Raw genomic sequence first — 429897 nt, forward strand, 5'->3', positions numbered from 1 at the left:
TTCAGCCATATTTGACACTGTTGGCATTCCCTCATTTTTGAAACACTCCTTGATTTCTATGGGTCACTTCCTTGTTGCTGTGACACTATACCTTTCTGGTTTTCTTCCTCTCTTTCTGGTTACCACTCTTCTTTGTTCCCTCCCTCCCTCCCTCCCTCCCTCCCTCCCTCCCTCCCTCCCTCCCTCCCTCCCTCCCTCCCTTCCTTCCTTCCTTCCTTCCTTCCTTCCTTCCTTCCTTCCTTCCTTCCTTCCTTCCTTCCTTCCTTCCTTCCCCTTCTCTCTCTCCCTCTCTCTCTCTTTTGTTTTGCCAGCTTTTGTTTCTCTACCTGATATTTAAATATTGGGGTTTCTCAAGACTCTTTACTGGGCTGCTGCATCAGTGGTCTATTGTGGCATCTCAAAACTTAGTGGCTTAAAGAATAACAAATATTTAATTTGTTCATGACTTTGTGGGTCAGCAAGTTGGATTTGGCTTGGCTGAGAGGTTCTGCTGCTCTTGCCTATGGTCACTCATGCAGCTACAGTTATCTGACAAACTGAGGCCTGGATGATCTAAAATGACCTTACCCATAAGTGTGGTGGCTGGTGATGGCTGTTCCTCTCATTGTTACTTACCTCAAGCTTCTTAACATGGCAGTCTCAAGAGCAAGAGCAGAAGCTGCAAAGCCTCTTGATATCTAGGCTCAGATGCCTACAATGTTACTTTTACCGTATTTTATTGGTCAAAGCAAATCACAAGGCTGCTCCAGACTTAAGAGGTAGGAGAAGGAAATTCCTCTAAGTGAGAGACAAAATCACATTGTGAAGAGTCATGCAAACCAGGTGAGAGTAATATGTGGCCATTTTTATAATATGCTACTACCTCTTTGCTGCTTACTCTGTATTCATGTCTTAACAGATTTCATCCATTCATTTGGTTCAATGTCCATCAATATACCATCAATGACTCCTTAATGTATGTCTCCTTTTCAGACCTCACCTCTAAACTCATATAGTATGTGCCCCCTTGACCTCTTACTTGGATATGTCAATGATACTTCAAGCTCAGTAGCTCTAAAACTACATTAATGATCTTCCACCAGAATTGTTGTCCTGTTTCAGTGTTTCCTATCTTAATGAACATAACATTAACAAGAAGACTGAACAAATATCTCTTTTTGATTCCCTATTTCCATTCCATAACCCAATCATGTCAATTGTAAGTCTGAATAACTCTCCATACCATGTGCTTTTCTCCATTTCTACTTCTACCACTTTAGACCAAGCTGCCCACCCCCTTTCCTTGGATTATTGCAACTGTCTCCTAATGTCGCTACATCGCCTCATCTCCTCACCAAATCCATTCTCCAAGAGCCAGTGTGATCTTTTAAACTGCAGTTTGGGAACTTTTTGCTCAAGATGACAAATTAGGCACATATGTTTATCAAATCTTCCTCTCAATACATTTATTAAGATAATAAAAGAATGACAAAGGTCTAAATACACAACAAAGAGAATGAGGGTGGAGTGGTGACCATCAGGCTACTCTTACTGAGAGAGTGTGATGAGTCCGGAGCTAAAATCTATGTAAAAATGTATTACTGTAGAATCTAGTAGTGCCCTGTGATTAAGTTTCCTTTCTTTCTCATCTTTAAATTCTCAAAACTACTCACTTGGTTAAATTCACAACCCTGGTTAAATCTAGTTCTCTACCTTCTCCATGACTGTATCAGCCCAGCAGACTGTGACTAATGGAAAACATATGACTAGTTTCATTTTAAATTCATTATGGTTAATCTCAAGGGGGTCATCAGTGCTGCCCTATTGCTGTACCACATGTCCTCAGTCCATCTGCTCTCCTTCTCTCCTACACCAGTGGTCTACAAATGGTGGTTGCATTAAAAAAATAGTTTAAGGGAATCAGCTACTGGATCTTCAACATCTGTATGGACTCTTTCCTAAAATTTTCCTGTTTCTCCTCTCACTTACAAGAGAAAAGCACACCTCTCACCCATCTCAAATCTCAGAGATGACCCCCGTCATGTAAGTGCCTCGTGGGCCAAGCCAAAGGGCAGTTCCTTTTTGTGTTGGATCAAGACATACAGATTTTGGAATTCTTGTCTTTTTCTGCTCTAAGCATGTTTCAGTTAAAGTAAAACCAGTACTAGAAATAGGGTGTTTTGACTCACATTGAAATGTTTTCAGCTGCTATATATTGTAGAGTGGGGTGGTGAAAGTAATGACAGTTTTTGTTGAAAGACCTAGTCTCCTCTATCTCAGACTGTTGTCAAGAACATGGAGCATTCTTGGGGAGAATCCAGGAGAACAAAGAGGATTGGTGAAAAAATATTGAATGCTAAAAATGGCTTTCTAAATGCATTTGAACATGAGCAAATATTACTGTGAGTTATTTTCTGTATTACGGAGTTATTTTCAGTATTCATCCCTATAATCATATTGTTAACTGGAAAGAAAGAAATTTGAATAGCAAATCCGTGTAAGTTAATAACACTGATTCTTTTCAGTGTAACTGGAATGATTTCTGATACTAATTTTTAAAAGATACATCAGATAAAACTTACAGATAACACTTTTATGTGATTTCTTTCAGATTGGGTGTACATTATTAAATAATATAGTTAGTCCCTATTTTATTAGATCATATCATAAAATATTTATTTCAATTACAGTTAATCCTCAACTTATAAAATATTAAATATTGTCTATCTCCTAGTAAAAAAAAGGTTGCTAGCTTCAAATAAGATTGTGTGTGTTTTCAGCTGACTATCCACTTCAATTTCATCAAATAAATAGAAAAATGTAATTATATGTTGTCTAATAAAATTAACAAAGTTATGTCTAATTTTTATTTCAAATCTGTATTATTTTTCAAAAGCAGAATGCCAGAGATCAATATATGCACTAAACATAATGCTATTATTTAAATAAACAATAACAGGACTAGTTAACAATGGCAATTAGAAGTCATCAATAGTAGGGCAAGCTGAGAGACTGGGAGCAAGGAGAGTCTGAGGAAACCTCAGCAAGCACATAAGTGTCCAGTACAATGTCCAAACCTGACAAATCAAGAAATGGTGATTTAAGCTTTTTTTTTTTTTTTTTTTTTAAATAAGGAAACTATCAGAAGAACAAAAACAGAAAAGTGTTAACGTGGTTGCCTCTGTGGATGGGAAAGAGGTTGGTGAGCAGCATTTTCTCATTATTACTATTAGTTCTACACAATTTTTTAGTGCATGAATTACATTAATAAAAATAATTTTTAGAAACCTCACAAACTAGGTTTTATCATTCCCCTTCCCCAAATTCTTTAATGATGTCCCATTGCTTTTAGGGTAATTCAAACATGCTGAACAACACTATCTCCAATGGGAATACTAGCTCTCGGACACTGCAAGGTAATGCCGCTGCTATCTATGTAGTCTAAATTTGTTCTGTTACAAATATACTGTTCAAATACCAGTGATTTTTGGACTAACCTGCCACAGGTATAGTATTTAAGGGAAAAAAGTGCAGTTGTCCATTTCGGGTTTTGGAGGTTTCAGTTCTGAACTAAGGTCCCTGAATATCAAGGTCCTGCTGCCTTTCCTGGCTCATTGCAACCATCTTCCTCTCGCTTTCTGCTCAAGCCATATTGGCCACCTTTCTGTTTTTTAGACCCCTCCTCTTCCACTTAGAGCTTTTGCATCATGATGTTTCCTTTATTCCTATGACTCCCCTCCCTCCCGTCATCCCACAACACACCAAGTCCAGTATTTCCTAAGTTTCAGGTATCCACAGATCACCTACCCAGTGTCTGCCCTTTTTTGTGTAATGCCTACCCTGTTGTTTTACTCACCATCTTCTTTTTTTTTAAGTTGACAGCTTTGCAGGCTTCCTGGGCTGGTTACTGTAGATAATGGGTTGGTTTCCTAGGCTGGTTGTGGCTCACAGTTCCATTTTTATATATTGTCTATCCATTATCTTTGTATCTGTAGTCGCTCAAGATCAAATGGCCTTGAAACATTAGTGAAACCTGTAAGGACCTTGAGAAGACTGTCAGTGAAGGCTAGGACAAGGAGCACTGTTATTCTGGAGGATGGAAATAGGGGAACTTGCTAAGTTGTAGCAAAGTGTTTAGCAACACTGTCACCTGCAGTAATAAGAAAAATAGAAAATATACTAAATGAACTAGTGGATTTGGCTAAGGAGAAAGTGCCAACTGGTTTCTTTTAATTACTCATGATAAATTAATGGCTAGAGAAAGAGGGACTGTTCAATTTTCCAGCAAAATTTAGAGGAACTACAAAGGGCTCAAGTCAGTCTTTCTAGTCAGCAAAGTATTCTCAAAGTAAGAAACATCCTTGGTGCAAAAGTAAGATCTAGGGTGCAATCAGGAAGACAGTCCCAGAATAAAGATAAAGCCAATGATGTGACTGAAACCTCAGAAAGATTTCAGATTGTTCCTCATGAACCCTTTCAGACAGATAATAGACACTTTAAGACACTAAAGACACCACTTGCCCCTTTAGTACACAGGTCTTTAGATTGCAAGGAACTGTACTAAAGGGGACATACCTGAGAAAGGCACTTGAGAAACCTTGTCAGCACCAGAACCTGATTAGATAGTAAGATCTTGGATTCTGAATTGATGCAAACTTTAAATATCTTGAGGGTGAGGCTTTGGGGATCTTGAGGGAGAGGTGAGGTGTTTTTGCATGTGGGAAAGATGCGAACTGGTGTTGCCAGAGTATGGACTGTGACAGACTGTACTTTTCCAACAATGGCAGCAGAGATGGCTTTTTTGCAGTGTGAACTTGCTAAACTCCCAACAATGAATTTGTCTTTCTACTTTTCTTTCCCTTGAACCTCAGTGATTTGCTTGTAACTAATAAAAATAGGATTGTTACCAAGTAATTCCTAAGGTTAGGTCTGAAAAGGCCACGTAGCTTCTGCCTGTTTTGAAATGCTCCCTATTGGGATGGAAGGTCAATCCTTTTTCTTCTTCTTCTTAGCATTTGAGTTTTATTTATTTTTATTTTGTATTTTTGTTGGAAGGTCAATCTTAAGATATTACCACTGGGAACCCAGTTGCCATGTTTTGTGAAGCCCAAGTCACACGAAGAGGTCAGGTGGTCTGGTTGAGACTCAGCTCAGACTTCAAGTCTTCTAGCTCAGGCACCAGGCATGTCAGTGAGGCAGTCTCCAGAGGTATCTGAGTCACCCCCAACTGAGTCATTCCCAACAGAGATTCAAGACTGTGTGACACCAGCCATCCCCATTGTGTCCTGTGTGAATTTCTATCCCACAGAATATGGGAGCATAATACAACAACTGTTATTTTATGGCATTGTGTTGGGATGTTTCTACTTCGTAACAGATAAATCAGAACACTTGGCTATATATACAAGTGTTCCTAAGAATTATGCCATTTTCAAGCAGGAAAGTACCTCCAGAGGTCATCCAGTCCTACTCCCTCATTTTCTAGATAAAGAAACTGATCCTGATAGAGTTAAATGACTTGCCTAAAGTCATGCCATTAGTTCAGATCAAGAGTCTGAATTTCTCCTCCATAAGGATAGATGTGTCAACCATGCAGCACAGTCTCCTATGAACTGGAACAGCATCAGGTCTGCCAGGAACAGAATCTTCACTAAAGTTCCAGCTCTCTTTGACTTTGGGTAAGCCTTTAAGCTGAAATCTCCCCATGAGGCCTGCCTGAAGAGTAAGCTCTCTACATGGATCACATTACTAGGTGGGCCAACTTGTTTCTTTCTTTCCCAATCTTCCCTGGTGTCTCTCTCTCCTCCCTGTGGCTTCTCCCACTCTACTGTTTTCTTCCATTTTCCACTTTCAACACTGTGTATTAAAACGTTGTGTATCAACCACCAGCCTTGAGAGGCAATGGATTATGCTTGTAATTCACCAGGTACAGACTCATAACAAACGGAAGGGATCATCCAGTTGGTTGGTGGTCATCAGAGAAGCTCAGGATATGAAGCAGAAGAAACAAGGAAACTCTGAAGGCATCTCATCAGTCACCAGGGGCTCTAAGGAATTACATTTGGAAACCTCTTAATCTCCCTCCCATTTATACATAGGGAAATTGATCTCAGAGAAGTGAAGTGATTTGTCTATGATCATCCAGGCCTTTGTGCTTCTGTGTGTATCACAGAACTGAAACCCCCCAAATCAAAATGGGTAGTTGAATTTTCCCCCCTTAGAGATCTTATCTGTGGCAGTTTAATATAAAACTCACTGGTATTCAAAAAGGACATTTTTTAAAATCACAAATTTAGACTATCTCAATAGCAACATTAAATTATAGGGTTGAGCACACACAGGGTACTCTACAAGTGTTGAATGGCGCATATGCATCTTTTCAAGAATGGTGCTTTAGAATGTATATAGAGGGAGGAAAGTCTAAATAAGGGCACACTCTATAAAGAACAAGAAACAGGCCCTATAAAGAGTGTACAGAAACCCAGATTTCTAAAGCTTGAGCTAGGAAGGCATTTGGGGTAGTTTAACAAAACTCAAGTGTAGAGGCTGGCAGTCCTGCTCTTCCTAGGAGCTAGAAGTAAAACATTTAAAACCCAGTAAACACTACATTTAAACCCAGTAAAACTGTTGGTTTTGTTTCTATGCTTGTTTCTCTCTGTGTTTTCTAAAAAGGTTCCACATTTCTAGGAAAGAGAGGAATGATTTAACTAAATACGCAGACAGACAGACTGGAGCACAAAAAGGTGAAATTATATGATCAAGGTCAAGGATTCATCCATTTAAATCACAGTTCTGCTTTTTGATTATGAATCCTTTCAGAAAATAACTGAATTTTGGATCCACTCTCCAGGAAAATGAGTACAGTAATAAATTTGCATTTATATACCCCATGTCCATCAATATCTTGGCCAAATATATTAGGGTAAATACCATAAAGCAGTGAAAATGATGAACTTCATCTTCTATGTTTTAAAGTGGAAAAATAAACCTTACTGAAAGGGTTCAAGAAGTAAACGAGAGAATAGATGCATATAAGTACTGTAGTGTAATACTATTTATATAAAAGCAAATATTTGCCTGGCCGGGCGTGGCTCAGTGGTTGAGCATCGACCTAGGATCCAGATGATCGGGGTTTGATTCCCGGTCAGGGCACATGCCCGGGTTGTGGGCTGCAGCTCATCAATGACTCTCTCATCATTGATGTTTCTAGCTCTCTCTCTCCCTCTCCTTTCCTCTCTCTGAAATCAATAAAGATATATTTTTTTAAAAAAAGCAAATATTTGTATTATGCATATAGTGATAGATTTTTGTGTGTGCTTGTTCTAAGTCATTTAATGTATATTACCTAATTAATTGCTACAACAGTCCTATAAATTAGGTACTATTATTATACCCATTTTGCAAATCAGGGACCTGAGTCTTTGGGAGTTTCCTTTGCCTGAAACCACATAGCTATGTGTGGTGGATGCAGTTTACAAACCCAGGAGGAGACACACACAAACTGGAAGCTACATGAAGTTAGGAACTATACCCAGCACATTTGGCATTTAGGACAGGGCTGGGCTCACTGCAGGAGATCAATAAAGATGTGTTGTTTGAATGAATGAACCACAATGTTAACAGTAGTCCTTCTATTTTCTACTTTATGTTTTATATTTAAATTTGTATAATTAGTATGTTGGCAGAACACTTTTAGTGTTCAACAAATATCCATGTGCTTCTATTTCCCATTCCCCATGCATTTAGCTATGTTCATGGGACTAATTCTCACCAAAGGAATGGGGGAGGGGGGGATAATGTGTCTCCTTCAGTCTGAGGCAGTTATGAGACCAGGATTATTTCAGGGGTCATCTTTGAGGCTGGTTACAATGGGAGAGCATGAGATATCCAGCATTGTGGCTGAGACTTAGTTTGCCTGTGTGACTTTACAGAGCAAATGAAGATGAATTTCAGGCTGTTTTATTTTATAATTTCCTGAAATGATCTTATTTGGCTATTTTGTATCTTTACTGCCCTACTAGAATGTCATCCTACTGAGAACACAAAGCTTATCTGTTCTGTTCATTGCTGTATCCTTGGTGCTTAAAACATAACTGCCACATGAGAAGAGGCCCATAAATAGTGAAATAAATGAGTAACTGAATGCATGAAGCCTCCTGGGTACCTGAGCATGGGCAAAGCTGGAAAACAGAGATGCACCCTAAAAGGATACCCTAGCAGCATCCTAAGAAGGTCCCCTTCCAGGAGTGAGGCCTCATGTTGAGGACTCCAGCAGACACAGCCTAGGAGGAGGTGGAAAGATGACCCACGTAATACATTTTAAAGGGATGTAATTCATAGCTGCCACAGGAAGACTCAGCAGGAGTACTACTAATAACTGCCTCTAGAGGCATTGTGTGATTTATTAGTTAAGATATTGGTTAAGTTACTGTAACAGATGCCAAATAACAATGGCTCAAACTAAGTGGCTTATTTCTCTCTTATATAGAAGACCAGCTGGTAGGCAGTCCAGGAAAGTTGGTTTAGGAATGTATTCCAGGAGTATGCATTTAAATAAGCATCCCAGGTAATTTTCATGCACATAAAAAGCTGAGAGCCAGTTCTTTGGCAGTTTGGGGCCAAAGTTTCTCTTGATGGGACTCTCTTAGCCTTCTCCCACTCTTCTGATTCTCCACCATTTCTCCTTCACCAGGCTGCTGAGTTTCCACTGCGTGTGCTTACTCTTCAATGCATCATGGATAACAACTGCTTCATAGATCAAACATGTCCTCAGTTTTCTCTTCTGTTAAATGAGAGGGCCAGACTGAACAGTTTTTAAGGTCTCCTCCAACTCCAAAGTGCTAGATTCTATTTCTAAAAATTCTGGTCACAGAGAGCTCCCTTCATCTTTCAGGGTTCTGGGGAAATCTGAAAATATGCCATAGCCAGCATCAACCTAGCTTCATATTGTCATTCACTAAGTGTCCTCCTAAAGTACCCCAAATAAATTATTGATTAGACCTGGAGGCAGAAGGGCCCATACACTGGAAAAAATTATGGAGCTATTCTGATTTAGGTAACAAGCTTCCCCGGTACCGGTAATTTCCAGCAGCCTTCTATAATTTCAATGGTCAGAAATAAACTGTTTTTCAAAGAAATTTTACAAAATTATGTTCTAGTTTGAGAAACAGATCTGAGAAACACCTTGAGCAAGAAAGATTTGGTGGAGAAGACGGTAGGCTGATGAGGACTATGGTGAAACCAGAGGAAGTGAAGGTCGTCCTCTATGGAGAAGCCCTAGGACTCTCACTAGTTTTAAAAGGCTCTCTTAGCAAACCAGAGGCCTGATGCAATGTGCTTGTGTTTTGGACGTGTCATCGTTACATTTCTGCAGTATGGAGTGTACATGTATTTTTCATTCTTGGTGGTGGAGTTTGTACGTGCCCTAAGATAGTTATTAATCATCCAATGACACTAAAATATCAAGCTGCTCAGTTAGCTGAGCATTCTTTTTAAGAAAACAGATGTTGTTAAAGTCAGTGTTCCACTTTATGGGGAAAATTCCACTAACATACAAAATATGATTTATGATTCAAAAATGTTTATCTTCTATGTGCATTAAATACTAATCGAAACAATTATCTATTTAATTGTATAACATGCACACAAAAAAGTCACTAATTAATACTATTGCTGTCTTCTCATCGGGACTTAGATGTTCAATTGAGTTTCTCAGTTGGCTGAGGGATTTCAGCCAAGTGGCCTATCCATTCTCCATTTCCCCAGAGTGCCTTGTGAGAACTGTTTTAGGCTAGAATTTGCTTCTTCCCCATAGGTTAAACTTACACATTATTAAATACACAATTTCCTAAACCAGTGGTTCTCAAACTACATTGTGCACCAGAATCACTTATTAAAACACAGGTTGCTGAGCCCCATTTCCAGGGTTTAGTAACTTGGAGTTGGACCCAAGAATTTGTATTTCCATAAAATTCACAAGTGATGCTAATGCTGCTGGTCTTCAGACCATACTGTCTTGAACACTTAGCTCCAGGTAAAGTGGATTCTGAATGCTGCAGGTGCAGTTTTTGGTTGTTGGTTTTGGAAGCAGAAGACCCATTTATGGTATAAAACAGTTTATCATAGTTTTACCTGAAGTATTTTCCCTTTCCTTGTGCTTTGATAGGAATTTCGTTCATTGCTTTTAGGTTAGGCCTTGTATTACATTAATTTGTATGTCTTATCTCCTTTACCGAGGCCAGCTCTTTGAAGAACTGTGTTCACTTTTGAATCCTCACTGTATTTTGTATCTTGTAGATATCAAATATTGTTTGGTCAATTAAATTTAGTTATGTGCATTTGTTTTGTACCTAGTTTTCTACATTTAATAATTATAACTAGCAAGTACTAAATTAAGTCTGCAGTTCACATATTTTTAATTGTGCATATCAACTTGACTGACTTTAAGAGTAGGGAGAAAGAATAGTTTCCTTAAACTAAACTAGGCCAAAGTTTTAAAATCTAAACAGATCTCCTTAATTATTACTAAGTTATCTATACCTTTCGATCCTGTCATTTTATTGTGAAATTTCCATACTTAGAAACAGGTTGTGAAGATATGCATAATTGTACAGCACTTATAAAGGCTGACATACCCAGAAGTGTTATCTTCAAAAACCAGTATTAAGATCAGGTGACTAAATTTTGATAGTGCTTGCAGAGAGGTTGACTGATTTATCCCAAATAACGTTTGCTCCTCTTTAATACTTTTAACTATTTCTGAACAAACTATATTTGCAAAAACTGGATTTCTAAAATCAGATGCCAGATTGCAAGGAATATTCATACTACTGTTGCATTTTTAGTAGCCATAATAAAATGTATTTGAATTTTTTGATTTTCAGATTTTAGATTTGATGCATTTCAGCTTTGGAAGAGACCATAAAGATCATCCAAGTCCAAATGTCCTCAGTCAAGGCCCACATCTCCCCTACACTCATACTCACTTCCAATTTAAAAAAAAACAAACCAAGCTGGGGTGAGGGGGGCACTTTCCTCTCCAGGGGTCCAACTTCCAAAAGTGCTCAAACCTTTCCCTTCAACTTCTACCCAATGGCTCTATTTCAACTCCGTTAAGAATAGCCTGTCTAAACAGGACACTCCAAGGGTCTGTTATTGCTCAGGGTCATGTTATTCCCCCATGATCTGCTTCCCTTTTCACTACTTCTAGATCTCTCTGTTACAGAAGCAAAGGGGCAGCTGCAGCCCCCAGTTTCCAGCTACTAGCTGCTCAGGACACACAGGCTTGCTGTTGACAAGCCTGAATCATGATTGACGGAGGGAGTGCTTTCTCCTTAGAAAACTTAGCAACTTTCTACTCCAAACCCAGGCTCAGTACAAAATTTGCTACCACACTGACTTCCTGGTAGTTGACTGCAGTACTATGGAGAGATGACATGCGCTTTAACCAGGATCAAACAGGAGAAGAAAAACTTTCAGAGAAGAAGTCACCATCAAATATAATGGCCGTAATAAGGAACACAAATAGCTAAATGCTTACAAGTCATAGTTCACATCCCCTTTAGCTCAATTAAGAGCTATGTTTATAGATTTAGGTAACATTTTTTTTTTTTTGGTATGCTTTTTATTAATTAAATCTATCCAATTTGGGATTATGTCAAACCATAATCCTCTATCATATTTCAAAATTTTACTTTTAATTATGATGGAAACATTTTTCTCACTGATGTTTACAAATCCACAGTAAACATCAGCCATGTACATACTACATGTACATACTGTAAATAAAACATGACTTGAATCTACAAATAGAACTATAAATTTAATTAACTCACATGTAAAATTTAGAGCAAGGAAATATGACAGATTTTAAATAACTAGAGTTTAGAATCCTGTCAAACTCTGCATAATAGGAGCAAAATCAAATAATGGACATAAATACATCAAGAAAGGAAGCAAGACAGACACATTTCCACGGTACAGATGAACATGGATACACAGAAGACATGACATCCACAAGTAAAGAGACATATAGAGTGGAAAAAGAAAACAGCACATAAAATATAAGAACAAAACTCCCGAAGACAGAAATAAGCTTTTGTGGTACCTTATGTGGAGTTTTTGGAAATTGCTACCAAATACTTTTCAAATTAGGACACATTTTCCCAAATATAAGCACAAATGAGGATTTAGCTATGATATTTGCCTGTGAATTGGATGAAACTAAGCTGAGGACCAGATGTTTTCCATCCGTGTTTTAGATTAGGCTAAACACAAAATCATTAGAAAGCACCCGTATGACTGAACAATTTATATTTAAAAATCAGGTGACATTAAGATACTGCCTTAGACTTTAGAAAATTTTAGTATGTTTTTGATGTCAGAAGTTTGATAGGTGATGAAAAAATTAACTTTGTTGTAAAACAAACTTTCATTTTATAATAGGCAGATTGAATCTCCATAATGATAAAACAACTTTTTGAAAACTGAACGCTGCACATTTTCCATATATCAAATTAGAGACTGGATTGTTTCCCCTGAATTGAATTTTGATATTGGGTGAACAACCAAAATATAGCTTATTAGGTATTGTGTAGAAACTACTGCAGTTCACATGTAGGGACTGAATTATGGATTAAGTGTCAAATACCCCATTGGGGATTATACTTCAGCATAATCACTAAAGACATGGAAGGAACAGTATATGAAGACTAGAGACATCAAAATGCCAGCATGAAAATGTATAGTATATCAATCATGATGTGCAAATATTCAACTGGTAGTAAGTTGTAATAGTAAAAAAAAACACCTGTGAAACTATCGAAAGAAGTTTTGGTGGTCCATAGATGTTTGATTACATCTTTGTTGAACTCTATCACTTATTTGCTATAGTAAGGAATGTTAGGTAAATTATATCTGAATGTCCATAAATTAATTAAAAAAATTGCAGATTCTTTAAAAACAACCAAGGGAGGAATAATTGACACAAAGATAGATCTTTATGCAAAGAATTTGTTGAGTCTGAACACACCAGAGGAAAATGTAGTTTACATACAGGGTGGGGCAAAAGTGGGTTTACAGTTGTTCATATGGAAAATAGTAATTAATAATACGAGAATAAACTGTGTGCTTCACGTACTCACAGCTGTGAACCTACATTTGCCTCAACCTGTATACTGAATGCCACATTAACCAGGTTACCATTACAGTGGCCCAATAATGAAACATGCCCTTTGCTGTATTAATCTAAATACATATCTCCTTACTAACATACATCTTTCTATCTAGATTTTTCCCCCTAGTTTGTCAAACTGTTGACACATATACTGCATTTGGTGTCCTAAACTTTTAGTTTCCCCTCCATCATGCAAGCCAGAGGAAGGTAATGATACGGAATAGAACATTAATGAACATTCATATGATGTTTTGAGAGCCCCTCAGTTTGGAATGTTAGGAAACCTTAATTACATTTACTATAAAACAAAGCTTGAGGGCCGAGTCTGACTGCACAGCAACCGTTCCCAGTGAGATGTTGTGCGCTTCCCTCGGCGTGTCAATATTTAATGCGATGCGCAGACGGGAGGGAAGCGGTCTGCAACTTTAGAGCTCTAGCCAACTCACTAGGTGTTTACACACATTTGAAGTCATAGCTACGGCCCTGGCAACATTCTGAGACTCTCACAGCAAAACCAAAGTAATGGGAAACATGGAAGATGCTGCTTTGCACTGATTACTTAGAAACCCACAGTATTAGAACAGAAACATGCCGAAAACTAGGGTGAAAAGCTGCCTTTTCTGTAAATATTGTTTCAAATACGTTTCTGCAATAAGCATGCTCGTCAAGATGATTTTTTTTAAACTGATAAGTCTTGTTTGACTGACTTATGTCAAAAAAATGTATAACATGCATAATTTGGTTATAAGATTTAAACTCTAATCAAAACTAGAAAAGGCTAACATAATAGTGAATAATAACAGTGGTATTTTCTTTAACACAATTTGCTTTCATTCATTACCAGAACTATTACAAATTAGCAGTCAGCCAAAGAAAGGTAAATTTGTGCAATTTTCCCTTGAGAAAAGCAGAAAACTATGGAGTGTTAACAAGTTCAGAAACACAGAATTCCAAATTACCTAAATTACTTGATTACTCAATTTCTCCATGTTTCTAAGTTCTTGGTTTTAAAAAATGGTTCATTTATCAACTGAGTGTTAAATTTAAAATATCACACTAATTTTAGAATTTTCTAGAATATGACACTTTGTACTATATTTGCATACTATTAAAACAGTTGTTTAAAAAATGTAAAGTGTCTATTGACATTTGAGGCCATTGTTAACATATTTTCTTCAACTAGTTTTAAAAACTTAATTAAATTGAGTGCTGGGGGACTTTAAGTAAAGCCTTGAAAAGTTGATAGATTAAACTGTCTTTTTTGATGTCGGCAAAACTCCAAATATAAAATAAATTTTAGTTTATATTTAATAGTAATTTGCCTTTGATCTTCTTTTAATTTGAATTTCATAAATTTTTCTGCTAAATGTGCTTAAATCCATCATTTATGCATATTATTTCTTACATACTAACTTAATTAAAAATAATTTTAAAGTCCTAGATAATACTCTAGTTGCAGTAACAGCAGTTTAAATTTTAACATCTTATATAATCTAATACATTTCTGCATAAGCAAACTTGTATTTCTGAGCATTTACTGGTTTATTTTTCAGTATAAACATGACGTACTTTCCTACACTTGTACAAAAATATGATTATTGTGGCTTTCTGGCTTCCACTTGGATAATGGCATAAACTTTTTTTTCTAAAGTAACTGGAACAGATTTTGTGGTTGTACAATAAGGAACAGTTTTCCAGCTATGCAAAGTTAATCTAGAGATTGTACTTTTGCCATACTTTTTAAAATTTGCAGGTTCAATGATGTGAAAACATAAAGTTATGTCATCAAATGACTTTTTTCTGCTTTTAAAAATTATATATATTGTATTTTTAGATAAATTTCATATATTTTACCTAGTTTCTCTTAACAATAACAAAGTTATAGTTATAAAAAACTATCTTCAATACCTCACCTATTTGGATACTATGTTTTATACATTTTATGTATTTTTTTCTCTTAATAACCGCAAAGTTAAATTTATAAGAAAACTATACTCAACACTTCATCTGTTTGGATACTAAATGTTCATAGCTGTCAATAATAGCTAGTAGACTCATTTCAAAATTGCCATTTTTCTTTCTCTACCAAGGGCATTATCTTTCTTATGAAAGGATCGCTTCAACTTTTTTGAGTCAAAAGCCCTTGGTCTTTTCACTAACAAGGAATCCTCTTTCCCTATCTGCCAAAAAACCTCTTCTGGCTCTGAAGTTGATCCCAGGGCATGGCTCAGATCAGAGAGTTTCTGTAACTCTTCATAGAGATGATTCCCAAGAATCTCAATTTAGATTAAGATTACACATTTAGATGTATATTAATGTTACTCTGTAGCATTTCTTATTCCTATTGCTTGAAAAACTGCCACATCCTTGAAAATTTGCTAACCCAAACTGCCTTTCCCTGGTAAAGAACCCTGAAGACTCAGTCTAATTTGTCATTAAGTAGTTTAGAAATCTCTAATGAGAGTAACTGGTTCTAAGGCATATTTCCACAATGATTCTAATATTTATTTACTACCTTGTCCCAAGTTAATAGAGTAAAAATGCTATTTCCTAGGAGTATAACTATAATTTTTATCTCAATTATGTTGACATGTGTTTTACTTAATACAGTAAGTATCAAATATAACCCTCACAGATTTTAAGAACTAACCCTTCACTTTGACTTCAAACAAAAGGCAAGGTGACAGCAGTCTGTAAACTCTGAAATCCTGTCAACTTACATACACTTTTACCACCACGAAAAGATTATTTGGTTCCACTGAAATTTGGCATTAACGATGCTAGCTTAACATATTAACAAAATTTAGAATGGTTCTGTTCTTTGCTAATGCTAAATTAGAAGATTAAGGTTTCCACTGCAGGTTTAAAAACTCAAATATTAGAAAACATCAAGGAGCCAGTTGAGACTTGAATAAACATTTGTAAACTTTAAACTTCAAATTTTGGAGTCTGGAAAGATAGATATGAATATTCCCATTCCTGGCCCCTCCCTGAGGAAATCGTAGTCTACCTCAGTGATTTAAAAAAAAGAAAAAAATCCCAAGACACAAAATGGAACTAAACTTCCAGGCCTAGTCAGAAACAAGGCTACAGTGAAACAAGACCTAAGATTTGCTCAGCAAAATGATTACAACAAGCAAGACAACGTTGTACACCACGACGGGGCTGAAATGCAGGGCTGATGTCTCGTTCCTGGGCAGAGACCAACCTGAACTAGGGCCCCAGCTTCTCTCTAACTCTCCAAAATCTCATCTGTGAACCGATCCGTGAGTCGCTAGGACCTCTCCAGACACCAGCAAGCCGGCAGCCAAGAGCACGCAAAGCTCGAGTGACTCCTGTTTCTGGAGAACCAACAAATGGAAAGCCACAGGGAATTCGCCAGATAAAAAGAACATGTGTCGTAAATGCGGCATCTATCAGACTTTTAAGAGAAGCCCAGCAGCCTCCCGCCAAGTCCTAAGGCCGCGTAAGAAACTCAGGGTGTGGTTGGAAAATCTTGCCCCATCTTCTTTATCACAAAACTGACCCTGCCCTACTTCCTCCATCCATGCGCCCAACACACTTGCCCCAGAACCTTCCAAACCAAAGAGGCCTCCTGCACCAGCAGCCTCCAGGAACCTCCAAATTCCCGGTGAAACCTGACCTCCTAGTAAAGCCTCCCGCAAGGAAAGATCAAATGAGACCGGCTCAGCGGGGTCTTCCCGAGGGGACCGGGAGTTAACGTATTTATTTTCACGCTGCAACTGCTGATTGCTTTACATAGACATTTCATGCTGTAGCTCTGCATGGAGCTGACAAAAGTAACATTTTTATTAATATTGTAATTATTATAATTATTCTTTAACAAAGCTATTAAATAACCTGTACAAAGCCCGGCCCTGTCCTAACAAAAAACCCAGCACTACTTCAACTCTCCCAAGGTTCTTCCGCTCTAATTCAGCAGCGTTTCCTATATACAAGGCCAGCCCAAGGCAGTCCCCCAAAACTGCAGGTCTCCAGGACGGTGGGAATGGTCCAGAGCTTGAAACCACCCTTTCGTGACGCAGAGCTCCCAACCCTACCTCCCCTGCTGCTCCTGGGCACAGGGTCCCTGTCCACGGGCTGGGCCAGGGAGGCTAGGAGTTGGACAGGAAGGACGCGTGTCTCTGTCGGGTCTCCCCTCAGCCAGCTGCCCACAGGCCCCCGGAGGAGGTGCTGGGAGCATGAGGCGGGGAAGGCCTGGGTCGCCCCCCGGGTGGGCTCACAGGTCCCGCGGGTCCTCCCGTTTGACGCCGGCTTCGGCGCCTTTGAGCTTCTTGTTCTGGTGCGTCTTGACGTGCTTGGCGAGGTGGTCGCTGCGCATGAAGCGCTTGCCGCACTCGGGGCAGGCGAAGCGCTTCTCGCCCGTGTGAGTCCGCAGGTGCCGCTGCAGCTCGTCCGAGCGCGTGAAGCTCTTGCCGCAGAAGAGCCAGTTGCACACGAAGGGCCGCTCGCCCGTGTGCCAGCGCAGGTGCGCCTTCAGGTGCGACGTCTTGCCGTACACCTTGCCGCAGCCCGGCACGTGGCACACGTGCTGCTTCTTCTTGCCGGGCTCTGCCTCGGGGGTGCCGCCCGCCGCCTGGCAGTTGGGGCAGCGGCAGCGACGGCACCTCCTGGCCGTGGCCGCCAGGGGGGCCTTGGTCTGCAGCAGCGCGGCTATCTGGCTCTGGTACTGCGCAAAGTCCGACGGACCCAACACCAGGCCCCGCTGCAGGGCGGCGGCGGCTGCGGCGGCGGCGGCCGCCGCTGAGGCGGGGAAGCGGGGTGCGTGGGGCCCGCCGGCACAGGCGCCCGGCAGGCTGCCCCCCGGAACCCCGGAGGTCCCCGGACCGGTGCCCGCCTGCGGGATACTCCACCATGGGAGGTCGTCGGGGGCCGGGTTGGGGGACAGCTGGCGGCACGTGGGCGGCGGCGGCGGCGGCGGCGGCGGGGGCAGCAAGTTGGAGTAGCCGGGCGGCAGCGCGGCCTGGGCCGCGTAGGGCACGTAGGCAGGCGCGCAGCTGGCGGGCAGCGCAGCCATGCTGGAGGGCAGCATCTTGACCGGCGAGAACTCGTAGGGATACGAGGGGTCGGCAGGGGGGGTGAGCGGCAGCTCGTGCGCCGCCCCGAAGGACGGCTGGAGGTGCGTTTTCTGCGGCGTTAGCCCCAGGCTGGGGTGTGGGGGCGGCAGCGCGCCCGGAGAGTGCGCCGGCATGTCAGCGGTCCACGGGTGAAAAAGCCTGGAGGGCGAGCCCAGCGCCGGGTCGTAGGGCACCTGCAGGAAGTCCGGGGGCGCCGCAGCGCCCGGCTGGCCTATACGGCTACAGGTGGCGGCCAGCAGCGCCAGGGGTGAGTGCTTGCCCAGGTCCGGGGAGGCGCTGGGGGTGCGGTCCTGCATGGGCGGCGGAGGGGGGGCGGAGAAGACACAAAAGGTTAGCGCTCCAAGCGCGGTCTCCGGGCCAGCCCGCTACCCCCACGCCAGCTATTATACCGCCGCCCCTCCCCCGTCCCGCCGCCCCTCCCCTGCCACCGCACCCCACGCGCGCACCCACCACCAGTCCCGGGAAACTTTTGGTGCCTGCGCTACCTGCACGCGGAGCGCACGAGGGCTTCCTGTTAAACTACCGCACTCGGCTCAAAGAGACGCCACCCAGTCTTAGAGGAACCAGGCACAAGGTGGGAGGGGAGAGGGATCCGACCTGCGACTCCCGCAGCGCAGTCCGAAAGGGCCTGGAAACACCCACAGCCGGAATGCCCACACGCCCTCCTTCTAGCTTTTAAGCTGTTTCCACGCTACACTCGGGCTCCTCCCCCGTCCAACCCCGGCTGAAACCAGCAGGAGGGCCCAGCGGGGTGAGCTCGGGCCTCGTTCTCAGCCAGATGCGCCCCGGCACCACCTCCGGATCCGCGCGTCCCTACCCCAAAGGCCTCACTCTTGACATCAAGGTTAGGTGCGAAGTTGGCTTGGGCACCCCCAAGTCTGACTCCTGCGGCATCCACCGAGCAGGGCTCCCTTTGAGATTCAGGGCGCACAGAGTACCAGGACGATCGAGTCACGACCCTTCCCACCTTTCCCTCGCCGCCTCCGAGCCCAGCCCTGACCTGGAGGAAGGCCTGCAGCGAGTCGTTCCGGAGGACGGCAACCGCAGCCATGGCTACAGTTTGCGGGCGGTTGGCTGCCGAGCAGGGCGCAGCCGAGGCATGGAGACCCGAAGGCGAGGACTAGCGGCCGCCCAGAGTCCCCCGCCAGTGCCCGCCCCGCGCGCCGGGTCCCACCCCGCCCGCGCCCCTCGCCGCACCCTGCTCGCTCGCTCCGCGCGAGGTCTGAGCGCTTCAGGATCACCTCCAAGAATTTGATAAGGACTTTGCTGGGCCGCCAGCCAGTCAGAGGGAAGATTTATGGCTTTGAAGTTTGCCGCTACCCAATCATCAAAGAATAGCGGCTCTTTCAGAAGCGAAAGCAAATCCTTTGAATCCACAAAGCTCCTATGGTGTGTTTGTTGGTCTGGATAAAAGAACTGATTATTAGGGGGGATGGGAAGGGAGGAGATAAAGGCGGGACAATTAATGAAGTAATCACTATGTGGGAAATGTATATACACAAATAATTGGATTTTCCTGATCAAAGGGGGCCTTGCCGCCTGGAGACCCGCACTTGGTTGCTTGAGACAATCTATCCCCTTCCCCCAACTCCCTTGCAATTAAAGATTTGCACCGAGGCAGCTCCCAAAGTGACAAAGTGCCTTTGTTATCTCCAGAGAAATCTGCCCTCGCCTTCCAAGCTCGGACTTTGAGACGGAGATGAGGGTAATTCTCTCCTCCGGCACTTACACAACTCACGCCGGAACAGGGCGCGCACCGCGCGCACCGCGGCCCCGAGGGGATTCCCGGGGCGGGGCGTGGGCCGCCCTCCGCCCCGCCCGCCGCGTGCGCCCTCGCCGGTCCCGACCGAGCCTCGCGCTAGGCTGCGACCCGGGGCGGGGCCGGGCGGCCCTCCCGGGCGGCTGTGGGTGGCGCGCACGCTTCAGGGCCGCCCGCCTGGCGAGCGACTGGGGCTCTCTCGTGAGGCTCCTACTGGTGGCCTGGAAGTTTTCTCCCGCCGCAACTTTTGCAAATAGCCTGGGAAAAACACCGGTGCCCTGTTCACCCCCAGAGGCGAGCTTGGCAGGACATCCAGAGCAGCCCTGCACTTAGAGTCGAGAGAAGAAAGGCTGTTGTCTAGCTCTTTGCTGTCGGGGCCTGCAGCCCTGGACCCCGAGGAAGGAGGCTGGTGCCGTTAGGGCCCCCCGGAAACCCCAGCAGCGCCGGCAGTTTCAACCCTGAGGCCCGCAGGCGAGCGCGCGCTCCTGCAAGTCGCACAGACGGAACAGGGAGACACTCGAAAAAAAGTAACGCGAGGCCGAGGAAGCCTTTTGTTGTTGAACTACAATAGTACGTATCAGGACCAATAGTCCTCTAATCGGAAAGAAAAGTCAATTAAAACGGTGGTTCTCATCATCTGTGGAAAGGAAAGGAAGTTCTTCTGGAGCGGGGCGTGCTTCGCTTGGGTCAGGGAAATGCTCACCAGGGTGTGTGTCCGTCCCGCCCCCTCTCCGCCCGCAAACCGTCGCTGGCCCCCGACGTGTGGCCGAAGAGGAACAGTGGGCCACCTGCCTCCCTCTGGCCAAGAGTGCAAAGCAGGGCCTGCGGGGCTGTTCCGACACCCGGACCTCCTCTCCGAGCCGGGGCGGGGCGGGGGGTGGGGAGAGGCGGGCCCCGCGGGGATGGGGAGCCGGGATACCAGCGCACGTGGGCCTCCGGTGCTGGCGGACCCCGCAGCACTCAGGCCTTCCCGCAGACAGGATGCCCTCTCTCCCAGGCCGAGGGCGGTACAGGGATCTTCGGAGCCATCTGGTGCGAGGCCTTCCTGCCCCCCCCCCCCCCCCCCCCCGGGACCGCACTGGGGCGGGACTGACGTGAGAGGGTGGCCAGGGCGACCTAACTCCCTACGGGCTTCTATTGGTGCCCTCTGCATTTACCAAGGGGTCGGGACACTATGCAGTCAGGCCCACGTCTCCCCACGCCCAGGGCCCGTGTGCGAAATAGAAACATCTGGTCTGATCTGAGACGACTGGGCTGCAAGTGGCCCAAATACTACGAGTACTTTGCACACCCCGTCGCACACATCCCTTCTCTCCAACAAGCTGTCACCCCGGAGAACTTTGAGAAGTGACCACACAGTTCGGTGTTTCGGTCTGGGTGCTGATGATGGGGTCCCGGTGCTCCGGGAGCCGAGAAGGGGAGGGGACTTAATGTTTTGATGCGAGGCCCGGCAGACCTACCCCTTTCCATGCCGGGCCCAGGGTGTCGAGATCCCGAGAAGCCTGGGACCAGAAGGAGCCCTTTCCCGGATGCAAGTCAGAGGCCAGGGAGTCCTGTGGGGCACTGCGGAGCCCGCACCTGGTCCCCGAGTGTGTTTCCTTTCGCAGCCCTTTCAGCTCTTCCACACCCGCTGTCCCCAGGAGGCTGGGCCAAGCAGGCTGCAAGGCTTTCTCTCTTGCAGAACCTGTTCGCTTCTTTAACAAAAAGGCAAGAAAGGCCGGTCCACATCTCCTTGGTTGTTACAGGAGAGAACTTTTTCTCTGAGATGCCCCCGCTTAGCCAATTAAACCAGCACCAGTGAGCAGCAGGAGAGACAGTGGTGGCTTAGTGGTTAAGAGCTCGGATTCTGAAAATCTGAACCCAGATTTCCACTTTGTAGTTGGTAACTTTGACAAGCAAGCGAGTCAGTCTCTTTGTGCCTCAGTTTCCCAATGTGTAAAATGGGGGTTATAGTACTGCTCACCTGTAGAGTGCTTGCAGGCTCAAAAGACGACGTGATATATGCAAAGTCTTTAGGTCAGTGCCGGGACAACGCACGTTAGGCTCTCTCTTGAGTGCTGGAAATCCTCGCTCTTGGCCACGTTGTCTGCGTTTGTGAAAACCCGCCAGGATTCCAGCGCGAGCTGAAGTTTGGAGACACTAACTGCTGTTTAGCTTCCCTCCCTTTGCATTCGGTGCTCCTGAAAAACTTATTCTTAATGAAGTAATGTTCGCAGCGACCATTAAAAATGCAATGCCGGGAGATCAAAGTACAATATTTATTTTAGAAATTTGTTGTAATCACCAAGAGATACAGGTATCAAGGCCAAATGTCATTTGCGTTACACAAATCCCGGCGCCTGGGAAGAGCTCGTGGCTGCTCTGCCTTCGCGTAAAAAGACATCAAAGACCAAGCGCGCTGCAAAAGTGCTCAGCGGGGAGGGAGGGAGCCCGGGAGGGCCCCGCGCGCTCCGACTGCGCCGGGGGCTGCGAGGGCGGGGGTCAGTTCAAAGAGAGATCCGTTGGGGCGCGAGTTCGCGGGAGGGAAGATTTAACGGGCTTTCTTTTGTCGGTGGGTGTGTCCGCGCACCGGAGGACCCGGGAACTCCTCCGTGGCCCTGCAGCCCCGGAGCGGAGGTTCGAGTGGGATAGTGGGCGAGGGGATCAGCGAACGCGGAGCAGACGTTAACCGCGGCCCTGCGGGGAGGCTGAGCACCAGCTTCCCCGCGGCCGCTGCGCTGCAGAGCTGCACCCCAAGCCTCCCCCCAGCAGCAGGGGTCTGGGTGGGGAGTCTGCCTTTTCCTCGCGCGCGGGCGGCGGGGGCCGACTGGATGCCCCTGCAAGAAGGCGCGGGTAGATGACCCCGGAGAGGCACTCGCGCGGTGGGTGGACCTGCTCTGCGCGCGCAGGCATCCACTCCAGAAAGAAAGGAAAAAAAACCATCCAAACTGGGGGGGGGGGGGGATGTTTGCTGAGAACTCTGGGGTTGCTACTTCCCGACAGAGCCTGGTACCTTGCCTCAGGCATTTTCTTGCAGCAACCAGGGAATTTTTGCCTCTGGAATCAATCCGGTAAACGATCTCCATTTGGTTTTGTTTCAGTCTTCACGTTATTTAGGTCATTTCAACTTATTCTTAGTTCACTGGATCTTTACATCAGGGTGATGCTTACGTGCCCAGATCTCGATCTCACCCCCTCTCTGACAAACCTCAGCCTTCCTTGTTAAGTAGGCAGATGCCTACGAGTCGTTGCTTTATTAAGGTGCTGGTAGGAGAGGGGGCAGGATTTTCCTCGTGATAACGGGGCACTGGGTCGCAGGAGGATGCCTGCTCCCAGTATTCTGAGAGCAGTCACTGGGCAGCCCTTTGAAGTCTTACTAGAGCAGAAAGCTCCTATTGTCTTCAGCTCTCAACATGGAAGGGATCAAACTTTGCCTCTTCAATGCGAAAGATTTTTTTTTTAATGGTGGGGGTGGGGGGAGGGGTTGCAGTCTCATACTCTCTAAGTTAACTTTGAGATTTGGAGCTCTCTTGCAGCTTAAGCTGCAGACCCAATGGCAGATGTCCTAAACAGGGGCTCAATCGTTAATAGGCCCAGTGTGTTCAGTGGCAAAAAAATGACAATACTGGGATCTTTGTAAAACACTGGCTTAGTTTTGGAACGTTTCCTCCACTGGAAAACTGGAGTTAATTTTAAGCTTAAACCTCAAAAATCGAATAAATATAGAATGGATGTAGGAGTGGAATTCTAGATCTAGGAGGATCTTTTATCTCATCCCAATTGGATTCCCCCATTTGATGGCAGGAGGAAACAGCATTTGCATGAAATGTGTCATGCTTGCACAGTGCTGTGAACTTCAGTAGCTGTTCAATAACTGCTCATCGTTGCTGGGTGGTTGGGTGGAATTCTGTGTACCACTGTCATTTGCACCATGATTGTTTGGTGCAACAGAGCACACAAATGCAGCAGGGACTCAGGAGCATATTGGTGAGAGCTGGAGGAGTTAAGGGAGCTTTTCAAGGGGCTGGGGCTTGGAGGAGCCTTTAAGGACCCACGTGAATTGTAATGGAGTCCATAGAAAGGAAGATGATGGAGGAGGGAAAGGTCAGCAAGGAAAGGGAACTCCTCTTTCAGTGAGGAGCTGTATAAACATGGAAAATAAAGTTTTACATCTTTAATTTGCTAGTGTAGGCAGGGCGGGGGCCACATTACAGAAGTCAGGGAGAGGAGGTTGGCCCTGATGCTTTAGGTAGTAAGAATTTATTGTAGGCTCCAGAGCAGGTGAATTACAGGAATTCAATTCCATTTCTTGATTTTTTTTTTTTTTTTTTTCTCTTGAGAGCTTGGAAGGATAGACGCAGATGCAGTCATCTAGGTGTGAGATGGCGAAGGCTTAGGTTGGGAACTGGCCTGGTAATGAAAGTGTGACAGATGTTTTAAAGGGAAAAGAGCAAAACTTGATGACAAGCTGGAATGAGAGATAAAGCAAAAGGAAAAATAAAAAATCTCTCTTTTGACAAATGGTGGTGGGACTATAGGATATCCACATGTAAAAGAATGATGTTGGACATCTTCCTTACACTATACATAAAAATTAACTCTGAGTGGATCATAGAGTTAAATTCTAAAACTCATACAAGAAAACATAGGAATAAATTTTCATGACCTTGGGTTAGGCAAAGCCTTCTTAAATACACCAAGAGCACAAGTGACAAAAGAAAAAAAAAAGAGAACTTAATAAAAATTTAAAACATTGTGCTTTAAAGGATAATATCAAGAAAGTGAAAAGACAACCCACAGAATGGGTGAAAATATTTGCAAATTATGTATCTAATTAGAGACATGTCCATAATATATAAAGAACACAACAATAAAAAGACAACTAACCCAATTAAAAATAGGCAAAGGATTTGACTATACATTTCTCTAAAGAAGATATACAAAAGGCAAATAAACACATGAAAAGGTCCTCAACATCATTAGCCATCATTGAAATACAAATCAAAATTGCAATGAGATACTAATTCACACCTTCCAGGATGGCTATGATGAAAAAGATAATAACAAGTATTGGCAAAGATGTAGTGAAATTGAAACTCTTATGTAATGCTGGTAAGAATGTGAATAGTGCAGCCACTTTGAAAAATAATTTGGTAGTTCTCAAAATGTCAAACATTGAGTTATAATTCTAGTTCTATGTATATATTAAAGATAATTGAAAACATATGTCCACACAAAAACTTGTACATAAATGTTCATAGTAGCATTATTCATAAATGCCAGAAGGTAGAAACAACCCAAAGTCCATCAACTGATAAATGGATAAACAAAATGTGTTACATATTACATTTATACAATGGAATATTATTCAGCTGTAAAAAGAAATAAAATACTGTAAAATAACTGTTACAACATGGATAAATTTTGAAAACATAATACTACCTGTGATCTTTTGTGACATGGTTTCTAAGTAAAAGAAACCATGTCACAAAAGATCACAGGTAGTATGTTTCTATTAATATAAAATGTCAAATGACAAATCCAGAGACAGAAAGTAGATTAGTGGTTGCCAGGGGATGTGGAGAGGGTAGAGTAGGGAATGGCTGCTAATGAGTACAGGTTTGTTTGTTTGTTTGTTTGTTTATTTATGAGTGGGGATGAAATATTCTAAAACTGATTTGATGATGGTTGCACAGCTTTGTGGCTACACCAAAAACCACATTAAATGGATTAATTGCATGATACATGATTATATCTCAATAGAGCTCTTAAAAAAAGATCTAAAGGACTCTGAGGTTTTAGCCTGTGAGGCAGCAAGAATGGTTCAGTTGATGACAAAAGTGGGAGAAGAAGGAAAGGAGACAATTTGGAGTTAAGCAGAAGTCCTGAATTCAGTTTGGGGCTGTTGAGTCTAAGATGTGGGCTGGAAATGCTTGCAGAAAGCTGGCAGTGTGAGCGGTGGGCAGTGCAAGTGAGCAACAGGGCTAAAAATGAGGACTTATGAACCTTTGGTAAGTAGTGATATCTGAATAAGTGAGCTCATGGGTGTGAGTGGAAATCAAGCAGTTAGAAAGAAGCTACAACAGAACTGGGGTTGGGGGAACCACAATTAGAAGATGGACAGAGGGCGAAGAGCCATCAAAGCAGCCAAAGGAAAAGAGTTGGAGAGGTCAGAAGGAACAAAAAAGTGGAGGTGAGAGAGTGGTCAAGACCACTGATGGGCATGTCCAAGCCGGGGGGGGGGGGATAGGAAACAGGAAGTCCATTTACTTCAGGAGAAGCTTTGAGGGCCCAGCTTCAGAACTGAGGTGGGGCCAGGAAGCAGGCCATGAGTTTAGAAGCAGCTAGAACAGATAGCAGGGACAGGGCAAAAGTGTTTTGTGGTTTTAGGATGTGGCAAAAAGGAAGTGTTAGGAAAGGGGGTGGTTGGTAGAAACGGGGGCTTTGCTTCAGTGGTGGGAAGGCTTCCTCTAGTGAGGAGAGGAATTTCTTCTTTCCTGGCAGAGAGAAACAAGCAGGTATAACTGCAGGAGAGAACTTCTGACAAGGGTGATCCCAAACGAAGCTCAAGGGGGAAACTTCTTTTTTATTTATGTATTTGAAAGTACAGGATGAAGTCATTGCTGAGAGTGAGAGCTCCCCCCCCCCCCCCCAAAAGTGCAGTCGGGAACTGTTTGCAGATCAGGATGCTTGTATCTGCTTGTGCCAGGCTTGTCCTACGTGTTTTACTTGATCACTTTCGAGCCTCACACACTTCAGTCCTGCCTTCTGTCCACTCCGCAGGCATTTGGACTTCCTCAGACAAGAATGTGGCCCCTTTCCTTACCTTCTTTGTCTTGTAAGAAGAGGACAGCCCTCATGTCCTGCTGTGCAGCTGTCAAGTGGGGCAGAAGGAGGAATCTTGAAGTGCCTCCATGGGAGGGAGGTCCTCAAATAAATATGCTCGTGGGGTCATATGAAATTTCTTTCAACAGCACTGCCATGGATATGAGTAATCTTTAAGCACAGGCAAAGCCCCCTTACAAAAGGTATATCTTAGGAGAAGGTAGTGCCAACCTTCCTTTATTCAGCATATCTTTTCCTATTTAGTTTATCCATTAATATTCATGTTCAAAATGACCCTGTGTTTTGGTTTGTGACAAGAACCACTTGATGTCAGAAGAAATAAAGGCAGAGAGGAGTCCAAGGACTGAAGGTCATGTCAGGGGCCTGAAGGGCTCAAGGTACCATTTTGTGGTTTCATCTTTCATCTTTCTTCCTAGGCACAAGGAACCAAATCTTTACTGAGTGCAGAGACATCTGCCCAGGTGAGCACAGGTCCCTGAGATAAAGAAGGTATCCCCTTGTCCTTGGAGATTTTGGATTCCAGTGCTGAGGAAGAGAGAGAGAGAGATCATAGGGGAGCCAGGGTTGGGTCACAGAATCATGGCGGGGGGGACATTGAGGGGTGATGAAGGAAGTGAGGTAGCTTCCTGAGATCACACAATATGATGAAAGGACGGAGTCTTGCACACATTATTTCTATAGTACTGTAGGGAACATGAGTATTGAAAGGAAAGATTCTCCATGTCCTGTTACCTATTTGTGGTGGCATCCCTTAAAAGAGATGAAACTGATAAATCTTTCTTTTAAGCTAAACAATAATCTTACATGTATAGATTTCTGGAAATTTGATTTGGATATAGCAATAAAATTAAAATGTGCATTAATATATAGGAAAATTACTTTGAATGCAAGCCTAATAAAGATCCTGTGTGTATATCAAGAAGGGGAAATAAACTCTGGACCCTCAGTTCCCAACTCTCCAAGTTCAGTACCCTTGGATGGAGGGGGGTGGAGTTGGCTAATTTAGGCTGGAGAAGGGAGTGCTGGGGAGGTCAGTTTTGCATCACGGGCTGCTCTGGTTTGCTTGTAGTAGCCTGTTGGGCGGCCATAGCTTTTGCCCTGTCTGTTCACACACAGGTCTTACATTCAGCCATATGACTGTGGCTGGAGGACCATGATGTTGCTGCCAATCACAACACTATGGGATCTCACCAAGTCTCCCACTAACCTTATTTTATAGATGGGGAAAATGTAGCACAGAGAGTTTAAGTAATTTGCCCAAGATCTTGCCTCTTGTTATTGGAATTGAATCCAGGTAATGTTACTCCAGGAAACCTTTTAACCATCACAGCGGATTCCCTGAGTGGAAGCAAATCTTTTTCTATTACTGAAAAAACAATTAAATGTGTATGTGGGTATGCAGTGATGTTAAATAAGAAGTCTGGAATAATTTATTGGCCACATTACAGGTTGTATTTATCTTGTGGTAAAAAATGCCAGTCCCATGTGAGGGGTTTGCTATCTGTTTTACCCAAGGAGAAAGGGGGGCTCTTGCCGTAAGGATTATAGTCCTGATCCAAGACTTTTTCTTTCACTCCTGTAGTACTTTTCTCCCCCCTTACCCTTACCCCAAGCCACCAGTACACAAAATCAGCTAGTTACCTTGGAGGTTTTAAGGCTCCAATTTTAAGGAAATAGGTAAATATTAGCCCAGTATCTTTAAGGATCCAGTTGAGGACAGACTAACACAAATGTCATATCTCTGCATGTCCCCAGTTTCATCTAAAATGTCACCTTTACTTCTCTAGTATTGGCAAGAGTCTCACCCATGGGTCTTTTTGTCTTGAGAAACGCTGCTCTTGGGGGGGGGGGGGCGGTTCTAGGATCATGGTTTACTTTCCAGTTGGAACTGTTTTTTTATACTGTGTCTTCTTCTGCGGAATCACTCAGACTCAAATGCTCCCTTTCAGGGGACCAGCAGTGATCTTCCTCTCCATTTGCTCTATTTTCCCTCTCTAACCTATTATGGCTGCTCCCTGAAATCCTTCTCATTAGTTATTTTTCTAAGGTTCTCTGAGGTGGCTGCTGCCAGGGGTTCCAAGACCTATACCAGGGCCTCTTGCCTACTGTGTCGGTCAGGATTCAGTAACAGTGAGCAGAAGCAGAAAGGGATTTGTCACAAGACATTCAATGTCTTACAGATCTCTAGAGTGGGAGAAGCAAAGTCTCAGCTGAGCTTTTAGGAATGACTCCCAAAGCCACACTACAAGAGAACCACTGTACCCCCTGAGATCAGGAGGCTGTGGAATCAGAAAGCTGCTTGCCTACTGGGAAGCCACCATGGCATCTGCCCAGCTTCAGAATCATGCCACTTCCACCGTGTTCCCTGCCTCTTGGTAACTGTGTATATAGTAGTCCCCCCTTATCTGTAGGGGAAATGTTTCAAGACCCCCAGTGGATACCTGAAACCACAGGTAGTACCAAACCCAATAAATACTACGTATAAATACTATACATACATACCTATAATAAAATTACATTTATAAATTAGGCACAGTAAGACATTAACAACAATAACCAGCAATAAAATAATTATAACAATATACTGTAATAAAAGTTATGTGGATGTGATTTCTCTCAAAATATTTACTGTACTGTACTCACCTTTTTACTTAAAGAAGCACTTTACTGCTTTTCTTTGCTTTATCTGAATTGCCAGCTATGACTACTCTTGAGCTTTGGGGCCATTATTAAGTAAAATAAGGGTAACCTAAATACAATTACTGTGGTACAACAGTCAATCTGATAACTGAGACGGCTGCTAAATTACTAACATGTGGGGAGCGTATACAGTGTGGATACACAGGACAAAAGGATGATTCACGTCTGCTTGGGACAGAGTGAGACAGCATAAGACTTTATCATGCTATTCAGAATGGCTCAAAAATTAAAATTTATGAATTGTTTATTTCTGGAATTTTCCATTTAATATTTAGGACCATAGTTAACCACAGGTAACTAAAACTGGGAAAAGCAAAACCATGGAAATGGGGCTACGACATTAGGACCTCCGTTGCAGCCATCATAAAAAAAACAAATGTACCATAATTGTGCTTATTAGTAGGGACAGCAGAAGCACAGTTCCTGCCTCACAGTTGTTTACTTCTGCCTTTCAAATTTGGTATGCTGCATCTGATTGGCACAATCTGAATCATATATTTGGAATCCTAGCTGCAAGAGAGTCTGAAAAATATAGCTTTCAGTTCTCTAGCCTAGAAAGACATTTGAGTAGCTACTGAATGAGCCAATCCAAACAGTGCTACACTTGCTGATTATGAAATTGGTTCACTTGAATTCCTGATTCCCATTCCTAGACCCCCATTTCTTATCTATAGAATTCCCCAAAGACTGATATGCCTTTTTTTTTCCTCATTAAAGACACTAATTTTGGTGCCAGCTACAGTGGGTTATGTCAATCAATATTTATTGAATTCCTACCACATGCAATCTCTTGATTATCTCCGTCACCCCTGACTCCCAAATCTGTCTCCAGCTTTAACTTTGACCTATCTTTAGAGCTCCAGCCCTGAATTACTAACTGCCTCCTTGATATCTCCTCAAGAATGTCCCACCAGATCTCCAAAATAAATATATCCCCAGGAGACAGCCCCCTTTCCCTCTTTCCAAACCAACTCATCTTTCCTAGATTTCTGATTGGCAATTTTTAAATTGGTTCAGGTTGACACTCATCTGGGTTTCCTCCTTTATTTCCCCTTCCATCATTGCTAGTTCTAATTCCGCGCTGTCAACCAATTCTTACTTTTCCTTTCTTTTCCCACCTCCATTTTCCTGGTTGAAGCCTTCATTATCTCTCAACTCCCATATTATGGCCTTTGCAGCAGACTGTATTTTCCAGAGATTGATCCTAACAATATCTCTCATGCCACAATCTGGCTGGCCTAGTGACTCACTTATAATCAATAGAATGCAGCAGAAGTGACTTCTGAGGCTAGGTCAGTAAAGGCCAAATAGCTTCCACCTGGTTCCCTTGGAATGCTCACTCTCCAGATGCTTCCCAGTCACACCCCCTCTTGAAAACCATCTGCGAGAAGCCCAAGCCACATAAGAGGCTAACTATAGATGCTCTGGTCAACAGTTCCAGCTGCAGCCAGCGTTTGAGTCATCCCAGCCCAGGAGCCAACATGTGGGTAAAGAAGCCCCAGGGTGATTCCAACCCCAGCTGTTTGAGTCACCCTAGCTGAGGTGCCAGACATCATGGAGCAGACATAATCCACCCTCTCTGCTCTGTCCAAATTCTTGACCCAGAAAACCCATGAGCACAATGAAATGACTGCTGTTTAATTCCACTATGTGTAGGGTGGTTCGTTATACAACAACAGGTAATCAAAACAGCCATCACATCCATACTGCACATTATCTCATGATTACCTTTCTAAAACACCGAGCAGCTTATATTTTTATCATGCTTGAATCCTTAAGGGTCTCCCCACTGAATATGGAATTAATAAGTGTATATTCTCCAGACTTGCATTCAAGATACCACATAGTTTTGAATTTTCCCACCTTACCTTCCACTTTAACCCGCTACCCACTTTTAATACCAATCTCACCAGATAGCAGATCTTCACTTAGCCATGCCTGAAGCTTTCCCACCTCCATGAACTTACACAAGCACTGGCTTTTGCTTGGAATTTTAATTTTCAATTTCTATCAAACTCCTACCTATCCTTCCTTAAAGCCCATCTCAAATCTCACATCCTCTAAGACTGTGCTGTCCAATATGATAGCAAAAGCCACCTGTGGCTATTTACATTTAAACTAATTAAACTGAAAATTCAATTCCTCAGTCTCACTAGCCACATTTCAGTGTTCAGTAGCCACATCCTACTGGAGAGTGCTACTCTAAGAAGCTCTCTTAGCTTTCCTGTTTCCAATTAATCTCCTTTCCCACAGAATCTTAAACTGCAATTTTGATGTGAATGGTAATTTGAAGGTCATGTAATCTAATGCCATAAAATTACAGATACATATATATATATTTTATTATTCTAGTGTATTGCTCTGTAAAAGGTAGGTGGACTCAAAAATTTACTATGTTGCAAGGAAGCATGCACACTAAGGGGTTTGGGTTAAATGACTTAGGAACTTTTCTAGTAAAATATTCAACAAACGACATGAATCATATGTCTTTATCAATATATAATCTCCTGGGAGAGCTATTTCTCAAATCACAAATTATTTGAGAGGAGGGTCTTTTGAGAGGGGCATCTCAGTGTAGTCCTTCTCTATCTCTCCAGCAGCTAACTATTCTAGGGATTTAATTATTTTGAAGTGGTGTGTGTGTGTGTGTGTGTGTGTGTGTGTGTGTGTGTGTGTGTATTTGGTCACAAAGTATGCCAGTTTTTACCCAGCCCTCTAGACCTCTTAATCTATTTACATGCCAGGTCCACATACCATCCAGCCAAAGATAAATTTCCTTCTCATTGTCTCTTCTCTGACCAAGAAGGACAGGGGAATAGCCAGCTCCCAGATTGATACAATTCCATTCAGTTTAAGGAAAGGTTATTACCAGTCCCCCAAATTATTAAGTTCATACAAACAAAATACATAAAACTAAACCCTAAAATCGTATCCTGTGCAATAAGACTACATGATGTGTATGCATTAGAGAGAGAGAGAGATTTTAAAGTCAACCACCTAAGTTTTCTCTTGTACAATAAAGTGCAGTTATTAAGCATGTGGTAGATTCACTGTGTTCATGAACATAGCCATCTACAAGCCCCATTAAAGGGAGAAGCTTTGATGATATTTATATATGACAGGTTAACAGTGTTTATTGTTATCATTTCCCTTCACTCATAACCATACAGTAAAACTCCTATTAAACCTAGGAAATTTTTGAGGTTAATATTTACTTAATATAAACATTCTGTTTTAAATATAAAACCTGGACTCTGTACCAGCAGCACTTTTTTAGTTACTCAATAACTTTACTTTTATCTGGCAGTAATAAGTGGGAATTTATTTACCTGCTGCTGGAATAGATGCTTAAAACTAGGGCATTGCTGCCTGGTTTTGGATTCAATGACTTTTGAATACCTATGGGCTACTTTAACTTAGCTGTCCCTTTAGAATAATTAGTTTACCCATAAAAGCAATATTTTATGCTTATTTAGTTAGGATAGGTTTTTAAGACGCAGAAAGCATTAATTTTTCTTGTTACTTAGAAAGGTGCACCCTGGCTGGGCAGCTCAGTTGGTTAGAGCGTCATCCCAATAAGTCAAGGTTGAGGGTTTGATCCCCTGTCCGGGCACATACAAGAAGCAACCAGTGAATGAGTAAATAAGTGGAACAACAAACCAATGGTTCTCTCTAAAATCAATCAATATAAATAAATTTTAAAAAAGAAAAGTGCCCTCAGTTGTCAGTATTATTTGAAGCACTTTAGATAAATGCCTTTGGGGTAGCGGCAAAGCAAAACCCCAGCCTGAGGCATCTCAGTGAGGCCCTAGGCAGGTAGGTCACCCTCCCCCACTCCAATTCCCTGACTCTGGTGTGCCCACAGAAGGAAGGGGCTTTGTCTTTCTTTATCAGGGAGCATCTGCTAAGTGGGTGGGGTCCAGGACTCTCATCCTAGCACCAGGAGAGGGTTTTAATAACTTCTACGCCATTTGCCATAATGATGGTGTTACTCTTCAGACCTCAATAACTTAAGAATATGATGGTTTAAATTTAAATCTAAAAGGAAAGGCTATATAAAATACCTGTGCGTTTTGTTCTTCTCTAACCTAATTAATAATTGACAAAAAATATACATTGGTCTGCTCTGTTGGCATAATATGAAGAATTAACACCATTTTCTTACAAAAGCAGTACAGAGAAACATGGAGCTCTTTAACTTTTCTATTTTGATTACAAAACAACAGGAAGTCCAGCTCCTGTGTATGCACACAGGCATAGCTGTGTGACCCTGGGCAAAGCTTTTGACTTCTCTGGGCCTCATTTTCTTCATTTTGCTTCTGCTCATAGGATCATAAAATTTTAGGATAGAGACTGGCCTTGAAATCCAATCTATTATTTTATAAATGTGGAAGCAGAGGCTAGAGAAGTTAAATGACTCATGCAAGGTCACCCAGCAGGTTAACGTTGGAGTCTGGAACAGAACTCAGGCTTTCGGGACTCTCAGCACAGGAGATGGGGATGTCATTTCCTGACATTCTAAAAGAAGGGATACAAGGTTTAAATTGCATTAGGTAGGCGGGAAGGTAGCATCGGTTGTGTTGGAAAACAAAGTGTGCACCTGGGAATGTGGAAGGAGGAGCAGGGCAGTGAAATGGGAGAAAGGGAGGAGTGAGGGGAGAGAGAAAAGAGGGAGAGGGGAGGGAAAGAGAGGAGCCAGATGGGAACTCCATGATGGTGAAAGAGCCAGGCTTTAAAGAGGCTAGGGAATAATAACTGCCAATGCCTCTGCCCTAGAGCAGCTAAATCAGGTTGCCTTCAGGCCCACCTTCTCCAGTCACTGAGTTTAATGAAAAGTCAGGGAGTCCTCTATCGTCCCCACCTGTCTACTGATGCTTGAAATGCTTGAGAACAGGCTGGAATTCTTAAACTGCAAATATATAGTTACCGTAACACGTTGACTGACACTCTGCCTATTAAAGTATAATCAACCAACCCTTCAACAAGTGATTTCATCAGAAACTTCCTTGTTGGGGGGGAGCAAACAGAGCAGATGTTTTGCTGGGATTGCTAAAAAGGGGAGAATTAATGCAGGAGAGGAGAAAGGGGAAGCCCGGAGCGGGAACACCTGTGCTCTCTGCCTGGCTGCGGCCCCACTTGCCTGCAGTTGCTGTGGGCCTGGATATCTGGAGGCAGAACTGCCTTGACCAGAACAACATGACTGTGGACCCAGAGGTTCACATGATTTATGAAGATTTTACTTTTTCAACCCAGTTAATTCCTTTCACAAGGAAGCTTTATCACGGACAATTCATAAACAGCAGTATTAGGCAACATGTGCTACAGAGTATGTGTTTTACAGACACCCAGAATGGATTCGTGAACACCCCTGAGGAATTCTAATTTGATGTATCTTTATCTTGAGTCTTTGTTTCTCACTAATTCTTCAAAGACTTGCAGAGGAGGGCAGAAGCCACCTTTATGGTGGACACAATTTTCTCTCTCTCCTGTGTTCCTGGCTGACTCTAAAGCTATCAGGCTCATTTCCATATCAAACAAAGAGAAGGCAGGAAAAACTCCCCTGATCGGCATAAAAAGATACATTACTGGAGATTGTCTAAGAATTTGTTTTTATGGCCAAAATTAGCAAATTATTCACAGTAATAGGTGAGTTGGATGACAATAATATTTAAGAGAACAAAGCAGCTCATCAGGACTCCAACCCCAAATCCGCCCCAAGGCGGGTCCCCAGCTGCCGGAACATCTCTGCACACAGACAGCCAGGAGGCTATGAAAGAGAAGAGGGGGCAGCCAGGAAGTCTGCCACTTACCCAGATGCAGCTACCAGAAAATGCATTCCAGGACTCTCCACTCTTGCAGCTGCCCAGGAGGCTCTGTGGGTGGCCCCTGTGTTAATGTGGGGGCACACGTGGCTCCCATCTCGCTAGTGGTCCCAGGGAAACTGGGGAGCTTCAGACCCTCAATATCTATTTCCTTTTTTGACTTGAAACTCTTTTGGAGGTTTTGGAGTCTTTCAGCAGAAACCTGAGCTGCCAGCTGCCAAGCATAAGCGCTTGATTTCTTGACCTGCACTTAATCAATACCAATTTAATAACCTCTTTGAAAATGTTAACGTACACAGGGCTGCAAGGTGGTGAAAACATGCTTGGCACCTTTCTGTATTAGATCTGTCCCAGAGACAGTTTATCACATGGTAAATCAGTGTTGGCCATCTGGGACTCAGCGACCCTTCCTATGAGACCATGGTAATGATTAAATAGACAAGGTCTTGAAACTGGACCTGGTAACTGGGGCCTCTAGTAGGGGAAGGAAGTCTTAATGTAGGACCTGGGATCCATCTGTGGGCATCTGGGCTCAGACTGCAGAGGTAACATCAGCAAGGAGCCCGGCCAAATAAGCAAATTGGGAACTTAATGCTGCTGCTTGCTGGTTACTCCCTCTGCTTCAGGACATCCTTCCCTCTCCTCATAAATAGTGAGCATTTGTCTGGTGTTGTGGGCTCTCAGGGACATGTTCTCTGCCAGGTGACAGCTAGAGAATCTCATAAACTTCTTCTTACATTCTTTTTGGGACCCTTGAAGACAATAGCTCAACTCAAAAGAGTGCCTCCGAGGGTAGGATTCCAGGTACAGGCTCAGAGGCACTCAGCTCTGGCAGCTTTTCAAATATACTAATACACTAATTAAATCAGAATCTGTGAGGCCCAGGAATCAGCATTTAAAAAACTTTCAATTTTGAAATACAGATTCATAAAAAGTTGTAAAAACGAGTACAGAGATGCCCCGTGGACCCTTTATCCAGTTTCCCCAATGCTTACATAACGATAGTCCATAAGACCAGGAAACTGACATTGGTACAATGTGTGTGTATAGATCTACGTCATTTTATCACGTGTAGATTTGTGTGACCACAACAATCACGATACAGAACTATTTCATCATCAAAAGGCTCCTTTCTGGTACCTGTTATAGTCCCACCCAGCCCTCACACCTAACCATCCCTAAGCCCCCACAACCACTAATCTGTTCTTCACCTAATTCTGTTATTTTACATAACATTTTGAAAATGTTATAGAAAAGGAATTGTACAGTATGTGACTTCCTGAGATTGACATTTTTCACTCAGCATATGCCCTTGAAGGCTGTTCAAGTTGTTTGTGCATCAGGAGTCTGTTCCTGCCCTGGCCGGTTTGGCTCAGTGGTTAGAGTGTCAGCCGGAGGACTGAAGGGTCCAGGGTTCAATTCTGGTCAAGGGCAGGTACCTTGTTTGCAGGCTCGATTCCTGCCCCGGTTGGGGGGCATGCGTGAGGCAACCAATCAATGTGCCTCTCTAACACTGATGTTTCTCTCTCTCTCTGTCTCTCCCCCTTCCTTCCACTCTCTCTAAAAACAAACAAACAATGGAAAGTAAGTATACCCTCAGGTGAGGATTAACAAAACCAGAACCAAAAAGAGTCCTTTCCTTCTTATTGCAGGGTAGTATTCCATGGTATGAATATACCCATTTATCTACTCAATTCTTGAATGACGTATTGATTGTGTCCAGTATTTGGTTATTACAAATAAGGCTGCTGTAAACGTTCGTGTTCAGGTTTTTATGAGCACATGCATTTTTATTTCTCTGGGATAAATTTTCTATAAAGCGTCTCAGGTCAGTCCAAAGGGAGCAGGGCTAAGAAACCTTGGACCAAGGAAAGTGAAAACGTGGCTACCAAATATCTCAGATGTTTATTAAATACTGTGTGCGACACTGTGCTAAGTGGTAATGGGTGGAGAGGACTAAACAAGAGCTGGAGTAAGACTGCCTGGGCTCAGATCCTGGCTTTACCACTTCATGGCTTGACTTCTCTGTGCCTCCCTAGTTCATCTATAAAACTGGACAGTAACACCAACCTCGTAGCGCTATTGTGAGCATGCCATGATTATTGCTGTGCACGGAACGTGCACCCCAAAATCCCTACGCTGAAGTCCTAATCCATGATGTGATGGTATCTGGAGGTGGGGCCTTTGGGAGGTAATTAGGTTTAGGTGAGGTTGTGAATGCGGAGCCCCGATGGTGGGGTTAGTAGATAAGGACAGACCTGAGAGCTTGCTGTCCCTTCTCTCTCTCTGCCATGTGAGAACACAGCAAGATGGCAAACCCCTGCAAACCGGGAAGACAGCTCTCACCAGGCTCAGAACTTGCCAGCATCTTGATCTTGGACTTCTGAGGCTCTAGAACAGTGAGAAATAAATTTCTGTTGTTTTAGTCACTCAGTCTTTGGTATTCAGACAAATATAACATGTAGAGGCTTAGAACATATTTATAGCTCAGTAAATGTTAGTGCTTATTAACTGTGCTGGGAACTGAACTTAGGTCACATGAGCTCCTGGCTTAAACTCCTGAGTGGCTATTACAACGCTGCCCCTCAGGTCCTGCACATAAGCCTTAATGAACTTGCGCAGCAGCATCGTGCGGTGGGCCCTTTGCACGCGCTGAGTGCCGAGTGCTCAGGTGAGAGTGGCACTCCTCCCGGGAGCCTCCCACTGGTTCCTGCCCCGGGGGCTGCGCTCCACAGTTCTCTAGCTTACCTGTCCCTCTGTGACACTTTGTGCTGGATATTGGAATTGCCTCTTCGGATGTACACAGGGGGCTCCTTGGCGGCAGGGACCATGTCTTGCTCACTGTTGCATCTCCAGTGCCTAACATGGTGGTCCTTGTCAGCAGGCCCTCATTAAATATATGTTGAACGAAAGCACAAATGAATGAACTAAGAGTCCTGTTAGTGTGTGTGGGCAGGAAAGGACTTAGCCCCCAGTTAGTTCCTGACAAGGTCCAGCTCTCCTGTTGCAGAGCGGTGGAGGCCAGGGAAGCCTGGGCAGTGGGCAGGGCCTTGAGCTGGTGGCTGATTCGCCCTGCTGGGAGTTTCAGAGCTACCTGGGTCACACAAAGAACCCTCAGAGTAAACATAGCAGGTTGGGAGAAGCAGATCAGGGCACCAGCACAAGCATAATGAAGCTGTTGGAGCAGAAAAAGCCAGGACTTCAAGTTAGAAGAGGCATGTTCAGGATGTGTGACTTGGAAAATCAAGCAAGCTCTCAGAGCTTGGATTCATTTATCTACAAAATGAGATAATTAATTGGTATTATACCTGAGGCACAGATTCTGGAGCCGGAGTGCCTGGGTGCAAATCCGAACTCTGCTACTTATTACTTTGTGGCCTTGGACACTTTACTTAACCTCTCTGTACCTCGTTTTCTCATCTGTGGGGTTATGATGATTAAAACAATTCATAAGTGCAAAGGGCTTAGAACAACACATAAAATTAATGTTAATTAAATTTTTAAAAATACATAAATACAATGAGAATCAAGGATTGTTGTGAAAATCAAATGAAATGAAACCAAAGCCATGTTACCTATCATTCTGGCAAGGTTTCCTGAAGATTTTGTTTGCTATTTTAGTCTACATTTAAATTCCACACTCTGATATATACCCCGAAAATAGGGACGCTGTCGCAGGGGGCCGTTGGACACCATGTACCTGATCTGCTCAGGAGGGACCAGAAGTTGCTACCATCTGATGTCTGTCTTGTGGCCGCATGGAAGGGGCTGGGGGTATAAGTCCAGTTCCTAGTGGACAGGTGTTTGAAACCCAGAGCAGTCCTTACAATTGGCACCTTGGTGAGGTCTCCGCAGACAGGAGGGGATTAAGTCAAGGGGAGACCAAATTGCTCTTCCACCTGGGGCGGTGGCCCCAGCAGGCAGGGCTGAGGCTCAGTGACAGAGGCTGTGCAACTAGAGTTAAAACCTTCACTGTTACTAACTACACTGTTTCCCAGAGAAATCTCAAGTTCTGGTCCCCAGAGCAGTCAATCCAACAACTTTCATAGATACTGGCATATTCACATTATACTTCCATCTGGCCACAACTGTTTCAAAGAATTAGATGCATCCCTTTTATTATCAAAAGAATAATATAATTAATGCAAAATTTTGGGCTCTGAATTCTGCTGTCAGAAGTGACATAAAGAAAGCAGTGCCCTCGACATTACCTTTCCTTTAGAAGTTTTTATTTCAAAGAAAAGAGAATGCCAGGAGAGAGGAGTTTTGAAGTATCTTGTTCTTGTTTTCAATTTTAGAGTATTGATTTTTATTAATATATAGAGATTTTCAGAACCCAAATAGAGTGTATAGTCAAAATTAGCAACATAAGAAAATACCTGCCTCTGAAATTGAAATAAGTATGTATGACATTACCCACTGCATCTTTGGAAATCTTTCAAAATACCAAGAAATTATTTGCCAATGAGACTGATGTTTCTCTCAGGTCTCATCTGAATGTGTAACATAGGATGACCAGTATTCTAATAATTGGTGTTTTGTCTGTTTTAAGACAATGTTATAAGGTCAGAGGATCATGGAGATGGAGGTGGAATATTGGAAACAGTCTTGAAAAATGAAGTATTTGTCAGTCATGAGAAGATAGTGTCAGTAGTCCAGGAAAACAAATCCCTGGGCAGGGAGCAGTTGAAGGAGCTGGCACACCAGACCATCATAACTTCACACCCTTTCCCTTGAGACACCCCCCGCCCCCACTTGGAGAGAGGCCTCAGCAGACTCCGGGCCCCGCCCTCGGAGACTCTGATCCCTGAGTTTGGAATCGAGCTTGGCGCTCTGCCAGCACATGCTTGGCCTGCGTGTCTGTAATGCAGGTGGCTCTCAGTCAGTCAGCGCTTTGAGAAATGTGCTCACCGCTCCTCTGACTCATTGACTTCAACCTCTCCAGTCATCTTAGGTGGATCTTAGAATTTTCTTAGTAGGCTTGCCTACTGACAATGAATTGCAATCCTATTTTGTAAATGAGTCTTCTGCAAGATTAGGTAGACAGAGCTTTCAACTTGCCTAATGCTTAGGAGTACAGCAGAGGTGCCTTGGGGAGCCAGGAGAAGAGGAGCTTGGGTCCTCTGGGCTCCTTGGCTTCACTGTAACAGCTCAACTTTGTGTTCTGTAACCTCACAAGAAGGAAAGGATCTTGGCTTAAAACATTCGAAAAACTACTGGGTTATATTTATCAGTCCTCCAGAGCCAGGCCATCCCTTGATAGACTGATTAAACTGAACTGAACTTACAAAGCTGAGACTGTAGCCCTTGATAAGTGGTGACCTCACAAAGGTGCAGGCCCCAGTGAGGCTTGGTCTAGACTAGGGATTTTTAACCTTTTTCATCTCATGGCACACATAAATTAATTACTAAAATTCTGCGGGACACCAAAAAATGTATTTTTTGCCCATCTGACAAAACGATATACATAATTTTGATTCATTCATACCCGGCAGCTATTGCTGGGTTGGCTGTTGTCATTTTTTTACTTGATGATCTAAGGGAAAAGAGGTCAGTGCCCCTGACTAAATAGTCAGGTATTGTATGTTTTAAAAGTTCTTGCAGCACATCAATTGAAAATCATTGTTCTAAATCATGTAACTTTTCTCTCACAATATTAATCTGTTTCCTTGACTCACTCAGCCCCTCTTTTTCATATTTGTTGAAAATTTAAATAAAAACAGAAATAAACTTTAACCTGATCAGCCATTATCTCACCCTCCTAGCACATCTCTAATCATCTATTACCTTCCATGTTCCCATCTATAGTATTATGTAGTTGAAACTATAATGTACATCATACGTATTTATCCTGTCAATTTTACTTTCTATTTTATCATAAATGTTTTCCCATGTTCCTTAATAATCAATATAATTTAAATTTCTAATGGTTGCATAAGTGCCCATTATCATGATGTGCCATAATTTTTAATTGTCTTAATAAAGAGGTTTATAAGGCCTCTCCTCTGGAGGACTGTTGGAGAGTCCATCCTAGAAACCTTTTAACAGGAAACAGAATGATCTAAAACAGGAGTGGACAATGTTAAAAGGACTACACAGAAAAGCATTTTGCATTAAAGAATGAATTCAATTATAATTAGGTTTCTTCAAATATAAATAAGACAATTTCTAGTGAAATGAAAAGAGCAAGTTACTGTCTTCCCTTCAACATTAACTGTTTAATAGCAACTATTAAGTGTTCAATGCATAAAGACAACATTGCCAACCTCCTAGTATATGTCTTTCTAATATTTTTCATGTCTGTATAGACCTATTTTAAAATTGAAAATAGTGTAATTTTGTACTACTTTTTTAATAACTAAGCTTCTTTTTCCATCTTTTTTAGCCATTTTAAAGACTGTATTATATTATTCCATTGTATAGCTATACCATTATACCTAATTAATGCCCTACTATTGAATATTTAAACCATTTCCAGTTTTTCTGGTGTTGTGTTATTATACATGATGCTGCCATGAACAACATTTTGCACATATCTCAGACCATTTTCTCAGGACATATTCCTGTAAGGGGAATAGCCGGGTGAAGGGTAGGCATTTTTTTCAAAGTTTTCGATGTATATATTCAGGTTGTAGGCCAGGGAGTTCATGCTAATTTATAATCCTACTAGCGGAATTTGATAGTACACACTTTCCAGTAACTAACTAATGCTGAGCACTTAAAAAATTTGCCATTCTGAAAGTAAAGATGGTATTTTGTTTGTAATTTCTATTTTATTACTAGCAAAGTTGACCGCTTTTTCATAGGTATCAATTCTTCTTTTGTGAATTAACCTATCCATGCCTCTTTTCTTCATTTCTTTTTTGGGATGTTTTTCTTTTTCATAGTTGTTTGTGAAGCTCATTATGGTTTTTGAAGGCAAGACTGCAATGCCTTGGTTTTCATTGTATTCTTAGTGCTTAAGAGCTGTTAATACATATTTGTCGAGTGAAAGAAGAGTAAGGATGTTAGCCTTTATCACATATGCAATATATGTTATTTCTAGCTTATATTTACAATTTAACATTTAAAAATATTTTTCTCAAATCATGCACAACATAAAATTTTCCACTTTCGACCATTTTTAAGTGCATATAGTTCAGTGGCATTAAGTGCATATACACTGTTGTGCAACCATCACCACCATCCGTCTCCAGAGCTTTTGCATCTTCCCAAACTGAAACTCCCTACCCCTAAACAGTGACTCGACATTCTCCCAGCGCAACTGAATTTATTTTATAGTGTCTTTGAAATAGTCTTTCAATTTTTATGTACTAGTCAAATTCATTATTCTTTTTCTTTTAAGTTGCCTCTGACCTTATGTTTAGAAATGTTTCCCTACCTGAAAAGTAAGGAAGCATTTATATGTATTTTCTGCTAGTTTTTTTTTTTTTTCTTTTTCACATTTTTGTACCTTCTATCTATAATTCTTTTAAAATAAAGCACTAGTTAGTGACGGCTGGAAGGCAGCTCTCCATATGTTTCTTGTGTTGCTGCACATCTTGTGAGCAGAGGCGCCGGCTGCCTTTGTTCTGAACTATCTTTTCAAAAACGTTTGCCTAGTGAACAGCCTTGGCGAACAGGGGTGGCGTCCCCTTAGGAGCAGAGGGCAGGTTGGTAGGTTGTCCAAGAGAATAGATATAAAGCCTCAGTCCAGGGCAGAGGACAGCTAAGCCTACTGCTCATTACAAAAGAGTTGAGTTCCTTAAGTGTGGGGTTCCCCTCCATGAATCACTGCGCTGGGCCTGCAAGCATGCTCCGGCCCTCTGCATCGCCCTGTCGGGACTGGGACTCAGGGAACTGATGCGAATGCCGATCCTCTGGCTATTACTGCTGCTGTTTTGTCTCTGACTCCGGAATCTTGTGTTCTGCCAACATCCATAAAACTATGGCAGGCTAACTTGTTAGTTTGCAAGTGAGTAAAAGTCTCAGACCCGCGCAGTTCTTGACAAAGACTGACCTTTCTTTTTTCCAAAAATTTAATCAATTTTCCCAGCATAATTAACTGAATCATTTCTCCACTGACTTGAAATTTCAGCTCTATCCTAAAATATTTAGATATTCTAGCTTTGTTGTCTGTTCCATTTCCTTATTTGTCTATTCTGGTGCCAGTAAAATTCTGTTTATTTATTTTTTGGTAATTTTATAGCCTATTCTAATAGCTAGCAGTAAATACCCTCTTTTCTTCTTTATTTTTCCTCTTTCTTGTTTCCTTCTCCCCCTCCCCACTTGTCATCCTTGGTATTTTTTGGATCTTTGTACCAGATGAATGGTATCTGCTGTTCATCGTTCTATCTACAGTACAGTGTCTGGTACACAGCAAGTATTTAGTAAATATCTTTTGAATGCGATCAAAACTGAGATCTATTTGTCAAGTATTCCATCCCTTTTGAATGTTTGTGGTTATATTAATTATAGCAATTAAACTGGAAATCATTTAATTTTGCACATACTTCTAATTTGTTAACTACTTTGTTAAACTAGTCCTGTAAATGTTAAGAATTTAACTGTTACTAATTATACAACTTAAGAAAAACAATTTGTCATATTAGAAAATGCCTAATTATAAACACAAAGGGTTCTTGTAGCACTATGTTTTTTTTTAAAAAGCAGAGTTTCTTGGATATTTGGAGAATTTTAAAATTATTGACATTTCCTGGCAATCCTAAGGAAACTTCTAAGGCAATATTTATTTATCTATCACCTTTTAATGGGCTTCATTATTTCAGCACTCCCAGCTTTTCATTAGAATAAAATTCTGCTTTTGTCTTTGCTAGGAATGTTACAGTTCACTCTCAGGAGAAACGGTTTAGTAAAAAAACAAAACTGATGTCAAATATAGCATTTATTTATGAGAGTGCAGTAAGGAAGCAGCATCAGTCTGCGGACTTAGTCTATTACCAGAACTGCTGCTTGGATGTCACTGCGGTTATTCCTGGAGTTGCTGTTCTTGGTGCCCCCTGTTCCATGGCCTACTCTGCCGGTTACTGCTTGGGACATGCCGTTGCTGGTGACCTGCCCGGCAGCGGCGAAGGCGAGGTGGCCAGCCACACCACGGCCAAGGCAGCAACCGGATGCTTGCCTCGTTGACAGACAGGGATCCCAACTTTATTAACCCCAAGACATTGAAAAATCACAAATAGTCCCAAATTCCATGTTGTTCACAAATCCCAAATCACCTGTTAATTTAATGCTATTAAAAGAAAAATAAAAGTATAATATTCTATAGTGAAACAGCTGAATTTTCAAGCACAGGTTTAGTTGGATTTTATATCAATTTCCTCGGTAAACCACACTCCTACATTCTAGAAAATCTGATGGAATTGGTGTCAGTATTTAAATTGACTTTGGACCTGTAAGAGGCTCATCAGACAGATACAAAGGTATTGAAATTTTGGAGGTAAGGACTGGAATTAGTTGACAAGATCTGCCTTCCAGCCATAAGATCAACCTAGTTTCCAGGTACAGTGTTAATGCTTCTATTTCTATAAAGTAAAGCTTCATTTCTTCGCTCCACCTGCCCCTGCCCCCCACTATTTGAAACTGTTTAATCCCAATAATTTAGAAAAGCACACTATAATGTATAAGGATAATACATATAATTTCTAGATGATCATCATACTTTAGTAAGGGGCTGTCTGAAACCAGTAACTGGAAAACAAAAATGATACAATGAAAAGCCAGAGGCTTTGTTTAGGGCTGCTTCTTTTTGTAATGCTGTGGATAGTTGCCTTAAATGCTTATTTTGTCAATGAGCATTAAACGTAATAACCAAGTTCTTTGTTAAGAACTTGCAATTCCTACCTCTCTTCCTTAATGGTTTTCCACTGAAAGTGGAAGACAAGCCCCTCTTCCTCTACATTAAATTGTCAAACTCACTGGCAACATTCAATATTTTTGTAGTTGGATAGACAGAGCCTAAACATTATAGCATTTCTGTCATTCTAATACAGTAAAGAAGTTATGAGGTTATATAAGCACCAAGAGAAGAGCAGTCTTCTACCTTGTTTACCTTGGTATCTCTAGCTTCTGGCACAGTGCTTGGTACATAGTAGGTGCTCATTAAAAATGAGTTGAATGGCCCTAGGGTGTGGCTCAGTTGGTTGGAGTGTCACTGGTACACTGAAAGTTTGTGGGTTCTATTTCTGATTGAGGCACATATCTAGGTTTCTGGTTCTGTCCTGGTTGGGGAACATGCGGGAGGTAACCGATAGATGCCCCCCCCTCCCCATCTCTCTAAAATCAATAAGCATATTCTCTGGTGAGGATTTAAAAAAAGGAGTTGAATGAATGATGGTTTGGTGTTACAGACTGAAGAAATTACCCCCCAAAGAACTATAAATTAGCTGCGACATTTCACAAATCATGGTGATTGGGGAATTGGAAATGGCATTCTGTTATTTTGGTGAATAGCTAGATAACTGAACTAACTTATATTGGATAAGTGAGCTAACTTATATCAGGTAGAATTGTTTATTATTTCTTTCTTTATCACCTACTCCTTGCTAGCTGTTTAGAAGTCAAGCATCACTAGCAGTTTTAAAAGGGGGCATCTAAAAAAGTGTGTCTAATTTCTCCTAATTTATTTGAAACAAACACTCTAGGCTCTATAACTGTTTGTGGACAAAATAAAGCTCTGTCAATGGAAGTGGCTGTTGCTTAGCCAGGAATCATGAAAATTTGCAAAGAGCTGCATTTATGGCCAATCAGGGGAGAAGCTTTGTAAATAAACCCTCTCTCCCATAATTGAGAGTTGGGTTTAACTGGGCGGTGTGTGTGTCAATCTTACAAAATATTTTAGGCAAAAAGCAAAATCTCTTAGATCTTGTCCTGCAAATAACTTTACATGAGCATTTCCCCCATTCCCTGAGGTCTGGAGCTGGGCTTTGTAATTTACATGACATGATTAAGAGGATTCTATGCCATTTTAGACTAATTATGTAATTTGGAGGGAATACACCCCTTCACTCATTGTGAGAAAGTATTTGCCATCTATGAGTACTAACTTCTAATAAATATTTAGTTTGCTTCTTTTTGTAATGCTGTGGATAGCTGCCTTAAATGATATTAATTTGTCAATGAGCATTAAATGTGATAACCAAGCATCTTTTAATTGAAACCGAAAATTAAAATTAAAACTCAAGGCAAGGATGCAATCCGGGATAAAGAAATGATACAAAATACATTTTGCCAGTAGTCAGTCAGCTAATTTGGCAGAGGGAAATTTGTTTTTGTTGCTGCTCCCTTAAAAATACAATGACAATAATATAATTGATTCTCTTTTTCCCCTTTAACTTTTCATAATGTTTCCAGGCTTCACAACTTGGCAAAGACAATTTGGGACAGATTTCTTTATTTTCTCCTCTGGCCTAAAACGAAAAACCCCCACTTTCCAAACTGTTACCACCGAAGAGTTTATTAAATGGCTGAAAAAGACAGCTGGTCCCACCATCTGTTAAAATTTTTCAGGGGCCAAATAAAACAGGTTACACCTTCAGCCATGCCAAGTCTTGCAATACCCCCTTCCTCTCGCAGCCCGGGGAGGGCTAATCTGAATTTCACGCTCTGATTTTGCTGTTGCTAATGCCTGAGCTGCTTGTGTGCGCTTCTCCATGTTGCTTATATTACCTCTCTCTTTTTAGTTACAAAGCTATTCTCACATTTCAACCAAGCTTATTTGCAATCCATTACCTTACACCTCTATGGTCTCTAACGTTACAACCGGTAACCAGAAGGAAATCCACAGATACCTAATTAATTTCTGACTTTTCAAGCAAAAGGGGAGAGCCAAAAGTATATTTCTGTTGTTTTGCAACCATTTTTCTATAAATGCTAATGGAGGTAATTTGGATTTTGCAACAAAGGATTAGCTCACCACACATTGCAGGTGTGAAAGGGTTGAAACAAAAGATGCTAACCCTAATGGTATTTCTTGTCATTAACAATTCTTTGATGTTCACGCTGGAGCCTCCCTTTCATCTTTCAGTTTTTCAGCCATCTTTGCGAACACGCAGCTCAATTGAATCCACCCCCCCCCCTTAAAAACATCTGAAAAATGTTTATGCTAAGTTAGTTTCCACTGCATCTTTCAGTACCAAGGCAAAGTAAAATGAGATAAAGCTTGTGAGGTTATTATTAAAACATCAGTAAGTTTCTATCATTAAGTTGAAGGGGAAGATCAATAAAAAAGGAGCACTTAATGTTACTTTAATAAGGATGAGTTTCCTGTAACGGGACCTGGGATTAACTTTAGCATCACTGAAGTTGGCTTCACAATAAGTACACTGCTGTAATGAGAAGAGTTTGACTTGCCTTTACCCAATTAAACACTTTGCAAATACTTTGAATGTATTTGATCTACTGTTTCCTGTTTTAGCGAAAGCTTTCATGATGGAGCATATTTTAAGAATATTTTACTATAGCTTTTTCTTTGTAGATCAGTCTCTGGCACGCTGCCAAAGGCTTTCTAAGGCAGGTTTGCCTCTGTCTGTCCTTCTGTCCATTTAGGATTGGGGAAGGAGGTGGTAAGTGACAGGGAGTAGAACTGCAGCTTCAAGAAAAGTTTAACTTGCTTTGATGACAGTAAAATGTAGGGAACAGTCAACACTACATAATATACCGTCCTAAGCTATTCAGCAGCAGGATCTGCAAGTAGACAGGGGGTGCAAAGTAGAATCATATGTTTCACACCAAAATCGTTCGGCTGATTTTACTATTTATTCATTAGTATATTTTGCATTGTTTTGAATAAAGCAGAAATGCTTATTGTTTCTGAATTAATACATCTTTCCTTCCAACTGTTGGAAGGGGCTAATTATTTGTTTAACTAGTTAACTATTTAACCAGTTTAAGTGGGGAATCCTTCTGGACAGCTAATTTGTTTCCACTTAAGGACTCGTTTTTTGGCAGTATTACTTTGGAGTGAGTTTAATATTAGTTCACAACTGTAATAAATGTGGCAATTCCCTCAGCTTTTATATATAGCTCAGCCCCAAATGTCAAATACTAGGGAGCAGATAATAAGAAAAGATAAAATACAAATTAATGTTAACAATGTATCTATATTATGATTTTCCTCTCATATTATTTAATAATTCTTAGCATTTATATGATGCTTTTCATCTTCAAAGCACTTTACAAATGATAGCTAATTAACCATGAGGTAATGAGGCCTGGGTAATAATGCTGCGGTAAATTTTCTCTAGCTCAGATCATAAAGTAAAAATGGAGATGTATGTATTCATACATTTAAAAAAAATAGCATTTGGTGGTCTTAGAAATTTTGTGAGTCCAAGACTCAGGCAATTTATCTTCTACGTATAATTTATGTCTCTCTGTAAAAAAATCTTAGGCAATTGAGATGCTCATGAACTGTACGGATTTTCTCCATCTGGCAGGTGGTTGGCAAACTTTCTTTCATCTTAGCCTGTCTGTTTTCATTCCTTATTATTTTCACCTTGATCTCTCTTCTCTTGTACAACAACAGAGAAAGGCCCAAAGAAGAAGACATTCATTATTAGAAACTAGGGTCGGACACCCATTTTGTTTTCCTCCCAATTTTCCCATTTGTTTTTTCCCTCCAAAATTTCCCATGTAGTTTTAGTTTGTGAACTACATGCTAAAACACTTGTGCTGTTTTACATTGCTTTGTATAATGGTGCTGGTGCAAGTAAATGTCATTAGTTTAGAATGTGTGTGTGCGTACTGTGGTCTGACTTTGTGCAAGGCCTAAATAATACAATTTTCAAAAGAAAACCACACTTTATTCAATATAAAATATTATCATCTAATAGAAAATATTGTCATCTACTATCAAATGGACTCTGGTAAGAAAAATTAAATCACTAATAAAAGCATTGTAGTTCATAGCAGACTTACATTACAAACTAATAAACATGCTACTTTATCACAGTGAACTGCTGCACTCAGGCTCTGAGGGCAGGCCTCACTTTCCCGGACCCTTAATTTGGAAAAGCTACTAAAGTTAATCAAACTCTTCTTATTCATGAATAAGATCCTGGCAATTCAGAGGGAATTTTATTCAAACCACTGAAACTCCTCCATACTCTAAGTTAGGGAAATTTATTGTGACAAGGATTTACTCTATTTGTTAAAGGTGTTTACCTCTTCTTTCTATGAGTTATAGTATTGGGCTTTGTCTACATATTCCAAACACAAGATGACAAGTGGGTGTTTAAGTCAATGTGCTCTGTCCTTCTGAGGCTTGGGGAACATGCTGATGCTATTTGGAAGAAGGCAGATGATGACTGGTGTACAAGAGACTACAACGTCCAGATGATGGATTAAATTTTTTCACTTTCAAAGTCCGGTATTTTTGAAGTCCTGTACATCCAGTACCAGCTTGTATATCTTCATGATAACAATAAATCACCAAGAGAATAATTAATTACTAAGATGTACTAAATCTGGTTCTATAAATCTGGTTCTCTATGGCCTCTTTAGCAAACCAGTGCCTGCTGACAGATTGTACATAAAATATACCATTATTATATGACTAGTTTCTGCCAAAGAAATGAATTATACATTTAACTTGCCATGACATAACTTGATCAACTGGAGCTTACAGTACACTGGTGAGGGAGAAGTGTTTCTATTATAAATCATGACACCCTAGCCAGTTTTGCTCAGTGGTTAGAACAATGGCCCTTGGTTGCTGTTGGCGTCACTAGGAGGAATTGACCCCCAGGCCAATCGGCTGCGAGGACCAGCTGCAACTACAGCCAGAGAGCTGCTGTGCTGGAGACACCCCTATGGATCGGGATTTACTTCAGTGGGGCTTTGGTGTTCACCAGGTACACCCCTTGAGTGTGTCACTCATGGATGTGGTAGGGTTGTAATCCAGCATGGTTGAGTCTGACCACCAGGTGAGCTGTCTCTGGGGCCTCCTGGGAGGTGCAAAGTCAGCCTGTGCCAGTGCCTTGCCCAGGGCCACCCAGCATGAGCTACACAGCAAACCGTAGTTGGCTGCTACTTGTGCTGGGCTTGGAATCTTAAAAGCAGCAAGAGAAAAGCAGTTAGTTACCTACAAGAGAGCACCCATATGACTGTCAGCTGATTTCTCAACAGAAACCTTGCAGGCCAGAAGGGAGTGGCAAGAAATATTCAAAGTGATGAAAAACATGGAACTACAACCAAGATTGCTCTACCCAGCAAAGCTATCATTTAGAATTGAAGGTCAAATAAAGAGCTTCTCAGACAAGGAAAAGCTAAAGGAGTTCATCACCACCAGACCAGCACTACAGGAAAAGTTGAAGGATCTTCTTTAAGAAGCAGCTAATGAACAAAAGAATCTGACGAACTGAACAGATCCAGAAACATTGACGCATGCAATAGACGATCATATTTCAGGCGGAAGAGGGAAGGGGGGTGGAGCGTGGGAAGAGATTAACCAAAGAAGTTATATGCATATATGCATAACCCATGGACACAGTCAATAAAGGGGTGAAGGCCTGGGGAGGGGATGGGTGCGAAGTGGAGGGGTTCAATTGGGGGGAAAAATGGGACACCTGTAATACTCTCAACAATAAAGATAAATAAATAAAAAAAGAACATGTCTAAATCTGGGAGTGAATGCGGGACGCTGGATTTTAGGACATACAGTCTTGGGATTTCTTGAGTGGTTCAGAAAAAGCCAAGAAAGTTAATAACTGAAGGTCCCTGAAGCCCAGGCATAGGCCCCATGGGAAGCTCAATGCCCTCACTTGACAGATGGGAAAACTATGATTTTGAAGGCTCTTTTCCTCTCCAGCCCCTTCAATCATGCTTTCTCCCCTCTTTTTTGAAAGGTGTTTGGTGAGCTGTTAAGCATTCCAGAGTTATTGATCAACACATGGTTCATTAGATAGGATTACTTCACTGTCTCATATTCCATAGTCCCATTTATATATTATAGTATCAATCATGCAACTTAAAAGGCAACAGAACCATATTACTAGACTTCCTGTCTAGAAATTCACACGGCCAAACCTATCTGGTCCCCCCCACCCCCCACCCCAAATGTTTGGAAAAGTGGTTAGAAAAACTTTTCCTTCCATTTCTTTGAATAGCAGTCTAGAGTAGAGGTTGGCAAACTTTTTCTGTAAATGGATAGATACTAAATATTTTAGACTTTGTGGGCCATAAGGTTTTTGTCATAACACCCAAACACAGCTGTTGTGTGAAAGCAGCCATGGGCAACATATAAATAAGTGGGTGTGGCTGTATGTCAATAAAACTTTATCTATAAAAACAGTCTGTGGGCCAGTTGTGGCCCACAGGCTGCAGTTTGTCTGGGAGTTTTTTTCAGAGTTTTCCCCTGCTCCCTTTTATCCTTTCAGCTTTCCTTTTCCTGTAGCACTCTTTGTATTTTGTGCCCATAGCTGCCTGACAAAACATGCCACAGACTTTTTCTTGTCCATCAGTCTTCAATAAACTTGTTTTTCCTTGCTCATTGTTTTAGGACCAGTGCTTAGAAGTTAACTAATTTGAGAAACTAATCACAACAGAAGTGTAGATCATGACAATAACTTTATGTATTATTCTCTGGGATAAAAGATGGCTAGTTTGGTCTCCAAACAAAGCTCACCACCATTTTCCCCATTGCTTTGTTAATTTTCACCAAGAAAGCTGGAATTTATCTGCAAATCCCTGTGAAGGCTATTCCACACTGCCTCAATACCCCTCTAATAATTTTATATTTCATAAATCAGTAATTGTCTTTCAAGCTTTAAGTTTCTTCCCAACTCTGCCTCCATTGAGCCTTTGGTAATCTGGACACCACCAGGCCCTCTCAGCAGGCCTCTTATTGAGGTTGCAGCTGTTACACGGTGGTGTAGTGTAGCGATTAAAGAGCCCTCCGGAGCCAAACCATCCAAGCTCACATCTCTGCTCAACCAAATTGCTGGGTCTTGGGCATGTCACTTAACATTTACACACCTCAGTTTTCTTAAAAATGCTACTAATGATGATAACATTGTTCTAATCGGTTACTGTGAAGATTAGGAGCATTGGGGTAAAGCACAGGACTGGTTACATAATAAGTACTCAAGAGACGTTAGTCACCTTATTCTCAGATAATAATTATAGAAAAGCATCAGGGTATTTTATATTAAACTATATTTTGATTCCCCTAGCCCCAGGCAATTTGTCATTAACTATCAGTGTTCCTTAAAGGACAGTGAAATGCAGCCTGCTTGACGCCTGGAAAGAGCAGGAGTTAGGACTCTGATTGCTTGAGTCCTATTGCTCTTTCCTACTAGCTCTTTAACCCTGGTCAGGTCACATAACCTTTATGAGCTTCCAATTTATGGTTTTTACCTATTTAACTTAGCTGGTGTGAAGATAATATGGGGGAATGCCAGTGAAACTGCATTAAATAAATCCATTAAATATTGTACCTTTAAATGTCTGTAGAGTTCTTGCAAGGCACTAGGTCTGGTGTCAACATCTTACATATTGGGAGAATTATTTAGAGAAATAGTTTTGGAAAGAAGAACAACTTTCTGGGTAAGTTATCTGTTCTGTGTACAAAGGAGGCTGGTCTTAGGCAGTATGATATCACTGGAAGGCCTGACAGTTTGGTACAGACAGAGAGCCCAGAATGTAGACTAAACGGACCTAGATTCCTGACTTTACTCTGTTACTGACTCACTGTGTGACCCCTGGGCAAGTCACTGGACCTCTGCTCTGTCTTCTGTAAAAAGAGTAGATGGGCCGGAGTATTTTCTAAGTCTTCTTACTGTTTCAAAATAGAACCTTTATGTGTATAGGACAGTCATAGGTCATTTTTATTCCTTAAGACTAGGCAATGATATCCCACCGTCCAATGTTGCCAAGTGAATGCTAATTGGTAAATGCTAGAAATATTTTCTCTGCTTTTAACATTGAAGGGTGAATGGCAGTAAGACTTCTGTTGTTTTGAACAATGCATAGCCCAGTAAAACCACAAGAGTGTGTAAATGAAAAAAAAACTCTGTCACTCAAAAGACTAGCATTCTTTGCTGTCATTGATCAAGGGGCTGGTTCAGAGAACAGTAAATACTAGAGGTTTACATAAGTGGGAAGCATTATCCAACCCAACTAAAAGATAGGCATAGGCTCTCCCCAACCCCTCACTTTATTCACAGGCTGTCATTGGTTCATGTATATTATGTGTAAGTGCACAAAATTCTCCTCTATCTTTAACATAAATTGAATTTACTAAAAACTTGATTTGGCTGGGCACTTCAGTAAACACAGCCACACTGCTGTTTACACAGAAAACAGTCTGAACTGATGAGCAGGTCAGTCATTCATCCAATTAACTGATCAATAACCAGTCTGTGACTTTATTGAGAGGCCCTCAATGGATCTAATGACTCAAACCGCTGGGTGTGATTAGATATGGTATTGTGAGCGAGTCATGGATACAAATAGGAATATATTTAAGAGGAAATAAACATCTTAACATCCCTTTAAAATTACTACTTCACACAGATTTGACTAAGGATGAAGACTAATATAACTCAATAATTGCTACACAGAAAAGAGGTACCATATGTAATGTAAAAAAAGCAACCCTTAAACATTTATTTTAGGAATAGTCTCTGAACAGTGAAGTACATATAAAATGGTGTATATGGCATAACAGTCTCTTTCTCTTGAAGGTTAACTGTCACCAGGGAACTGGCAACAAATACCTTATGAAATCTCACAAATCAACATTAGCAGTGTGAAAAAATCACAATCACAGCCCTGACCAAACCACCTTTCAGTGGCTGCTAACCCAGTTAATACATTACAGATAAGTTCCAGATTTGAACCCATTTCTATACACTGGGCCCTTCCCCTCCCCTTCCTTCTCCACCCCCTGCTCTCCCACATGTAAGTGAACTTTTTGCACGATGTGTGGATTTTACACCCCTTTCTGTTCTCCTTCCATTACTCTAGCCTAGGTCTTCATACCTTTTGCTGAACTGCCACATAAGTCCTCTAACGTATCTCCTTGCCTCTCACTTCTCCTCACGCTGCTGCCAACAAGCCCTTTCCAAATCCCAGCTCTGTTCATGGCATCCCTTTGAAAAAATTCCCAGTGGTTTCTTGTTGCCCCGTAGAGAACAAACTCCCAGCATAGCATTCAAAGTCCTCCACAATCGACTTCTCCAGTTTTACCATTTACTTATGTTCTATGGTCCAGTCAAACCAATACAGGACCTGAACTTTTCTGCTGCTTCAGTCTGATCGGACTCTTCTAGGACACTTTTGGTTGTTCCGGTTGCACAAGGGTGCTTGGAATTGGGGAGGGCATTTTTTTCTAATTCACACCAAAGGCTAGCAGCAGCCCCTGTGTCTCACTTTATGGGATGCCAGTTTGTCCTACTGCTCCACCAGAATTCAAGATTAGGTTAAATACTGAATTCTTCATGAAACATTCCTTTATGCTCCCTCTCCTGATCTTACCTACTCTGCCATTTTTAAGAAAAGATCTCTGCTTGTATCATGTCTCCTTTTCTATACTGTAAGCTCCTAGATCAACTCAACAATAGTGACTTAAAACAGTAATATCTGGAAATTAGGCATGAGGTATGGAGCAAATAACCTATTCTTAGTAACAGTTCAAATATATGTAAATATACTTTAAAGGGGTGAACTATATGGTATGTGAATTATATCTCAGTAAAGCTGTTATAAATTTATAGCTCAAATATTAGTATTTTTAAATGATTTATTTTAAAATAATTTTAAGCAGGACAGGTTACAACATGACAGGCAACATGCACACATTTGTATCTCCTTTAAATGAGACCTCATGTAAGTGGCAGTAAAGAAGAAACTCAAAACTACGATGAGAATGGAAGAAGGAAGCATCCAGGGAAGATTACAACATATTTCTGGAAGAAGAAAAATGGATAGAAGATAATAAAGGACTATGTAATCTAAACTGCCTTTCCGTGAGGTCAAATAGTAAATTAAGATGAAATTTAATTTAAAATATACTTAGTTGAAGACATTGGAAAGCTCGCAAGAGAGCGAAGAAATACTGAGCCAAGGTCTAGGAGAGGACAGAAATTCTGAGTGGATAACTTAGCATTTAGGGCAACTTTTCTTCCAGAGGAGGTAATTAAGAAGCTAAGAAGCTAAGAGGAACACACAACTAAAAAGCCGCTGAGCAGTGTGGAGACAAGGGGACAAAAGTTGGAGTGTTAAACACCTAACCTCTCAACACACACACACACACACACACACACACACACACACACACACACACTGATTTGGGATTGTAAAGAGCTCCACTCTAGGAGATAGTGAACTGGATGTACTGTTCTCACGGGGACTGCAGGTCAGCTGCAAACCATCCCAGGCTCTAAAGTTAGATTAAAGTGGTCCTAATTTATTCATGCCCCCAGCAAATATTACTGTTTTATGGAGGAAGGGAATATTATCCTGGGCCTCAAATGATCTTTACAAACAATTCTGCAAATATAATTTCCAACATGCAATAAATAATAATCAAGAGAGTAAGAAAACATGAATGAGAACCACATCATAGCAAAACTGCTAGAAACCAAAGAAAGAGTAAACATTAAAAGCAGCCAGGAAAAAAAAGACAGATTACCTTCAAAGGCACCATAATTTGGCTTACAGCTCACCTTTTAATAGATGCAATGAGAACCAGAAGATAATAAAGTGCTATCTTTAAAGTTCTAAGAGAAAATAACTGCCAATATAGAATTCCACACTCATCAAAAATATCCTTCAAGAATTAATGTCAAATAAAGATATTTTCAGTTAAACAAAAACTTATAGCAGAAAACTCACACTAAAGGAAACACTAAAGAATGCTCTTTAGGCAAAAGAAAACAGTTCCCAGAATAGAAGGTCAGAAGATGGGGGAAAAAATAAAGAGCAATAAAAACAATAATAAATGTCTTGTGGGATATAAAATATCTACAAAATTAAAATATACCACAATTGTGACAATATAATTGAGAAGGAATATATAAGATAGATAGAGAGATAGACAGATATAGTTTTAAGGTTCCTGAATTCTTGCATTTCCTGAGAAGAGGGTATCAGTACCAAGTAATATTAGATTTTGCTAAGTAAAGGGTGCATATTATAATTTCTTGGATAAGAGAATAATAAAAGTGTATATTCACCTAATAATATAGTCTTAAGATATATAAAGAAAAAACTGACAAAACTAAAGGGAGAAATAGGAAAATTCATAATGATAGTGAGAGATATTTTAACATACTTCTTTTAACAACTGATAAAAAAAAAAGCATTGAAAAGATCGGTAAGTATGGGGATGATGACAATTACCAAACTTGACCTACTGTGCATATGTAGAAGACTGCAGAATACACCCATTTTTAAGTGTATATAGAATATTTATAAAAGTTTTATTTAAAAAATCATATGCTGGGCCATAAAGTCTCAATAAATAGCCAAGTCCTGAAACTGTACTGAGTTTGTTTTCTGGCCATACAAAATTAAGCTAGAACTCAACAACAGAAAGATAAAATAAAATCCCTGTATATTTAGAAATTAATAAATAAACTTCTGAAAAAGTCATGGGTCAAAAAAGGAATCATAATGGATATTTGAAAACATTTTAAACTGAATGATACTAAAAATACTGTATGTTGCTGCTAATTCCATACTTCAAGGGAAAATTATAGCTTAAATGAATATATTAGAAAGGAGGGATTAAAATCCCAAGAACTTAGGAAAAATCTCCAGCAAATTATACCAAATAAAGAACACTAGAGCAAAAGTTAGTGAATTTGGAAACAAACAGGTGATGAAAAGGATGAACAAAATCAAAAGTTGTTTCCCTTAAAAGACTAATAAAGTTGACCTGGCAAAACTAGTCAAGGTAAAAGACAGAAAACACAAATTATTACCATCACAAATGAAAAAGGGGGCCTCATTATAGATTCTACAATATTAAAACTATCTTAAGGAGAATCCAGAAATGGGCCCAAGCCATTACACTCAATTAATATTTGACAAAGCAGGCAATAATATACAATGGAGTAAAGACAGTCTCTTCAATAAATGGTGTTGAGAAAATTGGACAAGTACATGCAAAAAAATGAAACTAGACCACCAACTAATGCCATACACACAAAAAAAACCCCTCAAAATGGATAAAAGACTTAAATGTAAGACATAAAATCATAAAAGTCCTAGAAGAAAATGTAGGCGGCAAAATCTCAGACATCTCTCGTAGCAATATGTTTGCTATACATCTCCTAGGGCAAGAGAAACAAAGGAGAAAATAAACAAATGGGAACTATATCAAAATAAAAAGCTTCTGCACAGCAAAAGAAACCATCAACAAAATGTAAAGGGATCCCCCTGAATGGGAGAACATATTTGCCAATGACACATCTGATAAAGGGTTAATATCCAAAATATATAAGAAACTCATACAACTTAACAAAAGGAAGACAAAAAATCCAATTAAAAAATGGGCAAAGGACCTAAATAGACAATTCTCCAAAGAGGACATACAGATGGCTAAGAGACACATGAAAAAATGCCCAACGTCACTAATCATCACAGAGATGCAAATTAAAACCACAATGAGGTATCACTTCACACCTGTCAGAATGGCTGCCATTAACAAACCAACAAACAACATGTGCTAGTGAGGATCTGGAGAAAAGGGAACCCTAGTACAGTGCTGGTGGAAATTATGTTTTCCACCACTATGGAAAACAGTATGGAGTTTCCTCAAGAAATTAAAAGTTGAACTGCCATTTGACCCAGTGATCCCACTTCTAGGAATATATCCTAAGAAACCCAAAACACCAATCAGGAAGAACTTATGCACCCCTATGTTCATAGCAGTCCAATTTACAATAGCTAGGATTTGTAAACAGCTCAAGTGCCCATCAGTAGATGAGTGGATAAAAAAGCTGTGGTACACTTATACCATGGAATAATATGCAGCTGTAAAAAAGAAGGATCTCTTACCCTTTGGGACAGCATGGATGGAACTGGAGAGTATTATGTTAAGCAAAATAAGCCAGTCAGAGAAAGACAAGTACCACATGATCTCACTCATATGTGGAATATAATAAACAAAATAAACTGATGAACAAAATAGACCCAGAAACACAGAAGCATGGAACAGACTGAGGGAATCTCAGTGGGAAAGTGGGAGTGGGGGGAGTAGGTGGGGAGGGATTAATCAAAGAACTTATATGCTTATATGCATTACCTATGGACACAGACATTTGTATGGGGAAAGCCTGGGTGTGGTGTGGATGCACAGTGGAGGGGATCAGTGGGAGAAAAAAGGGGACATCTTTAATGCTTTGAACAATAAAGATACAAAAAAAAAAAAAAAAATCTTAAGATAAATTTTGAACAACTCTAACCAAATTTGAAAATGTAGAAGAAATGTATAAACTTCTAGAACAATGAAACATACCAAAACTGACACAGGAAGAAATAGATAATATAAATAACCATAAGTTATTAAAGAAATTTAATCCATAATTAAAAGTTTCCCTCATAAAAAACTCTAGGCACAAATAGCTTCCCAAATGAATTTTAAAAATTTTAAGAAAGAATTAATGCCATTCTTACATAAATTCTTCCAGAGAAAAACAAATTGGACAATATGAGAATTAAAAACTTACATATTTACATAATTTTTATTTCTCATAATTTCATCATACACACAGATATATTTTTAAAAAATTAACAAATAAAATGCAGCAATATGAAAAAGGATAAGACAACATAATAGTTGCATGTATTGCAAGAATGCAAGGTTGGTTTCACATTAGAAAACCAGTGTAACTCATTACATTAACAAAATAAAGGAAAAAATTATAGGTTATTTAAATATATAAAAACTAAGTATTTGATAAAATCAAGCATCCACTTACAAGGGAATAAAACCTTCCTAGGAATATAAAGGAAACAGCAATAACATAATGAATAGTAAAATACTAAAAGTTTTCCTTCAGAGATTGGGAAAAAAGGCATGAGTCCCACTATTAGTCCTCCTAATCAACCTTGTACTGGAAATCTTAGCCAGGTCAGTGTAGCAGATTGGTCACAGAAATGATTCCAATTCTCTATCTCCCCCTGTATCCATTCCCTTTTCAATGTAATTGACCTTGTAGCATCTCCTATCAAGAGATAGATACTATTTACCTATCTCTTGAATCTGGGTTGGCCTTATATTTTGCTTTGGTTAAAAAAAATGTGGTAGAATTGACAATATGACAGTGCTGAACCTCAACCGGCACCCCCCTTTGGGAAACTGTCACTCTAATTTGTGGATAATAGAAAATTGGAGCATAAGACCATGTCAAAAAGAACTAAGTTAGCCCAGCTGTCCCTGCTGTGGCCCTAGATATGTGAGGAACCTAGCTAACATCAGCAAAGCTACTTAGCTGAGCTGCAGCCAATTGCAGATGCACAAGTAAGCCTCGGCAAAACTAGCTTAAATCAGCAGAAATACTTAGCTGATCCATAGACTTGTGAGAAATATGTGGTTGATTTGGTGTGCAATAACTAATTTATACAAGCACTATATCAAGAAAAAGCAAAGTAGAAATGTTAAAAAGGAAGAAAAAGTCTGTAGTTATTTGCAGAGGTTATAATCGTAGAAAATCCAAAAATATCTACAGATATGTTATTGGAATTAACATTTCATGGAGTAAATTTAGCACAGTTGATGAATCTCAAATGCAAAACATCAATTGCATTTCCATGTGACAACAATGTCTTAGTCTGTTCAGGCCACTATATTGGAAGACCATAGCCTGGGTGATTTAAGCAACAGAAGTTAAAGAATAAGGTGCCAGCAGACTCCATGTCTGGTGAGAGCCTGCTTCTCAGTTCATAGACAGCCACCTTTTTACTGTGTCCTCATATGGTGGAAGAAGCAAGTAAGCTCTTTAGGTTCTCTTTTATAAGGGCACTAATCCTCTTCACGAGGGCTCCACCCTCATGGCCTAATTACCTCCTAAAAGCATATACAGGAGGCAACAAATAGAAAGCAGATTTTTTAATTCTTTAAGTGACATAAAATTATATGTGGTTCATAGGAAAAATACATAAAATTATAAATCAAATCATTCTTGAAAGAGAAGGAATAACTAAATAAAGAGAAGGATATACCATGTTCATGGACTGAAAACTTCAATATTGTAAACATGATAATTCCTTCCAAATTGACTTCTAGATTCAAGATAATTCAAAAGAAACCCTAACAGGGTTTTTTTTCAAAAGTTGACTGTTTGCTTCTGTAATATGTAAAATGTCCAGACTAATCAAGGTCTCTTGGAGAAGAAAAACAGTATTGCAAGACTTGCTCTGCCATATACCAAGGCCTATCATAAACGTGCTGTACTTAAGACAAGGATAACAAATACATCAATGGAACAGAATAGAGAATCTGGAAACAGACTCATGAACACTTGACTTATGTAAATGGTAGTATTTTAGAGCAATAAGAAAAGGATGGTCTTTTCATTAAATTGGGCTCAGACAGTTGAATATCCACTAGAGAAAACAAGAAAATTAACCCTTATTGCACACTATTTGTAAAATCAATTCTGGGTGGTTTAAAGATCTAAATGTGAAATGCAAAACAATAATGTTTCCAGAAGATACTAAAGACAAACATCTTTATGACCTTGCAGTCCAAGACTTCTTAACAGGCCATAAAAAAATTGCTGGTAAAAAGGAAAAGATTGGTAAGTTGTACTATTTTAAAATTATAAACTTATTTTCATCAAAAGAGAATGAAAGGACAAGCTACCTAGTGGAGAAAATGTTTCCACACATACAACTAGCATTTAAAGAAATTAATTAAAAATGGGAATGTAACAAAAATATCTAAAATGCCCACTAAACACATAAAAATGTGCTGAATATCATTATTAATTGGTGATATGTGAGCTAAATCACAGTGAGATTCCTCTGTTTAACTATCGGATTCCCCAAATGAAGAAGACTGATAATAGCAAGAGTTGGTGAGGATGCAGACCAATGAGAGCTTTCTTATACCTCTGGCATGATTATAAAATGGTACAATCACTCAGGAAAAGTTTGGCATTACTTACTAAAGTGAAGGTATGTGTACCTTAGGACCCTGCAATTCTAATCCTAGGTAGATAGCCAACAGAAATGCATGTAAATATATACGAAGAGACATATCCAACAATGATGGTAGTAGCAACTTCCAAAATAGCCCTGAATTGCAAACAATTCATACTTATATATCAAAAGTAGAGTGGGTAAATCAATTATGGCATATTCATATACTTAAGTCATGAAAATGAATAAACTACATTTACATTCCACAAATTAGATGAAACTGACAAATACAATATTGAATAAAAAACAAACAACAAGATCCAAAAATTACATACTACATGATTCCATTTATATAAAGTTCCCAAAGCCTACCTATAATAAGAAAATCTAACTATAGTGTTTAGAGATGCATGTAAGTGGTAAAACTACAAAGAAAATCACGAAAGTGTTTACCAGGAAAGTCATGAGAGTGATTTTCTCTGGGGGTGGACAGGGATAGTAGTGACTGGGAAGGGACATGAGGGAGGCTTCTAAGGTGCTGACAATGTTCTACTTACTATATGTTTTCTATATATATATTATATTTTAAAATAAAGAAAGTTAAGAAAGATGGATGGAGGCATATGTGCAGATGAACTAAAATGGAAGAAGAAACAGCAGCTCAGAGCACAAACACCAAGGGTTTGCAGTAAAGTTTTAAAAAACTGTTCTATCCTCAGGATTATCTCTGTTTTATCCAGGATCCATTACTCTATTTGTCTTGACATTATCTTTCAGCGTATTAGTTGTTCCATGTGAGGCAAAAGCATAGAGATACTATCTAAAGTCAGTGATACAAAAATAGGCATTTAATTATATAATTTAAAGTTTAAAAAGTAATCAACAAAAATATAAAAATAAACTTGTAAGCACTGGAAGAAGTTAAGAGAGAGGAGGGAGGAATTAAGATATAATGCACATCTTTCATAGAAAGAGAGAGTAGATATTGTCTAAAATAATAAATCAAGAACAGAGAAGCAAATTATTCAGAGACACGATGGAAGTCATTAAAAGAATTAGAATTAGAAGTAATTTTTTTTTAAAAGTTGCTTCTGGGGGTAGGGACTAAAATTGCTTTCTACTATAAACTCTCTGTACTGTTTGATTTTGGTTTCTTTTTGCCATGTGCATATTATTTTGATAAGTCTAATAAGACATTTATGAGATTCCAGGTTGCATCATTCTCATCAACTTGTTTTAAGAATTGCTTTTTGAGTTTATGGCACTATAACTAGCTCAAGAATAATATCTATAGTCTGTCTTGCCTTATCTATGTTGTAACTAATAGTGAACACCATTTCTAAAGTACTGTTAGGAGTTATTGCTGTGGCAATGAGTAATTATTACAGAACTTCTGAATTATGATTTTTATAATTACTTCTATTTCCTTTTAAACTTTATTTATAGATATATTTTAATTAGAAATAAGGCAGGTATACAACTACGTTGTACAGGGACTAGTGGGAAGTTATGAACATTTCTATTCAATGGATTGAAAAACAGCTAATATTACCAAATCAAAAGTAGACAAATCAATGATAAAAGTGAAATTTCCAAAACTACTTATATTACTAATAATGTTAAAAATCTATATATTCTACATATTATTTTTAAACAATAAAATGAAGTTCATTTGTGTTTCTTCTGCTCTACTTACATACCTTAAAAGCATAACCTTCACCTTGGGGTGAAGATCTGGAAAAAAATTGAGACTCATTTTTTAAAAAGTAAAGTTTGACTATTGAATAATTGACTCTTTGTTTTTCTTGTTAAATTATAATTTCTAAGATATTTAGATGCCTTAATTCATTATTTATGTTCGTAAAATGCTTATTAGAACTCTTCCCCTTAAAATTCTGAAAACAATTTTTTTCTATTTCCTCAAGTTTATTTTTCTCAAAATCTGAGTACTCCCATGTGTACTATCTGCCAAGTATTTTATTTTATTTTATAATTTTATATCTTTATTGATTTCAGAGAGAGGAAAGGAGAGGGAGAGAGAGAGAGAGAGAAACATCAATGATGAGAGAGTCATTGATCGGCTGCCTCCCACATGTCCCCGACTGGGGCTCTAGCCCGCAACCCGGTCATGTGCCCTGACCAGGAATTGAACCCCGATGGCCTGGATCCTAGGTGGATGCTCAACCGCTGAGCCACCCCTGGCAGGGCTCTGCCAAGTATTTTAAGGTAAAAAAAAAATGTTGAGAACATCTGTTCTAGGGAAAGGGTCTTGTAGGTTTTTTACATTACACAGAAATCTCACATATTGTTTTCCATGTATTGAATCATAATGAGTATTATAATATATAGTATAACATCATTAAAATAAGACTAGCCCAGCCTTGAATGAAAAATCGGAACTTATGGTGTAATAAAAGTGATTAATCATGAATAACATAATTGAACATAACTTTCCTATTAGATATATTGTATAACTAAGTCTCTCTACTCATTCAAAGGTGGGCATTTACTGGATGTCCACTCTGTGCCAGGCACTGTGCTAGGCTCTGTGTACACAGAGATGGCTGACACAAGATGCTTTCCTGCAGCCACTCACAACCTATGGAGACAGCCCACCTGAGAATGGAAAGTTACAAAGCCACATGACATAGACTCTGACAGGTCCAAATTTTCTTTCCAATTCACTCCTTTCTTTTATTGTTAAGATGATGGGGGTATCTTGACAAGGTGGAGTAAAGAGTCAAAGGCTTTATCGGCATAATAATTAGCAAGAGAGGAGTTCATTTGCCTTATAGAAAGAATATGAAAAATTTAGGCCTCTCCCTATAAACACACAAAAAATTATCCTGGCCTAGGAGACTTTGAGTGAACTCTTCCAGTATGGAGACACTCAGCGAGGGAGCCCGGCCCCTGGGGAGAGGCGGGCAGGGTGGGAAGACAGCAAATGGGGAGGGGATGCTGTGGAGAGGCGAGGAGGAAAGGAACTCCTGGATTTTCACAGGGGCAGATTCTGCACGGATGGACGTGCGGGGAAAATGAAGAAATATGATTAGTGTTCACAACTGGCTGATGGTGAGATTGCTACCCTCTTAGATGGGGGCATGAATGATGGTTACTACTGTAGTGGAGGTGCACTCAGTGTCCCCAAGAGACTCATGGTTTGAGAAAAGAAAGAATTACTCAGTTCAAGCTGCAGAGCAGATGTGGGGAAGGTGATGGAGATAGAAGAAAAAGGTTAAGAATCTGAAAATTGTTTAGGGAGGCTCTGGCGTGTGTCCAAAGATACTGACCATATTGCAGTGCTTTCTTATTAAATGACAACCAGTCGATTACCGTGATTGTTCTTACCCTCAACAGACCTGAGGGTCAGGAAGGACAGCTCAGTGCCGAGCAGAGGATGCTCCTTCTGAGGATGAGGGAAAAAAGAAAGGGGGGGCGGGGTTGTCTTCCTCTGGGATCGAGTCCACAGGTGACAGAGATTTGTAGTATTCATCTTCACCATCAAGCACTTTGACTTGGCTACAACAAAGAAAAGGGTTTCAACAGAAAAAGAAAACAAATGCCACAGTCATCTCTGGGGCAGCTAACGTTGTTTGAGTGCTAGGGACAGGGTTGGGTCGCAAACCTGGGGGGAAAGGATAGCTTAGGGTAGCCGGGGGTCCTCCCACACAGAGGAACTGGGGTCTGATCCACAAAGCCGTTCACCTCTGAGCCACACACGGATAATGGCCCAATTTAGCGGCGTCTGGAAATTGTGATCATATTGCAGCTTGTTTTACGTGAATTACCTTGTCTGTCTCCATCTGCTTCCCTCTAGATAAGGAAGTTCCCCTCCTGACCTCCTCCAGTTCTTAAACTAGTACCAATTACCTATCTCATTCCTATTCTCAATTGAGATGCTAACAATTAAGTGAGCTCAGACTCCTCAGAATCCTCCAACCACTGGAGGAAATTGTCCTGTGCCTCTAAGGCCCAGGGGTAGCGTAATATGGGGGAAGCCACCTATTTGCACTGTGTGGAGTGATCTTGTTTGTCGGAGGGTTTTATACAACCCGTTATGTATCTACTTACGAGGGAAGTATACTTCCCTGAGAAAATGATGAGAAATAAAAATTTGCCTTTAGATTGCAATTCCAGCCTTTCCAAACTGAATAGATTCAAGTTTTGTATACTTGCTACTGTGAAAAGTAGTTTCCAATGTCAATAATAGTGGGGCTATCCCCAGTGCATATTTTTAGAAGCCTCTCAGGAAAGTTTTGCATTTTCTGTAATATCACAAAGGACCCCTTCTGTTTACAGTTGCTTAGAACTAAGAAGACAGATATTTACCCAAGTTTTCTTGGCTTCCTCTTGCTCCCTTGATATTCTAGAGTTCCCTGTGGAGAGGGCCAAGAACACACAGTCAAAGCAAAGCAGCAAGTCGTTAATTTTTAATTCAAAGTGATTTTGTGTTGAATGCAAGCAGATGCTGATAATATCAGAAGTCACAGCATAATTTTTTTGATCAAAGGGCTCAAGTGAGCCTGATGAAGCATGCATCTTGCTCGTCTTTGATAAACCACATCAATTATTCACCGTGAAGGCAGACATCCTGACATGAAAGCAACAGATAAAGAGCCTAAGCACATGTTCAAGACGAGAGCATAAGAGGGTGGGGGTGGGGCTGGAGGGGCTGGAACAGGTATTAATAACAGAATTATTAACTGGAAACAAAGCCAGTGAAACAGCTTTATGGCCACTTTGAACTCACATTTAACTGGTTATAGTACATGGTGTCCTCGGGGCTACTCAACATTTTGGGCTGCTGACATCTTCGGCGAGGTGTTCGCTGCTTCTGTGCAAGACCATTTTCTGAACCTGCAACAAGACAGCAAAACTTTCCTCTAAACCATCTGAGGAGCGTGGAAAATTAAGTGAAAAACTGCTCTTCACATAAATGCACTTAGTAGAAACTGTGTCCCATTTTACTGGGCACGTTAGAGCTTTGCTATTCTTAAGAGAAATACCATCCAAAAAAACAACACACAGGGATAGCTGAGTGTAAACAAGAGCCACTGTCTGTAACTTCGCCTTCATCTTTCTGATCTGAATCAGCAGTCAAGAGTGACAGAAAGAAGGTGGTTTGTCCACGCTGGTGAAGGAGAGGTTGGTGGTGAGCCTTTGTAGAGTGGAAAGTGCTCTCTTAGTGAGATAACTCAGTTAGGACAACGAAGGCAATCTGGATGGCTTGCACCGCATCCGACAGTGAGAGTTCAAAGACATCTGGAGCACACACACTCGTGGGCAGATGAGAAGCAAACCTTTTGGTGGGATACATTTTGGAGGAAAAATGGCCTGAGCTAGTATTTTCTGAAATGCTTTGAACAATGCCATTGATCCATGCAGTCTCTGGAGGTAGTGCAGAGAAGGGGAAAGGATGATTGCCTGATTTCACGGAGCCGCCTCTTGTGTTAGTCCTGATTTCAGAATCCTGGACCGAGAGTGCACTAGAGGTTAATGAAGTCATGATTTATTTCCCTTCCAAGCAGATGATTTTTGTGGAATCAACTGTCTTTTTGGCAACTGAGCTGAATTAGGGTTCAGCAATTCTAACTTCTTGTTAACACACACACACACACACACACACACACAGCTGGCATAGAATATTGTTCATGAATGTCATAATCTAGAGAAGAGGTATCACTTTTCTGGACCAAGTGCATACCATAAACTAATTATTCATAAAAAAGAGTTGGAGATTTGTAGTCACAGTTTGACTTCACTAGAGATTTCTACTATTTAAGGAAATTCCGGGGGAATTTCTAAATGTAAAATGACTCAGCAAGGACCATTCTGAATGGTGAATCATCAGTTTCCAAAGTATGAAGGAAACTGCATTTTTTGTATTTTTCTTTTCCTTGCATTGGAACATATTAAATTTGAACAAGACTGTTAGAATGATACAGGATTTCAGGAACTGTCCATTCTACTTTTTTCTTTCAGAAAAAATGTTGAATGACTCATCTTAGATCAACTGGCAGAGTAGGAACCCAACCCTAGATCTTTTACCTTCTGTCTAGCAGTAAAGAGAAAACACAAAACAAAACTACAGTATTATTATCTTTCTTAACAAGAGACATTCTTTTTAAAAGTCAAAGGTCTAAGTAAAAGTAAGCTCCACGAAAAAATATTGATTAGCACAGCAAAATGATGTTGCTTTAGAGGGCTCTAGTAGCCTTAACAGACATCCCTGTCCAAATCTTCAGGACTCTGTGCAGATGACAGGACTCCAGCCTATTAGCGGGTATCATCTTCAGAATACAAGAAATCCAGAATTGAAATGATTTTATTTTTTGATAGTTCCAACATACCTATCTCCTTCTTGCTTTGCAAAATCCATATTCATTACTATAGTAGAACATGAGGTTGTAAGGCCCTTTTGTGTTACCTCCTCTGATTTATAGATTAATAAACAGAAGTATCTAGAGTTAAGGTTGCTGGTGTGAACATGCACTGGAGATCTGACATCTATCTCCTTTAGACTTTCTAATGTCACAGGAATTTCAACCTTGGCAACTCAAAAGACTAACCTTAAATAGTTTTGGGGTTCAGCTACAGTTCAGCCTTGTTTAGCTGGACTTTATATTTATATAGCGTTTACATTTGATCAGAGGCTTTTATTCATATTCTTAACTGGGAATGCTTAACATAAGTTGTGGTTTTCAACTTTTGCTCTTGAACGACTTGCTGTTCATGGCTGGGTGTTCTTTACCTGGTTCTTTGAAGGAATTAAATTATTGGATAGAATTTTCTCAATTTAAAAATTTCTCTCAAAAGTTAAAAAACACACAGTTGGTAGCTGATCATATGGTGTCTATACTCTACTAAAACCTAGTGTAAGCTGGTGTCTGATTTAGCATCAAATTTTCATTCTCATTATTTTAACTTTAATATCTCCATATTTCATGATGTTTCACAAAGAGTGCTGCAACTTCCAGGTGCTTTGACATTGGAACAAATCTGAGTGTCACTGATGCATGACTAGTCCTAAGCAACCAAATAAATAATTGGGAAATGAATCATGATTCAATGAGTGCTGTTGGAATAATTTGATAGAAATATGCAAAACATACAACTTAAATACAGAATTTATAACATTTATCCTAAGTGTAAGGTACTTTGCTGGATATTATGGAAAAGATAAAGAGAAATAAGACTTTGCTGGATATTATGGAAAAGATAAAGAGAAATAAGACAAAGTCCCTGTCTTCAGTCTAGTAAGGACACTGAGTTTGAAGATGTTAAGTGACTTGCTTAAGTCCATAAGCTAGTGCTACTGGACACAAATTAATTTTTAAAAAAATTTCTATATCTTTCACTTTTCTCAATACACCTCTTGATTCTCATAGACCACAATAAATTCCAGATAAGTTATATAGTTGAACATTTTAAACATTCCCATAAAAATCTTAGAAGGAAATAAAATAGGCTATTTTTTTTTTAACTGTGGAAGAAGCCCTGGCCAGTTTGCTCCGTGGTTGGAGCATGGGCCTGTGGACTAAAGCATCTCAGGTTAGATTCCGGCAAAGGGCACGTACCTTGTCTGCAGGCTCGGTCTCTGGCACATGTGGGAGGCAACCACTTGAAGTGTCTCTCTCACGTCAATGTTTCTCTCTCCCTCTCTCTCTCTTTCTCGCTCTCTCCTTTCCACTCTCTCCGAAAGCAATGGAAAAAATATCCTCAGATGAGGAATAAAAAAAAATTTAAACTGTGGAAGAAGACATTCGTGACAAGAATGGGTTCAATTATATTAAATTATTCTGTGTGATGGACAGTAACCAAACTAAGATGAGAGGAAGTGCAACAGAAAGATAAAAACAAATGAAAAAATATATACACACAAAAGTTTACTATCCATAATGTGGAAAGCCTGAATCAAGAGAAAGACAGACAACTATTCATATATATTGAAATACAGTTATGAAACAAGCAAAGAGCTTTAATTAAAAAATTGCTACTGCCTTTCTATTAATTGGGATAAATCAAAAGGTCAAAAGACGGTGTGGGAGAGGCCCCAGGGACACCGGTGAGTCCATAGGCTCTACCTCCCCTGAAGTGTGACTTTATGATACCTAACAAAAGCTGAACATGTCCCAACAACAAGTAAAACCAAAAGAAAGAAAAAGATGATCTGCATGAAAATGGATATGATAACACTTTTTGTAATAGAAAAAAGCTAGAAACATAAGTATTTAATAATTGGGGAGAAGTTAACTTTGAGATATAAATATGATATCGCACCATGGAGGCATCAATAAGGATAAATATGGGTATGGTGTTGATAGATGAAATTTCAAAATCCAGAAAAAGCAGCAGAACACAAATAGCATATAGTACATTGATTAAGTCCAAACATGTATGTACATTGAGAAGTTCATCATGATTTTTCTGATAAAAGTTAAAAAAAAAAATCAATGAGGCATGTAGGACCAAAATTATTCTTTCTTTCAAAAAATGTAGAAACTATAACTAAGAAAGGCTAATCTTTGAGTGTCAGAATGGAAGCCCAAAGCCCTGTCTGTTGACTTTTGAGCCAGTTTGCTGATGAGTTAACAAAACAGTATGGTTATCTGGAAATTACTTAGTTTGCTTAGGGGCTAGTTTTTGTAGATAAACTGGGCATTCCAAGTTTGAAGATACACATTAGAATATGAGTTATTTACTCTGAAAACAATGAAGTTCATATTCTGAAATGACCAATCTCAACCTCACATAAATGTTTGTAAGCCAAGCCGAACTCCAGTTTGTAATCCATGGGGATACCTCCGTATAGTGCTTCTTGAAAGTATATTTGTCATGAATCCCAGTTTACATTTAACATAGGTCTCTTTCTTTTACAAGAATCCCTGTACCTTTTCCCCCCCTGCACCTTTTGATTTCATATTTGAGACCTTGAACACCTTTATTTTCTTAGTTGTCACAGAACCTTATAGTAAACTCGAGATAAATATCTGAAAATGAGAGAAATCTGGATGGAGTTTCAGAAGCTTGGGGAAATGCGTACTCCTTTCTCTCTAATCCCACATCATCACGCTTTGTGGCTACACAATTGGCCAAGCCCTTGGTGAGAGACAAATAGCTGAATTCAATTGATGTCTTCATTACATAACTTCAAACAACTTGTTTGGAAACTTAATATTTCAGTATTCTTTATTGAACATGCAGGTACATTCAAGCTAGAATTGCCAGATCAAATATAGGGCACCCAGTTAAATTTGAATTTCAGATAACCAATACTTTTTTAGTGTTAAGTACATCCTGTGTAATATTAGGGACATACTTATATTAAAAAGTGATTGGGCCCGGCCGGCATGGCTCAGAGGTTGAGCACCAACCTATGATCCAGGAGATCACGGTTTGATTCCTGGTCAGGACACATGCCTGGGTTGGGGGCTCGATCCCCAGTCGGGGGCGTTCAGGAGGCAGCCGATCAATGACTCTCTCATCATTGATGTTTCTATCTCTCTCTCTCCCTTCCTCTCTCTGAAATAAATAATAAATAAATAAATAAATAAATAAATAAATAAATAAATAAATAAATAAATAAATAAATAAAAATAAAATTTAAAAGGTGATTGGTTGTTTATCTGAAGTTCAAATCTAGCTGGGTGTCTTTTCCCCTCCCTTAATCTAGCAACCCCGAGTCAAGCACAATTTAAGTTACAGCTGAGGCATTCTGTTCTCTCCTACGGTCTAAGAGATGAAGAAGGAAACTTCTTCTACTTTATTGGACCTGTTGAGTTATGGCTATTTTGGCTACAAATGCTCTTCCCAACACTGTCCCCTGACACTTAGTGTTTCACTTATCATCACCCATTACAGATGTGCCAGTCCTGGTAAATCTCCTAGCAGGATTTCGGTGAGGGAGGAGCAGCCACAGGGAGGGCAGGATGGGACATACAGTCCAATTACCCTGCCTGGTGGAGCAGTGTGAATTGTAGCCCCTGAGGAATGGACAGGCAGTGAGCAGGGTTCCTGGGAGAGGGCGCACTGAGAGCCATAATCCTTTGCACCTTCCCTGGAGGCCTCGGCAGACATGGATACTTTCTGAGCAGTCTGACTACAATCTGGTTGCCATTTGTGGATGAGGCATTCTCAGAGTCACTTGCCAAGTAAAACATCCCCTTGAAGCAAACAGAGTGTTCTGTGTTCTAGATTTACAGATGGCAAATCCCAAATGGAGTTATGAGATATGCTCCTTGAGGGGGTGCATTTAAAATAGATTTAGAATTATGCAATTAATTTACAGAGCTCTGTCACCTCTGTACATAAGGGGAGGTGTAGCATTTCTCTGACCAAAGTTCTCAGGGCATTTGGAGGTGACAGTGGCCCAGCTGTCACTGAATGATCTTTCTCGTCCGTGATAGCTGACCATGCTACATGGTACTCCAGTAGACACACAAAATAGCTCCCAATGAGATGACCTGTCTTTTCCTGCTCTGTGTTTCTTCCAATCAACACTTCATTTTTAAGTAGCAAATCTTGTTTTGCAAAGTATCTTTTTCTTTACTTCATTTCATTTTGGGAAGAACAAATAACCCCAAAGAGATAACAGAGGCATAGAAAGATTAATAGATCACACAGCAAAGTTAGAGGCAAAGTCCAACTGAGAATTCTGGTTTCTCAGTGTCCTAGTGACAAAAGGCCCCTTGCTCTTTCATATGAGGGGTCTGAGGCCTAGGGAGCTTGAAGCCCTCTGCCAGTCTCCCTTCAGAGCCGGCTAGAACTCAGGCCTTTTGATTCTAAATCCCAAGGTCTACGCCATCCATTATGAGGCTTGTTCTTTTACTGAAATGTTCTTATAAGTTTTTACCTTACCATGTCTAACTTCAGGAGGGACTAAGGAATTCAGTGGGTTTTTGTAAAACATACAAACACAACCAGAAAGAGAGATTTTTCTCTTGGGGTGCATGTAATTCAGATCTTCCTTTCTAAGATGAAAGGAAAGCTACAAATTTTCCCAGTTGCTATGTTATGTCGTGAACAATCTTCTTCAAAACTGCAAAACTGCTACAAAGAAAACATCCCTGAGTGAAATTAGTGCCTGTGGAAGATGGTGGAGTTATAAATTGTCTATGTGGAATTTTCTTTTTATTAGTTAGGGAAGTGGTAATAATTTCCCCTGAAACTATTTTACAGTTCAGGGTTTGGCACACACTCAACAAGTAATGAATGAATGAATGGTAACCATCCACCATTCTTGTTAAGATCTGTTCTATCTATACAGCCTACTCTTTGCTTCTGTAAGTTGGGATATTATTGCCAAGGCTTCCAAGAGGAAGAGGGCCTTTTCTATCCTGGGACACCTCTGGAGAACCCGTAGTTTAAACAGGAGGGAGATAAAGTCAGCCTCTTAAAAACAAAGTTCATTAGTACTTTTTTCTTAATATCCTTTCAATATTTTTCTGGGACCATGCATTCACTTCTTTTAACTCCCCTCCCCAAAATATCAGTATTCATCTACAGTCATTTGTTACTGCTTTCCCCCCACTTAACAATAAAGTAAAAAATATTTTTCCATGATATTAACCTACTTTAAAAAAAGTATCTTTCATTTAGAGTTACATTTTTAAATGTTTTTATTTTATAATTTTTTTAAATTAAAGTATAGTTGGCATTTTTAAAAGCAATAAATGAGCATGGTGTACATATAAGTTAAGCAGTGAAAAGCTATCTTTTTTCCTAGCCCCTTGTCCCATCCTCACACTGCAAATGCTGGAACAAGTTTCTTATCTGTATTCCAGATTAGTTTAAATGGCATCATTTCTAATTGTATGGTATTTCATTTAATAGACCATTCACGATTAATTTATATAATTTCCTATTTGGGGCAAGGTTTTTCTATAATAAGCAATACTTTGAGGAACATACGCATAGTCTGATCTTTGATAATCCACATTATTTTCTCAGGACAAATTCCTACAAGTGGAGTTATTACCCAAAGAGTATATATATTTTTAAAAGTTATAATTTGTATTTCCAATTGCCATCCAGAAAGTGTGTAGCAAAATATACTTCTACCACCTGTACCTGAGATTACCTGTTTCTTAAAGATGGGACAGCATCTATAAGAAAATTCTGACAGTTCAATAGGCACATCATTTATGTTTTGATTTGCATTTCATTGATTACTTGAGAGAGTGAATGTACACCCTTTCCTACTCTGCATATTTAATAGCCCTTTCGTTTCAGGATTCCACTTTTGCTGGAAGCAGCCTCGAAGTTCATAGGTCCTGGCTCGACCTAAAATGGATGGAACAAGTTTTTGCCTATCTGGTGTGATAGGTGTGGACATGCCTATTTTTAAAATTAGCATGTTGTAGGGAAGTTTTTCTCAAACTCCTGTCATTCATCTACCAATTAAACATGTTTTGCTATATTCAAGACTTTTTTTTTTTTACTTAAATATATTTCTTTAAAGATGAAACTTTATTTACTACTGTAAATGGAAAAGCAAGGGCAACATTTGCCATAAATAGATATAAACCATAAAGTAAATACAATAAAAACAAAACAGTATTATCACACTGAGCTAGATCCTGTTTCCCACGGAATGTTCTGGGCTTTTAAAAAGATTTGTTAAAAAGACAAGTGAGTAAATGTGAGAAGTCTTGGAGACATACTAACACCACCATGACTTTCACCTTAATCTGAAGAATTTAAACTGAGAATTGAAAAAGGAGGAATTTTCTTTTACATGATTCAGTCATTTAATGTCACATCCACACACCATTTAAAATCAACTTGTAAACCACCAATGGCCCATGTTCCACACTTTGAGAAATATGAAAAAAAAAGGCAGCAGAGTCAGAAAAACATGAGTATGAATCCCCTGCAAGCACTTACTAGAGGTCTGAACTTGGTGATGATGATCACTCAAGTAGGGCCCTAGTGAGGACGACAGACAATGAACGAAAAGAGAGAGCATGTTGCCTAAGGCAGAGCAGGTGCTCCTAAGGGTTGCTGTAATTCTGGTTTTATGCGAGTAGTTCTCCACCCCGCTTGCAGATTAGAATCACCTGAAGGGCTTTTTAAACATAAGGAAGCCTTGGCCCCACAGTTGGAGATCCTAATTCAATTGGTCATGGGTATGGCCCTGGCATTGTTATTGTTGAAAAAGAGCCTCTTCTTCCCTCTTTCAGATGATTTTAATCTATAGCCAGGGTTGGGAAAACCAGAGATTTAACCCTTTCCTAAGAATTTGGGTCAATTTTGCAAATTATATAGCTGCCATCTTGAAAAGTTGGCATAGGATCAGAGATGTTTTGATTGGGCAGAAGGAATTTTGGGAAGGGCAAGCATCCCTCGTTGGGCTGGTATTGTCAGATATTTGCTTTGTTCTGGAAGCTGTATCAGATGGCTTGAACCCAAAGCAGACACTGATTTCCCTGGACACTGGAAAAATTTATCTTATTCCAAGAGAACAATTTTGCTGACCATGGAAACATTATCTCTGGTTTCCAGAGGTATGATACTGCTCAGGGCTGTTCTGGAGGTTTTGCTGTATAAATGAAAGTCAAAGCTGAAAAGCAATTCTGACCAAGTGGGACTCTTTAAAGCAAAACACAAATGTAGGGCAAAAACTCTGGGATCTCAGGAGGGTTGGAACAAGTTGAAAATGTTCAAAAGGCACAAGGTTAGAATTAGTTATACAGAATCAGCAATAGGTCACCATGGATTTTCTTTCTTTTGGCTTTAACACCTCGCCGGCTATTTCAAGCCAGAACTCACTCGTGTGTCTGGCTATTTTGGTCAGAAAGGTGTTTAAAATTACTTAAATTAATGTAAGTGCAGACACGAGTTATCTCTTGACCGGTCAGCAACATTTGGACATGGAAACATGTGCATACTCATGACCAGTCAGCTAGGTATGCATAGCACTCAGTAGATTTGCATTATGTTCCCTTTTCCTGCTTCTAGTTTTTTAATTTAATTTTTCAATTACAGTTTATATTCAATATTATTTTGCATTAGTTTCAACTGTATAGCATAGTGGATAGGCAATCATATACTTTACAAGGTGTTTCCCCTGGTATTTCTAGAACCTACTTGGCATCATGCCAATATTATTGAATATATTCCCTATGCTGTACATTACATCCCTGTGAATAATTTGTAACCACCATTTTGTACTTCTCAATCTCTTTACCTTTTTCTCCCAGTACCCTCAACACCCTTCCCTCTGGCAATCATCAGTCTGTTCTCTAAATCTATGAATCTGTTTCTATTTTGTTCTTTGGATTCCACATATAAGTGAAATCATATAGTATTGGTCTTTCTCTGATTGGATTATTTCCCTTAGCATAATACCCTCTACGCCTATCCATGTTCTCACAAGTGACAAAGTTTTTCTTTTTTATGGCTGAGTAATATTCCATTTTGTATATTTACCACAACTTTTTAATCCACTTGTCTATTGATGGGCTCTTGCATTGCTCCCATATCTTGGCTATCCTAAATAGTGCTGCAATAAACAAAGGGGTGCACATATTCTTTTGAATTAGTGTTTTGGGTTTCTTCAGATATATATCCAGAAGTGGAATCACTGAGTCATAAGGCAGTTCCATTTTTTATTTTTTTTAGGGACCTTCATACTGTTTCCATAGTGGCTGCTCCAATCTGCATTCCTACCAACAATGCATGAGGGTTCCCTTTTCTCCACATCCTCACCAACACTTGTTGTTTGATGATTTGATGATAGCCATTCAGACAGGTGTGAGGTGATATCTCATTGTGGTTTTTTGCATTTCTCTGATGATTAGTGATGTGGAGCATCTTTTCATATGTCTTGTGGCCATCTGTATGTCCTCTTTGAAGAAATGTCTATTCAGGCCCTCAGACCATTTTTATATTGGATTGTTTGTTTTTTTGGTGTTGAGTTGTATGAGTTCTTTATCACTTTTGGACATTAACCTCTTACCAGATGTATCATTGGTGAATATCTTCTCCCATTCAGTAGGTTGTCATTTTGTTTTGTTGATGGTTCCCTTTGGTATTCAAAAACTTTGTAGTTTGATGTAGTACCATTTGTTTATTTTTTCTTTTGTTTCCCTTGCCTGAGGAGATATATCAGAAAAAATATTGCTAAGAGAAATGCCTGAGATTTTACAGCCTATGTTTTTTTCTAAGAGTTTTATGGTTTTGAGTCTTACAATTAAATCTTTAATCCATTTGGAGCTTATTCTTGTGTATGATTTAAGAAGGTGGTCTAGTTTCATTTTTTTTTGCATGTATCCGTCTAATTTTCCCAGCACTATATATTGAATAGATTGTCTTTATCCCATTGTGTGTTCTTGCCTCCTCTTTCATATGTTAATTGATCATATAGGTGTGGGTTTATTTCTGGGCTCTCTATTCTGTTTCACTGATCTATGTGTCTGTTTTTATGCTAGTACCATTCTGATTACTATAGTATTACAGTATAGTTTAATATCAGGTAGTTCTATACCTCCAACTTTATTCTTTCTTAATATTGCTGTGGCTATTCGGGGTCTTTCTTAATATTGCTGTGGCTATTCGGGTTCCATATAAAATGGAACAAATAATTGGATTATTTGTTCTAGTTCTGTGAAATATGCCATTGGTATTTTGTTAGAAATTGCATTAAATCTATAGATTGCTTTGGATAAGTATAGATATTTTAATTCTTTTTATCCATGAGTATGGTATATATTTCCATTTATTTGCATCTTCTTCAATTTCTTTCTTCAGTGTCTTATAATTTTCCAAGTACAGGTCTTTTACATCCTGGGTTAAATTTATTCCTAGGTATTTTATTTTTATTTGATGTAATTGTAAATAGTTTTCATTTCTGATAGCTCATTATTGGTGTATAAAAATGAAACCAATTTCTGAATATTTGTTTTACAACCTGCTACTTTAGTGAATTCAATTATCAGTTGTAGTAGTTTTTTGGGACAATCTTTAGGGTTCTCTATATACAGCATTATGTCATCTGCAAATAATGACAGTTTTACTTCTTCCTTTTCAATTTGGATGCCTTTTATTTCTTCTTCTTGTCTGATTGCTGTGGCTAGGACTTCCAGTACTATGATGAATAAGAGTGGTGAAAGCAGGCATCTCTGTCTTGCTCCTGATCTTTAGTTTTTGCCCACTGAGTATGAAGTTAGCCATAAACTTGTCATATATGGCCTTTATTAAGTTGAGGTATGTTCCCTCTATTCTCATTTTGCTGAGAGTTTTTGTCATAAATGGGTGTTGAATTTTGTCAAATACTTTTTCTGCATTTATTGATGTGAAAATATGATTTTTATCCTGCATTTTGTTTATGTGGTGTACATGTTAATTTACTTGTGAATATTGTACCAACCTTGCATCCCTGGAATAAATCCCAGTTGATCATGGTGTATGATCTTTATAATGTATTGCTAAATTTGGTTTGCTAATATTTTGTTGAGGATTTTTGCATCTATGTTCACCAGGGATATTGGCCTATAATTTTCTTTCTTTGTAGTGTCTTTATCTGGTTTTGGAATTAAGATAATGCTGGCCTTTATCCTAATGAGCTTGGGAGTCTTCCCTCTCTTGAATTGTTCAGAATAGTTTGAGGATAGATGTTATTTCTTCTTTGAATGTTTGGTAAAATTCACCTGTGAAGCCATCTGGTCCAGGACTTTGGTTTATTGGGAGTTTTTTATTACTACTTTGATTTTGTTGGTTATAATTGGTGTGTTCAGATTTTTTGTTTCTTTTTGATTCAGTCTTGGAAGAGTCTCTGTTTCTAGGAATTTATTAATTTCTTCCAAATTGTCTAATTTGATGGCATACAGTTTTTTATAATATTTTCTTATAATCTTTTGTATTTCTCTGGTGTCAGTTGTCAGTTCCCTTTCATTTCTCATGTTATTCATTTGGGATATATATATATATATATTTTTTTTTTGCTCCACTTATTTACTCATTCATTGATTGATTCTTGTATGTGCCTTGACCCAGGATTGAACCCACAACCTTGCCATATCTAGACAATGCTCTAAACAACTGAGCAACTCAGTCAGGGCTTTCTCTTTTTTTCTTGATGAGTCTGGTTAAAGGTTTATCAATCTTGTTTATCTTTTCAAAGGACCCTAGGAGTTTTTAAGCTGCTTATTCTGAAGTCTCACAATATTGCCTTTCATCCAGGTGTCTTCACATGATGACTGACTTCATCTGTACCCTCCCCAACAATGGTTGTTCTCTTACTTCAGCCCGGGTGTGTGTGTGTGTGTGTGTGTGTGTGTGTGTGTGTGTGTGTGTGTGTGTGTGTAAGAATTAAAGCCAAAATGGCCACCCAAACTGCACCCAGTGGGAAAACATCATTAATTCAGCTTTTTCAAAAATGTCCACATGAAAAATCTAAGACCCAGGTCTGATGCTGAGCAGACCCGATAAACCAGGCAGCAGGCTGAGAGATGTCATTTTTGGAGCTCCTAATGAGATGCAAATCACCTAGTGAACTACTTGGGAGCTGGGAAACAATGTCCTGGGTAAAAGCAGATAAAAATGGAATGAAAGAATATCTTTGAAGGTTGAAACGACTTTTTAAATGCTTGAGGATATGGGACACTAGATAGTGCTGGTTTTACTAAAGTAATTGTGACAGGGTCTTTGATTCCTTGTGACAGGGGATCCTAGAGCACTCATATCCCCAGCTCTGCTTTGCTCTCTAAGTTGGGGGCCTTGATCCAGTTCCTGCTGTTAGTGTGCAAATGGCTGGAAGTTGTAGTGAAATGAGCACTGTTCTTGGGGTCAGAAAGCCTTGGTGTATTTCTGGAACTCATTGGTGTGACCTTGGGGGAGTTGCTTATCCCTCTGGGCTGCCATGTTTTATCTGTAAAACAAGGGAGTTGGACTAATACAGTGGTTTTTCAACAGAGGGTGGTGGTGTGGTACATTACATATGTTCTTACCTGGAGACTCTGAACTGTTCTCTTGGGAGTGATGCTCCTTTCCAATGTGTGAGTGTCTGGGTGCAGTGAGAGATGTGCCTGATGGAAGTTTGTGCATGAAACCAGTGTGAAAGCAGGAAAATGGGCTCTTTAAGGTCCCTTCCAACTTTACGATGTAATGACTACAGAGTTCCAGATCTCTTAGTGCCCCATCTGTGAAATGGACATAAATGCCCTTGACTCCACAGGCTTGTTGGAATTTAAAGAAGACCAATCAAAATGCATTCAGGATTCAGGGGGACAAGTTCTCCACAACTACACCAGAAACCTGTTCTAACAGGATTTATCAAAGATCAATACTGCTCAAGGGAGGCTAATCTGAATCCCTTTCTGGGTCATTAGGTTACTAACAGTCTAAAAGATAGCATTTTAAATTTAATCTACTCAGCCTTCTCCTACCTGTGAGCAAAACCTGCAATGTACAGGTTAGTACCTTACAGCTGTACAAACACCTACTCAGGGTCATAAATTCTAAAGTATTTTTACAGGTAGAGAGAGCAGTCATTAGTATGGATGACTTGATTTGGAGGAGATTATACACACAAAAGAATGGCAGATGTGTGCCTGTTTATATGGAAGAAGCAGTAAAGAATGTGTATAGTAGACCAAAATGAAATTACAGGTATGATTTTGCTTGCATTAAACTAATGAGATGCAAAAGTGAAATCAATGGTTCTTTCAGTTTTAATCTCTAAAAAGTCAATAAAATAGGAAGGATTTGGGGGGAAACAAAGTTAAATAGAAAACAATTACTTTTGGGTTGTTTTTCCTACAATGTGTTTCATTTTGGAAAAAAATCTTAGTACACTACAAACTTAAATATGCCAACTATTCAGGAAACATTAAAAGATTTATAAAAATAGTGAGCTCTCAGGTCTCTGCTCAGATCAAGAGTTTAGACTTCCGTTCTTCAGGGTCATACAAAACTACTACATTTCTTTGCCTTGTTTTCTTACAATCTGATATGAGGCTGATGAAAAACCATTATGGAAACAATAAACAGAAATGACAACCTCTCCTGCCCTCCCCTTCCCTTTATTCTAATAGAGTTATTTGTCATGAGGAGGGCATAAGAGACCTGAATCTCTCCACTGGACTCAAGATCTTTCAACAAATAAATGCCATCAACTTTTTTTTTAACCTTTTAAATCCCCCTTCTTTGGTCACCTGACCAGTGTAGCTATAAGCACAATACAGCATGTCACAAAAACCAAACCAAGTTAACCAAATTAAATACAGCTATTCCCAGCATATCTGAAAATGTGTATCTCCTGTGTTATATAGTGACTTAGGCCTTAACAAGGATATTAATTATTGCTTTCAGTCATGCTTCTTTGCAGTGACTTTGTATACTGACACATATGAGCTGCTCTGACCACTAAGTTTGACCAGACTAAAAGATAGCGCAATTTAGTTTTAAGTTTTCAAACTAGCATTTTTCAGGGGATTCGTATCAGCAGTCCTCAATCCTTGGGCCCTAACGGAAACACTCTTTCAGGGGCTCTCTTATCTTGGCTTAGTTGAATAAAATATTAACAATCAGAAACCTGGTAGCATTTATCTGACAACATAGAGAAAAATCATATTAACAGGAGCTTTCCGCTGGAGCGATCTTGGACATCCGTGATGGCACCGGGAAACGTGCCACTAGCTCTGACAGAGCGGGAGGTCCTGGCTGACTTGGCACCTTCCCACTTCCAGCTCTCACTGCCTCTCACCCTGTGTGAGATGAGGACCCAGCAGAGAGGGGTTAAATGGGTTGGGGAGCCAGTCCAGCTGGGGGTCATTAGCAATCAAGGAGCAGCATTAAAAGGCAGCAGGAGACTAAGGGTCTCTGACAGGCTTGGCTCCATGCACCATCTGGAAGGAAAGAGGCTGTCGAAGCTGGATTTTTCTAAAAAGACTTCATGGAGACCCTTTTTTGGAGATACAAACATGAACAGTGATATTATATTCAAAGTGGTCCTTCCTTTTTTAGAGTAGGGCCAGGTAGCCACATTTCCAGGTCAATCCCTAGCCATAATGGACTATGCATTGGCTCCAGGGTTGGGAGCAGCCCAGGACACTGTCTAATGGTTCGACAGTGGCTAGGGAGCAGAACATCCATGCTGGATATAAGGTAACAAGCATGTATGAGGCCTGAAGTATGGGGCAGGGTTCGTGCCAAATAACTCCTGTAACTGTTCTACACACTACAATACAATCTGTGACCAAAAAAAGAAAACCACGCAGCTTTACTTAGGCTGTGCCCAAGTTGATCACTTTAAGTTGTAATTTTTGACATAATGGAGATTTAATAACAAGCCAGGGCTCACTTTCCAAGGTTATTCTAAGGCAATTTGTACAAAGAGGTGGCAGTTATAGATGTCATAAATTGCACAAACCTGGTCACTAACTTAGTTTACATTATGCATTAAGGTACTTCTCTCTCTCTTCTTCCTTTTAGACTTTTTGTTTCCCCTCCCATTCCACCTTATCTATAAATATGTAAGAAAGAAAAAAATGTTTAAAATACAGAATTTTATTTCTTTGATCACAGATTATTAGACTTACAGAATAAAAAGGTCTTACTATGTGATCTTTAAGATATATTACAATACTAATTTAGAATGAACTGCTAATCTCATTGTAAGAATCATTTAATCATTTAATATTAGCACTGAATTTATAAGAGGAATTTGCATTTCAGCTCATTATTATGTGGTTCTTACATTAGTCTTTGGTGTATCTTTAGTTCTGATATCAAAACAGCCAGGGCAAGGAAAAGAACTCAGGGTTGTACTTGTTTTAAATGGTGAATGTACTGCTCTGATATTGTTAAGAATGTATAGTAGAAAATTATCCTCAAAAAGCTTCTGGCAAGTTTCTAGATGCCTGGGGTGGAAAAAAGTAACAGGGAAGATCTAGGACACTGTAGTCCCTCATACTCAGGGTCAGCAGAGTTGGGGAGGAGCTGGGTGACATTGGCTGCTGATCCAAGTACCAGACATCGTTTGGAGAAGTAATCAAAGTGTCTGGCAGGCCAGCAGAAACGCAAGATTCTGAGAGTTGAATCTGGATAATTTTAAATCATCCTATCCTAAACTTTGAACAAATTTATACCCATTATTGGTCATCCTGTCAGAGATAGCGTTCACATTTAAGATCTAGTTACACAGAATAAATCCTGTTTCAAAAGAGGCATGCACATCCCCAGAGACACATCACTGTGGACATAAGGCATGGGTGAACATTGTCCTTAAACTTCTGTAGTTGGGCTCCTGCTGATTTTGACAGTTCTGATGGAAAATTTTAATTTTCTTAGGTATGTAAGTATGACTATGTGAACATGACTTTTAAATAATGGAAACCCAGCACTGATTAGAGTTATGGGTTCCAGGGCATACATGAGAGGTTTCTTTTAAATAAATTGTTTGGTAAAAAATAAACGTGATGCCTACTGTCCAATCTCACACTAAAAGTTCATAAAAGATCTGTCTGCTGATTCAGTATGGAAGATTGTTGATACTAACTTAGGTTTACTCAACTAAGCAGAGAGTAGTACCCAGGATTAATTTGGCACCAAAACCCAGGCCCCTTTCATTATGCCCCACTGCTTCCCTGCACTACACTGGTGGGAGAGGCGGAAGAGTGAGGGAACTGAAGGGAGCAGAGAAAGCTTGACATAGATGCCAAAGGGAATGGGCGTGGGTCCTGGTCCAGGGCTAGTATTGGGGGAAGAATTATAGGCCCAGCTGACTGGAGATGGTTATATTGTGAGTGGCATCAAACTGCATAAGGATGCTTTTCAGCAGTAACTCTTAGGGCCTTGGGTGCAGTGGCAGAGGAGGAAAGATTAACCTGGAGCTCGGGTGTTCTGGGTAGTGGGTGGAAGGCTGAGTGCTTGTCAGAGTAACTGAACTCTAGTGTAGGCTGAAGGCAGGTGGAAGAGAAGCCATCAGAGCTTGGAAGACAGTGGACTAACAGCTCTAATCGGGGTGAGAGAGCTGGAAGGAGAGAAGACTATGGTTCGACGGGGAGCAGCTCTTGATGGTCAAGTATAGCCATGAAAGTAGATGCGTGGGTGGAAAAGAGATAAAGGTCCTTGACATGAAAAGGTAGGGAGCCATAAAGTTTAGGAATTAAGTAGACTGATGGCTGTGAAATACTACTCTAGTTGGTGGTGAGATTTGGGAATGAAGAAGACGATAAATTAAATACCTATTCACTGAATGTGAAGTGACCAACATTAGGTCAGCAGATGATAGGAACAGAGGGTGGTCAAGGGAAGCATAGATAGCAATGGCAAGTTAGCAGGATGTAGATGCCACCTCTACTCCCCACCCCATCCCCAGGTTCTGCGGGTTGGGGCTCCACTCAAGAAGACTTCAAGGGAAATGGTGGCCAGTAGAAGGGGTGGGTCAGAGAGGAAACCCAGAAAATAGTGGGATAATCAATGAGAGCATGAGGGTGACTAGAGTGACCTGAGCTTGGGGCAGTGGCCAGTGATGACCAGCATGCAAAGCAGGCTAGAGAAAGTCAGCTTAAGATATCAAATGGAACAACCACTGTTGTGAAGTCCTATTAGTGCCAGTGTGAACTCAGGTCCCCAACAGGAATGGAAGTTAAGTGCCAGCAGGCTGGATGGTTCAGCTCCCCAAACCAAAAGTGGGTGAGGTTGTTTTCATGCTTCTGAAAGGTAATTACTAAGTATGGGAGCGAAATTAACAGAGATTAATCTAGTGTTGGTACATAGACTAGTCAGTGAGAGTTTGAAAAAACTGTGGGTGAGAGCAGGTGGGAGGCTACTGAAGAAGCCCAGGTGGATGGAGAGAGAGGCTGGCCTACGGCCCTTTCTTCCCCATTACCAGACTCTGCCCTGGCTGCCCTGAGTTGTCTTGGTCCCAATTGCTCTCTGTGGGCCTCTGCCCTTACCAAGGATAGAAGCCTTCTCATGCACTCAGCCTGTGGGAGCTTTCAGTCCTTACAAGACAGTGATCGAGTGTTTTGTAAAGTGAGAAGGAAGATATCAGGTGCTTGTGTCATGATCTGCTAAGAAAGGGTTGTAGGTGTTCTGGAGTATCTAACAAGATCTCTCACTCATTTCACAAACATGGTATGTTCCTCCTCAACTGGGCCCACCACCAGGACTAGCAGAGGCCAGTTTGGCAACATTGAAAATGACAGCCCCAAATAGCTAAGCAGCACTGAGAAATGAGGAGAGAAAGAGAGAGAGGGAGAGAGACGGACAGACAGACCTAACCAATGACATTGTTCAAACACCAATAAATTGCATTTTGGTCTGAGCTAGTTTGAGCTGGGTTTCTGGTTCTTGACTCTAAATGAGTCCTACATAGTCCTTACAAACAAGTGACTTACATGTTACTGCTCTTCCCGCTGGTCGTCAGCACTGACACTCCACACCTGCACCCGGTGAGGAGCACCGCGGGCACCTTTGTCAGCAAAGCCTAAGCCTCTGGCACTGGTCTAGTCTGTCACAGATTGGGTCGTTAGGTCCTTTTGAGCCACTAAGAGTCAATCCTCGGAGGTTCCTGAAGGAATGCCTGCTTGACGGTGCCTGTATGTGCAGCATTTCGCTACTTTACCCCTAGCTAGAGGTGAAGCAGCTAAGCGCCGGGATAACCGGGATAGCCCGTGAGACACCCACTTCCCATTAAGGAGGTAAACAGAGGCAGCCGCGAGGAAGCAGGGCCAGGAGCTCAGCAGGCACGTGGGCAGTTTCCCACCGACATCAGGCAGAACATGAAAGAGCAGCCCTTAATTACAACCAAATATTAGCTCTGGCTCCTGGGAACTCATCATCCCATCTCAAGGTCTGTATTTATGAAAATTTAAGCAATGTCTTAAAACATGTTAATTTGTTCTTTGTTTGTTTCTTTCCCTGACAGATTAATTTATTCCAAGGGACTTTGGTTCTCAAGCGCTAATATATCGATTGGGCCCGTGTACGACATAAGCTAACAGCCTGGGGAGGAGATTTCGGTGGAAAACAAAAGTCTTTCTTGTAGTTTTCCTTAGGTAATTAACTTTTTACTTGTGAGCCTTGGAATGCTTCCAGTATTCTCTGGATTTGCATCTCTCACTTTCAGATCAATGGTTAATTTCATGAAAGGCTGGGAGCACCGGAAAACAAAACAAAACCCACTTTAGGCTTGAATGAGCCAGTCGGAGCACACTGAGGCCATAAGAAAAGTTATGTGTTTTATCTTTTTCTACTGGGTGATGTCTTTCCAGGAACTTCTATGTAAAGGACAATTCAGACAGTAATAAGAATATGAAGTGGCTCTGGAGAAGGAACAGTGAGGGTGTGAGAAATGCTGTTTATCATTTATGGAAACTTCTCAATGAATTTTGGATCCTTCAGTCTTATATAACCCCATTGGGAACTCAAAGCAATGTTTACAAAGTGCCATCCTTGTAATATCTATTTATTGTCAGTTCTTTTATAGTCCATGAACTGAACTGAAAGGTTTGGAACTTATCAATTCTAAATATTTGTATCTTTTAGAAAGAGAAAATACATAAAAGTAATGAAATTAGCCCAGGACCCATGTGATCCCACACCAACCTAATGCCTGTAACTATATCATTAGGCTAACAGTACAATAGAAAGCCTTCAGAAATGCACCTGTCCCTAAATTTCAGACACCTTCTTAAATGTACTCAAATTTTGTCTATAGGTAATTTTAAAGATGTACAAGCTTAAAACAGTACATCAAAAGTCAATGACCCCTAATGATATTATTTCCTCTTCACAAAAACAAATCTTCCACATCAACAAGCAAAGTAGAGACATTCTGTCACTCTTCATATTCTTGATTTCTGTAAGCATTGTGCCTTCCCCTAGAGCTTCTATTAAATACAACAAACCTACATTGTTATTAAATGCTACATACAAGTGAGAATACTAATATAGATATTTTTACTATGTAATATTGCTTTTACAAATAGGTCAAGTGGTGTAAACCTAGTCCTATTTACTGCTAGGACATATACCTGAAATTTAGGTACCTACTATCAGGTGAAAGCATTAGCTGCCCAGGATTCCTATAGTTATATTCCTATAGGTTGTATTACTTTTATACTAAATATTTCTGTTGTTACCACTAAAGTGCCAATCCCAGAAGATTCACATTCCCCACCCTGCTGAACACAGGAGTGGTCATACGATTTCCTTTGGCCAGTGAAATGTACGTATCTCAAAAGAATGTGTGTAGTTCTAGGTAGAAACTAGAATTGGTTTGCCAAGTCTCTGCCACAACCACCAGCAATGATCTAGATGGAAACTGCTACTATATCAGGCTGGGTCCTGGAGAGAATATGACATAGATCAGCTCCACAGACAACTCGCGGTGGTGAGGCATGAATGAGAAACAAGCCTTTGTGGATGTAAGTCACTAAGGGGGGAGGGTTGGTTATCTCTGCAGCATAATTTAATCTATCCTGACACAACAGCTTAAACTAAATATGTACACTTTATTGAACTGTTTATTATTTTGTACCTTATGAAATTGCCCTTTGGTAGTAAAGAATGATCTAATAGCGGCCATCTCACACGATTCATCTTGTTAGAACTGAGAATAGAAATATAAATCTCTACTCATGAGTGCTTTTCCTTCCAAACTATAACTGCTTATTAGGAGAATAGCATATTTATTACTTTTATTTTCTTTTTATAAGGAACATCATAGTGGAGTTACAAAAATGGCTGCCAAATGTTGCACATTCCTAAATCCATAGCGATATCAATAATCAATTGAGCATCTTCCATGGGCCAGTTCCTAGTGATGCATTGGTGAGCAAGACAGACACAATCCCTGCCTTAATGGAAATTTCACTCAATTCTAAACAGATAAGTTATTACAAATTAGGATTAAGTATATACAAAAAATCAAATAGGTCATTTTAAGTCAGAATTACGTTGGAAAGGGAACTGAAAGATATGATGGTGGAAGATCTTCTCTGAAGAGGTAAGAGTTCTTTTGAGGCCTAAAGAATGACAAGAGTCCTGTGAAAACTGGTAAAGTGAGGGTAGGGGAGCTTTCCAGGCTGAGGGCACAGCACATGCAAGTACCATATTCATGCCTTCCAGACAGGTCAGATCTAACCTGTGTGGCTGGGCTATAGTGAGAAAAGGGATCATAATATGAGATAAAGTTGTAGAAATAGGCTATGGACAGGTCATACAGGGCTTTGATGGCCATGGAGGGAATTTGAATTTTATTTTAAATCAATGGGAAGCTACTGAAGGAGAATGGGAAGAAACAAGACATGAGACAGTTTATTTCTTTAATAAAGATCATTATCTCTGGTGAGTCCCATACACGTGGAAGCACAAGAATGGAAGCAAGAAGAGCAGTGAGGAGGCCACCATAGGTCAGAGGCAATGGTTGTTGGGACCAGGGTGTGGTGGTGAAGAAAAACAGAGATGAACAAAATCAAGATCTGTGTAGAAGTCAAAACAGAACCTGCTGGTGGATTGGATGTGAAAGGTGAGAGAAAGGGAACCATCAAGAATGACTTCCAGACTTCTGGCTTGGGTCTTGGGTGGATGGTGGGCCATTTAGTGAAAACAGGGAACACCGAGAAGATTCAGGCTTCTGAGGCCGGGAGGAAACCAAGTTCAGGTCTGGACATGGTAAGCATGGGACGCCTGTGAAACACCTGAGTGGCGATGTCACGTGGGAAGCATGTCAGGAATCCAGAGAAAAAATCTGGGCTGGACATATTAACTGGAGAATCATCCACATTTCAATGAAATTTCAGGTTTGGGGAACATATGTAGGGGGAGAAGAAAAAAGGTTTTCAAATGTCCGAGGAACTCTAGCATTTAGAGGTTTTAGTAGGAGACAAGAGCAGCTGTGAGGCTGTGGGGGAGCCAGGAGGGTGAGTCTACATAGGCACTGAGAAAAGGGAGAGATTTACCGAGGCCACGAGAGGCAGAACAAGAAACAGAACAGAGAAGTTCTCTGCATCTGGCAACCTGGAGGTGTTCAGCGACCCTGACGAGCATGTTTCAGTAGAGTGATGAGCCCAAGGAGTTCTGTGGGGGAGAAAATACAGGCCATAGGTACAGTAGAAATGTTTTTAAACTTGGCTAAGGCCCTGGCCAGGTGGCTCGGTTGGTTGGAGCGTTGTCCTATACACCAAAAGCCTGCAGGTTTGATTTCTGGCTGGGGTGCATACAGGAGGCAACTGACCGATGTTTCTCTCTCTCTCACTTCCTCTCTCTCTAAAATCAATAAAAACATCCTTGGGTGAGTGTTAAAGTTTTTTTTGGCTAAGAAGGGAAAAAGAGAAGAAGGGTGAGGGAGGAGAGCTGGAATTAACAGTTTTTATTAAAGAGAGACTGTGAAAAATCCTGGAAGTGATTGAGTTTACCTGGCACCTATCAGATTGTTTTCTACCATCAGCAAAAATGTGGGCTTGAGAGCTAGCAAACCAGTTCTAATCTTGCCCACTGGCATCATGCGGTCTCTTTCTGGAATACCATGTTTCTCAAGTGTTAGCTTCTCTTCCACTTTCTTTTCCTATATTTCTGGAAGGAGACTATTTGGGTTAATTTAATATAGCTTTTCTTTCTTTTTTTTTTTTTTAATCCTCACCTAAGGGCATGTTTTTATTGATTTTAGAGAGAGAGGAAGGGAGGAGAGAGAGAGAAACACCGATGTGAGAGAGAAGCATCAATTGGTTGCCTCCCGGATGCGCTGCAACTGGGGATTGACCCCATAACCTGGGTATGTGCCCTCACCAGGAATTGAATTCATGATCCTTCTGTGCCTGGGATGGTGCTCCAACCACCTAAGGCACATGGGCCAGGGCAATGCAGGTTTTCTATCCTTGCTTTATCTTATTTTGTCTCTAAAGTTCTGAAAAATATAGAGTAATTGAAGAATGTTCTTCTGTTTAAGAGGGTTTTATTTTTTTCCTCTAACTCCAAAAATACTGACCCAGTGGGTTTCTGTTTTATCTCTTGGTACAGTTCACTTCCCTCTTAGCTTAGGGTTATTAAATGAGAGTAATATTTCATTATAATTTTTAGTCAAAACAATGTTTAATTAATATTTTAATTGAAAAAAATTCACACACTTTAGGTATAGGAAAAAAGAAAAGTAGCATGAGTGAATAATAAGTTCTCCCCAGACTCCGAGTCCTGGCTCCAGAGGAAACTATTGGCACTGCTGTATTGTGTGAAATGGCCCATGTAGATACAATTCTAAGGCTATAGCTCCTGTTCTTTAAGCAGAACCAAATCCCCCAATCACTCAAATGTAAGCATATTTCTACACTCTGTGCCTTGCTTTTTTCACATTTCAATATAACATGGAGGCTGTTCCATAGAAATACATAGGGATGTAACTTTCTCCTGGCTTCATAGTATTACATTTTTATGGCTGTGCCATCATTTAACAAATTTTCTATTGATAAACATGTAGGTTTTTCTTAGTATTTTGAAAACATTAAAAGAAAAGTTCTTAAGTGATTACACAAAAACTGCCCAAGAATAGGTGAAAGCTTTACCTAATATTAATGAAACCATTGTTATCCCCAATTTCAAAGAAAGATACATTGGGAATAACCACTATTTTCATCTTTCATGATAAGAAAGATGGCTAGTGTTTTTGTGACTCATCTATGACATCTGCAGATATCAGCAACCCTAATCTTTAGGAATAGTAAGGAGAGAACAAATATGAAAGTTTTAAGACACTTAGAAAAATAGTCCTTTAGAATAAAGAAATATGACATAGGCTCTCACACAGCTCATATAGCAAGTACATAGTGTTTTGTTTTCTCACGGACAATATGCTAGTAGATTTTTTCAAAATGGCCAAGTTTTCTAATGATGCTTTCTTTTACACCTTATGTTATATGAACAATTAGTATTTCAAGTTTAAACAAGAATACTATTTTTCTTTGGGGAAGATTTTTTGTGGACCTCATTAATGCATTAGGGAGGCAAAGTGCTCAGAGGCCTCCCCTAGGATCATCATTAATTAGGAAGGTGGGTTTCAGGGGCAGGGTGGTAGACTTTGTTTGGAAACACATAAAATAAAGCTTACTTGTGAAAGTTTGGATGTCAGTCTTTAAGATTTTGCCTGTTATGTGTGGTCCCTGGAGAGACATTGAAACTTCTGGTCAGAAGAATCACATAAAATAAATAGCAGTGGCATGTAGAATGAATTTGAGGAGGGACAAAAGGGACACTGAGGTGATGAAAACATTGGAGTGAGAACAGCAGAAACAAAAAGTGAAAAGGACCTAAGAGTGAATATTTTTTCACTGTCCCGGCACCCTGGAGAAGACAAATGCCATTAATTAAGAGAGATTCACTCTGCTTTCAAAAATTTATTGCAAATGCAGCAGAAAGCCCAATTAAGAGGCTAAACCATAAAAATGTGTCACAACAAATCATTAAACTCTGTATAAACAAGGGAGTGATTGTCTTCAGAGTTTCCTTTTGCTTACACCCCGTGGGCTGCTCTTGCCTTCTTTGGTGCCTTCCATGAGGCATCACTGTCATAAGGTAGCAAGGCAAGCCCTCCAAGAAGGGAAAAGATTAACAATTCATGAAGTTTCATATATATAAAACATTTTTACATTAATGTTATGTATACACACTTACATTCACGTATATAAAAATGGTAAAAGATATGGGTGAAAACATAATTAGGGGGAGGGAAATATCTCTCTGGGCATGAGACCAAAGGAAATACTCTAAAAAAAAATTAAAAATACTTAGTTGACTACATTAAAATGAAAAAACAAAACAAAACACGTTTTTTTGCAGTAAAAAAAAAGCTGATAAAGCCAATAAAAACCAAAAACCAAAACCAAACGAATAAAATTAAAAGACAAACGATAAAGTGGGAAAATATTTGTAACAACTATATTTAACAGACCACTATGCCTAATGTATAAAGAGCTATTACAAATGTTTGAGAGGAAGAGATTTGCTGCCAGACATCCCTTCAGAGAATAAAGCGGACTGGACACACCTTCTGAAGAGCCTTGCCTTTGATGTAAGGGCGGCTATAACCCCCTGGAGTGTGGCCAGATGGGTGCTCCTGGCACTAACAGAGCCACGTGCTTCAGCTTGACACAGTCCTTTCTGCTGCACAGTAAGGAGAAAGAGGGTGACTAAGGGCATGACGTGGAGGTGGGGGGGGGGCAGTCTTATAGAGCGAAATAAAGACAGGATGGGTGGAAACAGAAAAAAACAGAGAAATACCAAATCTATTTTTTAAGCACTATAACCCACTGCGAAGAATGTAAAAGCATCTAAAACACAGGACCCAGCCTGCAGTGGGCACTTTATTAAATATGTATTGAATTTAAGCAAAGACATAACATGATTAGAGGCAAAGAGACAGAGATGATAGGTCCTGCCTTTAATAATAATAATAAAAATAGTACCTAATTATATTATTATGGCTACCAGGTACTAGATTCTTAGCTTATAGCTCTGGCATGGGTGATTTTATTTAATTCTCATAACAACCCTGTAAGATTGGTCTTGTTACCCCCATTTTACAGATTTGAAAACTGCAACTCAGGAAACCGAAACACTTTGCTCAAGTCCATGGTACTAAAAAATGGCCAGGTGATTCCAATTTGACTCCAGAGCCCAGGTTCTTGCTGCTACGTTCCGCTTCCCCACTGGCCACCCCTCATCAGCAGTAGATCACATGTGGTCTCAGTGGACCCAGGCTGCCGCCACAAACATGGCTCCTGGATGAAGGGCTGCGGTTCTGAATTTCTAACAGGATGGCTGGATTCCGCAAGTGCCGTGAAACATCAGGCTAGGCTAAGAGGCTGGTAAACTAAAAACAGAAGAGTTGCCACAAAATAAATGGAATTTCTGGGCCTCTACCTTCCAATGACCTAACTGCTCTCTGTTTACTCGGATGGAGGCGGGCCCTGGTGCCAAGCACCGTAGGTTGCAGGGGAATTCGTTGTGAGGCCCTTTGATGTCACATGCATCCCAGGAACACCCAGCTAAAACAGGGAGAGCTGCTTCGTGTTTATGCCTCTAAACAGAACCATTTGAGTACACAGACTAAAAGACCAGGTCCGGGAACACTGCGTTTTCTCCAATAGAGTGATTCATGACTAATGTCTTCATTTTGGACACTGCAGTTCAATGTGAAGCCATATGCTTTAAATTAAAAGCACACTAAGCAAATCACAAGTTTCTCAAGCTGGTGCTTAAAGTCTGTTTTGGCATCTGTTGGTTGCCAAAGACCCATATGATTCTGTAATTAAACAACAAATATTTTCTGCAAAATCAATCATTTTAGCTGTCCCCAAATGCTATGATTATGATGTTTAGATTCTATGTTGAGAAATAAGTTGCACAACTAGACCTTTTTAGAATTGTTTGTTCCCTATTCCAATAACGTCCTGATCTTTCTCTAGCCATCTTATTCCAATTCATTATATTAGAACACTCAGCTTTTTAGTTACATGAGCAATAAACAGCAGAACCACAGAGCCAGAAATGTTGGCAGCAGAATCACCGCTAATAGATACTATAATACCTACTTGTTCAGAAGATTCATTCACCATGAGGTTGGTACCAGAATCAGCCGGGGGTCTTGGCTGCAGTCATCAGAAACCAACTGACATCATCTGAAGTAATAAGGAAATTCACTGGAAGGAATTCAGGGGCTCACAGAATTGATGGGTAGAGAACCCAGCCTGGACAATAGGCAGGATCCAGGGGCATACTGGAGGACCAGGCCTGGCCACTGCTGTGCTGATGACTCCACCTCCCTATGTCCTTGCCTGGTTGGCTCAAGAATCTGGGAAGGACCCTTTTAAGGGCTGCTCTATGGCCACTGTGTAATGGAAGAAATCTCCTCCTAGATGGTGAGGAGATTCCCCATTCTCACAAAGATGGGGGATCTTAGAGCAAGACAAGGTCAACAGTAGAGAGCCCAAAATTCTGGTACCACACTCCTAAAATGGAGACCATTTTCCATTTTCCAGCCATGTTTTCCTATCTGAGCAAAAACTGTGTGGGCAGAAAACCAACTCTGGTAAGGGTTAAAGAAGAGGCAAAGATAGGACAAAGCACCTAATGAGCAGGGGCTGGCAAAGGAAAGAGATGCCTTTCTGAAGGAATCTAAGCTTCTTTTGCAGGCCTGTGGCTGGTTAATGGCTTCTTAGGCCTACGTCAGCTTGTAGGTTGCTATCTACAAAATGCATCATTTCTTATCCCCTTAAAGGACTTCTCCACCCTGGAGGGCAGTGAGGTGGGTGGGGTAGTGGTGATTGTGAGGCAGGGGAAGGAAGAAAATAAAACAGAGGGAGAGATGCTTATTTAAAATGAGTCATTCTTCCCCCTATGAATCTTATGGGTGGGAGAAAACATATAGTCAGAATTAAGGAATTTCATGGCCAAATCAAGTTCAATTAGGAACGGGTGGTAATGCTTAGGTATGTGGAACAGCTAGAAACTGTTCTGCACGATTTACGTCGTTGTACTCTGAGGCCCAGCTGAACTTAGATAAAAGCAAGCTTGGATGCGGAGAAGGCAGAGGGAGCCCCAGGGGCTGGTAATAGTCAACACAGGGACCACCTAGGAGGTGAGATATGAGGGACTCAAGGGCCAGCCCTCTCCTGGGCTTGGTACCAGAAATTACAGCTTTTTTGGGGAGGGGGGTAGTGAAGTAGGAATGCCCCTCAGAATGGTTGTGATGGGGCTTCTTGTATTATTTTTAGTATTCTAACAAAATGCAGCCGGAATAATAAACAGGCTAGTTAGAACTCCAAATTTCTTTCCTTTACCTGAAATGAACTCACCGAATGTAGTGCTGTTGACTGTATCATGTGGGTGAAGCTCTAAAGGTAACCATTCATAATTAATAAAGTGGAAAAGTTAATTTTGTTAAATAAATTATATCTTTGGGGAAAAACACAAATTTCAAAATGTATTATCCACAAGAGAGAATAACAGAAGGTGTTATAAGTGGCAAAAATGTTGGGAACACCTGGATGCAGGCATTTTGACTGCAAGAGTTCCTCAATAAGATGCAACTGTATTTGAAAAGAGTGGATTCCTTAGCAATAGAGACAGAAGCCTCATTCATTCATTAGACCAACTGAAGAAGGGGCAACGGTTGGTGGGGGTACGAGAAGGGAGGCCTGTGAAGGACCAGATGTCATGTTCTTTGTACCTGGGAGACCCCAGAATACCCTTAAAGCACAGAGTGGCAGTAAACAAGGAGAAGGGGGGAATGTTAAGGGGTAGAAGGGACATACAGTTAAAATGACTTCTGCCTCCCAAGTTAGTCTCGCCTGCCTGAAGCTGCAGTAGACCACGCATCTCCCTAGTAGTTACGCGGTCCCCAGCAATCATCTGGCCATCGTCATCGAAGGCAGTAGTGCCGGAACTACGACAATTTTTTGAACACCTCCTACATACCAGGGGCTGGACTAGCCTCACTTGTATATATTACCATTTCTCCTCTCCACAACTCTGCAAAAATGGTTATTGTTCCTATTTTACAGATGAAACCTAGGTCCTGGGAGTGAGTGCCTTGCTGAGTGTGGAAGCCACCTGTGAGCTTGGGCTCCAGAGCCCGTGTCACTCTCTCGCACAGGTTCTCTGGAGCCTGGGGAAAGACACTGTCCTCAGGCCCTCGCCACATCATCCTCTCAGCTGAGTCAAATGTGGCCAATGAGGGTTTAATAAGCACCTTCTGTGCCCTGTACTGGGCTGCCTCCAATAAAATAGACAGAAAAGTGAAAGATGAAGGCGAGCAAATCCAGCTCAATGCGTGCGTGGGGAGTATGCACTATACGCACAGAGCGGCCGCCAGCAGGAGAGAAAAGCAAGTAGGAAAGGCTGCAAGGAGGGGGCAGGGACTGAACACACTGCCACCGGGTGGAATATCATGGGGCTGCTGGGGACCTGCCACCCTCAGGGCAACGATCTCGGTTAGTCCCCAACACCTGTGGTCAAATTCCCATTCGCTTTTAGATAATGTGTTAGATGTCTGTTAGTTCAAGTGACAGAAACCGTTTCAAAGTTGTTTACTTAAAACAGGAAACACTGGTTTATTTGACGGAATAGTCTAGAAAGAAGAGCTGGCTTCAGGTTTTCCAGGGGCTTAGGTCATGTAACCTTGAACCATGTAATCTACTGCCTCTTGTATACCGACAGTCCCTCCTTCCCTCCGTCTCTGAGCTCTGTTCTTTCTATGCACTGACCATGCTCTCTTTACTTTGAACAGCCTTCCTCTATTTGGCAGTGTGCTGGTGCTGAGAGTGGGAGGGTGGCAGGATCAAATTTGGAGGCTGGAAGGTAGCCATGTATAAAATCTCACATAGTCCTCCCTGGAGGCGTTTGTCCTACTCTGGACCAATCGTAGTGGCCAGGGGGGATAAGTGATTCTAATAAACTAGACTTGCTTGGGTCACTTAAAGTTATGACCAGGAGTTAGCATAACTTGCCAGAGTGCCACATCAAAACCACAATGAAGTGTGTGCGTTGGGGGACAATTTCCCAAAGGAAGGAAGGTGACATGAGCAGAAGAAGTAGAGGAGAAAAAAATGCTGAGCTGACAAGACTAAGTTATTGGTTACAGTGTCATTATGAATATCATGATGTACAAAAGCAATGAGCCCCATGAAAATCTCTATGAAAAATGGCCAGACATCTCACGACACAGGAAAATCTTACAGATGCTCCTGACTAATGACTACCAGGGTGCACATCAGAGAGAGCTGGAAACAAAACAGTGGAAAGCCAAGGCCACATCATGTTCAAGTGTATGGAGCTCATTTATTTTAAGATGTGCAGTTCTCTTTTAATTATTTATGATACCTCACAGCATACTGTAAGTGGATCCCAGTATGTTTTGTGAGAATAATGACGTTGTAGGACTAACAGACCTCACTCCAGCCTCTGTTCTCCAGATCTTGCTAAGAGCTGGGAGAGAAGCAGTGCAAGTTGATATTCAGGTCTATGTATCTGCTCGGGGATAAGCCTTTTCTATGCTGATGTGTGCAAGGGTCTGTTGACTCTGGAAAAACTCTGTGAACCTGGGTACAAGCTACATTGGGTCACTGAACCTCAGTATTCTTATTTGTAAAATGGAGATAAGGCTCTCCTTAAAGTTGGTAAAGGATTCATTATTGTATTCAAACTAAGTTATGTTTATTAAGCAGTTACCATGGCTGTGTGATGGGTACCACGGGTACATCACTAAACAACATGGAAAGGATCCCTGTCCTCAGTGAGGGAGACAGATGAAAGGAAATGATATTCAAAAGACACTAAGCACAGAGCCTGATACACAGTCAATGCTCAAAAACTGTGAACTGCCTTCCCTTGACCTTCCCTGCCAATCCACTCACTCATTTTGTCTTAATCTAAAAATGGTGGCAAGTCTCTTAATTTCTTTGAGTCTGTTTTCTCACAGGTTTATGGAGGGTTTTGGAGAGACTTTTTGATGTTTCTCCTGGCTCTTAAATGCTGAAAATCTTTGGCTCTCTTTCCTTTTCACCCAGGGCACAGAGAATGGGCTTATTGAAGGGAATCTCACTGGGGACTATCACTTGAATCCTGCCTTTGAAGGGCAGCTTCATTATAGTTGTCAAGCTGGCCCTACACCATCAACCTGACCCCAATATAAAGCTTGTTAGAGATATATTTCTACCCCATCCCACCTAAAACATCCTCGTAAAGCACCTCTATCAACAGAAGGGCACATATAAGTGACTGTACAATAAACATAAGAGGCAGTGCAGCCACGAAGGGCCTTCATTCAGATAGATTTGGCTGGAATCTCAGTACTAGCTATGGGATTTTGGACAAATGACTTAACCTCTTCATGCCTCATTTTCCACATGTGTAAATGGAAATAAAAATTTTTTATTTTAGCAGAGATATTGAGGACTGAATAATGTACGCATGGGTGCCTGGTGTGGAGCAGGTATTTAGCAAGTGGAATACAGGCATATCTTGAAGATACTGGGGGCTTGGTTCCAGACCACTTCTATAAAGCAAATATCGCAATAAAGCAAGTCGTTCATCTTTTTTGCTGGTAGAGGGTCTTGCCTTCAATTAGTAAAAACTGCAATGTCTCTGAAGCACAATAAAGCAAAGCGCAACACGAGGCCTGCCTGTGCGCCCCTTGAGCTGAGCAGAGGCTGCGTGTGAATGCAGAATGGTAGATGTAGGGAAGCTCTGCTGGAAAGGTAAGCACCTGCAGCTGGTCCAGGATTTGAACTCGCAAGCTTAATGCGTTTGAAATGAGCTCACTGCATAATATTTGTGCATTCTGTATACACATTATTCTTTTAGCAGAAGGCTGGGGGAGGAGACATTAAAAAGTTAACCAGGACTTGTGGTGCTCCCCTGGGAAACAAGAGGGTTCGACTTGGTGACCTCTAAGGTCCTTTTTAATTCTAAAGTTCTATGATTCCAGGCTTTGCTGAAAATCTGTGGAGGAATTTGTCAAAAAAGAAAAGGAAATGACTTTTGTCCTGTTCTGCTTCACTCTCTGTTTCCACACCGGACCTGCCAACTGAAGACTGTTAGTCATCCTGTTATCACTGACCTCTGTGGTCATTAACCTCATGTTTCCCCAGGAAATCTCTTTTGTCCACAGAAATGTGAAAAGGTGTGGCTTACAAACCCAGCACCTCTTCAGTTTTTAATTTTTGATCTCAGAGAAAGTGGTTTGAACTCACTTAGCATGATCATGAGAAATAATAGGGGCCCCGTGTACCTTTAACACAGAGACCCAAGAGTTTTAGGCCTCCTGAGCACGAGATCAGGAGGACGCTTGTGAAGGTCTAAAATTGCAGGCACATATTGACACTGTACAAGCTCTTAAATCCACAGGAATCCGCCGGTGCTCAAAGGAGAGCAATCAAAAACCTAAATTAATAATTATGTCAATAGATTTTGCTAAGGAAAGAAAAAATTATGCCTGAGGCTATTGGAAAAAAAGAGTTCCTAGTAGGGAGGGAGAAGTAATAAACTATTCAAAGGCCCAGTTTGATGATGTTCACTTTTAAATGTTGAGAGTAAATGTGGTACTATGACCTTTTTCTTCTATCAGCTCATCGTGGCAGCAATGTGGTCTCTGAATATTGGGACATTCTCTCAAGTTAATTGACTCAAAGATCCCACTACAAAGTCAAAAGCCTGAGGAACTGTGAGTGTGAAGAGAGCTGCTCAGCCAGTGTTTTCCATGCAGTGCCCTGGAGGTCCTGATGGAGAGACCCATTTCTAATGGCTTCCATATTTTGGTTTTACATCTAATAAAATTTCTCATTAAGGCCTCACCCCCACATTAACATATTTTACTTTTAATACACCTGTAATGAAGGAACCAGGCACAAAGCAGACCAAGAATTAACCAAATGCTATCCACCTCACACCAGCTAAGGCTATTTTCTTCAAACTTTTTTCCATTGCTTTTCAGAGAGAGTGGAAGGGAGAGAAAGAGAGAGAAACATCGATGTGAGACAGACACATCGATTGGCTGCCTCCCTCATAGGCCCCAACCGGGGCTGGGGATCGAGCCTGCAACAGAGGTACGTGTCCTTGGCCGGAATCGAACCTGGGACCCTTCAGTCCGCAGGCTGACACTCTAACCACTGAGCCAAACCAGCTAGGGCCAAACTTTTTTTAAAAACATTTCCCTTTCTGTTACCAGAAATAGTGTACAATATTTGTTTCTAAACGTCTTAGGGTGAATCTTTGGCCTTTTATTCATAGGAAACATTCACTCTTAAGCCTTTTGGTTGTTTTCTGAGAAAGTAACTCTACCAAGACTTTTGTCCTAGAAAGTAACTTCCAATTTCCTTTTTATATATGAAGAAGTACATATATTTGTATCTATAAAGACTATATATAATATATACATATGAGTATGTGCATGTATATATATTATATATATTATACATATATCACTTTTGCCTCTTGGTTCACCATAATTTGGACAATGGCCTATGATAAAAACTATTAACTATAGGCAGCGACAAGTTTGAAGCATATTTTAACCAAGCTAATACAGATCTAAATCCTCTATGGTTTCGTGTTTAGGAGTTAGTTGTTTCCTTTCCTTTACCCGTGTTAGTGTAAATTCAACAAAAACAATTAAAAAACCCATATATGCACCATTGCAAAGGCAGGTGTGAAAAGCTAAGTCCCTTCTGTTACAGAGGGTCAACATTTCTTTTCTACATCACAAAGTGCCCCTTCAGCAAACATGCTAAAATTCTCACTTTGTGGACACTAGGCAGACTTGGCAAGACAGAAAACAAAAACATCCATTCACTAAAAAAAATTTAAAAAATAAATAAATAAATAAAATGATAAGATAAAATAAAATAAAATAATAAAATAAATTCCAAATTGAGTTCTATAGCTTTTACTTAAGTGTTATTTACACAAAATGTTAAATATTTGGACAATCAACTGTCAAAGTAGAGTAGCAGTTCCTGGAAGAAATACTTTCCATAAAACTGCAAAGTATCTGATTCTGACATCAAAATTAATTTCACAAAAATTTAGATTTAGTTTAAATCAAATTTAGATTTGAATCAGAGCCATCAATAATTAAATTTTATGGGCACACTAGCAGAATGTCTGGTGCCTGGCAAAGTCTTCGGGACCCTGAAACTCAAACTTCCACCACGTGTCCTTTCTTCAGGGGCAGCTCTGCTTTTTAAATGAAGAACTTTTCATCTCACAGAAAATGAAAAATAATGAGCAATTTCTTCGGGTCACGTATCTCTGTTGCCAGAAAAATAAAAGACATTGAATTTTTCAGTAACATACATAACAGGCACCATTTTTGCTTTTATGTAAAGTATCAATTCCACATGTAATTGCTGAATATTTTCTAAATTAAGAGCCCATGTGGTGAGCGGGTGCGCACAAAAAGATAATCAGAAAAATCTCGGCATTAAAATATAGTCTCCAAGTAAAAACACATAAATCATTTTGGTAAGGCCCAGCCTGCCTTGAAAATTACTGCTCTCAGCTTCGTATTTCTGGTGAGTCTAGTGCAGAGGAGCTAAGAGTCGACTGAGCCTGTGACTAGGTCACAAGGAAAGGCAATCGAAACAAGTGGCTACACAAAGTCACAGAGCAAACAGAAAGTAACTAGAGATCTACTATTGGGTTATAATAAAGTATGTACCAGAAGATTTTCATTCTAGTTTCTACTTTTCACAGTATCTGATTCTGGCATCATTTTTGGTAAGGCCCAGCCTGCTGTGAAAATTAAGTGAGGATCATCAAAGCTTCTCTCCTTGAACACAGTGTGATTTCTTGAAGCGATTTCCCATTCTCAGAGCTGCACTCTACTTATCTCCCTACTCAGCTGCTTATTTAGAGCCTGTTGCTAATGAGACGATAATTACAGGCTTTCTGATCACCTGGGTCTGTTCCATTCCCCACAAATGGTAGCCTTACCGCTGGCTGGTCATCTCACAAATGTCACAAGGGGGCAAGCCTGAGAGCATGCCTGTGCCCAGTGTGATCCTGAGTCCACTCCTGTAAAACCACAAAAGGTGTGCAAAAGGGAGGTTGGCTCTGCAAGAGTTCAAGGCTCTAAAATGCAGGCAGGTGGCAAAGGTGAGCAGACTGTTGGACCACACTGCTTCTTTCTGTCCTGAGCTTTCAGATGTGAGTAGGTATAAGGACAGGTACTTTTTTGGTCCTCTATAAAAGAAAGACATGCTCAAGTGACTCCTGAAACTCTTCTTGGCTCAGGACACAATGAATCACTGGGAGTGAGACATTCACCTGGGATGTATTACTCAGACTAGTAGAAACATTTGCAACCCGAGGACATGCTGGAATTTATGTGTAAGACTTATTTATCAGCTTTCCTCTCTGTGCATGTCCCTAGAGCTGTAGTCTTCAACCTCAGCTGCACATTAGAGTCATCTGGGGAACTTTAAAATAATCTTGATAGCCAGGCCACACTCCCGAACAATTACATTAGAATCTCTGGAGGTAGGACCCAGCACGTAGCTATCTTTTAAAGCTCCCCTGGTGAGTCCAATGTGCAGCCAAGGTTGAGAAGTGCTGCACTAGAGGAATAAGTCAGTAGCATGGACCTGGGACTCCAAAGCCGAAAAGGGTGGAGATGTTCTCAGATATGCTGACTTGTTGAAAGAGTCCCAGATTTCTACGTAACTACCTAGTGTCTACTGGCTTATTTCAGTTTTCCTTTAAGGGCCAGAATAAAAGGCAGACAGCCTAAAATCACTCATCAGCAGCTCATTTGGCTGATGACAATGTTGGAAATCCTAAATTGTCTTTTAATTTAAACTTATTGCCTTCTCCCTTGGAAATACTTTAAGTATTAAGAATCAACTTACAGATCATAAAAGGTCTTGTTAATCATGTTAACAAGTGTGATAGGTCCAAACTAACACCCAAGCCCTAGGATTAGGTTACTTATATAATAAACCTTTACTGAAAATTCAAGAAACACTTAAAGGAAGAAAAGTGGAAAAGGCAGTTGAAAACTATATTTCCTTCAAGAAATGACAAGTGATGCACTTTCCACATTAATTTATATCTACCCTCCATCTTCATAGGCTCAATTAATAAAAATTATGCATAAATCATAAGAAATCATTAAATGAACCACTTCACAGTGCTGACTAATTGGTAAATAAATATAGCGCTTCATGAAAATGGTAATGGGTGTATGGATTCTGTTTTCTTTTAAAAAGAGAAAAAACCAACAAGAGCTTTATCTATAGCTTTGTAGAAATATCCAGACCTCATTCACTTCAATTTTATAATGTTTTCCAAGTTTGTTGAAGGGAGATAGACCAGAAAATAGAGCCCCACTGAGAGACCATAATCCTGGATGAAAAGTTAAAAAAAAATCAGATTTGTTTAATTAGCCAGATACTGATAGCCTATATATAAGACATCCTAAATCTGAGTGTTACTACATTTTTATTTTGGTGCAGTTGTTTGCCACTGTGTGAAAATAACTACTGTAGACAGAGGAAAAGAAAGCAAGGCAGGAAGAGGCAGGATAGAAACAGCTCTTTGGCAGGGTACATTCAGAACAAAACAAAAGGTGTTTCATAAATTAGCTCGCTTTCGGAGGTTTAATTTTTTTGTTTGTAAAAGGTTTTGCTGTGTATGAAAAATAACACCTTTAGATAGAAACGTTTTTTCTCACCATGAGACCTGAATTTAAAGCTGGGCTGTACTGCTTGCCAATTGTGTGACCTTGGGCAAGATGCTAAACTTCTTTCTTCATACTGGAAGAATAAAGGGACCTTCTTATACAGATGTTGTCTTATTTAAGATACTGTGTGAAAATATTTGTTTATTTACTATGAATTGACAATCCCAGTACCTGTCTTGATTTTTCTACAGAGAAATGCAATTCTTATAGAAGCGGATCCCTCAGAGCAAAGGCCTGGGTAAAGATGTGATAGAGACCAGTGTCCTTGAGTAAAATGAAAATTCACAAAAGTGATGCCTCCAGCCTTGACCTGTCATTCCCTTTTCTCACGGAGAGCCTGAATGTGGCCAAATGGTACAGTATGGCCAACTTAGAAGTGATGAAGTGCTACTGAGGACCTGTGAGACAGGCTCAGCAAGAAAGGACCCAGCTGCTAATAGAGAGCAGTCCCCTCATGACCACAGGTGAGGCTGAGCTCTCTCCTCCAAGCCCCTTCTCTCTGGCCAGGACTCAGTGGGGACCAGAGGTGGAATGAGACTTGGTCACCACTCAAGAATCTATCAGTCTGGTAGGGGAGACCAGTGTTAGTTACACACACACAAATATGCTCAAACACTAAAATTAGAATCCACTGAGTTCTGTTAGGCCATGGGGTATAGGTTCTGTAGTGTGGCCATCGGGGGGGGGGGGGGTGTGGTAAGGGGATAGGTGGGCATGGCCAGAGGGCACCCAGGCAAGGCTGGGCTCCCAGTTCTCAGGCCAGGGCTAGTTTCCCTGCTGTGAAGAGGGTTTATGTCTCCTAGCCAAGCTTAGACTTTTGTACCCTTTGAAGTGAGCTGTTGCTAAAAAGGGTCTGTAGACCTCCAGAGAGTCAGCTCAGGAGGGCATTCTGTGGGAGAGCAAAAGAGAAAGTCCCATTGTTCCTCTCCCCTGGGCCCCAAGAGAGAAAAGCCAGAGGCCAATTGTTTTTCTTAACAAAAGGTTTAACTATTGAATGTGGCTGAGAACTTATTTCATTCATCTGGGGGACCTGGAAGTCACAAGTACTGCTGGGATTTTAATTTTTTAGAGAAAAAGCTGAGAGAAGAAGAAACAGAGGAAGGAAAGGGCAGTACAACTGGGGAAGGGGGATTACGAGGAAAGACAAGAGACTGAGGGAAAGCGGAGTCCTCACTGGGCGCCTGTGACTCAGGGCTGTCCTGTCCGACAGCCGGCTCTCAGCAGCTTGGAGCAGGCCTGGCCAGGGACGTGCGGTTAAATGCAGCCACTCCAGCAACAAGCTTAGAATTGGAGAGAAGGGCGGAGAGGTCATCTTCCCTCAAAACAGTGCTCTTCCCTTCATTCTAGGCTCCATCCCACACACATTTGCCCCAAAGGCTATATTGTTCTGTTTTCTTTTAGGAATCTAAGAAAGGAAGCAGCATTTGTACCCTAAACTTCTTATCTCCACGTGGCCTCAACCCTTCCCAAACTGCTTCTCTCAGTGACATCAAACCCCAGAAGCTCCTTTCCCTTCACTTTCCGAGAATTCTCCAGTCCTACTGGTAGTGAGGCTCCAGCCACTACAAACTTGACATGATTACAATCATGAAAGAGCCTTTGCCTCTGCAAAGAGTCTTTTTTTTTCCCCCTTCTGAAAAGTGGATAGAATGTAATTTATGAATCAACAGGCTGCCTTACAATTGTTGGCCTATCTAACCTTGGGATATATATATTACATTAGATTAAGATGATCTTTGGCTCTCTCTGGGGTGTTTTTACTTGTTAATGATACACATATGTTGACTCCTTTCCACTGTATATTTTGTTAACTTGTTAAAAATTGCCACACAAGATTCCTGTCTGAAAAGATAGCTCATTAACATATACTATCACCATCAAAAGCATCATGCGATAATTGTACATAAAGTAAACACCTTTTATAACATATTAAATAGAGGTTAAGTTGCTTAACTAAAATTGTAAGGGTTGAGCATAACCCAGATTTGCACAGGATGCTGGAAGAAACACAGGGTCAAATGGTAGTTTGGCACGGCTTTCGGGTGCCTCCCCATAATCTGCACCAGCAGTCCTCCCACAGCCCCACCAATAAACACAATCTAGTAGGAGCAGAGGGCCTACAGTGTAAACCCAGCCTCCAAGCTAGTCTCCCAACAGCTCCCCAATCAGATTGCAGTCCCTAGTATCTGCCTATGTGGGGATTCTGGAGCCAGCACTGGCGACAGCGATTTGAGAAGCAGTGTTTAGAGTTTTCCATTTACTGAGGAGATGCATGGAGAGAAGGAAATCCAACTGACTTTTTATGAAATCATTGAACAAACATGAATTAATATCTGCTGGTGAACAAGAAGCCTATTGAGGTGTTGTAGAAAATACCCATAATATAAGATTCCAATTCCTTAGCCTGTTTATAAGACCTGTCTCTCCAAGCTTCTGTACACTATGCACCAGGGGGACCAGACCTCTCCCAGTCCTCCCAGTTCCTTGAATGCTCCCTTTCTTTTTCCTCCCAGCTTTTCCATCATTCCCTCTGCAAAGAACACACCTACCGCTATATGTTAACACGGCTCATTTTTACTCATCCATTAAGTCTAAGCTTAGTTATCACTTTCCTAGTCTTCTGTAACCCCTTGGACTAGGCTATGTTCCTTTGCTTATGCTCCCATAGCCTCCTGAACTTCCCTCTTTCAAATAATCCCTTTCATGTTTATAATTTTTAAATGTTTGCTCTTCTGTAAATTTCAGAGGGCAGGGACACTGTCTTGTTTACAGCTATGTCTCAATAGCCTAATACTTCATGGCTAGTACATAATAGTTGTTTCCTGTTTATTGAATAATTTAACTGAATAGATGATCTGCGAGGGCTTCCATAATAGGAGAGTGGGAAAATTAGATAAGTGCCAGTGTGCATATTTAAGTATCCAAAATTAAAACCTAAAAACTAAAAAAAAATTCTATACCAACACTTGCCAGTTTCTGGTTCTCCTACTATTCAGTAACATCACATGGGTTTAAATCCCTACCTATAGTCATTGCCGTTGTTGCAGATGTTTAGCTACTGTTCATGAAAGTGAGTAAGAATAACTCAGCCTCTGGGTACCAGATTTTGCTGTACTGTACAGAACAAGCTTATATATATGTATTTGCTCAGGGATGTAGCAGTTCAGGTGTAACTTAGTTTTTCCCGCATAGGCAAGCTGTCTGGAGTATTATACCAGAGGGGCGATGGCGCAGGGGCTCTGGAAGACCAAAAGCAAGCACCGCAGCGAGAGAGCACCTACGAGCCAGCAGGGGCAGGCAGGCAGAGGCAGATCTCAGGGCGCCTTGGGATTTTGCTGACCTGCCTCCAGGCCAGGTGCTTGTAAAAGCTGGCTGTGGTGCGCAGTGTGGCCCTTCCAGTGCCCGTCCGGGCCTAGCAGAGGCAGCCACAAACTGTGTATCACTCTGTAGCTCCAAACAGGTTGCCCAGGGCCAGTTACAGGCAGTGTTTGACACTGGCCTGCACCAGGGTCCCTCCCAAGAGACCCCAGAACAAACACATCCTGTGGTCAGCTTCAGACAACATCAGAGCAGGATCTAATAAGCGTCACAAGTGGAATATCCAAAGGGAGATTTCGGCAGACACCAGACCCTGCTCGGGCGAATTCTGCTTCGTTTGGTCAGCACCTGCACAGCAGCTCATGCACGCTGGTTGGGGTTGATCCTCACAGTCAGCCAGCCTGAGCGTCGATCCCACGCACAAACAGGCCAATAGCAATCAGGACTCAATTACAACAGGAAGGTCCACATAACCCACACAAGGGACATTCCTGGAGCACCCAGCTCAGGTGATCAAGGAGACTGCACCACTTGGTCCCAGAGGACAACTACTATATAAGCCCACCTCACTATGACTGGAAGTCATAGCAGATCTACCTAATACATAGAAACAAACAAAAAGAGTCAGTCAAAGGAAGAAAAAGAAAGAAAGAAAGAAAGAAAGAAAGAAAGAAAGAAAGAAAGAAAGAAAGAAAGAAAGAAAGAAAGAAAGAAAGAAAGAAAGAAAGAAAGAAAGAAAGAAAGAAAGAAGAAAGAAAGAAAGAAAGAAAGAAAGAAAGAAAGAAAGAAAGAAAGAAAGAAAGAAAGAAAGAAAGGAAGGATTAAAAGATAATAAATTTGTGCTGTTTTAAGCTACTAAATTAGTGGCAATTTGTTACAGAAGCAATAGGAAATGAATAGAATCTGTTACAAATCAGTAGAAAGAATATATAAGTCAACAAATGGAGCGGGACCAATCAGTTATCCATATAGGAAAAAAAAAAAAGAAAATCAGATTCCTCTCCTATGTCATATACAAAAATAAATTTGAGGTGGAATGAGTCCCTACATGTGAAAAACAAAATATTAAGACTTTAAAAAGATATAAAGTTCAATATCCTTATGAGCTTGGAGAGGGAAGATTTTTTAAACAAGGCACAAAAAGTACAAGCCATAGAGATAAAAAAAACGTTGATAACTGTTCAATAAAAGATACAAGTTTCACAAGTGAACAACGTGAATATTCTAGCAGTTAGTTCAGAGAAATAAGTGAAAATTGTGGCTAATGCAGTGAATATATTAACAGGCTGGATATTTAATACATTTCAAACAAAGTAAAAATTACGTAAAATGCCAATTCTAGCAGTAATTAAGAGTGTTCACTGTATTTACCTTTAGATGTTTCTGAAATCCTTCAACAGAAAATGTTCACCAAGTTTCTAATACCCTCTCAACAGGGAACTACTTTTGATATTATTTATTTAAAACAGAGTACTTCATAGCAGCTCAGGAGAGGGTGAAACTTCAAATACAGAACAGCTGTTCTGTTTTTAAAGTCCAGGCTATCCCTTAAAATAGTGCTTTAGTAAAATAGATCTAATTAAAGTTAGTCTGCTTGGCCACCCTTCTGGTCACTCTTGTTTCCTTTCCCCAAACAACCCATTTCAGGTCCCCAGACATTACAGCCCTAAGTGGGCACAGTGACTGCGTGCATCAGAGCCCACATTCTCGCAGGCTGGCAGCTTGGCTGTGTTTTGAGGAGGGAACAGATCCCTTCTATTTCTTCCTAACGAACCCTTGAGAATACCCCAAATAGGTATTGTTTATACAATCTTGTTTAGAGAGGGTATGAGCATAATATTAAATCTGCCTTCAGAAGTATTAAACAGGAAATACACACACACTCACACACACACACACACACATTCTCATATACCCTGCAGTTGTAGAACACTTCGCAGTTAGAGCAAAATCTTTCCTCTTCACATTTAATACATGGAAATGCTTGGGGTTTGAGGAAAACGTTTTCACTAAGCGTTTGATGTTGTGAAGGAGCTCCAGGCAGTGGAAGACTGCTTCGGCTCCCATTTCAGAAACTGCTCAGGGTCTAGGAAGAGGAGCTAATGCAATGTTTCCCTGTTTAAAGTCACTTAGAGGGAAATGAATCTTCTAAAATTTAAGATGGCTCATTTTAAAGTGCACAGTAATATTAAACTCTACCCAAACACCATGACACTCTGTAGGGGAGTAAGGACCCACTGTCTCCTTAGAGGAGCTCACATATCAGTAATCTTCAAACAAATACTGAGAGATGGGGTTGCTGAGTCACAGGTTACTAGAATTTATTCATAAGTCCAGAAATTGAAGAAACCTAGATTTTATTTGCGAGCTAGCAATATTAAAATGAAAATGAAAAAAGTTTCAGTCTTCTAATACTAACCAGTTATCCCATATCTATTATTGGCTGCCTATCAGGTTACAGATGCTATCAAAGGCCCCACTGGGCATACAAACACAAACCAGTTATAGACTTTGCCCCCCAGGAGCCTAAAGTCTAAGGTAAACAAATGTTTTTAGGGGAGTAATAAATCAGAGAGAATGGATCCATTCTGGATTTTTAAAATTACTTCCTAAATAACTAAAATACTTCCATATAGACTTTGTGCTTCTTGTCCCCTCAACTTTGAGTTCTCCTGGTTTGAAGGTCTTGCCACCAAGAAAGGAGTGTTTCCATGAGGGGACGCAACAGTGGTTCGCCAGAATTGCAAACTGAGACTGCCACTTGGCATTTTGGGCTTCTTCTGCCATTGAACGAATAGGAAAGGGACACTCTTGAACAGATTGATGCTGATTATCAGGGCGCTGGGCTACATAACGGAGGAAAAGAGGACTCTCTGGAACCCAGCACACTCTGCGTACCTCTCAGGTCTCCCACATCCCACAGTCAAGGTTACCGAGAAGCACGGTAAACAGAAACATGCAGAGCTAGCCACGGTTTGGACACCTTGGGACTGAGGTTTTGGTGACCTGCCTGGTAAAGATTCTCATGAGCTGAGGTCCTGGCTGGAATACCACAGACAGGAAGAAGTAGATTATAAGCACCAGCTGTGGCTTTATGACCATTTCATTTACAGTAACAAGGACTGTAGCCGCTGTATGTATTTTCTTCTGACCCTTTTTATGCACCGGTACGAATATACAAGCACACTGACTTAATCTCTTTCCTTCTCGCCCTCGTCCTATTGTTATTATTCTCAGCTCCACGCTCTTTGTGATGGTCAGATAAGACCTTACAAATCCCATTTGTCCTTTGGCATTTGACTCCCCATGAGGTCCTGCCAACAGCGGATGCTGGATGGGGACTGTGGGGCTGCACGGGAAGGCGGGACTTACTCCTCCAAGCTGTTAGCTTCTTGTTTGTCAGCATCAGCGCAGTCACAGATGTTCACCCTGGCAGCGAGAGTCGACTCCAGCAGTCACAGTTGGTTCCAGTTTGCAGTGTCCCCACGCCACCAGAGCCAGCCTCACGGCATCCCCTCAGATTCCAGCCCCAGCTGGACAGTGACTGCGCAGAGGTCTGGGATTCAGTTCTGAGAGGCCCCTCTTCCAAGCCCGAGTCTTAACAATCGCATCTTCTCTTTGTTCCTCGAAGAGGAGCACCTCTAGGCGTGGTAGCTGCTTCCCGAAGTTGCCTTCTCCAGGATACTGCAGGTTCCCTTTCACTTTTTCGGTTAATATTGGTCAACAAATAAAGAGTTGTCAAATTCTCTCTGCTAAGGGAATGGCGTGGTTTCTGTCTCCTGACTGACCCTGACTGATAAAGGGAATCTGTTGCCTTCCCAATAGCCGTTCTTCCCCCTCCACCATGCATAGCGGGCGTGTATTTGGGGCGGACTGACTCTATCCTGATCCAGGGATGGGCCCTAATGGGTCTAAGTCAAGGTGACCCCACCTCCTTCCTTACAGTCATTGGCGCCTACAACCCAAGCACAGCCAACGGGCCAATAACTTTCCCCTGGCCACAGGGATTGGTTAGGGTTATTCCAACTAAATTCTGGGACAAGAAAGCTCCATCTCCATGGGAACAGGGTTTTATTTTGATGTAAAGTCTACAACTGCTGCAGCCATTTGCCATCTTAACAGAAACCAAACAGGGTGGAGCAACCGTGCGGGGTGGCTGAGGCAGGCCATTGCAAAGAACAGCCTGAAGTCCCGAGGAAGCCATGCCTCATGTCCTCAGGACATTCAATTAAGTGAGCCAATGAACCCTCTTTATTGTTCAGCTAGTTTGAGTTAGGTGTGCAGTTACTCGCCAGGGAAAGCCTGACAATGAAGTCATCTTGTAATTAAACGTGTGACTATGAAGGACCACGCAGGCCTATTTCTATCTACATGTATTAAGCACTCACAGGTATGCGACCCATATGAGGTGGATATGGTAGATATTGAAGAATGAGTAAGTCCTTCACCTTTGTTTGGGTCCTTAAACTAAAATTATCCTTTAAAACCTGTTCCCCTCTGTACTTTCAAAATACCAAAACCTTTATTTATTGAATAGGAAAAGTTTTTCTGAATTTATTCTTTGTGATTATAAGGACATAGGAAAGTGCTAATTTCTTATTTTTATTTCTGGTTGGTATTTCTAATATCCTTGGGATGTGAATTCAGAGTCATGACAGCACCTGCAAGTTCAAATTAATCACAATCTGGAAACTAAGTAACTTCCATCGGCTTTGTTCTGCACCTTATGCTGATGTTGATAGGCCAATCCCGAGGATAGGACCTGTGGATCTTACTTCTAGAAATCTGAGATCTTAAAAACTCTCTCAGGGCCTCTCTCTTCCCTCCTTCTCTGGTTAAATACTGTGAAAGTTTGGCCTCTTGCCTTTGACTCTTTAGTGAGTAGCAGAGACACCAAAAATAAAAATCACTTCTCACAGTGGAATAATGCTCATGTTTTCAAAATATTCTACATAGATAACTTAATTTGGATACCCAACTCCTCAGGAAGTGGACAGGGGACTTATGTTATTGACACTGAGGGCCAGGACTATGATTGACTTATCTTTCTGTCCCCAGGCTAGCCTCACAAAGTGACCTTGACATAATTACAGGTGATCAGGAAACACTGGCTAATGAATGAAATGAAAGACAAGAGAGCTTTGGCGGAGAAACTCTTTAAAACAGGCTCAGGACTGTAGAGCTGAGGGGCAGGACGCCGACGAAGGGCAGAACCTAGGATTTCTGGCTCTAGCTCTTTGCCTTTCCCTAGATAAGGTGTGGCCAACTGTGAGGGGAGGCTCCAGAGACCTGGAAGGTACCTGGGGGAGCAGAGAAGCTCCCCTGGAGTGGGGCTGGTCAGGGACACGTTGTCACAAAGAAGGGCTGCCAGTTAACCACCTGACTGAACCTTCTGAATGGACTCTTGCTGACAAAGGCGACTACAGACGTTTCTTCTCCCAGCTACTAGCTCCACAAGTGGGGCTCTCCCATGTAGAATTTTTAGGCCTCTGGTGTTTTCACATATTAACCTAAAGAGTTGGCTGTGGGTATTTTAAAAAATGGAACCAGAAAGGGAAGAGAACATACAAAATAAAAGTGATTTGGAGATTCAAAAAGGAAAAAAAAGGTGGCTGCCACTCATCCTGCCTACGTCTAATGGTGCCTAGGGAGGAAGTAGAAAGAGCACCGCACAGGGAGTCCAGGGGCCCAGGGCCAGCTGGGACTTGGCCACTGATTGCCACATATCTTGAGCAAGCTGGCGAGTTTTTGGAGTCTTCATTTTCTTTTGTAAAATAAAGGGTTGGACTGTTCACAGATCTCTAGAGACCCTGCTATGAGATTCTAGGAGGCAACAGGCATGGTACAAAGAGGTTTTCTGTTCAAAACTTGCCCCTGCCACTTACCCTTTATTAAATTTAGGACAAATCCTTCAAAACTAATTATCTTCCTATTATTAAAGTATAATGTACATATTACAGAAAATGTAGGACATATAGGTAAGAACCTTAAGGTAGAAAATAAGGACCTCTCATCATTCTATTATCCAGAGGTAACTGACTATGTGAGGGTATTTCTTTCCATAATGTAAATTAGGGGTTGGCAAACTACAACCCTTTGGCCAGGTGTGGCCCACTGCCGTTTTCCTATGACCCATGAGCTAAGAATGGTTTTCATACTTTAAATGGTTGAAAAAAATCACAAGAGTAATAATATTTTGTGGCACATGAAAATTAAATGAAATTCAAATTTTGGTGTCCATAAGTAAACTTTTATTGGAGCATGGCTATGAGTATTTGTTTACACTCTGTCTATGATGTTTTCACCCTACAACAACAGAGCTAAGCAAGAGACCTGAGGGCCTGCAAAGCCTAAAAAATTTACTATCTGGTTCTTTACAGACATTATTTGCTGACCCTTGATACAGATAAAATATATATAGATATGTGGTATATATAAATATATATGAAAAATTACATTATATATATTATACTTTTTCTCTTAACACTTAAATACAAATACTTGTTGGTAACTTTAAACATTTTTTTGTAGCATGATTTTAAGAGCTTCCTAATATTACATTATTTGAGATGTACTATAATTTAAATACTCTTTTGTTGGACATTTGAGTTATTAAAATTTTTCACTTATAATTGCCCCAAACATCCTTAGGCATAAATATCTGACCATATCTCAGATTGTTTCCTAAAATTAGAAACCGAGATGTGAGATGGCTAGTGTAAAGAGTATAAACAGTTATACTCTAAAAATGTACCAAGCCACACACCCATTAGTCTCAGTGAACGAGATTGCTTTTCTCCGTGTACCCTTCTGAGTCATCCTCATTAAAGGAAAAAGCAGAGGGAGAGGAAGGGAAAGGAAGGTGGGGCTGAGAGAGGGGGCAGAAAGGGAGGTTAAGGCTAAGATTGAGGCTGATATGAGCTTCAGGTTCATTTGCCTTGATGAGCATATTTTCTCTTTAATGAAATGAGGGTAAGAGTTCAAGGAATTAAACACTTTGCTTTGGGGATTAAAAAAGATGAAATCACTTTGTAAACTGTTAAATCACAATCATTGTCTCACAATTCTTATGATTCTGTGAAAGCTAAATATGTATTAACCAGCTAGCAGTTCATCTCGAGGGGGGAAAAACAACTCACCATAACTATCCTGTTTACGAGAAAATCAGGTCTTAACTTTACAAAGAGCATTTCATCCCTATGTTACATTCCTAAAATTAGATCCATGTGTTTCTTTTAATTAGTATTTGATATAGTATTAATATTCCTATTTATCTTCTGCATGCCACATGGATTAAATTCTCATTACCCTTGATCTTAATACTTTTAAAATATGTAAATTAGTAGATACCCTCTTTAAAGCAGTGTTTGCATTCCTGTCTATTATTGCCTTGGGCAAAAGAAAAATATCTGCATTGCAAAAATTCCCAAATTGTGTTGAAACCCTGAAAACCGTATACACTGGTCAATCTCAATAAATTAAATAACGGCGAAGTGAAAATGAAGGCGATTAGAATTGAGCACTGCTTAAACCTGACGAAGGTTAATGAGAGCCCACCATGTGTGCGTATCACCCAGTTGTCCACACTGCAGGGCAAGCCTTGTTAAGGCTTCGTGCTTTACTTAATTTCAGTAAACAGAACGCAATAAAGCTTTTCTGATTAACAGGTGCTATAGCGAGGGCCATGTTAAGTGCCTCGGTGTTCTGCAGCAGCGGCAGTGTGAAAGTCTTTGTTTGCCTGTCCTGAGCTGTAGCAACTCATATCACTTCCGTGCTCCCTAGTCTCACCATTAAGTGGGGTGATTAGGCTGTTGAATTCGAAGGCAAATTCCAGCTCTAAGCACGAAATAGAAACAATAACAGCTATTGACCACATTTTAAAGAAACTTTAACTGGGACTATAGCTACTATTAACTCAAGAAGGATTGGAGAATGAAAAAGGCAACGATGGTTGATTCATGGAAATTATTTTAAATAGAATGATTTATATATCCTATTTATGACCACACAGTCTTTTAGAAGGTATTTTTCATTTTCTTAAAAAAGACTTATTGTGAAACACACATTGGTATTATCTTTTTACCTCCTGACTTGCAACGGTCTTCCAGCGTGTGCTGGGACCGTCATTCCCTCCCTTCGAGCCATTCAATTAATGGTACACAATGTTTTTAGGAGAATTTTGTGTCAATCAAAGGTCTGCAACCTGCATGCCATGAAATGCCACAAAATCTTCCTGCTTATTTGTGAGGCTAATTGCCTTTTGTCAGCTTTTCATTTTACTTTGGAAAATAAACAGTTTCCCATACTTATAATGGAGTTGAAAGCCCTCTTTGGACTGCGTAGGAGGACTTACGTTCTTAAGTCCAGATGTGGTTTTTTCTGGAGGAATGCAGTCATCTGTTGTTTTGAATTAATTGCCTAGATAGCCACTCTAGTTTCTTGTATTTGGGTTGACATGCATCCTACATCCTATTAGTTATTAGATAATGCAGTTCGGTGTTCAATTCAGTCACGCTTTGCTAGCACAACATCGTCTACATATATATAGTACATTCTAGAAGCAGTCTAAACTCCAGAATAACAGATATCTTCTATACAGAGTAATTCTGCTTTAGAGAGTTTAAAATCTAGCTTTTTAAAAAAATTATAGCCTGGCCGGTACAGCTCAGCGGTTGAGCATCGACCTAGGATCCAGGAGATCTTGGTTGGATTCCTGGTCAGGGCACATGCCTGGGTTGTGGACTTGATCCCCAGTCAGGGGCATGCAGGAGGCAGCCGATCAACGACTCTCATTACTGATGTTTCTATCTCTCTCTCTCCCTCTCCCTTCCTCTCTCTGAAATCAATAAAGATATATTTTTTAAAATTATATATCTTGAGCCCCATCCCTGAGTAGTAAAACACATAGAGGCCAAGTATAAGGCACAGCTGTGATATTAATATGGAAAATGGGAGTTTATATGACAAATTACTGAAGGAATAGAGGTTCAGGAATATCTAGAGGAAAACCAGTCATGAAATAAATTATTTCTCATAATAGATTGTCTTGGAAAAATGAGAACCAGGCATAGAGTTATAACATATTATATTGTGTACTTATTTCCCCAATTAAGCCAAATATGTGTATAGATATTCATGTTTGTTGAAATTATTTCAAGAAGTGTATAGCCCAGTGGAACATCTGCCATGATGCACCAGGGGTGCATCACATGAGTGGGTGCCAACCTTGCCCCGAGGGCCGGGCTGTACTCTTGGTGGGTGGAGGAAATGCCAACCTTTGACAGCCTCTTCCACCTCTCTACCACCTGACCACCAGTGTTTCAATTGCGTATTGAAAGACTGACCCTTGTTTTCATCCGTATTTCATTAGCATTTCATCATAATCTTAGCAGCTGCTATTTGGACTCATTGCCTTAAAAAGTTGTTGGAAAGGCATCACTTTTTGACGATGTGCTCAGGAAGAGCACAGGCCAGAAGCAAAGGCGTCTCATTCCAGATTCCTCCCGCAGCTACTCCCCATGTATCAATCACCAGGTCCTGTGCCCTCCACTTTTACCCTCCCCGCAGGAATCATTCCATCGATCTCACTGATTTAATTCAGGCCCTCACCAACTCACGCCTGAACACAGCGACTGCCTCTCTGCTAATCTCATCTCTAGTTTTGCCCCATCCTATCTATTCTCCTCGTGGTAGCATGAAATAATTTTCAAAGTGAGCATGTCACCCCTTTGCTCAGCATCTTCAGTGGTTCTCCATAACTATCAAAACAAAGATGCGACTTGTCAGCAAAGCACACAAGGCCCTTCCTGACCTGACACCTCCTACCTCTCCAACTCATCTCCTACTGATCCTCAGAGCTCAGCCTGTGTTCCAAAGCAACAAACGCCATCTGCTAGCCCTATAAGAACCATCTCAAGCTCATCTTCTGGAACTTTCCCTAACTTTCAAGTTCAAGTTAAACACACTAATGCTGGGCTCCCATTTCATCCTGTATATGACAACATAATAACAATGATCCCACTTACGAGCAAGTACAGAATCCTGTTCGTCTTTCTGTTTATATAACCTGAATCACAGCAAATGACAAATGAATGTATGTATACTCAAGGGACAACCGAATCTCTTAGTTTCTTGTGCTTAAAAATACCTACCAACATCTCTAATTCCTTTAGAAATTACTCATTGCTGGGTGAAAGCCAGCTAGTCTAATGAAATCTATCTAAGAGTTACCTATCTTGAGAAACAAAAGGGTATGTTAAAAGCAGACTTTTAGGAGGTAACCCTAAATCAGCAAGGGAGATGTTATTGGTGAGCCTTTCAGAATCATGGGATAGACTGGTGTATGTCGTAAAGATTGAATCCCAATTACATTCCTAGCACCACATTAGGGAACAATGATAGGGAGAGGCGTAAGGATAAGGCTGTGGAAACCAAATTCCTGCCTATCATTGACAGGTGGGTTGCCGGGGTGCTGCTGATTTGTGGGAAAATGTTTACACTGATATCTGTGCAACAACTGAGAGCTGTCTGGAGATCTGCAAAATCACAAAGGCAAATTGCAAATAAAGAATCCAAAGTGTAGGCTAGAGTTAAACAAAATGGTTGTTTCTTCAAGGACAAATAACCAGAATGGTCACTTGCTAAGTAAAATCAGTCCTGCCAGCCATACAATGATTATGTCCACTATAGGCTGTAAGTTCGTGTTCCTCCAAAATTCACATGTTGAAATCCCAATCCCCCATGTGATATTATTGGGGGCAGTGGCTTTGGAAGGTGATTAAGAGCCCTCATGAATGGGATTAGTTTCCTTATTGAAGAGACCCAGGAGATCTCCCTCACCAATTCTACCACGTGAGGACCCCGTCTCCAAGCCAGGAAGTGGGCCCTCATCAGACACTAAGATCTGTTGGCATGTTGGCTATGGGCTTAGCCTCCAGAACTGTGAGAAATAAATGTTTGTTGTATAAGCCACCCAGCCTACGGCACTTTTGTTACAGCAGCTGAGTGTACTAAGACAGTGTCTTACAACACTGAGTAGGTAAGCTCTGCTTGCCATGGAAGATGACAGCATGGTGATCCTGAGCCCAGACCCTGCAGTGAGAAAAGGCTGCGTGCAGCCTTGGCTCTGACACTTGTGTCCGTGTGCAAGGGACAGGGCACCTCACCTTTAGGGGCAGCAGTTTGCTCGTATGTGAAATGGGACGATTCTGCTATTTTGTTCACAAAGATCCAATATGAAAAAGCTTCATTTTATCTCTAGTAACAGAAGGCTGTCTAGCACAGGGAAGAAGCTAAATGAAGAGGAAAATAAGCCACACCAAACCCAGTCCTTCAACCCAGTGCAGCATGTAGGTCGTCTTTTCCTTAAACGCCGTTTCCGTGCTCCTGTTAAAGCAGCTGGGAGAATTTGGTTTTCTCTCCAAACTAGAAAACTCTTTTTCTTCAGCCAAGAACTCGCAAACAAAATCTAAACCTGATTTCACAACATTTGAAACAATAATTTTGGCAGCTCAGTACATTAATCTTGGATCTTCCCCCAGAACCAAACCAGTGTCTGAGTGGCTCTATTCCTCTTCCAAACTAGTTAAATTAGGTGTAGGTGGAAGCGTTTACCAGATAATCTCATGTTCAAATAATCCACATCACTTTACAATGCAGACATTGTTAAAGGAGCCAAATCCTACAGAGGGAAAATAACCCTGGCAAAATAGCCTGAATTCTAGGATTTAGGGAATAACACAGTAAGGCATTTTCATGACTCAGTTTTCCATGGATCACAATTCAAAATGTAAAGCATGAGAAAATAACCCAGGATGGTTTTACAGAGTCAGTCGGTTTCTTTTTCTTTTTCTTCTTTTTTTATGTTCTATTGATTTCAAAGAGAGAGGAAGAAGAAGGGAGAGGGAGAGAGAGAGAAACATCAATAATGAGAGTCATTGACCAGCTGCCTCCAGCAGGGCCCCTAGTGGGAACTGAGCCCGCAACCTGGGCATGTGCCCTGATCCCAAATCAATCCTCAGTCTCCTGGTTCATGGGTCGACGCTCAACCGCTGAGCCACACTGCCGGGCCTCAAGTCAGTCTGCTTCTGTCTGCCTGTCTCTCGTTTACAAGGTCCCAGGAAGGAAATGGCTTATGGGTTGACACATAATTCAAGTGTAGCTTCCTGCATTCCAGTGAGGACATCCTTCAGAGGCTGCTGGTGATTAAGTGGGTGCCCTAGTATACAACTCTTTTTTTTTTTTTTAACCCTAAGATACCACATTAGTGTGAAGAAAAGAACATATTACTTAAATATTGCTGAAGCTGCTTTTTGTTTCCTGGGGAAAAGCAAAAGTGAAACACTGACTTTAGCTAACTTTTGGAAGGATAGATGAAGTGTCCACCTAATGAAAAGCTAAACACAGGCAAAAGGAACAAAGCTGGCACTCCAGTGTTCCCTGGAATAATATTTAGGCCCCAGGTAACGGGGAAGTGTAGGCATAATGATTAAGAAACAAAAAAGTGACATTCACAGTTTTACAAATTTTTAGTATTTTAAGGTTTTGTCTCTGTTCCTTTTTTCTTCTCCTGTCCATCTGCACCATCAAGGTTGGAAGGGAAAATGGCAGACTGGATGCCTAAAAATATCTTTGGATATTAAATGTCAGCTTATCTAATCGGACACACATGTCACTGACTTCACTTTTTTGTAGACCTTGTCCCTGGACATCCAACCTTTCAAAGAAATAGTTGGCTCCATCAGCTCTAGATTCGTGGCCAGATTCCTGCTACAGTAACTGCCTTCTGGGATCTAAATATCTAAATACTTAAATCTACGGCCCATGGAATTTTCACAGCCTCCTTGTATGCCTTAACCCAGCTGAAACCACTGTTGAAAGTTACTATAATCTTGCTCACAAGCAAAGGTTTTTGGGGGACAAAAGCCTGCACCTTTCTCTGCAACTATGGCGAGACACACTACAGAAAGCAAACCTGGTAGATGGATGTTTGAAAGAGCTATGTTCTCATCTCTTTCTTGAGCAAAAGAAGATCCAAACAAAGTCACATAACAGAAACCAATGCCATCTGTGTGGAAACCATATTTTAAACACAAACAAAATCAAACGCTCCATATGCCCTCACTCTCGAATGTTTGCGAGAACATTTCTGAGGATTTATTGTTAAAGTCAGGGTGGTCAAGCGAAGGAAGCAGAAAAGCCCAGCATGAGGTCCTTGGCTTCCTCCACTGGCCTGTTTCCCCGTTATCACCACATACATCGTGCATGCTATTTGGGAACCTGCACTATAATCTTTCTGTCTCTGTTTATTTACTCTTAAAATAATTTTATGTGCCTTTTCCTTTGGAATTCAGAGATTTTGCAAACTTGTCTGGAAAGCAGGTTTTTCGGCCTCTGCCATGTCATTACAAGCATAGAAATGATACTATTTGTATGGCACAACCAGGCAAACAGAGGCGCTCCTGTTGCCCAGTTCTGCCCCATTACTTCAATATCTTGGCACAAATGTAACCCGTCCATGACGTGCTAGAGCACCGCGGCACATCACTTGAAGATCTATTGTACAATGTATTTGTTTCTAGGTGATGTTAATACTATTACTTTTTTTTAAGTTGCTAGTTGGAATATGACATTTTTATTTGACAGCACATAAAAATATGCAAGACACTATCATCCCATTCCTAAACCTTATCCAGCTTTACATAATTTGGGTGGGTCTGTGTTAAGACTACTTAAGACCCTACTTTCCAAACACTTGTAGTTATTTCTGTTCCCTGTAATAAGCACTAAAAGGTGTGGCTTTCCTCGAAGTGACATTCCACATGAAGTGGTGTTATTTTTTTCCAATGGACTTTCTGCCTGGAGCCTCTCAGCATTATGAGAGGAGCCATTCAGCAGATGATTGCCTTCCAACCTCAGCCAAAGGCCTCAAACAAAACATGCTGATCAGAAGCAAAGCTCAGTGATTTGGTATTTGCAGCTTGTTAGAGCTGTACCCTGTTAACTTTCTTAAACATTTTGTTACGTGACTTTTTTTTAGCTTATCTTTATTGTTGAAAGTATTACAGATATTCCCCTTTTTTCCCCCCATTGATCCTCTCCATCCCGCCCCCCCCATCTTCACTACACTATTGTCTGTGTCCATATATGCATACAAGTTCTTTGATTAATCTCTCCCCACCCACTCCCACACCACCACCTTCCCTCTGAGATTCATCAGTCTGTTCCATGCTTCTGTGTCTCTGGATCTATTTTGTTCCTCAGTCTATTTTGTTTATTAGGTTCCACATGTGACTGAGATCATGTAAAACTGAATGAGGTAGAATCAGAAAACCTGAATAGGCCAATAACAACTGATGGAATTGAAGCAGCAATAAAAAAACTCCCAGCAAACAAAAGCCCCAGTCCGGGCAGCTTCACAGGGGAGCTTTCTAATTCTTTAAGTTGTAGGGTTAAACAGTTTGCTAAAATTTTTTCTTGCTTTTTGAGGTAGGCCTGTAGTGCTATGAACTTCCCTCTTAGGACTGCTTTCTCTGTGTCCCATAGATTTTGGGTTGTGTGATCATTTTCATTTGTTTCCAGGAAGTTTTTGATTTCTTTCTTGATCTTATTGGTAACCCATTCATTGTTTAGTAACATGTTATTTAGCCTCCATGTGTTTGAATGTTTTTGAGTGTTTTTACTGTAGTTGATTTCTAATTTCATGCCATTGTGATATGAGATGCTTGATATAATTTTAATCTTCTTGAACTTGTAGAGACTGGTTTTGTGTCCTAACCTGTGGTCTATCATTGAGAATGACCCATGTGCACTTGAGAGGAATGCATATTCTGCAGCTTTGGGGTGGAATGTTCTGTAAGCATCAATTAAATCCATCTGATCTAGTGACTCTGATTTAGAGTCACTGTTTCTGTGTTGACTCTGCGTCTGGAAGATCTATCCAGTGAAGTCAGTGGGGTGTTAAAGTCCATGACTATGACTGTATTGCTGTTGATCTCTCCCTTAAAGTTCTTAAGGTTATTATTGATAGGTCCTTCTATATTGCCATTTTAATTCTTTATGCCTACGTTTCTCTCTCTATTTCTTCTTATTATTACAGCACTTGAGGATATGTTTTTATTGAATTTAGAGAGAGAGGGAGGGGGAGAGAGAGAGGGAGGGAAAGAAAGAGAAACATCGATGTGAGAGAGAAACATTGATCGGTTGCCTCCCTTATGTGCCCCAATGGGGCACTGAACCAGAAACCTAGGTATGTGCCCTGACCAGGAATTGAACCCACCACCTTTTTGGTGTCTGGGACAACACTCCAACCACCTGAGCCACCTGGCCAGGGCTATTTGCAACTTTTTATATGAGTAAAGGAATATTATATTTTCAGGTCCAAAGAGAGCTTCAAACATTTCTTTAAGTCTTTATCTTAGAATCTCCCACAACCTTCACCAGCATCACCTAAAATCTATAGGTGGGGAGCAAATGTACATTTTCAGTTGAGAAACTTAAAAAAATCCATAAAGATCTTATTGAAATTCTTATTGAATTCATTAACACTCATCTAAGTGATGCTTTTGGTATTAGAATGACAGTTTCAGTAGAAGATATTATTACCATAATAATTACAAATAAATAATAATAATCAAGCTTACAACCAAACATTAAGTTTATAACTAAAATCACTGCATCTTCTTCTGGGTCATTTTATGTTTGCTCTTAGGAAAGAGTCTCTGGAAAGATAAGAGGACATCTTCTTCATTATAGTAAGTACAAGAAATACAGTTAAAATTATTGTTTTACTGAAGGTTGCTTGCAAAAATTCTACAACCTGTTTCCCATATGCCAATGAGCTAAGTGTCTCATTTAAAAATATGACAATATTAAAGGTTAGAAGGTTGACAAACACCCACGTTAAAGTTCTGAGGATCTGCGTCTGTGACTCAGGCATAGAATGCTACAGCTCTTCCTCAGGGTTACTGCCCTTCTCTCAAACCTGGACTCAATCATGGAGATGTGAGGAACTCATGCACTCTACTAATCTTACTGCCTTCCATGAGGCACCAATAAGACAGCAGGACACTAATTAGAAACATTTGAACTTCAAAATTATGTAAAGAATATTTACTTACTGAGAGTGAGACCATCTTCAAAATGCCAAACCCATTCACACTTGATGTATAATTTTTCTAAACTGAGCTTTCCTTTACTAGTATGATTTGATAATTCTATAGATTTCAATATTTTAACCAGTTTAGTGCAGATAACTGTATTAATCAGTAAAAAAAAATGCTGTTGAGAAAATTAGAATTTTCTCACTGGCTACACGTAACTCCCTTCTTAAGATAAATAATAATATTTAGTTGTTAGGGTAAGTTGCACTTAGAAAAATTCAAGTGATAGAATTCTACCTGTAATACATATTCAAAATAAGACTAAAATGTAAGCTTTATTTGAACATTAGTGCCTACACAATTCACATGGTCAAAATTCTCAGGCATTAAAATGAACAAAATCATGCCATACCCATATATATATATATATATATTTATTTATTTTGATCCTCACCTGAGGCCATACTGAGAGAGAGGAAGGGGGAGAGTGAGAGAGAAACACTGATTGGTTGCCTTCCATATGGGCCCCCACTGGGGATCAAATCCAGAACCTAGATATGTGCCCTGGCAGGGATTTGAACCGACAACCTTTCGGTGCACAGGGTGATGCTCAACCAAATGAACCACTCTAGCTGGGCCATACCCATATTTTTTAACTCTTTTTTTTTTTAGTCACCATGTTCTGTATCTAAACTGCATTTTCTATCCAAAGAATCCTTCTAACTGAGCGACATTACTTCATCCTTTCCTTTGTAACATAAATAGTTAAGAATAAGTATCTTAATCTCCTATTTTAGATGTCTTTTAACATTAAGTAATTTAAACACATCCTGCTGGGAATTGTTGAGAAAATAACAATAAAACTTTCAGAAATTTCAAATTCAACACGTTTTCATCATTAAAACCCAAGGCGTATTTTAATGTGCTATATAATCCTCTGATAGGAAGACCAATATTTCAAGTTGTCTTCACTGTAGCCAAGTTCTTTTGCAACAAAGGTTTGGGGATTTTTCAGGTGCGTTAAGGGAACATGTTTGAGCAGAGGAGGAGAAAAGACTTTAAAGCAAGCTACCCTCCCCCTTTCAGCAGGGCCTGAGACCATCTCTCCAGATCATGCAAATTTATCTAAAATGATTATGCTTATCAATCAGATGACCCAGTTTAGTTTTCTCTCATCCAAAGTACTGCATAGAGCTAAATAAACCACAAAGCAACCTGATTCATTCTACCTTGCCCCCTATAGACTTTTCCAAGGCCCACTACTAATCTCTTTCTCCAATTTTTCTTGGAAACTGCATTCATTTTCATAATGAATTTGATTGTACAAAAAAAAAAAAAAAAGAAAGACAGAAAGAAATCCCATCCTGTAAAGACTCCCACTGTTCTAGACAGATGGCTGTGCCCCATCTCCTAAGCTCTAGTCCCATGGCTACAACTGTCATCTAGAAATATTTACAACATACAACTAAAATGCAAGATGTGAGATGCTTTCTGAAACAAAACTAATTTCCTCCAAAGAGACTGCCCACCTGAATTAATTTATCATTTGATAAACACTTATTAAGCCCCTACTGTGTGCGAGGCACCATGTCAAGCATATACCTGTTTCTCCTCATCTGCCATTATTCTCAGAGTGACTGAGAATTAAGGCAATTGATTCTCATTAGACTTCACCACAACCAGCCCCAGAATTGTACGCATAACGCCCAGTGTTCTTATCCAGTGATGAGCAGCTGATACGTTATGGAGCAGCTATTGCTAGACCAGGTGATTTACTGGCAGACTGCCCTCCAAAGAGGCGCTTGTCCTGCCACAAACAATATAATGAATGCTCTTGTTTACTTGCATTCCTGACAGTCCAAGTATTATGGTGACAAGGCAGCAATGAAGTAGAGAGTATAAATCCTACAATTAATAAAAAGACGGAGACTCGAGCCATTTCAGTTGGATATGAAAGAAAAAGGAGACCTAGAGGATTGAAATACTTAGGCAAAGCGAGAGCACAACTTAGATTATAATAATTAAACCGATTATCCCATACTATCTTAAATGCTTTGTAAGTGTAATTTTAACAGTTATATATTATGCCACAATATAGCTGTATCAAATTTATTTGATTATTTTCTTAAGTTCTTCTAGACTTTTTAAAAAGGCAGGTTCTGAGTTAATTTTGGGATAAAGGATCTGAACATTTTTAAAAGGCCCTTGATATATATCGCACAATTTTTTGCCCAATTGTATCCTTTATACTTCCACCAGCATGCTAACAAAGTACGTCTTTTCTATTTCTCCTGTTTCCAGACTCTATCAGAAATAGCTTCATTTTGTTTACACAAACGATTTCCACAGACACACTTGAGTATTTGCCTTGGAATTTTATAATCATCTCTTTGTGACCTTTCTTGTGCTGCTGGCCTTGAGGCTCCACGAAGGATCGGAGACTAAATCTGATCATTCAGGATAGAATATTTCATTTGTATGACTTAAGAATGCCCAAGTTCAGAAACCAGCATGAAACAATGCCCTGGGCACATGTGCCTCAGATGATTAAATTCTATCTGTGTAGACACTACTAGTTGTCTACTCAACATTCATTCTTCTCTGCTTTCTTCCCAACAGAACCTTTATATCAGAGAGGGCACAATGTGATCCACTCAAATATATTCTTCAGCTTCTCTGCAGTTGTAGGAGGATCATGAGATGGAAACAGAAGTTATTGGGTAGGGCTTCCTGGAAAATCCTTTGTGCCCTTTTGCAAAGAATGGAGCCATGATGGCTGGAGCTCCTGCAGCTATTTTGGGACCATGAAAAAAAAAAAAAAAAAAACTTCAAAAGAATTGCAGAGACTTGTTCTTGCCTGACATTCTTGATCTTCTGAACCAATGCCAGAAACTACGTACCTCCCTGTACTTCTGGTGACATGAAGAAAATAAACACTTATTTATTGAAGTCACTGTATTTCAGTGTCTGTTTATTGAGACAGAGAACAATTATTTTTCATCTTTGTGGGAGAGGGTGTGAACTTTATATGAGGAGATAAAGTTATATTGAGTCTCTTTAAATGGTGTAGCATCCCTTCCCTCCAGATCCACTCTTCATCCATTTCCACCGTGCTCTCTGCCCAGAAGTTAATGTATATAGACTACTCTGGTTTCCCACTGGCTTGGCCAATAGAGAGCCCTAGCAGGAAATCAGAAGGAAGAAAGAGAGAGGAAATATTCTCTCTTATTCCACACTTCCCTGTGGGGTTGTTTTTTATAGACTATGTCCTTGACTGAAGGTAATCTCTTTTCTCAAGACTCCTATACCCACATGGCTTGCTCCTTCTGGGTTCCAAACCCTATGTTCTTTCCTTGTCCCATTAGGTGGGTGTGGTTACAGCTCCACTCTCACTGGCCCCTAGCATACTATACTGTCCTTTGTGGTTTCCATATATGCTTCCCATAATCTTTAAAAATAATCCCTTTATTGCCCTTGCCAGTGTGGCTCAGTTGGTTGAGCATGGTCCATGCACTGAGAGGTCACCGGTTTGATTCCCAGTCAGGGCACATACCCAGCTTGCAGGCTCTAACCCCAGTAGGTGTCCTGCCAGAGGCAGCCACTATTTTTCTCTCACATCAATGTTTCTCTCTCTCTCTGCCTCTCCCTCTTTCTCTAAAATCAATAAAAACTTTTTTTTTTAAAGGAGGAAATAAAAATTAATTTAAAAAAAGAAAAAATAATCTCTTTATTAAACAATGCCCAATTTATCCTCAGTTGAGTGTGTAATCTATTTCTTGCTGGGATTCTGCCTGATACAGTCTTTGTTTTATATATACATATATATTTTCTAGGATTTGAGGAAAGGCCATAGACCCATACCTGCATGTCTCCTAAATAGTTTCTACATCGAGATAAAGAGTGTTAACTTTAACAGGACAGGCAGGAAAATACTTCTAGGAGCTGAGTAGATGCAAAGGAAGTGTGTAAAATGTTGAAAACAGGATGACAATCAATTTTTGAAAAATAATTTCTTAAATGCAGAGACTTCATTCATTTTACCGACAGCGAGAAAGAGGACAAGCATCGGTCAGTGGACAGGGGGGAGAGACAATGTGACGCTCTTCTTTCCCAGGCCTCCCCGCAGTGTTACAGAGAAGCTTCCGCAGGCGCGGGGCTCCCGTTGCGGGCTGAACACAGGACGGACGCAGCCTAGAGCAGCAGATGAGCCCCCGCAAGAGATGAGAAGGGCCCTGCTCCCCAGGCGGCAGCCCGCGCTGAAAATGAGAAGGCAGATCGCAGGTGTGATGCTGGGAGCCCATCTACTCTGGGCAGGGTAAAGATAGCATTTACGGGCAAACTGAGCAAACACTTTGTAATTCGACCCTTGGAGATTTGGAGGGGAACCTGGGATGTTCTGTCTCCCACCCATACCCCAAACATTCAGACCATGTGTAATGAGTTAGCATGTGAACTGTCCTTTGGAGGCAAATCAGTTAAGAACAGAAACAAGCCTAGAGCTCTTTGTACTTATCTGATTTCTGCACAAATGCAGAGTTTGACATTTAAAGTTGGTGTGTGTCCATTGGGAGAACCCAGCCATTGTGTCCGTGCACAAAAACTTCTTTGAAATTAGGAGAGTGTGTAAACTCATCCCTTAAGAGCTTTGTAGATCTCTTGCGTTTGTTTCTTGGGCCTGTTTGAATTTGTTCTTTTAAATAGGCTGCTTAGAGAAAATGTCTGGCACCAATTTAATTGAAAGGGATATCATTAATTTCTTCCTTTAAAAAGGAAGGATCCCTTTGGGAACACCGAGTCTTCGTGTATATTAGGTCAGACTAACCCAGCCTAATGTCTGGGTAGACTGGCTGCTCTAATTGCTCACCAGGAAGCAGCCAGGCACACCCCTTTGAAGAGCGGGGAAAGAAAACGGGGATCTGAGGTGGTGGGAGCTCTAAATATCCCTTGTACCATTTAGGTGGATTAATGAAATATAACTACCTCCCCTTCCACAAACTGTCAGACACAGAAAATACCAACGTTATCCCACTCTTCTTAAATGCGATAAAGGTTCAAAGTGATACACTCTTGAGACTTGTAGTGACATTGAGGAAAAACCAAGTGAAATTTTAAAAAATCTTAGCACATTCCATAAGACTAGACAATTTGAATGGGAAGAAGGAAAGAGCTGTTAACTTGGAAATTAGGTACTTTGAGCAGTGATTCTCAATTGAGGGGTGAGAAATTGCAACAGCAGCAGTAGCTAAACATTTATTAGGTGCTTACTATGTGCCAGGCTCTATTTTCATGCATTAAGCCAATATCCCAAAGTCTTATTTTTAGAGGACAAGTCCTGGTCCAGAATTCCTCAAAGCTGCCAGAGTATCTCTCTCACACACACACACACACACACTCTCTCTCTCTCTCTCTCTCTCTCTCTCTCTCTCTCTCTCTCTCTCTCTCTCTCTCTCTCTCAGGAACCTAGGAATGCACATCACAGAGCAGGGAAGTTTAGCGTAATAAAAAGCTTAAATATCAACAAAGCACTGAAAAGATGGGTAAAATATGGGAGTGGAAGGGTTTGGGGGTGGGGGTGGGCAAAGCTCCGGAAAGCTCTGGTTTAGGATAGAGTGTGGCGACTTGTAAGGGACCAGGAAGCCCCTGTGAATTGTTCTTAATTGGGAGAAAAACTGCAGACTCACTTATTATCAATTGTTTATCTTGAACTCTTCTCTCCTGCCATTACCCCAACTTCGTATTCACAGTTATGTATCTGTTCCCTTTTTTAAAATTACAAGCAATTTTAATCCAAATCCAACAGCAGTCCAAGCTAACAAAATATTCACACCTAAGGTCAATAACCCCCTAGAGGCATCGCTTTATGTCCCTTATTTTGCTTTCTTGCCCTTGAGCCTAATCAGAATAGAGTCTGTGACATCCTAAACTGACCAATGAACAGACAGTTGAATAACTTGGGCAGAATGTAACAGACTTCAGAGTCTACAGCTGCACATAGAGTTAACTGTTCAACCCGTTGAGGTTTGTATTTTCCCCTGTGCCTTTGTAGAGCAAAGAGGAAAGTACAGGTAAGAGGCCAACCAAAGAATCGGTGAGAAGAGCCTGGGCCCTGAGAGCTGGTCCAGAGGCATCGCTCCCTTGATTTCTCCCTGCAGCGCAGCTCTGGGTTGAATTCTGGTTCTGGGTTGACCAACTGGGACTCAGTATTCTCATCTAAAAAATGACAAGGTTGAGCAAAAGGATCTCAACCAGAAGCCCAGTGACACAAGAATGAAGCCATAACATGGGTTAGTGTACAGCAATGACAAGAAACATATTAACCTTAAAAATACAATGTTAAGGACAAAAAGAAGAAAATGCTAGAAGCCAAAGAATACACGCGGTGTGATTCCACTTACACGAAACTGAAAAACGGGCAAAAGGAAAGTATGACATTTTGGATGCGTACTTGGGTGGCGACCTCTAGGGAGGAGGAAGAGGCCCCACAGTCAGGAGAGACCATGCAGAAGGCTTCTGGGGTCCGACATGTCCTGTTTTGTGATCTCAATTGCAGTTAAAATTTAATACACTGCCCATCTCTGTTTAAACATTTTTGTTTTTATTTTCCTGCAGGCATGTTACACTTCAGAATTTTTCAAAAAATGTGAAAAACAAAACAAGCACAATTACATAGCTCTCATATGTGAGCTTTTCTTGGTGTGAAAAGGGAACAGGCAGAGGGCTGGGAGCATCTTTCTCCACTCTTTGCCTGGCCAATTCCTGATCCCCCTTCAGTTCTCAGCTTTGGTGTAACCTATTTGAACCTTCTTTGTTCCCATGAGACCACAGATGTATTTCTGTTGTAGCACAGCTCCAGTGCTCACTCTTACCAACACCCTGGTCAAAGGAGATTTGATTTCAGATTTATTTGTCCATTTCTCCCTTGGAATGTAAACTTCATAAGGACAAGCCTGGATCTGGCTCCCTTATATATCCCCAGGATCCAACATAGTGCCTGCCACTTAGTAGCTTCTCAATAAACACCTGCTGAATGAATGAGTAATGAAGGTGCATTTCACTCTCTCCAAAATCTCTTTGAATTTAAACCAACAATTTCTCTCTTGTTAAATACTGTTTATACTGGAACTAGACAGCCCCAGAGTTTTCCTCATCATTCTAGGTGTTCTAGTTACTTAAGGAGTCTAGCATGTGGCTAGGAAGAGAGTCAAATAGAAATGAAAACTGAGAGAAAAGTTTTACCATGGTTCTGTATATAGTTATATAAGCGAGTCCTCCTACTTCTTATTTAATATTGGACTATATCTATCTTGCCTTCCTATAACACTTAAAATTAATTACATTTAATTTAGGGAACAGGCTCATGTCATGGTTTTCTCACTTCCTTGGGTAGGGAGTGGGTGCTAAGATAAGATGGGTGTCAGGCTTATTTTAAAACATTTTTCTCCCTGATTATATAAGGAAAAAATTCATTACTGCTCCACAAAAGACACTGTTAAGAGAATGAAAAGACAAGCCTAGACTAGGAGAAATATTTGCAAAATGTGTATCTGACAAAGGACTGGTATCCAAAATATTCAAAGAACTCTTAAACCTCCAAAATAACAAAACTAGCACAATTTAAAAATGGGCAAAAGATCTAAACAGACACTTCAGCAAAGAAGATACACAGATGGCAAATAAGCATATGAAAAGATGCTCCACATTATATATACATCATCAGGGAAATGCAAATTAAAACAACAATGAGACACCACCATACACCTATTAAAATGGCAAAAATCCAAAACACTGACAACACCAAATGCTGGTGAGGATGAGGAATCGCAGAAACGCTCACACTTCTCTGGGGGGAATGCAAAGTGAGGCAGACCCTTTAAAGGACTGTTTGGCCGTTTCTTATAAAACTAAACATAGTCTTACCTTATCATCTAGCAATCACACTCTTTGGTATTTACTCAAAGGAGTTGAAAATTTAAGTCCACACAAAAATCTGCACAAAAATGTCTATAGAAACTTTATTCATAATTGCCAAAACTTGGAAGCAACCAAGATGGCCTTCAATAGGTGAATAAACAAAATGGGGTACATCCAGGCAATAGATTTTCAGCAATTAAAAAAAAAAAAGAACTGTCAAGCCATGCAAAGACATGGAAGAATCATAAATGCATGTTGTTAACTGAAAGAAACCAATCTGAAAAGGTTATATACTGTCTGATTCCAACTATATGACATTCTGGAAAAGGCAAAACTATGAAGATGGAAAAAACCAAAAACAGTGATTGCTAGGAGTTTAGGGCGAGGAAGGGAAGGAAAGAGAGATTAAAATGTGGAGCACAGGGGATTTTTAGGCAAATGAAATGATTCCATTCGATACTGCAATGGTGGATACATGCTATTATATATTTGTCAAAACTCACAGACATTACTGCTGTAAACCCTAATGTGAATTATGGACTTTAGTTGATAATAATATATCAATATTATAGCAAATGAGCGACGATAATGCAAGATATTAATAATCTCGAAAACTGAGAGAGGGGAAGAGGTGAGTATATAGAAACACTACTTTCTGCTCAAATTTTCTGAAAACCTCAAACTGCTAAAATAATAAAAAAATAATAAAGTTAATATAGTCTATTAACTAAAAAAATAAATAAAAGGAAGGAAGAAAGAAAGAAAAAAAAACTTTAAAAAATTTATTACTCCCAATCTTGGAAAACAAACAAAGGTAAAGGAACAATCACTCTACTACTTCCATTATACAATTGGATGTTAAAGTTGAAAAGAGTCCTTTAAAATGAAACAAACTACGCAGCTAAGGTTAATAGGGTAGTCTATAGAGTGTGTGCTGTTTCAAATCCAAGTAAGAAAGAAATTTAAAAATAAAATTACTCTTGGCACGTTTTACAGTTATGCCATCAACATTCAATTCTGGAAGCCAAGTACCCTGACTTGACTCGCAGGCCCCCACCTTGCGCTGCTTGGCAGCTGCGCTCCTGATGTCCTGGGTCAACGCCAGAACTTCACTCGGCATCAGCATCGCAGAAAGTGCATCCTGACCTCATGCACTCAGGAAAGCAGCAGAAAAGTTCCTGCTGAACTCTCCTCATATGTTTGCAGTAACAATCTAAGCAGAATAATGTCCCAAAACTCTCCAACTTTGTAATGTACTTTAATAAGTTGCAGGAATGAGAATAGGCAGTCACAAGGCTTTCCCTGGGGGATGTGCCCTCAGGAATGATGGCTGACAAATGACCTCCATGGCCTCTAACTAGCGTCCCTCACAGTGAGTCCACTTTCCTCTCCATCCTCAACTCCTCCAACAGGGTCGTAATCTCGCTGCCTCAGCCCGCTGAGGAACAGACACTGTGCCAACCTGTGTGGACAGCCTTCCTTTTAATCATCCAGATCCTCACATCTCAGGGGAAATGGGGCCCAAAATGAATCCTTTCCTCTTGGTAGGTATCCTACAAAGTTCCTTTAGAAAGCTGCAATGTTGGATAGAGGCCTCAGTGGGGTAAACTGTCATAACTGCAATTGATGTCCCAAGTACTCTGTTCACATTCTCTAAAAGAACAAAATAAAGCAAAATAAACCAAACAAACTCAAAATCCAGACCTAGTAAAAATTAAAAAAGTCTTTTAAGCAAATAGGAAAGGTGTATGATTAAGATAAACAGGGCTAAATTAGAAATTAAATTTGGGATTAGAAGAACTATAATCTCTCCTCTCTCTCCTTCCATTTCTCTGCCCTCATGTCCATAAGGCTCAAACTGTGCACTCCTTATGTTGACCTTGCCTAAATTCATTTGCAAAAAGCCAAGAAACCAACATTATGGTAATGATATACATATTAGAGATGTGTGCAAATATTCAGATCTGCTGGGATTTAGAGCAATTTTGCTTTGCGGGAGGTGGGAAGAGACAATATAGTTTATAAAATGGAAATATCCTTTAAAGGCATTAATTCCTAATAATTAAAAAAATTAAGACACAAAGTCTGGAACACTCCCCTCTTCCTCCTCTATAGCAAAGTTACAAGTACCTACATGTAAATTTGTTCTTGAGAACTTTCTGAGAATTTATTTATTTATTTATTTATTTTAAATATATCTCTATTGATTTCAGAGAGAGGAAAGGAGAGGGAGAGAGAGAGACAGAAACATCAATGATGAGAGAGTCATTGATCGAGCCTGCAACCTGGGCATGTGCCCTGACAGGGAATCGAACCCTGATCGCCTGGATCCCAGGTCAATGGTCAACCACTGAGCCATGCTTGGCCAGGCGAGAACTTTCTGAGAATTTAATGAGACAACTTGAGATAAATAGGCACACTCAGTGTATTGTTACCAAATCTGTTTTGGAAAATAACCACAGCAAAGACCAAGATATTTGAATTGTATTAGTCTGTTAAGTGTCTTATTTCACTTTTTGGCCTGTAGTAGGTCCTCAATAAGTGTTTGTTGAATGAATGAATAGAAAGTCATATATATATATAATTTATATATATATTTTAAATATACATATATATTTATTTATTTTCTACTTTTTCTGATTCAGTGTAATATCATCAAGATAGGGGATGTCTAGATCAGTGATTATCAAAGGATGCTCCAAGATCAGTGGCATGGCATCACTTGGGCACTTTACAAAAATGCAAATCCCCCCTTTCCTCTACCCCACACAAACTCAGCAACTGTGGCATGGGCCCAGCAATTTGTGTCTGATGCCCACTGAAGTTTGAGAACCACCAGGTCTGAAGAGATTCTTTGACAAGGAGGTGTTTTCCCACCTCCCCATGCTAAAGGAAAGATTTCTATGCCTGTAATTACCATCTCACTGAGAACAGTCCTGAAACTGAGGCTTTACCAGGCTCACTACCAATTCACTCACTGGTTTATGGTGAATTCCATGGCACGTAGGCAAGAAGAAAAGATGTCTCAGCTCAATGGGAACTGAAAAGAGGGGGATTCAGAGCACCAGAGATTATCCATATGTGAGGCCACAACAGCAGCCTGAAAGTCCCATGTATGGCCTTCCCTAAATGTACTGGGTGCAAGACAGAGAGGCCCAGGAGCCTTCCCTCCATGTGGGGTTTGCTTTCCATGTGCTTTCCCAACAGGAAAAATGTTGCCTTTGAGCTCCATTGTAGAAACATGCTCTCCCTGTCAAATGGGTGACATCTGAGTCCTTTATGATCACAATAGTTGCTGTTTGGCAAGCTGCTTGCAACCCCTTCCCGCACACAGGCAGCCAGTGTGAGGCGATTCTGTAACACTATCTAAGACTTAGTCTTGTCTGAGTTTGACTCTCACTACAATATTATAAAAAATAGTCCCTCCCAAGCGAGTTCAACTTCCAGTATTATAATAGGGTGACCAACTTGTCCCAATTTGCCTGAGACTATCTTGCAGTTAGCACTGAAAATCCTACAACTTGGAAAATTCTTTAGTCCTGGAAACACTGAGATGTTTGGTGACTCTAAGAATTAAAAGTTCCAAGAATAAAACATAGCCCAAGTTTGCTTTCTGATAGCTGAACTTATGCCAAAATCAATGGAACTTGGTAATGAGCAATAAGAAAGGTAGAGGCAAATAATGGAGTAGATGGCACTAGAGAAGCAGCTGGGTGAAAGTGTGTGATTTGCTCAGTAGCCGTGGGGTGGATGGGCCCCAACAGATCTGATACTAGGAGCTCTTTGGGGCTCCACTCTCACAACCTGACCCTATGCACTGCTAACTGGGACCCCTCAGGAGGCCAGTACAAGACTGTTCACTCCTCAGCTCCCTAAAAAATGTACTGTGCTCCTTCTTTAAGATGCAATATAAAGTTACTATTAGCAAGTGCAATGATTTGTTTTTTACTTGCAAAAAAGAAATAGGAATAATTTATACTACATGTGAATGAGAAGGTACCCAAGGGCAGAACCACCTCACTCAGGTGAGGTATCATAGGAAACTCAGGGCACGAAATGGCAATCTTTGAACAAAGGTCACAAAATTACACCAAAGCTTGTATACTTTACACTAAGAAAATAGAGGTAAGGCGCCTAGCATGTGCCAAAAGTAGTCACCTAGTACTTTTGTGGAAGTTCCTTTTCTTTTACTCATAGGGATTCCCTCAGTTACCCTACTCAGATCCATTTTTTTAACTGCAGAAAATGTTTAAAACCTGTTTTATAGACTGCAACAAAGGAGAAAAAGAGAGAGGGGAAGTATGTTACAAAAAGTGAGCACATAAATAATAGCAAAAAACATCAGCTTTATGTTGAGAAAAAAGAAAGTAAAGCTAATCAGGCACATTAACTAAAAATCATAATGGTCAGGAGTCATTTCATTCAAGGGTAGGTGGTCCCATTTCCCAATCAAATCCAAGGATCTCTCTGCATTATAAACCCAGTGTGTTAATTGTTGTTAATAATCATGTCCTGAGATACTAAGAATAAGAATTGTGTTCGGTATACTTAGTATGAAAGGGAGCTGTACATTTTAGAAAGGTTCAGCTGCCTGGAAAATGCAACTTACACATAATATTTCATTTATTGATGATGTCTTTAGTCTATACTCAACCCAGCAGCTGGAGCCATCACTTTAAAACAAAATTCAGGGCATGTCACTCCTCTGCTGAAAATGCTCACTGTCTCCCCATTCCACTGAGTTTACCCTCATTACTCAAAATGCAGACCTCAGATCAACAATATCAGCACCACCTGGAAGCTCGCCAGTGTTGCAGAATCTCAGGAGCTGCCCAGACCTGCTGAATCAGAAGGACATTGAGAAACACTGACCTGCATCATCTGGCTCCTCACCTCCTACACCTCTCTTCTTTGCTTTTTCAGCCCCAATCCTGTGGTCTTTCTTTCTGCTCCTCATGTATTCCATGCACTCTCTCCTCAGAGCCTTTGCCATGGCTGTTCCCTCTGCCTGTAATGCTCATTTCCCAGATATCCACATGATTAACTAGCTCACCACCTTCAAGCTTCTCAATGACACCAAGTAGACCATTCGTCACCCTGTCTCCCGAACTTCAGCCTCTCCTAAGCTTCCTTGCTGTATTTTCTCCCCATAACACTTTGCTCTCCTAACATCCCATACAACCGACTTACACACTATGCTTATTAGTGTTGTCTCCTCTGCTAGTACATGGCATTGTGAGGACAGCAATTTTTTACTCTTTTCCCTGGTGTATCACACATGCCTGTAACAGTGCTAGTGGCACTTGGTCTGTAGGCCAACTCTTGTTACTAATCCCAACAGGATGAGCAAAGAAATTTAAAGTAAGAAATTTAGAAACGTTTTGATGAAATTTATATTGACACAACACACACATATTCATTCATTTTTATTGTCACGAAAGTGTCGGACTACATAAATTGAAAATGAAAACAAGCCCCAAACTGGTCTTTCAAAACAGTTTGAGAACTACTGGCCCAGAACAGTTCTTAGAACTTAGTAAGTGTTAATTGTTTCTTGAATAAATAAATAAATAGAAGAATAAATGCCTAAAGAACAAATTTTACATAGCAAATCAGATTAGATCTGTATGTATGCCTGTCAGTCCAGCTAAATAATTTCACTGCTTGGATTAGTGGCAAAGGGATTTGAATTATGCAATTCCTGAGTATAGTGTGCTTTTCTCCCCTATGTAAGGAATGAGTCGGGCTTAAATGGACCAATTAAGGAGACTTCTGAGACTCTCTCACTAAGGGGCTGACAGCAGCCTTTGTCCAAGCCCCACATTTGAACACTTCTTTGCATGCCTGCCCTGAGCAGAGCTGGTCTGACTCACTTCTGACTTATTCCCTGCTCCTCCAATCCCACATCCCACCAGACCTAGTAGATGCATGAAAATAACTAACAAGACAGGATGTGATAAGTACTGTAAGAAATGTCAAAGGGCACAGGGGAGGGAGCTATGGTGGACTCTGAATAATGGAGAGGACTCTGAGAACAGGGAAGAAGGATGGGTTAGGCAGAGGGAGCAGCGTGAACAAAGCCACAGAGTAGAAAAAGAACACACTGGGCACATTTCAAGAACAGAGAATAATTTGGATATTCTGAAGCACAGAATGAGGGAAAGAGATCAGAAGACAGGGCTAGAAAGGAAGATTAGAACCAAAACAGAGACAGACTTGAATGTCCTACAAAGTAGCTTAGAGTTCTTAACACCAAAAAACCAATCAACCTGATTTTTAAAAATGGGCCAAGGACCTGAATAGACATTTCTCCAAAGAGGACATACAAATGGCCAATAGACATATGAAAATTCACTAATCATTAGGGAAGTGCAAATTAAAACCATAATGAGATATCACCTCACATCTATCAGAATGGCTATCATCAATACATCAACAAACAAGTATTGGCAAGGATATGGAGAAAAGGGAACCCTTGTACACTGTTGGTGGGATTGCAAATTCCAAAAAACTGTATAGAGGTCTCTCAAAAAATTAAAAATAGAACTATTATATGACCCTATAATACCACTTCTGGGTATTTATCTGAAAAAACCCAAAACACTAATTCAAAAAGATACATGCATCCCTATGTTTACTGAAGCATTATTCACAATAGCTAAGATATGGAAGCAACCTAAGCACCACATGACAGATGAATGGATAAAGAAGATGTGGTACATACGTACAATGGAATACTACTTGGACGTTAAAAAAAAATGAAATCTTGCCCGGCCGGGCGTGGCTCAGCAGTTGAGCGTCGACCTAGGATCCAGGCGATTGGGGTTCGATTCCCGGTCAGGGCACATGCCCGGGTTGCGGGTTTGATCAATGATTCTCTCATCATTGATGTTTCTATCTCTCTCTCTCCCTCTCCATTCCTCTCTCTGAAATCAATAAAGATATATTTAAAAAAAGAAAAAGAAAAAGAAAAAGAAATCTTACCATTTGCAACAACATGGGTGGACCTAGAAGGTATTATGCTAAGTGAAATAAGTCAGATAGAGAACGATAAATACCATACAATTTCCCTTATATGTGGAATCTAATGAACCAACCCACCAAACAAAACAGAAACAAACTCATGTATACAGAGAAAAAAACTGATGGTTGCCAGATGGGAGGGGGCTAAGTGAAAAAGGTAAGGTACAAATTGCAGTTACAACATAGTCCTGAGAATATAGTCAATAATATTGTAATGACTATGTATGGCGTCAGGTGGGTACTAGACTTATCAGGGGGAGTGCTTCCTAAGTTATATAAATGTCTAACCACTATGATGCACGCCTGAAACTGATATAACGTTGAATGACAATGGTAATTGAAAAATAATTTTAAAAAATTGTAAGCAGCTTAGAATTGATGCTGGGGCAAAGTGGAGCCACTGAAGAGTATGAAGGAAAGGAATGTAATGAACAGGGTATGCTTTAAAAAAGCTCTCAGGCATATGTGCATAAGAGACATTGAAGGAGGAAAAGAATGATGGTGGGAAGGCCACTAGAGTAGTGAGGAGAAGTAATGGTGATGGTGGCAAACTCAGCAGAAACCATCTGGGCTGGAAGGAAGGAACAGCTATGACGAGAAAGTGCATGTGAGCCATTTGCAGCAAGTCAGATGTGAAACATTAATAAGTTTGACTTTCTGGGATACTTTCCTAAAGACTGGGGAAAAGAATTGTAATCCAACAGGTCTTTTTAATACTTAGCTCAAATACAATATAATTAGCTCCCCTTGAACTATCCCGCCAAAACTTAATGCCTTACAATAAGTACTTGATTTCTTTACCTATTATTCATACTTGTAGATTAATTTTATATTTACATAATATCAACAAAAATTACCATACCATAGACGTTGTGCTACGGCCTTTTCTTAAACCAGCTCATTTATTCCTCAGTATAACCCCTCAGCTATGAACTACTATTTCCTTCGTTTTACATGTGTAGGTACTGAGGTCAGGAGTTGCTATGTAACTTTATTAACATTCACAAGAGAGCAGAGGTTTGAATCTAGGCAGGTCAGGTCTGACCCCAGAATCTATGCCTTTGGCTACTCAAACATACTTGAAATTTTCTTTTCACGTGTATTTTAAAGATACATGTTTTTTAAAGTAGAATGCCAAAAGAGAAAACAGTCAAAATGGAACAAACAGAAAACAAATTGCAATAGGATAGATTTAAACCAAAACATACCAATAATCACATTAAATGTAAGTGGTCTAAACACCCCAATTAAAAGATAAAGACTGATGTTTGGACAGAGAAAGATGCCAACTAAATTCTTAAATAACGGATTTTGCTCCACCACAATGTATTTTCTCTAAATGTTCCTCTTTCTGTAACATTCCTACACCTACCTCATGATGGTCTTATTCCAGAACACAATCTGGCTGCGGGGAAAATATTCCCTTTGACATTTTCTGTATAATTTATCATTTTCTGTATATCCATTTTAAAAGTTCTGTTATGATACACTCACCCTCTCTTGTCTCTCCCCAGAAATTTAAGCTCCATAAGGACAAGAAGTCCTAACATAATTATTATACATTTCCCACTTTATATAGTGCTACTTTGTCACTGAAAGAAAGGCTAAGGAGAAATTTGGACATACCTGAGAAACCACTGCATAGTTCAGAAAAATAGATAAGGTTGGCAGTAAGTATAATGTTGGCATTTTAAGTTGAAAAGGTTTCTTTCTTTGGAATGGTCTACATTGTCCTTAGTATCTTTTGGTTAATAAATATTCCTGAAAATCGTGTGTCTTTTTAACCTTCCAGAAGTACTGATTTTAGCCACACATAAGCCTCAAACTGACTTTTTATCATAGTTTGTAGCAAAGAATTTAGAAAGTGGGCCAGAAATAGTTATTTCTCAAAAGAGCATGGCAAGATGTTTATATTCTTGCTGAGAGAATAGCCATGTTGCCAAAAGGGTAGAATTTACTCAATAAATCTATATTCTTTACCAAGCCCTAGATTTTGACCCTGAATGATCTGCTCCACTGAAAGCTGGTCAGTCATTTATCTTTCCTCTAACAAAATGACATTTTAAGCAGTTTCTTAATTTAAGGTTCTTAGAACTAAAGGGAAAAGAATGGCCTCTGACATCCATCTTTCTTTTCTCAGAATTTTTACATGGCATGGGTAGGTGGAAAACTGCTTCCAGCCTCATGGCTTCCCAAACCTGAAATTTGTGTTAACACAACATTATATTGCTATCTGAGTCCTGCCTTCTAGACAGTACTGCCCAAATAACTCACTAAAGTACACAAGCATGCAAATGGCAGAAGTAGCATGCAATCAAAATGTTCTTACCAGGTGTTGCAGGGGCTCCCCTCGAGGGACTCAGTCCTGGGCGACCTGGAGCAGCATGGCATGTCCGAGAAGACAGCAAATCAGTCCCAGACACTGAGTGCTTCAGAAAAACCCAGTAAGAGAAACATTATTTTTATCCGCTGATGAAACAACCTTAAGGACATAGCTTCCATTTAACTAAGGGACCCCTAGCCCTGATTGTATGGAGAAGCTAAGCATATTGGGTCATGTTGTAAGTTACCCCTATCTTGCATTAAAATTGAATGGGGGTCCTCTCCTTGGGGGCAATTAGTAACAAAGTCTTGACACTCTTGGCTTCATTCATTTATTTCTTCCTCAGAACAAGTTAACCTCATCCCCCTCTTAAATTAATTATAGTCCAGAATATAAAAACAGCTATGTGCTGATTTTCTCCTATACTGAATGTTTATCCCTAAGAAAGAAGAAAGAAAACCTATAGGAAGGTATTAATCTACTTAACATTTCTAAGTACATCATCCAAAGGATTTTGTTTTTTTAATCTTACATATGCTCAGCAGAGTTACTGGCAAAAACTGTACATTTTCTTCATTTCATCCTTTCAACATCAAATAGTAGGCAGCAAAAATTGGATCAGACTTCAAAGCCTGCTGTGGGCTCCAAGTCACAGAGAGACGCCTCCATTTCACATATTGAATTCAAGCAGGATATCAAAGTGCTACCAAAGAACCTCGGGTCCTTGCTCAAAAAGAGGCTCTAACATCTGTAGAGAGTGGAGTGCACAGACGAATCACCTCGGGGAGCAGCTAGCATTTATTCTCAGCAGCAAATTTCCAGGCTTTTGATTCTCTCTCCGCTGAACCTCCCTGTCTCTCTGCTGAACCAAGTTCTTTAGCAAGCTGGGCTTTTGTCTCAAAGACTTCAAAATATTACTAACAGTTTCATGTTCGGGTGGCTGGACCAAGCAGCCACAGACAGACTTCATGCCCACAGACTTGGATGAGTCTGAAATAAAAATACACAGGTACTTTGAAATCAAGATATCCAGCTACCTTATTTGGATGTCCTGCGAAGACATCATACACTTTTGGAGAACTCTGGGCTTGTGCATGCCTAAAAACAAAAATAAAAATAATCATACTTTTAAAAAGGCTTGAAAGTGATAATTAAAAACTTAATGAGAGTTGTTTAATTCATTCATTTAGCTCCCATGGTTTCCCATTCCAGTCCTGGGTTTAAAAGACATGGCGTTGCTCCTACATCCACAGTCAGACCGAGATCCTAAGACCTGAGAAACTGCCCTGAGAGTCGTGTGACCCAACTCGGTTTGTTTACTACTGGGCTTTTACAAACTTTACCAAGAAGCCAACCAAGTTGATGCTAAGAATGAACTACCCACCCAGCACATTCATCACTTTAGTTGTGAAATAATTCAAAATAGATTCTGTAGCCAAAAAAGTTTGGGAAATGCTGAGCTAAACAGAGTTTAAGAGCTTTCCTTACCGCAGGCATGATCTTTTACAATCACAATATATGTTTATGGATTTCTAAAGTGGGGTAGAGGGAGAATGCAGGGTTTCCTAAACTAATTTGACCAAGAAACTTAAAAAGTGATAACCTATTAACATCTATTAAAATAAGTGTTACTTGGAGCAAAGTTTGGAAAAATTGATTGTGCTGCATTCCCAATTTCTTGTAATTGGAACACATTGTATCAAGTGTGATAATCATAATACACTGTTAAAATAGAAGCCAGCTTTTATAATTCCTTCAGGGGAGCCCAATAGAGTGAAAAACTGACTAGGGGAAAGAAAGCTGGGTTCTAACCCCGGCCTCAGATCCCCCGATCTCTCTCTCTCTCTCCCTCTCACACACACACAAAACATGACTGGGTAAATTTCTGCAGTAGTCTGGGTTTTAGTTTTCCTCATCTATGAAATGAAGGGATTGAGATAAATTATCCCTTAATTTATCTTTTAGTCTCTTTTAATTCTACACTAATAATCTTAACTCTTTATTTAAACCGACAAAATCATTTTCTGAGAACAGTTCATGGATATTACCTTCAAAATGCATCTGTTTATAGTAGGTTATAGTAATAAACCCATTTAAAAGTACCACATCCGTACTTGGGGAAGGGGACTATAATGATATACTTATTTGTGTGTATGTTTATCATATGTCTCCTGCTATGGAATATAAGCTCCATGAAGTCAGGAACAAGGTCTGCTTTATTCTACACTTTATATCAGCACCCAACCCCGTGTCTGGTACATTGTAAGTGGCTCAATAATATTACACAAGTTGAATGAATACAAGAATGACTAGTGGACCCCCAAAATAGCACTTCATATTTTAAAAATGCTTTTATATATCTAATGAGAGTTTCACAACCATTAAAGTGCTTTAATTGTCCCTATCATATAGATGAAGAAACTAAAGTTCAGAGAGGGTAAGTGATTTGCCCAGGGATCAAGGCAAATACCTGGTAGAGCTAAGACACTGACCTCCTGTTTTTCTGACTCCAAATCTTCTCTCTCTCTGAACGATTGCACCTTCTATGCCCTTTGGTCTCTGTGCATCAGCCCAAGAGACTCAATCCCATCAGCCTAGGAAAGTCCCAGTGGCAGTGGGGCACCCATAGGACAGGTGGACTCTGATCTCCTCTAGGAGTCCTGGTGAGATTTGGAGAAAATCTAAGGAGGAGAGTTCACCTGTTGAATTACTATGGAGCCTCCAATTTCCACCTTCTCTGCCCTAACAAATAAACAAACCTCTTGAAACCCCTCTAGCTTGCATGGCTTTTCAGAATCCAATGGCCAGTGGCAGACACCTTCCAACACTCCACTGGGGGTGGGCTCATCAGTGCGACTCCCTCTTCATTCAAGCCTTTGGAAAAATCGAAAGCAGCTCAATGTAATGTTTATATGCGCTACTTGGTTCGTAAAAGATGGAGGAGGGGTGGGTAGTGTCCACAGGCAAACAGATGAGAAAATAGTTGACTGAGCAAAATTAAGTAGGTTTCTCTCCTGAGAGACTTTCTAGAACTTTTAACTGAATAATATGCACAATGAAACCCCCAAAGAGGACAAGAATGGGCAGCATCTCCCATGGAGCATGTCGGGGTCCACTGGTTCTTATAACACGTCTCAGGAGAAACACTGATCTGGGCAGTGCTTATTCGAAACAAATTCCACTTTGCCTTTAAAAAATGGTCCAAGTCAATATTCTTCAAAAGTCTAACTACTTGGACTCCACAGCAATATCATTAGGTGTGTTGTCCTCTGCCTCAGGGACTTGAAAGTGGCAGTGAGTGGATAATGCTCTACACAGTCCCACAAGCAAAACACAGAGAAGCACAATAACAACAAGTAGGCAGTGCACACGTGGCACCAGGGACCTGGCAAGCACGGTACATGGGTATCTCATGTAATGCTTCCAACAGCCGTGGGAATTGATTTTAGTTTTATGCCCATTTTACAGGTGAGGGAATTAAGAATCAAGAAGCTAATGGCTTCTTCGTGTCATAACTAGTAAATAGTGCAGCATAAGACCTGCTGACAGAGAAAAGCAGGTTCCAAAGGGAAATTACGAATTCAGGCAGGGATTATCAATTGCTGATAAAACCTTAAGACAGATGGTTGATGGGGAGCAGGGTATTCATATGGTGCTAAAAACCACCATACAGATTCCTTCCTTCAGGTCACGAAGGGAGCAGGTAACGCACATTAGAGAAGTCAGAAGGTCACCATCTTAATCCAGTGCCAACCTTAGCACAACTAATGCCTGGACAACACTGTCTTGCGATATGGGGCAATATAAAGATTTTAACATCACCCAGGATATTTATATTTTTTTCTTTTGGTCAGAATCATTGAACTTGAATCCAATTGAAGCTTTAAATCTATTTGCCATTTACCCGAAACACAGGGTATAAAGGGGCAAGCTAAGACCACAAAAAATCAAGCAGACAAATATAGAAGATGAGCTATTTTATGGGAGAATTGGCTTGACCTCTTAAAAAGTCATTGCCATGAAAAAAGGGAACACAGTATTGTACATTAGAGGAGATTTAGGGACACAACAGCTTAATGCAACATAATGTCCTAGGTCCTGGCTCGGACAAACAGGTGCAAAGGACATCTTAGAACAACTGGGAAAGTTTGACTATGGACTGGTAGTTAAATGATATTAAGGAATTATTCATTTTAAAATGTGATACTATCTTGAATCTGTAGGAAAAATTAAAAACAGAAACAAAAAATCACTCTCCTTAGCCTCCATTAGAAATCACCTGTTAAATGGCAGAAGCAGCGAATCTGGTGATCAAAGGGCAGTGAATAGGGATAGTTGTGTCTCTACAGGGGCTTCGCTGCACATTGCTGGGCCTCCTCTCCTCCAGGGCCTGGCTGCCTGGCTTCTCTGCAGTAGTCAGTTCATTGAACTGTGGGTTCTAGGGGAGATGGGAACTCTCAGTACCCTTTGAGAACCCTTCTGCTGGGCATCTGCCCTGAAAACACCCCCAAATGAAACCCACGTCTAATTCCTTCTTCTGAAACCCTGTCGTGAGTGTGACTGCATGAGAGGCAGAATGAAGGCTGGCTCCTGAGTGCGTGGCTGTTGAGAATGCCCCGGCATCTTTCTTCTTCTGTAGCAAAGATCCATGAGGCCAGCTGGCTTTGTCATGCCAGGCTGGCGGCACTAGGTGAAGTCACTGTGTCTAGGGACTGGGTTTCAGTTTTGCAGGCTCCAAAATTGTTTACCAGTTTGTTGAGGGGTGATGATTTTTTCGTGAGCTGAGTTGCACTAAATTCAAAAGTCATACTTGAAGAGTAGAATGCCAGTGAGTGATTTTACAGTGAGTATAATCTGAACTACACTTCCCCCTTCACTAGTTGGCTAATAGACTCTGGTGAACAAATTATACATCAGAATTAGAAAAAAGGAAGCAGGATGCTCATTGAGGACCTGAACAATCAAACTGGTCTTATAACTGGCCTTTTTTACTTTAGGGTTAGAATCAATAACTTTTTTCTTGGACAGGGGTAGAAACACACCGGTTATTCTCTGATTCTCCATTTTGTAAACTCGTTTAAATTTCTTTGTGCAATTTTTATTAACGTTCATAAAATTTGCAAGATTATGTCTTATATTTGATAAATTATAATTTCAAATGGCTTCTAGACAAACCGGGAAACCCATTAGTTGCTCACACTTGAAAGCATATTCTAGTTTCAGAACAGGATAGGTTACAGCTAATTCATTGTGCGCTGATTTTTGTTAGTTTACAGCTGTCTCTAGATTTGGGAGTAGTTCTCACTATACAGTCATGTCTTTTTTTTTTTTTTTTTATGTCTTTATTGATTTCAGAGAGAGGAAGGGAGAGGGAGAGATAGAAACATCAATGATGAGAGAGTCATTGATCGGCTGCCTCCTGCATCTCCCCCTGCTGGGGATCAAGCCTGCAACCCGGGCCTGTCCCCTGACCGGGAATTGAACCGTTGTCTCCCGGGCTATACTTGTGTCTTGATAGCCCGGGGGAGAGGCTCATCAGCTGAAACAAGCAAACTTGTTCCTGCTTCTTAGATAGGTCTGAAAAAAATATTTTGTACATGGAGCTTTTAATAAGAGGTCAATTTCTTGTTCCCAAGAAGCAGGGGTCAATCTACCCTGCAAAAGATCTGCTGAGACCAAGAATTTCTAACATTATAGGAACCCCATGAATCTTGAGGGAGGCAAGCTTTAGCTAAATCATACAATTTCCCTTATGGAAGTTATTACAATGAAAGATAATAGAAAACATAAACATCTTCAGAAATGGCTTCAGTAAGTTCAGGTTCTGAAGGTAAATTAAGACATTTTAGAAATGACATCAGAGAAGAGGACCCTGCCCTTGTAAAACATCCCCTGTTGACCTGAGAGCAAGAGTATATCCATATGAACTGGTCACAGGTGGCAGTCCAGACATCCTTGTTTAGTTCTGATAGGGAACATGAACATCTTAAGGGCTGCAGGTATAAATGTGGAGCGACACTCAGATTTGAATCTCCCCACATTGTCACTATGCATCTGCTTTTCCCTGATTTGCATCAGCTAGGTGTCCTTGCATATTCTTATTGTTTATATCTATTTAAATGGTGTTGGAGACACAGAGAATTGTAAGGTAATAAAATGTTTTAAGAAGAACACAAAGTACCATGTTAAGTTCAAAGGCACCCAAAATGCATAAGATAATGCATCTTTTTTTACAAAGACTGGAAAGCTAGGGTTTCTAGACCGCTTTTTTGCATCCTATTTACCACCACAATGACAATAAATAAGCATTTGCCAAGCATTCACTAAATCCTTAGGTTTGTCTTCATACTTTCTCACTTCTACCCGGAATGCCATCTCCTCTCCTGCTCACCAGACCATGGCATCCTTCCCCTTGAGCTCAGGTATCTGCTTCTCTGAGAGTCTTTCCTGACCCCACCCCACCTTGGCCATCTCTTCCACTCTGGGCAGAGCTGGAGGCTTCCAGGGGTATTCACATAAACTATTGGGCATAAACACACACAAAAGCTGGCCCTGGAACTGACTTGTTTGATGCCACACCCTGACCAATCAAAAGTGTCCACAAATCACCCACTGAAGGTGACCTTGAACGGATTGTGATCAAGGGAGGGAGAGCACAGAAGAGCAAGTACCATAGGCCACCAGGCTTTCACCATATTAGAGCTGTTTCTCTTGCTGTGCTCATCGGTTTTGTCTTTTCTTCTTAATTTCCCGTTGATGAAAATGTTCCAAATTCCCAAGTGGCCTGAATATTCATCAACAAAAGTATAGTGATAACTGATTTTCTCCTCAGAATAAGTGTTTAAAAGAACTGGTGTCGCCCAGCCGGGCGTGGCTCAGCGGTTGAGCGTTGACCTAGGATCCAGGCGATCAGGGTTCGATTCCTGGTCAGGGCACATGCCCGGGTTGTGGGTTTGATCAATGGCTCTCTCATCATTGATGTTTCTCTCTCTCTCTCCCTCTCCTTTCCTCTCTCTGAAATCAATAAAGATATATTTAAAAAAAAAAAAAAAAAAAAAAGAACTGGTGTCAAAATGTTTTCCTTTTTTGGATTAAAACTAATTTTTTCTGATTGAAAATAATACATATTCACTGATGTAATGAATATCATTACAGATGTTCAAGGAGAAGAAAGTAAAGATCAGGGATAATCTCCACACCAGATGTAATTACTATTAACATCTTGGTGTACATTTTTTCAGATGCTTTTCTATGCATGTAATATACATTCAAAAACAATGGCTCATAATATATTTACTATTTTAACCTACCTTTTATAATTATGAGTATCTTTCCATATATTTGTGTTTAATATGCACATATATGCAAGTATGAATGAATGTCATGTGTATGGCTAAATAATATTTCACTAGGTAATTATTATAAGTGGTTTAACTAATCTCTTATTTTTGGATATTTAAGGTGTTTCCAGTTTTATCACATTATAAATAATAGATCATTAAATCTTCTGTGCATACTTGTCCAACTGAATACTTTTACAAGTATTTCCCTAGAATAAATCTTAATGTAAGGCTATTAGGTCAATGGGGTGAACAATTTTGTTGCTTATTTTGAGGATTTTGAATTAATCATCAAATTCTCCTTTAAAAAGAAAAAAAATATTAACACTCACATCCACAAAAATATCAAAGAACCCATTTCCCATCATATCACCAACACTGTGCAGTAGCAGTCTTTTTAATCATGTTTACCTCTTTTGGGGGGGGTATCTCATAATTATTTTAATTGGCATTTCTTGATTTTAAAAAGGGAAAACATTATCCCTGGGCTTTAATATATGATGTGAAAGAAATACAAAGAGTATAGGAGAAGTAAAAACAAACAATAATCGTGCAAAAGAAGATCACCATTATTGTAGGAAAAAAGGGGAAACTAGAAGTAATGATCACAGCTTTTGTATTATTTTTTTCTCATTAGGTTTGGCTACTTGGTAATTTTTATAAGGATTTTGAATGCACACCCTGTATCACACCCCCAATTAGTACCACTGCTGAGTGAGTGGAATATGCAAGTTATACTTATACATGGATTTTTTTTTTTGCTCTTGGACACACAATTATTTTAAGTTTTAGGACACGGCTCAAAGACAAATTCATCAAAAGGTCTCACAAAGGCTGATAAGTGTTTTGAATTTCCATTGCTCTAAGTTAGCGCTACTTAGATTTATGTACTTATGCTAATTTCCCAAATCCCACTGAGCCCTTTGAATGTGATATTAGTTTGCCTCATTGCTTTCCATGAGCCTGTAACAGCCTTCATTTGCCAGTTCTTGCATTCTTTTCTCTTTTTTCTCCTATTTCACTACCTTTGTGCAGGCAGCTGTCACTGTGTAAAGTCTAAGGTAGAAGCAGAAGGCTTTTCTTCCTTCTGCTGAGAATGCTTGCTTTATTGAACAAAAGGACACTTGACCAAGAGCCATCCATAAAACCTACTCAGGTTCTTTGTCGGCAACCAAGGGAGCTGAGAGAAAACCCAGCCTCAGGCCCAGTGCTGGCAGCATAGGTCCTACCAGGGTACCCATTTCACAGATAAAGCATGAGATATTTAAGCAACCTATCCAAGTCACACCCCAAGATACAAATCCAGATCTGGTGGACACAGAGCCATTTTGTTACTGGACTCTTTCAGATAGTCACACAATTGTGTTTTGGGATCCTAAGAAATGACACCTGGGGTGACTAACATTTAGTTCTAGAGGCAGATGAAATTAAGCCCAGATACATCTGCAGATACCCCTTGACCTCTAACCTGCTGACCTTTTACTTACCTTGCATCTATGGACTAATATAATATTAAGATTATACACACTTGTACCATATGCAAGGTTCTAATTTGGGGGCAAGCATTTTGAGATTCTGTATGATTATAAGAATGGTGTATATTACATGTTCAATACATTGTCCTCAGTATCCTCACAGACATCATTCACTCATTCCACAAATATTTGTTGAGCACCTTCAATATGTCTCCTACTGTTACTGGGGATATAGCAGATCCAAGATCCCTATGCTCATAAGAACTACATTCTAGTTGGGGCAGATAATAAAAGAAAGAAATAAGTAAATATGAAAGCATATTAAATAGAAGTGCCAAAGAAGAAAATTAAAGCAGGGAAGGGGTACAGGAAGTGTTGGAGGCAGAGTCTGCAATTTTAGACTGAGTGGCTACAGGAGGTGACATCTGAGTGAAGTCCATAATAAATAAATAGGAATTGATGTCTTTGAATATGTTTTTAATCAAAAGCTCTTAGAAGGTAAAAAACACTATATGTTGTGACACATAGAGGTCAGAGGATTGTTGTCAACACTTGGTAAAGGTTTAGCAACACACTTAATGATATATATTCATGATATACAAATACATATTCATGATATATTAGTTCCAAAGAACTTGGGCTAATGTTCTCCGATAAAACACAGGACACCCAGTTACATTTGAATTCTAGGTAAACAATGCATAATATTTTAGTATAAGTTTTTTCAAATAATTTTCTTGGGACATACTTACACTAAAAAAAAAATTGTCATTTACATAAAATCCAAATTTAAGCAGGTATCCTGAATTTTCTTTTGCTAAATACAGCAACTCTAACTTGGACAAATCAGCACCTCAGCTCCTTCATCAGCAAAATAGAAATAAAGAGTCTTGCCAAACTGGGGGAAAAGGATTACATTTGTTCTGTCAAGCAAAACAAAATAAAAATATAAGACAATAGGAATTTTAAAGGATTAAATGAAGAGAGGCATACATGGTCAGAAATAAAACGCATACTTAGCAAGGTGTTATACTACTGTTTATAATTTTGTACTTCTGAAAGCCAAATCCCTGAACCTGGAACTTCCCGCTTGAGAGAAAGGGTGATGATGATGACAGGCATCTGGATACTCCTTTCTGCAAGCTGTCTCTCCTTTGGGTGGGTTCACAAGGCAACTTGTGGGTTGAGTTACTTTTGAGTTACAGTTGTAGTGCTTTAAAGACTGAATTAGGCCCTGGCCAGTGTGGCTCAGTTAGTTGGGTGTTGGCCCCTGCACCGAAAGGTTGCCGGTTCTTTTTCTTCCCTTCTTTCCTCCTCTCTCTCTTTCTCTCTATCAACGTGGTTCATAAATTCTTATTTTATTCAATACATTATATTCTTTCATCATCATTATTTACTCTGATACTCAAATTGCTCTCAATTTGGCACTGGCTTAATTTTAAAGGGTTGGGAGTAACAGACTTCAAAATGAATACTTCAGAAAAGAATGTATAATACTAATGACTACATCAAGAAAGGCAGATTCCTTGGAGATCACAACAATCATTCTCCCTATTACTACAATCAGTGAGTGCTTTTTATTTTATATTTCAATTTATCTTTACTGTTGAAAGTATTACAGATGTCCCCCTTTTTCCCCTCATTGATCCCCTCCCTCCCAAACACCCACCTCCCCCCTAGTCCTTTACCACACTATTGTCTGTGTCCATGGGTTATGCATATATGTATATAAGTGAGTGCTTTTTATGTGTCAGATAGGATGCCATGTACTTTGTGTTTAACTCATTTAACTTTCACGACCTGGTGAGATATTGTGCCATTTCTTCTTCTATATAAAGATGAGGAAACAAAGGCTGTGAGAAAATAAGTAAGTTAATCAAGATCTTACTCTTAGTAGCATCAGGTCTAGTGGACTCCAAGGCCTCTGCTCTCAACCACCAGGCAACCCTAACAATAGGTGTGGAAACCCTCAGGAGAGGATAAGGTCTGAGAAAGAAGGCTGCACTGTTGTTCCTTAAGGTAGCTGGGCATTCCAGGACCTCGAGGCATCTGAACTTTTCCATTTTTACAAGTGGGGCATTTGGAAACTGTCTCCAAGTCTGTCATCACTCTAAGAACCTCCCTAACCTGCTATGTGGCAACCATCCACCCCTTCCTGAAGTCCAGTGAGGAAGCATAAAGAAAGAGCTCATTTGTGCCAGTGTCAGCTGACAGAATCCAGAAAGACGTGACTTGGCCAAGTTACCCAAGGCAGCATTCCCATGGGTCAAGACAAGTAAAAGCCAAATTCGGGAAGAGAGGAGAAAAGGAAGGGAACGGTAGAGCAAGGATTGCTTCGAAATTCAGTATCTGTTTGGTTCTATAGATCCTGGGTGAAGACAGGGCAGTAGCTTGACCCTCCCCACAGGCTAACAAACAAGGTCCTTCTTCCTGCTGCGAGACCACTGCCTCCACCACCACACTACCACTTTTAATACCAAATTTTAGATTTTATGCGAATGAGCTTAGGTGAAAGAGGTGTGTGGCATGCTGCTGAAACTAAGGCAGACAGTTGGATCTGAGAATAACATCTCTACCCTCCCAGGAGGAACAAACTAAAAATAAAAGACAACAAGGTGCTTCCTGCCAGCCAGTAAATCCAATAAGCAAAGAAGATGCCTCAACCTGGCGCTGGGCAGTTAACAGTCAGCCTGGCTCCCTCCACCCGAGAGCGGCCATGTGGTTCTCAGAGCTAACAGCTGCCAAGCAGAACCCCTCAGATTAACCCATAGGTGGTGTTGAACCACTTCCCATTAAGATATTTGCAAAGCAAACAAAAATGATAGCCCCACTCCGAGCGCTGGGAGCCGGCCAGGAGCGCTGGCTGTTCTTGTTGACACAAAGAGGCCTCCAGGGAGGGTCTGAGCCGAGCAGGAAGGCCGCTCCTGCCGCCCTCCAGGCCGCGTTGATCTGAGGCCTAGAATCCTGGTATCAGGGACTGTTTATTATCTAATTTCCCAGTCACAGCAGTCACTAGAGCTCCGTTTCACCAGAGCTCTCTATTCCTCTCTCTTTCCCCGGCCTGACCTACACCATTCAGATGAAAAGAAAAAATTCCACCCTCCTCCTGTTTTGTCTACTCATCAAGGAGCCGAGCCTGAGAGGCTGTGAGATGCTCAGGGAGCGGCAGGGCCACTGCCAGAGCGTCTGTGCGAGCCTCGCCCAGGTTCCTCCTTAATTTAAAGTGACTGGGGCAATGCTAATGGGAAACACGCTGGCGAAGCTGTGTCCCACAGGTAGCAGCCAACTGCCATTTAATTCACAAAATAGACTTGAAACTGAAACACAGTTTTTTCCTTCTAAGCCAGAGAAGAATATGAAATACGGTTAATAAGGGTAGAAATGTACAAAGTTTCTTTTTTCAACCTCTAGGGTTATACTCTTGGTTTCTTTAAGTGTTCATAATGAAACACTTTTATATAGAATTTATTTTTACACACGTATTGTTTTCAGCTTGAGCAAATTTTCTTTTCTCAAGTTTCTTTTCTTTCAAAATAGCCTCAGTATGCAAAGGTATTTCCTCAAAAATTCATTCTGAGCCTGATGAGGATACAACAAAGTAATATCAGAGATGTGCTGAATTTTTAGAATTTCCTATACCCACAAAATGGGTCATGTAGGAAGGGAGCAAGGGATGGTGAAATGGTCAGGAGAATTGCCAGATTTTGTCATTCCCTGAAATTGTCCTTTAGATTAGAAACCAGAACTTTAAGAGATGTAGGTATTAATTGTGAAAGGGGGGAGATAGGGAGAGGTGGGGAGAGAGGGAGAGAGCTAAAGAGAGATAGAGATTTCTTCAGAAAACGTAGAGGCATTATTTTTTTAATAAAAAAAGAAGAAAGACACTTGACATTTAAAGTACAAAGTTAAAGAGCAACTTTTTAGACTCCTGAATACATCACTGAGTATTTAGACGATGCTTATACAAATAAAATTAAATGTTGATGGACCCAAGTGCTCTGTAAACGTGCAAGTTTTCCAGAGAGAAAGTGAATCCAACCTTGTAGGTCAACTGGCAAAGCTTAAGCCCTTACTTGCTGATGCAGATGTGTTTAGGGATAGGTTAACATAAGAACCAACGTGTCTGTCCACAGGAGGGGTGGTGTCATAACTTCAGCTACGTATAAGATATGTTGGACATACCAAACTGTCCAAGTTGTTTTTGGAGACACTCCATCTTTGTCTGAGTTACCAGATACAAAAACACTGCCTTGAAGTGTGGATCTCATGGAGGGTGGGGTGGTCAGAGAACCCAGGTCAACATGTGTTCCAACATCATTTCTGATTAAGTTCACTACATGCTGGTTCCTAGCAACTGATCATTAAATTAAGATATTAACCACAGACAGCTATTGGCCAATAACTGAGCTTCTAAAAAAAATAATAAACCACATAATTAAGCATCTCCCAAAACTTGGGATTTATTTTTGAGTTAGGAAGGTAGATCCATTACAGAAAACTGACACAGTGCTAATAACATCTCCCTTCACTTATTTTGCTAGCACTGTTGGCTTTTTGAGAAAGCCAGCTTCCTACTTTACCAAAAATTATTTATGTTCAGGTCAAACTCAAGATAAATAGGAAGTATTTTTTTAAAAGTATATCTTTATTGATTTCAGAGAGAGGAAGGGGGAGGGAGAGAGTCATCATTGATCGGCTGCCTCCTGCACCCCCTCCCCTCTGGGGATTGGGCCTGCAACCTGGGCATGTGCCCTGACTAGGAATCGAACTGCCATCCCCTGGATCCTAGGTCAATGCTCAACCGCTGAGCCACACCTGGCTGGGTGGAAGCATTTCTTGAGGATAAAGTAATTAAGTTTAGCTTTGGACCCAACAAAAATAAAAATTCAAGAAGCACATATTTATTCAACCATTCATCAATTACTTTTATTTTATACCTATTATGGCGAAAGATTCTAGACTTGATGAGCCATACAGAAATGAGTGACAGGTAGTTTCAGTCTTGAAGTTTACTCTCACGTAGAATAACATGTAATAACAGCTAACATTTTTGCGTACTTACTATGTGCTAGGTAGTCTTCTAAAATTTTTCTATGGTTTATTCTCACAACAGACATATGAGGTAGGTACCATTATTAGAAACATGCTTAACTTGCCCAAGGTCGTTGAGTTAACTGGATACAGATCTGGGCCTGGAAAAGAAGCAGTCTGGTTCCAGAGTCTGTAGCCTAGACTGTTTCTTCTACCTGCACGGTGGCCCTGCACACAACAGGCAGGAATCAAACTCAGATGCTGGTGCAGCCAGGCCATGAATTAAGTAGGCCAGTGAGTTGGTATCAGTGGAAAACAGCCTCTACTCAGTTCCAGCAGATTGCTGCTAATTACTCCAATTTTTCAAGAGCCATCAGATATATGAATTATTATATGAAATCTTTCTATTTTTATATGTTAAAAACGAATTAAGAATAAAAAATAGAACAGCCAAATAAAACATGTCTGCAGACTATATTCTACCCAGGGACTGTAGGTATACATCTTTTGGCTTAAAGGTCCAAAATATCTTGTGCTGCTTTTAAGGGCTCTCATATTCTGGCTCTCAACTGCCTTATTCTCTGCCTCACATCACTGCCACACTCCACCCTCAGGCTTCATCCCATTGGACACCTCGTCCTCCCCAGAGTCCCCTCCCCCTTACACATCTGCCTTTGGGCCATGTCCCACTCTATTTCTCCCACCTGGGATGCTCTTCTTCTGGCTCAAGTCTGTTTCAAGGCCCTGCAGGAGGTACCATATGGGTGAGACCTTGAAGGATGTGTAAACTATCAACAGGTAAAGAAAGAACTGGCAAGAGTATTCCATTCAGAAGGAACAGCATGAACAGATATACAGAAATAGGAAAACAAAAGACATGCTGAAAACCACCAAACAGTTCCAGATATTTTTTAAGAGGCCTCTGGTCCTTGGAATCTGGTCCTATAAAGAGAACACTGATTGCTGACATTCTTGACATCCACAATCCTTCTAAAAGGGTCCTTTGCATAAGGATCACTGATGATTTAAGGTTTGTTGAAATAGTTCAGATAAATATTTATGTACAGCCATAAGCAAATCCACAAGGAAAAATATAACTCAAAACAGATTTTTCCTTGAAGCTCCTTTCAACTGGTGATAAAGTTTCTGGCTTCAAAAAGGTTTTGAAAATAAATGTGACCAATTAATATTTTTAAAGTCTAGAAACTCTGAGAAGGCTCTAACAATCAAATAAGCTCTGAAAGTTGTCATTTGAGGGCGTGCCAGTGGAATCCTGGCCATATTGGCAATGGTGAGTCTTGGGCCCAAAGTCAACCTCAGATTTATCCCTGAGATAAGGGCGAGAAACACAGGAAAATAAAATTTGGCTCTCAAGTTAAATGCAGAGAGTGAGCATTGTTCAAAATGCCTAAGTGCTGGAATCTTCGATGTTCATTTTAGTCTACAGCTCTAGAGATAAGTCAAAGGAGTCTTGACTCTTTGTATCAGGTTAGCTTTACAGAAACATTTTAATTATTAGAATTTCTACTATTGTTGCTACCACTTCTATTACCACGACCAACAATAGCTCACCATCGTCCCTTATTGAGCATTTATTATGTCTCTAGAACTGTGCTAGTTCTTTTGTGTAGATTATCTCTAATTGTCACAATTATTTCCTTTTTGCAGGATACTAAAGTTCAGAAAGATAAAGGAACTTGCAAAAGTCTCCTAGTTTGTAAGTAGTTGAACAAGATTGAAACCCAGGTCTGTCACCAAAGCCTATCTGCTTTCTACCTGAAGGAGATAACACATACAGTGTCTACAGAATCATTAGCACTTTATTTAAAAAGGCCACCATCCCTACCAGGCTCCCACACTTGCTGCCGTCTTCCCTCTGGCTCCATACAGGTCCTCTGTGATGCACTAACTTGGCCATGGTGTAGGAAATATGCTGAAGGGCACTAGCGTCCAGGGGGAGTGAAAGTGGGAGGAAAAATTAGCATGGGAATTGAAGGGTGGGAGAGGGAACATCCTCCTGAAACTGATATGAAAGAAAAGTTTTGCTTAATCTTCTTAGCACACTGCCACATATTTCTGCAATGACCCCCCAGGCAGAGTATTTGTCAAGATATGTGGCAATCTGTATTTCACAGCCCACATGAAAATCTGGCCCACAGTCGGCCCTGATGGGAGGCTGTTCCTCTGGCTCATCAATTCTGAGGTCAGCCCAATTGGCACCAAGCCCCAGAGCAGCAAGGATGACACACGGGAGAAATATGTACTCGTTTTCCCCTCTTGCGAGGTGCCAGCTCCCCTCAAGCTGCCTGAATCACGAAGGTCCCCATGACTCTCAGTCTGAATCCTCATTGAAGTAGCCCACAACGAAGCAGCTTCTGGGGTGTGTGTGTGTGTGTGCGTGTGTGCGTGTGTGTGTTTTACAGGCTGCTGGATAAAAACATCTGCATCGGCCTTATCAACCTCCTGCCTCCCTCATAGGGGCTTTATTTTTTACAGGACAACAGGTTAGCTGAGCTCCAGAATGTCAAATAAAAGCCTTGAGAGAGCTCTGCCATATGCAGGTCAAATTAAATTAAATGGCATAATCCTCTCTATTGTATTTATCAGCATTAAAATGGAGGATTACCATCATGGGAACAAAGCCCCATGACATAAAAGAGTGTTTCCATTCTGTCATTCACTGCACAAGCTCGCACAGGAAGTAGAGCAGAGAAGTGCCACAGCAACCACCGATGTCTTTCAACCTGAGGCTTCCTTCTCCCTGCCAAGTCAACCCCACCCACCAGGCCCATGGGCTTTCTCCCAAGATTTGGTGTTGGAATTTCCCCCACCAATCACAGGGAGACAGTTTTATGCCAAACAGGATTTATTCTTTAGCTGGTTGTGATTTAAGATCTGCTGCAATGAAAGTTATAGAGAACATAGAGAGAACAGAAAAAGCAATGGATTAAGTGCTTGGAGCCTGGAACTTATAGAGAGACATTAGAATGTACTGGTTAAAAGTCCAGGCTCTGGAGTCGGAAGGCCCGTGTTCAAATCCTGACTCTGTCACTTTGGGTAACACTGGCAAGTTACTTGTAATCTCTAAATGTCAGAAATTATAAAATTTCTGTGCCTCTCCCATAGGGTTGTTATGAGGATTAAATAGGATAATGCATGTGAGGAAGCTTTTAAGGAATAGCAAATATTAGTTGTTGTTATTGTTGGAGACAGAAGATCTGGATTCAAACCCCAGACCTGCCATTTATTCTCTCTATGATACTGAGTGACCCCCAGACTAGCTGATTGGGCACAAAAGTAGGTAAACCTGACACCTCCAACCTAGCCCTGGACTCTGGGCCAGCATTTGGAAGCTACTCGATTAGCCTTCCCCTTGTCCACTTTACTAATCAGTAACCTGGAGTCAGTAATACCATCCCAAAGGCTGATGCGAGAATTATGTGAGATAACTGTGGGAAAAGACCTGTCATCACAATAAGTGTTGGATGGATCTGAATGATGACCTCAACATGTCCCCGTGGTCCTTCTTCTCAGCAATATTTCTCACCGTGTCTGTGTTTTCCTTATGAATTCCTCCCTCTGATTCTGCCTTCTCTTCCTCTTTCCCCAGACCCTATCTCCTGCCTCACTACCCCTTCAGGACTCTTCTGGCACACTTTGTTGGTTGCTTTCCCAGCCTCTTTATTCTTTGCCTACTTTCTCCTGCAGAAGCTGAAAATGCCCATGATCACATTTCCCAGACTCCCTTGCAGCTCCCCTGCAGAGTCACATCTGAAAATTCTGGCTCATGAGATGTGAGAGAAGTATGCTGGGGACTTCTGGGAAAGGTTTCCATCCTGACAAACAGAGAGACACTTCTGAGGAAAGCTCCCTTTCCGTCCACCTTTTCCTTCCTGCCATGTGAGGGAGTGATACTTAGCATTGCTTCAGCCACCTGGTGACCATAAGTAGGAGCATCGCTGATGTGCTGAGATGACAGAGCAAAGGGATAAAGAAACCTGTGTCCTCGATGACATCCCTGAGTGCTTGATCCGGCACTAGAACTTCTTTCTGTCTTCATACCTCTTATTTTGAGGAACCCTTTCATGTCTGTGGGGAGCTCAGTCACTTGATGCTGTGAGCATCATCACTGGCATGTCCCAGCTCTCCTTGTTATGCCCATCATGCCCACTCCCAGGCAGCCTTCCTTTTAATCCCTGGGTTGATCCATGGGGCACTGAGGAGACCATCAAACACAGAGGGAAAGTGGGGTCCCAGCCCCTGAAGTGGGGAGGTCCTGACACACTATCTGATGAATTATTCTGGACCTTGTTGTTGCTGCCACCACCCCAAAATGGAGAAGGAAGAACATTTCTCTCATAAAAATCGGAGTTCTGCGACAGTTTCCAGAGGGGAGTGGGGCTTGGGGGACTGGGTGAAAAAGGTGAAGGGATTGAGAAGTACAGATTGGTAGTTACAAATTAGTCACGAGGATGTAAAATACAGCATAGGGAATATAGTGAATCATATTGTAATAACGATGTATGGTGCCAGGTGGGTACTGAAAATATCAGGGGGAACACTTTGTAAAGTATGTGACTGTCTAACCACGATGCTGTACACCTGAAACTAATACAAAATAATATTGAATGTAAATGGTAATTAAAAAATAAAAATAAGGAAAACCATCTGAGGTCTGAAGAGTGGCCTTGGAAGTCAGCTTGATAAACTCATTGCATGCACTGGAAACAGGAAGAAGGAAGACTCAGCCCTTGCCCTTGGAAAGCTGACTGGCTGGTATACAGTCAACCACAACACCAGGCAAATGGGAAGAGCCACAGAGAGTGACTAACCCAAGAGTGGCCTGAAGACTCAGTCTGTGAGCTGCTACCACTCACAGTATCACAAGGAGCTTGTGCCAGACATAAACCAATTTATCACCAAGTACCTTGTTTAGTTCAGCTTTCGTTTTGAAGAAAACATTGGGTCGATTTACACTTAGACACAAGCTCATTGTTTTGTCTTGCCCTTTCAGTAGTGCTGTTAAAGCATGCTATAAAGGTTCAAGAAGTTTGAAATGGAATTAAGGTCCTCATGGAGGAAAGGGGTATGACAATGTATCTTGGCAAAATAGGCAAGAGTTGAACAGAAAGGAATGGAAAGAAAGAACAGAGTTAGGTGCATTGGTAGAACAATATAAAGTCTGACTCCACGTAGCCATAGCCAGAGGGTGCATCCAGGGTCATACAGGAGGTGAGTCTGAAGGACAAGTTGGAGCAAGACAGGGAGAGGCTTGATATAGCAGACTGAGATGTCTGAACCTCTTTTGGTCTAAAATGGGAAGCCATTAAAGTTCTTAGAAAAGTCAGAATATGCTCTAGGGCAATTGATCAGACGTCAGAAATGAAAGCTGGTCTGTAAAGAGGAGAGAACAGAGAGAAAGGAAAGGCCTGGACCAAGAAAGAATGCTAAGAAAATGATTGAGGGTGGGGTTAAGTGAGAGGTAGGACTGTCAGGTTTGAAGGCCAAGATACAAGAAAGTGTTTGTGCCACTCACAGAAGAGGCAAAGTCGGGTGAAGATGCCTTGCTGGGGGCTTCTCTGTGAGGGCCTGGGATGTAAATCGGGAATACATGGTCAACAGGCATTGGGTGTGAAAGTGTGGTGCTCAGAACAGAGACCTGAGAATCATGCTCACACAGCCAAGAGTTGATACGAGAATACACCTGTAAGAGAAGATATCATCCAGGTAGAAAGTCAGAAAGAAGAGAGCCAAGGACTTGAGAATTGCCTGCATTTTAGTGGTGAGTGGAAGAAATGGATGGAAACCAAGGCCAGCTTGGAGGAAGCGCCTGAAGACTGCAGTATTACAGACGCCCGTGCGAGAGTGTGGTCCAAGGAAAGCATGGCCTGCGAACTACATGCTGCAGAGTCTGATGAAGATGAGGCTCTAGTGACTGGGAGCTAAGCTTCCTGGGGACAGTTTTAGGGATGTGGTGAGGGCACAGGTCAGATTTCAGGATTAAGGAGGGAGGAGTTGGTGAGGCAACTCGCCTGGATGCTTGTCTGAGGAAGTCTGATACTAAAAGTAAGAAGAGGGAGGGACAGGACCAAGAGCAGGTTTTTGTTAGAATGGGTGAGGGATAAGCAAAAGGGAAAGAGGCAGCAGAGAGAGGGAGAGGGAGAGAGAGAGAGAGAGCAAGGGGTGGGCTAATTTATGGTGGCAGGGCCCGGAGGGCAGGAACACGACAGAGGGTTGCCCCGTGTGAGGAAGAGGACCTGTGGTCTTTTGAGATAGGAGCAAAGGGAGAAAAGACAAATGAATATAAGTTGAGATTCTAAAATGGAGGGACGTTGCTCACAGAACTGTCCTGATAATTCTGAGTAAAGTTAGTCATCAGCTGGGGTTGAGGGGAGTCAGGCTGGGGCTGGAGCCATTTCCCAGACTAGTTCACTGACTTGCCCAAGGTCAAACAGCTGGGAAATGTTACCATTAGGACCAAAACCTAAGTCTTCCACCTACCAAGTTCAGTGGTCTTTCTGCTGCAAAAGACATTCTAAACTTTGTTATCCTAATATGAGATGTTAGTCTATAATAGTTCCTCAAGCACCTTTAAAAAATGAGCTATTCTTACTTTTTAGAAAAGTTGTCTACTTTAACAGTAGTCCAACAATAATTTGAGACCACCAGAGAAGTATTGAGAATTAAATTTGTCAGGGCTCAAAAATATTAATTAGAAGTTTCAACAAATTAAGAATTATTTTTTAAATTACAAATCAAGACCACCTCTTTTTCCAAGTGAAAAAGTGCAAAGAACTTTCTAATGGCCTGTTTCGTTCTCCAAATTCTGGAGTAAACTTTTTAAAAAAATTGCTTTTTAAAGTGGGGGAAAGAGGGAGGGAGAGGGGAAGGGAGAGAAGGAGAGAAAGAAACATTAATCGGCTGCCTCCTACACACCCCCTACCAGGAATCAGGCCCAGAACTCAGGCATGTGCCCTGACCAGGAACTGAACCAGCCACCTCTGGGTGCATGGGATGACACTCAACCAACTGAGCCACGCTGGCCAGGGCTGGAGTAAACTTTTAGTGTTCCTACAATCAATTTGGGGGGAAACAAGAGAGGCAAGCTTTATTCTAGTTAGACCTTCTCTCTACCATGGTTCATTCCTTCCTGTAATTGCCTCCTCCTGATGACATGTGTGATGGGGCCTGGAAACCTTTTCTGAGAGAAGGTAGGTTATGAGGCTTCCCTGAAGAACAGAGAGCCTGGGAGTCCCATGAATCTCTAGTACTTGGTGTCACAGCCTGGAGGGCTTTACTTAACATGATTTGAGCCTACATTTAGCCAGGGTTCCTGCCCTCTACAGACCCGAGCAGCTCAGGTGTACTTGGAAAATAATGCACTATGGCCCTGGGCCAGCTCTGCTCTACTCATTTTGAATTACATTTAACTAAAACCGGTGCGTAAATAGGAAATAATACTTCCTTTTTGCTTTAGCTTAAACCCAACTCGGGACTATTGTCATTTTCGGCTAGCCAATTCTTTGTTGTACGAGGCTGTCTCTGTATTATAGGAAATATAGCAGTATCCCTGGTTTCTACCCACTGGATTCCATTAGCACAATTCCTCCTCCTAAAGTTGTGACAACAAAAATGTCTTCAGAAATTGCCAAAATCCAGGAGAGGGGTAAAATTGTCCCCAGTTGAGAACCACTGCTTTAACCTAATGAGGCCAAGTACAAGTTTTACCATGAAGAGAATCCAAGTGGCAGCACTGTGTTCAGATTACCCTGTAGAATAAAGACTTCTGCCCACATGGTAATGACCTCTAACATGGGAGATTCTGATAGGAGATACTTCTGGTTCCATTCTCTCCAACTCACCAAAAGTCCCTGAGTTTGAGACTGAGAAATTTTATAGATAAGACTCACCGATTTCCCCCCCAAAATACATTTCTTCACTTATTTCAGAGAGAGGAAAGGAGAGGGAGAGAGAGACGGAAACATCAATGATGAGAGTCATTGACAGGCTGCCTCCTGCACGCCCCCTACTAGGGATGGAGCCCGCAGCCCAGCCACGTGCCCTGACTGGGAATCGAGCAGCAACCTCCTGGCTCATGGTTTGACACTCAACTACTGAGCCACACCGGCTGGGCCAAGACTCACCGATTTTTCTCAGCAACAGAAGGAGAGATGCTTGAAGTCTCTGCATGGCCATTGTTGGATTCAGCTTGTGGACTGCTTTTGCGATCTACAAAGCCCCTCAAAACTGAGAGAAAACAAACAAATACTTAGGCACCTAAGCATACATTCAGAAATAGGCATTGCAGTGCCACCCATGCTCTCTGCAGCACCTCTCTTCCTGCCCTCATGCTGCTCCTTGGCTTTCCGCAGCCTTCCTTTAGAACTCATCGTCAAAACTGACCTGTTCTGTGGTGGCAGGCCTCGCTCGGATAAATGACTCATGCTTAAAGGAAAACAAGCTGCCTCTGTCTGGCAGCAGACAGATAGAGGCCCCAGGTGAGGGAGACAGATGGTAACAGCGGCATCGTGTAGTTGCTGGAGCAGCCCTGAGCTGGACAGAGTCAGTAGGCCAGCTTCTAGTCCGGGCTGGGCTGGGCAGGGCTGCCTGCTGAGCAGCACAGCAGGTCAAGGAACAGGGAGGTTCCCCGCTCCTGGAGATTCTAAAACATTTGTTTGGCCCAAGCTTACTTGAAATACTATGATAAGCAACATAAAAGGAAGAAATGGCATAAAAAGAAAAGAGAAGCCCACAAGTGGGACACAAATACTTTTGTTTCCTTATTAAGAAGGAAAATTGACACAAATAATTTTTTAAAAATTGATTCCAGAGAGAGGAAGAAAGAGAGAGAAAAAAACATTGATCGGTTGCCTTCCTCACATGCTCCAACCTGGGATGGAACCTGCAACCTGAGTATGTGCCCTGACCAGGAACTGAACCTGCCACCTTTGGTGTACAAGATGATGCTCCAACCAACTGAGCCACACTAGCTCTGGCAACACAAATAATTTTTAACCTTGTTCTCTGGCCCATTTCAGCAGCAGCAAGACCCACCACTCACTGATTAAAGCCCAAATGGTGCCAACTGTGTGAAAAGCCAGGATTGCTTTTGTGTGCACCTATTTTGAGATCCTCAGTATAAAAAGGAGCAATAGCAGTTTAACAGCAATTCGTAGAGGAAAAGGCATAAAGCAGAGCCAGGAAAGCCCTCTGTTCCCCTTTTGGTTTGGGACTCTCCTTAGGAAGGTGCCATGTCCGCCACCAGAAGGAGAAGAGGCATCAACGCCTGTACTTGGAGCTTAGCAAGCAAATGCCCCTGGTTACTCTGCCTGGGTTTCCAATAAAAATGCACAGAATTTCTGTTCATGTAACTGAAGGGAAAACTTATTTCATGTTGCTTACTCATTTACACTTCAGTCATCAAAATATTGATTCTTAAGAGTAATTTGAAGTATAAAACCAAACCGAAACTTAGAGATTATCCTTAATAAAGCTTAGCTGACGTCTGTTCCTCTATCCCCCAGCTTTGCTGGAAGAGCAGGGAGAAGGATTTGAGTCAGAGTAAAGAGATAAACTTAAATAAAAAGGAAGTAATCATTATGCTGCACACCTGAAATTTAATATAATGTTATATGTCAATTATGCCTCAATTTTTTTTAAAGGGTAAAAATAGATAAGTAAAAAATAAGGAGGTTATCAAACTTCTTAAGTACTTGAAATACATCCTGGTGACAGTTGGAATCATCTGGTATCTCTGGTAGATTGTTAAATAAGGAGATTGGAGAAATGGAGATATGGAAAAAACCAGAAAAGTCAAATAGGGCGACTCATTTTAAGTGACTATGGCAAGTTAAAGGAATTAAACCAGTGACATGGCTGAAACAAATGATGAGCTTAAATTGCAGAAATGTTCACAAAATAGCAGACTTGAGGTGTGTGCAGGTGTGACAACAGAGGATTCTCCAGGCACAGGCCTCTCCCCTCTTCAGGGAAGTGTCCCTAAGTGTCTGGTTTAATGAAATACAGCAATATTAAAAGGGATTGCTCTGGAGGAGATGGATCCTTCCAAAGTGAGCCTGATCCTTCCAAAGTGAGCCTGAGCTCTACAAGCCATTCATTTTCCCAGGAAAATTGAGCCAATTCTTTACTGGACTATTTTGAAATAAGATGAAAAAGCATTTGTCTATCAGGAGAGAAAGAAAAATTAAAAAAACAACAGAGCAGGTGCTGTAAACTCAAATGCCTTTGGGCCACCCAGGTAACATAAATGTGTGTGGTGTCAGGTAAAGAGTGTGGGAGTGGTGGGGTTTGTGGTGAACCAAGAATGTACACCCAATCTAAAAACATTTAGGTTCAAAGATTTTTAGAAAGGCAACACTGTCTGGCCAAACAAGACACATCTGCGTGCTGATTACAACAGTAGGACCTTATTTGTGGCTTCTGCCAGGGAGAATGGGTCTAGATCATAGATCAGTAACAGCTAGACATCCTTTTTTTGAAAGTGGAAAGTATCTCATTGTCTCTACCTCCAGGTCTCCTCAAGTTCAAGACATACTGCTGCTCCTCGCATCTCCCCTTCTCTTTTTCTCCCACTCCCTAACCTTCTTGGCCCCCAGGAAAGTTCCAGTTCTGTATTTCCTTAAAACATAGTCTGGGTGACAAGTTACAAAAGAGCTGGAAGTACCCAGGGCCTCATTGCTCAGCCTGGTAGATAAACTATTGCTGCAACTGTACCATAAAATCCAGCCATGGCAACTCATCCTCACGTTTTCTAAAATGGTAGCATTGGTATTAAAGGTTGTGTTTAAGAAATCATAGCTCTTCTTCAAGCAGAAGTCCAGGGATCTGCAAACTACCAAAAGGGAAGATTCCAATATTTTTTTAAATGTTTGAAAACTACTGATTAGTCCAATTCTCTCATTTTACAATGATGTTAATTAATGGAAGGCTTAGACCAGATACCTAAGTTATAATTTCTTGTCCACAGTCCTCCCTCCCCCATGAATGTTCTCAATTAGTTTGAGGTCTATGTACAATGTCAGAATCATAAATCTTAAGGTAAATCAGATAGAAACATGTCAGGTGAGCTCCAAGAGGGCCAGCTGAAAGGAGGCAGTCAGTAGCTTATCTCTGTCTACTCTCTCCCCTTCTGTGAAATCACCTTTCAGGGTCCCCTGCAAGGCTGCCTTGGAATTTAATTTTCTATAGCTGTTCCCTATAGAAAAAAAGAGTGGCAGACAGAAGGGCCCATCAGATGATCATTTCCAGTTCTGGAACCTTCTCTGGAATGTCACTGAATTCAGGGACATCCCAAACTTCTAATGACCTCACCTTTGTGCTCACCAGGCTCACTGCAGTCTTGAACCTGGGTAGTTCCCCTGGTGCCCCTTGTGACAACAAGGTGTGGATCACTGCTTTGGTTTGAAGGGTGCCCTGTGGAATGAAACAAAGGAGAAACTTCTCAACTTTATGTTCCCGTACCTAGATAAGATACCAAACTGGGTGATACAACTTGGCTAGGGAAATCCACATTTGTCTTATGGTTCGAGGCTCTAGGATGATGAATCTCAACAGATTTGGTGTTTGCTTTTAAGATTTATTACAGTGTGGTTGGAAGGGGCATAATGGTAGAGACAAGAGAATTAACAACTGTCCTGGCTGGACTCCCTCCTAGGTTGGTGATGTTGAGTAATTTGGGAACCTCTCTGTCTCACTGATCACTTTAGTCAAATAGGGAGCTTGGTGACAGAGGTCATGAGTGCACCAGGCCAGGGCTTCTGATCTGACAAATGGATGGCTTTCCTATTGCCTTTTCTGTGGCTGCCACCAGGGAACTAGGCAAGTAAAAAGAGGAGCAAGGTCTCCTTCTCCCCACATCTGTGCCTTCAGGCATGCCTTTCCCTTCCTTTCCTCTTGCAGCCCTGTTCACACAAATTGTGGGTTGACAACGAGTTATGCTGTCACAGAGAAGACAGGTCACACACTCTACTCAGTTGAGGAATATCACAACGGCAGCTTTTTATCATCTAGTGAGCTTAGTTCATGTGGATAAACACCTAAATATTTCTCTACCAAAACAGCCAATGGCTTGAGTAAAAAAATACCGAAGGTTTTATCCCAGGTATTATATCTCTCCTTCCATTCTCCATGACCCTCAAGGTCAAGTTGGGTTGAAGATGTTCCAACATTTCAGACTACCTTGGGTATCGGGAGAGGGCAGGTTCTTTGCAAGTGGGTCCCTTGGCTTTAGAAGAAACCATACTGGCAGCAGGACCCCTCCTTCCTACAGAGGAGATATTCTTTAGGCTGTGCCCTGAGGCAGTCAACTCTAACTCTGTCCCACCCCCTTTCTCTAAAGCTTGCTCCCTCTTGTCCTAAATCTCCCTTCTGCCTCTGGCTGTTGCCAATTCTGCCAGCATTACTTCTGGAGACACCATACTAGAATATTTGGGATCTCTGAACTTTTCCCTTTTTTATTTCCTCGAATGAGATTTTTTTCATCCTGTCCCTCACCATCCTTCTGGGTGACTCTCCTACCTCAGATATCACTTTTCCACACCCAACCTGGTGGTGCCATGTCTTTCCATTCCTTTAAGGTGGCCCAGGAAGCGTTCCCATGTTAAGTAATGCCAGCTGCTTCAGACTACTCTTAACGAGGCATGGTCCCTACCCTCGTGGAGCTTGATTCTAACACAGAAAGACTAAAAAGAGATAACAGATGGGAAAGCACCATGAAATTTTAAGGTGATGAACTGGGTAGACTGGTGTTCCCTCAAAATTCTTATCTATCTGGACCCTCAGAAAGTGACTTTAGTTGGAAATAGGGTCTTTGTTGATATAATTAGTTTAAGATAAGGTCATACATACTGGGTTAAGGTGGATCTTAAATCCAAAGATTAGTGTCCTTATAAGAAGTCCATGTGAAGACACAGAGGGACACGGCGAAAATGCATGTGACAAAGGAAGCTGAGAATGGAGTGATGGATCTATAAGCCAAGGAATGCCGAGCACTGCAGGGAACAACCAGAAGCTAGGAGAGACAGATAAGGAAAGAATTCTCTCTCAGAGCCTCCAGTAGAAACCAGCCTTACTGACACCTTGATTTTGGAATTCTAGCCTCCTGAACTGTGAGAGAATAAATTTCTGTTGTTTTAATCTATGAAGTTTGGGGTAATTTGTTATGGTAGCCATAGAAAACTAATATGAGGAAGGGGAGCTGACAGATATTAAGGACTGAAATAGAAAATAAGAAAAAGATCAGGTACATGTGTTCAGCTTGACTTGGTAGACGGGTGGGAGGGGGGAAGGATTAGGATCAGGATCTAGGGAAATATCCATTATTTTTATTTAACAAACACAACTGTATGAATAATTAGACCCCATGCTTTTTCCTAAGCCCTTTACAAGAATGAACTCATCCAACCCTCATAGTAACTCTAAAAGGTGGAAACCACTATTATTCCCATTTTATAGTTGAGGAAACAGAGGCACAGGGAAGTTGAACGACTTGCCCAGGAGTTATACACAGCTGGAGAGTGGCAGAGCCAAGGTTCAAACCCAAGTAGTTTTGCCCTAAAATTTGAATTCCTAAATATTACATGGTACATCCCCACTTATTTAAACATTTAAAAATCATTAACCCCTACTCTTTGAGTTTTTCCTTTGTAAATGAAAGTAAGAATCCAGACTTTTCTTTCGCGTGCCTGGGCTGCTGCAGGAGGAGGCCCTGCCTGGCCTGGCCTGGCAGGAGGTGACCCACCAGAGGACAGACCCAGCACTGTCTCCCGCTGGGGCATTGTCTGGGTAGATTTCCTGGTTAAAGATCTAGGCTGGGTAAGCTTTCCTGCCCTCATAATGGACCTGGCAAAGGGAGCCCACTGTACCTGGCAGAGAAGGCGCATACAGATGAGGCACAAAAGCCCAGCCTTACCCTGCTCACTGCTGCCGGTAGATCGCACAAGGAGCCAGTGTGGTTTCTGGCTGGAGTGACAGTTGGTCAGCAGCCATCTTATCAGAACATAAAGTGGCCAACTTGTGGGAGGTCCGACGGGCAAACACAGCATTGCAAAAGTAACATTTTCCTTAAAGAATAGAATCTCATTGACATATTTTCCCCCTACAGCTGCATCAGAAATCCTGGCTCCCACACAAAACAAATCTAGTAATTTCAGGCCTGCGAGAGCATTTTTGCACTTTGATTCTCCAGTACTTAACTCCAGTCATTATCCCAGCCAAACTTTGACTGAGTTCAAAGAAAGCCTTGTGCGGTAATTGCTTTCTCTAACTTGGGAGCTGAGGAGGGAGGGTTGGCCTTATCCTCGAGATCAGCTTCTCGCCCCATCTGGGACGTGCTCTGGGGGCATTCCCTTCCCCCAAGCAGCGGGACACTGCCGCTCGCCTCTCCCGCCTCCAGTCAGCCTAAGGGTGGCCTATTTCTTGTCATTTATGCCCTGCCTGCTTCTAAAGGGACGGGGGCTTGTGGATTGTTGGCTTCTTGTGGCTGTTAACTGGCCCTAGGCCAGTCCTCCTTTCAAGGCTCAGGTTGGTGCGCTGGTCCCGGTTCCGCTCGAGACTCCCCCCACCCCACCACCTTTTTCAAGACTTTACTTTTTTAGAGCAGTTTTAGGTTCACAACGAAAACTGAGGGGAAGGTACAGAGGTTTCCCATATACCCTCTGCCCCACATACGCACAGCCTCCCTCCCCCATGATCAACATCTCCCCCCAGAGGGGTACATTCGTTACAGCTGATGAACCTACGCTGACACATCATAATTACCCAACGTCCATAGTTTACATTAATGTTCACTCTCGGTGTACATTCTACGGGTTTGCACAAATGGATAATGGCATTTATCCATCATTGTGGTATCAGACAGAGTATTTTCACTACCCCTAAATCCTCTCCTCTCCACCTGCTCATCCTTCCCTCCCTTCTAACCCCTGAAAACCACTGATCTTTTTACTGTCTCCATGGTTTTGTCTTTTCCAGAAGGTCATATAGTTGGAATCACACAGTATGTAGCCTTTTCAGATTGGCTTCTTTCACTTAGTAATATCTATTTAAGGTTCCTTCGGATCTTTTCATGGCTTGGTAATTCATTTCTTTTCAGCACTGAATAATATTCCACTGTCTGGGTGTACCACAATTTATTGATCCATTCCCCTGCCGAAGGGCACCTTGGTAGCTTCCAAATTTTGGCAATTATAAATAAAGGTGCCTGAGACATCTGTGTGCAGGTTTCTGTGTGGACAAAAGTTTTCAACTCCTTTGGGTAAACACCAAGAAGAGCAATTGCTGGATCATATGGTAAGAGTATGTTTCGTTTTCTAAGAAACTGCTGCACTCTCTTTCAAAGTGGCTGTGCCATTTCGCATCCCCACCAGCAGTGGATGAGAATTCCTCCTGCTTCACATCGTCACCAGCATTTAGTGCTGTCAGTGTTCCAGCATTTGGCCATTCTACTAGGGGTCATAATAGTATCTCGTGGCTTTAATTTGCATTTGCTTGATAGCACATAATGTGGAATATCAGGCTGTTCCACTTAGAAGGAAAAAAAATCAATTTTTATGTTGTTTTATGACTGCCCTGAAAGCATCTAGCAGAGTGTTCTGCCCAGACAGGATGTTCAGAAAATGTTTTGGGGGAAGGACAGCCGATTAGGAGTTGGGCAGTCGGGGCTGCAGGGAGGCTTCTTAGCCTCCATCTACAGAATGGGGTAAGATTCCTAACCTAGTTCTCAAGGTTACTGTGGTAATTATAGGAATAAGGTGAGTGAAAGTGCTCTGTATAAACCATAAGTTGCTCACACAGTTCTGGTTTTTATAAAGCAAAGTTATTTATTTTTCTATAAGTTTTTCTGAAAAAGAGACAGGTATACATGTTTATAGCTCATGATCACCAAGAACTGGAAACAAATGTCCTTTAACTGGTAAATGGACAAGACGGTGGTACATCCATTCATTAGAATTCTGCTCAGCAATGAAAAAGAATAAACTGATAAGTGCAACAACACTGATGAATCTCAAAAGCATTATGCTAAGTAAAAGAAGCCAGACTGAAAGGTCTCCATACCGTATGACTCCATTTATATGACATTTTGGAAAGGCAAAATTATAGGGACAGAAAACCCATAAGTGGACGCTAGGAGCTGAGGGTGGAGGAGGAGGGATGAACGACAAAAGGGCATGAGAGAACTTTTCAGAAATGTTCTTGATTGTGGAGGGGGTTACCTGGCTGTATGTGTTCATCCAATTTTATCAAACTGAGTTTTACTATATATAAACAATACCTCTATAAATCTGACTTGTAAAAATATAAAAGGATAGGCTTCCTTCTCCTCAAACTGGATTGAGGCTGGAAAGCAGGATCCAATTGCTTCTAACCCACTAGCAGGAAAGAGTCTGTGGGGAGAGCCTTGCTGTGGATGAGGGACCCTTCACAGCCATTTGCATCATTGACCATAGCTGGTTTTGACACTAAGCACTTGGCTCAAAGTCTGTGAAATTAGCAGGATCTGGTTGCTTATACATCTCAACCGTCACAACTTTATTGAGGAGAATGGCTACCAGCTGTCACCTCTGCCTCCGCCTCTGTGCTTGGTGATTCAGACGTCATGGCCACAGCAAATCAAGCCGTGATCCTGCTATGGCTCTTCGTGTTGGGGTTTGAACTACTGGCCAAAAGGCTGTCGCTCAGCTGTTATGCTGCCAATCACCCGTCACTGTGGGTTAAACATGATAGGCACACCAAGGTCTTCCAACTGTTTAGACATCCGAAAGAGGACTTGCTTTCCACATGAGCAGGCAGAAAACCTGGGTGATATTTAACTCTTGGATTTTAGAAGTTCTGACTATGTGGAAGCGGTAAGGAAGGGACTTGCTATTTTACAGAACAAGTTGCAGAAGGGCCTCAAACAAGTGAGTGGGAAAAGTGATGTCAGCAGCATATCACCTAAGTCTTAAGAATTCTGAAGTCACTGAAAAATTTATCTGCACAAATGAATCAAGTTCTCAGCACAAGGAATACAGCTCTTCACAAAAAACAAAAACAAAACTACCTGAAATCTTTTACAGACTGTTATTGTACCTGAAATTTTTCCTGTCAAATAAGCATAAGTTAAAATTTGGAAAATTCTCTTTTATGAAGATTTTAATGTTACTGTATTTGAGATTTGGCAGGTAATGGTTTTTTTTCTCTGAAAATGAGAGAAATAGTTTCATCTTTTTGAAGTTATAACATTATTATGCTCACCCTAGAAGACTGATTTTTTTCCCTGGTTAAGTACACATTTAGAAAGGCAGTACAGAAAAGGAACTGACAGTTAGTTACTGCCTACTCTGTGTGAGTGCTGTGCAGGATGCTTTGCATATCTCTTCTGCTATTATCTTCACAATTAGTCCTGAGAATTAGGCTTTAATGAGTCCCATTTTACAGATGAGGAAACAGGCTCAGAAGTCAACTAATTTTTCCTAAACCATATGACAAATGGTGGCATAGCCAGGATTTAAAGTCCATTGTTTTGACTGCAAAGTCCGTGCTTAGGATGGTAAATAAAACTCTTTCCAACGCTTTGACTGGTACCCCATGTCCACGGGCCATATCCAAGAAGGAAACCAATGGTAGAGCACGGTCTACTGAAAAAAGCCCTGGGTGAAGACTCAGATGAGGGCTCTGATAACAATTCTTAAACTCACATAACACATAAGGGGAGACAAGTTATTTAAACTCCCTTTGTTTCTGTTTCATCTATTAAGGTAGAAAACAAAATCTGCCTTTCTATACACAGGAGACTTTTGAGGGGGAAAAATCCGATCATCTTGCCAAAGCACAGTTAATTTCTTCTGTAAATGTTCCTTTATTATGTGGGCTAAGTAACTAATAAATGTTCTAAAATGTTTTACCACATTTTAGAATTCTATCTTTTAAAAATACAGAATATTTCAAAAAGTAAAGGCAACTTGAGTGTGTTATTGATCATTATGATGTTGTCCCTCTCAGTGTTGAGGTGGTGGAGACACCATTTCAGACACCACCTCTTTGCAGCCGGGTTTTGGAGCTCCACATGAGGTCTATAATGGAGAAACTGATTTCAAATTCAAGAGACTCTGAAGTTTGAATCTTGAGTCCTGGGGGATGCCAACACCTTAAGCACATTTCCATGCCATGCCATATGACATCAGGTGTAAGAAGACCTCAGCCCATGATGCCTTTGCAGCTTCCTCTCCGTGCACTAGATAAACAGCACCCTGTCCTCTGAGTGTCTACTTCTAATATGGGCAATAATTTGATTTCACAGCAAAAGATTTTCCTCTGCCTTCAAAGTTACTTCATGGCAAGAAGTCTATTGTTTGTGCCTAATTGAAATTTGGCAGAGCCCATTTCTCTGCTATAAGTCACTTCCTCTAAGCCGTGCTTCAGAGGCTCTCTGTAGGTGCTGATCCTACTCACAAACAAGGCACATCTTCCTAAAGTAAATCTTAATATATCCCAATCCTGTCCCAAACATTTTCCTCATCCAATCAACTACAGCTCTTGACAGGGTTAGAGAAACCCAGACAGTGTGTGAGTGGACTAAGCAGGACCCCTTGCATAAGCCTGAAGGGCACCTGGTTTTCTGTTAAACAAAGGTTAGGAAGACAGTGGAACTGGTTTGCAGTTCACAGCTCATCCCAAGCCCAGGTGCACCAGTGAATTCTTTTGGACATGGCCTAACACATCAGCCAAGGACAGGCAGCTGGCTTCTGCCTGATGACCAAGAAAAGTTTGGAACCTGTTTTCTCTCACATTTTCAGAAATTAAGCTTTTGTGTGAGGTGATGAGGAATCTTTCTAACAGAGAAATGGAGTGAATGAAGAAACGGTGGGATAGAGGTAGAATGACAAATAGAGACTTAGAAAGGAGGATGGGGGCATGAGAGAGAGCAGGCTTGTTTTTCTTGTTTGTTCAATGTGGATCTTTTCCCTCAATGGTACATTCACTCAACGACCTCCCTCTACTGTTTGGTTTGTGTTCAACAATCTGCTTATGCACAGTTTTGTTAGAATGAAAAATATCTGCTATGACCATTTTTACCTTCAAGAAGCATGGGTCATTTAATGTATATCCTCAGCTATATTTGATAATGATTTCGACTGTTTTGCACTGGAGTTTTGTAAACCCCCTTCCAATGAGTGTTGACATAATATAGACTGCTCGATTTATACAAACAGTATCCCTTTGAGGGACAGTGTGCTTTATAGCCCTCTGTATTGGATATGGGAAATTTAAAGCCTCAAATTAAATCCCATTGCTCACCACAGTAGTCCAGCATAAAGCAGGTGCTTAACAAATAGTAGCTGAATAAGTGAATGAAAGAAAGAAAATTTCTAATTTAAAATGCAGTTGCCCTGCATACCTCGGGATAGTTCTGGAAGTGTACTTCTGGGAAATTGCTGCGACTATACAGTTAGTCGTTGCCAGCTCTCCAACAGTGCTAAAGGAACCAGCCTTTAAAGTTAGAAAAGGCTAGAAGGAGTCCTTGTACTGACAGAGGTTTAAAAGTTCAGGCAGTTTTAAACACTAAAAACTTCATTCTCTCATGCTGCAGAGCCAAGTTTCTGAAAGAAGTTAAATAGCCTCTAAGTTGCTATGTGAAACTGCGTCCCAGTGTGCCAGAGCCTGTCTGGACATGATGCCTGCTTTCTCCCCTGCAATCAGCATTTAAAGCAACTCCCATCAGCTGGCGTCACAGGAAGAGCCCGGCGGTTCTAGCAGCAGCCAGTTTAAAATGCGTGTTCACAGGCTCTGGAAGGGGCCCCTCAGCCTTGGCAGAGTCATGGTTCGTATTCTGAAAAGCACTTTTCCCAAAGCGCATCAGAAGGAGAAATGGCCGTCATCTTTTAGCGCTATTGTTATCTTCTGATAACATCTGTGTTGTTGGAAGGGCCAAGTCGGAGAGTAAGTAGGAAGCTGGTCACAGGACAGAGAGAAAGAGAAAACAGCAACGTCCACAGCACTGAAGCAATCAGGTGAAAATGTGCCATAAACCTATGGGCTCTTCCTGCTCCTGGGGAGTAGGGGGGCATGGAAGAGCCTGCCCCTCAGGCGAATACTCTGAAATTCTGCTCCCAGCCCCTAGGCCTCCACTGTCACCTACTTGAGGCATTCCCCTCTAAGACCGGGAGGTCCACCACTTTGCACTCGCTTGAATTAGAAAGTCAGTTTTAAAGACAGTACTTCTGAAAACTTAAATAATGAGACGTAACTCTTTTAAAAATTCCCCACAGTTTGTTTGTTTTGATAGTATTTACTGAGGAATGTATGCATTTTTAGTTGAATAAATCTAGTTATATCCACTTTCTGAAACTTGAGTTCATCTTAAAAAGATTAGTAATGGAATAATATATAAATGCTAGTTTTTACTTAGAATACCCCATCTATTTGAACACTAATATGTACAATCTTATTATTCTGATTTAAAAGTGTATATGTTTAATTCTTTGGTGTTAAAAGGAAAATGCTTTCTTATGGCAAAAGCCTATTATCACTATTAACCTATAATAAAAACACATGCCACTTCTTACCAAGATGGCATCCAAAGTTGCCACCTCCTTGTGCCCCCTACACCCCCCTCTCCCCCACTCACTCCCCAAGGAGACTGATAGACTGCACTTTGGCTTGGGATCCTCAGCTCTCCCTCCCGAGGTCCCCGCCTCTCATAAAGGCCTTCTATTGCAGGAGCACTGCTATATCCATAGGGAATCTGTGTGCATCTACCTAGGGTATTTTTTTCTGCTTGTTTTCTCTTCCAGCATTTGATCACTGGCTGGCGAACAGTTTGGGCCCGCAGAGATCTCCAGACCACCGGCTCATGTATTTGAAAGGCATCTGTTTATTTTGAAAATGCAAATGTGGCCTCCCTCAAAGACTGACAGGCAACAAATGACCCACTGAGCAAAGGGGAGAGGTTTCCAATCTGGAGCCTAGTCCCTCCCTCTGTCACACTGAGATCACTCGCTGTCAGAACCACTTCAACAAGCTCTAGAACTGGAGTGAAGGGCTCACAATTAGTTCAAGCAGCAACAGCAGCTTGTGTCCCTCTGTCTGTCTGTCTGTCTCTCTCTCTCCTCTCTCTCTCTCCCTCTCTCCCTCTCTCTCTCTCTCTCTCTCACACACACACACACACACACACACACACACAATTAGCCAGGCAGATCACTTCTCACCTAGTTTAAAGTGATAATGAGGTCATTTACAAAAGGACTCTGAGTCTTTGAAATAGTGGCTCGTAGACCAAGGGCTGCCTGGAGGAGGGCCCCATAACAGGAAAACTGTCCCCTAACAGTGGCAGCCAGGTCCTGGGGATGGGTTCCCGCGAAAGCCCAGGAAGGTTAATGCCGGACTTTGATCTCTGTCAAGGCATACCAGCAAGAATTAATTTACATTTCAGATGAAAAAGGTTGACAGCATGAAAAGGCATCTTGTTTCTGGCATGTGAATGTGCCGTAATAGATCGGGAATTCGGAGAGGAAGTTCTGAGGAAGCTAAAGGGATAAGCCGTGCGGCTGCTTTTATTGGGAAGGAGATGAAAGGAAAACAAATTTCAATATGCTCCGTAGTAACATGTAAGCCAAATGCGTCCTAAATTTCAAGGGCTGCTTTTAAACGTATATAACATATCTTAGCAACACCATTAAAAAAGACTATGGGCCAGAACTTGAAATGCAAACAAATGCATTCTACAGAATAAAAATTTCAAATAAAATGATTTGCTGAAAAAATAATAAATTACAGAATAACCTTAGAAAACAACCAGAAAAGATTGTGCTATGATAACATCCCTGAGCCTCTTTCTGCAGGCCTCAGAAGTACGAGAACCGCTACTATGTTAGGGGCTTGTTCTGCTAGGAAATGTCCTCGTGGCAGGAAGAGGAGCTTTTAGTGAGAGGGTTATGTTTGGGAAGACCAAGCTCCAAAGCAGAACAGTTGGAATAATTGCTTCTCTTTTTAGATAAACACAGCCGTGCTTTGAATCTGACGATAACGAAAACATTCTCAAGTAAAAGTAAACCGCCCGCAAAATGGCAAATGTCGTTACCCTCTCCATGGATCTCTTCTGCTGACACGACACCAGCACCTCAATTGCTGTTCATGGTGTTGGCTGAAGGCAGTGACAAAGCCCGCTTTTGCTCTGGCTGCCACACTCTACTGCCAAGAGGGAGAGGTGGCATTAGTCTCCATGCCTATCCACGCCCCTGCACACTGCATTCATGGAAGCTCCTGAACCCACTTGATAAGTGGAAACACTGGCTGCCAGGCTAAGGAAGGGGGATATTTGTAGAGCTGAAGAAGAAGAAAGGAAGGAAGCCCCTCAAAGGAATGTGTTCTCTCTGGTTCCACAAAACAAAACTGTCCTTCCATGGTACCTCTCCTCTAGGTGCTGCACTGAGGTAATGTAACCATGTCTGTCCTGATATCACAATGAGGAAGACCTGACTTTTTATGCAGTGTTCACTTGGCAATAACAGAATGTGAACAGGTCAGTTAGACAGACATGAGCAGAACAAGGACAATGGGCCAGACACAGAAGGTCACCAGGGTGCTAAGCCCTGGGTGCCCACCAATGGGCAAAACTAGGAAAACAAGGGCTCGTCTCCAGGGTGGCCTTTCCTCCCCTAGCAGGTGGCTTATCATGAGGTTTAGACCCCCTGACTTTTCCTATCGCTGGTCATGCTGTTCGAACCCTCCCCTGACCTCTTCCCTTGGCATGTTGCTAGTCATGTGGTAGACCCCCTTGGAGGAGAAACAAGGGGCTGGAGAGTGGGCTCATGCAATTCCCATGTGGGCCCTTGCACGACCAGTCCCTTAAGCATTAACCCCTAGGGATAACATCTAGGGCTGATCTGTGTTTCAGCTCCAGGCCCAGAAAAGCAGCAGAACCAGACAAGCAACGCTATGGCTGAGCTGCATTGACTAAGGACCCCTGCCCAGGTACTGACCAAAGTAGAGATCAGGACCCTGAAAGTGTTACTGTAGTTAGATACATATTAATGAAGGAAAGGAAGTAAAGGGTATGGCACACAGAGCCTGTTTATTTCACCAGGAAGCTACAGCTTTACACCCCAGGGAATCACAGCATTGTTTCTCCAAGGGGATTAACATCTCTCTATTTCCCCCTCCAGTACACGATTGTGTGTGGGGAGGGGGAGCAGGGAGAGGTAAGGGCATGCCCAGTAAAGTCAAAATGGTGTAGGGGGTGGTGCTTGACCCTAGAGGCCTGTCAGTCTAACCTGAGAAAGAAATTATTGGACCCATCAGAGCTGGACCCTGCAAAAACTTCTGAAGTTAATTGGCTAGTTTGTAAAAGCTTCTGGTTAAAACCCCAGGAGAACAAAGCTTTCTCTCTTGCTTGGGACCCACACTTGCCCCATTTGTTCATTCATGTTTTCTCCCACCTGGGAACAGTCAATCATGTGGGTCTATTTGCCACCTGGGGCCTGAGACAGGCTTCTAAGGACTGGCTTCCAAGGACTATGAAGCAGAAACTCTGGGCATTGGCCTTTGCCTTGGCCCTGCTTAAGACAGTGTTGGACTTTTCCATGGCAGGAAGGAGAGAGATGGGACACACCTGGAAAGCTGATGAATATTCTTTGGGATCGACCCCTGAGCACGCCCACACCTTTCCTCATTGCCTTCCCCAGGATGTTTTCCTTGCCTCTCTCTTTCTCTTAAGCTCTAAGGGCCCTTCTTTTGTCTCTGTAACTTGTTTCCTAAGTGCATTTCTTCTATGGCTCACTTCTACCTCTGTGACTTTCAAAATAAACTTTCTCTTATAGTTTGAGTCTTGACTCTGAATTCTTTCTTAGCCAGAACTCAAGTACTAAGGTTGCTGAACCAAGGTTCAGTCTGGCTCCACCTGTCTAACACCTGGTGTCATTCTGCAACCAACATAGGGAGCCCCCCAAACATGATCTTCAGAGAGGGAATATTTGATTTATGATCCTACATACTGGATTCAGTGGATCGACAATATATAAGCTCGAAGTTCATGTTTTAAAACATATGTTGGGCTTTGGGCCAAACTGCAAGATCAGAAGTCAGCCCAGTATCTTCTCTGAAGGGGGACGGTGTGTGTGTGTGTGTGTGTGTGTGTGTGTGTGTGTGTGTGTGTGTGTGTGTGTGTGTGTGTGGTGGGAGGTGGGCAAGTAGGGAACAAATGCACTTTGAGTTGTGTTCCTTAAACTGCAACTAGAATTGCATCCCTCCTCCTGAGGCTTTGAAGTTGCAGGGCTTAGAATTCCTAGGGGATGGTGTTAAAAGTTACACATTTGCATTTAAATGACATCCGTTCCTCCCAAATATTTTGGTTTTGAATGAAGACAGTCAGGCCTCTATAGTGGCCTAAAAGAGTTCTGAGGAGTATCCCTGGATCCAGGTTCTGCACCTCCTCGAAAAGGTTGTGGGCATTTGATTTAAAGGTTTGCTTCAATCATGGCTTTACCTGAAACCCTACCCCTCTCTCTGCTGCTGAGTCCACTGGACTGCCCATGTTCTCATTCTGTCTCCCATGTCTTGAGCTCTGGGAGCTCCTGGCATGTTGAGGCCTGTTTTTTCCAGCTACCCAAGTAGTCATATGCAGCTTCAAATGACAGAGGAAGCCCAGAGTGATAGCTACTGTGGATATTGCCACTTGCAGAAGAGCAGAGTGACCTGGGAACCAAGGAGGGGACTGATGAGCCAGGAACTAGAGCTCACAGTACTCAGGCAGCCAAGGCCAAGCTGAGCCACAAGAGCCACCTCGTGCTTACCCTATGGGGTCCAGAGGACCACTTCAGCCACATACTGGCCTGGGTGAGGGAAACTGTTTGTGGGAAAGTTCCTGAGCTATTCCTACTTGTGATGCTGAGACATGGGTCTAACATACAGTCAGAGAATTCCAAGGTTGGAAGGCACCTTCCAGACCTTTTTAGCCAGTGCTCTCATTTCACAATGAGGGCCATGTGACTACAAGAGGGAAAGGAATTTTTTCAGTTGGCAGGTATGCGAAGTGAACTCTATCCAAACTGCCTGTGTTCCAGTGCTGGCTCTGCCACTGACTAGCTGTGTGATCATGGACAAGTTACTTCACTTCTCTATGACTTGGTTGCCCCCTCTATAAAATTGGGAATATAAGAATATCTACTCCAAGCATCCTTAGCCAAGCGTGGCACACAGCAGATGCCCAGTAAGGCTTATTCCCATCATCGTCACACATGGGGTGTGCAAGAAACAGCACCAAAACCCCCATAGAATTCCTGACTCCTATTCCAGTGCTCCTGAATTATTAACCTTTCAGCTTTTCTAAACTCATCTGAATTTAATCACTGGATATTTCCAAGTGGATGCTATGAAAATGATGTTTTAATTACCTGCTTGAATATGAACAGCAGACTCACTCCTTCTGTTGCTTATTTTCTTAAATTTCCTCCGAGCATCATATCCTCTCCAGGCTAAAAATATAAAACCATGTGCTAGGAATGACATTAATTTAAGAACGTGCCAGGGAATTGATATAAGCTGTTTTCCCTCCAATCTATTACCCCTCTCCTCCTCCCTCCTGCTTTCTCACTGAACAAAATAGGCAGAGATACGTGAGCAGTGATGGGAAAGAGGGGCCTCTCTGTACTCTCAGCTTGGCGTCTGAGATGCTTCTGAGGAGGAGCTATTTTCATGCAGGCAGTGAGCTGCTAGAACACTCCACATCCACTTATGAATGAGTAGGGATCCTTATCCCAGGTGAGGAGGTTCCCTGTCCTTCCATCCCATGGAGGAAGCTCTGTCTTCAGGACTTGGGGGCAGGAAAGAACTGGAACAGCCTGACCTGTTCCAATTTGTTATTGGAAGGAAGATATAAACTGAAAGTTAAAGGAGAGAAAAACAAAGAGGAGAGTCAAGGGGAATAATTAGCAGCACAACACTTGCATTGGGGAAGGGTAGAGGGAAATGGAGCTTCGAAGGGAAGAAGAGAAAGAGAGGGGAATCACCGCTGCTGTGTTGAGTCCTTTAGTCAGAGAACTGGGAGTTTAAGCCGCCCACCAGGAGCATGACCGCCTCTCCTCTCTGCTCCCCCCAGAGAGTCCCAGCTCTCCACGTTGCTGAGTGAGGTCAGGAAGTCCAGAATGAACATTATGAGAGCACAAAGGAGATCATCTGCTATGTTCAAGATGGGCTGGGGCTTTCACAGTCACTCATCAAGAGCACAGGAGCCAAGTGCTGTTTGTAACATAAATGACACACATGTGTGCAAGGAGGTACTGGCTGGGCTGGGCATCTGACGGAGCCTAGTGATCTGTTCCTTTGGTTTCCAAGCTCTGTCTGGGTTAGAAAAGCCTTCTGGAAGTGGCATTAGAAATTCTGATGCTGAAAACCTGGTAACGGACCTGAAGGGTAAATTATGTCAGTCATCTGGGAGCTGGGACACATGTCTGTGTGATTTGGATTTTCATCTGTTCACTTCCTGCTGCCTCTGTCTTGTCACTCGCCACAGTGTGTTGAGATGGCTTGTATATTATCTGGAGGTCAGGGACCATAGTGGTCTTGTTCACGGCTATAGCCTCAGCACCTGGCACAGGACTTGGCCTGTAGTACGCGCTCAGTAAATGTTTGCTGAAGCAAGGAAGGAAGAAAGCAGGGGAGGAAGGGAGGGAAGAAGCCCCTGAGAACCAGTGCTTAATGAAATGCCACGATGCAGAACCGTTTACCTGACTGGATGGCAGTGGCCCCCTTCTCTCTCTCCTCTCTGACTCTTTTGTACCTCCTGGCTCCAAGCCACCCCTTGGCATAGGCCTGCAGCACAACCACTCTGCCTATGACTTCTTGCAACAGCAAATTTAACTGCTCGACATGGTAATATTTGAGAAAAACCTGAAACAAGACATTAGTTTTAGCATTACATTTGGGCCCCTAAACAGACACTCATTCTATTACAGCACATTCTTAATATAAATATTAAAACCATTATCTAAATACAGTTTACAGTGACTTGACTTATGCTGATATTATGAACTTCCTGGAAGCTAATACAATTCCACTTCTAAGGTTGAGTCAATCTATGATTATGGATACACCATATGATTAAGTTAATAAGGCTTTAGGAGATCCCAAATATTCCCAAGTCTGCCTCATTTCTGCCATGAATTCCATTTTCTCAGCTTTATCTCTAGTCTCTTTCCCCACAGCCTAATAGAGACGCTAACCAACAGAACTGACCCCTAGCCAACAGAAGTTCACAGGGGAGGGTCCCAGATGACCCACAGTGACCTAATTTCTACACTGAGGAGCAGCAGTGTTGCCATCACCACTCAGGGTAAGGCTGGCTATGCGGGGCAATTCAGAATGGACCATAAAAATCTAGGATCCTGCATGGATGTGATGTTCTCCCAAATGAAAAGCTACACACTACGAGACTTCTAATCAGTGTTTGCAATAAATAACACAAGAGTCTAATGAAAAATTGACAAAACTATAAAATACACTCATTATTGTCATTAATATGATTTGTGTATTTGCATGTGGTGCTGAAACAAGTAGCATTAAAAAAAAGGGACATTTTAAAATAAACTCAAAGATCTCATTCTAGAAATGATAAATGGCTCTCCAACTATATGCAGAACAAGGGCATACCCTCCTCCTCTGGTCCTTGAGGTCCTGGGACTCCTGACCCAAGACTAGCCAAGATTATTGTTAAATTGGGGTCTTGTCTGCTAAGCTACACAACCTACAGAGCCGTTCATATCACTGACAAGAGACAAGGGTACATAGTAGAGCATCACGGGTGACAATCTGAACAATAAAGGGAGAATTACCTTTGTTTTTCCCAGCACCCAGTGATCTAATCTGGACTTTTCCAAGATAGCGACACAGCTCTCTTTGCTAGCAACAGGTGTTTGATGTGCTCTGAAAGCCAAGTAATAATACCTACAAAATAAGAGTAAGATAAAACATGTTTAGTCATCATTTGATTTAGTATAGAAGAATTGCTCAAGGCCCATGGACGTGCTTTGTTTTTTAAGAGCAAATATTTCTTGAGCATTGATAATAATGTACTAGATGGTGAAAGAGACATAATTTATGCTTATTGGCTCTTACCTACTTTCATATTTTTTGCTATGTATATTCCCTCTTGATATTGCTTTGTAATTTATATTGAATACATATATCTTTTGCATTAAAAAAACAAAATACCTAATAGTTTTGGAAAGCTGAAATTTAGATAGCTCTTCTAGTAAAGATCATCACATAAAATGTTAGTATTACTATTATAAAAATAATTTCCAGCAGGAGGGGAAGTCTGCTGCTAGAAATATCTGAGCTAAGTGCCATACTCATCTGGGTAAGATTTGGAAAACATAACCTCTGAAGAGTAAAAAAGTAAATAAAATCAAACATCACATAGTAGATAGCCATTAAATTTTTATGAAGACCTTTTGTACAGATTGAAAAAATGATTTTCATAGAGATATCTATATGATCAAGAGAATTTTTTATTTTGTTTTACTAGTGCCACAGACTTGCCAGTGGTAACTTATTTGTTTGGTTCAAGATAATTCTGTAGTTTTCTTTCCTAGGACATGTTGTTAAAAGTCAAAGGACATTTTTGAACCGTATATTTGATCAGATTGTTAGTTTTTTCTGTTTTTTTTTTTTTTTTTTTGAGGACCTTTTTAAAATTGTAATTCTATTGTAACAGTGCAAAAACTTCATTTCTTTAATCTGACCTTTTCTCCTTCTTTCCTTTGATGGAAACTGGCCTTGTCCAGTCCAAGGGGACCCTGGCTCACCCACCTCCCTCTCCCTTGCATGTCCACTCCCTTAATCATTAAGCCCTCAGGACAGTGAGCTCCTGGTCAGCATCAAATAATCTTAGGAACAAAGCCTAACCATGGTCCTAACCCCCTTAGTCACTATGATTAATTATTCCCCCCCCATATAACCCATCCCCTAGAAGCCACCAGGGAGCTAGGTCTTAGAGCATTTGCTCACCTGTGATTCTGGGCTTGGTGCCATTTCCTTAAATAAACCTTTACTTTCTTTGCTGCAAACTGCTGTTCCCATTTGATTGGGCTTTGATGCCCACAGGTGAACAAACTCCTGTAGTCCGGTAACACCATTGTATAAATTTTGACTCTGCCTTGAAAAGTCCCATCTGAAGCAATCCATAGATAGCAAAGTGGTCATAGCCTAACGCTGCTGACTCTGTCTGCTGAGCCGCACATCTGTCTCAAGGTGTAGAGGAGGTATGTTTTTCTTGATACAATCACCAAAACCACATTTGTCTTCTTAAAATACTTATTCTACTGAACTTCCATACTTTCAGATAAAAGAATTTCTGGGTAGATTCAAAGAACACCAACAAAAGGGTTTTCTCTATCCTTTTCTTTATTCTCCCCATTTAAAAAATATAGAGTCCTTTTAGAAACACCTTACCTTAGTTTTTCTTTTGAAAACTTTTAAGGATCTTTTCCCTGCTCTTTGCTGCCATCTATAATTAAATTCAACCCCTTGGAAGCTTAAAAAATAAACTTAATTTCCTTGTCAAAGGATTGTCCTGCCATTCCTCAGACAAGGCTGATCTGTTATTTTGGAATGACTTTTAAAGATAGAGCTGTTTTTACTTATTTAAAAAAATCAGCAAAAATATAAAATATGTCCCTTCCTCCTGCCAAACATTCCCATATCTGTTTATGGAAAAAATAAACATACCAGATGAGCACTTGAGTCATTTAACTTTATCTTTGCATTACAAGATTATTTTACAAGTTAGGATACAATGCTGAATTTGCTGGAAAACATTTGCATTCAGAGACCCTGGGACTGTATCCAAGGCTCTGAGCCTGTGTTTTTATCTTTGAGGGGAGGCAGTACTCTCTCAGAACCCCAGAATGGTAGGTAGGACCATGTTAGGTCATTTAGCCAAGCCTAGGAGCCTGCTCAGAGAAGATGTCCTGTGGAGCTAAGGGGAGGAAGGATAACCAGGAGTTGAGTTCGGGCCTGTCTGGGCAGGTCATGGCATCGTACCAGAGGTCCCCCAGTGTAATAAGACAAGAGAAAGAAATAAAAGGCATCTGTAAAAGAAAGGAATAAGTAGAATTATCTTAATTAGAAGACAACACAATAGTCTGTGTAGAAAATGCAATGGAATCTACAAAAAAACTACCAGAACTAATAAGTGAGTTTAGTAAGGTTGCATTTCTATATACTAGCAACAAACAATTTAAAATTGAAATTGAAAAGACAATATCATTTATAATAACATTTAAAATGTGAAATACATAGGGATAAATTTAACAATAAACGTGTAAGACCTGCACACTGAAAAGTACAAAACATTTGCTAAGAAAAATTAAAGAAAACCTAAGTTCTTCTGGTCAGAAATAATTAATATTGTTAAAACTTCAATAAAGCAAATTATGTGGGTGGTCCTCATTCAATAAGTTGAAAGTCTTAAGAGAAAAGACTTTAGTCCCCTGCCAGTCTGCCCTGCAGATTTCTGATTTGCCAGCCCCACAATCATATGAGCCAATTCTTTGAAATCTCCTCACCCCTCTAAAACACAGACACACACACACACACACACACACACACAATTGGACTATTTTTCTGGACCCTAATACAGTTCCAGTTCCCTTTTGCTGTCACTTAGATACCACTGAGTGGAGACAGAGCCAACACTGGTGACAAACTCCCTATAATGTTGCTAAAGTCACGTGCAAAACCATGAGTTGATAGAAGGCTATTCTTTGGTAACTTCCTTTCCTCTCTTATCATTTTTTCTCTGTCACTGAACTTCCCAAGTTTCCCACAGATTTTGGGCTTCTGTGCTGCACACTGGGGATCTAGGACATCCAAATCCAGCAGTTTCTCCTCATGCTCACAAACAGATCTTCTGTGTCCTGTGTCAAAACTCTCCATGCCCAGGCACTGCTTCAGGGCCATCTGTGCAAGGAATTGGTTGGCTACTCTAATGAACATTTAGTCCGGAAGGAAACTTAGAGTCATCAATAAAATTCTTAGTTTGTATAGAGGAGAAAGCCAGAGAGAAGACAACTGGCTCAAGGTCACAGACTTAGTAAGTAGAAGACCTGAGGCTTACCCAAGTCTTCTAATTCCAAGTTCAGGCTTCTTTACAGTCATCCAAACCTGCATCCACTCCTAGCTCTTATTGTATACACCTGGTAGTATCTATGACTCTCTAACAGGGACCTGTGATCCTCCAGCACTTTCCAGGTCACTGGAACTTGTGTCTATAATAATCTGGAATATTGGCTTTTGACTTAGAAGAAATGTTGATTTCCTCTACTGGGACACCAGCTGTCAGGCATGCCTTAACACATGTGTGAGCGATCCAAACAATATTCTATTTGGACTAGGGTATCAGTTTGCAATGGGAAACCACATACATTATCGTTAGCATACTCTTCTGGGTTATCAGAGCCTAGCCCTGTTAATCTTCTTTGAGCTATTTTGCAACTCTTTCTAAATGTAGGTAACTGATAGATACATAAATTGTCTAGTCTGGGGAAGATTGTGATTGACTTTCTCCCCACTGTGGAATAAACAGTTTTGTCTCCACTTACAATTTATCTCAACATTCCTTTATTTCAATAAGCCTGTGCTGTTTTGACTTTTCCTCTGAATTGATTGTAACATCTGCCTGGTTCCCTCATATCACACAAATAAAATAAATTCGTTAAACATATTCATCATTGCATCTGTATGTGAGTCATGATTTTTCCTTCTCTTGAAAATTATCTTCTAACAACAAGAAGAAAGAAGTACAAAAATTCAGGCTGTAAGAGGTTTGATCCAAAGGAGACTCAGAAAGTCCTCACACTTAGGTAAATGCAGCGACACCAAGCAGTCTTAAAGGTCTAGTGGACTGCTGCCACTTTTCTATTTATAACTTTTGAGAAATATTGGTTAGTGTAATATGTTCATGGTGGAGTTTACTGAAAAAGTCAAACTGTTTTCAAAAGCGATCACACCAGTGTATATATGCAGCGCCTCTTCTTTATCCAGGCACCTACTGCAGGGCACGGCAGTTGTTTCTGTGTCTTGGCCACTGTGAATGGCGCTGCAATGAACACAGGGGTGCACATATCTTTGCAAACAAATGTTTTCGAGTTTTTCAGGTAGATGCCCAGGAGAGGGGTTGCTGCATCACATGATTATTCTTAATTTTTTGAGGAATCTGCATCGTACTGTTTTCCGTAGCGGCTGTACCAGTTGACAGTCATATGTGGGACAGAAAACTGAAAGCAACAAGTGAACAAACAAAAATAAACAAACAGGCAAGAGGCCATAGATACAGACAAGAGCATGGTGGTTACCAGAGAAAAGGGGGTGGGGTAGTAAAGCATTAAGGGGGTCAAATGTGGTGATGGAAAAAGATCTGACTTTGAATGGTGAACACAATGCAATATACAGATTATGTATTATAGAATTGTACATGGAAACTTATATAATTTTATTAACCAATGTTATCCTAATAAATTTAATTTTTAAAAAGTGATCGCACCAATTTATACCCTAATCAGTAGGGTATGAGAGTCCTATTACTCTCTATCCGTGTCAGTCCAAGGAATTGTCAGACTTATTGATGACAGTCAAAATAGGTGTAAAGTGGTATTTAGTTATAGTTTTAATTTGTATTTCTTTAATTACTAATGTGGCTGAACTTTTCTTTTGTTTTCAATAAAGTCCTCTGACAATGACATCTTCTGACAATGGACAATATGTACAATGAATTTAATTTTTCTGTTTTTTTACTAATGAGTATTCATACTCCTGGAAGGAGAGAGGAAAGAGGAGAGAGAGCTAAGAGTCATCCATTTTATTTATTATTTATTTATTTATTTATTTATTTATTTTTAAATATATCTTTATTGATTTCAGAGAGAGGAAAGGAGAGGGAGAGAGAGAGACAGAAACATCAACGATGAGAGAGTCATTGATCGAGCCCGCAACCCGGGCATGTGCCCTGACCGGGAATCGAACCCCGATCGCCTGGATCCTAGGTCGATGCTCAACCGCTGAGCCACGCCCAGCCGGGCAAGAGTCATCCATTTTAGATAAAAACAAATTGTATTGGCATTGTAGACTGCTTACATTTTTGTAACCCCTGACATTTTTAATTTGTACCTCTTATCTTGGTCATTTTGCTCTTGCATTACATTGTTTGGGAAGAATTTACATCTTTTAAAGATGTTTTTGAAATCCCAACTTTTTTAAAGGTTATTTTAAATTTACTTTATTTTAAAAACCCTTAAGCAAATACCTTGTGTTAGGATGAACCATTCTTTTCAGATAGTTTTAGGGTTTGGTATAACCATGTTATTCCCATCCATCACTTTCTAAATTAAATTTGCTTTCACCCCATTCTACTCATTTTTTCATTAAATAAAACTTTATTTAGGACCTATTGATGTGCCAGATACTAGTGGGAGTGCTGGAATGACATGAGTGAGCAAGACAGATAATATTCCTGCCCTCATAAAACTTTAACAAGTACAAACATTAAGCAAGCACATACAGGACATCATTAGGGTAGGAATGAGTGCTATGAAAAATAATAAAGTCAGGGTGGGGGGGTAATGAATATATTTTGGGGTGTCTTCTGGCGAACAGCATTTAGCAAACAGGATAGTGAACAGAAGCAAGCCATGTTATATGAGGAATTGCTGAGGACATTGGGGGCATTGAGCTTAGAAACAAAAAGATTTTACAGGGTCTAGTAGGAGAGGGAAAAGTTTTCCTTGGCCCTCTTAGGGTCACTGGTTGGGTCTGAAAATGAGAAGCCTGACAAAGACAGATTTACAGGAGAAAAGCATACAAATTTGTTCAATATAAGTTTTATGTGACAGATGAGCCTTTGTAAGGAAATGAAGACCAGAAGAAATTATTAAACCTGAGTGTTTTATGCTAGGTTTGATGAAGAGTGGAGAGTTGTGGAAAGATGATGGGACAAAGAGTATGAGCTAAGTGTAGTTAACTGGGGGAAACTTAACCAGATCTGTCTGTTCAGATTCCTCTCTGTCCCTTTTTCTTTGGAGATCAGGATGTTCCTTTCCTCCAGGTGGCGGGAGGCCACCTCTCACACGGGGGTTCTATGATCTGCTTCAGGAGAAGGTCAGAAAGCCCTTCCTACACATGCCATTTCTCAAATTCCTCCAGCTTGAACTATTCAATATGCCATGGTGTCATATTTTGGGGTAGTTTTCCCTGAACCCTGTTAGTCTCTTAAACTGTCATGCACAGACCACCTGCATCAGATCCACCTGAAGATTTCATAAAAGATGTAGATTCCTGGGCCACACTTCAGACACAGAATCAGAATCTCTGCTATTGGACTAGGAATCTGTATTTTAATAAGCTCCTCTGGTGATTTCAATGTGCTATAGAGTTTGAGAACCATTGACTTAGGATAACATAATTGACTGCCATCAAGTAGAGAAGGGAGATTTTGTTCTCTAAAGCCCAGAGGTAGAACTGGGGTGGATGCATAGAAGCTTCTGAAGGATGGTTTTGGTCAAGGTTAGGAGGATCATAGTTGTGATCAAACATCTAAAATTGTGGAATGGCCTCCCTCAGGAGCCAGAGAGTGAATTCCTAGATTCTGGAACTGTTCAATGGTAAGTGGATTGACAAAGTCAAGAATGTTGCTGAAGCAATTCTAGTTTTAGCTAGGTAGTTGAACTGAATGGCCCTTTAAGATTCTTTCCAACAATGATACTATGTTGACTTGCCTGTTGGCCTAAAGAATTGCTTCTGTGATTTTTAAAACTGATTTCTATCATTAACCCAATACTGTTACTGTGACTAGTCTTGGGTTATTGTCATTATATTTGGATAAGTTGGAAAACTTTAAAAATTTGCCTAGGTAGTCTGATTGGGGCTCTTAGAATTTCAACAATGATTTTTTTCACAGTTTATTCTCCTCAACATACACCTACGACAGTGGCTCTTGATTAGCAGCACCAGCAGCACCTAGAAACTTGCGCACACACCCCTGCTGAATCAGAAACTCTGGGGGTGAGGTTCAGCAATCTGTATTTGAACAAGCCCTCTAGGAGCTTATCATGCATGAAGAACCACTGACTGAGAGAAAAAGAATCCCAGGGAAGGGAAGGGAAATGACTTGCCTACCGTGACACAGTCTATCTGGGAAAGAAACTGGCTCCCATGTCTTTCCATCATCTTTTCTCTTTGTTAGGTCCAAATGACCTTCTAAAGTACATCATTTTCCCTTGGGAAGGTCAATTGCTCAAAATCTACTTAAGAAATTCTTAAGACATACTTAAGAAATCTGCTTAAGAAATTCTTACACACGTTTAATATTTAGGATTTTTTTATTGAGTATCGCTAAACAATTGGACACAATGTCAATAGCCACCAGTAGAGGAATGGCTAAATGAATATTACTGATTTCAATGAGGGAGTTAAAAGGAATGTATTAGAGCTATGGAGCAACATGGGTTTATCTCTAATACATATTGTTAAATAGAAAAGCAAGTTGCCAAATGGTACAAAATGTGTGATTCAAGTTAAACTAAAAAAGCAGGGTGTTTTTTTCTTGTGTGTGTGTGTGTGTGTGTGTGTGTGTGTGTGTGTGTGTGTGTGTGTTCTGAAGGGTAAAATTACCAAAGGAATAACGGTAGCTACTCTAGAGAGGGGTCATCATGGGCCAGGACCCTGGGAAATGCAATCAGGGGTGCAGAAAGACTTTAGTCTTATCTGTAATATTTACAAAATTTAGAGGAGCCCCAGCCAGGTAGCTCAGTTGGTTGGAACATTGTCCCGGACACCAAAACAGTTGTGGATCCGATTCCTGGTCAGGGTGAATACAGGAGGCATCTGATCAATGTTTCTATCTCACATTGATGTTTCTCTCTCTCCTCCTCTTTCTCACTCTATAAAATCAATGAATATATCCTCAGGTGAGGATTAGAATAAATAAATACATTTTAAAGAAAATGGTATTCATAATTATTTTTAATTACAAATTAATTTCAAGCATTAGGTAAAATTGTTATGGTTTAATTACAATGGGCCCAAATCCTGGTCAAAGAATCATGTAGCTACTAATCTGATTACTATCACTTGTGTCTAAGTAGAAACATCCCCAGTCATATGGCAAAGAACGTTAACCCTTCTCCTAGTTCAAAATATTCCTTGAGGGACCCTCAATCTATATCAGTGACCACCCAGACTGTCTACTCAGATACCCAAAATAAAGGACAATTATCAAACAATTCAATCCATACAAATAATTTTATCCTATGTAGATAATAGAGGGAACTAAACTATTTTGGCTTGGACAATTTGATAATTAGCCCCAATTGCCCATTTCCCTTTAGTGTATGAAAATCCAGATTTAGTTTATTAAGTTCTTTCTCATATTTTTTCCCTTCATGTTTGGCCTTCAGTAAAGACAGAACAGCTGGCCACCATCTGCTACCAAAAAAAAAAAAGCTATTATATCCTTAAGAAGACTCCTAAATTTGGGCCTTGGGATAAGAAGTCACTATCTACATTATTCTGATATATTTTTTCATTTCTTTTAAACTTCTGGTCTTTTATTACAATCTATATTAGATAGTGGAGGCCTGAGGTTGTAAATTCCTTCTAATTCAGTATTACTTACTACAGCACTCAGCATACACAATAGGTGCTTAATAAATGTTTCTGCTGCTGCTGCTTCTGCCTGCTCAGAAGCTTTAAATGGGAGACCTTCTACAGAAAAAAGCACTGGGAATTAGAGATTGAGGCTGAGTTTATTCACAAATTAATTGGTGATAGAAAGTTAAATGTTAAACTAATTATTCTATTTTACAACTGACAAAATTATTAGTGTATTTTTTTTCTGAATGAATTCTACAGATGGGTTTCACAATGAATATTGGATTTGTTTAACTGTCTCATTTACCTATTTGAGGAATGGACTTTGAAATCAGACTCATTTCATATCCTGACTCTACCACACACTATCTGTGTAACTTTAAGCCAGTTTCCTCCTGTGTAAAATTAAAATAATTTCATTGATTTAGGGGGCTTTTACCAGTGTTAAGTGACATGATACTGTGAAGCACTAGCATGACGTCTGCCAGAAGCAAGTGATCAATAAATGCCCCTTTACCTTCTTCCCTTTAACAAAAAATCTATTTTTCTCTTCCCCAACCAAATGTATATGACAAAGTAGCTAGCAATCTTTCCTCTGAGTCATCCCTAAACCATGATGCTTAGTGGTGAGCAGATTTTTGCTGTGAAGAAAATAGAATGCACTAGAACAGGAATGGCTAAGAGGTCAACGGGGTCACCTGAGTGGCTTCCTAGAGTGCTGTGTTGGGGGGAACCCACAGCCACATCTGGGCTCCAAAGAAAATGCGCGTGATTGAGGACCAGGTCTGCAGCTGGGGCTGCCGAGTTAAGTGGCGCTCATTTGCCATCTCTGTGCCAGTAGGTTTCCTGGCCTTCTCCTTCCCTTCTACTTTTTCTCCTTTATGTCCATTACTTTCTTCATTCTTTTTTCTTCCTTTTTGCCTCATTGTCATCATTATTAACATAAGTTAGTCCCACTGAAATTTGTTTTAAGGATTCCCCAAGCAGGGACAGAGTTTCTTTCAGCCACTGATTTTCATAGAGTAAGCTGGTGGCCAATCCAAAGGTCCAGTGTGGCAGTCTTCTCGCCGGCACTGATGCTGTCAGACCTCTTCATAAGCTCTTGTTTCTTGCTTTCCTTTGTTATTTCTTCTTGCACTGTTTCTATAACGTGGCCATTGCTCCCTGTGTTTCTATTTCTACATGGGGTCTTCCTTATCATTGAATTAACTTATGAGGCTCCCCACAATACAGATATTAGGGGAATCAGGAAAGACAGCCTGGACTTATGACTGCCAGCACTCAGTATCTGTGGAAAACACAGCGACTGATATTACCTCTTGTAACACTTTGTGAATCGCCACTCCAAATTTGAGGCTGGATTTGCATAGCTGTCAGCTATAGAAATGGCTTTTCTGGTACTTGAATAGGTGAAAGACATCTGAAGCTGTGTGGGCTCCATGAGAAAGGCAAAACCTTAAAATAATGAGTTTTGGGATTTTGAATTGTCTATAGCCACAGGCAAGTTGGGAAGAACCTCAGCCTAGGCAAGGCCAATCTGAACCCATCCTGCCCCCTGAGGATGAAGGGAAGTGGTCACAGAAATTCTCTCTAGTCTATAGCAACCTGCAGAGACTGATACTGCCACCTTCTAGAGATGGCACCTGGAGGAAGCTATTTCATTTCTCTGGCTTCAGTCTCCTCATCTGTGAAATGGGAAAGTTGAAGCAGGCCATCTCTTAGCATCTTTCAATAGTATTATAAAAGGCACTCTTAAAATGTCTTTTGCTTCCTGCACTGAGACTATAACAATGGTAATGTAAGAGTTAAGAGAGTAAAGAAGTCATCTAAGGTCTCACCAACATAAAAGACATCAGCACATACACAGTTGGAGAAGGGTGAGCAACTCACCTTCAATTAAACAAAGAAAAATGGGTGGAAATGACAGTATACAAGGACAGCAGTTGTTAGCAATCCCTCCCAGCACTCAGTTGCTGCCCCCAGAAGGCAAATGCAGAGACTGTGCACAAGCATGCAATATATTTTACTCCCAGTGTTGGAGCTGTCCATTACCCTCCCTAAGCACTATCTCTTAGCGTTCCCTCGCTGCTGTGTAAATCAACTTGCGGGCAACTGAGGATTCTGTTCACTTTGCTGCAGATATACTAGCTTATCTGCATGGCATATTAAGAACTGTTTTATGGCGGTCTCTCACCTAAGCTTTTACAGGTGGAAAGACACCCGGGAATGTCCTGTGAGAGACAGGATGGCGTTGCCACTCTGGCCCCTGGAGGACTTCTGTTTTCTTACCCACTGCTGACTCCAGAGAGAAAAGAGTAGGAGCTTAATTCTTTGAAAATTGAAATTTGGATTTCAGCCTTATCTTAAGATGTTTGGATTCTTCTGTGATGCTGCTTTTTCTCCCAGCTCCTGTCCTATGAGCTAATTCTAACCTTGGGGCTCTGTAAGGGACTGTCCTCATAGCCAGTTTTCACAGTGATAACTAATGATATTCAGTTTGCTTTGTAAGAACTGAAAGAATTTGTTGCATGCTTATAACTGCATACAGGCCTTTCCATGGCAATGGAAGGGATGGAAGGGTCCTCAGTATCTTGCCTGCTCCTACTCAAGCAAGCGCTGTGCTGGACAGTACAAATATAAAGTTGGCTGAAAAAAGCCTTGCCTCCCAGGTGGCTAATCTCAAGGTAAGAAATAGGCAGGCAGCTAGTTTCCATTACAACGCAGTAAATGCCACCAATGAAGTTCATCAGAGGAGCTCCTAATCCAGCCTGCAGGAGTCAGGACAGTGTTGCAGGGAAGGTAATGCCTGATCAAAGTCCTAAGGAATGAGCAGGGGTTAGCCTGGTGAAGTCAGCCCACTGAGGACTTGGAGAAGTGGGATTCAGCAACTCAGCATGAACAAAAGCACAGAAGCATGGAACAGCATGGGGTATAGCTCCAAGGAGTTCAGTTTTTGCTGGAGTTTGAGCTGAGAGGCAGGAAGACAAGAGAAAAGAGACTAGAGAGACAGACAGGGGCCAGATCAAGGAGACCACCCTGTCTCAGGCAGAGGGCCGAAGCTTATGCAGTGGAGGTCTGGGTGGTCATTTCAAATAAGGATTTTAATCAAGCAAGCAATATGCTTATAATACCATTGTAATGATCTGGTTATTATTTAACAGGAAAGGAGTAAAGGGAAGATTAGATAATATAGGCTTGCCATTTATACAACTTTGCTAATTTAACACTCTCCAAGTCTGTCCCCCACTGATCGCTGGGGGAAGGGACTGGACAAAGGCAATTGGGACACATGCCCAGTAAGGTCTAGTGATGTGGGAAGGGTCCTACCTGTCTGTCAATCATACTTGGGAGTGAGTCAGTGACCAGAATAGACATGGCCACTGCAAGGGCATGAAACCTGAATATTTAAACTTCTGAACAAAGGAGCGCTTTCTCTTGGTTTTCTCCTTGATCTGGCCTCTTGCCTGTCCTATTTGCCTGTGTTCCTGTGACTCCTGTTGCAGAGGGACTACTCCCCTGCATTCGCCCATGTGGCCCACTGTCATGTGGGCTCCACACAATGGACTAATGGACTTTAATTAGCTTCAGTGCTGAACTGGACCCCAGCTGCAGCATGGGACGGAAGCGCTGGCTTTGTTTTGGCTTTGCTGAATGCACAGCTGCCCTCTTTCAGGACTGGTTTAAGGGGCATGGGACTTTGGAACCCGAGGAATGTAACTCCATGCCAATAAAGCCTCCTACCACATCTCATTCTCCCGTGGGGGCTTCTGAAAATACTTATTTCACCTGTACCCCACTCTCATTCCTGTCTGGGAAATCTAGCCCACTAAGTTCTCTGGGAATACTTAGATAGGAAGTTTAGGTAAATCCTATTCAGGTGGCTCTTTAAAGAACAGAATAGGGAGGAAGTTCGTTTAGGAAGCTATGTCAAGAGGGCGGGCAAAAGAGCTTTAAAAGCCCTGGAATATACATAGATAAACAGAACAGAACTGAGACTTCAGAAATAATTTGTAACCAATTTATGGTGAATTGATTTTTAACAAAAATTCCAAGACAATTCAACAGGGTAAGAACAGTATTTTCAACAAATAATGCTGGAAAAGCTGAACATCTTTGTATAAAAGAATTAAGTTGGACTCCTACCTCACACCAGGTATAAAAATTAACTCAAAATGGACCATCGATCTAAATATAAGAGATAAAATTGTAAAATGCATTGCAATAGATCTTCATAACCTTGTATAAAGCAATGGTTTCTTAGATATGACCCCAAGTGGATAAACAATGAAAGAAAATTTCATCAAAATTTCATCAAAATTTCATCAACAATTTCATCAAAAGTAAAAATTTCTGTGCCTCAAAGGACATCATTAAGAAATTGGAACAATGGCCTGGCCAGGTGTGGCTCAGCAATTGAGCATTGATCTAGGATCCAGGAGATCGTGATTCGATTCCCAGTCAGGGCACATGGCCGTGTTGTGGGCTCGATCCCCAGTACTGGAGGCAGCCAATCAATGACGACTCTCTCATCATTGATGTTTCTATCTTTCTCTCCCTCTCCCTTCCTCTCTCTGAAGTCAATAAAAAGATATATTTTTTAAAAAAAGAAAGAAATTGGAACAACAACGCACAGAATGGGATAAAATATTTGCAAATCATATATCTGATAAGAGGCTAGTATCCAGAATATATAAAAATCAACAGTTAAACGAGCAAAGAGTTTGAATAAACATTTTTTTCAAAGGAGATATATGAAAGACCATAAGCACACAAATAGTTGTTTAGTTTAGATAGTGATGATGGTTGCACATCTCTGTGAATATATTAAAACCATTGAATTGCATTTTAAAAGGGTGATTTTTATCATATGTGAAATATATCTCAATTAAGTTGTTATTAAAGAAAAAGAAGAATAGACATTGGGAGAAGTGGGTGATTAATGAAGCTTTAAGGAAAGGGATGGGAGGTTCCCAAGGGGACCTTGTAGAAAAACTTCAACAGGTAAAGTCAGCATAACCTGGTAATGGGCTGTTTGAAGAAACTGAGGAGAAGACAAAGGTGACACCTAGATTTCTGAAGGAGAGAACATGGAGGAAGAGAAGGGAGAGTGGGCTGAAGGAGATACCAGGGCACCATGGCTCTTGGGCCATTGTGAGAAGAAAGTGGAAGCTGCTGGTGAGAGAAGGGGGAGGAGTTTCATTCTGCTCAACAGACATTAGTTTAACAACTGTTATGAATCGGGTCCTGAGAGATGTGGGCCTTTCTGGAGAACTTAGAGGCTGAGGAAGGCCCAGGAATCTGCATGCAGCCTTGAAAATGTTCCGGACATGGGCTCTGTATATTCCTACCTTCTTATTGCAGACAAGAAAACATCTTTTACAGAAATGTTAGGTTATTTGCCAAACATTGTGTCCAAAAGGAGACTAGAAATCCAATCTTGCTAACCTGCATGATTTACTACAATAGTTCAGTAAATAAACCTTAAGACTTTGAACTGAATGTGCTGTCCTATCCTTTAGACATTTGCCAGAACACATCCCAACACATGCAGTCATATGTGTTTGTTCCAGTGTAGGCCTTCTGCCAAACTATGCTTCTGAGCCCATTGAGCACGAAGCCATGAACATTCAGTCATTTTCTGTGATTTCCCTCATCAGTATAACTTCCAGGAGGTTTCAGCTACCTGCCCAGCACTGCCAGGTGGCCTCTTTCATGCCTATGTGACAATAGATAAATACTTCCAACCCACCTGGCCTCATTGATGAGGGGGAGTTGAGAACAACCATTTCCTCAAAGGTCTGTGAATAGAAAATTGGAAGGGGACTTCCAAGTCATTTTGCCAGAAAACTCAAGGATCATGGGGGAAGGAAGTATTTTAGGTTTGGCCAAGTCTGCAGACTTGGGTGACTTGGGGAAGTCCTTCCCCATTCTGGAACCCAACAACCAACAACATAATCCCCCAAACACTGCCTTTCAGGTGTGCACATCAGGATTCCAGTCCCGAATGCCAGAAAATACAAAAACGTAAAGACTGACGTTAAGCAAGCCTTCATCTTCTACTTACCTCCACCTGATAAACCTGACTGGCAATGGCTCTGTTCCCTGCCTTTGTTTTGTTTGCGTATTTCCTGCTAAGAGTTTACGAAACAGCACTCCTGAGCAGGAAGATAAGGGGTGAACCTGTTTGTTGAATAACATCAAGGGAGAAAATTGCTAACTCATCCATTTTGTGGTTAAGTTGCTCAAAAGGATCAAAATACCAATTAACTTGTGGCTCAGAGATCTTTGATACCCTCAGATTTACTGACATTTTGAAACCTGTTCATACTTGCCTAATGGCTTTCTGATTACGAACAATCTGTTTAGCATGCACAAGGTGTTCCTATGGCAGTTGTGCAGAAAAGAAGAGCAATTCATTCTAAGGTAAAGGCAATTTCTGGATTTAAAAAGCTCCACAGCAATTTATTTTTATTTTTACTTATTTATTTATTTTTAAATATGTCTTTATTAATTTCAGAGAGAGGAAGGGAGAGGGAGAGAGATAGAAACATCAATGATGAGAGAATCATTGATCTGCTGCCTCCTGCACGCCCCCCACTGGGGATCGAGCCCGAAACCCAGGCATGTGCCCTGACCAGGAATCAAACCACGATCTCCTGGATCTTAGACCGATGCTCAACTGCTGAGCCATGCCCGGCCGGACCCACAGCAATTTATTTTAACAAACACTGACTGAATACAAAGGACTGAGAAGATTAAAGTGTGGATGCCGAAACCAGACAGTCTGGGTTCAAATTCAGCTCTCCCATTTACTAGCATGGGACCTTGGGATAGTCACTGATTTCTTTCTGTGACTCAGTTTCTCATTTGTAAAATGGAGATAATAATGTGAATGAAAAAGGGGCTCTATAATAAATTTGACAACACTAATGATTGAAAGTAACCTCAAAGGTGATCTGATCATAAGTTCCTAACTGGACAGGTCAGGGATGGGTAGTTATGCCCCAGGCCTATAAAAGGGTTTTTTTTTTTGCCTTAAGCCAGCCCTGTCCAATGTTCTTCTGCATCTAGGTTAACACACCTTTGAAATGCCAGAAGTAACCTTCTTTCCCAGACCCCTCAGAGGTATAACCACCCTCAAGAGAACACATAATCTTCTCAACGCCCTTGTAATCTAGTCATGCAGATTTCCATGCCTTGCTTTCTCCCACCTTCATATAATCTTCTTTACATACCCCCTTTAATTCCAAATGTATAAAAAGAACTGTAAAACTGTCCCTCAGAGCATCTGAGATCTTGCTCCTCCCCAGCATATTGTCAAATGGCTCAAATAAACTTATAAAAATTCTCTACAGGTTTGCATGTTTCTTACACCAACACTTGCTTGGTGTAAGTTGGCAGGATTCTGAAGAAGTCCACCTAGGACCAACCTGCAAACCCAGATCCGGTGCTAGGTACCAGTATGGGCCCATTATGCCCCACTAGCTCCCCACTTTGCAACCGGTGAACATGGGTGAGTTTTCTCTTGGAATCCTGGACCTACCTGCATTAGATAGTGGGTTCTAACTTTATTTGAGCTGTCCTTAGAACATCCACTAAGTGAGTAAGGGTTGCAGAAACTCAGGGAAAGAAGATAAATGAGTGGCTACTTTTAATTTTTGTTTTTTTATTGGATTGCTTACTGAGAGTCTGAACAAAATATTTGCTGGTTAATGAGTGACTAAATTCTGTTTAGCTCTGAAAGAGAAAGGACACTTGCTTCCCCAACCCAAATCTCAGGTATTCTTGGGTGACTAAGAATCTCTGTAGGGTTGCCTGAGAAAAAATTTCCTCTAGGGTGTGCAGCATTCCTATAGGGAAATCCACTGCATTCAACTCATCTGGAGACGTGCATGCAAAGGCTGCTTTTTCCTAGAAGTTTGTTCAGACTGCACAGATCTCAAAGGAAAATTAAAATTAACGTGGGAAATCATGCCTCCAAGGCCAGCAAACCCATGACAGTCAGTAATACTCCTGCAGGAAGATGGCCCAGATGAGGATCCTTTGATAATTCTAAATCAATCTTCTGCACACACAATTAGAAAAAAGCCAGCTATGAAATTAGGCGGAATGAATAAAAAGCATATATTTAATTGGTTTCTCAAAGCTTCAAAAAAAGGATTTAGATAAATGTATCAATCTATGGTGTTGTTTAGGTAGCAACCCAATTCTCTGAAGTATTAAAAACAGCAGTCCTTATTTTAAGAGGAAAAGTTTATTTGGAACTTACTTGTCAAGGACAGATGTAATTGTGTCTTCTTATCCCAACTGCCAAAACAAAATTTTGACCTAACTTGTTCTTTTATAAACTAATGTGTTTCTCTCATGGCTAAAATTCTCTGTTTGCATCTGTCTGTCTGTGTGTCTACATAGGTATGTTGTAAATGTGAGATGGTAATGTTAAAGTTAATTTAATATATTAAAATTAATTGATTTGAAGGCAAGTGCTTGTAAGGATTGGGTATTCTAAACTTCTCAGAAAGGTAGAAACTAACAAAAATGCTTTTCAAGTTCATATGATCTAAGATTAATCCTTAGTAAATAAAAGCTAGTTTAACTTTCTTGGTTTAAGTAGAACAGACATGTCTTTCAAGTTATTGATATTAAATAAGTATAATGTTTATATTTTATCTGGGTTCACAAAAATAAGTCCATGTTAAGAACTGATTTTTATATTTATGAAGTATGTTTCTGGAGGTTATAAAATAACTTCATAAATCTGCTATGCTAAAGAATGCTATTGCTTACTTCTTAGTTTTAATTAGAAATTGATATTTTAAGGGTTAAAAATCTCAATATATGCCCAGCTGGGTGTGGCACAGTGGTTGTGCATTGACCTAGGATCCAGGAGATCATGGTTCGATTCCCGGTCAGGGCACATGCCCAGGTTGCAGGCTCAATCCCCAGTTGAGAGTGTGCAGGAGGCAGCCGATCAATGACTCGCTCATCATTGATGTTTCAACTCTCTCCTTCCCTCTCCCTTCCTCTCTCTGAAATCAATACAGATATTTTTTAAAAACAAATAAATAAAAATCATGTAAAGTGTTGTTTGCAGAATGCTACATAATTTAAAAATATATATTTCAATATATGTAGGAAACTTTGTGTTGTTCCAGAATGGCCTCTGGAAAACCTCAAAGAATTGTTTTTATGTTAAACTACATGGGAAGCATTATAAAAAAAGTGATTTAAAAAAAACAACAACAGACTTCTAGGGTGTATTGTATGGGTCAACAATGGTTGTAAATTAAACAAATAGTTGGGATTATGGGAAACCCAAGACAGCTGTTTGGTTCTTTAAAGCTCCCTGGCAAACCCCATTGTTCCATTTTTGCATTCCTTCAAGCATCATAGTGCATTTAAGTTGAACTTACATTAGATGAAGGAACTTAGGAGCTGATATTATTGAAAGGAGACATCTTACACTATTGCCACGTTTTGGTAAAGTCACTTCAAGAAAATGCCAAATAGCCCAGCTGGGCATGACTCAGCAGCTGAGCATCAACCTAGGATCCAGGTGATCAGGGTTCAATTCCCGGTCAGGGCACATGCCCGGGTTGTGGGCTGCAGCCGATCAATGACTCTCTCATCATTGACGTTTCTATCTCTCTCTCTCCCTCTCCCTTCCTCTCTCTGAAATCAATAAAGATATATTAAAAAAAAAAAAAAGAAAGAAAGAAAATGCCAAATAGGTAACCACTTCCTTTCACAGTGAGCTCCTAGGAACAAAGACTTCAAAGATCATTGACTGCCATCTGGAGATTTTGTTTATTGGAAAGAACATTAAATAAAACACACTCTCCAATCTTGTTGGAAGGGACCTTATCAAGCACCTAACTGTGAATGGACATCTACCCCTGTCTCTGATACTTGCCCCCAATGGGCTCCAAAGACTCCTCAAGGTCAAGAAACTGCCGATATCAGAGCTAGATAGCCATCCCAAGACATTGACAAGGCCTTTATACCACAGATTGATGTTGAACTCAGAAACCATTTGTTTGATTGTCTTTACCTGTCTACTAATGATATTAGGCATAATAATAGTTATATGTGTTCTTTGGGTTTTTCTATATAGTCCAGCTGTTAATGATTACTGAAGATGTATAAGATATCTTTTAATACTCTTTTTAAACTAGATGCAAAAGACAGAAAAAGAAAATAGATGGAAAAACTTGCATCATGATGGTTCACAGGACGGAAATACTCCAGACTGTTTTTTTTTCACAATGAAGGCCATAAGACCTGACTGCCTTCCATTTACCTACCCTTCCCTTTTGGGAAGATTAGACCTCAACTCACATCCCATGGTTACTGTATTGCCTCATCCTCAATGATGCACCATTTCAACAAGACTATATTGATACTGAGACTTCCTAAGAATGAGCCTTTCTAGCACTGTGAGACCACACTATATCACCAAAATGTTGGTCATCAATGCATCTTTCACACTGATTTATGACCAAAAGGGGTAACTATGAACAAAAAAAGGGCTCTATAATAAATATGGGACGCCCAGTAACTGAAAGCAACTTCACTGGGTAATCTAATCATAAATTCCTAACTGAACAGAGCATGGTGAGTAGTCACACCTATAAAAGGATTGCCTTTGCATTAAGCAAGCCCTGTCCCATATTCTTGTGCATCTAGGTTAACACACCTTTGAAGTGCCGGAAGTATTCCTCTTTTCCAGACCCCCCCAGAGGTGTAACCACCCTCAAGAGAGCACATCATCTTGTCAACCCACCTGTAATTCAATCATGCAGATTTCCTGGCTTTGCTTTCTCTCACCTTCATTCTGTTCCCTCCTTAATTCCAAATGTATACAAAGAACTGCAAAGCTCTTCTCCAGAGCATCTGAGATCTTCCAAGCCTGTTATCAGTTTGGCTCAAATAAACTCATAAAAATTCTCTATAGGTTTGGATATTTCTGACATTGACAATAATAGGGCCTAGATTAAAGGGTTGTTCCATGGATCAAATGATATTACACATTTAGAACATTTTAGGTGCTATGTAAATGTTAGCTATCATATCATGTTTTAGCCTGGGAGAGGAGTGGGTGCCTGGTGCACTCACATCTGCTGGCATCTTGACCACTTAGGGAGAGATACTTTCATCCTACCAATTAAATAACTGAAGATTGTAAAAACTAAGGATATATAACATAAATATCTATGGACAATTTTATTTTTAAAATGTGATCAGATGGGAATTTAATCTGTCCTCCAGATCACAGCAATTTAGTTGGAGCACAATAAAAATGCAACATTTAAGCAAGTAAGTGGTAGCTGGTAACTAGCCAATTACATGCTTAGGGGCAAATGGGCAGGAGATATAATCCCAGGGGACAGGGATGGCCATGGCAGAGCTGTGTTTAATATAATTTATTTCCAAGATGCCAGCCTGACCTTTTCACAAACTCTTCGAAGAGGATGCGGTGGGAATACCCCTGCTGGCGGATGCGCACTGTCTCCAGGATCCCTGTGGAGCGGAGCTGGGCCAGCACTTTCTCTTGAGAGAACTTCAGGGCCTCCCGGTCATCGTTGGGTTTAATGCAGCGCACAAAGTGGGGCTGTCCAACCACCATTCTGGAGAGCAGATCCATCAGAGAGTACTGATGGGGAAAACACACATACAGGGAGGTTACCGCAGACGTAATGGAGAACTACAACACAGCCCTACAGGAGCCTCTAGAGCAGTTCATTGGCTTGTAGACAACTCATGGGCTTTTTTTTGAGAATGAACAAGAAACCAGCAATAGGAGATGATGATATAAGTTCTGACAAGTACTAATAGCTGCTTGTGGATTCAAATGCATCCTTTAAACATCACCTAGTGCCAAGCAATGCCCCCATGTGGCAGAAACTTGGCTGCCTAAGAACATACTTCAGTTACACCATAACTCCACGGCCAGGACTAGCTTCTCTCTGATATTCCAAGGCAGTACTCCAGAAACTATACCTGTAATTTAAAATGTCCAGCTTTTAGGGAAGGGGTTAGTGCTTCTTCAACCTAAGAACCATCAGAAAGTCTAAGCAAATCCTACTGATATCATTGGTAAAGGAAAACAGAAAAAGAGGGCAAAGGAAACAAGAAAATTGGAGGAAAGAAGATTATAATGAAGATCAGCTAACATATACCAAGGGGCTGGCACAGAGAGAAAGCACATGGAAAAGCAGAGGGGTGCTGTGTGAGGGAGTCTCAGTCGTTCCTTAGGGGCATCCACTTTTGGAGCTCCTCTTTTGGACGTGCCTTCAGTAGCAATTACAAGCCCGCCAGGAAATCAGTCCCATTATTTCATAATCACACCTCCTACTGACCCAAAATGGTGTTACCTAGCTTTCCAATACACCTTATTCCCTGAATTTAGCATTTGGAAACCAGTATTTTGAGAATACCAAATTGACTGTCATGGGTATATTTCTAAAAAACTATAAGCTAGAGATTTCTCTACTAATAGAAGGTTTTTAGGCTCTTGGGCATGACTTCACAGAGTTGCTCAGAGTCTCCAAGTCCCATCACACACACACACACACACACACACACACACACACCCCAAGAAAAGAAATAAGTGGTGATTAGAAATGTACAAACATGAGTGATGAAACAGGGGCTGAATGCCCTCCTGCTAGAGGAGCTGTAGCAGGATCACTACATAGATAAAGTGTTGGACTGAAGGGCCTCTGGGCCCCTGTAATTCATACCCTGAGCCCAATTCTAGGCCCAATTCTGAAGTACAATTGGAGAGGTTAGACTTTGCTTTAGATCCTTCTTGAACCCGATAGCTTTCTATAAAGCCTGCTATCCATGGTGCTGGCTCCCAGGTCCTGTTCTTGAGCCTGCCTGGCAAGTCCAGCTCCTGACTCAGCTTCCCACCTGACTCCCCATCCCCACCCTATGACCGTATCCATTTGCCCCTGAGATTAGTAGTTCTGCCTTTGGCCTACCGCATCCCCACCATGAAACTGGTTGGACATGAGCTCCGAGTGGTACACGATCTCTAAAGTTTTCCAACCCAAACTACAATTTAAAGAAAAACCAATCTGTGCAAATTGGTACACGAGTGTTGTGTTTTATCTTTCCTATATAACGAGCACTTAACAGAGCCCTTCTGGAGATAATGTCTTCACTCAAAAGAGTCATTTTACTAGATGAAATACCAAGAATTTTTAGCAGACCTGGAAAATAATTGAGCTCACACAAATGGGCCTTGCAATGGGACAATTCAATTTAGGAAAATAGAGTCAAAGCTAATACAGTCTCTCAGGATCTAAACTTGATAAGCTGCCTCCTGAAATGTTATTAACTACTTTGCTTTTCAGTAACTATCCTGGGAAAGCGGCTGACTGCAGTAGCTTTAAGGCCAAGCAGCAGCTCCAATGCTGACAGAATCAGAACATCCAATGCACAGGGCTGTGTGCCAGCAGCCAAGAGGGCTCTCTGCAGACACATGGGGTTTCTTCCAATCTTCCTGAGATCAGGGAACACTGCACTCAGAGGCAGAGGTCTCTGGCTATAATTTTCTCTTTCCACATCTCCACCTTTTTTAACTGTCTTATTTCTCTAACTGTCTTATGACTCTCAGATCTGGGTCCCTCTTGGGAAGAGCTGGCAAGTCCTGTCTGTAAGCAGGCAGAGTAGAGATGAAGAAGACCCGTACCCGGTAGTAAGAAGCCACAGTCTGTCTCTTCATGTTGGTGGTTTCTTCTGGATGCCGTATTACCTCCAGAGTGTCCACCTAGAACACAGCAGACGTGGTTTGAGGATGTAGACAATTCATTTTCTGGCTTTTTCAAAACCTGAAAGGCTGTTTGGTCAAATATCTAATGTTTAGAACACAATAGTATGCACTATGGGGAGAATTTTTAGTGACACATAAAATAAAAATAGAATTTGCACTGTTTTCACTTTACCGCACTCTGCAAAGTACTATCTGATTGAAGTATAAACCCCCGTCAGTGTTATTTCTATACTTCTCCATGTTCTAATGGGCCCCTGTTAAGTTCTCCAATAATGCCACGTGAGAACAAACTATTTTATAAAAGAAAACTGGGCAAAGGCCTGTGAAGCTGGGTGGTTATAAAGACTTGGGCCCAAAGCCCAGACTGAACTGCAGAAAATGTGAGTTCCAGTGGCCTTCCTGCCGTCAGACCTAGACTCTGCCACGCCCTCCTGTCTCCCGCAGCTCCCACGTGCTCACTGTGGCCCGAGCTCGGGGTACATCTGTTCCCGATCATTTGTCCCATCTACCTGGGCTGACTGGAAGAAATGTATGGCTAAAAGCAATTGTAGGAACCAACTGCAAGCAGCCTGCGTTTCGGCGTCGTGCCTCAGCGGTAAACGCCCTGCGTGCACACACGAAGCTTTTCGGTGTGCAGAGCGCCGAGTGGCTGTGAGCACCGGCGCCACCGCGGCAGCTTCCCGTCTGCTCTGGACGGTGGCAGGAGAAGCAGGGACGTTTGAAAGGAAGTGGCTGCTGTCAGCACGTGTGTTTGCTCGGTGGACTGCTGGCCACGGAGCCACCTCCCCGTGGGCTGAGGACATCTGTAGCTTTGCAGCCTCGTTCAACAGAAGTGAAAAGTGGGTGCTGAAGGAAGGGGGGCACAAGGAGCAGGGACAATAACAAGCTTGCCCCTGGGGGCATTTAGGAGACAGTGTGCAAAAAGGAACTGCTTCAGTTGGCGTGGATAAAGAAAAACAGATTTATCCAAGAAGGGGAATAAATGTGGAGCTAAGTTTTAAAAAAACTAGAAAAACCACCTAAGTAGCTAGTGGGCAGAAACCCGGGACTGCCTCTAAGCGGAGCGGTGCTGGGGCAGTGCAGCTTGCTTTTCCCAGGCTGCAGGCTGGACGTGCTCCCAAAGCCGCCGGTTTACTTGTACGCAGCTGACACAATGGTACAAATGCCTGTAGGTTTGACTTTTTAAAAATTTTTAATGAGAAAGGGGGAAACAAAAGCTCTATGTTGAGAAGGAAGGCTGCACTGATGCAAAAAAGAGAAAACAAGCACAACATACCCACCCCATCTGCAGAGATTCCGCACTCTCTCCAGTGTCTTCCCCCATCTCGCCTCCATTTGGATGGAGCTCAGAGCTGGTGAGGTTTGGGGCAAGCTAATCGGGACCAAAGGGAAGGAGGTCGTGGCTAAGGTATGCCTGTGGTCAAATTGTTAATTTGAGAGTTTTCTTAAACTTTTTTGTCTCCTTATTTTCTTTCCTCACTACCTGACCTTCATTCACACACACACTAAACTTTTAGGAATTTCCCCACCACTTCACCACTTGCTTTTCTTCAGAGATTCTCCCTGAAGAACCACATCTTGCTTTGAAGCTTTGCTTTTCCTCCATCATTTCCCTCTCTTCTTATTCAAAAGAACCAGCCAGTGCCAGCCCCTCAGACTGTGGTGCACTGTGAAAGGGCAGCTGAAAAGCTCATCCACATTTCACATTTCTTTCATTAGTACAATTTGCCTGTTACCATTCCTCAAAATGTATAGTGGGCCATGGCATTTGAGAATTTAACGGCTTAGTGATCATAAAATTCTTGATATATATTAATTCTGCTGAGACATAATTTAAAAGGTATAGTATAGGGTGTTCCAAAAAATGTGTACACACTGTAACAGCTGGTAGCTCAATTTTGAACATGAAATATATTTTAATAAGCACTGCCTTTATAATTATTCAAAGTGTGGGTATACATTTTGGGGGGACACCCTATATGTATTATTTTCAAGATCAGTACCCATTCCCCCAAACAAATTGGAAAAATATAGGATGAAGCACCAATTGGCACTTCCAAAGTTATAAGGCTGCTGGGCTCCCCTGTCTAACCACCCAGCATGGCTTTACTTTCTGTCCTTGTGCTCACATACAGAGTAACTCTTGAGAAGGAAAAAGCTATTCTGTGTTATATATAACCTGGAAATGCTAATACTTGTCTAAAGTTCATCACCTACAGCTAATACTGTATTTTAAAGAATAAGTAATATACTATTAGTGTATTTTCTAATTTAAGAACTTGGAAAGTTTTGGGTTGGTCAAGGGTCTCTTTCATATCTGCATAGTCATAAGGTTTTCCTGAACATGGGGTGAATCTAATATAGGAGGGGGGCATGAGAACTACATAAATTAACTAAAGTCAAAGTTAAGTCAGGGGCCTACTATGTGCTGTCTGACATGGAACTCAGGTGACCGGACAGAGAAAATTCCTGCAAAGATTAATTAATAGCTACTCACCCATACCTTATGGTTTACTCATACCATAAAAGGAAAACACAAGGCCACAAAATATGCCTTGTAAAGGCTAATGTTAATCCCAACCTTTTCTACTTTCTATTTCCCCATACCAGCAACTTTCCATAGAAAGTACAAACAGATATAAGCTCAACCTCTAGAGAAGGCTGGGGTCTCTCTTCCTTCTCCCATGAGGAGAGTCTACCACTCTGTCTATGATGTGGATTTTCTTGCTTGTCCTCTCTGCTCAATAAAACTTGCTTTTCCACATTAACCTCTTGCCTGGCTTGCATCTTGAATTCTTTCCTGACCAAAGCCAAGAACCCTCTTGGCTCAGTGCTCAAGTCCCCACTAGGGACTTGCGCCTCTGGCATCAAATCTAAATGAAGGAATTTTGGACAAGGCACATACCAGAGTTACCTGTCTTGGCACTTGAAACTAAGAGTCCTCTGTCTGCACTGGGCCTCATGAACTTTACAGACTTCCAATGAACTCCAAAATATCAAAATCAAGAGAGATGAGAAGGCTGCTGTCTAACCTCAGAGCTTGTCTTCCTGAGCTAATTTAGTTAATGGTAGCCTCATTTAATTAAAAAAAAAGTCTCGCCTGGCCGGGGTTGGCTCAGAGGTTGAGCATCTACCAAGGATCAAGGAGATTGGGGTTTGATTCCGGGTCAGGGCACATGCCCCAGTTGTGGGCTCGATCCCCAGCAGGGGGCATGCAAGAGGCAGTTGATCAATGACAACTCTCTCATCATTGATGTTTCTGTCTCTCTCTCCTTCTCCCTTCTTCTCTCTGAAAGCAATAAAGATATATTTTTAAAAATTAAAAAATAAAAATAAAAAGTCTCTTGGAAACAATCCAGAAAGGAGATTCTATTAGGGGCATCAGCTAGCAAATAGTTCTTCCCAAAGCTAATGATTTCACAAGAAGAAAACAGTCTGCTCCAAAGTATGTTATATTTTTTTACCTCATAGGAGGAAAAGAGACTAGAAAAGCTTTCCTAGGCTCTGGGGGTATGTGCTATGAAGAACAGAGTTTTGGAATCAGACATATCTGGTTCAAATTCTGGCTCCTCTACTCACTAGCTGTGTGGCTTTGGACTTGCTATTTAACTTCTCAAAGCCTCTGTTTTCTTCATTAGTAAAAAACTACTGCCTTGCACACACAAGAAGTCAGTCAGTTCCTCTTCCATCATTAGTGTACTTCATTAGTTTTAGTTTAGTGATCAATATCAAGGATGCAGGATTTTGTTTCACAGCAGAAGGTATACAAGCTCCCATGGAACATAGCAAAGAGATCTTTCTATTTATTGGCAGAGAAACTACTTCCAATGAAACCAATTTCAAAATAATCAGTAGAACCCATATCTAAATAAGCCATTGTCTGTCTAACCCAGCATACCTTTCTCCAACAATACCAATCTATACAACAATATAAGTCAACTGGAGCTGAACAAGGTTGCTTTTTGCCCATCTGACTAATGTCCTGCTGAGCTCCTTGTGAGAGGTGTTAGTTAGCTTTCAAAGTAGTCATGAGTAAGCTTTATAAATTGTGGTACAGACTCCAAGCCCATAGGAAATGAGCATGCTTTCAAATGGTTATCCAAACATTCAGTAATAAAACATTCATCATTTCCAATGTGAAATCAGTATACTGAACATTTGCCTATGTTGTCATTAATTCTCAAAATGACCCTATGAGGTAAGTACATTTATTACTCCAATTCTACATATGAGGAGGTCAAGGCTCAGAGATTTTAGGTAAGTTTCCCAGTCTTGCAGCAAATTATTGGCCATGCCTACATCTGCACCACTTCTAATTCCAAAACCTACTTCTTAAACATTATATACTGCCTTTCTATATGGTTGATATAACTTATAAAAACAGTCTGAAAGCATGGAATTATTTAAAAGATTTGCCTCATCTGCCAACTAAATTTACTCTAAAATAAAGACATAGACTCCAAAAGGTCTCAAAAACCATCTAGATTTCAGCAATAAATGAAACACTGAAAAAATTTTTTCTCTGGTCTTGGTTAGTGCCTGCTATTTAAATCCTGAAACTTCAGAAGTGCTAATATTTGTCTTCCTGACGAGGCCATTTGTCAGGAAATTTTACTGCTATCAAGTGACCCATCCATCTCTTAAGGAAAAAGTCCCTACAGTATCACTCCTCTCAAAAGCCTCCGTAACACTACATGTCATTGACACCTAACCCCCGGGTGAGGTGTCAAATGTGTTGGAGGCCAGTTCCTGCAAAGCACCTCTGTTCTTTATTCTTGGAAAAGGCAGAAGGGAACTGATGGAGTTTTTTTGTTTTGTTTTGTTTTTAACTGCTATTGTCACCTTTCATATTTTCCAATATCTTAATTAAAACTTTCAACTCATCTCCTTTCCAAGTAAAAATCTCCAGTAATTTCCATCTCAACTGCATACATACGTATCATAATGATGTAAATATATGCCACACACTGGAGGGCACACTTCTCATACAGGCAGGGCCAGAATGATAGTAAGCAGTAAAGGAAGGGAGACAACACTATGCTGGCATTCTGAGTATGGAAGGAAGGAGGCGGGTGCTGACCGAGTCCAGGACTCAAAACATCAAGTTAATGAAAGGAGGGGAACACGGGCTGACAGAATGTTACACAGGGGTCTTTCATCTTTTTGTGTCACACTCCCTTTTAGAATCTGGTAGAAGCCAATGATTCCAAAAACCACATTTACAGTTGATCCTCATTATTTGTAGATTCTATACTCGTGAATTTGCCTACTTGCTAAAGTGTATTTGGAACTTCCACATCAGTATTCACAGTGCTTTCAGTCGCTCACAGACACGCAGACTGGTGAAACCTTAGACACCTGAGGTGCATGTTTCCAGCTGAGGTTGAACAATAAGTGGAAATAAGTATCTTTTTCAAGGGCTATTTAAGTGCCCTTTTTAAAATTTTTTAATTTTTTATTTGTGCTTTTTGGCCGGTGATTTGACTGTTTAAAATAGAGTCATAGTGCTGAAGTGCTGTCTAGTGTTCCTAAGTGCAAGGAGGCTGCGATGTGCCTCTTGGAGAACATATGTGTGTTAGATAAGAACGAGTTATAGTGCTGTTGGCCTTTAGTTCAATGACCCAAACATTGTAATTGAAATACTGTTTCACGTAAATAAATTATGCCCAGGTAGTAGGACAGATAAAAGAAACTAGTGCTGCCAACCTAGAATTATTCCCAGGCAGGAGCACCTTTAGGTCTATATTATTGTGATTATAAACATATTTCGTACCTTGGCTCTCCCAGTACTGAAATGTGGAGGCAGAGATTTTGAGGCTGCTGTTATCCTGGCTCTGGTCTGGGCCAAGTTACCTGGGAAAAAAAGACAAAGAAGTTCAAATGGAGGAAAGTTAAGAAATAGGATCATGAGTAATTTTCTCTTTGTGCTCTTATATTTTTTCTGAATTTTTCAAAAGATCAGCACTGAATTTGAAAAATTTGGAAAAAATTTGAATTTTGAAACTTCAATGACATAAATTATAAATGAATTATAATTATTTATAAGTAATAAATAATTTGTAAATAATTTATCATACAAATTAAATTTCTATTAATTTCATAAGCAAAAAAGAAACAACAGAAAGTCTTTAATTTATTCAACAAACTAGGAATAGAAAGACCATATTTAAAAAGCCTACAGCTAATATACTCAACAGCAAAAAATTGGAAGCTTCTTGTCTAAGATCAGGAACAAGACAAGATGCCCATTCTCACCACTTCTATTCAACATGGTACTGGCAGTCTTAGCTAAAGCAATTAAGCAAGAAAAAGAAATAAAAGGCATCCAGATCATAAAGAAAGAAGTAAAATTATCTCTGTTTATAGGTGACAAATCTTATATGTAGAAAATCTCAAAGATCTCACCAAAAAAACCTGTTAAAACTGATAAATGAATTTAAAACACAGTTGTAAGATAGAAAATCACATACAAAAACATTAGCTGCATTTCTATACACAAAGAATAAAAATCTGAAAAGTTAATTAAGAAAACAATCTCATTTATAATGGTATCAAAAAGAATAAAATACTTAGAAGTAAACTTAACTGAGGCAAAAGATTTGTACACTGACAACTACAAAACATTCCTGAAAGAAATTAAAGAAGATACAAATAAATAAAAAGATATCCTGTTGTGGGGGAAGAAAAAAATCTTTTTCCTCTACCCATTTTGGTTCATTAGCTGGGGACCTGCAAATTAGAATGACAGGAGAGATTAACAAGAGAAAAACAAGTGTAAGTTTATTAACTCATGCATCTCACATATACATAGTAGTACTCTGTGATGAATAACTGAAAGGGCGGTTAGAACATCTTAACAAAAGGACAATAAATTTGTAAAGAACTGACAAAACAAAGGAAAAGAACTTTGAGTCTCTGGGCCAGTAAATTGTGGGAAGGTAAACATATGGGGAAGCTAATGAAAGATAAGAGATAGTAAAGTTTATTCTTCTGGTACTATCTCTGGGCTAAGAGTCTAGAGTTGTCTCTGGTGATTAACTTCTGTCCTTCCTGGTAGGGAAAGGAAGGCAAAAAGCTTTTAAAAAATTGTATCCTGTTTTACAAATGTATATCTTGCTTTTAGGCAAATAGAGGGTTAGGCAGAGAGCTTTTCTTATATCTGCTTCTCAATTGTCTTCAGATCAAAATAATCATTGAGGTCCATAGTCTGCTATGCTTCACTGTGTTTTTGGATTGGAAGACTTAATATTATTAAAATGTCCATGCTACCCAAAGAGAACTATAGAATCAATACAGTCCCCATGGAAACCCCAATGCTATTTTTGCATAAATAGAAAAAACAATCTTAAAATTTTTATGGAACCACAAATGACTCCAAAGCTCCAAAACAATCTTGAGAAGGAAAAAAATAAAAGCTGAAGGCTTCATACTATCTGATTTCAAAATACATTATAAAGCTACCATAATCAAAACAGAATGGTACTGACATAAAGATAAGCCATATAGATGAATGGAACAATAGAGAAATCAGAAACAGACCAATACATATAGAATCAAATAATCTTTGACATGGTGCCAAGGCTATACAATGAGGAAAGGATTGTCTCTTCAACAAATAGTGTTAGAAAAATTAGACATCTTCATGCAAAAGAATGAAACTGATTCCTATTTTACATTATACACGTTGTGAGGTCTAGAATAAATCACCCCAAGATGTTCTTCTGTGGTATGCAAATTGTTTTGAGCTAAAGGTAACTTTAGCCCCATGCTCAGGAGAAACTTCTGCCCCCATCCTTAACTGCCTAGAATAACTCAACTTAGAGACATTGCCCATAAGAGATTATCAGTGATAACCTTTCCACCCACCTACGTAGCAGGGTAAACTTTTATTTACTAAACATCTGTTCTTCTTATTATCCTGCAACGACCCTTTGCAGTCCCCAAGGAGCACTACCTCACCCCTAGCTCAGAATATCTTATACATCGCAAGCCCCCTTTCTATCTCTGAACCTCTCCTGCAAATGGGGTCTCTGACTCTCTCATGATGTGGGGTTCCCATAAATAAGTGTGTATTAAATTTGGTTATTTTATCTTGCTAATATCTCTCATGTTTATTTGATTATTAGACCACCCAGAAGAACCTTGAAGGTAGAGGAGTATGTTTCTCCCCAACACATGCAAATCAACTCATATAGGACCAATAACTTATAAGTAATTCCTGAAACTATTAAAAAAATCGTAGGAGAAAATGTAGGGGGAAAGATTCATAACATTGGTCTTGGCAATGATTTTTGGATGGGAAACCAAAAGCACAGGAAGCAAAAGCAAAAATAGAAAAGTTGGACTACATGAAACTTTAAGCTTCTACACAGTAAAAGAAACTGTCAACAGGGAGAAAAGGCAACCTACAGAATGGGAGGAAATATTTGTAAACCATATATCTGACAAGGGACTATTTTCCAAAATATGCAGCTGACCTTGAACAACTCTGTGGGAAATGCATGTGTCAACATAAGAAACATCCAAACCTATACAGAATTTTTATGAGTTTATTTGAGCCAAACTGATGACATGCCATGAAGTGAGATCTCAAATGCTCACAGAACGACAATTTGTAGTTTCTGTTATACATTTGGAATTAAGGAGGAATTTAAGGAAGATTACATGAACATGAAAGAAGGTGAAAAACAAACAAAGCCCAAAGTGAGTAATAGAAAGGAAATAATGAAGATCAAAGCAAAAATAAACAAAATAGAGTCTAAAAAAAACAATAAAAAGATCAATGAAGTCAAGAGCTGGTTCTTTGAAAAAATAAACAAGATTGACAAACATTAACCAGACTCAAGAAAAAATGAAAGAGGACCCAAATAAATAAAATCAGAAATGAAAGAGGAAAAGTAACAACTTACAAAGGACTGTAAGAAAATATTACAAACATCTATATGACAACAAATTGGACAAATGGATAAATTCCTAGGAACATATAATCTTCCAAAGCTGATTCATGAAGTATCAGAGAATCTGAACAGACAGATTAAAACTAGTGAAATTGAAGCAGAAATAAATAAATAAATAAATAAATAAATAAATAAATAAATAAAGTCCTGAACCGAATCCTTCTCAAACTATTCCAAAAAATTCAAGAGGAGGGAAGGCTTCCAAGCTCATTATATGGGGCTAGCATTATCTTAATCCTAAAACCAGATAAAGACATGACAAAGAAAGAAAATTATAGGCCAGTATCCCTGATGAACATAAACACTAAAATCCTCAACAAAATATTAGCAAACCATATCCAGCAATACATTAAAAAGATAATACATCATGATCAAGTGAGATTTATTCTGGGGATGCAGGTTGGTACAATATTCACAAATCAATTAATGTGATACACCACATAAACAAAATAAAGGATAAAAACCACATGATTAAATCAGTAGATGCAGAAAAAGCATTTGATAAAATCCAACACCCATTTATAATAAAAACTCTCAGCAAAGTGGGAATAGAGGGAACATGCTTCAATGTAATAAAGGCCACATATGACAAATCCATAGCCAATATTATACTCAATGAGCAAAAACTATAAGCGTTTCCCTTAAGATCAGGAACAAGACAGGGTTGTCCTCTTTCACCACTTATTCAACATAGTACTGAAAGTTCTAGCCACAGCACTAAGACAAGAAGAAGAAATAAAAGGCATCCAAATTGGAAAGGAAGTAGTAAAACTGTTATTAATTGCAGATTCCTTGATGCTGTATATAGAGAACCCTAAAGATTCCACCAAAAAAAACTACTAGAACTGATAAATGAATTCAGTAAAGGAGCAGGATGCAAAATAAATATCCAGAAATCAGTTGCATTTTTATACACCAATAATGAACTATCAGAAAGGGAAAGAGAGGAAAACTAAGAAAACAATTGCATTTACAATTGCTTCAAAAAAATATAATACCTAGGAATAAATTTAACCGAGGATGTAAAAGACCTGTACTAGGAAAATTATAAGGCACTGAAGAAAGAAACTGAAGAAAATGCAAATAAGTGGAAGCATATACTATGTTCATGGATAGGAAGAGTTAGGAAGAACTAGGATCATTAAAATGTCCATACTACCCAAAACAATCTATAGATTCAACATAATTCCTATCAAAATATCAATGGCGTATTTCACAGACCTAGAACAAATATTCCAGAAATTTATATGAAACCACAAAAGACTGGAATAGTCACAGCAATCTTGAGAAAGAAGAACAAGGTTTGAGAAATCATGCTACCTGATATCAAATTATACTACAAGGCCACAGTAATCAAAACAGCATGGTATTGGCATAAAAACAGACATATAAATCAATGGCATAGAATAGAGAGTCCAGAAATAAACCTATGCCTTTATGGTCAAATAATATTTGACAAAAGAAGCAAAAACATACAATGGGGTAAAGATAGACTATTCAGTAAGTGGTGTTGGGAAAATTGAACAGATACATGCAAAAAATTAAACTAGACAGCCTTCTTATGCAATACACAAGAATAAACTCCAAATAGGTTAGTCTTAAATGTAAGACCTGAAACAATAAAAATCCTAGAAGAAAACATAGGTAGTAAAATCTCGAATATTTCTTTTAGCAGTATTTTTTTTCTGATCTATTTCCTCGGGCAAGGGAAACAAAAGAAAAAATAAACAAATGGAACTACATCAAACTAAAAGGTTTTTGAACAGTAAAGGAAACCATCAACAAAATGAAAAGACAACCCACTGAATGTGAGAACATATTCACCTATACATCTGATAAGGGGTTAATATCCAAAATTTATAAAGAACTTTTAAAACTCAACACCAAAAAACAAACTACCCCATTAAAAAGTGAGCAAAGGACCTAAATAGATACTTCTCCAAGAGGTCATACAGATGACCAGTGTACAACATCACTAATCATCAGAGAAATGCAAATTAAAACCACAATGAGATATCACCTCACACCTGTCTCAATATCATCGATAAATCAATAAACAACAAGTATTGATGAGGGTGTGGAGAAAAGGGAACCCTTGTGCACTGCTGGTGGGAATGCAGATTGGTGCAGCCACTGTGGAAAGCAGTATGTAGTTTTCTCAAAAAATTTAAAATGGAACTGCCTTATGACCCAGCAATTCCACTTCTGGGAATATATCCGAAGAAGCCCAAAACACTAATTTGAAAGAATATATGCACCCCTATCTTTGCTTAAGGCAAAGGTAACATTTACTAGGGAATTTCTAGTCTTCAGGCATGACTACCCACCATGACCTACCCGTTAGGAATTTATGATCAGATCACCCTGTGAGATTGCTTTCAGTTAGATTTATTATAGAGCTCCTTTATTGTCCACAAGCAAAGTTCAAACCCATGTTGTTCAAGGATCAACAGTATTTTCGATTAGCAGTTGGGAAACTGAGCATGCAGAAGGCTGACTTAAGTCATATGCAGATTTTGTATAGCAAGGGTGGTCAGTGCCCCTAACTCCTGCATGGTTCAAGGGTAAACTGTATAAGGAACTTTTATAAGTCAAGGGCAAAATATAAAATGAAATAAAATAACCTGATTAAAACATGAGCAAAGGACTTAAATAGACATTTCTCCAAAGATGACACACAAAAGGTTAACAGGTATATAAAAAGATGCTCAACATCACTAACAATCAGGGAAATGCAAATCAAAATTACAATGAGATATCAGCTCATACTTGTTAGGAAGGTCATTATAAATGAAGGGGAGCAAAATATATTATCCCAATATATGCTTCTTTGTCATATTGATTATTTTAAGGTGGTTATCTAAGAAACAGCAGACACAAGTGAAGCTCTGAAGACTGAGTAGAAGTTACCCTTTTGCAAGGAACATTTACATTTATAAGGGAAATCTCCATTTGTAAGGATGTTCCCTTTCCTGTACTGGAAAAAAAAAAAAAATGACTCTAAATCTCTAGAAATTCTAATCAATACAAAAGGAAAGGACTTCAATCTGCATAGCAGTCTTACTGTACTTTTCCTGGTCAGCTACCACAACTGACCTCCCCCTCATCCCCCCCCCCATCTTTGTGTTTTGTTTTGTGTGGTGTTTTTTTAATATATCTATTGATTTCAGAGAGAGGAAGGGAGAGAAAGAGAGAGAGAGAGAGAGAGAGAAACATCAATGATGAGAGAGTCATTGATTGGATGCCTCCTGCACACCCCCTGCTGGGGATCAAGCCCACAACCCAAGCATGCATCCTGACTGGGAATCAAACCTTGATCTCTTGGATCATAGGTCGATGCTCAACTGCTGAACCACAGTGGCTGGGCCCATCTTTTGTTTTTAAAGATACTATTTATGGTGGTGGCTTGGGCCATTTCAAGGAGCTACTAAGTTTTCTTGGGTCTCTCCCATGTATATAGCAGGTATAAATGTTATTAAACTTCTGTGTGTGTTTTTCTCCTGTTAATTTGTCTTTCATTACAGGGGTTTCTCAGTCAAGAACCCAGAAGGATAGTAGGAAAATTATTTTAGGAATAATTTTTCCTTCCCACTTAAAAAACAATGACAACAGAAAATAACAAGTGTTGGTGAGGATGTGGAGAAATTAGAACCCTTGTGTACTGCAGGTGAGAACGTAAAATGGTACAACTGCTATTGAAAACAGTATGGAGGTTATTAAAAAAAATTAAAAATAACCTCAACATAATAAAGGCCATATATGACCAAAGCTAACATCATACTCAGGAACAAGACAGAGATGCCTGCTTTCATCACTCTTGTTCATCATAGTACTGGACGTACTAACCACAGCAATCAGACAAGAAAAAGAAATAAAAAGCATCCAAATTGGAAAGGAAGAAGTAAAACTGTAATTATTTGCAGATGACATGATACTGTATATAGAGAACCCTAAAGATTCAACCAAAATACTATTAGAACTAATAAATGAATTGAGTAAAGTAGCAAGTCACAAAATTAATATTCAGAAATCAGTTACATTTTTATACATTAATAATCAAGCATCAAAAAGGGAAACTAAAGAAAACAATTTCATTTACAATTGCATCAAAAATAAAATACCTAGAAATAAATTAACTAAGGAGATAAAAGGCCTGTACTCTAAAAAAAATTAAAAATAGAACTACCATATGATCCAGCAATCCCACTTCTGGGTATTTATCCAAAAGAATTGAAAACAAAATCTTGAAGAGGGTTTTGCATTCCTATGTTCATTGCAGCATTATTCACAATAGCCAAGCAGGAGAAACAAACTATATATTCATCAAAGTGTTAGCATAGGTAGCTAGCTACTTATTAATAAAGGAAGGGAGCAAATGGAATCAGACATTGAGCCTAATAAACTAGGGAGCTGAATCAGACATTAAGCCTGATTCACTAGGAAGCCACAACATTCACAGTCTCCCCAGGGGACAGCCGAATTCTCAGTTGAGGGGCCTTAATCCCAGAGCAGGCAGGAAGAATCACTTTCCAATCTCTTCCCAGGTGACAACCAGCTGAGTAGCCGGGATTATAGGCGAAGGGTGATGGTGTAAGACCTGGGGGAAATTCCTTTGCTAGACACATGTGCAGTAGAAACCAAGATGGCACAGGGGGAGGCGGAGGATAGCCTGGGAATGTCTGAGAAAAGGATCGGGTTGGATAAAGTGTATGCAACCCTGGAAGAGCCAGAAAGGGATTGAATGAGGGGAAGAGCCAGGAAAGAGATTGGTCACTTTGAAAGAAAGCCTGCTCTTGCCCTGGCTAGGTGGCTCAGTTGAAGCATTGCCCCATACACCAAAAGGTTGTGGGTTCAATTCCCAGTCAGGGTACATACCTAGGTTGTGGGTTCAATCCCTAGTCAGAGCGTGTAAGTGAGGCAACCAATCAATAATTCTCTCTCACATCTATGTCTCTCTCTCAAATTAATAAGCACATATCATAAGGCAAGGGCTAAAAAAAAAAAGACAGCCTGCTCTTTCCCAAGCCCAAGGCAATATAGTCAAAGCTTAACAAAGGCCTGCCTGTCTCAGTAGCACCTGTTTATTCATTTGTCCATAGCAGCCGCACAGCTCCAAGTGCAGCTCCAAGCACAGGCCTGGGTGAGACAGCTCAGCACCAGCAGCGCGCAGCCGGGGATGGAGACTAAATTAGCCAGACAGGGATAGAGGCAGCTGGACAAACCTTTGGCATGGCCTGAACTGAACCACTAAAGCTTTGAATGCCCTGCCGACGCCGGGCTAGTGGCACAACGTCTTTGCGCCTTGGCCCTTCTTCTGGGCTTGGTGAAGATAAGTGCAGGTCTGCGGCCCCAGAGACTAGACTTATTCCTCAGAGACAGAGCTGAGTCATCTGGTCGCAGATGAGAAACCAGGCACCTGGGGACAGTCCTTTATTTTTGCTCTAATAAATCTTACCACAACACCTCATCCTGCTATGAGTGGGTCCCCGAAATGCTTTCCTCATGACTCTGTGGAAGAACCCTATTTCCACTGGCAACAAAAGGATGAATGGGTAAAGGAAACGTGGTATAGACATATGTGGATGAAAAAGGGGCCACATCTAAACCTGACAAGCTCCGGGGAGGCCTGCATGGTGGCCTTACAAACTCAGAGACCGAAAGTAACCACCTAGGATGGTTTAAAATGAAAACTTCCTAACTAAAAGCAAGTCATGGTGGGTAGTCACATCCTAGGCCTGTATACTCCTTGATTTGTCAATCTTTACCTTAACTGAGCATGTCTGTTGTGGTTTTGCATCTAAGATAACATGTCTTTGGAATGTCCGAGTAATCCTCTTTTTTCCAGACCCCTCAGGACACAATCTCCCACCAGAGCAAGAGACCGCAGAATCCCTCATTGTTACTTTACTACCCACATACCACCTCTTTGTGCTATAAATGTTAACTATCCTATACCCACCAACATATTTATCACCAATGGATTTCATATAATGCTGCTTATATCTCTTCCTTTGATTCTAATGTATAAAATAAGCAATAAAACTGCCATTCTCTGGAGCATTTTCTCAATACATTGAGATTTTGCTTCCCAGCCACTGTCATCAGTTTGACTCAAATAAATTCACAGAAATTCATAGAAATCCAGGTTTGGACATTTCTTACATTGACATTTACAATGTTCACCATTAAGAAAGAAGGAAAATCTTCCATTTGGGACAACATGGATGAACCTGGAGGTCATTATGCTAAGTGAAATAAGCCAGGCTCAGAAGGGCAAATACTGCATGATTCCACTTATATGAGATATCAAAAGTCATCAAATTCATAAGAGCAGAGAGTAGAATGTTGGTTGCCAGGGCTGGGGGTGCAGGAAAATAGGGAGTTGCTGTTCTATGGGTATAGAGTTTTAGTCATGCATGATGAAAAATTTCGAGAGATCTTCTGCATAGCAACATGCACATAATGAAGAATACTGCACTGTACACTTAAAAATTTGTTAGGAGAGTAGATTTCATGCTATGTGTTTTTATCACAATGTTTTAAAAATCCTCTACATAGGGCACTACTACTCATTGAAGAAGATGAATATGTGGGGGGAAAAAGTTGAGAGCTTTCCTAAAAGAGAAGGTGGGCAATAGAGAGCACCATTGCGAGGATGTAAGACAGACATTGATGAGCAGAACTGGCAGGTAGGGAGGAGCCCAGCCACCCAAGGTGAAAGCGTGGGCAGCAGCCTCTTGAGTCCTGGGGGCTGACAGGGCTTTGCATTTGCCAGGGGCTTGACCTTGAACAAGTTATTAACATCTCAGAGCTTCTGCTTTCTTGTGTATGACTTGAAGACAACACTAATTCTCAGAGCTGCTATGGGCATTCAAGGAAATAACTCATGAAAAGCATTGTCAACATAGGGCTGGTATAAGGTTAAGTGCTCACTTCACATTATAAGGTCTCAAAGAGAGTAGAAGGCAAGGGAATCTCAGTGACTTGCCACTGTGAGAAGTGGTAAAAAAAAAGAAAGATAAGAAAAAGTGACAAGGCAACTCCCCTTTGAACCTCAATCTCTTGGTCACTCTGGTTCCTACTGCTTTTTACTTTTGAAGGGTCTGAGTGACCTGTTCAATTCACCACCCAACTCCCCTTCATCTCCTCTCCCGTCTCTAGCCTCCCAAACCAAGGGGTAAAGAGATCTGTTTATATTTTTACCTATAATGTCATTTGACTCTGTAGCAAAATAAAAAGTTGTCAATGAAAGGAAATGCTGCAATTTGTGCATATGCGAGGCTCTCAGGATTTCAAAGTTTTTAGCAAGTCTAGCACAAAGATGTCCAATGTTTTCTCTGGCGATATCTTCAGAGGCTAAACTGTGATTAATAGCCCAGAAAGAACCCTTTGAAGCAGGATTGGTGACATCAAAGTTGTAATCCAGGGGTGGCAGGAGCTTTATAATGAGTGGGAAGCATTTTCACACATTTCAAAAGGATTTACAGCATGAATAAACAATAGACCTCAGCAGATGTGCCACACACACCTTTTAGAAACATAACCTGTAAGAAGTTTCCATTTTAATTTAAATGTAAATACAGTGTTCACACTTCTTTCAAATGTTAAGAGATCCTCAGTACCTCACCCCTAGACAGTATCTTTGGCTGAGGATGCCTCATTGCCCTAGAGCACCCCCCAGTGCCTCCCCAAACTGTGACCACCTACATGTGTCTGGGAGAGAAAAAGGAAGTCAGAGGCATCTAATGGAATTTATATCCTACGTGGGAACTGGGTTAAAAAAGAATCCGAAATGGAGCTTGCAATGATCCAACACAATTTCCCTCCTCCCAACTTAAAGGGATAGAGACAAGTGGTCTGAAGACAGAGCTAGAAGTTTTTAAAAATCGCAATTTCCTGCCTGCTTCAGAGGATTTTCATCTCCTGGGAAGTACCCAGCACCCATGATTTCATCTTTAGTCGCCTCTATGAAATGCCCTTTAAAACGACAGGTTGCTGTTTTAAATAATCACTCCTGGAATTCAGCTTCCCTCTGCTGCCCCCTATGGGTTTACAGGATTTGTTGCAGGGTTCCCGTGGTGACTGCTGATGGGCATTAGTTAGGGAAATTTTCCTGTTTTAATATTCCCTAACAGAAGAACTAGGCTAATAAGCTAATAAACTATTGCAAAGCAATGATGATATGTAAAAGTCTTGTGTCGAATTGCTACCAAAAACAGCAGCTGCAAATAAAAAAAGCAAATGCTTCAGTTCACCTGAGATCAGATTAATTTATCTGAGAAGACCTGAGAACTGAAACCATGTACCTATAGTCAGCTTGGATATTGAGGACCAAAATCACACTTTACTGCCTATATGAAAATTATCTTGTGCTATTTCTGTCTTTATGAGCATGAATTTCTTTTTCCAGGAGTCTCCAGTCTGGGCAACTTGTTTGATTTTTCATTACAGGAACTTCCTTGAAGACCCGGGACCCATTAGCTCTTCAGTGGAAAATATCCACAGGCACTTTAAGCCCCACAAGTCTACAGATCCCTCATTTCAAAATCCTCACCTCGGAGTTTCCACCAATCATGGACCGTTGGACTCTGTGTGGTCCTTACCCAATCCTGATCAAGCCTCCTCACTCTGAAAGACATGCTTTACATCAAATCTGACTTCTCAATAAATTCTGACCTGCCTTTCCTTCCCCAGACACTGCCAAAGCTTTGAGAGGCGATGGTCTCCCCTGCTGCTGTAAGCAATGAACTCTGCTTTCTCTTGTCAATAGGGAGTCAGCTTGAGATAGAATTACAGTAGTGTGATGTTTGCAGTGACTGAAATGTTCTCATTCCAGTTAATAACACTGTACCTAATAAAAGTGAAAGGAGTAAAATTCAGTAGCTGTATAAAACGTACTCTACTATTTTGTATGTTTAAAAAATAGCTTAGTTTGTCTTTATATAACTATCTTAAATCTGTTACGAGAACTTGTTTTAGAGTTGATCCATTGAGGTAACTTAAAATAGTGACCAAAAAACATGACACAGTTGTAGGAAGCCAAGAAAGTGTGAAGTTAGATTTTGTTCTGCAGTTTTTACTTCCTCTCCCGGCATTTATCTAGGGCTCTGAGTGTTAATATCAATAAATGGGTGGGGTGGTGGTGGTGGAAGAGTTCCAATCTACTCCTGACTGTTTTATTGAAGAAAGATATGCATTCTCTCTTTTTTTTTTGTTTTTAATATATCTTTATTGATTTCAGAGAGAGAAAAAGAGAGGGAGAAAGGGAAAAACATCAGTGATGAGAGAGTCATTGATCGGCTGCCTCTTGCTTGCCCCCAGCTGGGGATAGAGCCCGAAACCCAGGCATGTGCCCTGACCGGGAATTGAACTGCGATCGCCTAGATCCAAAGTCAACGCTCAACTGCTGAGCCACGCCCGGCTGGGCAACACTCTCTTTTCTGAATACACAACTTTGCCTTTCTCATGTGTGGGGGGAATTCAAAGCCCCAGAGAAGCTCCTTCCCCATTTCTGTATTGACTTTTAATTGGCAGCTGTTGGCATCTTAAGGAATTTCTGCATGATGCACACCTCTAGACTATTTGCTTGTAGGAAGCCAAACCAATGTTTTTGTTGTGTGTTTTTTCTTTTTTTCTTTTTTCATTTAGAATTGAACTGCAGCTTTAAAGATTTGTGACCCAGAGATTTTCAAATTTGTAGAGCTGAAGAAAAAATTGTAACTCCTTCTTTCCTCATTGAGTTCTAAAACTCATAAACAGGATGTGAACCCAGCAAACAGCTATACCAAATCATCAGAATGTTTTAAGAAGGTAACAAGGCTTCCCTTCCCTAACTCAGTCAACAAGGGAGCTGAGGCTCTTTTTCCAAGCAGCACAGACCTCCTCAACATTTCCATTTAACCTTCCTTGTCTATGTTCCAAACCTTTAGCTGTCAGCTCTCTTCTGACAACTAATACAGGTCTAATTTGTTCACAGATAGATAGATGATTGATGACTGATAGATAGATAGATAGATAGATAGATAGATAGATAGATAGATAGATAGATAGATAGATAGATAGATGATAGATAGATGATAGATAGATAGATAGATAGATAGATAGATAGATAGATAGATAGATAGATAGATAGATGATAGATAGATAGATGATAGATTACTTCACTCAGGTGAGATGTTTACATGGGAAGGAGAGCAGAATTTGTCAACACTACACTGTGCCAGGGTCAACATTACACTGTTCCTCGTAGTTCCCTCTCATAAAAGTGTCCATTCCTCTTACACCACATTGTTGGACCTTGATTTTTTTTTTTTTTTTCAATATATCTTTATTGAATTCAGAGAGAGGAAAGAAGTAGAGAGAGAGACAGAAACATCGATGATGAGAGAGTCATTGATCGGCTGCCTCATGCACACCTCCTATTAGGGATTGAGTCTGCAACCTGGGCATGTGCCCTGACCAGGAATTGAACCTTGATCTCCTGGGTCCTAGGTCAATGCTTAATCTCTGAGCCATGGCCAGCTGGGCTGAACCTTGATCTTGATGAAGCTGCATAACCACAAAGGGTTTGCCCCATGGATGCTATGACAGGATGCTATGGCCCATGAGTGGAGGACCACTGATCTACTCAAATTCCTTGTTTGACATATAATACAAGTAAGTCATAGAGTAGATGTGATCTGAAGTCAATGGCAGGCCTGAGATAAGAATCTAAGTTTCTCAGTTTCAAGTCTAGTGTCCTTTTCATTGCTTCCATGCTAAAGAGGGAGAACCAAAGAAGCACTTATAGTTCCAACACTCAATCATCATCTTGCACAATGGGAAGTTAACTGCCCCCCCTTTTCTGAAGCCCTGTGTGACTTTCAGTCTTAATTGAAAACACAAGGAAGCATAATGTGCTTCACACAGGGAAATCATATAACTGACCCAGCATCTATAGATAAGTTGTGTTGAGGGACTTTTTTTTATCTGTAGTAATCAGTTTATTCTCTCTTGACTGGGCATTTTATTTAGGATTCTAGTCTCAGATTATGGAATGTCACTTTCCTATGTGTAAGTACCTGACTCATGAGATTTTACTCAAGACTTTGGCCTCATTAGCATTTGTAGTAGCTAACGGGTATGAGTCCCTCATTGGCTTATATCCAAACAATTCACCTTTGGCCATATAAATGAATAAATACTCCACCTGTAGGCCACTGGAAGAGCAAAATAGCAAAGATTGTATCTATGGTCTCACCAGCAATTTATGATTCCTTAATAAAGCCTTCCTTTTCCATGTTTTCTCCCTCCAAAAATTGCCTCCATAGTTAGTGAAGGGGTTCAGAACAGGCCTTCCCATGATGTGCTACTTTGGCATGTGGATTATTTTGAGCTGAAAGAAATCAAAATCTTGTGGGCTCAAAAGGTACTTTTACCTCTCCCTTAAAGACTTTAAACTTGGGGACTTGCCAATAATAGAAGTTATCACCCGAAATAACTTTTTATGACCTATCTATAGGGTAGCACACATTTCTAATTACTGCACACCTGCCCTTGTTATTGCCCTGTGAATTACCCTCCTCCCCTCTGAAGCCTCAGGGCCTTATCTCATTCCTCAGTTCAGGATGCCATATACACCTCACTTTACCTTTCTGTCTCCAAACCTCTCATATATGTGGGGTCTCTGACTTGCGCATGTATGTGGAGTTCCTGTAAGTATGTATGTATTCAATTTGGTTATTTCCTCTTGTTAATCTGTCTCATGTAGATTTAATTATTAGACCAGCCGAAAGAACCTAGAAGGGCAGAGAAAAATTTCCTATTCCCCCACATTAGTATTTTCATTGGTAGGGAGTAGCAAGCCACTTGTTTTCATGCTTGTAATTTTAATTTTCTCTCCTCATAGCTGATCACCATGAGCAACTAGCAATGACTCTGTCTCTGTGGTATCTTTCCAGTTACTCCTCCTTCACTTTTCTCTTGCAGTTAAAGTGAGTTTATTCAGATGTCTAATTTTTATATTACCCTTCTTCCTTAGCACATGAGAAAGGGGACAAAGGTAGAGTTTTTTTGCTTCCTCTCTGCAATATCTTAAAGATTAAATAATTCAAGATGCTTATCTTCAACATCATAATGTATAATCTCCTAGTAAAAATTTATGCCTCTTTTACTTTGCTTATTAGCAAATACAAGCCATTTGGGGGGGGGGGGGGGGGAAGGTACTAATATGAACATAGTCATCACTTATGTAAATCTTTTTTTGTATTGAATGTCTGAAAGCACTCAAGGTTAACTTTTGATCTATAGGTATCTAAGTCTAATTTTCACATATACCAATTAATTTGCTTTCTTTCAAGGGATAACTCTTCCATATCACCTAGCTCCTTTTTTTAAAGGGCATTGTCTGAACATTCAGGTTTATATCTTTGAGAAAACTACAGAAGCTTAAAAATCTAGAAAGTAAAGAGAGGCATACTGAGAAAGGTAAAACTCTATAGGAAACAAACCTTACAACATGCCTAATTGGCCAGCATTACTCATAGTTAAGCTATAGTGCCGCAGGTTTTCTGGACACCCACACACCCACATTTCTCATATATACATGAATTTTGTTTGTTTGTTTTTACCAATTCTTAAAATGGCAGTGCCCAGAAAGCTTCTTCTACCAAACCTTATATGTATGTGTCATGGTGTTGAAGAATGAAGTTAATGTAAGTTTTCTTTCTTAAGTGCAGGCATCGCTTCTTTTTTGAGATCTTGGCCTTATGCAACTGTGATACAGCATCCAGAATAACTGATTTCAAAAACTTTCTAAGTTAAAGCCTTATCCTACAGACTTGGGATGCAATTAATTACTTTTTTTGTTTTGTTTTAAAGAATAGACCCTATTGAGATAAAAGCCAACAAAAAAATTATTTCTCTGATGAAGGAACTCTACAAGCATCACAGCTCTATGCTAGTAAAAGGGGCTGCAGCTAGTCAGTGCACTTGTAACCTAGTCCTTTTAAGGCAATGCAAATATTCTACCTTATATTGGTAGTTTTCTTTATAAATGATTTGATTCTTTATAGAGATTACAAGCACTTTAAAGTCAGGCACTTAGTACTTCTATTCCCATTCATTAATTCAAAAGGAATTTATCAGTACCTCCTATAAGACTTGCAAAGTTCCCTACACATAGTTGGTGCTAAAAAAAAAAGTTTACTGAAGATGCTTTTATGCACCAGAACAACATTTTAGATAATTTTTACCCTTGCCTTCCATAGATGGATCATCTCTTCCATCTCTTGGCAAGCTTCAGTATCACAGATTTTTCTTTCAATCATTCAAGAACACTATAGCTCCATGGAAACAAGCAATTGACTGTGAACCATTTTTGCAGAGTTAGTGTAGCACCATGGATGAGTAATAAACCTGAATGAAATAGATTTATGGTTTAAATGTTTCTAGAGAACATCTCTTTCAAAGCCAAAGATGTTCCTTAATGCAACACTAAAAGCTACCCATGAATCTAATTAATATTGTGTCTTGTGACCCTTCATTGGAGTCTAAGCTCCATGAGAGCAAACACTAAGTCTATTCTATTTACCACTCTATGCATAGTGCTTAGCACAAAATACCTACCACATAGTAAGCACTCCATAAATACACGTGAATGAATGAGTGAATGAATAAACAGTGTGGCATTAAATTTTTATTTAACGTGACAGGGAGCAGGCCCCAAGTCACCTCTCTTCCCTCTACATACCCTAAACGTTTTGTTAGTCTCTGGCCATGTCATGTTCCCTTTATATTTCAGACTCTTTACTCAAGCTATTTGGGGCCTGGATTACAGAGCTGAAGTGGTTAAGATTGTGAATTCTGGGATCAAACCACCTGGGGTTTGTATCAGCTCTGCCACTTACTTGTTAAAAAAGCTTGAATGAGTTACTTGCCCTCTTAGTATCTGGGTTTCATTATCCAGAAGGCTAGATGAATGTTTATTGAGTTTTGGGAATAAAGTGTTCCTGTTAAATTTATAGTTAATAGAATTTCAGTGATGAGTGAAGATGCAGATGTTGCTGGTATAGGGGATTTGATTAGAGCCACATGAAACCCCTAGAGGTCCTAGTTGGCCAAGGAGTTTTAGTTTAAGTTACTTCACTTGACTCGGCTTAGTAACAATCTCTGCCACATATAATTTGAGACTTACAAAAATGTCATTAATTAGGGCTTCCAGTTCATCAGAGATTTACAGAATATCCAATTTTCTATTGCCTAGAGCCTCATTAAATGTTGGATTCAATGACTAGAAAAGAAAGCAAATAACTGAGGATTTAATGTTTGGGAGTTTATTTTATTCTTTTCTGTTTATCTTCTTAAGGCATTATTTTTAAAACACAGAAATCACAAACTCTCAACAGAGAGAAGGGAGAGAGGAAGGAAGGAAGGAAGGAAGGAAGGAAGGAAGGAAGGAAGGAAGGAAGGAAGGAAGGAAGGAAGGAAGGAAGGAAGGGAGGGAGGGAGGGAGGGAGGGAGGGAGGGAGGGAGGGAGGGAGGGAGGGAGGGAGGGAGGGAGGGAGGGAGAACCCATACATAGTACTCTATAGTATTATGTACTGTCTTTAAAAAAAATTCATCAGAGATAATAAAATAAAGGAGAAATCCACTTATTTTGCTCTGTATTTGTCCCTCTGCATCAGATCAGAAAAGAGTTGACAATACTTAAATACTAACATTTACTGAATGCCTACAATGTACTAGATGACACTGTGCTAAGTGTGTGAAATGAATTATTTAATATGATAACCCTGTGAGCCCTGTTCCAAATCTATCAAGAAAGTAAACTGAGGCAAAAAGTGTTCAAGTCTCTTGCCCAAGGTCAGATATCTGAAGTGCAGAGCACTGAGCAGTAATGCTGAGAAAGCCTATCAATTAGGATGACCTAATTAAAGATTCGGGGGTCGTTTCAGGGGTTTTGATCATATTCAAGGTAGACCACTGAGTAATTGATGGGATTGCCTCCCAGCCAAACTGATTGAACCCAACTGATTTTAGATGATGTCTGGATTTTTAAAGTCATTTACATACCAAGCCAAGTCAACCGCACAGCGATCCCATTGATCACTCAGCAACCACTATTGTTGTGGCTAAACCAAACCTAGTCATCTGGAAAAAAGTTGATTTGGTTTTTGTGTCAATTGAACTACCCTTGTGAAATGCAAAGAATGGAACCACTCTGCTAAACTAGAACCTTAATAAAATCTTAGCAGTCCTATCTCCCATTTCCAACTCTCAAGTTCAGTTAAGTGACACTTTAGTTGGTTTACTGATATCTCACATGTGCACGCCAGTAAAGTTCGCAATTGTTACTCCACACAGCTGTGGTTTACAGCTTCTCTTCACATACAACACGCTGGCACCAGAACAAAATGATTAACTTTTATATGCTTCTAACACATGGACCAGACTGTTAGAATCTGGTCTTGTGTTCTAAAGAGAAAAATACAGTTTTTATTAACATGACCCAAATTCCTGGGGGAAAAGTGTTAAATTGTGATCCATCCCTAAGTAGAGAGATTACAATTTTAATGGCTTTTTTCTAATTCATTTGACTTGAAGTGCCTGGAGTTATCTTTTAGTAAGGGGGGGAGGAATGACCTGAAAGCCCCATTATAGAGAGATTTTATAGTGGGATAAATTAATAAGCTGTAAAGGACCTTGAGACTTTTTCTCCAATATGAGCTATGAAATAAAAGCAAAGAATCTTTCATCTTAAATGGTAACATATTTCTTTTCTATGAATGAGAAGGATGCTGCCTGAGATCATCAGGATGTATTTTTCTTACATTTCTGACCATTTGAAAAATCAAAAACTGCCACATTTGCTATACTTGACAGGATCATTTAAGAAATAAAACAAAATGGCTCTAAACTGAAGTGCCACTTCGCTGTCACATTTAGGAGCTCTGTTAGAAGTATTAAACTGTGTTTGGGAAAGATAGTGGATCTGGTTCACAACAGGTACTAACTTCCCCAATCTCAGTCATTATTACAACTCGATATTGAAGTTTTTAACTTTAGTTTCTAGTTTTCTAAGGTTATTTTTAGTTTTCTAAAGAAATAGCAGCAATAAGGTCCCCAGGCCTAGAAAGGCATGAGGGACTTTTGGAAATGGATTTAGGACCCATGCTGGAAGACTGTCCTGGACAAGACTCGGGGAGAAAAGTCTCTGATCAGCATAGCCTCAGTGGGTTCCATTTGACTCTTGACCCTTAAGATGCTTTTCACAAAATGCATCTTACTGGCTTTGGAAGCTCTGCTCATGAGAACCACCTCTTGATATTTCTGCAGTAAAGATACCTATTGGATTTTCATACTTAATATTCCCCACACTTTTTGACCATGGAAATCTCTTATTCACTTCCCCTCATCTTCACCTCCCACAAACCTAGTGTTTTATGAAATACACTTGAGAAAACACTGCTCTTGATACCGACAATATGGGACCTTTCTGGAATCCAAAGAACTTTTTAAAAGCTGTGCTAGAACTCTGAGAATCAAGAGCAGTGACTTCTCTCACACACTGGAAAATAGTATGAAGTCAAGTCTGCATGAAATAAAATATTATTTTATGAAGAAACAAGATTTCATTTCCTTTGGGAAAACCCACAAGAAGAGCTTGTCAGCATTTCTCTCTGAGAGCAGGGATGAGGCATTTCTGTGCCAGGGCAGCAATTCTCAAACAGCCACGTTATGCAACTCATGAAATGTGGCTGGTCCGAACTGAGATGTGCCACAAGTATAAAATACACACCAGATTTCAGGGACTTAGAAGAAGTATGCTATCACAATAATTTTTACATTGATTACATGTTAAATGACAATATTTTTGATACATTGAGTAAATATATTAAAATTAATTTCACCTGTGTTATAGGCTGAATGCTTGTGTCTCCCCTCCCCCACAATTCATATCTTAAATCCTAACCCCTAAAGTGATATTTGGAGGTGGGGCCTCTGGGAGTTGATTAGGTGATTCATGAAGGCAAAGCCCTCTGATGAGATTAATGCCCTTATCAAAGAGTCTCAGAGAGGTCCCTTGTCTCTTCTAGGATGTGAGGACAGTGGTAAGACAGCTGTCTGTGAATCAGGAAGTGGGCTCTCACCGGACACCAAATCTGCCAGTACCTGGAGCTTGAACTTCCCAGCCTCCACAACTGTGAGAAATACGTATCTGCTGTTTATAAGCTACCCATCTGTGGCGTTTTGTTACAGCAGCCCAAGTGGAATAAGACAGTTTAGTTTCTTTTTACTTTTTAAAAATGTGGCTAATAGAACATTTTACATTTCTCTAGGGAACACAGTGCAATAGACCAATGGACAAAAGAGAGCCGAGAGCTTACAAACCACAGTAACTCCAGATTGAAGGATTGTCCTGGAGATTGTTAGGGGTTGGGCTGTTGACCTTAAGCTTCCTTCTAATCAGGAGGTTCTTCATGCAAACCCTTTATTTTGCAGATGGGAAGCTGGTTCAGAGAAATTAATTAAGCCTGCTGGATGCAAAGGACCAACCTAGGTTGATCTCAGCTTGTCTCTGGACTTACAGCCTAGGGCTCTTTAGCCCTCCGTAGCTGATGGGGTAGAAGAGACTACAGGTAGACTTTTTTTAAAAGGAAAGAAACACTTAAGTTCTTTACATTTGAACAACAACAAAGTACGTGGAGAATACAAATTCAAAACCCGAAGGCATTCAGGGATGGGTAAAGAAACAATGAGAATTTCAAGAGATGATCTCTTCTCCCTATAATCAAACTATGCACACATTTTGTCCTCAACAAGCCTACAAAAAAAATCAAAGATTCTTCTAGACAAGGGCCAAGGGCTGAAAACCATTAACAAAGAGAGAGGCAGGAAGGTATGAAGTTTCTCTTGGGGTTGTCCAGCTGTTGTGAGGACCCTCTGCCTCCTCCTTCAGCCTGTCAAACTTCAGAAGGATACCGCCCTTCATGGAACCTGGAAGAGGCAGCTGCTTGCTTCTGGGAAAGCCCTCACCCCACCCACTCCACCCCAGGAAGGGGGCTGGCAAGCAATTTCAGATGCCATATGCAACTGTAATTACATCTGCACTTCTCTGGCGTCTGAGTCCTAACAGGGCTGCACACTTGTCTCTCTAGATCAGAATATGGAGTTCTACATGGAGCTCCTTCTCTCTGAATTTCACAACCTGTTAAAATAAATCTCCATGCTGGTGGGCTGCCAGCCAGCACCATAAATCACAGGATGATCCGCAGTTCTGATGTGCTTCCAGTGCTCCCAGGACTACCAGGAAATTCCATTCACAAACTGCACTCTCTGCCTGAACAGACAGACTCTACTGAGTACCTCCCAAGTGCCATGTGCCTCTCTGGAAGCTAGAACATGGAGACAACTCAATGGACAAAATCCTGTCTCAGCGGAACTTACATTCTAGTGGTGCCAGAAATTTCACCCAACCCAGACCAAAAACCTCCTGGAGGAGATAATGCTAAAGCTGATTTTGTGGAGAAAAGAAAATGATGAGAAGGCAGGGGAGGGCCATAGATGGATGGTGTGGTGATGAGGGTGAAGGTGAGGGACAGAAATTATTTCAGAAAGCAGAATGAGCACGGATAACAGCACTGTGCTACGAAAGTATTGTGAACAATTCTGTATGTTGTATATAAATGAAATAGAAGACACTGTCATTGTCCTCACGGAGCTTACAATTTTCTCAAGTAGACAAGACGGTTGCATGAGACAGCTGCACAGCTGGGTAGGCCAAAGCACGGAACTGCACAGCTCTGCCTGGAAGGTGCTAGAGGTGAGGAGTCCATGGAACTAACATTTGCTATTTTCGTTACTGAAATGACCCTCAGCGTCATCTGCCCTATTTCTGTGTCAAGAATCTGACTCTCACCCATTCCAGGCTGGTGCTGCAAAGAATCCCCAGCTAGTGATGAACCTTCCAGCCCCCCAGGGTCATACCTGTAGAAAGCATGTGGTTCTCTGCTGTGCCCTGAGGCATCTCAGTTCATTTGAAATAAGCAAGAAACAGTCCCTCTTTTTCCTGTAATTTCCCCACTCATTCTGACACCTCCCCTTTCCATGAGCATGGAAGTTCCCTTGACTATATTTCAGCCCCATTTCATAAATTTTCTGACATTTTCTGTTACTAAAGATTACTTTTGGCTTTGAAGACTCATTCTTCCTTATTTTTAACCTTTAATATCGTATCAATTCAAAGTTCTTCTCCCCATCCTCCTGTCCCTCAAGGCTGGCTAGTGGCTTCATGGCTTGGCAGTCTTCTCTCCCGTGCCTCTTCTCCGGCCGGTTCCTCTGGTGTGCGAAGAGGAGGAAGGGGAGGGGAGAGGGCAGAGTTCTGTTTCCCTGACTGGGGAGGCAGCAAACTCTCTGGCTGGTCACAACTGTCCCTGGGCTTTATGGGGAGAGGTGGTGGCTCCCACATGGCCCACAGGTAAGGGGGGCTCATATTGAACAGCTCCCTCAGCCCTTAGTGATCTGTTATGAGCTGAACTGTACCACCACCACCCAAATTCACATGCTGAAGTCCTAACCCCCAGCACCTCAGAATGGATTGCATTTGGAGACAGAACCAAGGTGCTTAAGTTCAAATGAGGTCCTGTGAGTGGGCCCTCATCCAATGTGACTGTTGTCCTTATAAGAAGAGACTAGGACAGGGACAATATACAAACAGATCAAGGGGTAACCATGTGAGGACACTGAAAAGGCAGCCATCTGCAAGCCAAGGAGGGAGGCCTCAGAAGAAATCAAACCTACCAACCTAGGTCTTGGACTTCTAGCCTCCAGAGCTGTGAGATAATACATTTCTTTTATTTAAGCCACTTCTTGTTTATGGTGCCTTATGATGTCAGCCCTAGTAAATTACTACAGACTGGAACTCAGGACTTGGATTTTAGCTTTAGTTTCTACCTTGTAGTAATTGCTGAGTTTTTAGCAAATATTTACTGAGGACTCACTATGCACTGGGCATTGCTGAGGGTCCCAGGTAAACAGTGGTAAACAGGACTCATATGGGCTCTGCTCTCAAGGAGCTTACAGGCTAGCATTAGGGACTATATGAGGTGGGTGGAATAGAGATAGAGAGGATAACGTCAGCCCCTGTTGGAGACATTTACACTGGGTGAGTGGGCAGCATGGAGCTACTTTCCATTGGGTGGGCATAGAAGGCTTCTCTTTGGAAGTAAGACTGAAGCTGAATTCTGGATCACAAGGTAGAGAGAGGCCTGTAAAGATCTGGGCGAAAGCGTGTTCCAGGCAGAGTGAGCAGCTGGTGCAGAATCAAGAAAAGGCTTGGAATGTCTAGGAGCAGAGTGAAGACAGAGTGAGGGGTAGAGTTCAAGGAGATGGGGTCAGAGGCAGGCAGGGACAGATCATGGGAATCATGGGAGAGTTTTTAGACAAAGAAAGGAGTTTGGATTTTATTCCAGGTGTGATGAAGAGCCATTGGAGGCTTTGAGCAGGGAAGTGGCATGATCAGATCTACATTTTTGGAAAGACTGTAGTTTAGCTGTTAGGTTGTCTGAGGCAAGAGTAGAAAGAGGGCTTAGTTAGAGGTTCTCTCTGAAAAGCAATAGAAAAAATATCCTCATGTGAGGATTAACAAAACAAAAAAAAAAGAAGAAGAAAGTTGGAGAAATCACACTACCTGCCTTTAAGACTTACTATAAAAGCTACAAGAGTAAAAGCAGTGTGGTATTGGTGAAGAGTTAGAGACACAGATCAATGAAACAGAACCCACCCTCTATTCAGCAGTTCACTATCGTGTTTGCATCTAGCTTCCCTCCCTTTGTCCTGAGCCCTTTGCTCCTGTCTTGTTCACTTAATCATCCCACTTCACCTCCCCCTCCTTTCCATGCAGTAGCCCTTGACTCAGAATGCCTCATTACTCCCAGGCTGCTCAATTTTCTCTAGCCTTTTATTTATTTGTTTTAAAATCTCCTCCAAGAAGCCTTTCTTAGTTAAAAGAACTCTTTTCCTTGTCAACTCATGGTATTTCCATGACTTTTCCTTGTTTTTACTTGTATAGACACAATACTTATATTGCCCCCATTTATTGATTTACATGGCTGTTAAGAATTTACTCTTTTTTTGGTATTTTTTTAATACATTTTAGGATTTGGCAATGTCTATCTCTCCCTGACTGTTCCAGCTGGGGTTTTCTTTTATTTCTTGTAGAAATCACCTATGCTTAGCACCATATTCAGAAAGATGATAAATATATAATTGTCTTTTGACTGAGATACATTCCTAAATTAAACAGAATGAAATGGGTCTCTTTGTGAGGAGGAACTGACTCGCCAGTGCTCCCTGACAGGGTTGGCTCATTATAGCTTCTGTTTCAGGAAGAGCTGAGCACGGTCCATATCTGTGACCCTGGAACTTGGTCATTTAGAGCCAGCTCATCCTGCTAACTCATTTGCTGAGTTGTCAGGATTGAGAAGCAGCCATAAATGGAAAATGAAAACTCTGAGAGATGGTTGCCAAATGGCTCCTCTGAAGAGCTTAATGCATTTAATATGGGGAGCTACAGAATCAGGAACAGTCAACAGCAAGTATTCTAGCAATGTGGGGGCTCATCTTGCTCCCCCCATCCAAATAAAAAGTCAAGATTGAGAAACTTGACTGTTGATTTTACCAAAAATCAAATTCCAAGGGAGAGATCTGAGAGTCCTTGGAAGGAGCCAATGGAGACAAAAACTCAGTTCTAGATTCTGATGCAAAACCAGACTTTCAGGCTCAGACAATGTCCCTCTGGAGCTACTCTTGTTTTTTCTAGTTTCTCCTTAGTTCCTAACACCATTAAAACCCCAAACTACTCTTTGGAAGTCAGGGTTCATGATTCAAAGACAGAAAAGGGTTTTTCAAGTTCCCTTTGAAATCTCTCTTTCTGCCTCTGAGCCTTTTGAACTTTCCCCTAGCTTACTAGTAGCAAGTGGAACATTCCCCAAACAGGAAAATATGCCACGAAACCTTGTTATAACATCTTTCCTTTTAATGTTTTTCTACATAGATCACTCAGTTTGAAAAGTCCCAGCTGAAGGGTTAGAAAGCAATGTTGCTGCCACATCAAATTTTCACACATAAAATCTTCAGAGAATTTCCCATCAATAGGAAGAATTACAAAGAAAATTTCATCACGTCTGAAGTGACCCATCTGCAGGCCAAAAAGTGGTCGTATAAGTATAAGCAGCGAACAGAGAGAACCCATATTGACTGCAGCTGCCTCCATTTACCCAATCGACACTGAATACTTTAGACCAAGAGCCTGCCCCTCAGGCAGAGGCATCATCCCCACCAGATGCAGCTGTGTGCCAGGCCACAGAAGCCACTGCCAGTAACAGGGCTGCAGAAACCTGGGAGAAGCCAAGGACTCCAGGCCTCAGAATTTCATGTTCTATGTTTTTTAAATCTTTTCAGGTTATTTAGGGATGTGCAGTGTAAACAGGAAGGTGCATACAGGAAACTGCCAATTGCATCACTCTACCTGATTTTATATTATGGTTTCTCACACACACACACACACACACACATACACACACACACACACACACGTCAATCCTCTCAACCTTGATAAGAAATTAAACTAGGGAACAATATCTCTGTTTGATATCCACTAATGAAGGGTTGTTCCCTGCCCAGCAGCCCTGAGAGGAAGCTGATTTTAAAGGACAGGAAGGTCAGCTGGAGGCACTCTGACGCCTGTATTTGAAAGCAAAGAACAGCAATTGTTTAGCTACCAATGAACTTCAACTTAACTGAACAGAAAACCTGAGATAAAGAAATTTTAAAAAAGGTTTTTTTAGATTCTAAGATATCTTCTCTATATTTTGGTAAGAAAAGCATTATTGTGAAATAGAATGCATGCACAGAGAAGTGTGCAAAACATAAATATACAGCATAATAAATATTATAGAGCAAGCATCCATGTAACCACCACCAAGGCCAAGAGCGAGAACATGCTGACATCTCACAGGGATCTCTCCTCTCAGAGAGGAGTCCAGAGCTGAACATCTTTTTTAGGTTTCGGGCTAACAACCTCCAAGGGTTCCCAACTTTGACCTTTTCCTTCCTCTCTGTAGCTCATCTCCTAAAAGAAGTTTATAAAATAATTGCCCATATCATCTATGCTCATTGAATTAGTGCCCCATTTAAGTGTTTGAGGGCTTGAAGCAGGATAAATAAAAATAAAAATGACCATGAAAATGGTTTCTCATGCACTGAAAATATTAGCATATTCTTTTCCAAAACGCTGGGACCTCGCTTCCAGCCGGAACACTGGGATATACAGCCAAGTCTCCCTTAGTAAGGGGCAAGTGCCTTAAACAACTATTTGCAATTTCAGCAAAAGCAGCATGACCTATTTGTATCCATTAAGGTTTTCCCACCTTCAAAGGCTATAAAATAATAAAACCAAAAAATATATAATATGGACATTTTAAAATTTAGAAACTTAATTAATATTCTGACCTTCAGCATAGGATGCACAGTCTCTTTAGAACTGAGTTTTGAGGGCAGATATTGTCATAAGGAGATAAGTTACTATCCAATTCTAGACAGAAAGTAAAGGTAAAAGAAAGCTCCAGTTGCTCTCGGGCAAAGTCATATTATCTTCATCTCCATGTCCCCCTTTGCTGCCTAACAGTGCCTTATTAGAAGCTGTTCTATGAATGTCTGCTGTTCAAAGGCATTTTTACATGAATAATTTCAGAAAAAGAAAACAGAATCATGCTTATTAGTTTTGATGTGTATTCGTGGCTTGTTATTTATACTCAAAATGTAGAGAAAATAAAGCTTAGAATTTCAAGAGAAATTATTATGCATAATATACAACTCAGGAATACAAGGAAGCTTTTCAGGAAGACACTTTTGTTTCTAGTCTTTACTGTTCACTTTAGTTTCCTCCAGTTGGTGTGGAATGCAGTTTCCAGGCAAGATTCAGAAAGAGCTAAAAGACCGGAGGAAAGCTCACTTGGAGAAAAACAAACAAAAAAAAGAAGCAGAGGCTATCTCTTTGTTCCTGTTCCCTCCCCTTTTAGGTAAGCAGGAAAAACAGGCGGCGGAGCCTGACTTCTTACACAGTGCCACCTAGTGGCCTAGACTGCGAACTTGTTTTTATTTTGCCAAAGGTTGAAAAATTGGAAATGCCAAAGCTATATAAACAGATTTGACAAATTGTTAGTTATATTTATGGGAGAGTGTTAATTTCAGCTGCTAAGACACTTGGATATATTTTATTTCAAAGAGTACATCTCTTATTCATAATGGTGTATCTTCACCTCTGTACAACAGAGTTGTCTGATGAGTCTATACCTTGTGTCTGGTCAGGGAGCGCCAGCCCTGCCCACACCTGTCCATCTCCAGAAGTCTGTAATAAAGCAAATACTGGCTGTGCCCAAGGAAGTCTGGAGAGGAAACTGGAAGGCAGCCTTTTGGTGGGCACTCTACTATTTCTGTTTAGAGGAGCATGTTTGAATAGAATTAAGAACCTAGTTTCAACTTTCCTCCCAAGTGAAGATAAAGCAAAGGCTGTATTGTTGTAGACTGTGGCTTTTTTTCTAATGAACCTTTTCATTCCTCTGCACGTTGCTAAAAATCAGACCTGGCAGCTACTCTCTTTTAACGTGCAAAGGTCTCATGCTAGACATGGTTACCAATGATTTCAAGAGGGGGATGGGAAGAAAAGAAGAGGAAATTATGAACAATGATAAAGAGGTTTCTTAAAAGCATACCCATAGCTGTTTCCAGACATAGCCTCAAAAACAAAGCCCTTGAGAGAAGAGCTGTGGGAAAATCTGAAATCAGCTGCCCAGCTAAAAGCAGCAGAATCCTGGGTAAATCAAAGGAGCTTGACTCAATTAGAACACATTTGGTGAAATGGCGAAGATCAGAAAGTGCCATCCTTTGGCTCTAGCTTCCAGCTTCCTGCTTCCTGGCATGAGAACTGACGAAGCAACTGAACATAAGCTGACTATACGTAGGCATAGGCCGTGTATGTAGGCCAGTCATGGGCCTGTTCCAAGTAAGTCAGGAGAGTGGTGGGGTGTGGTCAGTGACTGGGTGGGAAATTGAGCCAGGAACCTCTGAGATCCCCATGATTGAATGACTTTGATTCACTATACTCCCTTCACTTGGAATCATATATGAACAGAAATAATCTTTCTAATGATTCTAGGTAAGCTGAGACCACCTTAGAGTGTTAGCATGAATTAATAACATATGGTTTTAAAAATGGAAGAATGAAAAAAAGCAGGTAGAGAAAACGAGAAGTGTAAGAGTTGATGTTAGAGACAGTGTGTGTGTATGTGTACATATGTATATATATATACGATGCTGTGCAATTAAATTGCAAAAGAAACAATCACTTCCTTTTCTGGACCTTAGTCAGGTAGACCTTTATCCCTGCTTAAAGCTGCAGCCCTGGCAGTGCTGAGACACTAAGTGGAAGACCCCAGCAGGGCTCGCAGAAGCATCAGTTGCAGGGCTGTCGGGGTGGTTCCAAGTACCTGTTTTGGTTAAAGGGATTGAGAAGAGTCGCTGGAGAAGCCTGTTTTCTGATGTTCTCAGGACTACAACCACGTCGGCAGGGAGAGTGTCTCTATTTTTCTCAAGAAACCCAGAAGCATCATATGATACCTGCAAGATGAAGACCAAACTGCAGGTTAGGCAATGCCCGTGGTCACTGGTGACGCCAGGAGCTGTCTGGGGTCAGTCATTCATCGACCTCTGTACAGAATTCATCTTGGCACAGCCATGCTTTTAAATCCAGACCACCAGATAAGGGGAAATTTTGTAATTTTTGACAGGCCAGTTTATCTTAACTTCTTGTTCAGTTGCTCTTTGAAGAGTCAAATCAAAGTGATATCACATCAGAATAATTATTAAAACAAATGAGGCACTCACTGTATGTGACGCGTCTATCCTATGAGGTAAGCACTGCTATTATCTCCATTTTATTGGTGGGCAAATAGAGGCTTAGAGAGAGGCTGAATAATGTGCCTGTGGTCACATATTTCACAGGTGGTGGGCAGGCATCCAAACCCAGGCGATTTGGTGCCATGCTCATAACCACTATACCCTAACTGCTTCCCAAGGTACTACTCATGGCCCGGAGTGACTGCTCAGGGATGCTGAGCAGTTCTCAGTTCCCAGTTCTCGGGGAGAGGGGAGAGGGAAGAGGGGAGAGGGGAGAGGGGATCCAGGCCAGAGAGATTTTAAGGAACACTCCAGAGAAATAAGTGTTAGTGGCAAATGAACTCAGGAAAGGACACAACCCAGAAAGAAAAGAATCCCTTTTTTCCTTAAAGTCAAGAAAGGAGAGGGAGAAGTGGGGAAGGAAAGGGGTGGGTAAGACATAGGTATAAAAGGACAGAGAGGGAGAGAGGTGTGAGGAATGGGAGACAGGTAAGAAGAATGGGGGAGGGAGGATCAGGCCCATGTGGGTATCGAATGGGCCTGACGTTAATAAGCAGACATCAAAGGTACATGAAGAACCTACAGGCAGACACTGGATTCCAATTTCCTCCAAAGGTGCAAAATAGATGCCATCATGTACTATGTGGAAAGAAAGACAATCCCCTTTACTTGTGAAGGGGTTCAGAATAAGTGACCCCCAAATATTTTGAGTTAAAAGCAATCGAAACCTAGAAGAATCAGGAAAAGCTCTTTTTTCTTCCCCCTCAAATGCCTAAATTTATGTTGGAAGGGGGCCTGTACCAGGAAGAAAACTAGTACCAGAGATTTTATCTAAGCAACTTGTCTGCAACACAGGGCAAACTTTCGTTTTCTGAACAGCCCCTCCGCCTTCCTCTGAATGACCCTTCTTCCTTTGCATCCCCAGGCCCCTACTCCTTTCCTTAGCTCAGGATGTTATATAAGCTGCAGTTGCCTAGCTGCCCTTTGGGTCTCATATTTTATTGGGATGCTGTACATACATAACTACATTTTTTTCTCCTGTTAATGTATCTTATATCAATTTAATTATTAAACCAGCCAAAGAACCTAGATAGGAAGAAGAAAATTTATCTGCCCTTTCACGTGTATTAGATTGCCTTTCAACCAAACTTCAGTCAAGCAAAATTTATTTTAATGTCATGATATGAATTTGAGAAATAATTTCAATAAATCTCAAATCCAAAATGCCCTTTATTGAACTCCTACCTATTTCTTGGACCCAGGGCCTCAGCAGACCCCACCAGAACCGATTAGCCATAATTCAAATGTCTCCTCTGAGAGGAATTTGAGCAATGAGTTGTTGGCTACGGGACTAGAGAATTTCCTGAATCAGTAGCTAACCTACATCAGGAACCTGAAATTGAGGCTGAGGCATAGTCATGAAAAGGAGAAGTTTTGGTTAATGTTATAAAAGCTTACCATCTAGATGACAAAGTGAAATTATTTTTCCTTTTCATGTAGACACGTTTGGTGTCTGTAGACATATACTCCAAATGTTAAAAATGGAGCCCCACTGTGACATTAACTCTCCTCCGTTTACCTACACATCTCCAAATGACTTTTGAATGTGAACATTCACCGCTAAACACTGAGAAAACTATAATATGTTTTCTCTCTAAAGAGCTGGCACTTCCAGGCCAAACCTTGGGTGAGGAGCAGATGGCAGCTCGCCGGCCACCCGTGAGAAACTGCTTGTGCACCAGGGGCAACTTTCTGTGAGTGGCACCACTGAGAAAGTTTGGGAGCTATGATTAGGTGTTCAAGAAGAATTAAAAGGACACAGAAATCTGCAAGCAATTTCATGAGTGGCACAGACAGGGTAATAGGGACACTTTCCCCTCGTCAAATCGGGGATTAATAACCCCCACTCGTCTCACCTTTCCCGCATAGTGCCGAATGCCGAAGCACAGCTCCACTCCCTTGGGCCTCCAGAAGTATTTGCAGCGTAGGTTGTCTTCAAATTTATCTGTGTGGATTTTCATGTTTAAAGGTTACAACATGAATTGTTTCCTCCGTCAAACAAGAACTTGCTCCTTGAACCGTGAGTGACCCAGAACAAAAGATTTCAGAGGAGCCTGATATTATCATTGTATGTATGTGGTGGAGAAAGGTCCTCCAGTGAAGTGGGCATTCACAATACAGCACTCATTTGGTTGTTTCACGTTGTCTTTAGTGTCAGGCCGTACTCTGAGATCTCATGTTCTGCTCTAAGAACTCCCAGCATGGAGCACGGACACTGATGACACCAGAGGTCGGCAAATTAGCTTCAGAACCATGAAGATTTCCCGTGGAAGGCAAATACTCATCCTGGCAACTTGCAACAATTTTATAGGTAACACGAAACCAATGAGGGTGACAATCTCAATCCCTAGAAGTGAATCTCTCTCCCACAAATCAATTTTCCATCTGGGGAAACGGCTTGAAACTTTCTGTTCTCCCTCAACAATCCACTTTGCTATTGTTGTGATGAGAGCCACCTCGTGTGAGGAATGGGGGAAGTACTAAAGGGATGCAAGGATTTGAGCTTTGCTGCCTCAAGCATCTCACAATCTAAGCGAGGGCCAGGGCCCTGTGCAACACTGAAGATCTGAGAAGGAGGAGGTCAAGGGCAACAGGAGGAAGAGGGCCTTTCATGCCAGGAGTAGGTGTTTTATTGTCATGTAGCCCAATGAAAAGATGGCTTTAAACAGACTAAATTAGCTAGAGGGGGAGAGTAGAAGCCTAGAAGCCAGGAGACTAGAAGGGGCTTGTATACAAACTTGGATTAGAGGCACAAGAGGGGTCAGGGGGAGATATGAGAGGAAGGTAAGAAATGGAGGGGCAGCAAGTGGTTATGGGAAACAAGGAGAGTGTATAAAAATGATGTTGACATAGGGTAACAGTATTTCCATTCGCAGCAAATGGATAGTGGGGAGAGTGTGAGAGACTTAAGATACAAATTCTACCAGGACATTTGCTGGACATTTTAATTCACTAAAAGCAAGGTCTACACTTTTACAACCCACCAGGTTGTACACAGGACAGGTCCACTGAACCATATTCATTTGATGACATAAGCCAAGTTCTCTTCTGAGCGTATATGCCTTTCCAAAAGACACCTACCAACCAGGGTCTGATCAGTGGCTTGGGGAAACCGACTTTCCTCATCTAGAAGTGCCAGTAGTCCCAGGGGTTTCTGGAGGAACATATCCAAGAGTGGTCGATTGTCCTCATAGTCCACAGGCGTAGCATCAATGCCCTCATTCTGATATTCCATCTGGAAGGAAACGGGAATGAATCTCTCCAGCCCCAAACTGGCCTAGGTACCAACCACTAGGTTGCTTTGGCATGAACTTTCTTTGTCTGGCAACACTGAGCACATGTGGAAAACAGGGTGTGTTTTATGTTGGTAAAGGACTCCTCTGCATATGACATTGTTAAAGCTTTGGGTTTAAGCCTGACCTACGGGTGGCCTGGGTAGGCAGCTAAAGCTGGCAAATGAAGGGATGGCTGCCTGTCTCCCAAAAATGATTTGACAACTTATAATTTAGAAACTGATGTAGAAAAGGGGAGAAGCTAAAAAAATTTTTATTTATTTTGGTGACAAGTATGGTTTAAAGCAGAGAGAAAGCAGACTTCTATCTTCTGCAAAGGATTCTGCAAGGGAATCACCTGGGGCTGAAAAACTAGAAAAACTCCAGATTTCCCTGGGAAATAAATGGATGGAACTTGGACTGAAACAGGTCGAGGTTTGTCCAGGGTGGGTAGGGAGAGGAGTGCAGTATGGATTTATCCAGACCCAGTGATAAAACCAATACTGGCATTTTTAGTCCATGTCTTTGTGTTTCTCTAATCATATTATAGTTTGTGTGTCCTCACTTCTGCATTAAAACAAGGGGCTTGGCCAGAATGTTTCATTATTGCAACTACTTCATCTGGGAGAGCCTTGGGGCTGGGGTGGAGGAGAAGGGTCCAAGTAGCTTCACAGACTGTTTTATTTACTAGTAAACTCATTGGGGAAAGACTTCCATGTCAGAAAACTAATAACATATCTTCCTTTCCCCAGAGACACCCATCCATTTCCTGTGGGATCTAGTGAGCAGGAGGTGGGGGGTGGGGAGGACCAGTTTGAGAGTTAAGAACAAGAACATGTGTCCTGAATTCAAGATCATTCCGTGTCATCTTGGACATGATCATAGATATTTTTAGTTAAATAAAGTAGAGGAAAACCCAGCATTTTGGGCAATACACATGAAACAGTTTGGGAGACACATTTAAATAATTGACTTGGCACCAGCTCCACTCAAGGGAGGAAATGTACCTTTCCACAAAAATCAAGGCCTCTTTGTTTTTTTCAGGCTGAATTTAGACCATTGATTTATTTTGACAGGACGGCCTCACCAGTGGGTTTTTTCTGTTTTGGGGTTTCGTTTTTTTTTCTTTAGAGCCTTTTACCTGTTAGCCTGACTAACAGGGTTTCTGATTCAAATTGTGGGCAGCTTGGTTTACTGACTTCAGAGTTCACTATTACCTGCTCAAGAGCAAAAACGTGCTGATTGAAATAGTACTGGATTTGTTCATTGGCGATGTTTATGCAGAGCTGCTCAAATGAATTTCTCCGAAAGTTCTCAAATCCAAAAATATCCAGTATCCCCACATTCATACCATCGTCCGCACTACTGCATGAGAGAGAATACAACCTTTCAGGGAAGGAAACACTCATCTCAGAGGATGGTGAGATATATGTGCCCGCTATTTATCAATTCATATACCCTCCCATGGAAAGCAGTGTCCTGCTGCCTCTAAGGGAGAAACAGTTTGTGTCTTAAACCATTTGTTCCTTTAGTCTTTCAACAATACTTCCAACTCTTTTTAAAAGCACTAGAATCTCTTAAAGTCTTACTCATCAGCTCCATATAGAAAGAGATTAAAGAGAAACCACTCTGAATGGGCTGGAGCTGCTGCTCATTCATTCTTCCAATTGCCGCCCACAATAGAGGTAGTAGTGGTAATAATGTGCTTTAACACTTTTCATGAAATGTCTCAGTTGATTCTAAAACAACACGATAAGGAGAATATTATTATCCTAATTTTACAGATAAGAAAACCATCACTTAGAACATGCAGCTGATTAAGCTGTAGAACTTGGATGCAAATCCTGTTTGTCCAGCTCCAAGCCAAGCCTGTTCTCTTAAACACTACACTGCCCTGGCTCTGTCAATTGTCTGCCTTTCAGGTATGACCAGTTCCGCTCTCCTGGATCCCAATACATTTTTAAAAGTAGAAGACCTAAGAGCTTTGCTAAAGAAAACCCAAGAGAGGACCGAATGCTTTCTCTTGTAAAATCTGAGACCCCAGGGTTGATGACAGCTCTTCGGAGAACTCTGCTCCCTGGGGGAACTTGCCATATGTTTTTGTCTGGCTGCAGGAGTGTATTGATGCGATTTACAATCCAGCTGAAGAGCCTCCCATACAGGGCTTTGGACATGGCATCTCGGACATCCTCGGCCCTGTCAACAGTGTTGGCACGGATGATGGTCTCTCCTCGGGTGACCACACAACGAGAAGTGAGGGCCTCCTGCAGCTCTTCAGGGCGGATGCAGAGAACAGAGGCAGCTGGAACAAAGGGCAAGGATGACACTGGAGAATAAGCCTATCCATCCATTCATTCAGCCAGCCAGTATTTATTCAACATCTACTATGTGCCAGACTCTATCCTTAGCACTTCAAAGATAAACAAGCCAGGTTCCTAACCCGAGAAGCATCCAGACTGATGCAGTATCTCCCAAACTGTTCCAAAAGCTCTGCCCAGGTGTTAGATTTTAAAAAGTGGGAGGAGGTAGCATTGGTCAGGTAAGTTAGAGCAATTTCTGGTGACTATAGTCTCCTCTTAGAGAGTCACAACACACATTAGTATATTAAAGGCCATAAAAAGTGCTATACTTTAACACCAAAGGTATTAATTTGATTTAAACAAGTTTTTTTTTAAACTCAGGATTCTCATTCCTTGTTGCCACCGTTATTACTTGTAACACTAAAAGTAATTAAGTGCCTGCTTTCTCCCTTGCAGTTGTTGATTCAGTGGATTCAGGGTGGGGTCCAACCTCTGTATTATTTTCAAAAACTTGTAGATGATTTTCAAAAGCTGCCAGTGTTGAGAACCATGGCCCAAAGTTACCTGCCATGGGATTCTTCTCTGCAGGACACCTATTTTCAGCTCATGGAAAGAACACTGATGTTCTATAAGACATTGTTAGGGAAATACTGGGTAGTGAGAACACTCAGAGCCAGCAGAAGAACCAGCAGCAGCTGCTCCATCTTTTATAGAGTCTTAAAAACCTAAGTGAAAGATGTACTTTGGCAACACAGTGTACAGGCACCAAATAATTACCATTTTTTAAAGCTTCAGCATTGGGCACTTCACTTTTATCGGTTTGATGTTGAGAAGAAATAGCTGCAAACTCAATGTTCCCAATATTCAAAATCCCAGCCAAAATCCTATACACTGAGTGCACCTCCTGAAAAAGACATCGGGAACCATGTTTGAAGGTGATTACTAACAAAACCAATGAAGCACTAGCACTGCGTTGGAAACTGCTCATTGTCGCCAAAGTCCACCCTTCCCCTTTTCCTGGTACACAAGCAAATTCCTTAACCTCCTTTGTAGTTAGGTGTGGCCATGTAATTAAATTCTTAACAAAGGAGCAAGTGGGCTGATGTGGGCCATTTCTGGGCCTGGCCTTATGGAAGCCAGCATGCCTCTTGCTTGCTTTCTTCGTATTGCTGGCAGGAACTCCCAGCCACCCAGACTCAACCAAGCCATGAATTAGGATGCCCAAGACCAATGACTGCATGAAATGGAGTTGTTCTGCAACTTGAACCTCTTACCTTGGAATGCTGTAAGAGAGAACTGGTCTTCTTTGTTCTTTAAGCTACTTTTATCCATTTACTCTAACTAATACCAGCTTCCAAGTTCAGGTACAGTTTTTTCTTCAAAATAAGAAAGGAGATGCTTCCTTAACCTCTTTTGAATATAGCTCTTATGAAACAGTTGGCAGGGCATTCGTTAATGGCTCACTAGAACATTTTGAAGTTAAATGATGGAGTATATAGTTATGAATGAGGTGAGGAAATATTTTGAAAGGCACAATAGAAATTATCTGTGATAATGTGATATAACAAGTATATAGTATTTGGTCTTCATAGGGATTTCTGGCACAAAATCCATGGAAATTTTCTGAGTGATACAGATGAGAGGCATGTCCTTTGTTATTCATAATAAGCCCCTTTCAACCACACTTGAGTGTGTCCTAATGTGGTGACTCTTGGAGGATGGCAGCTTGTTTTCAGAGAAACTGGCCCTGTGATTAAAGGGTTAGAACTTTTAGCCAAACCCTGGACCTTCAGGGAAGGGAGAAGGGCTGGAGACTGAGTTAATCACCAACAGCAATGATTTAATCAGCCGTGTCTATGTAATAGAGCCTCCATTAAAACCCCTCATTGATAAGGTTCAGAGCACTCCCGGGTTGGTGAACACAGGAAATTGGTGAGAGGAAGTGGTGCCCCCTCTCCCAATACCCTGCTCTGTGCATCTCTTCCACTTAGCTGTTCCTGAGTTGCACCCTTTATGATAAGTAAATGGTAACAGTAAGTAAACTGTTTCCTGAGTTCTGGGAGTCCTAGCAAATTACTGAACCTGAGGAGGGGTTCTTGGGAACCCAATTTATAGCCAGTCAGGCAGAAGTAGAAAAACCCTGGGACTTGCGACTGGTGTTCGAAGTAGGGGCAGTGTTGTGGGAATGAGCCCCTAACTTGTGGGATGTGATGCTAACTCCAGGGAGACAGTGTCAGAGTTCAATTGTAGGGGAATTGGTTGGTCTCGGGGGAAAACTGCACATATTTGGTGTCACAAATGTTGTAAAAACAGTTCAGATGATCTTCAGTCCTATTTTTATATTGAAATTGAATACATAAGTAGCATTAATGGTGAAACATAACGTTTTTTTAATTTAAACATTTGCATTCCTATAGGTGAGACAATGACATGTACAGCCAGGAAATTTCCACATCTTATGCTTATAGATAGAGAAAAGTACTTCCACCAAAAATACTGTGCTGGGGGACTTGATTTAGTACCGCACATAGCTGCAAACTAATAGAAACTGTCATTAGACCACTGATAAAGCATTGTCCCCAGTTGAGCCTTCCTGTAAACATTACTCAGTAAAGCTGAAAACACGAACACAGACTGTACTAGTGACATCTGCTGGATACCTGATAATACTACCAAGACAAATGAGGATTTTAAACCAGGCTCTACTGTAGATAAATATTGTTGGTTAAACTTCTAAATCAAATGCTAGATGTCATGTTTCTGACGTCAAGAAGCATTGTTTTAATCACACAACTTACAAGTGACTAAAGGGAACATCTACCAAATGAGTTTTCTGAGACTGGCCTGGATTTAACATGATAGCATCTCATTACCTCCATCAATACAGTGTGAGGCTTACAGACCACAACTAGCGAGGAATTTCTATACTTTTTTTTTTTTTTGCACAGGAGTTAGGATGGCTTAATTTAAGAAGACATAGCATATTTAATTTCTTTTGTTTTTAACTTTATCTTAAAACAGCATGTGTTTTATTATTATTTGCAGTACAATTGTATTATTAGAACAGCACCACTATATACTTTCATTTAGAGTTAGGACCAATCTCTTCATAGTATTCTATAACTATCACTGTCCTCATTGAAAGCAAAATAGTATTAACCCTGTGACTAACTTCTCTATTGCTCCTGTACTCTTCAGGAAGTATGCCCCTAACCACTTTGGCATGGCCTAGGACTTTAAATGGCTTGACTGCCATCTCTACCATGCATCTTTGATAACAACAGCTCTATAAATTAATAACCATAAAGGTCCTTTAACAATGCTGGAACGTGTGTAATTGCTCTCCTCTAAGGAGCCAAGGGAAATAGATTTCTATTTTTATCTGACCTTTGGGATTTTCCACTGTCTGACAGTTTAAAGTCCGTGGGAGGCTGACAGAGAAAATTAACAGCTGGCTAGAAAGAAGAAAGGTATTATTACGACTAAAATCAACAGTGCTGGGGAGGGAAGGGCTGACCAAACTCATTGGATTACAGAAGCAATCCTTTATCCAGAATGGCTGTCCCAGGGTAACTCAAGTGTCTTGTAATCTAATCCCTTAAGATTTAACACTCTCACCTACCTCCTAATCATTCACCTCCTTTGTTGGAAGAGCAAAAGAATCTGGATATTTTGCAAAATTGATGGCATGAAGCCCAGAAACTATGGCATAAATGTATCACAGAATAATATTTGAGAGCCTAGGGTTATAAATACTTTCTGTCACCTCTAGCATATATTTAATAGAGATAGCCTGTATCTAGTACGATAAGGGGGGTACAGGACTTTGAGCTACAGTTAATAATGTGCAGCTCTGTACCATGGAGAAGGAAGTGACTGCAAGTTGAAAGGTTTAAATGAACTTGTTAGGTGCTCAAGGAACTACTTGCATAAATATATTTCTGTGGCTTGGGTGTAACCTGCATTTCCTGTACTCCTGTTACACAGTCCACTGTAATGGCTAGAACAGCCCCAGCTCAGAAAAGGGCAGTACAGTGGCACCTTTGACCAACATTTCTGTTTCCGAGCACTGTAAACCTGGACACAAACGCTTCGGTTTCCGAACACGCCTCAGAAGTCGAACACACCACGTGGCTCCCGCTGAGGGCAGGATCCTGAGGCCCAGCTGTCGGCTATGGATCCCTTGGTTTTCAAGTGTTTCAGACCTCGAAGGGTCTTCCAGAACGGATTACATTCGAAAACCGAGGGACCACTGTATTATTTTGTTATCCCAGCTGTAGTGAATGAATAACAGTGACAACAATTCATAGGCAAGTGGCACTTACAACAGCACTTCCACTTTTATGTTCCTCTGTGCAGCTTGTTAAAATGCAGATTCTGATTCAGTCGTTCTGACTCAGGGTGGACCTGAGAGTCTGCATTTCTAACAAGCTCTCAGGTGACGACAATGTTTCTGGTCCTTGGGTCACTCTGAGTAGCGACACCTTATAACATGACCAATGTGGTATCTGAAAAGCAAGTAACCTGCCCCAAGTTGGAACATTCAAGTTGTTAATCACATTGATCCAAGAATATTAACGCTTGAGTTTCCTTCTCTCCTGACAATCGCTTACCTTGTCCGTGAAGCCTATAATCCTGAAACAATGCTGAATGGCTTCGAATTGTCTTCTGTAAGACTCCTTGGAAGTTATGTCATGCATCACCCTTCCAGTCTCATCAGCTATGTACCTGAATGGAGTGTGACCAAACAGAGCAATCACTGACTTGGTAAATGGCACCCCAAACACCAGGTCATCATCAGGGTCCTTTGCAGGGGCATCCCTCGTACTCGGTGGATTAATGGTGTACAAGGCTGAGTAAAATGCCTGCAGTTGAGTTTTGAACATTCTAGAAAATGCAAATGGTGAGAGGTAGTCCCTGCCATCTCATCCTGAGTATTTCAGCTGGAGACTATGAATGCCCAGTTAGGAAAACAGCCCCATTTATTCCCAAATTTTGTCAACTGCTATTTATATATCCATTAAAAGGTAACACAATCAAAACCCCCAACACTTACCTAGGAGGCTTTTCCTCAGGAAGTCTGAACTCAGAAAGTTTCTTTTGGTGATAAAGACCAGCATAAATATAGTAAAAGATATGAAAATTTTTCTCTCCCCTTAAAAAGAGGAAGAGGGGACATTATTAATAACATATTTTGGGCTTCCACACCCCAACTAATTTACACCATTTCCTTTCTGTGCAATATATTATTCTGTAGCAATTTTTAATTTTCAGGCAATTAAATATGCTACATCCCAATTACAGAATAGTAATAGTGATAGGATTAGTATAGTAATTGGAACAATGTCACATTATTAAACACATGCTTACTGTACACAGAAGGAGGTTTGAGAGAATAGAACATTTACAGATAACAGCTCAGATTACAGGTGTTTAGAGATCTTTCTATTCCAGCCCAAATGACTATGCATCTGTGCCCATGCCTTCTGTTTGCGGCCCATGTTGCTTCAGAAACAATGATATACAGCTTAGAGAGCTCGGCCAAACTCCCTACATTACTGGAGCCTCAGACAGCAAGTGGCTCACCAGTTCGTACAGCAAATTAGGGAGTGGAATTGGTCCCAAACTGAGGTCTTTACTCTTTCAAATACAATTCACAATGACATCATCAGTCCCCTTGGTCTCCTGCTGTCCACCATCTCTTAGGCCACCATGGCCAGGGCCCTTTCAGGTAGATGCTGCTCTAAGTGTGGTCTAAGGACTGCTGTCAGCTTATGACGAGATAAGGGACTGGAAAGTACATGTCTAGACATTTTATAGCAAGTGACATTGCCATTACATCTAAGAGTATGATAATTTCTCTGATAATTCATTTCAATTTTATTTTACGAAGATATTAGTTCACAATAAATTGTGAACTAACGTTTAAAAAATTAGTCTGTCAGCAAAGATAGTCTAAAAAGCCCAGCTCTAGATCCCTTTCTTTCCTCTAGACTCTAGAGGAAGACAGTCTCTTCTGTTCAATCCCCAGAATTCTGGCAAATCCTCACCTTGGCCAACTTAGCTCTGTGGAAAGGAATCTTGTCTTCCTCCTACTCCTTGTTTCTATTTGTGACATGGGCCCCACTCTTTTCTCCAGCTTCTCTTGGATATCCTAGTCTTCCTCTGGTTGCTTATCCTGTCAAAGCTCTTCTGATGATTCTTATTTCTGCCCTGTATTCTAAATGCCTCTACTTGCCATTTCTCCCTCATTTGTTCACTCAACTTATAAATGTATTGAGTGCCAATAATAGCAGGCACTGCACCAAATGCAAGGGATATAGGCCCTCCGGAACTTCCCTTCTAGCAATGGAGTGAGATGACTCAACAAGGAAACTTGTGATGAGGACTTTGAAAGAGACAAACAAGGGGCTGAGATGAAGAATAACATCGGGGGATAGGGCTACTTGTGTGAAGTTAGGGGAATGACTCTCTCAGGAAATAACACCTAAGTCAAAATCTGAAGCATGAGAAGGGGCTGGAAGGAGCTGCAGAGAGAAGGGGGAAAGCCTTCCAAAGAGAGGGAGCAACATATACACAAAGGCTTGGAGTGTGACACCCACGTAGAACCAAAAAAATGCTAGTGAGAAGGGGTGGGTAGGTAGGTGGGGCCAGCCCACACAAGGACATATTAGGCCATAATTGGGATTTTGTTGATTAATTAATTAGAATGTTTGAAGTGTTTTAAACTGGAGCCAGGGTGCACTGTAAATGTGTGATATGAGTACATTTGTGTTGAGAAAAGTATACTCCAGCTGCACTGGGTTGCATGTCTGAATTGTAAGAAGCCGAGACGGATGCAGGAAGACTAATCAGGAGGTCTAGGTGAGACAGTGAGAGGCTTGGACCAGGTAAGGGCTGTGATGATGAAGGAGAGGAGTGAGCCTAATGATATATTTTGGAAGAACAAATAAAAGAACATCCTGATAGAATGAATGAGAGCAGTGAGGAAAAGGGACCAGAGTCTACCTCCCAGGTTTCTAACTTGAGCATGTGGTGAATGTGACACCATTCACTGAGACAGGAAAGCCCTCATAGGGCCTTATGAACCGGCATGCCTAGTATGAATGACACTTGTTCTTTAACCTCTGGTAAATGTGCTGGTTTTGGCTCTTGGTCTTATCTTCCTACAGTTCTTGTTTGTAGGCTTTTTGCAGATGCGTCTGGTTCTCAGTTCTTTCAAAGTCTGCCTACCAACATCCACTCCGAGCATAATTCCAACTTGATTTTCATCCCTGTATCTATCAGGATTGGCTTGGTTCTGCTGCAGTAACAAACATCCCAAGATCTGAGTGGCTTAATTTAACAAAGACTTACTTTTTGCTCAGAGTACATCCATTGAAAGCCAGCAGGGAGGGGGAGGGACTGTGTTCATCATAGTCACACATGGGCCCAGGCTGATAGAGTAGCCACCATCTTGCACTTTGCCAGAGCTCTGGAGGGTCTTTCCATTAGATGCTCATTTGCCAGAATTGGTCATATGACCACATCCAGCCACAGGGTACCAAGAAGGGGAATCCTACTATGTGCCCAGAAGACGACAGAACCAGAAAGGTCAGCAAAGGTCCCATCTTCTACTCATTCAATGTCTTCAGTCTGTTTTACTCTATCAGTGCTATCATATTGACTAAATTTAATAATAATACTAAGTTATGATTTATTAGGTACCTATTATGTTTCAGATTTATATTTGGTATATCACATATCTTTTCATTTAATTCTCATAACAGCTCTGTGAGGTCAGCTTTAGTATGTTCTTTTTGCATGTGAGGAAAGTAAGGTATGAGAATATTTATATTAATAAACAATATACACAGTAAGTGACATACCTGTGATTGGAACTCTCCTCACATTATCTTTGTAAAAGACCACTTTATATCTGAACACAGAAAACTGTAGTTTCTACTCTGTCAGAGGTAGCTCTCTAAACTTTAAAATCACCTTAATTTTTGGGAAAAAGAAATGAGGGACCTCATAAAATTAATCAAGAAGCCACAGGGAAGCTAAAATTACTCTAACTCTATCCTTTTGTTCATTTGTTTAATTTCTTCCTGTCAGTCCCTATTTTGTGAGAAAACTACAAGTGTATGGTAGAAGAAGATGCTTGGATTCTTAACCTAGAACAAGTTCTGTGGATTCTACTTGTACAATATCTCTCAGATTCATCAACTCCTCTCCATCTCCATCTCTACTGCTACCATCTTAGTCCTATCCAACATACCTCTCACATGGATTTGGTAAAAGTATCCTAACAGCCTCAACACAACACTTCTCCTGTAATCCATTCATCCTACTAAAGCCAGACAGTCATTTCTAAATGCAAGTTGGGTTTTGTGACTCCCCTTCTGGAAAACAATAAATGGCTTCCTATTGCCTTTAGAATAAGGTTCCCCAGCCTGGTTCCAAAGCCCTGCATGATCTGGTTTCAGTGCCATCTTTGCCCTTCTCTGCCTCTGCACTCCTTCCCCACCTCATTGGTAACTCCTAGTGAACCTCAGATCTCAAATATAGTGTCTCATACACAGGGAGCTTCTTCCTTCCTGGACTAGGTTATGCGCCCTTCCTTCACCTGTTTTACCTTCACAGCACCTTACTTATCACAATTGTTTCGCGTTTAAGGTGTTCTACATTTAATTAGCTTAACAATAACCCACAACCTTTGGACCAACTAAGGTGTTCTACATTTAAGAACCTCCTTGCCCCCCCTCGCCATTCCCCATCCCCCATCCTCCAAGCTCCATGAATACTGGGACCTTGTCTATTTTGTTTACTCTTGCAATCCTAGAAGGAAGCACAGCACTGGCACACAGCAAGAATTCAATAGATAATTATTGAATAACGCATGAATGGAGCCCTGTTCCTGAGGAAGTCTGGTGTCCTCCAATAGTAATAATAATAGGAATTGTGGCTAACTCTGATAACATGTACCAGACCGGGGACTTTTTAAAGGAATTTCATATAAACAAACTCATCAATCTTTACAGCAAACCCATGAGGTAGGCTCTAGTACCATCTCCATTTCACAGATGAGGCACAGAGAGAATAAGTGACATACCCAAGGTCACCCAATAACCATCAGGGCCAGCACCTAAACCCAGAGCAGTCCATGCTGTTGATCACTATTGCTATACTGCTCTTCTTAAAAGAAATCATATTCTCTCTCAATGTAGAGGGGAAAAATTAAATGCAAAATATTCTCAGTACTTTTTTAATAGACAAGTTCAATTTTAAGAAACCTAATTATTTTTAAAGTATGTGCAATGTTGTTAAATTCTACCTGGTATAACACACTCAGGAGAAACTGGCATATCTATCCCAAAGTATTCCCACCCCAGCCTTTTGTACTCTGCTTGTAAACATCTTTTCAGTTAGAAACCACAACTTATCCTTTGCTTAAATAATTCTGTGCTTCTGGGGAGGCTAGGGGGGGAGGGGGAGAAGGAGGGGGGTTCGGAGGGGCATCCTAGCTATCAGGATGCTAAGAACAAGAGTAAAAATGCAGCAATTAAAATTCCCAAAACCTCCTAGTCTATATTGCAGAGCAAGATCAGTGACAAAATAGTGCACCTACACTGCCTGTTTTACAACTCTGGACTTTTCAAGGAGATACTCAGAGATTCTTGCCCCCATCACAGCTCCAGTTGGTGTAAACATCATTTCCAGATATTTTCCAAAACGGCTGGAGTTGTCATTGATGGCTGTGCATGCATTTCCAAAGGCTTCCACCAGGGAGTTGACTTGCAGAATTTTCTCTTTCAAGGTCTGATTATCGGCCTGTGCCAAACAGAGAGCAGTTACAAGAAGCCTCCAGAAACACTAATCCAGCAATTTACCAGGCACCCTTCCCTGGCCACAGAATTCACATTATGAATACTTAGGGGAAGAACTCCATTTGGGGAAATTAGCATCAGCCTCCAGCATTGTTTTCTCAGATGAGCAACTTGACAGTACATAGACATCAGATGACACTAGATTAGGTCATCAGTTTTTACATCCAGCTACACTTCACTTAAAATCTTTGACAGACAAAATGTCTAAACCATTTAGAAACAATTTTAAGTAGAAAGGCTCATACCTTTTCTCAATCATCCATTATAATATTCATAAACCTCATCTGTAACACATGTTCCTTAAATTCTTTCTTAGCCTCATATTAAACTAATTCTGAGCATAAGTAACTGGTGGACCATTTCTAAGTCAGTCCTTCAATGTCCATTTCATCAAGCTGAAAAATTTCATTTTCCTCAACTTTTGCTCAAAGATTTCTACTTTCCAATCCTTTAATCACCTCAGTGACTCTCTCTAATCCTGTTCCTAATGTTTAACCACTTTTACTACTTAATGGCTCAATGTTTCTATTGCATTAAAAACATAAAAAATTAATTGCCAATAATCTAGTAAATTTATGTTGGCATTATTTTTCTCACTACAGGAAAGAAAGATGGCATGCTGACATCTTAAGAGCCCTAGCTATCAGGAGGCAAACATAATAAAGATGGAATGTTTTTATGCAAACCCTTAAAAAACAACAACACAATGTTTACATTATTTGTAAAATATGAAGGTTCTCTGCAGAAACTTCTAGCCACAATACATAAAGCAGGTAGTCAGTACCTTTCCCAAGAAAGTCAAATGCTGAACAATCAGGTGGGCACTTTCTGTCTTCCCAGAGCCGCTTTCTCCACTGATGACAATGCACTGACACAGAAAATGGAGTGTTGGTGAGGAAACACCCTGTGTGTTCAGCTACGATTTTCATATAACACCCACTACTGTACACCTTCATTTTTTACTCAGCAATATGTCTTTCCTTTTCAGTACAGCGGGAGCTTCTTCAACCTTTTCATAGCTGCCTATTGTTCATTGTATAGATATACCATAGTCTATTTAACCAGTCCCATATGGATAGATACTTGAGTTTTTTTCCTTTAGTTATTACAAACAATATTGTAATGAATAACTCTACACATAGGTCATTATATTTATATGCAGGTTTGTCTATAGAATAAATTCCTAGAAATGGGGTAGTTGCATCAAAAGGTAAATACACCTGTATGTTTGATGGATAGAACCAAATGGCTTTCCTAAGGTTGAACCAATATATGAAAGTGCCTGTTCTCCTACAGCCTCACCAAACAGAGTATGTTGGATTTTTGCCAATTTGATAGGCAAAAAAATGGTATCTCAGTGTAGTTTTAATTTGTATTTCTTTTAGTATGATCAAGGTTCCATATGGTTAAGGTTATTCATATTTTCTTTTTGTGACCAGTTCATATACTTTGCTGTGTTTTTGTATTATTATTGGTCTTTTTATTATTCTTTTCTAGGAGCTCTTATAAAAGAGAATAGTGGCTTCAGTATAATAAAAAGCCATACATTTAGTCTTTGTCTCTGGTTCCTGGTGCAGAGCTCCCCAAACCCTCAGAATTGCTGAATGATAGGAGTGACAGGAACATCTTTTGTTATTCACAATCAAGTAACTTTCAGTCAAACCCAACTGCTAACCAAGTGGTTTAAGGTAGGGCTTCAGGATGGAGGCTAGCCACCAGAAAGAACAAACACACAACAAGAGAGTGGGAACTTTCAGCTCCTCCATCCCAACTTCTGCGAAGGAGAGAGGGGCTAGAGATTGACTGAGTCATAAAAACTCTTGATCAACAAGATTCAGAGAGCCTCATTCTGATGTGAACATGCTGAGGTACTGGGAGGGGGCTGTGCCCAGAGAAGGCATGGAAGTTTTGCAACACCCCTCCTCCCTATATCTTGCCTTCTGCATCTCTTCCATTTGGTTGTTCTTGAGTTGTATCCTTTATAATAAACTAGTAAACGTAAGTAGTGTTTGCCTGAGTCCTGTGAGTCATTCTGACGGGATCATGAGAATCCCTGAATTTGTAGTCAGCCAGACAGAAGTGTGGGTAGCCTGGGCACCCCATTTGTAGCTATTATCTGAAGTGGGGGCAGTCTTGTGGGACTGAGCCCTGAACCTGTGAGGTCTGTGTTAACACTGGATATAGTGTGAGAATTAAATGGATTGAACTGTTGGACATCCAATTGGTGTCAGAGAACTGGAGAACTGGTTGGTGTTAGAAAAGACACAGCATTTGGTGTCAGAAGTAGTGTCAGAAAAAAGACAAGATGTAGGGCAATTTCTTAACTTGAGAAACACATATCTCTCTCTCCATTTACTTCTTCTCTGTGAAATCTATGGATACTCCACAAGTCTCTGGGAAAGGTAAGAATGTGGAGAAGCCAAGTTTCTAACCTATGGTGAATATGTGAACTCCGTTTTATAATTCACATTGTCATCTATTCCTAAACAAATCCAAAGCAAGGACTTCACAGGGCTCAGGAAATATACACATAATAACTGTCTTGTAAAATTTCCTCACCAAATTAGATTATTTCCATTTTAAACTGAATAAAGACACAAAGGAAAACATATATATTGAAGGTAAAGGAAGGGTCAAAGGTTGGATATGCCACCACTCCGAACTGGAGGTCCAGAAAGTTCAAACATATGGATTAGTTTTGTGTTTAACCGGCACTGAGTGTAAGGTTTGTTCAGTCTTTACCAAATCCATCACAATTTCTCAGCAGCTAAACAGTGTGGTGCATGACCACTGTCAACCTATGAGCAGTATTTCATACAAAAAGGACTGGACCATGAAAATTCTGAGACCTAAATAGGATGAATTCCACTGGTCATTCTACATCCTGTTTTGTTTTTTTTTTTACAATCATTGCGTTTGTGTTATATAATCAGGTTTGTGTTAGCTCTACGTCTCACATTCACATTAGAACTATCCTTTTTACACTGTATCAGGGAAAATGAGTGCTCTTGACATGAAAGTTTCATGCTTCTGAGAAGGGTTTTCATGTTCTCCCGCTACTCTGGCTTTACCACTGTTCCTGTTTCACCAAGCTACTAATTAATTTCCTATTTCCTTGAACCAATACAAGCAACCAGAATGGAAAGTTTTCTGGAAGACTTAATAGCTGCCGAGGAAGAGAGAACACATCCTACTGTGTGACTTGGTAGAAAAGGAACGTGAGTCCTTACCTGGTCTTTGCTGAAAGTAACCATGCATTGGTAAGCAGCATCTGCTGAGGCAAAGATGTGCGGGGGATTTGAGGCACGTTTCACCCCATGATAAAGTCTGGAAAACTGAAGAAAAAATAATAATTTAAAAGGCCCTTCTACTGCACCACTGGATTTTCTAATGCTCCAGTACCTGTTGCTCATGAAACCAAGGCTTTGTCATTTATTAGGGAAACTGTAGCATCAGAAAGGCTGTGGAGCACAGGCTCTGAGATCAACAGACCCGAGTTCAAATCCCAGTTTTTCACTTGCTGGCTTCATGAGCTCATGCAAGGGAGTGAACTTTACTATGTTAAGTCTCCTCGAGTAGAAAATTGGTTAATAATAGTACTTGTCTCCCAGGGTTGTGAGAAGTAACCCAGAGCCTACAGTAAGCACTAAATGAATGTTGGCTATCATTGTTACATCTTGCTTTTAAAAGCAAGAATTCCTTGCCCCCAAATGTAAGAATTCCATCTGTGTTGCATTATTATCTGCAGTTTGGGGTATATACCCCTTGGTGGCATAGTTTTATTCTCACTTTTTCCTTCTTTGCATGTTTCCTTGTGATTTTTAATTTCCTACTAAGAAGATACATGCTCTTAAAGCGCCGCTTACCTGCGGAGAGTAGATACTTAGATTCTGGAAGGGGTTTAAGGCGATTAGGATGTCTCCCACATATGTGTAAATCAGCAAGTCCACATAACGCTCCTGCAACTGGCGAATAATTGTACCCTAAGAAGAGGACAAATGGCATTGAGAGTAAACATTATTCCCAACCAAGGGAGAGGCTCTAAAAATAAAAGCAAACATTCTTACAAGAATATTTTCCTCTAGAAGATGAAAGTAGTCCATTTAAATCACACAGTGACTCTAATGATCCTAACAGCAGAAATCTGCCTTGAAATAAGACAAAAATAGAAATATCTGAAGGAATTGGTCCACCTGGGACTTGCTAAAAGACATGGAAGATCCAGCAAAAGTTTTGTTTCTTATTACGAAAATGTATTTCACCCAATCAAAATGTTCTATTTAGAATTTGATTTAATAGGTCACTCCTAGCGATAAAGTATAGACAAAATAGTAACTTTATTTCTCAAAGCACTGCACTTAAAATATATGTGGTGGGACTATAGAATTGAACACTTTTATATTATACCTTAGTGCTTCACGCATTGCAGTTAAAGGTCCCCAGAGATAGAATCAGGAGAAGCAGGTCCAGTGCAATTAACAGCTCTATTAAACACGCATACTTTAAATGAGGATTATCACAATTTTCAAGTTTAGAATTCAAGCTATATTAACTTCACCATTTCCCTAAGTGAAGCTCCTCTTTATGAAGACTAACCAAACATCTTAACCTAAGGGTTAAACTGCACTTTTCTTTAAACAGAGAAGAATTTTCAGCTCATATAATACATTCACGTCTATGATACAAAGAGCTTCATTGGGGAAAAAAATCTACATTCTTTTCTCATCATTTGGGACGTTTAGGGGACTATGAAAGAACACAACACAAGATGTCCCAGCAACCAAATGCTCTCTGAGCTTCACTGAGGCTATGCAAACAATTAAATTTTCAAGTGACTTTAGGAGACTATGGTCTACAACAGAAAGGTCAGACTATTCACATGAAACAAATGTCATCAGTGAGAATTATCTACTAAATATTTAGTGCCTACCTCATCCAGAACCTCTAGATTGACCAAGTCATCCTCAAGGCAGTATTTTTCAGCATCTTGCACATGATAGGGTCTTCTAGTATGCATCCTTTCACACCTAGAAGTTCATCCAAAGAATATTAGCACTGAGACAGTAAATAATACAGCAGAAAGAAGGCAATGACAATGTCTCTTTCAGTCTTATCCCAGGAAGTCTTACCCCAGAGGCTTCAGAAAAAGGGGCAAGAAGAGCAAGCTCCGTCCAAACCCCAAGCTCTCTCCCTGTCTCTGCAGGGCTCCCAGAGCTAAGTGAGCTCCAGAGCTCGAGCCCTTCTTCTACCACAGTAGGAAATACTAGCAAATGGGTACATCGAATACTTACATCTTCTCTTCTTAAATGCCAATCCCAGCACTTCCTCACATTTTTTTCTGTTCACTGTTAGGTATATAGTTTTCACTGGGGTACTTCCCTTGAGGTCCCGTCATGCTATCCATCAGTACCACCCCCAACTTTTTGAGGAAGTTTGAAACTATAGAAAACTTCATAGAATAATATAGCAAATACTAATAAATAAATCAATGCTTACATATTATGTTATTTGTTTATTTAAAATCCCTTTGTGACCCATGTTCATACTATTCCCCTTTCCTGAGTAACCATTATTTGGTGAGTATCCTTCAGTCTATATTTAAATAGTCATCATACACATATATGTACCCATGAACAATATATAGATTCTGTAGGTTTAATTATAAAAATATCACACTGTAGATTTCATTCTGCAAACTGGCTTTTCCCCCCCATTCAACATTATGATTTCTCCCTCATATATATATATGTTAAAATATTGATCAACATTAGGCTGATTCCAATTTTTTGCTATTAGAAACAAAACAGCATTCAATATCTTTATGTTCATCCCCTTGTGCATATATATGATTTTCGGGGGGGGGGGGGAGCACAATTGTTGCTCACTGGCATTTAAAATAACTTGGCTGACAATCAACACCAGCTCCCTTTGGCATTCTGAAATATAGTTCTTTAAGGTATAAAATTAATGCAAGGTCAAAGTAGGCCTTCCCACAATTCCCTTCATAAACTTATCACTATTCCACGTGGCATAGGGAAAGCACTGGCCTAGCAGTTACGAGCTCTGGGTCCTAGTCTCGGGGTTGTGAGTAATGTGGTGTGGGCCACTCAGCAAATCCCTCACTCAGCATGCCAATTTCCTTCATCTATAAATAGAATCAATCGTGACTGGCTCGTCTATCTCACAGGTGGCTGTGAAAGCAAATACAGTCATAGATTTAAAAATGCAAAGGGTTGAAAAAATGTACCAAGTGCTATTCTTACATTCTTGTCAATATTAGGAATCAACAATTTGCACAACTTCACACATCAGTCACATGGGAACAAAGTCACATGGGAAATGTCCTGCCAGGTTCTACAGTCCATCCGCAGAGAAGCACCACTGCCCGGTTCCTCCCTAGCCCGCTAGCCCACCGCAGTCACAGCTTTGACGGGCACAGTTCTCTCTCGCCAGGTCCCAGAGGCTGGCTGTACTGAACGCTTTGCTCTCAGTGTCATGTAGGCTTCACGGCATCCTGATACACACGCCATCCCTTGCTATACACATTTCACAAAAGCAGGTAAAAAGGAGGAATCAAACACAACAGCTCTGCATACTGAGTCCTGAGTTTATAACACAGTGGAAATGACTTTTTTTCAGGAAACACTGGCTTTTTTTCTCTTCCCGCCTATTGCATTAACTGTGGCTTCCCAGCCCTCATCACTGATAGATTTGAAGAAAGGGTATTTAAAGCATGGTGTTAGTCATCTCCATGCTAGAACCAGGCTGCTGATAATTCACATAAAGGTCCAAAGTAGGTGAAGCTTAATTATACTTAATAAAATCAAATTTATAACCTAAGCATTTTTTATTAAGCAGAATGGTTTATTTATCTGTGTTCTAACATATTAGTGATGTCAAAGAGAAACCAGATTGGTTTAAAACACAGATTTTTATAAAAGTCAGAGCTGCTACCTGCTTCTACCTAACCACTTTGCTAAACAACACAGCAGAAGGGTACCTATTTCTGGCCAAATCCTCTGCACATAAAACCTAAGCATTTTTCTCTTGAAGTTCATCAAAAAATAAAATATCGCAATGCACTTGTTATAAATTATTAAATTCTCATCATATTAAACTTAGCCAGTTTATCTCTTTCCTATATATTTATCTTGGAATTATAAGATATAGGCTTATGTTAGAGTATTTTACAAATCCTTTGACAAAGAAAATCAGGAGTTAAGAAAAAGTCATCCACAGATCTGGTCCCAGTCAAGATGGAGCAATCACTCTCCTCTCTGTCTCTCCACCAAATGCAATAAATATCCTGGACAGATTGCATGGGACTCTGAGAAGCAAATGGCAACAGGTAGAGTGGGAAATCAGAATTCACAATTAGAATTCAAGATACCACTGAATCAATGGCAAGTTTCCCAGGGATTTTTTTTTACTCCAGTAACTCCTGACTCAGACTTAAAGGCAGCCTGAACTGCATTACAAGGATGTGAAGTTTTGTGCTGAGTGACATTTTTACAGCCAACTGTAAAAATGGAAGCACTGACCAAACCTCCACTTGAGTATCACAAATGAATAAACTCTAGCACAAAGTTGTGACTGTCAATGTGAACATGTATGAAGCAATGCTGCCAGGACTGAAGTAGTCATCTTCTGACCCTGCTGCAGACCATCTGTATGCTAATCTGTCCTTCTCACAGGTTTAACCTCCAGGAATCATGCAGATTCTGTCTGCAGATCTGAGCTGGATTCTCATAAAAATCTTCTCCAATAATATTTTATAAACAACAAACAACTTTTTAAAGGTTTCACCTGCTGTTATTAGCAATGTATGACCTCTTCCCACATGTACAGGCAATCAAATCCCTTAAGATTATTTGCTCCTAAAATTGAAGCTGGCAATTTAAAGGCTGATGAGATGCCAGGTCTTTCCATTCTGAAAAAGACCAGTGACAGAAATGACCTGCTAGCCCTTGCTCTAACCTTCCCCAGCTAGTGTTCTTTTGAAACTGCTCCCTGCTTCATTTTCCTGCCCTGGCTCTGAGATTTGGAGGGTCTATTGAAGAGAAAAAAATTATTTATTACAATTTTCATGTCTTTATTTACATTATTTTAGAATACATGTACTTATAAAGGTGTTATATTGTTTTGAATTTGCCTAGTTTTTGTTTAAATGAATCAAAATAAGTTTGGTTTAAATTGTTTAGTGTTCTTGAGTTAAATGATTTGTCATCACTAGCAACAACCAATTTAAATTTCGTTTAATTCACATACTCCACCTAGTGCCTTACTTGAGAATAGCATCTATTATCAATCTTGGCTGAAAAATTCCTTGTTTAATGTGAAAATTACAGATTTCCAACTAAAAGGTACTTGACTGAGTATTGGAAAGCTTAGAGGAATGGAGAAATATATAAACAAATAGATAAATAGCAAAAGGCATTCTATTAAAACAAGAGTATTACCCTGGCCAGTGTGGCTCAGTTGGCTGGAGAGTCATCCAGTACACAAAAACCTAGCAGGCTCAATTCCCAGTTAGGGCACATACCCAGGTTGCATTATGAATTAAACCATTTCTCTGTGAGCACTCTTTAATATCACATCACTGTGCCTGCAGACTTCTTTGTTTGAGCTGTTGGTCACAAATATTATATATGACAAGGAGAAAATTCTGAGGTGTCCTAAGTTAAATTACAGCAGACTGGAGGGGTAGAAGAAAGAGATGAGAGATGTTAATCAGTTAACAACTGCAGGCTGAAACCAACAAAAACTGATAACATTCCTGAATGTATGTTAAAACTTTGAATTAACCCTCTGTCTAAAGAGAATAGCTGACCAACTGACCACCAGGGCCACTGCACCTTGTTTATCTTGCAGGATTGCCCGCAACTGATACTAAAGAGCAAACACTTCTTCCTATGGACTATGCACCCACTCAGAACTAGCCCCTTTATCTACAGCCAATGTAAATTCTTTCAAAACAACATACATCTTCTCCAAACTCATGTATGAAAGAGCCTGCCAACTCCATTGTCCACTCCATCTAGCCCTGCTGCTGGTGGCTCAACACTGCATGCCCTAGGAACTGTCCTTTTTCTCGCTATCATATCACTCAATAAATTCCTTTCTTTTAGAAAAGCTTATGCCATAAAAGTTTTTGTTTTACCTATATTTTGTCCAAAAGTAACTCCTTAATCCCTTAGCCTCTACCTGTCTGCTGACTATGCCTGTGGAAGCAGTGACTTCCATATAGGAAGATCAAAACAGGGCCGTAGGAGCTTCATGCAGGTGTGGCAGTTTACAGTCTTCCCTTTACTACCAACTATGGTAACCAACAAAACAATTTAGAGGCCTCCAAATCATAACTCAAGGATAGGAAGGAACCAAAATCCTTAGCCTAATAATTACAGGGGATGTGCTAGTAAGAGATTAAATTTTGCACTAAGAAATGTCTGATGGTCTTTTAGACAGTCACACTGTGAGAGGACCACTCTAGAGTCCACCGCTGCCTCCATTCGTCCTACTCAGGATCAGAGCCCTCCTCTCCATTCAAGAGTGGCACTGGAATAAATGAAGAATGACCAACAGAGTTTCCAGACACAGAGTCTGTTGGGGATTGATAAAACAAGGGTAGGGAAGCAGTAAGGGAAGGGTCCAGGTGGTAGTCCTCACGACTCTAAGACAAAGGCTTCTGGGCCATGGGCAGAGCCCAGGGGCCAGCTGACACATTGGGTAGATCAGAGGAACCACTCCCTCAGCACCACATTCAATGGATTCCATACAAAAATGTTACTCAAAATTGAGGATAGAGTACTACTGATAGAACAGTCAGTGATGTTGCATATTTCTTTCAAATCCTTATTCCCATTTCAGTATACCCTTTGATAACAGAGTTGACGAAAGAGAAACTTTTATTTGACTATAACTATGTAATCATGGACCTAGAGTATGAAAACAATGGCAAACTATGGAGGTGTGACACTGTTCTACTGGAAGTTCAACATGGATGGAGATAGCACCTACATAACTCTAACTACATAAGCTCTATCTTGACCTGGAACATAAGCTTCCATCAAACAAACATCACGATACATAGAATAAAAATAGAAAAATTATTTGGGTGGAAATCACTATAGTATCTCCCTGTGTTTTCATCTAAGCATGGTTTTGGCCAGAATACCAATAAATCAGCATCCTATCATCAATTCTTTTAGACAGTATTTGTATACCCACCATCTCTAGCAGCAAGAAAAAATGACACTAGCAGAAAATTATATATGAATTTGTTCACTCAGTTATAGAGACAGATAAAGATGCAGATACTAATTATAACAGCCTGTGGATTTATTTCTTGTCTGTTAGGACAGGAGGATCTTTAACCTCCTATGTCAAGCATGTGTCAAGCATCTTCAGCACTTGATGAAGTAGTCATTAAGAAGTCATTCATTTACACAGGAGCTCAGGCACCCACCAGTGTGGGTAATACGGAGTGGGTGTGTGCACGCACTCCTGCTCACGTTTGCCGGTGAAAGAAGTGAGTGAGCAAGGCTTACTGGGAAAAGCTCAGCAGCTCCATGGTGAGAAATCTGTTTTTAAAGGTCACTGCTGTAGGTTGAAAAGAAATCAGCAAAGCTGAGGTCATTGTTTTAATCAGCCTCAGGCAAATTGCAAGGGTAGAATCAAAATCCATTCAACAGAGCAGAAAACAATCAGCAACTTACTTCTTCTACCAAGTAATAGAGTAGACCCTTGGCATTTACGAATTTAATATTTGTGGTTTCAGCTAGTCCCAGGCCACCTGCAGGGGAATGACAAGCAGCGTCTTGTAATTTTACGGAGGCTTGCAGTTGAGTACATGATGAGAGGTTGGAAGGCAGGAGGGGTCCCAGTACAGCCAACCCAGCACCTTCCCTACCTCCATTCTCATTCCAGAGAGTGGTTTGCCACTTCTCCCACTAACTCCTGTGAAGTGATTTTTTTAAAAAGCATGTTTTCACATCTACTTCTCTGATACCAATGAATTCAGGAATTTGCAAAACTGGTTTGGGGATAAAGTTATTTTTCAAGGTCAAGGAAATGGAAGCTGCTGTAAAGGAAATGGCCAAATTGCTTAAGAGCACCTCTGACAGGTTAAGTAAAAATGAAGCCCCAAACTATTGGTCACAGAATTTTAGGGCTGTTTAACCTCCTTTGAGAGAGCAAGTCTTGGATACATAACCTCTCTTTTGTACCTGAATCAAACATATGTTATGGCACAATTATAAATTCCCCCTTCCCTATAGCTTCCTCAAACTACCAACTTCTCTCTCCTCCGGGGAAAGTACTGACGTGAGCAGGACATTTTCTACCTTTGCAGGAAGAGTAAGACAGTTTTCCCTGTAACCTGCAGGTCTCATTTCTCTGCATTTGCTCTCAAAACTAAACAACTGTCTCCAGCTAGGAGGCCTAGGACTGGGACCACTGAAGAACCCGACTTTGGGGAGAAAGCTGGAAGGTCTATGTATCATCTGGCCGTACGTGGCATTGCATTTGATGGGATATGACGAGGAAGCAAAATTTTTTTCCTGGTCTCGGTCTCTTAGTGTCTTGCAATTTCTGTTTACCTGTGGTGTGAGCCAGGGCAGGGAGGCCGCCCGATCTGGGTAGACCCTGTGACACTTCTCTGTTTCCCTAATCTCTCTCATTCAATCCACCAGTAAGTCCTGACACTGCCATTATCTTAATATCTTGTTATTTGCAATGGCCATGGTCTGCTCCCACTCATCTCCTTGGCTCCAGCTATGCCAGCTCCATCCCACTCCCCACGCTGCAATTGGAACAACCTTCCTGGAGCACATCCTTGCTTGAAACCCTTCGGTGGCTCCCAAGTGCCTAAGGAACAAGTCCAAGCTCATTATTGCATCATGACTTGGCCCCTGCCTGCCTTACCTTCCCCACCCCTGCCCGATCCCATGCCAAGTTCCAGCAATGCCAACTAATTTTTCACCAAATCCCCTATGCTCTCTCCAGCCTCTGTGCCTTTGCCCTTGGCTCACTCTCCCCCTCTACCTGGAATAACCCGCTTCCCCTAACTTACTTCAGGACATTTCAAGGATCATTTTCCCACCAGTTCCAAGGGTCTTCCCTTCCCAGGTGCTCTGGGAGGGACCCCAGGCATCCCTCTATCCAGGCACTTTTCATGCTGTGCTGTTCTCATCTGATTCTTATCTGTTTCGCACACAGGACTATTAGCTCTTTATCAGGAACTGTATCTGACTTGCCTTTGTAGTTCCTCTGGTCAGCAGAGGGCCTGACACATACACAAATAAATATCTCTTGAATGAATAAATGAATAAATTAGACTTTAAATAAGAGACAGAAATTGATATTTTTAACATTTAGTACCTTGGTACTGTTTATTTTCATGATGTTGTTTGGTAAGCAAATACAGATAAATTTGCACAGATTAAGGCCAAAAGAAACGGAAGACTTAGAATTAAATAAGCCATGTATACTACTTCTACTACTGCTGCTAACTCTGATTCAGGGCTAACTCTGTGATCAACCCTATGCTAATGTATTTTTTACGTTTTGACTGAACCCTCAAAATCACCCCCATTTTATAGATGAAGAAATATCAAAACAGAAAAATTTTACTAACTTGTCTGTAAGTGGCTGAGCTGGAATTGAAACCTGGCAGAGCCAGTGGTTTTAACGACCACACTGTACTGCCTGCCATGTGACCATTTGCACAGAAAAATGGTAAGTTGTGTATTTGCCTCACTCACCTCAATTTTTCAGGGTTTTTTTCCACCTCAACTTAGAAACTCACAACTTTAAATATATTGAATTACCAGCATCAAATGATATTTGAGAATTTCTCTGGGTGGGCTTAAAAAACACATATATAGCCACCTCCTTGCCAGTTGCTAAAGGAAGTAATAGAGCAGGATGGGTGGCAAGTTGTGTCAAATACATGAATTGTGTTTCCTTTAGAATTAATTTTCCTACCTCCTAAGGAAGTCGCTGTTGAAAATTTCACTACCTATTTGTGAGGTTACATTTTTGAAAAAGTGACTTTCAAAGAAACACAAACTTCTGAGTGAAACGGAAGATTACAGAGACCCAGTAAGAAACCTCTGCCACCACATGAGGCTTTTGACAGCATCAAAGGAGCTAACAAACATAAAGAGAAATTAGAGAAGGGGGGGGGGGGAGCCTGGAGACAAGATTTTCTATGGTAGAAGGAGAAAACTCTTTAAAGAGAGAACATGCATCTGGACGGGCAAAGTAAGGCAAAAGTGAAAGCAGGATAACTTTGCAAACTAAGTCTCAGAAACTGCTCTGCAGCAAATTTCCAAACAGAGAGACGAAGGAAGAGGAGACACCTGATTTGACTTAGAGCATTGAAATGCTGAGTTTGCTTTTTTTGCTTGGTTTATATTTTATTTTATCTCATCTTAATTTTGGGTAGTCCTGCTGTGTGTGTGTGTCTATAGGTGGGTGGTTGAGGGGCTGTGGCTGGTGTACAGGGACAACAGCAGGGGGAGGAAAGGGATTTCAGTTATCCTGGGCTTAATTACAAATTCGACTGCTTCATAAAGGAACAAGTCACAAGAATTTCTGAGTGTTCCTCTACCCCTAAGCAAGCCACAGAAACAGAAATGGCAGTGGAAAGGGGGAAAGAGTGGGAAAGAATTTGTTCTGCGCTATCCCGAAGAGCCTGGTTGAGGAGGTGGGGAGCAGCAAGACAGTCACCTTGAAACTTTGCCTCCAGCTCCAAGGGTTCTGATGCTTTTTGATTTGTAAACAACTTTCTGCAGAACACATGAATATTTCTAGCACTTGTGACTTGTGATATTTTATTTTCCCCTATTCCAATTTTTTGAATTGGAATAATGGATTAGAGCTTATCTGCACTCTGGCCAGTTTTATAAAACCAAATAATTGCTGAGCTGGGGAAGCAGCTTTATTTGCATTTAAAAAAATTTTTAAGAGAAATTCTGCCACCCTCTGGACAGAAACCAAACATCTATTTCCACAGACCACCACAGAAGACTGCTTTATGCAACTGCCCTTGAAAATAAACATTTACTTTTTAAATGTCTAAAAAGGGAGGGGGAAGAATCCCAGTAGTTTCAGATAGCATTGACAATGGGGGGAGGTGATTATTTTAAAATACTAACTTGCTTCTAAGATATTTTTAACTAAAGAAACCGGTCTCAGAGCACATTTGAGAAAAAGGCTTCAGCATTCAACTTGCAATCTTTCCAAAAATCACAAAACAGCCTACATTTCTGCTCCAGTCTGCAACAGCCAAGCAAAGATTTCTCACACAATTTCAGCTGTGACTGCTTTCATACAGTTACCTTTATTGGGTAGGGGAAAAATCCACATTTATATTAAATATAAACATATGTGTTGGTTTTTAACTAGAACACATGGGCAGAGTGAGATTTCAGCTACACTTGAGAGAAATTAGCCAGAAGAGCACAAAGGCGCAGCGTAGTTCGGAAGCTCTAACCCTCTCATCCACTAGGCATGAAGCACTTAATATTATGTAAATGAAGCTCTCGGAAATGCAGGGATGTGGTAATTACCAGTAATAATGCTGGGCAAATCTAAACACACGGCATGCTGTTTTTATTAATAACCAGAGAGAGGAAGCGGGAAGACACCGAGCACCATACCTGGTTTTAACAACAGGGTTTAGATGCTTCTGGTCTTGGAGTACCTTGGCCAGCTGCTTCTGCAGAAACAAAACCTTGCCGCGGACTCCCTGAATAAACGGGTGGTCGAGGAGCTGTGTGACGGGCGGCCGCTTTTCAAAATCCTTAATAAGACACCTGTTTGCAGAAATCAACAAACAATCCAAAGTACAATCTTAGACACCTGGCTCCTCTGTCAATATGGGAGAGGGGTGGAGAAAAGGCTCATTTATAAAACCCCATCACTGACCTAACAAAGCTCTTTCTTTATTCATATGTGCCAGAACATAGAAAAAGTAACAATTCTCTATTAGTTGAATTAATTAAAACATCTGAAATCTATTTTAGTTTAAGTACATATTGAAAACAATCAATTGATTCTAAATACTCAAAACACTGGAAAAGTAGATTGGTCAGACTGAACTTTCTGTCTGAATTTTCATTACAGAAAAATGTTTACAATGGAGACAAGTTGATTAGTCTATATACTTTATTTTGGAAGCATTTAAAATCACATACTATCAAGTAAGTCCAATCTCAACCTAAAATGCCCACTGTGTGGTGGTGGGCAAATGTATTTAGGAGTCTGCAAGGAAAGAAACTGATCATAGAGAAGCCTTCACAGAGAAGGTTCAACACCTTGATTTCTAATGTCTTTTGAAGAAGCAGAAAAACCTCAGGACAGGAAGTGACTGCAATATAATTCAGACAAATTGGAATGAAATTATGCAAACGGGGAACAAAAGAGTCCATTCGAAATGGTAAACACTGGACTGTATTTAAACTCCTCTGCGGTTAATTGGTTAAAACTGCACCAGTATAACCACTTTCTGTTTCAGGTTCAATACCCTTTTCAAAGAAAACAATGATTTAGTGCAATTTGCTGTATGCTCTCTGTTACCAAAAATGATTTTGACACAAGGAAATTTCTACTGAAATTGAATCTGATGAATACCCCTCCAATTACCATCACATTTCTATTCTGACTAGCTAGCTGCCCTTGATAGGAGAGAGAAATTTTAATAGCTGCCCTTGTAAACTATCAGTCTCTAGCTCACATAGGAGGCTTAGAATAAACACTGGATGCCATTCTGCCCACTCCATGAAATAAACGTTTCCAGTTTTCCCACTAATGACATGCCGGCAACATCTAAAACACAACGTATTTTAAATAATGAAATGCATTGACAGATGGTAAAAAGTTCAGCCTCACCTTGAGCATTATTTCAAAATATTTAAGCAGTTCCCCAAACAGTCCTCAACTGTTGGATTCACAAAAGGCTTTAACCTTTGCGATTTACACGTCCAACCAATTTCACATCCCTCACCTTCTAGTCTTGAAAAGATTTTCAGTCGATTTCCCAGTCACTCCATTTTAGAATTGATTCAGGGGGTTTTCTTTCTATTGGAACTGGAGCTTTCAGCTAGAAATGCCAAAAGAACCTAGATTATCTCCACTCTGCTGCCTGCATGACTTAAATACCACCTCTGCCTTGCCATGGGAAGAAATCAATCATTTGACTTGAATAGGTTTGGGGGCCTTTTGTATAATCTATTATTTTTCCTACCAAAAGAAAAAAATCAGTGCACATGCTTAAAAAAATACTATGTTCATGTCTTTACTCCGGCAATCTTCCCTGAATTCCCTGTATATGAATTTATATGTGTATATGGCTATGAAAGAAAAATAATTGCTAATGTTTCCCTCAGCACCTGGAGAAAAGGAACCTCATGGTAGTTATACGGTGAAATAATACAGGTGAATGGCCCCGTCCTCCTGGCTTGAGGAATGGTGTACGAAAACTCCTAAAATAAAACACAGTCTGTGTCCTCTGAGAGTTCCTACTGGAGATGGACTTGGTGGCTTTGCACAGCCCCACCCCAGAGCCTCAGAGGGAGTCAGACAGGAGACCGGGAACCCCTGGGTCTTGCAGCTAATCCTGCCAGTGCTTTGGGGTGGGTCACATTATATCTGTCTCTCGTCACCAAAGAGACATACGCCCTGTACCCATGTATATCCCCAAACACAGAGAGATTTCTTAATAGGTTTCTCTACCTAATGTTTCCTTCCTTTTTTCCTGCATTAGCTGTTTCAACTGACTGCTACCAAAAAAGGAAGAAAGAGCAAGAGCACCAGGGCCACCCTCAGTTGCCTGTTGAGCAGTGCCAATCCATCAAATGGGTAAACTCAGGGGGCTGAGGCTGAAGGTGGGAGGCATAGCGATGAATAGAAAACTCAGAGCAAGTGAATGGGAAAGTGGGCTGGAGCTGCTTCTGCCTTTCTCCTTGGGACAGTTTCCAGGTGAGGCCTGAAAACATGGTCCTTCTGGTACTTCAGTAATTACATCTCCTTAGATAGAGTTGGAAAGAGACCAGGAAACTCACACTGCAGCCTTATGAAAATAGGTCTCTACTGGAGTCTAGGGGTGCAGTTAAAGGTGCTATACCTTGTTTCATAATTTTAGCATCTAGTGGGGGAGCAAGGTTGCCAAAAAGGTTGCAAGATCATTGGGTATTTTGGAGAGGATCTCTCTCTAGAACACAGAGGGAGTGAGAGAAAAGAGGAATACATAATAAAATGAGGTAATCAGACAAGGAAGGAACTAACAAATGAATCTGTTGTCTCCTGAAGATTCAAAAAATGAAGGTAGGCATATTAATTTCTGGAAGCAGTGATCAAGAGGGTTTGTTAGTTCTCTCAGAAGGACCCAAGTGGACTGAATGTCATTCCACTGGGTCAGCAAAACTGAAGCTGAGTGTATATGGGAAGAATGCTAAGCAGAGTTGTGACATATCTGACTGCATTGGAGGATTTTTAGGAGAAGGGCATGGAGACCTTGAGGATATAAGCTTATTCTAAAACTCTCTTGCATACTTTTTTCTCATGGGGGAGCAAAGAGCCAGAATAAAATGGAACTATTATTTTACTGAGAAGTAGAGGAAAGTTCTACTTTAGGAGCAGATATGGCTGCAAATCATGCATTACTAGATACAGGTCATTGGAATCATCTCACCTCATTTGTTCAGCAAACATTTATTAACCAGCCAGAATTAGCCAAACTAAACAAATTTATTAAAAAAATTATGATTCTTTTCCTTAAGGATCTACAGTCTAATGGAAAGATGGAAGGGCAAGAGAAACACAGGAAAGAGCAGAAGCCAGTATTTGCTTATATACAGGGTGGCGTGAAAGTAGGTTTACAGTTGTGAGTATGAGAAACACAGTTTATTCTTATATTATTATAACTTATTAATTATTGTATTATTTTCCATATGAACAACTGTAAAACTACTTTTGCCCACCCTGTGTTTAGAATAAGAAATAATCACCCAAAGCACAGGGTTTTGGAGTTAAGAGATGGAGATTTTCTATTTTAACCTCTTGTATGTGGTGAGGGAGTTAAGGTCAGGTCCTGGTCGTGATGGGGCCAATTCTCTGACTCCCATGAGAGAATCCTTCCCACCCTGCAATGTGTTGTTTAAAATGGCACAGATGCAGAATAATACTCAGGTGGTGGGTGGGGGACTCCAGTCAGGGAAGACTTAGTGGAGCAGGTGAGAACCGAGCTAGGTTTGGGGGAAGTTTTGTAACTAAGTTGAATTCCATTGGTGGAGAAGAGGTAGAGGCATTTCAAAGTTAGCAAACCAGATCAGCGATGCAAGAAGCCTGGCTAGGCAAGCTGTGTAGCCAGGGACAAAGCCACCACAACATTCACCTTCACCTCCTAAGCTGCATCCTTTAAATGCCTAAGAACTTTAGTCCCTTTACCAACTTTAACTAGGGTGTATTCTTTGTTGCTTAAGAGTTTGCAATTTGGTGCCCCAAACTCATACTGTTAGTTTGTCAGGTCGTCATTTGTCTTACTCTCCTTCCAGGCAGGGATTTAGCGGATTAAGACAGAATTGACTACTGAATCTATAAGAATTCCTGACAGCCTCTATGTCCTTTAAAAAAGCATGTTAAAGTCCTCCAACCTGATTTGAAGAACAAACATGGAAAACTAAGAAAGTTATAATATGCTTGTCCATTTCGGGATTGATTATTAAACCAGAAATGTCAAATCCCAGATGCAGAATATTCCCCCCCACCACCTGGGGATTGGAAAGTTTTACAAGAGAATGTATAAAATGTTGATTTTTGTATGGAGAATGGGGGCCAGGCAGTGTGAGGTGAGTTGGGTGAAATACTAGACACATATGATATTCCACTGAAAATGAAACTAGTGTTCTGGTCAAAAGGTATAAGAAACAGTTATACTCTAACCCAGGCAAGTCTGGAGTTTCGCAATGCACATGAGCACATTAAATGTTCTTAGAAGTACAGGGGTAAAGAAAACAGCTTACTTCTGTTTAAGTCCATGTTTCCAAACCTGTGGGCCACAGGCCCTTTTCTGTGTCAGTGGGACCAGGGCCCTGCAAATGGTATCTTCAGAAGCTCCGCCGTGAGAAATCAGTACTAGACTTTTGGAATGTGTGGCAGAGTCCTTATCGCAGCTAACTGAGGGGAGACCCTCAGAGTCCTTAAATATCCCTGGCATGTTTAAGACATCTGTAAGCTGTTGGTTCTACAGAAGACAGTGTCTCAAACGGGGTATATATTCCCCAAGCTCAATTCATCCCAGAGCCTTTTGCCCTGGAAAAAAGAAACTGAACAGGACTAGATTTAGGGAAGACTACTTTTTTCCAAAATTATCAGTAATTCCTTTTAAAAAAATCATTTTTTTTTTTTTTTAGCCCTGGCTAGTATGGCTCAGTTGGTTGAGCATTGTCCCATGCCCCAAGAAGTCACCAGTTTGATTCCTGGTCAGGGCACATGCCTGGGTTGCGGGGTCGATCCCCAGTAGGGGGTGTGCAGGAGGCAGCTGATCCATGTTTCTCTGTCTCCCTTCCTCTCTTTCTAAAATCAGTAAAAACACACTTTTTAAAATATCATTTTTTAAAATCTGGATTTAGGTGTGGTTATCTCTGTGCTAAAAGACAAAACAAAATGTTTAAACTACCAGGAGATGTATTACCTGGATTTACTCTGAATTTACAAGGCCATGGTAGGTGGTTTGAATTTGATAGAAAAGGCCACTAGAATAAAAAGGAAGCAAATTCTAGCCTTGAAAGAAATTAATCCATGACCTCATTTGAAATTCTAGTCCCTTCCATCATGCCTTCTTGACTGAAGATTAATTCTCAGAATTCATTAGTGTCACCACATTAAACGCGGGTGGTTGCAGCGACCCCTCAGCTTGGCTCAGCCAGAAACAGGTAAAAAGGAGGGATTTCTTAACAAAAACAAGGTCAGGCTTCTGCTCTGGGCTCCGGAGCTGGAGGTGCCTGTGCTCTTTCTGCTCCCAAACAATCATGCTGTTGACACACAGCTGCCTTGCTGCTGTAGCCATTTCATCACCAAAAAATCAAATGCCTGCAAGGGGGAGCTATTTATCAAGACTCACAGGTAGACGTTCACTGATGAATAAAATACACTAGATAAAGAGCAGTTGAAGAGCCAAAAACTAAAAATACCGGTGAGCTTGGTAAGAAAGCAGGAGGGTGAGCATTTCTTATTCCACATACTGGGGCCAAACCACATGAAAACTTGGGATTTATGTCACTTCTCATTTCTTTATAGATATTCTGTTTTTTACACTTTCTGTTGTTTCCTATACTTTCTGTTGTTTCCTTGCAGGTTTGCTCCTTAGATTGTTAAGTGTCTCCGTTGGTAGAGAATATCTGAACGTTTTTATCTGAGCAAACACTTCCACGCCCCGTGATGTGCTCTGCTGCTCTGCAGTTCCTATCATCATCAGACAGACATCTGAGTGACAAAGGGACCTCTGCATCAAGAGGAGAAATCCTCCAGAGGGGACAATAATTATAGGTTAAGTATCAGAGCCCAGGGTGCTCTGTGTTGGATGGAAATTTCCATTTGGAAGACAGGACTATGACAAACACAGGCATTCTCCCAGGATGACTAATGCCTTGAAAGAAGGCAAGCTAAGAAACTTGATGTTGCATATGTTATTTTAGCCAAATACCACCTCCCCATTTGGTGGAATATTGAACTGCATTCAGTTTTCATTAAGCTTGCAAATATCAAAATGGTGATGTTTTAAAACCTCACTGAAGAGAAGTGAAATTGCTTGCTGACTTCACATGTGGGGTGGGGAAGTGGGGTCCTGCTCTGACACAGGAGTGAGAACCAGGAGTGCATGGCTCAGCAACGAAAGTCTACAGCTATCAATCAGAGAGAAAGAGTCTGTATTCACAGACAGGGAAAAGAGGCCCTGAGAAGGTAGGACAGAGGGTTGTAGAAAGGAAGCTCAGTCTGCTTTTGAAGCAGGTGACGGGAGCAGGTCCTGGGTGGCAAAGTCAGAGAAAGGCTGCAGGGCTACAGGACAGCAGGGCAGCTGCCATTTTGCCTGAGATATGGGGCAAACACAAGATCAGGGTTAGAAAGATCAGCAAGTGAGCCCCACCTTTAGGAAAAGCCGTCAGCACTGAGGGTCCAGACTGAGCTCAGGTGAACCCAGGAAAGAAATGGAAAGGGAAGAGCATGGCATTTCCTGAAGCCTGAGAAGAACCCACTTTTCTCACCCGGAGAAGCCTCAAAGAAGGTGAAGGAGACCAGAGAAAATGTGTGGCATGGTTTGAAGCCAAGAGATAAAATCTAAGAGCGGAAAGGACAGAATCTCCCTTCAGAGTTAATGAGCACCACAGTAGCTGGAGAGAGTCTCTGAGCCAAAACTGGACCCAGGACTGGAGGCCCCCCTAAGGCAGAGAGCTGCAGTGGGAACCCTGTGTGAACACAAGTACCTCTTCATCTGTATGTCTCTGATCTCACGATCAACAGTAAATAATTCGAAAAGCCCAGGCTAATTTGTTGTGTTCTTAGGGAAGATGATGTGGTAACAAAAATTCAAGATCTTCAGCACTTCTTGCCTGGGGACAAGCTGGGGACCACAGCTGGGAGGGGCTGAGGAAGGAAACTGCCAAGCAAGGAGGTGAAGTGAGTAAAAAGGCCCAGAGGAATCGGGCCAGAGCCAAGGAAGAAGTCAGGACAGGGCTCGGGGGTCACAGATGCTGTCAGAAGCCACTGGAGGGTGTGTGGCAGAGGCGAGGTCTTATTGTTGTTACTGACACTGCTTTCTTCTGTTTAGTCTGTGGCAGCTGCAAAGACTGGGGAGGAGCATGCACTGCACTGAACATGCCGAAGCCAAGCAAGATCCCAATTGTCCTGTCCTAGGACTAAGGCAGGCTTAAGGACTGCAACTGATGGCTCCAAGTCACCACCTTCTCACTCCTCTTTGTTTTCTGTTTCTTTCTTCCTTGATTGGGAAAAGCACTTTGTAATTAAACAAATATTTATCCAGGCAACTCTAGTCATGTGATTCAGTCAGGGGCCAGAAAAATATTAACCACTGCTCCATCTAACAGCCCCAGCCACTAGTTTATTGGACGGTTAATCTGTGTTCAAATCCCACCCTCTGGTTCAAAGAGTTGTGGAAGGCATGATCCCTGGGAGATGGGCTTCCTGGAATGACTCCGTCGCTCAGGCCGCATTGCTGCCATTTCCCACGGACCTGGGTACTTGCTGCTGCTGCAGGTGCCGCTGAGTCTCCCCTGCAGGGGCCACACCACTGCCTCTTGGGCCTCTGTGAGGGGCTGAAGTTGGCCACCGGTCAGCCCTAGACTCAGCAAACCAGACACAGCCTTGGCTTTCTGTAGAGCTCTTTACTTCAGGTGGAAATTATGGAAATATTTGCCTAAAGCAGCCCAGGAAGATAAGGAGCCATCAAAGAGGGAAATGATGGCTGAACTCACAGGGAAGTGGTTATGGAAAACACGGGTGACTCAGGGCAAAACAATCTAGATTTTGGCAAATCCATTTTTTAAACATATTAATCTTTATGTTAATAATTAATATGAATAGATTCATATAATATATAATATATAATTATATATTATGTAATATAATATTTAAATTATTAATCTTAAATATTTAAAATAGTCCATTGATTTATTTAAATAACAATATGCTTAATTGCCAAACCCATTATTCTTCCAAGCATGACACATGTACTCATTCATTTAAAAAAATATTTGATGCGCAGTAATATATAAAGGTTAAAAGCCAGCAATTGGGGTCAAATCTAACTCTACTTCTTATAGACATGTGATGGTATGCAAGTTAACTCAATTCTCTGGGCCTCAGTTTCCTCACTTGTAAAATGGTGATAATATCATTGTAGGGAGCAAATGCAATAATCTATGTACAGTGCCTGGTACACAGAGAGCACTTAATAGATGACAGCTATATGGGCCAGCCACTGTACTAAGTGGTAGGGATACACACAATCAGTCCATTGGAGAAAGACAGCCATGTCTTCCAAGCAGGATGAGTGCTCTCAAAAGAACTGTTAATGTGCAATGGCTCCTTGAATTAGACTTGAATAATACTGTGCCCACTAATTAGCTCCTTTTTCTCAGTGTGATTCCCCCCACTGAGGACAAAATTGTTCCGTGATAGATATCCTGATGAGAACTTCCAAAGTTCTGAGAGAAGGGGAACTTTTAGAGTCTGACAATTCAGCAAAAGCAAAGAACTTTGGCATTTCAAAGTTCAAGCCTTTGGGCACTCTTGTGTTTGACTCTCTGGCTAATTTCTTTGATTCGAAAATCAATTTCCATTTTGACAAACAGTTAAGGTCTGCTCCTCAGTCTGGGTGTAAGTGCTGGAGGACATATGAATTCTAATCCTTCCCTTGATCCTACTTGCCATGCTGCCCAGAATTAAATCCATATTTCTCATTTGTATGCATTTTTTCCATATCAGGGGAAGTAAAGGACAGTACCCAGCCATCCCCTATGAGGAATGAACTATCAGTTCCATAGTACGTGACCATTCCATGCTCGGGACTACCCCAGGACTGGGGAGGGGCTAGGAGAGTGCAAAACAAGCAAAAGATATGATATGCCTCCATAAGGAACTCATCTTCTGGGATAATACCAAACTTACACATATGAACTATTTAGAGCACCAGGTGGGACTGAAGTCATTGATCCATTCAAACACTTACTAGGTATTTACTGTGAATGGTACTCTGCCAAGTTCGATTGGGGGAAAAGATGCCTGGAGTGAGACGATAGCCTTCATGAAATTTAGAAACTAGTAGAAGAATAGATATGGACATAAATAATAATAATTCAAGGCTGAAAAATGTAAGCACTAGAGTCGCTCAGCTGAAGTGCACAAGTCCAGCTGGGAGAGCACGTGTTTCACATGAGAGATGACACTGGGGTCTTCAAGGGTGAAAGGGATAGTGACGGGAAGTGACAGGAAGAAGCGTTCCAAGTGGAGAGAGTACAGTAGGAATGGAAGCCCGTTCGCAAAACGGATGGTTCATATGGGAACAGAGTAGAACAGAATATTGCAATTGTAATAGAGACAGGGGTGAGAATCTGGCTGGAAACACCTTCTTCAGAACCTAGAAGGCCATGAGGGAGCTTAGTTTTTCTTTCTGAGTCACGCCAAACTGGCCTTTTTTGAGCAGGAAGATAACACAAATGGATCTTTGCTTTAGAAAACAAACTGTCACCACATCAGAGAGTAAATGTGAGGGAGGTGATCCATTTAGGACACATAAAGTCTGAATTAAGGAAATGAGAAAGGAAAGGTGGTGGTTGCAGCTGTAGAAATTGAAGACAAGTCAAGAGAAAGAAAAAAGAAAGGGTCACCCGTGGAATCTTAGGCCAACTTAAATTTAATGGATATACCTGTAGCTAAATCTTTGTGAACAATTTATCCTTTACCTTCTCTAATCTCACTACCCAGCTATAATCTCTCAATGGAAACCAAAAGCCTTTAAATTACTAATTCAATGATCTCTTTTTAGTTCTCAGTCTCTCTGTTCACTGATGATCACCGTTGGCCAGCCCTCCTTCCTGAAACATTCTTTTCCCTTGCCTGTAGTGATGCTACTACATCTTAGTTATTCCCTTACTTCTCTGACCATTTTCGCCCCTTTATTTTCACTTCCAAGTAGAATTAGATGACAAGGGAGAGGAGAAAGGTTATGGAAAGACAAGGAGGAGTGAAAATAGAATGACATCATTTATGCTCACAGGCATGGAACTTGCTGCTGAACAACCCCACGCTTTGCCTAGTGGGTCAAATGTACTGAACTAGATAATTTAAAGGGAATGTGCATCCTATGGAGAAGGCCATCCCTACTCTTAGAGATACACAGTCCCAAACAAGTCTACATATTCTATTGAAAATAAGTGGATTTAACTACAGTGTGCATGTCTGACACAAAGTAAAAGTTAAAAGTATAAGAAAACCAGTAAAATGACTCCATAAAATTTACAGTTCATTGGTTACTGTAAATGACTTTTATAACAGCTTGGATGAGATATAATTCACAAACCATACAGTTTACTTGTTTAAAGTATACAATTCAGAGTTTTAGTATATTCATACAGTTGTACAACCATTACCATAATCAATTTTTAGAACATTTCATCATCCCAAAAAGAAACTCTGTATCCATTAGCAGTCACTTCCTATTTCTCCTCAACCTCTTCAGTCCCAGGCAACTACCAACCTACTTTCTGTCTGTATGGATTTGCCTAATCTGGACATTTTATATTATTAATATGTGTGGTCTTTTGTGACTGGCTTCATTAAATTAGCATAATGTTTTTAAAATTCATCCATGTTGTAGCATATATTAATACTTCACTCCTTTTTATTGCTAAATAGTACTCTATTGAATAGCTATACCACATTTTGTTTATCCACTCAGCAATGGATGAGCATTTGGGTTGTTTCCACTTTTAAGCTTTTACAAATAATGCTGCTATGAACACTTGTGCACAAAGTTTTTATGTGGACATATGTTTTCATTCCTCCTTGGTGTACATACGTAAGAGTAGAATGCTGGATCATATGGTAAATTTATATTTAATCTTCTGAGGAAATATGAGACTATTTTCCAAAGTAGCTGCATCATTTTATTTTTGTTTTTTATTTGTTTTAATTGATTTTTTAGAAAGAGAGGAAGGAAGAGGGAGAGAGAAGAAATATCGATCAGTTGCTTCCCATACGTACCAGGATTGGGGGATCAAACCTACAACCTGGGTATATGCCTTGACCAGAAACCAAACCGGTGACCTTTTGGAGGACAGGATGACTCTCAGAGAACTGGGCCACATTGCCAGGGTGCTGCATCATTTTACATTCCCATCATCAGTATATGCAATTAATTTCTAATATTTCATCTTGCTTGAGAAAGGCACCTTACAATATGTGTTTATATAAATAAAGGTATGTAAAATAAGGCAAGGTAAGAATAATAAAAGCAGAAGAGAAAAATGAAAGGTGGGAAATTAGGAAACAAAAATAGCAATTAAAACAAAAAATAAATTACTTTGTTAGAGGTGGCTACAAATTAGGCTCTGGTCTCTCTAGCAGCCAATGTGAAAGGGAAAAGGCAGTCTCCTTTAAAATCCATGATATAAAAACAGACCAGCTGCTTAGAGAACTATGATGATGATGATGGTGGTGATGATAATGATGGTGATGTTATTGACTGGTAAGGAGACTAGAGATATATAGCTTTCTTGGGTTTTCACAGAAATAATGCCATATAAAGTAATGAATACTATTTCCCTGCAGTAAACGTGGCCATGAATTTCAGAGGGCTGTTTTGGTTTGTTTTTTTGTGGTGTTTTTTGGTTAATCATCACCTAAGGATATTTTTTCCATTGACTTTTTTAGAGAGAGTGGAGGGAGGGAAAGAGGAAGAGAGAGACAGTGAAAAACATCAATGTGAGAGAAACACATTGATTGGTTGCCTCCTGCATGTTCCCCCAACCAGGGTGGGGCTGAACCTGCAACCCAGGTATATGCCCTTGACCAGAAGTGAACCTGCGACCCCTCAGTCACTGGGCTGACACTCTAAGCACTAAGGCAAACCAGCCAGGGCAGAGAGCTGTTTTTTATAACACTCTTCAATACCAACTGACGACTTCTATCAAAGCACTATCTGGTAAAAAAGAAAATTCTCCCTGGGTGGCCAATGCAAGAAGATACAGATCTAACTGATCTTTTTTTTTTTTTAAATTATAAATTGCCCCAAAACATACCATTGCATGTTACTTTTAAAATTGAGCTACTTTTTAAATTGATTTGAGAGAGAGAAAGAAACTTCAGTTTGTTGTTCCACTTATTCATGCATTCATTGTTTGATTCTTATATGTGTCTTGTCCAGGTATTGAAAACCCAACCTTGGCATATTGGGACAAAGAGCTCTCTGATCTTAATCTACACCTAAATCTACCAGCAACTTGGTGAATTTTTATAGTTGGGCCTCTTGATTCCTAACATGCTAACTGTAGTGCCCAGATGCTGGCATACATCAAGAAAAAAAGGGGGGGGGGGCAGGGTGCCAAGCTACCATGTGCTGTTCATTGCAAATAATGAAAAGAAGATTGCCGAAATAGTTTAGCCCGTGAATCAAAAGCAACTCAAAGGAGGGAGCAATTTAATCCCACAGGCAGAGGTTGGAAGAAGGCTGAAGCATCATCACACAAGGGACATGGAAACAAGAAGGCAGTCAAATTTGTCTCTTAAGTGATGACAATAATGGTTCCAACTAAAATTTCAAGCCATAGTACATAGTGGAAATGGAAGTGGGAGGAGGATTGGATTAAGAGGGGAGATAGTGGCCTAGAGCTGCAATAGTCTTGCTGGCATGGTGTCTCCCCACATTTAGTGCCTTTCCCTTACTGTGTGTTCTTTTGGTAAAGACTTAAATTGACCAAACACTTCCCTGACTTATTGCCAATTATATGAATATTATTGATGGTATGAAATCAAACTGGGGAAAATAAACTAAGCCAGGTTTTTATTAACAACCTAACCACTACTCAAAAGCCTGGAGAAAATATTGTCAGATCATAAGTAGTTGTAAATGTCTTATGCAAGTCAGGATTTTGCACAGCTACTGACTGCTTTGGTTCAAGTTCCTGAGGACACAAACCACCACCATACCTGTCACCTGCCATCCCTCTGCCCAACTTCTGAGCAAAAAAAAAGGAAGGAGGCAAAGGGCAATAAGCCAAAACCCCAATGATTGCTTCTGTTGCTCTTTTGGGAGACGGTTCTTCCCGAGGAAGTGGCCGCCCAAGGGAGCCAGTTAGGGCTGTGCCTCTGTGATTTTAGACAAGGAAATGAATACTTCATTCCCCAGGACATCAACCCAGTGCCTTGTTCAAGCACTAAATTTTCATGAGATAAAATATTTTCTTTTTTAAGCAAGGGAATGAGTAAAGGCACCAACTGCCAAAGAGAGCCTGGGGAGTCCTCGCTGCTCCTCCATTAACATGAAGGAACAGAACAGCTCCATCCATTACATCAGAGCACATCAGAGACCCTAATCCTGGCTGAAAGGAGCTCTCAGGCAGCCAAGCCTTTAATTTGCTGAATAATAGGTCCTCTGATTTACCCTTGCAAAACAAAGCACAGACCTTGCAGGCAACAAATGTTCCCAGGGGCTTGAGAAATAAAGGGATGGGGGTTGGATAGCTCCTATTCCCACAGTTAGTGAACTAACTCTGTGCATAGGTTTTGAAAGGGCCAGCTTTCTGTTTTTATTTTCCCTGTTCTCTCTCTCCAGGGAACATGGCACTTCACTGCTCTGGTATTGTGATGTGCGCTGAGCTTTAAGCCACTGTAACTTGGTCACATGCATAGATAGGTGATGTGAAATGACTGTCACCAAATATACTCATAGCAGCAAATCATGAAAGGCTCTTTCAGGACCATTTGCCCACCTACCTCATTCTAAAATAAGCCACTTTAGCTCCAAAGAGAAAGAAAAGAAGGGAGGAAGGGACGGAGGGAGGGAGGGAGGGAGGGAGGGAGGGAGGAAGGAAGGAAGGAAGGAAGGAAGGAAGGAAGGAAGGAAGGAAGGAAGGAAGGAAGGAAGGAAGGAAGGAAGGAAGGAAGGAAGGAAGGAAGGAGGAGTAGGAATCCATGGGAGCTGGGAGGATGGGAGAAGTGAAAGGAAGAAAAGCGATGCTACCTCAGGCATTTCTCCAATCTGTTCTAATTCAACAGGTATCTAGCATTAAAAAGGGTGTTTGATTCTCTTTGTGAGATCCTGTTACTGGAGGTAGACAACTGTACGCTATGTTGCCAAGGACAGGTAACGGGTTAGATCGGTCTAGTGTACATTAATAAATCACATGCATATTAGACTTCCAGCTCATTATACCAGTTAATGAGATGAATGATTGAGCGTATGACACGGTGGTCAGTTATCAGGCGGATGATATAAATTCTATTGTGCTGAGGACATTTATCTCTGTATTGATCTGGCTTTGCTAGCAAGGATCATAAATTACTAGTCTTCCATAACTGTATGATAAATACTCTAATAACAGAATGCCACCAACTCCCATTTTCCCAATAAATTTCCATATGGCCTCAGTTAGACAAGTAAAATGCAAAGAATCTGTTTTAAGATTTTTATTCCACTGTCAAAATTATATGCAGTATGAAAACCCTAGAGAAAAGCCTGTCTGTTCCAAACAAACAGTAGCGTGCACAGCTCCCTAGATATCATTGTTACGTTTACAGTAATTTTATGAATGGTTTGATGTTACATAGGTAGCTTGAAATTGGCCAAGGTGGGAGTATTTACACCATGGAAATCCGTGAACAATACAAATCAGCCCCCCATCTCCACCCAGTCAGTTTTTAAACATCACCGCTGTGGACTAAAAATCTTGGGGAAACCTGACTGCCTGATCATTCAAAAGCACAGATGGGTAGAAATCTCTTTTTACCACCTTTTCCCTCTAACTCTTCATTTCTTATTTCCTGCCTTCTGTTGAATTGATAAAGTTTTCTATAAACCCCTTTTCCCTTCTGTTGGTTTAGAAACTAGACATTGTTTTCCTATAGTTTTAGTAATTACCCTACATGTTTAACATATTTGCTAAACTATAAATTTTCCAGTAGCTCTATTCTATTTTTGAGCATGAGAACCTATACCTGCAGTAACCACACACTGAACACCACCCCTCCCTGAATTTTATGATTGCTTAGAGTTAGCTTCTACATATTTTATCCCAAATAGTTTTCCTTCTTATAGTCCGAGTCTATATTTTACCACTTCAGACTGTTTCATGAAATTAACTTCACTTCAAACGAATTTATGCTTCATTTGTTGTTTTGGCGGATTGTCTTTCTTAGCCTTAGATTTCTTTTTGTGTTTTGAAATGTCATTTGGCAGGTTCACCAAGGAAGAGGAGGGTTTTGTTTTCCCTCCCCCTCTTACTTCCTCTGTGCCCACCCTCCTGCTCTAATAATTTCAGAGTTGTGCCTTCTTGGCTTTCTGAGTCCCTAGGCCAGAGCTGGGTATTTAAAATGATATTTTATATTCTTGTCCCATGGTTTTATTGAGTACATGGAAGAGCCCATCCCTGTGGCAGCAGAAGGTCCAGCTGCTTATATATCCTCCTACCACCCTAAGCCAGAAGCTGGCTAAAAGCCATATACCTGGGTGATGGCCAGCATTAACCCAGGTGACGGAGAATAACACGGAGGAAATTGCTATAGTTAGAACATAAGATCATACGTCCCCTCCTCCATCCCATTATTGTCCCAGCCTCTTCTTATCAGCCTAGGAGAGCTACCCCAGACACTGGCTTCAAGCAGGAGCCTAACTCTGGACCATGAATTGCTCGGAGCCCTCTTAGTCCTTTCACTCACAGGAGCCAAACTCCCAGCTACCACTACTTGCTTCTGATCTCAGCAGACCCATGACTTCAGTCTAGCTGAGCACTATGGGATTTTTTTCTATTCTGATCTGTCAAAATGCTTAGATTTCTTCTTTTCCTGGTAACATATTTTTGACCTTTTTTAAAAATTTTTGGCCTGTCACTGTTATATTTGGGAAAATATAAACTTAAACGACAGAAAATCTCTTGCATCTAAAGGCACAAATTCTTTAATTTAAAATATATCCCATAATACCTTCTGTTTACCACCATCCTACATTACTTTTCTTTAGTACACCTATTGTTGTGAAAAATGTTTTAAGCTATTAATATATCTGACCAAGACTAACACCTGTGATGTAATAAGTGCCCCTGCCTTGACTTTATAGGGAAGAAGCAAAGTTTAGGTCACAGGCCTCAAACTGTTTCACCCCTTGATTTTCACCCATTACACCCACCTGTTCTCCCAAGGCACCCTGCGCTAGACGATGTTTCCATTAGAAGGTAATTGCACCCCCTGTATCGTGCCCGTGTCGCTGGCCGTGGTCCTGAAACATCATGTGCCGGGAGAACATAGCCGTTTCTCTTAAGCCTGGGTTCAGAAGTGGCTCCTCTTCAACCTTCCCTTGGACTTCCCAACCAGATTATGGAGGAGGTAACAGTGGGGATAGGAAAGTGGAGTAAGGTAAGGGGAGAGAAGGTCAGGAAAGGGGAACAAGCAGAGGCTGTTTGGGGAAAATAACCACTGAAATTGCCAGGGAGGATTTGTTTTGACATCATTTTCATATATTCAATGAAAAAAGAATCCGCATCTAACCATATAGCTGTCATCATTCACCTTTAATGACCCTAGAATGCTTCTGACAGTTAAAATTTTGTTTTTGCTTTCGGAAGTGTATGCGTGTTGGGGGAGAGCATTGATCACTTTTTTCCACCCCTCATTTTCTTTCTTAATATTATGTTTGAGGTCAGAAGACGCTGTCCAAAGATCGTGAGTCCTAACAACCAAATTCTAACCGGGTCCATATTATTTTAAGGATATCACCTCCTCTCTAGAATTCTTGGCTCTTCAAAAGGAACCAATGTTCACTGAGCTCCTGCCATGTGCCAGGAACTGTGCCAGGTATTTAGAATACAAAGCTGAAAAGATACATTTTCTGCTCTCAAGGAACTCACGGTTTGAGTGGGAGACAAAGGCATAAACAAGTAATTTCGGAATGGACTGACCTGCTCTCCTCTCTCATCCTTATGAAGGTCTGTAAAAGGCATCATGCTGACATGAAAGCATGAGTGAAAGGGCCTCTGAGTCTTATTTAATTTTGCTAGAATGTGCAAGGAGTATGGAGGAAAGAATGCTATTGCACAGGCAGGGTCCAGATTCTGAATGACCTTGTGTTAAAGAGTTTTGGTGTATCCTATAAGCAACGAAGAGCCATAGTACGATTGTGAGTAGGGCATGACTTCATCAGTTTGGGGTTTTAGAAGGATTGTGCTGACTGTTTGGTGAAGATGACTGTAGAACCAGGGAGGAAGTAAGGGAAAAGGAAAGGAAGAAATAAAATACACTATTGACTTTATGGTGTAACACTAACATATGCAAAGGATTTTACATTTGATCCTTACTGGTAGATAGGTGGACATTGCTATCCTCACCCATAGCTTAGGAAGTGCAGACTTGGAGAGATCCAATGACTTAAGATGATGTAACCTTCAAGTCATGGGCTGCATTAGTTTCCTAGAGCTGCCATAAACAAAGTACCACAAACCGAGTGGCTTAAACAGCAGACATTTATTGTCTTATAGTTCTGGAGGCTAGAAGTCTGAGATCAAGATTTAAGGTTGGTAGATCTGTGTTCTCTCTGAAGATGCTAGGGAAGCATCTATTCCAGGCCTTGCTCCTAGCTTCTGGTAATTCTTGGCTTGTGGCAGCATAAATACAATCTTCACGTAATGTTCTGTGTGTGTGTGTGTGTGTGTGTGTGCATGTGTCTATGTCCAAATGTCCCCCTTTTATAAAGACACCAGTGATCTCATCTTAACCAATTACACCTACAAAGGCCCTATTTCCAAATAAGGTCACATTCTGAGATATCAAGGGCTAGGACTTCAACATGTGAAATTTCAGAGGACACAATTCAACCCATAACACATAGTAGTCAAAGTCAGGCTTTCTTTACATGTGTGAGGAGCACTGCTTGAGCCTAAGGGTTTAAGCTCTGGGCTTCCCTTAAAGGCAAGAATTCCCATTATTCACTAAAGTATAGCCTTTAAAATACATTTCTTCTTTCAAGAAAACATTCAATAGTCCTTCATATCCAAAATAAATTCTGGTATTTTTCTCTCATTCATGAACGTGGTATGATAGCTATAGCATGTATCTGATGACCTTTGGAAGTTCCATATTAAAATACTGAGAGTCAATGAAGCCTGCACACACACTCAAAAGGAGATGGAAGACCAAGAGACACTATTATGATGATTCATTATATTTAAAATCACTGTTATAAATTTTGAATCCATTAAAAAAACAAAAACAAAAATCCCAGCCTTTTCCTCATTAGTGCCAAAGGGCTATGTCTGTTATTTTTATCCCTGCCAGAAATCATCAGTGGGCTGGAAGAATATAGTGCTGGTGACATGAGCCTTCATTTCCATTTTTAATTAAAATTCTGATTGACCCAGAGCCAGATTTCCTTCTGCAGCAGAGCCTGTGGAAACTCCAGTGGCCAGGGAATGGGGGCACAGGCAGGAAGCTGGGGACTTAGCATCAGACCAGAAGACCACCACACTTCTTGGGAGAAGCCCCAGGAGCGGTGTCGGCCTGGCCACCTTGACCATACTAATTTGCTTCTACCTTGGCCTTACTTTCTCATTCTCCTAGGCCACAGATCAGCCTCAGTGGAGATCATGACTGCCCCTCTTTAAGATCTACTTTTGCTGTGACTCATCACCCTATGGGCGGGCCCTACTGGCTCTCCTTCCTGACTCTCACATCTCTGTTGATGGCATCACTACCACGAGTTACAATATTCATCATTATCACCCACATTTGTTGAGCTCTCAGTCTGTATCTCATTTAATCCTGCAACGGTCTACAAAGTAACATGATTGCACATTGCTACCTGGCTATACACCGTCCGCGATACTTACAGATAGAGCCCTGGTACTGACCTAGGCCCATGGCTGCCATTAGAAGACTACATTTCTTAGCTTTCTTTATAGTTAGGTGTGGCCATGTGATTAAGTTGTAGCTAATGATATGTTGCTATATGAAACTGTCCTAAAGTCTTCTTAAAGTACGGAAACTTTCATTTCTCTCTCCTTCCACATGCCTGTAAGAAGCATGTAATTGTTGGAGCTACAGCAGCCATTTTGGCCCATGAGGTGCCCCTGGGAATGGAAATCACACTAAATGGGGCAGCACCAGGATAGGCACCTGGGTGGCTGCCATGTGCCTTGCCAGACAGCAGTACATGGGTGGCCTCACTCCCAGCTTATTTTGTGTGAGAGGAAATTAAAAGTCTAATAGCAGACTTGATCTTAATCCCAAGTGATTATAAGTATTAGTGCTCCCATTTTACTGACAAGGAAACTGAGGCTCAGAAAGGTTAAGTAACTTGTTTAAGGTAAAAAAAAAAATCTGAGAGGCAGTGCTAGAATATAACCTGACTTCAGATCCTGTGCCCTTAATTTCTCCAACATATAATCTCTAAAAAGACCTTTCCCATGCTGAAAACACTGGAGTCATGCTTCACACTTTCCTCTCTGTAGCACCTGTCTCTTCCCACAGTTAGTTGCCAAGCACTGTGAGTCCTGCCTTCCAGGGTCCTGGCATCCATTTGCTGTCCCACTACTCCTTCCCCACGGAGAAACCTGTGGCAGGCTGACAGCAGACAGAGGCACTCAGTCTGCACAAGGTATGCCCTGGGATAGGTGGGAAAGGGAGGGCTGTAACAAGTAATTCTGTACTCCAGGCATTGCTTGTTTTGATTATTGCTAAAGATGATTCTCTCAGGGTTAGTTTGAGGGGGCAGTGTGTTGGTGTTGAGAAGGAAAAGAGGGAAAGAGAGAGAGAGAAAGAGAAAGAGAGAGAGGGAGGGAAGGAGGGAGGGAGGGAGGGAAGGAGGGAGGGAGGGAGGGAAGGAGGGAGGGAGGGAGGGAGGGAGGGAGGGAGGGAGGGAGGGAGGGAGGGAGGGAGGGAGGGAGGGAGGGAGGGAGGGATGTGAGTTGTGAAAATCAGTGAGTAGTTTTGTCTAAATCAAGAGAAGGTGGACAGCAGGTTGAATTATTCCAGAGGTGTCAGGGATGAGAAGGTCATTGACACCTCTTTTTTTTTTCTAAACAAAAGGTCTCACATGTTTATTATTAAACCTACAAGTACAGAAGCATAGAAATGTGGGCGAAAAAGGCGCCACATACTAAAGCTGACAAGCTCAGGGGAAGCCAGGATGGCGGCCTTACAAACTCAGGGACCTAAAGTGACCATACAGGGTGGTCTGAAATGAAAACTTTTTATCTAAACGTGAGTCATGGACGGAAGTCATGTTCTAGGCCGGTATCTTCCCACACAAATCAATCTTTACCTTAACTGAGGCTGTCCATTGTCTTTTTACATTTGCAATAACATACCTTTGGAATGCCAGGGTAATTTTCTTTTTCCAGACCCCTCAAAGCACAACCACCACACCAGCGCATAAGACCACAGAACCCCTTATTGTTATTGTTATCATGTTAATTGTTAACAGTTAACTATCCTGTACCCACCAATGTGTTTTACTTTTTATCCAATCCCAGAGGTTCACTCCCCCCTGCTTTGCTTTCCCCCACTTCCCTAATTTACTACCAGTGGATTTCATGTAACCCCCTTTGATTGTAATGTATAAAATAGATGCAAAACTGCCATTCTCTGGAGCATTTTCTCAGTCTGTTGAGATTTTGCTTCTGACAGCAATTGTCATTCAGTTTGGCTCAAATAAACTCATAAAAATTCTTACAGGTTTGGACATTTCTTCCATCCACAGAAACAAAGAGAAAAATAATTTTCCCATTAAAACATGTCCAACTGTCCAGATAGTGATGTTTTCCGCTTCATATAATTAGATGCTAGTGACCTTGATCCTAATCCAAGTCCTAATCCAAATCCTAATCCAAATCCATTGGGGAATGGGACAATTCTGCTTTTGTTTCTGGCCAGGAATCACGTGATCCTGAAAGTCTTGTGAGAAGACACAGCAAGGAACAGAGTCAACTGTACCGACCAGAACGACAGAGAAAAGGAGAGAGATCCGGTGACACTTTCAAAAGGCAGTTTCAGAATAGTGGTATGGACCAAATGCAAAGGGTAATAAAAATAACAACTACTGCTGGCTGAGCATGAACACAGAAACAAGTCGTCTGAGATCCAAATGCCAGCTCCACCACTTACTAGCTGTGGTCTTGGGACTCTCGGCCTCTTTCTACCTCAGTTTCTGTAAAATGGAGATAATGTTAGAGCTGCCTCATAAGATTGTGAGGATTAAGTGAATTATATGACATGTAGAGAACGGAGGCAGGCATGAGTAAGTTATATACGTTAGTTATTATTTGCCAGGTTCTGCGTACACATGATATAATGCAATCTTTATGGTATCCCTATGAGGCATGTATTCTCAGTCCCAATTTGCCAAATGAGGACCAAGGGTCAGGGAGGTTAAATATCTTCCCCAGGGTTGCCCAGCTAGTAAGTGGCACAGCTGGAGGTGCACACTGCTCGTCCATGGCTGCCTCTGCTTGATGAGCCAGGCGGCGGTCTGGGAAGGGGCGGAGAAGCACAGGCTGTGAGGGGACGGCAGCCCCCCTCCCCCCACCCCCCCCCACCCCCACCCCGACAGCGCAGAGCTCCCCATCACTTCCGTTTATTTCAACTGCAGGCCTCTTTTTTTATTTACATTATGAAATTCAAGTATGATTTTTTTTTTAAAGGGAGAAAAGCCAGTATGGGGTAAATGTTACAGGATATCATTTAGACCAACCCTACCAAAAAGTCACCTAACATAATGTGCCACAAGCACTAAAGTGAAACCTATAACGTACACTACAGATCTGGTTTCTCACAAGATCTGAAACCAGCATTTGTTGGGAAATAAGCTGAATGTGCTGACTAGCGTCTGGATTACCCACCTTACTATGCCTTTTGCTTATGTTGTATGAACCTAAAACCCTCATTGCCAAGGTTCCTAGGATGACAGTATATTTCAGGGTTATATGGACATTGCACCGGGTTTCAACTTCAAGTCACACTGAGCCACTTCTTGTTTTACACCATGATAAAATCAGATTTTATTGGCTGAGTTGATAAGTGGGGTATAAGTCAAATCAAATTGGGCCTTTGGTGTCTTTAGATGATCTATTAGGTCATCTAAATCAGATGCTCTTCAGGGAGACAGAACCTTGAAACACACAGCTGTATTTGTTCTCATGAAGGTGAAAAAAAATCCCAATTTTTCAAAATAAGAAAAATGTTGGGGTGCCTCTATAGGTATATTGATCTATACATGTGAGGAGAGGAGAATTTGGAGGACTTTTCATTAGAACTTTTATTTTTTGGCTTCTCATGAATTTTTATTAATTCACTAATTCCCTGTAGCTTAAGAGATGCTAATTAATTCAAGAAGCCATAATAGGTAATCATTGGCTAAATAAATCTAAAATGGAGAGAGTCTGTCACAGGAGATACCACTGCTCATTTAAATTAAACTGACCAATTTGTAAAGTACTGTAAATTAAGGTTATTGTATCCTCCTACTCCAGGAAGTATTAACCCTTGTGGGTCCACCTGAGAATCTGACAGGACTTAAAAAGCCAAAAATATTTGTGAAACTTAATCATAAGTTAGAACACTTATCATTCCAAGTGTGCTGTTCATTGACATCATAAATCCATATCGAATTAAGGTGCTTTGAAACATAAAATGGAGAATGGCAAATTGCTGACAATTGTTGCCTTGAAGGGAATACAATCAATGTCAAGGAAACAACTGGAAACAACCCCCACAAAATGGTTACTTTTATAAACATTAAGGCCTAGAAAAAAGAGAATGTTCCAGGTCTGAGTTTCAATTTTTAAGGAATAAATTTATGCAAATACTTATTACTTTTAGTAGTTTTGCAACTCAGGCTGATCTCACCTTGTTAACATTCAGTGCAACTGCTTGTAGCTACATAAAAGTCATTTGGAGGGATAGACAAGGCCACCTCAATATTTCATGAATTAAGGACAAGGCTTGTCCACAATGCTCACTCAGGGAAATAGATACACCTGCATACTTAGTCGGTCAAGTCAGCCAACCCAGGAAAGCACAGTATGTATGAGCAACCATATAGTTCAAGTCATCACCAAGCCCAAAGCTGAGCAGCTATAGTGCTCTTGATGGCTTGGACCTGGACTAAGAGGAATCCTTCTTTATTGTCTCACTAATCATCAGCTCAAGAGCCATTAACGATAAAGTCCTAAATCCAATTCCTAATAAAACCCTAAAAGTTTTAGAGGCAAAATGAAAAAGCATAGCTCACAGATACCTTTTGACCAATGGTTGGGAAGTATTTCTGTAGGTTAGTCCAAAGACTAGAAATTAATTTGAACTTAATATAAGAAGTGGCATCTATTAAAAGGAGGACCCTCCAGACAAAACAGAAGTCTGGCTGGGACATGAACCAGATAAAGTTGTTATGCAAATAGCTTTAGCCACAGGGGAAAGGGCTGATAATGAAATCGCTACAAAGCCAACCCCACGTGATAGAAGTGACAAAAAACATTGGGCAGGGCTTTAGCATATGGATAAAAAGGAGTGCAAAATTTATGTGAGCATCCTGTTTAATTTATCATAACTAAGCTGTCAGGAGTCATGCTCTGACAAACGCATAACTAACACATATAAATGAGTCAATTATCACTAAGACCAAAGGTTCAGAACCAAAAAGGCTAATGTTTCTTTACTTTTTTTCTCAACCCCCCCGAACAGGTTTACTAATAGGATTTCAGACCTTAAAATCTTTCCTGTCTTCAAATTAAGAAGGCTGGGAACAAATCTGAAAAACATTAAGCCACATCTCCACACTCATGTCCCCCATTCCCTCCCACCCCATGCAAACATATCAGTTAGCAGTCATATGGGGACAGGATATTGAAAGTTTTAAAGTTGTTTAAGAATTTCTAGTCCTGTTTACTCTTTAGGGAACCAGTCTACTTCAACACAATGCACCACAATTCAGTCTACAAGGGGAACTGGAGCAATTATCTGGATAATTCAGATAACACTTTTCCAGAAATTACCACGTAATTATCTTGCCTGCCCCAGTCCCACCAATAATGAAAAGCTTATAATCTGAAATCTTAATTCCCCATCCTTCTTTCCTGTCCCTCCCAATATGAGCAAGGTAAGTAAAAAAGCAAACCAAGGCTATCTTTTTAAATAGACATTTCTAACCCAGTGAGTATCTCTGTTTACATTTAATTAGAGATTTGAATAAATATAGTGAAATAGTAAAGTTAAATAGAATTCAGTAGACTGAGTAATGGCAGCCTAGGATAGGTACGCTCATCTATAAAAAATAAAAAATAAGGATATTATTTGGGAATAGTGGGCAGGTTTCTATCTAAAAATATAAAACACAATAACAAGTCCCTAATCTCAAGAGTTATAGCCCCAAAAATCTGGTAAAAGGAAAATTCATGGTTGAGGAATCTAAGATGTAATGGGAAAAGTAGGATTAGGTGGTTGAGGGCAGGAAAGAATTTATGAACACCTATAATATATAATATTTTCATTAATAAAACCAGTAAAAAGAACTCATTAAATAAAGAGAAGATCAATGACATTTTTCTGTATCTTAAATTAGTAATAAAGAGCACAATCATTTTTATTTACTTTCCTTGGTTCATTAGAATTTTTCAGACTCTCCCTCCCCTGCAGTTTTAACAATTATTGTGTTTCATCTTCCATTCTAGGATCAAGATCTTTCTTGATCAGAATGAGTTCATCTGGAAGTCTCAGAGTTAGGGAATACATAAGTAGATTCAAATGGGCATATAATAGGATTTTCCATAAAGGAAAATCAATGGTTGGGAGTGACTTCTATACTGTGTTTAACCCTGAAAAGTCCCAACCCCATCAATTGCGTACCTTTATTTCCAAATCCACCCGAGCAATACCATGCTTGGCTTAACACAAACATACTCTTGAAAAAGTATACAGAAGTCAAGTCACATTTTAGAGGCATCACGAGAACTTGGTATAGGAAGGCGTATTTGTGAATATGTAATGGGTTTTTCTAGGCCAACTGTTTAGAGAAGGTCAACGGTGTGAAAAGGAAAATTCTTTGGATCCAGGTTTTGGCAGCAAAATCATTGGGACCTTAGTGATGAGATTTCTCTCCCTGGGCTGATCTGAAATGTGTTCCCAGCCACCAAGATGCCATTAGCTCTTCAGTTCTCTCCACCACATCCTTTGGCTCCCAAATTTCAGGAGGTGGCTCTTCCTCTGCTCCTATGTGAGCATCATCCCTCTTGTTTTATCTGTTGTTCCTCTCAACATTGCCTAACATCACCACCCTTGACTTGTGACTACAGCATTCTACAGTCATCACAGGAACATCAGAGTGGGGACAGAGGGGGAAGGAAATGTCCTCCACCCCTGGTCTTGAACTTTATGGTCACATTTCAACCTGGCCTTGCTTGGTAGAGTTCTTGGAGTTCCTTATTGCTCCTCTCTACTAAAGAAGAAGGCACAAATCCAGGAGGGGTTGTACAAGGGACCCTGAATTATATTACATTTGAAATGAAAGTGAAACGTTCTTTATACAAAACCCCTGGGGCCATAGATGTTTCAGAACTCAGAATTTTATCAAATTTTAGAAAAGTAAACCAGTGCATTTACTGTATGTTATGTAACATCCCCAGCAGGATCTAGGGCAGCACACTGTAATCAAGCACATTAATATATCTGCAGCAATTCACATGAATATTCACACTGAGTGAGATAAATAACGACTATAAATAACCCCACTTCAGTTTAGGTCACATGTTGGCACCAAATCAGTTCACGTAAGGTCAGGGCTTGCAGTTAAATGACTCAAGTACAAAACACTTTCATTTTTCAGAGCTCTTTGGAGTTTGGAATTGTGGATAAGGAACTGTTGATCTGTATTATGACTGATTAAGGAAGACGATCCAGAGACCCAGTTGCATCATTGCCCTGCCTCTGTGGTGTTGACCCTTCCCTACTAACTGTTTTCTAGCTATTTTTGTCACTTCTTTTCTCCTCTCGTGACCTCTGAACACCTTGTTTGATATATTAGATACTGAGGGTGCCTCTTCTCAGTTTCTGTGCCTGGATATGGCTTGTAATGCCTGGTCTAAATTCCTGCCCCTGCAGTTCACCAGGCCCCTAGTTTAGGGTCACATAGTCCCCTCCAGCATGCTAAGCATCTTCCTCAGGCTTGAGGCCAGTGCAGTCCTCTGCCAGGAGCTTAGCCAAAAGCTCATGTTCCCAACACAGAGTCATCACCCCATTGGTGGTGGTGTTGGTTCTGCTCCTGTCTTAATTCCATTCAGTCTTGCCTACTTCCTAGTAACACAGCTCCCACTAGGTACATCACCCATCAGTTGGGCTTTCATCTTGTTCTGCACACCTGGAGCCATGACTGGGGCTCTTCGCCTTGGTGCCTCAGGCTTGAGATCCTATTTTGTCCCCTCAATCACCTTGGAAACTAGAGCCCTGCTCCCACAACATAGATCTTAGAGCCAAGTCCACCCTCCACATTGAGAAACCTCTGTTGAAGGCTGCCACCTTCTATCTCCTCTCTGGTCCCAGGGTGGGCATCAGATTTGGCAATATTTGGCTCAGGACAGAGTAGATTCTCAGAGAAATGTAACCCATATGATAAGAAGGAAGATTATAGCTAAGAGTCAGATGGAACTCTTTATTTTTCAAATCCTAAACAAAGCATCTTCTGTCATTTACTGGAACAAATTCTGTGTCATAATGTGCTGGAAGATATAACAACTTTTAGCACCAAGTAAATTTCAAAGCTTAGATTCCTCCAATCACTGTCCAAGGCTTTGCTGGATAAGCAATTTTCAGTGGAAGAAATACTCACTGTGAAATAAAGTGGTTGAATTCCTCACACCATTTTTCCGGATGAAGTAAAGTAGGTGGAGGATTTCTGAAAAACAAAAATAATTTTTTTCTTACAAAAAAAAGTGTTCAGTTGAAGACAAACTATGAACTCGCCTACTGATACTGTTTTAAATCTCTCTGATAAAATCTATTCTGTTTCTTCCTGGTGAGAATCATTCATGAGTGATAAATTATAAAGTGCCAGGCCATATTCATTTAGTCTTTCATTTTCACTGATTCAGGGTCTTCTAAGTCCAAGCTTTCTGTAAGACCTGCGAGGGTCACACAGATCAGGAACACTCCTCGGGGGCGGACACTCTAATGAGGGGCGAGGCAAGCACACAACTACTCAAATTGAGAGCTGAGTAGTATTAGTGCCATGAGAAAGCTATAAACCTAGTGCTGGGGGCTTTAGAGAAACAGACTTTTAATTTTTCAGGATTTTCAGTCATTATGCTACCATTTGATTTAATTATGTGGTACATTTAAAGTACACTCATAAATTCATCGGTCACATTTTAAACTATTTCCTATATGTCAGCTTCTGCAGTGACCACTGGAGAAAGCAAAACAGCTAAGACGATGTTCCCTGAGAGGTCCCTGGGGAGAGGGGACAGACATCTAACATAATTATTGGAGGCCCAAGAGAACCAGAGAAGCACAGCAAGACTGTGGGTAACCAGACCACTTCCCGAGGAGAAGGCAGGAAAAAGGGGAAGGGAAGGGTCCTGCGTTTGACTGAATATTTATCCAAAAACATTCCATTTTAAAACAGAAGTGGCATTATCTTTGAGGGGTATCTAAGTTTTGCCACTCCTAAATATGACTTTTGGGATATTGATTTTAAGCTGTTATTAAGAAACAAAAGACTCAGAAAGAACCCTGGACCCTTTTCCTTTACCTGCCTGAAGAAATGCAGATAGAAAACTCTGCTTAAAGGAATGGAACATTGCCTTAGCATCTTAATATAAACTAAATGAGGCAGACAGGGAGAAATCTAGCAAAGCCTGTTTGCTGAACTTTCCTCTGTGTCCAACTGTTTCTGGTGGCCCAGCAAAAACATGGTCCTTCTCATCTACCTGTAAATTACCTGCTTTCTCTTTAAAACCCCAGGCGCCCTCCCCAGTCTCTTTTGTCCAGAATGGCATATAAACCTCAGCAGTTCAGTGCATCCTTGGGGTTCATATTCTTACGGCACCCCACATATGCATCCACGATACATTTTAGATATTTTCTCTTGTTACTATGTCTCTGTTAATGTGATTATTAGCCCAGCTAGAAGAACTTAGAAGGTGGGAGAAAAGTTTTTAGGGTTTTTTTTGCATCCCCACACCTTTAATTGTTTTTTTGGTTTTTTTTCTAGCCATAAATGAGAATAGGCACTTTTGGGCAAGTTAAGCTCAGTTAATGAAGAAAGTTATATTTCTGCACACCTGAATTATGACTGTAAATTTTAAGCCCGTTACATGCAATCTTTGTTTTCACCTGGGTTCTGGCTGCTTTCTAAAGCTATAGATTGCTCAGTTTTGATAGGTAAAAAAATAAGAGCGGTAAGAAAAAAAAGAAATAAAAACTGTATCAGAAAATGTAATTGCAAGTTGCCTCTCAATATCCATTTTCTTCTCATTTCTTATAATGCAACTTTTATTCTGGTATAATGCTGCCATACAAAACTACATTTTCCTGACTTCCTTGCAGCTAGATGTGGCCATGTGACTGAGTTCTGGGCAATGATACACAAGTAAAATTGTTCCATGGTGTTTCAGAAAGTCTTCTTAAAAGAAAGGAAATATACCATATTTCTTCTTCTCCCTTTCTGCTTCCTGGAGCATGGATGTGATGGCTGGAACTTGAGCAGCTGTTCTGAACATGAGGTTAACTTGAAAATGAAAGCTATGAGCCAAGCCTAGCAAAGAATATAGATAGGAAACTGGATTCCTGATGATACTGCAAAGCTGCCATACCAGCTCTAGACTGCTTCCCCCAGTCATCCTTAAAGAAGAGAGACATAAACTTCCATCTTCTGTAATCCACTGTTATATGCAATGAATCTTAATTGAGCCAAAAATATTTCAGGGTATTATCCTATAACACAGAACACAATTTGACAAGTGATATAATAGAAGCACAAAGTTATGTGGGAACAGAACTAAGGGGGGCAATTGATCCACGCGGAGAGTCCCAAAGGCTTTATAAAGAAGATGAACTTGAGATGACCCTGAAGAGTAGGTTGGATTTTTCAAGATAAAGAAGGAGGAGGAAGCTATTTCAGGCTTAGAAAACAGCATGTACGAAGTCACGGAAATATAAAAAAAGTCTGATAGATCAAAGAATGTGAGTAATTTTGGGGGCTAGACTATGTGAAACTTTTCGAGCCTATAGAGAGAGCAGGAGGCAAGGATGAGATGGGGAGGAAAATAGAGAGGGAGTACATGATTTCCCTGTTCTGCATGAATTTAATTATCCTTCCGATCATCTGACTCAAAGACGTAAAGGAAAATTACCTATGTACCCAGCTAAAAGGAGTAGCAGTAAAAGGTTGCCCTTCAGTTATTCTGGAGGCTGCCTCTTTATCTCATTCATTCTATTCAATAAGCTTTCATCTTTACCTAGCATTTTTAAATTAATAAAAGTACAACTGTATAACTTCTGCTACAATACTGGTTGTGCTGACATGTTCTTACTGGCGCCAGTGTTTGAGGTTGTACATCCATGCCCTCCCAGCTCCCCTCTGTGGCCTCAGTGTGGCATCTCTCAGTGAACAGGCTGTCCTAGATCCTCTCTACCACCCATTCCAGGACTTGAATTTGCCTTGCTCTTCGCAGGTTTTCTGCTCATTCTGTTCTCACCGAGGCCAGTTCCACAAAGAAGAGCCACTTAAGCAATTTACTGTCTAATAGACTTAATTCACCCCAAAGCAGTTAACCATGACCAAGAAGTCACTTGTAGACAGACTGTACAGACTTGATTAAAACAACCCAGTAGGCTTGACATCGGTCAGCTGAGCATGGAGGGAAAGCCCTTTGCTGCAATTAGAGAATCACCTGGCAAGGGTCCACTGGAGAAATCGATGGCAGGTATCCACTCCAGCGTAGAGAACACCGTACCTTCCTGTGTTCAGTCTGTTTCTCAACAGGAACTATGGACAGGGGCTACCATTTATGTGTTGGCCTGAACCTCTGCAGTAGAGCACAGAGGAGAATAGCAGCAGATCATCACTCGCCCAGTCCCTGGTGGCTTCACATGAACCCCACACAAGGAAACTCTTGAAAGCCTGGCATTACAGGAATTTGGCTTTAGAGAAGCTCATTTGACCTTGTAGATGCCCTGTCTTTCCTGGAGTTCATCCATCATACTTAGGTTCAGTAAACTGAGACCTTTGAAAGATCATTATCTGTATGTAATGAAAGCTAAAAAAAATAAAAATAAAGGCTCTAGAGTACATTGTATGCACTGGCAATATAAATCCCAGTCCTCTTGCCATCCAGGAAGACCACCAAGTTGTAACTGGTACCTTTTTGCTTTCTCTCAAAGCTACAGAGGCAAGCTGCAACCCTGCCCAGGTCTCTCTCTAAAAGGTGAGATGCTTCATACTCGGTATGATGGGAGAGTCAGTGCACAGCTGCGATTCAGAGACAGGCATCACTCGCTTATGTGCTTGATGCTGAGAGCCCACAAGATGTGAGAATGGTGAGTGGCTGGAAGACCAATGAATCTGAGTAACCAAGTTCTCACATATCCAGAAAATGTATAAAAGAGATTAGTCAGTGAAGGAGAATGACAATATTAGAGTTTTGCCTGCCTGAGTTTTATTCCTGTGCTTTAGACCCAAAATTCAATTTTTATAAAGATGCCCTGCACACAGATAGCATTAGGGCTATCTGAGGCTAGAAGCAAGGGGTGATGGTGAAGATAAAGGGGCGATGAGATAAAGTTAACCTTCTTCCCCCAAAGTCTCTGTGGAGCAAAACAATTTGCTGAACAGTCAAACTGAGTTCATTTTAGTTCCTGAAATAGAGAGCAGAATATTTGGACCAAGGTGGGCACCTGGCCCAGGACAGCCAATCCTAACTTAATTCGGTGACTACAGCATGAGTTCAAATAAGCTGGGTCAATCCCATTCTCTTTAGAAGGGTTTTTCTCCACCTTGAACTGGAAAAAACTGAGAGAATGAGGCAGGTTAGTAACGGGAGCTGAAGCTGAGAGATGCATGATGGTGCCGCAGACAGAAGAGGCCATGGACAGAGCACGGTGTGCAAGCTGGAATTTTAGGAAGCAGAAACTATGAGCAGGCAGAAAACCAGGAACTGAGGAGAAAATGGGCCAGGTGGAGGAGGAAGGGAGAAATGTGTCACAAGGAACAGAGACCCTGCGATGGGACGCCATGTAGATTATCCTACTCTTCCTTTTATGAGTACCTGTCCCCCCACGCACCTGAAGTATTATTGGTCCCAGCATTCTGTTCTTAGCCCTGGTTTCCCCCCATTCTGTGCATTCACTGAGGGCTCACTCTATGTCAGAGGCTTCCTTATTTGTGTCTCCTGCCTCTATTTTTCCTCTGCCTTTTGGTTAGTGCATCTAACTTCTTTCTAGATTGCCCCATCTTGATTTCTCAGGAGCACCTTAAATTCAGCAATGTTCAGAACCAAACTCATCTTTCTCCCCTCGGGCTGCATCCACCTGGAGTCTGGAGACAGACATTTGGGTTCTATCCTCTCCCCTAACCCCACATCCAGCTGGAGAAGGCAGAATAATGAACCCCTCAAAAAAGGCTACATTCTAATGCCCAGAACTTACGAACATGCTGCCTTCCATGGCAAAGGGGACTTTGCTGATACAACTGAGGTTAAGGACCTGGAGACCGAGGATTCCCTTGGATGATCTGGATGAACTCAATTTAATGTTGAATCCTTTAAAGTAGAAGAGAGAGGTAGAAAGAAGGAAAAAGAGGCAGGAATGATTCAAAATAGGAAAGGGACTCTACCCACCATTGCTGGGAGACAAGGAAGGGAGCCAAAGAATGCAAGTGGCCTCTGGAAGATGGGAATGGGCCTCAGCTGACATACAGCAAGGACATGGGGACCTTAATTCTACAAATGCAAGGAAGCAAACTCTGCTAATAACTTGAATAAAAAAGGAAAGCAATTCTCCCCTAGAGATTCCAGAAAGGAATACAGCCCTGCTGACACCCTGATTTTAATCCAGTGAGACCCATGACAGATTTCTAACTTACAGAACTATTAAATAACAAATCTGTGCTGCTTTAAAATGCTAAATTTGTGGCAATTTGTAATGACAGCAATAGAAAATGAATATATCAATCAAGCCCCAAGTCCTATAAATTCTATTTCCTAAATTCCTTTCTCAATACCCCATTCCCTCTTTATGTTCTAGTTCATTCACTTAACATCTCACACCCAGATTACTCCAGTAGCCTCCTTATTTTATTCTCCCTCTCTATCTTCATCCGTCTTTAATCCATCTTGCACTTGGCAGCTAGAATTTCTTTATAACATTCAATTCCCTGCTCAAAATTCTTCAGTAGATTCACACTGCCAGCATGGTGAAATCTCAACCCTTTTACATGAAATACAAATGGCCTTGCCTGTTTATCTACCCAATCTCATCTCAAACCACTTCCCCATGTTCACAGTACTGTACTGCATGGTACTTACAGCTCCTAAAGCAGGTCCTGTTCTTTCATGCCTCAGGACCTTTGCACATGCCCTTCAGTTTAGAGTACTCTCCTCAATTTGTCTGCCTGACAGGCTTCTATTTATGCTTCATGTGTATCTTTAGTGCCTAGCACAGCAGCACTTAGAAAACTTTTGCTGAACAACTACATGAATGAATGCACATAAACATGCAAATATTATAAGTAAGCCAAGAAATGATTCCAGGACAAAATATGACTTGGTTCCCAAAGTAGTATAAAATTAGAATATGGAACAGCTCCTTTCAATATAAGCAAATCATGACTAAATTATACACAATAAGAGGGTTTGAGGAGCAAAGGAGCCCCCTTAGGTGGTGACTTGAGTTGGATTTGACAAAATATAAGTCTCATTCCTCTACGTTTGAAGCACAAATATTCCCAGGTCCCTGAACATATATGACCAAAATTAACAAATAAGTCATGGCTTCAAACCTCATCATGGACATTATCTGATGTCAGGACCATTATATTTACACATGGTGGGTTGGAGCTAGATGAGGATCAGTGCCAACTATCACGTGCTTACTACAACCAAGCTCCATGCCAAGTGCTTCACATATAGGCCAATGGGACATCACAGCAGTCCTGTGGAATAGGATTATCATTCCAGGTTCACAGGTGGGGAAAGTGGGCTTAAAAGAAGAAATTTTCTTAAAAACATCCAACAAAGAGTAGAAGAGTCAGGTTTTAAGCTCAGGTATTTTTGTCTCCCAGGAGCATACACCTCACTGTTTTTTGTGTTTTATCTCATGAAGAGTCCATTACTTTGGAAGATAAATTAAGAGAACATATATGCAAAAAATGACAGAAAGCCAATTAGCACGAGACACCTCCAGAAAGTGCAAAATGAAGTCCTCAAACATTAAAACACATTCACCAAGGAAACGCTGAGTAAAAGATTTCTCAATGAGGCTGAGTTCATTAAGAAAGGCTTCTGGGAAGTTATGAATTTCAAGGTGGGTCCTAAACAGAGGGGACATAAACCAGCTGGTGAGGGGAGGAGGGTGCTAGGGAAGGAGAGGGGGAATATAGAGAGGAGATACAAAGACTGAGGTATTAATGAACAATCATTAACATATAGTTAAACACCTGGGAGTGTGTTCAAAAGGTGTTCTCTTTATTTACTCATAAAAGCAAAAAAGCAAGACACCTGAGCGCAATGAAGCATCTGAGAGTATTAATCACAGCGGCAGGCCTGCCATCTCAATCACAATCGGTAGATTCAGTGATGAGGTTGGACGGTGAGGTGTGTGCCTGTGTCTCTTCCCTCATTATTACCACCTGGTCACAGCCAAAGCTACTTTTCTCCCAAAGTCACCTCTTACCTGTTCAAAATTATTTAAAAAGTCGAAATATTTATTTGTAATACATGATTCCACCTCAATGTAAACAATTCCACAACAAAGGAACACAGAAAGCAAAAAACAAAATTCCTCTTCAGTACCACCTCTAATGTCAGTCTCTTTTCCGTATCAGTATGACTTGTATTCTCTCAGGCCTTTTTATATACATTTTAAATATTTTCTGTAAATACATAACATATATACTATTTTGCTGTGCTATAAATACATAATACATATATTTATATAAATACAGCTGTGGGCAGAAGTAGGTTTACAGTTGTGAGTACATGAAATGCAGAGTTTTTTCTTGTATTATTATTTATTTATTAATTATTGTATTTTCCACATGAACAACTATAAACCTGGTCCTAATTTTTTCCATTCTAAATGTCATCCCATGCCACAGTGTGGCTTTTCAGCCCAGCAAGAATCTGTTTCAAAGGTCTTCTCAGAATCTCAAGATTACAGTACGTTTCCTGTGTCAGATGCTATTACCCCAGGCCTATGCTTGAGATGGGGTGTGTCATGAAGCTTTATAAATCCTTAGCCACTACACCATTTCAAATGTTCACAAAAGGGCCCTGGCCAGGTGGCTCAGTTGGTTGGAGTGTTGTCTGGTACAACAAAAGGTTGTGGGTTCGATTCAAGGTCAGGGCATATACCTAGGTTTTGGGTTCAATCTCTGGTTGGAGAGTATACGAGAGGCAACCGATCAATGTTTCTCTCACATTGATGTTTCTTTCTCTCTCCTTTCCTCTTTCTCTAAACTCAATAAACATAGCCTCAGGTGAGGTTAAAAAAATAAAATAAAATGATATAATATAAAAAGACAAATGTTTATAAAAGGCATGAGTTGTATTTTCTTTCTGTCTAAAGCACATGAGAGGGCATTTCCCTCCACTGTACTCTCCTTATGCAAACACACAGGACACATAAGTAACTCAGCCATGCATGCAGAGTGCAAGAGAAAGTCAAGGACAATGGAAAGCTATGTCAATAGAGATGATGGAGGGGAGAAGCGGTGTGTGGCTCACTGTCTGAGCCAATGTGGTCACTTGCTGACATCCGTTCTTCAATTTCCTCCTTCAGCAAGAACTCAGCAACACCATCAAATCCAACTGTTAATATCCAATGTGTCAGGGAAGTAGACTTTGCCCAAGGGCTAGCTAATGATCTTTTTCCTTGGTGGACCTTGATACACAGAGTGGAAGCCACAAGTCTATTCTTTTTCACACAGTTTTAAATGGATGATTTGTTAATTCTTGATTTTTAAAGAGATGTGTTTCAAATAGATCATGTTGTTTTATAAATGTTTTCTTATCAGCAAACTCTGAACTGTTTATGTGGGTTCTGTGGCACTGTACTCATTGAAGATGACCGTTATAGTGTGACAGCATTTTGGAGACATAGAATCACTCCCCAATTATGTTAGTATTTTAAGAAAAAATAGCTTTCTATGTGGTGGGATGAAAGTCACAGTGATGTGGAAGGGGGGCAGGGGACAGGCAAAGCTAAAGAGCATGTGCTAGACATGCTGTGCTTCCCCAGAGCATTCATTTTTCTGGTACTTATTTTAAAATGTTTTATATGAAAATTATCTGGGAGTTGAGGAGGGGGCTAGACAATAGAAAGTAGGACTTCTCCCTGCCTGGATTAACTAATTGAGAAATAAGATAAAGTACTCAGTAGATTGGGTCCAAAATAACACCTTTATTACTGCTAGAGCTGATCTTGGAGAATGTGGCTTTCATCTGCAGGGAGTAGGCTTTCTAAGACTGAAAGACAGACTTATCTGGCCAGTCTTGGGTCTGGCTGACTCCCAAGAGAAAGGAGAAGGGAAAGAACTCAGATATGCAGTGCCTCCCCAAACTCACCACCGGCATAACATCACTTCTGATCCTGTAAGATCTGTCAATCTGGGTCCAACCAGAAAACAGAAAAACACCAGTAATTTGAACAGGAAAAATTTAATATTAAGAAGTATTAATTCATAAAAGGGGATTAAATACTGAGGAGTAGAGAACTCTAACAAGTACAGGAAGAGCAGATTTGGGGAGCAGCTACTACCTCTAGCTGAAACAGAATGCCCAGGGAAAAAACTAATTTGGAAGAGCCCCTGCCCCCAAACCCAGGGGCACTCGGACCTCACTGGAAAGGATGTGACTATGGGTGGTGATGTTCTCTGAGTGAGACAAGCCAAGGCTGGAAAACAGGAAACCACCTGCCCGGGTGCCTTTAAGAATCACTGGGAAACTGCCCACTGAGTGCTGGTAAAACTCTCAGGAGGTTGAACACCACAGGGTGTCCCAAATGCCACTGGTAGCCAAAGGCCACAGGAGCAAGGAAAAAGCACGCTGAAACTAGGAAGTGGGGCCTTTCCTCCTGCAGTGGCCCTCTAGTGCCCTCTACTGATGAAACTTAACATATGCCATATGGCAAAGGAGAAATGTTTACAGCGCACTCCAGGATCACAAAGCAGGACAAAGAAGGGGAGATTCTGAGCTGAAAGGTACTCATAAGCGGTGCAGGAAAGAAGTGAGTGAGAAAACAGAGAGAGGCTAGGAGTGTTAAATGTTCTCACTCTCTCTCTTTTTAAAGACAAAACACCAGATTTTAAGAATTTTCTGTTTCAGTCTTGCAATAGGCAACTTCCAACCATCAACTGAATGAGCCCAGTCTCTTATGACATTAGGACCACTTACGAGGTCATTAAGAGATAACAGTAGCCTTCTTCCCCCACTTAAAAAACCTGTTCTGTTATGGTACATGAAATGTCCTCTTTAAGACTCACTGCTTTCTATCCCAGAAGTTCCATATTGAAATGGAAATGTTCTGAGAAGCATCCTATTGTAAACCTTAATTGGCCAAAACTTTATTTGGGATAAATGTCAGGCAAGAATAGAAATTTAGAAAAAAAGGACCCAGAACAAGGACCAGTGTGGGAACAGGACCATAAACACAGACTTAATCTCTTTGTGGTTTTCCATTTCTATGGTTCCAACTTTGTGTGAGCTGAAAAAGTAAAGTCAGGTGGCACGACACCTGTTCTCACTCTTTCCCGTCTCTCTTCCTCTAAGATGGGAACCCAGCATAGAAAAGAAATCAATGAAAGTCAGTGTGGTTAAGAACTCTTTTGCCAGGATCATGGCCACAGACAGGGAACTCCTTTTTCTTCTGGGCCCCCTTTCCCACAGTCAGAGGGCCAGGCCCAAAGTAGCCTGAGGGGAGCTGATAATGGTTCTTCTCCTATTCTCTCAATACAATTCCCTGCTTGAAGCAGGTTATACAATTCCCTGTTTTAGAGACAGAGAACCAAGACTTAGAGAAGTTCAGAAACCAGTATTGCTATGGCTTCCAATGCATGCAGCCTGGTCCTGAATAGCAAAATTGCAACCATTGCACTGTCCTGCTTCCCCATTTCGAAATTCCTCTTGGTAAATCAGATATCACACATCTTTAAATTCTACCAGAGCAGCCAGTGTCATATTAATGGGGGAATATAGGCTCGATCTGATAAGCCAGTTGCCCTTCTGACATTCCATCAACTTAAGCACAATACTCTTTAGATCATCAAGACATTAGCAAGCAAATCCAAAGAACATTTTGCTTGGGATGCAGAATAATCAGCAATAGGGAGTATGAGCTGAGAATGTTTTTATCTGTTGAATTTTATGCATTCTCTGTCATTCAGTTTCCTCCAAAGTCACAGCTGGTAAAACCAAATGGGTCATTTTACCACAATCAGACTAACGTCACAGTTCAAGAAGCACCATTTGTCCTCTAAGGCAAAGCCATGCACCTAATTACAGCACACTGTTAATAAATTTATAATAGACAAAAAGAAATTGACTGCTGTGGATTTTTTTCCCTAGCAAAGCAAAACCATTTAAAGGGCACATTGTGCATCTATTCCTTCTTTTATTGTTTCAATAAAGTTAGCGATATATTCTAAACAGGAAAAATCAGGGCAGACCTCAGATGAACAGATTGTATCATCAGATCCTACCACATTGTCTCTAATGGGGGAAATTAGCAGCTGAACATCAACACCTGTCCCCATGAGCAGACCCCTGGCACACATACCAGGTAGGAAGGCTGTGCAGTTGCTTGGAGCAATCTGAACCTGGGCCACCAGAGACAGTGCACATGCCAATGGCCACAGAGTCAGGCTCCATTTAAAATCAAGTGGATATATTAATGCCAGGGGAGACATAGCAGCAATTCATAGGGAAGCCTGGGCATTAACAATTGTGGGTTCTAAAGAGATTTTATGGCAACTAACTGCCAGAATGGAGTCACATAGACAGGCAGAGAGTCTGGCCAGCAGGAACCGCTGAAAATTCACCCCCTTTCAAGGGCAAGAGGTACCAACAGAGCAGCACTTCCTCTCACACTTGGGTGGTTTGAGTCATGTCTCCCTGGGCAGGTTATGGCCAATTGTTTTCACCAACCTCACGATCAATTGCAATCATTGCCTCTGAATTGATTATGTCGCAAGACCTGGCAGTTTGTGAGCAAGCCCAAGTGAGCAGGCTCATATTTATATTTCCAACATTGTAAGTATGTCTTCTCTTCACAAGGGCTTTGGCTATTTTTCTACCTGGTTGCCTAGCAACCTTTTAAAGGAACTGAAATGTGGGAGAGGGATGCTGGAGACATACTGATGAATGAATTTATATTTATTTTACAGATTCCTTTAAAAAAATCAATCTGTTAAAACCTCCTGGGGTGGGGATGGGTGGGGGAGCAGGGACTGTGTTATATTATCATAGCGCTGCTACTCTTCTAGCAGAACACACAATGCCAGCAAATATATTTACAAAAGATTATTCAGCAAACAGGGGGCTGGGGCAGTTATTACTGGTTATTGCATATTAATAAAGATGAAGAATAACTACAATGACATCAAGTCATCAGAACAATGCCTATTTCACTGTCCTCTCTCAAAGTCTCAGAACATGCCTGAGAAAAGCTTGCAATCTCTTTCAATTCTTCCTCGTTGTGAGAGACTAGTGGAAAGGGTTGTGTTCCTGTCTGCCTAGCATCCTTCTTTTCACTAATTTATTACTCCCTATAAAAAGTGCCCATTTCATTCAGGTGTTAAAGTTTATTTGCAAGAAACTGAGCAAAGTAGCCTCCAGTAATTCTTTTAATTTCCTCTGTCTGTGGTTACTTCCCTCTTTTTAATTTTTATTTTGTATGTTTAAACTTTCTCTTTTCTCATGATTTCATTAGTTAATATTCATCTACTTTATTATTTTTATTCAAAAAGGCTAATGATTTATATATTAACTCCACTATTTCCTATATTTTGCTTCATTAATTTTTACTTCTATTTTTTTACATCCTTTCTCCTATTTTACCTGAGTTTTTAAAAAGCTTTTTAATTGTTTGGGTAGTAAGCTTAATTTCTTTACTTTCATTCTTTCTTGATTATTAATATAAGTATTTAGGACTATGAATTTGCCTCTAATCCTTGCTTTAACTATTTCCCATTAATTTTAATACATAGTATTTTTATAACTTTTTCATATATTCTTCAATTTTCATTTAGATTTTTTTTATCTTAAGATATTAAAGATGGTTTTGTTTTTTCATATCTTGGTTGTTGGGAAATTTTTGTTTTCTCTGTGTTTATTTAGTTCTAGTTTGATTGCATTGTGCTCAGAGAATGTTTTGTATTCTTTACATTTTTAGAACTTAAGAACACCTTTGTAGTCTTTATAGCAGGTAAAAAATAAGTATATATAAGCTCTGGCCAGGTAGCTCAGTTGGTTAGAGCATCATCCCAATGCACCAAGGTTGCAGGTTCAATCCCCAGTCAGGGAACATATAAGAATCAACCAATGAAAGCATAAATAAGTGGAACAACAAATCAGTGGTTTTTATCTCTCTCTCTCCCCCTTCCTCACTCTCTAATATCAATAAATAAAAACTTAAAAAATAAGTATATATATTTTCATATATACTATATTTATACAATATATGCATAATATATAATAAATATATAATTATAATATATGTTAAAAATATATCTTGTCCCTCAAGAGTTCTATTGTATTAACTATGTATGATATCAGATGGGTACTAGACTTATCAGGCTGATTACTTCATAAGGTATATAAATGTCTAATTACTATGTTGTGCACCTGAAACTAATATAATAGTGTATATCCTCTGTAATTAGAAAATAAAATCATTTTTAAAAGAAAAAATATAGAATGCTCCTCATTTAAGCACCACAAAAACTTATCATTGCTTATTTTTTAATATATTACATCTGTCATGGAATGAGAGAAATTCAATGAATAGCTTCTGCAACTAGTTTATATCTCCCTATACTTTCTGTAGTTTGTAGTTTCTGCTTTATTTGTATGATGCCATAAATTAATGTACTGCTTATATTTTCATTAAACAATAGCACCTAATAGAATGTGCCCTTCTTGGACTAATTTAATGTTTTTGGTCCTGAGATCAATATTGTCTAATATTAAGAATACAATGTTATGGTTATTCTTTATAAAATCTTATATCTTTAAAGAAAGAGAGAAAAAGGGGAAAATATATTTAAGGAATCTTTCATATTAACCCACATGTTTACCATTTCCTGTGCAATTTATTTCTTACTGTGGACTTCAGTTACCATCTGTAGTCATTTCCTTTCAGCCTTAATGACTACCTTTAGTATTTCTTATGAGGCAGGTCAGCTAACAACAAATTCTTCCAATCTTTATCTTGAATTGCCTTTATTTTACTTTCATTTTTAAAGAATAGTTTTTGCTAGACATAAAATTCATGGTTGGTAATTTTTCAACCCTTTGACTATGTCATCAACTGTCATTTGACTACCATTTTTCAGGTGATAAGTCAGCCATTAATCATACTGATGTTCCCCTGTACATTATCAGTTGTTTTTTCTCTTGCTGATTTTATGATTTTCTCTTTATCTTCGTCTTTAAACAGTATGTCCATGGACTGTGCATAGATGTCTATCTTACTTTGAGCTTGTCGAGCTTTTTGTTTGTATAAACTGTTTTTCATCAAATTTGGGATATTTTCACCCATTATTTCTTCACATATTTTTTCTGGAACCTTATCTCTCTTACCTCCTTCCTGGACTCCCTTTACATGTATGTTGAAATTTATGATGGTATTCCATAGGTCTTTTCAGCTCTGTTCATTTTTCTTCATTTTTTCCCCCTCTGTGTTCTTCAGATTAGTTAATTTCTATTAGTCTGTCCTCAGGTTCACTAATTATTTCTTTTACTATTTCAGATCTGCTGGGCTCTTTAGTGACTTTTTTACAGTCATGATGGAACTGAGGCAGCCTGGTATAGTGGAAAAGAGGGTAGTTCTGGAGTCAAGCTTTGTAAACTCATTGGTATATTTTGGTTTCTCTACTGTTTCTCTAAACTGCACCAGTAGGGCTAATGTTCAGCCCACTTGGTGAGAACTTCAACACATGACACACAGATTTTACTGGCCCCCTCTCTGAAAAGCCTGGACTTTAATTTTCATGCCTAGGTGTTATTGTCCTCAGGCTCCAACCCACCCTAACAACTCAGAATCACAGCACTCCACCTATTAAATGATGAGTATTGTTTCTGCATGGAAGTACACACTGCTCTGCCTTTCCCGTCCATGATACTGAACCCACTGTATCTGATTTTTACTTATTTGAGTTCAGCTTGTCCAAACTTCTTGAGACAATGAAACTTGATCTGGGTTGAACCATCCCAAGGGGTAGAGCCCAATAACCATATAAGCACCCCAGGTTCTAGTTCTCTCCAGTCCAAGCCCTTTCTATCTTGTTGGCCCATGACCTTGACCATCTCTTTTACCATGAGTCATTTACTAGTTCTGTTTCTGCATGCACTGCAAACTATCCAGGGCTAGTTTGACCAATATTTGGTCAAATCAGTGTGTCAGTGGAATGGCTTAGAAAGCAGTATACTGAGAATTTTTAGTTAACTATTAATGTGTCATTAAGACAATCCCTGGTGAACCAAGTAGATCAGATTTTTTATTTCTATTTGGTCAGTCTAAGCAAAGACAAAGACAAACTGTCCAGGCTTACTCTCCACTCTCCAAACTTGTATTCAACTACTATGTTTCCCAATGAAAACTGATGGCACTTTACACTTCACAAATCACTGTCATGAATGTATTTTATTCAATCCTCACAATAACCCTGTGATCTAGTTATAGTCACATGACTACTCCCATTTCACAGATGAGGAAACACACTCAGAAAGCATAAAGAACTTATCCAAGGTTATTAAGCAATTTGGGTGAAGGACTGAAGTTACAAATTAATTTTTCTTGCTTTCAACTCACTGAGTTTTTCAGAGTGTGTCCCCTGAATCAGTAGTCCCATGAGAAATTCTATGATCAAATAGTTCAGGAAATGGTTAAGATTTTGTCATGAGACAGTCTCTGGGAAACCCTGTGGTAAAGAAATCTGGTTAACTCTGTTTTCCACAGTGTTTCTCACACTTATCTGGCCATAGAGCCCCCTTTTTCTTTTCTTTTCTTTTTTATTTATTTATTTATTTATTTATTTATTTATTTATTTATTTATTTATTTATTTATTTTTAAATATATCTTTATTGATTTCAGAGAGAGGAGGGGCGAGGGAGAGAGAGAGAGAAACATCAATGATGGGAGAGTCATTGATCGGCTGTGAGCCCGCAACCCGGGCATGTGCCCTGACCGGGAATCAAACCCCGATCGCCTGGATCCTAGGTCGACGCTCAGTCACTGAGCCACGCGCAGCAGGGCAGAACCCCCTTTTTCTGATAGTTGTCAATAGGCCATAGAACTTTGGGAAACACTGTCCTATACCAAACTGCCTCACAGGAAAGGCAGGGAAAGCCGGGTTGAGTGAGACTGAAGGCTCCTGGGAACAGCACAGTCCTCTGAGCAACCTCCAGCTTTTCACCAAATATTTCTCCCACCAAACACGATCCTTATCTGCAAGTGGAAAAGGACTTTGGGGATGGGGCAAAGTGGACTATTAGGATAAGAATAAGAAACAAATAAAAATGCACAGATGTACTTGCTGTGAGATAAGGAATCTTCCCAACTCAGTGACTTTTTTCAAAAAGGAGTTTACAGCACACGTGCATCAGAATCATCCAAAAAATACTGGTAAACATGAAGATATCATACAGCACTCATACCCGATGAAACAAAGGCTCTGGGAACAGGGCTTAGGAATCTGCATTTAACAAGTGAACGGGGTTATTCCGACACAACTAGGATTTGAGAAGCATTGACTTAGGTAGTCAACAACAGATGTGAGGTACTTTTCCAATTAGATCAAAGTCACAAACCAAAATGAAAATGGCCTACGAGGCATCCAGTGGGGAACTATTTGGTTTTGTGGTAAATAACCACATCTCAATGAGACAAGCCTTCCTGGGGAAGACTATTCCATGGTCTATCAGATCTCTTCATTAGGGAACTTCCATGCTATTCCATCTAACTAGCTTTCCTTAATTTGATCTTATTACTCCCATGGTTTATACAAAGCTGAGTACAGCAGTTATACTCAATGAATAAAAATGCTATATAAATGCCAATCTAGGCTCATGAGTCCATCCAATTATTCTCAAATGGTCATGCCTCCCTACAAAGTAAGGGTCAATCTGGCTGTCCAAGGCCAGCTTCCTTAAGTCTCAGATCTTTATTTGGATGAGGGGTGCCATTTTCAAGTCAAGTGTGCAGCCATCAATGGCCCCATTCTTGGAAACAGATGGAATTCTCACAGCTCCTCAGCCACATTACAAAAATCGGGACTTAGAGGGCTCTTCAAGGTGGAGGCACTTAAGGAAATTGGAATGTGACCGTAACTATTGACTCAGTTACAAATGCTGTGATTTCCTGGCTCTGAGAAAGGACCATGAAAAGGGTAACATCAGTATCATGACAATCAAATGGAATGAGTCAAAGCAGCAGAAGAGAAGATACAGAAAATACCTGCTGACTATCTAGATTATTAGGTATGGCAAAAAACTGCCAAGATAGGCAGTACGGGATCCTCCGTAGATCAGTAAAAAATAAATACCATCTTCTAAGATTTGCTGCCCAGGCACAGGTGGGTAAACAAAATGACATTTTCAGATTTTAGAATAAAAATGTTATGAGTACTCAGAAGATGCAGTTAGAGAGGATGGTTCTTGGGACCAGCAACAAAAAAAATCTTTGTTTGAATAAATGATCCATGAGAGATCATTTGAAGAACTTCAACTGATTTTCCTGGGAATACCATGGTTTCAGAGTTTCTGGGAAAGAGTTCAGTGGATTTGTACACCTAAAATAATTAACTGTTTAAGTCAGATACACCCATCGTGTGTGTGCGTGTGCATGTGCATGTATGGTTGGAGTTTTGAAGGTAGTTACACTGGGAATTGTAAGTGTGATGCACTTGAAAAATTATTTCACCTAAAAATGCAATAACAATCAACAGTAACCCTGCCTCTCCCCCAAAATAATGCTTTGGAATCATCTCTTAAATAGCCCAGATATCTGTCATATGAGGTCACATTTGTGTTGATCTGCCTAGATCCTGGGAGATAAAGAATGTGATATACCTAGATATCTGTCAGGACCAGAGTTCCAGTCACAGAGTGAAGTTATAGCTGGGAAATTCTGCAGGGTGTGGGCTCTAAAGTCAGACTTCCTGGAATCAAATTCCAGTTCCACTGCTGTCTGCATGAGCCTGGGCAATTTCTTAGCTCCCTTTTATCATATATAAAGTGAGATCATTTATATAATTAGAATAAAATGAATGTTAAATTAAAACGATGCGTGTAAAACATCAAACACAATGTCAAGCACCAAGTAATCATTCAATGTTAAAATTGCCATTTTGGGCCCTGGCTGGGTAGCTCAGTTGGTTAGAGCATCATCCTGATATACCAATGAGGCAGGCTAGGTCCCCAGTCAGGGCACATACAAGAATTCACCAATGAATGCATAAATAAGAGGAACAACAAATTGATCTCTTTCTCTCAAATTAATATTAAATAAATAAAACTATCATTGTTATTAAGAACTATAAGTAAATCATGAGTCTCTTTACTCTAACCAATTCTCCAAATTATTCTAGACATTGTATGATAAATTTATGAGGAATCATAAATTAAATGCTGCTTTTAATTCCTGAAACATCAGTCTTTTCAGAAGCAAAAGAGATGAGGAATTTTGTGCTCCTTATGAATCTTGAGAACCAAAAAATAACAGAATAAAACAGTAAGAACAACAAGGTGTATGTGATCTGAAGGAAAACTTGACTGTCCTAAAAGTATCAGTCAGGGCCTCACCAGCCATTACAAATCCTATCCAGTGAGTGAGCTCCTGCAAGAAATGGCTGATGCTAAAGGAAATGCATGGATATTGATGGGCCACCCTCAAGGAGCATTAGTGGGGACAAAATAGAGTGATGTTAAGTAATGCGATGTTGAGTAATATAGAACCTCAGTGTGTTCTTTCATGTACTCTAATTCCGGAGATTCACTCTCAGCATCAGATCCTTTTCTTCTGACACTTCTTATTCTAGAAGGACTTCCCCACTCTATGAACCAGCCCAAATCTTACTCTTCCATTAGGACTTGCCTCTCCCCATAGAAATCCAAGGACATTTTGCTTAAAATACAGGTTCTTTATTTGAACCTCCCTCCCTCCCTCCCTCCCTCCCTCCCATACTGCTTGAGAGACTACAAACAATATAAAACTCTGTATATATACTCACCCTTTCTTAGGGATATTCTCTGATTCGACAAGTTAAAGATCTAATAAAACTCCTAAGAGCTTCTTTCTCGAGGAAACACCAAATGGCGGGTGCCCCGGTGCTGCAGGAGGGCCAGGGGGCCCCGGGGGCCTGGAATCAGAGGCCGGCGGCTTCCGTGGAGGATTTGGCAGCGGAATCCGGAGCTCGCGGAGGCAAGGCCGAGGACAAGGAGTGGATCCCTGTCACCAAGTTGGGCCGCCTGGTCAAGGACATGAAAATCAAGTCCCTGGAGGAGATCTATCTCTTCTCCTTGCCCATCATTGACTTTTTCTTGGGGGCAGCCCTCAAGGATGAGGTTTTGAAGATTATGCCCGTGCAAAAGCAGACGCGGGCTGGCCCGAGGACCCGGTTCAAGGCATGTGTCGCCATTGGGGACTACAATGGACATGTTGGTCTGGGTGTTAAGTGCTCAAAGGAAGTAGCCACTGCCATCCGTGGGGCCATCGTCCTGGCTGAGCTCTCTATTGTCCCTGTGCGGCGAGGCTACAGGGGGAATAAGATTGGCAAGCCCCACACTGTCCCTTGCAAGGTGACCGCCGCTGTGGCTCTGTACTGGTGGCCTCATCCCCGCCCCCAGGGGCACTGGCATTGTCTCAGCCCCTGTGCCCAAGAAGCTGCTGCTGATGGCCGGTATCGATGACTGCTATACCTCGGCCAGGGGCTGCACTGCTACCCTGGGCAACTTTGCCAAGGCCACCTTTGATGCCATCTCTAAGACCTACAGCTATCTCACCCCAGATCTCTGGAAAGAGACTGTTTTCACCAAGTCTCCCTATCAGGAATTCACTGGCCATCTTGTAAAGACCCACACCATAGTTTCTGTGCAAAGGACCCAGGCTCCAGCTGTGGCCACCACATAATTTCATACCAGAAAAATTAAGTGAATTAAGCCCATTAAAAAAAAAAAAAAAAAAAAAAGCAAAAGCTCATAAGACAGAGCAGCACAACCAAGGGAATTTAGGGGAGAGAGAGAATGCATTGACTGGGATGCGCAAGTAAATGGCACCCTAGCCTATCTGCTGGAGTTGATACTAGGCAGGGTTAAACTGGGGGGGGAAGCACACTTCATTGGGAGGAACACAACTGCCACATTTCCCTCAGAATATCATCCTTTGAGGTGAATTCATAATGACTGTTGGTTGAATGAAAATGTGAATTAATGAAATAAAGCCTGTTTAATCCTCATCTGGAAAAACAGGTAAATCAGGTCCTGGCTCCAGGTTATTGAGACATTCTGGGGAGAGATGCTCGGCAGAATCTGGCCACATTACCAATTCTAAACTACACATTAAATAAGCATAAAGAAATGGGAGATGGAAGGAGAATGGCCAGCAGGATGTTATTTTTCTGGAAATTTGGCATGTAAGTGTGTGGGGGTGGGGAGGGAGGAGGCAGTAGGGAGGAAGCACAGCCCCCTCCTTCCCCTCTTATCCCTTAGGCTTCTGGTTCACTAAATCCCAACCTGACCCTTGTTTTCTTTCCTGGGCCAGTAATGAATGGCAGTAATTATCTACTCGGGGCTCTGTGTGAGTCACGAGGTAATTCTGGCTCCCATCTCCTTGCAATTTTGAGCAATGTGTGTGCATGTGTTTTTCACCCACTACTATAGAGGGGTGGAAAATAGATTACAATTACATTCCGGCTGCTTTTGAAGACTTGATAGACAGCTGGAGAGAAATCTTCCCTGCAGCTGTCAGAACGAGAGGGTGGCCAAGAGGTGGGCGTGGAAAGAGGGAGAGAAGCCCTGTCAGGAGAGGAAGAAACAATACGAAATGGATTCAATACATTCTCAAAGGCATATTTTTAAAAGATCAGGGTTTCTAAGTCAAAAACCAATCTGGGGTCCAGGTGGCTGGTTGCACGTCTGTAGGAAGCAGGTCCTTTTCAGGAATATTTTGACTTCAGATTCAAAGATGCTATCACTGGATCAAACAGCAGCAAGGTCAGACTTGAACTGAGGCTGGCCCTGAGGATGGGTGCAGCCCACAGCTCTGAGTCAAAGGGCTCAGCTGCATGTTTCTCCCTCTGCATCTGGAATCATTTTTCTAGGGTGCAGCAGATATATTTCTCCAAGAGGTTAGACAAGATGATTTTTACATTCCTTTCCACTCCTACCAACTGTGTGTGTGTGGGGGGGGGGGGGGGTACTTACTGAGCACTATATGCTTGCCACTAGTTCATATGTATTATCTATATATCCCTTGTAATGCACACCACTCACCTGAGAGGGAAAGTTCATGCCCTCATTTTACAGAGGAGGAAAGTGAAGTTCAGGAATGTGAAACAACCAGCTCAAAGATGATCAGTGTCAGTGCGAGCAACCCTGGCAGGTCGACTTCAAAGTGAGGCTCCCACCCACAGTGCGATGCTGAGCTTTCATCAGGTCACAAGGTTCCGTGGTTCTCTAAACTATCTTCTCACAGGCCATTGGAGCTTATTCCTGAGCCTGTTATCCCATTATCAAGGATTAGGTGGCCAGAGTGTAAAACACAGGAGCAGGCACATACAGGGAGAACAGGAAAGGCCCTGTGTACTGGTTATGGTTCTGAGAGGAGCTCCTGGGGGAAGCACTGAAGGACAAGGGCAGGCATTGCATGAGTGAAGGACACAGTCACAATAGAGCAGGTCTGAATAGCAAAGCTGAGCTGCAAAGACAAACTCAACCTACTTCCCAGCTGCCTTAAACCAGTTCTGACTCTGGGCTGTTTTTGCAGTCCCATACACATCCATCTTAGTCCACACCAGCAACCCTGTCCCTATAGACTGAAGACTTTTCAAAATGTGGGCAAAGGCATGCTGGTTGTGCAGTGTGATTGTCCACTATGACCTCATTCCTACAATGTCATTACCAGGGGGGGCCTTTTGAATACGTGAAGACCATAAGTATATATAGGATATCCCCCAAAAATGTGTACACACACTTTGAATAATTCTCAAAAATGAACGGAGATAGAAAAGGTAGGTTAGAGTTAATAAGTGAGGAAGGAGGGTTTAGGGTAGTGGTCGAGAGAACCTCCCATTCAATGGAAACATCACATACAAAGATCCTGTGGCAGGTATTTGAAGAATTTACCAGTAATAATTTTGACTATTTGCAAGCCACCCATAGAGGTTTATTACATACAGTAATTTACAATTTTGCAGAGATACTAATTCAAATTGTGAGGTGGTGTGAGTGGTCCTAACCAACTTTGTTGCTTTCAGTGTTGTTTTCCTTTAGTGTTGAAGGTGCCACTTAAACTTTTTACCTACTGTATGGCATTTTATGGGGAACTTATATGCCATGGTGGTATACATGATTTCAAAGATCTCAAGAGGTCCCCTTGAGAATATTCAGAATATTCAATAGAGTGAATGTTTGATGAGTGGGCCAGATTCAACCAGAAGTTATACAGTTGACCCTTGAACAACATAGGTTTGAACTGTGTGGTCCACTTATATATGGATTTTTTTCAATATATATTATAAATATATTTCTTCTTTCTTACGATTTTCTTAATAACATTTTTTCTTTAGTTTATTGTAAGAATAGTTTACAGTATATTTAACATACAAAATATGTGTTAATCAACTGTTCATGTTATTGCTAAGGTTTCTGGTCAACAGCCAGTTATTAGCAGTTAAGTTTTTGGGGAGTCAAAAATTATACGTGGATCTTTGGGGTTGGTACCCTTAACTCCCCACATTGTTCAGGGGTCAACGGTATTTTGTTTGGCCTGCAGGGCCTTAAAAATAAAATATTCTGAGTGCCTTTAGGGAAGAAATGATCTCTCCAGTGTAGCCCCAGGCCCTCCACTCCCTATTATTTCACACCCACATGGTTCTCTTACTTACATTTCTGCTTGACCTCTAACTACATTTAAATTTGTGGCCTCTTTTAAAAGAACAAGCTTATCAGGGTATGTTTGATTGGCTTTTGATGTTATTTTTCTCTTTTAAAAAAATACGTTTTTATTTATTTCAGAGAGAGGAAGGGAGGAGAGAGAAATAGAAACCTCAATGATGAGAGAAATTGATCAGCTGCCTCATGCATGCCCCCTACTGAGATCGAGCCTGCAGCCTGGGCATGTGTCCTGACAGGGAATAGAACCATGATCTCCTGGTTCATGAGTCTACCATTGGCCAGGCTGATGATACTTTTCTTAAAGGCAGGGGGGCGGAAGGAATGTACTAGTCTAATCTGGGAAAGTCTGCAGGAATCTGAGAAGAGGTCATTAATCATAATACATAAATTAAGATGGTATTTATAATACATCAAGAAATAAAAGGATTCTTGAAAGAAGGGTGAGAAATGAAATCAACATAAGTATCTGAACCCAGCTCCCCTAGACTCTGAAGCACAGTGACCCACATGTACCCAGAGGATACCCAGCATTGAAGACCCTATCTGAGATCAAGTAGAAGGCTGCATGATCCTTACAGAAGTCAAGATTGTTGCAGGAGCCATGGACTTTGCACATCCATTGATGTGAATCTTGGTGTGGAGAGTGCAATGTATACCCACCAGGCCCCGGGGAGGGGCCTTTGTGCAGAGACAGAGAAGAGAGGTGCACATGTCTCACACCCAGCCACATGTCTACAGAAACAGCAACAGGAGGCAATAGTCTGTTTGATTTTTGCTTTCAGGTTTCCGCGTGCCAGAAAGGCCTCCAAAGGGTACCGCCTACAGCAATTACAACATCCCCTGGCAATGTTGCTGGAACAGAAAATTCATGTTTTCTCAGAAACTGGGAGTAGTCTATTAGTGCAGTATGTTCTGAGACAATGGGGTTCAATAGGGCAAACAGACTGGAAATAGGAGTCCAGTACATTCAAATTATTGTTTTGGCCACTCGTTCACTAAATATTGAGGTCTTACTATGGACCAGGGTAGACTAGACATGGGAAACGTGGAAAAGAATGATTTCCCATTTTAGCTGAGACAAATCATTCCTTTCATGTGACACAAAGGGTCTTGCTTTCACTCTTCAAGGTGACTTGGGGGGATGGGAAGCCAAAACTAAAATGGGATTGAACAGCTTTAAAGGGTCATACGTACTGCTAGTAAGTAATAAGCTCTCTATCATATTGATAATAGCAAGAAAGGTAGCAGTGGGGGAAGAAAACTTTTGACTCACAGAGCAGAGCATTTTAATTTTCTCACATTAAAGGCCCAATTCACCATCCATTTCTGAGCTTCCCATTCTGTGGTGAAAGTGCATGTGACTTTTCAAGTCAGTGTTCAAGAGAAAAGCAGAGACTGTTGTGATCAACCAAAAATCAAAGGCCTGGTGAATCGTAGATTTTGAAAGGGAAGAAAAATTACATCACCTTTGGATGAATGAGTGTAAAAGAAATGTTTTCCCCATTTCCATTTGCCTGAGGACATACAAAACTACTTACAAAAAAAAAAAAAAAAAAGAATTAAAACAGCTTTTTAAACAGACTCTTTGAATGACATGTGCATATTTACCTAATGACTTTTATGCACTAAGATGACATCACGAACCCTACTTCAGAAGGATCTGGGCTGGTTTTTCCCAAAAATGGTCATCTGCCTGTCATTTGCCACTTGGTACCCAGATGTGCAATGGCAGACAGGTTAATGTGGAGTCAGAACTTCAGGGATCTTCCTATCTCACGTGAGGCCTAAGCCTCCAGCCGCGGGGTCACAGGGCAGTGCTACAGCCAACTGAACTCTACTCAACAAGGACCTTTTAAAAATCACAAGTCACCAGACACTATCCAATAATCAATTATTTTCAAGGTCAAGTTATTTAAATTCAAACTTCCCACATCACCACCCACATGCAGGTACATAAATTGTATATGTACAATTCTATTTTATGTACATGGAGTTCATAAAATAATGAAGAAAGTCTCACATGGCTCTTATTTAGGTTCTGAATGCTGTGAAAGTGTGTCCAAAATAATCACTAGAAACTCTACCACATGCAAACGTTTGGACACTCCTCCCTTTGAGAGGTGGAGTCTATGCCCCCATTAAGAAGTGGGATCTATGCCCTCACCCCTTGAATCTGGGTGGGCTCTGTGACTGCTTTGACCAACAGAATCTCGCGAAAGTGATGTGGTGTCAGTTTGGAAACCCAGACCTTAAAAAGAACGGCATCTCCACTTCCTGTTTCTTGAAATGCTTGTTCTTAAAGCCTGGGGCAGCCATGTGAGTCTCGCTATCATGCTGGAGAGACCACGTGCATAGGGAGAGAGGTCTGTCTGAGCCCAGGCTCCCAGCCCTTCCCACCAGGCCCCTGACATGTGAGTGAAGCAACCCTGGAGCCTGAAGACTGGACCAGTTACCAGCAGAACACCATGGGGCGAACCCAGGTTATGTTACATGAAATTAAAAAATCACTCAGCTGAGTTCTGCCTACATTCTTGACCCCAAAATAATGAAATGCAATAAAAAGTTTGTTGTTTAAACCCACTGCAGTTTGGGTAGTTTGTCGTCCAGCGATAAGTATGTGAAACAAAAGCTTACAGGATCTTGGGGCTGGAACTACTTGAGTGATAGGCACAAGAAGTGTCCTAGGAAGGTATTAACTAGCAGACAGAGGGAAATCTATATCTCTTTCTCACAATTATTACTTAAGACTTGATATAATGCTCTCTGACAACGTTAGGAAACTAGACATACAAGGTTTGGACCAGGACTAAATATTCTTCAATTCTAGTCCCATTGAAACTGCTGACATTATTACTGCCACATTCTACAGTGAATAGTAAATGTGGAAAAATAGTCAAAAATATTTTGGGGGGAAAATTGGGTTTCACTCTACTAGCTTTTTTAAAAAAACAGTGTGGTCCTTTTAAAATCATAGAACTGAATAGAAAGTGCAGAAGTAGACCGATGCATATGTGATATTTTAGTGTGGGATAAATAAACATTTCAATCATTGGGAAAGACTGAACTATCCCTAGTAATGATAGAGGATGAACGGTGTGTCCCATGGTATTGGAACAATGGGTTATTAATATTTTAATAAATCTAATAACATTTCTACTTTAATTAATCATAAAAATAAGTTCCAGATGAACTAAAAATCTAAATATTAATATTATCTAAGTACAAAACTGCAAATGACAAAATAAAGAACACTTAAAATCTTGAGGTAGGACAGACCTTCATGAGCAAAATATAAAATTCAAAAGCCATAGGTGGAAAAATGGACAGATTTGACTCCATTAAAAATTCAGATTCTGAACAGAAAATGATACCTTAAATGAAATTAGAAGGTCAAAAGAAAACCAGAGGGAAAGTACCTGCAACATATAACAGTCAGTGGGTTAAGAGCCATGATACATTATAAGCTTACAAATTCCAAAGAATGTATAAAAGCCCCAATAGAAAAATGGATGAAACCACGAATGAGCAATTCACTTAGATGGAGTACAAATGGCCAAAAACACAATAAATATGTTCAACTCTACCAATAATCAGAGTGATGAAAATAAGATAATTTTTATCCACCATATTGGAAAAAATGTGAAGACTGAAAATATCCAGTGTAGATAAAATGTAAGGAAATAGATGTTCCCATACATTATTGGAGGAAAATATAAACTGGCACAGCCATCTCCCAGTACAACTTAGAAATATGTGTCAGTATTAATAAAAAATATAGCTTTTGACTCATAGGTTCCACTTTTTAGTATCCAGCTCACATCAATTGCTAAATTGCTCACACTGATACACAGATATACAAATATACACACAGTGATATTTACTGAAACATTGTTTACAAGAGCAACGAAAAAGAGAAACAATCAAAGTGTGCATCTATAAAAGAATAGTTAAATACATTGTGAAACGTCTGTACTATGGAACACGACACAGCCACTTTAAAAGACGGAGGTAGAGGTATAATAAGTAGTAACAAGGAAAGATACCTTAGAGTAAACTGCTAAGTGAAGAGAAAGGAAGTTAGTAAAGCACAAATGGTATGATCGTATTTTGGTGAAAAAGTAAATTTACAAATGAGTACGTATATTAATACATATTAGTACGTGCGTGAGAAAAATACAAGTGTGCATAACACACACATACATACACTGGAAAAGAGAAAATGTCTGGGAAAATATAAGCCAAGTTGTAATCCGTAGCGACATCTAATATATTTACAGTATTTTGTATTGAGTATCTTTTTAAAACAAGGACCTATTGCAATAATTTTATAATAGAAAAACCAATCCGAGAATGAAGTGATAAAAAAGGAATAACAATGGGTTGAACCCTCCTCTCTTTGCAGCTGTATCACGACACCAAACGGCCTTCATTCTTGCCTACAGGCAATACCTCCATATTTCAGCTTCCTCCTAGAATGTGTTTAACATCTGGGAGATGCGCTAGCACGTAAGAGCGCAGGACCCGTTTGCTAAAGCAGTGATCTCATGAGGGAGGGTGAACATTTTAAAACCACATATGCCTCATGCCGTCCAGTTAATACCCTTTCCCCCTAATCCTGCGATGGTGTACTTGGCACAGCTACAGAAAGTCCCTTCTTTTAATAGGAGTTTGGAAGCTGGAGAAGGTTGGGAACCATTGCTCTAAGGGCTGGTTTTTTAGTTCCTCTGAAATCCACGCTGAAACTGGGGCTATTGCCAATACACGGGCAGTGATGCTTTTTCAGACGGCACAGTTCCAAACACAGCTGAACTCATTTCCGTTGCAGAGAACGGAGAACTAACTCACTTAAGGTAAGTACTTCCATCCCATATAATGGTTTTTTCATCTAAAACTCTTTATAATTACATTAACTAGATATCGATTGTATATGTTTATGTATTAACTCTAAGTGAAAATACTGTGTGGAGTAAGAGTTGAAGAAATACAAGACCACACACAGAATTTCAGCTTCAACCGTGATTATTCATTGTACCTATTCCTTTTTTAAAATCTGCAGTCACACAGACCTCATTCTCTGGCCGTGTTGTGGGTTTTAGGGACTTGATGAGAGGTGCTGAAGGGTAGGTACATCCAGCTTGGTGGGTCCACACTAATCATTATATTGTCACTAGGTATCAGCGAGTCTGCTCTCATATTTCACTCTTGCTTCAGGGCTTCAGAGAAGTACCCAAAGCTCACGAACACCTATCTGCTTAGAATTTCCCAGTAAGGCTTTAATTTGCCTCCTGCTGCTGGCTCTAATTATCTAGCCAGTGCCTGAGAGGGAAGATCCAGCCTCCTGCTTCCACTCTGCCTATGTCCCAGCTCTTCGCGGCTCGTTTCCTGTAGGCTTTCTCGTGGCTTGTTTCCTGTAGGCTTTCTCATCTTGCACAGACCTTGACTCACAAAAAGGCTCTGAAATGCTGGGCCAGTGTGTCCTCACTGTCACCTTCTGCATGACTGTGTACCACACAATCAGGAAACAGTTACTCATGATAACCATCATTTATTTTTGCAAGTAGGCTCAGAAGATTAGTCATTAGACCACCCCAGCAACTCCCAATTGTTGTTTTGTTTTGCTTAATGGAAGCTGAGATTCTGGTGAAGGGCTTTCTCCTTAAAGGATTCTGCCTCTTTCCCCTTCAGAATATAAATTGAACTTTAGCAGAAGTGTTTGAATGCAGAGAAATTTCTTGGTAACATTATACCTTAATTTGATGGCATTTTGTGCCCAGAAGTGTACAAAATTAGGATAATCTATAACCCTTATCAATTCAATTTGGGAGCTATGATTCCATCAAATTTCAGGTCAATCATTTGCTGTATAAAGAAACCTAAAATAGCAACATCTCCAAGTTCAACATATGAATACTATATATTGTTGGGACTCATTTGCTTAAGTCTAGGATAGCTTCATTTGTCAACTGGGATGCTTTTCCTGTGATTTCAGTCACCAAAATAAAAGCTGGTGGAGCAGTTGCTGCAGATAATTAAGGGTCCTGTGATCTTTACAGTTCAGCTGAGGGATCAGCACACACTGACAAGTAGATTGTTTTAACGCTCAGGGAAATTGCTCTCATTGCCATGCAATTTCCCTTTCTGATCCCAGCTCCCTTTTCTGATGGAGCATCTTTCCTAGGCTGGGATGACTTCTCAATAGACAGCCTGCACAGACGAGCCTGTAAAAGCCTTATGTGCCTACATGCTGGCCCTCGCCATGGCTTGTCAACTACAGAAACCCTCTCTTCTCCAGATTGTTTAGAATCTCTAAGAGATCTGGTATGTGGAAACTTGTTTCATCTTCACTCTTAGCTAATTTTGAGATGGGGAATATAAAAACAAGAGCCAAAACAAACCATAATTCTCAAGTCTTACCAAATAAGTCATTTAAGGTGTAATGTGGTAAATTTTAAAAAGTAGAAAAATACCCTGATGTCTATTTTATTTTGTTTCACAAGCAGTAGCTGATGCTGGTTGCAGACTAGATGGATGAAAACAACCATCAGGAATTGGTTTCAATCTTGTCATTGCCCCTATAATGTTTAACCCTCTACTTGTTAAACCCCCAAAGGTGAAAAGAAATGGAGAAATAGGTACTCTTGGGCTTGCAGCACTAAGCCCCGTATTATGCCACTCTGGTCCAGCCACCAAGAGCCCTTATGCCTGATTACTAAACTTCCAGGGAGACCAGGGTTTTCTGCATTACTGATTCCCAGAGGGGCCTACTTGGGGGCAAAGCTTGGGATAAGATATGCAATGTGATAAAGGGTTAAGAAATGACATATCCTTAGACTGAGGGTTGTAAATGAGTCTTGTCTTGAGGCCCTAAACCACCTGGGAGGTGTTGCTCTGCAGATTATGACTCCATTCTTTTACTATGGGCCCTCCCCACATCAGTCCTCCAGCATACCGACAAAGCCTGCGCTGCCAAGGACACTGTCCATCAGAGCGGCAGGGAAAGAGAACATGGGAATTGCTTTTCAAAGCCTTCCACTCAGAAATGTCACGTGTTACTCCACTCGCATTTTCTTGGCCAAACCAACTCGCATCATCAGACCCAATTTCAAAGTAGGAGGTGAACGCAACTGGACATGGTGCCCAGAGGAAGGGAACTGGGATACCTACCTGCTCTGACGACTACCATTCCCACACTGCATACCTCAGAGGGGCTGCGAGGATCGAATGAACCAGGATATGAAAGTGTTTCTAAACACTGCAAGCCCTATATGAGAGTGAGTTCTTTTATTAATGAGTGCCACGCCTCTGAGGATATTCAAGACCTTTGTCACACAGAGATTGAATAATGTCACCCCAGCACTGTAAGCACAAATGCTTTTTTTATATTCAGAAGAAGTTTCCTAGTTCTTTAGATCTCATCAAAGACCCCACATAATTCTTCTTCTGATCTTGAAATAAACATTTTCCCTTATTGCCCTTTCCCTACATTTAAAAGCTTTTTACCCTTATTTCTAGGATTCCAGAATTGGGTTGATTTCCATTTTTACTCAGTGTCCTGAGAATAAAGGAAAAACGTTAGAAGCTACATGGCTTGGTTGCTAATTTTGGCCCTACCATTTGGTACTTATGAAATCTTAGCCAATCTTTCTGAGCCTCAGTTTCCTCCTCTGAAAACAGGGATATTAATAGTACCTAGCCTCCTAGGTGTTTGAGAGGATTAAATGTACATAATAAGGTGTAAAGTGCTCAGCCTAGCACCTGGCTCACAATAAGCATTTGGTTAATACTGTCTTTTTCCTTTTTTAAAGAAAAAAGAAACTTAATGAAAAGCTAATTTTCAGGGCCATGGTAGCAGTAAAGGTAACCGTTGGGTCAGCTGAGCCAATGGTGATGTCTAGGAAAACTGGTCCTAGAAAATGGGACGTGACATGAGCCTGCCTTAGTGGATTCATTCATCCAGGGGAGGGGAACGTCTGGCCTGAGGGCCGCATAGGTCTGGCCCTGCCACGGCAACTGTAGGTGGGGCTCAAAATTCAATAAATCCAGGAGCTTTTTTTATAGCTAATTTTTAAGTAGGTAATTTGGTATGGCTGCCAAATGATGTTATAAGTATCCAAATGGCCCTTGGCAGAAAAAAGGCTCCCCATCCCTGATTAGGCATTTATTTACTATTTTCTCTATTCAAGGCATTGTTGTAGGCCTATGACCCCAGAGATAATTAAGACAATATCCTTCCCTCCATGAGTTCATCATCTAGTAAGGGAAGCAGATTCATGAACGTACTGTTATTCCAGAGCATAAGAGACATTATAAGCAAGATAAATCCTAAGTGGAGACCAAGGCAGCCCCCAGTCACTAACCACCCAGAAATCCCATGCCCAGTTATCTTGCTGAGAGTGTTAGTCCTGCAGTGTAAGGACTTATCTTTCTTGTTAAAATGAAAATAGCCCTAAGAGAAAAGCGGCATCATTCTCACTTCCTGCCAGCTAGGACCAGCCTTACCAGGGGTCTGACCTGGCTGGTCTATGGGGAGGGCTCCTCAAACACTCCTCTCCAATCCCACCATGGGGCCTAATATTTCACTGAGGTTCATTCAATTGGATCATCCTTTAAGCACCTGGGACCTAATCTGGAAATAAAACAAATTATATTTAGAATGAGTCTAATTCTCTAGAAGAAAACTCCCAGAGAACAAGCCCTGAAATATATATGGTACATATTTATATCACACATATATAAATACACACACTTATAAGCCTTCATCAAAATTCTATCAACTCCCCAAATAGCATTTCTAGAACATGATTATCATCCCTTCCTTGCCTAATCATTTTTCCTTCATACGGGCCTCATGATGGCACCTGTGATAGGCTAGAGTTCCCTAATTGTTAAAAGTACGCCCATGAGCTATTTCTATAGTGTTGCTGCTATACTAATCAGGAACAGCAATTATATATCTTGCAAACAATTTTAACATTCGTCAAACTGATAATGGCAAGAAAAAAATGGGAGTCTTTCAGCATTTTACTAAATGTACTCTCTAATTTCTTATTACTCTATATATTTCCGGAAACTATTTCTATACAGAAACCAAGCTGAAAAGAAAAGTGTTCTTTGCTGCAAAAATAGAAGAACAAGCTTAAGCTGCTTGCCACGCTGGGATAATCGCAATCACATTAAAATGCAGCTCGATGGCTCCTCCTTCATCTTTCCTCTCTATCAGTCAGTAAATTAATTCCTTTGGAGATATGAACATCAATATTCTATTTTTGTAAGAAGTGCCCTTTTTCAATTACTTGCTGGGAAAAGCAGAGTTACTATGGCAATCTCTGAATTTTGCAGTCTGCAGCTTTAGACGACCACTGTTTTATAAATGGGAAGCTATAATTTAGCTCAATTCATTTCACAGGGTGTAAGGGGAACTCCCACATGTTCTTAACTGTCTGTGGCAACAATGCATGAGGGGGGCACTGTCCCTCAGGGCCATGAAGTGTGGGAGGGAGAATGGGGAATGAATCTTTTTCTAAGGTGGATTTTTATATCCCAGCACCCAGGAAGTGCCTCAGTCACAATGGATGCCAGATAAGTTTGTTGAAGACGGAGACGTAGAAGAATTTGTATATTTTCTAATGAATTTTCCCCATGGCTGGCTCCTATTAATAATCCTGTTCAATGTGAGAAGATCAATTGGTGAAAAGGGTTCGAATTCCTTTGAGCTATGAAGAGTGGTCTCATGGCCCATGAAGGCCTTGATGCCTCCCCACTACAAGGCTCTGGTAAGTTCTATAACCTCCTTTAAATCCCACAGTGCCATGTTGCCGTTTCCCAATACCTGGAAAGCAAGACTCTTCTATAACAGGTCTGCACTGTTGTGTATATAGGCGATGGGGGGGGGAGGGGGGAAGAGCTGGAGGGGTGGAGAAAGATTGAATTTAGTCTTTAACTAAAGATTAGGGAAGAAAATGGCAAGATAAGCCCAAAGAAAACTGTATGAAGGGAATTTTACTTTTAAGCACAGAAATTAGTGAAATAAAAACAAAGAAATAATGAAATTGATCAAACAAAAGCTATTTCTTTGAAAAGATGAATACGTTCTAGTCCTAGGTAAGGTGGGGTAAACACACTCTGTCTTATCCCTCACCCTGAATGCAGCTACCGAATTTAGAAAGAATGCATGAAGCAGCTATTAGAGGACTCTGAAAAGTAAATGGAAACAGGTAGACTGGGGAAAAATATCAGAATTTTAAGTAGCACTCAACCAGGGATCAGTTTATCATTTCCCACCCCTTCCATATCTCCCAGCCTAATCTCAAGGCAGTCTGTAGCCCAGAAGTGAAGATTGCCATGGCCAGAGAAAGCTCTAGGATAATACCCCTAATTCAGGCTTAAGAGGCAAAAAAAGGGGGAGGGGAGGCCCTCCTGGTAGCAATTGGCATCTAAAACTCTGATGGTATTCTGGTCCCAAAAAGGTGGAGTGACCCCTGTTGCTTTTTTCCCTCTCTATTAGCCAGCCACTTGGCCCCAAACACAAGTGAAATCAGAGAAAGTATGTAGCAGAGCAAGGTAAATAAATACCAAAATTTCTTGCTGGAAAATTCAAAAGGAGAACTCTAGGGTACCAGGAAGTACTGTGAAGATCAGAGAGAGGGAAGAGCTTGAGAAAGCAACCACATAGAGCTGTTCATGAACTCCTAGACAAACTCCCAAATTTTGCATGTGTGGATCTAATCCTAAACAGTATATCAAAATGTTGAGAAATGAACTAAGAGATAAACCACCATCCAGATCCCAAATTGGCCATTGGGTGGTATACATACAGGCCAGATCTGAATAATGCTATAAAGGCTATGAAATTGGTGTTAAAATCATAACTCACAGAAGGCTGGATGGAATTTTTGGCCTAAACTCAACCAGGTCAATTGCCTACTGAAACAAAATATTGGCATTCTCCATAGGATTTAAAGAAGCCTCTGAGTGTCATAACATCACATTCAAAATGTCAAGCATGCAACCCAAAAACATTCAGCACACAAAAAACCAGGAACATCTTGACTCCCATGGAAAAAGAATGAACAGACATCAACACCGAGATGATACAGATGTTGGAATTATCCAACAAAGACATTAAAGCACCTATTACTAAAGTACTATAACAAGTAAGGGCAAATGCCCTGGAAATGAATGGACATATAGATGAATAAATAAAATGTAGAACGGAAAAATACAATAACCAAATTTTAAAACTCCCAAGAAGGGCTAAATACAGAATGGAAATGACAGAGGAAACAGTCAGTGAACTTAAAGATAAATCAATATAAGTTCTCCAATCTGAAGGATAAAGAGACAAAGATTGAAAAGCTATTTTTATTAATATAATTACTAAGGTAAGTCATTATTATTAGCAAACTGAAGGAGAGAAATATATAATCATCTCAGAAAATGTTTAAAAAGAATTTGAGGAAATTCAACACTTATTCATGATTTTTTAAAAGCAAAACTCTCAGCAAAGTAAGATAATACTTATAACCCGAGAGAGTGTTACCACCACAAAAATACTTATAAAACAGTAGAAGCAAATGGGAAGCAAGACAGATGTCCACTATCACTTCAACATGATAAACTAAAAAACATGATGTTTAGCAACACAGAAGCAAGCTACAAAGGAGTATGCACAGTATGAGACAGTTTATCTATCATTGTAAGAGACTCAAACAATGCTCTGTATTATAAATATATGCATGTGCAATAAAAGTTTCCAAAGATGTGTTCGAAAGATATACACCAATTTCAATGCAATGACCACCTCTAGGAAAGAGGAGAGAAGAATAAGACAGGTGGGGGCACTTTATGACATTTATTCACTAAGAAAAAAATGTAAGCAAATGTGAGAGGTTCACAGATAGATTATTCTCTAAGCTTTTTTGTTTGTTTTAAATAGTTAACACAAAAATAAAATCAAAATTAAAAAACATAGGCCACTCTCTTCAGGAAATAAATTATTTTATCATAAATATCTTTCCAAAGGTTCCTTTCTCTCTTTTTCTTACTTTCTTCGTCATTCACCAAAATTCTGTGTAGGCCTCAACTCCTCTGAAAAAATTCCCTGACCCCTCACCCTGTCTGCCTCTCCCCCCATCCTCTGTACCCCCACTAGGCAACCCCCCTGGACTTGCACACACTTCTCTGTTATCGGAGCTACCACACTGACATGTATTGGGCTGAACCACAAAAGATTGCTGTTTTAGGTAAAAAAAATTTGAATATGAGAAGAAGTGATTCCATAAGAAGAGACATTCCCTCTCTGCCTCTCCTTCAGTCTCTTTCACCTGGATTTTAAAGGACAGATGAACGGCACAAACACGTTTCCACCTATAGCAGCAAGATGCTGTGGAGTAGAATGTGTGAGCAAAGAATTCACAAGAACTGCCCTGCTGCACAGCAAAGGGATTCTTGGGAAACTGAGGAGACAGTGCACTGTTGCAATAATACAGGAAAATGCACATTTATGCATCTTATTCATTCATTCATTCACTTATTCATTTGTTCAGAATCAGTATACAACTTATCCAAACATATCCAGAATGACCCAAAAATTCAAATAGGATGAGCCACTTTACCACTTTCAACTACAGGAGCTGTTGCCCACCTCTTGCCTTCTGACACCTACACAGAAAACTGACCATAACCTTTCAACACAGGCAATTTTGCTTGTTGTTAATGACAACCGCTTTCAGGAATGAGCCAGTTTGTGCTTGTTTTACAAAGGACCAGTGGATGGTCTGCTTGTCTCCTTTCTTCTGTTTCTGTGAAAAGATGTGTTACCATAACTGCTGCTCAGATTAGGAGGAGATATTCTAATAAGGAAGAACATCATAAAATTTAAACACTATAATAAATTCTTTTTAGTATTTAGGATATTTGCAATCTTATTTAATAGCTTCAAAAGCAAGCAGCTGTGGCCAAAAATAGATGTGTGCTATTTGAATTCCAAAGGGCTGTTTTCCAAGGAAAATGGATTGAATTGTAGAAGGGATTCTGAGTACCATCCTTTCCTATATCCTTGCTGTGTATAGATACAACGTTCTTAAAATTTCAAGCAGGGAAACCTGGTCTGGTTACCTTGGTGATAAACGGAGAATAAAAATTACACATAATTGCTGCTGATGTCACTACTGCCATATTGTTTCCAAGGCTACAGATTGTCTCCAAATGATTGAAATGCTTTATGCATTGGAAGCCCACTCTGTAGGAAAAAGCTTAGTACTGCAGTTATTCTTTCTAAATCTATCTAATAAACCAGCCATGGCCTCTCAAGGACTTTAGATAATTATGGAGATAAATAGGCATTGAAGAGGCCTCTATCTTAACCCATTCCAGGCACACAAACATAATTTGAAAAATCTAACATACAGAAAAGTTCATTTCTATGATATATCAGAAATATTTCCTTCTAAAATACATTTCCTCTAAATCCTAGCAAAGAAAGCACATTGCAGACATATATATGTGTATCTTCTACGTGAAAAATACTCATAATGTGCAACAAACTATTGACAGTGGTACTCTCTGAGGGGTGGTATTAAGGCAGGCTTTGATTCTCTAGAAGACACACATTTGTATAATATCTGAATTTTTTGCAGTCAGCATATATTACTTTGTAATCAGATGAAACAGTAAAGGTAAAAAAAATAAAATAAAATAAAAATTCCTAGTCCCCAGCAGAGCTATCCTTAAATTACCAGCCTAAAATAAATGGTTTCTGAAGTTGAATGAATAGATGAAGCCATTTATGAAGGACACATTTCCCTCTGACCTACTTTCATTTGTAAAAGCAGTGCCCCGTGAGTTCTTTGTGCAATCACTCTCAGCCACAGTAGTTACCCTTACATGCTACATTACGCAAAAATCAAGAATCTCTTTGAAAACCAGCAATTGAAGTATATTGATTTAATAACTTTTTTTTTTTTTTTGCATCAGCCATAGATGTTGACTGCCCAAGAGACTGCCACAGAACAACTGTGGTCAGTGAAAAAAACCATTAACTTTTAGCTTCTTGGGAGATTCTATTAAAAGCAGAGCACACTTGAAAAACACTTTAGTAATGATGTAATTAACAATAACAATATTAGAACAGAATATGTGTGCTTCCAAAGCCATAAAACCTACTGCTGGACTTGGGCTTCTGGGTGCAGCAGCAGCCCTGCATTTCAGGCGCTCACTTGACTGAGAGCAGACAGAGCAGGGGCCTTCTGCTCAGTGCTCTCCAGGTGTTGCCCTGGTCTCATGCTGCTTGATGACACAGCTCCAGCACCGGTGTCAGCAGGACACTTCCCACTAGAGCAAAACAGAGCTAGTGCTCACTGTATCTTGGCTGCCATTGTGATGATGAAAAAAAATTATGATGCAAATAAATTATAAAGCAAAAACAGCTCCTTTGTATTGCAGAGTCCTGATTCTTTTTCTGCTGGTGAAATTTACATAGGAAATTGCTGCTACAAAATAGAATGAAGATCAAAGAATTATGTTTACAAAAAAGGTCCCTGGCTCTACTGGGAAGGCATTGCATTATTTATCTGTGAAGAACTGAATACTAACTACTCCTACTTGCCTTTCTGAGGGTCATTTTAGGTTTTAATAATGATTTAAATGATTTATTTTTGTGTTTCCTATCATTGGCCATGTGTGTGCCTACTCACACATTTACAGCCTATTTCCAGATGCAAACTGTACAGTGAAGATGGCATGACTGTTAAGCTACAGGATTTTTATATAAAATGTTTCCTCTTTTTACCAAAGTGGATTTTGGAAGCTCTTAGATAACCACAAGCCTATGAGTTCTACTCTAGAAAGCTCTTTAAGGCATCATGAGACCAGAATTAATATAGCTTGGGTTTTATGAATAAGTAGCCTATAAATAACTGAGCACCCATTCACATTGCTCCAAGGTTCTTTACATGACCCATTTTTTGCCATTTCAAAGGCCATACTAGGAATAGTTCATTGAGAAACTTAAACTCACACTGGTTTCCACATCATCCACTCCTGACTTGGGTGTCTCTTTCTAGGACAGTGGATATAGGTGGGTAATCTATGCCAGCTCTTTGCATGACTTCATTTGTCTAGAGTGACAATCACCATTCCAGGAATAAAATTCATAAGTGATCTATGAATGATCGCTTCCAGGAGTTGACACTGGCTAGCATGGAAGAGTATGGAGCTGCACCTACAAGATCCTCATTCATTGCAGAGAGGAGAGCAGATTATAAAATTCTGCTGTTAAAAAAACATGAATGATAGAGAGTATTTAAAGATCCATGACCTGTAACTATATGCAGAATCATTCAAAGGTACTTACTTTTGTTTTGTTTTCTTTTCCTGTGTGAACAAAATATAAACACTACTACTTAAGGTGAAATTTTATTTCTTTACTCCCAGAGAATGCCAGATAACAGGTTTAACCCATTTTTTTGTTTTGTTTTGTTTTGTTTTGTTTTGTGCACACATTTTACTAGTTTTATGGTAGATGTGTTTTCTGCAAAGCGTGAAACAATTCCTTAATAAAGATACATGCCTCAGAAGTCAAAAGAAAAGGCAGGAAAACCATTCATGCCTTGACAAGGAGTCTTCCTTACAAGCACCACAGACAGACTTATTTTTAAAATAAGCTAGTACTCAGCTAGTGCATGTGTTATTTGGCATAAACATGAATAAGAAGCTCCACACCTTTCTAAAATGAAACAAAATAAAATGAATGCACCCACGCAGTATTCAGGACATAGTACACATGAAGTATGTCATAGTAACAGTAATGATTCAATTAAATCAAGTTCCAAAGCGAAGGTATAGGAAAGAGATGGCAACATCTGGAAATTTTGGGTGACAATAGACAGTAACATGAGACATTTGCAACCTTCAGCATCTCATTTAATAGACTCTATTCTGAGATATTAAGAAATCCTGAAATTTAAAAAAAACCTGTTTACTATATCTGAAAAGAGGTTAATATCCAAAATATATTTTTAAAAAAACTTACACAACTCAGTAGCAAAAACCCAATCCAATTTAAAAATGATCTCACTAAATATGAGGAGTCTAAAAAAAAAAATTGAGCTCATAGATACAGGGAACAGATGGGTGGTTGCCAGAGGTGGGGGTTGGGGGGCAAAGTGGGTAAAGAGAGTCAAATGTACAAGCTTCCAGTTATAAAATAAATAAATAATGTAGACGCAATGTGCAGCATGGGGACTATAGTCAACAATAATGTACTGAGTATTTGAAAGTTGCTAAGAGAGTAAATCTTTAAAGCTCTCATCACGAGAAAAAAATCTGTATGTATGGTGACAGATATTAACTAGACTTATTGTGGTGATAATTTCATAATATATACAAATACTGAATCACTACACTGTACACCTGAAATTAATATAATGTTATGTGTCAATTATACCTCAATTAAAAAAGAAAAACTCTGTTCATTTTGTTTAAACCAGAATTTCCCAAATGCGTTTGACCTTGGCAACCTCCATAATTTGCAACTGTTGTTTTTAATTAGTGGGTTTAAATATCCTATGAACCAGTGTTTAAGTCTGGGAGATGGTAGCTTAGGATAGTATAACCAATATTGTTTAGAGCTCTCAAGTCAAATATTTACTAGGCAAAATGTTAATGAGGGCCTAGCAGAAGCTAGGAGCTCAGAAATGTAAAGTTATTTATCTTTGAACATAATCTTTTATTTCTATCACTACTCAAAACAAGAAAGTTGGATAGTATCACTGTCTATTTTGGCAATATTTTAAATAATGTAAATAAAACATGCCAAAAAGTAAAATCATGTTCCACAATCAACATCCCTATTATCTGGTCATGGGGGGAAAAATAGGGTAAACTATACATAAAAAGTGTTGCAATTCTTTATTAGAAAATTAATGTCATAGAAAAATTATTATTTTACTTTCCTTTATGTTTTTTCTTTTTAATTGATTTATCTATAGGTCAAGTTTATTGAGTTATAATTTGCATTATACCAATACGAGATTGGTATAATTCTCACAAATCAATAAATGTGATATATCACATAAATGGAATGAAGGATTGAAATCATATGATCATATCAATAGATGCAGAAAAAGCATTCAACAAAATCCAGCACCCATTTTTTATAAAATCTCTCAGGAAATTGGGAATAAAGGGAACCTATCTCAACATAATAAAGGCCATATATGACAAACCTACAGCCACAAAGACCAAGGTGCTGAGCACAAAAACCAAGATGGCAATGGGCATCATGTGCAAAAAGCACCGTGAGCAAAAGAGTCAAGTGCACCAGGAGAATAACTGTGCATGCCTAAAAGAACTTACTCCATATCACAACCTGTAAATAGAAAACGCTCCTTCCCAGTTGAGGAAAAGGTGCCATTTAGAGCATGAGTTCACCCTTCTCCATTCCTTGATCAAAGAATAAAGTCTCTGCTCTGCTTTACTGAACTTAGTGTCATTTTATTGACACAAATGGTACTGGGCAGAAGGACCTTGGTTTGGGTCCCTGATGCAGGAGGGTCATTAACAAAGAGAAAGCAAGTAGGAACCAGAATATGAAGGGCCTATAGGCTATAGCAAGAGATCTGAACTTCATCCTGTGAGCAATCATGGGTCATTCAGGGATTTGAGACAAGAGTAAGATCCTAGGCTTCTTGGGATGATATACAGCAAGGACCCAGGGTACCAGAATTCTCAGATCCCTACCTTTTCCTCCTGTTCCCAAGAGAGTAATGCACAAGGTTTGTTTCAGGATAAATAACTCTATTAATTATCAGCTTTGTTTTGCCCCCAAATCCCTGGATGGTCATTGGGCCAGACTTCAGAGAGCTGAGAGGACCCTTTTGCCTTGGCTTCAGGTAGTCCTCAGTCCTACACCAAAAGGAGTCTGAGTAGCTCTTTGGATTCTTCTTGGGGACCCACTTTTAAATCTTGACCCTTTTGATCTTAAGTCTTAGATGGCAAATAAAGTTGATCCCAAAGGAAACATACACAACACAACCCCATCTGAAAGAAAGGGAAAAAGAGCAGTTACCCAATATTCCCTCCCAAAATGGTTACCACCTCCATGCATATGCCCGCATCACTACCATGGTCTTGTTGCATCCATTACCTGGGCCCATTCCTTGTGGGTGAGGGAAATAAAGGGGGGAAATTTGGGATCCCTTTATACTGTTGAGTGCTCCACTGGTGACAGATGAAATCGGCATTTCATTAAGAAGATTGACAGTGATATGGAGGATTGACTGAAGCGGTCGACTCTGGAGGCAGGGAAACCATTTGGGGAGCTGAGGGACTGCACCAAGGCAGTGGTTAGGAGCCAAGGCTTGGAAAGGAGCCAAGGAGAAATGGCCCATCTTGATGTTCTCAAGCCTTAAGGAGCATCAGAGTCACCCACAGAGTTTATTAAAATACAAATGACTGGGCTCCACCTTCAAAGTTTCTGATTCAGTGGGTCTTCATAGGGCCCGAGAATTTGGATTTCTAACATGTTCCCAAGTGATGCTGATGCTACTGGCTTAGGGACCAAGCTTTGAAAACCATTAGGATAGCCATTCCATGTGCCATGTCAGAAATAAAGTGTTCTTTTTTGTCCTTGTTTAGAAAAAGTGGTAAGTCACTTGTGCTGGGACATTAAGATAAAATGTAGAAAAATAACAGTACCTCATCAGTCAGCTGGCATCAGCAAGGTTCTTAGACACAAACAACTACTTCCACATTGCTATGTACTGTAATACAGGCCACTCAAACCTTCTAGGCCCCACCCCAAATTCTGAGACTACATTCAAAGCAACTTGAGAACAAAGGCCATTTTAAGGCCAGTTTCCAAATCCATTGTAGGTAGTATCAGCGTCTGTGCTGGGCATAAAACAAGAACTCATGCAATTTGGCTTCTTTGTGATCAAAATTCTCATTACGACTCAGCAATTTTCACAATTTCTTAGTAAGACCAAACAAGTAGCACTGACATATCACTTTTCACAAGATAGCACAGCTTAAGGAATTTCTGAGTTCCTTGCATGTTGAAATGGTTAATTCCAGTGACTCTTAGCATTAGGGCATGTTGTATTCTACCCATGGGGCCTGACTTGACACAAGCAGAGGCAGCAGATGGAGGCGGTTAAAAGTATCAAATACTGAAGGACCAACTTTGCTAGGCCACCTCCCTTCATAATTTAGACCCTTCTGTTGGAGATTTGAAAATATATTCCAGACAGATGACATGTTAACAGAATCATTTCATGGTTCAGCGTCCTCTCAGTGTGATTTATCTATATCTGTAGGCACCAGAGGCCCCCTATTCAAAAGATTTATGAGCTACCTACACCATTCTATTTTGTTGAAAGAAAACGTGTGCATTGAGAAACAAAATGATAATATTCATTATCATTCTAATTAGAGCTAAAGTATGTTCACCACTTTTATATTCCCTGTGCCTCACCCACCCATTTCTTAACCCCATTAACAAACACTACAATATGTGATACTTTAAGGAGAAAAGGAAGAGGTCCTTCTAGCTTCTGAATCCTTTGAGCCTTTTTCATGAGTTTATGTCCATGCAAATATTTCTAGTAACAAGGACCATATAGTAACAAGGACCATAATAGTCTGCAACTTGATTTTTTCCATTGAACACTGAGTTTTGGATAGTTGTTCTCAAAATGTGGACCCCAGACCAGCAGTATCATTATCACCTGAGACTTGTTTAGAAATTCTTCCTGTCCTGTCCCCCATCAGACCTCCTGGATCAGAAACTCTGGGGGCGGGGCCCAGCAATCTGTGTTTTAACAAGTCCTTTGGGTGATTCTAATGCACACTAAAGTTTAATAACCTCTGTTTTCAAAGACTCTCCAAGTCATGACATATAGATCTACACATTCTTTTAGATGATTACATATTATTTCACAGAATATCTATATCATAGTTATTTAGCCATTCTCCTACTGATAGCTTTTTCTAAGACAAAAACGGCAATGAATGTTCTGGTACATCCACCTCAATGAACTTACCTGGTAAGTCTACAGATGAATTTCTAAGAGTGGAGTTGCTGTGCCAAAGGTGTTTTTGTCTGTTTGTTTGTTTTCAGATTTTGAGAGATACTGACAAATTGCCCTCCAAATGGCTTTACTAATATTCCTATTGAGAATGGTAATGCTTTCCTCCCACATCCTCACCAACACTTGTTATTAGCAATATTTCCCAGTTTTACCAATCTAATGAGTGAAAGAAAAAAAAAAGGCATAGTAAAAATCACGTTACTTGCGAGGGGAAGTATAGGTTTTAAACAGGTAAGGTAAAAACCATGTACACTCCAAATTATCCTTGAATATCTCTTAGGAATATGCTATTTTGGAAACCTACATACTCACTTTAAATATAAACAACTCAGCCAGCTTTTTTCCTAGGCTACCTCTGGAGCTCCAGATGAAATGTTTGGGGCACTGTCATATGAAAAGCACACATCTTTAAACACTAGACTCACACTCAGGTGTGGTAGGAATCTCTCACGTTAAGAACAAGCCTGTGAGTTAGAGAGAAACAAGATGGTGGGGAGGCAGCAGCTGTACCCACCGCAACTACATCAAAATTACAAAATACAGAACCACCATCACTCAGAGCCTCCTGAAATCCAGCTGAACAGAAGCCTCACAAGCAATGAAATGAAGGAGCATAGAGACTGGTAGGAGGGGGGGAGACGCCGGTGGATTGGGGCTGGATCGCGGAGACACTGCTGAGGGCCCACATCCAGCACCTCGGTTTAAACCCAGGGAGGGAATCTTGGAGGCGGAGGTTTTCCGGAGAAGGGAGGGGTCCCAGCCCCACAGCAGGCCCCCAGCCAGGGCTCCAGGGCCAGGAAGAGACGCCCCACAACTCCGGGCTGTGAAACCAGCAGGGACTGTGGCTGAGGGTCGCGGAGGCTGTGGGAGCCCCAGCAGCTCCTCTTAAAGGGCCCGGCACGGACTCACCCGGACGCTCCCTCTGAGCCCAGCGCCGGGCAGCAGCTTGAAAGGACCTGGGACCCTCGGGGAGGAACTAACCTGCCTGAAGTCCCGGTGAGAGGTGGAGCGGCAGCTTTCTCCCAGGCAGAAGAGCTGCAAAGGCCATTGCTCCTTTGGTGAGTCCTCCCCACGTACAGGCGGCAGGCAGGCGCCATGTTTGAATCGCCAGCACCTGACTCACACCTTTGGCCCCGCCCCATGATTCCCGGAGGCCCCGCCCTCCCCACCTGCAGCTCATCCAGGCCATTTCCAGGGGCTTTTCTGTGCCAGTGGCCTCTCAAGCCTCATGCTTAGGACTTTCCTAAAATCTCTCAAACAAGCAGCAGAGGGCCCCATACGGCTTGATAAGCGGCCCCAGGCCTGGCACTAGCGGCAGCTGCATTGGCTCATAGCTTGGCCTCTCCTGGACACCTCCAAGCCCAGCACAAATAGCAGCCAACTACGATTTGCTGTGTAGCTCAGGCTGGGTGGCCCTGGACAAGGCAATGGCAGAGGCTGACTCTGCACCTCCTGGGAGGCCCCAGAGACAGTGCACCTGGTGGTCAGATTCAACCACACTGGATTACAACCCTACCACATCCACGAGTGACACACTCAAGGGGCGCACTTGGTGAACACCAAAGCTCCACTGAAGTAAATCCTGCTCCACAGGGGTGTCTCCAGCACAGCAGCTCTATGGCTGCAGTTGCAGCTGGTCCTCACAGCTGATTGGCCTGGGGGTCAATTCCTCCCAGTGACGCCAATAGCCACCAAGGCTCAACTACAACAGGACAGTGCACACAGCCCACACAGGGGAGCACCCAGAAGGCCCAGCTCAGGTGACTGGGGAGGCTGAGCCACTGGACCCTACAGGACACCTACTACACAAAGCCACTCTACAAATTCCAGGAAACACAGCAGCTCTACCTAATACATAGAAACAAATACCAGGAAGCAACCAAAATGTGGAGGCAAAGAAACACATCACAAAGGAAATAACAGAAGAAATCTCCAAAAATGGAACTGAATCAAATAGAACCAAGCAAGCTAACAGATACAGAGTTCAGAATTTTGGTTATAAGGATGCTCAAGGATATTAGTAAGACTATTACAAAAACAAATGAGACCACTGATGACCTAATGAAGTACCAATTTGAAATGAAGGCTACACAAACTGAAATGAAAAATAATTTACAGGGAATCAACAGTAGAGTAGAGGACCCTGAGAATCAAATCAGCAATTTGGAACATGAGGAAACAAGAAATACCCAACTAGAAGAGCAAAAAGAAAAAAAGAATCCAGAAATATGAAGATAGTGTAAGGAGTCTCTGGGACAACTTCAAGCAGCCCAACATTCATATTATTGGGGTGCCAGAAGGAGAAGAAAGAGAATAAGAGACTGAAAACCTATTTGAAAAAATACAGATATCTTCCCCTACCTGGGGAAAGAAATAGACTTACAAGTCCAGGAAGCACAGAGAGTCTCAACCAAGAGGAACCCAAAGAGGCCCACAGCAAGACACATCATAATTAAAATACCAAAGGTTAAAGACAAAGAGAGAATCTTAAAAGCAGCAAGAGAAAAGCAATTCGTTACCTACCAGGGAGCACCCATACAACTGTCAGCTGATTTCTCAACAGAAACCTTGCAGGCCAGAAGGGAATGGCAAGAAATAGTCAAAGTGATGAAAAGCAAGATCCTACAACCAATATTACTCTACTCCATAAAGCTATCATTTAGAATTGAAGGCCAGATAAAGAGCTTCTCAGACAAGGAAAAGCTAAAGGAGTTCATCACCACCAGACCAGTACTACGTGAAATGTTGAAGAGTTTTCTTTAAGAAGAAGCTAATGAACAAAAGAACCTGACAAACTAAGTGAATCCAGAGACACTGATGCATGCAATAGACGATCATATTTCAGAGGGAAGAGGGAAGGGGGGTGGAGGGTGGGAGGAGACTGACCAAAGAAGCTATATGCATATGTGCATAACCCATGGACACGGGCAATAATGGGGTGAAGGCCTGGGGAGGGGGTGGGAGCAAGGTGGAAGGGGTTAATTGGGTGGGGGGAATGGAATGCCTGTAGTGCTTTCAACAATAAAGATAAATTTTTTTTAAAATTAAAATAAATAAATAAATAAAATAAGGGCTATGACAAGACCTAAAAAAATAAAAATAAAAAAATAGTACTGATTATAAAAGAAAAATGGAAAAAAAGAAAGCATATGATTTTAATTAGTTGGTCCTGTGGCAGAAAACTTTTGTTTTCATTTAGAAAAAGTGTAACTTTCCATTTTGACTTAATTCTGTTGAAACTGGCATATAAGTCCATGAGTAGATTTAATTCAACTCTAGTAGATTGCATGAGTGTAGACATGCCAAAAGCCATACATATTCAGTAAATAATATTAAGATTGGGATTTCTCTCAAGAATTGTGAAAAGTAAAGTCTGACTGTGGGTGTGTTTGTGTGTAAGGATATTTGCCATCCTGTAATTCTATTTAAAAGATTCTTAAAATGAATTCTGAAAAAAAAAAAAAAAAAAAAAAAGAACAAGCCTGTGAGATGTGACTACCTGAGCAAACAGCGAATCCCAGCTTGCATCTCACCTTCTCCTCCTGGGCAGAACTGCCCCACCCCAATTCCTCAACTGAGCGGGATTGTAGGTGCCCCTATGAAGCAGCTCAGCTGTGTCCCATTATGTTATTTTATGTTTTCTTGATTTCTATGTATAGTAATTTGAACAGTTTGAACACCTGCTCATATTTTCAATGACCATTTATATTTCTTCTATGGAATGTCAACTTCTATCCTTTTTGGGGGGGGGGGGGACTATCTCTTTTTACTTAATTGAAGGGGTTCTTTTTGTATAAATACCAATTTTTATCTGTATATATGTTGCAAATATTTTCTTTCCATCCAAGTACTGCTCAACTGGTAGCCATTTACATACTCACATTATTTAACTGTATCCTATGTCTTTCCAACTAGATGACTGTAAGACTAAAGAGCAGTGGGTGTGTCTTATGTTTTTTTAAATGTATCTCTTCACCCTCTGCAGCGATCAAGTTTGTGTAGAGTTACAAATAGGCAAAAATGTTCAATAAATTGAATGAATTACTATATAGAAAAGCAAAGTTTTAAGCGCACAACCCCATATTACTCAATGTTTAATTAAATAATTTGACCAGTTTCCATTAGGATTCCTTCTTTCAATCACTTTGTCCACTGTTTTACACTATTACCATCAGAAGAAACCTTTTAAGAGCAACATAGGACTATTGACAGCCTTTATTAACTTTCTTCAATTTCTGACTCCATGGATGACAATTTGTCACGAGCTAAGAGGTATAAACCCACTGTAGATCCCTAGTTATGACACATAGAACTGGGGACTCCTTTCCTCATTTGTGCTCCCCCACTTGACAAAGAAAAAGATGATAAACACACTTCTATGCACAAAACTGTGTGTTATTTTTTTCTTTTTACAGAAAAACTGTTAAAAAGTAGATGATCCATAAAAAATGATTACTTAAGAGTATTCTAAAACCAGTCATAATTTCTGGTAGATAACCTACCAAAACATATAATTAGTTTATAACCAACTACAAACCAACTTGATCAGTTATTTAGAAGTTCATTTGTTTAACTCAGAGACTATACCAGAAAATGACATGGATTAAAGTTAGTTTAAAATTTAAAATTAGATGCTTTATTGACTTTAGATATGTTTTCTTTTACAGCCAAGGTGGACATTTAATCCATTACTTTAGAAAATACCAAAATTTAATCCTGTATTAGGCCAAGAATCCAGAGATCTATACATGTGAGCTGCATTGTTTTATTAATTTTGACACAATATTTTTATAGTCACATATGATTGATTGAGATATATCTCTCTACATTGAAAAACTATTGTTGGATTTACCATAAAGTTGATAGTGAAGACATCATTTACTAGGTTACCCATCCTGAGCATGCTGCTTGTCTTTAATCTTCTGAACACTACAAATCATGTAACTGTATTTCATTTTTGTCTTGGCAGCTAGGAAGCTCAGAAACAAATGTGTGCTCCTTGAGTAAATAAGAAATTTTGGTGTGAATTTTGTTTATCAGCCTCCCCTTGGCTTAATCTTTCTCCAATCTTTGTTTTCTAGTTTGTGAAAAATTCCTTCCCTCATGTGTCTCCATCTTGCTGCACAGTATGTGCTTGTAAATGGCCTTAAATACTTTTTAGAATGAGCCAAGAGATGGATACCTAATTAGAGAGAAGAGAGAAATCAAGGTGTAAGAGTGGTAGCTAAAAGGAAACCCTCAGGAGGATCATAGACTTTCTTCAAGCAACAAAGTCTGGCATTACCTGGGCTATAATCCAACTAAGTGACTATCTCTGTCTACCTTCAAGTTCTTGGTTTTGACATCTCTCCGACCAGACAGCTCCTTCACTTTGTGTCCTGACCCCTGTCTATCTTGACCTTGACTGCCCTCTGCTATGAACTACCCACATCTTGGCATGGGTGCCTGGATCCCTGGCTATGTTCCTAATAAGTCTAAGATGCTGATTTTGGCACCAGCCACACTATAATTACTCCAAAATTCACATATAATGTAGGTTTTTTTAATCACAGTTTCCTTCCAAGTTACACAGAAAAGTGCTCTCTTTTAGAATCTTTTTGGAATACCTGAACCGTTGCAGAGTTTTGGGGTCTCTAGTGGTGTGATTTATAGATGAAGGATTCAGGCTGCTCTGAAATTAAGGCTAAGACTTACAAATCTAGAGGAGCTACATATACTTTAAGTGTCTGTCTCCAACTAAAGAAAAACTTTGGGAGCTGAGGACAAGAGAGCCCTCCGCCAGGAGGCAGGAAATTTGAATAGAGATGGAGCCCCATTATGAAAGCAACCCCACAGTTTTCTCTTTCATAATCACAGCATTCTAAACAGCAATCTTGAAAATCCTAGGAAGCCTTTTCAAAGCCTTGCCCTCATCAATTATCTTCTCTCACGTATCTCTACCTTCCACTCTCCACTTGTCCTTCTGCTCAACCTCATTTTCCCACATGACAGCCCTTTCGCTGCTAAGCTGTGCCTGCTGCCCTCAAATCCACTTACAGCTTAACTTTTGCCACTGCCTTTTGCTCTTCACCCAGCTACTACTCTCTTCCAAACTCAAGCAGTCACCGAAGGTCTCTTAAATGTCAAATCCAAAAAACATTCTTTTCCCAATTTTCATTGTATTTACCCTTTAAGCACATGAGGCATTAGTAATAACACTACCTACTACTTCTTGAGCACTTATTACGTGCCAGGGCACTTTGCCATATCATCTCTTTCTCTCACAGCACATCATAACATCGGTATTATCTCAGCTAAGAGAGTTCACATAACTTACCCAAAATCTCGCAACCAGCCGGTGACAGATACGGGATTCAAATCCAGGAATGTCTGCGTGACGGATTAGAGATGGCTGCAAATTCTCTGCCATTCCTCCCTTGGAGAGGTGGAGTCTATTTTCCTCCCCTTGAACCTGGGCTGTCCCATGATTTGCTCTGAGTAGTAAAATGTGGCAGGAGTGACATGTAACGTCCATGACTGGGCCTTATGAAACCTGCAACTCTGCTCTCGTGTACTGGGAAGCCGACTGCCTTGTAGGAAGTCCAGCTAACCTGAGAGCACCTGTTGTGAGGAAGTCTGGTGGGGAGAGGGGGCCACATGGGAGCCCGGGGGCATGTAAGTGAAGATTCTTGGACCTTCCAGCCCAGTCACCAGCTAGCTGAATGCAGCAGGGAGATAACGCTCCCCCTGATTCCCACTATGTGGAGCAGGAAAACTTGCCCAATCCCACCTAAATTCCTGACACAGACTCACGATAAACCAGTTGTTGTTGTTTAAGCCACTAAGCATTTGCAGCCACTAAGAGTTAGGGTTGTTTGTTACACGGCAATAAATAACAGAAAGTCTGATTCTAAAAGCCTGTGACATTTGGCCTTTCTAATTTTCACTCTCCACTCCCTACTTTCCAGCAAACCAATTTCTCCTTCTGTATTTCCAGACATATTTAATGGTACACCTATCCCCAATTACCTCAGAATCACTTTTTATTTTAAAAAAATTCTGAGTACATAGTATGCATACAACTTGGTTCTAGGTGCTATGACATATGAAGATTCAGAAAATTATAGTCCTAGCCCTTAAAGGCCCTTACAGTCCAGTAGGAGAGATAATCAGATCCACAAATGGCCTCAAATACACAAAGACTTGAGCACTGGGTGAAGAAGGTGAAGAGATTAAGCAAAAACAAAACAAAACAAACAAAAACCTCATAGACACAGACCATAGTATAGTGATTACCAGAGGGGAAGGGGGTGGGGGCAGGCAGAAGGGGGTAAAGGGGGGATAAATGTTGATGGAAGGAGACTTGACTTGGGGTGGTGAACATGGAATATAGTATAGATGATGTATTATAGAATTGTACACCTGAAACCTATATAATTTTATTAAACAATGTCACCACAATAAACTCAATAAAAAAGTAAAAAAATAAGAGGTGTGAGCAAAGATGAATGGTGGAGTGAGCCTCCGCATGTCTGCCTTTCTCCTTCCCTCCATTTTCTCCAGTTTTCCCTTATTCTGTCTCTAGAGGTACCTAAAACACAGGTGGAATTCTTGTCACTGTTCTCCTCCAAAAGTGCTCACACCTTCCAGTTCTCTAGAGTCCCAACAAACTGGTCTGCATGGCCCTTAAGACCCTTGACACTCCGTTCTCAAGGTAACTTCCTGGTCCCATCTCTCATCCCTGCAACTTTGGACCTGGACCCACTGCCGCACTGCTTTTCCTTGGCTCTTGCTCTCAGTGTGTTCTGAAGTATCACCTTATCCATGTTACTGGCTCAGCTCAAATGAGGTACAAATCCACTTCCTATCGAGTAGTAGATTGAGTCCTGCTAGGCACATTACATAAGAATGTTCATTTCTAGAAAAATGTCACCTGGGAGTTAATAGAGTGGAAGGCTGGCCAATCTAACCCTTCCACAGCTCCAGGACTCTACCAGGCAGAGCAGTTCCTTCCTACCTCCAAATCCCCCATCCCTAACCATGTCCTTGGCAGCACTCCAGGAGTAATAGGCTCAAAACTAGACAAAGTCATCAGTTTCCTAGGGCTGCCATAACAAAGTACCTCAAACCAGGTGGCTTAAAACAATAGAAATTCATCCTCTCACTGTACTGGAGGCCAGAAGTCCAAAATAAAGTGTCAGAAGAGCCATGCTCCCTTTGAATCCTCTAGGTGAAGCTCCTTTCTTGGCTATTCCAGCTTCTGGTGGCCCAGTTGTTCCTTGCCTTGTGGCAGTGTGGCTATCTTCCTGTACGTCTCTGTCTTCACGTGTCTCTGTGTGTGTCTGTCCAAATCTACCTCTCCTTACAGGGACACCAGTCATACTGGATTAAGGGTCCACTCTGTTCCAGTAGTACCTCATCTTAACCTAGCTAAGTAAATCTAGTGAAGTGCTGGGGGCTTAGGACTTCAACATGTCTTTTTGTGGGAGACATACCACAATTCAACTCCAGTCACCATTGACTATTCTGCTGGAATCCTTTTTCCTGCATTCACATTCTTCATAATGTGCAACACACTCTTATTAGTATCATCTCTCATTTCTCAATTCTCAACCATAGGGTGAGGATGGGCAAGGCGGGAACCAGGATTTACAAGGGAGACTGTAGTTTTGAAATATAAACAAACAACAAGTCTGATAGCTGTTTCAGCACAGGGCTTTTCTCAACCCTGGTTGCACTTTAAATCATCTAGGGGAGCTTTGAAATATAAAACAATATGCATGTTATTACAAATATATGTACATTTGTAAAATTAATTATATATAGGGTATCCCAAAAAATGAATACACACTTTGAATAATTATTAATTCCAATGGGTTAAATCTGAAAAGAAACATCAATTGAGCTATCAGCTGTTAATAGTGTATACATTTTGTGGGGGACACCCTGTATTTATATAAATGCTGAGTTTGACTCTAGAGCAATTATATTGGAATCCTGGGGGTGGTGCCCATGCACTGATACTTTTAAAGCTCCGAGGGCCTTTTAACCTGTAGTTAGGACTAAGGACCCCTGTGCTGTAGGAAATGCCCTAACCCTATAGCTGGTGACTACTCATTCCTCTCTATCAGCACCTACAGAATGTAGGGAGGATGCTGAAGAAAATAGCTGCCACAGGCCCCGTTAACTGAGTGCAAAGCACTCTGCTTAACAACTGTGCCTTTTTTGCCCCTCTAAGAGGTAAAATGATGGACTAGAGGCAGTGCAGGAGTAGAATCAGCACCCAAATCCCAGTTTGAAATGCCAGCTTCAGGCCTGTGAAGAGTTCTGCTGGGGTAAGACTGCCTTGCAGCAGTTTGAGTATGGTGCCCAGAATGAAGACATCATTCCAAAGGTTGGAACAGAGACAATGTTGCAGGAGTGGTATTTGTGCTATCAAACCTTATGTCAACCATGCAGGGTTGTCTTACTGTTTGACCCTACTCGGCTTGCAGCCATAGTTAAATTTATTTTTACCTTGTGGGTTATTAAGGCATAGCTCTCTCAGCCCATAGAGCTCACCAGGGTTTCTAAGCCTGTTTGCTTGGTAGAGACCCCTATTTTTCTTGCCAACTGAGATCTTCGGAGATTCCAAATCTATCATCCAGTATATCAGCTACTCTTTCCATGAACGTGACTGACAAACTACCAATATCCTCCAACTCATGTTAAAACATTCAGCAGGCAGGAGAGTCAGCAGAGCCTGCCCCAGGCCTCCAGGTCCCCCCCCCCCCCGCCCCCCATGTTGACACCTACACCATTATCCAGCACTCCTTAATACTGGGTTATGATCCACCACTCCCATCATTCCTCAGTCTATGTTTCTCCATCTTGGCCATGAAAACATCACAACAAATTTTGCCTTCAAATATATTATGTCTAAAACAGTCCTCATTTCTGCCAGTCTTGCAATGATACCAAATAAGGACATTAGTCTGACATGGCTTGCTTTTAGTAGGCCCATGCTAATTCCTACTAATCACAGCTCCCCCCCTCCCTAAGAATTCATATACTATTCAAGGAGGGAGAAAAAGGAATCATAGTAATTGCCCCATAATGAAAGGTAAGCTCACCAGATGGTAGTCTGCAAGTTCTGCTTCCTTCCCTTTTTCACCCCTCTAACACTGTTCCTGTTCTCCAGGGTTCTCCCAAGATCACTGACAGTGGGTCAGTAGTCTCACCTGTATATTCTCTCAGTACCTGGGGTATCACTCCTCCCAGCCAAGAAACCTGAACTCACCTGGAACAACTAAGTGCTCTCCTTACAATCCCCTCGCCTGGCTTGGGTTTCTGTCTCCCTTTACCAGTTTTTAGCCTTTCCAAGATGGACTGGAAAAAAAATCATTCTCCTTGGTGGAGAAAATGGGAGCAAAATGGGATCTAATATTGAGTCAAATATAAAGCATCACAGTGCCCTCTGTCTAGAACTCCTACTATGGTACCTTTACCTGGGGACAAGAAATTTTCAGAACCATGGGAAGGTTGTACCTACCAAAGGGGCTGAAGAGACCCTGAAGACAGAGTCAGCCAAGCCCCCATCACACAACTCATCCACCAACCCCAAAGCAGAAACAAAGGTGAAAGTGAAAAGAAAGGCACTGCATACTCAGTTCTCTTCAGATGATGACAGCACCACCACTCACTGCGGATACAACGGGAGTTGGGACTAAGGCCAGCTTTCCTTCCCAATAGTTCCTGCCATCGAATTCACGGGAGTGTATAGGGGCAGGGGGAGGAGTGTTCCTATCTCTTAGGAATCTGCCTGTTAACAAAGAAATTGTAACAATGGATATTTATGATGGAGTCCTTCAGACAGGTGCAGTGTAAGTAGTAAAGATCTATTGAGAAACCAGTCTTCATTCTCTCTCAATTCCCCACACAACCATCAATCAATCAATTAGATAAATTTCCAAATGATTGATCTCATGGCTATTTTGCATGGAAGTTTTTACTTCTTGAGCTATAAGGAAAGCAAACCCCTTACAATATAAATACAACCTTGAGATTTGTTCTCTGGTAATATCCAGCAAAAGTCAAATGCTTACTATGTACTGTTCTGAGCACTTTACATTAACTGCTCACAACAACTCTATGAGGCTAATACTATTCATATCTCCATTTTAATTTTGTTGTTGTTAATCCTCACCAGAGGATATGTTTTCCATTGCTTTTCAGAGAGAGTGAAAGGGAGGGAGGGAGAGAGGGAGATGGTAGAGAGAGAGAAAAAGAAAAAGAGAGAGAGAGAAACATCAGTTGGTTACCTCCCACACTCACCTTGACCAGGCCAGGGAGCAAACCTGCAACCTAGGTATGTGCCCTTGCCAAGGAATCAAACCTGTGACCCTTTGGTGCTCAGGCCAATGCTCTAACCACTGAGAAACACCAGCTAGGGCCATATCTCCATTTTATAGAGGAGGAAACTGAGGTCCAGCAACATTATGTTACTTGGTCAAGTTCATACAGCTTGAAGATGTGAGTGGTGCTCACATTTGAACCCATGCAGACTGACGGTAGAACCCTATGGTAAATTAATTGTAAAAATGGTCCAATTTTATACCTCTTCCTGTATCTATGCTTGGAACTCTGTCACCAATGTGAGAACAGCCCTGGCTAGCCTGCTGAAGGACATGAAACCATGTGGAGCGGAGCCAAGTCATCCTTGTGAAAGCCATCCTAGACCAGCCAGCCTCCAACCACATCTCCAGCTGACCACAGATACATGAGAGAGCCCAGTAAAAATCCACAGAACCACTCCAAGGGCCTACGGACTCGTGAGAAATAATAAATTATTGCTGTTTTAAGCAACTATGTTTGGGGTGGTTTGTTACATACCAGTAGATAACTGATACAAACACTAATATTTGACTGCTACGCTATATTTTCTTTCTGATGACACTGGCTTCATCTGATTCTCCAGGAATGAATAGCTCCAGCAGTGAAGAGCTTTCCCCCAGATAACCAACTTATCTCTCTTATGTTACCCCTGCCCTACTACCACTATGCCAACCCTATTACCACTATGCAACTTAAAACTGTTCCTCACCTTTATTCCCTAGTTTTCTCTGGCGTCAAGAAGAAACTAGGGTGCCTCAAACCCTTTGGTACTATTCTGAGCCCCTGCTTCCTTGCTTACCCTCTGCCCATCTTTCCATCATTTAGGAGCTAAGTTGGAATTAGCCAAAATGGGTGGTGCCAAAATAATGAAATCAGGGTAATGAGGGGAAAAACACCAATAGTGCTATAAGTCAGCACAGCTCCTCTGGCCTTTCCCTTCTCTTGGGGTGGGCTTCTTACGCAACACAGATGGGACTAGAAGTCCCTGAAGGCACGCTCCTGCTCTGCCACCTGATCGTCAGATGAAACCTTGCAAAGCTAAACTCTCCCTGCCTGCCAGGACTCCAGGGGCAGTAAGCTGCACCTCCACAGGAACTAACCACCCCAGCTGCTCAACTCAGCTTTTAAAAGGATTTGGAAACATGTTCCACAGGGTGGAACCCTGCTGGGCTGTTTCTACTGGCTGCCTCCAGCTATTGTGCTCCCAAAGATACAGAGAAGATACCCCAGGGGAAGGGGGCACTCTGACACGTCCTGAGGGATAGGGACCACAATTCCTTAGAATCCACTAGAAATCTTCCAAAGAAAGAAAAAGTGTTGTAAAAGACTACTGTTTTTCTGTTGGAGTATTTGAAAACTTTTTTTTTTCCGTTAGATACTCAATATATGCTGAATGATGCTAGTTCTCCTAGCTCCTCCTGCTTTATAAGTGAAGCTGGGATTGCGAGGGTTCATTGCTCAAAAGGCCAACAGCTAAGTGACGTGGGTTGGTGGAGAGAAACCAGAATTCTCCGGGGCAAATGTAGCCTTACCGTGCCATTAAACACCACCCCCCTCACTTATTACACTTTAACAACAATAGTTTAGTTTTAATTTCTTTTCCGTATATTTCCCAGCCCTAAGGGAAAGTGTCCTGTGACAATTCTGTAATAGTAAGACAATTACTGGTGACTCAGGGATGCCTGCTGCCTCTGTATCTTCTCCCAGCTGAGGAGCAGTCTTCCCATGTAGGAGCAATTTGGTCTGTGAATTAGAAAAGTCAGAATGAAAGGAATCTTTACCTTTAAAAAAATGACAGACATTCAGAAAAAAAATGAGATGAAAATTCAGCCCACGGATTCTGTTTCAGAACAAGAGTCAATTACAGGCACAGAGTCCCTGAAGAAACCTTTCATACGGACTCGCAATGTTTCAAGGATGATTCACCCTTTCTGAGCCCCGCCACCCACTTCATCCGGGTAGCCCAAGAGCTTTCTTTTATATTTCTCCCCTTGTCCCCTCTTTTTTGCTATCCACCTTCTGCCCAGTACATCTTTGCTATGGAATGGGGGAAGAGACCATATGTTCTCCTTGAGAGAAAAACCCCATGTCTTCATCTTGTAACTCAAGCGCTCCACCTAAGCCTGACTCAGAGTGATGTCCTGGGCGAGAGGGCACAGGCATGCCACATTCCCAGTAGATGACCTTTCAAAGCACCTTGGCAAATGGGTGGTTTAGAGCTTGGAAAGCATTTTTCCCCCATGAGCATAAAGTTCTAGAGACAGGCTAAGTCCTCAGACTCAACCATAAAACTCTGATTGGCCACAAGGATCTAATAACATCCCCAAAGTGAGAACTTCAGGTGTTTGTTATAGAGCTTTCTCCTAAATAACCATTTGATATAGTTTCCATGAGAAAAAGCATTCCATTCAGGAGCCAGAAATATTTCCATTTCTGATGGAACCAAAGTGAGCTTTTCCCACTGATAAAGTAAACGGAAGATGAGGCGAGAAGAGATGCCAGCCTTACCAGAAAGAGCCCTGACCTGGCAGGTGCAGGTTTTGCAAGGAGAGCAGGATGGGACAAAAACTTCTGGGTACCAGTAATGATAACTTGAAATGCCCCTCTGCTTTTACATAACACATGCTCTGTAATTTTTTAGTTCAAACACTTGTCTTCAGTGTTTTAAATTAGGAACTGAAAAGCAGTTGCTTAAGGAGAGTCTAGAAAGGGAGGGGTTTCTGGTTTAAGGGTCATAAGTCAATGAGCAAAGGAGGGCCCATGCTCACCTATGATAATACTCTTGATTTCTACTCCTCGGTTCCTTGACTCACACAGTTATTGATGCTAAAAAACTCTAACTCTCAGGTTTACAGTGTCAGTTTAAAATTGGAGGCAGGGAGAAGGATGCCAGATTGTATGTTTCTTAGAGGCTAGGATGCCCTATTCATTTCTATATACTCCAGTTCCCTTGGTGCTCAATTCAGAATTCATTGATAAATAAATATAATTTAAAGTAGGGTTTAAATTTTTCAATCTAGTTGCAAAACATGTGGAATCAAACTTCTCAGATTCATATCATTTTTCCTCTATAGGTGGATGACCAGGGGATTCCTCCCTGGGCTTCCAGTTATTTCCTCTAGAAAAAAAGGTGGTGATAGAACCGACCTCACAAGGTCACTGTGGGCACTGAATGCATTTATATTTTGAAACACGTAGAACTGTGCCTACCATGTAGTAAGCACTCAATGAACTTAAGCTATTATTATTTTTACATCATCATTTGGGTAATTGTCCTACATTTTGTACCTAAATTAGTTTCTCAGAGAATCTGGTCAACATTAAAGTTAGTTGGCATAGTGATTTGAATTTTGGCTCCCAAAAGATATGCCCTGAGAATGTGACCTCATTTTGAATAGGGTCTTTTGCAGATATAATTAAGACAAGGATCTCGAGATAAGATCATCCTGGATTAGGATGGGCCCTAAATCCAATGACAAGCGCCCTTGTTTGGACAAGACAGAAAAGAAGAAGACACAGAGAGACATGGAAGAAAGTCTCATGAAAATTTAGGCAGGGATTGGAGTTTTGCTGCAACAAACCAAGGAGCACTAGAAGCCCCCAGAACCTGGAAGGGGAGGAAGGATTCTCCTCTAGAGCCTTCAGAGGGAGTGTGGCTCTGCCAGCATCTTGATTTTGGACTTTCAGCATCTAGAACTGGGAGAAAATACATTTCCATTGTTTTAAGCCACCAGGTTTGCGGTACATTGTGTGGCAGCCCTAGAAAACTAATACAGTTGGGTACAGTTTGGAACAACCTAAATTTGGTGAGAAAACAAGCCCAAATGTGAACTGGTAATCATTACCAATGATTTCAGTTCTCCTTTTCTCAAATCACATACTTCAGGGAAACTTCTCTTTAGGAAGGAAAATCACAGGCTTCAGGGACTGGAATGTTCAGGCCACTCTGTCCCATCCACCTCCAGCCAAAGATATTTCTGCCGGGAAGCTTGAAAGCATTCTGCATTTTCCCACAGGGATGAAGTGGAAGTACTTAATGGGCAGTAAGGCACTAGACGAAGTTGGCCACTATCTGGCCTCAAATGAATGAGCAGGGAACACAGCTCTCAGTCCTTGTCTAATAAACGTACCCACACTGATCCCCACTGCCTTGGGGATCCCCACCTGTAGAGGTCAAGTAGGTCATTAGACAAAGACTCCAAGCTAAGAAAAGATACCTGGTTGCTGAGAGACCAACATAACTGTATATTTCTCCCAACTCTATGGGTTCTTGGAATTACATCTATGAAACAGATCTCCTTTTTAAATGAAAAATATATCCAGGTCATCTGCAAGATCCTTCTATGACTTGGAACTGTAAAGGAGTCCTCAGGAAAGGATGTTGTCAAACCCACGGATACCAGAGAAACTTTCATGCTTTCCCTCTCTTCTAAGTCCTGGAGAAAATTACCAGCAGACAGAACAGCGACTGTCAGAAAGAGGTGACTTTTTTGGAGCAAAGGCATTAGACAAGATGACACATGCTGACAGGTTCAGTAAAGAGTTGATGCTCTGCCAATCAGAAGATAATCTGTGTGTTTGCAACGTAGGAAAGATTGCGAGTCACACAGCATTTCAAAGACAGGTCACAATCACTCCATGTGTCATCTAATGTGAAGGTCAAAAGAAAGGAGAAGTGGTGGAGGCAGAGAAGGGAAGAGCAGGGAGATTTGTGTGCAGATGGATCGAACACATCCAGGCAGGTCTCGCTTCATATTTTCAGACAGTGCCCAGGGAGCCTGTGTAATTACCTGCTTTTAGACATCTGAGGCTCTCACCTCACATGTAGACAGCACTTCATTAATTCATAAGTCCTTTGTAACTCATGAAAGTCTCTTCTTACCTGGCTCAGTGAAGGTTTCCTTTCCTTCCCTTACTTGGTAATTTATTCAATCTATATCCAGGAAGGGAAGGGTCATAGAGAAGAGGCGGGTGAGGAAGCCAGAGGAGGAAGCCACACATAGTGTCCCAGAGCACTCAGAGGCCAGCTTCCCTGTTTAATGGAAGAGTTACAGGCCCTGAAAACACTCTCACCGAACAGGAGGAAAACATTCTAAGGCAAACGGATTCAAAGGATTTTTGTGAATGTCAGTTGCTTTTCTCCATTTGAAAAGAAAATGCTGAGAGAAAATGAGAGAAAGAGAGAGAAGAGAGGGACTCTGGTCCTCATGAAACACACGGGTAAATCATTTTAGTGCCTATTTAAAATATGTAAATGTTTAATTCCTCCACTTTCCATCAAAGAGCTTTTCTGAGGGAAGGATGCATTTTTAGCACTTAAAATTTAGTACACATACACTCACACACACACACACACACACACACACACACACTTGTGCTGTCTATCCACAACCCTGAAGAAGAGAATAGGGTAATTTTTATAAATAACTTGGTGAGTATAAAAGCTGGGCAGTAAGTGCAAATATGCTCCATTTAAAAAAACAAACAAACAACAAAAAAACCCTCCATCCTTCCTGCCCAGGAATGTCAAGTTGGCTGCTAAGGCTGTGACAATGCAAGTGTTGAGCACGTAATCGCACTGAGGATCTGCTGACCAGTTACTGCTGACAGTCCCTGTTCACTCTGATTCATCACTTGCACCGGAACCAAGAGACGGTAAAAGGCCATGAGGTTACAGCAGGAGAGAAAGTTTCAGCCTATGTCGGGATAAGGATCTTTGTTGCCCTAAGATCCTTTCCCAGCAATTGTCCTGTTTGCGGGGTTCACCCTGTCCTGAGGCAGGCAGTGGAGGGGCTTGGATACTTGTGTTTCAGATCCAAAGGTTTCTCCCAAGATAGAAGAAGTGATAGGAGTGAGAGTAAAGAGATTATTAGAGACCAGAGGCTTGGCTGGGCACAGAAGCAAGCTACGAGGAGTCACTGGAGACGAAGGGTTTATTTAAACACACACACATCCCTTCTAAACTGCCTCACAAGTATCACCCCATGAAATATTTGAGCAATTGGTCTGTACACAAACACATACTAAAAAAGAAAAGAAAAAGTATACCCAAGTAGATGACCTCTTATCAAAAGTATATATATCTTGCCCAGCCGGCCAGGGTGCCTCAGTTGGTCGAGTGCTGTCCCATGCACCAAGAGGTCCCTGGTTCCATTCCTAGTCAGGGCACATGCTCGGGTTGTGGGCTCAATCCTCAACCCCCAGTAGGCGGCGTGCAAGGAGGCAGCCAATCCATGTTTCTCTCTCATTGATGTTTCTATCTCTCTCTCCCTCTCCCTTCCTGTCTCTCAATAAACAGCATATTTTTTTTAAAGTACATATATCTTGCTAACCAGAAGCCACACAGTAGTTCTGATATTTGGGAAACTATGTGGTTACATTAAATAAATGGTGAACCATTTGTGAAAAATCAAAGCACACACACAAATCATCCCAGGCACCGTTTCTATTTTCTGACTTACTACTGTGTACAATACTGTTTTCTGGTCCTGCATTTCACATCTAAAGCTTCAGCAGACTTTTCTTCCCCCAGGAGACTATTAATTTTAAAAGCCAGGAGCTTTGTCTGCTCTTCTAATCACCATGACCTGTTGTACTTTGGAAAAGGCAAAGACCAACCCTGTCTTGAGTGGGAATCATTTTTGGAATAATGGTGGGTGGTAGTTCACATCTGGATTAGGTATAAAACATAACATTATGATGAAGAACACCACAGAGCCTCATCTCCATATAAATAGACCTAATCAGAAATGCAAATTGCAATCAGGAGAAATTTTTAAGGGCTGTGATAGCTGTGTGATTGTGCGGATCAGGAAAGGTTAACACTTGTATTGTCAAAGTGATTCAACAGCTCTCAGCCAGCCCACAGCCTTCCTCTGAAAGAGCAATGTGAAAGGCGCAGATCTCTCGCCCCGCAGCCCGGCTGGGAAGTAGCTCCCGGACAGCGTCTGCGGCCCGCTGAACATCGGCACGATTCTGATGAAAGACAACCAACCAAACCTCTTGTACAAACCCCTATCGGATACACACAATAGAAAATGCTCTGGTGTTTAAACACACTCCAGATAGACCCCTTTCAGCACAATTTCCCACTGAGACAGAAATTAAGGGATGGAGAAATACTGTACAGAAGAAATACTGTACATTTTACTGATGTAACATTTAAAAAATATTCTTTAGTGCTGGTCTGAATGGATACAAAAATATGATACACAATTTCATTCATCCCCAAATTTTCCCAAATACTGGAGAAAGATTCAGACAAACAAACAAACAAAAAAAAAAACTATAAAAAAATCTATAATTAAAAACAAAACACAGTATTTAGACAGATTGTTAATCCTGAATTGCATTCGTAGTCCTCTCCTGCAAAGCACCAACAATGGACATCTCAAAAACTGGAGTACACACTGAAAATATGCAACTGCTACAACAAAGTCCCATTATTCCTTGAGATATGTTATCGTTCAGGAATTCTCTTCCCCCTTTCTTCTTTTTATCCCTCCAGAAGAAATACTGTACATTTTACAATCAGGCTCTCACAGATTTGGGGACAAATTGTTTAGGAGATATTATCCCGGCTAACAGCTGCTTTCAACCAAGAATTTACGAGCCAAGAGCGCCATCGTGTGTCCTACCTTGGAATCTTAAAAAGCGTTTTCACAGGATGCATGTCAAAGAGGGGAGGGTCTCCGTCCCCCAGTTCAATGGCTGTAATCCCCAAGGACCAGACGTCACAACGCGCGTCATAGGAAGAGTCATACTGCTGCTCACAAGCGATAACCTATCAGACAAAGGCAGGACACAATACATCAACCCCACTGCCACCTCAGATGTCCTAAAAGGCCCTTGGCTGATTTTAGCCCCTTCTCAGTTCCCTTGGCTATGCTGATATTGAATTGCAGTAATAATAGGATGTGTGTTTTCTAGGCCTTATTTGTGTGTGACTGATCTGATGTGTTTAACATCTGATATGTCCATTTACTTTTTAAAATGTGTCAGTTCAGTTCAATAAACATGCTTTGAAACCCTCTAGGTACCAAGAACAGTACAAGAGGCACGAGGGTGAACGCTTCATGGCACCTGCTCTGACATTCTTTAAGGAAAGGCTTTGTCTGCACCCTTCCCCTCATTCCAGCTGCTGAATTCAACAGTGAGGAACACTTATTCTCAAAGACGCTTGTCTCCTGAGCGAAATCCCCAGGAGTAGCCAAGCAGAAAGATGTTGGAAGACGGACAATAGATACAGTTAACATAAAATAGGAACTGGTCCCTCTCCTTCCCTTTTTCTAGGAACTTCTGCTCCCTCTTCAAATTCCAATTACTGGTTTGTATTTTAGCAGCAGCTGCCACTTCAGTTATTGGTCTGATTGGGTACAAGAACAGCAGAACCAGAAAATGCCCCTGCGTTGTCATTGCTTTGGGAAGCAGGGAATCTTGTAGTGAGACCTCTTTCTATCAATTTTTTGAGTCAGACAGAACAGGCCTCTCCACTCAGACTCCGATGGCTATCACAGTGGGGCTTCGAGAAGGCAGGGTGAGCCAGAGGATGTGCAGGGACAGGTGCCTCTATTTGACTGGAAATATGCCTCTACCACCAACATAGCCCAAGGCTCTGGGCAGGTAGGAAACTTGGAGTGTCTGATGATGTACTGGTCCAAACAGCCTACAAGGTAGATAAGCACTGGGGAGAGGGGCAGTGCAATGGGCCTACCTACCCCCTTAGGCCATCCGAAGGCCTTTGGTTTTGGTTCTGAGTGAAATGGGGCAACTGGGGAGCAGAGGAGTGACATATCTGGCTTACATGTTAGCAGGAGCACTCTGCCTGCTGTGCTGAGGATGCATGAAAATGGGATGTGAGTAGAAGCAAAACCAGTTTTAAATGCTACTGCAGGAATCCCAACTAGAGACAGTGAAAAATAATCAGATTCTAATTATGTAATTTTAAAGGTGGGCCAATCAGATTTGCTAACTGTGGCTTTATAAGATAGAAGAGCTGATAAAGAGTCTAGAATGTTTGACCTGGGCAATTTCAGAATGGAATTGGTATTTAATGAGATGAGGAAGACAGTAGGAAAAGCAGGTTTGGGTTGAAAAGCGAGATCTCCACTGGGGACATAGTAAGTCTAAGATGCCTACGAGGCTCCCAGATGGAGACTTCATTTTAGCTGGGTAAGACTCATACTGGACTTCTAACTTAGAGAATTCTGACCTAGAGAATAAATGCTTGTTGTTTTAAGCCACTTAATGTGTGACATTGTTGTGGCAGAGATAGAAAACTGGTACACCTGCTCTCTGCCAGACCCAGTTCACTGGACTGGCAAAGTCAGCAAATGTGCCTAACATCTTGCCTGGGACCTGGTGCCCTTCTTTCCAGAATTGCCCTCTGCCCTCCCTTCAGGTTTCTGAACGGAAGAATGTTTCTCCATGTACCTGCATCCCTGGCCTGATCCCAGCCCCATCCTCTAAATAGACTATCCTGACATAGAATATCCTGTCATGCTTTAACACGTTATTTTCAAACACATATTTAAAGTTCAAATAGTCCCAATTTCAGAAGCAGAGGCCATTTCATTGCCCCTAAAGGCCTCCCTGTCATCACCCCAATCAGGTGAAAAATGACACTATTTTTAAAATATCTCCAAAAAAGGCTATTCAACACCTTCCCTTTCAGAAATGACATTTCCAAACTCCAGGGACAAACATCATTTTAGACACATCAATCTGAGAATAGTTGACCATTTTTATACATTCCTGTGAGGGAAAGAGAAATAAGACTCTATCCTTCCCCAACAAGAGCAACGGCCAACTGAAATGTAAGTGAACCTATGGTAATTAAATGGCAAATCACGACAATTATAAATGTCTAGGACAATGTATACTAGCATGTCTAATACAGGATACGGGTTCCAAATGCTTGTGATATGAGAGGGAGACCACTGGAGGCTAAACAAGACAACCAAGAGTATCTAGTGCCAAAGGCCACAACTTCGGGGAAGAAATTCAAATCAACCTCTAGCCATTTCAGATGAGACACACAAGACATTCCAAGAACCTGTCCAACTGTGGGAATGGAGATGTCCTAAGGTTTCTCAAGTGCTGTCATAAAACATTCAAAACATTTATCTGGTTTCAACTTCTCTTTACAGACAGACACTAAGTCTGATTAATAATAAAGTATCCTTTGGCCAAATTCTCTTCCCAAAACTCAGCTTTGTAGTGTGACAAAAAAAATTCTTTAAGCTCAGTCTTCCAAAGAAGTTTATAGAAAAATTCACTAGTAAAAGAATTTACAAATAATTATTGAGTACCCAAGAGCCAGGCATAGTATTAGGCCCTAGGAAGAGAAAGCCAAATGCATACTTAATATAATCTTCATAATCTTTCTGTGAGGTAGGTGCTATTGTCACTTTTTTGCAGGTGTAGAAACTGAGGAATAAATAACAGTTAAATAGCTCACCCAGAGCCCACTGCTAGTCATTGTCAGGGACAGTGGAGAGGCAGAGGAGAGGCAAGTAAACAAATCATAATTATGATAAGTGCTGTAAATAACAAAGATTATGTTCAAGGAGTGGTTGAATTATCAGCTTCTGCACACATGTTTTGACCGAACTAACTAGGTTTTGTAAGAGTTTTATCACCTAAACTCCAACTTCTCAGAGGGAGTCTGTCTTTCAGGATTGGTCCTTACCAAGAGTGAACATGTGCGATGGGGTTTAAAGAAGCACTCTGAGAGGATGCATGAAGGTCAACACATCCTGGAATTGGATTCCCTTTCAATCCAACACCAAAGTCTACAAGGACCTCCTTAGGGGGAAAAGTGACCTCATTCTCCTTAGCTCAACATTCTCCTTGTCTCCAGGTGAAATAAAGCTGAGTTAGGAATCACACAGAAGGCTGATTGGCCTTTGGTTCCCTTGTCCCCGTGAGAAGGGGACCTCTCAAAGAGCTGTCTGAGTCTTGTTATGATGCTCCACTAAGAAAACGAGAGCCCGGCCGGGCGTGGCTCAGCAGTTGAGCATCAACCTAGGATCCAGGCAATCGGGGTTCGATTCCTGGTCAGGGCACATGCCTGGGCTGGCAGCCAATCAATGGCTCTCTCATCACTGATGTTTCTATCTCTCTCTCTCCCCCTTCTTTCCTCTCCCTGAAATCAATAAATATATGTTTTTTTTTAAAAAGAAAGAAAGAAAATGAGAGAGAGGGTGGCAATGGTAAGTTAGTGCACTGTCCTGGGACCAGGTTTCCCAGGTTCTCTAAGTCATATTAAAAGGATGGAGAGAGGCAGGATCAGATGGCATTGACACAGATCCAGGACTCAAAACACCTCTCTTCTCACACCCCTCCACCTCACCTCTACTACCCCAAGGGGCAGCCATGCCCAAGGCAAGTGTATACTCTCCTTTACCTCGAGTCTTTGCTTCAGTCATAGGAGTGTAAATGATGTTGGTTGCAGTGGAATGAATGGAGATGATAAAATAGGTGTGTGAGAGAGTTCAAGCGAAGACTTGCAGGACTTGGGCAAGGACTTAATATGGGAAGTTAGGGGAAGGGACACACCAAGAACGACTGATATTTTGATCCTGGGTGACCAGGGGAATGATGGTGCCATTTACAAAAACAGAAAAGTCAGGAGAAGTCAGTTTGATATGCAGTATAATAAGTTCAAATTGGGTCTGAGCTCTACCCCTAACCAAGTATAGAAAAAGAATCACTTGTGCTCTCAGGACCTCAGGTTTTTCCCCCACATGTAGATGCACTAAGAAAAGCAAACTTCCATTAAGATCAGAAGCAGAATATACTAAAGGGTAACAATAAAATACTGACATGGTTCCAGGGACTACATAGAGCTTTGTATTACAGTAAACGTATCTTACATTTCAGAACTCTGTAGATTTAAATCTTCCTATTGTTGGCTGACAACACAATTAGTCAAAATTTGTAGTTTTAATACATAGATATAAGTACCAGAAGCAGATACCGGGTTGTATATCAGGACTTGAACAAATTAGAGTATTTATCTTAATCCAGTGCTGCGAATAGAAAACCTAATAAATGTCAAGTTTACAAAGTACAGATTCTCCAAAGTTGAATTTAAACTCCCCAGCATGTTGGAGGTTGATACGAAGAGGCTGTGTCTTCTAGAATGTTCCACGAGGTGTGTATAGACTGTGACAAAATATTTAGTGTACCTGGCAAAGACTAAAAGCATAGCATTCAATGAATCAAAATAGACACTGAGTCCTAGTGCAGTATTCACTGGTGGCCTAATGGCTCCAAGATTAAGACATTGTCTCACTGAGTCTCAATGAGTTTCAGAGATGTGTAAATCCCTACATGCTCCTGCAGAGTCACCGTTAGCAGGCTTTGGCATATCAGTAAGTGTTTATACTGCTTCTGAGTTTTAATGAATGATTTTACCTATTTGGTGCTAATCTATCATTAACCTCATCATTTCTTCTATGTTTTAAAAGGGCCAGAACCTTGATGATCTCATCAAAGTAACCCCTAAAGTAAACAGAAGTAGCCCAGGCTAAGGATTATGTCTTATCTTTCTTCTCCGTCCACATCAATTTGCGGCCCTCCTGAGAGAAGCTAGTTAACAAATCTTTCTGTTGGAATCAGAAGGTCTGAAATAGGTTATTTATCAACTGGATGCCTTTGAGCAAGTTCCTTGAAAACTTTGAGTTGAGGCCCCTTTGGTTATAGGGACCTCACCTTCTAGATCTATAAAATGGCAAGGTGGGAATGAATGATATTTACTCTCCCTTCCATCTCTAATATTCTATGACTTCACAATGTCCAAATAAGTGACTCTGGTGGCGTATCTCAAACTGACAGGCTAACCTCTCCACACAAATTAGCTAGAGCAAACAGTAGACGATTCTGGGTGTGAACCGATGGCTGGAACCTCAAGGGAATTTTATCAGCAATATTTTGTAGACGCAGTCTTAAGGTCTATGAAAAGATGCTGGTCGTTGTGATAATGCCTCTCTTAAGGAAGATGAGCTTCAGCAACAGAGCAGTTGTTTGGATACTGGTTAATGGAGCACGTCCAGGTTCCTACCTTAAAACGTGAACTTATGGCTTTTTTAAGTACACTTAGACTCACTGCTGCTTATTTTAGGAAGACTCAAAACACTAATGCTCAGGTTACCAGCAATCTATGCACAAGCAGCTTCAGTGCCTCATGTCAATTGCTGTTTTACCCAGAGGTGGGCTTGGGCCTCCCACATGTTGGTCATTGCCACCTTGGCTACCAAAAACTCTTCTTTCTGGAGGGGACTGAGGACAATAAGTTTTCACCAACAGGTCAGCTCTACTGGTCTTTAGAGCCAAGACTAGCATTTGACTGCCTTTGATTGCAGGGTAGTTCTCTTTAGCCCTTTTCAGGGTCATGAGTTCCAAAGTTCCAAACTTTCAAAATCTATCCCAGTCCCTCCTTCGTGCCCCACAGAGGAAGCCCATTCCTCCCCTCCCCCGAAGGACTTTGTGATGTGAAACCGTACCCACAACTGGATAATACAAGTGCTTTGACACATCCACCTCCTCATCCACCTTGGGCATGGTCAGATGAGTTCTGTGGAGGATGGCTGGCCCTTTCCTCGGCCACCAGCTGGGGAATAGCAGAGAAAGGACAACTGTCAGCAGCTCTTCTATTGAGAAATGACTTGCATCTCTGGCTGGTGTGAGAAAATCCCAGGGCCAGGCATCTTCGTCTTGGTTCTGCCACCCCCTCACTGGGTAACTTTAGCAAATTATTTAATCTTCCCGCACCTCTTCTTTCCATACAAACTGAGCAGCCCCTTTCTCACGGGCCTTGTCTGACTCACTGCCTATGGCAATGCTGGTTACCCAGCTTTTCCTACGGCCCCAAAATGTTGGCAGTAGATAACAATGTGTTATTGATGTATGGGTAATATCTGCTTTTTACTTACTACTTTGAATCTTTTTGTATTTTCTAAAATGTCTACAGAAAGCACAAATTATTACTATAACAAAAAGAGCAAATTTTGACTGGTTTTTGTCTTGAAAATATAAATAAGTATTGAAAAGTTTGCCTTAACTTTCAAGGGTGTGTTTCCTTCCTCTAGGGTTATGGCTGTTGGGATTCTTCATCAAGTTGGTAGGGTAAAGATGATGCTTTGATTTTAAAATTAGGTTCCCATGAAACTCATAGAAGAAGAATTAAAGAAACTCCTTTCCCAGCTATATCCTTTCCTACCATAAGCATAATGCTAAGGGTAGTACTTTCACTTTCTCAGGCCACTGTGATCCAATGAAATGCCCAGTGATTACAGTGTCATTTCAGCCTAGACCAAGGGCAGGGCTTATTGATAAAGCTCACAATATAAGGGTGAGATTCACCCTCTATCCCTTGCAGAAAGACCGCAAGAGCCAGAGAGAAGAGTCTCTCCTCACCTCAAGGTCTTTGCTATCTGGGAAGAACATCTTTATTAGACTGGATGTAAAGGGGGGTTAAAAAAAAAAAATCAATGTGTGTTCTCTGGCATTCAGAAAACCTAGGTTTCTCTAACAAGATATTTAACTAAAACCATTTATGAAATTATATATCAAAGGACCGCTGAGCTGAAATCTCTTTCAATAATATTTTAATCAATACTTTCAAGCAAATAATGTTATAATAGCACCATCTACCATAAGGAAAAATATGTTTTGCTCTTATAAAAAATAATTTACCAAATTTAAAAACAATATTGTCATTCAGACTATCTCATTTTTCACAGATGTTTTAAAATGTCATTAAAGATGCAATTAGGTTTGCCTTATATGTTCTAATTCCTCACCTTATTAGAATTGATCGTGTGATCCAAAAGAATTAAAAAAGGCCAAGATTAAAATCTCACTCAAGTACACAGGCGAAATGCTGGCATATCAAGAGCTAAATTCAGCTTTAAAAAGAGGATAGGCACATGGACCTAAAGCTTTTAATCCTTGGCTGACCTTGAGACCAAAAAAGCAGTCCAAGGAATGGGAGGGAAATAAGATGAGCTGAAAGGTAGGAAGGCAAATAGGATTCTTAATTCTGTTTATGCAGTTCATGCAGCATAATTGATAGATGTTATCTATGATAAAGATTTTTAAACTAGAACTTCTCTGGAATTAGAATTGCAGTGATAAATACAGTATTCCAATGGCAGATATTAGTCATCGGTTTTACATAAAAACATCTTATAAGTGTTATAAGCTGAGATACTGAATAAACCAGTGAAATACCTCCTTTTGGAGGAAACCTAACCTCAAGGGAGGATATATCTGAGATTTGTTGGAGGTTTTTTTGCAAAGGAGATATGGACTAAGAGAACTGAAATGGATGGGTTTTGGTTTTCCTTTTTTTTTTTTTTTTGGTTCTTTCATAAAGCTTAAGGCTAGAATTAAATGTATGTGTTGTATACTGAGAAACTGTCAGAAATAATTTAAATTATACTATTATGAAATCCAGAAAGTTCTCTAATTAAAATATGGTGTTCTACAAACTTTTCTCAGGATTGTAACATTAGGTTTATGCCTTTAGAGAAATAAAACAAGCTTCAAATTAAAAACATGGAGTTCGCTTCCACAACACCATCTTCCCACTGTGGCTGGTGGAGGTTGGAGAGGGACTGGAACTGGGTGTGAGGCCAGCACACAACACTGATTTTTGCACTTAAATTCCCTGAAGCCCTGGGAGCACGTCACTTATACTTAATTATATGGTAAGCCTCGTTCTCAAACTCAGGACCAGTATCCACAGAACTCCCCTGTGAAAGGTAAATCAATGTGCCCAAATATTTGTGTTTGTCCTTACTGGTCAAAAAACTCTGAAGGAACCCATTTCCTTGGAGACCCAGGATAATCCCACTGCCCTCCCTCCTCCAGCAGCTCCACACCAGAGGTGGATGCTGGCAAGGATCTTAGAACTCATTAATTCAACCCCTTGCTTCACAGAGGAGGAGACTGAGGTCCTGGAGGAAGGTGACTTGTTTAGAGTCACACAGCTGGTATGTGGCCCAATCGGGAGCAAGCTCTATGGTTCTGCCACTGCCCTCCCCAGTGAGGCATCTCCTGGGAATTCTTTTTTGTTGTTTTGATTTTATGTGTCATTTGACATTCGAAACTAAAATGCAAGTGAAATCATATAGTATTTGTCTTTCCCTCTATGACTTATTTCACTGAGCATAATGCCCTCTAGGTCCATCCATGTCACAAATGGTAAGATTTTATTCTTTTTTATGGCTGAGTAATATTCCAGTGTGTGTGTGTGTGTGTGTGTGTGTGTGTGTGTGTGTGTGTATGACACACCTTCTTTATCCATTTATCCTATTAATGGGCACTTAGGCTTCTTGCATATCTTGGCTGTTGTAAATAACGCTGCAATGAACATTGGAAGGCAATACCCTTTTGAATTAGTGTTTTGAATTTCTTTGGATAAATACCAAGAAGTAGAATTGCTGGGTCATAAGTTCTATTTTTAATTTTCAGGGGAACCTCCGTACTATTTTCTATAGTAGCTGCACCAATCCTGGGAATTTTTATAATACAGGGAATGCTGGGCCATTGCCAAAGAGATTTCGTGTTCCATCAGCCATAGCTACAGTAACTTCCATACTATGATCATGTGAGCACCCTCCATTCAAGCAGATGGATTCCTGCTGCCTCTCACTTCCTCTGTCCCCTCACTCTCCCTTCCTTGCTGCCCCTTTTCTTTGCCAACTAGTGCTCCACTTCTCCCAGAGTACAGTTAGGAAAAGAATGAGTAGGAGGGGTTCTACAATTCAGTTCATTTTACAGTTTGTTAGGTCAGGTAGTATTATCCCAGGTGAGGACACAGATTCAGAGAGTTTAAAGAATTGTCCTAAGTCACACAGCTGGTAGGTAACAGAACTGAAGCATGAGCCCACAATAAGAAACTCATGAGGGGGGAAAATTTTTCTCCTCCACAATACATTTTTTAAAAAAGGAAACAGCAAATCAAACAGAATATCTGAATGTTCCCGATGGCCATATCTCTCTGTCTGCAAGTAGTCTCTGTATTCTGTGCTCCTCAGGCTGATGTCACCATGCAAACCTGGATGTGTCCTTGAGAATGTCCTACATTCCCATCAGTAAGTAATTTCCTTTAACTTTCTAAAACTAAAGAAGGTGTGGAAAAAACCTGAGACATAACAGAGCACCATGAATATTAGTCTGCCCACCCCACCTGCTCCTGCTTCACCTGCACCCCAAGGCTCCTCTAGGCTCCCATTCTTAATGCTGACTGCCCACCTCCCCTTGCTTTCTTCTGACAGCTCAGGGACCGTCAGTCAGAGGAACAAATGTAGAGTGTGGCCTAGGTGTGGATTCCCTTTCCTGGGGCAAAGCCCCAGTGCCCTGGGCAGGGTAGAGGAGGTATTAACAGCATGGTAGACAGCAGGTAGAACTGAGGCTGACTCTGACATTCCTTCAGCAAACACTCCCACCCCTGCAGGAACAGCATCAGTTCTTGTCTTTGATGGATAATGAAGGGGAAACAGCAGGTGCCTTAGCCTTTCTCACAGGGTGGGAGGACAATCTGGAAAGCTCCAAAGGCTCACGGAGGCCATTACTTTGACACTTCATGCTTAGTACTGAGAGGGGGTGGGGAGATATAAGGGCCTCATGTGCTTCTGTACATCTGGGAGCCTCAGCCCTCAGAGGGTGCCCTATATTTAGTCCCACCAGGAAGAAGGTGATAGCATGTCACCACCACCTCCAAGGCCAGCCTCCCACCTCCACCCTGACACGTGACATATGACTCAACTTCTCCACAGAGTTCCAGCTAAGGAGGGAGCTATCATTGGAGCAGAGGTTAGAAGCTGGAGCTGTACCCTATCATTTCAGCTTTGCCCTGGGCCCTTCGCCCCCCCAAGCCCTTCACCCACCCTAAGCTCCCGGAATGTGCTTCAGGGCCTTCAATGGCAGGACCACTCTGGGAATGCAGGCAGGGTGAGCCCCAGAATGAGAAAGGAGGAAATCCCTCTGTTTCTTAGAGACTAACTCAGGAGACTGGAGGGAACCCGTGAGCACAAATGGCTACAGAATATCAGAGATGAATGTCTTGGGGGAAGATACATAGCTCTTCTGGCCAGTCATCTAAGGTTCTAAGCCCCTTGCTTGAATCTCCTGAGCAACCAAAGCTGGCATGCCTCACAGTGAAATGACTGGCAGATAAAGTCCTGAGATAGTAAAAAAGAAAAAAAAAGACCCTGAAGTTCTCACCAGTGTCATCACTTCACCTTACTGAGAGCTGGGAGAGATCCTGCCTTCATTGTCCGAGGAACACCAGAGCCATGGACTGTGATTGCTAAAAGAGGCTTCTTCCCCTGAAGCTGTAAATGTTCTCTGAAAAGTAAAGGGGACTTTGGAGGCAGAGACAACCAAAGCCAATCTCTTCTTCTTACAGGTGAGAACAGGTTAGGGAGGGGCGGAGTCCAGGCAATATGAGCCACCATTTTTTAAAGCATGGTGCTGTGCCAAACACTTCCAGTACCTCATTTCATTTTGTCCTTCGAGGCTGTTTTTCTTTTCCTTCTCATTTTACCTCTTTTAACATCTTACTACTCAGAGATATTCCGAAACTTGCATGAGGTCCATGGTTAGGTGGGTAAGCAGTTATCTGCAATTTGCTCCCAGGTCTGACTCCAAAATGTGTGCAAATTTCTACCAAAACTGAAGCCATATTAAAATAAATTAACCACAATCACTTTTTAAAAATAACTGGCAGAGCTAAAACTAAAATCCAAATCTCCTAAGTTCTATTCTAAAAAACGTTGTTATTTTCTTTTTCCTGATCTTTCCTTTGGGCATTAATCAATTACATTGACTTCTAGTGTCATATTGAAATATTACATTTTCCTCAACCTATTAAGAAGAAGAATTCTTATTAAAAATTTTAAAATTGAGAAAAATACAATATACATCTTATCTAAAGGTACACTGGTGGTCACAATTAAACAATTTGCTCTAGTATAGTGATTAAGAGGGAGGATTTTGAACCTAAATACCTGAGTTCAAATCCTGGTGGCATCACCTACTAACCTGTCCATGGACAAGAACCATGCTTTCTGTGACTTATTTACCTTATCTAAAACATTGGACTAGTAACAGCACTGACTCTATGGGGTGGTTGTGAGGATTAAAAATGAATTAATTCACATAAAGCACATAGTGCTGGGCACATAGTAAGCACTCAGTAAATGCTCATTCCTATTTGGGAACCAAACCCATAGCTAGAGCTTAGGGAACAAAATGGTAATGATGACAATAATAATACTCAGCTCTGTAGTCTTTTATGGCTTTCTCAGCCCTTTGACACAAAATATCTCATTTGTCATCTCTAGTCCTGACAGTGCCAAAGGAAATAGCATTATTGTACCATTTAGCTAGGAATGCCATAATTAATGAAGGCAAGAGTGGTTGCAAAAAGCCTGCATTGGTGTAAGCTGGTTGTTATGGTAACCATCTCCCGTCAAGGACCCTTTGCCAAGCAGAGAGAGGCCCATTTTGGGAGCTGTCACAGCACATCTGTTTCTCTGCTCAGCTGATTAGCTCTTGTTTGCAACAATGAGCAGATGGAAGTAAAAATGAAAAAATAAATTTTTTTTAAAAGCAAATGTTTATTTTATCCACAAGTCTGCTTTCTAATACAGAAACAGACTTTTGGCTGTTTCAGAAGATACCAAGATCTTTAGTATATGGGCTGCTTCTCTCATTGGTGGGATTGCAAATGTAATCAACCTGTAAATTATAGGTGATAGGTCCCTTCATGTTAGATGATGTGTCTCACGCTCCAATGTCAGAGTATTCTTCCATCACGTCTCTGCATGCCTTTGCTGTATGAGCTGTCTCAGCACACATGTTCCACACTGAACATCCCATATGAACACATGAAAGCAAAAGAGGACAAGGCCAGTGGGAACCTGAATTCTGGGCCAAGCTGGCTCTGAACCAGCATGGAGAATATCCTTTCCCTGTATCAGTTTCTCCATCTGTAAAATGGGACTTGAATTCTCATGCTCTCCAAAAAGCCAAACAGCTCCAGTACTTACTAGGTAAGCGACTTTAGAGACAATATTTCCTACACCTCTGGGCCTCACCTTCCTCAGTGAGAAAATGTAGAAAATAAATCTACTATTGAGAGCTGTTGTGAAAATAAAATAAAATAATAAAATAAAATAAAATAAAATAAAATAAAATAAAATAAAATAAAATAAAATAAAATGGCTTAAAAAAAACACCTTTCCCAGTTCCTAGTGCATTAGTGGGTCCTTAGTTAAGTGAGTTTCCTTTCCACTGTGCACTTGCTTAGCAGGCACAATATTTTAAACTATCTGACAATCAGCTGGCACACAGTGCCAGAGCTGGCCCTTGAGTTCCCCCCGCTTTCCAGGCACTACCCCTGTAGTTACTGGACCATTAAAAGGTCTGGGTGTCCCCAGGAAAAAGACACACACCTCTGGTAGCTGAGAAACACTTCTGGACAGCAGCCATTTACCATCCAGAATGGAAGTATTTCAATATTTTAACAATCAGCATGGCCACACCAGTGCATACAGCTAACTTTAAGGCATAATTTTAACATAGCCTACAAATGTCCTCAATAAAAATAGTAATGACAACTTTCGTTCTTTGTCTTGGGTTTCAGTGGTTTGCAAACATTCAGTTTAATTCTTACATCTGTGTGATGGTGGGAAAGGATCAACTACCCTTAAACCCTTGCCATCAACAAAAACAAACATAAATTAAGCTTGTATCCCTTTTTGCTATGGACAAGGATATTCTCTGGCATGTGTTGGATGCAAATACTAGCTGAGCAATACCAATATTGACAGCAGGCATGGATTGTTTTGAAAATCCCTTAGTTCAGTGAGTCACAACCTATAGATCTCTGTCACTGTTACCTATCCACTCAGTGTCCCTGGGCACTTAGCCTGGCAGCTTTGGATTCCATGTCTAGAAAATCAATGTAATTATGTTGAACTGGCATCCTCACAGGTAGGTGTGAACTCAAAAAATAATATAGAAAGCTCTATGCAAAGGTCATATACTATTATTCATATTATTTAGTATAAGAAATTGGGTGCCGGGAGACAATGGAGAAGAAAAGAGATGATAAACATGGCAAATGGAAAGACTGTATATATTTATATGTATGTCTAAGATACAGGCTAAAGGCATAAGCAGGGAGACCAGAAGCTCAATGTAAACAGAAGGTTGAGGAAAGTAACCTGGGTCAAACATCTCAGGAGACAATCAAAAAAGTGCCAGAGACAAAATTCTGAAGGTGTTGAGGGCCCGGGTGGGAAGGCAATTTGTTATGCTTGGTAGATCCAGAAAGAACTGTGCATGCCTCAGACACCTGAGGCTGAGAGAGAGCAGAGTGTGTGTGTGTGTGTGTGTGTGTGTGTGTGTGTGTGTGTGTGTGTGTGTGTGTGTGTGTGTGGACAGGCAAGGCTCAGCTGTCTAACTAAGTGAGCACCTGTAACATGCAGTCTGTAGGTTCCAAATGACTGGCTGATTACCTTGGAAGTTTGATTTACTATAGAGGAGAGTTGCTAAGTGTTTGGAGAGTTTCTATGGGTTGAATTGTGTCCTCCAAAAAAGATGTATTAACGTACTAACCCCCAGGACCTCAGAATGTGAACTTATTTGGAAATAGGATTGTTACAGATGGAATTCATTAAGATGAGACCATACTGGAGTAGGGTGGGCTCCTAATCCAAAATGACAGGTGTCCTTATAAGAAGACAGCCATGTGAAGACAGAGACACAGGGAGAACCCTTGTGACTACAGAGGCAGATACTGGAGATTTGCTGCTGCAGCCTAAAGACCAAAAACTGCCAGCAAACTTCCAGAAGCTGGAGAGAGCAGGGAAGGGCCCTAGAAACTCTAGAGGGACATGCCCTGCTGACACCCTGAAGTCAGGCTTCTACCCTCCAGAACTGAGACTAAATTTTAGTTGTTTTAAGCCACCCAATTCATGCTACTTTGTTAGGGCAGCTTAGGAAACTAATACAGACTGGACAAGCCTTTGACCCCAGGACAGGAGGAGAACCCACTTTACCTTCGCCGCTGGCCACAAGAGCAGCTCCATAGAGGTATTCACAGGCAATGTTGTCATAACCGTCCCCAAGACAGTCGTTAACAACAAAGCCATGCAGCTTGCAGGGGTCACAGCCAGGGAAATTAAGAACCTGGGTTTTTGATGGTTTACTGTGCTGCTGAATCAATAAACTCTGGAACTACTGATCTCTATACTTACGTGAGAAACTTAATTTCCTATTGTTTAAGTCATTTTGCTCAGGGTAATTTGTTAAATACATAGTTTCTATGTTGTACATTTTTCTCTCCCTTGTAAAGTAACCTTCCCTGTGCCACAGTATGCTACTGACAAACTCAGTTCATAAAGAATTGTACTGATCTTGCCTTTTACATTAACTCTTTTACTATACCAGGCAATATTTCCCCAGTAGCATTGTTTCAAAGTGCTATCAAACAAAATGCTAGGCAACACCTAGGATTTTTCTTCTACTTTGCTGAGTTGACACCGTTTTTACCCTGTATCTTTCAACTGTAGTGGTGTCCAGATGAGGCAGTGAGAGGGAACGAGTGGAGAATGTTAACATATGATAGTCAATTCAAGCTGCAGCTTCAAGCTGCCCCAGTGAACTGTGCACTTGGACTGCTCGTCAACAATTGATTGTGGTATGGTCACATTCCATTAACTACCTGGTTTATAGTACAGCCTATTTGAATTAAATATTGCAGTTACTCAAGCTGGCAAAATAAAAATGGAAATAAAAATGGGAAAAGAATAATTTGGTTCAATATCTCAAAAATAAAACAGGACCAAGGACCTTTCAGCTGCATTTTCAAAATAAGAGCGCTGGTCTCCTGCAGTGGTTTTATCCCACTGGCATTGGCATTGCATGCACTACTGTCATAGTTAATCTAAACACCACTTACTCACACAAGCAGAAGTGAAAGCGTATTAAGATCAATATACGCTCTGCAGGCCATCATATCAAAGGAAAGCAGAGTTTGCCACCCCAAAATATGCCTTTTGGGATATTGATTTTATATGGGCTTTTAAGAATCCAAAGACTCAGAAAGAAGCTTTGACCTTCCCCTTAACTGCCTAAAGGGCATTTAGATAAACAACCTGCTCCAGAAAGAATACTGGATGTAGTTATCATCATAGATAACTACAGTTTAATTGGAACTAGGTAGACAAGGAGGAACCTAGCAAAGCCCATTTGTTTTAAGTCCCCTCTGTGTCCCATTGTGATTCTGAAAACACCAGCTTCCTGTGAATTAGAAGAGAAATGCCATCTTCCTTGTTATACCACCCAAATTTGAGTGAAGTGGCCTCAATTATGCTCTCCTTAATAATATTTAAAATCTACAGAGAAATTTGCTAATGCCCATGTTGTAGAGCCCTCCTCAAACTACCTTCCAAATTCATCTCCTCCTTTGGCTTTTTAAGCAATTGAGTTATGCATCCAACAGATGCTTACTGAGCACCTCCCCAGTCTGTAGCAAGCACTACGCTGAGAGCTGGGCATCCCAAGTCCCTGCCAGAGCTTAGAGTCCAACCCGGAGGCCCGCCTGCCGACAATCCCAATAGAACGATCGTGGCGGGCTAATGAAGGGTAAAGGCCGCAGTGGTCATTTAGGAAGTGGAGCCTCAGTGTCAGCCACGGGGTAGGGAGGGTTTCCTGGGGGAAGATGCACTTGAGCTGAAACTTGAAGACTGAGGAGGAATGTTCCAGGGTTCTCAGGGCCACTCCAGACAATGGAACAAAACATGAGAGGGTCTCAGGGAATACTATATCAGGGTGAATTTGGAGAATTACTTGCTGTTCACTACTGCTGAGGCACTAAGCACAAGTAAACTGGAGGAAAACAACCTGAGATGAGGCTGGACAGCTACATAAGGGTTGGAATTAAAGGGCGTGAACACCACCCAAAGGAGTTTTGATTTTGTCCTGTGGTGTTCCTCAAAGTGCAGTTCACAAGATCCCTATGAAATTTTTTGTTTTGTTTCAATGATTATTTTATTAATGGTAAAAACATTCCAGATCATTTTGATGACCATTTGCCACAGAATTTCAGTGACCATACTTATGTTTATTATTAAGCTGACACCAAGTCAGAGATGTACCAGTTAGAGGCCAAAGGAGGAGCTATTTGAACGAAGAGGCCCCCTGGCTGAAATAAAGTGGTGGGAAAATTGGGTTTCCACATGGGACATGGCAGTAAGCCTGACAAAATAACTTAAAATAATCTGTGCTGTAATGCTTTGAAACATATTCACTTTGCAAAGGACAAGTCGGGGTCACAAAACAATGCCATTTGTCTCAGTAAATTAAAGGTGCTTACTTGAATGTTATTGGCTTTGTAGGTTTTTTTTTTAATACATTTTTTTCTTTTCATTTTATAGTTCTATAAATATAAGTGATTAGGAGTTTATTTTTGGTTTTATGGTTTTTAAAGCCTATTTAAGAAACATTTAAGATTTAAGTAAATATTGGAATCTGTAAGGTTTTTCTTTTTCTCTAAAATGGGTCTGTCTACTACCCGAGTATGAAAGAGGGTGCCATAGATGACAGGGAGCCACTGGAGAAATTTGAGCAGGTTGGTGTGAACCAATTACTGTGTAGCAGGTCACCTTAGCAGTCATACAGAAGGACAACCATGGGGACAGAATGGAGCTGGAAAGACCTCTAAAGAGATGACTGCCCGTGTCCTCTTATTAAAAGAACCCATTGGCTTAATCCCAGAGAGCCACTATCAGGCACAGGCCAGAGTACTGTGGAATTAAATGCTGACTTCACAATCAAAACTGCGCCTGTGTTTTAGAGTATGCCTTATCTAGCTGGAAGATTCTCCAAACCTCTATATGCACCATCTCACAGAGAGTTCCGTGATGATCCAAAACTAAATTAGGACTAAATCCCAGGTTTAATTGGGAAACAAAAAAATACATAAGACTAGCTGCTACATACCTGGTAACAACAACAACAACAACAGCAAACCCAGCCAGGACCACTGCATATAGTTCTGTGGACCAGTTGGAGCTGAAATCTCTCTTCATGAAGCCCCGTGTCACTGAGGCTGTATCTATCGAGGGAAGGTGACTTTTTCTAATTTATATCAAAGCTGGATGAATCTAAGCCTTGACCCTTGGCGAGGGATGCATTTTCTGGAGCGGATACCATTTCCTAATCGCATGAAAGTATCCTATGGGCTAGCTGTGATGTGACTTTATCCTGCTTTTCTGAAATTATGTGTTATCATGATCAATCACCAAACCAGAACTCTTACAGTTCAATGAAGATAAAGGATTTTCTTTTTCCTGAAAACTTTGTGATGCATACAAATTTTCCATAAAAAGTCATAGTATCAAGGCACTCAACAAACACAAAGAAATAGGTGCCCTCTACTTACCTCGGGGGCCATCCAGAATGGGGTGCCAACAGACGTGTTTCTCCGTAGACGTGTACTGGTGAGTTGAGCTGACACACCTATAAGGAAGGGGTGTCGTAATTGAGCAGTGAGCAGAGCATGATGCTAGACCAGGGGTTGGCAAACTTTTTCCATAAAGGATCAGATAATAAATATTTTAGGCTTTGTGAGCCATATGTTCTCTGTCACAACTTCTCTGCTCTGCCATTATAGTGCAAAAGCAGCCACAGATGACACAGAAACAAATGAGTGTGGCTGTGTTTCCATAAACATTTATTCATAGATGCATATAATTTTCAAGCATCATAAAATATTCATCTTTTGATTTTTTCCCCAACCATTAAAAAATGTAAAAACCATTCTTAGCTCAAAAGCCACACAAAAACAGGAGCCATACAAAAACAGGTCAGATTCAGCAGAGCCCTGCTTTGCTGAACACTATGTGGGAGCATTCATCACTCTATCGAAATCACTAGAATATTTTTTGTCCTAATAATCGTTTCTACCCATATTACTGCAAAATTGGAATAAAAAGAAAATAGCAACAACCAGGATCAACTAAAAATATATTCCTATCATATTTCCAATATATTTCAGGAGATTTCTTTCTTCATTTTATGGAGAAAGAAAATTGACATGTATTATCTACAATAGAGCATCAGTGAAGACATAAAAACTTTTCAGTGCCTTATCTTACCTAGAAGCCTAGAAAACTATGTTTGTCAAATGGAAAAAGAAATTGACTAATATTATTATGTAGGGCTCAATGCTGAGGGCCTGAATTTCAATATAATTCCAATGTACTTTAATCTGTCATAGCCTTGAGCCAGCTCTCTTCTTTATACCACACGGGAATAAAGTGGAGGTAAATGTACACCAGGTTAGGAGTCAGAAGACCTGTTTTTCACCTGTGCTATGCCTTTTCCTAATTGTATGACCTCTTGCAGACCACCTGGCTCTAAGCCTCAGTTTTCTCATCTTCAAACTGGGGATAATAATACCCATCACACCTAACAGAAAGAGTTCTTAAAGATCAAACAAGAGTACACATATGAAAATGACTCATAAATTGTCAAATATTTTACAAATATAAGGTATTCTTTTATACCAAGCAGAAATCAAATGCAGCTCTTCAGACAATGATAACGGTTGCTGTTAATGTTATTGGTGAGGAAAACTTAGAAGCCTAGATATGTGTGCTTATTAGCAAAGGACACACTTTTGAAAACATGAGGCACAGATTTGCCAAGGAACAATGGATTGTTTGGGAGTGGGGAGGGTGTGCTAGCTGCTTGCATTCTCTATATTAGAAATCCAAAGAGGGCCTTTATAACTTCTATTGGCCATGGATAATTTCCTATTTTACACATTCCTCCACTACAATTTTGGTAAAACAAAACAAAACAAAAAGTACACTTTTCTATGTTCAATTTCTAGATATTTCTTTTGCAGCAACTGGAAATTCGGGAGCCTTCTATTGGAAAAACTAGGAGCATTTACCCTCATGCCAAATCACAAAGCTGGTACCAGAGTGGGTAAATCAGCATTAATCCCCACTCTCATCCTTCTGGGTTCTTTCCCTCAGATATTCACTGCCCCCAGGATTGTGTGGAAAATACATCTCTGATGTTACACACACAGCACATTGGTGAAATTAGAAAATTCCTTATATAGAAAGAGGGGCATGAGACTTAAAGTGCGCCCCCCTGCTATTTTTCTTTGCTTGCTCTTTGGTAGATAGACCAATACACCTAAAGTAACAAAATTTATTTCTGAGTAATTTCTTAACACTGAATTATTTCTTACCAAGAAACCAAAGACTATTGAAAAACATCAGTCTTTTCTCCTACTATGTTGACATTGATAAAGAACATCTTAAAAAGTGCTTCTTTAAATGTTTTCTCATTTTTTGTGACAATCATGCTGAAGTACTAACTGTTGTTGAACTCATTTGGAAGATTAAATCATTCAATAAACTTAAAAAGGAAAACCAAATGGTTTGTTGATTTGTGAATATCAATACCGGAGGCTCACAAGGGCATATTTAATAGCTCTCTGGCCTTAGGTCATATTGCTCTGCCTTTCTTCTCACACGTCCACTTCCTGTTAATGTTCCCAGTTCAACCAACCTCACGTGTAGCAGCAATAATCACAATTTAAAGGGATGTTAGTTCCCAGACCCAAAGGACTAGTTTACCTTCTGCTCACTGGGAATAAGTACGCCTAAGGCTAGAGAAAGTCATTTGAAAGACCAAACTGCTTTGTCTTTTCATATGCAAAAGAAGAAATGTCAAAATGTAAATTATAGACAATAGCCCTGAGACGTGAAACTCTTCCCAGAAAAGCAAAATGATTTTCTGTCAAATTCTCCTTTTGAAACACTTTTATTTTCTATCTTTAATAAAATTGCTTCTAAAGCTGAAAATAGATTAACAAACAGCATCTCCTAGGGTGATCCATCTGGTAACCCCCCCACTTGCCAGCCTGTGTTTGACTGGAAGAGTCCCTCAGCCTATGGCGTAGCGCAGGGGCCCTAGTCTTCTGAGATTGCAATAAATTGTTGCCCTTGGCTAAACTGCACACATCAAGAAAACAAACGACAAGCAGTCATTACCAAAGTCAACAAGCTTAACTCCTCCTTCTGTTGTCAGAAGAATGTTATTCCCCTTGACATCACGGTGGATGATTCGGTTATTGTGCAAGTGCTGAAGGCCCTGCGTGGCATCCACCACCACACAACAGGAAAGAGAAAGGGAAAATTTGCACGGTTATTTTAAAACAACGACAGTGCTATTAACAATCTAATCAAAGTCCACATTTGGCTAACCCCCCCTGCTGTTATACACCTTATGGGGAGGTTTCCCCCTTGTTAATTGCATTGGGGATCCAACCCACCACAAATTTCCCCTCTGCTGTCATCCCCAGCTCACTGGACTTGCTTACCAATAGAGCCCCATATAAGATGTACGAGATCACTGCTTCGTCCAACCGCTGGCCAAACCTGAGGAGACCTTTGACAAGCTCGGTGACTGAGCCCCCGTTACACAGCTGCAAGAGGAGGCACAGGGCAGAGGGACAACAGCAGAACACATACAAAAAGAAAAGAAAAAGAAGTTAAGAATAAAAGCCCCATGTAGTAAAATAAATCTGCAGATCACAAAACCCCAGGTCAAAATAATTAAACTTCAAAATTCCATTGCACAATTAAATCTAGTTGTGTGTGTGTGTGTGTGTGTTCAAGGTGATGATTTATGAGTGAAAGTGCATGCCCAAAAAGTTGATTTTTTAATTGTCAAGTGAAATATAAAAGCACAAGTCGTTATTTAGAAATTCAAAAGAGAAGGCATGGTGACTTCTTGTATATTTTTCATTTCACATAAATACTGTCTATTTTTTTAAATATGCATTTTGAAGATAAGAAAAGACCAGAAGAGTCAAGATGGATGCCCCCAATACTTGGGCGGGAATGCATTTCAGATCTTCCTGGCACTGCACGCAGAAGCCCAACCAGCAGCTCTTTCTGGTGTCGCCACTGCATGTGAGACTTATGGAGTGGAGCTGCATCATAGGTGCATTCAACCTTCCACAGTCAACTTTAAGTATTCAGCAACTTTATGCTCTTCTTTTTCTTTTCTGTAATTAAAAACGCCGTAAAAGTGTATCTTGCATACTTTTCTTTGTTATGTATTGTATATCACTGAGATTTGAGAGTACGTAAACCAGGTATACTATTGCAGTTTAAGGGTTTTCTTGAATAATTTTTACTAGCTGCAGAAGTCAATGTGCAGGTTTGGGTTTGCTACTTGTCATCTTAAATCAAGAGTTCTTAACTGGTTTGAGCAGGGCATGTAAATACCTTGAAATTGTAGGCAGTGTGTACAGGCATCTTGCATTTTTCTAAAGAAATTCAGAGCTTACATCAGATTCTCAGAGCCATCCTTGTCCTCATAAAGGTTAAGACCCTGCTTTAGAAATTTACATTTACTCTTGGCACTTTGTCTGCAATTTGAGAGAGTTAATTAGTGAACAGTGAGGAATTCCCTGGGTTGTGGCTGCTTGAGTCAACTGGCTTTTCATAAGCAAGAAACTCTGAGGGAGCACAGATTAGCATCTTTCCTTTATAAAGACAACTTTTGATCAAGATAATATTGCATTAGGATCTATTGGACTCAAATTATGAACATCTGCAACATTTTATTTGGGTATCATTCCCTCCTACATACATGGCAGATACCTGCACACACAATAACAGGATAACCTGTAACCAAATCTGCCCATGTTTTGACCATTTAAGTTGCTCATAAGCAAGAGTATGTGACTAAAAACCTAATGAAGCATTAGGAATCTTTAAAACTCTTTAGGAGGGACCTTAGAAGCAGTGAAATGCATTGAAGGCTCTGATGGTCCCATGGGTTTTGAATGAAGTGTCCTTGGAATCCATTTTCTACTAATGTCGTGTATAACTTGTAACTCAACACTGATAGCTCTGATGACTCTAATGTTGAATACTAGGGTAATTAATGTCTTCCAAAGGATTCCAGATTCTTTCCATTCCAACTATGTTGTATATGGCCCTGAAAGGGCAAATAACACTCAGGGAGATAGAATGGGAAGAAAGAAAAGATTCTAATAATACTAAGTCCTAGCCCAAATGATTGAGCTTTGAACTGGACTGTGAAGTGGGGTATAAATACTAGAATTTGCCGCTTCCCCCAAAAGTCACTCAGTTGGACTGAGTTTAACAGAATGAGTTAAAATCAATTGTCTCCTCTAGGCAGGCTGGGGACTCAAGGACAAAGTTGAGCTTAGTCTCTGAAAAAAAGTTACCTCTTTGTTCTCAGTTTGTGACTGTCCATTTTATACCCATTACTAAAACATGAATACACACAGTCTCTCTCCTAGAAGAGCCCACCAGCACTAGGGGACACATGAGTAATTAAGAGTATGACATGAGGGACTAGGGGCGTGCTTGTGGTGGCACCAAAAAGGGAATGGTAACCTTTGCTGAGGTTTGTGAAGAGAGGACGATCTGAGAAATCTTCCTAGAGTTTGTAACATTTACAATGAGTTTGAAGGACAAATGAGTGTAGGGAAAGTAGACAAAAAGGGGAAGGGCATCCCTGGAAAAGGAACATCGTGTGCAAACGAAGGGAGCATGAAAGAATAAGGAGTGTGTGTGTGTGTGTGTGTGTGTGTGTGTGTGTGTGTGTGAATTCTAAATACTCTGCTCCTGTTGGAACAAAAGGTACCAGGATCCTAGGGCAGGGAGATGGGGAAGGAAGGTGGGAAACAGGGACTGACAAGTCTGCCCTGCTAAGGAATATGGGCTTTATTGCTGTACACACATGTATTATAATACCAAAATATGCCATTAGATAAGAATAGTAAGCTATTGACAAGTTTTAGGCAGGAAGACTTTTCAAATTTGCATTCTAAAAAGATGACTTGGGCAGCAGATTGGACAGAATGAGAAGACACCAGAAGCTGGACATTTGTTAGGAGGTACTGAAGCAATCAAGAGAGGCAGGGTCTATAGGTCAAGAGTCATGAGGATGAAGAGTCGGGGACAGATACAGAGGCTTTTATGAGACAGAATAGACAGGGACTTCTGACTAATTGTATGTAGAAAGTGAAGAAGAGCCCTGGCTGGTTTGGCTCAGTGGTTAGAGCACTGGTCCAAGGACTGAAGGGTCCAGGATTCGATGCTGACCAAGGGCACGTATCTGAGTTACAGGCTCCATCCCTGGCCACGTGCAGGAGGCAACCAGTCAATGTGTCTCTCACATTGATGTTTCTTTCTCTCTCCTCCTCCTCCCACTCTCTCTGAAAAGCAATGGAGAAAATATCCTCAGGTGGAGATTTAAAAAGAAAAAAGTGAAGAAGAGACAGTCTAAGGATCTTGTGAGAATCAAAGAAATGTCAATAAGGTTGTTTGATCCCCTAAAGCAGAAGCAGTAACAAGAATGCAAAACACTATAACACCTTCTTCAGAACCACTTCTCAGCCTGGCTCCTCTCTCAGGGAAACAGGTGCTTTGCTGAATTGCAAGTGCACTATTAAAATTCTACCCATAGAAAATGTAAATTAAATACCGAGTGATGATCCAAGCTAACTCGACTCTGGAATTTTCCCCTGAAATCTCATTTCAGTCTCTCTCTTGCCCTAGTTTAAATGTGGCCATTTTAGCAACAAGAGCTTGTTCAGAGATATTTTATATAGGTAGCCAACTTATAAACCTTCTTCATAGCTCTAGGACCTATGAAAGGATTAAGAGCAGCCATTTGTCAGCAGGATCAAAACTAAGCTGTGGGTTTAAAAACAACAAAAGGATCTTGACTCAGTTGGTGCCTTTAGTTCACTAAATGTCAGAGTTTAAGAGCTCTCTGACTGCCTGTGATTCACAAAGAAACATATAATTAAACTGCTCAGCGAAACTTTAGAGGAAGTTGTCCTGCTAAGTTGATAAGCTGCCTGGAAAAGTTTTAAAGGGCAGCCCGTGGGTTATAGAGAAAACACTTTGGGTACTTGCATATAAGAAAGGGAAGCAGGTAAGCACTTACAATTGTCTAACCAGGGTAAATGTTCAGTGAAATGGAATGAACGTTTTAAAAGCATGGCAAGAAATTATATTTAAATATATCAAGTAAAATAATGCCCTTAGAGCTTTAAGAAGTCAACCAAGCCACCGCTGAGGGTTGGAGCATGCAGCCTTTATTGCCACCCACTCTGCCAGCCATCAGCTTCAAATACAGAGGTGTGTCTCCATGCCTGCATTCCTCCTACGCCTCAGCATTCAGCAAATGTGGCAGCCGGATGCATCTAGAATGTAATGAGCATTTTGCTCCAAACCAAGAAAAATTGAAAAATCATTTATGTACCACATCTATTTTCCAAAACATCATTGAATATTGATTCAATCACAGTATGGGCATTTGCTAAGATGGTCATAATTTCAAGCAATAAAATGTTCCTTGCTCAATTAGCCATCAACTTTCCTCCATGTTATTAAAAAGTGTGATGCAACATAATCACCAGACCTTTATTCTAGTCAAAGCTCCAACTTTCAAATAGATTCTGCACTTGCATGTTTTTTTGTTTTGTTTTTTAATTTTTGAATCCTCACCTGAGGGTATTTTTTCCATTACTTTTCAGAGAGAGTGGAGTGGGGGAGAGAGAGAGAGAAACATCGATGTGGGAGAGACATATCAATTGGTTGCCTCCCACACGGCCCTGATGGAGACTGGGGATTGAGCCTGCAACCAAGATACGTACACCTGTCAGAATCAAACCCAGGACCCTTTCTTCAGTCCCCGGGTCGACGCTCTAAACACTGAGCCAAACAGGAGAGGGCTGCACTGGCATGTTGACTTGACCTAGTCAGAATGCAGAATGAAGAGGAATTTCTCTTCAGTGTCATTTTGTTCAATGGACTTTATCTTTCAAAGGTGTTAGGTTCCAGAGAGGGAGTAAAACAAAAGTCAAAGATCATCAAAAGTACTCTAGAAATACCTGAGGAAGCACCGTGCTTGCTGGACATTGTCCACCTCTCAGTAAGGCCAGGACAACATATATTTTTTTCTCTACACTGTTGGGAACGATTGTGTTTGTTTTGCTGATACCAGGTGAAGTCACTGGTTTGCATCTAAAAGAATGAAAACTATGCCACTTGCAACCCTAGAATTCTAGTCAGAGTGAGGCAATGCTCATACCACAAGAGGTAGGTGGGCCCCAAAATGCCCACCTTCCATCTCAGTCTCTCTCCAGGACACATGCTTATTGAGTAGAACAGTGGGTGGTCAGAATCACTCCACTCCTCAGCTTCTAATTCTTTCTCAATTTTGCTGAACACATACAGCACGTATGTAGGACGCAACTCTGATCCATTTCAAAGTTCCTCCCTTCTTCTCCACTCCCAAGGGTTCTGTGCCTTCCTCCTGGCCCCCAGAACTCTAGTGACTCTCATTCTAGAATCCTGCCAGAACCTGCCATCTGAATCAATGCTTCCTAACCATCTCTGGCCAATCAGATCTCACCAGCCCTATATTCCAGACCATCAGAGTCCTGCTGTGACCCTGATTTGTTAATGTGATCAACTTGGTTGATGCTGCAATGTCAATAGGTGAAAATGGTTTATAACACTTGCAGTGATATTCAGGCCGATGCTGGACTTTCTGGAGCCTTCAATTAAAACAAAAACTGGACAGAGGTGTCCCCCTCCCAGTACCCCTTCCAATTGGCTTAGTTACTGAACTTATACATAGATCTCTGGGGGGAAAAAACAATTTAAAAAAATTATTTTATCCAGTTCAAAATGAAGAAGTATTTTTTCTTTACTTTACAGTCTCATTTACTAGTACCCTAGATTCCAAACCATTTATTTTAAGTTAAAGACGTGATTCATGCTGAAATTAATAATATCTACCTGCTGAAGTTTTAATGCTGAAGAGAAAATGTAGTTCATGTCTTAGCGTATACTATGTGTTTTTTCTGATTATTGTGTTTTCCTTAAAGGTCTAAATTCTTATTATATTTAATTTAGGTGAGAGATAATAGGACTTACAGATTTCTTTAAAACTATGTTTTTATTGATTTTAGAGAGAGAGGAAGAGAGACTGAGAGAGAGAGAGAAACATCGATGTGAGAGAGAAACATAGATCAGTTGCCTACTGCATGCACCCCGACTGGGGATTGAACCTAAAACCTGGGTAAGTGCCCTGACTGGAAATGAACCGGCGACCTTTCAGTACACACGTTGACACTCAACCAACTGAGCCACCCTGTCCAGGGCAGGATGTATCTATTTTTTTAATTTAATATTAACTTAGAATAAAACTTATTCAGAAATTCTCCAAAACATTATTCTGTGTGAGTGCCTTCTCTCCATATCTTTCTAATACAGAAGGTCCCTGTCATGAAAGAGAGCTTTGGTTTACTTTCTGCCAACAATTAGTAATGAATTTTAGAAATGACGTTTTTATTTGCTTTTGTTTTCAGAGCTGTGGTGATTTAAGGGGGTTGTTAATAACATTTTTCTATCCTTTAGAATTACTCTGTAGAGTAGCTGCTCACTGGTCCTTTCAGCTCATTCGGCAAGCAAACAGAAAAGGTGACATATATTTAATCTCAATATGCATGGTGAGAACAATATTAAACAGATCATGGTTTTATTGTGTGAGTCTCCTAAAGCACTCCTGAAAAAGCTGCCGAGGGAGCAAAGCTGTCACGGTGCTGTGTGGACATCATGGTCTTCCTGTTATGAGTGTGAGAGAGACCAGAAATTGTGATCCCAGCCAGACAGCCCAGGTCTGTGTTCCAGGACCTCAGACAGCAGCGAATGATGAGAGAAAGTGCCCAAGTTTGGTTCTCCCTCCAGTCTGCCATTTAACTCATTATGTGACTAGAGGCATGTTTCTCCTTCTCTGGGCTTCATTCCTCAACTGAACACTAGGGGACTGTCCTGAAGGAAGGCTAAGGTTCCTGCCAGTTCTAGGGGCCCAAAAATCCCTGTTTCTATCTGCATATTGCGGGCACTGGACACACTTAACCACCCAGCAAAGTGGCATAGAGGGCCCATTCCGGGACAGAAAAGACCTGAGGACATCTAGTTCCCTATTCCACCAACTTTGGCACAGACCAAAACAATCTGCAAAAGGCCTAAATGTCAGCAACAATTCAGTGTCTCAGGGCAACCTCTTATCTGTCTGAGGTCACCCTGAAAAAGCAAGATAGTCTGCAGGAGAGCATATGCACAGGGCTAATGGTTCTGGGCTCCTTTTCATCTTTCAAGACCTCGCCCAACGCTTCCCAGCTACCTCCACCCCGCCTGAAGGGCCGACCTTTGGTCTCCCCTTATCGGGAAGGGCATTCATTCCCCAGGTGGCCACAGGGATGAGCAGCCCACTTGCCTGCTTGACCACATCAAGGAGAGGCCTCCTTGCAGGCCCTGGACAATTCCTGGAAGTTCCAGTTCTCTATATTTAAATACAGAGCCTTCTTTAATCACGGGATAAAAATGAACAGAAACTAAGGTTTCAGGGACACTATACCTCCATTATTAAATTATGGTGAGGCTTAAAACCTGGAGATCTTACAGAGCTGAAGAAAAATATAATCAGAGACCCTAAAAACAGTACTTTCCATGTCCCAAGAGAAGTGGCACTTTAAAAATTCGTGTTATTCCAGAGCTTCATTGGCAGAATAAAATTCATAATATTCTCAGGGAAGCGAAGGGGAGTAATAAAGTCCCAAAGATGACACCACAAGAATGACAACCTGCCAGCTAAACAAAGATGGTTTCTGAAAACCCAAACCCCTTACGTCTTTATATTCTGAGGAAGGCAATTGATGTGACAGAAATGTTAAAATTGGTTTTCCTGCAGATTATCCCATTTGAATATAACAAATTAATTCCCCATACATGGTTGCCATGGCCACCAGTGTATATTTCCCCAGGCCCTCCCAGAGCCAGGCAGAAGATTCGGACAAGAGGCTAGACGATGAATCAAGGGCTGGCCCCTCCTTCAGTGTTTCTCTCTTATGGCTTTCACGTGTGTCCATGCACTCCTGGGTCACTATGTGACCTTAGGCACAGAGGCACGTGCCAGTTCAGAGGGAGAGAGTCCAGAACAAACCAGGGCGAGCCTTGGGAGTAAGCAGCAATAGACCTACCCTAATATACTAATTTCATAGATTGTCATGATTGTATCTTTGCCATTTTAGTCCCAATGGGAATTGGATTTGTGGGGAATTGACTCTTCCACACATTCATTCCCATGAATAAGGGAGAAATAAGGCAGGACACAGGGGATACAGTGGTGCTCCTTTCAGATTTCCTCTTCAGAGCAGATGTTGCTGGGAATATTGGCTGCTCCCTGCTCCCATCTCTCACCTACAGGGAACTTCCCCACACCCCCAACCCAAGGTCAACCCCACCCCCACCACAGCACCCAGCCAGTGATTGGTTGATGCAGAGAGGCAAACCAGGGCAGCTCTGCAAGAGCATACCAGATCCCCAGCTCCCAGAGGATAGGCCAAAGCCTCTGTTGCAACCACATTGCTGCTCAGGGTCTCCCTTGCCCAATCCCGCCTTCCTCACTTCCTTCCAGGTCCATCTCCTGCATCATCTCTCCAATAACCCTGCTATACACAACCTTCAGAATCAGTTTTGAGAAAATCTAATCTAAGATGAGGATTAATGAACATAAATGGGCTAATCCAAACTTGCTAAGCCAAGTAAATCTTGGACTAACAACTTTTGAAAATGAATGGTAATCATGTTTTCTGCAAAATGTCCCCAGTATAGGGAAGAAAATAATCTTTTCCAACTGTATTCCTGTAGTCACTCAGCATTAGAAAAAAAGATTGTTAACATTTTGAAGCAGAAAAACCCATTTCTAGTACACAGCCCACCTGTACGAACTGTGGAGGAGAGCGCCACATCTGGTAAGGTACCTGTGACACGCAGTGGGGACAGACTTCTCACATGTGTATGGTACAGTATTTAAGCAAAGACACATCTGCATGCCCCTGGAGCTCTGTTTGAGTGAATAGTTACCCAACGAGAGCCTCTTACCTCTAGGACCAGCCACAGCTGTCCTCCCACACAGTCATCTGCTTTGTAAAACATCCCATAAAACTTTACAACGTTGGGATGATTAGGAAGAAACTGCAAAATGTTGTATTCTGCCTCGATCTCTTCATCCATATCCTACACAGGGTAAAAGAAAGGCATGCTGGATTTAGTTCTAATGCGTGAGGAAAGGTCCAGGCATGACATCATGATCAAGTAATCACTTAATGACGCATATTCATTCTGTATTTTTTAATGTCATCATTACCACTTCTTGAATATACCGAACAATGGACATTCAGATCCCAAATAAAATCTTCTAATTATTATATCAATACAATTTCTTTATCATATCCTTTTTTCTTTAACATTATTATTATAAATATTTTTTTTATTTTAAAATGTCCAAATTTTGAAAGCAGTTAAGGAGAAGTATATTGAAGGGACACAACACAGGATAGGACACCTATAACCCTCTGTGTAAAACGGTGTCCAGCATTATAACCTCGGTGTTCAGGGCTCTGAAATGAGATGCCAGGCGAAGATGATTAAATACCACATGTCTGGGTCACTTTGTAACTTACAGAGAGACCAGCCCCTGCATATGCCCAGGGAGTGGGATACATCACTCTTTTCAAGAGAATAACCTTTGAAGAGCCCAGAGGGCCAAAATCAAAACAATAGTAAACTGGATAAGAAACAGAAAGTCAAGGAAAGTTTTAACTCTAAACGGAGTTAAGTTTTAACTGTAAACGGAGTTAAACTCCAATGAGCTGGCAAATCATGACTCGTTTTGAGATTTCATGCCAGGTCTCATGAAAATTATCCCTAAAACTAGGAGAGAAGTTGAAAACTCAATGTGTCTGAAATACTATATTGTGGCTACAATTTACCGCCGTTACTTACACTGATTGGATCCAGAATTTTTACTGCAGCCAGGCTCCCATCTCTCTTGTTAGTTACCTTGTAGACCTTGCCATAGGTGCCTTTACCTATGGTCTCTATAATTTCCCAGGTATCCGTGGGATCTGGAAGTGATTCAAAGCCAAGCATCGTGAGGTTGTAACGAAACAATCCATACAAATGGTTCCTGGTGGGGAGAAAAGCGTGTTATGGGCAACAGATCACAGGACTGAGGACACTAGGCTTTCAAAAGAATATTTTTATTTCTCAACCAGCAACCTTGTGGTACTTTTTCTTTTCATTTTCTCTTTCTATTTTAAGTGAAAGAATTTTAAAAGTGATTTGAAGACTCCTTAAGAAATGAAGGTATAAGTTAGAGGAGTTGGCAACATGACCCTAAAACACCGTTAAAAACACACCATTTTTAAAAGGGGAGGTTATATAAACACTGAAGGAGGGAGAAAGGGGGCTAAAGAGGACGTCTGGTCATGAGTAGATAGTTATCATTCTAGGCTGCTGACAGGGGAAGGGTCTACAAGCCAAAGGTCTTAGATCTCCATCCCCAGGTCATGGTAACCATGAGCAGGACTCTCTGATGATCACTGGAAACCAATCTCCAACCTCTATGTGCAAAGTCTGGGCTGCTCAGAAGGATCTGGTGCCTGTACCAGGCATCAGTCAATGCACAGCAACCATTGCCAACCAGGTCTTGCGTCCTGCAAGGACTAGCCAAGCTCAGACCCTGTCCATACAGCAGCAGCCTAGTGTGGGAATCACACTGAGTGGTTAACCAGGAACTGCAAACTCACTTTGCCTATTTAATAAGGACGCAGCCCTGTATAGTTTGAACCTAGAATGATGTGGGGGTTAGAGCCCCCCCACACCTGCAGAGTGCAAAATCCATGAAAATCTTTTAACTCTATAGTCAGCCCTTCACATCTGCAGATTCAACCAACCACAGTTGGGAATGCAAAACAACTATTTCAATCTGTGGGCAGTTAGGTGAATCCATGGATGTAAAACCCATAGATACAGAGGGTTGACTGTATTTATTTTTAAAAATCCAAGTATAAGTGGACCCATGCAGCTCAAACTCATATTATTCAAGAGTCAGCTGTACTTTAAGTAGCAGCAGCAAGCTTAGTAAGCAAGGTCACCCACAATCAATCCCATGGAAAACCCCCTTCGAGTTTCGTTGCTTCCAGGCTGGATGGGGTCCCAAGGCCAGTCTGCTTCAACCCAAGGGAGAGTCTGTCAGGTTCCAACAGCAAGAATCATGGCCTCCGGTCCCCACACAGTGGCCTGGTGTCCACCAGGGAAAACACTTCTGCCCCATGCTGGGCATTCCAATTTGCACTTCTAATTATTTTCTAAACTGCATTCTCCCAAGGCACAGACTTCTGACCTGGCACAAGAATCCACTTTTTATCTTCACACTTTCTGATGGGAGCATTTCAAAGATATTGAAAACCATTACCAAAACAAAACAAAAAACAATCCCAAAGGCTGTGGGGTTAACACTAGAAGGGAACCTGTCTTTCCAGAGTTCATTTGGTAGGCACGCCACGCTCCCAAGGGGCCTGCAACCAGCAAGGGCCTTGGTAAGGCTCACCCTGGGCTGAGGCTCAGACCCCGAAAGGTGGAAAGGTCGGCTGGTCAAACAACTCCTGCCTTTCATCTGCAGCTTTCAAGATTCTAATGAACTCGCACCTCTCTTCCTGGCCAGTGTTTTCACAGTCAATCTTTCTCACCACATGCGTCACATTGTTTGCCGTGTCTGTACTTTACCTGTCCTATCAGTTACTAAAAACATTTAAAATAATTGCCTTTTCATATGAATAAATATCTTTAAAAGCTCTTTTTATCACTACCTTAAATGTAAAACCAGTATCATTTGCCATATTTCAAAATTAACTGCAAAAAGATGATTACATTAAAAACAATAGTTATTCAAATCCAGCCAGTGACTGCTGCCCCTGCTCTCCCTTTCTGGAAAAGGGAGATCATTGAGTGATGGGGAGGAACTAAAGACTAGCACACACATCTCCCTTCATGTCATCAGGAGACCTGAAAAAGAACTGGCAAGAGAACAACTTGGTCACTAAGCAATTCAGTATTCTTTATTGTGAGATTCCTCAAACCTCTCAACACCTTGAGAACTGCTCCAAGCTCAGTTTCCACAGTAACAAAATACAAGACCAGCCACCAGTACTAGTTAAGGCCAGACCAGCTGGGGTAGGGAGGGGAGGGTAGAGATGTGCTTCCTAGAGAGAAGAATCTGGCCCATCAGCCTAAATGGAATTACTTCACTCTCACCAGTGTGGTCCCTGTTTCTCCATCAACAGGGACACTGCAACTGGGAGCAGGGCAGTGACACAGCAGCACCCAAGTAAAATTTCCTAGCCTTGCCCTGAGCAGCCTTGAGACTTGGCTAGTTACTCATCTCTCTGTGCCTCAGTTCCTTCATCTGCATCATGCGTTTGCTGCTACTGGTGATGCAACCCACTTAATAGAGTTGCATTAAGGATTAGATGATTATAGAGTGAGCACAGCCCTGGCTGGTGTTGCTCAGTGGTTAGAGCATCAGCCGGAGCACCGAAAGGTCACAGGTTTTGATTTCTGGTCAAGGGCACGTACATACCTGGGTTAAAGGCTGGATCCCCGGCCCCGGTCGGGGAGCGTGCATGCGCGCAGGAGACAAACAATTGATGTGTCTCTCTCACATCAATGTCTCTCTCTCTCTCCCCTCCCTCACCTTCCCTCCCTCCCTTTCATGCTTTCTAAAAATCAACGGAAAAAATATCCCCGGGTGAGGACTGAAAAATAAAATAATAAAATAAAATAAAATAAAATAAATAAAATAAAATAAAATAAAATAAAATAAAATAAAATAAAATAAAATAAAATAAAATAAAATAAAATAAAATAAATAAAATAAAATAAAATAAAATAAAAAATAAAATAAAATAAAATAAAAATAAAATAAAATAAAATAAAATAAAGTGAGTACAGTGAGTGCTCAGCCAGTGTCATCTGCTGTCTCAACAGCACAGCACCAAGGTCTGCTTCAGAACAGGCAAGGCTTAGCAAAAAGCTTCCTGTACTATTTCACTGTCAGCTACACACTAAATGAGGGCCAAATGGGTTTTGCTCCAATCAGTTAATAGCTTCCCATGAATGGCTAGAATTTGAGGTATGCAAATGAAATTAAATCATAGAATGTGGTAGAAGGAGAGGGCCCTGGAGGCCATCAAATCAAGTGATTTTCTAGTGATTTTTGGCCTCTGAATCCCTTAGTTAAGTTAAATCTTACTTAGGATGCTGATGTGTAAGTTGAGAGAAGCAGGGCAGCTCTGGCTGAGGTAGGCTGGAGGACCAGTGCCCACCCTGTGCCACCTGTGGGAGGACAGATAGGGCGACCAGTTGTCCCAGTTTGCCTGGGACTGCCTTGGTTTTAACAATGAACATCCCATATGCTGAGAAACCTCTCAGAAGTGGGCAAACTGAGATGGATTGTCACCTACTATAGGCAGCCTCCTCAAAGAAATGTTAGAAACCATTGTTTACATACCCCAACACCCACACCCACCCCGCCCCTTGTTATGGGCTAAACTGTATCTCCCTCAAAATTCAAATGTTGAAGTTCTAATCTCCAGTACCTCAGAATGTGACCATATTTGGAAGCAGGGCCTTTAAAGAGGTAATACAGGTAAAATGAGGTCATAAGGGGGCCCTAATACAATATGACTGCTATCCTTATAAGAAGAGATTGGGACACAGACACACGCAAAGGGAAGACCATGTGAAGACACACAGGGAAAATGGTCATCTACGAGCCAAGAATGGTGACCCTGGCAACACCATGATCTTGGACTTCCAGTGTCCAAAACTGTGAGGGAAAATATTTCTGTTGTTTAAGGCACTCAGTCTGTGGTGCTTTGTTATGGCAGCTCGCGCAAACTAATACACTCCTTTTTTACAGATAAAGAAGCTGAAGTCCAGACTGGTGGGTGGCATGACTGTTTAAGGGTGGTATAGAAACGAGAACCTGGACCTTCCGAGGCAAGGCCCAGTCCATGGCCTTAGTTCCACAGAATAAAATGGAGGAAGTGAGCAGGTTAACAATGATTATCTCTGACCAACTGCACCGAATACTGAAAAGTTCCATGTGGGAATACCCCCAATGACATGGAGGCTAAATGCCCGACAGACCTAATGGACAGAAATCTCTGCTTCTGCCCAAAATAAGAACTCCCCCAGAAAGATTTGCCTACAATTGGTGCCAATGATGGGTGAATGGGAGGAAGACCAGGGAGGTTCCACTGCCATGCCCATCAGGTCCATCTGAGCATCCACAGTCAAGGTTAAATAAAGGTGCAACAGAACAGGTGCACACTAACAGGGCTGACAGCCTTCTCTCTTTAACATCAATACCCACCTCTATCAACTCTCTGACAACAGATTAAACAGTCAGCTGGAACCATGGCTGCTTATACATCCCTATGAATGTGATGATAATCTGCCCCGGGGAGGCAGCTGGGGCAGCCCTTCCAACAGCCACAAAGCTGCTCCTGGCCAGAATGTTATCCTTGAGGGTAGGCCACACTTCTGCCCTATGCCTGTGTTTGGGCATGACAGAGCTGGAGCCTCGTGGAAATAGCCAGGATTGGCCAAAAAAGAGCCAGGAGAAGTTTGAAATGAAAGGGACAAACCTGGGACCTCAGGATTCTGCAGAAGCCTCAGAAGTCCATATGGAAGCACCTGGGTTTCCTGCAGTCCCCCAAATGGGGCCTCCATCATTTATTTGGACATGAAGTGAAAGGGTGACCTCAGGAAGCTAGAAAACTCATGTTACATAGGTTACTCCTTTTGAGAGACAAAGAGAACTAAGTCTGTCTCGGCAGACGTAAGTTATGGCATTTGCCAGTGTGGGGAAGGCTCATGCATTTTACCAACCAATCAGAAACCCTACTGGCCTGGACTTGCCTGTGTGTGCAGGTGCTCTAAAGAGAAGACTCAGTGAACACTGTTTTTTTGTGTATAGTATTATGTAAGTCAATGCCACAAATGATTTCTCATCAGAGTGACCACTCCCTGAGAGCAAGATTCTGCTGTCCCCCATATTTCTGGAAAAATATCCCCATTCAGTAAAATGTTACATAGGTATCAGAGGAATATTTTCCTATTGTCCACACATCATTAACCAAATATCTAGGAAATGCCAAACTCTTCATTACTTAACCTGATAGTGACAGGCAGATGATACATAGATGATAGGTAAATGATGATAGATAGATGATAGATGATAGATAGATAGATAGATAGATAGATAGATAGATAGATAGATAGATAGATAGATAGATAGATGACAGATAGATGACAGATAGATGATAGATAGATAGATAGATAGATAGATAGATAGATAGATAGATAGATAGATAGATAGATAGATAGATGATAGATGATAGATGATAGATTAGATAGATAGATAGATAGATAGATAGATAGATAGATAGATAGATAGATAGATGATAGATAGATGATAGATAGATAGATGATAGATAGATAGATAGATAGATAGATAGATAGATAGATAGATAGATATAGATAGATAGATATAGATAGATAGATGATAGATAGAGATAGATAGATGATAGATGATAGATAGATAGATAGATAGATAGATAGATAGATAGATAGATAGATAGTAGATAGATAGATGATAGATAGATAGATAGATAGATAGATAGATAGATAGATAGATAGATAGATAGATAGATGATAGATAGATAGAGACAGATAGATAGATGATAGATAGATATAGATAGGTAGATATTAAGTAAGAGATTTTATCCTTGGGATAACACAGCCTTTTGGAAGTTAAGAACAACTCTCTTTTTCTTGTTTTGTTTTGCTTTTAGAAGGCAAACTCTTAGAAGGCAGGAGCTATGTCTCTTTACGGTGGTGAGAAAGCAGTCTCACAATAATATTTGTCTGGTTGATGAGTATGAATGGACTGAGCATGACCTCTGCTTCAGTTAGCAGCAGGGCAGGTCATGCCCCACCAGAACAGCTCAGCTCTAGCTCCCTCCCACCACAGGAGAGGGCACTGCCCAGGTTACACATCACACTGTGGTGAGGAGTTTCACATATGGCTGCAAACTAATACCACGCTGCTGCTTTATCTCATCAGGATTGAATGTCTAAAGACTTCCTCAGGAGTTTGGGTTTCAATTATCAGTGAGAACATACTTTTCAAAAATAAACCGTGAACTATTTCAAGGTTTGGTTTTGTCAAACACTATTCCACAGATTTCTAGCATTACAGAAAGTCAGGCATTATGCTTCCTGATGGAGGAATACCCCACTACCTAAGAAATAGTGCTGCCAAAACAATTAAACCTGAATCTGATCAGCTTCTAGATTACGCATGTACAGGAATAAAAAAGGACAGGGCAATATGTTAGACAACACCATGTGTGTGCAATAAGCAAAATCCAGACACCAAGTCTCTAAGAAACTCTCCAAGACAACCCAATTTCTTCGAAAAACAAATTGCAAATAAAAATAAATTGAAAAGGGTAACCTCAGGATTAAAATGTGAAACAAAGGTGGAGTCACAAAAACAAGCTAAAAATGATAACATTTATGAGATAATTAGATCACTGACTAGTTATTTGATGACATTAAGAAAGCATTGCTAATTATGTTTTAACTATAATCACTGTATTTGGGGTTATATTTTTATTTCATTTTTATTTATATATTTACTTATTTTTTTAAAATTTGTCTTTATTGTTGAAAGTACTACAGATGTTCTCTTTTTTTCCCCTTGACCCCTTTTACCCCTGCACCTGCACCCGCCCAAGCCTTCACCACACTATTGCCTGTGTCCATGAGTTAAGTATAATATGCATATAAGTTCTTTGGTTAATCTCTTCCCACCAACCCACTCCCACCTTCCTTCTGAGATTCGTCAGTCTGTTTGGAGTTATGTTTTTAAAAAGGTCTTCATCTTTTAACAATACACTCTGAAATATTTACAGGTGCAATAATATGTCTGGAAATATATGAGAGAAACAAGGTTAGTCATGGGAATAATTATTGAAGCTGAGAATACGGAGGTTCATGATTATGTTGTTTACTTTTATATGTTTTTCAATTTCCATAATAAAATGTTTTTTAAACTTCCGCATAACTAATGTGTGTCAGTGTACATTCTGTTACTCACACATGATCAATCCCACCTCCCTGAAGCATGTCATCACCACCACCCTGGATAATACTCTAAAAAGTCTCTAAGCCTCATGTAGAAACAGTAAACCACTAATATAAGACCAACAAAAAACACCCAGGCATTTGATTGTCAGAAAGTCACCTTCCCAATCCACCTCCCACAGACTGAGGCACGGTCAGTCCCACTCTGTGGCCGATGTCCCAGCCCAAACTGCTGCTAAATACAGAACTGTAGTTAGGAGAAACTAATGAACCGCTGAATGGCACAGGAAAATCAATAGGCGGAAGAAGGCAAGTGACCTTCTCCTGCCCATCCAACTCCTGTTCTTTCTTCTTGAAGGGGGAAAAGAGAATGAACATCAATATACAGATGCCAAAATGAACAAAAAGATTATCACCACAAAAATCTGTAGTCTTTTTCATCTTGTCCCTGAAAAAAAAACTGCCCAGTGACACGGAAGCTGAGTCTGCCCAAAGCTAAATAGAGAGTCACATAAGGAAGAGAGAAATCCGTACACATTAACTAGCTGGGTGCACGCACCCAGCCTCTAGGTAGCCAGTGAAAGGTCTAGAAGGAAAATGAAGAATAATCCAAGTTGAGCCTTGACTTCAGCAATAAAAGGAATCCATGGAACAGATTTCACATGTGGCCATTAAAACTGGTGTGTTTAGTGAAAAAGACTAATAGACCTTTCCTGGGAAAGTTACTGAATGTCAAGGCAGAGAGAGAATTTGTCAGGAACATAGAACACAAACACACACCCCAAAATAAAATATAAAGCAAACAAAATACTCAAGCTTCTCTCCACAGCAATACTCAATAGTCAACACAAGAAAATATGTAATCTATGTGTACAAAGTTCTGGGGGAGAAAAAGTGTGAACAAAAACTCCTCTACAGCCAATCCTTTTAAAATATTAACATTTTTCCATAAACAAACTAGGAAAAAATATTTATATCAAGAGCTAATTTTTTTATTTTATCAAGCACATATACAATAAGGGGAAAAAACAACCGAATAGAAAATAAATTCAAATGTAATAGAAAAGATGCTAAATCTTACTCATAAATTTTAAAATTACTCATAAATTTTAAAGTGCAAATCAAAATGTTGACATGCCATTTATCTCCTATCAGACTGACAAGATTTTTAAGTTTGATAATATTCAGTATTGTGAAGGATCTGGAGATGTAAGCACTTAAGACACTATAAGAGTGTAAACTGGCACAGCATTTTTGAAGACAATAGTCAAAAATCTCTCAAATACCACAATTCTACTGGTAGGTATTTATTCTATTATATAACCAAAAAAAGGACACTTAGATTCACCATATGAACAGACTGAAAAAGAAAATCCATTTAATCATCTTGATAGATGCAGAAAAAGCACTTGACAAAATTCAACATCCATTCAGGGTTAAAAAAAAAAAAAATGCTCAGCAAACTAGGAATAGAATGGTACTTCTTCAACCCAAGAAAAAAACCTCAAGTTAACATCATACTTAATTGTGAAAAATTAATGCTTTCACCCTAAGACAAGGAACAAGGCAAGAAAGTCTGCTCTCACCACTTCTATTCAACATTGTGGTGGAGCCAGTGTAATAAGGCAAGAAAAAGAATTTAAAAGCACCCAGATTGGAAATTGAAGAGAAGTAAGTAAAATGGACTTTATCTGAAGATAATATGGTTATCTATATAAAAAATATAATGGAATTTATTAAAGAAAGCTAGTAGAATTTATTAAAGAAAGCTAAAAATGATAACATTTATGAGATAACATTTATCAAAATTATAGGATACAAGGTCAATATTTTTACGTCAATCATATTTCTATATACTAGAAAGGAAAGTCTTCCCAATAAACAGTGCTGAAACAAGTGTATAGCCACATATAGAAGGAAAAAAAAAGAATGTCCACCATCTCCAAAATTTAAAAAAGTTAAAATCCTTTCTTTAAAAATTAGTGAGAATTTTAAAAAGGAATCTCTACCCTTACTTCATTCTACACATAAAAATTAGCTTGAAATTGATCATACAACAAATTTACGAGTTAAACTTCTAGTAGATATACAAGCACGTTCATTGCAGCATTGTTTCTAACAGAAAATTACATATAACCTAAAAGTTCATCATTACAGACAAATTATCTAATAAATCATAATAATTACATAAAATGAAATACCATCTAGCCATATGTAACCACTTAAATAAAAGAAAGTAAGTCTTGTGACAACCAATATGGAAAGAATGACATAATATACAATTATAGTTTTTTAAAAGTATTGAACAGTGTGTAAAGATTATGTTTTGTAAAAGTAAAAAGAAATTTTGCACTTATAGCCATTTTATGTATGTTTATGTATGTGTATCTCTCCATATATATGTTTATCTTACTAAATATTTTCCAGAAGGCTACAAAAAAAAAATCTTAAACTTTAGGGAAAGGTACCAGGAATCAGAGAGGTTGGAAAATGGAGAAATTAATATAATTTTATACCTTTCTATACTAGTCATTTATTTGCTGGTGCATGTATTATATTATTTTAAAAGATAAATAATTTTTAAAAGTAAATGAAAGAGCTCTACAGAGGAGGTTTTTCTGGCCCAGAGGCATGCTGAAGTCATGGGAAAGCAAAAAGCAGAAGCACAGTAGAAGCCCATCTTGAGAAGAAGAGGAAAGCAGAGAAGAAAGACCAAAAGGACCATGCTTGAGAGAGGACTGGTGAGTGGGTTCACTATGAATTCTACATCCAAGCCCTCTGAGGCCTACTCAGCTTTGTTGTCTGTCCTTGGATAGCCATGAAATCTCCTACTGCATTCTTCTAAAAAGCCCCACCTCCCACCCTTCTTACAAGCTGGTTTTAGCTCCTAACAACCCCAAAGAAGCTTGGCCTGTGCCCTTGTTGAGTACCTGGGATTACTCCACAGTGGAAATGCAACTTACCTTGCTGAAAATAAAGCGATCTGAGGCATGTACCTGGTAAACTCCTGCAGTCGGTCAAGCCTAGCAAGTATGATTTAAATAGAAACTTGCCTGGCAACATTTGATACTTATGAGAAAATTCATGAAGATTTCTATTTCTGAGTGAATTATTCAGAATATTTTGTCTGTTATAATATATTCTCTATGAATTACAAATCATAGACGAATGCTTTCAAATCTGGAGAAGAGCTTTTAAAAAGAAATCAGAAACAGTGAAAGTTTAGAGAAAATTTGTAAAAATATTGAATATAAAAAGTACCCAGAGATACACAAAATGAGAAAACACATACCATAAAAGCATGAACAAATTAGAGAATAATTCCAAACTAACATATAAGCAAGTACACAATACAAGGAAAAGGCTGATAAAACACCAGGCCCATTTGTAGCAATTAGCTTCCTCACAAACCAAACCTATCTGCACATGGCTAGATAGAGCCCACTCAAATACAGCTCAACTGTGATCTCTTCTAGGAGGTCTTTCCTAATCTTTCCATTAAAGCTTTCCTTTATGGTCCCACTGTATTGTGTATTCTTTTCTAGCAGATATCACATTACCTGACATTTATTATTCATGCATAGTTATTATTACATCCTGGAAAAATCCACTAGCTAGAAAAGAGAGGAACATCGCCACTAGATACCCTTTTAGTAATCCATAAAACCTCATCTAGCTCTGGCCCATGTGGCTCAGTTGGTTGGAGCATCGTCCTGTACACCAAAAGGTTGTGGGTTCGATTCCCAGTCAGGACACATACCCAGGTTGCAGGTTCAATCCCTGGTCAGACCTCGTGCTAGAGTCAACTGATCATTGTTTATCCCTCACACATCGCTGTTTCTCTTTCTTTCTTTCTCTTTCTAAAATCAATTTTAAAAACTCATTTATTATAGGGAATATTTACTGCCTCCATGAGGCAAGAACTATTACTATTTCTATTTTACAGATAAGGAAATTGATGCACTGAAAGGTTAAGTAAATTAAGCTGGGAGCCAGGATTTAAATCTTTTTGTTTACCCTATGCTGCCTCATTGATTCAACAAATGTTTAATAAGCATCTGTTAAGTGTCTGGCATTGTTCTTGGTGCTGAGGGCACAGCAATGATAGAAACAAACCAAAACCATGCTTTCATGGAGCTTATATTCTAGAGGGGAAAAAGAGAATCAATAAAATAAGTATGATGTGTATATGATAGGTAGTGATCAACTGCTCTGGGAAGAATAAGGTAGGAAAGGTGAATATGATGTGGGAGTGGGTGGCAGGCAGGGGAACTGCAGTTTTAAATAGCATGACTAGGGAAGACTCACTGAGCAGGATACGTCTGAGAAATAACGGAAAAAAGAGGAAAGAATAAAAATCTGTGAGGAAACCATTCCAGATAGAGGGTACAAGAAGAAAAAGGCCCTGAGGCAGGAGTTTGCCTGGGTCTTTTCAGGGATTAGCAAGAAGCCAGTGTGGCTGCACAGGGACAAGCAAGGGAGAGAAGCTGTGGGATCACAGAGTACGCAGTGGGGGAGGTGCAGATAAATCACCTGGTCTTTATCAGCCCTTGGAAGGTAAGGACCTGGCTCTTACTTAGGCTGAGCTAGAAAGCCTCTGGTGGGATCTGAGCAGAAGGGACTCGATATGACTTATGTTTTAACAGGTTACTCTTGTGGATGCATGAAGAGTGGACTGAAGGAAATGTCACTTAGAGGCCCCTTAAGAACAGCCCATTATTAGCAGGGGGAAAAAAAGCAATGCCTCCCTCAGTTCTAGCAGGTGTGATCACAATGGATTATTTTTCAGAGCAAAGTGCTTGGGAAGCCTCTTTCCACTCCAACTATGAGGTCTTGTTGAATGCATCAGTCATAGAAAACCCTCATTTAACTGTCCTGCAACTGAGACCCTTTCTAAAACAGGCTGTCAGGATGCATCCACAGCCGCTGGCTGGGACCTACTGCATCCCACTCATCACTCCTCAGTGTTACTTTCATTTGGGGAGGTGAAGCTGTGCACAGAATTGGCTGTTCAGGCTCAGTACAAGGCCTGCTATGACTAGAACATGTAGAACTTGGTCAAATGGTAGAAGGACAGAGTCCAAAGAGTGCTAGGCTTAACCTCAGCCATAAAACGCATATTAAGCATCTACTCTGAACAGGGCTCTGCTCACCATCTAGTTCTCAGAGGATAGTTCTGGAACTATCCCTTGTATTGTGGATACCAAGGGGGTAGAAGAAGTATGTAGGATGGGGTGGGGTTGGTGAGGATTCACCATCACAACCACCAAGGACAGGTCAGGATTGTGTGAGCTGGAAGATTGCTGCCTGAGGATGGGTGTTGTGCTCTGTGAGGGACCCTGTAGAGTCCTGAGTAGCAGAGAAGAAAGTAAGACAGTAAGAAACCGGTTTGTTTGCTTTTTAACCTCTGGGTCTTACCTTAGATCCACTGTTTGGTGGCAGGTCTGTTGGGGTGAGGGAGCAATGAATGGCACTACAGGATCCCCTCGAGGACAGAGGCAAGGCAGACAGGAAGCGGCCAGGGTCCTAACCCAAAGGTTTCCTACAAGCGTTAGGGGAGGAACCCACAGCTCTGCTGCTGCCCCTGGGGCAATCGGTGCCAGGCTAATTTTGGAGCATGAAAAACATCCAAGAGATTTCTTCTTGTGGATGGTGGAAAGTGCACTGAACTGGAAACCAGGAGACCTGGTCTGGAGGGGCAGGCTTGTATTTCAGTGACCCTGGAAACTGTCTAAAGTCTCTTCACCTCTTTATGCCTCAATTTCCTAATATAAAAAATAGAGATGGTTGAATTAATCACTGTTTCTCAAAGTTTGCTCCAGGCACCACTCATAGTACCTGTTCAAATGCAGAGCTGCTGACATTGAATCCCCAGGTGAGGCTGGGAACTGGTGTTGACAGAGCTCCATGGGCAACACCAAGATCTCTAGGTTTTATCTCTAAATTCCCTTCTCTAGCATTCTATGAATTTAAATTTAAACCTATACAAATGTGGGAGGAAAATAATGGGGCCATAATTGAATGTATCTAATATTCAGATTGCTATGTTATCAAAGGACAAATCAGTCACGATGTTGCAGTCGCTGAGGAACAATACGCACCCCCAGCTATGACAAATGATTAACTAAATGGTCAGATTTTTCACTTCCTCATCAAAGCTTGGGGAAATTTATCTTAGCTTGAGCTGCCTTAAACCTCTCTGAGTGAAATACATTAAAAATAGCTGCAAATTACTGATGACTAATGCCCTTCAATTTGGCCTCAAGCTGAGAAATTCTGTGCAGAAATAAAGTGGTTTATAATCCCACAGGTCCGTTCTATTATAAACTGCAGGTGGCAAATCAAGTGGCTATGAACTGCGCTGTGTGTGTGTGTGTGTGTGTGTGTGTGTGTGTGTGTGTGTGTGTGTGTGTGTGTGTGTAAAATAATGCTGGGGGGGGGGGGGGTGTTTCTGCACTCCTTTAATGGGAATTTAACAGCCCAGGCCAAAGGTAGATGCTATTGGTGAGGACCCAGGAACCTGACAAGGGCCTGAGGCTAGAGTGGTTGTCGCCTCCCTCCACTGCCCACCAGCCAGGGCAGCTGCTTCTGTCATTTGCAGAAAAGCAATCTAAAGCAACCACAGGAGAAAGTGGGAAGCAAAATAACTGCAACTCACATTGATGACCTATTTTCTGAATCCAGCTCATCTGAGATTGGATTCTCATTTCTCCAAAAACAGCAGAACATTTCAGGCCCAGAATATGGTGTCTATGAGGAGTGCATGGACCAGAAAGCATAACACATCGTCACCAGAGGACTTTCTTCCCCAGGTTCCATATGGCCTCAGCCTCATATAGCTGTTGTGGGAGGAGCTGATAAATCTACCAAATCCTTGGTGGCTTTGTTTCACTGTTAGCCAAGATTAATGTGATGGTAACTGGTAGTAAACCTGATCTGGTTAGTGTTTCCTACCGGCCCAAGGAACAAAATCACAACCATCATCCCAGGCCCCATGTGCACATCCTGTAATATTTTTGATTTTATATCTCCCTTACTTTAGGTTGCATTGCTCCTTCAGTCCAAACATTGCACAATCAGACTAATCATCTCTTTCTGAGTCAAGGGCTCAGTCAAGGCCAGTAGGCAGGTTCACTTTCCTGAGCTGCAGATGTACCCAAGGGACAGGCCATGAGTTTCTGACCTGAATTCCTGAGGACAGAAAAATGACTGTTCAACAGCATTCAGCAGCATGCCCTAGGCTATGTGCAGAGACTGTGTTAAGAGGACAGAGGGGAAGATAGGAACAGGAAGGTGGGGCCTGCCTTCCTACAGCAAGCTTCTGTGATCATCAAGGTGGCATGCAGTCCCATGTGAAATAAGCTGAAGACTGTAAAGTAGCAGGTTGCAAGATCCAAATAACCTTGAAACACCTGCATCCATAAGTTCTGAGCAAGAGTCTTTTCAACCCAGGACCAAGACTCCAGTGAGAATGCTTCCTAGAGCAGGTAAATTTAAGTATGGTTTTGAAGGAGAAAGTGAAAAGAATTAGTGTAGATGAGGCAGGAAGGAGATCCAGAGCCAAGGAACAGCACTCAAAGGACGCAGATATGAGTGTGGTTTAGAGAATAAAGATATTACCTTTGCTGGTGAATGTAGATTTTTATGTTTCCATCTACTGTCATAAGACTAGGGATAATTCGTTCTATGTTCTTGTATCCCCCACAGTATTTGCACATAATGGATACTCAACATTATAGCTAGTAGAATCATAGCATCTTATAATTGGAATAAACTTACTGATTATCCCATCTATTTGCTGAATGAATGAATGAATGAATGAATGAATGAATGAATGAATGAATGAACAGTATACGAAAAAGACCTAGTTTCAGTAGAAGGACCATGGACATCAAGAGATGAAGTTGAATCAGTACACAAAAAGAGTCAGTTGACAGCAGAAGTTTCCGGAGGGCTGGAGGGTTAAAATTTGATCCTAGAGGTGATAGGGAGCCACACCAGGTCATTGACAGCCTGCTCAGGCCCCAGAAAAGGAGGACTGCCTAAAACATCTCTACCAGGGATCTGTCCCAGGTCCTTCCAGATGACAGAGTCCCAGTAATCTATCATCCTTCCCCACCTCCCCAACCCCTACCTCAATTCTGACAATAGTTATTTGCTCAAAATGGACCATCTGAAGGCAGGGACATGCTCCAGCAAATGGCTGAGAGCCTGCTCTACCGCAGATAAGCGTTTCCACCTAAGAAACGAGTTATAACACATTCCCAGTGTAAGAAACTGACAGGCATTTGAATAATTTCTCTTCTGTAACAGGCTTCAAAAACAACAATAGGCAAACAAGATAAAATCTATTCATTTTAAATTTGCCTGAGCTGCTATCTTTAATGGAGGTAATTACTAAAGCACCATGAAGATTTTAAATCCACGAATTATGTAGTGGATCGTTTGTTCTCTCCAAGGAGACCTATGGCAGAATGGACACTTAATTTATGCTACTACAGAATCACCAATTGATTCTGGGATGTCCAGTTGTTTGGGGATTTACAGAGAGGGTTGGAAGGTAGCTTGCTTAGTAAATTAATCCAAGTGGCAGGTAAAAAATAGTATCAAGAATAATAATATATAATAATGGCATTAAGATAATAATTGTGGTATCAATAATAACATGGTATCAAGAATAAGATATATACACATCAAGTCAGCAACAACTCAAGAACCCAGAAGCCAAAGAATGTCACTGATGACTTTTGCAGGTGCTGATATCCTGTATGCCCAGCAACACAAAGACAGGGGCTGTGCCTAGCAGGTCACATACCCAGGTCTAATGTTGAAAGAAATAACAGACAGGAGGGATGGACGGATGAATGAAACTTCTTTATGTAACAAAGGCAATTAATATACCTAAGGAATTTATACATATATTCATTTTTCCAAAGAGCTAGAAATAGTAAGAATTTCATTGTGTTCCTTTATAAGCGTACGTGCCCGCATGTACGGACAAGTTAACACCATACCTCAAGTGAAAACACCTTCAGAAAGTAAGCACAGCAGAAAGAAAGATTTTAATTTTTTAATTGTTTATACAGCAGAAACATTTTAAAACTATCAATGTATTTTATAGCATTTTAAAATGAATTACTGCAGGTTAACCTTTTCGTATCCTCCATCCGTCTATGGAGGGCCAGACCCTGCACTTCGCGGCTGAAGAATTGCCAAGGAAGGGGAAAAAGAGCTAGCTTTTGGGTTTCTTCCCCCGGGATAATTTTTCCAAAGAACATCCTATTAAGTTTTACTCTAAACAGATGTATTTTTAGCAAGACCAAATAATCCATTTTCTGCTCTAGTTTAATATCCACATTTTCATTTCATGGGTTTTATCCCTCAATTTTAAATGACATTCTAAGTCAAATGAGAACTTAACCTAAGTCGTCAGCTGGTACTTTTTTAAAAAAAGCAGACCTTACTGGTAAAAGGAGATAGGATCTCTGGACAGTATGTGGGTCTCGAATGGAGCAGCCACTGAAAAACAGGGCAAACAACGTGTTCAATTTGTGATTTTAAAAATGTGGGGGTCTGGAGTTCACCTGTTTTATGATGCACAAACACACACACACCCCCCACACACACACGGCACACACAGAGCTCACCTGTGTCTAAAAGGATATGAGAGAAAGAATTTCTAAAGAGACAAAGACTGAGCTCTTTGTCTGGTTTTGATGTGGGTCATGTTCCTGGGGGTGGGAGTGGGGTTGTTTCTACACTTCTACACTTCTATGTAAAGGGCCATCTTCCTTCATCATGAATTCTGCGGAATTACTATGATATTGCCATGTTATTACCCCAGTCATATTTTGGATAATACCTTATTGAAATATTTTGCTCCTAGTATTTTTAAATTAATCCTTCTAACACAACTTCTAATCAAAGCACAATTGGGTTCATTCTATCACCATCCAGTGGCGCCACTGTGTGACAGGTCTTGGTGACATAAAGCAGACTCCTTATGCTCAGGAGAGTTATAGAACAGAAAGTACCAGGTACCATGGGAGCCCAAGACAAGCAGAGCTAACCCAACTCACAAGGTCGTTCTCTTACTTGGTTGCACATTGGAATCACCTGTGGAGATTTTAAGACACTGATTTCTGGGTCCACCCCTAGAGATGCTGATCGAATTGTTCTGGAGTGTGGCTCTCAGCACCAGCAGTTTTCAAACTTCCCAGGTGAGTCTACTGTGCAGAAAAGTTTGAGAATCAGAACTGCAGTGCAGTGGTCCTCAAATGTGAGGGTGCATTAGGATCCTTTGGGGGGCTTGTGAAACACAGATGTCTGGTCCTCAAACCCAGAGTTCCAGACAGTAGTTGCGGGGAAGAGCCTAGAACGTGCATTTCTAACAGGTCCCCAGGTGAGGCAGCTGCTGCTGGCCAAGGACCCCACTTTGAGAAACACTATTCTAGGGAATCAGTGGGGAGTTGAGAAGTGATGGGGGAGGAAGAGAGTGTTCCTGGCAGAGCAAAGCACAGTGTCGTCCTCTCTCCAGAGAAGAGAGAGCACAAGGGTAAACATTCCAGAAACTGAAAGATTAATGGTATGGCCAGAGTTTAGGAAGCAGGGAGAGAGTTGAGCAAGTCAGGGGCAAGAGGGAGGTGGGCACAAACCCTGGTGCTGCCATCTGTGGTTCTGACTGAGGATGACATGACTCCATGGGGCAAAGAGGCTGCTGCTCCTCACAAGGACTGGCCACAACAGCTGTACAATCAATAAGCCCCTGAAGTCTCAGACTATTAAACATCTGGGCTGGATTGCCATTAAAAAGTAATAATACCCTATTCAGGCATAACATTTTATAGTTCTCATGACATTTTTACAAACATTATCTCATCTGATTCTTATAGAAATCCTGGACAGCAAGAAGGGCTGGCACTCGGTCTTTGTTTTATTAAATAGTGGGGCCAGATCTAAAACCCAAGCATTCAGCCCCCTGGCCCAGTGATCTTCTGTAGCTCCTTATCCTCCAACTTTTAATCCTTCCCCCAAGAGAAGAGCCCAGTCCCCTGGGAAAACTGTCTTCAAAGTGCTAAGAGAAAAAGAGAGAGGCAGAAGAAAAACCAGCTTCCCACATAGAAAGCGACATACAAACCTGCCTGTAGCATTTGTACATGTGGCACCATAGAATGTCCCATAGGGCCCTGGCTATGTTTGGACAACTATTTTCTCTCCATAAATTTACTCAGATGGAAAGTTGACTTGAAAGGGATCTAAGGTGTTTGTCATCACATTCTAGGTGACTCTTAGTCACTGGTCAAGAAATTTGGGTAGCTGTCATGAGAGGACTGTAATGTTTTTTTGGTTCTACTGTAAGCCAAACAGCTGGGCTTCCCTAAACTATGGATAACTGAGAGACTGCACAAATATAATAAGCAGTTCAGGGACTTCTTCTTTTACTGTTTTTTTATCTGTCCAAATTAATACCCTTCAGAAAAGATTGACTCCTACTTTAACTTTTGCATCCTTTTAAATTCAAGAAAGTGTTATTTTCTTTTCTCTGATTATAAAGTAGTACAGGTTTATAAGCCAGATGTTGGGAAATACGGAAAAGAGCACAAGTGCAAATAAAATCACCTATAATCTTGCCCCGAGAATAAATCACTATCAGTATTTTGGTATCCTTCCTTCAGACATTTTTTTTAAATGTGTGTGTGTTTTACAATGTTGACTATCTACTGTTTGACACTTTATTTTAAAAAAAAATTACACTAGTAAGTTCTACATCATTTAAGTATAATAGTGATTCTTAAAAGGGCATATGGTGCTCTGGCTGTTGTGGCTCAGTTGGCTGGAGCATAGTCCTGTACACCGAAAGGTTGTGGGTTCAATCCCCAGTTGGGGCGCGTTCAGGAGGCAACTGATTGATGTCTCTCTCTCATATTGGTGTTTCTCTCTCCCTTCCCCTCTCTCTAAAATCAATAGGCACATCCTTGGGAGAGGATTAAAAAAGGGGTGAAGGGGATATACTCATTCTCAGGGTATCAGAATTACCTGGGAAGGCTCATTTCAAATTATGTTTTCCTTCCCAAGCTACATCCTAACCCAACCCCACCCTCAAATTAAAACTTCCTGGTGGATTAGTGCTGTTCAGATGAGTGAGAACATCATGCACCTCTCAAAAGAGAACTGCTAGTCTACAATGTGATTTTTTTAAAAATATATCTTTATTGATTTCAGAGAGAGGAAAGAAGAGGGAGAGAGAAAGATAGAAACATCAACGATGAGAGACTCATTGATCAGCTGCAGCCCGCAACCCGGGCATGTGCCCTGACCGGGAATCGAACCCGGATCTGGATCCTAGGTCCACGCTCAACCGCTGAGCCACGCCCAGCCAGGCTACAATGTGATTTTTACTGACCCTCTCTCTTTTCATTAAGTAGCTCCACCCAAACTTAACCAATCTTCCATGAACACTGTATTGTTTCTAATTTTTCCATATTTAAGAACCATTCCAATCAACATCTTGACATTACTGTACAAATGATTATGTGCATACTGATGATGTTAGGTTAAAGTCCCAGGTGTAGAATTGCTAGACCAAAGGATTTGAATATTTTTAAGGTTTATGCATAACTTTATGAAAAAAGATATGCATAGACTAGAGACTATCAAAATAAATAAAAATATTTATATATATTAAGAATATTTATCACACTGAATGAGTTGTTTCCCATCCCTGGCTCTTCTTCTAAGTAAAAGACAACCATAGATGCTTCTCTTTCTTACTTCAGCATCTGAACACTGCAGGTTTCGTCCCTGCACGCAGCTCCCAGGAAGCTCTCCCATTCACCTCCACTGTGACCTCAGAGATGCTTTAGCCTCTGAAGTCTAACTACCTGCTCACTCCTTCTCAGGAAGACCAATTAAATAGCCTTCTTAATTCTCATAAGTACCTCTGGCACTCTCTAACTGCCTGTCAAGGGGAAGCCTTGAGCCTCCTTTCCTTTCAAAGTCAAAGTAGAAAGGCTAAGTATGATGACACGCACGTCTGCACACCCACAGCCCCACACCTATTATGTTTTTCAACCAGGGAAGGTTTCCTTGGAAACCACCTACATCACTGCTCCAACTCCCCCTGCTCAGTAAGTCCCTGATATTAGCAAAGAACAAGACTCTTCCTCAGTAAGCCAGTCAGAGAGAGACAAATGTCATATGATTTCACTTATATGTGGAATCTACAGAACAAAATAAACAAACGAACAAAATTGAAACAGATTCATAGACACAGAAAACAGACTGAGGGGAGTTGGGGGACTAGGTGAAAAAGGTGAAGGGATTAAGTACAAATTGGAAATTACAAAATAGTCTCAGGGATGTAAAGTCCAGCATAAGGAATATAGTCAACAATACTGTAATAACTCTGTAAGGTGCCACAAGAGTACTGGAAATATCAGGGAGAAGACTGAAAAGTTTGTGATTATCTAACCACTATGTTGTACACCTGAAACAAATACAAAATAATATTGAATGTAAATAGTAATTGAAAAATAATTTTTTTTTTTAAAGACTCTTTCTAAGGATCTGGAGTGTCTCTGTTTTACTACCCCAACACCCACCCCAGCCCTTGCCCTGAATATTTCTCACGCAGACGGGAATGGTGTCTATCTTGTTTACCATCCATTGCTGATCTCCCAGTGCTTGGCAATAGTTCTCAAAGCCTGTTTGAGTAGATGAGATTGTAAGACTTGTGAAATTCATAAGCACTTTGAATATTTAGAAACAAACTTGACAAAACAAAACAGTTTGCAAACAGCCATATGGTGGTTTCTCACAAGAGTTGTTAAGAATGAAATTACCCTAGTTCCTCTGATTGGATCTGAACTGAATAAGCAAGCACCCATTAGAAATAACTTGCAAGAACTGAATACAGAGTAGATATGCTGTTTCCCCAACTAGATTACAAAGTGGAGACTGTTCTTACCATGGTTGCTAAGTATGGTTGGGGAGATTGTATACTGTCCAAAGTCATCCAGCCAAGGAGACAGCAGGAGCAGAAATCTAGCTCCCTGCTCTGCTCACCAATACATGTGCCCTGGTGTGGGGCTCCACCTATCCAGAGAAAAGGAAAACTTTTTCTAATAATCACAAAGGCACAGTCGCTCACCAAGTTGCACAGTATTTCATAATTCACACAAAAGCACTAGAAGGGTCTTCTGTGAGTTTTTAATTGACTTGAGCGAAAGAGAGAAACATCGATTTACTGTTCCACTTATTTATACATTCATTGGTGGATTCTTGTATGTGCCCTGACTGAGGATCAAACCCACAACGTTGGCATATCAGGATGATGCTCTAACCAACTGAGCTACCCAGCCAGGGCCCTCTGTGTCTTATATTTATTCATATTCCTCAACTACATGTAGCAAAGTTCTTAAATATGGCAGAAACTCCATCAATATATATAAACTAGATTGAGCGAGTACACTGATAATTGAGAATTAACTGATGATTTTATTAGACTACTCTGAAGGGAGGGGGGCACGTTTCATTCATTTGGGATCAAATACCATTTTAGCAATTGAAGAGAATTCAGACAACATGTCCTTCCATTTAATAGGGAAAAAGAAGCTCGAAGAGGTCACCTAGATTACTGGACTCTAGAGTAGCACTCTTAGGCCAACTCAGGCATAACTGAATTCTCCATTAACTGAGGCCCTAAACAGCCGTCACACCCGCAGAACCAACCCTTGGGTCCCCAGCTATGCAAGTCTAATGGAAAGTGAGCCACTTTGCAATTTGATTGGGGCTTTGAATTCCAATGGGGTGGCTATATTGCATGAATGATTTTTCATATCACTTAATATCAAGATATTTTCCTAACTTTCAAAATGAACTCTGATAGAAAGGAAATAAATCAAGCTTTTATAAGATCTAATAGATGTCAGAGTTTTCTTTCTCTGGCAGGAGTTCTAATTCTTTTTTAAAAAAACAATGATTAATCATCAAAGCAACTTCGTATAAAATTGAAGTTCCTCATTTATATTACATTAAATTTATATTACTTGCTACCTCTATCAACTCTAAAGGGGTAATTTTCTATATTGAATTATTTATATTCTCTTGTAATCAGATACCTGATAAACTTTTAAACATTTATACACTCACCTAATTCAAAGATGGTGAGTTAATACTAAAAATGAAAATCTGCCTGTCAGAACTTGAAGCTCTACAGAATTTGTGTGTGTCTGTTTATCTACCCACACACCTACATCCTTACACATGTACCTGTATGATTATTGCTGCATAGTAGACATTGTTCAATGAATGATGACTAAATATAATACATATTGGGAACTGAGATGGCAACTCAGATAATGTCCACAATAGTGAAGAAAAAAATTATCAGCCCTGGCAAGGTAACTCAGTTGGTTGGAGCGCTGTCCTGTACAGCAAAAGGTTGCAGGTTCCATTCTTCGTCAGGGCACATACCTAGGTTGCGGGTTCAATCACCCGACAGGGAGCATATGGGAGGCAACCAATCAATGTTTTTCTCTCACACTGATGTTTTTCTCTCTCTCTCTCCTTTCCTCTTTCCCTAAAATCAATAAAAACATATCCTTGGGTAGGACTAAAAAAAAGTTATCAAATTATTTGGTATTCTTGCTAATCTTAATGCCACCTACCGTCTTACTGCCATTTCTATGGAAAAGTATGACAAAGTTGGATTTTTCCTATGATACTAAGACTCTTATAATGCAAGTGAATTTTAAATTGGTATTAGCCATAAGGGTTTCTAATTAAGAAACAAGCTATTAAAAAAGAAAATTAAATTTGCTCCTTTAAAGTCTCAAAAAAAAGATAATTTCTGTATCGCCTAACTGCTCTGCCCTTCTGTAGTTTCCTATTGCTGCTGACAATTAACAAAAACCTAGTACCTTAAAATAACACAACATTATTACCTTATAGTTCTAGAGGTTAAAAGCCTGAAATAGGTGTTTCCTTGCCTTTTCCAGCATCTAGAGGACACCTACATCCCTTGGCTGTAACCCCCTTCTCCATCTTCAGAGTCAGCATACCATCTTCAAATCTCTCTGTGCTTCTGACCCCTAACTGTTCTGCATCCCTCCTTTCCTTATAAGGACCCTTGTGATTACATCGGGCACACCCAGATATTCCTGGGTAATTTTCCTCTCTCAAGATCCTTAATTTAATCAATCTTCAGGCTCTTTTACCATGTAAGGTGACATATTCACAGATTCTAGAGATTAGGATGTGGACATCATTGGGGGCTGTTATTCTGTCTCTTACCCCTCCTAACACTGTGGTTAGCATTGAGCATCAAGCAGTATCCTGGAACACATTTGGGGGGTAAAGGAGAGCAGTGTTTGAGTCCTGGGTTTGGCCACTGTATGACCTTGGTCAACAGACTCAAACTCTCAGAGCCTCAGTTTTGTCACTTGTAAAATAGAACCAGAACACCTACTTCATTTTGTTGTTGTAAGGATTGAAAGAGTGCTCACATATAAAGCATCTGTTGAATAAATATGAATCAGTTCCTCTGGCCTGTACATTAAAAGGACACAGCAGCATCAAAGCCAACTATTTGCTGATTTTTATCACATTGCCATGTGGTTAGTTACTATTAAATTCAGTGGAGAGAGGATTTCACTAGTCCAGAAGATTAAGGATTGACAGTAAACAGCAGTTGTTAGTCAATACTGTTAAACATCAGCAGGGCTGCTTGAAAGCCTGCTCTACTCAGTAGCTTAAGTGGCAACTTGGTTTAAGACAGAAAAGGATTTCCCTTTATCTCTGATTCTCAATTACCTCCTATGTGAGATACCGATAGCCAGGAAATACTTATAACAAATCTTGTTTGAAATCTATAGAGAATGCCACATTATGGTGGAATTTATATCAAAGGGTAATTATGCAATGCCAAGTTTCTAAATAATTTTATCATATGTTTATTAAATTTAGAAGTTATATATGCATCATATATATATATTCAGGTAACAAGATTCACCAAAGAAAAAAATGCAATAATCATTTGAATGTCACAAATTGGAATTAAATGGATTTAGAATTAAATTTGGGGTTAGATGATTGTGATTATCAGAAGACCCATGTCCAAGTCCTGCCTATGCCATTTCCTGCTGTGCACCCTCAGGTAGTTCACATTACCTTTCTAAACCTCATCTATAAATTCACAGAGTTACTACAGGGATTAAGATTATGAACGTGAAACCATTATCTGAGTTTAGGATATTATTATTTTTTATTTATTCAACAAATATTTATTTTATCTTGACTTTGTTGTAGATATTGAAGTAAAAAGAGAATAAGAAATGAGTAACTCTACCCTCAAGGTAATGGAGAGGCAGAAATATTGTTTTTTAAAATACATTGTTATTGATTTTTTTAGAGAGAGAGGAAGGGGGGAGAGAGAGAGAGAAACGTGGATCAGTTGCCTCTTGCATGCCCCTCACGGGAGATTGAGCTGGAAACCGAGGCATGTGCCCAGACAGGGAATTTAACCAGTGACCTCTCGGTGCATGGGAAGGCGCTCAACTATCTCAGCCACACAGACCAGGGCAGACACATATTATTTTTATAAAATTTGTCCTTTAATATTATTTTTAGTTGAAGTATAATTTACTTAGAGAGATGGAAACAGGAACTCTGAATCAGCGAAAGGGCAAATCTAGAACAGCATTTGTAAGCACAGAAGCAGCTCTGTGGATTGTGCTTTTCCATACGTGGGTCCCAAAGCAAGCAAAGCTCTGCTGCCATCGCCAGGACACACAGAGACTGACTACTCTGAGCCTGAGCCTGGGTGCACCAGCACAAAGCAAAACTGTGATCTGTAGCTACTTTTAATTTTGAGTATCATTGTATGGGCTGCCTTAACCAGAAGGAGAAATCTATTATTTAGGAGTTAGATGTAGAAACAAAATAGGCTCATTTAAGTAAGAACACACAGGCCAATGAGACAAAGGGAAGAGCAAGAAGAAGCCAAGAGACCTTTTCACAGAATTTTTTAATTCTTTCCACTGCAGGACAAGGAGAGCAAAGAACACAGAATGTGATCGATCCGAACGAAGTCTTCAGGAGAGATTGAAGTAACTAGGTGAGCCCCTCCCAGTTGCCCTGGCAATAAGACAGCACTTTTTGATATTTTAATGAGAAAATAAAAACAAAACAAAACAGTGTTTAGAGGCAGAGACAATACTTAGCCTTAGTAACTAAAAAGTAGATATATTTTATAATCTTTTAGAATAAGTCAATCATCTCCTTATAATCTTATTTTTGTCCATAGCTCAAAACTTTTGTAATTCCTGCCCAGACTTCCCCTCAAGGAGAAACTGACAAGCCCCATGATCCTCAACCCTGGCTGTGCATTGGAATCACCACAGGAGCTTTTTAAAAACCCAAGACCTGGCTTCAGCCTCAGCAATTCTTATTTAATTGGGCCAGAGTGGGGCCCAGGGACCTGTCCACAATGGCTGATATTATTAATAACAACAATAGTATCTTAATTATACACAAATAATTTTTTTCAAGTTCATTAAGACTTGCAGCATGTTTACTATTATTTACAATGCAGTTAGCAGGCCAGATGTTTAGAGCTCGGAGCTACAACTATATATGAACAAATTAGAAAAAATGAGGAGCATCATGTATTTCATGCTATTAGCATAATCTGAAAGAGAGCACACAGTTGGTGGCACATTAAAAATCCCTCACAGTGAAGTCTGCTGCTCTCCTCCCAGATACCAGGGTGGGGATTGTTCGTGGTGCAGATCCAGGGCAACTGATGTGCTTTTGTAAACAGTGCAGACTTAATGGCCCTACTGAACCCTTTTCAGGTCAAAATCACTGTGGGGCAGCCCTGGCCAGTGTGGCTCAGTTGGTTATAGTGTTGTCCGGATAAACCAAGGTTGTGGGTCCAATCCCCTGTCCAGGTACATACAAGGAACAACCAGTGAACGCATTAATAAGTGGAACAACAAATGATGTTTCTCTCCCCCCACCCTCTCTTTCCCTCTCTCTCTAAAAATCAATAAAAAAATTTTTTTTAATTACTCATTTAAAAAAAATTACTCACTAAAGGAAAGGAATGAAGGCTGGGTTGATTTATTTTATTGAGTTAATTTTAAAGGACAAATGAAAGCTCAAAGTTTGCATTGGACATAAATAGCATTCCAGACAGAGGGAATTCTAGGTGGCAAAACAAGGAAGCATGAAATGGCCTGGTGTGCTTGGGGAACACAAGTGCCTCAGCATGGCTGGAGCCACGTATCGAGGAGGAGCAGAGGCAGGAGTGTGGGGACACAGGCACCCAGGCTCTCAAGGCGCTTGTGTGCCCTGCGGGGAAGCTCAGCTGCAGGGAGCACAGGCAACGGAAGGTTCCTCAAAGATTTACCAGAAGGAGCGCAAAAACAATCAAATCATGTATGTGGTTTAGAAAGATCCCTCTGTATCACGGAGAAAGGGGGAGGGGTGGGCTGCAAGTCAGGGAAAGAGAGCAATCCCGACCCGGTAGCAAGAACTCTAATTAAGAGGCTCCTGCAGGGACTTTACCTCTCCAGCGCTCAGCTTCCTGTGTATAAAATGAGGAGTGCAGCCCTAGCTTGTTTTGCTCAGTGGTTAGAGCACTGGCCCTTGGACTAAAAGGTCCCGGGATCAATTCCGGCCAAGGGCACACATCTCGGCCCCCTTCTGGGCGTGTGCCAGAGGCAACCAATCAATGTGTCTCCCTCACATCGATGTTTCTTTCTCTCTCTCTCCCTTCCACTCTCGGAAAAGCAATGGGAAAAATATCCTCAGGTGAGGATTTAAATAAATAAATAAATAAGATAGAATGAAGGGTGTATTAATCAGGATACTGTTATAAGTGACAGAAACATAACTCCATCTAGCTTTTGTCAAACTAGCTTTTTTCAAAAGGTAGTTTCTTGGCTCACATTCCAGAAATATCTAGGGATAGACTGACTTCAGGCATCACTCAAAGGATTTAATCAGAGTTCTGTCTCTCCATCTTTCTAACAGGATCTCTCTACATGAATACCAGATGGCCACCAGCCACCTACAGTGTGCAGTCTGTGGTGCACTAACAGCTCCCAAAGAACTGTCCCAAGAAGGATCCCACTGGTCTAGCTTGGGTCGGGTGTCCAACCCTGACCCAATCACTATGAATCAAGAAATGGAGCTCTCTGATTGGCCAGGCCTGAGTCAACACCCTGTCTTGTGAGACTCAAGTCACATGGAATGGGCTCCCCATGGGGAAATGGGACTTCTACACCCAGGTGAACAGTGAAAGGGTGCTGAGTGGGCAAAACAACAGATGTCCACTCGAAGAGATTGGACCAAATGGTCTTTAAGACTCCCATGCTCTAAGCCATGTTTTCATCCTAACGCCATTTCATTTTCTCCATCAGGTCAGGTTGCCAGAGCCCCAAGCCCCAGTCCAGGAGGAGAGTTTAGACATCTCTTACTGACATTGGCTAAAGTTTGGTCTTTTGAGAGAAGATAGCACTCACAGAGAGACCCGTGCTGATGATGAAGAATGAACAGAACCTAGTGAGTCTTTAGTTCTCATGCAGTTCATCTTTACACTAAAAAGGGGGGGAGAGGAAGATAGATTCCAGTGAAACAAGCTGCCTTCAGATAAAGCACTAGGTATCACAAACTCCATTTAATTATATTTATTGTGAAATTAAAGAGGATTTAAAAGAGAGCCACGAGAAATATCAAGTGGCAGCTCACAATTAATTGCAAAATGAGTGAGATCAGCCCTAAGTCTCAGGCAGTGGGCTACACCAATTGCATGGAGGAGGAGAATCCTGAAGATAACCTGAGGTGGTGAAGACACAGGAGAGGGAAGGGCAGACTCACAAGCAGGTGTGCAAGGCTAGGATCTGGAAAGAGGCAAGTTTCACCAGATGAGAATCAGCAAAGGGGTTCTCTGGGGGAGCAACAGGGCCAGGCTGGGTAAAGATTTGGGGATAACCCTGGCCTTGAATTCTTCAGGGTTAAGAAGTTTCTGAAGAGAATTCCAAAATCAGCAGTTTAGGACCATTGGTCTGGTGACAGTTTACTTTCACATACTGCTTACTGTGTTGCAGATACATTGTAAGTGCTTCATAAATATCAACTCAGTTCATCCTCATGACAATGCTTTGAGGTAGGTACTAGGAAGCTAAACACGAAGTTGGTACAGTGACTTGCCTGTGGCCACACGGCTTGTGAGGGCCGGAGCCATTCACAGCTAGCAGTTGCTCCAGAGTTTGTCCTGCTCACTGCTGTGCTGTGCCCTGCAAAGAACAACCAGGAAGGGATGTGTCTTCGGGAAGCACAGCAGGACCAGAAAAAAGACATTTGCCTTAGCTAGTGGGGACTACGTTGGCTTTCAGTTGTGCTAAGCAATGGAGGCAGAGGCTACATCACAGAGGTGAAGAACAGAGTTGCTGTAAACCACCTTTCCCCCGAACCTTGTCAATGACAGGAAGGGAAAAATAAGATGTGGTGAAAGGGCCACATGATTAACTGAAAGTTTTTCTCAAGTTAGGAAAAAACCTATGGTTATTTTCCAGGAGATGATCAAGAAATAGACTATGGAACCAAAGTCTAAGGAGCAGTAAAATGCCCCTCTTAAATATTTATATCTATTTGTCATCAAGAATTAACTTCACCTCCAAAAGCTTTAGTAAGTAAGGAAAGTATACATAAATATAGGTACTCTTTCAGTTGGCATTTTGAAAAAATGCACATAAAAGGCAACATATTCAAATCCTTTTTAAAGGAGAAGCCTCGAAGTACTCTCTGGCCCTTTTTGATTAAATTCAACTGGCATACAAACAAGCAATTGAAGTATTAAGAATCAATTCACAGTGATCTGGCTGAGTGTCATTACACCTTTAATTAGCAGTATTGGTTTCAGTATCACAGTGCCGTGGTCAGTGCCTATAAACGCATTGATTGCCCAGCCACCAGCTGACATTTTGAGAACCTTGATACATCATCACTTTTTCCTGCTACTAATTAAGATTTGTATCTTCCAGTGTATTAATATTGCAGAGGCCTTTGTGAGGGAGGCAGGGTTTTTCCACTGCCTTTGTGTCAGTGGGTCTCATCAGTTACAGTGCACACTCTGGGATCACAGGCTGGTAAACTCCATCCCAGGGACTCCATTCAAGCTGAATCCTCTGCTGATTACTCAGTGAACATTTATAAAAGGACAACCACTTGCAAATCACTGTGCTAAATGCCAGGGCACGGGAGGAGGAGAGAGAGGGATACCGAGACGAATGAGACACTGGCCTGAATTTAGGAAGCTTGTCATTTCCAGGGGAGACACACACGGTACTCACTGGAATACAGTAAAATGCAAATTACAATGGACTAGAAATAATGTGGATGAGGCACAGAGGATGAGGCAATTAGTTCTGATTTCCAACAAGTGACCCCTTTTTTAAAGGTCACAAAGATTCAAGAGCTCTCCCCAAGGTCATTCAACTGGAAAGGGAGATTTTATTGGGTAATTCCATGACCAATCTGGACTTTTGAGGAAAAAAGCAGCTTATCCATTTCTAGCCATAACAAGACCCAGTGCAGCCTGTGTTGGATCTGGCTCAGCTTTCCACTCACTCGTCAGAGGGTCAGTGCCTGTGCCTCACAGGGCATAACTTCTCCCTTCCTCCCAAGGTAGCTCATGCCAAGTGCTGCTCATTTAACTATATAGGTAAATAAATTACTATAATTAAATAAACATGCCTAAGAATCACTTTGGAAGCATTTTTTCTATTTTTTAGATATATTTTTTAGTGTTTTTGTACTTTTTAATTGAGAAAGAGAGAGAAAGGGAAGAAAATAAAAACATTTGTTAAATAACTATTGCAGTTGTAAAAGCCCTTTCCCAGGCCCCACTCTAAGAGATTTTATTTAAACTGATAGCCTATGTTATTTTGATGCTAGGAGTCACCAGACCACATTTTGAGAAATGTGGCCTCTAACACAACCCTCTAGCTTTACAGTTGAGGAACTTGAAACCACAGAGGTAACAGCCGTAGGCCCCAGGTAGTACATAATAACAGCAAACACTTATATAGCATTCGTGATGAGCAGTTGCGGTTCCAGATGTTTTACACATGCAGTAGTAACTCCTTTCATCCCCAGCACAACTTTACAAGGTAGATATGGGTATCATTTCTTTTTATAGATAAGGAAACTGAGGCACAGAGAGGTAAACTAAGTTGCCCAAGGTCACACAATGAGAAAATATCAGTTGTAGCCTTTGAACCAAGGCTGCCTGACTCCAGAGCCCACCCTAACCACAACCCACAGGGACAAATGTGGTCAGAACCCAGTTCGTCTGACTCCCTGCCGGGCACTCTCCATACCTCACTGCCTCCAAGGCTGTGATTCCCAAGTGAGAGCCTGGGGCTCTTCTGTTGGTCACTGACAGCTCCAGTGATTTTTCATTTCAGAAAAGAGCTAGCTTGTTTCAGATACTTTCCCACACCACTTTTTTTCCCTCTGCCACTTTCTACACTCTTCTTTGCTTAGAGCATCTTGAGAACCAGAGGAGCTCAACTTCAGAGCTACAGGTAAGCTTTGCTTTAACTGACACATTCTTTGAGCAATGAAACAGAAGCATTTCATTAGCAATAGGGCCGGGACAGAAAAAGATGTCACATACCCATCCTTGAGTGTGTGCTGGATATTAGAACCCTCCTAAATTATTCTTCCAACTTTGTCTGATTGTTGAACTTCTCATTTTTTTCTGCCTGTACTTAGTGAGAGACAGAACTTCTCACAGAAAAGTCTGGGAAAGTCCAAAGTTCCAGGCCATTAAGAAGAGAGTATAGATAGTCCTGTTGACAGAAATAAGCTCAACAGCAGAAGAGCCTGACTACAGATTCCAGTGCACCCATCTGCATGAGAGAACAACCTTCATGAGACATTTCTTTACGACTCTGCTGTTTGGAATCTCTGACAGGCTGCAGCATTAACTAGCAAAGCCTTTTATTTCTGAATCCCTTCGTAAAAAAAAAAAATTCTCCCTGGTCTCTAGTGAGCCCTTCCTTGCTGTTTTGTTGCTTGGTGCTGATAGCTAAAGGTTCTCATTCCAGCTGATTCTGCAGCTCTGACTCAACTGCCAACTACTTCCTGACTCACAGAAATCTCATTTCCAGGTCCCTGTTGGTTTCCTGCATGAGGCTGATTGCGGGCTCTGGTTCCCAGGAGGCACCCAGGCTTACTAAATTGCCAGCTTCTTGCAACACAGCCTTGTTCTCAGAGCCTCTACCCTTGTTCACCAAACTGTTTCTCCACCAACCTAATGTTCCTTTTACCTTCCCATTTCTGCACGACATTGCAGTGATAAAACACCCAGGGTGCAGTCCCGATGCCAGTGCTACATCATACAAGCAGCAGAGCTCACTTTAGCTGCACATATGCTCTCACCACTGCTGGATTGTCACAATTAATAAGCACAATTTGGGAAACTGACTGGGATTTTATTTCCAGGCCATGCTAGGACAAGAAAGCAGTCACAACAGTATGGTGTTTCCTGGAATCTAAGTAGTCTTCATGGGTTTTGCCACATTTAAGGCTCTTGTAGATGCCCTTTGTCTTGTCTAGGAAATTCTCCTCTATTCCTAGATTGCTGCTAGTCAATGTTGACAATTTTTTCAAATGATTTTTCTGCAGCAACTGATATGATCATGTGCTTTTTCTCCTAATTTAGACTGTTGATAGGGTGGATTACTTTGATTTTCAAACATTGAGCCAGCCTTGCATTCCCCGGATAGACTCCACTTGGTCCTGGTGTACTATTCTTTTTTTTATGTTGCTGGATTTGATGTGCTAATATTTTGTTGGGAACTTTGGTGTCCTTGAGGATATTGATCGGGAGTTTTCTTTCCTTGTATGGCCTTTATCTAGTTTTGGTATCAGGGTGGTGCTGGCCTCATAAAATTGGACGTGTTTCTTACTCTCCTTTTTGTTTTTAGGTGTTCAATAATTATCTATTGATAAAAATAGCCAAATGAATCCCAGACCCCAGATGAAAATCATCACCTCACATACTCTTCCTCTTCCATTTTCTGAAAGATATTAGATAAGATTGATTTCTTCTTTAAGTATTTGATGGACTTAGCCAGTGAAATCAGTTTTTGGAAGGTTTCTGACCATGGATTCAGTTATTTATGATGCTTATAAGACTATTCAGGATATCTATTTCATCTTGGGTTAATTTTGGTAGTTTCCGGCAAATTGAAAGCCTCAGTCCTGTAGCCTATAAGAAGTTAATTCTGCCAAACAACCTGAGGAAGCTCTTTCCTAGTTGAGCCTCTGATGAGGCCACAGAACCAACTGCAGGTCTGGTGAGACCCTGAAGTAGAGAACCCAGCTAAGACATACCCAGACTTCTGCCCTACAGGAACTGTGAGGTAATAAATGTATGTTGTTTTAAGCTACTAAGTTTGTAATAATCTGTTATACAGCACAGAAAGCTAATACAAGTTTTTCCAAAATTTTACCTGTATGACTATATTTGAAATGAGTTTCTTGTGGACATACTATACTTCATGTGTTTAGACCATTTACATTTAATTATTGATTGGTTTGGATTTAGGTCTACTATTTTATTTTGTTCTATTTTTGTTTCTCCTGTTGTTCTTGTTTTTTATTTAATTCATTTTTATAATCTCTGCCTTTAATTAGCATTAGCTGGTGTTAGTTTCCACTTCTCTGCCCCTTTTTTGGGTTATTTGAACATTTTTTTGGTATCCTATTTAAATTTATTTATGTATTTTCATACTGTATTTCTTTGTATAGTAAGTACTTAGTGATTGCTCAAGTAATTACAGTGTAACCAACATTCCACTTGAGGTGATGAAATACAAGTAGACCATGAAATATTAAATATGAATTAGTATTATGAAATGGAAAAAGATGGAATGGAATGACATGGGATGGGATGGGATGGGATGGGATGGGATGGAATGGAATGGAATGGAATGGAATGGAATGGAATGGAATGGAATGGAATGGAATGGAATGGAATGGAATGGAATGGAATGGAACGAATAAAAATAGCCTGTGGCCCATTGTTCCAACTCAATCCAGAATTCCAGTGTGTCAAAATGCTCAGAAATAAACTTTCTTTTACACTACCTGATTGACAAATGTTGAATTCTTTCCAAGTATTTGAATGAGTTTATGTTCTTTGGCAAGATTTGATATAATAGAGAAATTGAGTTTTTTAATGTTTATTTTTCTTCCCTTTGTAGACCCTTATACCCTATTTAGAGGCAGGGCCTATAAGGCCTGTAGCACTGTTTTTAAAAATGATTACAATTCACAGCTGGGAGCCCCAGCCAAAGAATTTTTCACCATTGGTCAGTCCTCACCGTATCTAGCAGATCATACACACCTACCAGTGAAAGTCAGCTCCATGAGAAAAGTTCAAGCTAAGATGGTAGTTCAGACTGTGAGTCTAGTGGACACACTGGAGGAGGCCTGAACCAGCCCTGCAGCTCCACAAGGCCCCAAAGCAGACAGAGCTCATTCCCCAGCATTTTGAGTTCCACCTGTGGGCCTCTCTATTCATTTTCTCTTCTTCACCTGAGATAAGGTAGTAGCCATGCTTTCTAGCCTCTCTTCCTTCTCTGCATTTATTGTTCAGCGCTGTGCCAAGTATCTCTCCCTCAGTCCCTGGGCCCTTAGCACTGTTCTCAGTGGTGAAGATGTCAGGATTTCTTGAGCTTCCAACATGGAACAGCTCCACACAGTTGCCAAAACAGCAGAAGATAGCAAGAGGTGACAGAGCAGAGAAGTGCACATGTGCAGCCAGAGAGACAAATGCTCAGAGGCCTCGCCCTCGAGACAGGCAGCAGCACCTTGAGAGTGTGATTTGGGTTACTTCAAAGTCCCGTGATAAAGGACCTTAATAAAATCCATGTAGATATACTTTAAAGGCGGGAGGGGGCACGCTCTCTCATTATCCTGTGAATTTCTGATAACTCCGAACTTCAATGCTTTGGAAAGTTGCGTTTCAATTGCTCTTGTGTTGTCTCTTTCTCATGCCTTTCCACTGGCTTACATCTAAGTGACAAGATGAATGAATTGTTACTTAAGTAAAATAAGTAATGCTTAATTCTCTTCCCCTCAGGTCTATAAAAGTCAAAGAGGACATGTGTATGGTTGTAGTATGCCATTTAAAATCCAAAGGACACAAATAAATTACCTAGTACTGAAAAGATTCAACCATGGTGCCAAATGGGCAGGCGTACACATGGCTGGAGTCTTTCTCCCTCCCTTCCTCCCTTCCTGCCATCCTGCCTTCTTGCGATAAATATTTACCAAATATTCACTCCATACCTGGCACTGGGTTAGGCACTGGGATAGTTGTGGTCTAAGGATCATTCTGTAAGAGTTAAAGAACACTACTGTCCATCTGAAGCCATTCTTTCTTCAGGTAGTAATGTGATTGTAGCTGGCACATGATTAGACTGATTTCCCGGACTCCACTGAGGTTATGTGTGGCCATGTGTCCACATTATTCCCGGTAGAAAATGAGAAGTAATGCGTGCCATTTATGACCAAAAACTTTAAAGAAGATGTGTATCCTCCATACTCTTTCTTCTTCTATCTACTAGGTGCAGGACAAAATGAGACAATAGCAAGGCCCCAGGAGGAAGAGGAAGCAGATTCACACTCCTAAATCTCCATGTGAAGGAGAGCCACGCATCTACCAGGGATAACTGCCTTAGCTGTTATATATGCACTTCGCTCCATTATGCATCTTGGGGTTTTTGTGGGGTGTTTTAGCAGTTAAGCTACCCTAACTGACATAGAAATTGGCATCTTAAAGTGGGGAGCTGCTGTTTGAAAAATGTGTATAGCAAAGAAACAGATATAGCTGGCTGGAAAGCTGTAAATTCCTCTATGTTAACTTACAAGGTTAACCCAATGTCTATCAGGCCTGTAGCTCTAGGGACGGGTATTAGCAAACTATGACTCATGGGCTAAGTGTAGTTTGTTGTCTGTTTTTATAAGTAAAGTTCTATTGGGACACAGTCATGCCCATTCTTTCACATACTGTCTATAGCTGGTTTTGCACTATAAGGGGAGTGCTGAGTAGTTGGGAGAGAGATCATATAGCCCCCAAAGCCCAAAATATTTGCTACCTGGCCCTGGAGAAAGAAGCGTGTCAACCTCTTATATCCTGGGACTGACAGTGACAATAATGGGACCTTAGGTGATGATGGAGCTAGGAAATGGAAGGTGCCTGAGTCCCTAAATCACATTGTGAGGAAAACCACCTTCCAACCAGGACCAGTATTATTAAATGAATAAAAAATTAATTTCTACTGCTTTTGAGCCATCATATGCTTTGGAAGTTTATTTGATACAACAGTTTCACATACCCTACTGTGGACACAAAAGGGGGCTCTGTAATAAATCAGTGACCAAAAGGAACCTCACTGGGTGATCTGATCATAAATTCCTAACTGGGCAGGTCATGGTGGGCTGTCATACCTCAGGCCTGTAACTTTCCTAGTGAAAGATTATCTTTGCCTGAAGCACGCCCTGTCCATTGTTTCTGTGCATCTAGTTTAACATACCTTTGAAATGCCTCTTTTTCAGACCCCTCAGAAGAATTACCAGAGAGAATCTTATTAACTATCTTTTAATCCAGTCATAGAGATTTCCCTGCCTCCCTTTCTTCCAGACATTCCCTCCTTAATTCCAAATGTATACAAGAAACTGCAAACTGTCATTTTGGGAAGCATTTTTTTCAGTCAGTTGAGATCTTACTTCCAGGCATGCCTTCTGTTTGGCTCTAATAAACTCTTATAAAATTTTTCTACAGGTTTGAACATTCTTACATTGACACTACTGTGGCAGATTGATGGAAAAAAATGACTTCAAGTCCTTACTCCTCCCTAGATGTCTTTTCTATATAATTTAGCAGTACCTCTCCATCATGGGTGGGACTTTCTGTCCCAACCCGTGACTCTGGGCTCAACAATGAGACTTGGGATATTAGCAAAGATAATGCAAGCAAAGGCTTGAAAAAGCACTAGCACATTTTTGCTTTCTTCTCTTGCTTCACTGACTTTAGAATGAGAACAAGCCCAGGCTAACCTGTGGGAGGATGAGACACATGAAACAGAACTGAGTTGGCACAACTGTCCCAGCCAAGACCCCACACATGTAAGAGAGCCCAACCAAGATCGGCCGAGCCACCATCCAACTTATAAAATCATAAGTGAAGATAAGTGTTTATCGCTGTAGGCCAGTGAGACTTCTGTGGTCCTTTGTTACACAGCACTTCGCTGGGGTAATGTGTAACTGTGTACCTACTAATACATACACATATGTGTCGCTTATTCTACTTATAAGCAGGAATCCTCATCTAGTATAAAACCTTTCCAAAACCTTATGAGGCAGTAACTGTATTTCCTCTTTACATGTGAGGAAAGAGACTCAAAAAGATAAAGTGATTTGTCCAAATTGCCCCAGTTGGAAAATGCCAGAGCTGGAGCTTTAGCTCTGATCTTCACACTCAAAATCCAATGGTTTCTACCACAAAATCAAAGCAGCCTAACATCTTCCTTAAGTGTCATGAACTCTAACATACCCAGGAACCAGGCAGGTCACATGAAAAGCTGAAGGGCCCATTCACATTGTCAGAGTGTTGTCAGGGTATGGTGGACATTGAGGGATCTGAAAACTGTGTGGCCCATCTAAAGGGACTGCACAATTCAATTCAGGCCAACTTTTGCCCCACAGAAATGGGGCCCAGGTTGCTACATGGCATGGTTTTTCAAGAGAAGTCAGAAAGCCAAACTTTTATGTAAATTGTTCTATTTTAAAATGTTAGCTCTATTTTTAAAAGTGCAATGCAGGCCAAAAAATATATGTGCAGTATCTGGCCCAGAAGCTGCAAGCATGTGGCTCCTGCCTTATATTTGTACAACAAATATAGTGTAGTTTGTTGTCTGTTTTTGTAAGAAAAGTTCTATTGGGACACAATCATACCCATTCTTTCACATACTGTCTAAAGTAACAGTCTATACTTTACAAGTAGTTTTACATCCATTATGTCATTTATCCCATATAAAGACCCTGTAATAGGAGGTAAAGTAGATATTACGATTAACACTTTTAGAGATGAGGCCCAGAGAAAGTAAATAACTTGCCAGAGTTCACATAACCAATTAGCAAAAGTTGAGACTAGCATCATTGGCCTTCAGGTTCCTTTTTCACATCAAATGCACATGATAGTTGAAAGCTTTCTTGCGTATGAGGCACAAGTGGGATGGGGCAGTCCAGAAGGCTCCACTATATCAGGAAGCCATGTCTTGTCAAGATCTGCTGTGGGCAGATCTTTGTTTAAATTAAGGAACTGATTATAGTCACTCCCCCAAATAGCTTATTTTCTCTAATTATTTTCTTTCTTTTTCTCTGTAAGTGAACCATATCTATTTATTTAATTTATAAAACTCTGTTTGCCCATCAAATAGCCTTAGGCTATAAAAACAAAGAAAATTCCTAATTAAAGTATTAATAGAGTTTTAAAAGCTAGCAGAAATAATGACAAAAACATAGGCATCAAATCTATAAATTAAGCATAAAATTACATTAAGAAATAACTTCCTCTCAGTATCCAATCAAGGTGGCTCAACAGACTGCAAAGATAATATAACATGCAACAAAGCATGTAATAAATAAATGGCCCTCATCAAAACGAGCATACAATTTCTGCACAGGAAGCAGTACTGTGTTTACTTACTTGTTTACTCTTTAACCATTTTAGCAAACTTATATCTGAATGAGAAGAGACAGGAAAGGTGTAGGAGGCAGGGAAGATGAATCGATGTCTTTTCACAGTTTGTAGTTGGCCAGGAGTGGCCACAAAGGCTTTGGAAGGTCAAGGCCTTTGGACTCATCTGTCTCTATTCTGAGGCCTCTGGTTTTTCAAATGGGCCTGAAAGGCTGAAGTGAACAATATAGAAGACACAAAGATGAGGAGAGCAGGGACACACAAGGACACCCATCCATAACAGGAGAGACCATTCACCAGCAGTCATATTTCCATGGGTACTGATGAAATCTCAGACACAACAGCTTATAGACTTACAGCAGTCCACAGATTGCCCACATAAAAGGAAACAGAGTAAACATTAAATGTGCTTGAGAAATCCCCTTGTTGAAATTTCAGTCTTTTTTCATATTATTTCAACATTGAGAAATACATTTGCTTTGGCCTCACTCTGAAAAACGGGTCTTTTTTAGGACCAAAATAAATAAAGCTCACTCACTCACAAGATTGTTTTCATCTTGCCAAGTAAATAAAGTGACTACTCAATAAGCAGAAATTGCACCTCAAGTCTTCAAATAATCACCACCCAAATAAGCTCTGTTAGCTATTACTGATTGCTTCTTTTATCTCTAAGCAACTCACTCAGCAGAAAATATTCTAAAAACATCAGAGTGACAAAACTGAGTCCTGGGGAGACATGAAAACTGGAGAGGCAATTTGGGGAGTATAGCTGTGGGTGTGGATTCTCTACCACTATAGTTTCTGGAAAGATCCCATCAAAGCCATGGTCTGATGAATCTCCTGTTTGAAGCAGCCTACCATTTTCTAACTTGTTAAACTTTTGTAGTCTTCAGACCAGAAAATTGTAGGCAGCTGCTTCCAGGGAGTTCAGAAGATGCCTACAAGGGCACTTTGCTGAGCCAGGCGGACACCTCGAGTCCCGGCTGGCTGAACACCCAGATTATGTGGAATGCGGAGACTGTAAGGTCAGGTTCCTCCCTCCATTAGCAAGTTTGGCACCAGATAAATCCATTAATATTCCCCTTGAAAGAAACAAGATTGTCAAACACAGAGAAGATGGAGTTTCCCCCGCATCCCACAATTGCTGTCATAGGAATTTTTAGTGAATGACCAGATGCCAGTAATTAGGATTCCCACCAAGGATTCTCTTGTTTAAAAAATATATGCAAGATTTATTTTTCCATAGAGACAACCAATTCTAGACCCATGTCTATAATATTCTCTCTAATAAAAGATTACTAGGGTTTAAAATGAGAGTTTTATTAGATCCTGCCTAAGATATACCCATCAGAGCATTTATTTTACAGCTATTGTTCTTTTTACTTAATGTCAAAGAAACAATCTCTGATAGCATCATTTGAACACCGAACAGCTACCTCCTTCAAAATTACCTTCTTCTCATTGTAGTTCCCTCTCTTATTATTTATTCCAAAAACATGTAATCAAAGCCCACTCTGTGAAGGCTGCTGTGCCAGACCTGAGGAAATGACAGTGAGCCAGTGCTGTCCCCAACCCCAACAGATAGCAGTCAAGGGAGGCAAGACTCCTGTGCAAACTGCTTCTTCATGTTCCAAGGAAAGTTGCCTTCCACCTTCATTTTATGTAAGATTATTACTCAGAATCCTATTTCTTTTTTTATTAAAAATTCCTGAAGATAAAAGATACACTCGGGAAAACTGAAAAATATTAACATTTATGCAGGAGAAAAGTAAAATCATGCATCATCCTCTCACTCACAGATAACTGTTAAAATGCCAGGGGTGTCTATATTTCCACAACTTTTTCACTCTGTGTGTATGCAAATACATACACTCTTTTGTAAAGCTTATTGATAGAAGGAAAGATACAAGAGAGAACAGAAAAGAGAGGGAGAGAAACAGAAACAAAGAAACAAAGAGTGACTGAGGCAAAGAGAAAGGCAGAGAAGGGGGGAAAGAGAGAAAGGGAAGGGCAAGCTGGCAGCATCCCTTCGGTCAATTAGGTCTCCTTCCTCACTAGGAAGATCAACCAGTCTCAGGGTTCTGGGCCAGCCAGTTGATGAGTTAAAAGCCCTCATCCCAGCAATTCTCTTTCCGAGAGCACTGTACCTATAAACTAACCCCCCCACAGGAACTCCTGCCACAAGCCCAAGGCAGCTTAAAATTTACACTGGGACTGTTAATAGTAAGCTGCTGTTTCCCAATTTCTAATTTAAAACATTTTTTTGGTTTCTTTTTAAAGAACTGTGGGTATGGCGGTATATAGAAGATTGGGGAAATGCTAATGATTTCTAGCATGAATTTTTGACACCACATTTTCTTTTTACTTTCTTTATGCTTATATTTCAGTGTCTGATTAACCTGTCACATCACCTCCTGCTTTGACATTAAAGGGTTTATTTGGCAAAAGGCTAACAAAATGCCAACTCACAAATCCAGCAAAAGATTCTGGCTGAGCCTAGGGTCATTCCTGAAGAAAAGCAGATTAAAGATATTTAAATGTACTACAGCAAATGTGTTTTAATTAAAAATACACCCAAGCCACCTGTCAGAGCCAACCAAGACACATGGTCCTGTCCAGGCCAAGCTGTCTTATGACAACAGTTTGTTTCTTACTCCTTACATGGGGTTTTGATGTCACATGGAGAATGACTATGTTTTCATAGAAAAGAAGAGTGAAGTCTGATGATTCCCATCGCGGTGTCCCTGGCCTGTCCAATATCCTCCCAGATAGCATCCTTTATGTTTTTAACCAGGGGTTTGATAACACCAGGTAGTTACCCCCAAAGCAGAAATAACTGCCATTGATGATCTGGGGATGGTCTGGGCAGTGGGATAAAAGCATTTGGTTCCTGCCCTGGCCGGTGTTGCTCAGTGGTTAGAGCGTCAGTCTGGACTCTGAAGGGTCCCTGACAACGGCATGTACCTGGGTTGCTGTCTCAATCCTTGGCCCTGGGTGGGGGCAGTGGTGGGAGGCAATGCATCTGTGATCACATTGCTTAATGAGTCTCTCTCATATCAATGTTTCTCTCTCTCCCCTTCCCTCCCTTCCACTCTCTCTGAAAAGCAATGGAAAATACGCTCAGGTGAGGGTTAAAAAAAAAGCTTTTGGTTCCTCTGCCCGTGAAGGAGCATCTGCGTGGGGACAGCTGCTCCTGGCACAGCCTTCCCAGGGGACACCTCCAGCAGTCCAGCCAGCATCGCTGATGCCTCTGGAGAAATCATGCTCACTCAACCCCATTTTGCCTTGTCATGAGGAAAGGAGATTAGCCCAACAACCAGCTTTTCTGTTAAGCTTTACCGAAGGTGATTCCACTGAGCCCTAACGCATCTGTGATCATATTCCTTGCTCTGTAGTCACTTACACATCATAATATAACCCTTTTAAAAAGGCAATGGTGTCTGTCAGTGGGCTGTGTAAGCCCTAAAACATGACACTGGGAAGGCAAGCAATTTCCCTTAAATGCTTCCTGATTACTGGCTCTTCGGATCTCCCTTATCTCCTCCTGTCTGAATACAGACTGCCAGCCCAGCTTCACGGCCAAGGGAATGGCATAAATCAATTTTAGAGCAGTGATTATAATGAGAGGAAGAAACGACATGCTTCTCTGGTCTCTCTCCACCACCCTAAGCCTTGTAATCTTATCATCATCTCCTGATAACACTGACGAGGCCTTCCATCAGCCACCTGTCCCTCTGCCCTGCCAAGGCCAGCCTTGGGAGACCGGGAGGAAAGGAGGGGTGCTTAGCCTCTCATGGGCAGAAAAGGGGTAAGAACCCCTTCCTTCCACCACCGACCCATGCTCAGAACTCTGAAGCTTCCCCAGAATATCAAGGACTGATTGTGTGCTAAAAAAGTTTGGACCACACTGGAAACCAGGTAGATTATTTCCTCTAAGCCCTGAGAAAAAGTAAGAAGAAAGTCTGAGCAATGGAGCAGCCCGCCTGCTATCAAAGTCCCGCTCAGTAGGGACCAGCCAGTGGCCTCCATCTGCACCACGTCCCTCTTGGACTGGGCTGCTCCACCCCCTCTCCTCTCTGATGGGTGGCCTTGCACAGTGGAGGGGCAGGAAGGGCCAAAGCACAGGACTCCCCAGAGTGGGAGGAGAGGCACATCACGATATAGAGTACAGCACAGGGAATGTAGTCAGTAATATCCTAATAACTATGTATGGTGCCGGCTGG

At 40.8% G+C, this 429897-nt stretch overlaps 2 protein-coding genes and 1 pseudogene across 3 annotated transcripts; 1 reads left to right on the top strand and 2 right to left on the bottom strand.

Annotated features, from left to right (window-relative positions):
• Positions 1 to 16844: 16844 nt before the first annotated feature.
• Positions 16845 to 19395, bottom strand: SP5 (Sp5 transcription factor). The gene is made up of 2 exons (XM_087819420.1): positions 19253 to 19395; positions 16845 to 18542 (listed from the first exon to the last, which is right to left on the bottom strand). The coding sequence occupies exons 1-2, from the start codon at positions 19301 to 19303 to the stop codon at positions 17394 to 17396; spliced, it is 1200 nt and encodes a 399-aa protein (XP_087675546.1). The 5' UTR covers positions 19304 to 19395; the 3' UTR covers positions 16845 to 17393.
• A 45137-nt stretch (positions 19396 to 64532) lies between these two features.
• MYO3B (myosin IIIB) lies at positions 64533 to 387849 on the bottom strand. 2 transcript variants are annotated; one of them, XM_016224834.2, is made up of 34 exons: positions 387676 to 387822; positions 386773 to 386907; positions 378144 to 378248; positions 377815 to 377914; positions 375183 to 375259; positions 357352 to 357497; positions 295555 to 295620; positions 268622 to 268777; positions 258889 to 258985; positions 257825 to 257941; positions 257189 to 257293; positions 254743 to 254826; positions 253700 to 253902; positions 249146 to 249244; positions 248703 to 248817; positions 244867 to 244993; positions 243881 to 244091; positions 243007 to 243154; positions 241599 to 241752; positions 240374 to 240462; positions 238049 to 238178; positions 209339 to 209418; positions 203485 to 203562; positions 201233 to 201438; positions 180974 to 181085; positions 179870 to 180032; positions 178538 to 178618; positions 164481 to 164582; positions 161294 to 161396; positions 140341 to 140401; positions 139310 to 139409; positions 66200 to 66306; positions 65779 to 65825; positions 64533 to 64968 (listed from the first exon to the last, which is right to left on the bottom strand). In XM_016224834.2, the coding sequence occupies exons 1-34, from the start codon at positions 387820 to 387822 to the stop codon at positions 64830 to 64832; spliced, it is 3990 nt and encodes a 1329-aa protein (XP_016080320.2). In that variant the 3' UTR covers positions 64533 to 64829. The 2 variants fall into 2 exon arrangements, with proteins under 2 accessions (XP_016080320.2, XP_087675547.1); XM_087819421.1 differs by lacking the exon at positions 178538 to 178618 and having other exon boundaries at positions 387676 to 387849.
• Positions 314448 to 315322, top strand: LOC107524013 (small ribosomal subunit protein uS5 pseudogene; annotated as a pseudogene).
• Positions 387850 to 429897: the final 42048 nt, after the last annotated feature.

The sequence above is a fragment of the Miniopterus natalensis genome, chromosome 8 (assembly GCF_054644295.1).
Source record: "Miniopterus natalensis isolate mMinNat1 chromosome 8, mMinNat1.hap1, whole genome shotgun sequence".
Taxonomy (NCBI): domain Eukaryota; kingdom Metazoa; phylum Chordata; class Mammalia; order Chiroptera; family Miniopteridae; genus Miniopterus; species Miniopterus natalensis.

Excerpts from the sequence above, each read along its gene's own strand:
- SP5 (XM_087819420.1), bottom strand. The coding sequence starts at position 19,303 with ATGGCTGCGGTTGCCGTCCTCCGGAACGACTCGCTGCAGGCCTTCCTC. Across the intron at positions 18,543-19,252 it reads CGCTGCAGGCCTTCCTCCAG|GACCGCACCCCCAGCGCCTC; the intron begins GTCAGGGCTGGG and ends CCGCCCATGCAG.
- MYO3B (XM_016224834.2), bottom strand. The coding sequence starts at position 387,822 with ATGCTTGGCTTTGAATCACTTCCAGATCCCACGGATACCTGGGAAATT. Across the intron at positions 268,778-295,554 it reads TTCAACCACTTTATTTCACA|GTGTCTTATTAAGGATTTTG; the intron begins GTGAGTATTTCT and ends TTCTGCAAACAG. Across the intron at positions 64,969-65,778 it reads AGGAAGCCAAGAAAACTTGG|CCAAGTCAAAGTGCTTGATG; the intron begins GTAAATATCTGT and ends TCTTTGTTGTAG.